This window comes from Macaca mulatta, chromosome 11 (genome assembly GCF_049350105.2).
Source record: "Macaca mulatta isolate MMU2019108-1 chromosome 11, T2T-MMU8v2.0, whole genome shotgun sequence".
In the NCBI taxonomy this organism is placed as follows: domain Eukaryota; kingdom Metazoa; phylum Chordata; class Mammalia; order Primates; family Cercopithecidae; genus Macaca; species Macaca mulatta.
The window spans coordinates 126,945,001-127,507,011 of NC_133416.1; the positions used below are offsets into that span (position 1 = coordinate 126,945,001).

Genomic DNA, 562,011 nt, shown 5'->3' on the forward strand with positions numbered 1-562,011 from the left:
TCTTTTTGGGCTTGGAGCTGCAGTGAATTTGAAGGCAGGGTTACGGGGGTTGGGGGGTGGGGTGCTCCTGGCTGTGGCTGTGTTAAAATTGCCCTGGTTTGTCTGGGGTAGAATCTAGGGTATTTGTTATCTGTCTTTACCCTGGTGCTAGACAGACAGCAGTAAGTAGATGGTGCCTCTTACACAGTAATGTGCTAACAGTTGTACTTCCTGGCACACCTCCAGCCCCCAAGATGGAGTGGTCTGATATCCACATCAGCAGAGAGTCAGAGAAAGATGAGGCGTACTGATGCTTGGGAAAGTCACAAACCATTGTTACATAGATAAGTAACACAAAATGACCCCTGAGAGACACAGCTGGGACCCAAGTAGACACTTGTAATTGGAGAATCTACCCTACCCATGATTTTCAATATGGGGCCAATAGCTGATAGATACCAATGTTAGTTTCTTTGTCATGAAATCTTGATACAATATAGTAAGACTTTCCAATCAGCAGTTGGCGGCATCCTCAGGATATTGTTGATTCTATTTGATATCAAGGGCCGCCCATGCTTTCACTGTTATCTTATTCAAGCTAGAGCGGATGTTTTAAAACTTTCTTTGTGCATCAAAGTATCTGCATAGCTCAGATAAAGAATCCACAGCTCATGTGTTCTTTCTTATCTCTCCAACTGTTTGGGAGAGATTCCCAAACTCAACACCCCACTGTCTCATGTAACCAAGTCAGGGCCGCTATTAGAAAAGCAGCTCAAAAAAGATATCCTGGGTCATTCACAGTATCTTAGCTTATTTAATTCAGCAAGCACATTCAACATTTCTGATTATATTGAGTAAATTCAAATTCTCAGTCATCAGGTCCAGGAAGACCCTCCTGGCTCCCCTCCCTTTTCCTGGTCTGGCTTAAGTCCCTTCTGGGCTCCCACAAAATCTCTTAGCTATCTATATTATTGCTTTTCTGTGGGTCTGTGCCAGCCTGTACTATATTAATTCCTTTGGGGCTGGAACCATATCTTATTTTTTTTATTAAAAAGTAGTACATCCTCACAGTAGAAAATTTTTCAAATACAGACCTATATAAATGAAAAAGTGAAAGTCCCTTTTCTGTCTACTCCTATTTGCAATCTCCCTCCTCTCCCCAGAGAAGACCACTATTAACAATGTGTTGTATACCCTTCCAGAAGTTTCCATTTGCAAGCCTAATAGTGCCAATAAAAGTGCTAACAGGTATTGAGTGTTTACTAAGAGTCAAGTGCTATGCTAAGCATTTTTATGCACGTTCCAATTAATTCACAAAACAAGCCTATAAAGTAGGTGTTATTTTTATTCCCATTTCACAAAAGAGACTAAGGTAACAGTTACTAAATGGTAAAGCCAGAATCTGACCCGGGCAGGCTGAATTCAGAGCTCACGCTCTTGAACATGTTCTCTCACTTGCTCCTGGACCTTGCAATATCATAGACACTTCCCCATAGTGACCGAAAAATTGTTTCTTCCTTTTTAAAAGTTGCTTGGTATTCTACAAAATGAATGTATTCCGTTCATTTTGCCATTCTTCTACTGAACAACTTTTAGGATTTTGTAGTTTTTCATTTCCTTATTTCACCAAGTCTATGATTCCATTGATTGTAAAAAGCATCCAATTTCAGAAACTAAAATATATGGGGATATGGTGGGTGACAGGTGCATCTTAGAATATATTTTTGCATGTAAATATTTTGTAAATAATGCTTGTAAATAATTTTCATGTGTGTATTTCTGCAGAAGTTTCCTAGGAGTAAAATTGTGTGTCAAAATGAAGGTGCATTTTTTAATTTTGATGCATACTGCCGAATTCTCTCCAAGAAACCTTATCTTAGTAATCTTGTGTTCCTCATTTCCTTAGCACAATGTCTGGTAATTTTTTAGGTACTAAATAATGTTCAGTATGTGAAATGCATGACCTGACCTGGCAAATGCAAAGTATTTTGAGATATTCACACACCATAAAACCCACAAAATATGACAATGACTGACAGTGAGAAGATGAGAATATTTTACTACCGTATTTGTATGCACTTCTTGTTGAAGCACTGGCCAGAGTAAATGACAAACGCTAATGCATCTTATGCAAAAGGATGTTGCAGAAGTGATTACAAGATATCTTGCAAAATTACCTATCAAAAGATTGCACACTCAATAAAAATACACTAATAACTCCAGCATTTTACAACCCCCAACCTACTAGACATAAAAAATTTCCAGAGATCTTATGGTCTGCCATTTTCTCAAATACCTGCAAGACTGCCTGCACCCCCGACTCTAATCTTCAGAAATCTTGATTCTCTGCAGGTCTGCAGTGCGGGCTGCATTTAACAAGCGCTCCAGGTTAATCTAATGCACTGTAAAGCGTGAGAGCACGTGCACTAAAAGGGCTTTAAGAAGAGGAGTTCCTGAATCAGATTTGCATTTTAGAAAGATCCCTCTGGCTGTAGAGTGTAGAATCAACTAAAAATGGGCAAATATATCTAAATGGCATTATTCAGCCCAGCGCTTGAACGGCTCAGGTTGCCGGCGCCCTGGGGTGCCCCCTGCCGGCACTCGGCAGCGCCTGGTCCCGGGCCGGGCCCTGAGCGGCCGGCTGCCGACTGCGACTGCGCGCTCTGAGACCTGCAGAGACAGCCTCGGGGCACCTGTTACCGCACCGCTCAAGACCGGAAGCGGAAATGGAATCTAGATAGCCTCGCGCGTTTAGCCGGCCGCCGCCACTACCACGCCCTAGGCCGGGCCGACTTAAGGAGTAGCCGGAAGCGGAAGTCGCTGAGGGGTGGTGGAGCGGTTGGGAAAGTGTCGGTTTATTTTCGCGCTCCTTGTGTTCTCGCCACAGCTTGCCTGGGCAGGTAAAGCGCGATTGCGAGAACTCGGCAACGCTGCTGACTCGGCTAGAACCGGCTCCCGGCCCGAGCCCGAGGGGCGTGGTATCCCGGTGCTCCGATTCCCTTCCGCAGGCTCCTTGGGACCCGCGGTTCTGGGAGTCCCTTGCACAGGGTCCCTTTCCTGCAGTGAGGCTCCGTCCGGCTTCCCAGTGTCCCCGCAGACCCTCATCATGGGCAACACGAGCAGTGAGCGCGCCGCGCTGGAGCGGCATGGTGGCCATAAGACGCCCCGGAGGGACAGCTCGGGGGGCACCAAGGACGGGGACAGGCCCAAGATCCTGATGGACAGCCCCGAAGACGCCGACCTCTTCCACTCCGAGGAAATCAAGGTGCGAGCAGTGTGCAGGAATCCGATTCCCCTTGACTAATGTTGAGGAGAGAAACCCTCCACTAGATTACCGTCACATCTTTTCGAAAACCACCAGAACGGGGAGGGAGGTGGTACATTACCCGGTGCACTTAAAAGCCAGATGGTCCTGTAAGAGTCCTCTTAGCGGTCCAAGAACCTAAGTCTAATTACCAATATGAGAAAGTCACCCTGAGGGAGGAGGCACTCACTTCGTTTAACAGCATTAAGGAGAAAGCAGCTCTGGGACAGTTTCAAATTCTTAATTAATTCAGAGTCAGCTAACAGTAATTGAACCTAGCTTCTGCTTTTCTTAGGTGTAATTAATTTCACCGCTTTGAGACAAATTCTCTCACCTTTACACAAACTGGAACTTTTGTAAAAGTTAGTTTGGGAGTTTATTATCCATTTTGGAGGCAAACCAGGTACATATACAAGCTGAAAGTTGAGCGGAACAGCTGACGGCGGTTGCCAGAGGTGTTTAGTTCTGCCCAACACTTGATTCGCCCTAGTTATTTTTATTTATTTATTTATTTTTTTAATTTTTTTTGAGACAGAGTCTCGCTCTCTTGCCCAGGCTGGAGGGTAGAACCACAATCTCGGCGCACTGCAACCTTCGTCTCCTGGGCTCAAGCCATCCTGCCTCAGCCTCCCGAGTAGCTGGGACTACAGGTGTGAGCCACCATGCCCGGCTAATTTTGTGTATTTTTGGTAGAGGTGGGGTGTCACCATGTTGCCCAGGTTAGTCTTGAACTCCTGACCTCAAGCGATCCGCCCGCGTGGGCCGCTCAAAGTGCTGGGATTACAGGCATGAGCCACCACTCCCAGCCTCACCCTGCTTTTTTTTTTTTTTTTAAAGCGTACATAGAAAAGTCTTTGGACTTACAGAGGTCAGTGGGTAATGAGGGTCTGTTGGAAGGAGGCAGCCAGCAGCCACTGAACTTCCCTCTAGTGTTGTTTAAATATGACTTAATCGCGCTGAAGTAGGCCAGTGCAAACATTTTTCTTCCTGCTGCAGCCTGTTTAAATTCATCAAAAGCTCAGGTGATTTGACTCCTGCTTCAGCCACACTCCTGTTAACCACCTTCATATGGTGGATATTTCCAGCCTCAGGGTTCAGTCCAAGGACATTTAATGGTATTTATGTGTTATGTCCGAAAGGAACTAATTGTTTCAAGGAACAAAGTAGGTTTGGGAAAGATAAAGCTGCCCTCTGCCCAACATACCTATTAGTATCCAATTTCATGTTAATCATCATCCATTTAATTGCCTGGCAACTCATTCCATCTGTGTTTGTCCTCATGTTGAGCGAGGTGATCACATCTCACACCTTCTTTTGGATCTGTTTTGAGCCTAACTACAAGAAGCCTGCTTTTATGTGGGCCTGCAACCTGTGGTTTGAACTTGCTTTCTGAATTTGTTGCATTCTTGAAGAGCTGTGTGCAAAGTGAACTTTAGAATCATGTTTCTCTAATGACGTCCTTTCCCCAGGAAGTAATTTTGGTCCCTGGTCCCAAGAAGGCTATTTAAGACACCAAAAGAATCAAACTACTTTGGTGTCTTTCTTCACCAAAGAAAGAACTACTTTCTTCAAGAAGTATTTGTTCTTTTACTATTCCAAAACACCTCCAGCAAATGTTGAGCACACACATAATCTATGGGGAATGATTTCAAGCAGCGTCCATTCTCACTTCATTAGAAGTTACTGAAATCCCCAGATACCAAAAAAGTCGTGAATTCTTTTAATTACACTAGTGCGCTATTTTGGGTATAGTTATTCTTAGTGTGAAGTGATTCCAGTCTGTTATTTAATATGTAGATCTTGTTAGAATTCAGCGAATGCAGGCATCATTTGGATAAGCTGAGGTATTTGAAAGGAAGGGGCTGGAAGCCTGCTTAACTCCCTAAAGAGTCTTCCAGCCAGAACCCTCTGCTCTTTTTAAGTCTTTGGCTCCTGACTAGGAAAAAATCTAAAAGGTGCATGACTACATATGTCATCCAGGTAGAGTTGGATGAGTTTCTTATTCTGGAATACCTCAGTTATACGGAACTTACCACACGAGGTTATCCTTTATCCTAATGAGGGTTCAGTCTTTGTCTTGCTTTATTCCCCAGTCCCTAGACAGAACTTTGTGAGCAGTTTTTCCCCATCCTCAAAATCTGAATTTGCCCATTTTCAGGTTGACAGCTCTAGAATTGTTCCTCTTAAATTTTCATGTACAGTCATACATCACTTAATGACAGGGACATGTTCTGAGAAATACATCATTAGGTGATTTTATCATTGTGTGAACATCGTAGAGTGTACTTACACAAACCTAGTCTGCTAGTCTATTCTCAGGCTGCTATGTAGACATACCCGAGACTGGGTAATTTATAAAGAAAAGAAGTTTAATTGACTCAGTTCCGCCTAGCTGGGGAGGCCTTAGGAAACTTACAATCATGGTAAAAGGCACCTCTTCACAGGGCAGCAGAAGAGAGAATGAGAGCAAGCAGGGGAAATGCCAGACGCTTATAAAACCATCAGTTCTCATGAGATTCACTCACTGTCAGAGAACAGCATGGGGGAAACCGCCCCCATGATCACTTACCTCCACCTGGCCCTGCCCTTGACACGTGGGGATTATGGGGATTACAATTCAAGGTGAGATTTGGGTGGGGACGAGGAGCCAAACCATATCACCTAGTCTATACTGTGTAACCTATTGCTCATGGGCTGTAAACCTGTATAGAATGTTATTCTACTGAATACTGTAGACACTTATTCCACAAGTGTATTTAAGGATTTGTGTATTTTAGTATATCTAAACATAGAAAAGATACAACAAAAATATGGTATAATCTTATGGGACTACCATATATACAGTCCATTGTTGACTAAGACATCGTGCACATGAGTGTACTTCAAATCTTGCTTAATTAAGGAAGGAACATGACATTTATTAAGCTAGCCTTGGATTCATAGTTGCCCCTTCCAAGTGGGTTTTATAGCTTCTAGAATTTTGATGTCAACCTCTTTAATGACAACAAAGCTAATTAGTAAGCACTCACTGTGTCAGACACTATGCAGAGCACTTACATAGACTGTCTCAGTCTTCACCACAACCTTAAAAAATATATTTCTATTTTGCAGGCAGGGAAACTGAGGCACCACTAGTAAGTTTCCAATCCTATGAACCTAGGTAGTAACAGCTGCCTCTTTAGAATAAATTGTCAATGTCGTCTGTTGTAGGGAGCTCGCTTATGGCTTTCTGAGTAAACTGCTCTGCTTCTAGGCACCGGAGAAGGAGGAATTCCTGGCCTGGCAGCATGATCTGGAAGTGAATGATAAAGCCCCCGCCCAGGCTCGGCCAACTGTGTTTCGGTGGACGGGGGGCGGAAAGGAAGTTTACTTATCTGGGTCTTTCAACAACTGGAGTAAACTTCCCCTCACCAGAAGGTAATTGCCTGGGGAGTGTTCACTTATTTGTCTTAACATAAATTCTCTTCTTTCTGAAACATCTCTGTGGGAGAATAGAAAACGGATGTTTGTATAAAATGGATGGCTAGTGGAAAAATGATTTTGCTTAATAAGTCTTAAGGTTCAAATGTTAAACCTTAGTGGTCTCTAGGTTTAGAGTACAGAAGAAAGAGACTATTTCTGTTTCACAGACATCTTTCACTTCAGATCCTCACCTATCTGTTCAGTCAGGACTTTTCCACAGAAACACAAAAATCTATTCCTAATGCAGTAAGGGGGCACTGGCCTGGGAATCTTAGAAACCCACATTTGAGCCCATATTGGCCACGCTGACATGGCCTAACATCTGAGCCTCAGCGTTCCTTTCTGTAAAGAGGGAATATTGGACCAGATGATCTCTGAGGGTTCATCTGACTTTGACTCCGTGTAATACTTTGTTTGAAAAGTACATGTTGGCTGGGCATGGTGGCTCATGCCTATAATCCCAGCACTTTTGGAGGCTGAGGCAGGAGGATTGCTTGAGGCTAGGAGTTCAAGACCAGCCTGGGCAACATAGTGAGACCCCCATTTCTACAAAAACAGTAAAAATTGGCTGGGCATGGTGGTGTGCACCTGTAGCCCCAGCTACTCAGGAGGCTGAGATGGGAGGATTGTTTGAGAGGTCAGTACTGTAGTGAGCAGTGTTTGCAGCACCGCACTCCAGCCTGGACAACAGAGCAAGACTTTGTCTCCAAAAAGAAAAAATACATACTATATAGGCATCATTAGCAAGGATTATAGTAAGACATTTTATCAGGAACCCCAGCATGGACTTCTGTCTTAAGTTGTCAGTGAGAGAACACCTTTAGTGAGTATTCCTGAGAAAATGAGGGAGAAAGTGTCAGGCCTATTGTCAGGCACTGCCTGCTTTCCAGCGGTTCCGTTGGAGAAGGAGGGAGCCACTCAGCCCAGCAGTCACAAGTCAGTTCAAGTCGGGACAAAACAACCCAATGAAAGGGCTCTTCCAGAGTGTGGTTTTTCGTTGTTAGGCAAGTTTCTTTAGAGAACATCTGAGCTTCCTATTCAGTCGATCCCTTCTCCTGCCCAAGGCAAAGTGACAAAGGGTAAAACGAGGCAGCTTGCTGTTTGTCTTGTGTTGTTATCCTCCTTGGCATCCAGGAGCCTTTCTAGCTTGAGAAGCACAAATGCCTGACTGTTGACCTTTTCACGTTAGGGCTGTGGTTTCCTGGTATTTGAGCAAGGTGCGTTTTCAGGAAAGTGTGTCACACTGCTGCTTCCTTATGGCCTTTCCAGTTTGAGATCATTATGCTGAATTGTCTAAATGGGCTAAAAATGTTTGTTCTGCAGCTGAACTCTTGGTTTTATGTGGAAACGTTTTGTTCTGTAGCTGGTTTGGCAAGTAAGCTCAGGAGGCAGCCCCCCCCACTGAATTCCTCTGCTTCCTTTTTCCTCACAGCCACAATAACTTTGTAGCCATCCTGGATCTGCCGGAAGGAGAGCATCAGTACAAGTTCTTTGTGGATGGCCAGTGGACCCACGACCCTTCCGAGGTACTCTTCCTCCCACCTCTGGTCCTCTGGGCGCCCGCACAATCCAAACAAATCACCTTCCCAAGGGATTGCCGCCAGGTCCCTTTGCCGAGCTAGTAAAAGTTCCTGTGTGTGGCAGAGCTGGACAGCAGCAGTAACTGGCAGACAGTTGGCATACTTGACCAAGATGAGCAGGGTGGCTAGCCAGGAGATGAGGCCTTCCAGCCAGGAACTCCAAGTCCTCTGAAGAAGAACTCCGCAGACCTTCCACGTTATGATTTCTGCCTGTCTGTCTCTTCCCAGCCCATAGTAACCAGCCAGCTTGGCACAGTTAACAACATCATTCAAGTGAAGAAAACTGACTTTGAAGTATTTGATGCTTTAATGGTGGATTCCCAAAAGTGCTCCGATGTGTCTGGTATGAACACAGTTATTTTATACCACATGCGTGCAGGTGGGGGCTGTACAGTCTAGAAATACTCTTGTTTCTCTTGCCTCTCTTGAGCTGAAGCTGCCCAATCAGATAGGCATTTGTGGCCCCCCCCTTAAAGGCCACAGAACTTAATTCCTAACTGTCAAGTTGTTGAAATTTAGCCGCAAGGGAGGTATAAGTCGTTTCCCTGGTCCTCTCCGGTATTCAGTAGGTCTCCTTGGCTACAGAAAGCAGACAGCGGAAATGGAACCGTAGGTTGATCTCACGCCAAGGACAGGGCTGAAGAGGCCCTGGAGGGTCGCACTGAGTCAGTGACAGCCCAGGGCTGGGGAAGCCTGTGTCTCATCCCACTTGTGGTGCCTGAAGCATTTCAGCCTGATGGTGGTAAAGGGACACCTCAGTGACCTTAGCGGTCACTTGTGTGGTACATTGGTACCTTGTGAGAATCCGTTCAGGGAGGAGGCGGCTCCCCATGGGAAACAGCCTGCACAGTGCAGGTCTCCTTGATGGGAAGCTATTTGGTACAGAAATACAGACCCAGTAAAACTTCCCCATCTTCTAAGAGCGTTTCAGGCATCGAGGTTTTAGTAAATTGCTTTCCTTCCAAGCCCCACAGGAAGAAACTACCTGGGACATGATTCGTACAGTTCGGGGAGGAGGGTTGCGATCTGAGTTGTTGGTGCCAACCACACTTCCCCTTCTTGGAGGCGGGGGCTTAACAATTCCTGGACCCTGAGGGAGGCAGTGGAAAGATGCCCCAGAAGAACATCTGGCGCACTAAGAGAACAGATTCCGTTCAGCTGACAGTTCTTCGTCATTGTCTAGTCGGGCCTGGAAGTTCTGCCACCAGGATTTCTTGTTACCAGTTCAGAAATCACAGGGGTAAAATGTCAATCACACTGGGCTCACTGTGGTTGACAGTTTGTTGAGCAGGACTTGGAAATCAAATTCAGTGTGCTTTTATCTGGATAATTAGTCTCTTAGAGATAATGTAGGTTTTTTACAGATAGTTGGGAATCAGGGAATGGAGGAAGTGTGCCCAGATATCCTCCAAAATGTGTAACTTACTGGTACATGTAATTTTCGGCCACTTACAAGCTTTCTAGTCAAGTTTCCACCTAGGGAAAGAAAACTGAGCCCTCACTGATAAGAAGCTAATTCCGCGTTCTCTACAGACTTCTATTTCGACACTTACTTCCTCAAAATGTTATTTACTCCTTATGGCTCAGTTTTCTGCACTTAATGCTTTTCTCAGTTTCTTGCTGTAATATGGTTGGGTCACATAAAAGGGGCTTGTCCCCTAAAAAATGACATTGAGGGAATTGGCAGAGCTGGGGCATAGCAGATTTTCTCTGGACGAGCCCCAGGATCTGGCGACCAGAATCATCCCATGCATTCTTTGGATGATGGCTTGGTACCTTCCGGCTGGCCAAACGTCACTGTCCAGCTGTGCTAGCATTATGAAATCTTGCTCTTGTAGAAGCTTCTCAGTGTATCTGAATAATCCAGATACTCAAGCAAGAGTTTGGAAGGAACTCGAGTGTAATGGAGTTAAAGAGCCATCAGAAATTGGGCTTTCAATCCCCCCCCCACCATTTTGAAATACGCCTCATTTAACCTGTTTTCTCCACTGCCTCTGTCTAAACAGACTGCCTTATCTTCTGTTGTATTGCGGCTGGCGGTGTCCATAACTTGGACTTAGCCACTTAATCCTCACTTAGTCTCCAGCTTCTTTGTGGTTTTGCCAGCCCAGCCGGAAGGGAGAAGGAAGTATTATTCTGCCGTGCATGTGGGATTACGTTATCGAGAACAGCCTCCTTGTGATCTGACCCAGACTCACTGGCTGGGCCACGTCTTCCACTAGGGCGTCTGAGTTGACTACTGAGTTGTATGCTAGTCACCCAGATTCCAAAAGGGTTTTCTCCTCTCTGTTCTGCACTCTTGGAACCAGTGCATCCTTCAAGAGAACGTAAATCTGCATTGAGGGAACAAGAGAAAAGGAAGACAAGATGATGACAACATAAATAAGGCTGCTGCTAGAATGCCTGATTTTCCAAGTAAATGTCCTGTTACCATCTCCCAACAGAGCTGTCCAGCTCCCCGCCGGGACCCTACCATCAGGAGCCCTATGTCTGCAAACCCGAAGAGCGCTTTCGGGCGCCACCCATTCTCCCCCCGCATCTCCTCCAGGTCATCCTAAACAAGGACACAGGGATTTCCGTAAGTAGGTGGGCGTCTGCCTGGACCGTCCTCCATGGGTCATGTTCAGTTGCTTTCTTTCCTGTGTCCACCTTTTGCAAAGCAGCAGGTGAGCAAGCTCAGTGTCGCCTCCTTGTGTGAACTGTGCCGTTCACCTCTGCTGTGGGGATGGGCTGATAGCAAGAGTGTGGACACCGAGTGTGGACGCCGCCGCCTCGTCTTACAAAGCCTTTCTGCACTTTTCTTCCTTGTCCTTCACTCCTGCTTCAGCCTGAGCCCTGTTACATTTAAATTTCACGACAAATTGTAATACCATCCCTTCTTAGTAAGCTACATACTGGAACTATGCTCTGGCCCCCACATTTTAGAATCCAGTTTTAATCATTAAATTGCTTTTAGAAATATCTGTACTCCTGGATCAAAATTTGGGATATCTAGGTAACACACATTTCTCCTCCGGGAAATCATTACCTGCAGAAAAGAAGTGTGTGTCGTCCTGGATCCTGAAGAACAGCCAATTCTGTTGTGATTCTGTTTTCTGTCCCATCTAACCTGGATTGCCTGCCCAGTCCACCTCGCTCTGGAATGTATGGCACAGCCATAATTCTTAGGAATCCAGGAATTCAGCTTGGCCCAAGCTACCTCATAAGAGACACTGTTTATGAGGCGCTTAAAGTGACCATGCTGCTACTGAACACCCCACCCTGAAGTGGAGGGCACGTGTGCCGAGATGAGGAAGGAACATGTACACGTGCAGGCGTCCCTACAGCGGTCCCTGCCGGGCTGCCAGGACAGGGTCTCAGTGCTTGTTACCCTACTCCAACAGGACTTGCCTTTCTCAGGTCACCTCCTGTGCTGGGAGTGCCCCTGCAGCTGGGTGGCCATCCTGCCCCTCCCTCCGTAAGAGGACAGGGCCGTGGCCCACACTTCAAAGAGGCCGGGGTAAATGCCTGGCCAGAGACACACACCGATGCCTCCAGCAGGCATGCAGGGAGCTCCCTTCAGGTCAGAAGGGAGGCCCAGAAGAGGCCAGTGGTAAGCAGGACCCACCGTCTTTCCAGCACTGAGTTGGCAACAGTCTCAAATAGGCCACAGGTGAAGAGTTTCAAGGACATGTAGCTTCTGCCTTAGAAGCGCTTAGTCGACACTGCTTCCCTTAGCTCTAACTTTACAAAGGTTGGTGGGTTAGATGACTTTCAGTGCCCTCCTAAGCTAGTAAGGTTTTGTTTTTTCTAGAAAAGGGAGGCATCACTAGCCATCTTCTCTGATGGAGACTGCTGCTGGGAATAGACGAGCTGAGAGTGGCCCAGGGGGCTGCGAATATGAGAATGTCAGGACCCGTCTGTCCAAGGTAGCACCAAGCTCTAATGTAAACTGTGGTTACAGTTGTCATTACTAAAGCGTTAACATTTATTTTGCCCCAAACTAATCTTAAGTGCTTTTCATGTATTTAAGCCTCACAACCACCATGTGAAGTAGGTGCTGCTATTACCCCCATTTTAGGGATGGGGAAACAAGCACGGAGAAGTAGGGAAAACACTTACAATCTACTCTCTTAGAGATTTGCAGGAATGTAATACGTGGTTATTAATAGTCGCCGTGTTGCACAGACGATCTCTTGAACTTACTCCTCCTGTCTAACTGAAATGTTGTGTTCTTTGACCAGCATCTCCCTACCCCCGCCACTCCTAGCTGCTGGCAACCACCACTCCACTGTCTACTTCTGTGAGTTTGACTTTCTTGGATTCCACTTAAGTGACATCATACGGGATTTATCTTTCTGTGCCTGGCTTATTTCACTTAGTGTCCTCCAGGTTTATCCATGCTGTCACAAATGACAGGATTCCTTTAAGGCTCAGCAGTACTCCATTGTGTATCTCGGTACCTCGTTTCTTTATCCATTCATCCACTGGTGGACACCTACGTTGATTCCACGTCTTGGCTATTATGAATAGAGCTGCAGTGAACGTGGGAGTACAGATATCTCTGACATGCTGATTTCATTTCCTTGGAGTATCTGCCCTGTAGTGGGATTGCTAGATCATGTGGTAATTTTAGTTATGATTTTTGAGGAACCTTCATACCATTTCCCATAATGGTTGTACTAATTTACATGCCCATCAGCACTGCACTAAAAGTAGCTTTTAAGTGTTCTCACCACAAAAAAATGGTAAGCATGTTATGCGTGTGTTAATGAGCTTGATTTAGCCATTCCACAACATATCCATATTTCAAAACAACATATTGTACATGGTAAATATACACAATTTTATCTGTCAGTCTTTGAAATTGATTACTTTTTTAAAAAACACCTCTTAAGTTCACACAGTAACTGGCCGAGCCAGCATTCACATCAGCCTGGCCGGTAGTTGGTGCTCTCAGCAGCCACCCCGAACGGCCTCCCAGCAGGAGCTTGCTCAGTATTTGTTGACACAATGATTGGCCCAGTCTCTGGGATCCTAAGCCTACAGCAGTTGTTCTACACTTTTTTCCATTTGAATTGCGTTTATAAAAGTTGGGGGTATACAGTGAAAAAATAAATCCCAGTTTCTGGCTTCTCTTAAAACATAGGAAGGCGCGGCGGGCAGTTCTGAGTGCCAGCCCGGTGGGAACTTTTCCAGAGTATAGTGGTGTCTTGCCCAGGTATCCGTTTCATTCTTCAGGTTATTGTCTGAGTCTTACAGATACAAGTTTCGAATCCATTGCCCAGGAGCGTTTAGTGCAGACGGTCTCTTCCTGTGTTCTCTGAAAGTTCTTTCAACAGACAGCCACTTTCTTCCTGCCCCTCCCTCCACAAGAGGACAGGGCCGTGGCCCACACTTCAAAGAGGCCGGGGTAAATGCCTCCAGCAGGCACGCAGGGAGCTCCCTTCAGGTCAGAAGGCATGACCTTCATCTCACCTGTCGTCTTGGACAAGCCCTTGCGCTGCCTGACTTGGGAAGAGAGGTCGGCCTGAGCGCCGCCTCCTGTCCTTTGCTATCTGGCGCTGTGAAATAAAGGGGAGAATCTTTTTTTCCAAATCCCAGATGCTCACCACTGCCTTTGTTCCCTCACAGTGTGATCCAGCTTTGCTCCCTGAGCCCAATCATGTCATGCTGAACCACCTGTACGCACTGTCTATCAAGGTAATGCCATGTCTGTCCCCGTGAGAGCTGTGTTGCCCAGTGTGTGCTCTGAGGACCCCCAGCAGTGGAATGACCTGGGGGAACTGACTTAAAGGGCAGCTTCCAGGGTCTGACACAGGCCCTCAGGCTCAGGTTCTGAAGATGGCCCGGGAATTTGTGGTTTTATGAAGCCCTTAATGATTCTCATGTACTCTGAGGCTCGAGCCCCTTAGTCCAGCCTTTGATCATTTCCACCTTGTTCCTTAGGATGGAGTGATGGTGCTCAGCGCAACCCACCGGTACAAGAAGAAGTACGTCACCACCTTGTTATACAAGCCCATATGAAGAGCTGGGGGCCGATGGTGGCCCAGGAGACAGTGCACTGCCAGGCTCCACGCGTGCATGCTTTCCCCAAGAGGGGACGGACTGTACATTGCTCATTTCACACTCTTCAGAAGACATTTCATACTTGCCCTGGTCCTCCTTGAAGGTTTGTCCAGGCAGAGCAGCTCCTGCAGCACCTCGGTCTGTGACAGTCCTCCTAGCACCCCCATGGCTTTGAGCCTCCGGGACTCATCAAGGCCAAGAAAAGAGGGAGGGGCAGCAGAGTATCTGCAGCCCTGGCCCCTCGGTGCGTGAGGCCAGGTGCAGCTCTAAACCCGCATTCTCGATTCTTCTTAAGCCAAAAATGAACGCTAACTCCTTTGCCAGTAAAATTCTGGGAAACAGGGACTGAAGCCACACATCGTTTCCAGTCGTCTGTGTGTTTTTAAGGACAGCCACTTGACCGTGTTGAGGCCTGGCTGTGGAACTAAGTACAGTGTTGGTCTTGCCTCTCCTTCAAAATCAGCAATAGATTGTCTCTCGGCTCCAGGGAGGTGTCCTTTCTATAGAAATTAGAAGCCGTCTGATTTCTAGATGAAGTTTTACAATTGTTTCTTACAGTCGCGTGCACTAAGTACTCTGTAAGCAGAGGTGACTGGCTGTGCAGCCTTAAGGCAATTTTTTAAGTCACCACGACTGGAAGTCATATGAACTCTGCTCAGCAATAATCTGTTCTCAGAACAGACCTCTCAACCCACTGCCGGATTTCTCCATTCAGCTGGATGATCCTGAGGACCGACCAGTTACCTGGCAGGTCGTCCAGCTTTTTATTTCAGTCATAATAGATGACGGTGTTAACCGTGAAAACTTGAGAGGCACTCTACCCTCCTCCCTGTAAAATCAACACAGTGTGATTTTACAAGGTCCCGTGGCACCTTGCTCAGGACCTCTGCCCCTAGTTAGCAAGCAAGACGGCAGCAGTTGCTGCTGCTGATTCTGAAAGGAATGTAGAACTTGACAGCAGCCTTCTGAGTTTGGGTCAGGAAGATGTCCTTTGGACCAAAGCAGACTTCTTTACACGCAGCTGTTTCCCAGGAGTCGCCACAGATGTGCCCACTATCCTAGGTTCCTGTGAGTCAGCGGAAGCTCCTGTTACACCCTTTGCTCCTGGTGGGAGAGGGAGGAGTGAGCTCCCTGGGTTCCAGTATTTACTTGGTATACCTGAGTTTGGGGGTACCCTTTTTGTTACTGTTTTCAAAACAGTGAATTACTGTCACCTTGATGTACAAGTTTCAATAAAACTTTGTAAAAATAATTGGACATGTGCCTGGAGGAGGTCTGATTTTACTCAGTCCCTTGGAGAAGAGACGACTCTTCCAGAGTTGCGTTTCAGTACCATTCTTGTGGCTCTGAGCGGACAGGGCTACTCCAGCTGCCCAGGCCTGAGAACCATTCCTGTGACCCACCCATTCACACAGTTTGGAAGCCTGTTAAGGGACCCCTATAACTGAGCCCCTCTGAACAGCTCGAGTCACAAGGGAAAGCTGAAGGAGGGTAACAGCAGAGGCCCCTGGCTTCGGCAAGTTGGTGGTGTCCCTAGGCTAGAGGGTTTGTTTCCTTTTGCTCCTAAACAAGCCCCACGGGACAACCTGGGATTGTGACCCTGGTGTGTGAGATACCAGGACATTTGTGGAGTCAGAGCTATTTTCATCCACTAAAAAAGGCTATGTCCTTCCTCCAAAAAGGTGGAAGGTTATGGGTGTCCCTTTAAGCCTTCTCAGGTTATCGGGGAACATTTTAAATTTAGCAGGAAAGCATGCTAATGAGCTCTACCCACTGGTGCAGAAAACCCAAGCTGAAAATGCTATGTAAAATAAGACTAGTGTACTGGAGCCGGTCACCCCGTGAGTTCGCCAAGCCCTGGGGCCACAGGGAACTTCCAGGTGAGGTCACTGCTGAGATGGAGGAGACGCAAAACAAGAGGACGTGGTCAGAGACAACACGTGTGTGCATATTCAAAGGATTTCATTTTCTTTAAAAAGCACATTATAGTCGGAAAGCCTGCCCACCAAGTGAAAGCCTGCATACCCAAGAAGCTAAAGGTTAACAGTGATTTTACAAAGGTGGAAAAGGAGACCTTGTTTTGCCCAAATCGCAGGGGCAAAACCATATGTCAAATTGTGTCCTATGACCAAGTAATCCTTTCTCCATTAGCATTTCCTTTATGGGCGAGGACTTACAGTTAGTTAAAGCTTAACTCAAATTGCTTTTCAATGAAGATATATTTTTCCCTCTAGAAACTGGTAGGTGAATTTATAGAGCCAAATTAAAGCCTAAAAATTACTAAAATGTAAATCAGTATTGCAGGGCCAGGGCCACAACAGGAAGTCAAAAAGCCAGACAAGAAAATTGCGCCTGCACCTCAACTAGCTCAATTAGGAAATCTCCAAGGCTCCTAAGGCTGAGAGGAAAAACCTGGAACATCATGATACGATCTATGGCTGAGGTCAGAGACTGAACGAGCCATTCTAGGAAAGAACAAAATTTCATTTTAATTCAGTTCCTTCTGTATGAGCACAATTTCACTTTCAAGCATTTACTTCCCATATCTGATCCTCCTCTGCTATTATGTCACCTTCAAAATTCAAATGTCCCCAGTACGATAGTACTAAGAGGTAGGGCCTTTAAGAAGAGATTAGGTCATGAGAGCCCCTCTTCTCATGAATGAAATTAAGGTTCTTATCAAAGAGGCTCCAGGCAGCATTCAGCTCATGTGCCCTGGCACCTTCTGCCACATGAGGACACGCAGCTTTTCTCCCTTCCAGAGGACCCAAGCACAAGGCGCCATCTTGGAAGCAGAGAGTAGCCCTCACTAGACAAGCAAACCTGCCCATGCCTTAATCTTGGACTTCCCAGCCTCCAGAACTCTGAGCAAATGAATTTTTGTTCTTTATAAATTACCCACTGTCAGGTATTTTGTTAAAGCAGCACTGAATGGGCTAAGACATCCACCAGTGTTTACAAATGGTTTGAATGAACTGATGAAGACCCAAGACATGGACCACTCATCAAATCATAATGTTTCTGAGGAATAAAGCTTCAGCACTTCTCTTGACCAGCAAATTAGTGGAGAAACAAACTAGAGCCTTCTGCCCTGGTATGCCAGCTATAATTGTCTTCAGGAGAAAACACGGAAGTTGTAGATACATAAAACCCCAGTCATCCCTATTAGAATTGTAAAAACATCCACAGGGTCCTCCTAAGAGTCATCGTCACTGTAGTGAGCCAGACATTTGGAGAAGATCCCAAAAGCTGGAGCAGCAGCCGGAGCCCTGTCTCTGGGACCCCAGCCGCCGGCTCTAGGACGAGCCACTGGGCTCTGCCCTCAGGGTTGGCTCCCACAACTACATTGTCTTGTCTTTCATACAGCTAAAGGGCCTTTCCCCAGATGAGGATGCCAGCTCTTAACTGCTACCTCCCCCTAGAGTGAATTCGCCCAGGCCATCTGAAATACTCACTGGCCAGTGAGAACAGGCCAAGATGTGTATACCCTTGGTCTATTTTATGTTTCCTTTTTCGTGGCTCTCTGAAACACAGCCTGAGTCATGCAGAGTAATAAAGTCATTTTCAAGGTTTTTTCGTCTACCTCTAACAATCCCTCTAGGGTAAATAGAGTTCCGTTCATCATTAATAGACTCAAAGGAAAACAAAGTGATCAACACTGGACTCTATTTCCACTACCCCCACCCTTCCCAGCTTCAGGAAACAGCTTCAGCATTTGAGTGGGCAAATGAGAAACTATTTTTCTCATATAACACTGTAGGCCTAGAGCCACGGTCTACATGCTTTAGACATCATTAGCAGTATTTAAATTGCCAAGGAAGACATGGGACTAAAACTAGAACAGACCAAGGTTTCTCAACCTTGGCACTATTGAGGCTTTGGGCCTGCTTTACAGTGGGGGGCTGTCCTTTGCACTGTAGGATGTTGAGCAGCATCTCTGACCTCCACCCATTGGATACCAGTAGTACCTCCCAGTTGTGACAACCAAAAATGTCTCCAGGCATTGTCAAATGTCCTCTGGGAGGAGGGAAGCAAAATCTCCCCATGGCTTAGAACCAGTGGAACAAGCCAGTGAAACCATTGTATTCTGAGAATGGAAGCTGAGCTGGCCCCCACGAATGTTTTCTACGGCAAATCACATTCAAGAGGTCCAATTCTGAAGACAGTCCTGTTAAGCAAAATTCTCTCTTTTGGTCTAACCCTCCAAATCCTAAAGTTACATGGTTATGGAATTTGCTATGCAATCAACCTCCTTAGTCTGGTGACAATTAAGTTGTAAGTGCAGAAAACATGACACCTAATTTTGTGCTTATGAAACAGGAGTGGCCAGCACGAAGGGTTAGGCTTCATTTTGCGGCGTGGCTGCGGAATTGGTTGTTTCTTTCAGGCTATTCTTTCGGGTTCAAACACTTTTCCTCGGCACTTCCTTTTGAAATCAAACTATGTTGACTTAGCTTTGGAAGTTTTCTGTGGCCTCCCACAATTCTCAGGACAATCGCTGAAATAGTTGGTTGATATTTAACAGACATTTTCCTAATGCTACAAGGAAAGAAAGGTTCCACATTTCACTGCTTCAGCTTCTGAATTATTTTCATTCTTATAATTATGACCTTGTGGTGGATTTTCATGCCCAACAGTAACACCAAAAAGAACAGAACTGCGTCTGTGGGTCCCATCACAAGCAACGAATGACAGATACGACTCTGTGAGCCCAATTTTGACCGTGGTCAGACGACTTCATTAGAAAATAAAAATTCAAAGACTACAACCCACAGGAGCCATGAAAACAAAAACATCACCATTTGCCAAAACCCTTGTTTGTCTGGATGGAGCAAGTTTATACTAACAAACTAAAGAATGAGAAAAAATTTATCTTGCAGACTGTAAAAGTTCATCTAGTTAAAAATGGGAGTATTTTCATTTTGAATTACCTTTGATTTGAATTCTTCCCTACAAAGAAATCTACATTATTAAATTGTAGTTGGCCTTATCATAATAGATGAAAGAAATCTTGAGCTGACCTGTTCCTGGTTAGCTGATTATGGAAGTGGGTAATCCGTTCTTGAGTCATCCTTTCCAAATGGCCTTTGTGACAGCTTAAAGAGCTTTCCAGCTCTGCAGTCCTATAATATGACCTTAATAGCCAATTCATGGTTCACTGGAAGTACTGACCGAATTTCCACAATGTCACACTCTTGGTAGAGAATGCCGCCAATTGCTTAACTCCAGGATAGCAGTGTGCCCTCACCACCACGTGGCTTCCTCTATCCCACTCCAGAGGAAAACCCTCCCCACAACGTAAAGAAGGTCCCGTCCATGACAATACACCTACACTGACACGCTGGTGATAGTTTTTCTTTCATAGTCTCAAAAAAAAAAGAGGTCATTGCACTAAAGCACGCATTTTTAGATCATTGCTTTATTTCACTAATTGTTCAACAACAAAGTTCATTCCTCTCAAGGTGGATCTTGAATCATTCCTTGTGTTCTCTTCCTCGTTCTGAATAAAAAAGGTAATGAAGAAAAAGCCTGTACTTTTGGAGACCTAGAATCTTGATTGATGCTAATAAGCTTTTGACAGCAATTTCGTGTTACGATATTTCCTGCTGGCATCTTGGTGGTCTCACGGGGCTCCCCACCCTCCAGTGAAGATGGCTGTCCACAACTACCACCATTGAAACCAAAAGGAAGTGTTGAAAAATGCACCTTTTACAATAAAAAAGTAGAAACCAATTCAATTTCCTCTTTTTTTTTTTTTTACGAATATAAAGTTTCTTGTAAATATGTACAGTCTTTTGAGCTAGTTCTATATAGCAGGAAGCAGTTCACAGATGAGACACACAATATACATTTTCAGGGCTCAGGAAGCCCGTTTCTCATGGAGATCCTAAATGAAATGCCAAGACTGAAAGACCAATTTTCAGTGACCTTTCCAAATACTGTGGACCAAGAGACAAAAACTTCAGCAAACATTCAATCAAATCTGCCCTGGGGACGGGAGGGGAGGGAGTACGACCCCACAGACTCCAAGCAACACATAAAACGCGACAGCAGGACATTTGCCAAAGGAGCTACCACGTGGAGGTTTGTAGGCGTTTCAAACAAGAAAGCACTTAGGTTAAGACACGAGCAGGAAGGAGCTGGGATGCAGGCCAGGTTGCGATCTGGAAAGGGATCTGAACTGTGGACACATGGTTGAAAACACGGTCGTGTTCACCTGCTGCGGTGGAAACGGGTCTACCTTTGAGCCTACCTAGGAGGTGCCTGGGTTGTTGAGGCGGGCCTAAGAGTCGTGGAGGACCCAAAGCAACAGATGCCTTGTGGGAGATTAAAGGCAGAAATAAGGCCGCGAGTTAGCTTGCCAACTACAAAGCCTCTAGGTTGGTTCTATACCAGTTGCCAGGAATTTCATACTCAAATAGGAGGGTCCGGAGACCCGGTGGGAGCCGCACTGCACCTAAGGACTTCCCAACCCGGGTGGAGCTGGAAGAGTTGAGCTGCGGCTGCTTTCTCACACTTCCTGGTCTCAGGTCCCCTAGCCCTAGGGAAAGGCTCATTTGGGAAGTCACAGTTTCGTGGGGTAGAACCGCGCTGGATTGGGTGTGAACAGAGTCATCCTCGGTAGGCAGGGAAGTGTGAAGCTCGGAGGGGACACTGAGTGGGAGGTGGTGGTTTGCTGAAATCCTTCTCTGGTCGTAAGGCTTGAGCGTTTTGGTTTTTTTTGTTTGTTCAGTGCTACAGACTGCAGCTTGTGGTGGCCAGTTAGTCGGCAAGTCGTCAGAGGGTCTCGATTCGGCAGGAGCTATGGGATGGTGTTAATACATTGGCAGAGCAACCCAAGGGGGCAGCACATGCAGTAAACCGCCATGCAGAACTCCCGACGGGCCTCTTCCCCATCCCACAGTGGGGAACAACACACTGTCACAGACAGGAGGTGGGTGCCCCCGTCCCCTCCCCGACCCCGAGACCCAGGAGTGCTGGGCTCCGAGCAAGTCTATTGCATGCTTTCCTGGCCAAAGCTATATGGCAAGCGGGAACAGCAGGCTGGGGAGATGATGCTGGGGGGCGGGGAAGGAAAGCGTCTCGAGGTCCCTTGGCCCCAAGTCACTGCCTCTGAGCTGAGGCCCGATGACCTCAAGTCACTGCCTCCGAGCTGAGGCCCGATGACCTCCGTACATTCTCAGCTGGTGGGAGGGGAAGTCGTCAAGGCCATAAAAGGCAATGAAAACAGTAAACATTTGGCTATGATGTCACCCTGGGGAAAGCAGGGCCATCTATGAGAATGAACAGGAACAAGGATGAACCTACGTGGCTGCAGGAGGTTGGCCAACTGACCGGGACTCTTCTATACTACGCCTCGGTAGCAAAGACCTGATGATGTGATCTAGCTAAAAATGACTACAACAGGAAATACGTTGCTATTCAAATCTATTAAGAATTCTGTTGTCTTAAAAAAAAAAAAAAAGAAACAAAGGAAAAAAAAAAGAAAAACCAACCAATCCTAGGATATTAAAGTAGCTAATTAGGATTCTAACCACGTCGTAGTCAGCATCCCGGTTGGTTTCCTTTGATGAACTAACTGGTACAGGCTAGAGCTAGGTACAAAAGTTTGTGAATGCTTTGAAAGAGTAACAAAGTGCAAAGAGATGGCTGCAGGGAGGTGCCCAGAGCAGGCACCAGGCCTGACAGCTCCGAAGAGCCTCAGCCACCTGCCCCTCCTGGAGACAGGGGTGTCCGTGCTGAGGTGGGTCTGGGCCCCACTGAGCCAGAGGGTGGCTGAGAACGTGGGCGCTTGGGTCCCCATCAGCAGAGTTCCATGGTGTGTTTGGTGTTTCCTGCAGATCGAGATGAGGAGTTGGCTTTTCTGGCTGAGATTTATACTGAAGACTGGTCCCAGACCTAGGAATGAAATAAGGAGGAGGAGTGTTAGCCATCCGAGGCCAGAAGTTGCTGTGCTCACCTTGCACAATGCAAATGGGAATCTGCAGCCCCTTCAGCAGTTAGCAGTGAGTACTCAGCAGGGTACTCAGCAGGGCAGCACCCGCTCCAGAGCCTGGGAAAGCCAGGGAGTGAAACTCACTGGAAAATCCGAAAGCCGTGTGTGTACCTGTGTTGCTGTAAGCATGTTAACGCACACACACGCACATACACAGTTTCACCGGTCAACTGGGAGGGATAAGAAGCCACATGGATGGTGTTTCCTTCTTTCTTTACCAGCAGGTGAACTGCATGTGGCATCAGAAGGAGAATGCCACCCAGAAAATCAGCCCCAAATGGCAGAAAGGTGGCTCCTTGGCCTGCTTAGCCTGCTGAGGAGGCACCAAGCACTTGAGCCATCCCCTGCCTGGGGGAGCCCCTGGTCTTCAACACCTATCCCTCTCCTCGATCGCGAACCTAAAAATTACACAGATCATTCATGCCCATGATTTAAACATTTATAAAAGTTCAAAGTTCTTCTGGAAGGCAACCACTGTGAACACTTTTCTGTGTAGCCTTCCAGAAAAACAATTTATATATACACATGAGTGGGCCGAGCGTGGTGACTCATGCCTGTAATCCCAGCATTTTGGGAGGCCAAGGTGCGAGGACTGCTTGAGCTTAGGAGTTCAAGACCAGCCTGGGCACACAGCGACATTCTGTCTCTAAAAAAAATAAAAAGGGGGGTGGGGGTGGGAATTAGACAGATGGTGGCTTAAGCCTGTAGTCCCAGCTATTCAAGAGGCTGAGGCTGGAGGATCACTTGAGCCCAGGAGTTCAACGCCATGGTGAGCTATGATCACGCCACTGCACTCCAGCCTGGGCAACACAGTAAGACCGTGTCTCTAAAACAACCAAAAACAAAAACAAACAAAAAGTGGGGAAAAAAGCCAGACATGGTAGCTACAGCCCATATTCCCAACTACTCAGGAGGCTGAAGTGAGAGGATCGCTTGAGCCCAGGAGTTCGAGGCTGCCGTGAGCTATAATCACGCCACTGCGCTCCAGCCTGGGTAACAGAGCAAGATGCTCTCTCAAAAAAAAAAAAAAAAAAAAAAAGCATATGTGTGTATGTGTATGAATCTGTATGTATAGTAAAGCATGGAACATTTTATATAGGATGCTATCATTCGGGTTTTAAAAAGGAGAGCACACATATTTGCTTGTATGCACAGACTATCTCTAGAAACTGCTACCACTTGCCTCTGGAGAAAGGAAAACATATTTTTTGGTAGCTATTATATTTTGAGTTATACACATACATGTTTTCCTTTTTTTTTTTTTTTTTTTTTTTTTGAGACGGAGTCTCGCTCTGTCGCCCAGGCTGGAGTGCAGTGGCGCGATCTCGGCTCACTGCAAGCTCCGCCTCCCGGGTTCACGCCATTCTCCTGCCTCAGCCTCCCGAGTAGCTGGGACTACAGGCGCCCACAACCGCGCCCGGCTAATTTTTTGTATTTTTAGTAGAGACGGGGTTTCACCGTGGTCTCGATCTGCTGACCTTGTGATCCGCCCGCCTCGGCCTCCCAAAGTGCTGGGATTACAGGCGTGAGCCACCGCGCCCGGCCCATGTTTTCCTTTTTAATCACACACACGTTATCCATTTGCTTAGGAAGCTATTTCTTTTTTCTTTTTTCTTTTTTTTTTTTTTTTTTTTTTTGAGACAGAGTCTTGCTCTGTGGCCCAGGCTGGAGTGCAGTGGCGCCATCTCGGCTCCCTGCAAGCTCCGCCTCCTGGGTTCACAGCCTCAGCCTCCCGAGTAGCTGGGACTACAGGCGCCTGTCACCACGCTTGGCTAATTTTTTCTATTTTTTTTTAGTAGAGACAGGGTTTCACCATGTTAGGATGGTCTGGATCTCCTGACCTCGTGATTCGCCCGCCTCAGCCTCCCAAAGTGCTGGGATTGCAGGCGTGAGCCACCTCACCCGGCCAGGAAGCTATTTCTTAGAGTACATTTTCTTCCTAAACTCCTGTGTCTCACAAAGTCTGAATTACAGTCATGGAGTTCCTTTTTTAAACAACAGTGGCCCCGTGGGGGTCCCAGTTCCCCAAGTCACTCTTGGCCTCCGCAACAGACACACAGGCCTCGGGACGTTGCCTCACCTTGTTCACCTGGGACAGGGGGGTCCTCACGGCTCCCGCAGGCAGCCGGCCCCTGCTGCTGTCTTCAAACAGCCTCCCAGGGGACCGCTCTCTCCGTGTGCTGAGCATCCGGCCCGGGGACTTCTCCCGCTCCAGGGGGCGGCCAGGAGACTTGTCCCTGCGCAGCTCGGTCCGCCCCTCGCGGTAGCGGTGGGGTGTGCTTGGCTCTCGGGGGTGGCTGGGGCCTTCGGGCGGCGCCGGGCTGGAGGCCACGCGCTTGGTGATGTGCTCGTTGTACGTGGGCGGGCCTCGCTTGTTGGGGCTGCTGGCGACAAAAGAGGAACGTAGGGAGCTGCGAGGCCACAATCCCAGAGGGGCATTTTCCTTCTTCCCTGCAGAACCCCCGGCTTGACCCGGCCTCACCACTGATTATCAACAGATTAGACCTGGAGTTCTTTGGACTTTGCCTGCGTTTGATTTTTGGCAGCAACGACAGGGAAGACAGCAAAGATGGCAACAAAAGACAACCCACCTTCCTCAGTGCAGGCTTTCATTTACTGAACACATACTGTGCGCCAGGCCTGTGCTAAGCTCTTCACCTGCCACCTCTCATCATCTCATTAAACCATCACAGCAGCTCTTGAGCTAGGAACAAGCATGACCCTCACTGTACAAGCAAGAAAATGGGGACAGACAGGAGTTAGGTGACTCACCTGAGCTAATGAGTGGTAAAGCTGGGATTCCAATAAAGACCAGTTGGATAGGTCGGGCGCAGTGGCACACACCTGTAATCCCAGCACTTTGGGAGGCCGAGGCAGGTGGATCACGAGGTCAGGAGTTCGAGACCAGCCTGGCCAACATGGTGAAACCCCATCTCTACTTAAAATACAAAAATTAGCCGGCGTGGTGACATGCGCCTGTAGTCCCGGCTACTCAGGAGGCTGAGGCAGGAGAATTACTTGAACCCAGGAGGTGGAGGTTGCAGTGAGTCAAGATCGAGCCACTGCATTCCAGCCTGGGTGACAAAGCGAGACTCCGTCTCAAAAACAAAAAAAACACCAGTTTGATGTCATAAGCCCCATACTATATCCTACTGACCTAGTATTTCCCAGAGCCTAGAAGGCACACAAGGAAGTCTTCATCTAGGAGGTCAGCCTGCTAAGACCCAGAAGTCAGGGGCCCACAAAGGCCCTCAGTACAAGGGAGCAGTTTGGGGAAACCCTGTACTCATCACTGTTAACTGCCATGTCTGTCCCACTCCTGGGTCTGGTGTTTGGTCACCTCTCGCCCCAGGTGGCTTTCCAAGAGTCTCTCTGACACCTGATGCGAATGCAGATGCTCAGAAGGTTGGTGGTTCTCAGTCATGGCAATAAGATGACCGAGAGGTGTAGGGATCAGGCCTGATAGAGTCAGGAAACTAAGCAGGGCAGACAAAAACAGTAGAGCAGGCTCAGAAAATATCCCAGGCCTCAAAGGTTGATAATTAGTAACCAAACAGTTGAAAACACTGGGGCCTTTTTGTACCACCCAACCCAACCCTCCACCCATTCCTGGCCTGGATATTTCAAATGAAGATTTCAGCAGACCTGGGGCCCAAACTCCCTCTCTGAAGATGTAGTAAGACCCAGAAACACAGAGAGAACTGAAATGTAGCCTTCTGAGTCAATTCTTTCCCACCCTCGATCAGCTCAAAAAGTACTAGAGTCCCTGTTATCTCAGCATAATTCATGCTTGGAAAAGGCCCTACTTAAAATGGGGGAAAAAATTATAGTGAATATTACTTGAAAACATATTTTGTTTGATTAAGGCTTTATCTTGGAATATAAACTTATTTTATGCTAGATATTTTTTAGTATTTAAATTACAATGCAGCTGATTCCAAAAATGAATCCAGTATGAATCACAGAATGATTTGTTTTGTGCTAATTCTCTCAACAAAATTGTTGCTAACATGCTCTGACATCAACGTTGGACACGTTGGACTTTTGCAGTAAGATCCTAAAGAAGGCTCTTCGAAAATATTTGAAAAAGCCGGGCACAGTGATGCATGCCTGTAGTCCTAGCTATTAGGAAGGCTAAGGAAGGAAAATCACTTGAGCCCAGGAGTTCGAGACCAGCCCAGGCAATATGGCAAGACCCCACTTCTAAAAAACTAAAACTAAAAATTAGAAAAAGAGAAGTGTAGAGCATCATTGGTTTTCCCAAAGGACTATCTTCGTCCTTGATATTTAAATCCTTCTCATTGGAAGAGGCTATCATTTTATCAACTTGTTCATTTCTTTCTTCAATTACTGGTCTAACTATATCAGAACCTCCTCTGTCAACGTCCATAATTGAGAAGCGACAGCAAAGACAGCATTTACTGTGGAAGGAGAGACTTTAGAACAGGCTTGAGGGCCAAATCCGGAAGATGCTTGTTTTTATAAATAAAGTTTTATTGGAATGAAGCCATGCCCATCTGGTTATGCATTGTCTTACAGCTGCTTCCGCATGACCACAACAGGGCTGAGCAGCTGAGACAGAGACCATATGGCTCACAAAGCCGAAAATATTTACCATCTAGACCTGTGCAGAAAAAGTTTGCCAGTTCCTCCTCTACAGTGTAACAGAGAGGTTGGTGTGCAGAGATAATTTCATAAGGGCTCAGTTCATAGTGAATAGTTTCATGCCATGCTCTTGCTTTCTCATGTGACTATAATGTTTGGAGATTCAGACAGCAAATGCTCAGAAGACCAGAACCCCTGTCTGTGCAGCAGTAAGATTTAAGATAATGCAGATTTCAACATCTTGAAATCAAGGTTTATATTCATCTCTAGCCATATGGCTTTGAAATCTGGAAGACAAATAAAAAAATAAATTCCGAGTAGGAGAACTACATTAAGCCTACTTGTAATGGAAAAGAAATGATAAGATGTGTCCACAGGGAACCATCATAAAACAAATGAGAGGGTGCTCACTGCCCAGGGGAAGAAGGATTGCTCAAGGGAAGGCCATTCAGGACGTCAGCTGAGATTAACGGGAGGGAGGAACACACCCATTATTTCAAGCCAAGTGGGCAGACTTCCATCTTCTTATCCATTAATGACCCATAATCTACCACATCAATTTTATGGTCTTTTTGGCAAGGAGTTACGTTTCCTGCTCTGCTAAACAGACCAGGGCAACGAAGCCTGCAGTGAATCAGACCCAGAAAGCCAACCTTCAACTGCCCAAAGAAGTCAGCGACCAAAAGATCGTTCTATAAGCCAAGAGATAACCAACTACTGATTTTCCAGACGTAACACAGGAAAGCAAACACTTTTCTGCCCCTCATTCACAGGAACTGGAACTGTTTTGATCACATAGTAAGCAATTCCTTTGAGAGACTATATAGTCTCAAAAGCAAGGTGCCTGGGTACCTATCTAGTGAGGCAACAGAGGAAAAAAATCTAATTACAATATTTCAATGTGTTTCTGGCATGACTTGGGAACTACTTAAAGAAGATCTAGACATTTTCAGGGGAGGACTGTGGCACACTAAGCAGTCACTCTTGAAGCAGGGCCAAGCCAAGAGTTAGGAGCATTTAATTATTGGCACTTCTGGTTTTTCAGCAAGTTCCTCAGGTTAAAACCACACTAACTAAACATTTCAGATTAATTAGCTCCTATACATCAACAAAAGAGAGACCATTCATTAGGACAGTCTTGCCTAAGATCTTGGTATTTTGTAATATTAGTTGTGGTTCTTCCACCAAATTATGGGCCCCTGGAATCTAAGAACAATGCTTTCTACATCTCTGTATCCCCAGCCATAGACATTATGTCAGGCATATGGTATGGGGTCCACATAACTATTTATAAGGTAGACACACAGGGCTGGTAAATCAGTCCAGAAGATTATCTTAGGCCATTTATTCCCTGGGTTAAATAATCTCAGACCTTCTTTGCAGGCCAAGGTTTCAAACTTCCTACACCTCGAGCTGGATCTAGCTCCCAGCACTGTGTCAAGACGAGGCCAGCCCCACTTCCACATGCAGTTGGTGGGACTGTAAATGGGAGAAGCCTTCAGGGCAGAAAACTCCACACTGTCCATCAGATTTACAAATGCACCTCAGCCATCACCCATTCATTCCTTCTCTTGGAATTTATCCTACAGCATGTAAAATGGCGTAAGGAGAAAGTCATTTATTGCAGCAACAGACTGGAGACAAACAGCCATTGATGAAGAAGCAGTTAAACGAATTAAGGTACAGCTCTGATAAGGAAGGTTGTGCAGGCATCTGGGGAGAAATGAATGAAGAACTACCTCTCACACTGATATGGAGCAATTACCAAGACACATCAAGGTACAGGAGAGTATGCAGAATATGCTGCCACTTGTGTTAAAAAGGAGGGGTGGTCACGTGCAGTGGCTCACGCCTGTAATCCCAGCACTTTGGGAGGCCAGGGCGGGCAAAGTGCTCGAGCCCAGGAGTTCAAGACCAGCCTGGGCAACGTGGTAAAACCTTGTCTCTACAAAAAATACAAAAATTAGCCAGGTGTGGCGGGCGCCTGTAGTCCCAGCTACTCGGCAGGAGGCTGAAGTCAGGGGCTCTCTTGAGCCCAGGAGGCGGAGGTTGCAGTGAGCCGAGATCACGCCACTGTACTCCAGCCTGGGCACAGAGTGAGACCGTAACAAAAAAAAAAAACACAAGGAGGGGAAGGGCACTTCCAGAATGCCAGAGTAAGGACCTCTGACAACCTGCTTCTCCATAAAAGCAACAAGATCACTGGCAATTGTCAAAATCAACTTTTCAGAGCTCTGGAAATTAACCCTTGCCCTTTAAGAGGCCACTCTCGAGGCAGGGTCAAACCAAAAGAGTCAGGAGCACATAGGTATTTGGCACCTCTGCTTTTCCAGCAAGTTCCTGGGATCAAAACCACGCTGAACAAGCATGTTGCAAAAAAGGCCTGCAACAATTCAAAGAGTATTTATGCAAGAAAAAGGAATCTCAGCAAGAACCGAATGTTTTGTGACATTTCAACTTGCCCTATACCCACTCCCCTCTCCCCAGATCTGTGGAAGAGTTGAAACCATGTCCTTAGAACCACAGTAGCTGTGAAAACCAGCAGTCTAGTAGCCACTGGAGGGAGCAGATCAGGACTGAAGCTCCCCAAAAAGCCCCATCACCAGAAACCTGTCGCTATCTGACCTGCCTAGCTACGCTCCCTGGAAAAGGCCCATTATCAGAGCAGTGGATCTGACTCTGTACATTTGGTTGTACAGCCATCCCTTGGTGGCCTGGGGGACTGGTTCCAGGACTTCCTGTGGATACCAAAATCTGTGGATGCTCACATCTCTTATATTCAATGGTGTAGGGCCAGACGCAGTGCTTCAGGCCTATAAACCTAGCACTTTGGGAGGCCCAGGTGGCAGATCACTTGAGCCTAGGAGTTTGAGACCAGCCTGGGCAACATGGTAAAACCCCATCTCTACAAAAAAATACAAAAATTAGCCGAGTGTGGTGGTGCATGCCTGTAATCCCAGCTACTCAGCAGGCTGAGGTAGGAGGATCATCTGAGCCCAGGGAGGTCGAGGCTACAGTGAGCTGTGATCGTACCACTGCATTCCAGCCTAGACGACAGAGACCCTGTCCCAAAAAAAAAGTAGGGGGGGGTGTATTTGCATATAACCTACACACATCCTGTTGTACACTTTAAATCATCTCTAGATTACTTATAACACCTAATACAATGTAAATGCTCTGTAAATAGCTGTTATACTGTATTGTTTAGGGAATAATGACAATTTGTAAAAGCCTGAACATGTGCAGTACAAACAAAATTATTTTTTCAAATATTTTCAATCCATGGTGTGTTGAATCTACAGAGGCATAACCTATAGACAGAGAGGGCTGGCTGTATCAGCATAAAGGATTCCTAAATGGAAACACAAAAACTTCACAAAATTGGTTCCTTCCCAGTTGGGGACCTGGAGAGAGGGGGTGAGGAGAGTTAGGAGGCAAGAGAGATCCAGAAGAGAGGCTCTGTACTGTATACCTTTTTTATCCTTTGAATTCTGTGCCCTGTGATTAGATTATCAATTCAAAAACAAGTAAAATTTAAAAAATAAAATTGAAAAAGAATGCCTTTTAAGAAAAGGCCTTTGCTTGTTCCTTTGCAACATGCTTGTTCAATGTGGTTTTGATCTCAGGAACTTGCAGGAAAAGCAAAGGTGTCAAATAATCATGTGCTCCTGACTCTTTTGGTTTGACCCTGCTTGAGAGTGGCCGCTCAAAGGATTAATTTCCAGAGCTCTGAAAAGTTGATTTTTATAACTGCCAGTGGTCCCGTTGCTTTTATGGAGAAACACATTGTCAGAGGTCCTTACTCTGGCATTCTGGAAGTGCCTTTTCCCTCCTTTTTTGGTTTTGAGATAGGGTCTCACTCTGCCCAGGCTGGAGTACAGTGGCGTGATCTCGGCTCACTTTAACCTTCGCCTCCCGGGCTCAAGCAATCCCCGCCACCTCAGCCTCCAGAGTAGCTGGGATTACAAGCACACACCATACCTGGCTAATTTTTGTATTTTTAGTAGAGATGGGGTTTTACCACGTTGCCCAGGCTGGTCTTGAACTCCTGGGATCAAGTGATCTGCCCGCCCTGGCCTCCCAAAGTGCTGGGATTACAGGCGTGAGTCACTGCACCACCTCCCCTCCTTTTTAATACAAGTGGCAGCATATTCTGTATACTCTCCTGTATCTTGATGTGTCCTGGCGATTGCTCCATGTCAGTGTGAGTTCTTCATTCATTTTTCCCCAGATGCCTGCACAACATTCCTTCCCAGGGCTGTACTTTAATTTATTTAACTGCTTCTTTATCAATGGCTGTTTGAGTCCAGTCCTGTCCAGGAGGTCTCGCATTCCAGGGAAGGCACCAGGCTGGCCGGAGTCCCTGACCTGCTCTCACGACCTCACACCTCTGGACCTCCAGGCATGGCTTGCCTTCCCTCCTGCCTGAGCATCCGTCACTGGTCCCCCTGCCCCCACCTCATATCTGATGGGAAATCCTCCCTCACCTCCACGTCCAGGCTTTAAATCACCCCACCAGAGCCTCATCCTTCCATGCCCTAATCTATGATTGCCAGCATCTCTCCCACTGAGCTGTGAGTGCCATCACGGAGGGGCTGTGTCTGTTTTATTCACCATTCTCCCTCCCCCACAAGCCCAACTAGCACCACAAAATACCTGCTAAAGCAATAAATTCCTAATTTGTGCTGCATTTTTCACCAATCCAATGAAAATACCCGTGAGAGATAGATCAGACCTCTCCCCTCTGACTTTTACAAGGTGGTATTTTCGAATTCTCCTGATGCTCATAAAGGTCTGTGTCATTTCAGTGCTGCAGATTACAAAGAAATGAGTGGTTTGAGCTTACGGACACAGTGAAGATTGGGAAACATTCTACTGGTTTAGTATCATTTCCTTCTGCCTTGCAGAAAAGCACGTTGCCCCCAGTACTGAGGAAGAGGAGAAGCTGGTTACCTGCGGGAGGTGGACGGGCCCCGGTGGTGTTCAGTGCCAGACTCCTTCACGAGGTTTCCCTTGCAGCAAATGACCCTTAATTTATCCTGGTATGAGGATGCCAAGTAAATCGCTCCCGAGGAAATGGCAGGGCCCAGGTAGCGTGGGTTCGGGATGTCCAGGTACGCTCGGGCAGGGGTCCTGCAGAGTCCCAGAGTTCCAGTTACCTTCATTGCAGGCTACCTCTATTGCTAGGCAGGTTAGGCAGGAACATGCAGCCAGCCCCAACACCTACCCCAACAGCTGAGGTTTTCCAAGCATGGTAGGATAATGCTTACCCTGCCGAGGAGCGTGCCTGGATCTCAATTACTTCGAGTGAGTTGAAGTGGGTCACAAACAGATAGGGTTCTCTGTAGGCTGTGTGATCACCATGCAGGCACAGTGTGGGCCAAAGAATGGTGAAAAGAGGGAAAATCAAAATCTGGCTGCAATGCATTCTTTGACCCAGCAATCCTGTGTAAAGCAATTCACCCCACAAATACCTATCTATGTGCCAGAATAGTCATGCATGTTCGAGGATATTCACTGCCATGTGGTTTGTTACAGCAGAAGATGTAAAACAACTCAAGTGTACAGTGTAAGGATTGGCTAAATAAATTATAATACATCTGGCCGGGCGTGGTGGCTCACGCCTGTAATCCCAACACTTTGGGAGTCCAAGACGGGTGGATCACCTGAAGTCAGGAGTTCGAGACCAGCCTGGCCAACATGGTGAAACCCTATCTCTATTAAAAACACAAAAATTAGCCAGGCATGGTGGTGTATGCCTGTAATCCCAGCTACTCAGGAGGCTGAGGCACGAGAATCACTTGAACCCAAGAGGCAGAGGTGGCAGTGAGCTCAGATGGCACCACTGCACTCCGGCCTGGGCAACAGAGGGAGACTCCGTCTCAAAAAAAAAAAATTATAATACATCTATGGAATTCTGCACAGCTGTAAACATGCATGAAAAGGCTGTCTTCGTACAGATATGAAAGAATGCCCAAGGTACACTGCTCAGTGCAAAAAGCAAGGTTCAGAATCATGTGGGAAGTATGCTACCTTACTGATTTTTTAAAAGGTGGAAAAAGAATATATATATTTTATGTGCTAGTATTTGCATAAAGTACTGGCAGGACAAGAAACTCATATGAGCTTTTTTTTTCTTTGAAGGAACAGGGATGGAGAATTTGGGAGATGGACACACTGGGTGAGACTTTTCATTGTACCTTTTAAAACTGATTGTAAACATCAAAGAATTTGATTTTAAAAAAGACTGGGTTCGGGCTGAGCGCAGTGGCTCATGCCTGTAATCCCAGCACTTTGGGAGGCCAAGGCAGGTGGATCACCTGAGATCAGGAGTTCGAGACCAGCCTGGTCAACATGGTGAAACCCTGTCTCTACTAAAAATACAAAAAATTAGCCAGGTGTTGTGGCAGGTGCCTGTAATCCCAGCTACTTGGGAGGCTGAGGCAGGAGAATCGCTTGAACCCGGGAGGCGGAGGTTGCAGTGAGCTGAGATTGCGCCATTGCACTCTAGCCTGGGCAACAAGAACGAAAATCCGACTCAAAAAAAAAAAAAAAAAAAAGACTGGGTTCACAGATATTTAGACATTGCTGGTCTTCTTAATACTCTATCTCTGTATGACAGTGTCACTGCAACTACAGCAGACAGGACTGGAAATGTCTTCTGCCTTAAAGGGAAACAGCACTATTATTCCTTATGACAAAACTTGGTATTAGACTTTTTAAATCACGGGTTCTGGTATGCATGCCCTGGTGCAGTTCCCTGGCCTGGAATCTGGGCTGACTCTGCAGTCTGCTCTAACCAGTAGAGTGTGGTGGAAGTGAGCAGGCTTGCCAGCTTCTGCTTCTGTATTCTTGGAAGAAGCCAGCATGGAAAGCAACAAGGCCGCCAGCCACCAGCCACAGCTGAGCACCCACATTATGGCCAGCACTCATTGTGGGCCATGTTTGCGAGCCTGTCTTGGGCTTTCTAGTTGTCCCAGTGGCCCTGCTGATACCACATGAAGCAGAACTGTCCAGTCAAACCGCGGAGTCAGGGCCGATGATAAGCTGTTGTTTGAAGTCACTACGCTTTCAGATGGCTTAATATGCAGCAATAGAGAAACAAAATAGCCTCGAAGGGTATTTGGGTCACGACAGCATTTCAGAACATTCACACAGATACATATGTACATATTTGTATGTATGTGTGTGTTTAGTCTTTGATCCACCAGTTCCACTTTTAGGAGCTTATAATCAGGGGGTGCTATCTGACAAGTGCAAAAAAGAGTAGTACAAGGATGTTCATCAGTGTTGTCTACACTTACAAACAAAACAGGCATGGCCTTACTGCTTTGCCTAATTAGAACTGGTTAAGTAAACAGGTGTTCAGCTATGCCATGGGACACTCTGCAGCCTTTGAAAATGACTGAAATAAATCCACAGGGAATTGGGCTCCTTTCTATCATGAGAGCCTAGCAAATATTTCCCAGGGCTGGGACTGTGGGCTGGTGAATCTGGCGTAGGCAGCTCTTCATCAAGCCTCAGAATCTTTCCATGAACAGTTCTCTGGATGACTGTTACACATTGTGCTTGGTATCTAATGGAATTCACACGCACAGTGCTTAGACCAAAAAAAAAAAAAAAATTTCCACGTGCAATTGCGGTTGTTTTTTTTTTTTTTTTTTTTTTTTTGGTTTTTTGAGACAGAGTCTCACTCTGTCACCCAGGCTGGAGTGCAGTGGCACAATCTCGGCTCACTGCAACCTCCAACTCCTAGGTTCAAGCAATTCTTCTGCCTCAGCTTCCTGAGTAGCTGGGACTACAGGCACACGCCACCACGCCCGGCTAATTTTTGTATTTTTAGTAGAAATGGGGTTTCACCATGTTGGTCAGGCTGGTCTCAAACTCCTGACCTCATGATCCACCCACCTCAGCCTCCCAAAGTGTTGGGATTACAGGCGTGAGCCACCACGCCCGGCTGCAGTTCTTTTCCAGGACACCAGCTGCTGGCAAAAGAGAAGCCCCCACACTGAACCTCACGTACCAAAGGCCAAAGGTAAGCGACTCCACTTGAGGTCGTCTGTGCGGCTACGTCTTCCGTAAGAATCCACGAACACTCCAAACTCTGCAAGGTGTCAAGAGCATGCCGGCATTAGCACAGCCAAGGGCAGGGGCATCAGTGACACACATGGTGATGGAAGAACAAGAAGCAGAGCCCAGGGACCCCTGACCAGATAGGACTGACTGTGAAAACCGGGGGCCCTCTGCTGAGCCAGCTCTCAGCTTTATTAAAAATGAGGGACTTTTAAAAATTAATTTATTTTAATTTATTAAATTTTATTAAAGAAAGAGAACTCAAGTGAAAAGAAGGAAAGGAATAAGAGGAGGAGAGGGAAGAGAAAGACACAGAGAGAGAGGGGAATGAAGCGATCAGGAGGAAGGACAGACAGGGAAAGACGGAAAGACTCAGGAAAGAAGGGGAGGTGGAGGGGGAGGGGAAGAGAGGGGGAGAGGGAGGAGGAGAGGACCCAAGAAAGAAAGAAAAGAAAGAAGTAAACAAAGAAAAAGACAAATGGAAGGATGGGAAGGAAGGGGAGGGGAGGGGGTATGAAATGAGGACAGAGGAAGAGAAAGGAGGGAGAGAAAGAAAGAGCAAGGGATGGACGAGGAAAAAAACTGCCTGCTCTTTGGAGAGAATGTGATAGAGTTTGACCATGCTAGTATCTAGTGGTGGAGAGGAGACTCCCCAAGGGGACCTGCTGGTTCTGGAAAGACAGTCTCTGTACCCCCAGTCAAACCTATCCTGCCCCAGAACTCCGCATACCCTCCTCCAACTCCTCATGGGTCCCTAGTGTCCATGAGGACCCAAAAGGGCAGCGGGCGCAGCCACGACTCACCGTGGAAACACAGCAAGTACTCCTCTCGCTGCCCTGCACTGTTCACCTGCACGATCGAGACAGGGAAGCTGTTGGAAGAGGCGGCAAACACAGCAGGTGCCAAGGAATGGTCATTCTTATCCAGGAATTCTGTAAAGGCAGGCGAGAAGCGGGCTTCAGGAATGAGTTCTGAGTCTCAGTGCGGCCTGAGCCATGGGTGGGTGGGAAAGAGAAGGCGGTCCCTACCCTCCAGCGTGTACTGCTTCATGTCGATTTCGTAGAATTTATTGGTTCCAATGAGGATACTGTAATTGGTGAAGTGGATACAGCTGCAAGGCTCTGAGGTCTCTATCTCCTGAGACATGAGAGTAGAAGAGAAGGATGTGAGAGGTAACACAGGGCAGCCAAGGTCCACAGCTATTCTGCTTCTGCCTACAGCATCTAGCCAAGCCCTGGAGAACATTGTCACCAAGCTTGTTCATGTTGTCATAGAAAGCCATTCATCTTTTTTTTTTTTTTTTTTGGAGACAAGGTCTCGCTCTGTCGCCTAGGTTAGAGTGCAGTGACAATCATAGCTCACTGCAGCCTCAAACTCCTGGGCTCAAGCAATCCTCCCACCTCAGCCTCCCAAAGCATTAGAATTACAAGCGTGAGCCACTGCACACGCCCCATTCACCTTTCATGCCTCTCAGGATGAACAGTGATCCATTTGTTATCTCTTCCTATTGTTCCACGCAACCCAAAACCAAGAAAATAAGGTCAAACTGCAGCCAGAAAAAGGCAGGGTCAGAAACACCATTCCAGGCTGGGCACAGTGGCTCACACCTGTAATCCCAGCACTTTGGGAGGCTGAGGTGAGTGGATCACCTGAGGTCAGGAGTTCGAGACCAGTGTGGCCAACATGGTGAAACTCTGTCTCTACTAAAAATACAAAAAATTAGCCAGGTGTGGTGGTGCACGCCTGTGATCCCAGCTACTCAGAAGGCTGCCTGAGGCAGGAGAATCACTCAAACCCGGGAGGCAGAGGATGCAGTGGGCTGAGATCGTGCCATTGCACTACAGCCTGGGTGACAAGAGCAAAACCTCGTCTCAAAAAAAAAAGAAAAGAAAGAAACAGCATTCCAATGAAGAGACAGAACTTGAACAATACAACATTCTTATCAGAAGGAAAAAAAAGACAGGAAAAATACACCAACTATTAACAGTGGTGGTCAACAGCAATGGTTTGGGTTTCCTTCTTTTTGCTAGCTTCTAAAGTTTCTAATTCGAACCTATATTACCTATGCAGTCATCATCATGATCATCATTATTGTCATCTTAATTATCTGCTTCCTGATTATTTTTAGTTGTTTTTAGGCCAATCCTAATGTCATCAAAAAACCAGACACACCTATTCAAAATGTGTGGCTGGGAATCATAAAGAAGCAATGATTTCTGAGAATTTAGTCAGCATTATCATCATCACTGAATATTTCTTGGTCACCTACTAAGTATGGGAAAACTTTGAGGAAGCATGATATAGTGAAATGGTAGAAAAACAAAATCAAACGTCAGTTTTGGTCTCAACTTTGTAACTGAGGATCTTCTGCCAGCTTCAGTTGTCTTACCTGAAAATTGGGAATAACTGTCCCTGCTTTTCAGAACTGTGGGGAAAGGTGCTTGTAAAACAGCCCGTTCAGTCCCTGACAGGGTGGGCACTCAATGAACACACAGACTAAACTAACACCACCCTGCCCAGAATGGAACAGTTTCTCTAACAGGTAATGACCCGCATACATTATTCACCCTCCATTTCAATTTTTTTTTGTTTGTTTTTGAGATGGAGTCTTGCTCTGTTGCCCAGGCTGGAGTGCAATGGCACAATCTTGGTTCACCGCAACTTTCGCCTCCCAGGTTCATGCAATTCTCCTGCCTCTGCCTCCCAAGTAGCTGGGATAACAAGCATCCGCCACCATGCCCAGCTAATTTTTGTATTTTGAGTAGAGATAGAGTTTCACCATGTTAGCCAGGCAGGTCTCAAACTCCCAACCTCAAGCGATCTGCCCTCTTTGGCCTCCCAAAGTGCTGGGATTATAGATGTGAGCCACCGTGCCCAGCCTCATTTTATTTTTGAAACTAATCATGAAAGCACCAGAAATATATCAGGCTTAGAAGGAGTGGGACACTCCTAGGTAGGGACATCAGACAGCATTCTCCAGAAGCCAGGCAGATTTAAGGATCTAACACACATCTCGTCCACACTGCAGTCATCATCACAACTCACTCTGCTCTGAGGAGAAGCAGCTCCCTAATTACATACCAAAATAGTGCTAGCACTGGTTAGTCCAGAAGGTTATATTAATAGAAACTTCTAGAATTTGAGAAAGATTCTGAAAAGTGCTACCTGGGACTGCTAGCGTCTTGGAAAGTGCCCCCTTTTCCCCCCCACTGTTTTTCCTACCAGTCAACTTTCTGTTCTAACAAAAGGCTGAATTCACCAGGCTCAATGGGGAGGCAGTTCGCAAATGGAAGGAGAAAAGCGAGGAGGGAAATCGCAGCTACCAGTGGCCCTGGAGGATCCTCCACAAAGGAAGGATCTCGCTCACGACAGAGGTCACCCCAGGCTGAAGGCCTGCAGGGTGGAAAGAACCCGGTACAGGCTGTGTCCCAAGACAGTGCACTTTCCACACTGGCTCGCTGAGAGAGCAGGACTGGCTTTCCCACGTTCAACCAAGGCAAGGCCCAGGACTTACTTTCCGAATGCAGTATTTGCTGAGGTTTTCGTTGTAGCGGAGAATCACGACTTTGCTGGGCATGGCTGCACAGATGCAGAGCCCGTTCTCAATCTGAAAAGCAACCAAGAAAAGAAAAAGACTGTCACCAGTGTGATACCAGCTGTGGGGCAAAACTAGGAAAAGCTCTCAAGCTCGGTGCTATTGACGATTCATACCAGATCATTCTGTGTGGTGGGGGGAGGGCTGTCCTGCACACTGCAGGATATGAGCAGTATCCCTGGCCTTGACCCACTAGATGCCCGCAGCACTTCTATCTGTGACAATCAAAAAAATCTCGAGCCATTACCAAATGTCCCCTGGTAAGGCAGAATTACCCCTGGTCGAGAACCAAGGCTTTTACCTGGGATCCAGAGAAGGCCTCAGGGAAGCACCTGACACCACGTACCTTTCCCACTCATGTGCCTTCTGCTGGAGACAGAATCTTCTGACAAACTTACCTTGTGGGGATGGGGAGGAGACAGAATGAGAGAGGGGAGAGGTGCTAAACGAATTTAGAGAAAATTTCTTTTTTTTGAGACGGAGTCTCACTCTGTCGCCCAGGCTGGAGTGCAGTGGTGTGATCTCAGCTCACTGCAGCCTCTATCTCCCGGCTTCAAGCGATTCTGCCACCTCAGTCTGCCAAGTAGCTGGGACTACAGGCGCGCACCACCGTGCCTGGCTGATTTTTGTATTTTTAGTACAAAAATGGGGTTTCGCCATGTTGGCCAGGCTGGTCTCGAACTCCTGGTCTCAAATGATCCACCTGCCTCAGCCTCCCAAAGTGCTGGGATTACAAGTGTGAGCCACCACACCCCGCCCAAATTTAGAGAAAATTTCAAACCAAAGGGAAAAGTTCTTAGCTAAGAACTCATACATGTGCAGAGTTCTACATCAAAACGCTCTTTTTCTAGAACAGCTGAAACCCTTTTACTTCTCCTGCTACAACCAGAAGTTTATCATTCACCAAATGAGGCTGACTGCTCAAATCAGTCCTGGCATGAAAGTCAGCAGCTGGTACAGTGGGTGAATGAAGATGGGCCGGGATAAGGGAGGAATACACAGGAAAAGGGAACTTGTTAGTAATGTTCTATTTCTTAGACTGGGTAGTGAGTGTGTGGATGCTTATGACATTATTAGGCTTTATAGTTTACATATATGTTCCATACATTTTTTGAACAGTTCAGATATTAGAATGAAAATAATTTCTAATTTAAAAAACAAATTTTTATTAGCTGGGCATGGTGGCGCAGGCCTGTAATCCTAGTTACTCGGGAGGCTGAGGCAGGAGAATCACTTGAACCCGGGAGGCAGAGGTTGCAGTGAGCCAAGATCATACCACTGCACTCCAGCCTGGGCGACAGAGTGAGACTGTCTCAAAAAAAAAAAAAAAAAAAAAACAACAACAAATTTTTGGCCAGGTGCAGTGGCTCATACCTGTAATCCCAACACTTTGGGAGACTGCGGCGGGTGGATCACTTGAGGCCAGGAGTTCAAGACTAGCCTGGCCAACATAGTGAACCCCCATCTCTACTAAAAATACAAAAATTGGCCTGCCATGATGGTGCGCACCTGTAGTCCCAGCTACTTGGGAGGCTGAGGGGGGAGAATCGCTTAAAGCCAGGAGGTGGAGGCTACAGTGAGCTGAGATCGCACCACTGTGCTCCAGCCTGGGTAACAGAGCAAGACTCTGTGTCAAAAAAAAAAAAAAAAAAAAAGTTGATCCAGCAACTGAATGAACAAATGTGCAGTGTGCTGTCTTCTGAGGGGCAAAACGCAATGGTTTTCAACAGCAGAATGCCAGTAGCCTCAGGGGGTCTATAAACACCTGATTCAGACTTCATTAAAGTTATACATGTACCGCAAATACTCTTTTTTATTATTTTCTACTTAGTTCAGGTGCACATGTGTAGGTTTGTTGTATCAATAAACTCATGGTATGGGGGTTTGTTGTAAAGGTTATTTCATCACCCACGTATTAAGCCTAGTATCCATTAGCTATTTTTCCCAATCCCCACCCTCCACCCTCTGAGGGGCCCCAGTATGTATTGTGACCTTCTATATGTCCGTGTGTTCTCATCATTCATCTCCCACTTATAAGTGAAAACATGCGGTATTTGATCTTCTGTTCCTGTGTTAGTTTGCTAAGGATAATGGCCTACAGCTCCATCCATGTTCCTGCAAAGGACATGATCTCATTCTTTTTTATGGCTGCATAGTATTCCATGGTATATATGTGCCATGTTTTCTTTATCCAGTCTATCACTGACGGGCATTTAGGTTGATTCCCTGTCTTTGCTATTATGAGTGGGCTGCAATCAACATACGCATGCATGTGACTTTATAACAGAATGATTTATATTCCTTTGGGTATATACCCAGTGATGGGATTGATGGGTTGAAAGGTATTTCTGTTTTTAGGTTTTTGAGGAATCACCACACTGTCTTCCACAGTGGTTGAACTAATTTACACTCCCACCAACAGTGTATAAGTGTTCCTTTTTCTCCACAACCTCACCAGCATCTGTTATTTTTTGACTTTTTGATTAAAGAAGCAAACAAAGGTATTTTATGTGCCACTTTTCAATATGCCAGAAGCTACAAATGAATTGAGTTCTCATGAACCGATTGTTATGTAAATGTCATAAATTTTGAATTTTTAAATTTCTAGCAATGAAACATACTTTCATTGAGTTCAGACATGGAGATCCATGTTAGTTTTTTTTAAGGTTCATCTCTCTCTCACTCACAGACACAGCAGACACACACACGCACATGCACACACACTTATTTTTAAATTATGGATCATCCTTCTAGTTTTGTTAATTTTATTCCCATTTTGCTCTCATTCATTTTAGATTCAAAACTTGTACAAATTTCATGGCTACACAAATTATTTCACGTGCCTAAAGAAGGCAAAAGAAATTTAACCTAGTTTGAGGATGTACAATTGTGAATGTTGTCAAAATCAAAATGGAGTCACCAATGTTAAGAAAACCCTGACATTAGAGCAGGAGGAGGCCATGAAGAGAGGGTTCTCACACTTGTATACCTGATAAAAAAAGAGACTCGACAAAAACCACAAAGGCCATTGCAATCTTTTTTTTTTTTTTCCTCTGCCGCCAGGCTGGAGTGCAGTTGTGCGCTCTCGGCTCACTGCAACCTCCACCTCCTGGGTTCAAGCCATTCTCCTCCCTTAGCCTCCCGAGTAGCTGGGATTACAGGCACGTGCCACCATGCCCGGCTAATTTTTGTATTTTTAGTAGACAGTGGGTTTCACCATGTTGGCCAGGATGGTCTTGAACTCCTGACCTCAAGTGATCTGCCCGCCTTAGCCTCCCAAAGTGCTAGGATTACAAGCATGAGCCACTGCGCCCCGCCAGGTCACTGCAATCTTACACAAAAAATACTTCTGCAAGGACATCTGTCTAGTGACTACCTGTCCAACCTCAGACAAGCATCAGTCTTGTTATTAATCTTTGAAGCCAAGGATAATTATTTCAAAAAGATTATGGAATCCTCACTTACAAACCTCTGTCTTCCTTTATCTCCCTAGATACCCACGTAGTTTACAATGGCACGTGTATTCCCATTGCAAAGCCCTGTTCCCAAATCAATCTCTTTTCTTTTAGAGAGCCCCTCTGTTTGTTAAGTTGACACTATCTTGCAGGTCAAATCAATGAGCTCTGTGGGAAGAGAGGTAGTGCCAATTTCCAGAACATTCCTCCAGCTGAGACTCTGAGGGGAGCTTACCTTGCCAGCCCCAAACAAGTGGCAGCCCTTGACAGCTTCAAAAATGTTGGGTGAGATGTCGGGCTGGGCGGGCAGGTGGGACTGCGCCAGGGACTGCTTCACTTTCTTCACGTCCACAAGACACAGTGCCCGCTCTTCTCCTGAACGGGAAAAGGAACAACCTCTCGTCAGCGTGAAGCTGTTAAGTAAAGATATGGGATGGTGGTTCTAGTTCTAGGCACAAGTAATAGTCACAAGAGGCCACACAGATGATCTGAGTTTTCCACAAATCCCTATAAACATATTTTAGGTCCATGATTTATTTATTTATTTATTTTTATTTTTGAGACGGAGTCTTGCTCTGTTGCCCAGGCTGGAGTGTAATGGTGCGATCTCAGCTCACTACAACCTGTGCCTCCCGGGTTCAAGCGATTCTCCTGCCTCAGCCTCCTGAGTAGCTAGGATTACAGGCGCGTGCCACCACACCTGGCTAATTTTTATTTTTGTATTTTTAGTAGAGACGGGGTTTCACCACGTTGGTCAGGCTGGTCTCGAACTCCTGACCTTGTGATCCACCTGCCTCAGCCTCCCAAAGTCCTGGGATTACAGGCATGAGCCACCGTGCCTGGCCCAGGTCCATGATTTAAATCTAAGACAAAAACATTTGGCCTTTTAGTCAAGATTCTGAGGAGGGTGGAATTCTGCAGACATAAAATTGGAGAATGTGAACTGTACTTTCAAACATGCTCCCCAGCAAAGTAAAGAAAGAATGTGTGAGGGAGGAATGAGGGGGCATTCTATGAAAAAACAGGCTTAGACTATCCAAATATGTGGATGTCAGGAGAGACAAAAGGCTGAGGAACTGTTCTAGATTAAAGGAGACTAGAGAGGCATGATTAAATGCAATACAAATTCTGGGACATTATAGGAGCCATGAGTAAAATCCAACTATGGGCAGCATAGTGGATACGTGTATTATAGTAAGGGTAAATTTCCTAAATGCAAAAATTATAGTATGTGAAACTATTCTATATGATACTCTACATGTGGATACATGTCATTATACATTTTTCAAAACCAACAGAATGTATACCACCAAGAGAGAACTCTAATGTAAACCATAGGCTTGGGGTGACAACGATGTGTCAGTGTCAATGTGTCAATGTAGGTTCACTGACTGTAACAAACGTGTCACTCTGGTGGGGGATGTTGGTAGTGGAGGAGGCTATGCATGTATGAGAACGGGGGTATATGGGAACTCTCTGTACCTTTCAATTTTGCTGTGAATCTAAAACTTCTCTAAAGAATAAAATAAGGAAGAGAGGGAGGAAAAAGAGCTGAGATGAAGAAAGGCCAGTTCTTGACCACAGTATGTCAGTCCCTGGATCCAGCCATGCCTGAAACAAGACCTAACTGTTGATGTTTTAAACACTGAATCGATATATTATTGTTTTCCCCCTTTAAAAATAATGTCAGCAACACAGACAGAGAGAAATAAATTGTGCCCTGGTTATGTGACAGAATGCCTTCAATCATTAGGTGATATACTGAAGAACTTGGTGTCATACCTGCAACTAACTCTCAAATGGTTCAGGAAAGTGTGTGTGTGTGTGTACGTGTGTGTGTTAAGAAGAGAGGAAAAAAATTATGACAAAATATTAGCAAACGATGACTCGAAAGAGATCACAGAGTAACAGAGCAAGCAAACTCTCAGAAGGTCATGACCCATGGTGGTTTTCTTGCAATCGGGACAATGGGTTTGGCTTTAGTGAGTCTTTGAGGCTTAGCACTCTTCACTTGGCCTAACAGTGGGATGTTCTTTGGGAATGTCAGACTGTGCTAAACTGGATACTAGAAGGGAATTAAATCTGGACAGAGGGGGTCCATTAACTGAAGCTTGGGCATCTATGGGGACACAGAGATAAGAGCTACGATGGCTCCCGTCTACTATTTCGTGTTTTACAAGCATGAAACTTGGCTTCAACATATTGGCTTCCTTGAAAGTAAAGAAAAAGCACCATGTCCTTGGTCTCACACCTGCTATCATGAGTAGCTTCTCCAGGTCCTTGATAATATAAATTTGGAAGACTGCTCCAATTCCTGGGACGTGCGTTAGGGAGTTTTTCAAGACATTCAGGGCGTAGAGCCCTTCCTCGGTGCCCACCAACACCACCTGCAAGGGCAGAAGTCCGAAGGCAGAACATAAGCATGGTCACGTCACCAGAACAATCTCTACTAAGAGCAACAAGGCCTCCACAGCCTTTTCTTTCTTGATGGGGTGTGACTGTAACCAGACACCAGCTGGCCATGCCCACACAAGCATTACCTGGTCACTGAAGGGCAGTGTGCAGTTCATGTCTAGACGGTCATCACCTTCCAGTTTCAGCAGGGAGTTTCCAAGCAGTTTCTTTTCATAGGTGAAAGAAAAGAAAAAAAGAAGACGTCGTGAGGCTGATCTGTTTATGACCAAGCCATCCAGAGAGATCAAGAGAAGGTTAAGGCCAAGTCATTCCTGGAAATGCTCAGAAACACACATATGCTCTTAGCTCACCCCATATTTTGATCTGAGCTCCAAATGCAAAATGTGAGTGCTATTGTTATCTCTGGGGCAGTTGTTAATTAGCATCTGAGTTATAACTTGGCTGGGATGCAGAAATAAGGGAGTATAGTAGACATGGAAAGCTATTCTGTGATAAGAAATAAGCTGAAGCTAAGGAGATTTCACCTGCGCAGGGTTAATAAGACACATGAAAGACTCCCTCCCCCATAAGGCTGCAGCAGAAGTGCAAAGGCGCAGTGTTAGCAGCGAGCCAGCACGCCTCTGCATCTCTTTACCTGAACCCAGGCAGGCAGAAGCTCGTAAGAAACACAGACTCGGGCCTATTGTACACATATTAACAAGGATTTCAGTAAAAGGCTCACGTGTGTAACGACAAACAAGTCATCCAAACAGGTCTAACCACTGAGTAAAGTTCTTTTCAGGAGGCTCGTGGTTAAGAATCCTCCAACTGCTAACACATAAAGTGTTTATTAGGAGTGAAGAGTCTGAAAAGAGCTGTTTGGTCTTCGCTGGAGCAAACGCCCATGAGCAATGAGCACTGTTTGTATCCTGGAACATTCTAGGTGGGGTGATGCCAATCACAGCACACCTACGTTTCTAACAGCTTAAGGATAAGTAGGACTCCAAACCTGCCTACGGAAGAGCAAATACTGCAAAAACAACTGAGATGCTTATGAAAAGCCTTCCTGGAGGGGACGCAGCTGCCAGCAGCCTATTGTGCTGCTTCGTGGCCAAAGTGTTTCTAACTCAAGTCTTCAAACCAGACAAACTCATTTGAGTAAACAGGAGAGAGGATTTCCTTATAAGTACATTTGCTGTTGCATCGCCACAACCAAGGTCTACAATGCCACCAGAGCAGGCTACCGATGCCAATTCCCCCATTCTTTTTCCTTTGTTTTGTTTTCACAGTCCATGTCTCACTCTGTTGCCCAGGCTGGAGTACAGTGGCACAATCATAGCTCACTGCAGCCTCAAACTCCTGGGCGATCCTCCAGCCTCAGTCTCCCTACTTGCTGGAACTACAGGTGCATGTCACCACACCTGGCTTGCTTGCTTTCTTTTTATAAGAGATGGGATCTTGCTATCTTGCCCAGTCTGGTTTTAAACTCCTGGACTCAGGTGATCCTCCCGCCTTGGCCTCCTGGGTCACTGGGACCACAGGCATGAGCCACCGCATCCCTGATTCCCACATTCTAAATGGCTCATGATGCCACACAAGCTACCTTGGCACTTGTGCCTTCATCACCACCATACTCCTGGCCATGACACAGTCTAAAGCCATCAGCCCTCAGAGAGGGAGCCCGAGGGGAATCAAGATGGCCAATGGGATCCTCGTCGTTAACACCAGTTACCAAGTCAGCACCCTTTACAAAGACAACCTCCAGGGCCCGTTTTCATACTCACAGCATCAGCTTCTGCTTTTTCCCTAGAAACTCTCCCACCTGCGACAACTGATTCTAAGGCGGTGACCCAGCGCTGTTTGTCAGGGAAGCTGGGAGCTAGCAAGTAGAGGGTTCTCCCGGGCCAGCAGGTGGTGTGCGGGTGAGATTCCATCTTCAGTATGTATGGGACATCTAGGAGATTTCACAGAGAGCACAGGATTGGGTGTGGATTTCCCCCCGTTCCCACTGGGAGGGACGGCTCTGAGAGATCAAAGCTCCCACCAAACCATGCAAATCCCAGTTACCACCAAGGCGGGGAGCGGAGGAAGATGGGCCTCCTTTGCAGAGCCAATCTTCCCTGTACCACCCTTTCTGTCCCTGCTGATTGGCCAAGCCCGGCCCACCTCCAGGGCGGGGCTCCTCCAGCTCCTCCTCACCTGCTTTGGCTGTATTTGCGAGTTCGGAAGCACCAACGGCACCATGAATAGATACATCCCCGTCGGGAAGGCACAGCTCAAATTCTTCCACCGGCCTCTGTCCAGCTTGGTGCAAAGAGGAAGGGCAGAAAGAAAAACAAAAGAACAGGAACAAGAACAAGGGGAGAAGAGAGGAGAAGAGACAGCGAGAGAGACAGCAAGGGAGAGAGAGACAGGATACGTGTGTAAAGAGAGGCGCACGAGAACAAGGAAGGGACAGAGGTGTGCAGAGAAGGCAGAGAGGGAAGATAAAAAAAAATAAAGTGTGTCAGATGAGTAGCACAGTCAAATTTCTGATGACGATGCGGATTTATGGGTTAGTTGACTGAGGCAGAAGTTCTCGGAAGGTGTATTAGCAGGTGGAATCTTCAGGGCAGCGCCCTGCGGGTTCTTCAGGGGGGAGACCTATAGATGTGAGTATCGCACCAATAACCTTTAGAGAAGTCATTTAGTTTGTAAGTTTCAAAAATGGAAAAGCGTAGAAGGCTTGCAAGGCAGTCCAAAAAACAAAGCCTTCGCGCCAGCACTGGGGAGACCTGGGTTAGCCACGTGCAATGACCTTCCCCCTGAATTATTAATTTACCTTCTCTGGCTTCATTGTCATAAATAAGGACTTTTGATCCCTCCAGGACAATGTACTTCCTGTCCCAGCCTTGCTGTCCTCGTTTGTTATTCCTGGGGAAAGCAAGATGGAAAAGAAAAATGTCTGAACTCAGAAGAATCATCAGGCTGGAGGATGGGATGAGGGGGTGGCAGAATTCCTAGAAAAGACACTTCCCTAGAAAACATCAGGGACAGAAGTGGCTTGTGCCAGCACCTGCTCCAGCCCAAGCCACCCTGCCACGGTACCTGGGCACCTTCATCCACCCTTCCAGGTGCAAGCTGCTGCTGGGCTCCTTGGTCTGGAGACCTGGGGAGTTCATTTTGTCGCGGCAGAAGGCCTCAGTGAAGTGTGTGGCGTATTCGGCAGGCAGGCCGCAGGTGGCTGGCAAGCACGTGGAGCACTTGGGGTGACACATCACCTGACATTCTAGGGAAGAACAGTGAGCAACGTGAGGGCATGCTCAGCTGACCCCGGACCCTTCCCTTCCTCTGCCAGCCAACCCCTGGGCTTCTCCACCCCAGCCAGGCCCAGAGAATCTGGCCCTGACTTGCAGGTAGTCTCCTGAGCTTCCCCTGGTGCCAGGCCCCTGCAGAAAGGGGAAACAAAAGTGCCAAGTGCTCTTGATCCAGTTTTCCAGGCTTTAATCCAGGCCGCCCACAAACAGGTGTGTAAAGAACATACTTGCATGTTTCAGTTGGAGCCAGCAGAAAGGTAGGGAAAGACCAGCCTGACAAAAAGGGGCTGGAAATTAGCAAAGCCTAAGGCACTTTGAGCAGCAGGTTGGAGTCATGAGCTGCAGACATATATAAATTCACAGCTTCAAAAGGGGGAAATAGCATCCTCCCACTGAAATAAGAAGCTTGAAAATGAATGCACTACATGATGAGTTAGAAAAAAATCACCTCCACCTGATAGACTTTTTTTAGCTGGAGACACACAGGTGCCCAGCACAGATGCACAACTGCTGATCTTACCGAGACATTTGGATGCTTGGCGTCCAAAGTGCACGGTATCCAGACACACAGCACACTTTGTGGCTCGCATGTTCAGTCCTACGTTGAATCGGTGAGGAATATTGTGGTGCATGCGTTCCTTAAGACGCCGACTAAATTCTGGAGGAAAATGTTTTAAAAAATCATTAGAGTACTGCAAACGATCCCATCAGGAAAGTGAAAAGACAACCCACAGAAAGGGAAAAAATACTTGCAAATCAAATCTCTGATAAGGGACTGATATCTAGAATATATAAAGAACTCTTACAACTCAATAATAAAAAGACAACCCAATTTTTAAATGGGCCAAGAATTTAAATAGACACCTCCCCAAAGAGGATAAATGGCCAACGAGCACATGAAAAGATGCTCAACATTATTAGTCATTAGAGAGATGCAAATCAAAACCCCAAGCAGACACCACGTCACAACCACTAGGATGTCTACAGTCTAAAAAAAGGAAGGTAAGTGTTGCTGAGGATGTGGAGAAACTGGAACCCTCGCACATTCCTGGTGGAAGTCAGTCTGGTAGTTCCGTAAAAGGTTAAACATAGTTACCCCAGGAACCAGCAGTTCCACTCCTAGCTATAGACCCAAGGGGACTGATAACATATGTACCCACAAAAATCTGTACATAAATTGTTCACAGCAGCATAATTTATGACAGCTAAAAAGTGGAAACAACCCAAATGTCCATCAATGGTGATATGGTTTGGCTGTGTCCCCACCCAAATCTCATCTTGAATTGCAGCTGCCATAATTCTCATGTGTTGGGAGGGACCTGGTGGGAGATAACAGAATCATGCAGGCAGTTTCCCCCATACCGTTCTTGTGGTGAAGAATAAGTCTTATGAGATCTGATGGTTTTATAAGGGGAAACCCCTCTCGCTTGGTTCTTATTCTGTTTTGCCGCTGCCATATGAGACATGCCTTTTGCCTTCCACCATGATTGTGAGGCATCCCCAGCCACATGGAACTGTGAGTATATTACACCTCTTTTTCTGTATAAATTACACAGTCTCAGGTATGTCTTTATCAGCAGTGTGAAAATGGACTAATGAAAATGGATTAATGGATAATCAAATGTGCCATCTACACAATGGAATATTATTCAGCCATGAAAGGAATGAAGTTCTGATACATACTACAACATGGGTGAACCTTGAAAACATTCCATTCCATGAAACAAGCCAGACACAAAAGGCCACATGCAGCATGATTCATCTATATGAAATGTCTAAGAGAGCAGATCGACAGAGACAGAAAGTAGATTGGTGGTTGCCAAGAGGAACATTAGTGGAAGGAGAATGGGGGCACCGATAATGTGTATGGAGTATTTTTTGGGTGAGGGGTGCCAAAATTGTTCAAAAGTTGGAATGTGATGAGGGTTACACGACCCTATAAACTTACTGGAAAAGACTGAATTGTACATTTTTAATGAGTGAACTGTATGGTATGCAAATTACATCTCAATAAAACTGTTAAAACCATTAGAACAGGTTACAGATTTTGAAACTATTAACACTAACAGATGCATCTAGATTTATAAGACTCAACTTAAAATCTCCATTATCCAGTTATTAGGAATCAGGCTTTGTTTAAGAACATGTTACTGGTAGGAGATTGACTGACTATATAATGGTGTAGATGTCTGTGGGCATAAAGAAACATTAGCTTTTAAATAAATTGTTTGTAAATATTTTAGTTGTGAAAGTTTTGTTTTCCAGATGAAATCATATATCTAGAGCTTTTCAGAATCCAATTTAAAAATCACTATTATGAATTATAGAATTTCCAATTATCAAATATTTTAAACAACTGAAGAATTCTTTTATGTCAAGTTTTTCCACGAGTAAATTCCTTTTGTTCAAAATACAACTTTTATGAATATAAGAATTTATGGATGGATGAAATGTAAATATAAGAACAGATTCTTACATTTGTATTCCAGACTGTTAAAATTAAGAAGATTAGCTGGGTGCAGTGGCTCATGCCTGTAATCCCAGCACTTAGGAAGGCAGAGGCGGGAGGACTGCTTGAGCCCAGGAGTTCAAGACCAGACTGGGCAACATAGCGAGACCCTGTTCTCCACAAAGAGGAAAAAAAATTAACAAGATTGATTTTTTTCCATGTAATAGGCACCCTCTCAACAGTGACCTAACTAATTAGAAGCAGCTTTCAATATAGTAATCCCCGCTTATGCTCAGGTGATACATTCCAAGACCCCCAATGGATGCCGGAAACCACGGATGGTACTGAACCCTGTATATACTGCTTTTTCAATCTGATAACCAAGAGAGCTACTAAGCGACTAATGGACAGGGAGCGAATACAGTGTGGATATGCGGGACAAAGGGATGATTCGCATCCCAGGCAGGATGGAGCAGGACTGTGTGCAATTTCCTCATGCAACTCGGAACGGCACTCAATTTAAAACCTAACAATTGTTTATTTCTGGAATTTTTCATTTAATATTTTTAGAGCACAGATAACCACATAACTGAAACCACAGGAAGTGAAGCCCTGGATAATAGGGGACTACTATGGAAAGAAAATGTCAGGATCCACATTTCTAAATCCAACTCTGGTAGAACCATTAGAACAGGTGAGTTACAGATTGTGAAACTATTTTAACATTAACAGATGCTTCTAGATTTATAAGGCTCAACTTAAAATCTCCATTATCCAGTGATTAGGAATCAGGCTTTGTTTAAGAACATGTTACTGGTAGGAGACTGACTGACTATACGATGGTAGGCTCTCCTTACAACATCACCCCCCTTCCTTTCTTGGAAACGTGCAAGGAATAAATAACAGGAATGCACTTTGAAACTGTTTGGTGCAATATACGTGAAGGAGCAATATACTGTAGTATTATCATATTATCACTATTCAGGGAAGTTTCAGTGGACACCACAGCCAGAAGCAATGCTTTCCTCTATATTGTCACCACCATTTTAATGACTTTAAGATTAAAGCTCTTTGGCTGGGCACAGTGGCTGAAACCTGTAATCCCAGCACTTTGGGAGGCCAAGGCAGTTGGATCGCTTAAGGTCAGGAGTTCAAGACCAGCCTGGCCAACATGGTGAAATCCTATCTCTACTAAAAACATAAAAACATTAGCCGGGCATGGTGGCTCATGCCTATAATCCCGGCTACTCAGGAGGCTGAGGCATGAGAATCGCTTGAGCCTGGGAAGCAGAGGTTGCAGTGTGCTGAGAACATGCCACTGCTCTCCAAGCCTGGGCGATAGAGCGAAACTCTGTCTCAAAAAAAAAAAAAAAAAAAAGCTCTGTGATTCAAGGAGTTATATATACACAGGAGGAAGAAAATAACTTCTGGCTAAAGAAAAACAACAGCAACAAGAAAACACCATCTGGTTTACAACCAAAACAGGCTTGATTGCAATGCCATGATGCTAAACCACAGCTCTACCCTAGTGTTCTTAAGACATTCCAAACCAGCTTCCTTGGCCTTTTCTTAAGTCCTTTTAATCTCTAGGTAAACAGAGTACATTTGAGACCAGAAAGAGAACTCCTCACACTGGTAGAAATATAGATTGGCACAAACTACCAATATTCAAAATGTACATGACCTTTAACCCAATGATTCATTTCCCAGGAATTTCTCCAAGCACAACACTCACAGAGGCACAGGATGTCCTCTGCAAGGTGTTTACAGTAACAGGGGATTGGAAACAACCTAAATGGCCACCAACAGGAGCCTGTTTTAACAGATGAATTGCATGCTCACACTACAGAATACTGTGTGGTTCTCTGAAAGAATGGGGTTGGTCCTTATGTACTAACGTGAAACCTCTATGATAGCACTTTAATGAAATGAAGGTGTCTTGCAGTGTATACTGTAGTGGGCTATGATACTTATAAAAGAAAAAAGTCCTGAGAGATGTGCTTATTTTTTCTTGTTTTTGTTTCTGAGATGGAGTTTCACTCTTGCTGCCCAGGCTGGAGTGCAATGGCTTGATCTCGGCTCACTGCAACCTCCGCCTCCCAGGTTCAAACAGTTCTCCTGCCTCAGACTCCCAGGTAACTGGGATTACAGGCATGCGCCACCACGCCCGGCTAATTTTGCATTTTAGTAGAGATGGGGTTTCTCCATGTTGGTCAGGCTGGTCTTGAACTCCCAACCTCAGGTGATCCGCCCACCTCAGCCTCCCAAAGTGCTGGGATTACAGGCGTGAGCCACCACTATGATATTTATAAAAGAAAAAAGACCTGAGAGAGAGATGTGCTTATTTTTTCATAATCTTTTTTTTTCTTTCTTTTTTTTTTTTTTTTTGAGATGGAGTCTCGCTTTATCACCCAGGCTGCAGTGCAGTGGGGTGATCTCGGCTCACTGCAACTTCCATCTCCTGGGTTCAAACGATTCTAGTGCCTTAGCCTCCCAAGTAGCTGGGACTTCAGGAGTGTGCTACCACACCCAGCTAATTTTTGTATTTTTACTACAAACGAGGTTTCACCATGTTGGCCAGGCTGGTCTCAAACTCCTGACCTCAGGTGATCCACCTGCCTCAGCATCCTAAAGTGCTGGGATTACAGGCGTGAGCCACCACACCCAGCCTATTTCCTCATATTCTTTAAATATAATCACACAATGTAAGATACATGAATGATACAGACATGTGGTCACATACATGAACCATCACTGGAAGGATACAATGGCTGAAAGCAATGGTTGAGTCTGGGTAAGGGATCTGAGGATGGGGAGCCAGAAGACTGACTTCGTTTTTTGTTTTTTGTTTTTGTTTTTGTTTTTTTTTGAGACGGAGTTTTACTCTTGTTGCCCAGGCTGGAGTGCAATGGCACGATCTCGGCTCACCACCACCTCTGCCTCCCAGGTTCAAGCGATTCTCCTGCCTCAGCCTCCTGAGTAGCTGGATTACTACCCAGCTAATTTTGCATTTTTAGTAGAGATGGGGTTTCTCCATGTTGGTCAGGCTGGTCTTGAACTCCCAACCTTAGGTGATCCGCCCACCTCGGCCTCCCAAAGTGCTGGGATTACAGACGTGAGCCACCGCGCCCAGCCAAGACTGACTTTTTAATCTTTATCCCCTAGTATTACTTGTAATTTTTACCATATGCCTGCATGTCTTAGTCAACTAAAAAGAAATTTCCATACAACAACAACGGCCCCTTGAGAACGTACCCTCTGGAGTTGAAGACTCCTTTCTGCGGCTGGATGGCGGGGCCAGCAGGCTCATGGCACTGGGCTGGTGCTCTGGTGACCGCACGATGGCGGACATGGCGATCTGCTGCCTCGCGGTGGCTGGCGTGGATGGGTGTGGGTGGTCCGTCGCTTTGCGGTGGGCAGCTGCAGAGAGACCAGGACAAAGCCTTTTGGTTAGCTGGGTAGCCTAGAGAACCAAACCAAGCAGACTGTCCCTGGGCTGTCTTTCAAGGACCCAAGACCAAAAGAATATGCGTCACATCAACTTGGCAACACACAGGGGCTATACATTTTTCAGACATGGGATGTCTGGTTTGAAAGCATATGGGCCATAAACAGACACTGAACTAGTTAGTCTTGGCTGATCTCACTGAGATCAATCCTCTGCCTTTTCCACAGCCTTGAGCACTTTGGAGAGAGCGAGCCCCTACCTTCTTCCCGGGCGGACCGGAGCTCGATGCGGGTCTTCTGAAGGGCTTCCTCTAGCTCTGCACAGCGAGCTTTCTCCTTCTCCAGGGCCAGCTTCAGCTCATTGTACTGCAGAGGAACCTGTGTGGGCAAAGCAGGGTCCTCTTTCCGTCGACTAAATAAACCCTAGCAATGGAAACAGAGATATCTCCTAACTCCTGGAAACTGGCACTTGAAACTAGCTAAAGGAAATCTGACTCGGGAGGAGCAAACCACAAAAGCCAGGAGCATACTCACTGTAAGTGTATTTAGTAAAAATGGCATGTGAATTGGGGGAAGGGTAGGCTGAGCCACAGCCCGTTCCAGTCGGCTGAAAAAAATAGGGGTGCGGAAGTTTTCACCAAGAGGATTAAAGATGCTTGAATGGCCACCACCTCTTCCTTTAGCATTGCCAAGACAGGAGAGTCATGTCCTGAGTCTTTCCCATTCAAAAAATGGAATCAGGAGAGTATGGAGTATGGAGTCAGGAGAGATGGTTCAGAGGTCACTCTTGCCTTGAAATATGTCTCATGATGCTCAGTTACAAGACACAGAGATGAGTGTTTTGTAAAAGGAAGCAAAATTTTAAAAAGAATGCTAAAATGAGGTCAAAACAAGGGGCTTACTCAAAAAAAAAAAAGGCAAATGAAAATATTTACTATACATGGAAAAAAAGGAAAACAGAATAATGCAACTTAAAAAAAAGTTAACTAAAAAAAAAAAATAATAACAAATGGAAACACCCTAACTAAATCAAGTGACATAACCAGATAACAGTTCACTGCTAAAATAAAAAAGATTAAATATCATAAGCATAACAACCATTTACAGTCACGCAGCATGCAAGAAAATCCTTCCCATGCAGCCAACGTCTAGTGGGAGGCGGCCTTTGAATGTTGTGCTCATCCCCTTACAGTGAAGACAGCATTGGAAATACTGAGATAACTGTCAACTTCAGCCCTCCACTCCTCCCTCCTAAGTATTCTAAGTCATCAAGGCCTCTCCTGTAAAACCACTGCCACTGCCACTATGGTAGGCTTCTGCAATTGGAAGGAAACTGCAAGCTCCTTTGAAACTTTTCTTGGAACTGGGAACACCTGGCCAAACCTAGTATGAAGGCTTTAGTGGGAAAAGCATGTATAGATTGGGCTTATGAAAAACAATCTTCTCATGTGCACTACGTATAACCCTGCCCCTAGTTTGTAATTCGTCTCTTACGATCTAAAAGGGATGTTCAGTACTTGGCAGAGCGGAGAAGTGTCCAGTCAGACACTTCAGGCAGGTCACTCCAACTCCCTGAGTTCTTGTCTCTTTGTGAGCCAGTCAAAAGGACTGGACTAGATCACTGTTAAAGTCCTTTCTGGAGTGTGGTATGATAGACCTGAACTGCTGAAGCTGCATACTCGTGACTTGCTAACCCCCTCTGGAGTCATGTACGCATGACTTAGGTGTAAACCTTTCTCTCTGCACACACCCCTCTGCTCCAGCTGCTATGTGTGTGGGCCGGAAAGGGATGACTTCTTTAACAGCGAAAGATACTACGATTTGAATGGCCAGAAACAAAAAGTAGTTTGTTACATTTGATTAATGATATCTTTCGATAAGACCTATTATAATTATCTCAAAATCTATTTTTCAACCCAAAATAAAACCAAAAATAAAAAAGAAGTGTACTTTGTTTTCTTCTATGTTTCTATGATGATATATCGCAGTGGTGTGCACTGAGCCATGAATGATGAGTGAAACTGACAACTCCCACTTTTCAAACACTTTGACTCACCTTTTTCTTTTTAGCAGGTTGGTCCATTTTGGCTTGCAGAAAATCGATGAGTTTGGTTTGTTGAGAAATAGTGCCTTCCATTTTCACCTTTTCATGAGAATAGAGAACCTAAAATTCAAGAAAACACACTAACCTCAAACCCAGACAGAAGTCTACTTTTAAAGTTGGTACTTTAAGAAACTAAACAGTGAAGCTGTTAGGATGCTAACATATGAAAATTCAACACAAACAGTACTGAGTCGGTATTTATTTAGTCCCAATTTTACTGCAAAGGAGAAAAAAAGATGTATTTATAGATAAATACGTGAAAAAGTAAAAATAGCAACAGGTTCATTGTAGGTCATGGTCACTATAGAAATCTTCCAACTTCTCTGAATGTTTGAAATCTTTGAAAATAAAATCTTGGGGAAAATACACACAATATGCAGCAAAAAGATACCGACAGTTTTACCAGATGACTCTACCATCGTGCTTTGCCTCTGCAGACCATTTTATTTATTTATTTATTTATTTGTTTGTTTGTTTATTTATTTTCTTGAGACAGTCTTGCTCTGTTGCCCAGGCTGGAGTGCAGTGGTGTGATCTCAGCCCACTGCAACCTCCACCTCCTGGGTTCAAGCCATTCTCCTTCCTCAGTCTCCCAAGTAGCTGGGACTATAAGTACCCGCCACCACGCCCAGCTAATTTTTGTATTTTTAGTAGAGACGCGGTTTCACCATGTTGGCCAGGCTGGTCTCGAACTCCTGACCTCAGGTGATCTGCCCACCTCAGCCTCCCAAAGTGCTGGGATTACAGGCATGAGCCACTGAGCCCAGCCATGCAGACCATTTTTAAGCAGATTCCCTCTGCCAGTCCTCACCTGAATGTTTTCCAGCTGATACTCCAGGTCACTTCTTTCTGTCTTCAGCAGATCAGCCCGATCTAGAGCTTCTTGCAGTCCTTGAGTCAGACGGAAAATGTGATTTTTCTGCAGGTCCATCTGCTGCTGTAATTTGGCTTGCTAGTGGGGAGAAGGGCCAGGGAAATGCTTGATACTGCACACAATACAATTTGTTCCCCCGCTGTTCCTATTTCAAACTAATTTCAGGCATGGCACCAGAAGTACAGCTTTCAAAATCATCTCAATTCAGAATTACCAATTGTCATCTATTCCAAAAGGATGCAAGCACAGTTAAAATGAATTTGCACAGAAACCTCTGCCAGCCAACAAGTCCCAAGATCCTTACCGTTACAGGAAGTCCAGGCTGCAGGGTTGGCCTTCCCTGAGTTCCAACTGAGGATATTTTGGTACATTAAGGTGAGGATATTTTGGATGGCATGAGCCATCCGAGTTGACATCTAAGGCAATTCAACTCAGTGCCATGACAACTAAGGTCCAATGTGTCTTTATTTTTTGTTTTCAAGATCTTAATCGTTGCTATGAGAAATTACTCCTTGCATGCAGTGTGGTATACACAAAGAGAAATCATATCATCCCTTACTTAATAAGTGTCCCATCAGGGTGAGAGACCCCAACAAGTACATGAATAGCCACAATCACGGGAGTTATTTCTACAACACTGGGGGAAAAGAAGAAGAAGATCCCAGAAGTACAGAGTGTTGGTAAAACCCAGAAAAGAAATTCCATTGAGTATATTGAAAATAGTTTTGTGCTGTAAATCTCGCTCCAATTTTTATAATGGAAGTTAACAGAAAACAGGACAGGCTATAAAGACGCTGGTTTTGTGGTTCTTTTTCCTAAAACGCATCCATTTCTAAAAAAGCAGGAGAGAGCAGGCATCCTGATGAGACGGTGCTTGATTTTATTCAAACCCTGGATTATAGCTTAACAACACTTACTGTGGCCCAAATAATCTCTTCCCTGGTAGCCTGGGTCCTCTGCAGACTTAGGGACAGAGAGCTACTCAAAGCAATGAACATCACCACTGGAGATTCCAAAAGGCCTATGGCAGCCCCCAAACTCCTCCATCCCAGCAGGCCCAGAGGCAATGATAATCTCAGAATTTCCTGGCCCTCAGAATTTCCTCTGGACAGAGAGGAAAAACCTCTGTTTTTCTTTCCATTTATATTCCTCACCTGCCCTTCCTCTTAACAGGTAGCTGATTCCCTAAGGCATCGTGCTGCAGTAGAAAGACCTGGATGATAGATTCTTACAGACCCTGGTTTAAATCCTGACTTTTACACTTCCCATATCACTGATATCTGTTAAAGTCTGTATTTATCACCTCTCGGAGCCTCAGTTTCTTCATCTGAAAGTGGGTATACTAGCTTGCCTCACTGGATGACATATTGAACACAGTGCCCAGTATACAGCAGGTGCTTACTGAATGTTTGTCCTCTCCATCTCCTTTGTCCTTCTTTCTTCCCTCCATTCAGTTAAGGTGCTCCCTCTCATCCTCCCATCTGCCTTTCGCTAACAACACTGCCACAAACCAAGAGCTACCAACTAAAGATCACTTGGGGCCGGGCACAGTGGCTCATGCCTGAAATCCCAGGACTCTGGGAGGCTGAGGTGGGAGGACTGCTTGAGCCCATGAGTTCAAAGTGGCAATGAGCTATGATTATGCCACTGCATTCCAGCCTGGATGACAGAGCAAGACCCTGTCTCTAAAAAAATTAAAATTAAAATTAAAATTAAAAAAACCATTTGGCCCATGTGCATAACCTGGAATTTCTCAATCAAACCACAGAGCCCCCTAAAATACAGGAAGAAAGGAAAGAAACAGCTAAGATACCCTCCTCCGCAGCATGAGTGATTTTTTCTGCAAATTACCCTCTTTAGTTTCTTCCCACTATTTTAGGACAACATTAATTACTAGGCAGAAACCAGAGAAACAAGTGCTGCGGACGAGAATCTGTTTGGTGACAGCCAAGCTCAAAATATTTTTCTAGAATAAACGCATCAACTGTCCATTGGCTTTCCAAGAAATAGGCTGGTTAAAGTAAGCGGGGCATTTGTACTCTATGAAAATGTTTTTCAGAAGCATTTACCTGCTTCCCAGAAAGAAGCAAACAGAGGTATATTCATGGGCCAGTGTTAGACTGAAAGGGGGGCCTTAGCTGTGTGTTTAGACCTGTCCAACAATTTTACAAGGGTGACAGGAAACTGGCAGGAAAAAGAAAGGGGCTGTATGACAGAATAAGAGCATGAAACAACCCCAGTGGGCTGGAAGAATGGATCAAGACCAACAAGAAAAACTTCAGTAGGATGGTAATTTTTAAATTGTCAACGGAATAAATATAGAACATAAAGATGTTTTTAAGAAAAAGCAAACTTGTGGAAAGGTAGGTAATGATTTAACAGACCAATGGTGTCAGTGATGTGATCAAAACTACCCAAAGGGCCCAGGTAATTGGCAGAGGTTTAGAGCCCAGTATGGAGATGGAAAGATCCCAATGTATTCAGTGCTATTCAGACCACAAGGCCTTGTAGAAACTCTCTGTGGAAAGACAAATCTACCAGAAAAGAACATCCAAAGCTTGAGGGGATCTAAAATGTTTCACTTAAAAAAAAGAAGGTGGCCGGGCGCAGTGGCTCACTCTTGTAATCCCAGCACTTTGGGAGGTCAAGGCGGGAGGATCACTTGAGCCTAGGAGTTTGAGGCCAGCCTAGGCAACATAGGGAGCCCCCGTCTATACAAAAAAAACTTGAAAAAATAAAAGAGAAGGCAATTTGGAGTGCGAGAGCTATTTGGATAGCTAGTTGACTATCATAGAGATAATAAAACTAGTTATCTTGCAGGAAAGTTGCAAGGACCGTAAGAGTTAATTCACGTAAAGTACTCAGACAGTCAGTCATATGGTAAGTGCTAATTAAACCTTAGTTATTTTAATAATTAATCAAGTAATCTGACTATTAATCAATATTAATCTCTCATTTTGGTTGGAGATATCAGACTACTTTCTAATTTCATGTGTTTCAACGTAATGGAACCAGTGGTTTTTAAAAGTGCAAGGTTTCAGTTCCAAATAAGAATGTTCTAAGAATGAGAGTTGCTGGAAAATGGGTTGGGATGTCCAAAGTCATTGTAAGTATTTAGGCCGAGGTTCAACGGGGCCTATCTATGAGGAGTGCTGAGGAAGGCATCTTCTACCTTGGATGAGAGATGAATTTGACCAGGACTAGCAACTGGACTTTGATCACTGGTGTTACTTCCAATGAACTGAGAGTGGCTATAAAGTGTCATGTTGAGAAAGCGTCTGAAGTCATTTTGGGCCCAGGAGGAAAAATGTGAAAGAAAGATCCATTAGTAAAGTTTGTCAGGAGCAGAGATAAAGGGAACAGTGCTGGAAATTGAGACTGCATAATATAAAAATTTTTTCAATTCTGAGACTTTGATTCTGGCTCCATTTAAAAGTCTCCTTATAGGCTGGGCATGGTGGCTCATGCAATAATCCTAGCACATTGGGAGGCTGAGGTGGGCGGATCATTTGAGCCCAGAAGTTCAAGATCAGCTGGGCCAACATCGTGAAACCTCATCTCTACTAAAAATACAAAAAATTAGCCGGGAGTGGTGTTGTATACCCGTAATCTCAGCTACTCAGGAGGCTGAGGCAGGAAAATCACTTGACCCTCGGAGGTGGAGGTTGCAGGGAACCAAGAGCATGCCACTGCACTCCAACCTGGGCGACACAGCAAGACTCCGTCTCAAAAAAAAAATAAAATAAAATAAAAAATAAAAGTCTCCGTACCTACGAAGAGGACACTGAGGTGGAAACCTTGGGCACATATGCTTATACAGCACATACCAACCAGGAGGCCCAATCACAATGTGGGCAATAAAGAGCATTCTTTGTTCCAGAACGGCTTCAACTGTCGCAGAAATCCGCCTCAGGCTCAATGTCAGCCAGATGTCTGTGCTCAAAAATCTTTCTGTGAGGAACATCCTGGGAAACTGGAAATGTTCTCATGTAGGTTTAGAAGTGAGAAGGAGGGAACTGGATCGGGATCCCGGCACTCTATTCCTAGAGTCGTCACTGACTCACCACATAACCTTGGACCAAAGTACTGAGCTGTCAGGGCCAACTCGCCTTCTCAGAAGGAAAATAGGACAGGCATGAGCATTGATTATTTCTGTTCTTTCTGTTTCCAGGATGTGCCTAAAGTGGGAACACTGTCTATTCATCCCAGATAAAAGACCCTAATTCTCTATTTGACCACGAGGTACATTTAACGTTCCCATTGTAGTGTTGTTCATAAGGCCATAGGGTGAATTCCTGTGTGTGTTCACCAAATGTGTGTGTGTGTATGTGTGTTTAGTATTAAATTTTATTTTTTAAATTGTTTACAGAGGCAAAATACACATAAAATTTACCATTTTAACCATTTTTAAGTGTATAGTTCAGAGGCATTAAGTACACTCATATTATTGTGTAACCATCACCACCATCCATTTCTAGAACTTTCCCAAACTCCCACCCATATTTTTCATTTTAATTTTTATTTTGAGACAGGTTCTCACTCTGTCACCCAGGCTACAGTGCAGTGGTACCATCAGAGCTCAATGCAGCCTCAAACACCTGAGCTCAAGTGGTCCTCCCACCTCAGCCTCCTGAGTAGCTGGGACTAGAAGTACACACCACCACACTTAGCTGATTTTTTTTTTTTTTTTTTTTTTTTGGTAGAGGCGGGGTCTCACTATACTGCCTAGACTGGTCTCAAACTCTCGGCCTCAAGCAATGCTCATGCCTCAGCCACCCATATTTTTAAAATTATCATTCAATAAAATATTTTATACTCACCTGCAAAAATTTCACTACACTTTTCAAACTTAATAGCACAACAGTATTACTTCTATCAGCAAAGTGCCTCAGGAGCTATGGGTATCATGTGACAAAACCTCATCAGCCAGAACAGGGCATTCTGGTTAATTAAACTGTCAGGCTCACTAAGGGTTAAACAGAATACTCTTTGGAGTCCAGTTTTTCATTATAAAGTGCATTTGTCCTTGCAGGTCAATCCTAAAGAACAAAGCAGAATCATCAGTGATTCAACATAGAGGGCTCTGGCTGGGGTGTCAGAGGTAGTCATCAATTTAAATAGCGATTCTCAGAGTTCTGTGAAAAGGTACCAGCCATCACGTAAGGGATGGGTTTAGGAGATCAGTCTGAGCTTGTTTTTTATGCTTCAAAAGCAGGGCACACATTATTTTTAACTAAATTACCCAATGTTCAAAAGCCTTCATGAAATTTGGTACTCAGAATAATCTGATAAAATTCTGCCCTATGCAGGAAGCTAATTTGCATGGATGTCCTATCGGCATGAAACTTAATATACTTTGGTATTAGCTCTAAAGAACAATTTAACTCAATATTCACTCACCCATGTATTTAATAAACTTCTATTTGGCATACGCTATGTGCTTGACACTTTATTAAGCTTCACGTAGAAGGATAAAAATGACAGAGACCCTCTGGCCTTCATGACATATTTTTAATGCATTAAATACCTTAAGACAAGCATTATATGACCCCCATACTCTTACTTGAAAATTCTAATTTCAAAATGTCTAATTTGGATCTGACAAATTGTCACTTTCAAAATTCCACCTGGAATGGAAAGCTAACTACTGCATGTTCTCACTTACAAGTGGGAGCTAAGCTATGAGTATGCAAAGGCATACAAAGTGGTATAATAGACACTGTGGACTCAGAAGGGGGAAGGCAAGGAGGGGAGTGAGGGATGAAAAATTACCTATCAGGTACGATATACACTATTTGGGTCACAGGTACATGAAAAGCCTAGACTTCACCACCACACAATTCAACCATGTCACCAAAAAAACACTTGTACCCCTAAAGCTATTGAAATAAAAAAATCTTTTTAAGAAATTTGTTTAAAAGTTCAGGCAGGGCACGGGGACTCATGCCTGTAACCCCAACACTTTGGGAGGCCAAGACAGGTAGATCACTTGAGCCCAGGGGTTCAAAACCAGCCAGCCTGGGAAACACGGGGAAACCCCGTCTCTACAAAACAATACAAAAATTACTCGAGCATGGTGGCATATACCTGTAGTCCCAGCTACTCAGGAGGCTGAGTGGGAGGACGACCTGAAACCAGGAAGTCAAGGCTGCCGTGAGTAGTAATTGCACCACCGCACCTTAACCTGGGCAACAGAGCAAGACCAAAAAAAAAAAAAAAAAGACTCCAGAGAGAAATGAGCTACCAGCCGTGAAAAGACATGGAGGAAACCTGGATGCATATGACAAAGTGAAAGCAGCTAATCTGAAAGGCTACATACTGTGTGATTCCAGATATGCAACATTCTGGAAAAGGGAAAACTATGGAGACAGCAAAAGATCAGTGGCTGCCAGGAGTTGAGGGTGGGGAGGGATGAACAGGCAGAGCACAGAGGGTTTTTAGGGCAGTGAAACTATCCTGTATGATATGGTAAAGGTGGATAACTGTCACTATACATTTGTCAAAACCCATAGAATGTACAACACCAAGAGCAAACCTAATTTAAAGTATGCATTTGGGGTGATGATGATGTGTCAGTGCAGGCCCATTGATTGTAACAAATGGACCACTCTGGAACAGGGTGTTGACAGCTGGGGACGTTGTGGGAGGAGGGGGCGGGGAGTATGTGGAAACTCTTTGTGCTTTCTGCTCAATTTTGCTGTGAACCTAAAGCTGCTCCAAAGAATAAAGCCTATTAAAAGAAAAAAATTCTACTTGGCCCTTATCCCAGGTGTTTCACACTCACCTCTTCCAGAAGCCTCTGTTTGAGCTCTCGTTCAGTCTCCAGCTTCTGCTGTAAGCTTCGGGCATTCATTTCAAGCATAGCATGCTTCTTCTCCAGGTCATTGAGCTAGACATTTGGAAAGATTGGCATAATGCCACATTTAGGAATGTTAGATGCTGACAACTTTTATGAATGTCCACGAACCTTCACGAAGAAAGAATATTGAGTTCTAAAGGTCAGAACGTAAAGGTTGCTTTTTTCTAAATACAGAAGTCCATGTCACTGGTGAGTCTTCCATAGGTTATTAAATGAGGATGGAAATTATTTCTAAGGGATGGCTCTTAAATATAGCCATGACAAGTTCTAGGAGATGACTGCTCAAGGATTTATTTATCTGACATGCTTTGGCTGAATTTAATTAAATAATCATATGCTGAATGCTTACTACCTGCATTATGGCTTTTAGGATGAAAGGATAACTAAGCTCTCAAGGATCTTACATCAAGTCAGAAAGGCCCATAACTAGACACATACGCAAATAATGACTGCTTTGTCAGATTTTAAGTTTGATAAGAAAGGCTTGGGAAGGAGAAATTCATCCCAATTAAGAGAAGATCAAGACAATAAGGTATTGCAAAGTCTGGAGCTTTAAAAGACACAAAGGACTTTGCTGCTTAATACTTTAAGAGCAGTCAACTAGAAAAAAATATTTTTCACATTAAACATAAAAGGCCTCACATATCTCTAATAAATCTAGTTTCCTCATGCTAAAAAAAAAAGTGGTAACCCAGTTTCAGGGAACTCAGGAGTGTTCCTCACTAGAGAGCTCTGGCCTTAAATCTAATAATTCTGTTTCTATTAATATAAGTATCTGGTAAGAAAATAATCATGGATGCCCATAAAGATTCATATTTATCACACTGTTATTTATATGGCAAAATACTGGAAGCTCAAATTTCCAATACAAGTATAATGATTAAAGTAGGTACTTCCATGGAATTTATTTATTTTTTTTAGAATCACATGTTCAAAAAATACTCAACTCAGAAAAAACCTGCAGTTAAATGATTTTTAATAAAAACATGTAAAGCTGTACACATGAGAATCTAATTTATAAAAATACATACGTATGTCTATGTATGTGTGTATATGCATAAACATAAGCACAGAGACTGCAAATAAATTCACGAATAAAACAATAGCAATGGGTGACCAGCCATTATTTCCTTTACTTTTCTGTGGTTTCTATATTTTCCACAATGACCCAAATAACTATTTTTTCTATCATGAAATAACAAAGTTATAGAAAATATAAAATCAGATTGTTATTTTGTGTGTGTATGTGCATGAAAAAGAGTGTCTATGTATGCATCTGTGTGTTTATACATAAAATTCCTCTGATCTTCACCTTGGTGATCTGTAACACTGAAGTACCTATTCTGTATCTCTCTCAAGATTATTAGCTAAAATCTCTAAAACATTGGTTATGACTGTAAATGTAATATGGAGAGGCACATGGATGGAACACGTGTATTTCCCATGTGAAATACTGAGAACTGGAATGCGTCATCAGACCCTATCATGACCCTGAACTTGGAACAAGGAGAAGCTGAGCTACCTATTACTGCAGCAATGGGATGAGCATTAGTCACTGCCACCAAGAACTTCCCAAAGATGCACAGCATTCAATCCATAAAGCCTTCTGGAAATAAGATGCCAGACAACCAGAGAGTAGAACACCCAGATCAAAATTCGAACTTCAAGGGCCTAGACACACAGATTTTAAAAAGTCACTGGCCAACTGTGATCACTGGGCACCCACCACACCCACCCACGCTACTGCCAACCAAAAATGTCCCATGGTAAGGCAAAACCATGGGACATTTTTGGAGTGCATGAACATATGTTTATGAAATATGTTTGCCATGGATTGCATTTGAATTTTTATCAAGCGTGCCTTTAAAAGAAGGAAACGAAAATGTTTTCCTAAAAAGCAGAAGGGGTGGGCGCTGACCTTGTCAGAGAGGCTCTCGGCCTTCAGCTTCTGCTCTTTGAGAGCCTGCTGCAGAGCGAGAATCTCCGCCTTGTGCTCCTTCACTGCCAGCTCCACCACCTGGCGAGACTCGGTGATCCGCTGATCGGCTCTCGCCCTGCCAGAAAAACACAGGTCAGCTTTTGGAAGCCCCCCAAACAGCTGACCTGCTGAAAGAAGGCTGGTCCATCTCTAATCCTGACGAGCAACTAAACAGGCTGCAGGCCAGAGAGATGCCCAACCTTGACTCCTAGTTCCAAACTGTCTTCCTTTCCAACAGCTTACCAAGCAAAGATTTGACCCATGTTAGGTTTGGGTGAGAAAAAACAAAACAGGCCAGGCGCAGTGGCTCACACCTGTAATCCCAACAGTTTGGGAGGCCAAGGTGAGTGGATTACCTGAGGTCAGGAGTTCCAGACCAGCCTGGCCAACATGGTGAAATCCCATCTTTACTAAAAATACAAAATTAGCCGGGTGTGGTGGTGTGCACCCCTAATCCCAGCTACTCAGGAGGCTGAGGCAGGAGAATCACTTGAACCCAGGAGGTGGAAGTTGCAGTGAGCCAAGATCACACCACCGCACTCCAGCCTGGGTGACAGAGCAAGACTCCATCTCAAAAAAAAAAAACAAAACAAACAAACAACAAAAAAAAGTTAAATGTTTTTGGGTACTCATCAAGAAACTGAAACTTGAGGCTGGGTGTGGTGGCTCACGTCTTAATCCCAACACTTTGGGAGGCTGAGGTGGGCGGATCACCTAAGGTCAAGAGTTCGAGACCAGCCTGGCCAACATGGTGAAACCCCATCTCTACAACAAATACAAAAAATTAGTCAGGCATGGTGGCGCGTGCCTGCAATCCCAGCTACTCAGGAGGCTGAGGCAGAAGAACTGCTTGAACTTGGGAGGCGGAGGTTGCAGTGAGCCAAGATGGTGCCACTGCACTCCACCCTGGGCAACAGAGCAAGACTCCATCTCAAAAAAGAAAGAAAAAACGAAAGTGAAACTTGAATCTGTTGAGTGTCTCCATAAATAATGCTAAAGAACAGAAAAATCAGAAGCAAACTGGGAAAAAAAAATCACTTCCCTTTCCCCATTTAGGTATCATGCTTCCTACTTCCACACTTTGGCTTATACAATCTCCTCCACTGGCCATCCCCTCCTTTGCTACTCTGCAAACTCAAATCTTACTCAGCCTTCAAGGATAAATTCAAATGCTATGATCTCCATTAAACTGTTTCCACTTTCTCTTCTCAGAAGCAACGTCACCTTGTTCTGTATCCAAAGCATAACTGTATTTCTCTCCTAAATATATATATACATATTTGAGATGGAGTCTCACTCTGTCGCCCAGGCTGGAGTTCAGTGGCGCCATCTCAGCTCACTGCAACCTCCACCTCCAAGATTCAAGCAATTCTCCTGCCTCAGCCTCCCAAGTAGCTTGGACTACAGGCGCATGCCACCACACCCGGCTAATTTTTGTATTTTTTGTAAAGACAGGATTTCGCCATGTTGGCCAGGTTGGTCTCAGACTCCTGACCTCAAGTGATCCACCCGCTTCGGCCTCCCCATCTCTCCTAAATATCTGAATCCATATCTCCTCCAGTAGACTCTTAGGCTCTTGAGAACACAGATTAACAATTATATTTTACTCATCTCAGTACCCCACATAATACCAAAACAGAAAAAAGAAAAAAAAAAGAAAAGAAAGGCACGATCTTCCACAATTGCCCTGAAAGCAGACATGAAATGAAAGCAGACTAATGCTAGTCTTCCTGAGAACAGTTCATAATTATACCTTCCATGTACGGTCATGTATTTCTTGATGCTGAAGCCAGATCCTACCCCAAAAATGATCTCCGTAGGTCCCTAGAAACAGCTAGGATAGGAGCTGCACTTGAGGGCGGGAGGGAAGGGGTCTGTGAGAAAACAACCAGAACTTATAGTGAGGATGGCAGAGTCTAAGGATTCAGAAGGAAGCTGGAACAGGAGACTTAAACAGCAGTCCCTCACATCAACAAATACCCTGAGTGTAGAAGCTGGGAGGATCCACAAAAAGGAACTGTTTCTACCATTTCTCTTGAAATGTAAGGGTTCTCATCTTTTACCTCCAAACTTTTGAAGCTCAGTTGAACTTTGCATAATCCATCTGATATATTTAGTTGAGCCTACTATGGCCCAGTAAATGTGAGAGATACCCAAAAGAGTGTGACACAGATTAATTCATTGATTGATATTTCTACGGATAGCTTATCTTGCTTAAGGAGTTCAGAGAATCACAGGAAGGTAAGTTTCAGAGGAAGGTGACATGAGCAAGGTTATGAAAAATGGATCCAATTAGCTGTGCAGACAGGAAGTCACGGGGCACACACTAGCCCATATCGTGCCTTTGTACAAACTGGAAAGCGGCACCCGTCCTTCTAGGCCATTTCTTTCCATCTGTGAAACGTCATCACGTACCAATTTTGTCAGAAACAAAAACAGTTTCCTGCCATGAGCTGTAAATCTGTCATAACAACTCTTCCAGTCTATGACATCTTCAATGTGACCAGCAACCCTCAGAGCTATGGAGTACACAATTGCACCACTGTGGCCCCGCAGGAAGGGAAATCTATACTAGGTGAACTGTGGAAACAAAAGTGAGAAAGCAGAGGAACGACACTACCTGAACTGATTATTATCACTTCCTACTAAGAAAGGAAAAAAAAGAAAAAACAGGCAGGCATGGTGGCTCATGCCTGTAATCCCAGTACTCTGGGAGACCAAGGCAGGTGGATTACTTGAGGTCAGGAGTTCAAGACCAGCCTGGCCAACACAGTGAAAACCCATCTCTACTAAAAATACAAAAAAAATTAGCCGGGCATAGTGGCGCGCACCTGTATTCCTAGCTACTTGGGAGGCTGAGGAAGGAGAATCTCTTGAACCCTGGAGGTGGAGGTTGCAGTGAACTGAGATGGTGCCACTGCACTCCAGCCTGGGTGACAGAGTCAGACTCTGTCTCCAAGAAAAGGAAAAAAAAAACACTAAACTATTCTTGTAAAGCAGTGGTTCTCCACTGGGGACAATGGAGACACTGGGAATATTGGGGGCAATGTCCAGAGACATACTTGTTGTCACAACTTGGGAAGGGGGTTGTTGGTGGCATCTAGTGAGCAGAGACGAGGTATGCTGCTCAATATCCTACAATGCACAGGACAGCCCCCATAACAAAGAATGACCCAGCCTGACATGTCAATAGTGCCAAGGTTGAGGAATCCTGGGGTGGAGGGAAGACTAGCACTCCACATGACCAGGATTAAAATGGTAATGTTCTTGCTATGGTTACTCTGATAAGAAACCTCATGAGAGTGTTTCTGCACAGAAAACAGAGGTATTTGCCCTGATGCCCAGGCCTCTGCGTGGGGAAAACAGATACCAGCCATAGCCACAGAATCCAACTCACACTATCTACGTTTACAACTAGGGTGACCACCCCATCCTGGTTTGCCCAAGAGTCTCCTGGTTTTAAGCACCAGGAGGCTTGTGCCCCAGGAAGCTTCTCAGTCTCAGCTGGGAAAGCTGATCACCCTGTTCACAACTCTCAGGCTGATCCTCCTGCGGTCACCTGTCATGAGCTTTCCACAAACACAAAACCCCACCTGCTCTGTTTCTCGGTGTCCAACATCCTCTGCAGCTCTCGAACCCGACACTCAAACTGGGATTTCTCGTCACCCAGGACGCTCCTCCAGGCCTCCCACTGCCGCTCTTTTTCTAGCAGCTCGTCGTTTAGGGCCTCCAAATCCATGACCTGTTCCTCCAGCATGGTACACGTGGTCTTCAGAGCCTCCATCGTCTGCAAATCAGTACCACGGATTTGTGCCTTATCTTTAAACAAGGATTTCCTGGAGATTACTTTGGTCAGGTCAGTTTCAGAAAAGCACAAGTTTCTAACTACAGTTTGAAATGCAGCTTGTCTTTTTCCTCTACAGCCCGAGGGGACCAGGCAAGAATGGACGAAGGGCCAGTGCTGCAGCCACCTTAGAGACAGAACCCAAAGCAAAGCCAGGGGAAGCGACTAAGCTTAAAATCAAGCCATTTATGTTGATCTCCCAAAGCATTTGATTTTGTTTTTATCTATATTTATTTTTTCGAGGCAGGGTCCAGCTCTGTCACCCAGGCTGGAGTACAGTGGCATGATCACAGTTCACTGCAGCCTCGAGCTCCTGGGTTCAAGCATTCCTCCCGCCTCAGCTTTCTAAAAAGCTGGAACTATTGGCATGCACCACCAAGCCCAGCTAATTTTTATCTTTTTTGTTTTAAGAGATGGGGTCTCCTGGGCTCAAGTGATCTTATCGCCTCTACCTCCCAAAGTGTCTGGATAACAGGGAAGAGCTGCCGCACCGGCCCAATTTTTTAAAATCAAAATTAATAAGAACTACACACTTTTAAAAGCCATTTTTAAAACCCTAAAGACTTAGAAACAAGACACGATTCTAAAAAGAGCCCAGTGAAGTTGGGTATGAAGTTTAGTGTTGGAACCCTTGGGAGAATGCACCAAGCACTCCTCCTAAAATTGTTCTAAAAGTCCTCCAAGGATCTCATGACCTTGTTAACCCTCCTTACTTGCTTCTGGCTGGTAAGCTGCATCTCTCGTTCTGTGATCTCCCGGCGAAGGTGGTCCACTTCACTTCGCAGTTGTACAATCTCATCGTTGGCGCCGGAAGCCTCATCGAGTTGTTTGGACAAGTAGAAGTTTTGGTTGTTGAGTTCAGCGTTATCCTCGGTCAGCTGGTTTAGCTGCTCCTCCAGGTCTGTGATTACCTAAAAGAGGAAAGGAATCCAGTTACATGCCAAGCACATTCATTTCAAATGAGAAATTGCTTCTAGGGCTATGGATTTCTGAACTCACGTGACACTGGCAATCAACGTGCCGCTCATGAGTTTGCCCACCTGACCTTGAGAGTCACGTCCAAGCTCCCACGCCCACCCACTTAACTCTAAACACGAGCAGTGGTAGAAAAAGACCCAGTTTCTCTCTAACTCAGGACACATCTAAGAAATATGGCAAAAGCAATCAAAAGTAATCACTGCATGAAACGGACGACTTTGAATGAGATCAAGTTGACAGAAATAATACAATATGGAAGGAAAATGCAAATTAATAATAGAGTGGTATCACAATCTGCTAATTAAGCTAAAAATGCCCATGACACTATCTCTAGGACCTTATTATTGGAGATGGCCACAGTCTTAGAAAGCAAAATGAAGTTCTTATCAAGGAAGACTGACAGGGAAGGGCACCAGGAGTTATTTCAATAATATCACAAGCAATAAATTTAATTTCATACAACCAAGGAAAAAAAACTTAAGGGAAACTCAGAAAAACCTTGAAAATACAATACTGTACTATACCATCACTTTAATGTATTTTACTATACAGTTGGCTATCAGACAATGGGAAGCCATGTATATGAAACTGTCATTTTATTGAGCGAGATTTAATCGGGGTTTGCTAAATTACTTTCCTGCTCAGTAGCAGAATGACTTCAATTTCAGAACATTTAGCTTTCCTATTCTCTTTGCTGAGGTTTAGAATTACTGCTTGCAGAGAGCTTTCATGCATAATACTTTAGAAGTTTAAGGGCAATTTTCTAATAATAGTTGGACTGAGGCACACAGGCAGTAAATTAAATTGTATGTAACAAAAAGAAGGAAATTAAAAGGAAATGCCATTAAGCCTACAGTTATTAATTGTTTCCAATTTTCAAACCTAGAGTCGATTTCGTTTATGAAATGTTGCCATTGCTTTCATGACTAATTCCCTATTTTAACCCTCTTTGATTATCAGTTTTTTAAAAAATCTCCCCAGGCACATGGAATTAAAGAACATCAATTAAGTACATTTGTCCACAAATGTACTCAGAAGAGATACAACTTTTCATTTTGTTAACTGAGCTGATAACCTTTTAGTGTATGGTCTAATGGTCTAGTGATTTGCTTTTTAATGTCAAAAGCCACATTAATTCATAGTACTGTTTTGAGATACACTGTCAGCTACAAGAAGGGGAATAAAAGTTATCTGGTCAGGTTCTTAGCTCAGATACCTTCTTTATCAACGAAGACAAATAAGCAAAATCTGCACATTTGCCATTTCTAGCAGACACTTATGACTTATAGGGTCCCTGCCTTTCCCTTTCTGTGACATGTTAAATCTCCTGAAACCAGAAACAATGAATAACAATGCCCACTAGTTCAACTGGTCTCCTTCCTGTATGTAGTAAACCTATTCCTTAAGATGTTTTTCGTAATGTCTCCATTTAACTACTATGCTTCCCCCTACCTCTTTCCCAAAGAAAAGTAAGACAGGCAGGCTGGCTTGGAAGATATAAAATGGATTCTGGAACCCCAAATAAGCCATCTGACCTTTGCTGGGTTGGTTTCTCCATCTGTGACATGGGAGTGAACACTATATTTACTCATCTGCTCTTACTCTTTTAATTTTTTGAATTTTCTTGCATGTTATTTGACCTTAATGTATCATGTGAACATGAGGTCAGGAAATCGAGACCATCCTGGCTAACACAGTGAAACCCTGTCTCTACTAAAAATACAAAAAAGTAGCCGGGCGTGGTGGCAGGCGCCTGTAGTCCCAGCTACTCGGGAGGCTGAGGCAGGAGAATGGCATGAACCCAGGAGGCGGAGCTTGCAGTGAGCCAAGATTGCGCCACTGCACTCCAGCCTGGGTGACAGAGCAAGACTCCGTCTCAAAAAAAAAAAAAAAAAAGCCTCTTGGGGAATAAACAGACCAGACTACAGAAAGTCTACTCACATGGAAACACATCATTGCCAAAATAATTTACTTGTCATTCAAGGATGTAGTTAAGACTTTGGGTACCTGCTTTCTTTGATTCATGAAAAAAATGCAATTTATCATTTGTGATAGTAGCCCATTTCTGCCACCTTTTCTTTTTCTCCCAAAATTATATTATAAAATGCTAAAGAAGAAACACTTGGAAAAGGGCAATTTGGTATCACTCAGTTGAGATGGGCCCATTGGAGTAAGAAGGGTCTTTCTATTTCCCTGTTGTCATCCAGTCTACAAGGGTTCTTGTGGCTCTGATTATATTTCTGGTTTGTGATTGCTGGTTCTATATTTGGTCATCATCTCTATTTTGCCCATTTGACAAGAGAAGTGTTACATGTTTTTGTAAAGTACCCATACTGAGATTTAAGGCATTTTAATTGATTTGGACTTTTTATACACATATTCTATCTACCCAAGCCGTAACACAGTTAGCTTGTGACCTTGTTTCAAGTTGCTGGAGTCATGATATTAAATGTTGGACACACCCATGCACACACACACATATGTTACTGAGTTTACAGATATTAAACTGACTTATGACATAGGCAGTAAATTAATGGTCTTTGTGAGTTTTTTTAAAAAGGCATAGTAACAGGCAATGTTCACTACTGTCCTTTGAAGTAGGTATTATTTTATTTCTATTTTATGGATGGGGAAATTGGGGCAACAGAGATGCTAGGTAACTTGCCCAAGGTCACTGCTAGTAAATAACAAAACCAGAATTCGAACCCAACACTAAAACTCAAGAATCTACATTCTTGCCCCCTAAACTATACTGCCTCTCTAAAATAGGGATAGAAGTGTTTATTCAATTTTTTTATTCAGATCTTTGAAAACTGAAATGATGCAGGTAAAATATATTTACCATTCAGGACAACCCTTCTTGATTTCGATCCAGGGAATGTGCAAGGAAAATTGGTAGGTCTACTTTCTGGTCCTGGGTATATTCTCTCTCCACCAAGGTCAAATGATTTGTTTACTATGAGTCTGTTAACCTCTTAACCCCAAAGATAGAGGGTAAAAAAGAGAAACTGAAAGGCTGATTCCATCTTAGCAGTAAAAAAAGATGGGCAAGATATCTTCACAACGCAGGGGCCAGCAGAGCTTTCTTACATGCTGTTTTTACAGATAACAGGTCTTGGTACAGTTAGAAGAAAGAAGGGAAGATTAAAAAAAATGATCTAAGCTGGACATGGTGGCTCACACTTGTAATCTCAGCACTTTTGGGAGGCTGAGGTGGGTGGATCACCTGAGTCTGAGAGTTCAAGACTAGTCTGACCAACATGGAGAAACCCCATCTCTACTGAAAATACAAAATTAGCCAGGCATGGTGGCACATGCCTGTAATCCCAGTTACCCAGAAGGCTGAGGCAGGAGAATCGCTTGAACCCGGGAGGTGGAGGTTGTGGTGAGCGGAGATCGTGCCATTGTACTCCAGCCCGGGCAACAAGAGTGAAACTCCGTCTCAAAAAAAAAAAAAAGATCTACTCTCAGTGTCAAAAAGAAAAAAAAGAAAGAACTTTGTTTGGGCTGATCTGATCTGTTGTTTTTCAATGCTATCATGGTTCTGAGAAGAAGACATGGACCTCTCACACCTAACTGGAAGACCAGCAGAGCAAAATTACCAGGTAAATGTCCAATGGCACGTTAGGGGTGAAGAAACCAGTCAGATAATGAGCATCAGGCTAAAAAGACACAGGACTGAAATCCTATTTTAATGCCTGGTTCTCTTCTGAAGGCAGCTATTTGCATATTATTTATTTTTAATCTTATAGCTGACAGATTGATTCATAATTAAAACTGTGTCATATGTTTGCCCACCAACTCCCCTCTAAAACAGACTTAGGTAGGGTTTTAGGTGCCAGATTGAATCAAATCCTTTTTAAATGTCTTCAAAATATAGAAATGGTCTGAGCTTGAAAATCTTACTGTGCATGAGCTTTTTGAAAGCTGAAGAGAGCTCCTATCAATTGAGTTATTATGGGAATTGTGGGAACTCCCATAATAACTCATTTTTAAATGACAAAGATGACATTTCCTAGCGGAGACAATCTTCGGCAATGCCAAAAAAGAAAGGAACCTCCAACACATTCCTCTGAAGTGTCTTTAAAGCGGTCTTGAACTTGGAAAAGTATAATTGAGACCTACTATTGTGGCTAAATGATGTTCTAAAGTAGTGGTTTTCAAACTTTTTAAAGTAGCAGCAGAGCCATTTTCCAAACAAAAGATTATATTATAAGCCCAGGAGAATAAAATATTAATAGTAACCAATGTTGTTTAGCACTTTCTATGGATCAGGCCCTGTGCAAGCAGTTTGCATGTATCTCATTTAATTCTCGCAGCAACCTTATGAGGGAGGTACTACTACCAAATCCCATGACTCAGTGTTCCATAAGTTGTACTGTCTGAAATGTGGATACGTGGTATACTGGAACCAGAAGTTCTCTCTCTTCCCTCACCCAGCCCCCAAAGAGCAGTTATTAAATTAATTACGTATCCTACAATCAATGAGGGTACTGATTGGAACTGAGGGTATACAATGTCATCTCCATTTTACAGACAAAGAAAGAGGGGCTTCGTAGGATAATAAGCATAGGTTACTAAGAGGCCAATTTATAATCTGAACTCTGTCTGATTCCAGAGCCCATGGCTTAGACTACTAAGTTACCCAGCTGCTCTGGCTGAAATGTGGGTGGAGGGCATCTCTCTCAGGTTCACACACACACACTTGGGAAGGCCCCCAGAGGCTTCGCCACAGAACACAGAGGTAAATGACGCAAAGATCAGAAGTCACCGTTCCAGAAAACGCAAATTTGGAGAGCATTAGAGTTACATGCGAAAGTAACCAAATGCAGTCTACATACTAGTGTATTCCACTAAAATTGACTTTCAATTTTTAAAATGGGGGACAAGATGAATTACAAAGGGGTATAAGGAAACTTTTGAGGGTGATGAATACAATAAATATTTTGTTTTTATCACTCAAGAATGAAATTTGGATAATCTTATCCAAAATAATAATAAAATTCATTTTGATTGTTTTGCTGTTTCACAGTTATATACACGTTTTAAAACGCATCAGATTATAGTACACCAATTATACCTCAATAAAACTGTAAAAAAATGTTTTTTAGAAAGTTCTTATGCCAAAAGACTAAAAAAGGAAAAAAGAACTCCAGATGAATGGAACAGGATTACTAATGCACACATTTTTAAAAATCCAAGCTTATATAAGGAAAAAATGGTAATATAAAAAATTCCACAGTCATAAAATGATCTACATTTTATTCAGTGATCATTCACGCGCACGTATGTAATATAAGCAAATAACTCGTGTGTAAAATAAGAAAGAAAGGCAACAAGAAACTAAAATCCTAGGGCAGAAAACTACCAGAATGTCAACCCCCAACTACTCAAGGAAGGGAGGAGGGATGGAGGAAATCCACAGACATTTTAAGGCAGGCCCATCCCAATCCACCATCATATCAGGAAATGCAGACCAAAAAACTGGTCTGTCAGTTCCCCACTAAAGTCAAACAGAGGCAAATATCATGACCTAGTAATTCTTGGGAAATGCTCACCAGAAGTAAGTGCTCACAGCCACCAAAGGCTTTGTGCAACAGGGTTTCCTAACAGATTGATCCATTACGGAAACAATCCAAATGTCTACCAACAAGGAGAATGGATAAACAAACTATAGTTCTATTCATACACCAGAAACACCATACAGTGATTAAAAAAAGAACAAATTATTGATAGGTACAGCAACGTGGAGGAACCTCACAAACCATTTAAGCGAAAAAAAAAAAAAAAAAAAAAAAAGCTAAGCCCCAAAGAGCACATCCTCTGTGATTCCATTTATATGACATTCAAGAACAGGCAAGACTAAACTATGGTATCAGAGGTCAGCATAGTGGTTACCCTTTGGGTGAAGGATGATGATGGGAAGGGAACAAGAGGGAGCCTTCAGGGGCTGAGAAAGTTCTGTACCTTGATCTACATTGGGGTTACCTAGTTGTTTATCTGTATAAAAATTTTATTGAGCTGTATACTTAAAATCACTACATTTTTATGTGCTTTACTAGATACATTTTATACCTAAATTAAGAAAAAAAATACCGTTAGGACTTAATATCTCATTTATAGTAGCTAAAGAGGAAATAAAGAGCTCATAACAAGAAAATAAAATATGTATGTGTGTGGAGGCTGGAAGGTGTTTCTGGAAATTCACAAATGCAAATAATACAAACAAGGACAAGATCACTGAGGACTAAGAAGGTAATAAAGTGACAAAAAGGCCAAAGAAAAGAGAGGGCACATGAATAAGGAGAACATCCCCATCTTCTGAAAGGGGCCTATTTCAGTCCTTCACTCTGATCAAAAATAGACTGAATTCCCACCGACCCTACTCTATTATATAACCTATGGAAGATGCTTATCCACTCATAGCATTTATTTCTCTCAATATAAATAACATCTCCCAAAGAGTCCTAGATTTTGAATTTGCATGTTAGAAAGCCAAATTCTGCCTGGTAGGAAGTTACAATTTCTAGGTCTCCAGGAGAAGAGCTCATTGGTTCTTCCTCTGCAGGGGTAGCAATCTGGAGAAGTCTCACAGATACAACTACCTTGGTGACAGGAGAGTCTCTGAGCTGGGTTAGCCATGAAACCGTCTACATTGGGGTAGGAGGGGGAGCTGCCTTGGGATTTTCATTGCAGCTGCTGAAACCTATTAGTGCTTCCACAAGTGAGAATTATTTTGACCCTTCCAACTATCCTCTTCCCCCAAACAGGAAGAATGGTTTCAGTTTTTCAAAACTGGAAGAACCCCAAAAAAACAGGTTATCCAGGGCTCAAAAACTCCAAATAAGGTGATTGCATTATCTTCTTCAAGCTGCAAGTTCGAATCAAAACTCGTCACCAATATTTTAAAGAGCTGTCCCCTTTTCCTTCTCTGTTAGTTTCATGTTATTTTAATCATCTTTGGTTAATTAATACTCACAGTACAGCTGTTACGAAGAGCATCAAATTTGCGCTGGATTTCATCTCTATGTGCCTAAAAGGTAAGAAGTTGATTATAAATTTTTCATAGGGTAGAATACAATTCTACATGCTACGGGTCAAATATAGAGAATAGCAATTTGCCTGGAAAGCTGAGAATGCGGCACTAGCATCTGTTTTTCAAAGAACGAATTAATCAAATCATCCCCAACACCAGAAATAAGTTACAGGAATACACAATGCTGTGTTAATAACAATTAACTCTTTAGACCACACATGCACACCCTGTACAAATATTTTTAACATTTATATTAACATCTAGAGACTATTAGGAGAAAAGGGGGAAAAAAAGCAATAAAGGATGAAGTTTTACTCTCCTTCATTTGTCCTATTCCCATTCTGAAAAGATGAGTAATTTTCCCTCTTCCCTCCAACTAACTCCTCCCCAGCCCACTCCCTGACACACACATACACACAGAAACGCACACACAGGACAACAGCCAGGACAAAGGGACTTTGTGTGTGTGTTGTTTTTTCATTAAAAGCTGCTGACATTCAGAAAACTCTACATGGGCCTTGAAATAAATATATATAGGCTTTCTCCAGGACAAAGCTGCCTTAAACCAGCAGCATTTGTTCAGTTGACAAGGATTATTTTTTAGCACATACTATATGCTTGACACTGTGGAAGGATATAGGCACCCATGACCTGTGCCTTCATTCTGGTGAGGGAAGATCAGAAATGAATAAGTGCGTGATTACAGATTGGGACAAATGCTATAAAGAAAACAAATAGGGACCAGTTTAGAAAAAAAAAAAAAAAAGAATAAGAAAGGTAGGTAGAAACTTACTTAGATGGGGTGGTCAAGGAGGGCTTCTCTGAGGAGGTGGCATGCAAACTGAAACCTATAGGATGATGAGGAGCCAGCCATGCAATGGACAGGAGACGGCAGAAGGAGCAGCATTTGCAAAGACCCTGAGGCAGGAAAGGGTCTGGTGCATTTGATGAACAACAACCACCAAAAAAACTGAGTGGCTACAGCAGAGTTTTTCAAATTGCAAGCTGTAATCCAACAGCAAGCATGACAAGTCGGGATTTTTGGTTCGTTGTATCCAATGAAGTAGAATTAAAAAAATAGTATTGAAAACATCAGAATGTGCCTTGAGTAGTAAACATGAGCTCTGTTATAGGAAACTTCTGCTTTAGATACTCTAACTCATCAAATTTAAGGCACTTTCCATTGTAAAACCTATGACTATTTTATGTAACATTAAGGAAGAAAAAGTCCTATCAAACTATGACATGTTTATGTCTGTATATGACTGTAATATGCACCATGATTTCAGATACCTTAGAATCAGTGAAATACAGTAAATATAATCCCTTCTATTGGATTGCAAATAAAATGTATTCTGTGGGCTGTGGTCAACTTTTGAAAAGCACAGCAATGAAGAAAAAAAAGTAGTCCAAGATGATAATAAGGACCAAGGCAGAGACCAAGAATCTTGAAGGTCCAGTAAAGAATTTAGGTTTCATTCAAAATTCAATTAATTGAAAACCAATGGAAAATTTTAAGAAAGAAAGTGACGGATTTTACTGTTGTTTTAAGATCACTGTAGATGCTATAGGGAGAAGAGGATCAAAATGGAACAAACGTAGAACATAGCAGGGAAACCACTGAAGGTATTGTTACTGCCATTCAAGTGAGAGATGATGGTGGCTTGGAGAAGGATGGTGGCAAAAAAACAAAAACAAAAACAGAGAACATGGATGAAACTGAGACCTCCTTTGAAAACATAAGGAAAAGGACTTACTGATAGATGTGTGGCCCAGAGGAAAGAGGAGTCAACAATGCCCTAATAGACTTTTCACTTGTTAGACAAAGTGGATATGGTCCCATTTGCTTACATATGAAAACCCAAATAAGAACCCAGAACCCAGTTTAGGGCAGATGTAAGAGTGCTTCTTCTATTTAATTAAAAAAAAAAAAGTCTCCATAAGAAGGTCTATAAAAGGCCGGGCACAGTGGCTCACGCCTGTAATCCCAGCACTTTGGGAAGCTGAGGTGGGCAGATCACGAGGTGAGGAGATCAAGACCATCCTGGCTAAAAGGATGGTCCCCACTAAAAAATACAAAAAATTAGCCAGGCATGGTGGCGGGCGCCTGTAGTCCCAGCTACTGAGGAGGCTGAGGCAGGAGAATGGTGTGGACCCAGAAGGCAGAGCTTACAGTGAGCCGAGATCACGCCACTGCACTCCAGCCTGGGTGACAGGGAGAAACTCCGTCTCAAAAAAAAAAAAAAAGCCTATAAGATAACTAAGTCAAATATTTTAGAGTTGTGATGTTTTCTCTAACATGTCTATTTTTCTGTAAATACTATTGTAAGTTTATAACGGCAGATTAGATACTTTAGAAGAAAAGATTAGTGAACTTGAAGACAAATAGAAACAAAGAAGTAGAAGACAAGAAGTAGAAACCAAAATGAAACACAATGAGAAAAGAAAAAGGCATTTTCAAAAAATGCAGAGCATCAGGGAGTTGTAAGATAACTTCAAGTAGCCTAACGTACATGTAATTAGAGTCCCAGAAAGAGTATAGGAGACAGAAAAAATATTTGAAGAAATAATGGCCACAAATTTTCCAAAGTTGACAAAAGCCATAAACCCACAGATGCGAAATATTCAACAAGTCCCAAGCATGAGAAATGTGAAGAAAATTAACCTAAAGCACACTATAATGAAACTGTTTAAATCCAAAAACAAAAAGAAAACATTAAAAAAAAAAAAAAAAAAAACACACAGCCAGAGAAAAATACATGTCACATTAAGAGAAACAAAAATGAGAAAGATTTCTCACCAAGATGGGGAGAAGGAGTGGGCATGAAAAGCTAGAACACAGTAAAGCAATATCTTCAAAGTGCTGAAATAAAAAAAAACCTGCCCACACAAAATTCTATACCCAGCAAAAATATCTCTTAAAAAATGAAGGTAATATAAAAACTTTTTCAAACATACAAAAGTTGAAGGAATTTGACACCAGCAGACCTGTGCTATAAGAAATGTTAAAGGAAGTCCTTCTGGCAGATGGAAAATGGCAACCAGAAATTTGGATCTACACAAACGAATGAAGAGCCCTGGAGAGACGGTAAAATAAAACAAACCAAAAATAGATTAGTTGCTCAGAATAGCCAGAAGAGAATTATAATGTTCCCAATACAAAGAAAAGATAAATGTTTGAGGTGAGGGATATCCCAATTACCCTGATTTGATCACTACACATTGTAGGCATGTATCGAAATATCATATGTATCTCAAAAATATGTACAACTGTGATATATCAATTAAAAAATATAAAAAATACCAAAAAATAGATAGTTGCATAGATAGGATCACAGACAGATTTATAAATAAAAAGTTATTATTTAGAATTGACTTCCTGAATAACTAGCCTATATTCTATGGCCTAATTTAACAGATCTTAATTGTTTTTCTAAAACTCTATCTGCTTTTTGCCCAGCAATAATGAGAGATTTATTATTTTGTTAAGATAAGAATACTACTTATCCAAAGTAAGACTACGGCTATCTGCACTATGTCAAAATCTCATCTGTGACCAAGCAGCAGCCTAGATCCAAGGACCACACAACCCCCTTTAGTGCATTCTATGATCGCCAAAAACCAAAGGCAAGGATTTGTCCTAGAGGAAGAATAACATGGCCCTTATGTTAATAGACTCTTGGTCAGGAATCAGCACATTTTTTCCTTAAAATGCCAGATAAGGAAATTTCCTTAAAATTTCCAGAGCATTCAGTCTTGGTTAGAATTACTTAACTCTATCTTTCTAGAGCAAAAGCAGCCACAAACAATAGGTAAACAAACGGGCATGTTTGTTTCTAATGTGTTCTAATAAAACTTCATTTACAGAAAACAGGTGACAGACTAAAATTTGGCCTGTAATTTGCCAGTCTCTGCTCTAAATGACCATTTGGTGTGAAATCTCTCAAAGACAGAAACAGGAAGCTGAGAGTGGAGTTAGCTCCTTCAAAGCATAAGTGGTGACCATAAAAAAGCTCACTGGCTTATACACAGGGACAGAAGCCCTATTGTACTTTCTTAATAATAGCAAAATTTCAAATGACACAGCACCATTAAAAACTCATTTAACTCCCCCACTGGAGTCTGAAATTTCAGTCATTAATACTGATCCATTTCCATTAAAATTAACCATTATGGGGCCTTTGGATCATGTCAAGCAATCCTCTCCAAGGGTTAATATAATGAACTACAGTCATTATGGCTTTTGATTTATTACTGTTTATGAAATATAAATACAAAATGTAGAACTGACCCTGTTGTGGATGCCAGACATACAGTAAGCACTTAACTACCGAACTAGTCACAGTAATAAAATGGTAAGTCATATGCTTTATGTTTTTTTGAAATAAGTTGTAAAACAAATACACAAAAAAGCAAAAGATCATGCAATAGAATATATACATAAAGACAGCAAAACATATAAGACAAGCTTTGGATGCTCTCAATGAAATGTATGAGTGTTAATTAGATATCAGGTGCTACAGGGAATAAATACCTACACTCTTAAAAATTTCTGAGGATCCCAAAGAGCTCTTGTTTACGTAGTATTCACCTACACTTGCAACATTAGAAATTAAGACTGAGATGGCCAGGCACAGTGGCTCACACCTATAATCCCAACACTTTGGGAGGCTGAAGCAGGTGGATCACGAGATCAGAAGTTCGAGACTAGCCTGACCAACATGGTGAAACCCCATCTCTACTAAAAATTTAAAAATTAGCTTGGAACGGTGGCGCACGCCTGCAATCCCAGCTACTCAGGAGGCTGAGGCAGAAAAATTGCTTGAACCCAGGAGGTGGAGGTTTCAGTGAGCCGAGATCACGCCATTGCACTCCAGCTTGGGCGGCAGAGGGAGACTCCATCTCAGAAAAAAAAAAAATTAAGACTAAGATATTTTTCAAATATTTATTTTTTATTTCTCTTAAAATAACACTAACATTGCTTTTGCACCATCAGTGCAAATATTAACACAGTGAAAAGTGTCAAATGACATCTTAGTATTGTTAAGAAAACAGTCTGACAGCCAGGCTTAATGGCTCATGTCTGTAAATCCCAGCACTTATTTAAAAGACCAAGGCAGGCAAATTGCTTGAGCCCAGGAGTTCAAGACCAGCTTTGGAAACACGGTGAAACCTCTTCTTCACAAAAATATACAAAAGTTAACCGGGCATGTGGCGTGCACCTATACTCCCAGCTACTTGGGAGGCTGAGGTGGGAGTATCACTCTTGAGCCTGGGAGTCAAGGCTGCAGTGCGCTGACATTGCACCACTGCACTCCAGCCTGGGTGACAGAGTAAGACCCTGTCTCAAAAAAAAAAAAAGAAAAAAACCATCTGATCTTGGGAAACCCAGGAGTCCACAGACCCACTTTAGGAACCACTAACCTAGGAGTTGGGTGGCAAAAATGTGGACTGACAGGCTGCAGCCAGTCTGGCCCTAAGACCAGAGAGATACTTTCTTTTGGAAGTATTTATGCCTTAATTTTAAGGAAAGGTACAAGAAGAAGAAAGAAGAGTAAATTACAATGTAGCCTTGAGGGAGGAAATATCTGCAGAACTGAAGAAAGGAAACAAGCGTGTAGACGTCTGACAACCTTCTGGGATCCATGGTCAGGATTCTAGAACGCTTCGGCTTCTGTGCACCTACCCCCCTTCTGGGTGAAGACAGGCACCAGGCAAGAATGTCACCTTACATGCCCCGATTTCACATCTTGGCTATCATGCCGACAGCTTACTAATTAATTAAACAGAGGGCTTGATATTTATGTACGAGAATGAGAACGTGCACTGACTCATGATTTTAACAAATCAAAGAGGATGACTTTGGGATCCCATCATCACACTATGCAGGCAGAAGGATTCCTTTCATCAGTGTCTCGAGCTTTCAACTCTTGATTATTCAACATTAGTCACTTGACAGAATCAGTAAAAAAACAGAGAAGCGAAAACACAAAACGTGTTCGTGAGGCCTGGCTGGTGTATACAGAGCACACAGCATGCCTCTTGCCTAGTGGTCCTCTTCAGAGTGATGCTTCTACCACATCACACATCGTGTGCGATAAGGTGTGCAGACTCAAATCTCTCCCTTGAGATGGAGTCTTAAATATCAAGTTCAGGTGGAAATGTCTCTTTTCCAGCAATAAGTACTGAAGTATCTTAAAAGCATGTTTGTGTTTAAATTTGATAGGATGGGTAAAGTGAAAGTGGAGAAAAGGCAAGCATTAGAAAGGGCAACAAAGGCCTCCCAGCTGCACCGCCAAGGCCCTTCAATGGAGAGCTTTAATTTAAGTGTGCTCCATCTAATTCGGCCCAGGGATGGAGGCCAAACAAGGTAACTGCTCCCTTTCACAGCCTAGGAGATGGCTGCCTCTTAAAATTAAACAATAATAGCACATTTGACTATTCCCTTTTATTGATAAAATGGTCTGCTGTGAAACTCACAAATCTCCTAGGAGATCATTTGAGATCCAGCTGATTTCATCTGACTGATGCTTGTGCATGGTCTCAACTTGGGTCTCAAACAATGAGAAAGCTGAAAAGTATGGTATTTGGGGACCATTTTCTCTTTTTCTTGGAAAAGACGTTTTTCAGAACAAATTCAACTAACCCATTCAGGCAACAAACACATGGTGTCAATAACCAGGTTTATGGAACATAATCAAGGGAAGGCGGAAGGAAAAGCCCACAGCCTTGAAACTGAACGGAAGCAAATGGAAATGGCTTTTGGATTTCCGTATGATGGGTTTGCAAACAGCTGTTGGAGGAAGGCACTTCTGCCATCATTTGAAGAAGCCCTGTTTTTTCCACAGCATCTTCATCTGCAAGAGCAATAGAGCCCTAGTTTCTAAACCAAGAGAGGTTTGTTTCTTTTTTTTTTTTTTTTAAGAAGATGCTTTGAGGCAGTGATCTCATCTAACTAAATTAAGTCGTGACTTGCTGCTGTGCTCAGCTTCCAGCAGCCATCAGACACAGCACATTCCAACCAGCAGCAAGAAAGGATTTAAAGGACTAATTTCCCCATAGATAAAGAGCAGTGACACGTGCTCTATTTTATGCCCTCTTCCTTCCAAACAGGGCCAGGATAAGATACACAGTCACCCCTCCTTCCCAATTCCAACAGAGCAGCAAGATAAATGTGTCCTTCTCAGCTGCTCAGAAATAAACGGATTTGAGGAATTACAGACCAATCCCCTGGGGAGAAAAGGCTAAAGACACAGCATTGGGCCCATAGCAAGGGCTTAATAAATATGGATTAAATTACTGATGGCTCTTTTTCTTTCAGAGGTTGGGTATTCATACAGGAGAAAAATATTAATATACAATGAGTTAAATATAATAGTGGTTGAAATTTACGTGCCTCCCTTTAAAAGCTAAGAAATGTTATCTGTCTCTCTCTCTCTCCACCCACCCAACTCCAGCAAGTCTATAGGCCTTGTTGGCATGAACTCTTATAGATCAACTTCATTCCTAGCTCCATCTTTTCTTCTACAGACTTATTTTTTCTTTGCCTTTTGTTTCTTATTTTGTTCTGTTTTACTGTGTTGCATCTTTTCAAATGGTTTTCAGTCCACTGTGAAACAAGACAGTATACACAAAGACACACTGTGGTTATTTTTTGCCAAAGCAAATATTGGGGGCATGATGTGGCATCATTTAACAAGTGTTCTCATAGAGACTATGGAACCTAAATGTGCAGTCAATATCTGAACTTGGTGTAAGTCCTAGAAAATCTAGGATGCACAAACATACTGGAAGCCACTATACTTAGACTGGTCCTATACAGACCCTGGCATTGTCAGATCACATTCCCAGTTTGGTTCAGATACTGGGATCCCCAAATGCAACAACAGGCAATAACTTCTAAGAATGAAACTATGTTTGTTAGATAGATAGATAGATAGATAGATAGATAGATAGATAGATAGATAGATAGATGGATAGATAGAGATGTACATGTGCATGACATCTAGGTAAATTGTAAGCAATGAATGTACACAGCCATTCATTCTATAGAAGCAACCCCAATCAGAGAGGTTTAGAGATGTTCACTGATGGAAATGGGGACAGCATCCAAGTTGAGTCAGAATGAATAAGGTACCTATTTAGAAGGCTTATTAAAAAAACACTAAACCCAATCAGCTGTATTGTGCCTGGCCCACAGGAGAGGGCACCCTGACCAGCAGGCAGGTGTGTGCCTGTCTGCTTGGCAGGTACAGTATGATACTATGAGAAATGTATGAGCTTGATTGATACCAGCCATTAAAACTCATTTGGCCTTCTATGCTCACAGTCTAGGTCCTCCAGAGAGCCTTCCAAGACTAACAGGGTTTTCTAAGTATACTTCCCTGAATGGGAAAAAGAAAATGTGAACATTGGCCACCCAGAGTACCCTAGTCAACTTGGCAGCTGCACTTCCCCCTTAAAGTTGATAAGTTGGCATTTCACATGCCAGATTTTTGTGAGTTTTGTTATTCTGGGTCAGTCTCTGTGGGAATGATCAAATGTGGGGAAAATGGCCCCACAAAAATTCCATTTCAGACTTCTAAAAAGAACTAAGATTTAAATCCAGTAACGCCCCCGCTCCAAGTTCTACCTCCTGAGAATACTCTCCAGCTGAGTAAACTAGTCTCTCAGAAAGAGCAAGGAAGCCAGGTCCCCTTTAGAGAAAGAATCATTCAGTAGAATTTTTCCCATCCAGATCATACCAGATGCATACAAAAGACAGGAAGCAGAACCTACAGCTTGAAAAAAAAAAAAAAAAAGAAGAAGTAACACAGGTGAGGTAAACCAAAACAAAAAATAAAAATATGGTAGAAAGACTACTGTAAGATATAAGATTATTATTATTATTTTAAATGATTATTGAAAACTAAAGTAGAAGACCAAGGTAAACAGACTTTGGCTGAAAACAAACTTTAAAATACAATGATGATTTTTTTTTTAAAAAAGAAGGAAAATACATAACCAAAGGAGGAACTTTTCAAGATACTAACTATTACTTCCAATGAAGAAGCAGCCTACGTAAGCCAATTTCCTGGCCATTGAATATCTTTGTGGATCATGTTTTATCTCCTGGAATTTCTAAGGGTGAGCCAATATCTTCAGTGCCACACTCATTCTAGTTGAGGCCTTTAGTAACCTGAAGATGTTGCTCCCTAGACCTACCGTGAGCGCCTGGATCTCCTCTTCGGCTTCTGCTGTGGTCTCTTCCAGCTCTGTCTTTGCCTGGCGAAGCTGGCTTTCCAGCGCCGCCCGGGCAGCCTGCAGGGCTGTCAACTGTGACTCACGCTCCTGCAGGGAGAGCTGTAGCTCTGTGAGCTGGCGCTTGAGCTCCAGTTTCTGCTCCTCGTGCTCTAGACTGACCTGAGAGAGAGAGAGAGAGAGAGAGAGAGATAAACCCTTGGTTGGCCTGAACAAAAGAGAAAGTGAAGACATGATCTGCTACTCAACCTGCAGCTGAAACCTGGTCTTGGAACCACCTTCTCAGCACTCCATAGAGGAGAGGAAAATGCAACAAAATGGGCCTGACTTCCATGCATCTCCGAATTCAACAGGAGTAAGAACAGGTAAGGGCTATATCTCCTAACCACCCCTTACTTACATATATTCAAATGCCTGGGAAGACTTTAAAAGGAAAAGCCACACAGCAAGAATCACGAATGAAAATGATGACGATTACTCTTACTAGAAAAACATTTAAAGCTAAGCAGATATAAAAAACATCATATTAGTAACAAGGACATCTTTTCAATTTTATTGTAAATGGAATAACAGACTGAATTCTAGTTATTTTAAACACGCTTTCTCTGATGTGTCCTCATTAGGTAATCTGCTTTAATGTCACATTAGAAGTTAATCATTCTTCCCTCCATCTGCTCATCCATCCACCTATCTATTCAATCTTTCATCCATTCATCTAACAAAAATTTACTCAGCAATTTCTGTGGAAAATGGAATATGGAGATGAAAACAGTCTCTGCCTTCAAGTGGGGAGAAAAATGAAAAGCAACCATGACCATATATCATGGTCAAGTGCAACGGTCAGGACATGCAGGGATGTTGCAGGAATACAGCATGCGGGCAGAGGAGCTAACTCTGGATCTGTTAAATTCTGTTGAAGAATATGCAGGAGTCAAACAAGCAGGTAAGAGGAGAAAGAAAATTCCAGGCAGGGGAAGCAAGACATCCAAAGGTATGGGGGTGAGGGAGATCACGGCACATCTATAGACCTGACAAACACGGACAGTGTGGTCCTAAAGATGAATGTCAAGCAACTCAGAGATGCTGGCTGCCCTCAGAGAGCTCACTGTCTAACGGGACTGCCAAGAAGAACACACTGTGATGAGCTGTGCCCTGAAAGCCATGGGAATAAAAAGGAGACCTCCTTTTCATCAGCTTCAGAGGGTTGGAGAAGGCTCCCTAGAAAAGGTGGCACCCACATCCCACAGCCCATGGGGTGAAGAGAAGAAACACTTGCAAAACATGTAACCTGGAAAACCAACAGGATTTAGTGGTTAATTTGATGTGGGATAGAGAACAAAGGACATAAGGGAGTCAAAGATGACTCCCGGCCGGGTGCAATGGCTCACACCTGTAATCCCAGCACTTTGGGAGGCCGAGGCGGGCAGATCACGAGGTCAGGAGTTCGAGACCAGTCTGACCAGCAGGGTGAAACCCCGTCTCTACTAAAAATAACAAAAAATTAGCTGGACATGGTGGCGCACGCCTGTAGTCCCAGCTACTTGGGAGGCTGAGGCAGGAGAATCACTTGAACCTGGCAGGCAGAGGTTGCAGTGAGCTGAGACTGCACCATTGTACTCTAGCCTGGGTGACAGAGTGAGACTCTATCTCAAAAAAAAAAGAAAAAAAAGATGACTCCCACATTTCTGGACAGGCGAATTACACAAAGAATGAGACCATTGCTATAATGGAATAGGAGAGAAAGAGCCAGTTTGAGGCAAAAGATAAGAAATTCTGTCTTGACATGTTGAAATTGAGCCCCGTGGGAGACATCCAAATGGAGATGTCTAATGTCTACTAAGACAACAGGTCAGAAACTCAAAAGAAAGGTCTGGATTGGCAACCTAGATCCGGGAAGCCTTAACAAATCAGTGACAGCTGAAGCCACGGCTATTATCTCTCTCTAGTGATAATGGTGATGATGACGACGTGACAGCAGCAAATACGGTCCTCACAACACACTGGGCCCTGAATTAACTCATTTCAGTTTCAGAACAACTCACCGAAGGAGGTACTACATTACCTCCATTTTACAGATAAGCAAACTGTGGCACTGAGAGATTAGGTAACTGAGCAAATGTCACACAGCTGTAAAAAGCTATAAAAAAGGCAAGACTGACATTCAAACTCAGAAAGTCTGCCTCAAGAGTCCATGTAACATGTTGCTACATTCCTGCAACATCCCTACGTGTCCTGACCATTGCACTTGACCATGTACAGGGTAAACACTGTACCCTTCTGTCTTACTAAAACACCAGCAGTCACAGCAGGGTGGGCCTCTACTAGCAAGCCTGAAAATTCTTCTGACACCACTTGGCAAAACCAAGAGAGGCAGGTGACAGTGACTCAATAGGAAGAGCGGGAGCCGGATGCTATACAATGAAGGAAGAACCCGGGAGCCTGCATCTTTGCAACTCCACACACCTGGCTAGAGAAGAGCTAATGCTGCACACACAAAGTTGGGGGAAGGCCCAGGGTCCTTTAAGGCGGATCAAACTCCAGGTGGAGGCCTCTGCCCTCAATCTCAGTAGCAGCATGTGGCCAAAAGAAGAGGGACTGATCTCGTTATATTTAGAGCTAAACTCCAAAATTCCCAGGGAGAATATAGAGCCTGAACCTCTCGTGAAACGTTTGAAGTTTCTCCTACCATCCTTGAGGGGCTGGCTCTACTGATTCAAGTGAAAAACAACAGCTTCCCTGGGACACTTTAATAGCCCAGATGAGCTACAGCAGCAGAGCAGGCTCCTAAGAGGAACATTTGTGCAAAGGGAAGGCAAGAGACAGCCAGTCAAGGCCCCCAAGCTAGAGAAGTCCATCTGGATTGTTTAGACTCACAACCTTAAGGGCAACTCTCCCGTGATCTTGCTGTTAAACTTACAGAAGAGTAAAAGTATAGCCTGGATAATAAAAGTTGAACCGTCGCCTAAGGCTTCAGGCTCATGCCTGTAATCCCAGCACTTTGGAGGCCAAGGAGGGAGGACTGCTTAAAGTCAGGTGTCCTCCTTCTGAGATATCCTGACCTAAGAAATAATAAAAGAAAAATAAATAAATAAATAAATAAATAAAGCCAGGAGCCCAAGACCAGCCTGGGCAACATAGCAAGACCCCATCACTACAAAAAATGAAAAATAAAACCAGACACTCCAGCTGACCCTAATAGAGGAGTCCACACCTTGACAACCCCTAAAAAACATGAGATAACACATTTTTACTGTCCCTTGGAGAAATGACTTCATTTTAATACTCCAAGACAAATAAAGACATGCATAAACATGAGTATTACCCAAGGCTTAGACCTCAGACCACTGTCTGCTTAACACGACCTTCCTTAAGAAAGATCATCTGCTTTTTGAAGAACTCCATCACAAATATTTGAGCAACTATTTTACATGAGACACTCTGTCTTCCCTCCCAGCCTGGGTGTCCAGCTTCCAACAACCACTCTCCTGAACTCCAGCTGTGTCTCTGCTGGTGCCAGCAAACCCTGCCGCTAGGCTGAAAGCCCTCATGTCAGGAACAGGTCTGTCTTGTCACCACTGTAGACCCAGGCTACAAATCAGCACACAGCAGGCATTTGACAAATATACAGTGACTACATAAATGTAACCTTATGGCTTCCATCAACCTCAACATGTCTACAACCCAGTTTGTTATATTTTCCTTCCCAGAACCTGGTCACTCTTTCCAGCTTCCTGGTTCTTTTGAAGAGAGCTACCTTTCATCAATCACACCTGAATTTGGTTTTGTCTTTTAATCTCCCACTGTCACTTGAGACAGACCTCTGCCACCAGCACTGGGCCACCACGGCTAAGCTCTGACTAGGTCACGGGGCTGTCATTACGTCTTGATAAAGGAGGAATTGCCCTGCTCCCATTTGACAGAGGCACACTCTGTCACACTCTCCACGGGACCCTATAAAGGAGATACATTATCACTGACATTTTACAGATGAGGAAACTGAAGCCCAGCAGAGATGAGGCAGCTTGCAGAACTAGTAAGAGGTCACAAAACCAGTAAGAAGTTGAGGTGGAATTCTAACCCAGATCCCCATGGCCCAGTCTGTTACCAGAAGGAGGGCCTGGGGTCTAATTTGTCTATTTTGAACAAAGAATTGGACAAAATGCACAAAGCAACAAAGGAATGAAACACAGGCATGAAGCAGCAAAAACAGGTATCTATGAAAGCAAGAAAGCACTCAGCAGGGTGGGAGCAGCCCCAGCAAGTGGCTCAGGACCCAGTTACAAAGTTTTCTGGGTTTTAAGTACTCCTTTTGGGGCTCCTACTGGTTACTCCTTATCTGAATAAAGGATTTGGTCTGTGGCTAATTAAAGGCTGAGGTGAACTGGCGCCCTATGCAGACGAAGGGATACTCCCTCCTTGGCCCATCCAAGGTGCTCTCCCTTTCCATCTGAGCAATGGTGGAAAGGAGAGCATTGCAGGGAGAGGAGCCTCTTCCATCTTTTGCTACTGGGGCGTGGGGAGATGGGGTGGGAGCTCGGATTTTCCTTTTGGTTCAGCTTTAGGAAGTTTGCATTAATTGGCCTTAGGTTGCCTGCCCCTAGCCCCAAGTGTTTTCCTTTTGATCCAGCTCTGGGAAGTCAGCAGGAATGGGCCTTGGGTTCCCTGCCCGCAGACCCTGGTGTCTTCTCTTTTAGAAAGCTAGCACAAATTGGCCAGGTGCAGTGGCTCACACCTGTAACCCCGATACTTTGGGAAGCTGAGGCGGGTGGATCACTTGAGGTCAGGAGTTCAAGACCAACCTGGCCAACATGGCAAAACCCTGTCTCTACAAAAATTGGCTGAGTGTGGTGCCAGGAGCCTGTAGTCCCAGCTACCCGAGAAGCTGAGGCACGAGAATTGCTTGAACCCAGGAGGCGGAGGCTGAAGTGAACCAAGATTGCACCACTGCACTCCAGCCTGGACAACAGAGCACGACTCTCTCTCTCACAAAAAAAAAAAAGAGGTTAGCACAAGGGCCTCAGATTCCCTGCCCCTAAAGCTTGGTGTTTTTCCTTGATTCAGCATGAATTGGCCTTAGGTTCCTTGCCTCCAGACCCTTTTCCTGCCTCAAGTCTGCCCCCTTAACCACCAAGCACAATGTCTCTTCTATACATATTGATTTGTGCTTGAAAGCTGGCTTGTTCAGAGCCCGAATTGCCCAGCAAATCCTCCCAGGAGATCACCCCCGCTCTCACCTCCCGCAGTCTTGTCTCCAGTTCCAGCAGCCGATTCTTGTCACTGTGGTCTTGGTGGCTGATCTTCTCCAGCTGCTCCTCCAGCTTTCGGTTCTGGGCCTCCAATTTCCCAGCCTGGGTCTCCAGGTAAAATTTCTGTTGCCTGAGTTCAGAAATCATCTCTTCTTGAGCCTTCCTAGTGGGGGTGGTGGGAGGATCCAAACAAAATCACAGTCTCGTTAGAGTTGAGCCTGTTTCCGCGGAAGGTAGATGGACACGGAGTGAGACATGTGTCCTCACTAAGTGGACTAGGGCCTTCCTGGGTTAGCTGTTTCCTGATCTGTCCTCATAAGCACGATCCTGGCATGATGAACGTGGGGACCATTTACTCATCACCACTCAGTGTCAGTCCCTCACATATGGGATTAAGTAATGTCCAGGGGGATGCAAGAGATACTAACATTTCACTCCTTTGACAGGCCTGTTTATTTCTTCTTTGAGTCTATGTAGGGACAGAAAGGGGCCTCCATAGATTACTGTACAAGGGCACCGCAGTAACTCATGAAGGCAGGCCCTGGAGAAAAAGGAGCAACAAGGAGAAAGAGTGGTATTCCTTCTAGTTCTCTGTAGATCTTCCTCACCTCTCCAGCAAACTGCTTAGAAGTATCAAAAACTAGAACGACTCAAAGACCCAAAACACAGCCTACTAAGCTGGTTTAGATTAAGATGGGACTATTTTGGGAGATCTCTGAAGAGAGAAACCCAAGGGGGACAAAAAGTCCTGGAGATTGTAATTCTTCGGGGAAAAAGATTCAGATCAAAGTGCTCCTGGAACACAGTCCTTGCTGAACCCCAAACTTCCTTCCCAAGGGTCTAACCTAGTGACAACTAAATGGATGGCCCAACTGGACACACACAATTTCACCTCTTACTAATTACAGGACGCAAGTCTGGGGAACAAGAACTCAGCTTTCCACAAGCAAATTATAAATAACCTCATTAGAAAGAGCAAAACACTCTATAATGTGATGGTAATTGAAGGCATTTAAGAAAACCCGACTCAAAAGTGGCAGACTGAGACCACTTAAGACGGGGCAAAATGACGTATCCGAGGGCTGGGCTGAGCTACAGAAGTCATTCAATCCACTCCAGCTCCATCAGACAGAAGAAGGCAGTTTATGCCACAGGAGAGAAGACCAAAGTATAATAACGTAGGCAGTTAGAATTTGAATACTTACATGTTCCTTTGGGTAAAAAGACTGCTATTTGCTGCAAGTTTATTGGCTTCAGACAGTTCCACAATCCTCTGTTCCAGGGATCTGATCTTGGAATCCATAGCATTGATCATCTGAAACACAGGGCACCTATGAAACCTCACACACAGTTATACCAGAACAGGAGTAATAGGGGCAGTGCAGGCCAGGGTAAAAGTTTCACCTGAAATGACGGCAATTTGGCTAGAGCTAACAAGGCTCTCAACTCGTCTGTACTCTGAGGATCACAGATGGTACCACTCAAATGGATGGTACTTGGTTGTTTTTTCAGTGATGAAATCTCCCCACACTGGTTAAGTGGCTTGCATTTAAAACAGACATAAGGACCTATTCAGGAACCTAACATCCTGTGAGTAATCAAGCCTTGTTAAACCCCATCTCATCTGCATGTGACCTGGACCTGCAAGAGACTCTAACTCAAATCTGCACATTCGTATTTATCATCACCCCGAGGACTGTCATTTTCTGAGTGATTCCTTGTCACCCAGCCACTATTGCTCTAGACTCCACAGCAGGGGTCTCCAACCCCGGGGACCACAGACCAGTACCCTATTATCGGTCTGCCACCTGTTATGAACCAGTCTGCACAGCATGAGGTGAGCAGCCAGTGAGTGAGCATTACTGCCTGAGCCCTACCTCCTATGGGATCAGTGGCATTAGATTCTCCTCGGAGTGTGAGCCCCATCATGACCTGCACAAGCGAGGGATCGAGGTTACGCACTCCTAACGAGAATCGAATGCCTCGGGCCGGGCACAGTGGCTTAGCCTGTAATTCCAGCACTTTGGGAGGCCGAGGCAGGCGGGTCACCTGAGGTCAGGAATTCGAGACCAGCCTGACCAACATGGAGAAACGCTGTCTTTACCAAAAATACAAAAATTAGCCGGGTGCAGTGGCACATGCCTGTAATTCCGGCTACTCAGGAGGCTGAGGCAGGAGAGTCGCTTGAACTCAGGAGGTGGAGGTTGCAGTGAGCCGAGATCGCGCCACTGCACTCCAGCCTGTGCGACAGAGCAAGACTCCATCTCAAAAACAAACAAACAAACAAACAAAACAAAAAAAGAATTTAATGCCTTAATGCCTGATAGTCTGAGGTGGTACAGTTTTATCTCAAAACCATCCCCCCACCCCTGTGGAAAAACTGTCTTCCACAAAACTGGTCCCTGGTGCTAAAAAGGTGGGGGACAGCTGCTCTGCAGCAAAGTTTCCCCAACTTAATGAATCATAAGAATTGGGGTGTGGGGGTACTGACTAAAAATTTAATATCCTAGGATCTTCCCTCAGAGATCCTGATGTGGGGTTGGGCGCAGTGGCTCACACCTGTAATCCCAGCACTTTGGGAGGCTGAGGTGGGCAGATCACTTGAGGTCAGGAGTTCAAGACTGGTCTGGTCAACATAGTGAAACCCTGTCTCTACTAGAAATACAAAAATGAGCCGGGTGCGGTGGCACACGCCTGTCATCCCAGCTACTCGGGAGGCTGAGGCAGGAGAATCACTTGAACCTGGGAGGCAGAGGTTGCAGCGAGCTGAAATCATGCCACTGAACTCTAGCCTGGGTGACTCCATCTCAAAAAAAAAAAAAAAAAAAAGATTCTGATATGGTAAGTCTTGGTGGGGTGCAGATAGATAAGCACCACAGGTAAACCTTAGGGGCAACAAGTTTCTGAAACGACTGCCTATGTGGATTAGAAAAGAGATAAACAGGCAAGTAAAAAGAACAGAAGTGTAGGGCAAGGAGTGGTGGCCTATAATCCCAGCACTTTGGGAGACCAAGATAGGAGGATTGCTTGAGGCCAGAAGTTTGAGACCAGCCTGGGCAACACAGCAAGATCTTGTCTCTACAGAAAACTTAAAAATTTGCTGAGCATGGGGGCACGCACCTGTAGTCCCAGCTACTTGGGAAGCTGAGGTAGAAGGATCACTTGAGCCCAGGAGTTGGAGGCTGCAGTGAGCCATGACTGCACCACCACATTGCAGCCTGGGCTTCGGAGCAAAACCCCACCTCAAAAAAAAAAAAAAAAAAAATGCAGGAAGACCAAGAGCCACTGGCCATTTTCTCAGGGGCATTTAGAAGGACAGTATTTTAGCAGATAGTAGAATCGCATGAGTTCTTGAAAAACACAAAACGGGCCATCCACAGCCACCACCTTGGTTGCTTTTAGGAAAACAAACAGTTTCAAAGAAAGCATCCTATTACCAACAACTCCACAGGATTCAACAGAAGGAATTTCACCAGGTGAAATAGAGTCTTATCAGGGGTGTGATTCTTGGCATATTTCAAAAACCCTCCTTTGAACACTGGCTTGGCAACTCCTTCTACCTACCGCCTTCTGTTCGCTGAGAATTTTGCCCTTCTCATGGGCCTCCTCCTCGTGTCTCTGCATCATGTTCTCCAGCGTCTCCTTGTCGGCCAGGTCTTTCTTTATCTGATTGTCCAACACCTACAAAAACAAAAGAAGAAGCAAATGTTCTCAGGAGCCAAGCTGAGCAGGGAAGACTAAACGGGGACACTTGAGAAAATCTAGGAAAGAGGAGAAAAGCATGAGAGAGGCCTGAGGTCTCCAAATTCTGGGGCAAAGAGAAGGCAAAAACTGGGAGTCCGCTTATCAACCAGGATAAGATTAAAAAGTCAAATATTACCATCCAATGGCAAGTAACACATTGACTTGAACTAAGAATTTATTTTAAAATCAGCAGCCCAACGACCAGAGAGATATATTCAAAATGAGGCAGACTCCAGAATGAGAAGGGAGGGGGAAACAAGGTTGCTCTAGATCCAGACCTAGAGAATAAATTTCTTATAATCTGCAGATATTACCTGGGGACAACTTTTTCTTCGCCAGTACACCCGTAGTTTTCAGAATATTCCTCACTCCTAATTTATACAAATTAATTCTAGATACTCCTGGGCTGTGTGCAAGCGGGAGAGAAGCCGAAGACAGAGGAAGTCTATGTGACCAAGGATGATGCTCAGAAACAACCAGGGACAAGAGGACTGTGGCCACCAATAACGTAAGTGGACGGTCAACAGATTAAAAAGAACAACATAAAAGAAAGAAAAAAAATGCCTCTTTCCCTGGTTCTTTCCTCTGATTCAACTAGGGAGAGAAAAGAAAAGACACTGGGAAAAGAAACCTTTCCCAGGGGAAGAGAGATCATGTGTTCTCAGGGCTCAGAATGCCACTGTAAGCACCTACTGTTCCCAAGAGGAAACATAAAACAGTAATGGTATCACCAATTGCCAACCTGATCTAATGTTCTTTGGGGCACACACAGCTCTACGAGTTGCCAAAACAACAAGCAAAAAGGAAGGAAAAAAGAAGACAACATCATAACATGCCCGAGCCTTTGACCACAGCCCTACGTTTCTCACCACAGAGGCTCCATTCTGCTTTTCCAAAGAACGCCAACGACATCAAGAAGGACAACAGGATCCTGGGAATAAAGCTGAAAGAGCTGGGGTCACAGATAGGGCTAAAATCTGCCTTTCCCACAATGTCTATTGTGAAAGGACTGTCACAGCTCATGGGGACATCGTCCCTAAAAAGAGCCAGTCAGCGGGGAGGGAGTCCACAGGAGAAAGAAAGGAAAGAGCAGATTTCAAAGAGGTCTTTAAACTAGAACTGACTGATGAAAAAAAATAGAATGGAAGTTGAGAGAGAAGACCAAAAGGTGGGAACAGGGTCATGAGAGAAAGGAAGAAGCTCAAAACGATACTCTCTTGGATGTCTGAGCATGATTCTAAAATTACGAGCAAGAACAGGGTAGAATCAAGGGTATGATCATAATTATTACTAAAATGGCCTGATAGAGGCTGGAACAGGAAACACAAAGCAGAACAGGCTAAAAAGAAATGGTTTCATAAAGATTCCAGTAGGGAAGAAAGATCTTTCCCTGACATTCCTCGGGATCTATAAAACAAATTTCTTTCCATCTAGAAGTTAGCAGAGACCACATAATATCTAGACCACATATGCTCTTTATTTTTTTGAGGTGCTAAAGCAATGAAATACATTTTCAGGATGGCTCTGCTCAAAATAAGACCTCAACTTTGGTCAAGAAGGATACTGATAAGAGGTAAGTATGAGCTAGAAGGGATAGGCTTCTATCAAGAATGTATGCATTAGGCCAGGCATGGTGGCTCATGCCTGTAACCACAGCACTTTGGGAGGCTGACACGGGTAGAGATCGCTTAGGGACAGAACTCTGAGACCAGCCTGGGCAACATAGCAAGACCCCATTTCTACAAAAAGTATAAAAAATAGTAATTAGCTGGGCATGGTGTTGTGCACCTGTAATCCCAGCTACTCAGGAGGATAAGATGGGAGGATTGCTTGAGCCCAGGAGTTCGAAGTCCCACTGAGCTATGATCATGCCACCGCACTCTACCCTGGGTGATGGAGTAAGAACCTGTCTCAAAACAATAAACAGATAAATAAAGGAACATATGGATCTCTCTTAGCTTTCATAGTGTTCAACTGGCAGAAAGATGAACAAGATGTATGGGGGAGAAGGGGAGCAAAACATTTATTTGAAATAAGAGATTCCACTAAAGACATCTAAATCAATTTAAGATAGAATATGGCTTTTGATAGGAACATCAATATCATCACCAAATCGTAGAATATGTTTTACAAAGGGTTGATTTCATCATGCAAAGATGCCAGTGGACTACTGTATACATTCTCATAATTTTCTAAAAATTGAAGTACTAGGGGTCACAGGAGAATACTTTGGGGTCATTTCTGGGTTGTTTCCCCATATGTCTTTCCGTGGCTCACTGCAGCCTCAACCTTCTGATCACAACCGATCCTCCCACCTCAGCCTCCCAAGTAGCTGGGACTACAGGTGTGTACCACCTGCCCGGCTAATTTTTGTATTTTTTGTAGACAAGATGAGAAGGGTGTCTCACTTTGTTACACAGGCTGGTCTCGAATTCCTGGACTCAAGTGATCTGCCCACACCGGCCCCTCAAAGTGCTGAAATTACAGATGTGAACCACCGTGCCTGGCCTCCTATATTTCTTTTACTGAAAAACAACCAAAAATAACACTGGGGTAAAAGATGCCAGGGTGGTGATGGTGATGATGCTGTGTAAGCATGTACATGTTAGATTCTCCGAGAAAGGACCACTCAACTCTTTGAGAATACCAACCAAATCAATAACAAGATCACCACAAAAATTGAAATCCCCCTTCAATGTCTGGTTGGAAAGGGGAAGTGACAATATTCAAGATATAATAAACAGCATCTGATTCTCAAGAACATAAGAATGAATTAAAGGCTTGATCCAAATCATAATGAAAATGCGATGTGATTTTAAAAGGAAATTGATGGAGTGGCAACCATTTCTAACAGCATAGTGGGCTACATGTCAGGCCAGCCCTTCTCTTGAAAATGATTAAAAATGCTAAATAAAATATAAAAAACATTTTCCCAAAAGCACCTACAAGTTGGCAAGAGAGTAAGAAATTACCAAAAACTAAGTAAAACAGAAGCAGGGAGAAGTAAGAAGGGTTTAACCTGAGGTATTTACTGAAACAAATGAACTTGAGTTTCAGTTTTTATAGCCTCAGTGGTCAAGAAAAGGCAGCAATGAGAGCCCCCGATCACCCACCAAGGTGGGCACACATTTCATCCAAGGCCTCAAAGAATTTCCATTAATAATTCTCCAAGGAAAATAAAACAGTCACCATGACAAAGAACCAAGAGAAACAACAGAGCAGAAACAGACCTTCAAATACTTCACATAGTGGAGTTGTCAGGTACAGATGATAAAATAACTATGCTCAATACATTTAAAGAAAGAAAAGTTAGGCTTGAAAATGAATGCACAGAACAGAAGATGATTGTTTTAAATAATCTAGCAAACTTGGGAATGACCCAAATAGAATGTCTAGAAGTAAAAAATATAACAACCGAAATTAAAACTCAACAGAAAATTTTAAAATTACCCAGGCATGGTGGCATGCACCTATAGTCCCAGCTACTCAGGAGGCTGAGGTGGGAGGATTGCTTAAGCCCAGGTTGCAGTGAGCTATGACTGCACCACTGCACTCCAGCCTGGGTAACAGAGTGAGATCCTGTCTCAAAAAAAAAAAAAAAAAAAAGAAAGAAAAGAAAAAAACTCAGTGGAACAGCAGATTAGACACAGCTAAGAAAGAATTCACAAATTGGAAAATATGTCAGAAGAACCTACCCAAAATGTAGCACAAAGAAACAAAGAAATAGAAAATATTTTAAAAGGCTAAATTGAAGCTGATCTAACTGATGCCCAAACAAATTCTTTTTTTTTCTTTTTTGAGACAGAGTCTCACTCTGTCGCCCAGGCTGGAGTGCAGGGGTGAAATCTCGGCTCACTGCAACCTCTCCTCACTGGGTTCAAGAGATTCTCCTGTCTCAGCCTCCCAAATAGCTGGGACTACAGGTGCACGCCACCACACCTGGATAATTATTTTTGTATTTTTAGTAGAGGCGGGGTTTCACCATGTTGGCCAGGCTGGTCTTGAACTCCTGACTTCAGGTGATCCACCCGCCTCTGCCACCCAATAGAAGCGGGATTTTACCATGTTGGCCAGGCTGGTCTTGAACTCCTGACCTCAGGTGATCCACCCGCCTCTGCCACCCAAGTGCTGGGATTACAGGCGCGAGTCACCGCACCCAACCCCAATCAAATTCTTAAAAAGAAAAGAGAGAAGGGAAAGAGACAATATTTGAGATATAATGACCACTAACTTTCTAGAGTAAATAAAAAGATATGAATCTATTCAAAAGCCTAGGAGGCCCCATCTCTACAAAAAAATATTTTTTAAATAGCCAGGTATGGTGTCATGTTGCCTATGGTCCCAGCTACTTGGGTGGCTGAGGTGGGAAGATCACCTGAGTCTACTGCGCTGAGCAAGACTGTGTCTCTAAAAAACAATAATAATAATAATAATATATATATTTTAAAGTCCAGTAAATCTCAAGCAGAGTAAGATAAGTAAAAAGAAATTGACTTTTTTTTTTTTTTTTTTTTTTGTTGTTGTTCTTTGAGACAGGGTCTCACTCTGTCCCCCAGGCTGGAGTGAAGTGGTGCAATCTCAGCTCACTGCAACCTCCACCTCCCAAGTTCAAGCAATTCTCCCATCCCAGCCTCCCAAGTAGCTGGAACTACAGGTGCGTGCCACCACACCCAGCTAGTTTTTGTATTTTTTGTAGAGACAGGAGTCTCACCAAGTTGCCCAGGCTAGTCTTAAATTCCTAGACTCAAGTGATTCTCCCATCTCGGCCTCCCAAAGTCCCAAAGTGCTAGGATTATAGGCATGAGCCACCACACCTAGCCAAGAAATCCACATTTGGACACAATACAGTAAGCCTCAGAAAAATTAAAGGTAAAGTAAAATTTTAAAGAAAAAGCCAAAGAAAAATCGAACTACCATATGATCCAGCAATCCCACTGCTGGAAAGGAAAGAAAAGGAAATCAGTATATCAAAGAGATATCTGCACTCCCATGTTTGCTGCAGTACTATTTAAAATAGCTAAGATTTGGAAACGACCCCCCCAAGTGTCCATCAGCGGATGAATGGATAAAGAAAATGTGGTATACGGACGCAGGGCAGGGAACAACACAAACCCTGTCGGCGGGGCTGGGGTGGGGGGAGCATCAGAAAAATAGGAAGAATAGCTAATGCATGCTGGGCTTAAGACCTAGGTGATGGGTTGATCTGTGTAGCCAGTCACCATGGCACATGTTGTTTACCTGTGTAACAAACCTGCACATCCTGAACATGTACCCCAGAACTTAAAAGCTGAAGGGAAAAAAAAAAGAAAGAAAATGTGGTACAGATACAGCAATGGAGTACTATTCAACCATAAAAAGGAATGAGATCCAGTCATTTGCAACAACATGGATGGAACTGGAGATCATTATATTAACTGAAATAAGTCAGGCACAGAAGGACAAATATCCCATATTCTCACTTATTTATGGGACCTAAAAATCAACTTAATTAAACTCATGGACATAGAGTATAGAAGGATGGTTAACAGAGGTTGGGAAGCGTAGAAGGGGTTGTAGGAAAGGTGGGGATGGTCAATGGCCACAAAAAAATAGAATAAAATGTATTTGAGAGTACAATAGGGTGACTATAGTCAACAGTAACTTAATTGTGTATTTTAAAATAACTTAAAGAATGTAATTGCATTATTTGTAACTCAAAGGATAAATGCTTGAGGGGAAAGGCTACCCCATTCTCTATGATGTGCTTATTTCACATTTCACATTGCAGGCCTGTATCAAAACATCTCATGTACCCCACACATATATACACCTACTATGTACCCACAAAAATTAAAAATTATAAAAAGAAAAGGATTATAGAAATGATCATGGATTAAACGACAATTAGTTTAAAAATCATTTTAAAGATGAAATTGAGATAAATGATGACCACATTTAAAAAAAAAAAAAAATAGGTTTTTTTTGGAACTTCAGATTTCCAATCCTTCACGTAAGTAACTCTCTGAAATCTCCCACCATGGAATAAGGACAGTATTCACCCCAAACAGAACTTTGGTCTAGCAAGAAGTGGCCACAAGGGCCCAGGAGGAGATGGGAGCTACATGCTACTATAAGAGGAAGGCCAGGGAAGATCAGAAAATGTCTTTACTTTAATCTTTTCCTCATAGTGCTGCTCTTTCTGTTTCAGGTGCACTTCTAGGTGCTGGGCTGAGACTTGGGCCTCCCGATGTTTCTCTTCAAGTTCCTAGACACAAAAGAAAAAACAGTCAGGTGTGCAGATGGCAGGACACCGCCAATGCACATTAGACATTCACAGGAAATATGACTTTGGTACAGGTACCACAGGTAACAGGCATCTGGTCCTCCATTACTAGCCTAAGGCTCTTGGGAAGGAAACCACCACTGTGCCTTGGCCCTGGGTTTTCCAAGTCCAAGTATTCGCACACACATACACACATAGCTGGTGGGCTGTAAGGCCTGAGACCACAAATACATCAGTGTGACAGGTCAAACAAAGGCAGCTCTTCATCTTTGCATAGAGAAATAAGAGTAACAAGGTAATATTGGAAAGTTTAGTACAGGACAAAGCCCTGACCACTATCTTGAACCTCAGGCCATTTTCACTGTGATGACAGGCTTAAATGAGAAAAGTCATTTTAATATATGATCATGATTTTAAAAAATACGTTGTATTTTCCTCATTAACAGAATTATTGCTCAAGAACCCTAGCTAAAAAGGAAAACTAATGTTACAATCCAAGCACTTCAAGTTTTGAATGATTATTTTAACTGACACCAAGTGGTGTATGTAACTATCTGTAGATGTGCATGTGACGTGATGTTCATATGATACAATGCAAATGGGGACAAAGACAAACATACAATACACTGATAATGACATAAAAATGTACACAGACATAGTAAAGATTAGAAGAGAATCTGGAGTAATATAAATAGCCTACATTTAATGTTCTCTTAATTCTTTTATTATTAAGTGTCCAGCTTTTTTTTTTTTTTTTTTTTTTTAACAGAGTTTTGCTCTTGTTGCCCAGGCTGGAGTGCACTGACACGATCTTGGCTCACTGCAACCTTCGCCTCCCGGGTTCAAGCAATTCTCATATGTTTCAGTCTCCCGAGTAGCTGGGATTACAGGCATGCACCACCATGCCCGGCTAATTTTTGTATTTTTAGTAGAGACAGGGTTTCACCATGTTGGTCAGGCTGGTTTCAAACTCCTGACCTCAGGTGATCCACCCGCCTCGGCCTCCCAAAGTGCTGGGATTACAGGCATGAGCCACCATGCCTGGCCAAGTTTCTAGCTTTTAAACAAAATTGTAATTCACTTGAAAATTATAGCAGTTCATTTGCCAATATTTTATAAACTGACCTTATAAAAGGCAGCATTCAATTCACTAAAACATTCTGTAAATGTACAGATAGCTGCATCTATATTAATTCTTATGAATCTGGACCCATCAGTTAATTACCAATACCGAGTCATTACTCCAAGTTTTCAACTCTTTATACTACTATGAAATTTTTCTTTGAAGTGGAAGCAATTATGAGGGTTTTGAAGAATGAGGAAATTATATAGGATATGTTCATAAAATGGGGGTGAAAAAGTTACTTAGAGATTCACATGCACTTAAAATGTTAGTGATTAAGCTTTTGAAATTCTAAAGTCTACAAGCATTGGATTTGCTTTGAGGGCAATTAAAGTTCAGTCTTAAGACCAGGTGCACAAGATCTCCCGCAATTCAACAGATGTGATCTTGAAGAGTTGAAAATAAACAGGATTAATAAAAACCTATTTTAAAAGGTTCTGTATGTACTTGGCTAAAGGATCTCTTGCAATAACTTCTTTTATTAAGGCCAAAGACTCTACTGTAATGAGTGTACCATTATCTGTTTTGAAAGTTCTTATCAGAATAGCAAATATTTTAAAGGCAATGACATTTGGGGATCTATGCTCAGTCATCATCATTACATAATGGTACTAAGGACCACTCTTTGCCCACGTCCTAGATACTTTGCAGCCTAAGCACAGGGTTCTTGAGCAAAAGGCACCTTCTAATAAATGAAGTCACAACCACAAAGGTACTCCGGCAGGTGGCAAGATACACTCGGACAAAGAAATCTGCTTATTTTTCCTTTATGTTAGAAATCATTTGATAATCATCTTTTTATTTTTTTCCCAGTTTCAGTCTTCATAAGATAGCACAGGAATGGAAATCAGAATCTAAAATTAGATGGAAAAAAAAAACTCAGGTATCTGACACTGACAACTTTAAGACCAAATTTCTGGTCTATTTGTGAACGGGAGTTTATAACACGTAATCCAAGAATGCAGAACTCTGTACTCCTCCATTTTAATTGTAAGTGAACCTTAGGAAGAGCAGATCTTCTACAAATCTGACTTCTTGCTGATTTGGCATTTTTTGTTGTTGTTGTCATTTTTTAAACAGATATTTTCTAGATGTATTGGATCAACTCTTCAGTCCTGTTATGCAAATACTGTTGTTTGCTGCTAAATTTCCAGCTCCTAGAACAGTGCCTGGCACATAGTAGAAGCTCATTAAATATTTGTTGAATGAATGAATGAACACATCACCATTAAACAGAGAAACACTTTGCAACCACAAGAGAGTTAACCACTTTGTTTATACCAAGCAAGGGATAGCAGCGGTGGGATCTCAGCGGGATCTGATTTTATATTCATGATAAAATTCAAACACTTGACAATAGCCAAGAGAAACTTTGATGACGGAACAAGAGAACAGAAAGGGCAGACTAACAGTCACATCTGTCTTTGTGTGCAGACATATATACAAAGACTGGGTGTCATAGCAAAACAATTTAACCCATTTTTCTTTTACCTGTTGATTCAAGAACATCCATATATTTATAAATATACACAAACAGAAATGTAAAGTTGTAAACAGTTTGATTTGGTATTAAGTATAGACCTATAAGTTGGCCACTCTGGAATTCCAACAGTTGCTGGTGACTCATTTCCCAGAAGTGATGTGAAGAGAGAGAGATGAAGTACCCTGCTCACCACCTTGCCTCCTTAGGGTGGAGAGGAATGACCAATGACTTCAGAGTCTCTCCCCAGGTGGGATAGGAAGGGACTCCAAGTCATCCTTGAGTCTCAAACATGATGTCAAATTTCTGGCTGTGGGACTGAGGTCCAAGGAGAGCCCTTCAAAGGAGGTGCTGTCTTCCACCCTGGCAGGGGCAAAACGTCAACACATCTGCAAATACCATCCGAGTCTTCCTTGATCAAGTTAATTTGGTCATCAGAGCCTGAGACAGAATCAGGATGACTATAGACCCTAAAAAAAGACCTGCTATATCTAAGGAAATTGAAAAAATAATAATAATAATAACCAACTGTAGCAGAGAAAGTGAGTGGGTGAACATGGATCTATGACAAATACTACTCCTAGCAAAACAATTCTGTATGACTAATTGCTTTCTTCTCTAAAAGCAAGAATCTGAATTTCGGTCTTAAAGTTCTAAATCCCTACAGCTTTTTAAATTGTCATTGCAAAGTTGATGGCTATTCAAAGCTCTGCTGATAGAAATATGTCAACACTCCTATAAAAATGTACTGAAAATGATAGATGCACGCTCTACTTTAGAAAAAAAAAAAAAAAAAAGCCAGGCTGTAGCAAAAAGAGCAAAAACATGATATTTACGGATCTGTTACCAGTGCTGAAATGTCCGTTATTTGGTTATTCATACTACTCTACGATGTGGTATATGCTGAAACCACCTCACTTAATTCATCTACTTGGAGATACCTCCCTTATTGTGGCGGTTAATTCTTCTTCTAACCCCCTTCCCTTTGCAACCTCTAACCTGTTATCTTTTAACTTTGCAACTTTCATTCCTGCTCACCAGAATTTTATCAGCCATCTGCTGGATCTGTTGGGATTTTGTCTGGATGTCATCCTTCAGTCTGTTTTCTCTACGCTCCATGGTCTCTAGTCTCTTTACCTTGTTCTCCAGAGAATGGCGACGTTCCTGTAGATCATGAATCAATCAGAGAGTTTTAATGGAGTAACCGCTATGGGCATAACACCTGCACTGAGGGAAAGAGCCCTCAAGAAGCATACACTCGAGTCAGGAAGAAAAGCCTCAGGCACCCGAAGCAACAGTAGAGAAAATAAGACTCTATAATCCAGGTACTCAGTTGTGTAGGTTACAAGAGTGCATTCATTCATTCAAATATTTACCAAGCACCTACTATCTGCAAAGTGCCACGCTAGGCATCACGGAAAATACAGAGGAAGATGGCATCATTCCTGCCCTTGGAGGAGATAAGATAAACATAAATAATCATAATATAGGTTAAGATGAGGAAGAACCATAAAGCAAAGAGGTACAAAGTGCCGCAGGAGGTTGCAGGCAGGACAGAGGACTTTTAATTGGACAGTTGAGCAGAGACATCAGAGAGGTGTGAGCTCTGGAGAGGGGTGGTATATGGTGTTCTGCAGTAGGAAGGACAGGAGAGGAGGGGGAAATGTTTCAGACGAAAGGAGACACACTAGCAGAAACACAGCAGTGGTCAAGAGCCAGTTTGGGCCCCAAGTGAAGCCTGGAATGGCTACAGCACAGCACGTGTTCAGGGGAAGGGCAGGTGAAAAGCAGAAAGGTCAAAGGTTGAGGGTTTCAGGTACCAGACTCAGGGGTACACCTGGGCATTATGGAACCCTGAAAGGTTTGGGATGGGGCAGGGAATTCTGAGAAATCTGGTTCTTGAGGTCCATGAATCTTTCACTGTGGGAACTAGCTGGAAGGAAGGAGAAGCTGGATGCAGATGGCCGAGAAATTATTAGATTTGCTCAGCTAAGAGGGGAGGGCTTAGACTACAAGGAAGGCTACAGAAATGGGAAGCAGGAGATGAACAGGAGATGTATGGTTGCATTTATAGGACGGAGGGACTCACTGAATAGCGGGGTCCAGAGAAAAGGAAAGGACACAAAGGTTTGAAGCCTGGAATGACCAGATGAATGATGGTGGCCCTGCCTGGCATGAGGAAAGTGAGAAGGGAAACCAAGCTTGCAGGGGAAGAGACTGAGTTCATTTTAAATCTGATGCACCATTCAGACACTCAGTTGGAATGTAGAGGAGCTGGGGGATATGCAGACAAATGTGGGTGAGGATGGCCCGAAAGAGACATGTACCAGGAGGTTCACACCAAGAATGTAACAGGGAAAAGCAAAAGACCCAGCAATAGGAGGAGGGTGAAATCAACTATGGCATGCCCCTTCTGTGGGACAAACACCAAGGGGCAGAGGAGGCAGATATGAGTAAAGGCGAAGAATCGCTTTTTATCCTGTATTCTTCTGTACTAAGTTTTTTACAATGAAAAGGCACTCATGTGGTTCTGGTAAAATTATACAAATGATTTCAACAACAACAACAACAACAACAAAGAATTTAAAGTAGAGAAGAGGCCCAAAAATATAGATCTGAGAGTCATTGACACGCAAGTAATAGGTGAAGTCTTGAAAATTAATATGCTATTAATATCACGGAGGGGAAAGACGAGGAAAAAACAGAGGGAAGAGAAAGAAAAACCCAGTGATGGAGCTTCGGTTAACCTATAAAAATAAAAATTGTCCCAGATTAGTGAGTAGGTCAGAGGAAAATAAACAGAAAGAAAAAGCTTCTATGAAGACATCTTTCTACTTGAAGCTGCTCTGACAAATCTTTCCCCTGGGAGGAAATGATTCCCAGCCTCTCAGGTTTCAAAGGGATCTTCAGAAGGGAAAGCAGCTTGGTCAAACATAAGCAAGGGATGGTCTGGCAGTTTCTTTCCTTGGGCACAGCCAAAGGCCGAGGCCACTGGGGCCTGGGCTGGAGGTTCCCTGCTCACCTCGGCTTCCACCAGCTTCTTTCTAATGCCTTCAGAAGAATCCTCTCGGTTCTGCAGCTTCTCCAGCTCCCTCTCGGCTCGCTCCTTTGCCTGGCGGATATTCTGCAGCAGCTCGGTGGCCTCGGTGCTGGCTTTTACAGCCTAGGAAGAGAGGAGGAAAAGGAGATAAGTGGCCAAATTTATTCATGTAAAAAGATGGTGACAGTACATTCTGCACATGTATCCCAGAACTTAAAGTATCATCTAAAAAAAAAAAAAAAAAGATACAGTGTCCTAAATAAAAAAAGCAGGTAATACTGAGTTTACCATTTGTCAAAACAAACACACAATCATTTAATTCTGTATTTCATTATTCTAAGGTGCACATTTTTTAACATCACTGAATTTGAAATGCATCCTACAATTAAAATTGATGCATTTTTCTTTCTTGGGGTATGTAAGATAATGGTGTATCTGAAAATCATTATCATCTTCGATTCGATGCAAGATAGTGAATGGAAATAGAAAGATCTAAATGGACTGATCTACCCAGATATCAATGTATTTGCCTTGAAGCATTAATTTTCTCCTTATTTTAATTATCTCATTTGTTAATTTTTCTATGGGAAATATTGAGATACACTGGGTTAAAAACAAATATATCATTCAAATGACTTCGCCTGTTTTTGCTGTTTTTATTGTTTGTTTGTTTTGGTTTTTTTTTTTTTGAGACAGAGTTTTGCTCTTGTTGCCCAGGCTGGAGTACAATGGCGCAATCTCGGCTCGCCGCAACCTCCGCCTCCTGAGGTTCAAGTGATTCTCCTGCCTCAGCCTCCCAAGTAGCTAGGATTACAGGCATGCGCCACCACGTCCAGCTAATTTTGTATTTTTAGTAGAGACAGGGTTTCACCATGTTGGTCAGGCTGGTCTCGAACTCCTGACCTCAGGTGATCTGCCCGCCTCAGCCTCCCAAAGTGCTGGGATTATAGGCGTGAACCACCAGGCCTGGCCTGTTTTTGCTGTTTTTAAATGTGGCTACTGGAAAATTTTAAATTACATCTGTGAGTAATATTTGTGGCTCCCTCACACTTTGATTGGAGAGCACAGTTCTAGATGGAGACGTGCATCCTCTCACAAGCTTCTGGCTAAAGAGGGCCATGAGGGCTTTTATTAGAGAGCTCAAGAATAAGGAAGCAGGGGGCAAACAGTGGATAAGCAAAAAGCAGTATATCTATAAACTAGAATATGATTCCACCTTAAGAAGAAAGGAAATTCTGATACATGCTACCACATGAATGCAACTTTAGGACATTATGCTAAATGAAATAAGCCAATCAAAAAAGGACAAACACTGTATGATTCCAGTTATATGAGGTACATAAAGTAGTCAAAATCATAGAAACAGAAAGTAGAAAGGTAGGGGGGATGAGAGGAATTCATATTTGGTGGTTATAGAGTTTCAGTGTAACAAGACAAAAACGTTCCAGAGATCCACTGCCCATAATGGTAATAAACTTAGCACAACTGAACTGTACACTTAAAAATGGTTAAGATGGTAATTTAACGTTATGTGGGTTTTTTACCACAATTTTAAAAAAGGAGGAGGAGGAGGAGCTCTATTAAACCAAGCCAGCAAACACATTCACAAACATTCTCAATGCCAAAGGTATGTTCCACAGCCACATTCATTCTGGCCCTTCCATTAAGCATTTCCAGTGTTCAACTAAAGGAAGGGCTTGAAAATTGCTCTTAAATGTTCTCACCACAAAAAACATAAGAAGAATGTGAGGTGATGGATCTGTCAGCTGGCTTGACTTAATCACTTCACAGTGTGTGTGTGTGTGTGTGTGTGTGTGTGTGTGTGTGTATACATCACATTGCATACCATAAGTTTATGCAATTATTATTTGCCAACTATACCTTAATGAAGCTAGGGGAAAAATTAATAAAAATTTTAAAAACAAGATAAAATGGTCAGGTACAGTGGTTCATGCCTGTAATCCCAGCATCTTGGGAAGCAATGGCAGGTGGATCACTTGAGTCCAGGTGTTTCAGACCAGCCTAGGCACCATGGCAAAATCCCATCTCTACAGAAAATACAGAAAATCAGCTGAGCATAGTGGTGCACACCTGTGGTCCCAGCTACTCTGGAGGCATAGGTGGGAGGATCACCTGAGCCTGTGAAGTCAAGGCTGCAGTGAGCCATGATCATGCCCTGCACTCCAACCTGGGTGACAGAGTGAGACCCTGTCTCAAAAAAGTTAAATAAGTTGGCCAGGTGCAGTGGCTGGTGCCTATAATCCCAGCACTTTGGGAGGCCAAGGCACGTGATCACCTGAGGTCAGGAGTTCGAGACCAGCCTGACCAACATGGTGAAACCCTGTGTCTAGTAAAAATACAAAAATTAGCAGGATGTGGTGGTGCATGCCTGTAATCCCAGCTATTCTGGGGGCTGAGGCAGGAGGATCCCTTGAACCCGGGAGGCAGAGGTTGCAGTGAGCCAAGATCGTACCACTGCACTCCAGCCTGGGCAACAGAGCAAGACTCCGTCTCAAAAAAAATTTTTTTACTTAAATAATTAAACAATTAAATAAAAGGAGGGCCATTAGCACAAACTTTGCAGGATGCTATAAACCAAACTCACGCCCCTTCCCAATCACGTGACAACCCCAAGGCTCCTCCAGTCTTCTGCAGGGCAGGCCTCCTGCTGGCGGAAAGCAGTCTGGGTGGGGAACTGCTTCTCTTACAAATGTGCATAAATGAGGTGCCAGGCCCCCTGAGGTGAGAGATGCAGGCCTCTTGGGTTCTGTCGTAGTATAATTAGAACTTTTACTTGAGAGTCTCACACAGCTTGGTTTTTAAAAATAAACACTGCTGACATGTCTCAAAAGGAAAAACTATATTCAGAACTCTGATATTTTCAGGTAATCGCTCACTCCCCCTTCATTTTCCTCAGTGCTGGGTGACTAATTCTGTTTCTTTCATCTTTCGTGCTCTGGGACAAGGCAAAGAAAGACGTTTGGAAAGGAGGTGGGGTGGGGGGGTAAGTTCCTGAAAAATCACCTCGGGCTTACCTTCTCCAGTTTCTCTTGGAGCTCCTGAATTTTGAGCTGCTGCTCAGCATTGATCTATAATTAAAATTCCAGGAAATAAAGCAAAAGGCAAATCAGCATTAACATCTTGCTACATTTATTGCAGTCCTATTCTCTTGAGGTTTCTATGGGGTCTTTTTCTTTGGGTTTCCAGAACCTACTAACAAAGAGGAAGAACAGTGGCCTCTCAGGGAAGACTTTGTCCCAGTGCAAAGCTCCATGTTGACGATGTACGTAGGACCAGCAACATACAAATGGCAAAAAGAGAAAGTCGCTCAGTGCTTTAAGACAATAACAATTTTCATGTATGTTTTACTAAGTGTCTGGGTTTGTTGCTGTGGGCAGGCATGACAAAAATGAGCTGCCTTTTACCTCTTTTAGAGCCATAGCTAAATGTTGTCACCCAAAGGTGGACTATCAAAATAAGCCTCGAAGAGAGGTCTCTATTCATTAAGAATACTCTTCATCAATGATGGGCCACTGATAACAACATGAAAAATGTTATCTACCCAAAATACTAATAGCAAAACCAATCATGGAAAGTATACCTTCTCCAGTTTCGCATATTCTCCCACTTCAGGCTTCCCTTGATCCTTAGCCTGTAATTAAAAAGATACAACATATTGGGAAATCTCAACAACCTAAAACTCGTGTAGACTACTTGGTCTCTGTGACCAAGATAATAATAGTAAATAAGAATGTTATCTTCTGTAAATAAAGACCAAGGGTTTTCCAAGGTATTCTACTATTTCTCAAACTAGGTTGTTTCTCATTAAACTAGGTTCTCCTTTTTCTTGCTAAGATCATGTATGATTTTACCCAAAAAGCACCCTCCTGGAGGGTGGCTGACTACCTTCAACAGTTTATGCTGACATTCTGTCGCTTTCCGCTTGAATTCTTCAGCAGCGAGCCGAGACTCTCTCAGCTCAGATTCGTAGAGATCACTCCGTCTTCTTGCTGAGACAAGGTCCTCTTCCAACTGATTCATCATTAACCTCATTTCTTCCACTTGAGCCTGGTACTCCTAAAGAGCAGGCAATGGAATAAAAGTGAACTTTAGAACTCTGAAAAGAATAGACAGGCAGTGAGGATGGAAGAGTATTAACCACACAGGGAAGATGCACAGTGAAGAGAGATTGGCAAAAAAAGACCTGGCCAGGCAAGGTGGCTCACACCTGTAATCCCAAAACTTTGGGAGGCCAAGGTGGGTGGATCACCTGAGGTCAGGAGTTCAAAACCAGCCTGGTCAACATGGTGAAATCCTGTCTCTACTCAAAATATAAAAATTAGCTGGGTGTGGTGGTGCGGGCCTAAAGTCCCAGCTACTCAGCAGGCTGAGGCAGGAGAATCGCTTGAACCTGGGAGGCAGAGGTTGCAGTGAGCCGAGATCGCGCCACTGCACTCTAGCCTGGGTAACAGGGCAAGACTCCATCTCAAAAATTAAAAAAAATAAAAGAAAAAGAAAAAGAAAAGACCTACAGACCTAGAGACGAGGGGAGTAGAAAGATGGACCCAGAATGAGGCACCAAGTAGGCAAAGGCGAGAAGTGTGGGGTGAAGACGAGAAAGAAAAAAAATTAAACCTTAAAACTGTTTTGGCTGGGTGTGGTGGCTCATGCCTGTAATCTCAGCACTTAGGGAGGCTGAGGCGGGCAGATCACGGGGTCAGGAATTCGAGACCAGCATGGCCAACATGGTGATATCCGTCTCTACTAAAAATACAAAAATTAGCCGGGCATGGTGGTGGGTGCCTGTAATCCCAGCTACTCAGGAGGCTGAGGCAGGAGAATCGCTTGGACCCGGGAGGCAGAGGTTGCAGTGAGCTGAGATCACGCCACTGCACTCCAGCCTGGGTGACAGAGCAAGACTCTGTCTCAAAAGAAAAAACAAAAAACAAAAACAAAAATAAAACAAAAGACTGTTTCAATGTAGAGCATATGTCATTAATAAAACCACTGGGAACACACATGCAAATCACACCATACAATATGCACAGACCCTTAAGGCCTAACAGGAGAGCCGAAAGGGATGTTCTTTAAACAACAAGGATAAACCGCTTACATGTAGTTTTCCGCCAAGGGTAATCATTTATATAGATTTGTCCTTTAGAAGTCATGTGCTCCTAACACAAATTAGATATGGTACTAGTTTTCAAATTAACCTTTCAGACAGCACAAGAGGGTAATTGAAAATCTCAGTGGAAAGAATTCTGGAAGGTGAAACTCATCATGTCAGTTTCTCACCATTAATTTTTCTGGGCCCAAAACTGAATGATGACCGTAACATCGCTCCTGCAATGCAAGTCACCCTGAAATTTGGAAGAGTCACAAAACACTGGCTTCGGTCAAAATAACTTGTGAGAAAAATTCCAAGGAAAGAACTCTCCTGTTCCCTTGGGCAAACCCTTTAAGAGATCCAAACGGCCCAACCTTTTCCAAAATGCATTTCTAAAATCAAAACATTTACATTCAAGTTTCTCAGAACTGGGTTTACCAGAAGAAATGGCCAGTGATTTTGAAAACTTTTGGACAAAGTATAAAAACATTCTGTGTTAGCAAAAATCAAGGCTAAGTATAAGGATTATGAATGAGCACTTATGTAATCCAAGGTGACTTGTGGGGTGAGGACGAGAGAGATACAAAATGAAATGAACAAGGAATTGCATCAAGAAGTCTTTGAAAATCACAATATTCAGTAACATCTCTGAGATCCATTCTCCCAAGAAATAATTGGTGAGGAATATTTGAATATTTCTCCCAAGAAATAATCGATTGAGCAAGGATATTTTTTTAACTGATAAATTGTAATTTTTAAATAACAGGGTATAAAGGAAACCTTTTATCCTATTGTAGCAGGTGACCCCCCCCCCCCAGAGCACATTAAAGGGGAACTGCTGCTCTTATGAAAACTGGATGGTTTCCATGCAAGTACACCTCTCCCTATATTATCTGTAAAGGAGAAAGGAAAAAACAGCCCAAAATGGAACATGGGTCTCATTTCACTCTCTCCCACCCAAAAGCATATGTTACTGAAGGTCAGTCCTCAGAATCTTGGGGCACACAGGTTTCCTGGGTCATGCATACTAAGCAGGCAATGCTGCATTATATAACCAAATGTCTTTATAACCTGCTCCCAATTATCTAAACTCACAGGGCAGGCCGGGCACAGTGGTTCATGCCTGTAATCCCAGCACTTTGGGAGCCCAAGGTGGGCAGATCACTTGAGGTTAAGAATTCGAGACCAGCCTGGCCAACATGGTGAAACCCCATCTCTACAAAATATACAAAAATTAGCTGGTCATGATGGTGGGCGCCTGTAATCCCAGTTACTTGGAAGGCTGAGACAGAATTGCTTGAACCTGGGAGTCGGAGGTTGCAGTGAGCTGAGATTACGCCACTGCCCTCCAGCCCGGGTGACAGAGCAAGACTCCATCTCAAATAAATAAATAAATTCACAGGGCAGAACATGAGCTGTAGGTGAAATGGAACATCAGTTTTTCTGGACCCCCTCAACCAGAGCCATATTATGGCTTTCATAGCTGTGAGCACTGAGCCTTCCTTGACTTCCTCCATAAAAATAAAAATTACATTTTACAATTGTGCTCTTATAAATACAAAAATATTAATATCATCTATGAAAACAGTGTCTTTGACCTAAGCCCAACTTTTTTCTTCTGATGAAAAAATTAAAACATGTTATGAGACCCTAAAAGTACAGTGGTCCCTAGCTACCATGCCTGCTAGAGCTAATGGGAAAGCCAGTCCTAGCTACAGGCGTCGACACCAAATCTTGAGTTTCTTTTGTCCTCAAGCTCCCTTTTCTTTCTTGAATTTATGTCGGCGAGAAGGGAATGTAAATTTTGTGTTTTGTCAAGAGCGAGGACAGAGTGTCTGTTCCTTCCCCCCCCAACATCTCTCTTCCCTGAGCTGTCAGCACGTAAGAGGGAGGAAGGCAGGAACCAGGCAACCACTCTGTCAGCTCTCCAAGCTCTCGGGGCACCCAGCCTGCTACAAGCATCAGAAGAGAATTCTAACTCATTTGTGGATCCTTTGATATTGTACTGGATACTTCAAGGAAATCCTGTAAATTTAGCAGCTAACCAAATCCCTGCTTCAGGAAAAACCTGAAAGGTGATCATCGGGTCTGTTTGCACGACCAGCTGAGAGATAGCTGTGGTATCTCAGGATGGGGAAACGCAGACAGGTTTCAAGGCCCACCTAACACAAGTCTTCTGAATGGAGCTTCAGAATTTTGTGGGGAGGAAGGATCAGGTATGATCCTATTCACGCAGAAACCCTGGAACACAAGTGACTTCTGTGTTACCCACACTTTTATTTCCTTTCCTGAGTAGAGGAGCAAGAAAGAAGCTGAAATTGCTAGTAATGATCTAGGAATCAAAATTTCCCATGAGACTTTGAGGTGTTTTTCTTTAAACCAAATCTAAATACTCTAGAGGGGGTAGCTAGGTGGAAGTAAAATATTTTTGAAAAAAATAAAGAGCCAGCCAGGTCCGGTGGCTCACGCCTGTAATCCCAGCACTTTGGGAGACCAAGGCGGGCAGATCACGAGATCAGGAGTTCAAGCGTGACCAACATGGTAAAACCCCATCTCTACTAAAAATACAAAAATTAGCCGGGCGTGGTGGTGTGCACCTGTAGTCCCAGCTACTCAGGAGGCTGAGGCAGGAGAATCACTTGAACCCGGGAGATGGGGGCTGCAGTGAGCCGAAATCGCACCACTGCACTCCAGCCTCAGCGACAGAGCGAGACTCCATCTCAAAAAAAATAAAAATAAAGAGCCATATAGAAAATTAGATTTTTAAGAGAAAGATCAGGGATTAAATCCCAAGTCTGGAAAAAATCAATATGCCACAAACCAAATACTGAAAGTTTATTGCAAGCATTAAAAGCTTTCTCCTGGTCTGCAAACATCCTGCTCTCACAAAACTTACCAAAAGTCATAAAATAAATCCTTGTTCCCATGAAAAATCAAATCTGAAACCATGAAGTTTTCTTCCCCACAATGGAACTTTTAGCAGTCATTAAATCTAAGACTCCACATGCATGCCAGCTGTGGTAGGAATCATAAAAGGCATTTCTTTGAACTCAGCCACCAACATATACCTTTTCAAAATGTCCTGATAATTCCGTTTCTAAGGAATCTATGGACACCAGCTGCTCCCTCTGGTGGCCAAACACAGCTTTCATTTCCCCAGGATGTCACCAAAAGTAAATTTCCAGGTATGTTGAACTAATGGGAGAAAATGATTCCTACCTCTTGAACCTTTTAGGATGAAAACTATGTTGATAAAAGGAGCATGAGTCAACTGTCAAAGCAGATTTCTCAAAGCCCATGTGCAGCCTTCAAAACCTCTAAGACTGCATTATTCAGAGATCTGATAATCCTTTACAGGGTTTCCTTCCTATGCACATTTATTTATAATGTTTTTATCAAGCAACAGGATATTAATACCAATCACAACTTTAAAATATTCAGATGATAAATATATTATGCCAACAAAACTCCAAAGACAGTAATTCTTTTTTTAAAGAGTAATTAATGGATAGAGTTATTTGCAGGAGTTTCTTGCGTTAGCTCCAGCCAGATGGCTAAGTTTGTGCTACCCAGAGACAGAAATGTTCATTTCCATCAATGTTTCCATTAGATTTTCTGAAGTGAATGAGAGTTGCCTGGCAGCTGATAGTTCAGCTCTCCAATTGCTCATTGCCATCTCTTCATTAAAATCTCTATTTACGGTTTTTCAAAAGACACAAAAATCCATGCTAAAAAGGAAACAATGAGGCAATACGAAAATGAGCCATTTAGAAAGAAAACCCATTTAGAAAGAAAAAAAAAAGAGTGGGGTTTTTAAAGGTCTCGCTTTTCCTTTCTGAAAACACAGGGGACAGCTTTCTGCACTCAGATACGCAGTGTCAATCCTGACTCAACCAGAATGGTTCGAACTTCTCTTGTAGAATATTTCTTTCTACAAGTAAAACTATGAATTAGCCTGGCTTCGCTCAAAAACTTAAAGTGCATCTGAAAAGCTATGAAAACATTTAATTTTTTTAACCATCTAAAGCAGGGATTGGCAAACTTTTGCTGTAAAAAGAGACAGTAAGTAGTTTCAGCGTTGCAGGCCACGTGGTCTCCGTAACAACCACTCACCTCTGACTGTGTAGCCTGAAAGCAGCCAGGGCCAATATGTAAATTACCAAGCATGGCTGTGTTCCAAAAAAAAAAAAAAAAAAAAACACTTTATTTATGGAGACTGAAATTTGAATTTCATATAAATTTCAAATGTCATGAAATATTGTTTTTCTTTTGATTTTTTTCCCAACTGTTTAAAAATGTAAACCCCATTCTTAGTTTGTGGGTCACAGAAAATAGGTGTTGGACCGGCTTTGCCCCACAGGCTGAAGTTTGCCCACTCTTGCTCTAAACCTACATCTTTATTTTTAAAAGCGGACATTATGGGGTCTCAGCTTCAAAAGGAGCTGGAACAAGCACTCTATGATGTATATAAATTATGAGAAACTTAAAGTTTCTGAATGACCTATATACCTGCCTCTCTTCCACTCTGCTCCTCTCTCCCTTTCTTCCTGTTTCTGTCTCAAACATGCCTCTCCTGAAATTAGAGGTCCGAGCGAGCCGAGATGCCGCTGTGCTCCCAGGCAAGCAGGCCTACCTGCTCTTTGATTTCTTGGAGCTTCCGGCTCTGCTCTCTGATATCATGGAGAAGCTGCAGTGCTTTGTCATCCTCCTGGGACACCTCCATCCGTGCTTGCTCCAAACTTCGCTTTAAGCTCTGCAGAAAGCAAAAATTTTAATAGGGATGCCCTGTGGATCCTGCTTTGTTTGAAAAGACTCATTAAGAGAGCTGCAAGCTGCTTCGCAGACACCAGGACAGTTTCAAGTGACGGACCACAGTTGACAACTTCCAGTTCGTTGCCGATTCCGGTTTCCATCCTGTAAAACCCCTTGGTTCAAGAAACATCATCCCAACCTGGTGACCTTAGGGATCCAGCCGGAAACTGCATCAGCCTGTCTCCTGCCACCATCTACTGTCCTAGGAGATACTTACTTGCATGTTCAGAACTAAAACCTATTAAGACCCAGTAGCTATTACAATCACCATGTGGATGGCTACAAAGTGTTTTCTACAGTTATTTGTGGGCCCTGAAGTACATATGCCTCTTTCAAAGTAGCAATGACTTCATATCCTCTGCCCAGTTGTCATTTAAGACTCCAAGTGGTCTATTTCTACCTCCTGGCTTATTTTTCCTGGACACCTTTCATCCATAAGAATCCCTTAATGCTTCAATGGCACTGAAATCTATATCTGAAATACATAGCTGAATAACTTCACCCACCACTGAAAGGCAGCCAAGTCTGGAATGGAAACATAGCAGTTATTCTTAATCAGCCACGTTCTATAGATTTCCTCTCCCTTGTGAAAAAAACTTTAGAAATGTGTGATTCAACTTCTTAAGACTGTTTAATTGGGCACATTAAAAAAACACCTGAATGAAAAATTTAACAAGACAATGGAGAAGAAGACAGTCTACTCTTGTGAAGGAAAGAAAAAACGAAAGTCACATGGTAAATAATGACAGAGGGTTTGGGTTTTCAAGGCTATTTTCTTGTCGCTACACTGGTTCTGGCCAATGGAAAATCTGATGTCAGGAAGATTGAAAGTAAGTTTTCTTGTACATAGTTGGGAGTCTGGTTCTCAAGGCTGCTCATGTCAGACACAACGCAGACCAGAGAGGTTGGGATGGGAGATGTTAAGATCTTTTGCAACCCACGGCAAAGATGGATTACTCCCATCTCCAGACTCCATGGTACCAGCCGTCTACCTGCACTTTCTGCTGGAAATGAGTCCAATCTCATTTCCTGGGGACCTCACGCCTGGCTGTCACTACTCTGCAAAACACAGATCGTGCTTTTGTGCTCTCTCTCTCTCTACTCTCTGCCATTGGCTGTGATGTGCCTCATGGAGCCATCATGAAACAGGATGAGACACACACAACAAGAAGTGCCACCTCCAAGGGAAGGGGGCTTCAGGGAAGGCTCACACTGCATTCTGTGATGTAGGTAGCAAGGTCCTGCTCCAGGAGGGATCTCTGAGTCTCAGAGGCCTTCAGCTCCACCTCCTTCTGACTAAGCACAGCCTCCACCTCTGACACTCTCCGATGTAACCGGGTCATTTCCTGCTCCATCTGAAATAAACACATCGACAGGTTAAAAAGGCCCATGGAGGTTCGTTAGGAGCAATCACATCTCAAGTAGCCTCCGAAACCACCTGGTGGTCTGGGCTAAGGCTAATTCGCCAAAAGTTAAGTTGGGATGGAAATACCATTGTTTCTTCGCCCAGGAGCGCACAGTTCTTCGTTAAGGACAGTCACCAAATGCTAAGTCACTCCTCTCATTCAAGTCCCGGTTCACACTTGATCACTTCTCTAACCCAGTTAGCAAGGAAGCCACAATCATCATTTTTCACCTGTTTGCTTTTGTTTTTGTTTTGTTTTGCAGACGTCACTTTAATTTTATCCCAAATCCATCTTGATCCCCCCCCATCTCCTTGCAAAGATCTAGAGGACAAATCCAGGATAGGGCAAGGAGATATTTATTCGTCTGCACTCTTAGGAGTCCCAGGCAAGCAGTGACTTATTAGTTTCCAGAGCGTTGCCTCTGGGCAGGAACAGTGAATGTTAAGAGACGTTGAGCGTAATCAACACAGTGGCCGCAGTGACATTAGCAGGAGTTTTAAAAGACTAGGAAGAGAGACTTCGCATCACTCAAAGCAGATGGGATGTATCTCAGCCACAGGTGAGGACCCAGGCCACCTGCCGGAAGAAGCAGACATCTGGCTGGGTCATGCTGAGAAACGGGCCGTTTAAATCCAGGGCCTCCTCTGTTTTAGATTTAAAGGATCTACAGCAACGGCAAGGCCCGAATTCATCTCCCTCTGAGCTGCTGGAGGCACGACTTCAGCGAGGGCAGGAGCGCCTCACTCTCTACGGATCAGGTGGCTCAGAGCCAGCAGCGGCCCCGGGCGGATCCCTTGGCATATACTGACGGGAGGATCCTGGAGCAAAGAAGGAGGCCGGCTGCGGAAATAAATACCTTGTGACACTTGTCCTGAGAGTCTTGTAGCTCTTTGCTTTTGATGAGAAGTTTCTTTTCCATGGAGCTAGTCTTGGCAGGGGAGTCCAGACCCGACACAACAGACCTAGGTAGAGAAAAACCAACGTCAAGGGGGCCAGCAGGTGGGCCTAAGAAGCTGCATTAGGAAGCTGCAACATTTGTTTCATTTTACAAAAACATCTCATACTTTTGATGTTAGATCAAATAATGCCCCCTTCCCCTTTCCAAAGATGCCCATGTCCTAATCTCTGGAAGCTGTGAATATATTACCACACATGGCAAAGGGACTTTGCAGATGGGATTTAAGTTATGGATCTTGGGATGGAAAGATTCTTCTGGGATATTTGGATGGGTACAATGAAATCACAAGGATCCTTATAAGATGGAAGCAAGGATCGGAGTCACAGAGATCTGAAGATGTTACACCAACGGCTTTGAACACAGAGGAAGGGGCCACAAGCCAAGGAATGCAGGCAACCTCTAGAAGGTAGAAAAGGCAAGGAAACAGATTCTGCCCTAGAGCCTCCAGAGAGTGCAGCCTTGTCTACACTGATCTCAGCCCAGTAAAATTCATCACGGACTTTACTTTTTTGGAAACAGGGTCGTGTTCTGTTGCCTAGGCTGGAGTGCAGTGGTACGATCTCAGCTCACTGCAACCTCCACCTCCTGGGTTCAAGCGATTCTCCTGCCTCAGTCTCCTGAGGAGCTGAGATTACAGGCGCTCACAACCATGCCTGGTTAATTTTTGTATTTTCAGTAGAGACGGGGTTTCATCATGTTGGCTAGGCTGCTCTGGAACTTCTGACCTCAAGTGATCCTGCCACCTCGGCCTCCCAAAGTGCTGAGATTACAGGCTTCAGCCACCACGCCTGACCTCATCTTAGACTTCTGACCTCCAGAACTGTAAAATAATAAATGTGTGTTGTTTTAAGCCACTAAGTTTGTGGTCATTTGTTACAGTGGCCACAGAAACTCACACACCTATTGGGCACTGGCTGCATACCTGATTCTGTCTAAATGCTAGATATATTTGAACTCTTTGTTTTTGTTTTTGTTTTTGTTTTCCTTCACTGACAGATATATTTGAACTCTTTACTCCCCACAGCAACTCTATGAGGCAGATATGATTTATTATCCTCATTTTATATGAGGAAATTGGGGCCCAGAGAGGTTACATAAACTGCCAGTTGATAAATGGTTTCTGCTGGTCTCAAGAGGGAGCTGGGGTAGACAAGTTGGCTTGATGCACTTGCTATACAACTCTTAGGAAAATATCACAAAAATAACATAGGATGCCCTCTTGAGAGTGGACCAGAAGGATGCTCCCCCCACAGAAAGGAGAAAGTTACCCACACTCACCTATGTAACTCATGCACTGTGCCCAGAAGCAGTTAATTATGGGCAGAGATGAGAGAGAGATTCCAGGACAGCTGCCCTTAGTGGTTGGTACACTGGATATGAACACTAGGATTGGTGAAAGTCAAAGCCAGAGCAACAGTGGCCAAAGGTTCTTATGCACAGAGAGATGTGGCAGAGCCCACCGCTACTACCGGGCCCATCTTTGTTGCCCTGGTAACGGGGTTGCGGAGGTGGCTGTCAGTGACCACTCAGATCTTACCAGCAGGTGCAAGTTCTGCTTTCTGCTGCCCCAAACTACTTCCCTGACTAAAAGAGGTCAGTTCTCTGCAGCAATGCAAAACACCTCTCTTCCCGCAGCTCCTGACAATGACAAGGGCTGGCTTGATAGTGCTGACTTGCTGTACTCCAGTGACAGCTTTCCACACTCACACTGTAGGACAGCCAAATGAGTCAACGCCCAGAGTCATGCTCCTCTGATCAAAATCTCAGGCTGGGCACAGTGGCACATGCCTACAATCTCAACACTTCGGGAGGTTGAGTCAGGAGGATCACTTGAGGCCAAAAGTTCAAGACGGGCCTGGGCAACACAGCAATACCCTGTCTCTATTTTTTAAAATACATAAATAATTTTTTGAAAGACAGTCTCACTCCGATGCCCAGGCTAGAGTGCGGTGGTCACAGGTCACTGCAGCCTCAACTTCCCGGGCTCAAGTGATTCTCCTACCTCAGCCTCCCAAGTAAGTGGAACCATAGGCACGCACCACCACATCCCAGCTGATTTTTGTATTTTTTGTAGACACAGGGTTTCTCCATGTTGCCCAGGATGGTCTTGAATTCCTGGGCTCAAGCAATCTGCCCACCTCAGCCTCCCAAAGTGCTGGGATTACAGGTACCACACCCAGTCATCTCTATAAAAAACATTTAAAAATGAGTCGGGCATAGTGGCTCATGCCTCTAGTCCCAGCTACATGGGAGGCTGGGCTGGGAGGATCGCCTGAGCCCAGGAGTTCAAGGCAACAGTGAGCTATGATTGTACCACTGCACTCCAGCCTGGGTAACAGAGCAAGACCCTGTCGCTTAAAAAAAAAACAAATAAATTTTTTAAAAAGAAAAATCTGACCCCTCCACTGACTAGTTATTTGACCTCTCCAAACCTCAGTTTCCTCAATTGTAAAATGGGCATAATTACCAACCTAATTCAAAGAGTTCTTGTAAGGATTAAATGAAATAATGCAAGTAATGCCCTCAGCACAGTGCCTGGCACATTGCAAGTTTCAATAAATGTCACCTGTTACTACTGTCATTGTTGTTTTTTCCATTACTACCCATGCAACTTCATAAATAGTACATGCCTCATGGGCCTAAAGCAATCGCTTAAAATGGTAAAACTCAGGGGGCTGAATTTGCTCTGTGCTATTATTCACATTAAAACAAATGGTGATTATTCATAGAAATGGGCAACAGGGATTGGATCCAGAAATAAATGTTTTTAAAAATCTTACTTTTGGCTAGAAATTTTAACCAAGTTCTACGCTTCTCACCAGCCTGTTTTCTACCTAAATGTAGCCAACACATACACACACACACACACACACACACACACACACACACACACTCTCACTCTCTCTCTTTTCTTTTTCATATAAGATGAAATGCTTGGCATGGCCTTGAGGAAAATTCCTTTGCTCTTTCCTTTATTCCTAATCGCACCTGGGTGGGTGGGCTAGAGAACAAGACCCAAACCACCCAGGGAGGGAGTGAAGATCCACAGACTGTGTTCCTGATCCTTCAGAGATCAAAAGTCATCCACATGTCACGAAGTCACACACAGGACATGCATCAGGGATGACAACAGAGGTCACAGCTCCTTGTCCTTAAGCACACAACTAGCACCCTTTTAAAAGAATGATGACATAGGTGCATGATGATAAGTAGGATGTCTGTGCATAAGAACCTTTGGCCACTGTTGCTCTGGCTTTGTCTTTCACCAATCCTAGTGTTCATATCCAGTGTACCAACCACTAAGGGCAGCTGTCCTGGAATCTCTCTCTCATCTCTGCCCATAATTAACTGCTTCTGGGCACAGTGCATGAGTTACATAGGTGAGTGTGGGTAACTTTCTCCTTTCTGTGGGGGGAGCATCCTTCTGGTCCACTCTCAAGAGGGCATCCTATGTTATTTTTGTGATATTTTCCTAAGAGTTGTATAGCAAGTGCATCAAGCCAACTTGTCTACCCCAGCTCCCTCTTGAGACCAGCAGAAACCATTTATCAACTGGCAGTTTATGTAACCTCTCTGGGCCCCAATTTCCTCATATAAAATGAGGATAATAAATCATATCTGCCTCATAGAGTTGCTGTGGGGAGTAAAGAGTTCAAATATATCTGTCAGTGAAGGAAAACAAAAACAAAAACAAAAACAAAGAGTTCAAATATATCTAGCATTTAGACAGAATCAGGTATGCAGCCAGTGCCCAATAGGTGTGTGAGTTTCTGTGGCCACTGTAACAAATGACCACAAACTTAGTGGCTTAAAACAACACACATTTATTATTTTACAGTTCTGGAGGTCAGAAGTCTAAGATGAGGTCAGGCGTGGTGGCTGAAGCCTGTAATCTCAGCACTTTGGGAGGCCGAGGTGGCAGGATCACTTGAGGTCAGAAGTTCCAGAGCAGCCTAGCCAACATGATGAAACCCCGTCTCTACTGAAAATACAAAAATTTAAAGTGTTTAAAGTGTTTAAAGTGCACTGCTGTGGGTACAAAACAGATTACTTTTTCACCCCCCACCGAAAAAAAAGAAAGGCACTTTTAGGTCAGTTATCAATGGGCCCAGAAGTAAGGAGACGTGCAGCCCCCACCCGCCAGCACTCGAAGGAGACCATGAGACAGCCCTCCTCACCCCAGGTCCAACCCCTTTATTCTGCTATTCTATGTTTGACAAATGCTCACTGTTTAGAAGTTCTAAGTACAGCAATTAAGAGCTCTTCAGAATAAAGGTGCTAAAGAAATCTTTTTTTTTTTAAGAATAAATAAACATCGCATCTAAAAAAAAGCTAGAGTAAGAATGCTATGACTAAGCTGGGTGTGCAGCAACAATCCCATAAACAATCATGCGATTGGAGGATGAGGCTGGAGAGTAAAGGTTATCAGGCTTCCTGCACCTTCCCTGGTCCTCAATGGAGGTACACATTAGAATCGCTTGGAGACCTTTTAAAAAATACCAGATGTGTAGGCCCCATTCAGACCAACTAAATCAGAGAGTCAGACAAATTTGGAGTGTGGCCCCGGGAAGCAACATTTGTATTAAGCTACTGAGTGATTGTAATGCATAGACAGGATTAAGAACCATGGTGCTAATTAGAAGAAAGTGCTTCTGATTTAGGGTCTAGCCACTTAAAACTCATTGTATGACCATCCCCAGCATTTAGTTCCATGTGGCATTTTAGCCAGACCATTTGGTACTTGTGCTTTTTCGTCACTCTTTGAGTAAGAACCCAATTTTGAAACTAATGGTGGTGGGCTATGAATTTCAAAACAACGTACAGGTATTAGATAATGATTAAAGCCTATTGCCCCCAATGTTAATAATTCAGTTAAAAGATACCATTTCCATGAATTTCTATAAAAGAAATATACTACAGAGAGACATGGCTCAATTTAAAATGTTTATATTCTATTCATTTTTCATATAGACATGGGGCAATTCAATCTCTAGCATCAATGGTAAGTTCTCAGTATGTATTTCTTGAGCACATATATCCTCCCCAACAAATATTCTGAAATATTACAATTTTCTTCTTTTTCTAAGATTTTCTTTTCTTTTTTTTTTTTTTTTTTTTTTTTTTTTTTGAGATGGAGTCTCACTCCGTTACCAGGCTAGAGTGCAATGGCACGATCTCGGCTCACTGCAACCTCCACCTCCCAGATTCAAGCAGTTCCTCTGCCTCAGCTCCCAAGTAGCAGGGACTACAGGCGCGCACCACCACGCCAGGTAACTCTTTTTTTTTTTTTTTTTTTTTTGTATTCTAGTACAGACAGGGTTTCACCATGTTGGCCAGGATGGTCTTGTTCTTCTGACCTCATGATCCACCCGCCTCGGCCTCCCAAAGCGCTGGGATTACAGGCTGAGCCACCATGCCCGGCCTGTTTTCTAAGATTTTTATTAGCCATCCTTCTGACTTTCAAAGCAACTGCAAGTGATTGCCGATAACTGCATTATGCTAATATTGACCATAATATAAATCATAGCTTGAGAGGTTCAATCAAAGACTGGCCTGAGAGCCACCAGATACACCAAATATTATTGCATATTACATTATAATAATATCACATACATATTATCACATATATATTATTACCAAATATAGCCCTGTCCCCTTCAAGCAGCAAGTCTGCTGGTCTAAAATTATCCCGAAAAGTACCACTTCATCACGCGTAGTATTATTTAAAGAGCTGATACTATCACTGCTTTAAGGAAAGTTTGCAAGAAAAATCCTCTAACTGGTTGGAACTCTAAAACGATGGGCAATGGGGTGCAGGGTTGCAGTAAAGAAACTATCTAATTATGAAGTTCTGTTGACCCTGGAATGGGACAGAGTCTACCTGTTTATTAAAATGTCTTCCAAAATTTTTCCTTTGTTCTCAAAATTCTCAAACTTCAACAAATTTGTTTTAACCACCTTCTCTGAGCGTGTGTGTGTGAGAGAGACACACACAGAGAGAGAGACAGAGACAGAGAAGAGAATATAAAAGCCCTGTGATCCCCATGAGAGATACCTGCAGACCAGTGGTTCTCAATCGGGGCAATTTGGCAATGTCTAGATATTTTATTTTCATGACTAGGGGTGCTATTAATATGTAGTGGGTAGAGGCCAGAGATGCTGCTCAACATTCTACAATCCACAGGACAGCTCCCACAACAAGAATTATCCAGCCCAAAATGTCAATAGTGCCAAGTTGAGAAACTCTGCTGTACAGGCTATTAAGGAAGCCACAATTCCTGTCCTCAAGGAAGGAACAATCTAGGAGAGAGAATTAATGCCACAACCTTTGTCATCAGTACAAGTGCTCATTTATTGAGCACGTACTCTGTGTCAGGCACGTGTTTAGTGCTTCACGGATTACTTCACTGAGTCCTCCACACAATCCTATAAGATGGGTGTTATTAATGGCACTAAGGAGGGGCTTGCCTCCTACCACATTACCATGATTTGTGCAGGGGTGCCAGGCAGTAGAACCCCAGTTCAAAGCTAAGGCTCTGTAACCGAACAGTCATGGCTTCAAACCCCAGTTCTGCTACTTCTTGGCAAAATGGCCTTGGACACACTCAAGAAAAGTGCTACAGAGACTCAGAGGGGCAAGGTCATGGAGGAAAGGGAGAATGGAACATGTGAGACACAGTGACCTCCATCCATGACTGGCTGCACTCGGTGCTAAGAAGCTGACTCCAAGCCTGAGCCCAGGACAGCTCTGGGTACCCAAGAACATCCACATGCCAGGTTGGTTCACAGCCACCCCAGGAAAAGCTCACCCCACAAGAGCAACTCTCCTTCCCTCACTTTAGGGTTCAGGGGAGTAATTAGGTGGGAAGCAGGGTAGACATTAGAAACCCAGGGCAGTTCATGCTCTGGGCTCGACAAGATGCAGTACAATGAAGATGCTAATAAAAGAACATGCAGCCTGCCCACACGTTGCTTGCCTACTCCTGGCCACATCTTGGATACACAGCCAGTTATCCCCATGGAGAGAAAAGGCACTTCTGAGCAGCGGGTGCACGCAGCCACCCGCCCACACACAGCAGTGCTGTCTCTTCAAGCACGAAGCCAAGTTTGGGTTTTCCTTTTTCTCCAGCTTCTATTTTCTAGAAAAATTTACTCTGAAATCAACATCTCTTCCTGATATACACATCTGCTTTATAATTATAGAAGCCCAAAGAGTATTAATAGGGATAATGGTATATGACACAGAAGAAAGAGTGGACTTGGTCATTACCGCTATAACAGGAAGACATGTTTTCTTAAAACGTATTAGATGTGACCTAAAAATTGCTTTACATGTAACCTCAACATTTAAGTGAACATGATAAAAATGCAGTTTTCCCAATGATGTGCCTGTAAATAATCCATATAACTTTGTTAAAAAAAAAAATCACTTCATAGGGCTATGAATAGAATATTGCATATCAAAAGAGAATACAATGTGTACTCCATCCTACAAGCAAGGGCATGTGTTGAATACTCTCTAATCACTACTGTGATGATTAAGTTCATGCTTAAGCATCAAGCCATCCATTTATTCCCTTAGGAATAGGACCCTATGCCTGCAAAATACACCACCAAACCACAGATGACACATCAGATCACAAATCCCAGATGTTCTTGGGATAACCAAGGATGGGAACTTGAAGCTAAAATGAGGGGACTCCAAATTAGCTCAGCTGAGGGCCCCACCTTTAGTGCTGGCCAACAGCACTAAAAATACATGCAACTGCAAGATGTGATACACTGCAAAAAGTAGAAAACTCATCAGCATTCTGTTTCCGAAAATATACTGGCTTTTAAGATTGAGCATTCTGAAATTTGTGAACTTATTTTATTTATTTATTTGTTTGTTTATTTATTTATTTATTTTGAGATGGAGTCTTGCTCTGTCGCCAGGCTGGACTGCAGTGGTGCGATCTCGACTCACTGAAACCTCTGCCTCCCAGGTTCAAGCCATTCTCCTGCCTCAGCCTCTGGAGTAGTTGGGACTACAGGTGACCACCACCATACCCAGCTAATTTTTTTGTATTTTTAGTAGAGACAGGGTTTCAACACACGTTGGCAAGCATGGTCTTAGTCTCCTGACCTCATGATCCACCCGCCTCAGCCTCCCAAAGTGCTGGGATTACAGGCATGGGCCACCGCCTCTGGCCTCTGAACTAATTTTATAAGCACACTTAAAAATACACAATGGTGGCCGGGTGTGGTGGCACGCGCCTGTAGTCCTAGCTACTCGGGAGCCTGAGGCAGGAGAATTGCTTGAACCTGGGAGGCGGAGGTTGCAGTGAGCCAATATCGCGCCACTGCACTCCAGCCTGGGCGACAGAGGGAGACTCCACCTCAAAAATAAAATAAAAATAGCGGCCGGGCGCGGTGGCTCAAGCCTGTAATCCCAGCACTTTGGGAGGCCGAGACGGGCGGATCACGAGGTCAGGAGATCGAGACCATCCTGGCTGACACTGTGAAACCCCGTCTCTACTAAAAACTACAAAAAACTAGCCGGGCAAGGTGGCAGGCGCCTGTAGTCCCAGCTACTCGGGAGGCTGAGGCAGGAGAATGGCGTGAACCCGGGAGGCGGAGCTTGCAGTGAGCTGAGATCCGGCCACTGCACTCCAGCCTGGGTGGCAGAGCGAGACTCCGTCTCCAAAAAAATAAATAAATAAAATAAAATAAAATAAAATAAAATAAAATAAAAATAAAATAAAATACACAATGGTGCCCATCAGGAACACTTGGAAATATCAAAAACACTATTCTCCTAAAGACAGTCAGAGTCTGTCTAGCTTTGGGGCACCCCCCGACACAAACACACATACACACACACACAATATATTTATATATATACCACACACACACACATACATACTGACACACACCACACGTACTCATATACATACACACATATGCACTCACACACACAACCAGCAGTGGTCTCTAGTTAAATTAGAGCATTTGCTTTGAAATGATTAATATGTAGCTCTAGAATCATTTATCAAAAATCATGCTATTAATAAAACAATAGCTACTCCCATGATTTTTAATTCAGTTCCCACCTCTAAGCCAGTGCCCCACTTTGCAGGTTAATTTCATTGCCTCTCGCCTGGATGACTGCAATAACCACACTTACCTCCCTGGATCCAACTCTTGTCCCTCACTATCCACCCTCCACACAATGGTCAGAGGCACCCTTTGTGAAATAAGACCCAGATATTCCATGTCCCTATTCAAAATCCTGCAAAAGTTTCCTACTCAGTGCAATTTAGAGCAAAGTCCAAACCTAAAGGCCCTGATGACCTCAACTCAGACCACGTTCCTTGTGTATCCTTAAGTTCCCCCTACCCAAACATGCCCTCTGTGCACTGAGCACCCATAGGTTAGTGGCAGCCTCAGGACCTTTGTCCTTTTTTCCTCTCTCCGGAGTACTCTTCCCACTTATTTCTGCTAACCGACTCCTTATTGACATTCTGAAAGAATGCACTCCATGTGGGCAGGGATGCTTGCTTCTTCGCATTCACTGTTACTTCTCCAGTGCCTAGAAAGTGCTTGGCACATAGTAGGCTCTCAAACAGCCGAATGAATGAATGAATGAATGAATGAATGAATGAATGAACAAATAAATGAATGTGAATCTGCCCCATCATGTAAACTCCATGAAGACAGGGATTTTTGTCGCATAGTCAGTGCTATATCCCAGCTTCTCGAACAGCCTCTAGGACCTCAGAGCTGCTCAGTGTGGGCTTAAAAGCTGTGTCACCTTGGGATGCAACTCAACCTTCTTGAATAAATACTCACGCTCAGCTCAGAGAACCTTTCCTTGGGGACCCAGTCTAAAGTGGCCACCCCCAGGCAGTCCCAATCCCAGTTCAGATTCCTTCAGAGCCCTGACCACCGTCTGCAACTGCCTCACGTGTGCACAGTAGTTATTTCTCCTTTGTTTCTCCCTACCAAATCCTAGCTTCTTGAGAGTAAAGACCTTACGTGGCTTGCTCAGAGTTGTGCCTTAAGGACTAGAACAATATATTTGTTGAGTGAATGAATGGATGAATGAATGAACGAATGAATGAATGAATGGTGTGCCAGTATTTCTGTGCCCCCACGCAGCCAGTTTAAAGGTCACCGTGGGATAAAGGAATCCAAAATGAGAAGTGTGCTGCATGTATGCTGGCATGAAAAAGCTTTCCAGCACCTGCAGTAGAGACGCCCAGCATTGGTTCTGAGACAGGAATGTCACAATGACACACAGACTTACCCACCCAGGGGATACCCAAGTGCTTCCAAGGTGGGTGGGAGCATGTGACATCTAGGCTGGGAACATGCACACTTCCCACTGGCACTGGATCCTACCAGAAGCCTGGAGAGCATTTTATAGAAAGTGCAGGTTTAAGTGATACATCACAGACTCCATTCAGAGTAAAAAATTGGATGGAGATATTAGGACATCTGTCAGGCCCCCCACGTGGAGCTGGATTCTCTCAATGGGCAGAAACCAGCAAGATGCCTTTATAAGGTGGAAGCAGGGAGAAAAAGAGAGTTAAAAGCACCCCATACCCGTCCTCAGACCTAAATAACAGTAACAAATATGAAATGAACACTCACTCAGATCATGGCACCAACACTAAGTGCGCTTCGTGTTCCCATGGCAAACCTATCAGATAGGTGACCTTATACCTTCCACTTTACAGATGAGGGAATTGTGGCTGAAAGCAGTTAAATGTCTCATTCACACAACAAGCAAGGGGTGAAACCCAGAGTTGAGCCCACGTCTATCTGATTCCAAAGCCTGGACTTTGAACGGGTATGCTACAGTCAGTCCCAGAAAAATAACGTTTATATCAGCTCTAAAGTTAAAAGTTGAGCTAGGCATGGTGGCTCACACCTGTAATCCCAACACTTTGGGAGGGCGAGGCCAGTGGATCACTTGAGGTCAGGAGTTCAAGACAGGCCTGGCCAACATGATGAAACCTGGCCTCTACTAAAAATACAAAAAAAAAAAATTAGCTGGGAGTCATGGCAGGCGCCTGTAATCCCAACTACACAGTAGGCTGAGGTGCAAGAATTGCTTGAACCTGGGAGGCGAGGTTGCAGTAAGCCGAGATTGTGCCACTGTACTCCAGCATGGGCAATAGAATGAGACTCTGTCTCAGAATAAATAAATAAATACATAAGTTAAAACTGGGAAAAGTTGACCACCCTCTGCCAGATATGAGCTGAGTGAACCTAAGAAGTAACCCAAGCGTCATGATCATCATTTTCTTTACCTGTAAAATAATGCGTTATTGCTGGGGCTACGTGAGAATGCTTGTCACGCACTCAGAATAGTATCTGGAAGAGTAGATTCTCAGTGAAACTAATTCTTTCACCTTTATTATTAGACAAGTCCATAACTCCTGCATAATCTAGCAAAGTCATGACTCTTAGAGGCAGGATAGGTAGTACAGTGGTCTAGAGGCAACCAGATACTGCTCCAAGTCTTAGATTTGTTTCTACCTTCAGAACCTCAGGAAAATAATCTAACCTTCCTGAGTCAGTGTCTTCATTTGTAAAATGGGGATAATACCAGCTACCTCGTAGAGTTACAGTGAGATTGTGAGGATTTAATGAGCTAATGCACATAAAGTACTCACATAGTTCTGGGAATACAAGAAGTGCTCTACAGAAAACAGGTTCCATTAGCAGTTGTCTAAACTGTGCAGAAGGAATTGGTATAATCCCTGGCCATTTTAGTCTAATTCAATTCAACAAATGTTCACTGAAGACCTGCCAGGGGCAAGGCACTGTTTCAGGCAAAAGAAGGAAGACCTGGTCCTGTCCTTAATGAGCCTTGAATAGCTTGGCCAGACAACACTATTGAAGTGATTCAGTAGGCAACAAGAAGGAGACACAAATGAGAGGGCAGGCTGGGGTCTTGGCATACCAGGACTGAATACCAAGTTCAGGAGCAGCCATTAATTCTGAGCACACTGGGATGCTGTTGCAGGTGTAAGCCGGCAAATGACATCATCCAACCTATGCTTTGGAAGAATTCCATCCTTTGTGGAGAATGGATTACAGCCAGGAAAACCAGAGGCAAGAGAATCAGTGAGGAGGCTACTGCAATAGTCCAAGCAAGAGTCCATGATGGGTGTCAGTGAGGACAGAAAGATGGGCATGGATGCAAGTGTCATCCTAGAGGCACCACTTGGAGAAATTGGCAACTGATGGGATGGCGGGGGAGGCAGAAAAGAATTTACGATGACTCAGCTTTCTTGCCTAGAAGGGTAGGGAAGGTGGTAGTTTCTTACATAAAATGAGGAAGCCAAAACTAGCACCTAGTGGCTTACTGAGGGAGCGAGTGGGTCTGTCTATGTAGGAAGGGAACAGAGGAAGGGATGGTGAGAAACTGGTAAAACATCCTGGTGATGAGGAACACAGTGTACGACGGGAGGAGGCCAAAGGGGTTTAGAACTAAAGTCAAGGAACTGAATGAGATCACCAAGAACCAACTAGAAAGAGAACTGAGGATGGAACTTGAGGGGATGGTGCGTACATTGCAAGAGCCTGATGGCAGCCACAAAAGAGTGAGAATGACAGAGAGGTAGGAGGGAAACCAAGTGTCCATAATACAGAAGAGAAGAAAGTAGAAGGTTGTCCCGAAGAAATGCAGTAATTAATGGTAACACGTGCTGAGATGGAAATCACCAGATTTGGTGGTTAGGTACAATCAACGGCTTCTGAGACAGTCATTTCAGTATCGTTGAAGAGGTGGAAAAAAGAGGTGTTGAGTGCAGGCTCTTCTTTCAGGAAGTTTGTCGGAGAGAGGTCAGGAGATGAACAGCAAGCAAAGCAAAGAGAACTGGGAGAAATTCACGTAGGCAAAGGAAAAGTTGCCAGACTGGCGCAGAGCTTGGGAACATGTAGCGCCATTTAGTCAATGACTGTCTTCTTAAGGGATCCCAGGCAACCATGCAAATTAGCATGTGTAGGCCAGCAAAAAACACACTTGACAGATCTTCTGGAGCCTAATCTTCAGGACTGGGCTAGGATTGTCTGGATTAGATTTCCTCAAGGTATCTTTAAGACAAATGAGAAGGCGGTGGAATGGTCCTGCCAGGGCTGCAAGGCAGGCACGCACAGTCTAAATAGAGAACAGAATAAGGCAAGTAGGAGAACAAGCTGTGCTTGACTAAGAGAAAGAAGAAATTGAATGAGCAAGAGGAGAGGAGAAAATCCAACACAACACACAGAGGCGAATGTTAAACATCTAATCCAGAAAATGATGGGATGGGAACAAAACAAGGCACTTGACAGCAATAACCATGGGCAGAAGCTAGTTAAGGTTTTTGAACTTGTTTGGGAAATACAGCAGATGCATGCCTTCGTGTACCAGAGAAGACTCTGTTATTGCTGCTATTTAAAAAATCAAATTGCAGGCAAGACTCTTTCCAATAGGGATCTAGGTAGCAAACACAAGGACCAAGAGCCTTTGGCTGGAGGTAGAAAAGAAAACACTTTTTAAGGGAAGATCCTCCAGTCTCCAAGTATTTCATAAAAAGGAAACAGGACTGATAGGAGAGTTCAGGCTGTCTTCCACTGGAATCAGCCATCCCAAGATAGATGGGAGGCAAACAAAAGTACAAAATGTAGATGTAAATAGACATAAATGGTAGAGTCATCAACAAAATGAGAGTTGCAGCCACAAAAATGATTTAGATGGATTAACCAAATGCTTATTAAGCAACTTGTGTATGATCAGCCTGAAGATAAGGTGGAGAGTAAGGTCAGTGCAGTTTCCTCTCTTTCCCGAGCTTAAGCTTTAGCAAATAAGAACATTCAGGGAAAGAGTATATACACGTGGGTTTATGTATGTGCATGGGCACACACACACACACCAGATAAAAGTCTCTAAATGAAAAGAGGAAAAAATCTGAGAAATCTAAGAGCTATACAGTCTACCTACTCAATAAACTCACGGAGACTGAAAATGAATCCCAGCATTTAGACCTGCCTGTCAGCTCCCATCACACCCTGCCCCAACCTCATCATTCGTGATTCACAAATGGCTTCTGCTTCTGACAAGCACATGAACCCGGGTACCCCACACAAATTTCCTAACTTTTCCCATCTGTGGTGTTTATACCCACAGGGTTCAAATCTCAGCTAAGTCACTCAAAGCTACATAACTTTAGGCAAGTTGCTTGATCTCACCACGCCTCAGTTTCCTCACATGTAAAATGAGAATAATGATGGTACCTTCCTCTTGGGCTGGTTGTGCAATTTAAATGAGTTAATCTGTGTAAAGTGGTTGGAACAGAGCCTAGTATGGAGTTGGTGCCCTGTAAGGATGGGCTGTTTTTGGCACCCTGCCCTCCTGAAATTCTCCCTACCTTCCTCTCCACTGATCCAAATCCACTGTCTTTTTAAAAAGCCAACCCAAATATTTTACTTTCCATTAGTATACTTATAAGCCCAGTCCCAGTACACGTATTTACTGCTCCAGGAAAACCAGGATGAATAAGACCCAGCCTTGCCTTGAGATCACAGTCTACCTGGGGGAATGGACAGACATTCCAAGGAAGACCAGCAATGATCTTCATTGCCGATGAATCAGTAATTTAACAAGCACTGTGAATTGGCATTACTCATTAAGTGTCCCTCATTGGATTTTGCCTTACTCTCCTAACTCCCAAAGATGTCCAATTTGTACCATGATATTCTGCTGCAATGGTGTTTGCTTTGTTTTCTCTCAATTGTTTCAACATAACCTGCTCTGACTTGTTTAACTTGATCGAAAGGTACCCATTCTGGGACTGGACCTTCTAATTCTGTTCCCCAATCCACTCCTCCCCAACAACCACCTTTTACCAACAGGTATTTGGCAACTGCATATTAACACTTTGTAGTTGGTCAGAACAGTGAAGTGTCTCTAGCAGAAAAGTCCCAGGGCCTGGGAAGCTTGGTTTCCAATCTGGTATGACTTTGGACTACCTAATCATTGCAGAGTCCTTTCCATATTCTCATGGTGTATATAGAAGGACACTATACATACATGGACTAGTGTATTAATAATAACAAAAATAACAACAGTGAACGTTTATCAAGGTTTCATGTGCCAGGTGCTAGACCAAGTGTTTTACATATTTCATGCATCCCCCCAAAAGTCCTGTAAGAAAAGGATCGCTGTCACTCCACTTCACAGTTGAGGAACCTGACATGTAGAGAAGCCCCAATAGAGCAAGGAAGAGACACCAAAAACTGGTTCTCCGAAAATTTGGGAAGCAATGGCAACAGCCACTCTTCCTTCCTCCATGGTGTTTGAATGGCTGGATCCATCACTGTGTCTTCAGAACCACCCAAAAAGAAAAGAAAAATCCCTGAATCAAAAGGAAGAGAACGCCGCCTCCTAAAAACAGCCTACCCAGACACCATCTTTCCACAAATTCCAGCCCCATCAAGATCCCATTACCCTCAATGTTCTCCAACTCTTCCAAAAGCATACAACCAGCATGTTTAAAACAAAAACATAAAACCAAATGATTTTTACCTTCTACAGCAAGCTTGTCCAACCCATGGGCCCGGGGGCTGCATGCAGCCCAGGATGGCTTTTAATGTGGCTCAAAATTTACAAGTTTGTAAGTTTTCTTAAAACATTATGAGGTTTTTTTTTTTTTTTAGTTCATCAGCTGTCGTTAGTGTATTTTATGTGTGGCTCAAGACAATTCTTCTTCTTCCAGCATGGCCCAGGGAAGCCAAAAGATTGGACACCCCGTTTTAGAGTTTATACTTATGGTTTGCAGAAATGCACGGCTTCACCAAGAACTTAAATGAGGCAGTGCCTCAATCTAGAAGGAAAAACCTAAAGAAATGTACCCCTTGCTAACAGGGGAAGGAAGAGAGCTGAGATCTTTTTATTTTTAAAACTTTAACATGCTGTTTCTTGTTACTACCTTACTATTGTCAAGTTTAAGCAAAGAAAGGCTCAGAGGAACAGCCAGGCATTCAGCGTTTGGGGATTCGGTTTGGGTTCTTGCTGGTTAAAAAGGAAAAGAGGCACCAGACAGACACTCACTCTCCAAGACTAACTTCACCATAACCCCACCCCAAAGACAACCAAACCTAGTTCTCTAGAAACTCTCTGGCTCCCACCAACTCAAGCTGTAAGGAACTCCCACTACGCCTCAGCCATTGAAACGCTGTCATCAAGATTCTTGCTCAGCCTAAAATAATGATGTACTCAATGGCTTAAAAATAGTCTGGGGTCCCAAAATAAGGATCCTAAAAAATGAGGAGTTATCACAGAATTTAAATCATTCTCACTGCCAATTTCTCCACGAAAACTCCTCATTCATTCAGCTCCACCTCTGAACATTTCATTCAATTCATTGGTAACAAATCTGAGGTCAATTTACCTAGCACAGTAAAGCAGCATCTGCAATTTCCTCAGTGGTGTGAAGAATGAGTAACAGTACAGGTAATCAGTGTGTATAAATAATAACCTGTGATGCTGAAAACGGTGAGAAAAGAAAAAGAAACTCAGGAAGAAACACAGGGTCGCTGGCGGCAAAGGTGGTACCCCCAGAAAATGTCTCCCCCTCTCTCCAAGTAAATGTCAATAAAACTGCAGGAGCTGCTAAGTAATTTCATCACTGCCTCTCTTTTATTAGATTTCTAATTAATTACAATCTGATATGTCCAGGGTCATCTACATCCAACAGGTGGATGAATTTCTAAAATGATGCTTGTAGGTATCACCCACAGGGTTGCCGACAGCAGAGTAGCCAAGTCCAATAGCAACATCACATAACAAGACGCAAGATGAAAGCAAATTTTTTGGATTCCAACCCCGTTGCCAGCTTTGAAAAAACATTAAAGTTCCCCAACAACAGGAATACTCTGATGCCATCATCCAAATAAGAAATACACAGTTTTATTTGCATGGACCTTTTGTGAAATAAGAATCTTATTAAACATTCTCTTGGGTCAGAAACAGCAGCTCGTTTTGTACTCTAAGGATATAGTTTAAACTACCAGAGGTGAGAAAGCACATCTTCAAATACAATAAGCAATATAAACACTTCTGGAGGAAAAGATCATGAGTAAATTAAATCAACAAATATTTATCGAGTGCCTCAGCCTTAATACTGTGATGTCCCTGTCAGAGAGCTCCCTAAACTGAGCTTTCTGTGAGAAACAGAAAGATGTCATTCGAGTCTTCCCGAAAAATAAGCAATTAATCATACACTGCTTCAGATTAATTGCAATGCCTAAGATCTCCCACATCATTCTGCCTTTTCCCCTGAAATCTAACTCCCTCGAATCCTCCCTGGCCTTTCAGATCACTGACTAATACCCAAAGCAAGCTTGCATTCTGACCCAGCCAGCCCACTGCTAACCAGAACTAGAACTCTCCACACATGTCCTTCCAGTCTGATGTGTGACCTTCAGTGTGCTGCGTGTGTCAAGGTTATGCTGCCCACTAACCATGCATCCTTCAGCATCAGGCCTCTACTTCTGCCCTGCTCTTTGATGCCAATGGCAAAACCTCCCAATCCTGCTGAGCCATTTCAAACCCATCTGATGGCACATTCAACAGCTAGTTAGCTCTCTGCCTCTACCACCACCATCCAGACTGCTTTGGGGTTGTGGAGCAAATCAGACAGAGAGGCACATCTAACACTACCAAAATCCAACCCGAATTTGAAACCCAGCCCCCAGGGAGGGGATCAAGAAAGACAACTTCAACATCTTGCAACATAAAAACCTCTCTCACATTCAACCACAGCCCACGACCTTATTTCATATCAAATGCCCAATTCCCCACAATACTCTGAAATCTTTTCAGGAACGTTACTGTCAAAATAGCACCCATGGGGAGACACCATCCAGGAACCAACATAACATCCCTATAAATCAATATCTAAGCTACAAATACCACAAGGAGGGAAAGATGCTGCCAAGAAGAATATCAAATTCTGCTCGTCTCCTAAGTGGGCAGCAACTAACCCAACATTACCCTCTGAGAACCTGAAAGTGCAGGGACCAGGGTGGCTGGGGAATAACGCCACCAGTCCCAGATCTTCTGGGGAACTCACTCCTCTGAAAACAGAATGTCATTGTATCATGAGAGAATGAGGCAAGATACTGACCTCCCACATCCACAGAAGCTACTGCATTTTACAGAAATTCCAGGAGGCTCCTGGAAGCCTGGACCCTCTAATTCCAAGTGCTATGTTAATGCATTTTTCAATAGCTTTTATGAGAATGGAGAAAGACCTACCAGGTCAAGAGGTTTACAGTGATATTTATATTTCAATTTTCTAGTCTCCTGTTTTTTTCCCCCTATGAAGCCCAGTTTCTGTGAATCAATGACTCGGCTACATCACACTCCCTCCTGGTGGCTCACAGTAACGGGGCTTTCTCTGGCCGCCAGCGCTCTACCAGCTCAGAGAGGCTCAGCTGCCAGATCCCTGATCTTGCAGCATACTTGGAGAGGAGCCGAGCACCATCTCTCTGCTAGAGCTCTGGTTCAGCCACTTGCAGCTCAGTTAAACCCATCAGGAAACCTCTAGCTTATGAGACAAGGTTTTTAGGATTCTTTCGATACAGCCAAGATAGCAACCCCCATCCACCCACTTGAGAGACAGATACATAGATGGTTAGAGAGATGGGCAGCTCATCTTAACTCCTGCACATTTCTCCTTTGACCGGGGATCTGCACTGCTGGAAATCTCGCACTGTCTCCCCTCTAAAGAAGACCAAAGATTGGAAAACTAACCCAAAGTACCCAATTGACAATTATAATACCACAGACAGGAACAGGTACCTTACACACTGCAAAATGAGAATATTAACAGGCTACCCCGGCAAAGCCCTAACAGGTAGACTGCTTTCCCAATGCAGGCGACTAGCAGCTTCCCTCCACTGTACTCCCCCCACCTATTTCCCCACCCCCCACCACCACCTTTGGCTCCAAAAGCCTTGCATCAATGCAGGTCCCCTTAAAAAGTCAAACGTTCACTTACTCAGATCTACCAAGAATCCCCAGTGCCTTGCTGTACGAAAACCCCACAAACGGCAGTTCTTCACCCAAGAAACCTGAGGGGCTCAGCTGGCACGGAGAGGATGAAACCCACGAATTCTTCTCTGGTTCATCAAAATTGGAGGTGTCATCGTCAGACTTGAGGGTGGGAACGAAGGGGGGAGGAGCTGGTTAAAGAAAAACAAGAAAGGAGGGGGGGAGGAAAAAAATTTCAGCCGGATTCAACACTGTTGCGGAGAAGATCGTCTTACTCCTTCGGCGCTGGCGATGGCACTGCAGCGCCTGCTTTCAATCTAGCTCGCAACCTCGGCTCCTACAGCAACAAGAGATTAACCCCTTCTCTGCCAACATGGCCACCAACCCGCAGACAGGCTGCCTTCCCGCCTGGGGTAAACTGAAGAGCAAACTCAAACAGGTCACTTGGGCCAACGAAAGCACTTGGGGAACTCCTGGGGAAGCTGCTCCTTCCTGCTGTTTCCAGAAGGCTCCTACAGAGCAGCTGCTGGCTAGTGCCGGGATGCTAGGTGACCTAAACCTATGGATTCACTCCTCCAGACAGGTCTAAATTATTAACGATTAGCACTAATTGTTGAAATAAGATGGAACTTCTACATTTTGTGGATTAACCGGGATAACAGGAAGGACCAAGAAAAGGGATGTGTGAGGTTCTGGAACTCCTGTTAGGATACCACTGCAGTCTACTTCATTCATACCCGGACAAGTCGACTCCGAGATCTTATTAACCACTTTTTTTTTTTTTTTTTAAGTTCATTATGCCTCTTCCCCAGCGCAATCATGCCCATCAAATCCACTGCAGTTTAATCAGCATAATGAAGCACCAGCCAAATAAAGTTCCTACCGGTGATCTACAGCACCCCTGCGCGCTGACGGTGGGAATGCACGGATGGACGTATGCGGCTCCTACCTCCTTAAGGGCTTCACTCCCGGCTGGGGGCGTGTTACATCCTCTCCACTTCCTGCCGACCTACTAAGCGCTCTCGGTCAGGGAGGTGGACACTCGTCCATCAGTCACCAGGAGGCTGCCCATCGCGGTGGGCTCCCGGGGGTGTCCCCAGCCAGAAGCGTTACCATGGTTGCAGGCTGAGGCGTCCGTGGCGGGCCAGCCAGGCGAGTTGGAGAGCCGAGCATCACATCCCCCGCAGTGCAGGCTGCATGCTCCCGGCGTGCGTGCTCTGGCTGTAACCCCACCTGGCTGCCGCCTGCGTGCCAGGGGCCAGTGCTGATCCCAGTGACAGAGCAGCATGAGTCACTGCCCGCCAGGGCTCGCTAGAGCTCCCCCTAGGACAGTTGTCACAGCCCTTCACAGCCCAGACTTCTTTTTAACTCCTCGTTTTCTGGACAAAGCTGGGTGCCAGATATGAGCAGCAAGCAGTCTGTTTTCTGCTTACAGACTCCAAAAAATCTGGCTGTTTCCAAAGTTCCCCGATGACAACAACATCCGAAGTGGCGCTGGGAAGTAATTGGAGCAGGGAAGGGATGTGAAGGGGAGAGGAGATGAAGCCAGAGGTCTGGCTGTTCCTGAGAAGTACAAAAGAACATTCTCAGAGCTTCAGGTACATTGAGATGAGGTGGGAGAGTGAGGAAGATTTAAGATGTAAAATGTGCACTACTAGAAAATTATTTAACACCTCCAGCCTCTCAAGAGAATTTAAATCTTCCCTGTTAGTGTCAGAATCTACTTGCTTAATACTTTAAAAATTAGCTGATGGAAAGAAAAATTAGATTGAACGCTTCAGCCCACATCCCATGTGTACTTCCAACAACATAGGCTCAAATCCAATCTGATTTCAATTATCCAGTACATTTTTTAATAGCAAAAAAAAGTTTTAATGGAAATTGTATTTCATAAGGATCAAAAAGAGAAGTTTTCCTTCCTGAAATAAGGAAACTGAGATAACAACTGAGGAGATTTATGGAGAGAGATTTGCAGATGATACTAATATGGAAGCAAAGTGGTTAATGGCAATTGTTCTGGCATCTGAGTTCAAATCCAAGCTCCACCATTTACTAGTTGTGAGACACTGGGTAAGTCACTTAACCTCTCTGAACCTCAGTTTTCAACGTGGCAATATCTATTTCAATGGACTATTAGGAGGTTTAAATAAAATAATCTATATAAAGTGTTTAGCACAGTTCTTAGCATACAATAATCCCTCCACAAAGATGACCTGCTATTATTGCTGCTGCTCACAGGAGCTGCATGTTTAAGACAGAACCTGCAGTTCTTGAAGGCTAGTGAGATACAGCAGAATCTGTATCGAATGTTCGTCTTCCCTGCGCAGGGCAGAGACACATCCATGTGGATGTTTGTGTTAATATCATTTAATTCCTAGTAGAACTTTAATTCCTTTCCATTATATTCTAGTTTATCTTTAGGAGACCAAAATAGAATTCGATTTCTGAGTGAGAAGTATAACTAATGGAGGGTAAAAGCCACCCTCGGTGATAAAATAAGGTTTGTCTATAAAACTCTTGCCATGCTCAAAGCTAGCTTAATGTGGTTGAGATTAGAAAAAGGGGCAGATAATCTTCAAATTAAAAGGAAGAAGAAATAGGCCAGGCACAGTGGCTCATGCCTGTAATCCAGCACCTTGGGAGGGTGAGGCAGGTATATCACCTGAGGTCAGGAGTTCAAGGCCAGCCTGGCCAACATGGTGAAACCCCATCTCTACTAAAAATACAACAAAATTAGCCAGACGTGGCACATGCCTGTAGTCCCAGCTACTTGGGAGACTGAGGCAGGAGAATCGCTTGAACCTGGGAGGTGGAGGTTGCAGTGAGTCGAGATCGTGCCATTGCACTCCAGCCTGGGGAACAAGAGCAAAACTCTGTCTCAAAAAAAAAAAAGGAAAGAGAAGTCAATGTGAAATATACTAGCTGGTAACAGGTAAGATATTCACAGCAAAGATTAAAAGCTAGGCATATAAACCTCTAGACAGCTAGTCAGTCAAGTACAACAGGAAAGTTTGAAAAGAAGGGCTTCTTAGGGCCACATTCAGGCAGAGGAAAAAGCCACAGCCTTAAGCCAGAAAGAAGTGGGGAAACTGGAAATATTCTGCCCTCCAGAAAGTGATGAGGATGTTTACCCTTGTCCAGGACCCTTCAGTAGGAAAGAAATAAAGCAGATAGGAAGAAAGAGTAACCTCAGGTAGAGTGTCCACATTTATAGTATCCTGTTACAGTTCAAGAAATGAACATGAATACTGGTCCAGGATCACTGAGCCCTTGGAGCACTGGCAGATACAAGTGGAGAACAACTTGTAGGGGCATTTTTGCAACCCAGGGCACACAGGATTTTCTCCCCACCCCCGGCCCCACCCCAACACCCTCCTTCCAATCCCTACCAGAAATAAATTCACAATTAAAAAGTAAAAATCAACAACTACACTTTACGGGTGCAACAACAGATACAAGAAATGGGGAGAATTAGCCCTCCAAAAACTGCAGATAAAAGAACAATCTAAAATGAGCCATAAAATAAAATTTTATTATCAAGGTAAATTAGTAGAAATTCTTTTTTTTTTTTTTTTTTTTTTTTTCTGAGACGGAGTCTTGCTCTGTGCCCCAGGCTGGAGTGCAGTGGCGCGATCTCGGCTCACTGCAAGCTCCGCCCCGCCGGGTTCACGCCATTCTCCTGCCTCAGCCTCCCAAGTAGCTGGGACTACAGGCGCCCGCCACCTCGCCCGGCTAATTTTCTTGTATTTTAGTAGAGACGGGGTTTCACCGTGTTAGCCAGGATGGTCTCGATCTCCTGACCTCGTGATCCGCCCGTCTCGGCCTCCCAAAGTGCTGGGATTACAGGCTTGAGCCACCGCGCCCGGCCAATTAGTAGAAATTCTAATGAAAGAACATGACACTTTGAAAAAGAACCAGGTATATTTGAAAGGAACCAAACTGAACTTCCATAAATAAAAAGTCTTGTTCTTGAATTTAAGGTTAAAAGTTCACTGAATGTGTTAAACAGCAGACTAGATACAGCTGAAGAGAAACTTAATGAACTAGCAGTTAGAGCTGAGGGAATCACATAGATGCTTGATACTTAAGCTATGGTCTGTACACTGGCATTATCACCATCACTCAGGAGCTGGTTAGAATTTAATTCTTTAAGAATCCCAGGCCCTGCCCCATACCCATGGAATCAGAACCTACATTCTGACGAGGTCCCCAGGTGATTCATGGGCACACCACAGTTCAAGAAGCATTTGTATACAATGCAACACACAGAGACAAAGAGATGGAAAACATGAGAGGTCAGAAGACAAAGACAGAATGAGAAGATCCAATACACATCTAATAGGGGCACAGAAAGAGAAATTAGAGAACTACTTTAAAATCTGGATGCTGCATTTTTCAAGGATTGTGTAAAATCTGGTCACATCCAAAAACTAACAAGTATGTGATCACATATATCTTGGGGATATAATTCTTCTATTTCTTGTACCTTATATAAAATGTCTCTTTTTTGATCCTTACAAAGTGTGATTTTTTTTTGCTTCAATAAAGGTATTTTTAGTTCACCGAAATCATATTGATCTTGAGTCTATGCTGATGGAGGTACACATGGCTCCTCAGTACGCAGCACAGTGCCAGGTACATAGTAGATGCACAGTAAATATTTGCTAAGCAAATATATAATTAAATGGCAAAAAAATAGGTCTTGTAAAGACAGCACTAACATAACACAGGCCACAAACAGGGTACTTGATGTTTGAATTAAATGAAGAGGTTTTAAAAGTTGAGATTGCTCTGTCTGAGAAATATGTTAATGAGTACCTACACTAATCATTTCTGATACAGTATTATGAAATCATCAGCTCCCGCTGCTGCCACATACCCACCACATTCACTAACGACAAATAAGAAATCACATAGTAAGATCTATTGTTCACTGGGAAAAGCCACTAAAAAAAGAGAAAAAAATATTTCCATATATATATATATATATATATATATTTTTTTTTTTTTTTTTAATAAATCAGCCTGTTTGAGGTAACATCAGAACACGGTCTCCTTAGTGGCACAGGCTATATATACAAGTAACTTCTTGAGGTTGTTTTGTTTTTTTTTTTTTCCAGTTATAAGACTGATAGCAGAATCAAGGCTTTCAGAAACAAAGAGCTATTTTAGGAGCTGTAGATAATTTCTCTTCTATAAATTCTCTCTCTCTCTCTTTTTTAATCCTAACATTCACTAAAAGCTTTTGGGGGAAAAAAATATCATCCTCAAAAATATGCGGAAAAAAACAAGGAAAGAAAAACCAAATGGATTTGTCCTCCTGGGACTCCTTCTAACATGCTCCTTTGAGCTTCAGCTGCCTCATTCCCACCTTTGATTTTGATTTTTCAGCATAGCCCACTAACACCTCAAACAATACCTGGCCGTCCTCATTCAATGTTTAATATCTATTTTTTTAAGAGAATGAATGAAAAGCAAGAACCTTACATGGAGAATAATTAGTCAGACCTAATGTGCCATTCCACACAACATGCCACTTTAGGAAACCCAGGAAATGATATGCTTCAGAGTACCCAATTTCTTCATGAAGAACTAGCATATTAAAAACAAACAAACAAACAAACAAACAAACCTGAGCCTAGTAAAACTCCTCTAAGACTTTTAATCATCACCACGGATGGCAGAAGTGGGAGATGAATAAGAGCCAGCACTGTGTCACAAAGGATGAAGGCACATAAATAATTATTGTGTGATGATATAATGAATCAGGACTGTGCCTAGAATACAGTGGGCACGTGCTAATATTCAACCAAAAACACGTTCAACTTCATTCTCCCTACCATGATGTCCCTCACCCTTTTAAAAAAATGTTAATTGACTAATTAGACACTATGTTCAAATTTAAAGGAAGATTACCAAAAAAACAGCTATCTTCCAGTTGCTTAAAATCTGGAGCACTAATGTGATCATACTTATCAATGTTTATGAAGACAGAACTGTGAAATAAATGAAGAGGAGAATATTTGTGCTATTTAGAGGTCAAGATATGGGTGTGAAAAGCAGAGAATACATAAACTGACTGATGGCAAGTTTTGCCAATGGGGAATGCAGTACTTTTTTGCGAGTTCCTGCAGGGAAGTGTCACGAAGGGGATTTAATCTCAAGAGCTGGTTAAAAGGTATCTTCGTGGGATGGAGTGGGGAAAAGTGCTACTTTAGAAAAGCCCCAGAAGCCAGAGCAGTGGCCCAAGAGCAGAGTGAATAATGAGGCAGGGAAGAAAGTGAAAGTGAAGTATTGGTGGATTGACAGAGGTAAAACCAGAGAGTTATAGAGTGCTGGGTTAGTGTCAGTACTGAGACAGATATAATCATCTCGATAGTGATGGGTGGAAGAGGCTGGTGCTAGAAACCTCCAAAAGACAAGTCTACATAGTCAACATGACAAATTCTACACTAAGGAACTGATAACAGAAACAGAGGATGGGATTAACAGGTTTGTAATACTATGAGAGATATATATATAGGTTTTCATCCACAGTTCCTGGCTCATGACTCCCATAGTCCTTGTTACAATCTTTTGTTATTTAGGGGCGCTCCAGGATTTAGAAGCAGGCCTTGAAAAACAGAATCTCTCTCTCTCTGACCTCCTCCTGCCCTCCTTTCATCTGCTCAAGGCAGGACTCTAATCTTCCCTCACCTTTCTGACTTGGAGCTGGCCATAAAGAAATTTCCTCTGCCTTATCTGATTACAGGTCAGAAGACTCTATTTCTGAAGGGGTCCTTCCCCATAACCTGGAGGAATGAATGCTACACAAAGAGGCCAAGAAGGATCTGAACAGACAGGCCTTGCTGGGATCCCCCACTCAGTCTATGAGGATTAGATGATAGCCTTTTTGTGCAATTCCATTTCTACATGGTTGTGGATCATGCCTATCCAATGGAGTCTCCATGAAAGGCCCCAAGAGGACAGGGTTCGGAGAACTTCCAGATAGCTGAACACGTGGAGGTTCCTGGAGGGTGACCAGGGAGGGCGTGGAGCTCACAACCCTTCCCCCATACCTCACCCTATGCATTTCTTCATCTTTATCCTTTGCAATGTCCTTTAGAATAAACCAGTAAATGTGTTTTCCCAAGTTCTGTCAGCAGCTCTAGCCAATTAATTGAACTCAAAGAGGGGGTTGCAGGAACCCCAATTTGAAACCAGTCAGTGAGAAGTTCCAGAGGCCTGGACTTGCAACTGGTGTCTGAAGAGGGGACATTCTTGGGGACTGAGCCCCCCGCCTGTGGGATTGAGCCCTACCTCCAGGCGGATAGTGCCGGGACTGAACGGGAGGACGCCCAGTGGTGTCCACTGCAGAACTGACTGCTTGCTTGGTGGTGGGGAGAAAGCCCCCACACATCTGGTCACAGAAGTCTTCTGTGGTATTGACGGTTGTGGTGTGAGAGTGGAGGAAAGACAATTTGAGTTTTTCCACATTCAGGTTATAGAAAGAAGTGGCAAAATGTGGCTGGGCATAGTGGCTCACACCTGTAATCCCAGCACTTTGGGAGGCAGAGACAGACAGATCATTTAAGGTCAGGAGTTCGAGAGCAACCTGGCCAACATGGTGAAAGACCATCTCTACTCAAAAAAATACAAAAATTGGCCTGGAGTGTGCTCCTGTAATCTCAGCTACTCGGGAAGCTGAGGCAGGAGAATCCCCTGAACCCAACAGACAGAGGTTGCAATGAGCTGAGGTGGTGGCACTGCCTCCAGCCTGGGCAACAGAGTGAGATTCCATCATCTCAAAAAAAAAGAGTGGCAAAATGTGACAACTGATGTTAGAGCAGAGATTCTGATAGGAGCTCTTATCATGGGAACAACTCTGAGAGAAAAGACTGCAATGGGAAGAAGAGGAAGATATCCCATATTGAAGTCTCATGGGAATGAACCAAGAGAACAGATTAGGGATCAGCAAATAGAGCTGGCTACTAAATAAACGTAAGTAATTGATCCCATGAAAACAGATTACATTGCCTAAGGCCTCAGCCAAGGCCTCAGCCAAGCCCCCTAGTTTCTCCCCTTCCACTGGGAAGTGGTCAGGTATGACTTGCCCACACAACACATTGCATATAAGAAGTTCAAGGCTGCACCTGGTGGCTAACATCTGTAATCCCAGCATTTTAGGAAGCCAAAGCAGGTGGATCACTTGAGTCTAGGAGTTCAAGACCAGTCTGGGCAACATGGCAAAACCCTGTCTCTACAAAAAATATTAAAAAATTAGCCAGGGGTGGTGATGCACACCTGTAGTCCCAGCTACCAGGGAGACTGAGACGGGAGGATCATCTAAGCCTGGGAGGTCAAGGCTGCAGTCAGCTGTGAGTGTGTCACTGCATTCTAGCCTGGGTAACAAAGTAAGACTCTCTCTCAAAAAACCAAAAAACGGTAGTTCAAAAAGAAGATAAAGTAGATCCAGTTTGCAATAGACTTAAATAAATTAAAAATTATCCCATATCTTTGCCTCCCCAAAAAGTCATAAAAATACTTCAGGGTAACATCGATTTGGGCTGGTGATCAATTTTTACAATGCTGTCTTCAAAGTCAATGAATAAAGAAGCCAGCATTCCCAAAGTGGTCTTCCATCAATCAGTCTAAACAATGCCAGGGTCTGGCTGTCAACAGCTAAGCAGATAACCTCTCTGGTGGTGGATTTCAATGGAGATGTGAGCTCTAGCTGACTCTCGCCATACCCAAAAGCCATGTCCCAATGAAGCTGCTTAATATTCAATTTTTGGTAATCAACTTACGCTTCCCCACAGATTTCATACTTTTAGAGATGCTTTCCCTCACTTCTGGATAGCACTTTAACCAGACTTCTTAACATTTTAGCTGTACTTTGTTTTTTTCTCTCTCTCTCAGTCTAGGTACTCAGCAATCTGTGAAACACCTACATAGGCTAGAAATACTCAGAAGAGGAACATTTCAAATTGCAACTAGTCATGAGTGCATTTCTTTGCAAAGCTGAATTTGGATATACCCAGTTTTTCACCCCAGTGGATATTCCCCAGGGAAATTTTTTTTTTTTTTTTTTTTTTTGAGACTGAGTCTTGCTATTTTGCCCAGGCTGGAGTGCAGTGGCGCAATCTCAGCTCACTGCAACCTCTGCCTCCTGGGTTCAAGGAATTCTCATGCTTCAGCCTCCCATGTAGCTGGTATTACAAGTGTGCGTCACCATGCCCAGATACTTTTTTTGTTTTTTTAGTAGAGATGGGGTTTTACCATGTTGGCCAAGCTGGTCTCGAACTCCTGACCTCAAGTGATCCGCCCACCTTGGCCTCCCAAAGTGCTGGGATTACAGGCGTAAGCCACCACACCTGGCCCAACCAGGACACATTTAAATAATAGCAAAGGAGCTAGCTTATCAGCACCTGCTTGCTGTAGGCCCAGGCAACCTTCCCTTTCAGCACCTTCCCCCATGAATTACCTATACCCAATAACATATCAGACTAGATTCATTCTTTGCTGCCTTCCCAATCTCTTTAGTATCTTTTTCTCCAAGCTTTTTTTTTTTTAGAGACAGGGTCTCACTCTGATGCCCAGGAGGGAGTGCAGGGGTACAATCATAGCTCACTATAAGCTTGAACTCCTGGGCTCAAGCAATCCTCCCACCTCAGCCTCCCAAGTAGCTGCGATTACGGGTGCACACCACCATACCTAGCTAGGTTTTTGGTTTTTTTTTTTTTGGTAGAGACAGGGGTCTTGCTATGTTGCCCAGGCTAGTCTCGAACTCCTGGCCTCAAGTGATCTCTCGCCTCGGCCTCTCAAAACTTTCCTCCAACAGCGAGAAGATTTATTCTTAAATTTTTATTACGAAAATTTGTACATGCACCAAAGTAGTAATATAAAATTAACTCTCACGTGCCCATCATTGGCCTCGACAACTAGCCACTCCCACTCTCATTTCATCCACACCCATCCCTGCCTTGCTTGTTTGTTCATTATTAAAATCAGACATCATATCACTTCACCCATAACAACTGCAATAAGTACTTCTAATATAGGATTTCTCAGCTGTGGCACTACTGGCATTTAGGATTGGAAAATTATTTGTTGTGGGGCACTGTCATGTGTATTACAGGGTGTTTAACAGCATTCCTGGCCTCTACCTACCCACTAGATGCTAATAGTACCCCCAAGTCATGACAATCAAAAATATCTCCAGAGAATAGCTTGAACCCAGAATTGGAAGTTGCGGTTAGCTGAGACCATGCCACACTGCATCCCAGCCTGGGCAATAGAGCGAGATTCCATCTCAAAAAAAAAAAAGTCTCCAGACATCGCCAGATGTCCCCTGTGGGGCCAAATCATTCCCAGTTGAGATCTACTGCTCTAACATATAAAACACATTATATATATATATATATAATGACTTTTTTAAAAACATAACCGCTTTTTAAAAACTCTCATCACACTTGACAAAATTAACAGTAACTCCTTAACATTATCTAATACCATGCCTGTGTTTGGTTTTCTCCAAGTGTCCCAAAAATGTCTCTTTATAATTGGTTTCTTAAATCAGGATCCAACCAAGGTCCACACAATGTTTTGGTTCATATGTCTCTTTTAACCTATAACACTCTCTCTCTCTCTCTCTCTCTCTCTCTCTCTCTCTCTGTCTCTCTCTCTAATGTCATTTATTGGTTTAAGAAGCTGGATCATGCATTCTCATAGAATTTCCCACATTCTGGACTTGGTTGATTGCAACCTTGTGGCATCATTTAACACGTTTCTCTGTCCCCTGTGTTTTCTGTTGAATTGGCAGTTAAATGCAAGGCCTTCCGGGCATTCATGTAGAATTCTTTTGGCAAGGATATTGCCCAGGATGTGCTCTCTGCTTCCTACTGCATGACATTAGGGGACATACAATATCTGCCTGTCTTCTTTCCTGTGATACTGAGTGATTCACAGGTTCCAACCGTATCAGCCTGATCCCTCTGCCATAAAGTTCCCTCCAATCACTTAATGGATTCAGCAGCCATTTATGATCATTGTCCAAAGCTATTATTTCATTAAGGCTGCAAAACGGTGGTTTTTCTAATTTAATCATTCCTTCTACCTTTATTAGCACATCAACAATTTGGATACCCTAGCATACAACTCAAATAGAAAGGCAGGATAAATGCTTGGTGCTTTCCCTGTATTTAGCAACATTCCGAGTAATGAGTTGGGGCCTCAGCAACCTTCAGGAGTGACCAATGAGATGTCTTTTCAGCATCATTATAGACTCATGAATTTTTATATATTTGATATGCTCCAAGCCACTGTAATCTTTCTGCTGCTCAAACTGTTCCCTGGCCCATTGCGGTTGCTCACACCTGTAATTCCAGCACTTTGGGAGGCCGAGGTAAGCAGATCACTTGAGGTCAGGAGTTGGAGACCAGCCTGGCCAACATGGTGAAACCTCATCTCTACTAAAAATACAAAAAATTAGCCGGGTGTGGTGGCACAAGCCTGTAATCCCACCTACTCAGGAGGCTGAGGCAAGAGAATCACTTGAACCTGGGAAGCAAAGGTTGCAGTGAGCCGAGATCATGCCATTGCACTCCAGCCTGGGCAACAGAGCAAGACTCCATCTCAAAAAAAAAAACAAAAAAACAACAACAAAAAAAAACTGTTCCCTCTTAGGTCAGTGGAAGCCCCTCTACCAAATATTCTTACTGAAAACCAGCAAAGTCAGAATCTATCTTAGCCTTTGGAGCTGTTTTCTGGTTTACAGGGGCTAAAAGAAAAAATACAAACCCACCACCACCACCCCCTACTGAGAAAGCTAAGAGACATATCCAGGAGGTGGATGATAAGGACAATGACCTAGCTTCTTCATCAAGTCAATGGCATGAAAAAAAAAAAAAAAAAATATATATATATATATATATACACACACAAACATATATATATATATATGAATGTTCCAAATTTTCTCATTTGAAAAAGCTTAAGCCTATCTCCATAGCTGACTATACTCCAGAATATGAGTGACTTTAAATCCAACTGTTGAGGAGTGTTGGCAAGGAAGTAGAGGAAGATCTCTTACATATACACTGTTGCTGGGAATATAAAATGGGACAACCACTCGGGAAACGTTTGGTAGTTTCTTGAAAAGTTGAACATATGCCTACCCCATGATGTAGCCATTTCACCCCTAGATGCTTACCCAAGAGGAATGAATGCACATGTCCAGAGACTTGTACAGGAATGATAAATGCAACTTTGTTTCAAATAGCCAAAAGCTATAAACAACCCAAATTGTTCATCAGCAGGGGATTGGATAAACAAATTGTGGTATATCCATTCAATGGAATACTACTCAGCAATCAAAAGAAATGAACTTTGATACCTCCCACAGTATGGATGAATCACAGAATAATGTTGAGTGAAAGAAGACAGACAAAATAAGTAAATACTGTATGCTTCAATGTATGTTGAAATTTAGAAAATACAAACTACAATAAGAAGAAGGGTATCAGTCATTGCCTGGGGATGAGGGAAGGGATGGGGAGGTGCAGAAGGGGCAGAAGGAAACTCTTTGGGGTGATGAACAAATATGTTCATTATCTTGAGCCTAGTGATAATCTCACAGGTTCATGTCAAACTTAACATACATGTGACATATTATATGTCTATTATTCCTCAACAAATTTGTTTGCAACTGTTGGGAAGTGAGATATTTTGTCCCCAATCCTTCTGTGGTCTAAGGAGCTTACACTCAGGTTCCTTCACTCCAAAAGGCATTAGTGTTGAAGAAACACACACATTTAGTCTCATCCTTCTGTTTTTTGTTGTTGTTGTTGTTGTTGTTTTGGTTTTGTTTTGTTTTGTTTTTAATGGAGTCTCGTTCTGTTGCCCAGGTGGGAGTGCAGGGGTGAGATCTCTGCTCACTGCAACCTCCACCTCCCAGGTTCAAGAGATTTTCCTGCCTCAGCCTCCCTCCCGAGTAGCTGGGATTACAGGTACATGCCACCACATCCAGCTAACTTTTGTACTTTTAGTAGAGATGGGGTTTTGCCATGTTGGCCAGGCTGGTTTCGAACTCCTGACCTCAGGTGACCTGGCCACCTTAGCCTCCCAAAGTGCTGGGACTACAGGCGTGAGCCATCGCACCTGGCTAGGTCTCACCCTTCTACTCACTCCTCCAATAAGGAAGAAGGTTATCTGGCTCATGAAAAGTAGACATTTATTTGGCCATGTTATACTAGAAGGCAGAATTACTCTGTCTTGAAAGTAAGGGCCAAACTTAAAACTTCCTCTTTTACTGCCTAGGCACAGGCGTAGCAGGCACTCAACCAACCGGCCTTGTCCTCCTTATTACCATCAGGCCCCCTGTTGTGGCAAGGCCCCCCCCCCCCCGTTCATGAAGGAAGGCCACCATTCTTTTCTGTTGGTAGGATGGGCAAATTTACCAGAGCCCTGCTTCAGAGCTTACTGAATGCTTGCCTTGCCAAGAATAAAGTGGGTATTTTGGTCCCTATCTGGCTATCTGTTCTTTGTGTGTGTCCTTTATAAGTCAGAATTTTGAAGTGCTGGAAGGGTGGTCTTGGATCCCAAACTGCCAATGCTGTAGCTGAATGTTCCATCACCACAGATGAACAGAGTTGGCTATATTTATTTTCTCTGAAGTGAGACACCAGAAATCATTTCCAAATTCTCAGTCATGAACCACCTGGGCCTCTAACTCTTTGTCCTGAGGCTTTCATCTCTTTTGATTCCTGCCAACCGCCCTCTTTAGTTCTATCCAAACTTCACCCTCAGAAAATGAGCATAACTGCAATCACCATACTCACAGAATTGATTAGAAAGTTGGCTGCTGAATATAGTCCCAGATGTTTAATATAATTTTGAATCTTTGGCCAAATCATTTCCACGTTTGCTTGGTTGTGAAAGGTTTTCCCGCAAGTGAGAATTTAAGGGTTGAAGACTCCAATTTATGGGCTCTCCAACAAACCCACTCTCTGTTTCCCATATTCCCCCAAAAAAGGCATTAATTTATCTCACTTAGAAATGATTTACCAAACTTGGATTTGGCATTGCACTGTTGGCTTGCACTAAGAGGCCCGGAAGGAAGCAGTCCTATGGAAATTGCCAGGGTACGTTTCCAAAGGATGGGGCCCACCAGGTGACAGGGGGTCTCATTTATGGGAAACCCAGTGGTGAAATTCCTCAGGGCTCAGTATTCAGAAAATTGCGTCTCCTCTGAGCAAAGCATTCTGGACTTTTTTCTCATGGGACTGGGGCTCTTGTAACTGTTAATATTCTCCTTTCTGTTTTGGTCACTGGGAGACTGAGAGTCCCAAATCATTCTTCCTTTGGCAACTTGACAGAAACTTCCTTGTTTTTACTTTTAACCCTGACTTTATTTCCCTATCCTCATACTCCTTTCATCTAGATTTCTCTATTTATTCATTGTTATATTTTTAATATTGCAATTATCTCTAGAATAAGTTGTCTTCAATTTATCTTGGAATAAAGTAGAATATTACATATTTTTAACATCTCCAGAAGTAGCTTCTAAATTCAGACTAGAGGGGGAAAATCCTGTAATCCCAATTCATAAGCATTTAGCTCTTTTTGGCCTATTTTTTCTTATCAATAATTTGCCTTCTAAAAACAGAACAGCCCCCAAGAGACACACAAATATTTGCCTACATATCCCATAAGAGATAATAAGAGCTACTGACTATATCTCTTCATTATTCCTTTTTTGTTTTAGTAGGTGGTGCCCACACACTCCTGGTCTAGTAAGCTGAATTTCTACCATCACTACTTTACCACCCCACCCCTCTTGCTCCCCTTCCCGTCCACGCTGATACTCCAGACTCAACTCCTCTTCCTCACTTCCTCCTGCCTCTGAAGTAAGTGAGTGTCCAAAAGGAAGATACATTTAAGGGCCAACCAAGCCTAACAGAGAAGCATATCTACCATCCTCATGGAACTAGCTTAGAAAACAAAACATGACCGATAACTGCTCAAATGACAGGAAGCCCCAAACAAGAAGAACTTTAAAAGGCCCCAAACAAATGAATACACAAACAAGATGAACTTTTAAAGGCCCAAAACATCACGCCTGTAATCCCAGCACTTTGGGAGGCCAAGGCAGGCGGATTACCTGAGGTCAGGAGTTCAAGACCAGCCTGACCAACATGGTGAAACCCCGTCTCTACTAAAAATACAAAAAATTAGCCAGGTGTGGTGATGCATGCCTGTAATCCTAGCTACTCGGGAGGCTGAGGCAGAATTGCTTGAGCCCAGAGGCAGAGGTTGCAGTGAGCCAAGATCATGCCGCTGCACTCCAGCCTGGCTGACAGAGCGAGAGTCTGTCTCAAAAAAAAAAAAAAAAAAGGCCCAAAACAAATACGTGCGTGCTTACACACCACACACACACACACACACACACAATGCACAAGCCATTGAGATAATGCAATTCTACAGGCAGGACACTAAATAAAATAAACGAAAAACTAATGTTAAAATCATGATATTAGCTGTGGCCTTGTTTAAAACAAAAAAAGCCATAAGGGGTTTTCATTTGGGAAGAAGAGCACTGCGTATCAGAAACCAATGGTAGAGTGGCAGATTCGAAGGATAAGCATGGCAGGGCCATGCTTAAATGAATGAAGTATAAAGACTGCTTCATTCAATTTGGCTGGGTACGGTGGCTCAAGCTTGTAATCCCAGCACTTTGGGAGGCTGAGGTGGGTGGACTACCTGAGGCTGGGAGTTCAAGACCAGCGTGATCAACATGGAGAAACCCCATCTCTACTAAAAATACAAAATTAGCCAAGCGTGGTGGTGCATGCCTGTAATCCCAGCTACTCGGGAGGCTGAGGCAGGAGAATCCCTTGAACCCGGGAGACAGAGGTTGCAGTGAGCCGAGATCACGCCATTGCACTACAGCCTGGGCAACAAGAGCGAGACTCCGTCTCAAAAAAAAAAAAAAAAAAATACTGAATTCTTGGGAGGCAGCATAAAGATGTTGTTAACAGGATAGGATGTGCTAGTGTTATAGGAGCATAGAATATTCTGGAAAGTTCTATGAGAAATTGACAATAGTGGTTTGCTTGAGGGAGAGGGGTTGGGTGTGGGGTGGGAAGGAGGCATTTTTCACTGTATAACCTTCTGTATAATGTGAATTTTCTGCTATGGGCTATACCACTTTTTCAAATAAAAGCAAAGAGAATTTGGAGTCAGGGAGATCTGAGTTTGACTCCTATCACTGCCAACTTCGGGCTCCATGACCTCATCTATATTGTGGACTAGTGATAGAACCTGCCTCACAGAGGTTTTGGGAAGAATAAATGGAACAATAGTAAGCATAAAGCACTTTGCAGAGCTCCTGGCACATAGTAGGCACTCAATAAATGGCATGGTAATATCATACCTGTATAAACATGTTAGTGAAGAACACTTATTCCATCCTTAATTAAAAGCCAATATGAGACAACAGTAAAGTGGGGTTCGGAGAGTCAAGGAAATGTCTTTTTGCTATCATAAGGCAGACATTAGGTCAAACCACCATTTTGAAGGATATGAAGGACATAATGTCTGTCTAAGAGAAAAGCTTTAAATTCCTCAAAGCAAGGCCTAAAACCCAGCAGTTCTAAGTAGTCCCATTCACCCATAGGACTCCTGAGCCAAAAAGTGGCCTCCCTATACCTTAAGCCCGAAGACAAAACAAGGAAGACCCACAAAGATGAGCAAGAAACTCTGAGGCTAGCATCTAATCTCTTCTTCTGGCAGGGCTTTGCAACTCTAATATGCACAGAAATCCCCTCGGGAGCCTTATTAAAATGCAGCTTCTGACTCAGCAGGCCTGAGTCTCTGGAGCTCTAACAAGCTCCTAGGTGATGCCAATGCTGCTGGTCCAGGGACCACACTCTGAGTAGCAAGGTCCTACTGCCTCCACGTAATAGTTTCACTGTTTGTTAACAGTGGCAGTGTTGAGAGATTCAGATTACTGTGATGTTCCCTCTCCTGATAATAACCTGGCCAATTCTTCTAAATCAACAGTTCTCAAGTGAAGGTGACTGTAGCCCCCCAGGGGAGACCGGGCAATGTCTAGAGTCATTTTTGGTTGTTGCAACTGCAGGGAGAGGGTGCTACTGGTATCCATGGAGAAAGGACAGGGATACTGTTCAACGTCCTGCAATCCACACAACAGCCCCCACAGCAAAGAATTATCTGTCCCCAAATGTCAACAGTGCCAAGGTTGAAAAATCCTGTTCTAAATAAACAGAAAACAGGACACATCCTGAGTCTTCTCAATTCATCTTAAGACTAGGAATCCCAAGATTAGAAGTGGGCCATCAATCCAACATTGTCCTTTCCCAGACTAGATCTGAGACATGCGGAGTGTTATAGGTTAGCAGGATGCTGTATGTGGGGAAGGGATCACCAGGTCACAGCCTATGGTCTGTATTTTGCTTAAAATCAAGCACATGTGGTTCAGTAAACCAGTGAGGGGAGGCCTATGAAGCATTAAACTTCCCATCATTTGGAGGTATAGCAATTTAACAGGACCACAGCTCTATTCAAGCAAAAGACCAGTTAGGCTCTTAGACTCTAAATTCAGTGAAGGTAGGGCCATACCCAAATGTGTTCATCAATGGAGCCACAGCACCTGACACTGCACTTAACATACTGTAGAAATTCAAATATCAGAATGAATCATCAATTCAAAAATTCCTGCAATTCTAGGCTGGGCATGGTGGCTCATGCCTGTAATCCCATCACTTTGGGAGGCCGAAGGAGGATGATCACTTGAGCCTACGAGTTTGAGACCAGCCTGGGCAAAGATGGCAAGACTCCATCACTTTAAAAAAAAAAAAAAAAATTCAATTCCTGCCATTCCAAATGTTCTTAAATAGACCTAGAAATTAAATTACTCCCTAGTGTGACATGGTTTATTATTTGCCATCATCACAAATATTATTACTTAAAACAATGATTTATGCAAAGACGTATATGGTATTATAGAAAGAGTATGGGCTTTCGAATCACACAGACCTCCACCCAAATCCAGAATCCCTTATTTACCTGCCATATGACCTTGACCAAGTTACCACAGTATCCACATCTGTAAAATGGGTATAATAATCCTTACATTTGACAGAAGTGTTTTGAAGGAGTACAGTGTAATGTACTTGAATGACTAGTGGTTAGCACAGAATACGTACTCCCTAAATAATATTGCCGACCATACTAAAGGACTAGAAAAAAAAAACCCAAGGAGCTACATGGTGCTTAATTCCACACATAAAAATCTGTAACAGCTTCAGGTGAAATTCTTACAAATTTTTGTATGTAGAATTAAGCACCATGTAGCTCCTTGGGTTTTTTTTTTCTAGTCCTTTAGTATGGTCGGCAATATTGTTTAGTGGGCGAAGGATATGAACAGACACTTCTCAAAAAAAAGGCATTTATGCAGCCAACAGACACATGAAAAAATGCTCATCATCAGTTGCCATCAGAGAAATGCAACTCAAAACCACAATGAAATATCATCTCACACCAGTTAGAATGGCAATCATTAAAAAGTCAGGAAACAACAGGTGCTGGAGAGGATGTGAAGAAATAGGAATGCTTTTACACTGTTGGTGGGACTGTAAACTAGTTCAACTATTGTGGAAAACAGTGTGGCGATTCCTCAGGGATCTAGGACTAGAAATACCATTTGACCCAGCCATCCCATTACTGGGTATATACCCAAAGGATTATAAATCAAGCCGCTGTAAAGACACATGAACACGTATGTTTATTGCGGCACTATTCACAATAGCAAAGACTTGGAACCAACCCAAATGTCCAACAATGATAGACTGGATTAAGAAAATGTGGCACATATACACCATGGAATACTATGCAGCCATAAAAAAGGATGAGTTCATGTCCTTTGTAGGGACATGGATGAAGCTGGAAACCATCATTCTCAGCAAACTATCACAAGGACAAAAACCAAACACCGCATGTTCTCACTCATAGGTGGGAATTGAACAATGAGAACACTTGGACACAGGAAGGGGAACATCACATACCAGGGCCTGTCATGGGGTGGGGGGAGGGATAGCATTAGGAGACATACCTAATGTAAATGACGAGTTAATGGGTGCAGCACACCAACATGGTACATGTATACATATGTAACAAACCCGCACATTGTGCACATGTACCCTAGAACTTAAAGTATAATAAAAAATATATATATATTTAAAAAAAAAGAATTTCACCTGAAGCTAAGTAGGCACAGAATCCCTCTCCCCTAAACCAAAGACTGTCTTCCCTCAGGATTACTGAGCAACCATATTATACACTTGAGGTTTCATTTGCACCATTCAGGGCCAGTTAGCAAATAAGCAGCAACAATCAAAACGACACCTATTTGGAAGAAGACTATCTCAGTGTTTCATCAGCATGGGACCACCACTGAGTCACTGCCAGATGGAAACAAAATGTATTTTCTGCTAACAAATGCTGAGGACCTGAAAAATCAGGATCATTTCTGTCTTTCTGAGAATAGCAAAAGAAAGACAACTCAAGAGAAAAAGCCCATGTCAGACGCAACAGACCATCCGAGTTCTCTAGCACGTTAGCCATAAATGTCCTAGGAAATAATCTGTGATCACCAGTTGCATTATGTGTTTCTCACTGTTGAGATATGGCAGTCTCGGATAAAAGGTACAAGTGTGCTGGTTCCCTTGACGTCGCAATGCCTTGGGGGAAGATATTTTAAAAGACGTTGATAGAAGACAGCAAAACTTTCCCATGGATGGGAGCAGGTACACGATGCCAGGCAAGGTAGGCATAATCCCAAAGGGAAGAAAGAGGAGTTCTGATTAGCTTCAGCTTTCCTGAAGCCCAGAAAGATCAGGCTGGTTACAGCCAGAATCCAGCCCAGCATCTGAAACATCGCCGGAACGGCACAGCCAGGGCAGCTGGTACGCTTAGGAAACCCCCCACTGAAACTTGGAAAGCAGCCTTGAAATAATGATAATAATAAATAAGCAGCTGAAAAACCAATCTTGTGGGAGGCTGGAAATGAAACAGAATAATGAGAGCCTGGTGACCCATGAGCGTGGCAGTCACTCATCACAGTGTTCGACTTGCTGGAAGAATAAGTATCCTGGAACTGGGTCAGATGCCTGGTTCATGGGGTGCTGCCTGCAGCAACCCCAAGGGGCAGGACCCAGGAGGGTACAGAAGCTACACCTGACCTCAGTGTCAATACAAAGGCACATCCTAGTTTCTCTCGGTAGCCACTCCCAGTTCTGTCATTCATAAATTTGCCAAGACCTTTCTTAAATTATATTTATATATCCTGCCGAGACCACCTCTTGAGATAATGAGTTTTAGAAGATTATTACCTGCTGTGTTAAGCAGTACTTCCTTTCATTGGTTACAACAAGAAAAAGAAGAATTGGGGGTGAAACCGCACAAAGGCTAATGTTGCTTTTAACAAGGGACAATCTCTTATTGCAAAAGGCGGAAATATTCAACAGCCTGGAACTACCAGGCATTTAAGCAGCAACCATGAACTTGGGAAACTTAATGATTCAAAGTATTTTGGTTGATGAAAATCACTCAACATGTGTTTATGAAAAACCATACTAGATAAAAGCATAATTTATGTTATAGTTACCTAGTTAGAAAATAGCTTACAGAGCATGGAGTCAAGCAATGTTTTCAATCACAAATCTCTGAGTTGATTGCAAATAACACAGGGATCAGAGGTTGGTGAAAAACAGGAAAATTTGCTAGGAGACAGTGAAGTTAATACCATGCCTCTCTGCATAGTCGGAAACTCCATAAAACCACCAGGAAAACGCACTACCAATCCTCAGTGGGCACGAAGATCCCACCTGCTGACTGAGCTACACTAAGTATCTAAACTAGGAGTAGTCCCATCAAATATAAATACCCTAACTGCAATATGGTACCATGGATTGATTCCTGGAACAGAAACGGGACATGAGTGGGAGAACTGGTAAAATCCAAAAAAAGTCTCAAGTGTAGTTAGCAGTAATGTACCAATATTAGTTTTGACAAATAGTTTTTCAAACACTTAGTTTGACAGTGACACTGTTATGTAAGAGTTAACATTGGGGTCTGGGCGCGGTGGCTCACGCCTGTAATCCCAGCACTTTGGAAGGCCAATGTGGGTGGATCACCTGAGGTCAGGAGTTCAAGGCCAGCCTGACCAACACGGAGAAACCCTGTCTCTACTAAAAATAGAAAATTAGCCAGGCATGGCCGGGCGCGGTGGCTCAAGCCTGTAATCCCAGCACTTTGGGAGGCCGAGACGGGCGGATCACAAGGTCAGGAGATCGAGACCATCCTGGCTAACACGGTGAAACCCCGTCTTTACAAAAATACAAAAAACTAGCCAGGCGAGATGGCGGCGCCTGTAGTCCCAGCTACTTGGGAGGCTGAGGCAGGAGAATCACTTGAACCCGGGAGGCAGAGGTTGCAGTGAGCTGAGATCGCACCTCTGCAGTCCAGCCTGGGCAGCAAGAGCAAAACTCCGTCTCAAAAAAAAAAATTTTTGTAAAGAAAATACATTTTGTGAGTCTTCAGAGTCACTACACTGGGAGCTGGGAGTCAAATACATTATGCCTAATTTATAAGTTAAACTTTATATAACACAGATATGTATGCACAGCCTCCGAGTAGCTGGGACCACAGGCATGCGCCACCATGCCCAGCTACTTTTTGTATTTTCAGTAGAGACAGGGTTTCACCATGTTGGCCAGGCTGGTCTCAAGCTCCTGGCCTCAGATGATCCGCCTACGTCGGCCTCCCAAAGTGCTGGGATTACAGGCGTAAGTGACCACGCCCGGCCCCCAGTGTTATACATAACAGTGTCACTGGGTTTCAGTCCTATCATCAGTTTCACACACCCACTGGGAGTCTGGGAACATATGCAACACAGATAGGAGGGTGGGGAACTACTATAACTTTACTCAGGTAATCACCATTCACTGACTTACTTAGGTGGAGATATATTCTTAGGCATGATCAGCAAGTTCATGAATAAAAAAAATTAAGTGCTTATTCAAGAAGATTACAGAGATAAAAACGCAAGACAAGAAAAGATTAAGTACTTGAATAGCATCTAAAAGAAAGTCTATCAGATCTTTCCAAAAGCATAAAAGGAAGAATGCCCTGAAAATATATTACTGATTAAAAGGTCTGAACCTTGGAGATTTGGGGGGAGATGTCTATTTATTTAGAAAAATAAAGCAATGTGGCCACCCGAATAATAAAAACATTTGCCAAGAAAGATTTATGGAAATGCAACCTACTTAAATATTTCAGCAGGTTAGAGAAATCATCAAAATGGCTTACAACTGGACAATACTGAATTTTTACCATACTATGTCCTAGCTGAAGGTGCAAGCAATTATAACACATCTCCAATCAGAAGCCTGGTTTTGACACCTAGAAGCAGATTCCATTCCCAACCTCCCTCCATCACCAAAAACAAAACACATACTCAAACTGCTTTCCTACTGGCTCTAATCCATGTTGATCATTGGGTCCAGTTATTAGAAGACATTCAATCAACAACACATCCAAGAATTAAAAAGATTTTTAAAAGATCACCAACTGGTAAAAGAAAAAAAGAGCATTGTGTGGTTTCTGTTGATAATAAACCCAGTCTTTGTTTTTAATGAATTCATTCAGTGTGCACTAACTGATTATAAAAAGTGATGTATGAATGAATCTACTGTGCATATACATTATAGGTTTTACATGCTTGTGAGCAAAGACAAATATTATCGAGGGAAACAAATGAATAAACACAGGGAGGTGTTTATGGTTTTCGTTTAAACTCAGCCATTAGCAGAACAACCTGGGCATGTTGCCTAATCTGAGTCTTTTTCCTGATATGTGAATGAAATATCTAGATCCACTTTTTTGGAAGAAATTGTGTCAAACCAAGTGATAACCTTCAAACTCCATTAATCTGTGCCTCTAACTTACTGAGGGATAATATTCTAAAGGCCACATAAACACGGAGTTTGATAAATGACCCAGTTCTACATAAACAATTTTAAAGCAGAATTATTACTCAAGGACGGCTATATCATTAGCCTTTACTACTCGTGTAGATAACTACAGCCTTTATTTATATAATTTACCGAAGCTTCTTTGGGCCAGAATAATCTCAGATCTCTCTTGAGTGTTTCAAAATCCCAACATCCCAAATTAAGGAAAATAGCCCTACTTACAGTTACGAATGTTATTCCAGTCGATTTTAGAGAAGAAAGGATGGCAGCAGAGACCTTCAAACTTCAGTCTCTCTTTCTGGCCACACAACAAACTTTGAATCAGATCAAGAAAGTCACTGCTCACTTTGGGGTCATCTGGAAACTTCAAAAACCGCTGTTCCAAAAAAACAAAAGAATTTCCTTAGCAGGGATTCCATTTCTCATGCCTCAAAGTGAAGAAAGTATTTCTCATATATGCAAGTTTCTTTTTTTGTTGTTGTTTTTTAGAGAAGGAAGTTTCGTGCCCTCTTCCCTCTGGACCAAAGGCATGTTCCCAAAATAAGTGGCCTGTTCACATCAATAGGCTTAGTTCCTTTGTAGGGGTTCAGCATCCTCCATGGCTTGACCCCGGCTCCCCTTCCCATCTCATCTCGCCACGCTCCCCATCTCTCTCTTTGCTGTCCAACAATGATGAGCTATTTAAAGCTCCCTGAACAAATCACGCTGTTCTCGCTGCTTTCCTTGGCTACCTTTTCTATCCTATAACTCCTTTCTGCATGTTCCCTCTGCACTCTACTTTTGCACCTACATATTGTGCTGTGATTTCAGTGTGATGAAAAATAAAGAAGGCAGAGAGGGCCTGCTTCTTCTGCTCATCCCTGTAAACCTGGTACCTAACAGTGCATGGTATGATAATGCACTCGTTATTGAATGATTGAATGAGTGAGTGAGCTAAAGGGAAGGAAATAAATTAGCTCCAAGAGTCATCTAAGGGGAAATTTTCACTCAAGAGGAGGCACAAGAATAACTAATAATGTATTTACATAAAAATATGTATTAAGCGTTCCCAAAAGATGAAAACTGGGTGAGATACAAAAACCTAGGAAATACGTTCCTTTTCCTTTTAGTTGAAACTAAAAAATACACATTTATCAGAGCCTTAAGAAATGAGCTTCATGAGCTGGGCACAGTGGCTCATGCCTGTAATCCCAATACTTTGGGAGGCCAAGGCAGGCGGATCACCTGAGGTCAAGAGTTCAAGACCAGCCTAGCCAACATGGTGAAACCCCATCTCTACTAAAAATACAAAAATTAGCCAGGCATGGTGGTGGGCACCTGTGATCCCAGCTACTCAGGAGTCTGAGGCAGGAGAATTGCTTGAACCCAGGAGGCAGGAATTGCAGTGAGCTGATATTGTGCCACTGTACTCCAGCCTGGGTAACAGAGCGAGACTCCATCTCAAAAAAATAAATAAATAAATAGGCTTAATGTAGTAGAAAGTACAGTTATTAGAAAATAGTTTTACTATATATATATATACACACACACATACACAGAGTAAAACACATATCTATATATAATTGTATTTCTAATTCATTTCCTCAATTTTAATACCATATTCAATAGTTAGTACTAAGAAGGAGTATATCGAAAAATCAAGAGCATGGACTTCAGAGCCAGACTGCCTATGTTATTTTGGGCAAGTTACTTTACCTTCAGTGCTTTGGTTTCCTCATCTATAAATGAAAATAATACTACTTACCTCACAGGGTTGCTTGAAGATTAACTAACTAACTAAAACTGTATCTCCTCAATTCTAAGACTCACAGTTATTCACAGTTAACAGCACTGAAATCAAGATGTATTTTATAATCAATAAAAGTATCATAGACTCACTGGCAGCAGTTTTTCTTTCTTAGCAGTACATAAAATAATGGTGTAGTCTTATCATTACTGGCAGCTGAGATTCCGTGAAATACAATTAATAAAATGCTTAGAATAGCCTTTGGCACAGAGTTAAGTGCTATATAAGTATTTGCTATTATTATTTTCTAGCACTGCTGAAACCCTCATTCACACAATTTTTAAATAACATCTAACATTCTATAAACATTAATTCACACGATACCTATAAAATATTCACACACACAATTTTTAAACAACATTCTATAAACATTCACTCACACAATTTTTTTTTTTTTTTTTTTTGTGGAGTCTCACTCTGTTGCCCAGGCTGGAGTGCAGTGGTGCAATCCTGGCTCACTATAAGCTCTGCCTCCCGGGTTCACACCATTCTCCTGCCTCAGCCTCCCGAGTAGCTGGGACTACAGGCACCCGCCACCACGCCCGGCTAATTTTTTGTATTTTTTTTTAGTAGAGACAGGGTTTCACCATGTTAGCCATGATGGTCTCCATCTCCTGACATTGTGATCCACCCGCCTCGGCCTCCCAAAGTGCTGGGATTACAGGTGTGAGCCACCGCGCCCAGCCTCATTCGCACAATTTTTAAATAACGTCTCTCAATATGACCTCGAAATCTTCTAAGGACTCTTTACCTGGAAATTCATGATGTTATTGAAGGTTCTGGCAGAGGTTCCCTCTGCGAAGGGGGATCTCCCATAAATCATCTCATAGGCAATCACGCCCACTGACCACCAGTCACAGTCCAGGCCGTAGGTGCCTTTTCCGTCCGCATTCATCACAGTCAGCACTTCAGGAGCCATGTAATCCGGGGTCCCAATTGGGAGTCTGGCATTCACCTAGAATCCCATCAATAAAACGAATACAGCAAACTTTCAATTATCCTCAAGTAGACTGCCAACAGCCACATTTCAGACACAAGCTGATTTGCCACTGATTACTATTCTCCCAGGCACTGAAACCTGCTGTCAAGTGGCACACTGTCAGGAAATGCAAATGCTTTACTAATTTAAAAAAAAAAAAAAAAAGCACAAAGCATATAATGCAATCCAAGGGCAAAAGGGCAAGAGTTGTGGATGATACACATACACCCTTTGGTGATACGAATGAGAGTTGGATATATACCGGAAATGGAAGATGTCTTTTCTAATACAAGTTTTTGATATAATAGAACTTCTCTTATGATAACAGCAAAATGATAATAAACTCTAAAAATGAATCTAAAAGATCAACCTAACCGTTACTAGAAAACTGGTGGTTGGCCAGGTGCAGTGGCCCATGCCTGTAATCCCAGCATTTTGGGAGGCCAAGGTGGGTGGATCATTTGAGGCCAGGAGGTCGAGACCAACATGGCCAACATGGTGAAGCTCCATCTCTACTAAAAATACAAAAATTAGCCAGGCGTGGTGGTGCAAACCTGTGGTTCCCAGCTACTCGGGAGGCTAAGGCACAAGAATCGCTTGAACCCAGGAGGCGGAGGTTGCAGTGAGCCAAGATTGAGCCATTGCACTCCAGCCTGGGTGACAACGAGACTGTTAAAGAAAAGAAAACAAAACTGGTGGCTAACTGGCAATATAATATTACAAATCTCAAGTTCAAAAATTTGGAAAACTGCCTTTGGAATTAATGTTCCTACTTCAACCCACCCACAGGGCAAGACATGATAATTAACTTCCACCCAGGGCCCAAGGTTAATGAGTTCCTTTTCCTCATCCCTAATGCTTGTTCCTATGATTCCCTCCCCCACTGTTCAGAACCCAGGGGCTTATAATTCAATGACACCCAAGCACTTGACCTTGGCAAAGAAAGGTTAGGACAATACAGGAGGGCATTTTATAAAGCTAAATGTAATCCATTTAAAGGACCGACCTTTTTTTCTGAGACTTTGTCCTTCTGACTTTTTTAGTGTTTAAATGTCCTTTGTTTCTTGATATGCTGTTGATGAAAGTAGTGGATTTTCTTCCCCTCATACCCACCCCTGTCTACACAGCTTAGTAAGCTGGCAACCCCTTTGGTCTTCAAAATTATTTTGACGTTTTACTGAGCCATGAAATTTGAAGTCTAGAGATTCTTTCTCTAACTTTTCTCCCCATCAAAACAGAGAGGACCTGATTTTAGTTATATAGTGTGTTGACCAGCTGTCCTATAACTCTATATCATAATGGGCTTCTCTCAGGTCAGCAGTATATATGGTGCAAAAGAACTTTTTCCTCATTAAACGATAGTAAGTGCCCCTGAGTGAGCCAAGAGATTTTGTGGGTAAGGCCACATACCTCAAAGTCTGGGCTTTACACCAAGAAAGTAAATTTGCTTGCTTTAACCGGGTGTGGAGAGGAAAGTGAATGTTTAGTGAGGACATGATGAGGTCTCCTCTCCCCAGGGCTGATTCTGGATGAAGCTCTTCCAGCCTGTAACTTGAATCTCGTCCATTCCTCAACCATGAGACTTTCTCATTATATGAAACAGACCTATTCTTCCCTCTCCTCTCTTTTCACCCCTTCCCTCGGGCCCACATTCTGATATAGGTTTTTCCAAGCCCTAAACTCAGACAGCAGTGTGATACGACCATTCCTGACATGGATTGTCCACTGCTTTGGGCAATAAAACTTCCACTATAAATGCCCCTTCAAGAAAGCCAGATGGTCACACCATCCAAGAAACCTACAAGCAGTTTTGGCTTGATGAACAGAAGGGGAGACAAAGGGGAAAATATTTGGTCTAAGACAAAACCACAGGGTGACTTAAGCTTGAAGAACAGAAAATAGGTTAAGTCAAGGAGAAGCCTTAATATGTTGGGAAATCTGGGCTGATAATGTTTTTTTAATATGTATGTAAATGCTAAAGAGCTCAGCACAGGATTAGGATTAAACTAAAGGATTTTAGTTAAAATGCACTGACAATAAGCAATAGTTTTTGGGGTTTTTTTTTGTTTTTTGTTTGTTTGTTTGTTTGTTTTTTGTTTTTGTTTTTGTTTTTTTTGAGACGGAGTCTCGGTCTGTCGCCCAGGCTGGAGTGCAGTGGCCGGATCTCAGCTCACTGCAAGCTCCGCCTCCCGGGTTCACGCCATTCTCCTGCCTCAGCCTCCCGAGTAGCTGGGACTACAGGCGCCCGCCGCCTCACCCGGCTAGTTTTTTTTTTTTGTATTTTTTAGTAGAGACGGGGTTTCACTGGGTTAGCCAGGATGGTCTCGATCTCCTGACCTCGTGATCTGCCGGTCTCGGCCTCCCAAAGTGCTGGGATTACAGGCTTGAGCCATCGCGCCCGGCCTGTTTTTTTTTTTTAAATGGAGTCTCTCTCTGTCGCCAGGCTGGAGTGCAATGGCGTGATCTCAGCTCACTGCAACCTCCGCCTCCCAGGTTCAAGCAATCCTCTTGCCTCAGCCTCTCAAGTAGCTGGGACTACAGGTGCGTGCCACCACACCCAGATAATTTTTGTATTTTTAGTAGAGATGGGGTTTCACCATGTTTGACCAGGATGGTCTCGATCTCTTGACCTCGTGATCCAGCCATCTCGGCCTCCCAAAGTGCTGGGATTACAGGTGTGAGCCATGGAGCCTGGCCGCAATAGATACTTTTTAAATAACAAAACAAGAGAAGGAAAACTATAACATCTTGATTTGACTAGGTAATGAAAATGCTACTATATTGTTGATTAAATACTTATCCTTTATGTCTAATGACCTTGCAGGACCTAACTACACAATTGTCCAATACATACCATTTGCATTTATTGGATTTTGTTTTATTGCCACAGGCTGTTCAGGAATATTCAGTTCTCCTTATTTGCAGCTCACAGGGCACAGTCACTTGTTCACAACCAAAGAATTGCAAAAACAGAATTGACTGGGGCATGTTTCTCAGGATGACCCAGCCAAACAGTATGAATTGCCAATGCCTCATTTTCAAACTAATGATGAGACTTATCAAAGAAAGATAATTCCCCACCGAATTTTTGCCCCCTAACAGATACATGATTATACACATTTATGCACAATCATTTTCTAATTTTCTTTTTTTTTTTTTTTTTTTGAGACGGAGTCTCGCTCTGTCACCCAGGCTGGAGTGCGGTGGCCGGATCTCAGCTCACTGCAAGCTCCGCCTCCTGGGTTCACACCATTCTCCTGCCTCAGCCTCCCGAGTAGCTGGGACTATAGGCGCCCGCCACCTCGCCCGGCTAGTTTTTTGTATTTTTTAGTAGAGACGGGGTTTCACCGTGTTAGCCAGGATGGTCTCGATCTCCTGACCTCGTGATCCGCCCGTCTCGGCCTCCCAAAGTGCTGGGATTACAGGCGTGAGCCACCGCGCCCGGCCCCATTTTCTAATTTTCTACATTTTATTAATTTGTACTAGAAAGCTATGAAGGGAAAAATACCCACTGGCTTACTCTTTAAGTGCATAATAGTGATTAGCAAAGGCATTACTCTTTGTTAATTAACAAATCTCTAAGTGTGTAATAGTAATTAACAAAGGCTTGTAATGACAGTTAATGACTGCTAAGTTCCCATTAGTCACTGACCCCCAAGCACATTAAACCTGTTCAACATGTAATCTCACATGTCCTGATTATTATTTTGCAATATGCTTTCACTCTCCTCTGGTAGCAATTCAGCCAGTTAATCTGAGTGAGATGTTAAAAGTGAACCTATAGTAGGGGCCCAGCCTGCCTGCAGGAGGACACTATCTGATAGGGCCCAGGTACTACTTAACTTAGTTAATTTTTTTTTAGACAGAGTGTTGCTCTGTCACCCAGGCTGAAGTGCAAGTGCAATCTCAGCATACTGCAACCTCCACCTCCCGGATTCAAGCAATTGTCCTGACTCAGCCTGTTGAATAGCTGGAACTACAGGCACGCACACCCAGCTAATTTTTGTATTTTTTTTTAGTAGAGACAGGGTTTCACCACATTGGCCAGGCTGGTCTTAAACTCCTGACCTCAGGTGACCCGCTCACCTCAGCCTCCCAAAGCGCTGGGATTACAGGCATGAGCCACCGTGCCTGGCCAACTTAGTTAATTTTTACTGTATTGACAGGGAAGAAAATAAACAAGTTCAGAAGACTATATGAGAATGACTAGGGAACAGAAGAGTCTGCCATATTTTGGGAGAAAGGGGGAGAAGGAAAAGAAAGGAAGGAAGGAAGGAAAGCGGGGGAGAACTGAAAGAGGGAGAGAGGGAGGGAGAAAGAAAAGAGTGAACTTAGCAGATTCTTTTACTAACAAAAAGCAGATGAGGATGAAAGAAAATCAGTGTCTTCCTCCTCCTAACTCCTTTCCATAAAATGCTTCATTCAACATGGTGAAACCCCATCTCTACTAAAAATACAAAAATTAGCCGGGCATGGTGGCAGGCACCTGTAATCCCAGCTACCTGGGGAGCTGAGGCAGGAGCATCGCTTGAACCCAGGAGGCGGAGGTTGCAGTGAGCCAAGATCGCCCACTGCGCTCCAGCCTGGGGGACAGAGCAAGACTTTGTCTCAAAAAAGAAAAAAAAAAAAAAGAAAGAAATGCTTAAACATAAAACTATTTAAACCTAGCTTTACCCAACACGCTGCCTAGGGCATAAGTGTATACCTGCAGAAGCAGGGGGAAAAGGAGTTCTCACTACGTTGTTCCTCTTATGGAAAATAAAGCTTTTGACTCCCACATAAATCTAAAAAGGGCTATCTCTTCTGGGGTTGCAACTGCTAAATGGGGTTATCACTTACCATGCTATATAATGTGGTTTATCTACAATCTCCTTACGACCATTTTCATGATAGCCAAATGAGATAGATTGGAACTCAGCTGTTCACCATTCTTTGAGATTCTAATAAAGAGAAGTGGGTGACCTAAGTCACACAGCAGGTCCTACAGTCACTAGGCCCTGTGTTTACTAACAGAAAATACTCCAAAGCAACGTTCTGAATGAGAAGCTTGAAATAAGACAATGGATAATGGAAAACTGAACAGATCTAAGATTCACAGGTATCCAAAATACAAAGATAATATGTGGGGGTAATAGGCAAGGGACTGATTGATTTGGGGTAAGTAATATATGATAGTTTCAGTAAATGTGGATTATATTTTATACGGTATACTATGAGTACAGGTAACATTTAGAACCTACTTTAGGCCTACAGACATTTCATTCAAAGGAAATATGTTTAACCCAATACCACTATTAAAAATATCCCCCCAAAAATCATAATTTTATATCCACACTTGACTTGATCTAGTGTGCAGATTATTGCTCTTCTATAACAAAAGGGACTTTGTACTTAATGCAAAAAATTCCTTTTTATCTGCTTGTCACGTTCCAACCCTAAAAGCACAAGGGAAAAAAGAGAGGCAATATTCTCAAGTGTGTGGTATTGAGTGTCATATCTCCTTGACCAAAATAATCAGAGATTATTTTGTTGCAAATAAACCCGGGAGGCTCCTCACCTGGAGTGAAGGTTGTTACAATTATAAATGAAAAGGGCGGTTTGAAGCACTGAAAAATAGAAACTGGGAACTCTGTCTCTCCATCAAAAGCTCTGAAGAGAATGACCTCAGATACAGAGATAGGGTCTTATTCTTAATTCCTCTTTATTTACCAAGCAGTAACTTTGGATCTTGATTAGTTTTCTGAGCAGGTTTTCTTACTGCAAACGCATATTCCTGTCTAATTAATTAGCTTTCTGATGCTTCTCAACCTACTGCAGGCATGATCAACTAAGGGTTCTCAAATCCCACTTCCCCCAATCATCCCATCCCAGGCACATCTGGCAATGTCTAGAGACATTTTTGGTTATCTCAACTGGAGGGGAGGGTGCTAATGGCATCTAGGAGGAAGGGGTCAGGGATGCAGCTAAATATCTTATACAGGGCAGGCCCCACAACAAAAAATTATTCAGATCAAAATGTCAGTAGTGCTGAGGTTACATTGTCAATGTACCTATGCTTCAATTTATTTCTAAATTCATGATTTTTTTAATTTCACGAATGCAGCATATAAATTTGTTTTAAGACAGGGTCTTGGTTCTGTCACCCACACTGGAATGCAGTGGTGCAAACGTGGCTCGTTGCAGCCTCAACCTCGTGGGCTCCAGCGATCCTCCTGTCTTGGCCTCCCATGTGGCTGGGGCCACAAGCATGTACCACCACATCTGGCTAATTTTTTTATTTTTTGTAGAGACTAGGTCTCATTTCGTTGCCCAGGCTGGTCTCAAACTCAAGTAATCCTCCCGCCTCGACCTCCCAACGTGCTGGGATTACAGGTGTGAGGCACTCTACCGGCCCATATAAATTTTTTAATCCTAAGTGATAAAACTTTGCATTATTTTAACTTTTTTTCTGTGCTTTATTCCACTAAGATTAATACCTAAGTTTTCATGCCTGTTTCTAAATTGTACATAATTTTTAAAACATAAAATGCTTTGTAGTTATAGCAATATAATCTAATTTTTAATGTAATGATCAAGTGAACAGATTACAAGAAAATAACCTGAAATAAAGAATAGTGCTGAGGTTGAGAAACTCTGACACTGGACAACATGGGGAACTTATTTTTCCAAGGGCCTGAACACCAAGAAAATTCTCTCAAGTAGGTCTCAGGTCTACAGAACACACAGGCCACATGCTAGAGAGCAAAAAGTTCACGCAACTCCAAGCCTTTTCTTAACATCAGCCTAACAATACCCACCTTTCTGAAAGCAGTTTAAGAAAAAAAGAAAATTTTACATATTGTCCTTTATATAAAGGATTTAACTCTCAGACTTGAGGGGCGTTTTGAAGAGCAGCTTCTCTAACCTCTTAAATTGTGCATTTTAACTAGCATCAGTTTTTTGTAGAGGAAGTATAAAAGATCAAGTTCCCAAGGATTTGTCTAGGTCACCAAGTGGTTCAGTTGTAAAATCAGTCTTAAAACCTAAGTCGATTTTCTCTTAGACATATCCTTTTTTGCAGAGTTGACTTCAAAATTCATATTTTAGTACATACCAACTTTATTAGACGATTTTTAAACTCTAATCTTTTTTTACTTTGTCATCTTTTTCCTAAAGTATTCTCGCTCTTGATCTCAGTAGCTACCCTCCTGCCGTCCTACTTAGCATGTGGAATAGAGTGCAATTTCTACCAAAGATCCAAGACTTAAAAATGACATTTTGAGCACTTGGTTCTTAACACTTAAGGATATTTGGTTCAAATGCTCCAGTGATTAATTTCAATTTTGCTGCATAGGAAATAGAGGATTTGACATACAGGAGTTTCTGTTTCATCGAAATATTTTAAAGTAAAAAAGATAACATAACAGAAGACAGTCTGTAACAGGCAAGGAAAATGAAGGGAGAAACAAAATAAGCTTTTTCCTTTATTTCTAACCAAACTATAAGAATGCTCCTAAAAATGTCCTGTAGGGTATTAACAGGCACTATAAATGAAAAGGTGCCACCGTCTGGGAAATAGTTCTGTGTCCCCTCCCGACCCCCATACACTGCCAAAGGTGAACGTTGTTCACCATTTTATCCCAACACTTCCCAAACTTAGGAGGACCAAGAATACTTTTTAGTATTAACTCTATTAAGCTATCTTATTCCATTTTGTTACCATCTTGTTTGAATTCATTTTTGCTGCAGATCCAAAATCCACCAGCTTGATGTGTCCTGTGCGGTCAATGAGAATGTTCTCGGGCTTGATGTCTCTGTAAGAAAATCAGGACCATGAATTGCCTCCTCCATCCCAATCAGCAAGCAACTGCTAACCTAGAATTTCAATTGAGCCAAAAATCTTTGTTTATGTATTCTGCTATATAGACCTCCTCTATTGATGGATATAAACGATTAGCATACATTTTGCGAAACAAAGTTAACCAAAAGGCAAGGAGAGAGAGAGGGAGGGAGGGAGGGAGGGGGAGAGGAAGAATAGGAGGGAAAGAAAAGAGAAATGAAACACATATTATTCAATGGATTATTTCTCCTAGAGACACACATTTTACATTAGGAAAACTAAGGCCAAAAGGAGCTATGAAATTTTCCCAAGGTTATGTAGCTAGCCAATGGAAAAGCTGAGACTCTATCTCAGATTTTGTGATTCCTGGCCTAACAATCGTTGTATTCCCACAACATTCTCAGATGTACACAAAACAACAGATGAGTGAAGACATGAAGAACTACTTATCAACTGAAGATTCTGTAAACCAGGCGCGGTGGCTCATGCCTCTAATCCCAGCACTTTGGGAGGCCGAGGTGGGTGGATCACGAGGTCAGGTGATTGAGACCATCCTGACCAACATAGTGAAACGCTGTCTCTACTAAAAATACAAAAATTAGCTGGGTGTGGCGGCGCATGCCTGTAATCCCACCTACTTGGGAGGCTGACACAGAAGAATCACTTGAACCCAGGAGGCAGAGGTTGCAGTGAGCCGAGATGGCACCATTGCACTCCAGCCTGGCAAGAGAGTTAGACTCCATCTCAAAAAAAAAAAAAAAAATCTTTGTAAATTCTAACGTGCAGAGTTACAGAAGTACAGCTCCATGGTCTTACACTACTGTGTGGTATGACATTTCCTTCTGCAAACCAAATTCAGTTCTTCTATCATATAATCCAAATAACCCATGCAAGAGTTCCCAGTCTTATTTAGCTACATTACCAGATCTTACTAGCAAACCTGAGCACATTACAATTCTAGATCTATTGCACTGCTGGATGGGCAAGCTGAAATGTCCTTCCTTTTGGAAAGTCTGCTTTCAGCCAGTTATTGGTAGACTGGCTAAAAATTGGATGGAGCGTTATCTTGATCCTGAAATCATTCATCCACTCATTTCCATGCAGGAACTCTTATGCAACACAGAAAAATCCTCAGCATAAAAATGCTACCAGAGTCTCACTTACCGATGCACATATCCCATCTGATGAACACTGTGAACAGCCAAAATCAGTTCAGCTAGGTAAAACTGAATCAGGTTTTCATCTAACTGGTCCTCATATCTATTCAAAAGTGACAGCAAGTCCCCTCCAGGCTGATATTCCATAACCTGTATAGAATGCCAAAGTTATTAATTATTCACACACCCAAAAATAGGGAATGCCTCAATTAGATCCTCAAATATCACCTGACATGTTACAATAACAAGGTCTCCACAAAACAAAGAAGATGTGTAAGGCACACTGTAAGTCACATAGGATGAAGTCCCTGCCCTAAGAAAATTACATCTGTTACTCAGGGGAATCAATATAATGAAAGACTAGTCCCAGACACCATGCACAGTGTTTGCAAGGCAAGCTTGAAAAGTTGAATTAAATCCACCCACTTCCCCACCCACAAGTTGACACCCCAGACATTCCCTAGGATTAGGTACAGTGTAGACGGATATTCCTAGAGGGCAACCACTCTCTTATATCCTTTCTGTATTCCCCTCAGCACCCAGCAGAATTCAGAAGGCTTGCAATAAATGTGATACAATCTTTTCCTTTTATAGTCAGTGTGGAAGGCAACTGACAGCCTCTATTCAAAATTTAAATGTGAAAATATCCCCTTTGACCTAGTAATTCCACTTCTAACAATTTACTTTACAGGTACTTACAATAGTTTGCAGATAAATAGAAACATAAATAGATTCTTTGCAGTATTGTTTGTAACAGGAGAAAAAGCCATGGAAATCATTTAGCTATCCATCAAAGACAGGCTAAAATATGACATATGTAAACAATGGGATAAGACGAAGATATTAAAAACAAATGGATTCCATTTATTCATACTGCCATGGAAAATTGTCCATGACAATATAAAGTGAAATCCTGTAAAGAATAAAGTACAACCCCATTTTTGTAATAAATAAGGAATTATTACATGTGTTTGTACATACACAGGAAAAAAATCTTGAAGAAGAATATTAAGCCTCAAGTAAAATGTTTGATTAGCAAAAAGAAACTCCTCTACCCCAAGGAACTGAAATCCTTTCTCCTTTTGATGATAAACAGTTGTGATATTCCTGAGTCCCCAGGTGGCTATAAGGCCAGTTAGCCTGGGTGGCTTCAGCCTCCTGCTGGTGACTTCACCTCTCTGCCTTTCAGTTTCATCCTCTCCAAAACAGGGATAAGACTAATCCCCTTGCAGCACTGTGTGAGGATTAAGTAAGACAAGGTCCTCTGAGGGCCTGGCACAGTGCCTGGCACCAACATGAAGTCTTCACCTACCTACCATTCAATTCCCATCCTTCCCCACTACTTTACTGCATGATCCTTTCTGCTCTGTCCAGCAAAAAGAACCCGTTGAGACAATCGCCGTAGCCATGTTAACCCTTATTGAGTTCTCCTGTCTTTCGCCCTGATTTCCCATTTTATTAGCCATGCTATAAATGTCTTGGAAGTTGTCTCATATGCTTTCTGGGAAAAGGCAAGATCTGAATATACTTCTTAAAAAAACACTAAATCTCACAAACTACTGCATTCCAAAAGCCAACTCGGGGATGTGAATTCTCACCATCATCCTCCAAACTCCTGCTTGCTTTTAGTCCAGAATTAGAAGAAAGCTCTAGACAAGTCAGAAGTAGAGCATCTGCACAGAGCCCCAAAGGCCTCAGGCTGGTCCAGTAAAATCTCCAGCAAGTGTGCCCAGCACCAAGGCAACCCCAAACCAGAGACCCCTGGAGAAGCCAGTGACTCGCGCATCCTCCCCAAGGACTCCTTATAACCTGAGAGTCCACTCCATTCACATGGTTTCTGACAACAGCAGACATTAAGCCAGACACCGGACAATTGCATTTGAAGAGTAAGGTTCCATTTGCACAACAATTGCTGAAAAAATTTTGATTTATGGACTGGGCACAGTGGCTCATGCCTGTAATCCCAGCACTTTGGGAGGCCGAGGCAGGCAGATTACGAGGTCAAGAGATCAAGACCACCCTGGCCAACATGGTGAAACCTCATCTTTACTAAAAATACAAAAATTAGCTGGGCATGGTGGTGCATGCCTGTAGTCCCAGCTACTCGGGAGGCTGAGGCAGGAGAGTCGCTTGAACCCGGGAGGCGGAGGTTGCAGTGAGCTGAGTTCACACCACTACACTCCAGACTGGCGACAGAGCGAGACTCCGTCTCAAAAAAAAAAAAAAAAAAAAAAAAAAATATATATATATATATATATACATATATGATTTATGAACAAGAGGAACACTTAGAAGGGGCAGCACCTCACATACACACTTTCTTTCCCCCAAGTTCCTAGCAGACATTAGTTACTCACCCCAGTCCTCGAGGAGCCCACGGGAGCCACCTGGCTGCCTTTAGCTCACCCACTCATCCCAACCTGGTTCTCCACAGGCCCTGGGTATGTGGGTGAATGCTAATTTATATGTCTGTTTTAAATATATATTGCCATTAAAAAGGTCTTAAATATCCAAAAAAAGAAAAAGGAAAGAAATTCACAGATAATAACAGAAGTACTTATACTTTTAGTACTGAAATGTCTTAAAATAACAACAATGCATATTTATGACGACACACCACAGTTATAAATTTCCTATGGCTGTATTAAAGATGTGAAAAAAAACAGTATGGCTTGTGAGTTTAAGGCTGAGAAAGTCATATGCATAGCAGAGCAGCCACCGGCAACTCTTAAGAACTGACAAACTGAACACAACTTAGTATTTGGCAGCTACTCCTGACATTCTATTTGCAGTGACCAGTAAAATAGTTCAGAAAACAAGAGCCAGCTCGTAAAGAGGCAGAAAGACATGTATTCTTTGCTTCTATTCAGAAGATCCAACTTCCTGACTGAAAATCCCCTCCCAAATCAGATCAGTCTAAGAGTGGAACAACTTTCCATTTCTTCAAAACCAGGGTTGATTGAGAAAACAAGCAACAAAAATTACCACAGCTGCTACACAGCATGCATCACAACATGAGGCCAAAACAGACACACTCAATGACAAACCTCTAAATAGATCGGGTCTTTATCAAAGATGCTAATCAAACTTGACCCACCATTCCAGGTTACCACACCAAAAATTCCAACAGTGCACCATTAGAAGAATGTAGTTCAGACATTTACTGAGTCAATGTGGCTATCCCAAGATGTTACCCATATCCCAAAACTATACTACTGGGTATAGCTGCTCATTCTAGTATGAATGGAGCCCACGGGGAAGATGGCTTGTGTGTGGCCAACCAAGGCTTATTCAATCATCATGCTGTTAGAGCTTAAAGATACAATACAGACCCAGGACTTCAGTGCTTTCAGAAAATACATTTGGATTGTTAAAATGGTACCAAGAGGTTCCAAAAGCATCATCTAAAGTAACAAACTAGGCGTCTTCAATTCTTCTTACCAGGTGACTTGCTGTGAACCAAAGACCAGGGTCAGCAGAAAATGATGAAGAAGTTAAGGACAAAGTCGCCACCCAGGTTGTGACCGAGAGTCCATTCACAGCATCTGATTTTGTCCAAAAATGTAACTCTGTCCCTGACTTTTACTATTCAGAGATGCTCAGTAAGGCACTGATCCTCAAAACCAGGATAGCCTTGGCTTCTACCCCAAGACAACTATAGGTCCTCTAGGTTAGAACTTCCCAAGCCTGATTGTCCATCAGAATCACCAGGAGAAGTGTTTCTTAAAAATAAGACAAGCCAGGCATGATGGCTCATGCCTATCCTAGCACTTTGGGAGACTGAGGCAGTAGAATCACTTGAGGTCAGGAGTTTTGAGACCAGGCTGGGCAATAAAGCGAGACCCCACCGCTAATAAAAACAAAAAATTTAAAAGAAAATAAGATAGACTCATCTAAATCAATATTTGAGTGCCTATCATGTGCCAGCCACTATTCTAGATACTAGGGAAACAGCAGTGAATAAAACAGAAAAAATCTCCACCTCCATACAGCTGACGTTCTGGTATAATGAAAGAGTTCTGTTTTTTCTTTTTTTTTCTTTTTTTTTTTTCTTTTTTTGAGATGAAGTCTCGCTCTGTTGCCCAGGCTGGAGTGCAGTGCCACGATCTCGGCTCACTGCAACCTCTGCCTCTCGGGTTCAAGCAATTCTCCTGCCTCAGTCTCCAGAGTAGGACTACAGGCACGCTCCACCATGCCCGGCTAATTTTTGTATTTTTAGTAGAGATGGGATTTCATCATGTTGGCCAGGCTGGACTCGAACTCCTGACCTCAAGTGATCCACCCACCTCGGTCTCCCAATGTGCTGGGATTACAGGTGTGAGCCACTGTGCCCGGCAAAAATTTTAAAATGATAGGCCGGGCGCGGTGGCTCAAGCCTGTAATCCCAGCACTTTGGGAGGCCGAGACGGGCGGATCACGAGGTCAGGAGATCGAGACCATCCTGGCTGACACGGTGAAACCCCGTCTCTACTAAAAAATACAAAAAACTAGCCGGGCGAGGTGGCGGGCGCCTGTAGTCCCAGCTACTGGGGAGGCTGAGGCAGGAGAATGGCATGAACCCGGGAGGCGGAGCTTGCAGTGAGCTGAGATCCAGCCACTGCACTCCAGCCTGGGCGGCAGAGCGAGACTCCGTCTCAAAAAAAATAAAATAAAATAAAATGATAATAATAAGCAGTATAGTAAGGTAAAGCGTATCTCTTTCCCATCCCAACTACTTAGGGAGCTTAACGGATTCCAGGGAATAACCCCAGACTTCATGGATCACACTCCATGGATGGGAATCTACAGTTTTAAGCAGCTACTGGGGTGATTCAGATGCAGCCAGCCCAGCACCGTGTGACCCACTGCTGAGGAGGCTGTGGAACAAATATGGCTCCCTTCTCCAAGTGAATTAAAAGTTTCTATAGCAGCAATGCCCTTGATGAAACATGGTTTTCATATAGCCATCACCTCTGCTGCTTATATTTTTTTCAGTGACTACCTGGAGCCTTTCTGCATATCAAGACAAGATCACTGACAACAAAGAGCTGGAAAATAACCAGTCCATCAGCACTGAAGCCAATGATCTTCCCTCCTTGCAAGGACTGGAGATGTCTCCTGCACACATAATGAGCAGCTGCAGGTCACCCAAATGATGATCACCAAGGCATAGTAATCAAAGGCTGCGGGCACAGGAGGAGGAAAGAGTCCTAGAGTGAAACAGCCCAAAACAATGTGGCAACCCCGCTGATGGCAGAGAAAGCACAGCAGCTGACAGACGAGCCTAGCTTGGAGCTATAATGGACTTGCTCTTTTAAAGCAAAGACTTTCAGGCCAACAGAGACAGACCCTTCTGATGGCAGCAGCTGCAGATGCTAATTAAAGGGCAAATCTCACATGTGTTCAGTTTGGAAGTAGCGGCTGCTTCTCTGTTGGTGTTTGCATCCATACCCCAGTACTAGGAAGGCAATTTCCATCCATTGTGTTGCATTTGAAACAAAGGACAAATGTGTGTGTGCACGTGTGCACACACACATATGCAATGCACCCACGTGCATGCTTGCATATGTGGGGATGGGGTGAATATTGAACAGTTCTTTAGTACTCTATTCCAATTCACATAGGGCATTAGAGGCATGCTGTGCTAGCCACCTCTTAGAAATGTCTCCTTGAAATGCTTGCACGCTCAGCACAACTGAAAGTGCCATGAAAATGTAATGGTGCCGGCGGCATCATTATCCGCTCTGCCCAGTGTTCCTGATCTTTGGCATGAGGGAGGACAGAAGGGGTCCTCAAAGCAGCGTGGCCTCTGAGCAGAGGGGCCCCGATATTATTATTCTTTAGAATAAAAACTGTTATTTTCTTCTTGGTCAAAGTGATCAAGAGAAAAAGAGAGAAGGCCCTTTATCTTAGAAAACATGAAACCCAGCCTGATTCATCCATCTATGAAAAAAATCCTCATTGAGTACTGGATCATCCAAAGTCTTGCCAAGAAACAGACAGGACATGCAAACCAGGGAACTGAGGACATTCATTAGGGAAGGGGCTATTTAAAAGGTTCGGGTTAGGAGAAGAAAAATAAATTTGGGGTGATGAAGCACCCCAGGGCTAGCAACAGAAGGGGACCAGATACCATGCCTGGGCCTGAAAGAGCAAGTACAGGGATTTTGGATGTGTACACTATTACTGAAGGGACAAAAGGAAGAAGCTATAACCAGAAACTAACTAGAGCTACAGTTATAGGACAATGGTTCTCAGAATGAGGTCCCCACACCAGCAGCAGCATTACTTGGAAACTAGCTAGAAATGCAAAGTCTTGGCCAAGTGTGGTGGTTCATGCCTGGAATGCCGGCATTTTGGGAGGCTGAAGCAGGAGGATCGCTTCAGCCCAGGAATTCAAGACCAGCCTGAGCAACACAGGGAGACCCCCATCTCTACAAAAAATGAAAAAGGTAGCCGGGCATGGTAGTGTATGCCTGTAGTCCCAGTTACTCAGGAGGGTGAGGTAGGAGGACGGCCTGAGCCCAGGAGTTTGAGGCTACAGTGAGCTATGATTGTGCCACTGCATTCCAGCTTAGATGACACAATAAGACTCTGTCTCGAAAATAGAAGAAGAAATGCAAATTTCTGGGCCCCACCCCAGACCTACTGAATCAGAAACTCTGGGGATAAGGCCAAGCAAGCTGGGACGACATAATTAAATTGTGGCTCCTAAAATGGTAAAAGTGTAAATGCACTTTTACATGCCTCAAAACACCAGAATAAAAAAAAATTTTTTTTAATTTTTAAAAAACTATTTGAAAGGCACAGAAAACTCAAAGAACCCCCCAAAGGCAACAATACACTCAGCAATTAAAGTCAATAAGAGGAATTAATATCTCATTTCACCAATAAGAAAATTGAAGCCGAAAAGGCCAGTGACTCTGGAGAGACCAAACAAGGAATGGTAATAAAACAAGAACCAATATTCTAAGTCACAGCCTCATTCTGATGGGCAGCTGGCCTCCAAACCCTGGCTTCAGAAGCAGCAGCATGTGAACAGGCCTGGTGAGTTTTGAGACATGCCTGAAAAATCAGATAATCTTAGCCGAGAGATCAAAACAGCACATGTCTCACTGTCAAAACTATCATAAGCTGCCACATTTCACTAAAGTAAACAATGAAGTTGTGTTCATTAACTCCCTCCAGATTCCCAATGACAGCATAGGCTGCTATTCATGAAAGCCTAGAAACAGCCCACTTTCAAATTGTTCCTACATAGGAAACAAACGCTGCCCATAAAATTGCACAGGTGTGGGTTGAAAGCAAGATAAGAAATATAAAGAACTCATCCCAAGCAGGGCATCCTAGTAGCAGTGGTTTCAGATCCAGAAGTATAATGCCTTGAGTAAGAATATGGAAGGTGAAACCACAGGCCTGGCTTCAAATCTCAGCTGTACCTTGTATCACCTATAAAAGCAGCTGTTTATTTTGCTTTTTTTTTTTTTTTTTTTGAGATGGAGTCTCACTCTGTCGCCCAGGCTGGAGTGCAGTGGCACCATCTTGGCTCACTACAACCTCTGCCTTCCAGGTTCAAGCAATTCTCCTGTCTCAACCTCTGGAGTAGCTCAGATTACAGGTGCCGGCCACCATGCCCGGCTAATTTCTGTATTTTTAGTAGAGACAGGGTTTCACCATGTTGGCCAGGCTGGTCTCGAACTCCTGATCTCAAGTGATCCACTCGCCTCAGCCTCCCAAAGGGCTGAAATTACATGTGTGAGCCACCGTGCCCAGACAAAAGCAGCTGTTTTAGCCTCTGTGACAGACTACTAATTGTGCCCCCCCAATCCATCCTTCCCTTATTCCACAGTAATAAGAATTTTAGCTTGACAGAGGTCACACAGCCGACAATAAATTCCCAGTCTCCTTAGCAGTTAGATGCGCAGTCACATGACTACGTTCTGGCCGAGAAAATGTGAGAGGAAATGATGTGTCCAACTTCCACATCAATCTATGGAGAAAGAATTTGCTTACTCTGAATTTCTGTTCTTTTTTCCTACCAGCCAGCTGGAACAGAGACATGAAATGGCCCAACTTCAGCCGTGTAAAAGAAGACAACATCCTAAGGAATGGGGGAGTCACAACATGGAAGGAACCTGGATCCCTGAATTAACACACACAGCAGAGCTGCTCTGCCAGCCTGGGCTGTACATTAGGGTCTCTTTGATACAGCAGCAAGCGTGTACCTTAGCTGATATATCTCTACATGCAACTAGGGAAAAACATTTGGAGTGAACATAAGGAAGTCACTGTAAGGTTACAGCACAGAAAAGGATTTCGTGGGTCAATTGCAGGCTCAGAGCAAGGGTAACTTGAAGAAAACCACAGCAGGAAAAACATTAGCACAAAGAATTTAGACAAAACGAGGTGGGCGGATCATGAGGTCAAGAGTTTGAGAACAGCCTGATCAACACGGTGAAACCCCGTCTCTACTAAAAATACAAAAATTAGCCGGGCATGGTGGCGCACGCCTGTAATCCCAGCTACTCAGGAGGCTGAGGTAGGAGAATCACTTGAACCCAGGAGGTGGAGGTTGCACTGAGCTGAGATCGTGCCACTGTACTCTAGCCTGGGCGACACAGCGAGACTCCGTCTCAAAAAAAAAAAAAAAAAATACTACAAGTGGTGGGATGCAAAACTACGTGTTCTTTGTGAAGATCAGCTCCTTCATGGAAGGACACTGATAAAGGCATCTGTTATGCAGAATTGAACAGATTTCTTCATGAACCAGATCAACAGAGCACTGTTTCCATGAGCCACCTGCAGAATACAGGATTAGCCTTGTTATATAGAACCAGATATTATGACGGAGTTTGTGACAATTTTCTATAGACCAGAAAACAGTAAACCAAACTCACTGGTATGTCACCACAAATGGGAAATGTTTAACCATCAAAATGCAAAAGAACTCAAGTTCAATTTCTTTGCACTGCATTCCAAATTTTGAAAATCTCACTGAGTCTATCTTGAATTACACACGTTAAAGAAAATAACTCTGCTGAGAATATAATGCAAGTTCTGTAATACAGTAAGTAAATTTGAACATACATCAAATTTCTATGAAATTAATCACACATTCATCCAATAAATATTGTTTAAGCATTGACTTGGTAAAGCTCACCCCTTAAGGATGAAGTCGCCTACTGGGACAGAGCAGCACCCACTCATGAAGGAGAAGTACAGGGTGCAATGAGAGTACAGTCAAAAGGCGCCGTCCCAGAAGTACAGGTTCTAGGAGGGGCTTCTGGAAGAAGTGAAATCTGATCCAACCCAGAAAGAGAAAGAGGAGTTAGCAAGGTGAACAGGGAAAGAGTGAACGGCATGCAAAAAGGTCAGAGGCAAGGTCAAAGAACCAAAGGAAGTTCAGGATGGATGTAAGGTAGAAAGAGAAATAGTAAGTGACGAGGCTGGAGGCAAGGGCAAGAAAGGCCTGGTAAGTCACGTGAAAGAGGGTGGACAGCAGGGAGTCTTGAAGGGTTTCAATAGTGGGATGTCTTGGCTGCAGTATGTGGAAGACCTGGGAGGAGGGCCAGACAGATGGCAGCGAGAATACTTCAGAGGTTATCACAGCAATGCAGGGTAGAGAAGATGGAGGCCTGAAACCCACACAGCAGGGGCAAGAATGGAGAGAAGAGACAGCCAGGAGGGATATACCATAGGAGGCAGAATCCTGTGTTTTTTTTCACTGATTTAAAATGTGTCTTCAAGGCCAGGCGCGGTGGCTCACGCCTGTAATTCCAACACTTTGGGAGGTCGAGGCAGGCAGATCACAAGGTCAGGAGTTCGAGACCAGCCTGGTCAACATGGAGAAACCTCATCTCTACTAAAAAGACAAAAACTAGCCAGGCATGGTGGTGCATGCCTGTAATCCCAACTACTCAGGAGGCTGAGGCAAGAGAATTGCTTGAACCCAGGAGGCAGAGGTTGCAATGAGCCGAGATCACGCCACTGCACTCCAGCCTGGGCAGAGCGAGACTCCGTCTCAAATAATAATAATAATAATAATAATAATAATGTTCAACTGCCAGGGGAGCATGATATGTAAGTTTCCCCAAACTTCAAATGTTTGTTGATGTAAAAGTGGCCAATAGATAGGATGGAATTTCAGGACTGTACAGTACCAATATAAATCTAGGATCCCTTTATCTTGCAACAGAATAGGCTTCCAGATTCAGAATTTTTCAGATTTCAGAAAAGTAAAGGTAAAGTGGTACATACACTTTTTTTTTTTTTTTTTTTTTTTTTGAGACAGAGTCTTGCTCTGTTACCCAGGCTGCAGTGCACTGGCATGATCTTGGCTCACTGCAACCTTCACCTCCTGGGTTCAAGTGATTCTCCTGCCTCAGCCTAAGGAGTAGCTGGGATTACAGGCACCCACCATCACACCTGGCTAATTTTTGTATTCTTAGTAGAGATGGGGTTTCACCATGTTGGCCAGGCTGGTCTTGAACTCCTGAACTCAGGTTATCCACCCGCCTCGGCCTCCCAAAGTGCTGGGATTACAGGCGTGAGCCACCGTGCCCAGCCATACATACACTTTATATTATGTAACACCCTCAGTAGGGTCTGGGACATCACCTCGTAATCAAACACATTCATAATTTTATAGTAAAATGTGAAATCACTCTAAAGGGAATGAATAAAGACTAAAAAGAGCCTTAAGACAGCTTGGATCAAGTTTTGCCAAAAACTGAGTTCAAGTCAGATTTTGTTGATAAACAAGTAATAAAAGAACTTGAGGTTATTCAGAACTCTAGGTATTTCAGAATTACAGATAAGGGATGGCAGAGGTATGATCATATCTTAATTTCCAAGCTAAGTTTGCGCTTTTATGTGAAAACTATACCCTTAGCAAGCATTTTACTCTAAAGCAACAAAGTACTTGAGAAGAAAATGGAGACAAGAAAATATTTATAATTACAAATTCCCATCAGTAATACCCAATTGAGCTACAAAAGAAGGGAGTAAAAATGTCATTGACCCAAGTGGCAATGTGCTGAGGCAACCAGAACTCCGAAAAACAGCTGCATTAAGAACCCTCCCAGGCTGGGCACGGTGGCTCACATCCGTAATCCCAGCACTTTGCGAGGCCGAAGCGGGCGGATGATGAGGTCAGAAGATAGAGACCATCCTGGCTAACACGGTGAAGCTCCATCTCTACTAAAAACACAAAAAATTAAACGAGCGTGGTGGTGCGCGCCTATCTATAATCCCAGCTACTCCAGAGGCTGAGGCAGGAGAATCGCTTGAACCCGGGAGGCGGAGGCTGTGGTGAGCCGAGATCACAACACTGCACTCCAGCCTTGGCGACAGAGCGAGTCTCGGTCTCAAAAAAAAAAAAAAACTTCCATCTTGCAAGATGGCGGATGGAAAAGCTGAGTAGAAGCTAAGGATGCTGATGCCAGTGGTGAGATCAATGGGGAAGCCCCCTACATCTGGGAGCCTGTCCTAGCATAGAAATCTGCAGAGAGTCCCAATCCGAGAGGTACTCCAGGAAGACTATGCCCAAGCAGATGTCCACAGCAGTTAAATCCACAATTAAGAAGACAAAGGTGGCCGGACGCGGTGGCTCATGCCTCCCAAGTGCTCATCCCAGCACTTTGGGGGGCTGAGGCGGGCAGATCACCTGGGGTCAGGAGTCACAAACCAGCCTGGCCAACATGGTGAAACTCTGTCTCTACTAAAAATGCAAAAAGTAGCCAGACATGGTCGTGGGCACCTGAAAATCCCAGCTACTCAGGAGGATGAAGCAGAAGAATTGCTTGAACCTAGAAGGTGGAGGCTACAGTGAGCCAAGATCCCGCCACTGCACTCCATCCTGGGCAACAGAGCAAGACTCTGTCTCAAAAAAAAAAAAAAGTCCAGGCACAGTGGCTCACGCCTGCAATCCCAGCACTTTGGGAGGTGGAGGCGGGTGGATCACGAGGTCAGGAATTCAAGACCAGCCTGGCCAACGTGGTAAACCCCACCTCTACTAAAAAATATAAAAATGAGCCAGGCGTGGTGGCACACGCCTGTAATCCCAGCTACTCGGGAGGCTGAAACGGGATAACCTGGGAGGCGGAGGTTGCAGTGAGCCGAGATCATGCCATTGCACTCCAGCCTGGGTGACAGGATGAGACTCCATCTCAAACACACACACACACACACACACACGTAAGAAAAAGGAAAGTTCTTTCTACTATGACAAAGCTAGGTGGTGGTAATAAGAATGGTGACATCGAAGTGAGAAATTATCAAAATGCCTAAACAGTACTCTCCTGAAGATGTGATTTGAGAACTGTTCAGACATGAAACAAAGCACTACCATCAACATGTAAGAAAACTACATTTGGGCATCCCTGCTGGGGCTCCTCTGATCAACCTCACTGGCCACAGGGGAGGCAAGCAGTGGTTTCCCTGAAGCTACTGAGCAGTAGCCTGCCACACAGACCACTAATCCTCAACTGAGTTCCTTTACACAGAACACGGAAAATTTGTCAACGCCTCTACCAAAATGGACCTTGATGGTATGAAAATCCCAAAGCATTTCAATAATGCTTACTTATAAGAAGAATAAGCTGCCTGAGACTAGACACCAAGAAGAGGAGCTCTTCAACTCAGAGAAGAGAAATATGAGTTTATTGAACACTGCAAAGTAGACCAGAAAACTGTGGACTCTCAACTTTGGTTCAAAAAGCAAAGCCCTTCCTAATTCCAGGACCTCTTAGATTCTGTGTGGCATTGAAAATGAAGTTTATCTTCACAAGTTAGTGTTCTAAACCTCTTGCAGAGCTCTAATTAAAATATCTAAAACAGGCTGGGCGTCGTGGCTCACGCCTGTGATCCCAACAATTTGGGAAGCCAAGGCAGGAGGATGGCCTGGGGCCAGGAGTTCAAAACCAGCCTAGGCAACCTAGTGAGACCCCAGTCTCTGAAAAATTTAAAAATTAGCTAGGCATGGTGGTTTGTACCTGTTGTCCTAGCTAATCAGGTGGCAAAAGCAGGAGAATCACTTGAGCCCTGGAATTTGAGGTTACAGTGAGCTATGATCATGCCACTGCAACAGAGACCTCATCGCTTAAAAAAAAATACGTATCTAAAACAACAATAACAAACAAACATGAACCAAAACAAACAAAAGCCCTATTGTTTCAAGGGAACTTCTTTTCTTTTTTTTCTTTTTTTTCTTTTTTTTTTGATAGGGCGTCTCACTCTGTCGCCCAGGCTAGAGTGCAGTGGCATAATCTCGGCTTACTGCAAGCTCCGCCTTCTGGGTTCACACCATTGTCCTGCTTCGACCTCCCAAGTAGCTGGGACTATAGGCACCCGCCACCGCGTCCGGCTAATTTTTTATATTTTTAGTAGAGACAGGGTTTCACCATGTTAGCCAGGATGGTCTTGATCTTCTGATCTCATGATCCACCCACCTCGGCCTCCCAAAGTGCTGGGATTACAGGCGTGAGCCATCACGCCTGGCCCAAACTTCTTTTCTTAATAAAGAAGCCTGAGGCTAGGCACAATGGCTCGCGCCTGTAATCCCAGCACTTTGGGAGGCCAAGATGGGTGGATCAACTGAGGTCAGGAGTTCAAGACCAGCCTAACCCACATGGCGAAACCCCGTCTCTACTAAAAATACAAAAATTAGCTGGGCGTGGTGGCGTGCGCCTGTAGTCTCAGCTACACAGGAGGCTAAGACAGGAGGATCACTTGAACCCGGGAAGTGGAAGTTGTAGTGAGCCGAGAATGCACAACTGCACTCAAGCCTGGGTGACAGAGAAAGATTCCGTCTCAGAAAAAGAAAAGAAAAAAAGAAAAGGCGCAGTGGCTCACACCTGTAATCCCAGCACTTTGGGAGGCTGAGGCGGGCGGATCACCTGAGGTCAGGAGTTTGAGACCAGCCCCACCAACATAGCGAAACCCTGTCTCTACTAAAAATACAAAAATTAGCAGGGTATGGTGGCATGCACCTGTAATCCCAACTACTTGGGAGGCTGAGGCAAGAGAATCACTTGAACCCAGGAGGTGGAGGTTGCAGTGAGCTGAGACTGAGCCATTGCACTCCAGTCTGGGTGACACAAGCCTGGGTGACAGAGCGAGACTTTGTCTCAAAAAAAAAAAAAAAAAAGTCCGTTAATACATTCAAACATGAGAAGCTCCCTAAGATGCAGAGAGCACAAGGTAAATATTGCATCTGCAACAAATGTCCTGGAACACCAGCAACCCTAGAAACACACTAAAGTCATCTGTGAAGATGAGGGTTCCATGTCCCAAGTCTCAAAGAAGGAAAGCTTCTAAGGCAATATTTAAGAAAGGGTGTTTCAGGCCATACACCTAAGAGCCATGGCATTGGTTCTGAAGGCACATGTGGTCAGTCAAAGCCAGTCTTCCAATAGATTCGTATGTGAATGTCCTCACTCAGAGGACAAGGAAAACTTCTCTCCAGGCACTGGGTTCTCAACTAATATGAAACCAAGACAAATAAACTTATTTATTTTAGGTCAGAAATAAAAGCAGCAAATTCCTCAAAAACTGGCCAGTAGAAGTTTAAGATACGTGGGAGTTCATCTCTCTCGTACCTTTTCTCTCACGTGAGCCTGTTTATCTCCATTCAGGGTAACATGACAGTCTTCTTTTGAGGGCTGAATCAGGAACAAAAATTGTTTCTAGGATACACTCTTTAAATTTAGGAATTTAATCCCTCAAGAACCTAAACAAGGCCCCAAAATGAATTTTAGCATTTTATTACTTATGCTATATACACATCAGGGAAAATTATGCCACTGCTCAAAGAATAAAGTAGACCTGCGTGACTGACAAGGAAGAAAGGATGTCTGGGATACACTGGTGAAAGGCAACAGCAAGCTGGAGAGCCAAGCATAGAGTGACATACCATTTTTATAAAGCAACTATACACATGAGGATATAAAAGTATCCCCCACCGGGGCTGGGCACGGTGGCTCACACCTGTAATCCCAGCACTTTGGAAGGCCAAGGCAGGAAGATCGCTTGAGCTCAAGAGATCAAAACCAGCCTGGGCAACATGGCAAAACTCCATCTCTACTAAAAATACAAAAATTGGCCGGGCGCGGTGGCTCAAGCCTGTAATCCCAGCACTTTGGGAGGTCGAGACGGGCGGATCACGAGGTCAGGAGATCGAGACCATCCTGGCTAACACGGTGAAACCCCGTCTCTACTAAAAAATACAAAAAACTAGCTGGGTGAGGTGGCGGGCGCCTGTGGTCCCAGCTACTCGGGAGGCTGAGGCAGGAGAATGGCGTAAACCCAGGAGGCAGAGCTTGCAGTGAGCTGAGATCCGGCCACTGCACTCCAGCCTGGGCGACAGAGCGAGACTCCGTCTCAAAAAAAAAAAAAAAAAAAAAAAAAAAATTAGCCAGGTGCAGTGGTGTACACCCAGGAGGCTGAGGTGGGAGGATTGTTGGAGCCCAGGAAGTTAAGGCTGCAGTGAGCCATGTTCATGCCACTGAACTCCAGCCTGGGTGGCAAAGTGAGACCTGGTCTCAAAAAAAGAAGAAAAGAAAAATATCCCCACCATGCTCCCACAGAGCATAGTTAAGGGTCAGAAAGGAAGAGCTTATGTAACCATTTAACATTTCTTCCCCTAGGGAAGAGGATTAGAAAATAAAACAGAGGGACTGGGCAGAGTGGCTCACGCCTATAACCCCAACACTTTGGGAGGCTGAGACAGGTGGATCATTTGAGGTCAGGAGTTTGCGGCCAGCCCGGTCAATGTGATAAAATCCCATCTCTACTAAAAATACAAAAATTAGTTGGGCGTGGTGACACACACCTGTAATCCCAGCTACTTGGGAGGCTGAGGCAGAAGAATCACTTGAACCTGGGAGGCGGAGATTGCAGTGAGCCGAGATTGCACCACTGAACTCCAGCCTGAGTGACAGAGCGAGACTCTGTGTCAATAAAAAAAGAAGAGAAAAGAAAATGGGGGGCTTTCCCTTCAACTTCATGCATTTCTACAGTGTTTGCATTTTCTTATCACAACCATGAATTATTACCTTTTTTTTTATCCTAAGCAAGCTAACACAGGAAGTTTTTAAAAATTAAAGCAACATTCTCTTATACGTAATAACAGACTATTCCCCCAATAAATGATTTCCTATTATTGCCTTAAAGCCACAGCTACAATATGCAACAATCAATGAGGCTGTTTCTAAATGGGTTAGCTCTTGATCTTTATAAAGAGGAAACCAGGGAGACACCTGTAAGGCAAGAAAGCCTTTGAATGAATGAGACCACATGGGCAAGAACCACATTCAGTTTTACCACAGGCATCTGAGTGTCAGAGTGTTAGGCTAATTCCAGAGAGACAGATGTAAAGACTCACCAGATAAAGGTGATTTTTGTCCTGAAAGGCATACTGTAATTGGGGGATCCACGGGCTTGTGCTTCGAGATAGTATGTTACGCTCTTCCTCAAAAAATGAAACCTAGGAAAAAAAGAAACTGCTTAGAAAATTATAAAGAATTAAGTGTGAGAGGGGGAAAAAAGTATTTTCCTCTGTCTTTATGCCTAAACAGATATTTCTAGCTTAAAAAAAAAAAAAGAAAAGAAAGAAGAAGGAAGGAAGGAAGGAGGAAACAAGGGAGGAAGGAAGGGAGGGAGGGAGGGAAGGAGGCAAGGAAGGGGCTGTCACTTAGCCCAGAATTGCATAAATCTCAATCATTCACCTACTTTGGTCACAATTTTTGCCAGCTCCATATATTACCTGCTCAATTCTTTAACATATTTCTTTAAACTCCCTTTCTTTAAATGTAAATATTTTTCTCTTCCTTTTCTGTTCCTGAACAATTCAGTCCTAAAGCCACTCGCTGGTATGGAACAAGGTAAGCATCCATACTGGTTATGGGGAGAGTCACGGTGGCCCAGGACAGGGTGCCAGTCCCAAGCAACGTGAGGAGGGCGGCACCCACGTGTGGGCACAGCCCAATACCACAGGCCCACACAGGGTGAAGAAGACATCCACGTGAAAGGGCAACTTATCTGGACAGAGCAGATTATCTGGACCCACCAAGGGGAGGTGGGATACCAACAAAGACAGTAGATTGGATGCACACAGATGCATAAAATAGGTAAACATATTAAGGGTATAATGTCAGAGAAGAGAATTACAAACATGGAAAGGGTGAAAACTAAAATGAACCCTGTGAAGTTGGATTGGAACTGGGGGTACTGGTGTGAACTCATGGTTTTCCCTTTTTATTTTTGTAGAGACAGAGTCTCTATGTTTCCCAAGCTGGTCTTGAACTCCTGGCTTCAAGTGATCCTCTTGCCTCAGCCTCCCAAAATGCTGAGATTAAAGGCATGAGTCACTGTGCCCAGCCACAGTTTTCAATATATAGACATAGATACACAAATATAGATGTAAATGTGTGTGCGTGTGTGCACACGTGCACGTGTAGGTGGATATATACTGTATATACATATGTATATTCCTTAGTGCTGTCCACTGAAAGGGGTCTGGGAGTAGTGACACCCCAGTAGCAATGAAAATACCCAATGTCCAGATCTCGGCCTCTAAACACCATTGTCCACTGAAAGGAACAGGGCTCCTCTGAGAAATGACTGATGCCAGAGCCAGGGCAGAGAAAGTAAAATTACCAAAAGAACCTGAACATCTTGCTATACCAGAAAGCAGGAAAGTATTCAATGAATCTTGGGGACAAGTGAAAAGGACACAAAAGCTAACCTAAAAAGGTTCTCAGTGGCCAAATTGGGAACAATTTAAGTATAAAACTCGTGACAGAAATGGATTATAACTCACTGACTGAAATAGGAAAATGCAAGTCCACATAGATACAAAATATTTCCATCATTTGAAAGTAACTCTCCAAAAAACACTTTTTTAATTACAAAGGAGGCTGGGTGCAGTGGCTCATGCCTATCATCCCAGCGCTTTGGGAGGCCAAGGCAGGAGGACTGCTTGAGGCCAGGAGTTAGAGACCAGCATGGACAACATAGTGAGACCCCATCTCTACAATACAAAGATTAGCTGGGTGTGGTGATGTGTGCTTATAGTCTCAGTTACTCAGGAGGCTGTGGCAGGTGGATTACTTGAGCCCAGGAGTTCAACGCTACAGTGAGCCAAGATCGCACCACTGCACTCCAGCTTGGGCAACCAAGCAAGACCCTGTCTCTAAGAAAAATAAAATAAATAAAATTACGAAGGAGGAAGGAGTAACTCCACAAGCAGAAAAGCATAACTGGCATCACGTTAATCAAGTGATCAAAGTGAGCATCAACATGAATATGATAAATTGAAACTGAGAGTCGCCTGCTTGGATGCAATAAGAACAGAGCATCTTGTCGGGAGGCTGAGGCAGGAGAATGGCGTAAACCCGGGAGGCAGAGCTTGCAGTGAGCTGAGATCCGGCCACTGCCCTCCAGCCTGGGCGACAGAGCAAGACACCATCTCAAAAAAAAAAAAAAAAAAAAGAACAGAGCATCTTGTCTGTGATATTCCAGCCAAAGATAAAGACCCTGAATCTAAATATAAGCAACATCAGACAAATTCAAATTTTACAAAATAACTGGCCTATAATCATCAGAATTGTCAAGGTCGTGAGAGTCCAGGAAAAATCAAAGAACTGCTCCAGATTGAAGGAGACTAAAGAGACAGGACAATTAAGTGTCACGTGTGATCCTCAACTCGATTGTTTTATTCTAAAAGACATTATGGGTGCTGGGCATGGTGGCTCATGCCTGAAATCTCAGCACTTTGGGAGGCCGAGGCGGGCAGATCACTTGAGGTCAGGAGTTTGAGGCCAGCCTAGCCAACATGGTGAAACTCCGTCTCTACTAAAAAATACAAAAACTAGCTGGGTGTGGTGGCATGCCACTTGTGGGGCTGAGGCAGGAGAATCACTTGAACCCGGGAGGCGGAGGTTGCGGTGAGCTGAAATCTCACCACTGCACTCTAGCCTGGGTGACTAAGCGAGACTGTGTCTTAAAAAAAAAAAAAAAAAAAAACTGTGTAAATCAACTGCTTAAAATAAATAAATTATATATATGCATATATATGTAAATATATTCTATGCATGTGTACATATATATTTCTGTGTATATATATTCTGTATGCAATATATATTCTATGTGTATATACATTGTGTGTGTGTATATATATTCTACGTATATATTCATTGTGTATCTATCAAATGGTTTAAGAAAAAAAGTTGTTTATACTGTATGTGATGGTTAGTCTTGTGTCAATTTATAATCCTAGATGATTACATATCTATCTCCTACTGGTTCCATTTCCCTTAAGAACCCTGACTATACTGTACTTGCAACTTTTCTATAAATTTGTGATTGTTGGCCAGGCGCGGTGGCTCACGCCTGTAATCCCAACACTTTGGGAGGCCAAGGCAGGCAGATCACTTGAGGTCAGGAGTTCAAGACTAGCCTAGCCAACGTGGTGAAACACCGTCTCTACTAAAAATACAAAAATTAGCCGGGCATGGTGGAGAGAACCTGTAATCCCACCTATTCAGAAGGCTGAGACAGGAGAATCATTTGAACCCAGGAGGCAGAGGTTGCAGTGAGCAGACACTGTGCCCCTGCACTCCAGCCTAGGTGACAAAGCAAGACTCTGTCTCCAAAAAAAAAACAAAAAAAATGGTTACTGTTTCAATTTTTTTTTATTTAATTTTAAATTTAAAAAATTGTTTAGGTTATTGTTAGAACAAGTTACAGGGGATTTGTTTATTTGTTTGTTTGTTTGTTTTGTTTTGTTTTAGAGACAGGGTCTTGCCGTGTCACCTAAGCTGGTCTCAAACTCCTGGGCCCAAACCATCCTCCCGCCTTGGCCTCCCAAAGTGCTGGGATTACAGGTGTGAGCAAAGTTACAGGTTTTGATATGTTAATTAATATTAAACTATTAAATATTTTTACATAGGTTGTCCATGTACTACCTAAAATCATGAGATTTCACACTACCAGAGATAAATCTAACGCATTTGGGAAACAGCAACCTAACCCCAGTAATTTACTACACCTGATGCTGATCCTTCTTTTGTCTGGCACATAAAAGGTGTCCAAGGAAGGCTGAACTGAACAGTCTACACCTTTGCTTGCTCACCACTGACTCTGTCTGACCCCTGAAGCTTCCATTAAAATAAGCAGTCTCCAAACAAAAAAAAAATTAAAAATAAATAAAATAAGCAGTCTCAGCCAGGAGGCGTGGCTCATGCCTGTAATCCCAACACTTTGGGAGGGGGAGATGGAAGGATCACTTGAGGCCAGGAGTTCAAGACCAGCCTGGGCAACATACGGAGATCCCACCTCTACACAATTTTTCTTTTTTTTTTTTTTGAGATGGAGCGTTTGCTCTTGTTGCCCAGGCTGGAGTGCATGGCATGATCTAAGCTCACTGCAACCTCTGCCTCCCAGGTTCAAGCGATTCTCCTGCCTCAGCTCCCGAGTAGCTGGGATTACAGGCATGTGCCACCACACCCAGCTAATTTTTTGTATTTTTAGTAGAGATGGGGTTTCTCCATGTTGGTCAGGCTGGTCCCGAACTCCCAACCTCAAGTAATCTGCCTGCTTTGGCCTCCCAAAGTGCTGGGATTACAGGCGTGAGCCACCGCGCCTGGCTCACAAAATTTTTTTTTAAAGTTAGTTGGGGGCTGGGCACAGTGGCTCACACCTGTAATCCCAGTACTTTGAGAGGCTGAAGTGGCCAGATCACTTGAGGTCAGGAGTTCGAGACCAGCCTGGCCAACACGGCAAAACTCTGTCTCTACTAAAAAATACAAAAAACATTAGCCAGACATGGTGGTGCCCGCCTGTAGTCCCAGCTACTAGGGAGGCTGAAGCACAAGAATCACTTGAACCCAGGAGGCAGAGGGTGCGGTGAGTGAGATCGAGCCATTGAACTCCAGTGGACTCTGTCTCAAAAAAATAAAAATAAAAAGAGTTTTTAAAATAATAAAGTGGGCCGGGCGCAGTGGCTCACACCTGTAATCCCAGCACTTTGGGAGGCCGAGGCAGGCAGACCACAAGGTCAGAAGTTCGAGACCAGCTGCCTGACCAACATGGTGAAACTCCCCCCTCTACTAAAAATACAAAAATTAGCCAGGTGTGGTGGCAGGCACCTGTAATCCCAGCTACTCAGGAGGCTGAGCCAGGAGAATCACTTGAACCTGGAAGGCGGAGGTTGCAGTGAGCCGAGTTTGCACCACTGCACTCTAGCCTGGGCAACAGAGTGAGACTCATTCTCTAAATAAATAAATAAATAAATAAATAAATAATAAAGTGAACTGGGTGTGGCAGCACATGCCTATGGTCCCAGCTACTTGAGAGGCTGAGGCGGGAGGGTCCCTTAAGCCCAGGAGTTTGAAGATACAGTGAGCTATGACCACACCACTGCATTCCGGCACAGATGACAGTGAGACCCTGTCTCTAAAATAATAGAAACAGTCGGCCAGGCGTGGTGGCTCACGCCTGTAATCCCAACACTTTCGGAGGCCAAGGCGGGGGAATCACGAGGTCAGGAGATGGAGACCATCCTGGCTAACATGGTGAAACCCCGTCTCTACTAAAAATACAAAAAAATTAGCTGGGTGTGGTGGTGGGCACCTGTAGTCCCAGCTACTTGGGAGGCTGAGGCAGGAGAATGGTGTGAACCCGGGAGGCGGAGCTTGCAGTGAGCCGAGATCGTGCCACCACACTCCAGCCTGGGCGACAGAGCAAGACTCCGTCTCTAAATAAATAAATAAATAGTCTCTGAGGACCCCTTCCAGCTGTCAGAGAACCTGGGCAGGTGTGCGGGCCTCTCCCAGGAGAGGCCTCGGACTTGTCTGCAGAACAGCATCCCTCCCTCCTCTCGGGCGCTTCTTTTCCTTTGCTCCTTGTGCTAGCTTCTCTCCTCTCATGCCCTTAAATTCCAAATGGCTCAGTTAAGGACCCTACTTTTCTTTTCTATGCATCCTCTTAAGGAATGAATAGGCGGCTTTAGTTAGCGCCTGTATGTGTATAATTTTATAAGCCCCCAGCCCACACTTCCACACGGTCATTTCAGGCCATTCGCCTGGAGGAAGGCATACCTATTTGAATGTCTCTATTGTTTGCCTGCCGTGTGGTCTATTGGATTATTTTCTTTTTACATGCACTATTTCCCATCAAAAACATAAGTATCACAAGGTCAGGGCTACATGTAATGCCTCTTCCCCAGGACCTAGAAACATACCAGACACAGCAGATGCTCAGGTAGTGTGAACTGATGAGACACAGTTCTTTCTCAGGAGCTGGGAGGCTGAGTGAGCATCTTCCACTCCTCTCTTCCAAATTATCTGCCATGTCGTCACTTTTCCTTTCTATTATGTTGCTCACATTTTATTGCTAAACACAGAAGCCACTCTCAGATCCTGACAAGCAGCTTCCTGCCCTCCACCGCTTCTCTGATTGGAGGGCACACAAAGTCACTGAAGTCCACAGGGCCAGACTCTGATCCCAACCTCCTCCTTCCAGAGGTCTAAATAATCCCCAACAGCCTCACAAAGTAAACTGCAATTCAAAAACTGGTTCTTGGGGGAATGGGGAGGTATTGTATAATGGATAGAGAGTTTCTGTTTGGGATAGAAAAGTTCTAGAAATGGATAGTGGTCATGGTTGTACAACATCATGAATGCATTGAATACCACTCAGTTGCACATTTAAAAATGATTAAAATGGTACACTTTATGTTATATATATTTTACCACAATTTTTTAAAAAAAGGTTTTTGAGTTTCCCACCCATTTCCCCCTCCCCACCCAAATGTCCTCATTTCGCCATTTCCCAGTCTGTTCTGAACCACTGAACACACACACACACCCACACACACACTTGCATAGCATTCTAGTACTCCAGAATGTCACACTTCTACCCAACATGTTCTCATCACTTCTCTGTGCCCAGAACCTACATTTCCCCCCATCAGTGAGAAATGTCCCTAACTGTCCCTTGCTCACCCACAACATCTCCCCTCACATCATCATTAATTAATTTGCTAATTGCTCTCCCGCTTCTGTGATACTTTAGCTGGTAAGCACCTGCTTTATACATTTGCATTTTTCCTCCACTTTCCAAGGTTGTTTTTAAACCCTGAAAATAACAGCCATGGGACTTCTATTCCTTTTGCGAGCTTCCTGCAGAGCTGGGTACATTATCAGACATATCATGTGCACTAAAATGTCTGTAAGTAATAAATTACTCTCTGAATTCCAAGGCTGATGGCCATCTCTCTAAAACACAGCAAAAGAATCAATGTCGAGAGACAGTAGCCTTGTTTAAAAGAAAGAAAAATACCACAACAAAAAAGATAACGTTCTACCTGCTCTCAAACAAGCAACTCCCTAGCCACATAACAAAGAATTTTATTTGATTTCTTCAAAGGCCTGTTTTAAAACCAAATCCATATGCCCACAACACAAATATCTAAAGCGTGTACAAAAGCAATGCGATTCACCCCACCATATGTATATCCTGAGTCCCCAGCTAGCGGTCATAAAAGATCATCTTAAATTCATTAGTTAAAAGGCCAACTTGGTACTGAAATAAATCACAACTATAGAAACATGATACATCAAGAGGAATTTGTGAGCCTTCAAAATTAGCCAACATCAGTTCAAGAAGATGAGCTAAGAACACAAGAGCCCTTTTTGACCCAACCATCATTAAATATAGTCACAGAGGAAAACGTGCTCGATCCTAGACGCCAGTGCAGCAGATTCTCGTCTTTGCAATGAACACTCCGGTACAGAAAGTGGACAAGCATGATGTTAAAATCCTCCTACCTGCTCCTGGGCCAATAAAGCCTTCTTCTTCATCACTTTCATAGCATGGATGTCCCCGGTTGCCTTCTCTCTCACCACCTGCACTTCAGCAAAGTGACCACAACCTACAAGACTTCTGACTTCAAAGTCCTTTGTCGAAGGCTGGAGCTCCTGTAACTCAGCTATGGTGTCGGAATCTGCAAAAGATGCAAGAGTTATCCCCAGGTAAATAAAGCATGCAAATATATGCATCTTTATGAAAGAAAAAAAAAAAGAAAATAGCGTTCAGATAGCTTCCCTCACTGTCAAAGACATTCACTTTCTCATCCATCATGAATAATTATAAAATCAGTACAAAAGTGTTTTTATATGTTAAGTTAAAATTAAGGACTCCAGAAATTCCAAAGTACAGTTTCCATGGCAGCTACAATTTGAATCCCATAGACTCAGAAAATAGGGAGAGAGGATACAAATTATGTTTTCCTTCTTCCTCTCTGAAGGCTGCAGGGCAGTGTTTGGTCAAGCATGCTTATCAGCATTTAGACTGGTTTACAGTGTGACATAGTCAACAAGAGTCTAATTTAGACCAACTTGGGACCTGGCTTCCAGGTCATTCCATTCAAACTACATGTACTTAGTTTTATCCCACTAGCCCAAGGTTCATCTTCCTTGGATTGTATCAGTAATGCCTTCGTAGATTTAATATGTGGCAGTGCTTAAAGGGGCAGAGGGGGCTGGGCATGGTGGCTGACACCTGTAATCCCAACACTTTGGGAGGCCTAGGCAGGTGGATCACTGGAGGTCAGGAGTTCAAGACCAGCCTGGCCAACATGGTGAAACCCCATCTCTACTAAAAATACAAAAATTAGCCAGGTGTGGTGATGCATGCCCGTAATTCCAGCTACTCGGGGCTGAGGCACAAGAAACACTTGAACCTGGGAGGCAGAGGATGCAATGAGCTGAGATCGTGTCACTGCACTCCAATCTGGGTGACAGAGTGAAACTCTGTCTCTAAAAAAACAAAGCATGGAGGCCGGTCGTGGGGGTTCACACCTGTAATCCCAGCACTTTGGGAGGTTGAGGTGGGCGGATCACGAGGTCAGGAGATCAAGACCATCCTGGCTAACATGGTGAAACCCCCTCGCTACTAAAAAAAATAAGCCAGGTGTGGTGGCGGGCACCTGTAGTCCCAGCTACTCGGGAGGCTGAGGCAGGAGGATGGTGTGAACCCAGGAGGCGGAGCTTGCAGTGAGCCGAGATTTTGCCACTGCATCACAGCCTGGGCGACAGAGCAAGACTCCATCTCCAAAAATAAATAAATAAATAAAAATTAAAAAAAAAAAAAAAAAGCGTGGTAGGCAGAAGGGCTTAGCACTCAGAGAACCAAATGGGGCCCTGACATCTGCTCTGCAGGGCTGACATGCCTCATGTCCAAATGGATTTGCAACTATCTTTTTCTTACCATACAGTCTCATTCTTTTTCCAAGTCTAATCTTTCAGTCAGAGATCCTCAACGTATGAAGTATGGACTAAATGGACAGCAGATTTGGAATCTAACATGTTTATTAACACTCTAGATACACTGATCTGATACATCGCTAGATGTGCGATGACCCTAATGACCTGCAGGAATGAAGGGGAGCAGCAGTGGCTGACCCAAAAATTTAATCCTGCACATTACAAGGGAACAGCATCATATACAGGCATTACACAACATGGGCAGGCAAGCAATTCTTATAATCAAAATTACCCTGGAGAATCCGGCAGAATGATGCCACACTAAAGACCAAGGGACTGTCTTAAAATCCCAAACACACACTGGAATCTTCTGGGAACTGGAAGGGATGGCCATTTCAATGGCTGGGCAGCAGATAAGGTTAGCAGTTACATTCTAGAGTCATACTCAGCCCTGCAAGTGGCTCACCCAATGAGACGGACTTGGTCCATCAAAGGGAAAAGACATTTCATACCACAGTCAGTGACTGGCATTTTAATGAGTTGGCCAATGTCATTTTTTTCATTTTCTTTCTTTTTTTTTTTTTTTAAGAGACACAATTGGCCAGGCATAGTAGCTCACACCTGTAATCTCAACACTTTGGGAGGCCGAGGTGGGTGGATCACCTGAGGTCAGGAGTTCAACATGGTGAAACTCCCATCTCTACTAACAATACAAAAATTAGCTGTGCATGAGTGGCTGCTTGTAATCCCAGCTGCTCAGGAGGCTGAGGCAGGAGAATCACTTTAACCTGGGAGGTGCAGGTTGCAGTGAGCAGAGATCGCACCATTGCACTTCAGCTTGGGTGACAGAGTGAGATTCCATCTCAAAAAAAAAAAAAAAAAAAAAGAACATGATCTTGCTCTGTTGTCCAGCCTGGAATGCAGTGGTGAAATCATAGAATCATAGCTCACTGCAGCCTCGAACTCCTGGACTCAAGGGATCTTCAGCCACCTCATTCTCCTGAGTAGCTGGGACTATAGTGCACACTACCATATGTACAGGTAGGGTCTCATTATGCTGCCCAGGCTGGTCTCAAACTCCTGGACTAAAGCAATCCTCCCAACTTGGCTTCCCAAAGCACTAGGATTACAGGCATGAACTATCACACTCAGCCTGCAACTGTAACTGGTCTTGCCCACCCTCTTCCTTTGTTGCATGGGTGGAGTTGAAATCTCTTGGGTCAAAGGCATATATAATGAGTGCCACAGTATTAGAGTCTTCTAAGCCACAGACCCCACCCCTCACTTCAGCAGTCATCCTGAATACACCTTCCCTTGGTCCCTTGGGGAACCAGGCAAGAGTGCTGGGTGGATCCACACGAAGTCGTGACCACTGTAAAAAACAAATCTAGGGCATCTACATGGGGAACGCCATGAAGAAGCAAAATTAAAAGCTATACAGTATTTTCCTTTTGCCCTGGCAATGCTGTAACAAGCCCGTCTTCCTTCCCTGTCTCTTTCCAAGTTTCTTTCAGATCAAGTATTTGAGTTTTGAATTATAATTCCCCAAAAACTTGCTGGATTGAACTGGATTTTCTTATTGCTCATACACAAAGTCAATCTCTCCTAATTCTTCATTATGGCTTGGATTGTTTACAAAGTTGCTTACAGCGGTGTCCAACTTAATAACTGGGTCTGTCACTGGCGACCACCAGGTATCTCAACTGCACAAGGAGACAGACCACGTTGCTTTGCAGGCAAAACCACGACAACACTATCTTGGAATTCTGAGAAGCCATTTCAAATCTCCATTTCTTTATCTAAAGACTTTTGGATTATTAAGGCAAACAGATGAGAGGCTACATTCAAGCCTATGATTATTAAAAAAAAAAAAAAAAAAGACCAGTACAATGGCTCAGGCCTGTAATCCCAGCACTTTGGGAAGCCCAGGTGGGTGGATCACCTGAGGTCAGGAGTTCGAGATCAGCCTGGCCAACATGGTGAAACCCCATCTCTACCAAATACAAAAAATTGGCTGGGTGTGGTGGCACATGCCTATAATCCCAGCTAGTCGGGAGGCTGAGGCATAAGAATCACTTGAACCAGGGAGACAGAGGTTGTGATGAGCTGAGATCGAGCCACTGCACTCCAGCCTGGGGGATAGAGTGAGATTTTGTCTCCAAAAAAAAAAAAAAAAAGAACTTCACAACTTCTCTCTATACCAGCTACTTCTGTGACCCTAAAACCGTCACATCACTCTTCACCCCTGTGCACTTTTAGCTGCAGTATCTAAGGGCCCAGTGGGCATTGAATATTGAGGTACTGAGGTAGAGATAAGGACCGCACTGTGAAAATGCAGTCATAGAGCCAGGCGCCATGGCTCACGCCTGTAATCCCAGCACTTTGGGAGGCTGAGGCAGGTGGATCACCTGAGGTCAGAAGTTCAAGACCATCTTGGCTAACATGGTGAAACCCCATCTCTATGGAAAATACAAAAAATTAGCCAGGTGTGGTGGTGCATGCCTGTAATCCCAGCTACTTAGGAGGCTGAGGCAGGAGAATCACTTGAACCTGGGAGGCAGAGGCTGCAGTGAGCTGAGATCACGCCATTGCACTCCAGCCTAGGCAACAAGAGCGAAACTCCAACTCCGTCTCAAAAAAAAAAAAAAGAAAAGAAAAGAAAATGCAATCAGAGAATAACTCTGTCAGATATCATCTGGAAAGCAAAAGCCAACATAGGCCGGGCGCGGTGGCTCAAGCCTGTAATCCCAGCACTTTGGGAGGCCGAGATGGGCGGATCACGAGGTCAGGAGATCGAGAGACGATCCCGGCTAACACGGTGAAACCCCATCTCTACTAAAAAATACAAAAAAATAGCTGGGCGAGGTGGCGGGCGCCTGTAGTCCCAGCTACTCGGGAGGCTGAGGCCGGAGAATGGCGTAAACCCGGGAGGCGGAGCTTGCAGTGAGCTGAGATCCGGCCACTGCACTCCAGCCTGGGTGACAGAGCAAGACTCCGTCTCAAAAAAAAAAAAAAAAAAAAAGCCAACATAGCGGGGTGTATTGCTTCCTTTTTTGGAACATGGTAATTCAACCTTTCAATTTCTAGGAATCATCCATTGTCTGCAGAAATACTTGCACGTGTGCTCAAAAAAGATGTATACAAAGATGTGCACGATAAAAACAGTTGTAACAGAAAAATAATCAGAAACCACCCAAAGGTTTATCAAGAGGAAAGTTGAAACAGCCTACGAGTCTGCCCATAACAAGATGGCTCAGTCTCCATTAGAACACATATTCCTTACAGGCAGGGAGTTTTCTCTGGTTTAAACAAACCAAGATGAGAGGAGGGAGACAATTTGAAAAAAATAACTATTTGAAAAAATAACGTTTGTTTGTTTGTTTGTTTCTGGGATGCAGTCTCACTCTGTCACCCTGGCTGGAGTGCAATGGCGTGGTCTTGGCTCACTGCAACCTCCGCCTCCAGGGTTCAAGCAATTCTCATGCTTTGGTCTCCCGAGTAGCTGGAACTACAAGTGCCCACCGCACCCGGCTAATTTTTGTATTTTTAGGAGACTGGGTTTCACCATTTTGGCCAGGCTGGTCTCAAATTCCTGACCTCAAGTAATACACCCACCTCGAGCTCCCAAAGTGCCAGGATTACAGGCGTGAGCCACCACACCTGGCCACCATGGGGTATGTTTTTAAATTTCCATAATAAATATTTTTAAGGCACACACAAAATTGGAATACTATACAGCAATCTGTTAGCAGTGATTATCTCAGGTAAGATTTGGAGGGATTTTTCTCTTACTATGTATGTGATGTGCTATAATCTAAATGTTTGTGCCCCTTGCCCCCGCAAAATTCATGTTGAAACGTAATCCCCAGTGTAATATTATTACGAGGTAGGACTTTTAGGGGCTGGCCACAGTGGCTCACACCTGTAATCCCAGCATTTTGGGCGGATCACTTGAGGTCAGGAGTTCAAGACCAGACTGGCTAACATGGTGAAACCGCTACTCTACTAAAAATACAAAAAAATTAGCCGGGCATGGTGGCAGGCACCTGTAATCCCAGCTACTCGGGAGGTTGAGGCAGGAGAATCACCTGAACCTGGGAGGCGGAGGTTGCAGTGAGCCAAGACTGCACCACTGCACTCCAGCCTGGGTGACAGACCAAGACTGTCTCGGAAAAAAAAAAAAAAAAAGAGGTAGGACCTTTAGGGAAGTGGTTAAATCATGAGGGCTCCATCCCCATGAATGGGATTAGTCCTCTTAAAAAAGAGGCTGACATTGGGTCGGGCGTAGTGACTCACACCTGTAATCCCAGCACTTTGGGAGGACAAGGCAGGTGGATCATGAGGTCAGGAGTTGGAAGCCAGCGTGGCCAGCATGGTGAAACCCTGTCTCTACTAAAATAGAAAAATTAGCCTGGCATGGTGGTGCACACCTGTAGTCCCAGCTACTCAGGACGCTAAGGCAAGAGAATCACTTGAACCAGGGAGGCAGAGGTTGCAGTGAGCAAAGACCGCGCTACTGCACTCCAGCCTAGGCTACAGAGCAAGACTCTGTATCAAAAAAAAAAAAAAAAAAAAAAAAAAGAGGTTGACATTATCCTTAGCAAACTAATACAGGAACAGAAAAGCAAATACCACATGTTCTCACGTATAAATGAGAGCTAAAGGATGAGAACACAAGGACACAAAGAAGGGAACAACAGACACTGGAGCCTAGTAGAGGACAGAGGAAGGGAGGAGGGAGACAATCTGAAAAAATAACTATTGGTTACTAGGTTTAGTACCTAGGTGACAAAATAATCTATAACAAACCCCAAGACAAGTTTACCTACATAACAAACCTGTACATTTACCTGTGGACCTAAAATAAAAGGTTTTTTGCTTTTTGTTTGTTTGTTTTTGAGACAGAGTCTCACTCTGTTGCCAGGCTAGAGTGCAGTGGCGCAATCTTGGCTCACTGCCACCTCCGCCTCCCAGGTTCAAGCAATTCTCCTGCCTCAGCCTCCTGAGTAGCTGGGACTACAGGTGCAAGCCACCACACCTGGCGAATTTTTGTATTTTTAGTATACAGACAAGGTTTCACCATGCTGGCCAGGATGGTCTCAATCTCTTGACCTCGTGATCCACCCTCCTCGACCTCCCAAAGTGCTGGGATTACAGGCGTGAGCCACCACGCCAGGCCAAAAGTTTTAAACATTAAAAATAAATAAATAAATAAAACCACAGGCTGAAGGAATCATGTTTGCCCCCTCTGCCAGGTGAAGATGCAGCAAGAAGGTGCCATCTTTGAAGCAGGGAGCCATCACCAGACACCAGATTCGCCAGTGCCTTGATCTTGGACTTCCCAGTCTTCACAACTGCGAGCAATGAATTTCTATTCTTTATAAATTACCAAGTCTAAGGTATCTATTATCACAGCCCGAACAGACTCAGATACATATTTAACCTTCTATATTTAACATTGTATTGCATATTATGTTTGCAATAAGGAAGAAAAAAAAAAACTTTTCAAAAGTTATCATTTGCTATTGGAACTAAAGCTGTAAATATATTGAAGGTGTTATCTATAGTGGATATAGCTGAAATGGTAGTAATTCGGCTACTGTCAAATTGCCAGTAACAGCCCCAACTTTCACAATTATCAACACTTTTCTGTGTAAGTTTTTTTGTTGTGGTGGTGGTTTTGGATTTTTTTTTTTTTGAAGGGGGTGTTGTTTTGTGTTTTGAGACAGGGTCTTACTCTGTCACCCAGGCTGGCCACAATCTTGGCTCACTGCAACCTGGCACAGGCTCACTGCAACCTGGCACTCTGTCACCCAGGCTGGGCACAATCTTGGCTCACTGCAACCTCCACCTCCCAGCTTCAAGCAATTCTCCAGCTTCAGCCTCCCAAGTAGCTGGGACCACAGACGTGTGCCCCCATGCCCCGGCTAATTTTTGCATTTTTTTGTACAGACAGGGTTTCACCATGTTGCCCAGGTTGGTCTCGAACTCCAGAGCTCAAAGATCCGCCCACCTCGGTCTCCCAAAGTGCTGGGATTATAGGCATGAGCCACTGCATCTGGCCTCTGTGCAAGTTTTAATATTACACTGCTGTATATTTTTTACACAAATTATCTGATACTGTGCTTAATGTTTGACATTTATTTTGTTCACTGAGCAATACACTCATTCAACAAGTATTTATTAAGTACTTAACATATGCCAGATACTATTTTAGGTACTGGGGATGTAAGAGAAATTAAGAAAGACAAAAATCCCTTCCCTTCCCTCCCTTGGCCCAAGGCTAGGGGTACTTCTGCTGGAGACATCCTTCAGAGCTACTCTCTGTTCTATTTTCTCTAACAGTCCCCAAAGAAAATCTCCATCCCTATAGGAAGATTCAAAAAACCTGGGCAGAAGCAGCTGATGGACCCTTCTCCACATGGAAAAACAAAGCTTACATTCCAAAACAGACACTCAAAAAGGGGAGGAAAAAAAACGTAATGTAATCACCCATTTTCAATCATGGCCTCTTAACCACTCCCCAGGAAACCTCTTCAAACATATGAAACATTTCCCTGGAAGAGAGTTCTATTAGAAAAACATCTACATTCCACTAAACCAAGTCTTCTGATCACTATATGGTTCTAGATAATTCACTGCTGTTAAGTAATCAGAGGACAGCCTCAAGACTAATGAAGGTGCCTGCAGATGGCTCAGTAAGCTAGCCTCGTCACATAATTTCCTTCCCCTCCCACTCCCTACTTATAAATTTAAATATTCAAAAAAGAAGGCGGGAGCTTATTCAAACAAAAACAGAATGATGAACAAATATCTCAAGTACATTTTGAAGATATACAATATATTAAATGTTGTTGAGGTTCAGAGTTATGATTACTGGGTACCATTTATTGTCTCCTATGGGACAGGCAACATGACAAGTCTGGTCTGTGCATTAACTCACTCAATCCCAACACAGCCTCACTAGAGATACATTATTCCCACCGGGTGCGGTGGTTCATGCCCGTAATTCCAGCACTTTCGGAGGCTAAAGCAGGTGGATCACTTGAAGTCAGGAGTTTGAGACCAGCCTGGCCAACATGGCAAAACCCCATCTCTACTAAAAATAAAAAAACTAGCTGAGTGTGGTGGTGCACCCCTGTAGTCCCAGCTACTCAGGAGGCTGAGGCAGGAGAACCACTTGAACCCGGGATGTGGAGATTGCAGTGAGCTGAGATTGTGCCACTGTACTCCAGCCTGGGCAACAGAGCAAGACTCCAAAAAAGGATATACATTATTCTTGTTTTGCAGATGAGAAAACTGAGAACAAAGTACATGTAAAATACCGAAGGGCACTATAGTGAACATATGCTGATTCTTTTCTACTCAGCATCCCCGGCTCCTTTGCATAACCACGCATCCCCCATCCCATGAGGTGCTGGTAATCACACTGCCCTGACCCCTTTGGGCACTCCAACAAAACCGATCACAATACTTCACCTCCAGGGAGGCAAATGACCCAAAGCAGAGCCAAGTTAGAATCTTCCCTGGGATTGTATTAACCTAGATAAGGGAAGATAACCATTGGGCAGGGTGTGGTAGCCAGTCTCCAAAAATAGCACCCAATACCCCAGTCCTCTTGGGATTCATGCCCTTGTGTAGTTTCCTCTCAGGTGGAATTTGAGCGGCCCCAGAGCATGCATCAAACAATAGAACGCAGCCAAAGAGATCCTATGTTCCTCCTAGGATAACCCCTAAGAAAGCCTGGCAGCTTCCACTTTTGTGTTTTGGAAACCCTGAGCTACCATCGAGGCTGTCCTACTAGAAAGACCATGTAGCTCAGAGGTCAGCAAGCCTTTTCGAAATGAGCCAAACAGGAATTATTTTGGGCTTTGTAGGCCATTTGATCTCTATCACAACTACTCAAATGCTGTTGTGGGCTGGGCACAGTGGCTCATGCCTGTAATCCAAGCATTTTGGGAGGCCAAGGTAGGAGGATTTCTTGAGGCCAGGAGTTCAAGACCAGCCTAGGCAATCTCGCAAGATCCCATCGCTGCATAAAATTTAAAAATTAGCCGTTAACGGTGGCATGGGCCTGTAGTTCTAGCTACTGAGGAGGCTGAGACAGGAGGATTGCCTGAGCCCAGGAGTTGGAGGCTGCAGTGAGCTATGACTGTGCTGCTGCACTCCAGCCAGAGTGAGACTTTGTCTCCAAAACAATAAATAAAATGAAATAAAATGCTGTTATAATGTGAAAGCAGCCATAGGCACTGTACAAACACATGGGTGTGGCTGTTCCAGTAAAACTTTGTTTACAAAATAGGCATCACAGGCTGTAGTTCCTTGACTTCTGATGTAGAGACCACATAGAGGTGCCATGTAGACAGCAAAAGGCCCTGAGACTTCATGAAGAGAGACAGGCCCAGCTGGGCCCAGTCTCCCAGCCAGGGCACCAAACAGTGAGTAAGCCCTCTCACACATTCCGGCCCAGGAGAGTCCCAGGTGACGGCAATCCTGGCCAATGTAATACAGAGCAGAGGAATTCCCAGCTGAGTCCAATCAACCTACACACACGAGAGGTAATACAATAACTTCTTTTTTTAAGACAGAGTCTCACTCATTGCCCAGGCTGGAGTGCGATGGTGAGATCTTGGCTCACTGCAACCTCCACCTCCCAGATTCAAATGATTCTCCTGCCTCAGCCTCCCAAGTAGCTGGGATTACAGGCGCCCACCACCACGCTCAGTTAATTCTTGTATTTTTAGTAGAGATAAGGTTTCACCATGTTGGCCAGGCTGGTCTTAAACTCCTGACCTCACGTGATCCATCGCCTCAGCCTCCCAAAGTGCTGGGACTACAGGCATGAGCCACCGCGCCCAGCCACAATGACTATTGTTTTAAGTCACTAATATTTAGGGTGGTTGGTTGCACAGCAGTGTTGTACAAGGTGGGGTTTCTCAAATTCAGCACTACTGGCATTGTGGGCTACATACTTCTGTGTTACAGGGGCTGCTTTGTGCACTGTAAGGTGCTTGGCAGCATCTCTGGCCTCACCCATTAACTGACAGTAGTACCCTCCCCTCAACCTCACACACCACCATCCCCAGCCAGCTCTGACAACCGAAAACATCTAGGGGGCAAAGTCACCCACTGGTTGAAAAACACTAATGTGAGAGTATGAAACTGGGACACCACCAGTCAACTGCCCCATCACATGGAAGTCAAGCAAAGTCAGAAACAGAGTGAAGGCAAGGCCGATATATGACTTCATAGGCCCTAGGTACTTTTGCCTTCCTCAGCCCCTTCCTCCATTAAAAACAAAAAAGAATTCGAAAATTATGTTTCATGGGGCCAGGCATGGTGGCTCAACGCCTGTAATCCCAAAGCTTTGGGAGGCTGAGGCAGGAAGACTGCTTAAAGCCTGGAGTTTGAGACCAGCCTGGGTAACATAGTAAGACCCTATCTCTACAGAAAAAAGCAAAAATTAGCTGGGCATGGTAGTGTGAGCCTGTAGTCCCAGCCACCGAGGTAGAAGGATTGCTTGAGCCTAGAAGGTTGAAACTGCAATAAGCTGTGATATACCACTGCACTCCAGTCTGGGTAATAGAGCAAGACCTTGTCTCCAAAAAAAACAAAAATTTTATTCTATGACTACATTGGTATAAAGATGAATGTAATCCAGAATCATTATACATTATTACATTCATTTTTCCTGTAATTTTAAAACAAATTAAAATTTAATTCAGTTAATTAAAACTAATTAAATTCATTAAAATTAAATATCACAGGTCCTAAGCACCGTGCCTACATTGCCTAATAGAAAGTCAGTCCTGAGTGAGTATAAGCATGAGGTCACAGGGTATTATTGAGGTTTCTGGAACCAGCTATGCCTAAAGTTAAAACTTAACTCATTCCTGGATTTCTCAGTTTCATAAGCCAATAAATTCACTCTTTTATTCACACAGGGTCTCACTCTGTCACCCAGACTAGAGTGCAATGGCACAATCATGGTTCATTGAGCCTTGACCTCTCGGGCTCCAGTGATCCTCCCACCTCAGCCTCCTGAGCAGCTGGGATCACAGGTGCAAGCCACCATACCCAGTTAATTTTTGTATTTTTTGTAGAGACAGGGTTTCACCATGTCGCCCAAGCTGGTCTTGAACTCCCGGGCTCAAGCGATTCACCCACCTCAGCTTCCCAAAGGGCTGAGATTATAGGTATGAGCCACTGCACCTGTCCTAAATTCAGTCTTTGAATTGAGTTTGTCACTTGCAACCAAGTAGCCCAACTTACCTGGTCTCCCAGCTATAAGAGGTGCAGCCTGAACTTGAACCTGGATCTGTCTTATATAGAACCAGAGTTCTTACCCACTACTATCAACCAGTAACTCATTCTGCCTCAAGCATCTTTCTACTTTTCTCTCTCAGGACGGTTTTCAAGAAAAAGTTCCCCAAACTTACACTTCCGGACAAAGTTGCTCACATGCTTAATCTTCATCAGAGCAGGCTGACTGCATTCTTCAAAGAGAACAAAGAGGGCATCTAATATCCCTTCTCGGGAAAGAGGAGACATCTGCTGTTGAGTCATAAAGGGTGGTTTCCCCTAAAAACAGCAAACAGCAGATGGAGACACTGTCAATAATGAAAAGCTTTGATCAATAACATCCACACAGAGTAAATTACAAGCCACCAACTCAACTAACTGCTCACGACATGCTAACAGCACAATTCTGTGGCTTCATTCTTTAAAGCAGCGTCAACCGACAGTCATTATGGTATCACTTCCATGATTCCAGGACTGTGGGTTTCTTTCACCAGCACCTGGGAGGGAAAACTGCACAAGCATGGCCATTAACAAGAAAAGGTCCCTCACTCCTGAGGGTCTGAGGCTAGTGAGAATACTTCCTCTGGATCCTCTGGCTCTGACATGCTTCCATGTTTCTACAATAGGAAACATGGGTTTTTCACTTCTTTCACGTGTGCCCAGGGGTTTATTCATATAATTTCAGCTTTTTTAATTCATTTGAACAACCTAGAGTAATGAGAACTGAGTGACTATCATAAAGCCAAATTTACTCATGATCTGGAGAAATAGTTACAAACTGGCAGACTGTCTCTAGCCCACAGATATGTTTTGTTTGGCCTGTAGTGTTTAAGATAATTTGAATTATCTGCCAATATTTCAAAATCAGGAGATTCCATACAAAAAAATAAAAATGGAGTCTCTGGCTTCTCTTGAAACACTGGCAGATCCGGCAACACTGCCTCGTCTTCCTGCCTCGCCTTCCTGCCTGATGACGCTGAGCTGGAGCTGAGTAATGCTGCCCCTCCCGGTAGCAGATGTGTTCCGGAGTTCACTGCAGGTCTGACTCCATCTTCCAACTGGCCCACCTAACTCATTTATACTCACTGCCCGGCCCCCAAAGACATGAGTCTGCGACCCTGGTGTAGAGCAGTGAGTCCCACGTGCCAAGCCATGAATAGTGTGGTCTCGCTGCAAAGATGGCCTCCAACAGTTCCTCCAATTCAGTAGGCACATGCTATTCCTTCCTTTAAGCGCTGGAGTCTATTTCTCCTATCTTTGAATCTGTGCCATCTCTGAGACTCTCTTCAACCAAAAGAATGTGACACAAGAGATACTGTGCCAGTTCAGGGCAGTGCCTTTAAGAAGCTTGTCAAGCGGCCAGGCATGGTGGCTCATGTCTGTCATCCCAGCACTTTGGGAGGCCAAGGCAGGTGGATCACTTGAGGTCAGGAGTTTGAGACTACCCTGGCTAACATGGTGAAACCCTGTCTCTACTAAAATACAAAAATTAGCCGGTCATGGTGGTGGGTGCCTGTAATCCCAACCACTTGGGAGGCTGAGGCATGAGAATTGCTTGAACCCGGGAGTCGGAGGTTGCAGTGAGCCAAGATCACACCACTGCACTCCAGCCTGGGCAACAAAGAAAGACTCCCTCTCAAAAAAAAAGCAGCTTACCAGTTTCCACTTTTGGGAAGCCAGCCACCATGCAAAGATGCTTGGGCTAGACCAGGGGTGTACAATCTATAGCCCTTAGACCAAATCCAGCCCACGGACTTTTTATAAGTTTTACCGGAACACAGCCACATCCATCATTTACATATTGTTTTTAACTGCTTTTGTGCTACCATGGCCAAGTTGAGTGGTTGCAACAGAGACTACAGGACCCACAAAGCCTAAAATCTTTATTACTTAAAAAAAAAGTTACAAGTCAGCCAGGAGCGGTGGCTCACGCCTGTAATCCCAGCATTTTGGGAGGTCAAGGCAGGCGGCTCACGAGGTCAGAAGTTGGAGACCCACATGACCAATGTGGTGAAACCCCGTCTCTACTAAAAATGCAAAAATTGGCCGGGCGTGGAGGTGAGCGCCTGTAATCCCAGCTACTCAGGAGGCTGGGGCAGGAGAATCGCTTGAACCCAAGAGGCAGAGGTTGCAGTGAGCAGAGATCATGCCACTGCACTCCAGCCTGGGCAACGGGTCGAGACTCTGTCTTAAAAAAAAAATAAAAAGTTACAAGTCCTGGGCTACACTACTGAAAGACCTCATGGAGAAGAGAGGCCACGTAAGAAACACTAAGGTGCCCCAGCCAGCAGTCAGCACCCACATGTTCCAGTCCCAGACATAATCCCAGCTGAATGTAGCCCCACAAGTAACCCCAGCTGACATCACAGGATGAAGCAGAACCACCTAGCTGAGTCCAGCCAATCCACAGAATCCTAAGAAAAATAAATCATTGTTGCTTTAAACGTCGTAAGTGCTTTGTTACACAGCACTTGATAACAGAAACGGATTGCTGCATTTGAATCACAAGAGCACTGGAGAATTTAAGGAAAAAAAACAAACACACACATTATCTGGTCCTATGCCTCCCCTCCCCCACAACCTATTGAATTAGAATTTTCCAGACTGTAGCCTGGGATCTGTTTTATTAACAAGTTCCCCAGCAGGGCGAGGTGGCTCCCACCTGGAATCCTAGCACTTTGGGAGGCCAAGGTGGGAGGATCACTTGAGCCCAGGAGTTCAAGACCAGCCGGGGCAATACAGCGAGACCCCATCTCTGCAAACAAACAAAAAAAATTAGCCAGGTGTAGTGGCATGATCCTGTAGTCCTAGCCACTCGTGAGACTGAGGTAGGAGGATCACTGGAGCCCAAGAAGTCAAGGCTGTAGTGAGCCAAGATTGTGCTGCCACACTCCAGCCTGGGCAACAGAATGAGACCCTGGTCCCCAAGAGATTCAGACCTCAGTCAGGTTTGGGAAGCACTGCATTCAAGGCCACCATATCTGTCACTTTAGTAATAGTTGCCACTAACTCAGGAAAATAAAACGCTTTGTTTCTTGTATTCTTCAAGAGTTTAGACCAACTAAAGCAGGGGTTCCCAAATGCAGTACTGGGTCTTAACAAATTTTTCTTTTTTTTTTTTTTTTTTTTTTTTTTTTTGAGACGGAGTCTCGCTCTGTCGCCCAGGCTGGAGTGCAGTGGCGCGATCTCGGCTCACTGCAAGCTCCGCCTCCCGGGTTCACGCCATTCTCCTGCCTCAGCCTCCCGAGTAGCTGGGACTACAGGCGCCCACAACCGCGCCCGGCTAATTTTTTGTATTTTTAGTAGAGACGGGGTTTCACCGTGGTCTCGATCTCCTGACCTTGTGATCCGCCCGCCTCGGCCTCCCAAAGTGCTGGGATTACAGGCGTGAGCCACCGCGTCCGGCCAACAAATTTTTCAACAGCCTGCAGTGAAATGAGAAAAAATGAATGCCACATGATATCTTTTTTCATAAAACTAAATGTATTCAAATTTAAAAATGGTCCTTTATTCTGAGATGATGTTCTTCCTGTCTTGTTGTTTCTTAAAATGCCCTTTATGAAATAAAAGGGTAAGAAAATAATAGGTTTTTCTTTTTATTATTATTTTTTTAAATATCCTTACTTGGCAAAATAAGAAAACCTGTGTCTACCCAGCAATTTGGGAAATTTTGCTGGCTCTAAAAGTCTGACAATCACTGACCTCGAACATGTTAGGAAATCCTGTTGAGTAGAAGTAAAAAAAGACAAAATGACACTCAGTTAAAGTACTCACCTGAATGGGAAACAAAATTGCTACTGTATCTCAATCTCATTCAAATAGCACTATATGGGAAAAGAACAAACAGCATCCTTACCTGATCACTCAAGGCAAATGACAGGTATATAATACACTTGCAATAATAGCTTTACTGGGTGGGGGGAACTCAGCATTAAAAAGAGATGAACTGAGGGTTTACCTATAACTCTTCCTGTTATAATGACAAAATACAAGACATACTTAATAAACTCTGACGTGCACAGACGGTATGGCCCAATGGCTATGTGGTCAGCCTTTGGAGTCGGACCAACCAAAGATGGAGTCTGATCTTGGCTCCATCTGCAAAGCTCAACGTGTATGATCTTGGGCAAGGCCTTGTCTACCTCCATATATGTCTATATCTGTTGCTTCCTATTTATGTATTTATTTAGAAACAGGGCCTCGTTCTGTCACCCAGGCTGGAGTGCAGTGTCACAATCTCAGCTCACTGCAACCTCTGCCTCCGGGGCCCCAGCTATGCCCCCACCTCAGCCTCCTGAGTAGCTGGGACTACAGGCACACACCACCATGCCTGGCTAATTATATTTTTTGTAGAGATGGGGTTTCACTATTTTGCCCAGGCTAGTCTTGAACTCTTGGATTCAAGCAATCCACCTGCCTCAGCCTCCTGAAGTACTGGGATTACAGGTGTGAGCCACCACACCTGGCCTGTTGTCTCCTAAATAAAAACTTTTTATTTAAAGTTTAAATAAAAATAGTCCTTACCTCTGTTACGAGGCTGAAGTGGAATACTCAGAAACATGCCAGTTCTATACCAGACACATTGGAAGCCATAACTATTACATACTCAGCACATTATAAGCCCTTAATAAGTAAGGTGGAAATGTTTTTTTCTTTTTTTTTTTAAGATACAAGGTCTTGCTCTGTCACCCAAGCTGAAGTACAATGGCACGATCTTAACTCACTGCAACCTCTGCTTCCAGGGCTCAAGCAATCCTCCCACCTCAGCCTCCCAAGTAGCTGGGACTACAGGAACCCGCCACCACAGTCAACTATTTTTTGTGTTTTTAGTAGAGAAGGGGTCTCACCATGTTGCCCAGGCTAGTCTCAAACTCCTGACCTCAAGCAATCCGCCCGCCTCAGCCTCCCAAAGTGCAAGGATTACAGGCGTGAGCCACTACGCCCAGCAAGTTAGAGATATTTTGAAGTAGCATGATAAAGGGGCTGAAAAGTAGCAGCACTCCAGCCATCTAAGGCTAAAGACAGACTATTCATTTGTAAAAAATATGTCAAGACTTAAAATGCTGATGGCGATGGTCCCACAGAACAACCTAAGCTTTCAATTTGTTTCCACTCTGATCTGTTTAAACACCCAATACTAATATTTTGGAAAAAACAAAAAGTTATCAAGAATACTTCATTGTTCATCATCTTACAGGTATCCTACATAACTACCTTCCTAAACATAATTCCTATTAAGGATACAGAAATTTAGTATTAATATTATAACTAATACTATTCTATGCTGAGTATTAACAATACTTACCATTTTTTATAAGGGGTTTACTAACAGCCAGGCAAGGTGCTAAATGCTTTATATGTAATATCTCATTTAATCCTCACAACAACCCTGTGGATTAGGTACTACAACCTCTACGTTATTTTTTTGTTTTATTTTGAGATGGAGTCTCACCCACTCTGCTGCCCAGGCTGGAGTGCAGTGGCACGATCTCAGCTCACTGCAACCTCCGCCTCCCGGGTCCAAACGATTCTCCTGCTTCAGCCTTTCAAGTAGCTGGGATTACAGGTGCATGCCACCACCACGCCCAGCTAATTTTCTATATTTTTAGTAGAGATGGGGTTTCACTATGTTGGCCAGGCTGGTCTCGAACTCGTGACCTCAAGTAATCCACCCACCTCAGCCTCTCAAAATACTGGGATTACAGGCTACAACCTATTTTAAAGAACAGCAAATGGACTCAGAAAAGGTAACTGACTCACCCAGAGTAACACAGCTAACTAGTGCTGGGACTGGGATTCAATTCTAAATCTTCACAGTCTCTATTGTCCCCCTGACTTATGAATACATAAATCAAACAAGGATTTCTACTTCACCAGTGTTCTATATACATCAGAAACAAAAGAATTAAAAATCTATTTGGAAGTAATCTTATGACATTAAGTTTTAACACATCTGGGGTGATGGAAATGTGTTATCTTGAGAGGAATGAGGGTTAAACAGGTGTGATATTCATCAAAACTTTTTTTTAAATCTTAAAAAATAAACATCCCTGCAATGAAAATGAATAGGATGATACCCACAGAAATTGTAGTTTTAAAAAGCATCTTTGTTCATTTATTTTTCTTTCTCCAATAAAAGGGCAAACTCACCCTGGTGCAGTGACTTACGCCTGTAAGCCCAACACTTTCAGAGGCTGCGACAGGTGGATCACTTGAGCCTAGGAATTCGAGACCTGCCTGGGCAACATGGTGAAACCTCACCTCTACAAAAAATACAAAAATTAGCCAGGTGTGGTGGCACACACCTGTGGTCCCAGCTACTTGGAAAGCTGAAGTGGGAGGATCGCTTGAGCCCGGGAGGTCAAGGCTACAGTGAGCCGTGATTGTGCCAACGCACTCCAGCCTGAGCCACAGAGCAAGACCCTGTCAATCAATCAATTAATGAACTTTAGTACAGAAGTGTAAAGTGTGAGAAATATGAAAGGATCTCCCTCCTAAGGCAAGTTCAGCTATCTACTTCTGCAGTGTCCTTTTTCCAAAATAATCAGTGCATATAAAACTCCAAATAGAAGGCCAGTGCAGTGGCTCACACCTATAACCCCAGTGCTTTGGGAGGCCAAGGCAGGCCTCACTTGAAGTCAGGTGTTCAATATCAGCCTGGGCAACATAGTGAGACCCCATCCCTACAAAAAATTTAAAAATTAGTTGGGCATGGTGGCACAGGCCTAGAGTCGACAGAAGACCTTGTTTCAAGCAAAACAAAACAGAATTTCTCCTAAAATATTATCCTTGGTCCTATAATGAAAGCAAGCCTGGCGCATTTCATGCCTGTAATCCCAGCACTTTGGGAGGCCAAGGCAGGAGGATCACTTGAGGTCAGGAGTTTGACTCCAGCCTGGCCAACATGGTGAAACCCGTCTCTACTAAAAAAAAAAAAAAATACAAAACTTAGTCGGGTGTGGTGGCAGGCGCCTATAGTCCCAGCTACTCTGGAGGCGGAGGCAGGAGAATCGCTTGAACCCAGGAGGCAGAGGTTGCAGTGAGCTGAGATTGCCCCACTGTACTCCAGCCTGAGCGACAGAGTGAGACTCTAAATAAATAAATAAAATAAAAGCAAAGGTGAGTGACAAGGAGATTCCAAGGAAACACACAGGTGAGCAAAGTTGGCAGGGTAGCCTGTTACCTGGAAGAATAGATTCAGCCTGGAGGCCCGGCTGGCAATGGGTTCAGCAGCACCAGCATCCAAAGGATTCCGCGCTCCATATTTGAACTTCAACATCTCCCCACTGGTGCTGAAAGGATATCAGAAAAGTCAAGTATGTCCTATGTTTTGAGCAGGAAGGGCTTGAGAGATCCTGATCTCCCTCAAGGTATCAGGGACAAGGAGATGAAAATTAGCTACCACTCCAGTTTTAGGAAGCTCAGTCTAATCATGGAGATTAAACACCAGATTTTAACTCACCGTAACAGGAGGTGATACACTTATCTGACATACTCTCTTACTTATCAATGTGTCTATTATCTCCCCCCTTAGAATGGAAGCTCCACAAGGGCAGAGATTTTTGCCCCCACGCAGTGGGGGCACACATAGCCTGGCACATAAATAGGTGTGAATAAGTAGTTATTAAATGAATGACTGAAATAAGCAAACTATATATAGTTTGTTGGAAGGTGTTAAGTGCTATGAGGTAAAAACAAAACCAAGTAAGATAAGGGCAATGGGGGTGAGACGGTGCAATCTTTAGTGTGGTCAAGTCAGACTTCACAGAAGACACCATTTGACCCAAGACTTGAAGACCTGAAGCGGGTGACCAGCAAGCCATGTTGATATCTGGGGAAAGAAAGATATCCGTGGCAAAGGAAACAGCCAAGCCAAAAGCACTGAGGCAGGATCTGGCCTCTCCAACAATAACAGGGAGGCCAGAGGGAATGGAGCAGAGCGAAAGAGGCGGGGGCATCAGGAGGTGGTGGGATGGGCACGAGGTATGAAGACACTGAAACAGAGAGGTTAAGAAAATTGCTATCACGCAGATAATAAGGAACTGGCTGACTACACTGGGCAGAATAAAGCAGTTAGTGCTGACAGGAGGCAGAGCTGAAGAGACGAAGGGCTCCTCCTGGTTTAGGGGAGGAGCAAGCCTCCCGCCCCGGCACCACCCGGCAGGCCCCTCGGCTCCTGAGGAGGGTGCGCGCGCGCACAGCCAGCCTGGGAAGACCCTCCAGGCCTCCCGCAGCCCTAGGGGTGGAAGCACCGCCCTCCCCGCGGCGGGAGGGAAAGCCGGGACTGGTGTGGGTGGAGGCGGCCTTCCCCTGGCCTTGCGGAGCAGGGTGCGGTAGAATTGGGTCTAGGGGCTCAGACTCACGCTCTGCGGACCCGGCTGGTCTGCGATCTGCTCCGCCCCGCGCCTCCCGCCGCCGCGTTTGAACCAGAGGAACGGCGCGGGCGGGTCTCAGCCGTGTCTGGACCAATCAGCGTGCCCGTTCCTATGATAGACATGGGCTTCTCAGCCAGGCCCCGCCCACGTCTTTAAAGTGATGGAGAAAGTGAAAAGGAGAGCCAATCAAATTGCATCTTCCTTTGACTCGCGACCAATGGGATAAAGGGAAGGGCAAAGTCGGCTGGGCAGGTCTTGGAAGTTTGAAATTGGCGGTTAAGCCGGATGCTGCGTTTGGGGACGCGACTGTTTATCTAGGATCCCTGAGGAAGTCGCCTGGGTGCTGTCCCCTGCTCTCGGCCACCCGCGAGGAGGTAGGCAGCCAGGCTACTCAGCCTGGTCTTCTTTCTCTCTCACGCGGCTAAGGTAGAAGTACTTGTCACCTGGGGAAACCCAATGGTTCTCTGCTACAGCTGAGGCGGCGAATGTTTTGAGGTTGACTTCAACCTACCTTGATTACTCTATCTCCCGGCTGACTGCCCTGCAAGGAGTTGATGAAAGTCATTGAGGCTGTCTGAAAGGACACTTTAAAATAAATTATAGAAGAGATACTTAAAACAGGCACGTCACCAAAACGGAAATCCAGATGACCAACAAATGTATGAAAGGTGTCAACCTCGTTCATAATCAGAAAAAATGAAAAATAAAGTCACAATGAGAAACAATAACACTCAAATTCGAGAACAACAACAAAAAAAGGATGTGACAGTGTTTGCGAAGATGTGGAGGTACACACATTTATACAGTACCCGTAGACGTGTAAATGGACACAATCTCTGAAATTTAAAAAAAACAAAGTATGGCACTATTTGCTAACATTGAAGATTTGTGCATTCTATGACTATTGCTAGGAGTAGTTTCTCTACCTAAGAAAAACTCCTATTTATTTATTTATTTATTTTGAGGCGAAGTGTTGCTCTGTCTCCCAGGCTGGAGTGCAATGGCACGATCTCGCCTCACTGCAACCTCCGCCTCCCAGGTTCAAGCTATTCTCTTGTCTCACCCTTCCAAGTAACTGGGATTACAGGTGCACACCACCATGCCCAATTGTTTGTATTTTTAGTAAAGATGGGGTTTCACCATGTTGGCCAGGCTGGTCTTGAACTCCTGACCTCAAGTGATCCGCCCACCTCTGCCTCCCAAAGTGCTGAGATTACAGGCCTTAGCCACCGCTCCCAGCGAGAAACTCCTACTTATGTACACCAAGAGATGTGTATAAGAATACAAAATAGTGTTGGCAAAAAACTGGAAGCGACATAAATGTCTATCAGCAGTAGAAAAGACAAAATTGTATATTGCAGTGTTTTCATAAACAATGAACAAGAATAAACTGCAACTAACCACAATGGCATAATGAGTCTCAAAACAAGGCCTAATGAAGGAAGCAAGACAATGACATATGATTCCATTCATATAAATTCCAAAAGCGGACAAAACAAAACAACGTAGTTTAAGGAGGGATGTATTTAGGTTGATGCAAATCATTGAGGTTTTTGCCATTTTTAAAAGTAATGGCAAACCCATAAAGAAAGCAAAAGTCAGAATAGTAGTTACCTGATGGAGGCCTTTCAGCGTGTTGGGGTGCTGCTATGATCTATTTCTTAACCTAGGTAGCAACAATATGGATGTGGTTTTATAATGATTAAATTGTGTGTATAATTGTGCACACATGTGTGTATGTGTATGTTCTGTTTATAAATGTAAAGTCTTTTTCGTATGCTCCTAATTCTACAGTAGATAGAACTGGAGATGTGTTCTCTCACAACTCACACACACACACACACACACACACCAGCACTTGATTAAAGCTACAGGCTTGCTTAGTACACATTTGTTTGTTTGTTTTCCTTCCCTAAACATAACTTACTTCTTGTTCCCGGGGCCAATAATGGATAGCTACTATTTATCAAGCACCTCTTTTTTTTTTTTTTCTCTTAGACAGAATCTCACTCTGTCACCCAGGCTGGAGTTCAGTGGCACAATCACGACTTACTGCAGCTTCCACCTCTCCAGGCTCAAGTGATCATCCCACCTCAGCCCTCCCAGTAGCTGGAACCACAGGCATGTACCACCATGCCTGGCTAATTTTTTTTTTTTTTTTTTGTAGAGATGGAGTCTCCCTGTGTTGCCCAAGCTGATCTCAAACTCCTGGACTCAAGCAATCATCCTGTCCAACCTCCCAAAGTGCTGGGATTAAGGTGTGAGCTACTGCACCCAGCCCAGAAACTTCTATATAAAGAAAATAACTGACCGGACCCAATGGCTCGTGCCTGTAATCCCAACATTTTGGGAGGCCAAGGTGGGCGGATCACTTGAGGTCAGAAATTTGAGACCAGCCTGGCCAATGTGATAAAACCCCATCTCTACTAAAAATACAAAAATTATTCTGGCATGGTGGCAAACACCTGTAATCCCAGCTACTCAGGAGGGTAAGACAGGAGAATCACTTGAACCTGAGAGGTGGAGGTTGCAGTGAGCCGAGATGTCGCTCACCACTGCACTCCAGTCTGGGTGAGAGAGTGGGACTCTGTCTTTAAAAAAAAAAAAAAAAAATTATCATCAGCTGAGTGAGCTGAGAGCTTTCTAGGTGCGAACCATATTCCTTCAATAGCCCCTGAAGTAGGCACTATTATTAGCATCTGCCTCTATGGAAAGGAGCCACTCTCATGCTGGCTCAGATGCAAATATCCCAGATATTCCTTGTTTCCCAAAGATGTGTTCCCACAACTGATATGAGCAACACTTTCAGGTGGCAAACAAAAGTCACTTATTTGTTAAATTATATATTTTACTATGTGTTAGGAAAAACTATAGCTAGCCCATCAAACCAAGTATTTTATAGATGATACCACTTGGAGTGAGACCAAAGGAAATATTTAAGAAGAAAAAATGAGCCAGTAAATGAAATATTAAGTAATCAGTAGTACAGGTTGCACATGGGTATAGCTTTAGAACAAATCTTGAAATTTTGGAAACACCGCATCATTTGACATAATTCTCAAGCAAGTCTCTGAAGTAGGCACTATTGTTAGCATCCCCATTTTACCAGCAGAGAAATTCAAGCTCAGAGAAATAAAGTCACACACTAGTAAACAGTGGGGCCAGGACCTGAAATTTCATTCTAAAGCCCATTTTGATAACCACCAAACTGTATCGACTTATGTTTATCCCAGCACCTAGCACATAATATTTATAAATATTTGTGGACTAAATGATGAACTCTAACTCCATGTCTATTTGATTACAATTTAATTACTTCTTTCCAGCCTACCAACAATCAACTTTGTAGGCTCTCCATAGAAGTGTATTAAATTTACAAATGAATTGCCTTCTGATTCTACACACTACTGATTATACCTTCTCAGGGTGCAGGTATTCCAGAAGCAGTGGTTCACAACCTTGCATTCACATTGAGATCACCTGGGAAGCTTTAAAAGAACATTGACACCTGGGCCCCATCCTTGGAGATCCTCATTTCATTGTTCCAGAATCAAGCCTAGGAATTGGGAGTTGGTCAAGCTGCCCAAGTGATACGGTTTGGCCGTGTCCCCACCCAAATCTTATCTTGAATTCCCACCTGTTGTGGGAGGGACGGAGTGGGAGATAGTCGAATCATGGTGGCAGGTCTTTCCTGTGCTGCTCTCGTGATAGTGAATAAGGCTTACGAGATCTGATGGTTTTATAAGGGGGAGATTCCCTGCACAAGCTCTCTTCTCTTGTCTGCCGCCATCCACGTAAGATGTGAATTGCTCCTCCTTGCCTTCTGCCACGATTGTGAGGCTTCCCCAGCCATGTGGAACTGCAAGTCCATTAAACTTCTTTCTTTTGTAAATGCCCGGTCTCAGGTATGTCCTTATCAGCAGTGTGAAAACAGACTAATACACCAAGTGACCCCATTGTGCAGCCAATGTCATGAACTACTTGCCTAGAAAGGGCGAATATACTACTAACTAAATGTCAAACTGTATTTTTCATTGTAATTTAACAAATTGACAATATGACTTTATTATCAGTCTTTGTTAACAAGAGTCTGCCCCTATGGAGAGGACCCACTCTCATGCTGGCTCAGATGTAAAGTGGAGACCTCAGAATGGGCCTTCCAGTCCTTGCTCTGTGATCCACCACAGTGAAACCAAAGAGAGTGATGGCTAAGTAATTTAACAGAAGGAGACCAGGGAGTATGGGTTATGTTCAGCTTAAGTAAGGATTGAATTCTAAAATAAGTGTTTCATGTTTTCATATTTGGAGCCTTAAGTGAAGATGGGTATACAAAACGAAGAGATTCCCAAGCAGTACACACAAGCAAAAGACATGCAACTTGGTTTCCTCTCCTCTTTCTTCTCTCCTTTTCTCTTCTTTCCCCTCACTTTCTCTCATCCCAGTGGGGTTCCATTTGAGGTTTTAAACTGAAATGGAGGCCAGGCATGGTGGCTCAGCCTGTAATCCTGGCATTTTGGGAAGCCAAGGCATAAGGATCACCTGAGGTTGGTCAGGAGTTCAAGATCAACTTGGCCAAGATGGTGAAACCCCGTCTCTACTAAAAATGTAAAAAAATCGGCCAGGCAGGGTGGCACACACCTGTAATCCCAGCTACTCAGGAGGCTGAGGCAAGAGAATCACTTGAACCCAGGAGGCAGAGGTTGCAGTGAGCCAAGATCTCACCATTGCACTCCAGCCTGGGTGACATTTTTATTTTATTTTTATTTTTAAAATAAAATTAAACATTAAACTTAAAAATTAAAATAAACTGAAATGGAAATCAAATTCTAGACACTTGATCTTCTTTCTAGCCTAGCAACAGTCAACTTTGTAGGCTCTCAGTAAAAGTTTATTGAATTCACATATGAACAAACTTCTGATTCTACACACATTATTTAACCTCTTTGAGCCTAAATTTATGCCTAGCTATTGTGAGATTTAGAAGTTAAGAGATGTGAAACGCTTTGTAAAATCTAAAGCCAGCAACTCACAAACTGGGAGAAAAATTTGTAAATCTAATATCTAATGAGAAACTAGCATCCATTATGTATAAAGAATTCCTACAATCTGACAATAAAAAACAAATAGCCCAAGTTAAAAACAAGCAAAAGATGTGAAGAGACAATTCTCCAAAAAGTATATGCCAATAGCCAAAAAGCACGTGAAAAGATGCCCAGCAACATTAGTCACGAGGGAAATGCAAATCAAAATCACAATAACACTTCATGTCCCCTAGGATAGTTATAAATAAACAGAAAGACAATAACAAGTACTGGTGAGGGTGTAAGAAAATCAATCCCTCCTAAGCTGCTGGTGGGAAGGTATAATGATGAGCCACTTTGGAAAACAGTTTGGCAGTTCCTCAAAAAGTTAAACATAGAGCAACCATATGACCCAACAATTTCCTCCCTAGGCATATAACCAAAAGAAATAAAAACATGGCTGGGCGCGGTGGCACACGCCTGTAATCCCAGCACTTTGGGAGGCCGAGGCGGGCGGATCAAAAGGTCAGGAGATCGAGACCATCCTGGCTAACACGGTGAAACCCCGTCTCTACTAAAAATACAAAAAAATTAGGCGGGGATGATGGCGGGCGCCTGTAGTCCCAGCTACTTGGGAGGCTGAGGCAGGAGAATGGCGTAAACCCGGGAGGCGGAGCTTGCAGTGAGCTGAGATTGCGCCACCGCACTCCAGCCTGGGCAACAGAGCGAGCTTCCATCTCAAAAAAAAAAAAAAAGAAATAAAAACATATATTCACACAAAAACTTGTATACATGTGGTCCTAACAGCACTATTCACAATAGCCAAAAAGTGGAAACTAACCAAATGTCCATCAACTTATGAAAGGATAAACAAAAGATGGTATCACCATGCAATGGAGTATTATTTGACCATAAAAAGGAATGAACCACTTAAACATGCTAAGATGTGGATGAGCCTCAAAAACATTATGCTCAGTGAAAGAATGCAGATGCCAAAGGCCACATATTGTAAGATTCCATTTGCATGAAATATCTAAGAGTATGTAAATCCATAGAGACGAAAGGTAGATTAGTGGGCTGTGGAGACAGGGAAATACGAAGTGATTACTAATGGGTACTGGGTACAGAGTTTCCTTCTTTCTTTTTTTTTCTGTATTGTCAGTGTATTTTATTTTAGCGACTTCAATAGGTGTGTAGTGGATCCACTGTGGTTTTTTGTTTTCAGATTTTATTCTTTTAGAGAAGTTTTAGGTTCACAGCAAAATTGAGAGGAAGGTACAAAGATGTCCCTTATATCCCCTGTCCCCACACAGACGTACCCTGCCCCATTATCACTGTCCTCCATCAGGATGGTACATTTGTTATAATTGATTAATTGAATGAATCTTTATTATCTCCCAGCAATTTGGGAGGCTGAGGTGGGAGGATTGCTTGAGCCCAGGAGTTCAAAACCAGCCTGGACAACATAGCAAGACCCTGTCTGTATAAAAAAAAATTGTTTTTAATTAACTGAGGCATGGCGGCACACACCTGTAATCCCAGCTACTCTGGTGACTGAGATGGGAGGATCGCTTGAGCCTGGGAGGTCAAGACTGCAGTGAGCTATGATTGCATCACTGCACTCCAACCTGGGCAACAGAGCAGGAGCCTATCAAAAAAGAAAGGAAAGAGAGGGAGGGAGGGAGGGAGGGAAAAGAGAGAGGAAAGAGGAAGGAAGGAAGTAGGGAAAAGGGAGAAGGAGAAAGAGAGGGAGAAAGAAAGACAGAAAAAAGAGAAAGGGAAAGAAAGGAGAGAAAGAGGAAGAAACATTATTATCACTCAAAATCCATGGTTTACACTCTTGGTATTATACATTCTGTGGGTTTGAACAGGTGTATAATGACATGTATCCACCAATATAGTATCATACAAAGTCTTTTCACTGCCCTAAAAATCCTCTGTGCTTTGCCTATTGATTCATTCTTTCGTTTCTCCAATCCCTGGCAACCACTGATATTTTTACTGTCTCCATAGTTTTACCTTTTCCAGAATGTCATATAGTTGGAATCAGTAGGTAGTCGTTTCAGATTGGTGTCTTTCACTCAGGAATACGCATTTAAGTTTCCTCTATGTTTTTTACATGAGTTGATACCTCATTTCTGTTTAACACTGAATAATATTCCATTGTCTGGATATACCACAATTTATTTATTCGTGACCTGCTGAAGGACCTCTTGTTTTCTTCCAAGTTTTGGCAGCTGTGAATAAAGCTGTTATAGAGAGCCATGCACAGGTTTTTGTGTGGACATGTTTTCAGTTCCTCTGGATAAATATCAAGGAGTGTGATTGCTAGATTATATTGTAAGAATATGTTTACTTTTTTTTTTTTTTTTTTGAGATGTTGTCTTGGTCTGTCGCCCAGGTTGAAATGCAGTGGCACGATCTCTGCTTACTGCAAGCTCCACCTCCCAGGTTCATTGCCATTCTCCTGCCTCAGCCTCCTGAGTAGCTGGGACTATAGGCGCCCACTACCACGCCTGGCTGGTTTTTGTATTTTTAGTAGAGACGGGGTTTCATTGTGTTAGCCAGGATGGTCTTGATCTCCTGACCTTGTAATCTGCCTGCCTCAGGCTCCCAAAGTGCTGGGATTACAGGCGTGAGCCATTGCGCCTGGCACTTTTTTTAATAAGAAAACACATAACTGTCTTCCAAGTGGCTGTACCATTTTGCATTCCCACCAGCAATGAAGGAAAGTTCCTGTTGCTCCACATCCTTGCCAGCACTTGATATTGTCAGTGTTCTGGATTTTGTCCATTCTAATAGGTATGTACAGAGTTTCTTTTTGGGGTGACAAAAATGTTCTGGAATTAGATAGTAGTGATGATTACACAACTTTGTAAATATACTAAAACTCACTGAATTGTACACTTTTTGAGAGTAAAATTTGTGGTATGTGAATTATATCTCAATTTTGAAAATATTTTTAGAGATGGGGTCTCACTCTGTCACCCAGGCTGGAGTGCAGTGGCACAATCATAGCTCTCTGTGACCTCGAACTCCTGGGCTCAAGTGATCTTCCCGCCTCGGCCTCCAAAACCGCTAGGACTACAGGTGCATGCCACTATACCCAGTTTGTTTGTTGTTTGTTCGTTTGTTTCTGTAGAGAGAAGATCTCACTTTGTTGCCCAGGCTGGTCTTGAACTCCTGGCCTCAAGGGATCCTCCCAGAACATTGGGATTACAAGCATGAGCCACTGTGCCTGGCCTCAATTTTTGTAATGTAAAAAAATTTCTAAAGCCAGTATATAAATGTGAAACATCATTGTAACTCAGGGTTTCTCAGCCCCGGGATTGTTGATATTTGGGGCTAGATAATTCTTTGTTGTCGAGGCTCTGTCCTGTGCATTGTAGTATCCCTGGCGTCCACCCACTAGCACACACACCCCAGCCATGGCAATGTCTAGACATTGTCAAATATCCCCTGGAGGACAAAATCACCCGGGATTGAAAAGCACCTGCTATAACTGTATGATGTGAACATTCTCAATGAATTCATTAAATATACTTTAATTAAGCCGGCAGAGCTCACAAAACAACCAAAATACGTCGCTCAGTTTTTAAGTATTATGACAATTTTAACTGATTATTAGAACTTTCATTCTGATCCCATCACTTTCCCAGTGTTTTCTCCAAGTTTGAACAAATGATTTCCGATGGTTTTTTCCCTCCTTGACCTGAGACAAAGCTTTTAACGAGAAAAGCTAAATTTTCAAAACTCAATTAAATGGTAATTAGCCTCCCTGCCATTTGATTTAGGCAATTTTTCTACGGTGCTTGGATATGTTCATTAATTGTGTTTCTTCAAAATGTTATAAGGTATAAAAACATACCTCTAATTCTTCAGCCCACTGACTTCAGGAGTGTTTTATAATTCCCAATCCATTTATAATGCAAGAAACTCAGGCACCTGATTCACACCAACTATTCTCTAAGGACAGCTTAAAAAAAAGAGGCATCAAATTGGTACAGTGGTCCAGGTCCCCGCTCTGTATACTTAACATAATTGTTACTGATGTCTAATCTACTAGAAAGAGACTAGATTAATGTCAATCTCTCAAAATTGATACAAAGCATATACTTATTGGAAACTGTGTCTCATGCCTTGGCTAAGCTCCAAGAAGCCAAATATCTTGTCGTAGGAATATGATTAAACATGCCCTACGTCGGACGGGCACGGTGCCTCACACCTGTAATCTCAGCACTTTGGAAGACAAGGTGGGCAGATCACTTGAGGCAAGGAGCTTCAGACCAGCCTGGGCAACATGGCAAAACGCCATGTCTACAAAAAAATACAAAATTTAGCCAGGCGTGGTAGTGTGTGCCTGTAGTCCCAGCTACTTGGGGGACTGAGGTGAGACTATTGCTTGAGCCCCAGAGGGGGAGGCTGCAGTGAGCTACACTCAAGCCTGGGTGACAAAGCAAGACTCTGTCTAAAAAAAATTTTTTTTAATTATATATATATATAATTGCAAAATAATAAAAAAGTATGTATATATATACACACATATGTGTGTATATATATGTATACACACATACACACATATGTATGCCTTATATCTTTCATCTGGGCTTACCTTAGGCCTGCATATAATAATAACTTTTTAATAAAATTGACTCTCAGTCAGGCGTGGTGGATCACACTTGTAATCCCAGCACTTTAGGAGGCCAGGGCGGGTGGATCACTTGAGGTGAGGAGTTCAAGACCCGCCTGGCCAACATGGGGAAACCCCTCTTTACTAAAATACAAAAAAGGCCGGGCGCGGTGGCTCAAGCCTGTAATCCCAGCACTTTGGGAGGCCGAGGCGGGCGGATCACAAGGTCAGGAGATCGAGACCCCAGTGAAACCCCGTCTCTACTAAAAATACAAAAAAAATTAGCCGGGCGCGGTGGCGGGCGCCTGTAGTCCTAGCTACTCAGGAGGCTGAGGCAGGAGAATGGCGTGAACCCAGGAGGCAGAGCTTGCAGTGAGCCGAGATCGCGCCACTGCACTCCAGCCTGGGCAACAGCGTGAGACTCCGTCTCAAAAAAAATAATAAAATAAAATAAAATAAAATAAAATACAAAAAAAAAAAAAAAGTAGCTGTGTGTAGTGGCAGGCACCTATAATACAAGCTACTTGGAAGGCTGAGGCAGGAGAATCACTTGAACCCAGGAGGCAGAGGTTGCAGTAAGCCGAGATTACGCTACTGCACTCCAGCCTGGGTGACAGAGTGAGACTTCATCTCAAAAAAATAGGCCAGGCGCGGTGGCTCACGCCTGTAATCCCAGCACTTTGGGAGGCTGAGACGGGCGGATCACGAGGTCAGGAGATCGAGACCATCCTGGCTAACACAGTGAAACCCCGTCTCTACTGAAAATACAAAAAATTAGCCGGGCGTGGTGGCAGGCACCTGTAGTCCCAGCTACTCGGGAGGCTGAGGGAGGAGAATGGCGTGAACCTGGGAGGCAGAGCTTGCAGTGAGCCGAGATCAGGCCACTGCGCTCCAGCCTGGGAGACAGAGTGAGACTCTGTCTCAAAAAATTAATTAATTAATTAATTAATTTAATTGACCCTCAACCTTTCCTGTCAACCTAATATTTATTATCTTTATTTATTTATTTATGTATTTTTTGAGACAGTCTCGCTCTGTTACCCAGGCTGGGGTGCAATGGCACAATCTCGGCTCACTGCAAGCTCCACCTCCCAGGTTCACACCATTCTCCTGCCTCAGCCTCCCGAGTAGCTGGGACTACAGGCACCCGCCACCAGCTAATTTTTTGTATTTTTAGCAGAGATGGGGTTTCACCGTGTTAGCCAGGATGGTCTCGATCTCCTGACCTCGTGATCTGCCCACCTTGGCCTCCCAAAGTGTTGGGATTACAGGCGTGAGCCACTGCACCTGGCCCCTAATATTTATTTTTCAAGTCCCTCTCCTATGCCCACGCACTCGAGCTGCACAGGATAATCTTTTTCTTTTCTCTTTTCTTTTTTCTTTTCTTTTCTTTTCAGAGACAGGATCTCACTATGTTGCCCAGGCTGGTGTCAAACTCCTGAGCTCAAGTGATTCTCCCACCTCAGTCTCCCAAAGTGCTAGGGTTACAGACATGAGCCACCTCGCCTGATCAATCCTCAATATCTTACACAGTGCCTGGCCTTTGGTAGGCTCTCAATAAATTTGTATTCTCTGAATTAATGTGTGAATAAATGAATCCATGCACCTATAATTCAATAAAGTGCTAGATATAAAGGTCAGGTGTAAAAGCCACTCTGCTTTAAGTTTTCATGTAAGAATTTTGTGACCGTTGATGGGTTTGAATCGAAACATGGAATAAATATCTAGAAGCAGTCATCCTGGGGAAGAACAAAAAAACACAGAAAGACATCAGTAAAAGCCTTTCAAGAGACAAATAGAGGCCAGGCTCGGTGGCTCAACCTGTAATCCCAGCACTTTGGGAAGCCAAGGCAGGTGGATGACTTGAGGTCAGGAGTTCGAGACCATCCTGGCCAACATGGTGAAACCCTGTCTCCACTAAAAATACAAAAATTAACTGGGCACGTTGGTGGGTACCTGTAATCCCAGCTACTCAGGAAGCTGAGGCAGGAGAATAGCTTGAATCTGGGAGGCAGAACAGGACAGGGATTTTCACAATGCTTTTCCATACGATGTCTGGAATCTATAGATAACACAAGCAGTTAGATCAGGGGTTGATTTTTAACTACCAGACCCAGGGCGTGCAGGGCTATCTGCCTGTGGATTTCATTTCTGCCTTTTAGTTTTTACTTCTTCTTTCTTTGGAGGCAGAAACTGGGCATAAGACGGGGTGGTCTCCTCCCTTAGAGGCAGGGTCTTGCTATGTTTCCCAGGCTGATCTTGAACTCCTGGCTTCATTTAATCCTCCTGCCTCGGCCTCCCAAAGGGCTGGGATTACAGGCATAAGCCACCATATCCAGCCTATAAGAATACAATTTCTTCTGTTATGGTGCTAGAGGTCAAAAGACTGACACAGGTATCACATACTAAGATCAAAGTATTGGAGTCTCTCAGAGAAAGTCGTTATCCTTGCCTTTTTCAGCTTTTAGAAGCCACCTACATTCTTTGATTCATGGCTTCATTTGCCATCTTCAAAGCAAATAATGTAGCAAATGGAGCATCTTGATTCTCTCCTTCTCTCCTGTTTCCTCTCTCTTTCTGACCCCTTTATTTATCACATTCACATTTCCTTATCTTTCTGGCCTTCTTCCTTTCTTCTTTCTTAAAAATATTTTTTATATTTTTAAATTTTTTTTCTGAGAATCTCGCTCTGTCACCCAGACTGGAGTGCAGTAGCACTATCTCAGCTCACTGCAACCTGTGCCTACTGGGTTCAAGCAATTCTTGTGCCTCAGCCTCCCAAATTGCTGGGATTACAGGCATGCGCCACCACACCCAGCTAATTTTTGTATTTTTAGTAGAGATGATTGACCAGGCTGGTCTTGAACTCCTGACCTCAAGTAATCCACCCGCCTCAGCCTCCCAAAGTGCTGGGATTAAAGGTGTGAGCCACTGTGCCCAGTCCCTCCTTCCCTCTTATAAAGACTCTTGTATCTCTGTATCTAGATAATCCCGAATAACTAACTCCCCCATCTCAAGATTTTAAATTTAATCACATTTGCAAAGTCCCTTTTGCTACAAGGTAATATACCCTTTTGACCTCTAGCACCATAACAGAAGAAATTGTATTCTAGGGAATGGAATGTGGATACCTTTGAGGCACTGCTATTGGGCCTACCAGAAAGGTTGAAGAAAAGTTAGTGCAGGCAAGAATAGGTGAGGTCAAAGACATTCCTTTTTAATGACTAAACGCTTATGCATTACAAAGAACTATCTTTGCAATTTCATTCTTTAAGACTAACTGAATTGGCCTTTTCCATGATCAATGATATTGGGTTGCACTTTTCTACTCTTTTTGCTTTTAGGCTGCTTTTGTAATGTTTTCTCTATTTCCCAACTTCTAATAAAGTGAAGACACTTGGAGAGGCTGACTGCAAGAGGCATTAGTTCAGCTTTCTGTGTGAGAAAGATCTACAGAACCCAAATATTTCTATTTGGGGCATGTATATATTGGCAAAAACACTGTCCAGTCTTGCATAGCTGTTTCCTTAAATTTTTTTTTTTTTTTTTTTTTTTTGAGACAGGGTCTCACCATGTTGCCCAGGCTGGAGTGCAGTGGTATGACCTCAGCTCACCGCAACCTCCGCCTCCCAGGTTCAAGCCATCCTCCTGCCTCAGCCCCCGTAGTAGCTGGGATTACAGGCACTCGCCACCATGCCCAGCTAATTTTTGTATTTTTAGTAGAGACGGGGTTTGGCCATGTTGGCCAGGCTGATCTCAAACTCCTGACCTTAGGTCCTCCACCTGCCTCCGCCTCCCAAAGTACTGGGATTACAGGGGTTAGCCACCACGCCATGCCATCTAAACCATTTTTAAGTGTACAGTTCAGTGGTAGTAAATGCATTCATATGGTTGTACAACCATCACCACCCTCCGTACACAGAACTCTTTTCATCTTGCAAAACTAAAACCCCATCCCCATTAAACACAAACTCCCCATTCTCCACTCCCCAAACTCCTGGAAACTACCATTCTACTTTCTGTCTCTGGAATTTTGACTACTATAGGTATCTCATATAAGTGGAATCATATAGTATTTGTTCTTTTGTGACTGATTTGTTTCCCTTAACACAAGTTCATCCATGTTGTAGCATGTGTCAGAATTTCCTTCCTTTTTAAGACTGAATAATAGTCTATTGTATGAGAAAGGGTGTTGCTCTGTCACTCAGGCTGGAGTGCAGGGGTGTGATCAGGGCTCACTGCAAGCTCCAACTTTCGGGCTCAAGCAATTCTCCCACCTCAGCCCCCTGAGTAGCTGGGATGGCAGGCACACACCACCACATTGTTTTGTTTTTTGTGCTTTTTTTTTTTTTTTTTTTTTTTGAGACAAGGTCTCGCTCTGTTGCCCAGGCTGGAGGGCAATGGTGTGATCTTGGCTCACTGAAACCTCTGCCTCCCAGGTTCAAGCAATTCTCATGCCTCAGCCTCCCAAGTAGCTGGGATTACAGGTCCGCACTACTATGCCCAGCTAATTTTTGTATTTTCAGTAGAGATGGGGATTTCACCATGTTGACAAGGCTGGTTTCGAACTCCTGACCTCAGGTGATCCACCCACCTGGGCCTCCCAAAGTTCTGGGATTACAGGTGCGAGCCACTGTGCCTGGCCCCCATTCATCTGTTGATGAGCACTTGAGTTTACTTCTACCTTTTGGCTATTGTGAATAATAAGTACAAATATCTCTTTGAATCCCTGATTTCAATTATTTTGAATATATCTCCAGAAGTGGAATTGCTGGATCATAAGGAAATTCTATTTTGAGTTATTTAAGGAACCACCATTCTGTTTCCCACAGTAGCTGCATCATTTTACATTCCCAGCCATGCACCAGGGCTCCAATTTATCTACATCCTCGTCAACACTTGTTGTTTTCTGTTTGGCAGTAGGCGTCCTAATGGGTGGGAAGTGGCATCTCCTTGCATAGTTCTTTGAAGCTGTCACATCAGCCCTTTACTTCCCACATATTACATAAAGGGAGAGTGCCAGCATATGCCCTCCATAGCCTTAATTCTGAACTCCTGACTTCCATTTCCTGGTCTACCCAGGGAGAACTGGACAGAAACTGAAGGAGCCGTGATGTTCTCCAAAATGAAGCACAAGGAAACAGGTTTAAGCCAGCTGGTTCCCAAGCTAGGCTAGGAGACTTTACAGATGATCAAATTTCCAAATGTGTGTGTGTGCATGCATGTGTGTGTGCGTGCGTGCGTGTGTGTGTGACTGATATAGGATTGCAACGACTTATTTTGCAAAATAAGAACTTTTTTTAATGTTTAATGTTATTTTATAATATTTTTGTTTTATAATGTTTTATTTTGTTTTATTTAAAGACAGAGCCTCTCTATATTGCCCAGGCTGGAGTATGGTGGCTATCCACAGGAATGATCATAGCTCACTGCAGCCTTGAACTCCTGGGCAATCCTCCTGCCTCAGCCTCCCTAGTAACTGGGGCTACAGATGCATGTCACAGCACCTGGTTCTATTATTTTATTTTATTTAAAAATAATATTTATTTTAATATTTCTAAATGTTCAAATAATTTTAAAAGAGCATCCTTTTTTACACACCCATGTATGTATGTATATATTATACATTATACATACACACCCATATATATACACACATACATATGCATATGCACACATACATGCATACGTATCCATATACTTACACACATACATACACATGTATACACACATACATACACATACACACATATATACACACATACACATATGCACACATATATACCCATATATACATACACACATATACAGAAACACATATGCACACATGCATACACATATATACACATATACATATGTGTATACATACATGTATACACACATACATATTTATACACACATATACACAAATATACATATACACATATACACATACACAATATATACATACACACATATACACACACATATATACATACAAACATCTATACACACATACATATATACATACACACACATATATACACACATACACAATATACATACACACCTATACACGCACACATCTCTGGAGTTGGCAGACCTGGGTTTAACTTCTAGCTATGCCCCTTATTACCTGTGTGTAGGCAAATTATGTAACCTCTTTTTGTCTCCATTTCGTCATCTATAAAATAAGATCATAACACCTACCTCCCTGGGCTGTTGTAAGAAATATGTTACATAATTTGCCTCCGACCTGGGTTTCTTCCAGGGGTCTTTATCTTAGAGAATGTCCATCTGGAAGTATACAAACCCAAAGCTAGGAAATAAAGCTGTAAAAGTTTTTCTGGGAAAGTGCTCTCTGAGCTGATATCAGAAGGAATGGTGGGAGTTAACCAGGGAAAGAGTGGGAGAAAATATTCCAGGCAGAGGGAACAGCACATTCAAAGACCCAGCAGCGAAAAGGAGCCCTGACAGGATGATGTTGGTCAAAGGGTACAAAGTTTCAGTTGATAGGATGAATAAATTCAGGAGAGCTATTATACTGTGTGGTGACTCTAGTTAATAACAATGTATTGTATGCTTGAAATTAGCTAAAAAAGTAGATGTTGGCTAGGTGCGGTGGCTCATGCCTATAATCCCAGCACTTTGGGAGGCCGAGGGCAGGAGTTCAAGACCAGCCTGGTCCATCCTGGTGAAACCCCGTCTCTACTAAAAATACAAAAATGAGCCAGGCATTGTGGTGGGCTCCTGTAATCCCAGCTACTCAGGAGGCTGAGGCATGAGAATCACTTGAACCCAGGAGTTGGAGATTGCAGTGAGCTGAGATCGCACCACTGCAATCCAGCCGGGGTGACAGAGCAAGGTTCCGTCTCAAAAAAAAAAAAAAAAATAGATTTTAAATGTTCTCACCACAAATAAAGGTGAAGTGATGAATATATTAAGTAGCTTGATTTAATCATTTCACAATGTATACATACATCAAAACCTCATGTTGCACACTGTAAATGTACACAATTTGTATTTGTTGATTATACCTTAATAAAGCTGGAGGAGGAGGGGCAAGAGAGCCCTGAGTATCAAATTGAAAGAAAGCAGTATCCCTAAAGCTCTGAACACAGTGAAGGATGAAGATGAGGACTTAGTTGAATACTCTGGTTTTGAAATGCGTGTCCACTTCCAATGGTGCTATAACAAATTTTCAGCAACGTGGTGGCTAAAAGCAAATGAAATTTATTCCCTCCTAGTTCTAGAGGCTAGGAATATGAAATCACTATTGCTGGGCTGAAGTCAACACGTCAGCAGGGGATGCACTCCCTCTGGAGGCTGTAGCGGGAGAATCTTTGCCTTTCCTCCCTCAGCTTCTGGTAGCTGCCAGCATTCCTTAGCTTGTGGCCATTTCACTGCACTCTTCAAGCCTAGCATCTTCAAGTCTCCCTCTGCTCTGTCTTCATGTCACCTTCTCTGTATGTTGTCCATTCTCCCTCTGCCTCCCTCTTAAAAGAATATATGTGGCTGGACGTGATGGTTCATGCCTCTAATCCTGCACTTTGGGAGGATTACTTGAGCCCAGGAGTTCGAGAGCAGCCTGGGCAACATGGTGAGACCTTATCTACAAAAAATCAAAAAATTAGCTGGGCTTGGGGGTGCACGCCTGTGATCCCAGCTACTTACTAGGCCGAGGTGGGAGGATTGCTTGAGCCCAGAAGGTGGAGGCTGCAGTGAGCCATGATTGCACCACTGCACTCCTGCCTGGATGGCTGAGCAAGGTTCTGTCTCAAAAAAAAAAAAAAAGAATATACATGATAGAATCCAGAATAATCTCCCCATCTCAAGACCTTTTTTTTTTTTTTTTTTTGGAGACAGAGTCTCACTCGTTGCCCAGGCTGGAGTGCAGTGGTGAGATCTCAGCTCATTGTAACCTCTGCCTCCCAGGTTCAAGCCATTCTCCTGCCTCAGCCTCCTGAATAGCTGGGATTATAGGCACGTGCCACCACGCCCAGCTAATTTTTGTATTTTTAAAAGAGACAGGGTTTTGCCATGTTGGCTAGGCTTGTCTCGAACTCCTTACCTTTGGTGATCCACCCTCCTCGGCCTCCCAAAGTGCGGGGATTACAGGCATAAGCCACCACACCTGGCCATCTCAAAATCCTTAATCACATCTTCAAAGACCCTTTTTCTTTCTTTCTTTCTTTCTTTCTTTTTTTTTTTTTCGGAGATGGAGTTTGGCTCTGTCACCCTGTCTGGAGTGCAGTGGCACGATCAAGGTTCACTGCAACTTCCGCTTCCCAGGTTCAAGCCATTCTTCTGCCTCAGCCTCCTGAATAGGTGGGGGATACAGGCACACACCGCCATGCCTGGCTAATTTTTTGAATTTTTTTAGTAGAGACGGGGTTTCACCGTGTTGCCCAGATTGGTCTAGGACTCTTGAGCTCAGGCAATACACCCGCCTCGGCCTCCCAAAGTATTAGTATTACAGGCGTAAGCCACTGCGCCCGGCCATTCAAAGACCCTTTTTCTAAATAAGGTAACATTTACAGGGATTAGGACATGGCCATCCTTTGAGGGACTATTCTGCAGCCTACCACATAAAAATGCACTTTATAATCAAGGCCTGGCATACAGAAAGCATTGAATATTGGCTACTAGTATCATTACCAATGTCAAAATCATTACTGTCTAAGATATCTTGTTTGCCTTGTCACCTTAACTCCACGCAAATAGCCTTGAGCAAAATTTTAGGGATTAGTCATCTGCTTTTTCATTTATTTACTTATTTTTGGGCAAAATGTACATTTACATAGTTGAAACTCAAAAGGCACCTCCAAAGAGAATATCTCCCTCCAGACTACCATTTCCTCTTCATGGAAGTATCAATGAGCGACTTTTACGTGATTCTTCCCAGAATTATGTTCCACAGAAAAAGCACATATTTGACCAGGCACAGTGTCTCATGCCTGTAATCCCAGCACTTTGAGAGGCCGGGGAGGGAGGACTGCTTGAGCCTAGGAGTTTGAGACCAGCCTGGGCAACATACCAAGACCTCATCTCTACTAAAAATAAAAAAATTAGCCAGGCATGGTGATGTGCTCCTATACTGCCAGCTACTTGGGAGGCTGAGATGGGAGGATCTCTTGAGCCCAGGAGTTCGAGGTTGCAATGAACTGTGATTGTGCCACTGTACTCCAGCCTCGGCAACAGAAAGAGATCCTGTCTTAAAAGAAAAAAAAAAAAAGAAAATTCTCCTGTGTGTATGCAGGAGGCAACACTTATTCAGTCTATAGCTGGTGATGACTTGCCTTGATTTCATAGAGTTCGTATGACTCTACAGCCCCAATCCCTGGATTACATAGGACATAATCCCTGTCCTCAAGGGGCTGATAGTTTAGTCAAGACAATGGTTGTCCCTCCGTGCACTCCCTTTGTCTTAACACTTGAGGGCATCCCTTATGAAACATTTGCACGTTTGGTCACACCTTTCTTTGATCAGTCTCTATTGCTCTGATCACTCCCCATCACCTCATCCTTAACACTCATTAAACCAGAAGTTTGCGACCAGGCACAGTGGCTCACCCCTGTAATCCCAGCACTTTGGGAGGCCAAGGTGGGTGGATCACTTGAGGTCAGGAGTTTGAGACCAGCTGGCCAACATGGTGAGACTCCATTTCTACTAAAAATCTCCCCCCTAAAATTAGCCAGGCAGAGTGGCAGGCACCTGTAATCCCAGCTACTTGGAAGGCTGAGGCAGGGAAATCGCTTGAACCTGGGAGGCAGAGATTGCAGTGAGCCGAGGTCGAGACACTATCTCTAAATGAATAAATAAAATAAAAGTAAAAAGCACATATTTATATATTGTTTTTAATACATTTTTTAAGAGACGGGGTCTTACTCTGTCACCCAAGCTAGAGTGCAGTGGCTCAATCATGGCTCACTGCAACCTCAACCCATTGGACTCAAGTGATCCTCCCACCTCAGCCACCTAAGTAGCTGGAACTACAAGTGCATAGCACCATGCCAGGCTAATTTTTTTATTTTTATTTTTGTAGAGATAAGGTCTCACTATATTGCCCAGGCTGGTCTCGAACTCCTGGGCTCAAGTGATCTTCCTGCCTTGGCCTCCCAAAGTGCTGAGATTATAGGCGTGAGCCACCATCCCCCTTCTGTTTTCAATACATTTTTACTACAAATTATAGTACACAGTATAATGTGTACTCCTCTGCAATTTGCTTTTGCAGTTAAAAATATGGCAGCCTCGGCCGGGCGCAGTGGCTCATGCCTATAATCCCAGTACTTTGGGAGGTGGAGGCGGGCGGATCACCTGAGGTCAGGAGTTCAAGACCAGCCTGACCAACATGGTGAAACCCCGTCTCTACTAAAAATACAAAAAAATAGCCAGGTGTGGTGGCTTTCGCCTATAATCCCAGTTACTCAGGAGGCTGAGGCAGGAGAATCCCTTGAACCTGGGAGGCAGAAGTTTCAGTGAGCCGAGATTGCACCATTGCACTCCAGCCTGGGTGACAAGAGCGAAACTCTGTCTCAAAAAAAAAAAAAAATATATATATATATATATATGGCAATCTGGGCCGGGCATGATGGCTCACATCTATAAGTACTTGGGAAGGCCAAGGAGGATCGCTTGAGGCCAGGAGTTTGAGACCAGTCTGGCCAACATGGTGAAACCCTGTCTCTACTAAAAATGCAAAAATTAGCCAGGCATGGTGGCATGCGCCTGTAGACCCAGCTACTCAGGAGGCTGAGGTGGAGGAGGATTGCTTGAGTTAACAGTTGGAGTCTGCAGTGAGCTATGATCATGCCATTGCACTTCAACCTGGGCAACAGAGGGAGACCCTGACTCAGAATCTATACATAGAGATATGGCAACTCTATCATTACGTAAAGAGCTTCTAACTTTCTTCCTGCTTTATTTCCTTCTTTTTTTTGTTTTGGGGTGGTCAGGGTCTCTCTCTGTCACCCAGGCTGGAGTGCAGAGGCATGATAATGGCTCACTGCGACCTCCTGGGCTCAGGCAATCCACCCACCTCAGCCTCCTGAGTAGCTGGGACTTCAGGCACCTGCCACTAAAACCGAATAATTTTTGTGTTTTTTTTTTTTTTTTTTTTTTTTTTGTGGCAGCAAGGTCTTGTTATGTTACTGAGGCTAGTCTTGAACTCTTGGACTCAAGCGATCCTCCTGCCTCTGATAGTGCTACAATTTATGTATCTTTTATAGCTGCATAGTATTCCATGGAATGGCTATATCAAACTTTATTTAATCAGCCCCCAAATGATGGACATTTAGGTTGTCTCTAATGTATCGTTACATCAAACAATGCTGCAGAGTGACTTTTATGTATATGTTTCACACCTGCAAGTTTATCTGTATCATAAATTTTTAAGTGCAATTTCCTTGGGTCAAATGTTCTCTTACAGCATAGTTTGGTAGATTAAAATGCCCTCCAGAGGGGCAGTACTAGTTTATAGCCCTACTAGAGTTGTACAAAGGTGCCTTTTATTCACCTTTACTGATGCAGCATGTTATTTAAATGTGTTGTCTATGCTATGTGATAGATGAAAAAAATGCTATCTCAGTATAGTTTTAGTTGAACATCTTTTCATGTATTTAAAAGCCATTTGTATTTCTTTTATCTTTGTCTTTTATTGTTTTGATTGTTTGTTTTTTAAGACAGGGTCTCGGTCTGTCACCCAGGCAGGAATGCAGTGGCATAATCTCAGTTTACTGCAGCCTCGACTTCCCATGCTCAGGTGATCCTCATGCCTCAGCCTCCCGAGTAGCTTGAACTACAGGCACACACAACCAGGGCCGGCTAAATGTTGTACTTTTTGTAGAGATGAGGTTTCACCATATTGCCCAGGCTGGTCTTGAACTCCTGGCTCAAGTGATCTGCCCACCTTGGTATATTTTGATTATAGGCCTTTACATCCAACTGCAAGTTAGCTAATAAAATGTCAAGAGCAGCTTTCTTGGCCAAAAACAAATATCAGAGGGCATAGCTTTATTACTAAATATTTTTCTTTTTTTTTAAATGGAGTCTCACTTGTTGCCCAGGCTGGAGTGCAGCGGTGTGATCTCAGCTCACTGCAACCTCCACCACCCAGGTTCAAGTGATTCTCCTGCCTCAGCCTCCCAAGTAGCTGGGATTACAGGCATGTGGCACCACACCTGACTAATTTTGTTGTTGTTGTTATTGTTGTTGTTGTTTTTGAGACGCAGTCTTGCTCTGCCACCCAGGCTGGAGTGCAGTGGCCCATCTCGGCTCACTGCAAGCTCCACCTCCCGGGTTCACACCGTTCTCCTGCCTCAGCTTCCTGAGTAGCTGGGACTACAGGTGCCGGCCACCACACCTGGCTAATTTTTTATACTTTTAGTAGAGACGGGGTTTCACCATGTTAGCAGGATGGTCTCCATCTCCTGACCTCGTGATCTGCCCGCCTTGGTCTCCCAAAGTGCTGGGATTACAGGCGTGAGCCACCGCACCTGGCCTGTATTTTTTATTTTCAGTAGAGACAGGGTTTCACCATGTTGGCCAGCTATTTGTTTATTTTTATTGTGGTAAAATATACACAGCATAATTTTTTCCATTTAACTATTCTTTTTTTTTTTTTTTTTGAGACAGAGTCTTGCTCTGTTGCCCAGGCTGGAGTGCAGTGGAGCGATCTAGGCTCACTGCAAGCTCTGCCTCCCGGGTTCAAGCAATTCCCCTGCCTCAGCCTCCTGAGTAGCTGGGATTACAGGCACATGCCACCATGCCCAGCTAATTTTTGTATTTTTTTGTATAGACGTGGTTTCACCAGGCTGGTCTGGAACTCTGACCTCAGATGATTCGCCCTCCTCAGCCTACCAAAGTGCTGAGATTACAGGCGTGAGCCACTGCACCTGGCCTATTTAACTATTCTTTAGCATACAGCTCAGTAGCATTAGGTACATTCATAATGTTGTGCAATGAATCATGACCACTGCCCATTTTCAGAACTTTGTCATCCCAAACAAACTCTGGACCTATTAAACTACATCTTTTCATTTTCCCTTGGCAACATCTGTTCTGCTTTCCGTTTTTTGGTTGGTTGGTTTGTTTTTTGAAATGGAGTCTCGCTCTCACTCTGTCACCCAGGCTGGAGTGCAGTATCACAATCTTGGCTCACTGCAATCTCCGCCTTGTGGGTTCAAGTGATTCTCCTGCCTCAGCCCCCCAAGTAGCTGGGATTCCAGGCATGCACCAGCACCCCCAGCTAATTTTTGTATTTTTAGTAGTAGTAGAGATGGGGTTTCACCATGTTGGCCAGGCTGGTCTCGAACCCCTGACCTCAAGTGATCTGCTTGTCTTGGCCTCCCAAAGTGCTGAGACTACAGTTGTGAGCCACTGCACCCAGCCTCTGCTTTATTAACCTCTGTTCTACTTTCTGTCTCTATGAATTTGCCCATTTTAGGTACCTCATATAAGTGGAATGATATCATACAGCAGCCTTTTGTGCCTGGCATATTTCACTTAGCATGTTTTCAAGGTTCATCCATGTTGTAGCATGTATTAGAACTTCATTCCATGTATGACTGAATAATATTTCATTGCATGTATATACCACATGTTGTTTATCCATTCATCTGTTGATAGACACGTGGGTTGCTTCTGTTTTTTGAAAGAATGTTGGTGTACAAATGTCTGAGTCCCTGATTTCCATTCTTTTGGGTATATTTATATACATAGGAGTGAATCATACATCAATTCTGTTTCACTTTTTGAAGAACCACCAAACTGTTTCTCAAAGTGGCTGCACCATTTGAAATTCCCACCAGCAATGAATCAGGGCTCCAAATTCTCCACATTCTAACCAACATTTACATTATTTTCCATTTTATATATAAATATATATATAATAAATACATTATATTATATAATAATAAATGTATTATAAATTTTATATATTATATATTATAAATAAATAATGTATATTTTTCCACTTAATATCTATATTATATATAATATCCATCCTAATAGGGATGAAGTGGTATCTCATTGTGTCTTTAATTTCCTTGTTTAGCAATATAAATTTTTCATATGGAATACAAGCAATTTTCTAGACCATACTCATTCCACACTGCCTAATGAGCGCCTATACTTCTCTTCCAAATAGGCTTTTTAGAGTCCTGTCCCGGAAATTACTTGCGTTAGTTGCTTCCTTATCTTTAAACCATCTAAAGCACCATTGCTTGGTTTAGCATTTTACCTCCTCGAAGCAGAAGCGCTATCTAGTGGCCCAATAGAGTAGCTGCAGGGGCAGCCCCCATTTTCACTAGTGCCTGTCTTAGTAACAAGGTCCTTGATATGCTCTATCTGGTGCTGCCCATCTGGTAGTGCCATGAAAGTCAAAATCCAAGTCTGACTCAGAGAAGGATGTCTCTACAACGATGAGATAGATGGGCTTTTGCCCCAAATGACAATGTCTTCTCTAGTCTTAACTGCACCCTTCCTAAAACAGGGATGATAGAAATACAGTTGACATTGTAAAAGCAACTGGTTAAACATTATGTCCAAAAAAAAAAAAGAAAACCCGATTTATTATTTTTCCAGTCTCTTCCTTCGACCACTCTCTATTGAACCTTCCTTTTCCACCATTAAGAGACATCCCTTGGGAGGCCGAGACGGGTGGATCACGAGGTCAGGAGATCGAGACCATCCTGGCTAACACGGTGAAACCCCGTCTCTACTAAAAAACACAAAAAACTACCCGGGCGAGGTGGCGGGCGCCTGTAGTCCCAGCTACTCGGGAGGCTGAGGCAGGAGAATGGCGTGAACCCGGGAGGCGGAGCTTGCAGTGAGCTGAGATCCGGTCACTGCACTCCAGCCTGGGCGACAGAGCGAGACTCCGTCTCAAAAAAAAAAAAAAAAAAAAAAAGAGATATCCCTAGCAAACCCCGTGGCTTTCATGTCCTCAGTTTTCCCAAAGTCCCTCCACCCCACCCCCTTTATTTGAGATACGATATTGCTCTGTTGCTCAAGTTGGAATGCAGTGGTGTGATCACAGCTCACTGCAGCCTTGACCTCCCAAGGCTCAAATAATTCTCTCCTCTCAGCCTCCCGAGTAGATGGGACTACAGGCACACGCCACCACTCCCAGCTAATTTTTTAATATTTTTTGTAGAAATGGGATCTCACTTTGTTACCCAGGCTGATCTAGAACTCCTGGGCTCAAGCGATCCTCTGCCTCAGCCTCCCAAAGTGCTGAGATTACCGGCATGAGCCACTGCGCCCGGCCCCAAGGTCCCTGATAGTGCCTGGACTCTGATGCATCATCTCCTACTCCCCTCCCCGATAGGACCAGCTTTGGAGTGGGGAGAAAGATTGATCTGTGGGGAGTGGTCTGCTCTTACATGCTGCCCCCTCCCTCCTTTGTTCAAAGATCCTCTGATGCTTGGGGCAGAGACTAGAAATAAAGGAAAAGGGCCACACCTTATACAATTTACTGACATAGGAAATGGACTCTTGCTTGGACTTTTCCAACTACCCTTCTGTCAACTAAGCCCCAGGGAGTCCACTTAATTCATTCTTGTCCCACCCAACATCAGGAGTTCAAGCTGCTTCATTTTGCCTCTTCTCTTTGTCTCTCTACAACTGCACCCCAATCATCTCCTCCCATTTTTCTCCCTTTCCTCAGAGATTACACATGTAAGAAAAAGGAGTAAGTGTCACTCTTAGAAAAGGAGATCACAGCCCGGGGAAGCTGAAGCAGGAGGACTGCTTGAGTCCAGGAGTTCGAGACCAGCCTGTGCAACAAAGTGAGACCACCCCCCACCCCTCACCTTCTCTACAAAAAAAATTAAAAATGAGCCAGATGTGGTGGCATGCACTTGTAGTCCCAGCTACTTGGGTACTCGGGAGTCTGCTGTAGGAGGATCACTTCAGCCTGGGAGGTTGAGTTTGCAGTGGCCATGATCATACCACTGCACTCCAGCTTAGATGACAGAGCGAGATAGTGTGTCAAAAAAAAAAGAAAAGAAGGCCAGGCACAGTGGTTCGCACCTGTAATCCCAGCACTTTGGGAGATTGAGGCAGGTGGATCACCTGAGGTTAGGAGTTCAAGACCAGCCTGCCCAACATGGTGAAACCCCATCTCTACTAAAAAATACAAAAATTAGCCTGGCGTGGTGGCATGCGCCTGTATTCCCAGCTACTCGGGAAGCTGAGGCAGGAGAACCTGGGAGGCGAGGGTTGCAGTCAGCTGAGATCATACCATTGCACTCCAGCCTGGGTGAAAGAGTGAGACTCCGTCTCAAAAAAAAAAAAAAAATAGAAAAGAGGTCACGTAGTCATTATTTACAGGTGATGAGACTGTAAATCCCCCAAAATCCAAGAGACTCAACTAAAAAAGGTATTAGAACCACCAAGCATTCCAAATTATAGCCCAATATAAGATGAATGCACATACACACAAAATCAATAGCTTCCCATTATACTAGCAACAACCATTAAGCTAATGTTAAAGAGAAATTATTCTCTTCCAGTAACAAACTATCAAGTTCCTAGAAATCAACACAATAAGAAAAGAGCAAGGGGGCTCATAAAGAAAACTGTAAAGAGCTTGACTGCAGACTTAAAAACAAGGCCTGAGTAAGAAAAGACAGGGATGACCTGTTTCTAAATAATAAGTGCCAGTGTTGTAAGAATTCCTTTTCTTCCCAATTTAACATAAAAAGGAAAAGCAGAATAAATAAATGGTGGTCTATCCATACAGTGGAGTTCTACTCAACAATCAGAAGGTATGTGCAGCCGGGCATGGTGGCTCACGCCTATAATCCTAGCACTTTGGGAAGCCAAGGCAGGCGGATCACCCGAGATTAGGAGTTCGAAACCAGCCTGGCCAATATGGTGAAGCCCAATATCTACTAAAAATACAAAAATTAGCCAGGCATGGTGGTGTACGCTTATAATCCCAGCTACTCAGGAGGCTGAGGCAGAAGAATCACATAAACCCTGGAGGTGCAGGTTGCAGTGAGCTGAGATTGTACCACTGCACTCCAGCCTGGGTGACAGAGTAAGACTGTCTCAAAAAAAAAAAAAAGAAGGTATGTGCTATTGATACAAACAATAAAATAAGTGAAATTAAATGAATCTTAAAACCATTATGCTCAGTGAAAGAAGCCAGATTGAGAAGAGAGCACGAAACTGAAGGCAGTGGCTGATGCTTGTAATCCTACCACTTTGGGAGGCCAAGGCAGGAGGATTGCTTGAGCCCGGGAGTTTGAGACTAGCATGGGCAATATTGTGAGACTCCATATCTACAAAAAATAAAATAAAAATTAGCTGGGCATGGTGGCATGCACTTGTAGTCCCAGCTGCTCAGGAGGGTGAGGTAGGAGGATCCCTTGGGCCTGGGAGGTCGAGATGGCAGTAAGCTGTGATCACACCACTGTACTCCAACCTGGGGAGCCAAAGCAAGGCTCTGTCTCAAAACAACAACAATAACAACAAACAAAAGAATACATGCTGTATGATTGCATTTATATAAAATTCTAGAGAAGGGAAACAATGACAGCAGCTAGAGTTGGAGATGAAGGTAAGGATTAATTGCAAAAGGATCTCTGGGGGGTCTAACGAGAATGTTCTATAGCTTAATTGACATGGTGTATGCATTTGTCAAAACTTATCTAAATATAGCCCTAAAATGGTATACTTTATTGTATGTAAATTATGGCTCAATAAAGTGGGAAAAAATAAAATGTAACTCCAATTGAAATGTGGCTGGGCATAGTGGCTCATGCCTGTAATCCCAGCACTTTGGGAGGCCGAGCCAGGCAGATCACCTGGGGTCAGGAGTTCGAGACCAGCCTGGCCAACCTGGTGAAATCCCATCTCTACTAAAAATACAAAAATTACCTGGGAGTGGTGGCTCATGCCTGTAGTCTCAGCTACTCAGAAGGTGGAGGCATGAGAATCGCTTGAACCTGGGAGGTGGAGGTTGCAGTGAGCTGAGATCGCACCATTGTACTCCAGTCTGGGCAACAGAGTGAGACTCTATCTCAATTGAAAAGAAAACAAAAAGGTCAGGCCCGGTGGCTCATGCCTGTAATCCCAGCTACTTGGGAGGCTGAGGCTGGAGAATCACTTGAACCCACGAGGCAGAGGTTGCAGTGAACCAAGATCACGCCACTGCACTCCAGCCTGGGCGACAGAGTGAGACCCTATCTCAAAAAAACAAAAAAACAGAAAAAATAAAATAAAAAACATACATCCCAGAGTTGTTTTTCAAAAACCGAGACCCCTACCAAATGAATCCAGAGGCACACAGACCTCAGATGAGGGGAGACTGATGACCAATCTCTGACCACCACTCTTTGTTCTAAATTTCTTCCTGAAGGGCCTGGAGGAAGCCAGAAGCTAACGTTCTTTTCTGCTGACCCCAAGTTTTGAAACAAAGCTTCTCTTCATTAACCAACTGCAAATCAGAAAATCTTTGCATCTGCCTATAACCTGTGGGCCCCCACTTCAAGGTATCCTGCCTTTTTAGGCCAAACACCAAGGTGTACCCTCCATGTACTGATTTACGATTTGGCCCATAACTTCTTTCTTAAAATTTACCCCTGCTTTTAAAAACCCTTAGCTGCAAGCCATCAGGGAGGTCAGGACGTAAGCATTAGCTGCTCAATTCTCCTTGCTTGGCACCCTGCATATAAATGCCTTCCCTTCTCCTGCTGCAAACCTCCGTGTGGAGATCTGGCCTTACTGTGCAGGCGAGCAGAACTCAGTTCGGTTTGATAACATCTTCCCTCCCCCAGTACACAGGCGGGGATGCAGGATGGGATAGAGTGAGGCTGTGGATAGCAAAGTAGTTTGGTTACTTTTGTTGTTGTTGTTGTTGTTGTTGAGACTGAGTCTCACTCTGTAGCCCAGGCTGGTGTGCAATGGCGCAATCTTGGCTCACTGTAACCTCTGCCTCCTGGATTCAGGCGATTCTCCTGCCTCAGCCTCTTGAGGAGCTGGGATTACAGGTGCATGCCATCACATTCAGCTAACTTTTTTGTATTTTTAGTAAAGACGGGGTTTCTCCATGTTGGCCAGGCTGGTCTTGAACTCCTGACCTCAAGTGATCTGCCCGCCTCGACCTCCCAAAGTGCTAGGATTATAGGCATGAGCCACCATGCCTGGCCTATTTGATTACTTCTTAATGGAAGAGGGGACTCCAGTTATTTTCTTCTTTCTTTGGAACATGGAGTCCATGAAGCTTTTTTATCAGCTTTTGAGCCCTGGCTGCCTCCTCCAGAGTTGTTATGTCACAAAAGGCAAGAAAAAAGATCAAACTCCTTTGGCATGCACCTTATATCATGGAGGTCTTCAAGAATATATCATTTCATGGCATAAAAACATGGACCGACTGCAGTGGCTCACACCTGTAATCCCAGTGCTTTGGGAGGCCCAGGCGGGAGGATCATTTGAGTCAGGGAGTTTGAGACCAGCTTGAGCAACATGGCAAGACCCTATCTCTACAAAAAAAAAATTTTTTTTAATTAGCTAGGCCTAGTGGTACACATCTGTAGTCCCAGGTACTCATGAGGCTGAGGAGGGAGGATCGCATGAACCCAGGAGTTTAAGGCTGCAGTGAGCTATGATCGTGCCACTGCACTCCAGCCTGGGTGACACAGCCAGACCTTGTCTGTAAAACAAAAACAAAGTTAAATAGGCCAGGTGTGGCGGTTCACGCCTGTGATCCCAGCACTTTGGGAGGCCAAGGCAGATGAATCAACTGGGGTCAGGAGTTCGAGACCAGCCTGGCAAACATGGTGAAACCCCATCTCTACCAAAAATACAAAAATTAGCTGGGCGTGGTGGTGGGTGTCTGTAATACCAGCTACTCGGGGAGCTGAGGCAGGAGAATCACTTGAACCTTGGAGGGGGAGGTTGCAGTGAGCCGAGATCGCACCATTGCATTCCAGCCTGGGCAACAGGGTGAGATCTTGTCTCAAAAAAATAAAAAAAGCAAAATAAATTCTAAAAATTTAAAAGCAGAAATGTGCGAACCTTAGATGGTAGGGCAGATTCTAGCACATACTAAATAGGAAATAAGAGAACAGCAATGCATTGATTTTGTGAACTCCCACAGTTTGATGTTATCTAAGATGAAACTCCTGAAAAGGGAGAACAATGGGTTGATGCATCAACATACATTGTGTTCACAGCAGATAAAAGCAAGACAGAACCTTAATGTGACCAGTTTCTCTGGGCATAAAGATTTTCCACAACCATTAGGCATTTCTCTTTCAATTGGCGTGCTTGGTAGTATATTTTTAGAATTGAAATTTCTCCTTCAGGGGTGGTGTGGTTTGAAGCTGATTGCCCTTCCAAGGCAGTTTTCTCTCTGTTCCCCATTAGCAGGATCTGAAAAAACAGCCTTTGAAAATTCAGGTTGTGTGCCTTCAAGAGCACAATTTCTAGCTCCCTTTCCTTTGCCAAGTAAAAACTAATTTTATCACTAACAAAAGGGTATTCACCTAAGATTCTCCACCAGTTTTTCACTCTGTGTAACTAAGATTCTTCAAGGAACAAGAAATCATTAAGATTGAACATCTTTTGGAAATATTTATGGCAGCCAATCAATGACAGATATTGGGGTCTCTCCATCATAAAATAACATATGGAGAGAGTCTTGTGTTTTCTAAGCTACTAGAGTGTCTCTCTATTCACTGATACTAGTCAATAAAATGAGAACAACCCTATAAGGTGCTCTGAAACCCTGCTGAAAATTAAATGGACATATCACTCAGGTCTGTTTGTTGTTGTTTTTAGACAGGCCCTCATCCTGTTTCCCAGGCTGGAGTGCAGTGGCATGATCATAGCTAACTGTAATCTCGAGCTCCTGGGCTCAAGTCATCCTCCCACCTCAGCCTCTTGAGTAGCTGGGACTACAGGTGCACACCACCATGCCCGGCTAATTTTTAAATTTTTTTAAGAGATGGGATCTTGCTGTGTTGTCCCGGCTGGGCTTGAACTCCTGAGATCAAGCACTCCTCTCACCTCAGCCCCCCAAAGTGCTGGGATTACAGGCATGAGCCGCCACTCCAAGTCAGATCTATCTGTATTCATTATCTATGGCTATGTAACAATATTTCCAAAACTTAGCAGCATAAAACGACCTGCATTTATCATCTGGTAGCTTCTGTGAGTCTGGAGTCCAGGCATAGCCTAGGTAGGTGCTCTGCAAAGCTGCAATCCAAGTCCCAGCCAGGGCAGTGGGGTCTCATATCAAGGTCTGACTGGGGAAGAATCTGCTTTTAAGCCCACATGATTGCTGGCAACATTCAGTTCCTAGAAGGCTGTAGCTGTAGCTTCTTGCTCACTGTCAGTGGAGGCCACTCCCAGTTCCCTTTGCCCTATGGCCCTGTCCAGAGAGCATCTCACAAGATGGCAGCTTGCAAGGGACAGAATCTCTCAGCAAGACACACATGACAATCTTATGTAACGTGATAACCCATCACCTTTGCCATAGTCACCTGGTTAGAAGCAAGTCACAGGTCCTGCCCACACTCAAGGGGAAGGGATCACACAGGATATAAACACCAGGAGATGAGGATCATGGGGACAACCTTGGCCACCTTACAACCCATCCTCTACACTGTCCAAACTGGTTGCCAACATCACTTTAGCATAAATGCCAAGATCTCCATCCCATGGCTGACAGATATACCATCCTCTGCCATGAATCCTTTAATTCCCATATAGCATTTACCCCAAATTGAGGACGATCTTGGATGATTGTATTTTCTTATCTGCTTCCCTCTTTCCTCCCCTCCAAATACCAGGAATCCACACTGCTGCTCTGGTGGGCACAGCTCCCTGAGCATTGCTTGGATGCTTCCCAGTGGGGGTGCACCCAACTCTAGAAATGTTAACTATGCACGTGGAGGTCCCCACCATCGCCAGGTTCATCACCATTACTGCTCATTGGCTCCACGGGGCCAAAGCACAGTGTCAGACATGAACAGTGACACAAAGAATAATGAGACATGGTACTCAAGACATATACAATCAGATGAAAACTGCTTTACAGTCTTACTCAAGGGAGAACTGTGAACCTAAAGGGCACAGTGGACAGCTCTTGAAGTTATAAATAATCCATATACATCATTTGTATAATAACAAAAACTTTTTTTTTATAAATTACTTGAAACTGAGAGCATAAGCTAGGAGCTGAGAGTCGACGTCCTTTATCCTACCTTGTGAAACAGAATCAAAAATATCCTGTGTGGGCCGGGCGCGGTGGCTCACGCCTGTAATCCCAGCACTTTGGGAGGCGGAGGTGGGCAGATCGCCTGAGGTCGGGAGTTCGAGACCAGCCTGGCCAACATGGTGAAACCCCGTCTCTACTAAAAATACAAAAATTAGCTGGGCATGGTGGCGCACGTCTGTAAGCCCAGCTACTCAGGAGGCTGAGGCAGGAGAATCACTTGAACCCGAGAGGTGGAGGTTGCAGTGAGCCGAGATCGTGTCACTGCACTCCAGCCTGGGCAACAGATGGAGACTCCATCCCAAAAAGAAAAAAAATTAAATCCTGTGTGAAACCCCCCCCCCTCCCTCCCTCATCTTCGCAACCATAAATTTTAGGTGATATTGATCCAACTCCTCCTCCAGGGGTGGGCCTGTATCCAGCATCAGCCAATCAACTTATCCATACATTTTCCCTATGGTGATTGGTTCACTATTGAAGCAGAAACTCAACCAAAGCCAACGATAGGTAAAGAGATGCTTGGTGTGGTCTTTGGGAAAGAAACATCTCCTCTCTTTTGAGGAAGATTTCAGAGAGTGAGACTCTATCTCAATAAGATCTCTTATACCAGTGCTATCCAATAGAAATATAATGTGAGCCTCATATGCAGATTTCAATTTTCTATTGGCTGCATTTTAAAAAGGAAAAGGAAAAGGAAATTAATTTTAATAATATATTTTATTTAAACCATTAAACCAAAATATTATCATTTCAGTATGTCAATAGTAGAAAAAAATCAATATTTTACATTCTTTTTTTTCATAGTGAGTCTTTGAAATCTGACATGTGTATTTTATACCTACAGCACATCTCAAGTCAGACCTAAACAGATTTCTCAAGAACCACGTGTGACTAGTGGCTACTGTGAAGCCCTGGACAGTAAAACATAAGAATATGAAACTTGATCTTCTTTACCCATAGCACAAGTAGGTGGAAAAGGAGGACTTTAGGATGAAACTGACCACAACTAATGGGAAAAAAAGAACTGGGTCCTCACTGACATCATTGGAGTCACTGGATCAAGCTGCACTTGAAATCGGCATGACCTCAGAAACTCAGTTATGTGAGCCAGTAAGCTCAATTTACTGTTTAAATGTATCCTATCACTGTTTAAATGTTGTCCTATCACTTCCGACAAAAGAATCTGAACTGACACAGAGAGTGATCAATAATATAAAGCAATTTATTATATGCCAAAACTGAAGAATGGACAGTAAGCATCAAGTGTGCAGAGAAAGGATAAATCAACTTGAGACTAGCCTGGGCAACATAGCGAGACCCTGTTTTAAAAAAAAAAATTGTAGCAGGGTTTCTCAACCTCAGCACTTTTGACATTTTGGGCTGCATAATTCTGGTGGGGCTGTCCTGCACATTGTGGGATGCTTAGCAACATCCCTGGCCTCTACCCACTACATGCCAGCAACACCCTCTACCTCTGGTTCTGACAACCAAAGGGGTCTTCAAATATTTCCAGATGTCCCCAGTTGAAAGCCACTGTTAGAGGTGGTATTTGTAATAAATCTGCAAGACTTGGTGGGATGTACTGATGTGGGAAAGGAATTTTGAGTAGAGATAATTATATGAATAAAGGTACCAGGGAAAGAGAACAAAAGGCTCATGAGGAAATCAATCATCATCACTACTAAGTCTCAGCTATGGTTGCCAACAACTGTTAGAGCATTAAATCTTATCTAGAAAATCATTTTTTAAAATATTTTCTTAGAGATGGGGTCTCACTTTGTTGTCCAGGCTTGTCTCAAACTCCTGGCGTTAATCCTTCTGCTTTAGCCTCCCAAAAGGCTGGGGTCACAGGCTGAGCCACTACACCTGGCCTAAAAATATCCATATATTTTTTTAATTCTTATCATACACTGTTGGTAGAAACCAAAATTTGGCACAAACCTTTTTGGAGAGCAATTTGGCAACATCTATGAAAATAAGAAATGTTTTAACCTTTTGTCCCAACAATTCTTTTCTTAACATCATAATAATAACTGGGTCAAGATCCTGCCACGGTACTCCAGCCTGGGCAACGGAGCAAGACTCCATCTCAATAAATAAATAAATAAATAAATAAATAAATAAATAAATAAATAAAGACTCTGTGTGTACAAAGAAAAATATCTAAGATACATACACCAAGGTATCTTATGGGATGTATAGTGTCATCCCTTACAGATAAGATAAAGATCTATTGATATATACTTGGGAAAAATTAGGGAAATATATATAAAATGTATCAGTGGTTATCTTGGGTGAAATGCGTACTGTGGTATGGGAAACAAATGAGGATTACACTATATCCGTTATGTACAAAATGTAAAAATAAGTAATTCAAAATCTAAGCCATTGAAACTCTATTTTGAGCCTTAAAGGAATGTGATTATGGAGCCTGAGTCATGTGATAGGCAGCTGTAACCTAGACAGCTGTAACCTTTGTTTTTGTGATTATAGATTAGCCATCTTCTTTTTTTGTTTTTGTTTTTTAGTTTTTTTCTTTTTGAGATGGAGTCTCGCTTTGTCACCCAGGCTGGAGTGCAGTGGCCGGATCTCAGCTCACTGCAAGCTCCACCTCCTGGGTTCACGCTATTCTCCTGCCTCAGCCTCCCGAGTAGCTAGGACTACAGGCACCTGCCACCATGTCTGGCTAATTTTTTGTATTTTTAGTAGAGACCAAGTTTCACTGTGTTAGCCAGGATGGTCTCGATCTCCTAACCTTGTGATCCGCCCGCCTCGGCCTCCCAAAGTGCTAGGATTACAGGCATAAGCCACCGCGCCAGGCCTTTTAAACATGTTTTTGAGACGGAATCTCACTCTGTCACCAGGCTGGAGTGCAGTGATGCAATCTCAGCCCACTGCAACCTCTGCCTCATGGGTTCAAGTGATTCTTCTGCCTCAGCCTCCCGAATAGCTGGGATTACAGGCACACACCACCACATCCAGCTAACTTTTGTAAAGATGGGGTTTTGCCATGTTGGCCAGGATGGTCTTGATTTCTTGACCTTGTGATCTGCCCTCCTCGGCCTCCCAAAGTGCTGGGATTACAGGCATGAGCCACTGCTCCCCAGTGCCCAGCCAGATTAGCCATCTTCCTAACCTATGTTGTTTGCAAAATGTTGCAAATGACTAAAGGGCACCAGAAAAGACTCTTTCCCTCTTTACTGTTGATTTTCATTATAGATTAGCTTCCTGCTTACCTTTCTCACACAAAGACTTCATAGCTGTCACACTGTCTTAAGATGGAATGCTAAATACACTTTTAAATTGGAAAGGAAATGCAAGCCAGCTGTAAAGAAAAGAAAACAAGCCTTAAGGAAAAGAAAACAAACTGTAACTAATTAAATTGTTGTAACTCATAAACCAGGCTTGTGTAGAAAATGTTGCCATTCTACTAGACTCTGTTTTCTGCTTATAAGCAAGAACTTAACTTTCGACTTTGACTTCGGAACTCTCATCTCATTTCTCTAGAGTCTTTGTCTCCCAGATTGGCTGTTCCCAGCTCTTCACTTGAATAAACTCTTTAAGACTAGATTCTGATGCTTCCAATTATTTAAGCTTGGCATCAAAAATTATTCCCCACCCAAGCCCCTGGCACTGACTTCTGCAGAACAGGACCTATTTGTTCGGTAAAAACTTTGGGCGGGGTGCATTGGCTCACACTTGCATCCCAACACTTAGAGAGGCAGATGCAAAAGGAGAGCTTGAGCCCAGGAGTTTCAGTCCAGCCTGGACAACATAGCAAGACCCCATTCTCCACAGAAATGAAAAAAAGACTTTGGTGTACATCTTGCAGAGTGAGTCAGTTGTATGCTGGTAATTGTTTAAGAAGTAACTCAGGCTGGGCACGGTGGCTCATGCCTGTAATCCCAGCACTTTGGGAGGCTGAGGCGGGCAGATCACGAGGTCAGGAGATCGAGACCACCCTGGCTAACACAGTGAAACCCTGTCTCTACTAAAAAATACAAAAAGTTAGCCGGGCGTGATGGTGGGTGCCCGTAGTCCCAGCTACTCGGGAGGCTGAGGCAGGAGAATGGCATGAACCCGGGAGGCAGAGCTTGCAGTGAGCTGAGATCGTGCCACTGCACTCCAGCCTGGGCAACAGAGTGAGACTCAGTCTCAAAAGAAAAATAATAATAATAATTCACTGTCTTCTTTTTTTAAAGACCTAATTTGTAGTGCTTACCAATTCCTGGGGTGTAAATATTCCAATCACAGCCAATTTCAAGCTATCAGCATGATTTCACTGAATGTGGAACTGGAAAGAAGCACCCAATTAGGTCTCCTAAGCCTGAGGAGCCAGTTTCCACACCCATCTCCAGACATTCTTTTTTTTCGGAGACAGAGTCCTGCTCTGTCACCCAGGCTGGAGTGCAGTGGTGAGATCTTGGCTCACCACAACCTCCCAGTTTCAAGTGATTTTCCTGCCTCAGCCTCCCGAGTAGCTGGGATTACAGGCACATGCCACCACACCCAGCTACTTTTTGTATTTTCAGTACGGATGGGGTTTCACCATGTTGTCCAGGCTGGTCTTGAACTCCTGACCTCAAGTGATCCGCCCACCCCAGCCTCCCAAAGTGGTTGGATTACAGGCGTGAGCCACTGTGCCCAGCCTTTTCAGCGATTCTGACAAATAATTGATTGATATTGAGCTTTCCATTTTAAAAAGGTCAGAGTAAGATCAGTCATCTACTGAGCTTTTATCTTTTTGAGTGGAATAGGCAAGTTGAGAGCCAGAACTGCGTTATTCCAGAGAATTGAGGAGAATTGAGATGGTGATGGGGCAACAAAGTCAGAGACAAGGAAGAAGGGAGCCGAGGCGGGAGAGAAGGCTGACATTTAGAGGGGAAATTTTAGCAGAACAAAGATGTTTAAAGGGAATTACTATAAAGTTTTTCATGTTGTATGCATTGTAAACTTTCTTCCCTACTTTTTCAAAAAATCTTCAGCAAAAGCCATAATTCTTAGTGATGTCTAGGGAACTGGGACCCGGTTTCCTCGAATTTGCAATTAAGTGCTGAATGTAGTGTTATGCCCAGACTGTTTATTCCCCAAAGAAGACCACCAGAGTCCAGAGTCAAAGCCAAGCGGCAAGGATCTTTACTACAAGTTCGAACCTGGTCCCTCCTTTACACAGTATACAAGAGGGCCCCGATCAATGCGAGCGTTTGCTTTTTATAGCCCGAAAGTTGCAGGGGAACAAAGAAATTCTTTTGGCTCCCGCGCTTTCAGTAACCTTGAATGGCTGTCTCCTTATCGGAGACTTTCCAGGTGGTGTTTGTACTGGGCTCAGGGAGTTTGAGAGATATATGGCAGTATGTGGTGGGATGGGAGGATGGGATGTGTTTGTACTAGGCTCAGGGAGTTTCGAGCCCGGGGGCTGAGGAATGTGCCCAGCTCCTTTCATTCCCCCCTTCTTTTCAGGTATCTTTAGAGCCAATCTTGGGTCTTATAAGTCTGATTCTGTTTCAGCGTTTACAGGTTGGTATTGGGCTCTGAGGACCATGAGTTGTACGGTGTCAAATCTCTCCCTAACAAATTGTAAAATTCTGTTAACAACACAAGGTCCTACGGTAAGCAGAAATAGTAGACTTAGCAGGGGTCCAAGGAAGGGGGCTAACAGAGAAAACATAGAGGAATTCCACCATTGGTCTGCAGCTGAAGCAAATTGCCGTGTTTTTACTTCAGTGCTTAACTTGCGTAACTGTTGGACTCGGTCCTCTACAAGTCCTGATTCATTTATGTAGAAACAACAGTCTTCTTTTAGAAATATACATGTACCACCTTTTTCTGCAGTGAGTAGGTCTAGGGCCCTCCGGTTCTGCAAAGTTACCTGAGCTAGGGACGTGAGCTGTCGCTGAAGGGAGGCAAGGGACTCCACCGACTCCTCCATAGCAACGGCAAATTGTTGGTACAACTTGTTATTTTCTTTTTTTTTTTTTTGAGACGGAGTCTCACGCTGTTGCCCAGGCTGGAGTGCAGTGGCGCGATCTTGGCTCACTGCAAGCTCCGCCTCCCGGGTTCCCGCCATTCTCCTGCCTCAGCCTCCTGAGTAGCTGGGACTACAGGCGCCCGCCACCGCGCCCAGCTAATTTTTTGTATTTTTAGTAGAGACGGGGTTTCACTGTGGTCTCGATCTCCTGACCTTGTGATCCGCCCGCCTCGGCCTCCCAAAGTGCTGGGATTACAGGCTTGAGCCACCGCGCCCGGCCACAACTTGTTATTTTCTATGAGGGTGTGACCTAGGGCTCCCCCCGCCAGTCCGGCCGCAATGAAGGATGCGGTGAGGGAGATTCCTGCAATGAGGGGGAGAAATATGGCTCGTGCAGGTCTTGGTCTAGGGTCTGGGTGAATAACAGCACTAGTCCAGTTACCGGTATACCCTAGGAACTCGCCAGCAGTTAGTAGAGTCAACCGGGGAACTAATGTAACAGGGAGACACAGTAGGTTATTAACAGAAGGACTAGGTAGGTTCTTAGATAAGGTTCCATTACACCAGAAGAATATGCCTGATGGAGCCCTTAAGGTGATATTAGGGGGCGTTGCAGTGATGCTGCAGAGGCTGGAATTGGTTCCTGAGAAACAGTAGGGAAACTTCTCCTGACTGGGGTTTAGGTATAGGGGCACGTTTAGGATAGGAGCATATGAGAGGTTTTGGAGGTTGTTGGCTTGGGCAAAGGTAGAGGATCCCCATGACAGAGGGACAGCGGTTAGCGGTGGACGCCCTAGAGTGGCACACAGAAAGCAGCCAGACAGGTTGTGAAGTCCTGTAAGGTTAGCAAGTTCTAGTCCTTTTTGTAATAACTTTAACCAGGAGAAAGGATGTAAGTCTTGTGTTAGTCTGTTTTCTTGTCGTTGTATATTCCCGTGGACCAGGGGCAGTACTTGCACTAGGCCTCGCCACAGATAGAGGTGACTGCTAGGCCATGTGGAGGAGGGGGAGTAGTATACAGCCCCATGTTGAGGCGTGGTCCAGCGGGAGTTCCAGGGGTCTCTAACTATCCATGTATATGAGAAGTCTCTATCCCGTCTACGATGGAAGGGCCACTTAGGGTCTAACTGTTTTCTCTCTTCCCAATAACGGGGTCTATGGATGTTACAATAGTTATAAGGACAGCCGGCATTTTGGTGCCACCAATAGTGTTTACAATTGTATTTAGTCTGATCAAACTCAAAGCATATTGTTGGTGTCATAGGTTTGGCTATTTGGAAACCAGTAAAATTTAGTAGAATTGGGCTGTTGCACCCTGAGGAGGGGCAATCAGCACTGGCCAATAATTTCCCGGGCTTATGAGGTTGTCCGGGGTGGGTTTGGTTTTCATAAAGCCAGAATCTCCAGACAAAGGGATTATGAGCTGGTTTTGTGATTTCTCCAGCGGCCACTAGGGCGACTAACGTTAGGGTTAGACTACCTAACTGCATGTTTGCAGTGAGCTATGCTGCCGGCGCAGGGTGAGTTTTAAGGGGTTGTTTCTAGCTCTGTCCACAGTCCACGTGTCTGGTGCCTCAGCTGCCGCCGTGATTGGTCCCAGGAGGTCGGAGGTTGGGTCCACCGGCTTGACATGGGTGTAGTGGATCCACGATGCGATGCCTTCTACCTTTAGGGCGGTGGGTGTGGTTAGGAGTACCTGGAGTGGTCCTTTCCACCTGGGTTCTAGGGTCTCTTGTCAGTGTTGCTTGACCAGGACCCAGTCTCCCTGCTGGTATGGATGGGGTGTCGGCGGGGGACCGGTCTCATATAGTTCCTTCAGCTTGGGCCAGATTTCTTGATGAATTTTCTGCAAGGCTTGTAGGGAAAATAAGAGTTCAGAGACATTTTCTGTTTCAGGCTTGAGCAGATCATCTTTTAGGCCGGGAACTAAGGGTGGGGGTCTGCCATACATAATTTCATAAGGAGTAAGGCCCAGTGTGTAAGGGGTATTACGGGCCCGGAACAGAGCGTAGGGGAGAAGGACCACCCAATTAGCGCCAGTCTCTATAGTTAATTTAGTTAAGGTCTCTTTTAAGGTCCGATTCATTCTCTCTACCTGTCCTGAGCTCTGGGGCCTGTAAGCGCAATGTAATTTCCAATTTGCCCCAAGGATGGAAGCCAAATCCTGACTTACCTTAGCGACGAAGGCCGGCCCATTATCTGACCCTATCTGGATGGGGAAGCCATACCTGGGGAGGATATCTTCCAGGATTTTCTTTGCTACAACCTGAGCAGTTTCTTTCTTGGTGGGGAATGCTTCAGTCCACCCTGAAAAAGTATCTACAAAGACAAGTAAGTACTGATACCTGTATTTTCCTGGCTTTATCTCAGTAAAATCTACTTCCCAGTAGATACCGGGCCTGGTTCCCCTGAGCCTTGTTCCCATTGCAGCCTGGGATTGGGGGTAGGCGTTGTTAAGCTGGCAGACTTTGCAACTTGTCACGATGTTGCTGGCCATCTCGGCTGTATGTCTGAATTTGAGCTTAGAGCGTCTGATCAGGTCTATCATCCGCCGAGCACCCAGGTGGGTGGTTCGGTGGATGTGTTTTAACACTTGTTGTCCTAATTTTTCTGGTAGGATGGTTTGGTCATTAGTATCAGTCCACCACCCATTCTGGATCTGTTTCAGGGGAAGCTTGTCAATCCACTGGAAATCTTGTTCTGAATAATCAGGGAAATATGGCAAGTCCCGGGGGCCCGGGTCAGGGAGCTGGAGTGCAAGGAGTTGGCTGGGAGCCTTTGCCACCTTTCTTGCAGTTTGGTCCGCCAGAAAGTTGCCTTGAGCAATTGGAGTAGTTAGTTTCTGATGCCCTGGGCAATGCACAATGGCTAACTTTTCTGGCCTCCATAGGGCTGTTAGCAGGGCTAGGATTTCTTGCTTGTTTTTTTATCTCTTTTCCTTCAGCCGTCAGTAACCCCCGCTCCTTGTAAATGGCCCCATGTATATGCGCTGTTGCAAAAGCATATCGGCTGTCTGTATATACCATCAGCTTTTTCCCCGCCCCTAAGGTAAGAGCTTGGGTGAGCGCTATCAGTTTGGCCTTCTGGGCCGATGTCCCTGGGGGCAGGAGTTCCGCCCAGATTACCTCAGTCTCTGAAGTCACTGCCGCTCCAGCGTACCTCTGGCCCTGATGCATGAAGCTGCTCCTGTCAGTGAACCAGACGAGGTCGGCGTCAGGAAGTGGGCAGTCCTGCAGGTCTTCTCGAACTCCGCGCACCTGAGCTAGTATCTCGGTGCAGTCGTGGAGTGGGGCGTCCAGGTCCGGGTTGGGCAGCAGCGAGGCAGGGTTTAAGGTCGTTGGGGGCAGGAAAGTTATCCCAGGTCTTCGTGGAGGGCCTCATCGAACAGGGTAGGAGAGTTTTTGAATCCTTGCGGCAGTCTGGTCCATGTCAGTTGGCCATTTATGCCCCTATCAGGGTCATTCCACTCGAAGGCGAAGAGCTTTTGGCTCTGAGGGGCTAAAGGCAAACTGAAGAAAGCATCTTTTAAATCTAAAACAGTGTACCATTGATGTTTAGGGTTTAGGGTACTCAGGAGGGTATATGGGTTAGGCACAGTTGGATGTATGTCCACAACCCTCTTATTGATTTCTCTTAAGTCTTGTACAGGTCTGTATTCTCCACTATTAGGTTTTCATACTGGCAACAACGGAGTATTTCAGGGTGAGTGGCATGAGCGAAGGACCCCTTGGTCAAGGAGCCGGCGGATATGCGGGGCAATTCCTTTCTTGGCCTCTAGGGGCATCGGGTATTGGCGTACCCGCACGGGGTCTGCCCCAGGTTTAAGTTCAACAAATAAAGCAGGACGGTGTTTTGCTAGTCCTAAGCCCCCCGTTTCCGCCCAAGCTTCTGGATATGGCTGGAGCCAGGTTGCTATGTCCTGGTCAGGGGCCGTTTGCTCCTGGTGGAGCCGGTACTCATCTCCTAGGGTTATAGTCAGGACAGACACGGGTTGATTGTGGGAGTTTGTCACGATGGGCCCCTCAGGGAGGAAATGGATCTGTGCTCCCATTTTAGTTAGCAGGTCTCTCCCTAATAGGGGACAGGGGCTCTCAGGGATGACCAGGAAAGAATGGGTTACATTCTTGGCTCCGAGGTTTACTGTTCTGTGTGTTGTCCATGGGTATTTCTTAACTCCTGTGGCCCCTTGTACCCACGAGGACCTGGAGGATAATTTTCCATTAGTTTTAACTAAGACTGAGTGCTGTGCCCCCGTATCGACCAAGAACTGGACCGGGGACCCCTCCACTTGCAAAGTTACCCTAGGTTCGGGGAGGGGATCCGAACCCCGTCTTCCCTAGTCTTCATCTTGAGTGACTAGTACGGGTGTAGACCTAGGGGGTCCCTGTCCTCGTTGTTTCTTTTTGGGGCAGTCTCTTACCCAGTGGCCAGCCTCCTTGCAGTAGGCACATTGGTCTTTTCTCAGATTATCATGCCTGGGGGGCCGCCTGGGTTGGGTGTACTCTGGCTGTAGATGCTCTTTCTGTACCACTGCTGCCAGGACCTTGGTCATTTTTTTCAGTGGCCTTAAATTGCCTTTCCTCTGGAGTATCTCTGTTATTGTAAACCCGCTGGGCTATCTGAAGGAGGTCCTGAATCCGCTTTCCTCCTAAGTCTTCTAATTTTTGGGGTATTCTTTTAATATCTGGGGCTGCCTGATTTACGAAAGACATTACAACAGCTGCCTGACTTCCTGAAGCCTCTGGATCTATGGGGGTGTACTGTCTAAAAGCTTCCATTAATCTTTCTAAGTAGGTGGCTGGGCTCTCTGTCTTTTCTTGCAGAATAGAATATACTTTAGCCAAATTAGTGGGCTTGCGAGCAGCTGCCCGGAGACCTGCCATTAGAGTCTGGCGATAAAGGCGTAGCCGTCCCCTACCTTCTGCCGTGTTGTAGTCCCACACCGGCCTGGTCAGAGGAAAGGTCGCGTTTATGAGGTCGGGGTTGGCAGTCGGTTGACCGTCGTCCCCCGGGACCAGCTTTCTAGCTTCTACCTGTATTTTCTCTCGCTCCTCCGTGGTAAACAAGATTCGGAGGAGCTGCTGACAATCATCCCAAGTGGGCTGGTGGGTGAACATGACACTATCCAGTAAAGCCAGTAAATCTTTGGGGTTGTCTGAAAACCGAGCACTCTGAGTCTTCCAGTTATACAGATCACTGGTGGAGAATGGCCAGTACTGGAGCCTGGGGATTCCTGTGTCATCTGGGGGTCCTATTTCCCGAAGGGGTAAAGCCACCGTGGAGTCAGGCGGCTGGGGGGGGGGTTAGTCCGCGAAGTGCGCCCTCGCGTCCGCCCTGCTGGCCCTTCAAAGTTATTTTCCCTATCAGCGGGCCCGTGAGTGCCGGCCGCCTCCCCTCCACCTGCTCTCTCCCGCTATTTCATTCGCGCGCGCTCTCTTTCTCTCTGTCATCCCGTGTCCTTTCTCCTTCACACTCAGTCTCTTTTTCTTTCTGTCTCTCTCTCTGACTCTCCACGTCTGCCGTTTCCTCCCCTTTCTCTTTCCGATTTCCCTTCTCACTTTCTCCCTCTCCCCAGTCTCACTTTCTGTGTCTCTTCCTGTAAAGGAATGTGGGTTAGAATCCCTATAGAGGAAATCTGATCTGACTTATTAATGATAGCTAGTCGCAGGCGCGCCTCGGCAGCCCGGGGACCGGGGCCGGGAGTGCGGCGCCAGAAGCCGGGAGCCCGGGGACCGGGGCCGGGAGTGCGGCGCCGGAAGCCGGGGACCGGGGCCAGGAGCGCGGCGCCGGAAGCCGGGAGCCCGAGGACCGGGGCCGGGAGCGCGGTGCCGGAAGCCTGGGGACCGGGGCCGGGAGCGCAGCGCCGGAAGCTGGGAGCCCGGGGACTGGGGCCGAGAGCGCGGCGCCAGAAGCCGGGAGCCCGGGGACCGGGGCAATTCAGACCGCAAGCGCGCACCCGGGGACCGGGGCAATTCAGACCGCAAGCACGCACCCGGGGACCAGGGCAATTCAGACCACAAGCGCGCACCTGGGGACCGGGGCAATTCAGACCGCAAGCGCGCACCCGGGAACCGGGGTCAGAGTCAGCTGTTGCCCGGATCGTGAACGCGCTCCGGCAACTCAGATCGCAATTTAAATCAGAAGAGAGCCAGGGGACGTCTCCCACCGGTCTCCACTGGCTGTCCTATAGCGCGTCCGCCAGGACTGTGCCAGCCTCAGTTTCAGACCTCGCGAGTCACAGATTCAGATTCAGAACAGACACACAGACACAGACAGACAAACGGAGACGAGCCAGCTCACCTATCAGTAGATCGATCTTAGCAGATCCGTTGACCAGGGGTCTGGTGGGCTTGGGGAATCCTGGACGAGCCCCCAGATGTTATGCCCAGACTGTTTGTTCCCCAAAGAAGACCACCAGAGTCCAGAGTCAAAGCCAAGCGGCAAGGATCTTTACTACAAGTTCGAACCTGGTCCCTCCTTTACACAGTATACAAGAGGGCCCCGATCAATGCGAGCGTTTGCTTTTTATAGCCCGAAAGTTGCAGGGGAACAAAGAAATTCTTTTGGCTCCCGCGCTTTCAGTAACCTTGAACGGCTGTCTCCTTATCGGAGACTTTCCAGGTGGTGTTTGTACTGGGCTCAGGGAGTTTGAGAGATATATGGCAGTATGTGGTGGGATGGGAGGATGGGATGTGTTTGTACTAGGCTCAGGGAGTTTCGAGCCCAAGGGCTGAGGAATGTGCCCAGCTCCTTTCAGTAGCCTCAAAGTGGACCCAAGAAAAGAGCTGTGGCTACGCTGGCAGCCTTGCTGCATTTAGGTTATACATATTTTAGTCATGTTTGATTTTTTTTAATTATTTGTTTGTTTATTTATTTATTTATTTATTTTTAGAGACACTGTTACCCAGTTCACTGCAGCCTCAAACTCCTGGGCTCCAGTGATCCTCCTGTCTCAGCCTCCCCAATAGCTGGGACCACAAGCATGTGCCACCATACCTGGCTAACATCTTAATTTTTGTAAAAACAAGGTCTCACTATATTGCCCAGCCTTGTCTCAAACGTCTTGACTCAAGCAATCTTTCCAGCTCGGCTTCCCAAAGTGCTGGGAGTACAGGAGTGAGCCACCATGCGCCCCGCCTGATTTATTTAATAATGAGCGTGTATTATCATATTCAAATAATTCTGTCAGCACAGAGTTGAGAGAAGTTTCTTACCATACTCAGTAGAACATGGCAGAGATTCTTTAAGTGCAAGGGGGCACTTATAGGAAGGAATCAAGTCCTGGAATGTCACCTAAACCAGTTGGGTCTGTTTAGAGAGAGGGTTTTTGTTACAGAACATAACCTCCCAAAAACTTTTTTTTTTTTTTCCAATTCTGTTTTGGTTGAATTATGTGGGGGCAAATCCATTCCAATCATAACTTTGAGCAAAAATGACTCCTATCCATATCATAATAGGACCCAGGAGTATTGCCTGCTGATCCCAGCAAAATGTAGAAGGAGAGCATCTCTGATGCAACTTAAACTTAGATTCAAGAAGGGTTGGCCAGGCCAGGTCTTAGCTCACACCTGTAATCCCAGCATTTTGGGAGGCCAAGACGGGCAGATTACTTGAGCTCAGGAATTCAAGACCAGCCTGGGCAACATAGCAAGACCCTGTCTCTAGAGAAAAAAAAAAAAGAAGAAGAAGAAGGGTTGGCCATTATGTTTATACCTGGAAAATAAATTTTATTTCTTAAAACAGTCTTGTGAGGTAAGTACTATATGTCAGTTCCGTTTTATAGATGATGCAACAAAGAACACCAAGAGATGAATTGACCCATCCTGGGTGTACAGTTTAATATATTTTGGGAAGTTTGTTTATGCAATCATCACTGAAACCCAGGTTTAGAATTTTTTTTTTCTTTTTTTTTTTTTTGAGACAGAAGCTTGCTCTGTCTCCCAGGCTGGAGTGCAGCAGTGCAATCTCCACTCACTGCAGCTTCCGCCTCCCAGGTTCAAGCGATTCTTGTGCCTCAGCCTCCCAAGCAGCTGGGCCTACAGGTGCGCACCACCATGCCTGGCTAATTTTTTCTATTTTTAGTACAGACAAGGTTTCACCATATTGGCCAGGCTGGTCTCAAACTCCTGACCTCAAGTGATCTGCTCACCTCGGCCTCCCAAGTGCTGGGATTACAGGCATGAACCACTGCACCCGGCCAGAATATGTTTATCACCCCAATAAGGTCTCTCATGCCCATTTACAATTAATTCCCATTTCCACCGCCAGCTCCAGGCAACCACGACTCTACTTTCTGTCTTTATAATTTGCTTTTTCTGGGCATGTCACATAAAAGCAATCATATACTATGTGGTCGTTTGCATCTGGCTTCTTTCACTGAGCATAACGTCTTTGAGGCCCAGGCACGATGTAGCATATATCAGTACTTCATTTCTTTTTATAGCTGAGTAGTAAGGGGAGACCACATTTTGTTTACACAGTAAACATTTTGAGTTGCTTCCACATATGGGCTTTTATGAATAATGTTGCTATGAACATTCACACGCAAAGCTTTGTATGGAGGTATGTTTTCACTTCTCTTGGGTAAATACCTAGGAGTGGGATCGCTGGTGGGCAGCAAGATTCCAGAGCCTTGTAGGGTGTTATACACAATGCTAGGTTGAATAACAGGGCTTGTATTCATCCATGATTATTCTGACATCCAGGGATGTGGTTATGACTCTTGTTCCCTCTGGAAATTCTATTTTTATTAAATCAGGGTTTCTCAACCTCAGTACCATTGCTATTTTAAGTCAGATAATTCCTCGTTGTGGGGGGATGCCCTGGGCATTGAGGAGCCTCCCTGGCCTTAACCCACTAGATGCCAGTAGCACTCCCACCCGCTGCCTAGTTGTGACAACCAAAATGGTCTCAAGGCTGGGCGCCGTGGCTCACGCCGGCAATCCCAGCACTTTGGGAGGCTGAGGCGGGCCGATCACCTGAGGTGGGCGGATCACCTGAGGTCAGGAGTTCAAGACCAGCCTGGCCAACACAGTGAAACCCCATCTCTACTAAAAATACAAAAATTAGCTGGGTGTGGTGGCAGGCACCTGTAGTCCCAGCTACTGGGGAGGCTGAGGCAGGAGAATCACTTGAACCCGGGAGGTGGAGGTTGCAGTGAGCCAAGATCATGCCATTGTACTCCAGCCTTGGCGACAGAACAAGACTCTGCCTCTAAAAAACTTTTTTAAAAAAATGTCTTCAGACATTGTCAAATGTCCCCTCGGGAGCAAAGTCACCCCTGGATGAGAATCACAGAGTTTGAATTCACTCAGTAAGTGGAAGCGGTGCCAATCCTGCTTCTGACCTGGGGGTATCTGGTGGTTTAGCATATGGCTTGGCCCGTCTTCCACACTCAGAGTAGGTGTGCTGGGTCCTGTCTTGGAGCGTGTGGCGTTGACATCCTACATGTTACTTTATTTAATTTGTTCTAAATCAGTCGTTCTCTTGTGGTTCGGTGTGTATGTGTTTGTTCTCAAATTGGGCCAAGAGAAGTGGGGGACTGCAGATGGTACAAACTGTAGTCTCTTGTCTATTTAATTCAGATCAGCCCATCCTGGTGGTATTTATTTTCAAAAGTATGAGTTTAAGACAACATGTAATAGGTATTTGGAGTGTTTATACAGCTGTGCTTACAAGAAGCTCAAAGCAAAATAGAGTGGATATTTGTTGTTTTTGAGCTGCCAGGTATGTATATTTTTCTCTTCCAAACAGCACCCTGCTTGCATTTTGAAGAACTGCTTCTGCCTGGCTGTGGGAAATTCACAGGGCAGGGAGTCTAAGTATGCAGCCCTCACACTGTGGAAGCCAAAAGAGGTTTCTAGAGGCTTCTCCTAGCAGATCCTTTCTCTCCAGGCCCAGGGGGGATGGGCATGTGTTCCAATTATTGATGCTGTGTAACAAACAACATCAAACTCAGAGGCTTAAAATGATCATTGTTAATTTCTTATGATTCTAGGGTTGGCCATGTGGGCAAATTTGCTGGTCTTGCCTGGGCTTGTCCACACAGCTACATTCAACTGGAAGTTTGGCTGGGCTAGAAGATTCAAGACCGCCTCCCTCAGTATCTGGCAGTGGGTGCTGACTGTGCTCTGAGGAGCCTCAGTTTTCCTCCGTGTGACTGCTTGTCCCCCAGGAGGCCAGGCAGAAGCTGCAAAGTTTCTTAAAACCTGAGCTCTGAAGCTCAAACAGCATCAAGTCTGCCACATTCTGTTGGTCAATGTGAGCCATGAGGCCACTATCAATTCAAGGGAGTAGAAAAATTGAGTCTACTTCTTGAAGGGAGGAACAGCAACATCACATTGCAAAGAGGGGTGGGTAAAGGGCCATTATTTGTTTACTTTTCTTTTTGAGCAGGGTCTCACTCTGCCTCTTAGACTGCAATGCAGTGATGCAATCATAAGCTCACTGTAGCCTCAACCTCCCAGGCTCAAGTGATCCTCCCACCTCGGCCTCCCAAGTACCTAGCACTACAAGGTGCACACCACCACACTTGGCCAACTTTTGCATTTTTTGTAGAAATGGGTTACACCATGTTGCCCAGGCTGGTCTTGAACTCCTGGGTTCAAGCAATCCTCCTGCCTCGGCCTCCCAAAGTGCTGAGATTACGGGCTGAGATTACCCAAGGGAAGTAAAAAAAAAAAAAAAAAAACACTGCAGAGAGCCATTATTATAATGATCTGGCACATCATGTGACCCAGGCCACTCCAATTAGACACTGTCTGTTGGGATTGATTCCAGATACATACATGTGTGTACGAGTGTTCATGTGTATATATATATATACATATGTGTATAAATATTTGGTTTGAGTTGGCCGGAGTTGATTTCTGTGTCACTTACAACCAAAATAACTGATACACGTATCAGGTCTATCGAGTGGAAGGCCTTTCTCAGGTTTTGGCATATCAGGGTATACATTTACTTCTTCTCATTGGAGATAAGGGACCAACACCAAGTCCCTGAGACCTGTCTTGTCCCCATTCCCAACTCCAATGGTGGCTCCTTTTGGCCATGTCTGGACAATGTAATCCCAACTCCTTGACCATACTTGTTGGGACTAGAGGTGAAACTAATCCTACTGGCCGGGCCTGGTGGCGAACGCCTGTAATCCCAGCACTTCGGGGGGTGAAGCAGGCAGATCACCAGAGGTCAGGAGTTCAAGACCAGCCTGGCTTACATGGTGAAACCCCGTCTCTACTAAAAATACAAAAAATTATCCAGGTGTGGTGGTGCACTTCTGTAACCCCAGCTACTAGGGAGGCTGAGGCAGGAGAATTGCTTGAACTTGGAAGGTGGAGGTTATAGTGAGCTGATATCATGCCACTGGCACTCCAGCCTGGATGACAGAGTGAGACTCTGTCTCGAAAAAAGAAAAAAGAAACTAATCCTACTAAGCCCAATCAGATTACTTCCCCCAGGATTTAAAATCAGAACATGAGGATCTGTCAGACTATACTATCCCTTGAATGAGGCGACATAAACTCAGAGACTGAGGATGGTCACTTTCCACCCTATGCAGAGAAAAATAGAGATGGTTGATATGCAGAAGGAAGGAGCAGAGATGCTGAGAGAATAGAGATGAGAGATGGTGTGGCATCTAAGAAAAGAAGCTGGCCAGGTGCAGTGGTTCACCTCTGTAATCCCAGCACTTTGGGAGGCTGAGGCGGGCAGATCATTTGAGGTTAGGAGTTTGAGACCAGCCTGGTCAACATGGGGAAAACCCATCTCTACTAAAAATACAAAAAATTAGCCGAGTGTGGTGGTGCACACCTGTAATCCCAGCTACTCGGGAGGCTGAGGCAGGAGAATCGCTTGAACCTCAGGGGTAGAGGTTGCAGTGAGCCGAGATGGCACCAGTGCACTCCAGACTGGGTGACAGAGCAAGACTCTCTCTCAAAATAATAATAATAAAATAAAAAAGGAAGCCTGAGAGATGTTTACTCCTGAGAGCTTTCTGATCCCTAGTTCTTGTCTCCTGGCCACAGCAATTGGTTCAGGAATCAGCAAATGGCTGCATTCAGGTCAAGAAGAGAGACTGAATCCTAGGACTAATATAAGAGATACCAGAAAATACATTATTTCTTCCCCTGGATAGTCTGGTAGAGGTGACTGGGTCACCTGAGGTTAGGAGTTGGAGACCAGCCGGGCCAACATGGTGAAACCCCATCTGTACAAAAAATACAAAAGCTTACCTGGGTGTGGTGGTGCGCACCTGTAGTCCCAGCTACTCGGGAAGCCGAGACACCAGAATCTCTTGAACCCAGGAGGCGGAGGTTGAAGTGAGCCGAGATTGCATCACTGCACTCCGGCCTGGGTGACAGAGTGAGACTCCGTCTCAAAAAAAAAAAGTAAAATCTGGAGCAGCCGTAAGACCACTGGGTGGACTGTGAAGATGATGCCAACAGTATGGGAGTTAGAATGGAGAGGCCAGAGCTGGGCTTGGTGACTCACACCTGTAATCCCACCATTTGGGGAGGCTAAGGTGGGCGGATCACTTGAGACCAGGAATTCAAGACCAGCTTGGCCAACATATCAAAATCCCGTCTCTACTAAAAATACAAAAAATTAGCTGGACGTGGCGGCACATGCCTGTAGTCCCAGCTACTTGGGAGGCTGAGGCATGAGAATCACTTGAGACCGGGAGGCAGAGGTTGCAGTGAACCGTGATCATGCCACTGCACTCCAGCCTGGGTGACAGACTGAGACCCTGTCTCAAAAAATAATTGAAAAAAATATATATATATAAAGCTCAGAACTCATTTTTTTTGTACCCCTGGCCATTGATAGACACAACTCTCGGCCGGGCACGGTGGCTCACGCCTATAATCCCAGCACTTTGGGAGGCCAAGGCAGGCGGATCACGAGGTCAGGAGATCGAGACCATCCTGGCCAACTTGGTGAAATCCTATCTCTAGTAAAAATACAAAAGTTGCCGGGCGCGGTGGCTCAAGCCTGTAATCCCAGCACTTTGGGAGGCCGAGGCGGGCGGATCACGAGGTCAGGAGATCGAGACCATCCTGGCTAACACGGTGAAACCCCGTCTCTACTAAAAATACAAAAAACTAGCCGGGCGTGGTGGCAGCACCTGTAGTCCCAGCTACTCGGGAGGCTGAGGCAGGAGAATGGCGTGAACCCAGGAGGCGGAGCTTGCAGTGAGCTGAGATCGCGCCACTGAACTCCAGCCTGGGCGACCGAGCCAGACTCCGTCTCAAAAAAAAAAAAAAAATACAAAAGTTAGCCAGGCGTGGTGGCAGGCGCCTGTAATCCCAGCTACTCAGGAGGCTGAGGCGAAAGAATCGCTTAAACCCGGGAGGCAGAGCTTGCAGTGAGCCGAGATTGTGCCACTGCACTCTAGCCTGGCGACAGAGCGAGACTCTGTCTCAAAAAAAAAAAGACGCAACTTTCCTCTGCACAATGCTGATCCAAAGGCTCAACCTGCAAGATTCAAAAGTGATTTTGGACCTCAAATGTGATCCGAGGAACACCTCCTGCTATTGGTAACTTAAAAAAAAAGCAATGAGAGCTCTATCTTATAGATAAGACAAATTGAGGCTTATGGTGGTGATTTATCAGCTATAGTGACAAGAACTAGCAAAGGCGGTGGCTCACACCTGTAATCCCAGCACTTTGGGAGGGTGAGGCAGGAGGATCACTTGAGGCCAGGAGTTCGAGACCAGCCTGGGCAACATGGTGAGACCCCTGTCTCTACAAAAAATAAACATATCAGCCAAGAATGATGGTGCACGCCTGTAGTTCCAGTTACTTGGGAGACTGAGGTGGGAGGATCAACTGAGTCCAGGAGTTTGAGGCTGCAGTGAGCTATAAGCACACCATTGCACTCCAGCCTTGGTGATATAGCAAGACCCTGTCTTTAAGAGAAAAGAAAATTTTAAAGTTTTGATCATAAAAAAGAAAAAACAAAGAACTAGCGAGGACACTCACATCTGATGCTCTGCTGAGCTCTTAAATCACTTTTGTAAATCACATATTATTTACCTACATAGACACCTAAAAATAGAACTGGGGGCTCCTCAGAAGCCAAGAGGAGCAGCCCAAAACAGAGGAAAAAAGGCCAGGAGCATTTTAAAATTATAAATCTAGTTTAAATGATCAGGACATGGATTATAGTGATACAGTGCAGGGACCTCATTAGTGACTGACTTCTAAAGAGGTACTAAAATTGTCCAGAAATGAAGACTGTTCCCTCCACAGTTCCACGCATAGAATCAAATACCATGAGTAAGTATGCAAATTAGCAGGTGCCCACAGGCCCAGGGTCTAAAGAAAATAAATCAAGCAGCTATCCTAAGATGACTTCCAATAAACTTTGCTTTTCCCTTTATTAGCATTCAGTTCAGTTGAGTTCAACAAGCACTTTTTGAATGCTTGCTACATGACGTGCACTGGGCATTGCATTTCCATTTGCATGATGGTCAGCTGTCACCTCATTTTCCCCTTTAAGCGCTTCCAAATAAAATACTGTATTCATTTCCTAAGGCTGCCATAACAAAGTAGCACAAGCTGGGTGGCTTAAATAATGGAATTTTATTCTCTCACAGTTCTGGAAGCTGGAAGTCCCAAATCAAGGTGTCACCAGGGGAGGCTTCCTCTGAAGGCTCTAGGGGAGGATCGTTTCTTGGCTTTTCCAGCTTCTGGTGGTGCTAGCTGTTCCTTAACTTGTGTCTGCATCACTTCAACAATCTCTCCTTATGTCTTCACATGATCATCATCTGTGTGTGTCTCTCTACTCCTTATAAGATACTGGGCCGGGCATGGTGGCTTATATCTGTAATCCCAGCACTTTGGGAGACTGAGGCAGGAGGACCACTTGAGGCCAGGAGTTCAAAACCAGTCTGGGTAACATATTGAGACCCTGTCTCTACAAAGGGAAAAAAAAATAGCCAGGCATGGTGGTGCATGCCTGTAGTCCCAGCTGCTTAGGAGGCTGAGGCAGGTGGATTGCTCGAGCATGAGAGTTTGAGGCTACAGTGAGCCATGATCATGCCCCTGCCCTCCAGCCTGGGTGAAAGAGTGAGACCCTGTCATAATTTCACCTTGAGATCCTTAAGTTGTTTCGTCTACCAAGACCCTATTTCCAAACAAGGCCATATTTCGGAGTTCCAGGTGGACACTATTTAATCCACTACAAATACTGTGTCACAAAACATGAGTGAGCAACGTCAATTTCACGGATGTTTTTGAAAGGAAGGAAGAGAAGGTTGAAGTTACTCAACCTACCCTACACACCTTGAAATCCCTGTTGTGGGTTGGGTTCCTGGGAAGCTGACTCTGAGATGGAGATTAGCATGCAGGATGTTTATTAGGGAGTACTGTGGAATCCCAGTCCTTGGGAAGGTTGAGGAAGGAAGCAGGACTTACAGGGGAAAGTTGAGCTGTGATGCAGCCGCACCAAAGGTCTTAGATGACCCCTCAAAAAGCTCTGGAAGGCTGGGCATGGTGGCCCACGCCTGTAATCCTAGCACTTTGGGAGGCTAAGGCGGGTGGATCACTTGAGTCCAGGAGTTCAACACCAGCCTGGACAACATGGAAAGACCCACATCTCTACAAAAAATAAGTACAAAAATTAGCTGGGCTTGGTGGCGCACGCCTGTAGTCTTAGCTACTTGGGGGGCTGACGCAGGGGGATTGCTTGAACCTGAGAGATTTGTGTCCCCCATTGATTACTGGCTGTGGGCCTCCCAGGAAGGGAGTGTGAACTTGAGTGAAACCACTCTATTTATTTAGTAAAGGCAGTCCCCAGAGGAGGCTGCCAGTCTGCAACACTTCCAGTATCTGGCAGAATAAGTCCTGTATCCTTGAAGGGTGATCTGGGTAGGACATCATGGTGTCTTCAGCACCTCCTTAGTCATTCCTTTTCTTAGTCATTTCTCTCCCACAGTTGTCAGAAGGGAGAGTTCCCTTTTTCTCTTGCCTCTTCAGAGTGCTAAGGCACCCTCACATTCCTTGCTCCCATTGAAGCTTTTTTCTCCACACTTATAAATGCAAACCTATCTACAAAGAAAATGCCTGCACGCCACCTCTGAGGTCACCTCCAAGGACATCTCCTTAGAAGACAGCAAAGGGAGTATTTATTTATTTATTTATTTAGAGACAAAATCTTGCTCTCTCGACCAGGCTGGAGTGCGGCAGTGCAATCTCGCCTCACTGCAACCTCCGCCTCCCAAATTCAAGCGATTCCAAAGGGAGTAATTAATAGCAACCAAGGTGTTTGTTAATGCTGCTCGTTGCATAATGGAATGAATACCGGATTTTGAGTAAGAAGCCGCAAATTCGGCCGGGCGCGGTGGCTCAAGCCTGTAATCCCAGCACTTTGGGAGGCCGAGACGGGCGGATCACAAGGTCAGGAGATCGAGACCATCCTGGCTAACACGGTGAAACCCCGTCTCGACTAAAAAAATACAAAAACAAACTAGCCGGGCGAGGTGGCGGGTGCCTGTAGTCCCAGCTACTCGGGAGGCTGAGGCAGGAGAATGGCGGGAACCCGGGAGGCGGAGCTTGCAGTGAGCTGAGATCCGGCCACCGCACTCCAGCCTGGGTGACAGAGCAAGACTCCGTCTCAAAAAAAAAAAAAAAAAAAAAAAGAAGCCGCAAATTCAAGTGCTAGTGCTACCTCAAGCAAATCACTAGTCTCTAAGAATGGGGGAAAGAACTTTGTTTTATCACCGATTATGGAGCACCTAGGATAGTTCCTTGCACAAAGCAGGCTTTAAATAAAGATTCCCGGCCGGGCGCCGTGGCTCAAGCCTGTAATCCCAGCACTTTGGGAAGCCGAGACGGGCGGATCACGAGGTCAGGAGATCGAGACCATCCTGGCTAACACGGTGAAACCCCGTCTCTACTAAAATAATACAAAAAACTAGCCGGGCGAGGTGGCGGGCGCCTGTAGTCCCAGCTACTCAGGAGGCTGAGGCAGGAGAATGGCGTAAACCCGGGAGGCGGAGCTTGCAGTGAGCTGAGATTCGGCCACTGCACTCCAGCCCAGGCGACAGAGCAAGACTCTGTCTCAAAAAAATAAATAAATAAATAAATAAATAAATAAAGATTCCCCTGGCTGGGTACAGTGGCTCACATCTGTAATCCTAGCAAGCAATCCACCCAGGGCGGGTGGATCACTTGAGCTCAAGAGTTCGAGACCAACCTGGTCAACATGGCACAACCCTGTCTCTACTAAAATTACAAAAATTAGCCGGCATGATGGCACGCACCTGTAGTCCCAGCTACTTGGGAAGCTGAGGCATAAGAATCACTTCAGCCCAGGAAGTAGAGGTTGCAGTGAGGCGAGATTGCGCCACTGTACTCCAGCCTGGGTGACAGGGCAGGACTCCGTCTAAAAAATAATAAATAAATATTCCCTGAGCACATGAAGGAAGGAACAAGCTTTGCCTAAGCTTTGAGTCCCTTGAAATAATACTGAATTGGTAAGGGTGGGATAGGTCGTGATTCCCAAAGTGATAATCTGATACTAGCCACAGCAGTAGCAGCACCCAGGAACTTGCTAGAAATACAATTTATTGGACTCCACCCCAAACCTGCTGAATCAGGAATTGTAGAGAAGGGGTTCAACATTCACTGTGCTATAGGCTGAAGGTCTGCGTTCCCCCCAATCTATATGTTGAAACCTAATCCCCAATGTGATGGTATTTGGAAGTGGGGTCTCTGGAGGTGACACAGTCACAGGATGGAGCTCTCATGAAGAGGCTTTTTGTTTTGTTTTGTTTTGTTTTTGAGACAAAGTCTACCCCTGTCGCCCGAGGCTGGAGTACAGTGGCACAATCTTGGCTCCCTGTAGCCTCAGCCTCCCCGGTTCAAGCGATTCTCCCTCCTCAGCCTCCCAAGTAGCTGGGACTACAGGCGCCCACCACCACATCTGGCTAATTTTTTTGTTGTTGTTGTATTTTTAGTAGAAATGGGGTTTCACCATGTTGACCACGCTGGTCTCCAACACCTCAAGTGATCCATCCATCTCAGCCTACCAAAGTGCTGAGATTACAGGCGTGAGTCACTGTGCCCAGCCTAGGACTTGTGCCCTTAGAAAAGAAACTCCCTGGCCGGGTGCAGTGGCCCACGCCTATAATCCCAGCACTTTGGGAGGCCTAGGCAGGAGGATCACTTGAAGTCAGGAGTTTCAGACCAGCCTGGCCAACTTGGTGAAACCCTGTCTCTACTAAAAATACAAAAATTAGCCAGTTATGGGGGTGGGGAGGGGTGGCGTGAGCCTGCAATCCCAGCTACTTGGGAGGCTGAGGCAGAAGAATCACTTGAATCTGGGAGGCGGAGGTTGCAGTGAGCCAAGATCGCACCATTGCACTCCAGCCTGGGGACAAGAGCGAGACTTCGTCAAAAAAAAAAGAAAGAAAAGAAGAGAAGAGGGGAGGGGAGGGAAGGGGAGTGGAGGGGAGAGGAGAGGAGAAGAGAGGGAAGAGAAAACAAACCCCACAGAGCTCTCTTGCCCCTTCCACCATGTGAGGATGCAGTGAGAAGATGGCTGTCTATGAACCAGGAAGTCTTGTTCACCACCTACAGAACGTCATCTTCCTAAGAGGAGGGACCTTATATGTCTCCTTTATCCCTGGAACCTAATGCCCTAGAGCAATGCCCGAAGTATACATCTGCACCCTATAAGTGTATGTTGAATGAAGGGCTTGGGGCTCTGCTTCTCTTTTGAGATATTGACACTGCGCTCTGTGGGAGGAAAACACCTTCTTTATAAATTAAGATAACAATTGCTGCAGCAGCCACATTTTCCACAGGAAATCAACAGATCCAGAAATGAAGTGTATCTGGCAACCATGTGGCGAGGAAGTGCCATTTTTAACAAAGGACTTACAGGGTCACCGTTTCAGCTGATATACTTTGCAACCTCACTGCAGTTGCCTAGCAAAATATTGTACAAACGGCCACATTATTTTTGCACATTACTACACTAGAACTGTGCACAATGTCCTTGTAGTCATGTGTAGAAGTGCTTTCAGGAAGAAAATAACATTTATTGTAGGTTTTTAGAATTTCTAATTTCAGAAGAATCACAAGCTCATTGCAGAAAATTTGGAAAATAAAGACAAGCACAAAAGGAAACACTAATCTTCCAAACAGTGAAATATTCTGATGCGGGTACTTTCCAGTCTATTTCTATGAATGCCTTAAAAATGAATTTGTATCATATAAAATATTTCGGAGTAGAATTTTTCACTTAGTGGTATATGATGGATATTATTTATTTAATATTTTTCTATAAAATATTTATATATTATAATCTAGTTAAATACTTTTAAATTATATAAAAACATCATGGTAAAAACTATTACATAACAGAAGAGCAGGAAGGAAAAATAAACTTCATAACACTTCTATCACTAAAGGTTTCTTGCATTGTATATCTTTCCAGAATATTCTAGGCTTTTATATACACAAAGGGAATCACACAATATTATTGTTCGACTAATTATTTAATGTAATAACACATTGTAAATATATTTCTATGACTGTATGGTGTTCTGTTATGTAAGTATGCAATATATTTTTTTATTATTATTATTTTTATAAATAGACAGGCTCTTGCTTTGTTGCCAATCTGGACCTGAACTCCTGAGCTCAAGTGATCCTCCTGCCTCAGGCTTCCAAAGTGCTGGAATTACAGGATATGAACCACCGTGCCTGGAAACTTGATGAAAAATTCATATTTCTTAATTCTTTGATATTACATACAGTTATGCAATGTTTGCGCTCTCACTCTGTCTCTCGCTATACACACATATATTAAACATACATATATATGTATAACTTGTAAAATGCTTAGAACAGTGCTCACATATAGTAACGTTCTGTGTGTGTGTGTACTTCTTCATATGTATTTATAGGTAATATATATATGGAGATGATCAATTTGGCAATATCGGCTGGGCGCGGTGGCTCATGCCTGTAATCCCAGCACTTTGGGAGGCTGAGGCAGGCAGATCAGTTGAGGTCAGGAGTTCGAGACCAGCCTGGCCAACATGACAAAACTCCGTCTCTACTAAAAATACAAAAATTAGCCAGGCCTGGTGGTGCACAACTGTAGTGCCAGCTACTCGGGAGGCTGAGGCAGGAGAATCGCTTGAACCCAGGAGATGGAGGTTGCAGTGAGCTGAGATTGCACCACTGGACTCCAGCCTCGGCGACAGAGTGAGACGCCATCTCAAAAACAAAAAACAAAAAACAAAAAAACTGGCAATATCTACCAAAATTTAAATTGCATATTTCCTTTGACTTAATTATGAATACTTTGCAAATCTGTAAATTTTTAGGTAAAAAATTAATAAGTTGATAAAATACAAATTTAATAACACATTTTTAATTTTGTTAGATACTGCCAAATTGCCCTCCAAAAGTAGGTGCCAGCTTTCACTTTCACCAAGAGTATGACAGTACCTATTTCTCTACTGTTTTGTCAACACTAGGTAGTATAAATTTTTTAAAATATTCATTAATCTAAAAGGTGAAAAGTTATATTCCATGGCATCTCCCTCATTGTTCCTTTTTTTTTTTTTTTTTTTTGAGCCACTGCCCCTAGCCTGCATCTCTCTAATCGTTAGTGAGTTTGATTATGTTTTTATTTTATTTTTACTTTTTGGAGACGGAGTCTCACTCTGTCTCCCAGGCTGCAATGCAATGGCACATACTCAGCTCACTGCAAGCTCCGTCTCCTGGGTTCAAGCAATTCTCCTACCTCAGCCCGCCATGTAGCTGGGATTACAGGCGCCTGCCACCACACCCACTTAATTTTTGTAATTTTAGAAGAGATGGGATTTCACTGTGTTAGTCAGGCTGGTTTCGAACTCCTGACCTCAAGTAATCCTCCCGCCTTGGCCTCCCAAAGTGCTGGGATTACAGGCATGAGCCACCATGTCCAGCCTCCAAGTTCTACATCTGATGGTGAGAACTTAACCTATTCTCATTAAATTTGGTCTATGTTAACAAAGTGGGCAACAAACGAGTCATAAATTTGCCTATGAGTTCAACTTGTATAATAAAAATGTTGAAAGGGAGCAAGGATAACAGGTGAAAGCAAGAGACTATGTCACCCAAAATACTATCCTGAATGCCCAGCTGCCTCGAATTTTATCAGCACACCATTTCGTGTTGTATAACCTAATGTCAGACACTATCCTTCACTATGGCGCTTGCAGCCTTGAGCAGCTCCCTTAAATTTCTGTGCCTTGTTTTTCTTTCATGAACTGGGCAGGAGAAGAGGTATATTATTTCACAAGGGGGCTGTGCAAAGCAGTCCATGCACATCAGGCCCTGCAGAAAGGCTCAGAGCCATCTGCCCTCCTGATTAACAAGAAGTCACTGAAAGTTAAGTCGCAGACTCCAGTTTTGCCAACACTCAAGACAATCTCAAGACCTTAATAATCATCGTGCCTAGCACAGAATAGAAATGCGTGATATGACTGTCTATGCAGTTTCCTACTGATAGCAGTAAAAATAAGAATGAGTTCTCCTTCCCAATAAAAAAGCAACATATGAGATCAGGTTCCAGAGAGAAAACTGCCTATTAACTCCAGTAAACATTCTACTCCATTGTTCAGGGACTGTTTAACCAGTGTAAGAATTTCCTAAACCAGTAGTTCTCAAACCTGAATGCAAACTAGAATCACCTAGGGAAGTTTTTAAAAATGTAGATGCCGGCGGGGCGCAGTGGCTCCCGCCTACGATCCCAGCACTTTGGGAGGTCAAGGTGGGTGTATTGCCTAAGTTCAGGAGTTTGAGACCAGCCTGGGCAACATGGCAAAACCCCATCTCTACCAAAAATACAACACAGGCGCACACCTGTGGTCCCAGCTACTATGGAGGCTGAGGTGGGAGGATCACTTGAGCCTGGGAGGCAGAGGTTGCAGTGGGAGGTTGCAGTGAGCCAAGATCATGCCACTGCACTCCAACCTGGGTGACAGACTGAGACCATGTCTCAAAAAAAAAAAAAAATTGCAAATGCCTAAGCCGCACTCACAGAATTCTACTTTAAGTGGTTTGAATGGGGTCTAGTAATCTGTATTTTTTTTAACTCTCTAGGTAGTTCTAATGTGCAACAAAGCCTGAAAACTTTAATGTGAGTTCAAATCATTTGGAGGAATTTCAATGTGAGGCTCTGGTTCCCACCCAGAGAGTCAAATTTGGTGGGTTTGGTGTAGGAGCCCTGGAATACGCATTTTTTGTTTGTTTGTTTGTTTTTGTTTTTGTTTTTTTTGAGACGGAGTCTCGCTTTGTCGCCCAGGCTGGAGTGCAGTGGCGCGATCTCGGCTCACTGCAAGCTCCGCCTCCCGGGTTCCCGCCATTCTCCTGCCTCAGCCTCCTGAGTAGCTGGGACTACAGGCGCCCGCCACCGCGCCCGGCTAATTTTTTGTATTTTTAGTAGAGACGGGGTTTCACCGTGGTCTCAATCTCCTGACCTTGTGATCCGCCCGCCTCGGCCTCCCAAAGTGCTGGGATTACAGGCCTGAGCCACCGCGCCCGGCCTGGAATACGCATTTTAAACAACCAGTCCAAATATTCTAATGCCCTCTTCTTCTGTTACTTTAAGGTGATTGTTTGTTTGTTTTAACGTACCGAGTCATAGTTGCAACAGAGAGGAAAAGGAGTTGACATTTGAATCTATTAGTTTTGCAGACATGCCAAAACACATTGAGGGAGCTAGGAGAAGCTATTGACTATGAAGAGGTTTGGGACGATTGCATTTACCCATGCTCTCAACCTAGCAGGACACATTCACAAATGGACATGCACACATGCTTCTACATGAGTGGCTACATTCACCCAGTATGTTCGTACTGATGATTGTTAAAATGCAGAAATACGTCCATACCAACTAATAAATAGCTGCTACTTTCTATCTTTTTTTTTTTTTTTTTTTTTTTTTGAGACAGAGTTTTGCTGTTGTTTGCCCAGGCTGGAGTGCAATGGCACGATCTCAGCTCACTGCAACCTCCGCCTCCCGGGTTCAAGCGATTCTCCTGCCTCAGCCTCCCGAGTAGCTGGAATTACAGGAACGTGCCACCACGACAGGCTAATTTTGTATTTTTAGTAGAGACGGGGTTCCTCCATGTTGGTCAGGCTGGTCTCAAACTCCCGACCTCTGATCTGGCCACCTCGGCCTCCCAAAGTGCTGGGATTACAGGTGTAAGCCACCGCACCCAGTCAATAGCTGCTACTTTCAAGACCTTATTCCTCCCTATCCACTTCCATGCCAGGACTACTCAGTCCCTCCGTGGAAGGACTCTCCCCACAAACCAGGCACAAGAGCATCTCAATCTTCTAAGTTCTTATGGGTCTGGTCATTGAGCCATACTGTTGCTAAATATTTTAAATGGCCCTTGAGGCTGAGCGCAGTGTCTCGTGCCTGTAATCCCAGCACTTTGGGAGGGTGAAGCAGGCTGGTCACTTGAGGCCAGGAATTCGAGACCAGCCTGGCCAACTTGGAGAAACCCTGTCTCTACGAAAAAACACAAAAATTAGCCAGGTGTGGTGGCTTATGCCTATAGTTCCAGCTATTTGGGAGGCTGAAGCAGGAGAATTGCTTGAAACCAGGAGGTGGAGGTTGCAGTGACCCAAGCTCACTGCACTCCGGCCTTGGCGACAGAGCGAGACTCCATCTCCCAACAAATAAATAAATTTCCCTTGGTCGGGCGTGGTGGCTCATACCTGCAATTCTAGTACTTAGGGAGGCTGAGGTGGGAGGATAGCTTGATCCCAGGATTTGAAGACCAGCCTGAACAACATAGTGAGACTCTGTCTCTACAAAAAATATATATTTTTTAATTTGCTGGGAGTGGTGGCATACACCTGTAGTCTCAGCTACTCAGGAGGCTGAGGAAGGAGGATCTCTTGAATCCAGGAGTTTGAGGCTTCAATGAGTCATGATTGTGCCACTGCACTCCAGCCTGGGTGACAAGAGTGAGAGTTCATCTCAAAAAAAAAGAAAGAAAATATAACCCACCCATTGCTCTCTGTAACAAATTTTTCATGCTGGATGTTTGCACACAGCAGTATGAAAATATAGAGAAGAGAATGATTGATTCTACCTGGAGGGGTCAAAGAAGGATTTGAAAAGTAAGTAGCCTTAAAGTAAACCCCAAAAGATAAGGGGCTCTGACTAGGTAAGGAAAATAAAGGCATTTTAGACATGAAGAATGAGCAAAGATAGAGAGGGGTAAACAGTAGGGACGAGGGGGTGGGTACTATGATGTCATTACAGTGTGGGACAAGAAAAAGGTCTAAAAGGTGGATTGCAGCCAGGTCTGCAAGAAAATTGAATGTCATGCTGTATTTAGCCAGTATTACACTGTTTCTCAACGTATGGTCTAAGAATGACCTAACAAAGAATTACCTGAGTGCTGGCGTAAAAGGCAGATTCCAGGCTGGGCCTAGTGGCTCACATATATAACTCCAGCACTTTGGGAGGCCAAGTTGGGAGAATCACTTGAGCCCAGGAGTTCGAGACCAACCTGGGCAACCTCTTCTCTACTAAAATTTAAAAATTAGCCAGGAGTGGTGGTGCCTACCTGTGATTCCAGCTACTCAGGAGGCTGAGGGAGGAGGATTGCTTGAGCCCAGGAGTTCAAGGTTATATTAAGCCATGATTGCACCACGGCACTCCAGCCTGGATTGCAGATCTCTCCGTCTGACAGTAAATGAGAAAAGCCCATCTCTGCGGTGGGACCCAGAAATCTGTACTTTTTTTTTTTTTTTTTTTTTTTTTGAGATAAGGTTTCACTCTGTTGCTAAGGCTGGAGTGCAGTGGCAAGATCATGGCTCACTGCAGCCTCAACCTCCCAGGCTCAAGAAATCCTCCTACCTCAGCCTCCCAAGGAGCTGGGACTACAGGCGCGCACCACAACGCCTGGCTAATTTTTGTATTTTTTGTAGAGACAGGATCTCATTATGTTGCCCAGACTAGTCTCAAATTCCTAGGCTCAAGTGACCCACCCACCTTGAGTGCTGGGATTACAGGCGTGAGCCACCGTGCCTGGCACAAAAATGTTTTGCTTTTGAAAGCAGAAGAAAACAAATAAATAGAAGAAGAATGAATCCAGTCCAGATTACAATGCAGTCATAAATTTTTTTTTTTAATGTTTTTTTGAGATGGAGTCTTGCGTTGCCCAAGCTAGAGTGCAGTGGCGTGATCTTGGCTCACTGAAGCCTCTGCCTTCTGGGTTCAAGTGATTTTCCTGCCTCAGCCTCCTGAGTAGCTGGGATTACAGGCACCCGCCACTACACCTGGCTAATTTTTGTATTTTTAGTAGAGACGGGGTTTCACCATGTTGGCCAGGCTGGTCTCAAACTCCTGGTCTCAAATGGTCTGCCCGTCTGGGCCTCCCAAAGTGCTGGGATTATAGGGATAAGCCACCCCACCGGGCTTATTTATTTTTATTTAAAACAATAGAGATAAGGTCTCACTACACTGCCCAGGCTGGTCTTGAACTCCTGGGATCAAGTGATCCTCCTGCCTTGGCCTCTCAAAGTGCTGGGATTGCAGGTATGAGTCACCTTGTCTGGCCAAAATATAATTTTTAGTATCTTTTACAGAAGATGGGTTCACAGAGGCAACAAAAGTGCTTCAGGCCCACAAAAGTCATAATGGAACCTTGAGTCCACCCAAAGAGAGAAGAATCAAAACGTACCTCAAAGAACTCTTGAGTTTCGCAGGGTTTTCTTGCATTTTCTATGTGTGAATTCCCTTTGGCAACCCTGTGAAGCTGAAGGACTCTTCTCAGAATAATGGGTTTTTCGTGTGTTTTTTGGTTTTTGTTTTTGTTTTTTTGAGACGGAGTCTCAGTCTCCCACCCAGGCTGTAGTGCGGTGGTGCGATCTCAGCTCACTGCAACCTCCGTGATATGGTTTGGCTGTGTCCTCACCCAAATCTCAACTGAATTATATCTCCCAGAATTTTCACGTGTTGTGAGAGGGACCCAAGGGAGATAACTGAATCATGGGGGCTGGTCTTTCTCCTGCTATTCTCGTGATAGTGAATAAGTCTCGCGAGATCCGATGGGTTTATTGGGGGTTTCCGCTGGTGCTTCTTCCTCATTTTTCACTTGTCGCTGCCACGTAAGAAGTGCCTTTTGCCTCCCGCCATGATTCTGAGGCCTCCCTAGCCACGGGGAACTGTAAGTCCAATTAAACCTCTTTTTCTTCCCACTTCCGGGTATGTCTTTATTAGCAGCATGAAAACAGACTAACACATTCCACTCCGGGTTCAAGCGATTCTCCTGCCTCAGCCTCCAAGTAGCTGGGATTCCAGGTGCCTGCCATGAGGCCCAGCTAATTTTTTGTATTTTTAGTAGAGATGGGGTTTCACCATATTGGCCAGGCTGGTCTTAAACGCTTAACCTCAGATGATCAGCCCACCTCGGCCTCCCAAAGTGCTGGGAATACAGGTGTGAGCCACCTCACCCACTCCTGGTCAGAATAACAGCTTTAAATGCCCAAAAGAAAACACACAGGATTACAAAGGAACCAATTATATTGAAATACAAGTTCTCAAAATACTTACAAAACCAATTTGGGATATAGCAACATGGTTTTTATATTGCTATAAACACATTTTATAGCAATATGTGTCTCTATTAACGAATGAAATAACAAGATCTAGCAGCAAGTCTAAAAACTGCCATGATTTTAAAGTAGCTATGAGCATTAATTTTGAGACATCAGCAGCAGCTGTACATGTAGTGTACAAATATCTGTGACTTCTACTGGTGACAAAATCACAGGCACTGCCAGGAGTTCCAGACCAGCCCTGGAAACATAGTGAGACCCCTGTCTCTACAACAAATTAAAACATTAGCTGGGTGTGGTGGTGTGTGCTTGTGATCCGAGCTATTCGGGAGGCTGAGGTGGAAGGATCACTTGAGCCCAGGAGGTGGAGGCTGCAGTGAGCTGTGATCACACCACTGTGCTTCAGCCTGGGCAACAGAGAAAGACCATGTCCAGAAAAAAAAAAGAAAAAAAATCATAGGCGTGGTTTGCTGTCTGCATTCACAATGGAAGAGAAATGCTGTCTTTAAGTTAGAACTTGGTGAAAATAGAGAAGTGATTTTCCCACGTTCTTGGATGTCTGAATTTTTTTTTTTTTTTTTTTTTTGAAATGGAGTCTCGCTCTGTCACCCAGGCTGGAGTGCAGTGGCACGATCTTGGCTCACTACAAGCTCCGGATGGTCTCGATCTCCTGACCTCGTGATCCGCCTGCCTCGGCCTCCAAAAGTGCTGGGATTACAGGCGTGAGCCACCGTGCCCGGCCCTGGATGTCTGAATCCTATCCACTGTCCCCTTTTGGGGGTTCATGGATCTGAATTAGGAACTTCTAGTTTAATGAGTGTTGGAGATGAGGTGACAGAGAGTGATCAGAGGAATAGGGACAGATCCAAGAAAAACGTGACCAAACATGCAAATGTTTCATAAGAGATGCCCTGAAGTGTTAAGACAAAGGGAGTGCATGGAGGGGCAACCATTGTCCCAACTAAACTATCAGCCCCTTAAGGACAGGGATTGTGTCCTGTGTATTCCACGGACTGGGGTTGTAGAGTCAAAAGGACCCTATGAAATCAATGCAACCCATCACCACATTTATTCATAGACTGAATCAATGTTGCCTCCTGCACACCCACATAAGACTTTTTCTTTTTTCTTTTTCTTTTTTTGTGTGAGAAAGGATCTCACTCTGTTGCCCAGGCTGGACTACAGCAGCATGATCACGGCTCACTGCAACCTCAAACTCCTGGGCTTAAGTGATCTTCCCACCTCAGCCTCCCGAGTATTTGGGACTACAGGAGCACGTCATCACACCTGGCTAATTTTTTATTTTTAGTAGAGACAAGGCCTTGCTATGTTGCCCAGGCTGGTCTCGAACTCCTAGGCTCAAGCAGTCCTCTAGCCTTGGCCTCCCAAAGTGTGATTACATGCATGAGCCACTGCACCCAGCCAAGAATTTTTCAAAATGTGTAAATGATGTTATAATAAATAAAACAGGAATCTGAAGAGTCCTTAAATCATGGTAGCTTTTAGTCATGTATTTTCTCAACCAGAGTGCTCTAAAAGTATGTGGAAATCATTGGACCTTCAAGTGCCCTGTTCCCTCAGCCAAGAGGGCTTAGCCTCCCCCACCCCCTCCTTCTTTGCCAACTCTTACTCATACTTGAGTCTCACCTTAAACATCACTTTCCCAGGGAGGCCTGTCTTGACTCTGTCCAAAAATTAGGTCACCCCATTACATGTCACCATGGTCCCGGTCCCCTCCCCAGGCTACCCTACATCACATGTGTAATTAATTACTTCTCTAATATTTGTCTTCCCTTTCTCCATGAGGATTAAGACTGTATCTGTATTCCCAAGTCAGGAATAAATATTTACAGAACGGATGATGGGTGGATGGAAGGCCCACCTGGGACAGGCACTTAGAGTATAAGTAATCTGTTTAAATATTTTCATTCTTTCCCATCGCTTCATCCATTTTCACTCATTTTGCCTGAAACATGTTTTGTGAATTCCCCAGGTTTAATCCCCATTGCCAGACCACACTAACGTCAGGCTCTGAACACAAAGATTGTTGTCACTTTCAATTTCCCCCTCAGTGCATTTTAAATAAATCATTCCCATGGTAGAAATTGGGAGAAAGAAAGAAACACACACACACACACACACACACACACACGAGTGGGTTTGAGGTAGGGAAGTATTGAGGAGAAGGGGAGGAGAGAGCGGTGGAGAATCAATTTGATAGCATCAGGGAGGGGCCAGGCATGGTGGCTCATGCCTGTAATCCTAGCCCTTGGGGAGGCCGAGGCAAGATCACTTGAGCCCAGGAGTTTTTGACCAGCCTGAACAACATAGGAAGACCACCTCTCTACAAAAAATTTATGGCCGAGCGCTGTGATTTACGCCTGTAATCCCAGCACTTTGGGAGGCGGAGGCAGGTGGATCTCTTGAGGTCAGGAGTTTGAGACCATCCTGGCCAACATAGTGAAACCCCGTCTCTACTAAAGATATGAAATAGCTGGGCATGGTGACCTATAATCTCAGCTACTCGGGAGGCTGAGGCAGGAGAATTGCTTGAACCCGGGAGGCGGAGGTTGCAGTGAACCCAGATTGTGCCACTGTACTCCAGCCTGGGCGACAGAGCGAGACTCTATCTCAAAAACAAACAACAACAACAACAATAAAAGAAAATGCAAAGAAAAGAAATCAACCATTTTCTTCCCCCTTTCGAACCCCATGGGCTAACCAGCGGGAACTTCTGAGGGGAAACTTACTCTTTGCTGCCATCTGGTGGATGTTATTGGAGCAGTTCTCACCGGAAAAATTTCTATCCAACAGTTATGTGGCACCTACTGTGTTCAAGGTTCTGTACCAGGCAACCTGTAAATAATTTCTTACATTTTTATATTCCTTTACCAACAATGAGGCATTTTCTTTTTTTGAGACGGAGTCTCGCTCTGTCACCCAGGCTAAAATGCAGTGGCCCAATCTTGGCTCACTGCAACCTTCACCTCCTGGATTCAAGGGATTCCCGTCACAGCCTCCCAAGTAACTGGGATTACACCTGTAATCCCAACACTTTGGGAGACTGATGCGGGCGGATCACTTGAGGCCAGGAGTTCAAGACAAGCCTGGCTAACATGGCAAAACCCCGTTTCTACTAAAAATACAAAAATTAGATGGGCATAATGGTGCATTCATACAATCCCAGTTACTTAGGAGGCTGAGACAGAAGAATCACTTGAACCTGGGAGGCGGAGGTTGCAGTGAGGCAAGATCGCACCACTGCACTCCAGCCTGGGTGACAGAGTAAGACTCTGTCTCAAAAAAAAAAAAAAAAAGAGCTGGGCGTGGTGGTGCAGGCCTGTAATCCCAGCTACTTGGGAGACTGAGGCACGAGAACTGCTTGAACCCAGGAGATGGAGGTTGCAGTGAGCTGAGATCGCACCATTGCACTCCAGCCTGGGCGACGGAGAGAAACTGCCTCAAAAAAAAAAAAAAAAAAAAAGTCTGCAGTCAGTGCCACTGTGCCCTGGGGAGGCAAAATCCTCAGTTGAGAACCACCAGTATAGATCAATGACAGCTTATAGTTCAAGGATGCCCACCACCATCTGTTTGTGGGAGTATATATTGGCACAAATCTTAGAGGGGTGATTTTGAAAGTAGGCTTTGGAAAGCAATCATTAAAATATTCAAAATATTTGCATTGGAGGAATGGGAGAGAATTTATTATTTATAGCCCTGGAAGTGTAATAGATTCATTAGGAATAAAGGTTTGATGATGTATAAGACTGTAGTTTCCCCAAGTGATAGACACAGATGTGATAGCTGCCAGCTCCCGACAGTCCTCGAAGTAGCTTCGTACGTGAGAAACTGGATAATTCATTTGAGGTGTTGGCATCAGGCTCAACTGGCTCAGACTGCAGTGATTGGTCCAAGGATGAGCCAATCAGGGTGCTTCCCTAGAGTTCTTCTAGTTTAACCTGAGGGATTAGGGTCAGAGAAAAGGGTATCTTTTCTCCCTGGTCACAAGGCAATAAAGATGGAAGCCCAGTGTCCAAGAGCCATGCCCCTACCTAAGAAAGAAGTTGTTCTAAGAAAAATGAAACCAGTATACAGACAGCAAGATGGGTAAGTGGCACAGAAAATCCTTGCGATGTTCAAGTCTGGAGTTTGGCGATCTGTGGCTAGCTCCAACCAGGACATTCCCATAGTTTCTTCGTGCAAGCCAATAAATAACCCCACCTCCTCTTTTTGTTAATAGGCAGGGTCTTACTTTGTCACCCAGGACGGAGTGAAGTGGCACGATCATGGCTCACTGCAGCCTCAAGCTCGTGGGCTCAAGCGATCCTCCCAACTTAGCTTCCTTAGTGGCTAGGACTGCAGGTGCATGCCACCAAGCCCAGCTAATTAAAAAAATATGTTTGTAGAGATGGGGTCTTGCTATATTGCCCAGGTTGGTCTCAAACTCCTCAAGCAGTCCTCCCCCTCAGCCTCCCAAAGTGCTGGGATCACAGGCACAAGCCACTGCTCCTGGCCCCAATTCTCACTTTTTATTCAAGCTAAATTATATTGGATTTCTGTATCTTGCAACAGTTGGGTTCTGACTAACACATTTTTTTTTTTTTTTTGAGACGGAGTCTCGCTCTGCTGCCAGGCTGGAATACAGTGGCGCAATCTTGGCTCCCTGCAATCTCTGCCTCCCGCCTCAACCTCCAGAGTAGCTGGGACTACAGGCATGCACCACCACACCCAGCTAATTTTTGTATTTTTAGTAGAGACGAGGTTTCACCATGTTGGCCAGGATGGTCTCGATCTCTTGACCTTGTGATCCACCTGCCTCGGCCTCCCAAAGTGCTGGGATTATAGGCATGAGCCACCGCGCCTGGCCACTGACTAACACATCTTGACAAAAATGTAGATAATTTTTGTAATGACCAGGAGCACTGGTAAAATTTTCACTTGTAAATGTCTTGAGGAAAGAATCCCTGTGCAAACTAGATGGATCCAATTCCCCTGAGAGCCTACTGTGTAAATCCTGGTGTGACGCTTGCAAACTTAGTAGATACATTTGCCTTGTGGCATATCCACACAGCCACCACACCGCCTCCACTCCTTTAAGGTTTTATACTTCCCCAGGCTTTCACGATCATTATCTCATTTGCCTTCCACCACATCCCAACCAGACAGAGAAGGAGATTTTACCATCCCCATTTCCAGGTGAGAAAATGAGGACACCATGAGGGTAGATGATTTTTTTATGTAATTCAAGGATTTGGGAAGAGATCAGCCATTCTCAAATTCGATCGGTCATGACCTGTGCCATGAGTGATCTGATGCTAATGGTTAAAGTACCATTAGCTGGAGGACGATTCATATATTTTTAAATAATACATCATCCCTATAACAACCTAATTCTTGCCACCATTTAATATGCTTTCCCTACTGGGAGAAAAAGGAGCAGAGTTACAGCTGGCGTATTGAGACTTCCCCTGGGAGTGTTATGCATATGAATGCCTGACCATGTGCAGCGCAACCGAAAAAAAGGTGGAGAGTCCATAGAATAGCCAGTTCCGAAAACTGCTTCCAGCTCTAAAATGGGATGATTCACCCAAAGCAAACAATGAGTTGATGGCATTCAGATCAAAACTAACCACTTTTCCCTGTCCATGTATCTGACCAAGGATCACTCACTTCAAACAGTTGTAGGATGATTATAAAATGTGTCATCGGGGCCAGGCTCAGTGGCTCATGCCTGTAATCCCACCACTTTGGGAGGCTGAGGCAGACGGATCACCTGAGGTCAGGAGTTCAAGACCAGTCTGGCCAACATGGTGAAACCCCGCCTCTACTGAAAATGCAAAAATTAGCTGGGAGTGGTAGTAGGCCCCTGCAATCACAAGTACTCGGGAGGCTGAGGCAGGAGAATTGCTTGAACCCAGGTAGTGGAGGTTGCCATGAGCCTAGATCGCCCCACTGTACTCCATCCTGGACAACAAGAGCGAAAACTCCGTCTAAAAAAAAAAAAGAAGAAAGTGTCATCCGGAAAGAAAGGGGGAAAAATGTGGTTTTTTTTGAGACAGCATCTTGCTATGTTGCCCAGGCTGGAGTGCAGTGGTATAATCTCAGCTTACTGCAGCCTTGATCCCCTGGGTTCAAGTAATCCTCCTGTCTCAGCCTCCCAAGTAGCTGGGACCATAGGCGTTCACCACCATGCCTGGCTAGAGACAGGGTTTTACCACGTTGCCCATGCTAATCTTGAACTCCTGAGCTCAAGCGATCCGCCCACCTCAGCCTCCCAAAGTGATAGGATGACAGGCATGAGCCACCGTGCCCAGCCAAACCAGGATATTCTTAAGGCAAAAGGGAACACCTAGGGAATGGAACACCAAGGCCACATATTAAACAGGAATTGTGTTGAGTAAAACAGTACTTAAGTTACCCTAAGTCTGTGCAACTCAAGAAAAGTAAATTTACAAAACCAGAAACTGACAGCCCTGCCCCTAGGAATGATTCTGAAGGCAAGATAGGTCTTGGTTTCAGCTCCCCCAGAAGCAGATCCTGAGACAAGGATTTGGGTTAATTTGGGAAGTGAAGGAAGCACCTTGTAGGGGAGTAGGAAAGTAAGATAAGGAAAGAAAGGCAGCCAATAAGAGTGTGGCTCACGCCTGTAGTCCCAGCACTTTGGGAGGCCGAGGCAGCAGATCACCTGAGGTCGGGAGTTCGAGACCAGCCTGACCAACATGGAGAAACCCTGTCTCTACTAAAAATAGAAAGATTAGCCGGGTGTGGTGGCACGTGCCTGTAATCCCAGCTACTTGGGAGGCTAAGGCAGGAGAATCGCTTGAACCCAGGAGGCAGAGGTTGCGGTGAGCTGAGATCATGCCATTGTGCTCCAGCCTGGGCAACAAGAGTGAAACTGTCTCAAAAAAAAAAAAAAAAGAGTGTTATCAAGCTAGCTGTTACTATGGGCAACCACCACATGATCCCTGTGCTGGCCACAGAGCTGGGCCACCCACATGCCCCCTCCTCAAGGAAGGACTTGCTGTCCAGGGACTGCAGGGAGTGCAGTCAGCAGACGGACTACAGCTGTCACCTCCTTCAAGGTCAGCCTCAGCTGCAGAACCCTGTCCAGCCCAAGGCCATGCCCTTCCTGGGGTAGTCTGCATCTGTTGACTGAGCAAGGAAAGTCTGTTTTCTTTTGTTTTGTTTTTTGAGATGGAGTCTCGCTCTGTCACCCAGGCTGGAGTGCAGTGGCATGATTTCGGCTCACTGCAACCTCCACCTCCCAGATTCAAGTGATTCTCCTATCTCAGCCTCCCGAGTAGCTGGGCTTACAGGCATTCACCACCACATGCAGTTAATTTTGTATTTTTAGTAGAGATGGGGTTTCGCCCATGTTGGCCAGGCTGGTCTCAAACTCCTGACCTCAAGTGATCCGACCACCTTGGCCTTCCAAAGTCCTGGGATTACAGGTGTGAGCCACCACACCTGGCCAGGAAAGTCATTTATAAAGGTCACCGATTCCACCTGACTTGGAACACTTTGACAGGCAGTCCTTGCTCTGAAGCTCCCCTCTGGGTTAGCCAAACCTTGGTCAAGCCTGCACTGTAGCTGGATATCTCTCTCTGCCCAATCCTGCTTCTTCTCATTTTTTTCATAGGGACTGATTCCTTTATTTACTTATTTATTTTTGAGATTGGGTCCTGCTCTGTTGCCCAGGCTAGAGTGAGCAGTGGTATCTCAACTCACTGCAGCCTTGATCTGCCAGCCAGGCTCAGGTGATCCTCCCACTCCTGCCTCGCAAGTAGCTGGGATTACACATGCACACCACCATGCCTGGCTAATTTTTGTATTTTTTGCAGAGTCTCATCATGTTGCCCAGACTGCTCTTGAACTCCTGGACTCAAGAGATCCACCCCCTACATGGAGAAACCCCGTCTCTACTAAAAATACAAAATTAGCTGGGCGTGGTGATACATGCCTGTAATCCCAGCTACTCGGGAGGCTGAGGCAGGATAATTGCTTGAACCCAGGAGGTGGAGGTTGCGGTGAGCCGAGATTGCACCATTGCACTCCAGCCTGGGCGACAAGAGCAAAACTCTGTCTCAAAAAAAAAAAAAAAAAAAGATCCTTCCCCTTCAGACTCCCAAAGTGCTGGGATTACAGGCATGAGCCTCCGCACCTGGCCTGATTGATTCCTAATGAGAATTTTGTACCCCAAACTCCATATAAGCATCTGCTTCTAGAGGACCTAGCCCCAAACCATGCCTGTGGGGAAACAGGCAGTTAAATAGAACATGTTCCTCAGAGATTCATGGAATGTAAAGCAATCCCTCAATTTCTAGCATATGAGATTCCTGGGGAGCTCACTTTCCAGCATTGCTGGTAATTCTTTGCTCAATAGGGGTGTTATTAAGAACAATTTGCCAAGACATCTACAAGCAAAGATTAGGCTCATAAACAGACTGCCTCTGAATTGCCATTGGGTGTTCTTAGATGCACGTAGCCTGCTGGGTATACATTTTAAAGCACTATCTCTAGATCTATCTTTAGTCCTTACCCCTCAGCTTGTGCTCATGAAATTAAGTACATCCACATGATAGTAATTTCAAGGGCAACCTTGACCTTGCAAAAAATGCAATTCCAGCCAGGCACAGTGGCTCATGCCTGTAGTTCCAGCACTTTGGGAGGCCAAGGCAGGTGAATCATCTGAGCTAAGGAGTTTGAGACCAGCCTGGGCAACATAGTGAGATCTTGTCTCGACCAAAAAAAAAAAAAATTAGATGTGGTGGCGCATGCCTGTTGTCCCATCTACTCAGGAGGCTGAGGTGGGAGGATCACTTGAACCCAGGAGGCTAAGGCTGCAGTGAGCTGTGATCATGCCACTGCACTTCAGACTGGGTGACAGAGTGAGACCCTGTATCAAACAAACAAAAACGCAACACTATTCCAGTATGTTGATGGATTTCTAATTGGTGGTCTAAGAGAGGCCTTACTGTGTGTATGGTATGGTCTGGCTGTGTCCCCACCCACATCTCATCTTGAATCGTAGCTCCTACAATCCCCATGTGATGTGGGAGGTACCCAGTGAGAAGTAATTAAATAATGGGACCGGGTTTTTCCCATGCTGTTCTCATGATAGTGAATAAGTCTCATGAGATCTGATAGTTGTATTATTTTTATTTATGTGTAACAAATATAATAATATAAATAAATACATTATTTATTGATTGATACAGGGTCTCACTCTATCGCCCAGGCTAGAGTGCCATAGTGCAATTTTGGCTTGCTGCAACCTCCACCTCCCAGGCTCAAGCGATTCTCGTGCCTCAACCTCCTGAGTAGCTGGGATTACAGGTATGCGCCACCATACCTGGCAAATTTTTTGTATTTTTAGTAGAGATGGGGTTTCACCATGTTGCCCAGGCTGGTCTTGAACTCCTGAGCTCAGGCAATCTGCACACCTTGGCCTCCCAAAGTGCTAGGATTACAGGTGTGAGCCACTGCACCTGGCCAATCTGATGGATTTATAAAAGGCAGTTCCCCTGCACACACTGTCTTGCCAGCTGCCATGTAAGACATGCCTTTGCTCCTCCTTCACCTTCTGCCATGATTGTGAGGCCTCCCCAACCATGTGGAACTGTGAATCCATTAAGCCTCTTTTTCTTTACAAATTACCCAGTCTTGGGCATTTCTTCACAGCAGTATGAAAATGGACTAATACAATGTAGGTCCTATAAGTCTCATTAATTCATTCAACACATATTTTCTGGACATGTATACTATGTGGCAAACACTGTTCTAGGCACTGGGTTTAAGAAGTCAGAGGCAGAGAGGACTGTGCCTCTGTATCTGCATCTGGTCATAGGTCAGCTTATAAACCATTCTGTGTACCTTTGTGCTACCTGTTATTTTACAGAACAGTATCAAATGCTTTCAATGTGCTTAACACAATGCTAGGCATAGATGAATAAGGCTCTGTTCCAAGAAGACACTTAATGGGAGGAAATGGTCAAAAATAAAGGAAAAATGTTACTCCTCACTAGTATTTATTTATTTATACCCTGCTGTGTTCCAGAAAAAATTGAAGGCAGCTTACAGGGATACATAAAACATAGCCAGACAGCATAAATTATACATAAGAGAGAAGGAAGGAGAAAAACAAAACAAGAGTGAGGATTGAAATGGGGCCAGAGATGAGACTAACACAGGGATAAATATGATCAGTTCCTCTGTGTTCATAGCCTGGTGCAATCACGGGTGTGGAGGATGCCATTAAGGCCCTGCCCAGAGCTCTAAACACTCATTTCTAAATGCCAAAGGATGTTCCTTGTGACTCTGAATGAAGGACACACACCTGGTCTGCAAGCAGGATAGCCTAGAAGTCCCAGAAAGTTCAAGTCCCTAGAAATAACCCTACCCAGTGAGGGATGGGAGTTGTTAGATAAATACCCAGCTCCTGGCCAGGCGCGGTGGCTCATGCCTATAATCCCAGCACTTTGGGAGGCCAAGGTGGGTGGATCACTTGAGGTTAGGAGTTTGAGACCAGCCTGACCAACATGGTGAAACCCGTCTCTACTAAAATTACAAAAATTAGCCAGGTGTGGTTGTGGGTGCCTTTAATCCCAGCTACGCAGGAGGCTGAGGCAAGAGAATCGCTTGAACCCAGGAGGCGGAGGTTGCAGTAAGCTGAGATCGTGCCATTGCACTCCAGCCTGGGCGACAGAGCCAGACTCAATCTCAAGAAAGAAAAAAGGAAAAAAAAACAAAACAGCTCTGTTTTTATCCTCCATTGAGATAACCCTCAGGCATGTTCTATACAGTCTTCCAGGGCTCCCCAGTGAGCTCCTGCTGCCCACAGTGGTAACCTGCTTGGTAACACACGTTTTGTTGGCTGTCTTCCTTTCTCTGTCTCCATTTCTCCGTCCCCACACTGTTGTTTCCTGGGATCACCTCCCAAATAAACAACCTGTAATTGAATTATTGTCTCGGCAAGGATTCCTGGGAAACCCAACCCAAGACAATGCACTATGCCCTCATCTGCTATTTAATGGAGCACTCCAGGCTCCTGCAGCTTATTCGCTGTCAGAATTTCCAGGCATGCACAGGAGAGGATCACACATAGAAACGAGTCTCGTCAGCTGCAGGTTTGTGGGTTTTTCCTCCTTTCTTCCTGTTCTGGATACACCGACATTAACCAGGCATGCTGCTATTTTTGCTGGGTGTTTTTGTTTGTTTGTTTCTCTTGTTTTTTGTTTTTTTTTGAGACAGAGTCTCACTCTGTCACCCAGGCTGGAGTGATGTGGTGCAATCTCAGTTCACTGCAACCTCCACTTCCCAGGTTGAAGTGATTCTCCTGCCTCAGCTTCCAGAGTAGCTGGGATTACAGGCACCCACCACCACGCACTGCTAAGTTTTGTAATTTTGTATTTTTAGTAGAGACAGTGTTTCACCATGTTGGCCAGGCTGGTCTCGAGCTCCTGACCTCAAGTGATCTGCCTACCTCAGCCTCCCAAAGTGCTGGGATTACAGGCATGAGCCACCATGCCTGGCCTATTTCTGCTGGTTTTGACTATCTTGGTTGACTTCCACTTTATCCAAAGAACATCTCCACCTCGTACCATTGGGTACCGTCTTTGATATCAGGCACTGTTGGCTTTTATTGGGTACTGACTGGCCCAAGATGCCAAAGCTATATGACGTTCGATGGTGATGTTCAGTAGAGGGTACCCATACTGTGTTCTGCCATTTGGACAAGATGACAGAACAACATGGCTTGGGGGCCAAAATGTGGTCTTCATTAAGCAATCCTATTTTCATTAAATAACCCCTAAAATTCCTGTAGTTTTAACTTATAGCCATAATCACATAAAACTCAAGCATGGATTAGGCAATAAGGAATGGTCCTGATAATTAATCTGAGTGATAGCTACCCAACTGTCCTCAAACATCACTCATTCAAACTTAGCCAAATAAGTCTTGGTGGTTTTTTTTGGTTTGTTTGTTTTTGTTTGTTTTTGAGACAAGGTCTCCTTCTGTTGCCCAGGATGGAGTGCAATGGCATGATCTCAGCTCACTGAGATCTGATCTCTGTCTCCTGGGTTCAAGACATTCTCTTGCCTCAGCTTCCCAAGTAGCTGGGACTGTAGGCACACGCCACCACACCCAGCTAATTTTTATATTTTTAGTAGAGACAGGGTTTCATCATGTTGGCAGGCTGGTCTTAAACGCCTGACCTCAGTCGTGAGGCATCGCGCCCAGCCTAGGTTTTGTAATTAAAAATGGAAATTAATTACAATATGCTAAACCTAAGATGCCAGATACAAAATATCACATATTGTATGATTTCATTTATATGAAATATCCATTGGTAAATCCATAGAGACAAGATACAGATTGGTTGCCAGGGGCTGGAAGGAGAGGAGAATGGGGAGCAACTGTTTAATAAGTATGGGGTTTTTCTTTTGGGGTGATAAAAATGTTTTAGAACTAGACAAAGGCAGTGGTTACATGACATTGTGAATGTACTATGTCATAAAGTTGTTCATTTTATTTTATTTTATTTTATTTTGTTTTATTTATTTATTTATTTATTTTCGAGACGGAGCCTCGCTGTGTCGCCCAGGCTGGAGTGCAGTGGCGCAATCTCGGCTTACTGCAAGCTCCACCCCCTGGGTTCACTCCGTTCTCCTGCCTCAGCCTCCCGTGTAGCTGGGACTACAGGTGCCTACCACCACACGAGGCTAATTTTTTTTTTTTTTTTTTTTTTGTATTTTTAGTAGAGACGGGGTTTCACCGTGTTATCCAGGATGGTCTCGATCTCCTGACCTCGTGATCCACCCGTCTCGGCCTCCCAAAGTGCCGGGATTACAGGTGTGAGCCACCGCGCCCGGCCTAAATTGTTCATTTTAAAATGGTTCATTTTGTGGCCAGGTGTAGTGGCTCACGCCTATAATCCCAACATTATGGGAGGCCAAGGAGGGCAGATCACTTGAGGTCAGGAGTTTGAGCCTGGCCAACATGGCAAAACCCCTTCTCTACTAAAAATACAAAAATTAGCCGGGTATGGTGGCACATGCCTGTAATCCCACCTACTTGGGAGGCTGAGGCACAAGCATTGGTTGAACCCGGGAGACAGATGTTGCGGTGAGCCGTGATTGCACTACTGCACTCCAGCCTGGGTGACAGAGCGAGACTCTGTCTCAAAAAAGTTAAAAAATAACATAACATAACATAACATTACATTACATAACATAGCATAACATAATATAATATAAAAGTTTGTTCTGGGCCAGGCATGTGCCTCAGGCCTATAATCCCAGCACTTTGGGAGCCTGAGGTGGGAACATCTCTGGAGCCTAGGAGTTCAAGACCAGCCTGGGCAACTTAGTGAGACCCTATCTCTACAAAAAAAATTCCAAAATTAGCCTGACGTGATAGCACATGCCTATAGTCTCAGCTACTCAGGAGGCTGAGGCCAGAGGATCACTTGAGCCTGGGACGTCAAGGCTGTAGTGAGCCTTGATCCACCACTGCAGTCCAGCCTGGGTGACAGAGTGAGACCCTGTCTCTAAAAAAATATAAAAAATAGGCCAGACGCAGTGGCTCGGTGGCTCATGCCTATAATCCCAGCACTTTGGGAGGCCAAGGTGGGCAGATCACCTGAGGCCAGGAGTTTGAGACCAGCCTGGCCAACATGTTGAAACCCCGTCTCTACTAAAAATACAAAAATTAGCTGGGCGTGGTGGCAGGCACCTGTAATCCCAGCTACTCAGTAGGTTGAGGCAGGAGAATCGCTTGAACCCGGGAAGCAGAGGTTGCAGTGAGCAGAGATCATGCCACTGCACTCCAGCCTGGGTAACAAAGTGAGACTCTGTCTCAAAATATATATATATGTAAAATAAAACTTAAAATTAATAAAATTTAAATAAAAATTCCAACCTCAGTTTCTTAGTCACAATGTAGCCCCAGTCCACGTGCTCAATAGCACTAGGCTATGGCATTACAGGACACGTGACTTGACTATTCCTATGCAACGTGTATAGCTTTTTAAATCATTTATTTCTATTTTGACTTCCCAGCACTTGCCAAAAGCTTTCAAGGTGAAGTGTCCCAGTTTATTTAAGCACCACCTGGCAGCCACCGAAGTATCACGTTTCTGTTTTCACAAGAGCTAGCCATGAATCTGATTGCTACTGTTCCACATGATTAGCACGTTTGGAGTGACAGACTGTTGGGTTTGCCACATTTCTGAGCAGGTTGTGATTCTGTAATCGTTTTTTCTGAAGGGCATGAAGCATCAAGAAGCTACTGGCCTGGGCCGGGTGCAGTGGCTCATGCCTATAATCCCAGCACTTTGGGAGGCCAAGGTGGAAGGACCACTGGAGCCCAAGGGTTGAAGACCAGCCTGGGCAACATAGGGAGACCCCATCTCGCCAAAAAAATTAGTCAGGCGTGGTGGTACACGCCTGTAGTCCCAGCTACTCAGGAGGCTGAGGCGGGAGAATTGCTTGAGCCCAGGAGGTTGAGACCAGCCTGGGCAACATGATGAGACCCCGTCTCTACAAAAAAAAAAAAAAAAGAAGCCAGTGGTCTGTCTCTCAAGAAGCGACGTATCATGTTTCCCTGAAGCTCTCGCCTCTAGAGAGCTGCAGAATAGGAGAAGAGGAATGAGCTCACACAGAGGGACCGTGCTGGTAGTAAGACATATAAAAAGAGCAGTTAAAATGATTAGGGACGTCAAACCTTAAGAACCCTAAGGATAGTTCATTAGACTCTGAAGTATCTGATGAGCTCACCTGGTCCATCCCGGATGAATAAAAACAATTTGCCCTTTTCTTTCAACTCCCAAGAGATAACGATCCACAACAGCCCTTGTTTTCTCATTGCACTGAATCCTACCTCTCGGGTGTCAAGAAGTGTTTCTCTAAGTCTTATCCAAACCTCTCTTATTAGTTGATCTTTCAAACCTCTCTGCTAAGTCAGATATCATTTAATGATGGCTGCTCCCTGAATGTCAGGGCCTTTTACCTGGAAATAACTCTTTAGTATTTTCTCATTCTTGATGCTTCTACATCTCAATATAATTATCCAATTTGTGGCTGCGCGTGGTGGCTCAAACCTGTAATCCTAGCACTTTGGGAGGCTGAGGAGGCAGGCGGATCATCTGAGGTCGGGAGTTCGAGACCAGCCTGACCAACATGGAGAAATCCCATCTCTACTAAAACTACAAAAATTAGCTGGGCATGGTGGCAGGTGCCTGTAATCCCAGCTACTCGGGAGGCTGAGGCAGGTGAATCGCTTGAACCCCGGGTGGCGGAGTTTGCGGTGAGCTGAGATCACACCATTGCACTTCAGCCTGGGTAACAAGAGCAAAACTCCATCTCAAAGAAAAAATAATAATAATTATCCAAATTGTAAATTGCCTGGTTGTTTCTCCTCGTTTTTCTTTCTTGCTTGCCCTTTACATTTTTTCCCCTCTCTCCTTTGTGATTTTTATTTTTATTCTTCAGATGGAGTCTCACTCTGTCGTCCAGGCTGGAGTGCAGTGGTGCAATCTTGGCTCACTGCAACCTCCGCCTCCGGGGTTCAAGTGATTCTCCTGCCTCAGCCTCCTGAGTAGCCGGGATTACAGACGCCCGCCACCACGCCCAGCTAATTTTTGTATTTTTAGTAGAGATGGGGTTTCAACATGTTGGCCAGGCCGGTCCCAAACTCCTGGCCTCAGGTGTTCCACACACCTTGGCCTCTCTCTGCCGGGCTCTCTCCTTTATCAGATCGGAGAGAAGAGTAAAATAAAATTTCCATTTGCCACTTTTTTCTTGGCCAGCCCAAGAAAAAATAGTAGAAATGTACTCAAATTATGCCTTTCTGGTCGGGAGCAGTGGCTCATGCCTGTAATCCTAGCACTTTGGGAGGATGAGGTGGGCGGATTGCATGAGCTAAGGAGTTCAAGATCAGCCTGGGCAACATGGCAAAACCCCATCTTTACTAAAAAATATAAAAATTAGGTGGGTGTGGTGGCGCATGCCTATAATCACTTGAACCTGGGAGGCCGAGGTTGCAATGAGTCAAGACTGCACCACTGCACTCCAGCCTGAGTGATAGAGTGAGACAATGTCTCAAAAAAAAAAAAAAAAAAAATTCTGCCTTACTAATATTGAGGTGAGAGCTATCAGCATAAATCTATACCTCTCTTACTTATTCATAACATAGGCCTTGGGTAGTTTCTTTAAAAACAAGAACAACAATAAAATACAAACCATTCAATCCTGTTGCTGATGAAAGTGATGGCTTTTATAGATGCCTCAAAAGAAATGACACATATTCCCAAAAGAGTTGCTGTCATTTATGCCTATTTCAAGGTTAAACTTGGCTGTGTGCAATGTTTTGTGTGCAAGTTTTTGATTGCAAGTAATGGAAATGTCCTATGGCTAGCATAAGGAAAGAAAGGGAAGGGAAGGGAAGACAGAGGAGGGGAAGGGAAAGGGGGAGAGGGGAGGGGAGGGAAGAAGGGAGGGAAGGAAGGAGGAAGTTAATGAAAGGATATTGGAGGCATTTTATGGAAGCAAAGGAAGAGTTGGACAACTAAACTTTCCTTGAAAAGGAAGAAACTAGGCCAGGCACGGTGGCTTATACCTGTAACCCTAGCATTTTGGGAGACTGAGGTGGGCAGATCACCTGAGGTCAGGAGTTCGAGACCAGCCTGGCCAACACGGTGAAGCCCCGGGTCTACTAAAAATACAAAAATTAGCCAGGCATGGTAGTACACACCTGTAATCCCAGCTACTCAGGAGACTGAGGCAGGAGAATCACTTGAACCCAGGAGGCAGAGGTTGCAGTGAGCCAAGATCGCACCACTGCATTCTAGCCTGGGTGACAGAGCGAGACTCTGTCTCTCAAAAAAAAAAAAAAAATTAGGCGTGGTGGCAGGTGCCTGTAATCCCAGCTACTTGGAAGACTGAGGCAGGAGAATCTGTTGAACCTGGGAGGCAGAGGTTGCGGTGAGCAGAGATCATCCCACTGCACTCCAGCCTGGATGACAGAGTGAAACTCCACTTCAAAAATAAATAAATAAATAAATAACATAAATAGGCCGGGTGCGGTGGCTCACACCTGTAATCCCAGCACTTTGGGAGGCTGAGGTGGGCGGATCACGAGGTCAGGAGTTCGAGACCAGCCTGACCAACATGGTGAAATTTTGTATTTTGTAAAAATAAAAAAATTAGCCAGGCATGGGGGCGTATGCCTGTAATCCCAGCTACTCAGGAGGCTGAGGCAGGAGAATCACTTAAACCCAAGAGGCAGAGGTTGCAGTGAGCCGAGATCATGCCACTGCACTCCAGCCTGGGCGACGGAGCGAGACTCTGTCTCAACAATAATAATAATAACATAAATAAAGTCATCAGTTCCACTCCCATGATAACCCGTTAACCCATTAATTTATTAATCTGTGAAAGGATTAATCGGACCTAAGAATCTCTTAAAGACCTCACCTCTCAATACTGCCACTTTGGGGATTCAATTTCAACATGAGTTTTGAAGAGAACAAATATTCAAACCATAAAAGCAGCCTAATCTCCTTCAACCATCCGCTGTCTATGGACTAGCACATAAAAAAGAAAGAAATTTCTAACTTGTTTAAGCCCCTGTATTTTGGAGTCTGTTGCAGTAGCTTATCTATGAAATAATAGAGCTGGGATTGCTGTGTTGGATCTGAAGGGCTGTATGGTTCCTGCCCAGGATGTAGTCATTCAGAAACCCAGCAGGATTCAGGTTTGATACACTGAGGGAGGCTGAATTGCACACTTAGTACCTGAGTTCCCATGAGGCCTGGCAGCCTTTTGAAATCCCTGCCTTCCTTATTTCCATTAATATCCTTACGGTAATAAGAGACCATCTGTTTCTTGGCACCAAAAACTCCTAAAATAAACTCTCCCCTTACATCCTGCACTTCTCATTTAGTTGCATCCTTTCTGTCTTCTCTGCTAAACAGTGAGCTCCAGGAAGAAAAGCATCATCGTTTATCTTTCCACGCTGTGTCTTTAGAACCTAGTGTGGTGCCCAACACGTAGAAGGTATCCCAACAAATAGGGGATGGATGGAGGGAGGGAGGGAAGGATGAGTGGATGGATGAATAGATGGAAAAAAAGAAAATAATAAAACTAGTTGTAGCTTATAGGAGGGAAGGCTTCATGGAACTTCTCTCTCCAGGCTCTGAATTCCTACTATCCTGACTTTCTCTGTGTCACTGTCACATTTGACTGAGCCACCTCCCTATTTTCACCTCCACTCTAGAGGCATACCTCAACAGAAGTGTGAGGTTACAGGGGTATGTCTTTAGGACCTTTCTTGTTAGTGGTCTCTACAATCTTACAACCCTCTTTCTAAGCATCTAGAAGCCTAATACTATAGACCTTTCCTTTATCATACTCAATTATTTTTCTCGGACCTACTTTGCTAGCCTGATTAGAAAACAGAGCCTGAGACAGATTAAAGTGCTAACACTTTATTTAGGAGTTGAAAGCCTATAGAGGTGAGAATGAGGAAGAAAAGAGGAAAGAGGTGAGGTGAAATACAAACCAATGTGATGTGTTAGCCAGGCACGGTGGTTCATGCCTATAGTCCCAGCACTTTGGGAGGCCAAGCCAGAGGGATCACTTGAGGTCACGAGTTTGAAACTAACCTGACCAACATGGTGAAACCCTGTCTCTACTAATAACACAAAAATTAGCCGTGTGTGGTGGCGTGTGCCTGTAATCCCAGCTACTCAGGAGTCTGAGGCAGGAGAATTGCTTGAACCCGGGAGGCGGAGGTTGCAGTGAGCCGAGATTGCATCATTGCACTCCAGCCTGGGAGATAGAGGTAGACTCTGTCTCAAAAAAAAAAAAAAAAAAAAGTGATGTGTTTCCAAAACTTGCCCTGTGAATGTTATACAATTAATCAAGGGACCAGATGGAGTGGCTCGCACCTATAATCCCAGCACTTTTGGGAGGTCAAGACAGAATTGCTTGAACCCAAGAGTTCAAAACCAGCCTGGGCAACAGAGGGAGACTCCATCTCTACAACAAATTAAAAAATTAGTTGAGCATGGTGGCTCACACCTGTAGTCCCAGCTACTTGGGAAGCTGAGGTGGGAGGATCACTTGAGCCTGGGAGGTCAAGGCTGCAGTAAGCCATGATGGTGCCACTGCACTACAGCCTGGGTAACAGAGGGGGACCCTGTTCCAAAAAAAAGATTTAATCAGGCTGGGTGCAGTGGCTCACTCCTGTAATCCCAACACTTTGGGAGACTGAGGCGGGCAAATCCCGAGGTCAGGAGATCGAGACCATCCTGACTAACATGGTGAAACCCCATCTCTAATAAAAATACAAAAAAAAAAAAAAAAAAGCCAGGCGCAATGGCAGGTGCCTGTAGTCCCAGCTATGTGGGAGGCTGAGGCAGGAGAATGGCGTGAACTCGGGAGGCAGAGCTTGCAGTGAGCCGAGATCGCGCCACTGCACTCCAGCCTGGGCGACAGAGCAAGACTCTGTCTCAAAAAAAAAAAAATTTAGTCAGGGAGAGAGAAGGAAAGATTAAAATAAACCAAGCTTGCAGCACACTCAGCACTAATCATTAGGTAGCTTGGTCTCTGACCTGCTTCCTCATAGCTGTTTGTCTCCTATTGTCCTAGAATCATATATACCCAGTTAAAAGGTTATAGTTCCCAGCTGGGCACTGTGACTCACGCCTGTAATCCCAGCACTTTGGGAGGCCAAGGTGGGTAGATTACCTGAGGTCAGGAGTTCGAGATCAGCCTGGCCAATATGGTGAAATCCCATCTCTACTAAAAATACAAAAATTAGCCAGGAGTGGTGGTGCACACCTGTAATGTCAGCTACTCGGGAGACTGAGTCAGGAGAATTGCTTGAGCCCAGGAGGCAGAGGTTTTATATATATATATATATGTGTGTGTGTGTGTGTGTGTGTGTGTGTGTGTATGTATATAGTTCCCCTTAACTGCTGTAACAACTTGAACATGGTGAAATGTTAAGTTCTGCCTTTGAGATATTTCAGGTCCTGCATACCAGTGAAATTACTGACATCAGCTGTATTGAAGGACTCCTTTGAAGCTGAGTCACAAAAGAATTCAGTTTCTATGTCCTGATGATTTTATCCCCCTTACCCTGATCAATGACTCCAATTTCCATGATCCCCTTAAGAACTCCAGCCCAGAACTCCTTGAGGAGATGGATTTGAGTGTCTCCTTTCATCTCCTTCCTTGGCTGCCCTGCAACCATTACACTCTTTCTCTGCTGCAAGCCCTGCTGTCTCAGTGTAATTGGTGTGTTACTGTACATCAGGCACATGAGTCTGTTGGTCGTATAATGTTGCCATACTGGCCACCAATCCCAATCTTGCACAGCAGGTTGCTCACCAGCCTTGTTTGCTTGGCGCATAGTCTTTTCCAGGGAGACCACGAGGAGGAGCCACATCTAGGAACAGGTCCTCAAAAGTGAGAAAGGAGAAGGAATGTATTTGCTTAGTTCTCTTCCATCTTCCATTTCTCAGTGGCGAGGATTCATCCCTGGGGAAACTAACTCCCCTATACTCTTTGGTTGTGTAACCTAGCACCTTGCAGCCATCCAGGCTGGCAAATTCCAATGGCATAGCATTACAAATCCAGAAGTAGAGAGGTAATTCAGTATGTTGAATTAGGGTGCTGACTAGTAGAGAAGAAAGAAGATAATCAAAGGAATCTGGGAAGATTTCTTTCTTTTTATTCTTTTTTTTTTTTTTTTTTTTTGACAGAGTTTCGCTCTTGTTGGCCAGGCTGGAGTGCACTGGCATGATCTCAGCTCACTGCAACCTCAGCCTCCTGAGTAGCTGGGATTACAGGCATGTGCCACCACGCTTGGCTAATTTAGTATTTTTAGTAGAGACAGGGTTTCTCCATGTTGGTCAGGTTGGTCTCAAACTCCTGACCTCAGGTGATTTGACTTCCTCGGCCTCCCAAAGTGCTGGGATTATAGGCATGAGCCACTGTACCTAGGGAAGAATAGTCTGAATTATCAAGGTGGGCCCAATCTAATCACATTAGTCCCTAAAATCAGAGAACCTTTCCCAGCTGTGGTCAGAGACAGACATGACAACAGAAGGGCCAGAGTGATGCTTCATTGCTGGCTTTGCAGAAGGAGAAGGGGCCACTAGCCAAAGGATGAGGGCAGCCTTTAGAAGCTGGAAAAGGCAAGGAAACAGATTCTCCACTAGAGCCTCCAGAAAGAAATACAGCCCTGATGGCACCTTGATTTTAGTCCAGTGAAATCTATGTTGAACTTCTGGACTATGGAACTAGAAGAAAATTAATGTGCATTGTTTTAAGTCATTAAGTTATGGTAATTTGTTATAGCACCAAGAGGAAATTGATACACAGTCTCTACTACTATAGCTAGTTCTAGGGCCACAGTCGTAACCATTCAGTGGGTTCATTTTACCCTCTGCCCAAATAGAGCCAATTTATCAATAAAGGGGAATTGCAATAGAGAAAGAGTTTAATTCACACAGAGCCAGCTGAATAAGAGACTAGAGTTTTATTACTCAAATCAATCTCTCCAAAGATTTGAAGGTTTAGGTTTTTCAAGGATAGTTTGGTTGGCCAGAGAATGGGTGCTACTGATTAGTTGGGGATGCAAACATAGGGGTGTGGAAAATGGTCCTTGTGCACCGAGTCCACTTCTGGGTGGGGCCACAGGACTGTTTGGCAGGTCTGGGTGGAACCATTCGTTACCAAAAATCCAAAAACCTGAAAATACATCTCAAAAGGCCAATCTTAGATTCAAAAATAGTGATGTTATCTGCAGGAGTCATTGGGGAAGTGGCAAATCTTGTGACCTCTGGAATAATGGCCAGCAATCATTTACACCTAGATCTTAGCAGAATTCAGGCTCCCCTCATGCTCCTATTCTAGTGGTCTTTCATTAGCTTTACAAAGTGGTTCGGTCTGGGAGAAGGGCAATTGCCATTTAAACAATAAACTAAATGTCTCCCAAAGTTAGCTTGACCCAATCGCAGGAATGATTAAGGGCAGTTCGGAGGTTAAAGGCAAGATGGGGGTTGGTTAGATCAGATCTCTTTCACTGTCATAATTTTCTCACTGCTATAATTTTTGCAAAGGTGTTTCAGAATTGAAATTTATCATCCCTCTCTTTCATGACCCAACTGGGGTTACCCAGACCTCCCCAAGGAGTATAGGTGTTTAGGGACCCTTGCCAGGTCACAGTTGTTGTAACTGCCCATTAATAGTCATCCCAAGCATGAAAGTATCAAATGACACACAATGAATCTTCTGGGTTCCAGACATTTTGTCTGCTGCGCCTGTTGAGAAGCAGCTACCTTAATTCCCCAGAACAATCAGAAATGATTATCCCAGGAAGTGCAGTAACTCTCTTCTCTGCTTGTCACTTCAATAATACAAGGAACTCAAACTAAGTACTATATAGTCACAGCATCCAATCCAGTGGAATGCTTACTGTGTCCCCTGGCCTAAGAGTTCTTCCAGAAATTAGAAACTCTTATCCTAAAGAGCCCAAGGTTACAGGGATGAGAAGCGCAAAATCTGCAAGTGGGTCACTGGGTGCAGTTGTGAGAAAGGTCAGCCCCTGTTTCCCAACCCCAGTATACTAACTAGAGAGGCATAGTACAGAATATCACTTCTTAGCTCAAGGAATAAGCCACATCCTTCAAGATAGCTCATAGCTGGGTGCATTGGCTCACACCTGTAATCCCAATACATTGGGAGGCCGAGGCAGGGAGATCATTTGAGGCCAGGAGTTTGAGACCAACTTGGCCAAAGTGGCGAAACCCCATCTTTACTAAAAATACAAAAATCAGCCAGGCGTGGTGGCACATGCCTGTAATCCCAGCTACTCGGGAGGCTGAGGCATGAGAATCGTTTGAGCCCAGGAGGTAGTGGTTGCAGTAAGCCAAGATCCCACCACTGTACTCTAGCCTGGGTGGCAGAGTGAGACTCTGTGTCAAAAAAAAAAAAAAAAAAAAAAGGCACCTATCCTGCAAGATATACTTTTCCAGCACATTAACTGGGCCTTCAACAGATGCTACTAAATGTACATTTTATTATTATGCAGATACAGTGAGGCCAACATAGGAGGCAGTTGACATTGAAAAGATAGTGTCTTACTATGCCCAAGAGGAGGGGGCACACCAGGCCATGCATGGCCACATAGGGGAAGAACCAGTGTCAGAGGCATTTGAACCAGAATGACTCAATCTTTTTTTTTTTTTTTGAGACAGTCTCACTCTGTTGCCCAGGCTGGAGTGCAGTGGCACAATCTCGGCTCACTGCAACCTTCGCCTCCCCAGGTTCAAGTGATTCTCCTGCCTCCGCCTCCCAAGTAGCTGGGACTTCAGGCATGCACCACCGCGCTCAGCTAATTTTTGTATTTTTAGTAGACATGGGGTTTCTCCATATTGGTCAGGCTGGTCTCGAACTCCTGACCTCAGGTGATCTGCCCGCCTCGGCCTCCCAAAGTGCTGGGGTTACAGGCATGAGCCACTGTGCCCTGCCTGGGAACAGGACTTCTAAAAGGCAAATATGTCTGGAAGGCTGTGGTCCTAAGGCCCTTTTTGCTGGCTATAAGCGGGGTCTCCGGAACCAAAGGAAGCACACAGCTCTCCTTAAAACTGAAGATGTTTATGCCCAAGATGAAACTGAATTCTGTTTGGGCAAGAGATCTGCTTATTTATACAAAGCAAAGAATAACACAGTGACTCCTGGTGGCAAACCGAACCAAACCAGAGTAATCTGAGGAAAGGTAACTCAGACCTTTGGAAACAGTGGCATGGTTCGTGCCAAATTCCAAACAATCTTCCTGCTAAGGCCACTAGACACGGAGTCCGTGTGATGCTGTACCCTTCAAGTATTTAAACTAATGAAAATTAAGTAAAAGTGGATTTGTGCTCTTGTTAAAAAAAAAAAAATCGGAAACATACAGTTAATATAACAGGCCATCCCATTATTCTATCAGACCAGTTATTTCTGAATGATAGGCACATGGTAAGGTCAGTGAAGCCCATGGCCATAGGCCCATTATCATGTACCACCACACTTTCTTTGCTGTAAAAGGAGTCTCTTGGTTCCCAAGATTGTGTGTGATAGTGATATGGTTTGGCTGTGTTCCCACCCAAATCTCACTTTGAGTTGTAATAATCCTCAAGTGTCAAGGGCAGGGGCAGGTGGAAATAATTGAATCATGAGGGCAGTTTCCCACATACTGTTCTCATAGTAGTGAGTAAGCCTTATGAGATATGATGGTTTTGTTTGTTTTTATTTTCATTTTTATTCTTGAGACAGAGTTTCACTCTTGTTGCCAAGGATGGAGTGCGATGGTGCGATCTCGGCTCACTGCAACCTCTGCCTCCTGGGTTCAAGTGATTCTCCTGCCTCAGCCTCCCAAGTAGCTGGGATTACAGGCATGTGCCACCACGCCCGGCTAATTTTTTTTTTTTTTTTTTTTTTTGTATTTTTTGTAGAGACAGGGTTTCTCCATATTGGTCAGGCTGGTCTCGAACTCCCAACCTCAGGTGATCCGCCCACCTCAGCCTCCCAAAGTGTTGGGATTCCAGGCATGAGCCACTGTGCCCAGTTTTTTTTCTTTTCTTTTCTTTTTTTTTTGAGACAGAGTCTTGCTCTGTCATCCAGTCTGGAGTGCAGCGGCAAGATCTCAGCTCACTGCAACCTCTGCCTCCCAGGTTCAAGTGATTCTCCTGCCTCAGTCTCCAGAGTAGCTGGGATTACAGGCACACACCACCACACCTGGCTAATTGTGTATTTTTAGTAGAGACAGGGTTTCTCCATGTTGGCCAGGATAGTCTGGATCTCCTGATATCAGGTGATCTGTCCACCTCGGCCTCCCAAAGTGCTGTGATTACAGGCATGAGCCACTGCACCTGGCTGATCTGATGGTTTTATAAATGGAAGTTCCCCTGCACATTTTCTCTGTTGCCTGCCACCATGTAAGACGTGACTTTGCTCCTCCTTTGCCTTCCATCATGATCGTGAGGCCTCCCCAGCCATGTGGAACTGTGAGTCCATTAAACCTCTTTCCTTTATAAATTACCCAGTCTTGGGTATGTTTTTATTAGCAGTGTGAGAACAGACTAATATAGATAGTATGCCACTATATGACATCTGCAGACCACCAGATGCTGGTGCTAGTAGAGACACTTGGAAAGGGGAGGCAAACCTGCTTAAGGGATCAATTTAAAGCTTAAAAGGATAAATTTCTAATTCTCCAGAGTGAGAGGGGCAGACAGATGTCCTGGACCTACCACCTGGTGGCCATGCTGATCTGTCTGAAGATTGGGGCCATATTGATCCCTCCTGCCAACAGTTGGATACTTAGCAACAGCAAACCTAGAGCATCCTTGGTGGACCCGTGTTGTTGGATCCACACATGGTCTCCATCCCTCCCATCATGGCCACTTTGTTCATGGGCCCACATTGCAAGCTGTGAGGGCATCAGACAGTCAGATCCATTGGAGATAGAATGTCTAATTTTTTTTAAAATTATTATTATACTTTAAGTTCTAGGGTACATGTGCACAACATGCAGGTTTGTTACAGATGTATACATGTGCCATGTTGGTGTGCTGCACCCATTAACTCGTCATTTACATTAGGTATTTCTCCTAATGCTATCCCTCCCCCCCTCCCCACCCCACAACAGACCCCAGTGTGTGTGAATGTCTTACTCTTTTTGTTTAACCAGCATGTGGCCTTTTACATAGTGGTTACTCAATAAATATTTTTGAATCTGATTTATTTATTCAACATTTATTGAATTCCTACAATGTGATAGACAATGAGATAGGTTAAGAATACCAACTTGCTTTTTTTTTTTTTTTTTTTTTTTATGGCCGCATAGTATTCCATGATGTATATGTGCCACATTTTCTTAATCCAATCTGTCACTGATGGACATTTGGGTTGATTCCAAGTCTTTGCTATTGTGAATAGTGCTGCAATAAATATACGTGTGCATGTGTCTTTATAGCAGCATAATTTATAATCCTTTGGTTATATACCCAGTAATGGGATGGCTGGGTCATATGGTACATCTAGTTCTAGATCCTTGAGGAATCGCCATACTGTTTTCCATAATGGTTGAACTAGTTTACAATCCCACCAACAGTGTAAAAGTGTTCCTATTTCTCCACATCCTCTCCAACACCTGTTGTTTCCTGACTTTTTAATGATCGCCATTCTAACTGGTGTGAGATGGTATCTCATTGTGGTTTTGATTTGCATTTCTCTGATGGCCAGTGATGATGAGCATTTTTTCATGTGTCTGTTGGCTGTATGAATGTCTTCTTTTGAGAAATGTCTGTTCATATCCTTTGCCCACTTTTTGATGGGGTTGTTTGTTTTTTTCTTGTAAATTTGTTTGAGTTCTTTGTAGGTTCTGGATATTAGCCCTTTGTCAGATGAGTAGATTGCAAAAAAAAGGATGAGTTTGTGTCCTTTGTAGGGACATGGATGCAGCTGGAAACCATCATTCTTAGCAAACTATCACAAGAACAGAAAACCAAACACCGCATGTTCTCACTCATAGGTGGGAACTGAACAATGAGATCACCTGGACTCAGGAAGGGGAACATCACACACCGGGGCCTATCATGGGGAGGGGGGAGGGGGGAGGGGGGAGGGATTGCACTGGGAGTTATACCTGATGTAAATGACCAGTTGATGGGTGCAGCACAGCAACATGGCACAAGTATACATATGTAACAAACCTGCATGTTATGCACATGTACCCTACAACTTAAAGTATAATAATAATAAATAAATTAAAAAAAAAAAAAAAAAAAGAATACCAACTTGCTTTGGGAGGCCAAGGCGGGTGGATCGCCTGAGTTCAGGAGTTTTGAGACCAGCCCGGGCAACATGGTGAAACCCCATCTCTACTAAAATACAAAAAATTAGCCGGGCGTGGCGGCGTGTGCCTGTAATCCCAGCTACTCGGGAGGCTGAGGCAGGAGAATTGCTAGAACCCGGGAGGCAGAGGTTGCAGTGAGCCAAGAGCACACCACTGTACTCCAGCCTGGGTGACAGAGCAAGACTCCATCTCAGAAAAAAAAAAAAAAAAGAATACCAACTTGGTTTGCTCAGATGTTAATGCAAAACAAAATAAAACAAAATTAAAAATATATATATATATACCAACTAAAGTATCTGTCCTGTGTTGCAGGTTGGGGTCTCTGGACACAGACACTGAGAAGGAGTTTGGGGGACAAGGTGTTTAAAGAATGGAAAGAGGCAGAAGTCAGTCTGCAATGCAAGCCTAACAGAGTATTGGTCAACCCAGCAGGAAACTCCTGGGGCAAGATAGCCATCTCTCTCTTTTTTTTTTTTTTTTAACATTTTTCTTTTTTTTCCCTGAGACAAGGTTTCACTCTGTTGGCTAGGCTGGCATGCAGTGGCACAATCACAGATCACTGCAGCCTTGAACTCTGGGGTTCAAGCAATCCTCCCACCTCAGCCTCTCGAGTAGCTAGGACTAAGGCGTGCACCTCCACACTTGGCTAATTTTTTTAATTTTTTGTAGTGACAGGATATCATTATGTTGCCCAGGCTGGTTCTGAACTCCTGGGCTCAAGCAATCTTCCCACCTTGGCCTCCCAAAATGCTGGGATTACAGGCATGAGCCACTGCGCACAGCCTAGCCATCTCTTTATATGCCCTCATCCTTCAGTCCAGATGTAGGCTGCCGTAGGAAGGGCCTAACCTTAAATGAGGTTGACCCTAAAGGAACTGCCAGCTGGAGGCCATCTCCTGACCACACTCCCCACAGCTGGGTGGCAAGTTCGTCCTTAAAGGATTTGAGTAGCATATGTCTGTGTCTACCAGAGTCCACCTCTTGCTATGCACAGATCTAGGCCTCCATATACTTTCAGGGACCAGCCCCTCCCTTCCATGGGTCCAGTGGGCCCTTCTTCCTTTTTTTTTTTTTTTTTTTTTTTTTTGAGATGGAGTCTCGCTGTGTCACCCGGGCTGGAGTGCAGTAGCACAATCTCAGCTCACTGCAACCTCTGCCTCCTGGGTTCAAGCGATTCTCCTGCCTCAGCCTTCTGAGTAGCTGAGACTATAGGTGTGTGCCACCATGCCTGGCTAATTTTTGTGTTTTTAGTAGAGATGGGGTTTCACCATGTTGGCCAGGCTGGTCTTGAACTCCTGATCTCAAGTGATCCACCTGCCTCAGCCTCCCTAAGTGCTGGGATTACAGATGTGAGCCACCGTGCCCGGCTATGGGCCCCTCTTCCTAAGGAAGAACTCAGACAAAGATTACTGGGATGAACCACAGCTTTGCCACTGCGATTGGTCTCAAGGTTGCAATTCACATTTATTCTCTCTTTCCTCTACTACCCATTCTAGATGCCTCCCCAAGCCTCAGCTACTACCTTTGCTGGATTTAGTGTCTTAGCTGGTGATATGATTCAAACTCTCATCTCTAGAGCTTAACAAGCAGGACATTTTTTAGGGAGCATTCTCAGCATCAACATCTGTGGGGGAAGTGAAGGAAGCAGGATTGGACAGAAAGAGAAGTTGGGATATATCACAAGTAGATTTCAGCTGACACCACAGGGAGCTTTGAAGCTGTGCTCATCTATCAGAGCTGTCTCTGCTGGGACAAGAGGACCAGGCTTTGATTATCTCTGCCTCAGCCTCTCCTTAAATACAGGCTGCCATGGGATATTGAATGTGATGCTGGGTGTGATGCCTTTCTTCAGCCAAGGGCAATTTCCAGAAAGGGCTGACAGCTGAGACTGGCAACTGTGGCATCTGCCAGCAGCATTCCCAGAGGCTAGGGTAAAAGTCCTTCAGTCCTAAAGGGGAGATTGGAGTGGCGCCAACCACAATAAATTCCATCCACATCCATGACTCAATTCTTGTCTTTCTTTGCCTCTCCAGCTCCTTATCGGAGTTGTCCCTCACTAACTCCTCTTTCCAGATTTCTTTTTTATTGTGGTAAAATACACATAACATAAAATGTACCATCTTAGTCACTTTTTTTAATGTATTTACTTTTTTTTGAGATAGGGTCTTGCTCTATCACCCAGGCTGGGGCGCAGTGGCATTATCTCAGTTCACTGCAATCTCTGCCTCCCAGGTTCAAGTGATTCTCCTGCCTCAGCCTCCCGAGTCGCTGGGATTTCACCAAACGGAGTTTCACCATGTTGGCCAGGCTGGTCTCGACCTCCTGACCTCAAGTGATCCAACTGCCTTGGCCTCCCAAAGTGCTGGGATTACAGGTGTGAGCCACAGCGCCCGGCCTTATTTACTTTTTTGAGACAGGGTCTCTCCCTATTGCCCAGGCTGCAGTGAAGTGGTACAATCACAGCTCACTGCAGCCTCAATCACCTGGGCTCAAGCAATTCTCCCACTTCAGCCTCCCAAGTAGCTGGGACTACAGGCACAAGCCACCAAGCCCGGGTAATTTTTGTATTTTTTGTAGACGCAGGGTCTCACTATGTTGCTCAGGCTGGTCCTGAACTCCTGGGCTCAAGCAATCCTTTCACCTTGACCTCCCGAAGTGCTAGGATTACAGGTGTGAGCCACCATGCCCAGCCCATCTTAGCCATTCATAAGTGTACGGTTCAGTGGTATTATGTGAATTCACATTGCTATGAAACAAGCCTTCAGAGTGCTTTCATCTTGCAAATCTGAAACTCCACTCCCATTAACAAGAACCCTCCAATCTCCCTTCTCCCAGAGTCTGGCAACCGCCATTCTACTTTCTGTCTCTATGATTTTGACCACTCTTCATACCTCATGTAAGTGGAATCCTACTGTAGTAATATTTTTGAGAATGGCTTATTTCCTCACCATAATGACACGAAGTTTCATCCATATTGTACTTGTTAAAATTTTCCACCTTTCAGCTACTGTGAATAATGCTGTTATGAACATGAATACATATCTCTTCCAGTTCCTGCTTTCAACTCCTTTGGATATTCCTTTATCGACAATGTTTCTATCCAAGATGGGTTTATCTGTCATTGGCTTAATTTATTTTAGGCCCAGATAGAGGTGAGGATGAACTGTCTACTGTTTCCGTAGAGAGGCAAGTCTGATAAATCAGAACACTCTGGGCCAGGCGCAGTGGCTCACACCTGTAATCCCAGCAATTTGGGAGGCTGAGGCAATAGGATCACTTAAGGCCAGGAGTTCGAAACCAGCCTGGACAATATAACAAGACCGTGTCTCTACCAAAAAAGCAAACACCCTAGTTGGGTCAGGTTGATCAATATAAAACCTGGTTCATGATTAATTTTGAGCCAACATATGCCATCCAATAGTTTCTGTTTTATCCACCAAAGAAAAAGAAACCACCCGTAAAAGAATTTCCCACATGCTGCTGCAACCTTCTTCACCTTTTGTTATCCCAACTCCCAAGGTTAGTTAATCACAAACAGAACTTTGAGAAACAGCCTTTATGATGAAAGAAAATAAGGCTAAGAGACAGGCTCATTAAATGAGACATTAGGCTGGGCACAGTGGCTCACACCTGTAATCCCAGCACTTTGGGAGGCCAAGACTGGTGTATCACTTCAGCCCAGAAGTTCAAGATGGGTCTGGGCAACACAGTGAAACCCCATCTCTACAAAAAAATACAAAAATTAGCTGGGTGTGTTGGCATAAGCCTGTAGTCTCAGCTACTTGAAAGTCTGAAGTGGGAGGATTGCCTGAGCCCAGGAGGTTCAGGCTGCAATAAGCTGAGATTGCACCATGCACTCCAACCTAGGCAACACAGCAAGACCCTGTCTCAAAATAAATAAACAAATAAATAAATAAATAAAGGCCTGTGCCACCACAGCTGGCTAATTTTTGTATTTTTAGTAGAGATGGGGTTTTACCATTTTGGCCAGGCTGGTTTTGAACTCCTGACCTCAAGCGATCCACTTGCCTTGGCCTCCCAGTGTTGGGATTACAGGCATGAGCCACTGCACCCAGCCAGCCTCAGATTTCAAATAGCAAAAAAATGAAAAGTGTGCTCCTTATGAATTTCTAAAAAACAACTCAGGCTTCTGGTCTAGGATCTTTAAATTTGGAAGAACACATACACGTCAGGGTTTATTTCTTCTCTTTTTTGTTAAGGTTGAACCTAATCGGCATGACTCAAACCAAAAGTTGAAAGAGGCGTCAGGTCTTTTGAGCTTTACTTCACTGCAGGTAGCCAGGAATGGGAAAGTGATCAAAGTAAACTTAAAACCTTAGAATTCATTTTCTTAAGGAAATTCTTAACTCGGAAATTCACCCACACAGAGCTATGTGCGAGTGGATAATTGATACTGAATACATTAATGGCAAAATTGTCTTCATGCTTCCTAAAATAGCAGAATTGTACCATGGGTAGTTGGGAAGAAAGCTAAAAAATAAATAACAGAAAGATCTTCATACCGTAAAAGACTCATTTTTTTTTTTAGAGACAGGGTCTCACTCGATCGTCCAGGCTAGGGTGCGGTGGTACAATCCTCCTGCCACAGCCTCCTGAGTAGCTGGGACTACAGGCGCATGGCAGTTCTCTGGGATAATTATTTTTTACCCTTTTTTTTTTTTTTTTTTTTTTTTGAGACAGAGTCTCGCTCTGTCGCCCAGGCTAGAGTGCAGTGGCCGGATCTCAGCTCACTGCAAGCTCCGCCTCCCGGGTTTACGCCATTCTCCTGCCTCAGCCTCCCAAGTAGCTGGGACTACAGGCGCCCGCCACCTCGCCCGGCTAGTTTTTTGTATTTTTAGTAGAGACGGGGTTTCTCCATGTTAGCCAGGATGTACCCTTTTTTTTTTTTTCTTTTTCTTTTTAGATGAGGAGTCTAATTATGTTGCCCAGGATGGTCTCAAACTTCTGGCCTCAAGTGATCCTCCTGCCCCAGCCTCCCGAGTAGCTGGGATTACAACAACGAACCACCAGCTTTTTTAGCCAGCCAGCTAAAAAACAAATTTGTTTTGTGAGACAGGGTCTCACTTTGCCACCCAGGCTGCAGTGCAGTGGCACGAACACAGCTCACTGCAGCCTCAACCTCCTGGGCTCAAGCAGTCCTCCCACCTCAGTACCCAAAGTAGGTGGAACTACAGGCACATACCAACATGCCTGGCTAATATTTTCTATTTTTTTGTAGAGACAGTTTTGCCATGTTACTGAGGCTGGTAAAAGACTAATTTTTAACCAGCATTTGTAATGATACTAGATGACTATGCTGGACCTCTCAAGAATGTGTTCTGAAAAGATCAGTCAACCCTAAAGGTTACATTGTTAGGTTTCAATTTTTAGTGAGCTGTAGGATACCAACTTTGGTAAAATTATCTTCTTGGGATATCCATTTTTGTGAGAGCAATTGTGTGTGCTGCTTTACCTGTTCTGTATTGTATCAGGGTTCTGTACCTTAGATGATTTGCCTGAGGTTCATTTCAGTAAGAAAAAGAAATTGGCAAATAATAATAAAACACAAACAAACCCAGTACATCTCTGACTTTCTTCACAGTTCTCCCTTTCAACATTGGCCTAACCATGGACAAACATAAAATATTCCCTTTAGCAAAAATGAGATCATCTGTCACTTTCAAAAGAAGCGATTCCAGTAAACAAATGAAATAACCAAAAGCAAGGAAAAAAAAAAAAGCCAGGTTGAAAAATTTAGGTTTCTGAGTTTCTGATCTTGTAAAAGCTTCCTAGCTTACTGAGACAGTTGCTGCTGATTTGACATCCTACTCAAACAATTCCCTCATTGAATCTTTCTGCTCTTTCTCCTTTGATTCCTGTATTTGCAACCACCCAAAAGTGGGTGCCAGTCATGGAGAACTTCAGGGGAAAAGTGAACGAAAAGCAAGTGAGGTTGGCAGCCCGGGCCCATACAAGTAATGTACTCTTCACTCTTCTCCAGGTAGCTTCAAAACAGAAAAGTTTCCGTTGCACCTGTAGCCCCAGCTACTTAGGAAGCTGAGGTGGGAGGATCGCTTGAGCCCGGGAGGTTGAGGCCGCAGTGGATTTGACCTCACCACTGTACTACAGGCTGGGCAACAGAGTGAGACCCTGTCTCAAAACAAACAAACAAACAAAAAAATAAAACAAAAAGCTCCTTCCTTCCTTAGGAAATTGTCAGAGGTTGGTTTCCTATAGTAACAGTTTGTGGTCATACCAAATTTGGAACACAAGAGTCTAATGAGATTCCACAACCTAGCTTGAGTCCTGGAGACTTAATCTTAGCCTTTAAGTCAAATTCCATTTGTATAAAAAGGAAAGTAATTTTTATCATGGAAGTTGCAGCTGTCTTTGATATAAAATTGTATCCTTCACTTTTCACTTTCAAAACTTCCTCTCACTGAAACAACCCATCCAGATTTATTTTTAGATATCTCAAAGAAGCCCAGTTACCATAATAACCTAAGTGTTAAATTAAAGGCAAGAACTTTCTGTAAATATTGTTACTACAGGTTGACATAAATTACCAATATAGCAGATGAGCTTAAGTCATCACAGATTAAATTCTGCTTTTATGGTTAATTATAATAGAATGATAAGCTCATTTGTGTATCATTCATTCAAATCTGGATGTTCATCAGAACCACACCCAAACCATCGTATTTAAACCACATTCTAGCCTACCACCCCAATTTTTAAAGCAGCCCAGAGCCTGTAAAGTTGGTAAATAATTCTGGTGTCTGGGCTGGCAGTGGCTCATGCCTGTAATCCCAGTACTGTGGGATGCCAAGGTAGGTGGATCGCTTGAACCCAGTAGTTCAAGACCAGCCTGGTCAACATGGTGAAACCCTGTCTCTACTAAAAATACAAAAAATTAGCTGGAAATTGCTTGAACCCAGGAGGTGGAGGTTGCAGTGAGCCGAGCTCAGGCCACTGCATTCCAGCTTGGGCGACAGAGCAAGACTTCATCTAAAAAAAAAAAAAAAAAAAGAAAGAGTAATTGATCACAACCTTCTGTAAAATAGCAGAGTATGTTATTACTTCTCTCAGGTTAGATAATCCTATTCACTCACATTTTCTTTTTTTTTTTTTTTTTTTTTTTTTTGAGATGGAGTCTCGCTCTGTCGCCCAGGCTGGAGTGCAGTGGCCGGATCTCAGCTCACTGCAAGCTCCGCCTCCCGGGTTCACGCCATTCTCCTGCCTCAGCCTCCCGAGTAGCTGGGACTACAGGCGCCCGCCACCTCGCCCGGCTAGTTTTTGTATTTTTTAGTAGAGACGGGGTTTCACCGTGTTAGCCAGGATGGTCTCGATCTCCTGACCTCGTGATTCGCCCGTCTCGGCCTCCCAAAGTGCTGGGATTACAGGCTTGAGCCACTGCGCCCGGCCTAGAGACGGGGTTTCACCGTATTAGCCAGGATGGTCTTGATCTCCTGACCTCGTGATCCGCCCGTCTCGGCCTCCCAAAGTTCTGGGATTACAGGCTTGAGCCACCGCGCCCGGCCTTCACTCACATTTTCTTTGTAAATTCCATTTAGCAATTTTTAGCCATATTTTGAGTCTCTGAACCATTGGCAAGTTTTGGTGTATGTATTAACACATAATTAGAAAGTAACTATCAACACATAATTAGAAAGTAACTAGAAAATAAATGGCAACTAGTCCAGCTCCCTGCTTCAGTTCCCCTGGGCTAAGCCTAATTTTGCTCCAGAAGAAACAGTCAGTACCTGTCCCAGGCTTTGATCAGCTTTATTTCATGTTATTATTTCTGCCCCACTAAGCCCTGAAATATCTTATAGAGTGGTTATCACCCATGCCTGAGCCCCTAATTTAGCCCCAAAATTTCCCCAGTCTCACCCAAACTCCTGAAAATGGCATAAAATTCCCTTTCTGTCATGTGCCTAACACGGTGAAACCCCGTCTCTACTAAAAAATACAAAAAACTAGCCGGCGAGGTGGCGGGCGCCTGTAGTCCCAGCTACTCAGGAGGCTGAGGCAGGAGAATGGTGTGAACCCGGGAGGCGGAGCTTGCAGTGAGCTGAGATCCGGCCACTGCACTCCAGCCCGGGCGACAGAGCGAGACTCCCTCTCCAAAAAAAAAAAAGAAGAAAGAAATAAGCCAGTCACAAAAGGGCAAATACTGTATAATTCCACTTACATGAGGTACCTAGAGTCAAATTCCTAGAGACAGAAAGTAGAATGGCAGTTGTCAGGGCTGGAGGGAAAGGGAAAAGGGGAGTTATTGTTTAATGGGGACAGAATTTCAGGTTTCTTTCTTTCTTTCTCTCTTTCTCTCTTTCTCTCTTTCTCTCTTTCTCTCTTTCTCTCTTTCTCTCTTTCTCTCTTTCTCTCTTTCTCTCTTTCTCTCTTTCTTTCTTGATGGAGTTTTGCTGTTGTCACCCAGGCTGAAGTGCAATGGAGGGATCTCAGCTCAATGTAACCTCCGCCTCCCAGGTTCAAGTGCTTCTCCTGCCTCAAACTCCCAAGTAGCTGAGACTATAGGCACACACCACCATGCCCGGCTAATTTTTGTACTTTTAGTGGAAACTGGGTTTCACCACGTTGACCAGGCTGGTCACAAACTCCTGACCTCAGATGATCCGACCGCCTCAGCCTCCCAAAGTGCTGGGATTACAGGCGTGAGTCACCGCGCCCGGCCAGAATTTCAGTTTTTCAATATGAAAAGAGTTCTGTGCATGAATTTTGGTGACAGTAGCACAACAATGTGAATATTCCTAACTAATTAACTACACTTAAAAATGGTTAAGATGGGGCCAGGCGCGGTGGCTAATGCCTGAGGCAGGTGGATCACTTGAGTTCAGGAGTTCAAGACCAAGCCTGGCCAGCATGGTGAAATCCCATCACTGGGGTAATTTTAAATGCAAAAATTAGCTGGGTGTGGTGGCGCATGCCTATAGTCCCAGCAACCCGGGAGGCTGAGACAGGGGAATCGCTTGAACCCGGGAGGCAGAGGCTTCAGTGAGTCGAGATTGTGCCACTGCACTCCAGCCTGGGTGACACAATGAGACTTCATCTCAAAAACAAAAACAGGGGCCAGGCACAGTGGCTCATGCCTGTAATCCCAACACTTTGGAAGGCCAAGGCAGGCGGATCACAAGGTCAGGTGTTCGAGACCAGCCTGATCAACATGGTGAAACCCTGTCTCTACTAAAAATACAAAAAAAATTAGCCGGGCATGGTGGCAGGCGCCTGTAATCCCAGCTACTCAGGAAGCTGACGCAGGAGAATTGCCTGAACCCAGGAGGCGGAGGTTGCAGTGAGCCGAGATCACGCCACTGTACTCCAGCCTGGGTGACAGAGCAAACTCTGCCTCAAAAAAAAAAAAAAAATAGGGAGTCTCAGATTGGATGAAATTCAACAGGACAAACCAGTTGCACTACAATATGAGGGCAAATATAGGAGCTGATGTATTGGCCTTGCGAAAACAGCTCAGGATTAAAAACAAAAAACAAAAGGCATAAGTCAACACAGAGAAGCTTTTTTTTTTTTTTTTTTTTTTTTTTTCCGTGCAGTGGCCTGATCTCGGCTCACTGCAGCCTCTGCCTCCCAGGTTCAGGGATTCTCCTGCCTCAGCCTCCCCAGTAGCTGGGATTACAGGCACACACCACTATGCCCTGCTAATTTTTTTGTATTTTTGGTAGAGATGGGGTTTCACCATGTTGGCCAGGCTGGTCTCGAATTCCTGACCTCATGATCTGCCCGCCTCAAACTCCCAAAGTGCTGGAATTACAGGTGTAATTCCTCAGTCTCCTTCCTCAGTCTCCCAAGCAGCTGGGACTAGGGACTACAGGTATGCGCCACCACGCTCAGCTAATTTTTGTATTTTTAGTAGAGATGGGGTTTCACCATATTGGCCAGGCTAGTCTCAAACTCCTGACCTTGTGATCTACCCGCCTCGACCTCCCAAAGTGCTGGGATTACAGGCATCAGCCACCATGCCCTGCCTGACACTTCCTATATTATGTGGTGTCATTGTATCAGCTATACCATAGAAATGTGCAACATGGAACACAGCATCTCAAAAATACACTACAAACAACATTGTTACTACTTGCCAATTAAAAGAACAGACTTTCAATCAAGTTTCATGGTTGATAAACAAAACAATTGGATATTGGGTTGATATTAACTTTGACAATTTTAACATACTTGGGTTTTTTTTAGATTTGCAAGAAATACATCTACCAGCTGGGTGCAGTTGAACAAAATCATTACAGGATTAGCAGTTTTCTGACCCACTTACTAAAAAGAAGCTGAATCACTCAATTGAGACCCCAGGGAAATGCAGATTTATACCTTTGATGTATTTCCTGATTTTTCTTAAATTAAATTCTATAATCAGTTTTTGAGTCTTTGCCATCTTTCTTTTAATTGGGTGATTTCATATGCCTTCTTGAATATAAGCCTTCTCAAAGTTTTGATTTTCTGTAAATGCAAATGCATAATAAAACACGCATATAGCTTTGTTCTATGCAATTATTTTCTAAACCCATCAGGAAGGCCTGCTTCTTTCCATAATCCCTTCCTTTATTAGACAGGGAGTGGGTGGGAGAAACTGGCTGTCAGGCAGAGGAGTCCTATGCACTTTGCTGTAGATGGGAGTTGAGGAAAATAGGGAAATGGTCACTTGACCCACAGGCATGGAACCCTGTTTAGTTTCCTGTTCCACTGCCAGGCCTACCCCAATGGTTTTCCAAACACAGGGGACGATCTTCCTCCTCCTGTCAAGTATTCTCATTTCTTCTCCTGTGTCAATTGTAGCTTTCTCTAGGATGCTTTCTGCTAGATGAGGAAGAACTTTACATTTTCAATTCCACTGATACATTTGTCATTAACTCACTCTTTTTTTGTTTGTTTTGTTTTGTTTTGTTTTGTTGAGGCAGGGTCTCATTCTGTCACCCAGGCAGGAGTGCAGTGGTACAACCTCTGCTCACTGCAGCCTCGACCTCCTGGGCTCAAATGATCCTCCCACCTCAGCTTCTCAAAGTACTGGGATTACAGGCATGAGCCACCGCGTCTGTCTGAACAGCTTACTCTCATCATTGCTGTGTATATTGATTTCATGCTTGCCTTATTTCCCTATATAGGTAAGAGGTCCTTGGCCATAGCCAAATCAAAGGTCCTAATTATCTGATTCTCACTATTTTTCCAGTTTTCCTGTTTCTGGCAAGACACCATCATTCTGTGTGTTGACCACATTGGTAACCTCAGAGGCATCTCTGAATCCTCCTTTTTCTTCACTCTCACTGTGTAATGACCAATCAGACTCCAAATTTAGCAATTATTTCTCTTGTTTATAACATCTCTGACCTCTTTTTTCCATTTCCATCAGAACTTCCATCTAGATTCTTCCAGCAGTGTTGTAATTGTTCTCCCTGATTCCTGACTCTCACCTTGAATCTATCTTTCACACCAGTGCCAGGTTAGTCTTCCGGAAGTACAGATTTATTCAGCTTTCCTTGCGGTTTCAGCATGTCCAGTGGCTCCCCATTATATCTACCACTATCTCCCTTCTCTGAATTTATTTATTTATTTATTTAGAGGAAGGGTCTCACTCTGTCTTCCAGGCTGAAATGCAGTGGCAAGATCTCAGCTCACGGCAGCCTCCACCTCCTGGGCTCAAGCAGTCCCCTCATCTCAGCCTCCTGTATAGCGGAGACTACAGGTACATGCCACCATGCCCAACTAATTTTGTATTTTTTGTAGAGACAGGGTTTCACAGGCTGGGTGTGGCGGCTCATGCCTGTAATCCCAGCCTTTGGAAGGCCAAGGCGGGTGGATTACTTGAGGTCAGGAGTTCAAGACGAGCCTGGCCAACATGGTGAAACCCCGTCTCTACTAAAAATACAAAAATTAGTCAGGCGTGGTGGCATGCACCTGTAATCCAAGCTACTCAGGAGGTTGAGGCAAGAGAATAGCTTGAACGTGGGAAATAGAGTGCGAAGTGAGCCAAGATTGCACCACTGCACTCCAGCCTGGGTGACAGATTAAGACTCTCTCAAAAAATAAATAAACAGAAAAATAAATAAATAAGATACAGGATTTTGCCCTCTTGCCCACACTGGTCTTGAACTCGTGGGCTCAAGCAATCCTCCTGCCTCAGCCTCCCAAAGTGCTGGGATTTCAAGCATGAACCATTGCCCCCGGTCCTGTTTATGGTTTTTTTGTTGTTGTTGTTGTTCTTCTTCTTTTTTCCTTTTGAGACAGGGTCTCATTCTGGAGTGCAGTGGTGTGATCTCGGCTCACTGCAGCCTTTGCCTCCCGGGCTCAAGCGATTCTCCTGCCTCAGCCTCCAAGTAGCTAGAACTACAGGTGTGCACCACCATGGCCAGCTAATTCTGGTTTATGTTTTCTATTGTTTACTAAATTATAAACATTTCGAGGGTAAGGATCACAGTGTACACATATTTGTTTCCCCCACATAATGTCCAACTTAGCACATAATAGCCTCTATGTAATAAATGTTCTGTATGAGTATAGAGGTTAATACAAACTATTGTAATAAAAAACCATTGTTGGTTTTTTGTCTTTAACATCTTATTGAGTAACCTCTGACTGTGTCTTAGCAATGTACTAAGTGCTTTAGACACATTATTTTTTTTTTTTTAAGACGGCGTTTCGCTCTGTCGCCCAGGCTGGAGTGCAGTGGCCGGATCTCAGCTCACTGCAAGCTCCGCCTCCTGGGTTCACGCCATTCTCCTGCCTCAGCCTCCCGAGTAGCTGGGACTACAGGCGCCCGCCACCTCGCCCGGCTAATTTTTTTTTTTTTTTGTATTTTTTAGTAGAGACAGGGTTTCACCGTGTTAGCCAGCATGGTCTCGATCTCCTGACCTCGTGATCCGCCCATCTCGGCCTCCCAAAGTGCTGGGATTACAGGCTTGAGCCACCGCGCCCGGCCTAGACACATTATTAATCATCATAAAAATGTATCAAGTTCCTACCAGCCTGGACAACATGGTGAACCCCACCTCTACAAAAAATACAAAAATTAGCCGGGTGTGATGGCGCCTGTCTCTAGCACCAGCTACTCGGGAGGCTGAGGTGGGAGCATGGCTTGAGCCTGGTAGGCAGAAGTTGCAGTAAACAATGATTGCACCATTGCACTCCAGCCTGGATGTCAGAGTAAGACTCTATCTCAAAAAAAAGTATCAAGTTCCTATTATATGTTAGGAACTGTGCTGGGCCTTAAGACCCACTAGTGACAAAATTATTGACTTACATAGTGCATAGAAAGGTTAACTAACTTTCCTAGGGTTATTTTGGCTAGTAACTGAGGGAGCCTTGACTTGAAACCAGAGCTTACTCTAGAAACCATGTTCTTAACCACTATATTAAATTTCCTATTGTGTGAATTATGGACATGTCTTGGTGAGGCCATGTCCATTTTACCCATACTCTTTTTGTTTTTTTTTGAGACAGAGTCACGCTCAGGTGTGAGCCACCGTGCTCGGCCCACACTCTTACACAAACACTGATGGAATACTCCTTGAGGATGAGAAATCGTGTTTTCTAATTTTTTTTTTTTTTTGATGGAGACTCGCTCTGTCACCCAGGCAGGAGTGCAGTGGTGCGATCTCGGATCAATGCAACCTCTGCCTCCCAGGCTCAAGTGATTCTCCTGCCTCAGCCTCCCAAGTAGCTGGGACTACAGTCATGAGCCACCACACTTGGCTAATTTTTGTGGTTTTTTGTAAAGACAGGTTTCACCACGTTGACCAGGCTGGTCTTGAGCTCCTGACCTCAAGTGATCTGCCCACCTTGGCCTCCCAAAGTGCTGGGATTATAGGCGTGAGCCACCGTGCCCAGCATGTTTTCTAAAATTTTCTAAAATCTTGAAATTCTCATATAATGATATAATAATACCAAACCCCACCAACCTTCAATGGTGTCTCAATAAATACTGGTCAACTGCCTTGGTAACTATATAATTCAATATATTTCTTTATAGTTTAGAAACTTTTAAAAATTATTTTGCTGGCTGGGTGTGGCAGCTCATGCCTATAATCCCAGCACTTTGGGAGGCCAAAGTGGGAAGATTGTTTGAAGCCAGTCATTTGGGACCTGCCTGGTCAACATAGTGAGACCCTATCTCTACAAAAAATATTTTAAAATTAATTGGGCATGGTGGCACATGCCTGCAGTTTCAGTTACTTGGGAGGCTAAGGCAGGAGGACTGGTTGAGCTGAGGAGTTCACAGCTGCAGTGAGCTATGATTATGCCACTATACTCCAGCCTGGGCAACAGAGCAAGACCCTGTCTCTAAAAAAATATAAGTATAGGCCAGGCACGGTGGCTCACACCTGTAATCCCAGCACTTTGGGAGGCTGAGGCAGGCGGATCAAGAGGTCAGGAGATCAAGACAATCCTGGCCAACATGGTGAAACCTTGTCTCTACTTAAAATACAAAAAATTAGCCAGGTGTGGTGGCGCACACCTGTAGTCCCAGCTACTTGTGAGGCTGAGGCAGGAGAATCGCTTGAACCCAGGAGGTGGAGGTTGCAGCGAGCCGAGATTGTGCCACTGCCCTCCAGCCTGGGCAATAAGAGCGAGACTTAATCTCAAAAAAAAAGAAAAAAGGAAAAGAAAAAAAATGTGTATATATATATATATACACATATATATACACACACACACACACACATTACTTAATGGGAAAATTAACTATTAAGATAGTTCCATTACACCAACTATCTTTACAGAACATTTAATATGCATATATATCCCACACCTACACATGTGCCCCCCACACAAACATAGCTACATTTTCTAGGACATGCGATTAAATTTTGACCCTTTAGAAGATGACAGTTCCTCTGATCATAGGAAGGCACCATGAAACCCATAGAGGCTTTTTACATAAAGTTAGAAGGGTAGCAGTAGCAATGCTAACAAAACCATGGAAAACAGATTTACAGGACATTTTACCTACCCACCAGCAAAAGTTTTTAGTTATCCTGGAAACTGGATGAGATACAATGTCCATAATCAGTTTACTCTGAAATTGACAAAGAACACTAATGGGAGGAAATTCACTTAAGAAACAGTGTTAGTATGAGCAGTATCAATAGGTATAAATAACTTGCCTGCCAACAGATTAAACCGGAATGTAATGTGGAAGGAACAAGATATAACAAATGTTTGGCAAATTCTTGAGATGAAAAAAAACTAGGAAATGTTTTAAAATAGCTGGAGATGAATGATACATGTAGCAAAACACATCAACAATGTGTTTAAAGCCAAGATCATTGAAAAGAAGCAGGAAAATATGAGCACATAGAAAATGAAACCACAAATCTTTCTAGATGTGGGCACTGGAAGAACCAAAAATAGCCAACCTGAGCATAAAGCAGTCATTTTCTGATGAGTTTGGGCAACGGCGACAGCCAAATCATTCTAAGAGGGTAGGGGAGAGTAGAAAGCAATTTAGTTAATGTTGGCAGCAATCGCCTCAAAGCAGAGGAGCTTTTTGGTTATTTATTTGCCTAAGTGGTATGGCTGTGTTATGGGCTGGTTTTCCAGAAGAGAATCCCTAAAAGCAGCCAAAGCACCCTTGGGTTCGCATCATAGCCCATCATGTGTGTAGCCCATTTATATCTTTCTCAGGAAACAAACCTCATGGTTAAGTTGTAGAAGCCTGTCATTTTATTTTATTTATTTATTTATTTATTTGTTTGTTTGAGACAGGGTCTTGCTCTGTCATCCAGGCTAAAGTGCAGTAGCGTGATCACAGCTCACTTCAGCATCAACCTCCCCGTACTCATGTGATCCTCCCACCTCAGCCGCCATAGTAGCTGAGACTATAGGCTTGAGCCACTGTGCTAGACTAATTTTTGGATTTTCTGTAGAGGCGGGGTTTCACCACGTTGCCCAGGCTGGTCTTAAACTCCTGGGCTTAAGTGATCCACCCACCTCGACCTACCAAAGTGCTAGGATTATAGGCATGAGCCACCATGCCCAGCCAAAGCCTGTCATTCTTTCTTTTTCTCCCTTTTTTTTTTTTTTTTTTTTTGAGACAGAGTCTCTGTCACTGAAGTTGGAGTGCAGTGGCCCAGTCTTGGCTCACTGCCAACTTCTGCCTACCGGGTTTAGATGATTCTCCTGCCTCGGCCTCCCAAGTAGCTAAGACTGCAGGTGCATACACCACGCCGGCTAATTTCTGTATTTTTCTTCATGTTGAGATGAAGTTTCTTCATGTTGGCCAGGCTGGTCTCAAACTCCTGACCTTAAGTGATCTGCCTACCTCAGCCTCCCAAAGTGCTGGGATTACAAGCATAAGCCACTGCGCCTGTCCCAAAGCCTGTCATTTTAAACTAGGGTTTCTCAACTCTGCACTATTGACATTTGGGGCCACACAGTCTGTCCTGGACATTAAAAGATGTTTGACAGCATCTCTAGTCTCCATCCATTAGATGCCAATAACACCTCCTTCCTCCCAGTTATGACAACCCCAAATGTCTCCAGACATTGCCCAATATCCCTAGGGTATTAGGAGGAGGTCAAAATCACCCCCAGACCAAGCACGGTGGCTCATGTTTGTAATCCCAGCACTCTGGGAAGTCGAGGCAGGCCGATCACGTGAGGTCAGGAGTTCGAGAACAGCCTAGCCAACATGGTGAAACCTTGTCTCTACTAAAAATACAAAAATGAGCTGCGCATGGTGGCACGTACCTGTAATCCCAGCTACTCGAGAGGCTGAGGCAGGAGAATCGCTTGAACCCAGGAACTGGAGGTTGCAGTGAGCCGAGATCATGCCACTGCACTCCAGCCTGGGTGACAGAGTGAGATGCCATCTTAAAAAAAAAAAAAAATCACCCCCAGTTGAGAACTACTGGTTTAGAGTGTAATGGGGTGATTACCAGGCCAACTTCGTACCATACAGATAAGGAAGTCAAAGGCTAGGCACATTAAATGCCTTGTTCAATTGTACACAGCTGCACAGCTGGTTAATGACAGATCTAATTCAGAAAGTCCAGATTGTTTGTTTGTTTCTTTGTTTGTTTTAGAGACAGGGTCTTGCTCTGTGACCCAGGCTGGAGTGCAGAGGCACGACTGTAGCTCACTGCCTCGCTGCATCCTCAAACTCCATGCCTCGGCCTCAGGAGTAGCTAAGACTACAGGTGGGAGACAGAGGATCTCTCTGTGTTGCCCAGGATGGTCTCAAACTCCTGGCCTCAAGTGATCTTCCAGCCTCAGCCTCCCAAAGTGCTGAAATTACAGGAGTGAGCCACTGCACCTGGCCTGCCAGGCTCCATTGTAAAAGCTTTACATATCTGAAATCTTTTTGTCTTAAGACTGACCTTACTAGGTAAGTATTACTTATCATTATTATTAGAGACAGGGTCTTGCTCTGTCACCCAGGCTGGAGTGCAGGCGCACAGCTCACTAAAGCCTCAACCTCCTGGGCTCAGGTGATCCTCCCACCTCAGCCTCTCCAGTAGCTGAGACGAAAGGCACACACCACCATGCCTGGCTAATTTTATTTTTATTTTTTTGTAGAGACAGGGTTTTGTCATGTTACCCAGGCTGGTCTTGAACTCCTGGGCTCAAGCAATTCGCTCACCTCGGCCTCTCAAAGTGTTGGGATTATAGGAGTGAACCACCACACCTGGCCTGTCAGGCTTCATTTTTTTTTTTTTTTTTTTTGAGACGGAGTCTCGCTCTGTCACCCGGGCTGGAGTATAGTGGCCGGATCTCAGCTCACTGCAAGCTCTGCCTCCCAGGTTTACGCCATTCTCCTGCCTCAGCCTCCCAAGTAGCTGGGACTACAGGCGTCTGTCACCTCGCCCGGCTAGTTTTTTGTATTTTTTTAGTAGAGATGGGGTTTCACTGTGTTAGCCAGGATGGTCTCGATCTCCTGACCTCGTGATCCACCCGTCTCGGCCTCCCATAGCGCTGGGATTACAAGCTTGAGCCACCGCGCCCGGCCCAGGCTTCATTTTTAAGAGCTGTATGTATCTGAAATCTTTCTGTCTTAAGACCAACCTTATCAGGTAAGTACTACCTTTATCCCCATTTTATAAATGAAGAAACTGAGGCATAGAGGTCCAAAGTCATCCAACTCCTAAGTAGCAGAACTAGATGCAGCCCAGGAAGTCTGCTTCATGATCATTAAGGGGAAAGACTGAAGATGCCGAATCAGAAGGGAGGAAAAATGGGTCAGAGGCTGGAAATGACAGTGATTAGAGAATAACTGGCTGAGGTAACAGGGCAGCTAGACCTGGGGTATTAGGCAAATCCTTGGGAGAGGGGAGTTCTCACCCGGAAGGGAAAAGTTGGGCAGGGATGTTGGTAGGAAAGGCTAGAAGCTGGAGGAGAGGAAGTTGGGAACTCACACAGTGTATCCATGTAGGGACAAGATGAGGCTTCTATTGACCTTCTGAGTAGCAGAGAAGGAACTTCCCGACACCAGGCAGGGCAGGGTCTCTGCTGAAGACTGATACCAGTGAGCACCAGCCACTGATGTTAATATTTTTCCCTAAAAACCAACTTGAGAACCACCACATTTTGCAAAATGTTGAGATCACTCCTCTCTGAAAAATATAAAGTGCTTTGGGTAACATTTTATGAATTTTCAAGACTTGTATGTTTCCACGACTAGTTCATAGACAAAATATACAACTTAAAACACACGTGATCTCCTAGTGCACAAACACACACACACATACACATCATAGCTAAATGAAAATACCAAGCATAGAACTGCTTTACCACACATTTTGCCAGCACCTCATGTCTCTTCAACACTTGGCTTTACAAAAACAAATTTTCGGGACATGTTTTGTCTTTTACACTTTCCAGTTTTCACAGACCAAGATGTTAATAAAAGTAAACAACTTGGGGAAATCAGATGAGTGTTATCATATTTGTAAATATCAGGATCTCTAAGAAGGAGAAATGTCATGTTTTACCCTTAGTGATGTAATAGCACTTATGTGGAAATTCACCCATAGTATGTTAAGTATGTAAACTGTGGTCATACTCAAGTTTACCAGGACTATCCAGGTACTAAAACTAACAATAATGAAAATATATTTTAAAGGAATACGTAAGTGATAAAATGTGAAGTGCAGCAGAGTAACTAAGAGCAAGTCCGTTAGAGACAGACAGGTCTAAAACACCAGCATCATAGTATCATGTATTAGTATATATTGGTGTAACACATTACCATTATAGAGTTCTTGTGAGGATTAAATGAGATAGTGTTACATAAAGGATTTAAGGAGCACCGTGCTAAATGTATCTTAGCGGCTATTGTTCTAGCATGAATAATAATAAATTTAATAATTTATTATTAGAACCTTCTTAGAAGTCTGAGGGTTTTCCTGACTTGGCTTTAATGAGTTTTAAATCCTGGTGCTAATTTCCATGTAGGCAGGTATATATTCATTCTGTTACCTCAAGGCTGACGTAATGGAGTTGAATCAGCAATTCCCAGAGCGTGGTGCCCCAGTGCCTAAAGGTCCTACCTTCAGAGGGCTACCAAGAAAATAACTATTTTCATAATAAGTATAACGATTATCATTCTAATGTTACTAACAATAACAAAGAATTTCATAATAATGCTAATTGTCTAATACTATTTTCGTTTGCAATTATGTTGACATTTGCACTGATAGTGCAAAAGCAATGGTAGGTAACACCACTGATACCTTAGCATGAGTCAAGGCAGTGTTACCCAGCTGTGCTGGTACACACAGTAGTCGTCACTTTCATGTGTTCATAGAAAAAACAGAAGCTAGTTTCATTAACCAATGTCCCTGACGAAGCAGTACTTCTATTAAGTCCAGCCCCTTGAGTGTACATCTTTTTAATATTTCATGTGATGAAATGGGAAGTACCCATTAAGCACTTCTGCTGTGTACTGAAGTATGACGGTTATCTTGAGGTGAAGCACTTGTTCCTCTGTTTGAGTTGGGAATTAACTAGCCACATTTTTCACAGAACACTGTTTTTACTTGAATGAGTGACACAAACTGTGGTATTCAGATTTGGGTATTTGGCAGACATTTTCTCAAGAATTAATGAAGTATGTCTGTTACTTCAAGGAAAACAACTGAAAATATTTGTTACTAATGAAAAAAACTCAAGCTTTATAGCTTCTCAATACTTAAAGACTTTCATGATGAGATCAATGGTGGTGATATTAATGAATGTGATTAGGCTGATATTGTGTAATGACATGTGACAATATTTGTAAGATCTGAATAACTCAGACATGTTCCAAATGAAAATACATGCTGTTAATACAATCAGTCATACATATGTAAAAAAATCCATTCAAAGTGAAAAATAGATCAATGGGATTTCCTTGACATGGTTTTAGATTTCACATTGCAACTAACCTTTAAGAAACTGCAACTTGTTGGCCGGGCATGGTGGCTCACGCCTGTAATCCCAGCACTTTGGGAGGCTGAGGTGAGTGGACTACCTGAGGTCAGGAGTTCAAGACCAGCCTGGCCAACATAGTGAAACCCCTAATTTTGTAAAAATACAAAAATTAGCCAAGTGTGGGGGCGTATGCCTGTAGTCCCAGCTACTCGGGAGGCTGAGGCAGGAGAATCACTTGAACCTGGGAGGTGGAGGTTGCAGTGAGCCAAGATCACGCCACTGCAGTCACTCCTGCCTGCGCAACAGAGTAAGGACTCTGTCAGAAAGAAAGAAAGAGAGACAGAGAGAGAGAGAGAAAGGGAGGAAGGGAGGGGAAAGGGGAAAGTATAACTTGTCAAGTTTTGGTGTAATATCAAAGAAAAATATCCAAAATGATATGAAAAGGCTACTAAAATATTCCTCCTTTTCCCAACCACATATCTTTGTGAGTCCAAATTTTCTTCATATATTTCAAAATATCATACATTATAGATATCTCCAAATATAAGAATTCACTTTTCTACTGTTAAGCCACACATTATAGAGCTTTACAAAAAATGAAGAATAATGCCATTCTTCTCACTAGTTTTTTTTACATTTAGGACCATATAGTTACTGTTCATAAAAATTCATTATAGTTACATATAATAGGTTTATTATAAATATTTAAAATGAATTATTAAAAAAAATTTTTTTGGAGATTGAGTCTCACTCTGTCACCCAGGCTGGAGTGCAGTGTCGTGACCTTGGCTCACTTCAACCTCCGCCTCCCAGGTTCAAACGATTCTTCCGCCTCAGCCTCCCGAGTAGCTGGGACTATAGGCACATGCCACCATGCCCAGCTAATTTTTGTATTTGTAGTAGAGACGGGGTTTTGCCATGTTGGCCAGGCTGGTCTTGAACTCCTTATCTCAAGTGATCTGCCCGCCTCAGCCTCCCAAAGTGCTGGGATTGCAAGCATGAGCCACCGCACCTGGCCCAAGAGTGTAATGAGATTCTGAGATCAAAAAGTTTAAGAACCACTATTTTAAATAGTTCTGCAAAGTTGGTCTGGTTCTCCCAGGAAGACAGTACTTAGAGCCAAACCTACTGTAAGAAGTGATCATTTCCTAGTAAGGTTCAGTAATGGAACATTGTTAGGGAGGAAACTCAGAAGCTGGAGTTAGTATTGTAACAGTTTATTTTCACAGTAACAGATAAGTGGAATAGATCAGGACCGTTGGGCTCAAGAAGGCAAACAAAGTCCTTTTTTGAAAGATAGGTTGCATGTCTGCATTAAGGAAAAAGAACTGAAACATTGCTTTTTTTTTTTTTTTTTTTTTTTGACAAGTTATTGCTCTGTCACCCAGGCTGGAGTGCAATAGTGTGATCAGGGCTCACTGCACCCTTGATCTCCCAGGCTCAACCGATCCTCCCATCTCAGCCTCCTGAGTAGCTGGAACTATAGGCACACACCACCAGGCCTGGCTAATTTTTTTGTATTTTTTATAGAGATGGGGTTTTGGCCATGTTGTCAGGCTGGTCTCAAACTCCTGGGCTTACACGATCCTCCCACTTTGGCCTCCCAAAGTGCTGGGATTATAGGCATGAGCCACCCAGCCAGTGGAGAGACAGGATCTTGCCATGTTGCCTGTTATAAGTAAAATGTTTATTTAGAATCCCAGCACTTTGGGAGGCCGAGACGGGTGGATCACGAGGTCAGGAGATCGAGACCATCCTGGCTAACATGGTGAAACCCCGTCTCTACTAAAAAAATACAAAAAAACTAGCCGGGCAAGGTGGTGGGCGCCTGTAGTCCCAGCTACTCAGGAGGCTGAGGCAGGAGAATGGTGTGAACCCGGGAGACAGAGCTTGCAGTGAGCTGAGATCCGGCCACTGCACTCCAGCCTGGGCGACAGAGCGAGACTCCATCTCAAAAAAAAAAAAAAAAAAGTTTATTTAGAAACAGAATGCTTGTTCCTCTGTACTGCATGGAAAAATCAGCATTTAAACAAAATTTTTCTCAGCAAGACAATTTTACTTTCTGCAGAAAGGGTGCTCCTCACAGATGGAACAATGGTGAGAGCACACCTGAATAAAGGAAGGAAGCAATTTTTATCCCTTACACAGTTTGACCCTGTTACTGTGTCTTCTCTCCATTGGCTGCAGCCAGACCTTACAATTTAAACTGAACCTGATAGGCTAACAACTTAAAACTTTTCTAAATAGGTAAAAGCAATGGAGAACAAAGGAAAAGAGAAAATTATTTATGAAAAGGCTTAGAAAAGTAGTAACATTCCCAAATAAGGAGGGGGCGTAGGCTGCAAGCTGGGACATGCCTGTGAGCACGTCCAGCATATACATATTGGTTAAAGTACACGGACATAGAATGTACTCATTCCCTTAGATCTAACAGCTACATAGGAAAGGGCTGAACAAAGAGTTATGAGCATGAAGTAAGGTGGCTTGAAGGAAGTTAGTCTTTAAAAGAAACTATTATTTCAAACACTTACTATTTATTCTTTAACAATAAGGGAAACTTTGAGGAGGAAACTTTTTACTTGCTACATTGCTCAAGCTGGTCTTGAACTCCTGGGCTCAAGCAATCCTCCTGCCTCAGCCTCCCAAAGTGCTGAGATTACAGGCATGAGTCACAGAGCCTGGCCCTGTTTGTTCCTGATGTGTCTCCAGACAGATTAGGGAGAAATTTGTCCTTCTGTGATTCAAATAAGACAAAAGGGGATGGCAATTGGATCTCACCTCCGGCCCACAATTCCAGCTCAAGGTGGGAGGTCATAATAAAGAGTGTTAGAACATTTCCTTGCTGGAATGGTACCATGGTCAACTGCAGAAATTTAGCTCTAAGATTGATGTGGGAACCCTTCAACTGTCTGTCTCCTTTCCAGTCAACAAGTGAACAATGCCAGCCCTGAGGCCCAGGAGCTTTTCAGATTCTGGCCTTCAGTCTAAGGGTAACGATGTTAAAACTTGAATATTGTTTAGGCTCTGAATTTAATAAGCAATAAAAACCGTGAGAAACTATTTGACCCATTTCAGCCTCTTGATGGCCTGAAATTTCCATCTCACCGAGATGAAAAGAAGAAAGGCATGATCCAAGTAAAAAATGGGTTGTCTGTCCAACAGGAAAAGGAAGCAATAGGGATGAATTCTAGCTTTAGATGTGATTGTTTCTGGAAATAGGCGACACGAAGCACCACCAAGGTCAACGCCAAGGAATGAGTGGAAGTCACCCAGCAGGCTCTCCAAACCTTCCTTTAATCATTGAGAAAGTGTTCCTTCCACATCCACCCAATCCATCTTGGTCACAAAAGACCATTTAGCTTCAAGACTGCTCCTATGTGAAGAAAATAAAGAATAATGATTCACGTGATCCCTGAAGTCGGCCTGGCTAGATCTCAATCCTGACTCTACCAATTGTAATGACCTGGGCAGACGATGCCATCTCTCAGGCTTTAATTTCCTTCTCTGTTAAAATGACAAGGGGCAGTACTGATTTTATAAGGTTCTTACGAGGTTTATCTAAAATAATGACTATCAAACACTTAACATAGGACATGGCACACAATGAGTGCCGAATAAACGGTAGTTATTATTAGGGAGATTCTTTGCTTCGTATTCCCATCTGTGAGCAGTTTTTTTCCGTTATTTCTCCGCAGAAACCCTTTCTCTCCGGGCTGCTGATCTGCGAAGCATCTGGTCCTTCATATCCCTGAGTCATCAGCATGAAGATGCCGGGTTTGCGAAGTCCTCCCTCCTCCTTCTGCTCTCTAGGGCTCCCTCTCCTGACTGCTTAGTTCTCCTGGGGGCCCAGACCTAAATTTCGTGACGGCATGTCTTTCTCGCGGCCGGGCCACCAGTCTTGGAGGAATGTCCTCAGTCCCCTTTGACCCAGAGACCACCAGACAGGCGGCGACAGGACTCCGAGGCACGCCCTGGCTTCCAAGTAGCTGGAGACAGGGCCGCGCCCGGAGGTGAGCAGCAGGCGGTGGGCGGGGCCGCGCTCCTTCTGAGGTGGGAGCGAGGCCAGGCGCGAGGCCACACCCCGAGGTACGAGAGCTGGGGGCGTGGCCACACCCTTGTTGAGAGCTAGGCTGAGGGCGGAACCGCGCCCCGAAGTGGGTACGAGGCTGGGGGCGTGGCCGCGCCGGTGAGGCGGCCAGGACCGTTAGAGATGCGCCAGCCGCCCCGTAGGCGGCGCGCGCAGCCGCCCGCAAGGCGTGAGGCAGCGCAGGGGTTAAGGCCGCCGGCGTCACCTGGGCGTCGCTGAGGAGACCCGCGAGCCAGCGAATCCCGCGCGGGCGGGGCGAACAGGTGCCCTCGCGCGTCAGGCGGCGGCAAGGGGCGGGGTGAGGGGACGCGGCCGGAAGCCCGGGGCGGGGCTCTGCCGGCCCGGTGAGCCGGGAGGAGCCGGGGAAGTCAGGAAGGAGCTCGCCGGGTTGCACGGCGCGCGATGTGGAGCCGCCGCCTCGGCCCCTGCAGCAGCAGCCGCCGTCGCCGCCGCTGCTGCTGGGGCTGCCGCCGAGCCGAGGGTCATGGAGCGCGGCTGCAGAGAGCGGCCGCCGGCAACAGCAGCAGCAGCAGCGAGCGTCGCGGCGACTGCGGAGCGCAGCCCGCCCCGTGAGGGGCTGCCCGGCCGGCGGCGGCAGCAGCAGCAGCGGCAGCGGCAACAGGGCGGCTGAGAACCCGGCGGCGGCGTTCCTCCTCGCTTCCTTCCCCGCCCCGCTTCGCCGCCTCTCAGCCTCCGTTCCTGAGTCCTCCCTTCCCCAGCCTTCCCGTTCCCATCCCCTCCTCCGCCTCCACCCCCATCCCCATACCCTCCTCCCGCGCGCGCGTGAGCAGCTGAGCCCGGGGGCGGGGGAGGGGGCGCGTGCCGCCGGCGCGGGGGAGGGGCGGGCCGGCGCGCGCCGCGCCCAGGGCTCGCGGGGACCCGGGGGGCGCGTGCCGCGGCGCGAGGCGAGGCGCGAGGCGCGGGGCGCGGGGCGGCGCGGCGGGGCCCCTCCCCCCTGCAGCCTGGCGCGCGCCGGCCGGGCCGCACCGCTGCGGGCTCCGCGCGCGCGGGCCATGTCCGCCTTCTGCCTGGGCTTGGCCGGCCGCGCTTCAGCACCCGCCGAGCCGGACAGCGCCTGCTGCATGGAGCTGCCCGCCGCGGCCCGGGACGCAGTCCAGAGTCCCGCCGCCGCCGCCGCCCTCATCTCCTTCCCCGGGGGCTCCGGGGAGCTAGAACTGGCGTTAGAGGAGGAGCTGGCGCTGCTGGCGGCCGGGGAGCGGCCGTCGGACCCCGGGGAACACCCTCAGGCCGAGCCTGGGTCTCTGGCCGAAGGGGCCGGACCGCAGCCGCCGCCCTCCCAGGACCCCGAGCTGCTGTCAGTGATCCGGCAGAAGGAGAAGGATCTGGTGTTGGCGGCCCGGCTGGGCAAGGCGCTGCTTGAGAGGAACCAGGACATGAGCCGGCAGTACGAGCAGATGCATAAGGAGCTGACAGACAAGCTTGAGGTGAGGACCTCCCGCCCGGGATGGGTGGGGAGCAGGGGCCGCCCAGGCACGCGCCCGGCCCTGGGCAGTTTTGGGAGCCACTCACCCCCACTTCGTTGCTCATCCTACCTCGCAGAAAATCTGGAATGAATGGGGGAGGGAGGATGGAGGATTATCAGATTTCATTGAACCCACTTGACTTCCCCACCCTGCTCACAGCAAATGGGTCCATGCATGGCTCCAGCCGCTGTGGGCCGTTCTATATACGTACTGTATCCAGCATCTAAAATAGAGCTTACAGTATGACTAATTTATACAGCACTGAGGTGATGTCTGCATACAGAGAAATGAGAAAGTCGGGAAGCATTTAAAATATGCTCCAGGTTTTCAGAGTAGTTAATCTCTAATCAGGGTGTTAGCCTAAAGCTTTCCAGTTTGGGCGTTAAGGCCTCTAGATGCCCTTGTCTTAACTTCCTGGCAGCTCAGAGTTGTGGGAAACAAGTGCCTCTAAAGGAGCTTTATATAGCCTTCAGATGCTCAGGGATTAGGAATTGTGGTTCCATTGCAGAAATCAGGCGAGCCAGGGCTCAACATGTGACCGCTGGTAGTGGATTTAATTTGGGCCTCAGTATTTATATGTATTTGAACAGTACTTTTCTGTGTTCTGGGTCTCAGGCTTGCAGTTGAATGACCAAATGCAACCTATGAGAACCATATTACTTTAACTTCTGTTATAAAATACCTCTTAAGGTATCTGTAATATTTCTGCCAATTCCCTGGGCCAGTCTTTCAGAGTTGTTTGTTTTCTTGCCCTTAACTAGAAAAGGGCCTTGAATGCAGTACGGAATGCCAGCATTTCTAAAAATTAGATTGCCAAAAAAGGGGCGGGGGGTGGGGAAAGGGAGTCACCTGTGACTTACCTTTTCTGCCTGTGCATTTACTATTATTGTTACCTAGTTTAGTTGCAACCAGCTCTTTTCATTCTTATTACAGCAAGAGAATACTACAGACCTGAATGAGGTTTGAAATTGACCCTAATCAGGTTCCATCACTGCTACTGGTTGAACAGTCAGAATGTAAATTCAGAAATATTCTATAATAAGATTTAAGTATGCCTGTAGTCCAGCGACATAAAAGTAAATCCAGGATATAAAAAGGAAACCTGTGAGTGCCCTGTAGTTTGGTTGGCCTGTTAACTAGGTCTGCCAGTCGATGAACTCCTGAGATACCTCTCTGAAAAGTCGTTTGTGAAACCTATATTTAGACTGCCAAAAAGCAGCCTAATGAATTGAATTGTTTAATTTTCACTTGAAGTAGAGGTCTAGAAATAAAAAGCTGCCTTTTTTTTTTATAAAGAGATTCAATTATACGACTTTGTAAAGAAGCACAACTACAGAGATTTATACTTGTGATTTGAAATTTCTTCTGTGAAGGACTTGATTGAAGGGACAGCTAACTTGAAAGGAACACCATATCAGTTTGATTAGTGCCAGATTTCATAGTAATCCTGAGTGTGCAATTACATACATCCTGGGTTCCATGTGGAGCCTTTATACCTTTCTTCAACAAAGGGCAAAGATTTCAGAATTGTAACAAAAAAAAGGTTGTATTGTAAAAGAATAAGTTATCTTTGATATTTTATTTACTTAATGGACAACAATAGTTTAAAACTCAAACTATTTTTTAAAATCTTCATTCCTCTGCAGGTCAGCATATGAACTCTAGTTTTAAAAGTTCAATTTTAAGTTCTGGAGATAGTCACACAACCATGTGAATATAACTAACATATACTTAACATATACTTAAAGGCCAAATATTGATCATTGTTAAAATTCAGTAATGAGGGGAGTCAGTTATATTATTTCTTCTACGTATGTTTGACAATTACAAAAAATTTTAAAGTTTTAAAAACGTACATTAAAGATACTAAGAGAGTACCTTTAGTTGCTTGTTAATTCTTCTAGTATTAATGTGAGTGACAGACCTGGTTTACAGAGTACTGTTTTATTTGACACCTCCAGTTTAGTTTTCCCCACAGTACATTTTTTGAACAACCTAAGTTTTAGAATGTCTGTTTAGACAAAGTACTTTCTAACATTTAGTGCAAACTACTGTACTTTGTACCTTTTTCTTTCTCTCTCTCTCTTTTTTTTTTTTTTTAGACAAGATCTCACTGTATCCCCCAGGCTGATCTTGGCTTACTGCACCCTCAAGTGACCCTCCCACTCAGCCTCCTGAGTAGCTGGGACTACAGGCGCATATTACACACCTGGCTAATTTTGTAAAAATGTTTCCTAGAGATGGGGCCTCACTATGTTGCCCAGGCTGGTCTCAAACTAGAGGGCTCAAGCAGTCCTCTTACCCTGGCCTTCCAAAATGGTGGGATTACAGGATTGAACCATTGAGCCTGGCGTGTATTTTCAATTAAATCAAACACTTGGGAGTATAAAACCAATACTTTAAGACACATTTATTCATGAGAGAACTTGACCAGAAAAAAAACATTTATAATATTCCACAAACTGTCAGACATTTGGACTCAAACACTTTTTCTTACAGGGTGGTTTGAAAGAGAAACATGTGAGTGGACTGAGAGAATGCCACTTTTCACTATTGAAAATAAGACTGGTTTTATTTTAGTCCCATCTTCTCCACTACTACAAAATCGGCACCTTTCTCTTTTGTTTTTTTTTTTTTTTTTTTTTGAGATGGAGTCTCGCTCTGTTGCCCAGACTGGAGTGTAGTGGTGCTATCTCGGCTCACTGCAAGCTATGCCTCCCAGGTTTATGCCATTCTCCTGCTTCAGCCTCCCGTGCAGCTGGGACTACAGGCGCCTGCCACCACGCCTGGCAATTTTTGTGTGTGTGTATTTTTAGTAGAGACGGGGTTTCACCGTGTTAGCCAAGGTGGTCTCGATCTCCTGACCTTGTGATCTGCCTGCCTCGGCCTCCCAAAGTGCTGGGATTACAGGCGTGAGCCACCCTGCCCAGCCGGCACCTTTCTAATTTTGGGACAAACAAGGCATTTTCAAGATCTTTTCTATGTATTCATTAGTTAATATTAAATACCTCTCTGGTTCTGTGTACTAAGCCCAAGATTTTGTTTTTTTCATTTCAAACGTTAAAGTACTTGATGCTACAGTTTTGTGTCATTAAAGCCATACTATTAATATTTAAAGTCTTCAGTGGTTTAAAGGTTAACATAGAAGTTTTTTAGTTATATGCCTCTTGGGGTTAAAATGAAAATTCAGGTTAATTGGAAAAACTGTAAGGTTTGGGCACTTTTTTCCACTCTTGAGTTGACTGTATTTTATTACTCATTCACTGAATCAGATGCTTAAAGTTCTTTTTTTTTTTTTTTTTTTCCTTTGAGACAGAGTCTTGCTCTGTTGCCCAGGCTGGAGTGCAATAGCATGATCTCAGCTCACTGCAACCTCTGCCTCCCAGATTCAAGCGATTCTCCCGCCTCAGGCTCCCAAGTAGCTGGGATTATACCCACCCACCATCAGGCATGGCTAATTTTTGTATTTTTTAGAGATGGGGTTTCACCATGTTTGCCAGGCTGGTCTTGAACTCCTGACCTCAGGTGATCCTCCAACCTCAGGTGATCCTCCCACCTCAGCCTCCCAAAGTGCTGGGATTACAGGCGTGAGCCACTGTACCCAGCCCAGATGCTTAACGTTCTGAAGGCATTTTTAAAAATTTCTTTTCTTTTCATCTACAATTAGCCCTTTTGCTTTTAAAACTTATATCCAGTCGTGTCCTTAGCTTTTTCCCCAAAATATGAAGTAAGACAGTAACTTGTATTTATATACTTTTTTTCTTCAGGAATTAAATATTTGTTGTTAATGTACAGGATCTTCCTTTTTTCCATCATGGCTGAGTGGATTATCCCTTTACTGCAGAGATTGTCCTCTTCCCTCAGTTATATTTTCCTCCTCCTTCCCTAAGCCAGGCCAATTCTCATTAGTCCAGTACTATTTTTTTTTAAAAGGAAAAACAAAAGATGAAAATGAATATATAATGGGAGTCACTAGTAGATTTAGGGAAGAAAACCCAGGGGTTCTGATTTGCATTCAGTACTTGGACCTTTTAAATAACAGTACTTTTCAGAACCATGCACTAGACTTCTGAGCATATTGTCACTTTTTTGGTTTTTCTTTTTTTTTTTTTTTTTTGCAGAAATCCATTTCTGTAAAGACCTGTTTTATGTAGGCTAATGATCTTAATTTTGGGTGGTGGGTTTTTTTTTTTAGTTTTAAATAGACTTTTTTTTTTTTTTTTTGGAGACAGAATCTCACTCTGTTACCCAGGCTGGAGTGCAGTGGCACCATCTTGGCTCACTGCAACCTCTGCCTCCCAGGTTCAAGCGATTCTCCTGCCTCAGCCTCCCGAGTAGCTGGGACTATAGGTGTGCACCATGCCTGGCTAATTGTTGTATTTTTGGTAGAGACAGGGTTTCACCATATTGGTCGGACTGGTCTTAAACTCCTGAGCTCATGATCCGCCCACCTGGGCCTCCCAAAATGCTGGGATTACAGGCATGAGCCACTGCGCCCAGCCATAGACTATTTTTTAAAATGGTTTTAGGTTTCCAGAAGAGCTGGAAAGATAGTACAGAGAGTTTGCATATACCCTGCACCCAACTTCCTCTTACTAACATCTTACAATAGTATGGTACCTTTGCCATAATTATTGAACCAGTACTCATGTGATTACTAACTAAAGTCTTCAATTTATTCAGATTGTCTTAGCATTTATCTAATACCTTTTTCTGTTCCAGGATACCATATTACATTTAGTTTTTGTGTCACTTTAGGCTCCTCTTAGCTGTAACTGGCAGTTTCTTAACCTTATTTTTGATAACCTTGACAATTTTGATATTAACTTTCTAAAATACTATATAACCCTGAGAAACGAAGGAGAGCATAAGCAGAACTTGACCTTCACACTTCCTGACAGTCTCCCTACAGTTTTCTAGTTAATTTAGCACTTAATTGAAAATATAATTCTAGGAGAAACTTTTCTCAGGGCAGATGCTAAATTCTGTACAAAGTGGTAAATTCTGTATGTTTATTAATAGGAAAGCCTGGAATTTTCACAGGATTGGGAAACACGAAATAGGAAGTTTGTCTCATGTCCAAAGAAATACAAGGACTGAATAGACTGATCAGCACCACCTGTCCTCAGCCCTGCCTCCAAGTGGATTGGATTGTTTTAGTTGCTTGGTTGGGCTCTTCACTAACAGCTGTTTGCTGAATATTTTTAAATCACTCTGTTCTTTTAGAACGCAAGCCTAATTTATCTGGCCTCTCAGTAACACTGTGATTACTGAGTTCTTGCCATTGCCTTCTGCTCAATCTTTTTCGTTTTGAAAAAATTGAATAAAACCAAGTATCACAATTTTAGGATTGCAATTAGCATTTGTTCCTGCGTTCCATCTTGCTGAAGTTTCTACAGTGACTAAAACATTCTCATTTTTGGAAGTTAAGCACTACAAGGGATGCATAGAGCAAAAAATTCTCATACTGATGAGAAGGCCCTCCCTTGTCATTTCTTTTCCCACATTGCTCCAAACAGACTGTATAGAATATAATGTGTCTTTTCAACAGGTACATTCGAGTGGCTATTTCCAAATGAGTTGTCCCCTTAAAGTTGTCAACTTGGGAGTTTTCGGTGAAAACCGCCTTTGCCAGTGTGCTCAGAATGTTAATTTTCGATTGCTGTTTTTATCTTTTGGCACATTCTTTTGACTGCTCTCAGTCATGGTAAATTTTCATCTTTTTGGGGTTAATGACTTTCAGAATGATTCAAAAGTCACTCAACAAAGTAAGGAGAATAAGATGGCAGGATGAAGGAGGCTAATATCATTTTTTAGACACACCCCAGATGTGAAGTAATGGAACTTATTTTCTTGCATGACTGTAAGCTGTCCCTTATGGCTTTCCAAAAGAAGCATTCTGAAAGATATTTTGAATGGTGAGAACTTCAGTAGAGAGAGAGTATAGCCTCTCAAGATAAGGAGATGACTGAATAGTCTGAAAGAGAAGATTCATATGTGCATTTTAGCTCATTCAAACAATCTCAGTGCTTGATGTCAACCTTCAGTGTGTCAGAATTTCCTGTAGAACTCAGTATATATACATATACAGATATACACACACACACATGCGTAGATGCCTTAGACTTCAGTCTATTATTTATTGAATCACAATCTCAGGAATTGGGGTCCAGGGTGTATTTTGAATAGTTACATGAGAATGTTTCTGAGAGCACCAAAAGTTCAGGACCATTACTTTCACTTAGATTTCCTAGAGTCTTTGAAGTATAGATTTGGCTGTTGTACATATTGTGCTTTTTAAGTAGGAGAACATACTCTTTTCAGAGGCATGCATATTTATCTCAGAAACAGAAAGTTTTTTTTTGTTTTTTTGTTTTTTTGTTTTTTTTGAGATAGAGTCTTGCTCTGTCACCCAGGCTAGAGTGCAGTGGTGCGATCTCAGCTCACTGCAAGCTCTGCTTCCCAGGTTCGTGCCATTTTCCCGCCTCAGTCTCCTGAGTTGCTGGGACTACAGGTGCCTGCCACCAAGCCTGGCTAATTTTGTTTTTTGTATTTTTAGTGGAGATGAGGTTTCACCGTGTTAGCAAGGATGGTCTCGATCCTGTGACCTCATGATCCGCCTGCCTCAGCCTCCCAAAGTGCTGGGACTACAGGCGTGAGCCACTGTGCCCGGCCACAAAAAGATGTTTTTATTTCCCTCAATCCAAAGGAATCTTGTTTTATTGAGCTGCTACATTAGACCATAAGTACTTTTCCTGCATACCATCTTTCATATGCAATTTGTTTTATCAATCTCTCCCACTAGAATGAAAACTGTGTACAGGCAAGGACCATGTCTGTTTTGCTTATTAGAACGTCCCTAGGGGCCGGGTGCGGTGGCTTACACCTGTAATCCCAGCACTTTGGGAGGCCGAGGCGGGCGGATCACGAGGTCAGGAGATCGAGACCATCCTGGCGAATACGGTGAAACCCTGTCTCTACTAAAAATACAAAAAAATTAGCCGGGCGTGGTGGTGGGCGCCTGTAATCCCAGCTTCTAGGGAGGCTGAGGCAGGAGAATGGCGTGAACCTGGGAGGCGGCGGAGCTTGCAGTGAGCGTAGATCGCACCACTGCACTCCAACCTGGGCTACAGAGCGAGAGACTCCGTCTCAAAAAAAAAAAAAGAATGTCCCTAGGACAGTGCTTGGCCCATAGTAGGTGCTCAAGAATGAATGAATGTACCAGAAATAAATATGCAAGGCTTAATGGGCCATGATTTAAAGTAGCCCTGAACCTGAACTTGCCCTAATGATTTTGAATTACATTACTCTATATAGCAGCACGTATTTATTGAGCTGTGACTTAGAGAACCAGAGAGAGTCAACTGACTTAGACAAGCCCTGCTTTGCCATTTACTAGTACTGACCTTGAGATTGTCACTTAACCTCTTCTGTTGCTTCATTTGTAAGAAGAGATGGTTAATTGAAAAGATATCTGGAGTTCTTTTTATCTCTGAAAAATTCTGTGATAGTAAGAGCCTGGTATTATGCCATGGATAATAGGTGACTCCATGGATAATAGGAAGCCTCCTTATAAAAAGTAGGGAGGGTGCGGGGCACGGTGGCTCACACCTGTAATCTCAGCACTTTGGGAGGCCGGGCCGGGGGGATCACGAGGTCAAGAAATGGAGACCAACCTGGGCAGCATTGTAAAACCCCATCTCTACTAAAAATACAAAAAGTAGTCCCAGCTACTCGGGAGGCTGAGGCAGGAGAATGGCGTGAACCCGGGAGGCGGAGCTTGCAGTGAGCTGAGATCCGGCCACTGCACTCCAGCCTGGGCCACAGAGCGAGACACCATCTCAAAAAAAAAAAAAAAAACAACAAAAAGTAGCTTGGTGTCATGGTGTGTTCCTGTAATTCCAGCTGCTTGAGAGGCTGAGGCAGGAGAATTGCTTGAACCTGAGAGGCAGAGGTTGCAGCGAGCCAAGATCTTACCACTGCACTCCGGCCTGGAGGACAGAGCAAGACTCCACCTCAAAAAAATCAAAAAGGATTTTAGTTATGGGACTCATTTTTAGTTGTTTAAATGTGTAGTTCACCAGTTGATTAGATGACTGGCAAATTTCAAGTGAACTCCCTAGTCTAGAACCTCATGCCTAAGGATAAGAATAAACATAATAACTTTAAGTATTTTCAGTAAGAATGGCGTTCTCTTTGTGAAGCCAGCTTCTTCCCTGATGTGGAAGAAGGAATATATTTGTAGCTGTGAATTGGGTAACTTGTCCTACGTGGTAGGGTGTTTTATTGTGTCGACTAACTCGGAAAAAGAAGTTAGGAGAGCGTGGAGATTAAAATAAAAAGCTGTGGAATTTTTATCAATGTTTAAATCCTCTTTACTTTTCACCCAGCACTTAGAACAAGAGAAACATGAATTGAGAAGACGATTTGAGAACCGAGAAGGGGAGTGGGAAGGCCGCGTGTCAGAGCTGGAGAGTGATGTGAAGCAGCTGCAGGATGAGTTGGAGAGGCAGCAGGTTCATCTGCGGGAAGCAGATCGAGAAAAAACACGGGCTGTCCAGGAACTGTCGGAACAGAACCAAAGGCTATTGGATCAGCTCAGCAGGGTGAGTCACAAATTATGAATTTAAGATGTAAAATACTAAAAGTTGAAATAGGCCGGGCATGGAGGCTCATGCCCGTGACCCCAGCACTTTGGGAGGCCGAGGCGGGAGAAGCACTTTAGACCAATTTGGGCAACATAAGGAGACCTCATTTCTACAAAAGTTTTTTAAAAATTAGCCAGGCATGGTGGCACCTGCCTGTGGTCCCAGCTACTTGGGAGGCTGAGGTGGGGGGATCGCTTGAGCCCGGGATGTCAAGGCTGCAGTGAGCTGTGATCAATCATGCCACTGCCCTCCAGCCTGGGCGACAGAGTGAGAGCCTGTCTCGAAAAAAACAAAAAGTTGAAATAGAGCTTCTGTGTAATGTCAGTCATATAGATGATAAGAGCAATTCTAATTTTGTATGCCTTTGTTTTTAACAAAGTTCAGTATTTCTATCTACAAGAACTTTGGTATTACTGAACTAGGAGTCAGGAGCCAAGATGCATGCTTGTGGTTAACAGACTTCAACAATCACTTAACTTGGGAGTTTTCTCATTTTTAAAATGAAGGGGTTGTGCTTAATGACTTCTGAAATTTTTATAGCTCTGAAAGTTCATGATTACTTTACCTACAGAAAGTCTATCACTGGCAAAATTATGTTTAGTTAAAATATTGAAAGGTACTGTCTTTAAACTTTTTAAGCTTAGGGAAAATTTTTAGAACAATTGAGTTTTATTGATGTTGCATTTGTGAATGTACATTTTTTGTATTGTTTAAATATGAAAAGAAATGTGTATCTGTATTGAAAATTTGTTTTATTTCCACATTTAGTAAACATTCTTTATTTGTACCTTTCTAAGGTGGTGTCGTGGAAGTATTAACCAAAGTCAAGGCTGTAAAATAATTTCAAGGAAGGAGGTTGAGGCAGAATAGATGGAAATCTAATTTAAATACAGAACATATCTTTTAAACAAATGCAGGAAGGTTATTAATACCCTGGTCTATAAATCCACTTATTTTAGAAAATTAAGACTTGGATTTACTATTGTTCCTCAGCCCTTCTTGTATATTGAAAATAAAACAACCAACTCTTCAGTTACCAGAGAAAAAAAAACTTCTCTGATATCATCCCTCAGTGCTGATGTTCTCATGGGAGCAGTGCCGTGTCTGCATGGTTAGTGTTTGGTGCTTTGGTCTTAGAGAAAAGTGTAAATAGGGCAGCATTTCATAAATTCCTGGATCTTCCACTAATTTGATGGGTGATGCTGTATGAAGTTATTTCACTAGTTTGTGTTGTAGTTGCTTCCTGTAGTTATTCTGAGGCCAGTGAAAAAACATGTCTCACAAGAATATGGGAAGTAAATGCCAACAGTAGGGAAGGGAGGAGAAGAAGGAAAGGTAGAGGAGAGGGAGAAAGAAGGAAGGAAAATGATGCTTAGTAACTAGGAAAATAGTTGCAGGGAAATACCAGAATGTTTGTGAGAGGTGAGGATTCAGGCAATAGGTAGAGCTAAAGATCTCGCCTGCAGGTTTCCCATCTGGAGAATCTAGTCGCCCTTTGCTTGTCTGGGAAGTAGGAGTTGGACAGTTCAGGAAGTCACTTCACAGAGCCAGCTTAGTAACAGGATTTCTGATTCAGTTCTTTTTTATTTTTATTTTTATTTTTTTATTTTTTTATTTTTTGAGACGGAGTCTCGCTCTGTCGCCCAGGCTGGAGTGCAGTGGCCGGATCTCAGCTCACTGCAAGCTCCGCCTCCTGGGTTTACGCCATTCTCCTGCCTCAGCCTCCCGAGTAACTGGGACTACAGGCGCCCGCCACCTCGCCCGGCTAGTTTTTTTGTATTTTTTTAGTAGAGACGGGGTTTCACCATGTTAGCCAGGATGGTCTCGATCTCCTGACCTCGTGATCCACCCGTCTCGGCCTCCCAAAGTGCTGGGATTACAGGCTTGAGCCACCGCGCCCGGCCAAAACCATAGCGTCCCTGGGTGGGCTCAAATCTGATTCAGTTCTAAAACCTTTTTTCAGCAACTGGGAATGGAATCTTTATCCTTGTAAAAATGTTTGTTTTTGACTATTTTCTTTCATTATTCATGAAAGATTCAACCAGAGAGGCCTGGCTAGATTGATTTGTTTGTTCAAAAACATTTAATACATACTTTGAGTAAGTGTTTCTTATGGAGACTTATAGAATGAATGCCACAAACCAGAAAAATTAAAGGGGAATTTAAAATTTCTTCGGGGCTAAGTTCATGTTACAAAATAACATGAGCTAAAGCAGACTCAGCCCTGTGAAAGACAGGTGACCAAGAGAGATGAAGGGAAAAAGCAGATCTCAGCGTGACATAGCAAAAGCTCATGGAGCTTGGAATCTGACTCTGGTACTCATTAACGGGGTGACGTTGTTTGTGCCTCAGTTTCCTTTTCTTTAAAATGGGTATAAAAATTTATGCCTCATACAAGTACTGTTGAAATGAAAAATGAGATAATGTGTTTATGTTAAACAGTGTGGGAAGGTAAGGATTTGTTTCAGTGTTGTTGGTTATTTTACTAAAGCAGTGTCTTTATAATTTGTTCACTTTGCCTAATTTTTTATAGAAAATCCTGATAAGCTGCTCCTAAAAGAATGTAGGAGGATAACATTTCTACTAAATCTAGATTTTTGTTTTTCTCTCTGGCCTTGAATATAGGCCCTTGTTGGGTTTTATAGCTTTTTCCCTTTTTTCAAGCAGGACCAGCCCCTAGGGTTTCTATCAGCAGCAAGTTTAGATAGCTTTTTATTAACTGAGTATCCAGGAACTAGAGGAGTTAAGTATTTTGAAGTGAATTAAGATTCTCCTAGGACAACATAATCAACAGAGGTAGTAGAAGGCTGTACTTTTCTTGTAGTGTTTATAATGTGTTTTTATAAATATGAAATGTATAATATCTAATATCTAAAATGTAGTACAGTATTTCTTTGATACCTTCATCCAGAGTTTACATACATCTCATTGGCTTCCTTGGCCTCCAAGGCTGCTCTTCTCTTTATTAATAACAGCTTTATTGAGATATAATTCACATACCATAGAGTTTACCTTTTAAAAGGTACAATTTGGGACTTAGTGCAGTGGCTCATGTCTATAATCCCAGCACTTCAGGAGGTTGAGGCAGGAGGATCACTTGAGGCCAGGAGCTTGAGACTAGCCTGAACTATACAGTAAGACCCTATCTCTACAAAAAAAAAATGTTTAATTCTCCATGTGTAGTGGTGTGTGCCTGTCTGTAGTCCTAGCTGATTGCTTGAGCTTGGGAATTTGAAGCTGCAATGAGCTATGATCACACCACTGCACTGCAGCCTGAGTGACAGAGTGAGACCTTGTCTCTTAAAAAAAAACTTTTAAAAGCGTATAATTAGATAGATTTAGTTATTTACAGAGCTGTACCACCATCACCATTATCTAATTAGAGAACATGTCACCCTCCCCAAAAGAAACCCTGTACCCATAGCAGTCACTCATTTCTCCTAACCTTATAAGGACGCCAGCCATATTGCATTAGACCCACCCTAATGACTTCATTTTAATTTGATTACCTATGTAAAGACCCTGTCTCTAAATAAGGTCACATTCTGAGGTACTGGGGTTTGAACTTCAATATATGGATAGGGGAAGGGGAACATAATTCAATCCATAAGAAATGTGTTGGGGTTTTCTTACCAACAGATACAACTCTTGGATCTTAATCAGTGCTGTCTGTGGGAGGTGTTCACAGTAGTGTTAATTTTCTTGGGGATTCCATACACTTAATAACATATTTACATACCAAAGATACATAAGCCTTTGGCCATATGACTAAGAGCTGCCATGGTTCATGGGAAGATACTTAGAACCCTTAATTTTATTCTTTGAGAAAGTCCCAATCCACCTCTCTCATTACCCTCCTCTAATGACTAATCTGCATTCTATTCCTTAGAGTAAAATATGAAAGCCTTTATTATTTTTTTGGATCTTCTTTAATTCAACATTCAGCAAATATTTATTGGTCAAGGCACTGGGAATACAGTGGAGAACACAAGTCCTCTGTTTTACGAAGCTAGTAGGAGAAGATGTATAAATAACTGAACAATCCACAAGATGCAGATTGCATTAGGTACTATGAAGGGTGATTTGATGGAGACTGACTAGAAAGCAGGGAGCTTTTTCTACCTTACAAAGAGTCGGTAGGGGGCAGGGCATGGTGGCTTACACCTGTAATCCTAGCATTTTGAGAGGCCAAGGTGGGTGGATCACCTGAGGTCAGGCGTTCGAGACCAGCCTGGCCAACATGGTGAAACCCCGTCTCTACTAAAAATACACAAATTAGTCGGGCATGGTATCGTGAGCCTGTAATCCCCAGCTACCCGGGAGTCTGAGGCAGGAGAATCGCTGGAACCTGGGAGGCAAAGGCTGCAGTGAGCCGATATTGCTCCACTGCACTTCAGCCTGGGCAACAGAGCAAGACCACATCTTAAAAAAAAAAAAAAGTCGGTAGGGAAGGCTTCTGTGGGGAGACAGTATCTGAGATGAGACCCCACGGGTGAGGAGCCAGCTGTGGAAGAGCCAGGGGAACAGCATTCTTTGATGAATACTGTTAGATTGTAAACTCTATGAGAACAGGGACTCCATCTGTCTTGTTTATTGTTATAAACAGGTATCTAGCAGAGTGGGCATTCAATAAAAGATGGTTGGTTTTGTGGTTGTTGTTAAATGATTATCTAAAATACCCAATAAGGAACTGTCAAGAATACACTACCCCTCCATGTACTCTGTAGAAGTGCACGCCTGACTTTCACACTCAGTCTTAGGCTGTGTGTATGCTGTTTGAAAACCAGTTGTCAAAAGATGCCATGGATGTCAATGCTTTGACAGGCAACCCATAGCTAATGGTGACTCAGTTGCCTAGAGACCTAATATTATTATCATAGATATTCCTGGAATTGCATAAAAAGCCAGTCTTCAATGAATTGAGAAGAGTGACTACATATGAGAATGGACAGAGCTTTTGTGCATTGATTTAAAGTCTGCAGGTCCTTTTGCATTGCACTGTGCTTCTCCATGGTCTGCAGGTTGGTCAGTTACAGAGAGACTGGTTCTGTAGTTCTCTGACTCTGCTGATAGGTATGGAAATGAGCCTTTCAGCTTTTACAAAAAATTCTTGTCTCATGGGATGACTGGCCATTATTTGGGTTTAGGTGTCATTATGGCTTTCCTGTCCTTCCTGGGAGCGTACACTAGACAAAAGAACTCCCTGTCTCCAACTCTGTGTCATCTCATCTGTTCTCATGCTCCAAATGGTCTGTAGTATGGAGAAGGAGGCAGCCAGAGGTTCTCTTTTGGAAAGCTGAATGGTGATTGCATCTGAGCAGAGCCTCATGTAGGATATATGATTGCTCACTGTACAGCCCTGATGGCTTCTTCAAGAGTGAAACTCTTGAGAATTCACCTTAAAATAATTATTTTTTTCTTTTATTATTTATTTAGGTATTGTGTTATATCCTTTTTGCATTTGTTTTCCCAGAGCCCCCTCCATTTATCCCTTTCTTCTCATCACAGTGCTACAAGTGTCTCTAACAAACCTCTCCCCAATTTCTCACATCCAGAATTGGGGTCATGTGCCTTGTCACTATGGCTTTGGGTATTACTACCTAATACCCAAAAGGAGAAGCTGTATTGGTAGCAGTGTATAAAAGGGGCTGTTTCAAAGGCTGAATGAAGCCAAGATGGATTTCTTTTTTTTTTTTTTTGAGACGGAGTCTTGCTCTGTCGCCCAGGCTGGAGTGCAGTGGCCGGATCTCAGCTCACTGCAAGCTCCGCCTCCCGGGTTTACGCCATTCTCCTGCCTCAGCCTCCCAAGTAGCTGGGACTACAGGCGCCTGCCAACTCGCCCGGCTAGTTTTTTTTGTATTTTTTAGTAGAGACGGGGTTTCACCGTGTTAGCCAGGATGGTCTCGATCGCCTGACCTCGTGATCCACCCGTCTCGGCCTCCCAAAGTGCTAGGATTACAGGTGTGAGCCGTGCCCGGCCTTGCCAAGATGGATTTCTACTATAGAGTCACTGAGATAGGGAGGGTGATAAAGAGCATTCAACAGGAAGTTAGGCCTAGGTCCAAGGCCAGGAGAATCCAAAGCCTGTACTTTAAACTAGAAGGGATTAGACCAAGAGATACCTGGAGAAATGGTCTAAAGATTGGTGAAAGAGAGACTGAAATAAAGAAACAAAGATCGGTTATAGTTAGGTGAAGCCAGGAAGTTTGAAATCTATGTTTATGAAAGATTGGCCCCCAATGGGGTGTTCTTTTTATGAACTTTGATTTATCTGGCTAGGATAGGGTCGGCTTCTTAAGGAACTTAGCTTTACTGAATATTCCTTAGCAGATATTCAGAAATTCTAGTTTTGCCTCTATCCTAAGTTTAAGTTTTATAGATTTGTTTGTTTGTTTTCGAGAAGGATTTTCGCTCTTGTTGCCCAGGCTGGAGTGCGACGGCACAATCTCAGCTCACTGCAGCCTCAGCCTCCTGGGTTCGAGAGATTCTCCTGTCTCACCCTCCTGAGTAGCTGGGATTACAGGCGCCCGCCACTACATCCGGCTAATTTTTGGTATTTTTAGTAGAGGCGGGATTTCACCATGTTGGCCAGGCTAGTCTCAAACTCCTGACCTCAGGTGATCTGCACGCCTTGGCCTCAAAAAGTGCTGGGATTATAAGCATGAGCCACCATACCCGGCCTATAGATTTTTAAATTTAAAAAATGTTTATTGTGTTTCCTGATGGCAAAAAGAATTCATGTTCACTGGGAAATAATATTGAGACAATAGCGAAATATTCAGTGTAAACAGTGAAAATCTCCCATGATCCTCTTCCGAATAAAATACTAGCCACGGTTTGGTGTTAGTTTTTTTTTTTGTATTTTTTCATATGTGATACACACACACACACACGTTGTACATAACTTTTCTACTTATTTTGCTTTCTTTTTGTTTGTTTTTGAGACAGAGTCTTGCTCTGTCTCCCAGAGTACAGTGGCTGGAGTGTAGTGGCACAATCTCGGCTCACTGCAACCTCTGCCTCCTGGGTTTAAATGATTCTTATGTCTCAGCCTCCCAAGTAGCTGGGATTACAGGTGAGTGCCACCATGCCTGGCTGATTTCTGTGTTTTTAGTAGAGATGGGGCTTTGCCATGTTGGCAGACTGGTCTCAAACTCCTGGCTTCAAGAGGTGATCCTCCCACTTCAGCCTCCCAAAGTACTGGGATTACAGGTGTGAGCCACCACGCCCAGCTGTTTTTGCTTTCATTTTAAACAAAAGGTTTTAAACAATTTTTTTTCACTTACTATATCTTGGACTTTTTTTTTAAAGCATTTAAAATGGTTTATATAGTATTCCATATAGCACATATGGAGGTACCATGGCTAATGTAACAGCTGTGCTATTGAAGGGCATATGTATTGGTTATAGTGATTTAGTGTTACAAACACTGCTGCAGTGAACATCCTTGTTCATATATTTTTGCACTCTTAACATTTTTCTAGGATAGATTGCTACAAACAGGATGGCTAGGTCAAAGGGTATGTCCATTTAAAGTTTTATTAGATACTATCATATCGCTCTGAGAATGTTTTAATAGTCTATACTCTCCTCATATCTACCTTCATCAAGAGTGCAAAACCTGTCATTCTGTATGCATACATAGTACAACTATAAAGAAAACTGAGGTAATTATCATCACAAAAGTCAAGATAATGGTTACCTGGGGAATGTGTGTGGTTGAGAGGGAGGATGCCTGTCATCATGGAATGGTGCCTGGAGAGGAGGCTTCTGGAAAGCTGGCAGTGTTCTGTTTCTTGACCTTGGTGGGAATTATGTGGGTGTTTGCTTTATAATTATTTGTTAAGCAAGACATATTTGTTTTATGTATTTATCTTTATATATGTTATATTTCACAATTTTAAAAATCATTAATTCATTCAACAAATACTTATAATGTGCACCTACTATATGTGAAGTCACTGTTCTGAGTAACAGTGATACTGCAGTGAACAAGGTGAATTCCCTGTCTGAAAATAATGCAGGAGGTTGACAGTGAAGAAGGAAGTATGTAAACAGACAAATCAGCTAGTGATAGTACTATGAATAAAATAAAACCAGGAAAGGAGAAGAAAGTGGTAGCTGTAGAGACAACTCAATATTTGATAGGATTCTCAGGAAGGAACCTTTGGGGAGGTGAAGTTTGAGCAGGATAAAAAGGAGCAAAAGAGTATTCCCGGCAAAACAACATGTAAAAGCCTAGGAACAGTGGAAAGAAGGATGCTGTGACTGGGGTGTGGTCAGCTTGGGAAGGGTTAGGAGATGAGATCAGAGAGGTAATCAGCAGCCAGATTTCATAGGACCTTGCCAGCTACCAGGGGTTTTATTCAGTGTGCTGGGAAGCCAGTGATATGTTTTTGCCAGGGGAGCATCATGACCTGATTGATAACAACTTTTAAAAGGTTACTCTAGTTACTCTAGGAGGATGGATTATTGGGCTGAGGGTGGAGGGATACAGATGGATGAAGAAGTGACTCCCCAGGTAGAATTGATAGTAGCTTTGATTATGGAAGTGTTGAAATGGGTTAGGTTGGATATATGTTTTGAAGGTAGAACCAACAAGACTTACTAATGGAATAAATGGTTGTGGGAAGGAAGGTTAAAGAAAAAATAATCAAATGTGACTCCTAGGTTTTTGTCTTGAGCTACTGGAGGAATAGTGGCATCATTAACTTGAGAGACCAAAGGCTAGAGGAAAGAAAGGGATAGGTTGGAATTTAAAGTCAAATTCATCTTAGACTGTGTGGATAATTAAGGTTGAGATGCACTTTACATATCCATATTAGTTTCACATAAGTAGAACAAATGAGAATTCTGTTGTATTGAGATGAAATACTGAGTTAAATTTCTGCAGCCTTCTGAGGTCTCTCAGGACCTGAGACTCTGTTCTAGTACCTTTCGTGAGGTTGTCACCAAGAATTTCCTCATTCATAGTGACAGAAGCTGAATTCAGACAAGAGTGTCCCCCACCCGCCCCACGTACACACACTCAGCTCCTAGAAGAACCACCTTGTGAGTTCATGTCTGTGAGGTGAGATGTGTAGGAGGAAGTTAATGCAAACAGGTGCTTTTTCTGTTTCCTGCCTGTTTGGAGCTGTTTTCCTCAGTCAGCCTCTAATGCCTTATCCACACACAAAGAATACAGTTTGCATACTAGCTGAAACTAATCTTCTCTGAAAAGACTAATTTTCCTCTGAAGGGTAAACAGATCCTTGTTCTTTAAACAGCTCATTTTGGATTAGCAGCTCTGCGTCTGGTACACTTCTTGAAGCAAATTTCTCCCAGGTTCCTTTCTTGAAGTTAAAGACAGTGTCCATAAGTGTCACCGCCACTCTGCCTCTGTTGAGTGATGCAGAACCATTTTTGTTTCTAGGACACTTTACGGTGAGCAACAGCTGCGCATCAGAAGTTTTAATTGCTGAATGGGCTTTTGTTTCTTTTGAGGTGGGGGCTGTATTATTTGTTTTTTTCTTAAAAGTCTGCTTCATTTACAGAAGCTGGTGATTTTTAGTAATCCTATTCTTTTTTTTTTTTTTTTTTTTTTTTTTTTTTTTTTTTGAGACGGAGTCTGGCTCTGTCGCCCAGGCTGGAGTGCAGTGGCTGGATCTCAGCTCACTGCAAGCTCCGCCTCCCGGGTTTGCGCCATTCTCCTGCCTCAGCCTCCCGAGTAGCTGGGACTACAGGCGCCCGCCACCTCGCCCGGCTAGGTTTTTGTATTTTTTAGTAGAGACGGGGTTTCACCGTGTTAGCCAGGATGGTCTCGATCTCCTGACCTCGTGATCCGCCCGTCTCGGCCTCCCAAAGTGCTGGGATTACAGGCTTGAGCCACCGCGCCCGGCCTAGTCATCCTATTCTTGAAAGAGGTTATGAAAACAAGATAATTTCTCAACCAAATAACAGCAATTTAAATTTCCAAAGGATGTTCTCATATGTGACCTCTTCTGATCCCATTCCCGCCTATGATGGAAGTCAAGATAATTACTCTTTCTTTTTTCTTTCTTTTTTTTTTTTTTTTTTTTTTTTTTTTGAGATAGGGTCTCAGACTGTTGTCCAGGCTGGAGTGCAGCAGCACCATCATGGCTCACTGTAGCCTTGACCTCCTGGGCTCAGGTGATTCTCCCACCTCAGCCTCCCAGGTGGCTAGGACTGCGGCTGTACGCCACCACACACACACACACACACACACACACAAACACAAAATTAGCTTGGCTAATTTTTTATAGTTTTTGTAGAGATGACTTTCACCATGCTGCCCGGGCTGGTCTTGAACTCCTGGGCTCAAGCGATCCACCTGCCTCGACCTCACAAAATGCTGGGATTATAGGCATGAGCTACTGTGCCCAGCCAATAATTACTCTTTATTTGGCAGATAAGGAAACTGAGGGTCAGACAGAAGTTTGGTGACACTTGCTCAAGGCCTTGCAAAGGTTACATGTTAACCACTGGCTTGAGGATTGGCTTTTTGTACATTTTCCAGGATGGGTAGTCAATCGGAAATAAAAACCACTTCGTATGTATTTCTATCTCATTGATTTGGTTGATTTTTTGGTTGATATTTGCTGGGTGGTATTGTTTTGGATGCCTTTTACATCACTAGGTAAAATGAATCCAAAGGTTTGGAATTCATTTTTAGCAATGTTTGTTATATTCAGGATATACTAGTAGGATTAAAAATGGTATGTTGAGAGGACCACTTCAGCTAAAACAGAAAAGGACCTTTTACATAGGAACTCTCTTCTGTGAAGACAGATTTTCCAGCATTTCCAGATTGTACTGTTGCTAATTAGTAGGTTAAACACATTAGGGTGGTAGTTGCTTATTCTTCTAGCATAGGGTTTTTTTGGTTTTTTTTTTGGTAGATTCTTGGTATTGATTAGTTGAGCCTGTTTTTTTTTTTTTTTTTTTTTTTTTTTTTGAGATGGAGTCTTGCTCCTCTGTTGTCAGGCTGGAGTGCAGTGTGCAATCTCGGCTCACTGAAACCTCCTCCTCCTGGGTCCAAGTAATTCTCGTGCCTCAGCCTCCTGAGTAGCTGCAATTACAGGCACACGCCATCATACCCAGCTAATTTTTGTATTTTTAGTAGAGATGGGGTTTCACCATGTTGGCCAGGATGGTCTCGATCTTCTGACTTTGTGATCCACCCTCCTCGGCCTCCCAAAGTGCTGGGATTATAGGCATGAGCCACCGTGCCCGGCTGAGCCTGTTCTTAGTTATTTACCAAGAGCCATGCCTGATTCAAGAGTCTTCAGGTTGGTTGTGTGGGCTACAAGTATGTAGTTCTGGTTTTCTTTGTTTCTTTGTTTCTTTCTTTCTTTCTTTCTTTCTTTCTTTTTTTTTTTTTTTTTTTGAGATGGAGTCTGGCTCTGTCTCCCAGGCTGGAGTGCAGTGGCCGGATCTCAGCTCACTGCAAGCTCTGCCTCCCGGGTTTACACCATTCTCCTGCCTCAGCCTCCCGAGTAGCTGGGACTACAGGCGCCCGCCACCTCACCCGGCTAGTTTTCTATATTTTTTAGTAGAGACGGGGTTTCACCGTGTTAGCCAGGATGGTCTCGATCTCCTGACCTCGTGATCCGCCCGTCTCGGCCTCCCAAAGTGCTGGGATTACAGGCTTGAGCCACCGCGCCCAGCCACTTTTTTTTTTTTTTTTTTTTTTTTTTTGAGACAGAGTCTCGCTCTGCCGCCCAGGCTGGAGTGCAGTGGCGTGATCTTGGCTCACTGCAAGCTCCGCCTCCCGGGTTCACGCCATTCTCCTGCCTCAGCCTCCCGAGTAGCTGGGACTACAGGCGCCCGCCACCTCGCCCGGCTAGTTTTTTTGTATTTTTTAGTAGAGACGGGGTTTCACTGTGTCAGCCAGGATGGTCTCGATCTCCTGACCTCGTGATCCGCCCGTCTCGGCCTCCCAAAGTGCTGGGATTACAGGCTTGAGCCACCGCGCCCGGCCTTTTTTTTTTTTTTTTTTTGAGACGGAGTCTCGCTCTGTCGCCCAGGCTGGAGTGCAGTGGCTGGATCTCAGCTCACTGCAAACTCCGCCTCCTGGGTTTACGCCATTCTCCTGCCTCAGCCTCCCGAGTAGCTGGGACTACAGGCACCCGCCACCTCGCCCAGCTAGTTTTTTGTATTTTTTAGTAGAGACGGGGTTTGACCATGTTAGCCAGGGTGGTCTCGATCTCCTGACCTCATGATCTGCCCGTCTCGGCCTCCCAATAGTTCTGGTTTTCTTTTTCAAAAGAGGAACGCCTAAAGTTCTAGTATATTGGGCCTAAATTTTGGAGGTTGTAAGGCCCAAGATTCGGATTAATTACTGTAGGGGTAGATCTTTTTAATGCTTCTAGATTTAGCTTAATGTGGCAGTCATTCTTTCTTTTTACCTTGAAATCTGGATTCACTTAATCCCTGTAGACAGCCTGGTATATTGTGTAGGAGAGATAAAAACAGAGTTTAATGAGCTACCCTTGCCTGATGTGAGGTGGGGCCCCCAAATTTTGTCCTTGGCAAATGGTAGGAAGGTTGCAGATGGTAGGAAGGTTGGAGTTGACAGGCAGACAAAAAGTTGGCAGCATACTCTACACTCTTTTGTTCCTTACGCTGGTTAGCCCATAGTTCTGGTTCCTAAGTACTGTTGCTTTGAAAAACAAAGTATCTCTATCCAGTGAATGAACTGTCAACAGAAAAGCAAGTAATGTTTTGACACTGATAGCATCTTCTCCATTTCTCTTCATTGGCGTCTGGGCCAATAGTCCAGTGCTATTATATGTGTTTTAGAGCTAAAAGAGAACTTCTGGTCTATCTGGACCAGTGGTTTGTGAAATGTTTGCTCTTCAGGGATTCTGCAAATTTAAATGTGTTTCTAAAATTTGTAACACTCCAAACAACCATTACCAAAAGAGTCATCATGGACCCTCTTGAGATAGATGTCATATAGAACACGCACAAGACCACCAGTGCCTCAGCCTGTGCTGCCAGCTTTACCTGAATGTGTGGAGACGCCAGCCTGCAGCCTCCATGCCACTTCTATTAACTAAAGAGTATTATGCTGTTGTAAGGTGGACTGAGTAAAACTGGTTGGATTTGTAACTGCTTCACTGGGTGAATAAAACAATTTGTTTTCAATATTTAAAATCAACTAAATTCATAAATACATCAATACTGAGTAAGATTGCCACCATCATCCTTGTCCTCCAATTTCAAGTTATTTTGAAAAGGTCTAATTGTTCTTGAGTTTATAAATTTTATACATTTACATTTATAAAATACTTAATAAAAGATTATCTGTTCTGTTTATCTGTTCTGTTTATTGAGGCTTCACATTAAATTTCATATGGAAAAGGGCTGTGGGTGCCAACAAAAAAATCCCATATAATTTGGAAAACCATTGGTTTAAATCAGCTTTTCTCAAACTATATTCTGAGGAGCCATAGGTCTCTAAGAGGTGCCTTAGGGAATAGATGCAAGGAAGAGCTGAAGAAATTGTTAATCTGGTGGATTCCTGTCCCCTTCCCCATTTGCACTTCACCCTGAGCATTTTAATGTTTTATGTATTAAAGTTCTGTTTAATATTTTATTTGAGGGAAAAGTGGTTTTTTAATCTGTGTTTACGGAAAAATGATTTGCAGTCACTAATCTACAACTAGTTAAGGAAGCTGAGCCCCGGGGAAGTTAAGTGATTTGCCCAAGTCTGCGGTCTCAGTCCTCTGCTTCCAGTGGGGCTGTTACTGACTCAACAAGTAAAACAAGCCATCTCTTTGGTGATAAATGATATTATACTGATTAAGAAAAAAGGGTGTGGTATTCATTATTTGTGGAAGAGTAACCCTAGTTACAGTTTTATTCATTAATACTGAAGTTGTTGTGACAGATCAATCACCAAATTTTAGTAGCCTAACCAGAGTTAAAAGCTGGTATTCATGAGTGGTCAGTGGCTCGCAATTCAGGCAGTGATTCAGTTCTCCTCCAGCCATCTTCCATCTTGTGACTTGGCTGTTTTCAACAGGTGACTTCTAAGGTCCTAGCAGAAGGAAAAGAACCTCGAAGATTTCTGTGGGCCATGCCTGGAAATGGTGCCTGTTTTTTCCACTCATTTGCTGGTCAGAGCTCAGTCACATGGCCATACTCAGTTACAAGAAAACCTGGGAAATGTAGACCAGCTTTGTGCCCAGGGAGGAGAAGAAATGGGTTGGTGAACAACTAGCCAGTGTCAGCCATAATGGAGTCAGTAGAAAGAGTCCTGGACTCTCCTTTTCTGGGCTTCAATTTTCTGAAGTGATTAGAGTGGCTGATTGCTAAAATCCTTCCAATTCTAACTAGGTAGAATTCCAAGGCAGTTACAGTTGTAACAGTATCACCTTTTTTTGGTACACATTCACCTTCTATCCCAAATAGAGAAGCTGTTTGGTCTTTTTGTACTCAAGTAGTATCTTTGATAATCACAGAGTTGAGTAAATTCCTTTGAAGTTATAACTTGATCCAGAATCCCCAAAATAAAGAAAGTTGGTGTCTTTTTCAGGGATTGCCTTAGGGTGGGATAGACCCTTTCATGGTTATATTAGGTAGAATAACATTAACTGTTATAATACATAAACTCTTAAGCTCTCAATGGCTTTACATAATAGAGGTTTTTTTCTCATTCCCATAAAGTCCAATCAGCATTTCTGTTTAAACATGAGGAAAGGCCGGGCGCGGTGGCTCACGCCTGTAATCCCAGCACTTTGGGAGGCCGAGGCGGGCGGATCACAAGGTCAGGAGATCGAGACCACGGTGAAACCCCGTCTCTACTAAAAATACAAAAAATTAGCCGGGCACGGTTGTGGGCGCCTGTAGTCCCAGCTACTCAGGAGGCTGAGGCAGGAGAATGGCGTGAACCCGGGAGGCAGAGCTTGCAGTGAGCCGAGATCGCGCCACTGCACTCCAGCCTGGGCGACAGAGTGAGACTCCGTCTCAAAAAAAAAAAAAAAAAAAACCATGAGGAAAAATAGCATTGTGTTTTAATGGAACAAATTGGCCTGGAAAACAGAAGACCTAGGTTCTAGCCCATGTTCTGTCACTAACTTTCTGACCTTGAATAAATCCCCACTCTGGGTTTCAGTTTGTCAGTAAAACACGGAGATTGAACGAGATGATTCCTTCACTCTCTGAATGTCCACATGTACATATGCGATCTCTGTTGGAAAGAAAATTATTAGGGAGATGTTCTCACATGATGTGGTATATCATGTCTGGTAGTTTTGTAATGCTGCCTTCTTTGCATGCAGAACATATTCATCCTTCTCTGGGACCGGGGGCGGCTTCTCCTCTCACCCAAATTTACTCCTCTGTGTAATGAGAAATAGAGGTTGAGATGATTGGTGCCACAACAAAATGTATTTTCCATTCCAGTCATGACACATAAGGTACTTTCCCTGCACACGAGTGACGGTGTGGGGAGTGAGGAGGTGTTTATGTGCTTTTCCTGTTTAAAATTATGCATCATAGTACTAAGGTTTTATGAGGTTGACATTCTGTAATTCTCCACGAATAAGTCAGATTTTCCGCATTGCCCTCGTGTGATTATTTGCATTCAGTGCTGCATGTTTGTCATTTGCAGAACTGTAAGAATTCCCCCTATACACACCTCTCGTCATCAATTGCTAGGTTACAGCTTTTCACATTGTCCCAGTCTGGTGATGTTGCCATGGATACCCAGTTATTCCTCCTCCTATGACACTGTTCTGGTCAGGCTCAGAGGGCAGGCAAGACGTAACTATGATGTCAGAGATGTTTTGGCATATGTCTTTCTCTTTACATTAATGATAAGATCTAAGTAATAGATACCAATTCTGTGTGTTCTCATGTGTGAATTAAGGACATGAGGTATTAGCTGAATCCCTCAAATAGTCCCCCACTCAGAACCTTTATTCCATTATGTATTTTTTTTTCTTTTTTAAAGGAAAGGGAAGGGAAAGGAAGGGGAAAGCCTTTATTCCATTGTTATTCTGCAGAAATGGAACAGGTTATAAAATATGAATATAAGACCTGCTATACTGTGTCCAGCTCATTCCCTACACAGACCAGCAACCCACCTCCTATAGGGTGGGCTATACATGGAATATCATTATCCTTGACATTGCCTTCAATGGTAGGAACATTTGGGAATGCTTTTTGTCAAACTCTTAATTTATCTAAATTATAAAGCTCACGCCTCTAATCCCAGCACTTTGGGAGGCCGAGGTGGGTGGATCACCTAAGGTCAGGAGTTCAAGACCAGCCTGGCCAACATGGCGAAACCCTGTCTCTACTAAAAATACAAACAAAATTAGCCGGGTCTGGTGGCAGATGCCTGTAGTCCCAGCTACTCAGGAGGCTAAGGCAGGAGAATCGTTTGAACCTGGGAGGCAGAGGTTGCAGTGAGCCAAGATCACGCCACTGCACTCCAGCCTGGGGGATAGAGCAAGACTCCATTAAAAAAAAAAAATTATAAAGCCTGTGGTCTAAATTTTATTGTCATTTAATGTCACATGATTATATTTCTTTTTCTGCTAGGTTTTAGACACCATGAATTGCAGGGACTGTGTCTTTAACCAGTTTTTGTGTGTGTGTGTGTGTGTGTGTGTGTGTTTGTTTTTGTTTTTGTTTTTGTTTTGAGACAGATTCTCACTCTGTCGCCCAGGCTGGAGTGTGGTGGCGCGTCTCGGCTCACTGCAACCTCCGCCTTCCGGGTTCAGGTGATTCTTCTGCCTCAGCCTCCCGAGTAGCTGGTATTAGAGGCACACGCCATCACACCCAGCTAATTTTTGTATTTTTAGTAGAGACAGGGTTTTGCCATGTTGGTCAGGCTGGTCTCGAACTCCTGGCCTCAAGTGATCCACCTGCCTTGGCCTCCCAAAGTGCTGGGATTATAGTGCTGGGATGGAGCCACCATATCCAGCCTTGAACCAGTTTTTATCCCCAACAACACTTAGTGCCATGCACATGGCAGGGATCCAGAGAAGTCTCATTGATTTGTTCTGAAGACTGAAATGTAGGTAATAACTAATTAGACTTTAGATTTCTAGCATAGTGTTTTAAGATGGTGCAAACCCTTGCATATTACAGTTGTTGAAGGGCAAGGTTAACCCATGTTATTTATTTAGCTCTTGTCTAGTGTGACCCTTTGATCTCACAGTTGAAGAAAGCACTAAGGCCGTAAGAGGATGTGACTCATCTAAAGTCACAGCCAGTAAAACTGTGGTTTAGGTAAATGCGTGTTATAAAAAAATCTTTGTGAAAAACAAGGTGTAGGCCGGGCGCGGTGGCTCAAGCCTGTAATCCCAGCACTTTGGGAGGCCGAGACGGGCGGATCACGAGGTCGGGAGATCGAGACCATCCTGGCTAACACGGTGAAACCCCGTCTCTACTAAAAAATACAAAAAACTAGCCGGGCGAGGTGGCGGGCGCCTGTAGTCCCAGCTACTGGGGAGGCTGAGGCAGGAGAATGGCGTAAACCCGGGAGGCGGAGCTTGCAGTGAGCTGAGATCCGGCCACTGCACTCCAACCTGGGCGGCAGAGCGAGACTCCGTCTCAAAAAAAAAAAAAAAAAAAAAAAAAAAAAAAAAAGAAAAACAAGGTGTAAAAATCTTTGCAAAGTGATTCTGTTTACTTAAACAATTGTGTTTTGTTTTATGCAGTCTGTTTACTTAAAAACCTAGCAGACAGACAGCTATTATTAAAGAGGAACTTCAGTATTTAAAAGGAGCCCTACATAGAGCCTACTACCAGTTAAACTCGAAACCTTGCATTCTACTTAGTATTTGAATTACTCCTCAAAAACCAAATTAAAATTTAATGTGCATTGGATTGAGGCATCTTTCAAAAGTAACATCCGTTTTGAAAACCAGCAGAATTTGAATTAAAAAAACATTTTTGCACCAGCACAGTGGCTCACGCCTGCGATCCCAGCACTTTGGGAGGCTGAGCCAGGTGGATCACAAAGTCAAGAGATTAAGACCATCCTTGTCAATGTGGTGAAATCCCGTCTTTACTAAAAATACAAAAATTAGCCGGGTGTGGTGGCGCATGCCTTTAATCCCAGCTACTCGGGAGGCTGAGGCAAGAGAGTTGCTGGAACCTCGGAGGCAGAGGTTTCAGTGAGCCGAGATTGCATCACTGCACTACAGCCTGCCACAGAGTGAGACTCCATCTCAAAAAAAAAAAAAAAAAGAGCAAACCATTCTTGGCTGCGCATGGTGGCTTACACCTGTAATCTCAACACTTGGCAGGCCAAGGTGGGAGGATTGATCCCAGAAGTTCGAGACCACCCTGGGCAACATGGTGAGAACCCCATCTCTAAAAAATAATTAAAAATAAAAATACATTATTTGTATGTCATGGTACTTCCCTAAAATGAAAGGAATTTATTTACCAAAGAAAATCCTGTGTTTGAAAAAAAAAAAATGAGTGAAAACATGTCTTCTGAAAATACAGCCTGCTAAAGTTACAGGTTTTGGACTTTTAACTGTCAGTGGGAGAGACAGACAAGTCTCGTGAGAGTCAGGGAAAGTGACAAAGCTGAAGCCCTCAGGAGAGAAGAGGTAATTCAAGATACATCTTCCCTCCCTTGCCCCAGGACCAGAGAATTGAAGAGTCTGCCCCTTCCTTTCCCTTCCCACTGCTACTTGCCTTGTTGCTTTCTTAACTTTATGCAATACCTGAAACATCTCCCTGCCTTTAAGCTCTGCTCCTCCATTTTTTCCCATTGTCAGATACCTTCCTCCTTGGAAGCTCTAAACAGCTCTTACTGCCTTTAGGGGACCCCCTTGGCATAAGAAATAGTTAAGAAAGGGTATGGCATTCAAAGTCCTGTACCTTCTGGACCTAGCAAACATTTCCAGCCCTGTCTCTCTTGCTTCCTACTTGTACCACCTGTTGGAATTTCCCCCAGTCCTGAAGGCCAGGCTCAGTGGCCGCTTCCTTCATGAGAACTTTGCAGTTCTTCTCCCACCAACTTTGATCTCTCCTACTTACCAACTAGAGTGCTTTAGTACCTTTCTTCTTGTCATTCACATTCTGTCATCTCCTAGGGTTAATTCATATATTTGACCCCGTTGAGTCAAGGACTATGCACTCAGGGTACCTCCCCTACAGCGCTGAGCACCTTATCTGGAAACTTCGTGTGTGTTAGAACTAGATTCACAAGCCAGCTAAGCATATGTTACTTAGTTCTGTGATTCAAATGTATAGCAAACTTAACCATTTACTAAAAGGTTTAACTCACCCAGAGAATTATTTCACTTCTCTTAATATATACTCGCTCTTGCTGAATTCCTTTTCCATTGTCCAGATCACTGGTTCCCAGTCTTTTAGTATAAGGAATCCCCTTTTAAAAACCTAATCCAATGACCTTCTACAGTATTTTGAAACAGGCTTATTGAAGTATAATTTACAGTTTATCAATTCACCCACTGTAAATGTATAATTCAATTTTTAGCATATGTATGGAGTTGTGCAACCATCACCATAACCCAATTTTAGAACATTTTTGCTACCCCAAAAAGTTCCCTCGTATCTTTCTTTTTTTTTTTTTTTTTTTTTGAGACGGAGTCTCGCTTTGTCGCCCAGGCTGGAGTGCAGTGGCGCGATCTCGGCTCACTGCAAGCTCTGCCTCCCGGGTTCACGCCATTCTCCTGCCTCAGCCTCCCGAGTAGCTGGGACCACAGGCGCCCACAACCGCGCCCGGCTAATTTTTTTTTTTTGTATTTTTAGTAGAGACAGGGTTTCACCGTGGTCTCGATCTCCTGACCTTGTGATCCGCCCGCCTCGGCCTCCCAAAGTGCTGGGATTACAGGCGTGAGCCACCGCGCCCGGCCTCCCTCGTATCTTTCTGCATTCAGTCTTAACTCCTGTCCCCACCCACAGCCCCAGGAAAACACTGATCTGCTTTGTCTGTTTTTTCTTTCTTTTGATTTTCCTTTTCTGGATATTTCATATAGATGGAATCAGGCAATGTATAATTTTTGTGTCTGGCTTCTTTCACTTAGCATCACGTTTGTGAGGTTCACTCATGTTATAGCACATAATAGTTCCTTTTTTAGTATTCCATTGTGTGAATATACTGCATTTTGTTTATCCATAACCAGTTAATGGAGATTTGGATTGTTTCCAATTTTCAACTATTATGAATAGTGTTGTTAGGAACATTAATGTACAAGTCTTTGGACTTACACTTTCATTTCTTTTGGGTAGATATTTAGGAGTGGAATTGCTATATGGTATGTCTAACTTTTTTTTATTTGTTTTGTTTTTTGTTTTTTGAGACAGGGTCTCACTCTGTCACCCATGCTGGAGTACAGTGGTGTGATCATGGCTCACTGCTCTGGTGATTCTCCCACCTCAGCCTCCCAAGTAGCTGGGACTACAGGCATGCGCCACCATGCCCAGCTCATTTTTGTATTTTTTGTAGAGACAGTTTTGCCCTGTTGCCCAGGCTGGTCTTAAACTCCTGGGCTCAAGCAGTTTGCCCAGCCTAGCCTCCCAAAGTGCTGGGATTACAGGTATGAACCACCACACTTGGCCTCTCTGTAACTTCTTAGAAACTGCCAAACATTTTCAAAGAATCTTGTACCAGTTTATATTCCTACCAACAATGCATGAGAGTTCCAGTTTCTCCACAAGAGGACTCCTTTTTATTATGTAAAAAAAAAAAAAAAAAAAAAAAAATGTAGACCTTCACATGGTCATAGATTTTTTTTTTTAATTTTTTTTTTGAGACGGACTCTCGCTCTCTCTCCCAGTCTGGAATGCAGTGGCGCAATCTTGGCTCAGTGCAAGTTCTGCCTCCCGGGTTCACACCATTCTCCTGCCTCAGCCTCCCGAGTAGCTGGGACTACAGGCACACGCCACCTCACCTGGCTAATTTTTTGTATTTTTAGTAGAGATGGGGTTTCTCTGTGTTAGCCAGGATGGTCTAGATCTGACCTTGTGATCTGCCCGCCTCGGCCTCCCAAAGTGCTGGGATTACAGGCATGAGCCACCGTGCCCGGCCTAGATGTTTTAATATCAGCAGATTGATAAAATGACACAGGGATTGAGTAATACTTCTAAAAGGATTTATATTCTAGAATCACAACACCATGTATTAACATGATGTGTTCAGTATACAGGCGATGCTGTTAAAGCAACTCAGTGTCCCCAAAGGATTCATGGTTTATAAGTTGGGAGCCACTGGTCCAGATGACTTGTTTAGAAATAAATGTAAGTTATTTTGTGTCTTTTTATGCATCATCTGTAAAAGGGAGACCTGCCTCATAAAGTTGTTTGAAGACTAAATGAAAATATATCCCAAGGCAGGAAGACTGCTTGAGCCCAGGAGTCTGAGAACAGCCTGGGCAACATAGCAAGACTTGTCTCTACAAAAATTTTTTAAAAAATAAGCTGGGCATGGTGGCATAGGCCTATAGTTGTAGCTACTTGGGTGACTGAGACAAGAGGATCACTTGAGCCCAGGAGTTCAAGGTTGCAGTAGGCTATGATTACGCCACTGTACTCCAGCCTGGGTGACAGAGTGAGAACCTGCCTGAAAAAAAAAGAAAAAGAAAATATGTCAAGATTTGACCCCATAATAGTTGCTCATTTAGTGGCAGCTAGTATTAGTAGAAAGCTCTGTAATTTAATAGAGTATAGGCCGTGGAACCAACAGCTGAGAATTCTAACTTAACCTAAATTAGGTGAAATTAATAGTAGTCTGCTTTTTCGCAAACTTTTTTGAAATGGGGACTGTATGGATACTTGCAAACACCTGTTTCGGTGCTTGATTCTTGCTGACTTCAGATTGCTGTTTATATCTACTCCTTTCCTTTGGTTTCATCTTTTTGGATAGGAACCTTCTCCTCCCCACCAGCAATCTGTCACAGTCATTTAGTAAATGCTAATCCTGTATTCTAAAGCTGTAATTCTCATCACTGATTGCATATTAGAATCACCTGGGCAGCTTTTGCTCTGGATACTGATGTCTGGGTCCCACCCTCAGAGATTTGACTTAACTGCTCTGGGATGTGATCTGGGCATCTAGAGTTTTAAAAACAGGTGATTATAATGTGTAGGCAAAGATGAGAATTACCATTCTAATGTGAAACCAGGATTGGAGACAGCTGTTCTTGCCTAATTTAGTATCAGTAGCCAATGTTACAAGTTAATTCCTTCATCGGTAAGGAAATTGAACAAAAGGGACTCTCTCAGATTCTCTGTTAAAATCTGAGAGTTGCAAGGCACTGGAGGAACCTTTCCGGTAAGCCTGTCTTCCACCTAAGTAGCACAGTCAGTGTCTGAGAAAGATATTGCATGGAATGAAAGCAAAAACTTTAAATCTTGAAGTCAGGCTATATTTCATCCATCACTCTTTCTAGGAGGCTGCATGCTATAGCAAAATGGATGCAGGTTTTGGCACTAGATGAACCTGGGTTTATTTTGGCTCTGTTGATTACTGGTTGTGTTGGTTGTGGTTCAGAAAGTTTGCAGTTGCACATTTTCCTCATCTGGAAAATAGGCATTGTTTAAAAAAAAAAATCATACTATACACCTTACAGGGTTATTAGGGTTGTAGACTACATATGAAGTCTTGTGTTGGCCGGGCGTGGTGGCTCACGCATGTAATCCCAGCACTTTGGGAGGCTGAGGCGGGCGGATCATGAGGTCAGGAGATCGAGACCTTCTTGGCCAACATAGTGAAACCCCTTCTCTACTAAAAATACAAAAAATTAGCTGGGCATGGTGGCACATGCCTGTAATCCCAGCTACTTGGGAGGCTGAGGCAGGGGAATTGCTTGAACCCGGGAGGCAGAGGTTGCGGTGAGCTGAGATTGCACCATTGCACTCCAGCCTGGTGACAGAGCAAGACTTTGTCTCAAATAAATAAATAAATAAATAATTAAAAAGTCTTATGTCTTGTGTCCATGGCCTTAATATGGTGACCTCTCGGGAGTGCGGGACCACCAGCTTGCTTAAGGTGGAGCGAACCAGCCCAGGTTGGAAACAGAGCAGCTCAAAACTTGCATGCTGATTAGTAGTGTGATTGTGCCTATGAAAAGCCACTGCACTCCAACCTGGGCAACATAGTGAGACTCTGTCTCTTTAAAAAAAAAAAAAAAAAAAAGGCCGGGCGCGGTGGCTCAAGCCTGTAATCCCAGCACTTTGGGAGGCCGAGACGGGCGGATCACGAGGTCAGGAGATCGAGACCATCCTGGCTAACACAGTGAAACCCCGTCTCTACTAAAAATACAAAAACTTAGCCGGGCGAGGTGGCAGGCGCCTGTAGTCCCAGCTACTCGGGAGGCTGAGGCAGGAGAATGGCGTGAACCCGGGAGGCGGAGCTTGCAGTGAGCTGAGATCCGGCCACTGCACTCCAGCCTGGGTGACAGAGCGAGACTCCGTCTCAAAAAAAAAAAAAAAGTCTTTATCTGGCTTAGTAAATTGTAACTGCATTTGTACTGTTACTCATTTATTTATCTTTTTCTTTTTATCCTCTGACTCTACTGTAACTCATATTGTGTCTCATCACCTGGGCGTTAAAGCTGAAAGGACTATGAAGTTAGAGATTATGTTTTAGAGTCATTTATATCTCCAGTGCCTATAATAGTGCCCTGTGTGCAGAAGGTTATAAAGTTTGATGATTCAGAAAACAGAAAATTTAATATTTTTTAAAAATTTTGCTGATTTCATAGGTAAATAACAGAGATGTGGCATTATATCATTAGTGCTCAGCAAGTAAATCTTGCTACACATTGTTTTTTGTTAGTTTGTTTTTTTGAGATGGAGTCTGGGAGTCTCTCTATGTTGCCCAGGCTGACTTGGCACTCCTGGGCTCAACAGATGCCCCTGCCTCAGCCTCCCAAGTAGTTGGAACTACAGGTGTCCACCACTGCAACTGGCAGACACATTATTTTAATGGCGATATCCCTTCATTTTTGTCTACTGAGATTCATGGTCAAAGTCATGCAATATCATACAACCCAAGAACAAATATAGTAGCACCTTAGTGTTTAGCAAGAGAGGCTTCAGTAATTATAGCAAGTATGATGTAAGCAAGGGAATGGGTTTGAGGAGCAGCTCCTCCTCAAACCAGAAGAACCACCAGGCAAGCAATGAGAGAGAGGTCAAAAGAGGTTAGGATGTATAGGCAAACTAGTATCAGAATATAGAAGTGCTGTTCATATATCTTTTTTTTTTCTTAGTTCATTTCCCAAAGGGCTTAGAAGCAATGAAATACTAGTAGTAATGAGCACCCCCGGTGCCCGTATTTTAATTTCTAAATAACCAGGACTCCCTGGAGAAATGACTTAATTCCAGGTCTGAAACAGGAACTTGATAGGGCGAGCCTGACACATTGTCTTGTGCCAGAAATAAGAACACTATTAAAATCTAATGGAATAATTATACCGCAGTTTAAAACAGATGAACTAATGGAGTTGTGTCAAAAGGACAGAGAAGCCAGTTGGAAGGGACTCTTAATTGGCCAAAGGTGGGACAGTTGGAGAATTGGCTGCAATTGGTTTAAACACATTAATATGTAGAACTCCACAGTCTGCTATAATAATACTCAGAAAAGAGAAAGCTTCCCCCACAGTTGTCAGCACTAAAAATTACTTAAACATTAACTCCTTACTCTAAATATTGATAAAAAGAAAAAAAATTAAGCATTTTTCCAGGAGCAGCCTTTTTTTTAAGGTAACCAAATAACTCTGGGTGATGAGGGTATGATCTTCTTTACATAAGAATGCCTGCTCATATTTATAGAAGTAATGATACAATTGGAGAATAACCATTTCAACTCCTAATAAAATAACTGATTCAGGCAAAAATCATCTACAGATGGTAAAACTATTAGGTGAAGAGTAGATGGAGAACTGGACATATCCCAAGATCATTCGATGATTACAAGGAGAGAGACAGCTTTACAATGGGAGGGGTTACCTTAACGTAGTGCTGCATCTTGGCATCATGAATGGTGGGGACAACCAGGCAGTATGAAGTAAACAACTCATCTATGCTGTGTTCTTGTGAAAATTATTTCACCTGGATCTATTAAAGGCTTTAGATAGGCCTTGTGCTGGATTTGGCTATCTTTGGCCCTTGAGCCAAGAATGGTTTTTACATTTCTAAAGGACTTTTACAAAAAAAACCCACTGGTCTCGTGGTGTCTCACACCTGTAATCCCAACACTTTGGGAGGCCAAGGCAGGCGGATCACCTGAGGCCAGGAGTTTGAAACCAGCGAGGTCAATATGGCAAAACCCTGTCTCTACTAAAAATACAAAAAATTAGCCAGGTGTGGTGGCGTGCGCCTGTAGTCCCAGCTACCTGGGAGGGTGAAGCATAAGAATTGCTTGAACCCAGAAGGCAGAGGTTGCAGTGAGCAGAGATGACACCAGAGCACTCCAGACTGGGCGACAGAACGAGACTCCGTCTCAAAGAAAAAAAAAAAGGCCGGGCACGGTGGCTCAAGCCTGTCATCCCAGCACTTTGGGAGGCCGAGACGGGCGGATCACAAGGTCAAGAGATCGAGACTATCCTGGCTAACACGGTGAAACCTCGTCTCTACTAAAAAAAAATACAAAAAACTAGCCGGGCGAGGTGGCGGGCGCCTGTAGTCCCAGCTACTAGAGAGGCTGAGGCAGGAGAATGGCGTAAACTCGGGAGGCGGAGCTTGCAGTGAGCTGAGATCCGGCCACTGCGCTCCAGCCTGGGCCGCGACAGAGCGAGACTCTGTCTCAAAAAAAAAAAAAAAAAAAAAAGGAGAATCGGCTGGGCGTGGTGGCTCATGCCTGTAGCCCCAGCACTTTGGGAGGCTGAGGTGGGCAGATCACCTGAGGTCAGGTCTCCAACTGGAGACCAACCTAGCTAACATGGTAAAACCCTGTCCCCACTAAAAATACTAAAATTAGCTGGGCGTGGTGGCGCATGCCTGTAATCCCAGCTACTCGGGAGGCTGAGGCAGGAGATTTGCTTGAACCCGGGAGGTAGAGGTTGCAGTGAACCGAGATTGCACCACTGCACTCCAGCCTGAGCGACAGAGCGAGACTCTGTCTCAAAAAAATTAAAATAAAATAAAATAAAGGACTTTTACAAAAAACAAAAAGCCAAAAACCAAAGAAGAGTATATGACAGAGGTAGTATGTGGCTCACAAAAACCACAGTTTTGCTTTCTGGCTCTTTACAGAAAGTTTGTCAGCCTCTGGGTTGGAGGAACAAGTTAATTGACTTAATGAGGAAGCCACATCAGATAAATCCAGAAAGTGGACAACCTGTAGGAAAACTAGCTAGGTCTATTCAGCTTCATAGAAAAGCAGAAATACATGGGATGGAAATTTGTTAAAGATTAGAAGAGCCTGGGCACAGTGGCTCATGCCTGTAATTTCTGCACTTTGGGATGCTGAAGCAGGAGGATTGCTTGAGCTCAGGAGTTCAAGACCACCCTAGGCAACATAGTGAGACCCTGTCTCTTAAAAAATATATATATATATTATATATTATATATATGTATTGCATATATTATATATTTATATGTTATATATATATTAAAGGAGACTTAAGAGGCATAAAAAGCAAATGCAATGTGTGGATCTTAGTGTAAACAAATTAGCTTTAGAAGGTATATTGGGGCCTTCTGCTTCCAGTGAAGCTGGAATAACGGAGACCAGGTTTACTTTCCCACTTATGAAAACATACACAAACTATATGAAACAGTGTTTTCAAGACACTGGATATCAGGTAGTGCAGGACAGTGATCCCTGAGAAACGGGGAAACAAAAGAGGTGAGGCCTACAATTGCCCCCAAACTGCCTTTACTTTCAAAGCTGTAGCACCAGAAGCAGAAAATGAAGCAGAGCCTGGTGAACTCTCTACGTTGACATGGTACTGTGAATCCAGTGAGACCAGTGCAGCTACAGTTCATAGGAGGGAGTAGCAGAAAGAAGAGAGATATACAGAGAGAACCCCGGAGATCTGCAGGTCTCTTGAATATTCATCAGACTGATCAACATAAACGTGTGGAATTGGGGATTTGAAGGAATGGGTCCCATGCTCAGACAGTAGTTGCAACAGTGCTTGTTACTAACGGCCAGTACTTGGCAAGGTGTTGCCTTAGTAGTAGTGAATAATTAGCTCAGGACCAGGGGTATCCAATCTTTTGACTTCCCTGGGCCACATCAAAAGAAGAATTGTCTAGGACCACGTATAAAATACACTTAACAGCTAATGAGCTAAAAAAATAAAAATAAAAACTAAAAAGTAAATTGCAAAAAAATCTCAAAAGCTTTTTTTTTTTTTTTTTTTGAGACAGAGTCTCGCTCTGTCGCCCAGGCTGAAGTGCAGTGGCCGGATCTCAGCTCACTGCAAGCTCCGCCTCCCGGGTTTACGCCATTCTCCTGCCTCAGCCTCCCGAGTAGCTGGGACTACAGGCGCCCGCCACCTCGCCCGGCTAGTTTTTTATATTTTTTAGTAGACAGGGTTTCACCGTGTTAGCCAGGATGGTCTTGATCTCTTGACCTCATGATCCGCCCATCTCGGCCTCCCGAAGTGCTGGGATTATAGGCTTGAGCCACCGCGCCCGGCCATCTTAAAGTGTTTTAAGAAAGTTTATGAATTTATGTTGGGCCACTTTCAAAGCCATCCTGGGCTGTACAAAGCCTGTGGGCCACGGGTTGGGCAAGCTTGCGTCTAAACAATACTTCTCTGGGCCTACCTAACAAATCTTAAAAGCAGGATTCAAAAGGATCAAACTATATCTAGGTAATTTAACTCTATCCCATAATAAAGATCAAAAAGGGCTATGGGAACACAAAAATATTTAACACCTAACGAGGTAAAATTCACAATGTCTGACATCCAATCAAAGATTCTCAAGTATGGGCCCAACACAGTGGCTTATGTCTGTAATCCCAGCACTTTGGGAGGCTGAGCTGGGTGGATAACTTGAGGTCAGGAGTTCAAGATCAGCCTGGCCAACATGGTGAACCCCGTCTCTACTAAAAATACAAAAAATTAGTGTGCTGAGCAGGCACCTGTAATCCCAGCTACTCGGGAGGCTGAGGTAGGAGAATCACTTGAGTCTGGGAGGCAGAGGTTGCAGTGAGCTGAGATCGTACTACTGCACTCCAGCCTGGGTGACAGAGTGAAATTCCATATAGAAAAACAAAAAAATAAAGATTCCCAGGTATGCAAAGAGGCAGGAAAATATGGTCTGTAATAAAGAGAATAATCAATCTGTTGAAATTGATGCAGAGCTGACACACATGTTAGACTTAGCATAGAAGAACATCAGGAGAGTTCTTATAACTGTACTTTGTGTGTTCAAAACAAGTAGAAACATGGAAGATCTAAAACACAGACCTAAGGCCAGGCGCGGTGGCTCACACCTGTGATCCCAGCACTTTGGGAGGCCAAGGCAGGCGGATCACCTGAGGTCAGGCGTTCGAGACAAGCCTGGACAGCATGATGAAACCCTATCTCTGCTTAAAAATACAAAAATTAGCTGGGCATAGTGGTGCATGCCTGTAATTCCAGCTACTCAGGAGACTTAAGACAGGAGAATCACTTGAACCTGGGATGGAAAGGTTGCAGTGAGCTGAGATTGCACCACTGCACTCCAGCCGGGGCAACAGAGCGAGACTCCATCTCAAAACAAAACAAAAAACACAGACCTAAATCGAACTTCTAGAAATGAAAATGACAATGTCTGAGATGAAAAATGCACTAAATGTCATTAATAGCAGATTAGACATTACAAGAGAAAAGATTTCATGAATTTGAGGACATAGTGATAGAAATTATCCACAGTGAAACACAGAAAAGAAAAAAACATCTAGCAATGAGCTGTGAAACAACTTTTGAACAAATAATGGCTGAAAATTATACAAAGGTATGTGTAAACCCACAGATCCAAGTTCATTGAATGCCAAACACAAGAAACATGAAGAAAACTACACTGTGTCATTTATCTAAGTTTATTGCTTCTCACCGTCCAGTGTAGCCTTCAGTATGCACTCTCAAATACAGTAATTTCTTTAAGTCCTCTTTTTTTTAACAGAGTCTCACTCCATTGGCCAGGGTGGAGTGCAGTGGCACGAACTTGGCTCACTGCAACCTCTGCCTCCCAGGTTCAAGCAATTGACAGGCATGTACCACCACACCTGGCTTTTTTTTTTTTTTTTTTTGTAAAAATGGGTTTTCACCACGTTGACCAGACTGGTCTCGAACTTCTGACCTCAAATGATCTTGCCACCTCAGCCTCCCAAAATGCTGGGATTACACGCGTGAGCCACCGCACCCAGCCGAGTCCTTCTTCTTTAAAGTGTGTGTGATATTATACTTTATTAGTACAGGGAACTGGAGGGACAATGTAGGAGACAGAAGCTCTTGTTTCTGGTGTAGACCAGGGGGTCAGAGTTGTGGGTATGAGGACACCCCATGGAGCCTGCCCCGGAACATGGTCCCTATGCAGTGTTTGTACCCTTGTTCTCTCTTCAACTCGCTCAACCTGTCCCGCGGGGCTTCCACATGACCCTATACTCTGAAGGCTTCCTTTTCCCACTGGCACTCAGACTCCCTACTGCATAGCATTGACTGCCGATCACCTTCACTCCAGACTGTATACTGTAAATATGTACAGGTTACCATATATCAATTATACATCAGTAAAGCTATTTTCAAAATGAGGTATAGTATAGTTGGAATTTTAATCTTCACTGGGTATCAGATATTAAGGAATTATTTTTCATTTTTGTATGTGAAATATTAATAGTATTGTGGTATGTATTTCTATATATACCACAGCCCTTTATCACTTTTTTTTTTGAGACAGAGTTTTACTCTGTCACCTAGGCTAGAGTGCAGTGGCTCAGCCTCAGCTCACTTGCAACCTCCACCTCCAGGGTTCAAGGGATTCTCTTGCCTCAGCATCCTGAGTAGCTGGGATTACAGGTGTGCACCAGTACACTCAGCTAATTTTTGTATTTTTATTAGAGATGGGGTTTCGCCATGTTGGTCAGGCTGGTCTCGAACTCCTGGCCTCAAGCAATCCACCCACCTTGGCCTCCCAAAGTGCTGGAATTACAGATGTGAGCCACCGTGCCCAGCCCACATTTATTTATTTAGAGTTTCATATTGAAGTATTTTTTGTAGAAATCGACAGGTGCAGTTCATCAATTTATTCTGAAATTTACATGGAAATGCATATAAGTATGCATTTATAAAGAAGATTATCCTAATGTCTGTGATTTATTTTAAAATACTTTAGAAAAAATTTACAAAGCAAATGGAGGAAAATGTTAACATTAACACTTTTAGGTGATGGACATATGGTCTTTTGTATAGTATAATATTTACTTTCCTGTAGGCTTAAGTTTTCTTCCTAACAAAAGTTTTTAAGTGAAGTTCTAAAAAAATAATATTGTCATTTAGAGCAGTGGGTGAGAAGCTAGGTAGATAAGAACATGGAAGATAAAATGAAACAGAAGGCTTTGCCAAGTCTAGACCAGCAGGAGCTAATCACTATTGAGGGAAAAGGGCAAAACTACAGAAGATTTATTTAAAGCACCTATAACAAGGAAATACACTAATAATGGAGGCGAAGGGCTGCTTCAGCTCAGAGGGTTCTATGGGTTTCTGTGGCAGGAAGGACCATGGCCTGATGCAGCTTCCCAGCACTTATTGGCATGGGTTGTGAGCAGGAGTTTTCTGCTGCAGTGTAATAGGCCTTAGCTTGTCAGCCATCTTTTTTGCTCTCTTTACTGCGTCTGTGGATGTGTTCCACTAATCTGCCCAGCATTACTGTGAGGCCTTGGTGCTGTGGCATGACAAAGACTTGGGCAGTATAGGAAGTTGGTTTACCCCACCACCACATTCAACTGAATTGGAGTTGGTATTAAACTGAAATGGGAATTTCATGGGAAAACTGGGATCATAGAAAGAATATGAATTATTGGCTATTCCAGTACCTGAAATGAGAACGAGAATAATGATGTAATTTCTTTTCTTTTCTTTTCTTTTTTTTTTGAGGTGAGTTCTTGCACTGTCACCCAGGCTGGAATGCAATGGCGCGATCTCGGCTCACTGCAACCTCCGCCACCTCCGCCTCCTGGGTTCATGTGATTCTCCTGCCTCAGCCTCCCGAGTAACTGGGATTACAGGTGCACACTACCACACCCGGCAAATTTTTTGTATTTTTAGTAGAGATCGGGTTTCACTTTGTTGGCAAGGCTGGTCTCGAACTCCTGACCTCGTGATCCGCCTGCCTTGGCCTCCCAAAGTGCTGGGATTACAGATGTGAGCCACCACGCCCAGCCAGGAATAATGGTGTAATTTCACGTCCCTTTGTGAAATAAAGTTGAATCTCACCCTATTCCTCTTGAGGTACCACTTTACCTTGAAAATGGTTAGGAATAATAACATTTTTATTTTCATATATTTAATCTCATTTGAGACTGACAATGGTGGTATTAGATATTACCCTTTTACAGGTAAGGAGATTGAATTAGGTGTTGTTATCCCAGTTTTACAGGTTAGGAAACCGAGACCCAGAGAGGCTGTGGTTTGCCCAAAGTTGATCATCCGGATCCTGTGCAAACTCATACTGTTGTCTCTTGTGTTCTGTCATCTGTTTTTCCTCCCATTTCTTTGAGATCTTTAAAAATCCCATTTGCACTCTTCAGGTGGTGATGAAAATATGACTTTTCTTGTAGAACAATTTATGTACTAGAATTTTCTCTTGGGTATAGTGTAGTAACAATGCAAAATATGTTAGGTCACCACAGAACTAGGTTAGCTATTTTCATCTTAAGACAGAGGCTAACATCACTTAACACCATCATTCCTAATTAACAGATCTGTTTACTCTTAATTTGCAATTATAGTGCAGTACAAGATAGGCCAACAGCAAGAAGATTCAGTCCAGAGGCACCACAGCATTGACTGCCATGTTCCTAAATGGGTGTTTTTAAGGCAAGAGTTTTAATTGAGGTAATGGTGGGTATTAATCTCACTCTGCATTACCATACCCTTATGCTGTTAATGATTCAGAATTCTTTGGGAAATTGGCTATTTTGAAAGCTAGCTATTAAATGCCTTTGTTTTTCTCACAATGTCTGATCATCAGGGTCATGACTACCAATTTAATCAGGGATCTAGAATTGGAATGTAGCTCTGTGATGATCTGGGACTACACACTTTATTGGAAACACTGGTTTGGTAGATCTTCAAGTTTCATTTTCACTCGAGTTTTAATTCATAAGAAAGTATCTCTAATTTTGTTTTGTTCTCTACTTCTTAGGCCTTTCTCTTTCATTGGCCTTTACAAAGGCCCATTGTCAATCACGTATCCAAGAACTGGTTTCCAAAAAAAAGATAGATATTGGCTGGGCACGGTGGCTCACGCCTGTAATCCCAACACCTTAGGAGGCCAAGGCAGGCAGATCACTTGAGGTCAGGAGTGTGAGACCAGCCTGGCCAACATGCTGAAACCTTGTATCTACTAAAAATACAAAACATTAGCCAGGCGTGGTGGCAGGTGCCTGTAATCCCAGCCACTCTGGAGGCTGAGGCAGGAGAATCACTTGAACCTGGGAGGTGGAGGTTGCAGTGAGATGAGATCGCCCACTGCACGCGCCAGCCTGGGCAACAGAGTGAGACCCAGACTCAATAATAATAATAATAATAAATAAAATAAGAGATACTGAAAATTAGTGAGAAAATAGCTGAATGTGGTGTTGTACACTTGTAGTCCCAGCTACTTGTAAGGCTGAGGCTACAGGAGCTTCTGACTGGAGCCCAGGAGTTCAAGTCTAGCTTGGACAACATAGTGAGACCTTGTCTCTAAACAAAAAAGAAAAAACCAAGAAAATGTATTATTTTATGAAATAGGCCACAAAGAGTTAAGACTGGCCAGAAAGCTAGCTATTTAGGCAGAATCTACAGATCCCTTAAGTTATAACTAAGCAAGCAGTCAGATTGCAGGGCAGCTAACTTAGAAAAAAGCAGGCAGGTAACAATGATCATTGAGGTGGTGGTGATCCAAGAAGTCAGTGAGGAGCCTCTAACGTTGCCTGCTGAGCAAAAGCAGGCCCTGAGCTTGAAGGTGCAGGGCCTTTAGACTCAGGGCTTCTAATGCATGTGGTTAGAGGTCCAAAGTGTACTCTGTTCTAAGTAATACAAGGGAAGACGTGTTGAGATCTCCACAGGTATGAACAGAGTGTACTATGCAACCCCAGGGCGGTATTCTGCTCTGTGCCCTGAATTGTAGGGCTATAATTTTACCTAAAGGTTAGCACCATTTTCCCCCCTCAATAGGACAAAGACCCTTCAGCTTCATTCTATAGAACACAGTCTGTGACTTCCTGATTATTATAACTTCGTGTTCTTTTTTATTTTTAACTTGGTTGCCATTCATGGACCCTGAATTGAAATGTAGATCTATTTAGAATTTTCCAAAGTATTTACAGCAGTTTTCTTTAATAGTATCAATGTCAAGAAGTGTATCCTAGAATTAAAAATGTCTTATGGTCAAATAAATTGATCTCTTGAAGATTTGCAGGATATATTAGTACACTAAAAGCTTTTGTAAGTTTTAGTAGTAAGGAAATTTGTTTAACCCGGTGTTTCCCAAATTTTTTTGACCCCAGAATTATTATTATTATTTTTGAGACAGAGTCTTGCTTTGTGGTCCAGGCTGGAGTACGGTGTTGCAATCTCACTGCAGCCTCCACCTGCCAGTTCAAGTAATTATCCTGCCTCAGCCTCCCAAGTAGCTGGGATTACAGGCATCCGTCACCACACCTGGCTAATTTTTGTGTTTTTAGTAGAGATGGGGTTTCGCCACATTGGCCAGGCAGGCCTCGAACTCCTGACCTCAGGTGATCTGCCCGCCTTGGCCTCCCAATGTGCTGGAATTACAGGAGTGAGCCACCTTGCCTGGCCCAGAATTTTGTTTTTTGTTGCTAATACCCATCAACCTTCTTTTAAAGTAGTATTTTTTCTTCCAGTTTTATTGAAGGATAACTGGCAAAAATTGTATATAGTCAGTGTACAATGTGATGAGTTGATAGATGTATGCATTGCAAAATGATTACCACAATCTAATTAACACATCTATCACTACACTTAGTTACCACTTTTGTGAGTGAGTGGTGAGGACACTTAAAATCGTCTGTAAGCAAATTTCAAGTAAACAATACTGTATTAGTAACTATATTTAGTAAACAACTGTTGGGGCAGAACATACTCCTGGAAATAATAGCTATATGACAAGTGGATTGATCTGGAAATGAGGAGAGGTGTAGATTATTGATGTAGCCCCATTATTTAGAGGAAAGGTGAACCCTTCATTCAACCCAAGAAAGAGCCTAATAATGACTATCTGCTCTATTTTCCTGAAGAGATGGGTGTATTTTGGAAAGTGAGACAGCCTTGCATCACTTGAAGCTAACAGGTTGATGAAGACACCTCACATTTGTATTGTGCTTTAAGATTTACAAAATGTGCATTTCTGTGATTAGAACCCTGAGAAGTAGAAAGGCTTGTATTGTCTCCTGTTTTACAAAAGAGGAACCTCAAACTAAATGACTTGTCCAAGATCACATGACATGATTGATAGGTAGCAAGACTGGTTGTCTGGAACCGTGGGCTTCAGGTTGCAAGTGCAGGATGACCCACATCACTAAAGTAGTTGCCTAGAGCTATATGCTAATGAGTGTTTCTTTTATAGAAATATGTACATCTCGTATTCACTTTATTTTTCTTCTTTATAATACTTCAAGTTACTTTTCTACCCCTGGGCTATTTTTGTCTTTGCTACTTTCAACAGTAACTGAGTGAAGAGCACAGCCTGGGCATGACAAATAACCAGTTTGCCTCAAGGCATGAGTTTTGGCCTCAGAGGATCAAAAACCTTGGATTTGACCAAATTTAAAATTTCTCTTATAGAACATGTTTCCAGATATGAGTTTAGAACCTACTGTGTTTAACCTCTTTTGGTTTTCATAAATTCAACCAACATTTACTGAGAATTGATCACCAGCTACAGGAAAGCACCAAGGTATACATATTTTTCCCCAACACTTTATTAAAACATTTTTCAAGCCTATGGAAAAGTTGAAAGAACCATTCAATGAGCACCATATACCTATCACCTGTATTTTATAATTAACATGTTACTTTATTATTTTTATCACACATCTATCCATCTGTATTCTTCAATCACTTCATCTTATTTTTTAATTCTGTTTCAAAGTAAGTTGAAGGTATCAGTCAGTGTACTTTATTCCTACATACTTCAATTTCCTTTTTGTGTGTGTAGCTCTTTGTGCACCAAGCACTTGATAGGTACTTAGCAAATGTCTGTTGAATGCATAAATGGCTTAATCAGATCAAAAACAAGATCAAGACTAGAGTCTGCACATTCATGAGAGTGGTAGATCCCTGTATAATTCGAAAAGGCCATTTTTATGTCTGCTGTCTTGACAGTCTCAAAAGAAAATTCCTGGCTGGGTGCATTGGCTCACACCTGTAATCCCAGCCTTCAGAAGGTCGAGGCAGGAGGATTGGTTGAGCCCAGGAGTTTGAGACCAGCTTGGGCCATATAATGAGACCCTGTCTCTACAAATAAAAAAAAAAATTAGCCAGGCATGGTGGCGTGTGCCTGTAGTGCCAGCTACTTGGGAGGCTTAGGTGTGGGAAGATTGCTTGAGCCCAGGAGTTTGAGGCTGCAGTGAGCTATGATCACACTACTGCACTGCAGCCTAGGCGATAGAGTGAGATCCTATTTCAAAAATAAAATACTTCCTACTGTATCTTCCCTTCACCCCATTATGTGTATACAGGACCTCACACATACCTGTGTTAGAACATTCCATTCTCAGAAGTCAGGAAGAAAGAATGTTTTTGAGAAAATGAGTCCAGAATAAGTTGGTGCTCCTCTCCTGGTGGGGATGAATTGGGTAGCTTTGGAGTCCTGAAGAATGACAGAAACAAGGAGCAGCTAGCTAGGATTTAAAGGGAGATTTTTTAAAAAAAATTTTGGTTTTTGGCCTAAGTATCTTATGGCCTAGCCAAGTTGTCACAGCCCTATCCCTCTTAGGCTGACTGGTGGGTTAAAGAATTGACAGTTTCTGCCTGTCCCATTTTCTAAGACCAGCTGATGAATTAATTCCATGAAGGCTTTCCTCACCATTCTTTCACTTTCTGAAGTCACTATCATTTATATGGCACTGCCTTGGGAGATTTTGTTTTATTTAACTTATTTTTAACCTTTTATTACAAAAGCAGTACATGTGCACTGAAGAAAAATTAAAAATAGAGGCAAGCCAAATAATTTTAAAACATCATATTTCTACCTTCCAGAGATTGCTACTGAAAATAGCCTAGTACAAATCTTTAGGGACCTTCTTCTAGGTATACCTAAATACGTCTATAATTTTTTTTTTTTTGAGATGGAGTCACCCAGGCTGGAGTCAGTGGCGCAATCTTGCCTTACTGCAACCACCGCCCCCTGGGTTCAAGTGATTCTCCTGCCTCAGCCTCCCAAGTAGCTGGGACTATAGGCGGGCGCCACCATGCCGGCTAATTTTTTGTATTTTTAGTAGAGATAGGGTTTCACCATGTTAGCCAGGATGGTCTCGATCTCCTGACCTCGTGATTCACTGGCTTCGGCTTCCCAAAGTGCTGAGATTACAGGCGTGAGCCACCACGCCCGGCCTATAATTTTTTTAAGCCAAAATCATATAATATGCTGCATGTATTAACTTTGTAACCTGCTTTTTAGATCAGTGATCTACACCTTTCCACTTCAGTAATTTTTCATTATTGTAATTCCAAGTCAAATTGAAATTTCCCCAGTGAACCTCAAAAGATGTCCTTTACAACTGGTTCACATATCAAGACCCAAACCAGGACTATGTTCTATGTCTGGTGCATTATGCCTGGTCCTTTAAGTGTTATTTATTTTATTATAATCCTTTTCCTTTTTTATGCCAATGACATGTTGAAGAAACTGGGCCAGTTTTCCTGTGGAGAGTTCTTGCTTTTTTTGGTGGGGGTGGGGGAGACGGAGTCTCGCCCTGTCGCCCAGGCTGGAGTGCACTGGCACAATCTTGGCTCACTGCAAACTCCGCCTCCCGGGTTCACGCCATTCTCCCGCCTCAGCTTCCCAAGTAGCTGGGACTACAGGTACCCACCTCCACTCCCGGCTAATTTTGTTTTTATATTTTTAGTAGAAACGGGGTTTCACTGTGTTAGCCAGGATGGTCTCCATCTCCTGCTCCTGACCTCATGATCCACTCACCTCAGCCTCCCAAAGTGCTGGGATTACAGGCGTGAGCCACCGCGGCCGGCCGAGAGTTCTTGCTTTTAGATTTACCTGGTTGCTTCCTCATAATGACGTTTAGCTCCTTCTTCTGTTCCCTGATATTTCCTATTAACTGGAGACTATACATATAAAAGCTTGATAGATTTAGGTCAAACATTTTTGGCTAGAAGATGTGCACTTCTGATGTATTACATCAGATGACACATAGCTGGCATCCCTCTGTCACCAGTGCTGAGACCCCTGGACTGTGGTGGTGATGTGAGATCCTCCTTACTCAGTTTTTTCTCCCCATTGACAAGAAAAGTAATCTATGGAGTGTTCAGGCATTGGCTTTTGGAAGATACTTATTTCAACACAACCAGATACAGGCATATAATTTCTCATCTTTTGTAGTCATTGAGCATTTTGATGAAAGTTTTCACAAGTAACTTTACAACATGGTTTTTGGTTCATAAACTTGCCATTCTCTTTTTGGAAAATGAACTAGTTTAGTTATAGACTAATAGAAATGATACTTTATCCCAGCCGGGCGCGGTGGCTCACGCCTGTAATCCCAGCACTTTGGGAGGCCGAGGCGGGAGGATCACGAGGTCAGGAGATCGAGACCATCCTGGCTAACACGGTGAAACTCTGTCTCTACTAAAAATGCAAAAAATTAGCCAGGCATGGGTGCGGGCACCTGTAGTCCCAGCTACTTGGGAGGCTGAGGCAGGAGAATGGCGTGAACCAGGGAGGCGCAGCTTGCAGTGAGCTGAGAGCGGCCACTGCACTCCAGCCTGGGCGACTGAGCAAGACTCCGTCTCAAAAAAAAAAAAAAAAGAAATGATACTTTATCCCTACGAATGAAATTAAGAAGGCTGCAAATATGGATGAGATCTGCCATCTGTAGAAATAACAAACTAAGAATTGTCTTTTAATGAGTACAGATTTAGGAACATGCAAAATACAATCAAGGTTACTTGAGTGTAACTCAAGAAGGCGTAACTGGACTATTTTTATAACTAAAATTATGATACCAAAATTAACACAGAGGGGTTTGAGAGCGGCTGTCTAGCAAGTGGGTCTCCTTCCTTGGAGTGGGGCACTGAGTTTGAACAGAGGCATCTGGTCTTGGGCAGTTAATCCCTGGAGAGGGCAGGACATGTGACTTTATGACCCTGTTTGGGATGTAAGATCATCCCAGAAATTCCCTTACTGGGATTTGGCTTCACATGCCAGTTTCTTTCGAGGGATGCAGGGGTCAGCTAATTATTATCTCACCATTGCCAAGGATCAGGAGTTAGCATGGCTTAACTGAGTTCTCTGCTCAGGGTCTCACAATTCTGCATTCAAGGTGTTGGCCAGGCCAGGTTCTCATCTGGAGCTCAGTGTCCTCTTGGAAGCTCATTCAGGGTGTTGGCCAAATCCCATTTCTTGTTGCCATGGGACTGAGGCCTGTGGCGCCTAGACATTGACCCTGTCCATAGGCAGTTCACAACACAGCTGATTGCCTCCTCAAGGCCAGCAGCAGTGCACCCCTGCCACTTCCAGTCTCTGTTTTATGTAACTTTTAAATTTTTATTTTTTATGATTGTCTGTCTTAGCTCCACTTGCTGTGTATTTTTCCCCCATAGCTCTTAGTATAACTGTGTTATGCACAAAAAGATACTTAAGAGTTAGATTGTTTCGTAATTGTTGCTCCAGAGTAAGAATAAAAGGAGAGGCTGGGCATGGTGGCTCAGGCCTGTAAACCTAGCACTTCGGAAGGCCAAAGCAGGTGGATCACTTGAGGTCAGGAGTTCAAGACCAGCCTGGCCGACATGGCAAAACCTCATCTCTACTAAAAATACAAAAATTAGCCAGATGTGGTGGTATGCGCCTGTAATTCCAGCTACTCGGGAGGCTGAGGCAGGAGAATTGCTGGAACCCGAGAGGTGGAGGTTGCAGTGAGCCGAGATCGTGCCACCGCACTCCAGCCTAGGTAACAGAGTGAGACTCCATCTCAATAAATAAATAAATAGAGAAAAAGTATTGACTACTTATTGTGTACCAAGCATTATGCAAGACACCACTTTCTGTCATTGGATCGCATGTTAACCCTATGTGATATGTAGCCTTATCTTATTTCTTTGAAATGAGAAAAATGAAGCTCAGAGATGCTAAATTTATCACCTAAGGTCACCACGTATAGTGAACAAGTGGCTGAACTGGGATTCACATCAAAGGCAGCTGACTCTAAAACCCTGCTTTTAAACCCCTGCTAAACTACTTACTGTAAATGGAGCTCTGAGAAATGCCCTTGTGTCAAAATCTTTTTTTGAGAAATTTTTTTTCAAAAAATCATGCTTTATACAGAGGAGTATAAAACATAAATATACATATTAATGAAATGTTATAATAAAAGAAAAACCTGTGTAACCACCACCCAGGTTAAGAAATAGTGTTGCCAGCACAACTGTATTTCCCCTCTGTAAGCACAACCTCTTCTTCCCCGCAGAGGAACCACTAACCTGACTTTTATAGTAATCATTCCTTTCCTTTGCTTTATAGTGAGTTTTACCTGCTAAGTATATGTTCATAAATAATACCATTTTTTTTTGCCTTTCTGGAATTTTATATAAATGGAATCATACATTGTGAATTATTTTGTGTCTTCTTTCACTTAACATTTAGTTTTTATAATTTATGTTTATGCATGTAGCTTAGTAAATTCTTTTGCTTTGGTGTATAATATTTCATTGTATGAATATTAACAGATCTGTTTCACTGGTGATGGTTTATAGGTTTTAGCTATTAACAAATAATGCTGCTATAAACAGTCTTGGACATACAGTCTGGTGCAAATAAGCACACATTACTATGGGATATACACCTAGGGAATTGTTGGGTACATATATCTTTGACAGCTTCTCCAATTATTTTCTAAGGATAGATTCCTAGCATAAAATTAATGGATCAGAAGGTGTAACCATGGAAGGTGATTTCAAGACTTTTATGAATTTACTCAGTTATCCATGGGATAGCCTTTATTCTAGTTTAATTCTTTCTGCTGCAGTGTAAACTAGCTATACTTTGTTCAGTCTGTGGAAACAAGCTATAGAATCAGTAAGCCATTTCCTTGTACTGGGAGTGTTAGACTTGTTTAGACTTCTTTAAATTTTTTCTGGAATTATATTTCTTTCATCTGGTCTAAAGCCTATTCTTTTGGGTTTAGGTAGTGATTATGGCTGATTGGCTGGAAAGCTTAAAACTATTGGTGAATCTTAGGCCAGGCACAGTGGCTCGTGCCTGTAATCCCAGCAGTCTGGAAGACTGAGGTGGGAGGATCACCTGAGGTCAGGAATTTAAGACCATCCTGGCCAACATGGTGAAACCCCATCTCTACTAAAAATACAAAAATTAGCCGGGCGTGGTGGTGTGCTCCTGTAGTCTCAGCTACTCAGGAGGCTGAGACAGAAGAATCACTTGAACCCGGGAGGCGGAGGTTGCAGTGAGCCGAGATCATGCCACTGCGCTCCAGCCTGGGTGACAGAGCGAGACTCTGTCTCAAAAAACAGAACAAACAAACAACTATTGATGAATCTCACTGCACAGACGTATATCAAAGTTTACCAAAATCAAATCTATAATGAAGGAATTAATTCAGTATGCTTTGAGGATTCACTTTCCAGAACTTAAGTTTTAACATATGTGTTTCTGAGTGTTTTAACATATGTGTTTCTGTGTTGTTGCTTTTACATTAGCAAGTGTGATGCCTAATTTGTTTCACTTGGGTTTCATGTCCTGCTTGAATGCAGTGCTACAAGTTACTCAGTGCCTAACATGTTGTCTTGCCTGTGGTAGGTATTCAGTAATCATATGTTGAATGAAATGGGTACAGCATTATTTGGAATTATTGTCTTTGTTGTATTTGTGCTCTTCTCTGGTATGTTTTATTAATAAATGTTCATTTTGATTTCTAAAGCACCTTCTCTCTTACCTAGGGATCTGAGGAGACAGGTTATTTGGAACTGGTTCTTTTTTGCTTGAAATAATTTTTCTGGCATTTAAATAAACCTTGGTCTGGAGGTTTCACATTTTCATTTCTGTCTTTTTAAGCTTTCCTGCTCCCGAGAATTTTCAGGCTTATAAGATTGCGTGCAGTTCATTGATATTCTCCATCCTGGCATCCCAGATAGACATAAGAAGTTGACTGACAGTAAGCAAGCAGAGAGGAGTTTAAATAGAATAGTGCTCAGCAGTGAGGGAGAACTTTATACTTGAAAGCTTCCACAGACATTAATCGATTTCCAACACCTTGGAGAAGTAGGAAATAGATTTTTATTATGTATTTAATAGCTGAGCAAATGGAATATGCTTTTAATCTCCTAACTCTTACGTTGATGATCACTTAGAAGCAACTGTATTTGTTTAAAATCATAAAGACACTCTTTGTAACCTTGTCTACATAATACATTCCTACTTTTTAAAAATATGAGTTTGTTTTAACAGACTCGTCCTTTGACCTTCCTTCCTTCTCAGAAGTAGGCAACTGAGTTAATCAACTTCAAAGTCTACTGGTTTCATTTCCACAAGCCAATTCACTTGGCAGTTTCCAGAAGTAGCAAACTACTCTTGCTCCCTCACTATCCTGGAGAAACAAGAAAACAGATGCCTGCTCAGAACATTAAGCAGTGTCTAATTGCCCCAGAAGGGCAACCTGGCAGTGGGTAGTTTGTCCCATGCTTTTGAAGCCCTGAGTAGACAGAGGCCAGATTTCTTCATGCATTGCTCATGTCCATCCAATGAGCCAGCAGCAGTTGGGAATGGAGTCCAAAAATAGGTGATCCCTGTCCCAATACTTACTCCTAAATCAGTGGTTCCTAACCTATTTTCTATCAGGACACATGCTCAAATGCTTCTGTTGCTTTCAGTTTGCCCAAAGGGCTAGCCATAACCACCTTTTCCCTTCCGCCTGAGAAAACATAGTGAGCATTTTGAATTTGTTCTTAGTGCTATTTTTTGAAGTAAAGGATTTATTGTATTACTTTATCAGTAATAAGAAATGACGGGCCGGGCGCGGTGGCTCAAGCCTGTAATCCCAGCACTTTGGGAGGCCGAGGCGGGCGGATCACAAGGTCAGGAGATCGAGACCACAGTGAAACCCCGTCTCTACTAAAAATACAAAAAATTAGCCGGGCGCGGTTGTGGGCGCCTGTAGTCCCAGCTACTCGGGAGGCTGAGGCAGGAGAATGGCGTGAACCCGGGAGGCGGAGCTTGCAGTGAGCCGAGATCGCGCCACTGCACTCCAGCCTGGGCAACAGCGTGAGACTCCGTCTCAAAAAAAAAAAAAGAAGATGAAAACAAGGCTGGGCGTGGTGGCTCATGCCTGTAAACCCAGCACTTTGGAAGGCAGAGGCGGGCGGATCACCTAAGGTCGGGAGTTTGAGAGCAACCTGGCCAACACGGTGAAACCCTGTCTCTACTAAAAATACAAAAATTAGCCAGGCTTGGTGGCACACGCCTATAGTCCCAGCTACTCGTGAGGCTAAGGCAGGAGAATCGCTTGAACTTGGGAGGAGGAGGTTGCAATGAGCCAAGATAGCGCCACTGCACTCCCGCCTGGGCGACAGAGTGAGACTCCATCCCCAAAAAAAAAAAGAAAACAAGAACTGAGAGCTGGAGTTTATTAGAAAAGGCTTCATGGGCTGAGCGCAGTGGCTCACGCCTATAATCCCAGCACTTTGGGAGGCCAAGGTGGGTGGATCATGATGTCAGGAGTTCAAGTCCAGCCTGACCAACATGGTGAAACCCTGTCTCTACTAAAAATACAAAAATTAGCCGGTGTGGTGGCATGTGCCTGTAATCCCAGCAACTCGGGAGGCTGAGGCAGGAGAATTGCTTGAACCCAGGAGGCGAAGGTTGCAGTGAGCAAAGATCACGCCATTGCACTCCAGCCTGGGTGACAGAGCGAGACTCTGTCTCCAAAAAAAAGAGGCTTCATGGAGGATGTACGATTTAAAGAGGCTCTAGAACTTAGTTTATCAAACTGTAGGTATTATAAGGAAAAGGAATAGACAGATTCTGGCCTGGAGGAGGAGTTTGGGCTCTTCCGTCCTCCCCCACTTTCAGGGAGTGTCACCAATTTTTTAGCCCCACATACCATGTTACCTTTTCAGTGACTTCACAAAAAATAATTCTGTAACCAGTGGTAAAACCCTGTGGGGCTAATCCATATTAGCATTACAACTCTTTCCATGGCAACCATCAGCCAATCCAGAACCTTATAGTAAGGCAGAATGTAAGAAGCATTTTCACCAACAAATACCCAATTTTACTGGTAGAATGTCCCCCTGGGACATTACCAGACTACCTAGCTGCTATATCCAAAATCTAAACTCTGCTATTCCATATTTCTTTTTCTTTCTTTTCTTTTCCTTTTTTTTTTTTCTTCTGAGACAGAGTCTTGCTCTGTCACCCACACTGGAGTGCAGTGGTGTAATCTCTGCTCACTTCAGCCTCCGCCTCCTGGGTTCAAGCCATCCTTCTGCCTCAGCCTCTCGAGTAGCTGGGATTACAGGTACCACCACGCCCGGCTAATTTTTGTATTTTTAGTAGAGACAAGGTTTCACCATGTTGGTCAGGCTGGTCTTGAACTCCTGACATCAGGTGATCCCCCACCTTGGCCTCACAAAGTGCTGGGATTAACAAGTGTGAGCCACCGGGCCTGGCCTTTTTCTTTTCCTTTTTTTTTTTTTTTTTTTTTTTTGGAGACAGGGTCTGGCTCTATCGCCCAGGCTGCAATGCAGTGGCGTCATCTTGGCTCACTGCAACCTTCACCTCCCAGGCTCAAGCCGTCCTCCTACCTCAGCCTCCTGAGTAGCTGAGACTACAGGGATACACTACCACACCCGGCTAATTGTTTTGTATTTCTTGTAGAGACAGAGTTTTACCATGTTGCCCAGGCTGGTCTTGAACTACTGAGCTCAAGTCATCTGCCTTGCCTCAGCCTCCCAAAGTGCTGGGATTACAGGTGTGAGCCACCACACCTGGCCCCATATTTCCATGTTGTAACATTTAATAGGAAATGCTTTTTTTTTTTTTTTTTTTTTTTTTTTTTTTTGAGACAGTCTCACTCTGTCGCTCAGGCTGGAGTGCAGTGGCATAATCCCAGCTCACTTCAACCTCTCTCTCGCAGTTTCAAGCAATTCTTGTGCCACAGCCTCACAAGTAGCTTGGATTACAGGCATGTGCACCACACTTGGCTAATTTTTGTATTTTTAGTAGAGGCGGGGTTTTGCCATGTTGGCCAGGCTGGTCTCAAACTCCTGACCTCAAGTCATCCACCTGCCTCACCCTCCCAAAGTGCTGAGATTACAGGTGTGAGCCACCGCTCCCAGCCAGCAGGAAATACTTTAAGAAAAAATCTTGCCATGAATTTTTTCTGTAAGGAAATAGCATTATGCTTGAATTCTTGTTGAGTAGTTTGTATAAAGTGGACATAACAAATAAGGTAAAACTGAGAGAGAGGAGAAAGGTTTTATATCTAATTATGTAGAATTTGTGACTGTTGGTAATAGTTAGGGGCAAGGGCCAAAAATCAACATGATTCCTCTTCTGTCAGTTTTACTCTAAAGGGAAGATTGAAAGATAAAATTCTTAATATTTAAATTTTACCACTGAAACCTGAACTTATTATGTAATATGGGGGTTTTACAGGCTTTGTTTTGTTCCCTGTTACAGACAACCTTAGGCCAAAAATGAGTTAATATAGACATGTTTTTCCTGTATTCAAATTTGTCTGCTATGTGCCTGGCCCACTTCCGAGTACTGGGGTTATGGCAACAAACAAAACAAAGGCCCAGACCTTTTGGAACTTACATCAAGGGCAGAGGGAGGGGCAATAGCTCGATTAACAAAGAACTATCTGTCAGGTGTAATAAGTGCTACAGAGAAAAATTAAACAGGGGAAAGGAATGGAGGTCGGCACAGGTAAGGTTAGGGCGAACAAAGGAGGCCTCTCTGATAAGATGACATTTGAGAAGAGACCCAAGTGGAGTGCAGAAACAGGCCTCGTGAATGCCTGAGGAAAGCAGTTCGAGGCAGAGGGGAATCATATGCACAGATTTTGAAATAAGAGGCTGCTCAGCAGGTCTGAGGGCAGCAAGGAGGCCAGTGTGAGTGGAACAAAGAGAATGCAGCAGAGAAAAGAGGAGATCTGAGATAAGATTGGGATGCAGGGAGGAATCCTGTAGAATCTTAGAAGTCATGGTAAGGGCTTTATTATATTTTATTCTGAGTAAGAAAGCTTCTAGAGGGTTTTGAGCAATGACACAGTCTGACTTGGGTTTCTGAGGATTGCTCTGCTGCAAAAAGTAGGCTATAGGAGGGCAACAGTAGGAGCAGGAGACCAAGTAGGTGGCTGCATAGTCAGTAGTCTTCGTGGGTGGCGATGCTGGCTGGGACTAGGATGGGAGAGTGGAGGTGGAGGGAAATGCTAACATCCTGGATATTAATTTTAATAAATATCATATAGCACCTATTTCCACAGGATATGTGGCTGGGTTGGATGTGGGTTGTGAGGGGAAAATCAAAGATGATTCCTGTTTGGGGACCAAAACTCCTAAGAATGAAGTTGCCATCTCCTGAGAAGGGAAGAGTCAAGGAGGAGCATGTTTGGGTGGAGGCCCTCAAATCAGGAGTTCAGGTTTGGACATGTTGAGTGTGACGCACATTAGTGTTTCAAGTGGATGTGGTAAGTAGGCAGTTAGATACTAAGAACCTAAGTCAGGCCAGGTGCGGTCTCTCATGTCTGTAATCCCAGGACTTTGGGAGGCCAAGGCAGGCGGGTCACCTGAGGTCAGGAGTTTGAGACCAGTCTGGCCAACATGATGAAACCCTATCTCTACTAAAAATACAAAAATTAGCTGCATTTAGTGGTGGGTTCCTGTAACCCCAGCTACTCAGGATGCTGAGGAAGGAGAATTGTTTGAACCCGGAAGGCAGAGGTTGCAGTGAGCCGAGATTGTGCCACTGCACTCCAGCCTGTGCAACAGAGCGAGACTCCACCTCAAAAAAAAAAAAAAAAAAAAGAAAGAACCTAAGTCAGAGGAGTGGTCAGGGCTGAGGGCTGGAGATAAATTACAAACGAGATCTCAAAGCATTCAGGAAGAAGTACCAACCTGGTATCTATTTTTCTGCTAAACCTAACCAGAAGTGGACAAAAGAGCTGTGTTTTATCTTGGGTGTGGTGGTATAGTAGCACGCACTCTCATTGGCTTTGGGATCAGACCTACATTTGAATTCTAGCTCCATCATTTACTAGCTAAGTGACCTCAATTATGTGACCTAATCTGGGCTAGCTTCAGTTTCTTTATCCTGCAGCATTGTTAAGATAAAATGAAATAGCATATGTATGTTACCTAGAGCAGTGCTTGGACTTAGAAAATGCTAAATAATACTCATCTTCCTTTTCCTTGGGTTTAGTTTGTTGAATTCAACCCAGACTAACAGAAGAAGAGCTTCTCTTCCAGGATGAAAGAAGTCTGAATTTACAGCCTACTCCCATGTACATGTTTTTTGGGGCGTGCCTATTTAATGATAAGCTCCAAAAAAAAAAAAAGAATTTCAAATCCATCTCTTTATCAAATGAGAATGACTTTATAAAAGAAAAGACTTTAGTGAGGTTTGTAAAGGGAACGGGGAAAATAGTCCTGGGTTCTGAGTATTAAAAGATTCCACATGCAAAAGCAGGGTGAGGTATAGGTAGAAACACTGAGCAGCAAATCCATGGATCAGTCATGTGTAATTTACATCAAAGGCTAAGTAAATCTACTTGAGCCATGGAGATGACCTATAGGAGGAAATAGTGCCCTTTCCTAGGGATGGGCTATGTAAATCAAAGGGAATTATCTCATTAATTCTCTGGTGATCCCGGTGGAACCTTGCTAAAGAGGCACTTGTGGGCTTAAAGTTAATCCCACTTCTATTTTCTACAGTCATAGCTTGACTTTTGCAAGAAGCCCTCACTTAAGGTGTTCAGATTTTATTTCATACAGTACGCATTTGAATACCTGCCATGTGCCATGTACTTTATTAGGGAAACAAAGATAAATAGGAGATATAATTTCTGCCCTTAAATCCTTTCCAGTCTAAGAGAAAACAGACAACTAAACAGAGTGTGTGATAAGTTCTCTAGTAAGAGTATTGCAGCACTGCAAATAATGTAGTCATTTTACCCTGGGATCTTACAATGGCGATATAGAAGTTATGTCTGAACTGGGCTGTTAAGGTTAAGAATTTATCAGGTGAAAATTTGAGGTAAGTCATTCCGAAAGAGGGTATATTGTGAACAGAGTCAAAGAGGCATGTTCAGGGAAGAAAAAGCCATACTTTGATTAATAGTCTTGTTTTTATGGTGGTGGGAAGAAGAAAGTGACCACCAGTTTGGAAAACAGTTTTTCTCTAACCCTCTCCAGTTCCAAACAAGAACATTTTAACTTTGTAACCTTCTTTTTAGGTCTAAGAAGTCTCCTGGTGAGCCATGTGACCAAAACAGGTGATGGCGGGGTGTAGCGGGGGAAGTATTAAAAATGCTACAGTTTTCTTTATTAGGATTAGACATGATTGCTCTTTCCTGAGAGAATGCTGAATATGTCCCTGTGTCATCACTTGTCTCCAATGAAGGGCTCCTCAGGGTACACCCCAGTCTATTTCTATCCCTGTTCTAAGTTAAAGTTTGTTGAGTAGAATGTCATTCCAACTGCCCATCTTCCCTAGCCTTCCTGTTTATTACGAAAAGGTTCTCAATTTCTTTTCCAAAAATTTTCATGAAATCTCCTTTTGAAAGTATTGGCCGGGCGCGGTGGCTCAAGCCTGTAATCCCAGCACTTTGGGAGGCCGAGACGGGCGGATCACGAGGTCAGGAGATCGAGACCATCCTGGGTAACACAGTGAAACCTCGTCTCTACTAAAAATACAAAAACTTAGCCGGGCGAGGTGGCAGGCGCCTGTAGTTCCAGCTACTCGGGAGGCTGAGGCAGGAGAATGGCGTGAACCCGGGAGGCGGAGCTTGCAGTGAGCTGAGATCCGGCCACTGCACTCCAGCCTGGGTGACAGAGCGAGACTCCGTCTCAAAAAAAAAAAAAAAAAAAAAGAAAGTATAAACATTTCACATTCCAGGAAGCCCAAGATAGTCATAGTATTTCCACCCTTGAAGAAACCGAAGCCCCTTCCAAGGTGGACATGTTCTTAGGAACTATGCAGTGCCTCAGTTTAGCTGGGTGGTAATCATTTTAGCTTGGCTGCATTTTCATATCCACTCTCTCCATTTAGCTGCAAGACCTTTTAAGTCCTCTCTGTTACTACTAACTACCATTCATGGATGAAAGCAAGTGCCTAAATTCCTTACAGCTCTGCCTGTTAGGGGTGTCCTTCTCTCCACCCTCTATCAGTCCTTGTGCCAGATTTTCTTAAGCTCTGTCTTCAGGCTCTTTAAGGTCTGCTCTTATTTACATTTAATCTGTTAGACTTTTCTGTGCCAGTGACTTAAACATCAGCTCTAAAGTCAGAGTTGATCTTTCAGGTTATTAGAGCTGGCTTATAATAATGATGAAGGTGAATACAGTAATGGCAACAGCTAACACATGTACTGCCTACTGTGTACCAGACACTGTTCCAACCACTTTACATATATTTATTTCAGTTATACAACCTTGTGAGGTAGGTACTACTTTCTCTTAAATGTAAGGGAAGAACCTAAGACACAGAGAATTAAGCAGTTTGCCTGTGGTCACACAGTACAGTAACTGATAGAGAAGAGACTATGTTCTTTTTAGACCTTGAGTTTTCCACAAGAACTATGTCTTCTTTGTCTCTGTATCCTCAGTTCAAAGCATAGTAGTGTTCCATCCATGTTGGAATTAGTGCAAAGTGCCAGGCCATTAAGTTAACATAGGGAATAGTGTCATTTTGGTTAAGAAAAAAAAAAGACTGGGCCGGGCGTGGTGGCTCAAGCCTGTAATCCCAGCACTTTGGGAGGCCGAGACGGGCGGATCACGAGGTCAGAAGATCGAGACCATCCTGGCTAACACGGTGAAACCCCGTCTCTACTAAAAAATACAAAAAACTAGCCGGGCGAGGTGACGGACGCCTGTAGTCCCAGCTACTCGGGAGGCTGAGGCAGGAGAATGGCGTAAACCCGGGAGGCGGAGCTTACAGTGAGCTGAGATCCGGCCACTGCACTCCAGCCTGGGCGACAGAGCAAGACTCCATCTCAAAAAAAAAAAAAAAAAAAGACTGAATGAAAAGCTCCAATTGCGAGTACAGTGTAGTGTATTGGAAGTATCTGGGGCCTGTTTTATTATGAGTCCTCATAGAACATTTAAAAAGAAAATTAAAAGATCTATTCTGACTTCTGAAATGTTTTTATTAACCAGCAGTGGGGATCTGACATTGAATAACAGTCCTCTTCCAGAAACAAAAGCAGTATTAACATTTGTCCTTTTTTCTTTTTCAATTAAAGTTGGTGCTGCTGGAGTTGCTGGTCTTTGATGCTGGGGGATTACGTTTCTGATAGTGACCGAAAGGATAATAACAAAACTTTCATTGTGCTCTAATTTAGACATTAGTTCAAATAAAACAAAATTAAACATGGCCCTATCTAGTGGATGTATACCATCTGAATGTCATATAGTAGCTTGTATACATGCCTCCTGTAAACAGTATGACCAGGAAAACATTGACTTTATCAGGCATTCCCTCACATGATTAATAACATTGTTAGAGCATCAGACCTTCCTCATTCCAGGGGATGAGTTTTTGTCATCCCTGGAAATCATCCAATATGTGACTATTTGTTTTTGACTTAAAAAGGGGTAATGAAATGGAAAGAAACTGAAATGGGAGTCAGGAGCTAACAAGTTCTGTGATCTTGGGCAGGGACCTTCATGCAAATTGTATCTTTACAGGTCGAACTTTGTTGACCCATGCCTCAGTTTCATCACCTGCAAAGTTAGGGCTTTGAACCAGATTATCTCTGAAGTTTCAACTCTCAAATTACATGTTTTCCTTTGAGCTAAAGCCAATATTCTATTTGGAATTTTCACTTTATCATAAATAATTGTTAGCTGTAGTATATTACATAGTTAACCTGTGCTAAACATTTCATATATATTATTGCATTTTAATGCTAGAATAACTTGAAAGGTAGTTTTTTTTAATCACCATCTTTCAGATGAGGAAACTGAGGTATAGAGTGGTTAGATAATTTTTTGAAGGTCGTACAGCTATGTACTTTATTTCCCTTAAAATAATTACTATATTTTTGCCTTATTTGTGTACTTCTCAAATCACTTGCCAGTTTATACAAATATTTATTCTTGCTTTATATTGGCTGCTTCATAAGGGTTCATCTCATCTTCAGCTACTTAAGAATGAAGATTGTGTCTCATACTTTATATCTCTCACAGGGACATGAAACTGTACATGTTCAAAATTGAAGGTCTTTTAAAAATTAAAAAAAAAAAAGCAAATGACTCCTTTCCTCCCTCAATCTTTCTAAGCTTACACTTTGTGAAATTTGTTTTGATTATTATATCACTCTCGGGCCAGGTGTGGTGGCTTACGCCTGTAATCCCAACACTTTGGGAGGCCGAGGCGGGTGGATCACGAGGTCAGGAGATCAAGACCACAGTGAAACCCTGTCTCTACTAAAAATACAAAAAATTAGCTGGGCACAGAGGCGGGCACCTGTAGTCCCAGCTACTGGGGAAGCTGAGGCAGGAGAATGGTGTGAATCCGGAAAGCGGAGCTTGCAGTGAGCCGAGATTGCGCCACTGCACTCCAGCCTGGGTCACAGAGCGAGACTCCGTCTCAAAAAAAAAATGAAGATTTTGTCTTATTCTTTATATCTCTCACAGGGACATGAAACTTTGTACATTTTCAAAATTGAAGGCCTTTAAAAAAAAAAGGAAAAAAAAACAAATGACTCCTTTCCTCCCTCAATCTTTCTAAGCTTATACTTTCTGAAATTCGTTGTGATTATTATATCACTCTCCCCAGCCTCATTATTACTGAAATTCCTGATCTTTGTTTGATGTTACCAATACAATTTTTTTTCTTTCGCCTTTCTCCATAGATGTTGATGTCTTATGAATTTGCCTTTTTTGAAGAGGCGGAGGTCTCACTGTGTCACCCAGGTTGGAGTACGGTAGCTATTTGCAGGCACGATAATAGCTTGCCGTAGCCTTGAACTCTTAGGCTTTATTTCTTCTGATTATTAAGAAATACAACCTCCAGCCAAAAGCATACCAAATGAATCAGTAGTCTGATGGAAAAATAAAGAAATATTTTGCATCAGAAAATGAGACAGGCGGCCGGGCGCGGTGGCTCAAGCCTGTAATCCCAGCACTTTGGGAGGCCAAGATGGGCGGATCACGAGGTCAGGAGATCGAGACCATCCTGGCTAACACGGTGAAACCCCGTCTCTACTAAGAAATACAAAAAATAGCCGGGCGAGGTGGCAGCGCCTGTAGTCCCAGCGACTCGGGAGGCTGAGGCGGGAGAATGGCGTGAACCCGGGAGGCGGAGCTTGCAGTGAGCTGAGATCCGGCCACTGCACTCCAGCCTGGGCTACAGAGCGAGACTCTGTCTCAAAAAAAAAAAAAAAAAAAAAAAAGAAAATGAGACAGGCTGCACGTGGTGGCTCATGCCTGTAATCCCAACACTTTGGGAGGCTGAGGCGGCAGATTGCTTGAGCCCAGGAGTTTGAGACCAGCCTGGTGAAACCCCGTCTCTACCAAAAACAAAAAACAAAAATTAGCCAAGTGTGGTGGCGTGTGCCTGTAGTCCCAGCTGCTTGTGGGCCTGAGAGGGGAGGACCATCTGAGACCTGGGAGGTCAAGACTGCAGTGAGCCCTGATCACGCCACTGCACAGTCCAGCCTGGTGACAGGGTGCAACCCTATCTCAGAAAGAAAAAAAAAAAAAAGATAATACGTACTTCAGTAGAATATTCAAACATTATTTTTGTTTGTTTGTTTTTTAGTTTTTTGGGGGTGTTTTTCTTTCTTTCTTTTCTTTCTTTTTTTGAGACAGGGTCTTGCTCTGTCGCCCAGGCTGGAGTGCAGTGATGTGATCTCGGCTCACTGCAACCTCCACTGCATGGTTCAGGTGATTCTCCTGCCTCAGCCTCCTGAGTAGCTGGGATTACAGCATATGCCACCATGCCTGGCTAATTTTTGTGTTTTTGGTAGAGATGGGGTTTCACCATGTTGGCCAGGCTGGTCTTGAACTCCTGACCTCAGGCAGTCCTCCCACCTCGGCCCCCCAAAGTGCTGGGATTATAGGCGTGAGCACCTGGCCTCAAACATTATTTAAACAGTAATTTTAAAATATTATTTATAATAATAACTATTATTTAAAAAGTAACTTATCCAAAGTAAAAATTCCTGGGAATCTTATCCCCCAGAGGTGATATTACTGATTACATTTTGATGAATAGCCTTACAAGCATTCTTCTATGCATGTATACACCTAAATAAATATAAGCACATAATAGCATGTAAGTGGGAGCAAACGTGCTTTTTTTTTTTTACTTAACATTACATTGTTGAAGTCCTTCCATGTTGGGGTAAATGTATGTAGCATTTTCATTGCACTGATACACCATAATGTTTTTAATCCAGTCTGCTAACAGTGAACATTTAGATTGCCTCCAGTTTTTCACTATCAGAAGCATTGCTTCAGTGAACATACCTGTACACACATCTTGGGCACAGGGTGGGTTTCATGTGCCTGCATCTCATGTCTGGACTAAGGTAGCATTAGTAAGGTAGCACAGCAGATGCCCACAGTCACAGCCATTCTCACATAGCAGCATAAAGGTTCAGGAACCCAGGAACTCAGTGTGGGCTATGTGGCAAATGTCTGCCTTCTCGGGCTTCAAACTTTGGGTTGTTCAGAAAACAGATACTTGTTAAACACAAAAATAAAATAAGCTTGAATAATGCAAAGCATTGTTTTGTTAAAATCTCAAATTTTTCAGCTGAACAAATTGTTGTTTATGTGTTTGCTTTCGTTTGGTGGCAAAGTAGTGCTGTGCACAGTCTAAAGAAGATGACCTGTTTTTTTAAATGAAGATAGAACTCAAAAGGAAAATGGACTTATACCAATAAAAAAAAGTTAATCATTTACTCTCCAAATATGCATTGAGTACCAATGATGTGCTAAGTAAATGTCCTGAATGCTTGAGCTCAAAGTCTAGCAGGTGAGAAATTAAAGTAATAAAATAAGTTTCAAACTAATTGAAGCCTAGGATGAGAGAACAGGAAAAGAAAATGTTTTCCTGTAAATACATATTTGCAAACATCTGGATTCTGCTCAGCCTATGTTTTGTTGTAGTTTCTTCTCCTTCTTTAGCCTTTCACTGTCAAGTGCATTGCTGTTAAAATTACAGGTCCTTGATATTTTTGTAGTTCATAATGATTGGGCTTTCACACTTGTTTGAGGTGTGCCTTCCTCAAACCTTATTATAATGTCAGCATATTACCTGTCTGATGTGGGAAGAAAAAATTACAGGTTCTTGTTTCCTGTGATGTGCTTTTCAATTTTTTCCCTTTCTCCCTAAATTGGTATCTTATTTGGTTACCTATCCCTCACTTGCTCTGTGACCAAGGCATCTCCTCTGGGCCTCAGTTTCTTCATCTGTGTAATGAAGGAGTTCAGATAACTGATTTTCTTTTATTTTGGTAAGGTCCAGCTCTGACATTCTTGAAATCTAAGATGGTACCAGATCTGTCTTCTCTGTTTCATCCCTAGTACCTAGGATAAATCTAGCCACACAGAAAGGCTTATTAAACTTTTGTTGACATTTATTTTAAATTTGGGGTCTGTGTGTCTACTCTAGTTTCTTGGATTTTTTTTCTTATTTTCATTCTGTAGCTACCTACTGTATATTTAAACTTTTATTTCTCAAGGACAGTTTGTTTCAGCCTTGAAAGATCCTTCATTCACTTCAGTTCAGGCATTTCTCGGCCAGGCGCTGGACTAGCTACTGGGAGTGCAAAAATGAATTAGACACTGTCACTATCCTTAAAAAGCTTCAGATGAGGTGAAGGACTCATAAGAAGATAACTCATAAAATGTAATATGTCCTCTGCTAGAGTTTGTGCCTGGGGTGCTATGAGAACGCAAAGGAGGGTCACTCTGGAATGCCTAGGAGCACAGAAAGCTTCTGGGAAGAAATTATGCTATAGCTAAGTCTAGAAAGACAGAGTTAGTCCTGTGAAAAATAGGGAAGAAGCATGCCTAGGGAAAGAACAAGGATAAAGGGAACAGAGTTACAGGAGATAGAAGGTTGGCAGGGGACTGGCCTTGGAAGGCTTTTTGTGCCTGTTTGTAATAGGGAACTACTAAAAGATTTCAGCAAGAAAATATCTTTTCATATTACATTTTTATCTGTGTCTTTTTATTTTAAAGCGATCTGCTAATATGGGCCCTATTCGTGGTCATTAGGGGAACCAAGTGTTTTCTCTGGAAAGGTCATCTTTTATCTTCTAAGATCATCTTACTTAGTCTTTGGCGTTCTGCAGTTTCTTTATGATATATCTAGGTGTGGATTTCTTTTTATTTCTTCTGCTTTGGGTTCATTGGGCATCTTGAGTTTGTGAATTGGTGTCTTTCATTGTTAGGAGATTATCAGCCATTACCTCATAAAGTATTGCCTCAGTCACATTCACTCTGTCCTTTCTGGAACTGCAGTTTAAACTTACGGGGACTATACTAACATAGCGCTTCTCTTTTCCATCTTTGTCTTTGTATTGTAGTGTAGATAGTTCCTTCTGACTAGTCTTCTAATTTGGTAATTTTCTCTTCAGTTGTCACTTGTGTTCTTAAACTCTGTCCATTAAGTTAAGAAGAAACTGCAAAGCTTTTTATTCCTCCAAAGTAGGTTATGCCATTTTACACTCCCACCAACAGTGTGTGGGAATTCCAGTTGTTGACATTCCCAGTATTTTGTGGTGTTGTTCTTTCTAATTGTAGCCTTCTTGTGAGTATGTAGTGGTATCTCATTGCGGTTTTAATTTACATTTCTCTGTTCACTAATGATGTGGAGCATTTCTTCATTTGCCTATTGGCCATTCATTTATTTTTGTCTTTGAAGTATTTGTTCAAATGTTTTGCTCATAAAAAATTATGTCTTTTTATTGAGTTAGAGGTTTTTATATATTCTGAATACAAGTCAGATATATGTGTTATAAACATTTTCTCCCAGGCCGGGCGCGGTGGCTCAAGCCTGTAATCCCAGCACTTTGGGAGGCCGAGGCGGGTGGATCACGAGGTCAGGAGATTGAGACTATCCTGGCTAACATGGTGAAACCCCGTCTCTACTAAAAATACAAAAAACTAGCCGGGCGTGGTGGCGGGCGCCTGTAGTCTCAGCTACTTGGGAGACTGAGGCGGGAGAATGGCGTGAACCTGGGAGGCGGAGCTTGCAGTGAGCCGAGATCACGCCACTGCACTCCAGCCTGGGAGACACAGCGAGACTCCGTCTCAAAAAAAAAAAAAAAAAAAAAAAAAAAACCATTTTCTCCCAGTCTGAGCTTTAGAGATCTATTTTCTTTTATTTTCTTTTTTTTTTTTTTTTTTTTTTTTTTTTTGAGACGGAGTCTCTCTCTGTCACCCAGGCTGAAGTGCAGTGGCGTGATCTCGGCTCACTGCAAGCTCCACTTCCTGGGTTCGCGCCATTCTCCTGCCTCAGCCTCCTGAGTAGCTGGGACTACAGGCGCCCGCTCCCACGCCTGGCTAATTTTTTTGTGTTTTTTAGTAGAGACAGGGTTTCACTGTGTTAGCCAGGATGGTCTCGATCTCCTGACCTCATGATCCACCTGCCTTGGTCTCCCAAAGTGCTAGAATTACAGGTGTGAACCACCTCGCCTGGCCTAGATCTATTTTCTTAATGATGTCTTCTAATGCTTAGAAGTCTTTAATTTTGCTACTACCTGTTGGGTTTTGTGACGTTTTTTGTTTTTGTTTGCTTGAGACAGAGTCTTACTCTGTTGCCCAGGCTGGAGTGCAATGGCATGATCTTGGCTCACTGCAACCTCTGCCTCCCAGGTTCAAGCAATTCTCGTGCTTCAGCCTCCCAAGTAGCTGGGATTAACAGTTGTGTGCTACCACATGCAGCTAATTTTTTTATTTTTATTAGAGACAGAGTTTTTCAATGTTGCCTAGGCTAGTCTTGAACTCCTGGCCTCAAGTGATCTTCCCACCTTGGCCTCCCAAAGTGCTGGGATTACAGGCGTGAGCCACTGCACCTGGCCTGGGTTTTTAATTTTAAGTTAGTATTTTGTATTTCTAGATATCTTGGATCTTTTCCAAATCTGAGAAGATTGTATTTTACATTTTCCTCTTCCCTGGAGATTTTTTTCTTTTTCCCCGAGACAGAGTCTTGCTCTGTTGCCCAGAGCTGGAGTTCAATGGCGTGATCTCAGCTCACTGCAACCTCCACCTCCCAGGTTCAAGCAATTCTCCTGCCTCAGCTTCCCAAGTAGTTGGGATTACAGACGTGCACCACCACACCCAGCTAATTTTTGTATTTTTAGTAGAGACAGGATTTCACCATGTTGGCAAGGCTGGTCTTGAGCTCCTGACTCGTGATCTGCCTGCCTCAGCCTCCCAAAGTGCTGGGATTACAGGCGTGAGCCACTGAGCCCAGCCCCCTGGAGATATTTTTAATATTTTATTTCTCTAAACATAGCAGCATTGTCTTAAAATCTATATCTGATAATATCAGGATCTGAAGTTTTTATGAATCTGTTTCTACCAGTACTTCCTATTGAGTCCTTGTTTCCATGGGTACATGTTTTTAATTTTTTTACTATAATCTTGTTTTTATTAGAAAACTATTTATGGAGATTATTTGATCTTTGGATTGAAGGTACCATCCTCCAAAGAGGATTTGTGTTTTCTTCTGTTAAGTGTCTTGGGGGCACAACTAGTCTGGGATTTTAAAAAGTTAGATTTAAAAAGAAGCTACAAAAATAATATGGATTCTCAAATACCCTTCATCCAGCTCCCCCTAATGTTAACATCTTTTGTAATCATAGTGCGGTTATCAAAACCAGGAAATTAATATTGAGACACTACTATTAACCAATCTACATACCTATTGGAATTTTGTCAGTTTTCCCACAAATGTTCTTTTTCTGCTCCAGAATCCAGTTCAGTCTTCCATGTTGCACTTAGTTGTCATGTTTCTTTTTTCTCCTCCAATCTCTGCCAGTTTCTCAGTCTTTGTTGTTGTTGGGTTTTGTTTTGTTTTGTTGTTGTTGCTGTTGTTGTTGAGACAGAGTCTCACTGTGTTGCCCAGATTGGAGTGCAGTGGCACGATCTCGGCTCACTGCAACCTCTACCTCCCGGGTTCATGCGAGTCTCCTGCCTCAGCCTCCCAAGTAGCTGGGACTACAGTCGCCTGCCACCACACCCAGCTAATTTTTTTTGTATTTTTAGTAGAGGCGGGGTTTCACTATGTTGGCCAGGCTGGTCTTGAACTCCTGAGCTTGTGATCTGCCCACCTTGGCTTCCCAAAGTGCTGGGATTACAGGCATACCTTGTTTTTCTTTCCCCTCCCCTCCCCTCCCCTCCCTTTCTCTTCTCTCTTTCTTGCTTTTTCTCGCTTTCTTTTCTTCTTTCTTTCTTTCTTTCTTTCTTTTTTCTTTTGCTTTCTTTCTTTCTTTTTCTTTCTCTCTCTCTCTTTCGTTTTAATTGATGAGAGTTCATTCTGAATAGTCTTTGTTTCTCTTGAAATTGATACTTTTGAAGACTACTGATCAATTATTTGGTACAAAGTCATTCATTTGGGTTTGTCTAATGTTTTGTCATAAGTAGATTGAGGTTATTCAGTCTTGCCGAGAATAGCACAAGAGTACAGTTGGACCCTTCTCAGTACATCATGTGGAGGACCTGTGATGTTGACTGCTTGGTTAAGGTAGTGTTTGCCAGGCTCCCCACGATAAATGATTTTTCCCTTTGTAATTAATAAATCAATCTTATGGAGAGATATTTTGAGGATATGAAAATATCCTGTTTCTCATGAAACTTTTGCCCACAAATTTTAGCATTCATTCTCTAGTCTTGCCTGCAGCAATTACTGTGATGCTTGCCTAATGATTTTCTTTTTTCTTTTTTTTTTGAGACAGAGTCTCGCTCTGTCACCCAGGCTGGAGTGCAGGGCACAATCTCGGCTCACTGCAACCTCCACCTCCTAGGTTCAAGCGATTCTCCTGCCTCAGCCTCCTGAGTAGCTGGGCACTACAGACTACAGGTGCCCGCCACCACGCCTGGCTAGTTCTTCTGTTTTTAGTAGAGGTGGGGTTTCACCATGTTGGACAGGCTAGTCTCAAACTCCTGACCTCAAATGATCCACCCACCTTGGCCTCCCAAAGTGCTAGGATTACAGGCGTGAGCTACTGCAGCCAACCTGATTTTCATTTCTTTTTTTTAAGGTGGAGTTTCGCTCTTGTTGCCCAGGCTAGAGCGCAGTGGCGCAATCTCGGCTAACCTCAACCTCTGCCTCCTGGGTTCAAGTGAAGCGATTCTCCTGCCTCAGCCTCCCGAGTAGCTGGGATTACATGCATGCACCACCACGCCCAGCTAATTTTGTATTTTTAGGGGAGACAGGGTTTCGCCATATTGGTCAGGCTGGTCTCGAACTCCTGACCTCAGGTGATCCACCCGCCTCAGCCTCCCAAAGTGCTGGGATTAGAGCGTGGGCTACTGCGCCTTCTATTTTCATCATTTCTTCTTTATTTTGTAAGGGAGAAGAGCCCTTCCCCCCCGGTTTGCTGATTGAATTATCAGTGTAGACTCATGAATATTTATCCTATATGTTATAATCCATTACTGTCATTATTTGTTTATTGATTAAATGGTCCTTGCCTTAGCCATTAGGAGCTCCTTCAGATTGACTACTATGTCAACCATCATTTTTTCATGTGCCACCATCATTTTTTAAGCACTTTCTTACTTTGCAGTACCATGAGATGTTCTAGGCTCATCCTGTATTTTTCCTGCCCCAACCCTGAAACTAGCCTTTTCTCCAAGGAGCCTTCGTTCATTTATTAGAGAATGGTATTTGGAAAGCAAGATTTGAGCGCTATGTGTGTATTGCTACTAGAGTGTCATTGTATTTAGGTGCTCTCAGAGGACAGAGCTAGGGAATAAGTATATGTATGCTCATAAACGCATGTATGTTTATCAGACTCCTCATTTGTATATATAAAACATTGTAAGGCCAGGCGTAGTGGCTCACCTCTGTAATCCCAGCACTTTGGGGGGCCGAGGTGGGCGGATCACCTGAGGTCAGGAGTTTGAAACCAGCCTGACTAACATGGTGAAACCCTGTCTCTACTAAAAATACAAAAAAAATTAGCCAGGCTTGGTGGCGGGCACCTATAATCCCAAAAAAAAATCGTAACTTTGTTTTTTTTTTTTTTTTTTTTTTTTTGAGACAGAGTCTTGCTCTGTTGCCCAGGCTGGAGTGCAGTGGTATGATCTCAACTCACTGCAACCTCCACCTTCCAGGTTCAAGCGATTCTCCTGCCTCAGCCTCCCGAGTAGCTGGGCTGGGACCACAGGTGTGCACCAGCACCCCTAGCTAATTTTATTGCATTTTTAGTAGAGATAGAGTTTTGCCATGTTGGCCAGGGTGGTCTGGAACTCCTGACCTCAAGTGATCCGCCCGCCTCAGCCTCCCAAATTGGTGCTGGGATTACAGGCATGAGCCACCTGGCCAGGTTTTCTTTTCTGAAGCGTGTTAATCTACCTTGCTGACATAGTAAGCTTGTCCAGTCTGCTTCTACTCAGGTAAGTTCTTCTACCACTACGCTAGTGACATGTCTTCATCGATGCATTATAGTTGCAAAATATGGGGAAATCCCATGTGCCTAATAATAAGGGAATGGTAAAGGAAATACTTGATGGAATATTATAGCCACATAAAATGCCTATTAATAATAATAGGCCGGGCATGGTGGCTCACGCCTAATTCCAGCACTTTGGGAGGCTGAGGCGGGTGGATCACTTGAGATCAGGAGTTCGAGACCAGCCTGGCCAACATGGCGAAACTCCATCTCTACTAAAAATGAAAAAAAAATTAGCCAGGCATGGTGGTGCACACCTGTGATCCCAGCTACTCGGAAGGCTGAGGCAGGAGAATCATTTGAACACAGGAGGCAGAGGTTGCAGTGAGCCGAGATCGCACGACCACTCTCCAGTCTAGGCAGCAGAGCAAGACTTCATCTCAAATAATAATAATAATGTAGAAATGCTGTTGATATAATGCTAAGTAAAAAATTATAACAGTAGGATTGTAAGTAATTGTACACACACACATATGTAGAAAGATTGGGGAAAAAACAAAGGCTAGCAGCATTTAAAAAATACCCATATTCTGCTGTGGGATTTTGTTACATTTAAATTTTAAAATAAATGTCATCATCCTTATTGTCACTGTCACTGCCACCCCAAAAGGTGCCCATTATCCATCATGCCCTGGCAGAAGACAGTTTGAGAATTTCTCTCTTAAGGTAAAACTCAATTATTCAAGCAGAATATGAAAATAGTAGATCTTTCCTATGATAATTTATAAGTTTATTAGTTCATTTGTTTCCTTTCAACAAATAAGTAAAATGGATACTCACGTGTAACTAGTGCAATTTCTTTCCCTCCATTTAACAAGAAAGTGTATAGTGAACAGTTCTGCTTTGGCAAGTTTAAACAAGCTTAATCTAAAAGTTCTAGTTTGGGGAAATGTTCATATGTTATTAATCATGTCCATAACCAAAGTAAGGATGGAACAGCTTTGCCCAGTGGGGAGGAAGTAATCTGTCCTAGATGGTACTCTGACCAACAGGGAAAGGAACACACTGTTACTTTGTTTTGCCAACTTGAGGATTCATTAAATAATAGTAGCCCAAGCAAGTTATAAAAAGAGTTTATTTCAGATAGTTTGGGGAGTGTGCGTTAAAATTTTTAGTATTCTGTAACAGAACTAGAGATATTTTTCAAATGTCTTGTTTCATCATGCAATCTGTATTCAGTGAAAGTAAAAGAGACTTAAGTTTTTGAGGATATTAGAAATAAGTATCTACAAACAAAAAAGAAGTATCTAAAGATTAAAACATTTCATAATACCCAATGGTGGCAGAGTATTGAGAAACAGGCATCAGGTGTATTTGTACTGTTGATAGAGATATAAATTGATGCAACCTTTTTAGATGACTGTTTTGCAATACCTTGTTCAGAGTGAATGTGCATATTCTTTTACCCAGTGATTCCACTTATGGAAAATTACCCACAAGCACAAAGATGGGTGAACAAAGATATTTTTTGGAGCAATGTTTATAATAGCCAAAAAAAATTGGGAGACTCAAAATGCTCATCAGTAGGGACTAGTTAAGTTATGATATAAATACTAGATAACCATTAAAAAGAATAAGGTAGATCTACATAGATACATATATATGAATAGAAAATTTCTAGAAGGACTCCCAAGAAAGATCTAATAGTGATTACCTCTGGTGGGTGGCAGTAATACTAGGAGTAAGTAGAGATTTTATCATTTTAATTCTTCAATTTTCTTTACTTTTTTTGTTTTTACTCTGAACATTTGTAACTTTTATCATAGAAAAAAACCTGAGTTTAAAATGGAAAGAAAAATGCTTTAATTAAAGTCTTGCCATCTAGTTTATATTCACCTATGATTTCAAATGTTTTTTGCCACAACTAATTACTGGCTGCTTAGTTAGGCATGGTAGCCAAAACTCATCATTTTGATAAGTGAACTATAAGACTTGTGTCTGCCATTTTCTGCTATAAGAATGAATTGAGGCCGGGAGCAGTGGCTCACACCTGTAATCCTAACACTTTGGGAGGCCAAGGCGGGCGGATCACGAGGTCAGAAGTTCGAGACCAGCCTGACCAACATGGTGAAACCCCATCTCTACTAAAAATACAAAAATCAGCTGGGCATGGTAGTGCGCTTGTAATCCCAGCTACTCAGGAGGCTCAGGCAGGAGAATCGCTTGAACCTGGGAGGTGGAGGTTGCAGTTAGCCGAGATCACACTACTGCACTCCAGCCTGGGTGACAGAGCGAGACTCTATCTCAAACAAAAAAAAAAAAAAAGAGAGAGAGAGAAAGAAAGAAAGATTTGGGCAGAGTGTCCTAGATGGATGTGGGGACCTGACAGGCGAGTGGTTGCAGCTGGGGAGCCTGCGGCCAGGCCTCGAGCATAAGCAGTGACCTTGCTGAGCAGTGAGTGAGCAGTCTGTGGCCTGGGCAGCAATGCCTCCGCCCTGCGCCAAGCCCTGGGTTGGATAGGAGCCCAGTGGTCTTCTCACCCACACAGGTGGGAACGGTAACAGCGATGGATGCCTTAGAGGAAGAGAGCTTCGGGCTCTCCTCCTCCACCTCTGATGCAGAATTTGATGCTGTGGTTGTATATTTAGAGGACATTATCATGGATGACAGGTTCCCAATTATTACAGAGAAGTTTCATGGACAAGTACTACTAGGAGTTTGAAGTTTGTAGAGACAGGGTTTCACCAGATTCTCCAGGATGGTCTCGAACTCCTGAGCTCAAGTGATCCTCCCACCTTGGCCTCTCAAAGCGCTGGGATTACACTGCGCCTGGCCCATTTGACTCAATTTTTTTATCTTTCCACGATATCCCTCCTCTCAGGAGCACAGTGTATCCCTTCAGAGAGACTGCTGTTAGTTACCCTAGCTAACTCTCCCATTTCTTCAGAGGTTCTTCAAAGAACCTCTGAAATTCATTCCAGAGCTAAGGCTTCCTTATTTAGCATTTAACTTCCAGAAAGCATTTAGAACATAAGAGTTACATATAAACTTAAGTGGTTATTATTTAATTTATGTGCAGAAATAGCTAATATTCATTGTGTTAGTCAAGTCCAAGGTGTGAACCAGATTCTGTCTCTGAAAAAGAAGAAAACAATTTACTTTGGAAGGTGCATTAGCTCCTTGCAAAGGGTGGGTTTATAACTCAGATTGATCCATCCCCTCCATCACCGTCACAGGCAATTGATTGGTGCCCCCCTGGCTGGGAGGTGACTGTGGTGTGGTGGCCAAAGGCCAGTGCCATACACACCCTTGGAGCCTCTATCTCCCTGCCTGCAAAGGGAGGCCAGTGATTCCTGCTTCTACAATAGCCTTAAGGCTATTGTAAATTCAGATGAGAAATGGAGGTTAAAAGCTTTTGCTGTGCATATCCCTAGGCATAGTTGAGGAGTCAGACATTTAAAGGGAATATTATAGCTTAGTGCTTAACAGCTCAGGCTCTAGAGTTTAACTTTCTGGTAGGAAGAGACAAATTTCTATTTCTAAGAAGATCGCTTTGAGAGGAGATAGTCTGCAGGAGCATTTCTTACCAGCTGGACTAGATTTGCAGCCCTCAGTGCATCTCTGTGGCTTCGTTGTTGAGTGATTCATGTCAAAGTGGTGATGCTAAGAATAAGATCAGCTACCTGAATTACCCAGTGCTCTGCAAATCTAAGTATGTTTGAAATCTCAACAGTCACCTGAATTCAGTACAGGCACTCAAACTATAGCATATGGTTTCCTGATGGGCCCTACCTTCTATTAGAAGATTTTATTTATTTTATCTTATCTTATTTTATTTTATTTTATTTTTGAGACAGAGTCTTGCCCTGTCGCCCAGGCTGGAGTGCAGTGGCGCGATGTCGGCTCACTGCAATCTCCCCCTCCTGGGTTCAAGCGATTCTCCTGCCTCAGCCTAACAAGTAGCTGGGACTACTGGCATCCGCCACCACGCCCGGCTAATTTTGGTATCTTTTTTTTTTTTTTTGAGACGGAGTCTCGCTCTGTTGCCCAGGCTGTAGTGCAGTGGCCAGATCTCGGCTCCTGCAAGCTCCGCCTCCCAGGTTTACGCCATTCTCCTGCCTCAGCCTCCCGAGTAGCTGGGACTACAGGCGCCCGCTACCTCGCCTGGCTAGTTTTTTGTATTTTTAGTAGAGGTGGGGTTTCACCGTGTTGGACAGGCTGGTCTCAAACTCCTAACCTCAGGTGATCCACCCGCCTCGGCCTCCCAAAGTGCCGGGATTATAGGCATGAGCCACTGCAGCTGGCCTTAGAAGAAATTTTAAGTCTGAAATGAAATGCCTAGCATTAAAAAAAAAAAAAAAGGAAAGAAGAAAAGCCTTGCTAAATTGGACTTGTATAAAGTTTGGTTTTAGTAGTGAGAATACATATGAAAAACTATTTCAAAATACAAGAAGATAGTATTACAGTACTAATTTGAGGGTAAGACAGCTAAAGTTGGTTTTTTATTTAATTTTTTTAAAGTTTTTTTCTTTCTGAGATGTAGTCTCACTCTGTCACCCAGGCTGGAGTGCAGTGGTGTGATCTTGGCTCACTGCAACTTCTGCCTCCAAGGTTCAAGCGATTCTCCTGCCTCAGCCTCCCAATAGCTGGGACTATAGGCACGCACCACCATGCCTGGTTAATTTTTTTGTTTGTTTGTTTGTTTTTTGAGATTGAGTCTCGCTCTGTAGCCCGGACTGGAGTGTAAGTGGCGCAATCTCAACTCACTGCAACCTCCACCTCCTGTGTCCCAGTTCAAGCAATTCTCCTGCCTTAGCCTCCTGAGTAGCTGGGATTACAGGCACACCCCATGATGCCCAGCTGATTTTTGTACTTTTGGTAGACATAGGGTTTCACCATGTTGGCCAAGCTGGTCTTGAACTCCTGACTTTGTGATCCGCCCACCTTGGCTCCCAAAGTGTTGGGATTAAAGGTGTTAGCCACCATGCCCGGCCTAATTTTTGTATTTTTAGTAGAGATGGGGTTTTGCCATATTGGCCTGGCTGGTCTCGAACTCCTGACCTCAGGTGATCCAGGTGCCTCAGGCTCCCAAAGTGCTGGGAGTACAGACGTCAGCCACCCTGTCCAGCCTATTTATTTATTTTTGAGACAGGCTTTCAAACTCTTTTGCCCAGGCTGTAGTGCAGTGGTGGCACAATCATGGCTCACTGTAGCCTCGACCTCCCTGGGCTCAGGTGATCCTCCCACCTCAGCCTCCCAAGTAGCTGGGACTACAGGCACATGCCACCATGCCTGGCTAATTTTTGTATTTTTTCTAGAGACGGTTTCACCATGTTGGCTAGGCTGGTCTCAAGCTCCTGGGCTCAAGCAGTCCGCCCACCTCAGCCTCCCAAAGTGCTGGGATTACACGCATGAGCCAGCGTACCCAGCCTAGCCCAAGGTTTTTACCATCCTGATTCTGTCACTGAGATGTTGGACAAGTTCCTTCACTTTCCTGAGCCAATTTCCTTGTTGGTAAATTGGGGGTAACAATCAAGATAATGCATTGAAAGCATTTAGCACAGTTCTTGACACATAGTATGTACTCAGTAAATATTACTAATGTGATTCTTTGGCAAGAGTGAATGACTAATTGTGTTTCTGAGTGATTGAGAAGTCTAAAACAGCCTAGTGGGTATCTGAAATTAAATTTAGAATATGAAGGAGAAATAATATAGGGGAAACATTCCCAGGAATGTTTATTGCCAGAATTATTCACAGGTTTCAGGGTGTGTAGGGTGGGATGAGGGAGTTGGCGGCCTAATGCTGATTCCTTGCATCATAAAGCCAAGCTATGAAATTGTTCATTTCAAGTAAGTTACTTCATGCAGCTCTGAACTTCTAAGTTTTTTAAGGAGTCAGTTGTATATCAGAATCTTATTAGCTCATTACTTCACTGACTGAAACTTGGGAAACAAAGATGATTCATAGGAAGGAAAATTTAAAGGTTAGAGGGTATTTAAATGAAAATCAGCTAGAGTATGGTTTTATTTTATTTTGTTCTATGTTTTGTAATTGTTTTAAAAATAGTGAGTAGGTTAAGAATCTTCTGTGGCTCTGTAGTCCAGTGAGGTAACATTTGTTGAATATGTGGAACCAAAAATAAAAAAGATGGACAATTGACTATAGAGTACTTGAAGATAAAAAGAACTATTGAACATGTAACCATTACTATGAGAGCCTCATTGAACAGCTAGTCTACCATTTCAACATTATTACCGTCCCACCTCCTTGGAAAGTCTTTCCTGGCCGTTCCAGCACACGGTGATCTCTCCCAAGAACCCATAAAGCTTACTGACCCCATTTGGCCTCAAAAAAGCATTGAGGCAGTTACTTAATTTGTCCCATGGCTCTCCTCTCCACAGGACAGTGAGCAGCGCTCCCTCAGCAGGGTCTGGCCTGGGACCCTCAGGAGGAGGGCTGGAATTTTTGTTACCAAGTTAGCCTCCTACAACACCAAATGATATTTTGGTGTTATGTTATGGTTATGATCTAATGTATTTTAGCATTAGATCATAAATGGATTGAGGTGGGAAATAGGCACCTCTGCTGGCACTCCCCAAAGAATTAAAAGTTGCAAAAATGTCCTTGAGGAATGAGTGGCAAAAATCTTAACAGATATGACAAGCAATTTCAAATAGTGCCCATGTTAAGTAGAGGAGAGAAATGCAGATGCGTGTGATTTGACTGAGCCCACTTGAGGAAATTGATGGGAGAAATGAAGGAATTTCTAAGGCAGTAGGTATAACCATCTTATTCTTTCATGTAAAATATTCAGACTTTCAATTTAGTAGATATTTGCTGAGTTTCTTCTATATGTAGAGTAATAATGATAACTAACATTTGAGAGCATACTATTTCCTAGGGCTGTTTCTTCTGATCAGTCAAGTGGTCTTGGACCTAGACAGAGTCATTAATGGTGGAGGTGGGGGTGGGAGTTTGTCCTGTTTTAGCACTAGAGAACAAATGAATGGTGCGTGGGAAACCAGCATCTCATCTAGTGCTCCTTATAGAATGGAAAGTGCAAAGAGATGCTTGATAAATGAAAGACAGAAATCTTAACAGACTTCTTTGCATAACCTCTGAATCAGCTCTGCAGGTCTCCTCTGTTTCAGGCATCAGAAGTTGAGAGACAACTCTCCATGCAGGTCCACGCCCTCAGAGAAGACTTTCGGGAGAAAAACTCGTCAACCAACCAGCACATCATCCGGCTGGAGAGTCTTCAGGCTGAGGTGAGCCTCCCCACACAGCAGTGCTGGAAGGTGGAATGCTTTTCTCACTGGGAGACAAAAAACTGCTCTATGTAAAAGGGACTAAAATCTCTACAGAAAGACATTTCTGTGCAAAACTAAATGGGGAACATTTGATCTATATTTCTTTGGGTAGGTCGTTGTCTGGAAAAATGAAGTTGCTCAGAGTTACTGCCGGGTGTATTGAAATCACAGATGACCTACATTTTATTGAATATGTTGATCTCTCTAAAAATATCCTTGCCAATCCGAAATAGGAGGTGGGAAAGGACATCTCGCCTTTCTCTATTCCATTTAGGCCCAGTTCAGTCCATCTTACTAAGGTCTGCTGTTATTCTCATCTGCAAAATGAGAGAAATAGAAGTTTCTACTTCACAGGTTTTTGCAAGGATATTATGGGTTAATGCATACGAGGCACTTTATATGATACCTGGAACACAGTGATGTTATTGAAACCATAAGGGAGGCCAGAACGTGAGGGCCAAGATGAGGGGAAAAAGAAAGTATCGGCAGGGGAACAATACTGTGAGAATCTGGTTGTGGAAGGTGAAGAGAGGGTAAGGATCTTATCACCAGCCCAAACCAGGCCTGCCCCCGGGGGAGGCTTCCACCTGGTCTGCTTTTGAGGACCCTTTAGCCAAGTATCTGGACAGCAGCCCCTTTGCTAAGTCAGAGTTTGAAGGACAGTCTAGAGCCAGGTTGAACAAGTAACCTTCCACTGTGATGAAGCAATCAGCCATCATGGTCAGGCCAGAGAAACCCAGATAGCCTGCTCCCCTGCTTGGTAAATGACCTGAGGATGTTTTTCCTAAAGTCTGTCAATATCTTCTGTTTTCTCCTGCCTCCCATTCCCTTCCTTCCCCCTTTCCCTTGGACTGCCTACTGGTATTGAGCAGCAGGTCCTTGAAGTAAGTAGAGTTTGTTCCAGTGGGGTTTGGCATGCCTGTATGTGACCATTTGTGTGCATGACTTGCCATTCACCTGCCTCTGCCAGCCTCTGACTGCTTCAAGTTTTCTGTCTTCCTCTTTCCCCGATGCGTTCACTTTTTCTAGACCCTCATGAACCAGGTCATCCCCAGGAATGTTTATTGCCAGATTTGTTCACAAGTTTCAGGGTGTGTAGGGTTGGGTGAGGGAGTTAGTGGCCTAACGCTGATTCCCTGCTTTGTCCGTGAACACTGCTACCTTTAAAAGGCAAGCTATGAAAATTGTTTGTTTCAAGTAAGTTACTTTGTGTAGCTCCAAACTAAGTATGTGTGTGTGTGTTTTTGTTTGTTTTTGTTTGTTTTTTTTTTTGAGATGGAGTCTCGCTTTGTCTCCCAGGCTGAAGTGCAGTGGCAAGATCTTGGCTCACTGCAAGCTCCACCTCCCAGGTTCATGCCATTCTCCTGCCTCAACCTCCCGAATATCTGGGACTACAGGCGCCTGCCACCACGCCCGGCTAATTTTTTTTTTTTGTATGTTTAGTAGAGACTGGGTTTCACGGTGTTAGCCAGGATAGTCTCGGTCTCCTGACCTTGTGATCCTCCCGCCTTGGCCTCCCAAAATGCTGGGATTACAGGCATGAGCCACCACGCCCGGCCGCTCCGAACTAAGTTTTTTTAGGGTCAGTTGTGTATCAGAATCTTATTACCCCATCACTTCACTGACTGAAACTTGGGAAACAAAGATGATTCATGGGAAGGAAAATTTAAAGGTCAGAGGGTATTTAAATGAAAATCAACTAGAGTAAGAATTCTCTTCACATGGGTGACTTTGCTTCAGTGTAGGAAATAGTGGACCCATTCACAAAAGGGGCTTGCTCCTTTTGGTCCCCTACCCAGGTGCACACTTGAGAGACAATATTTCTTTGTTTGGCCAGATACCTGATCTCTCTGGACAAAGGCCACATACTTTGTTTCTCCAGGACAACATCCTATCTGATTGGATTGGTGGCCAGAGAAGATCTGTGCCCTGCGAGCAGAATTCTAGTTCAGAGAGTGAGAACAGCTAAAAAATAAAGGGAAAATTGTATCTCATAGGACTTGAAACAAGCTAGACATTCATTTCAGGATTTCCCCTGGAAAAGTTCTAAGATTGGTCCCCAAAACTTGCCCAAGTAAAAGCCTTAAGGAATTGTTATCAAAGCTGGAATGGAGAGCCTGGAGAATATTTTAACCATGTCAAGAAAATATTTACAAGCAAGAAGCTGGTTGAGAATCAGTCCAGCAGGGCACTGCTAAATAAATGGGAGGATCCACGAGGACCTCCAGGATTCCAGAAGGTCCCCTAAGAGTCAGATCCAATTGGCAAGGCTTTCTGGAGCCCCTGAGCCAGGGTGATGGTTTTTTGAGTGAAGCATCCCTGGCCTTGGGAGCACTGGCTCAGCTTCTCACCCTACAAACCATGAGGCCAGAGGAGACTTGGCATTTCTTTCCTCTTTGCCTCTGTTTTCTCACTGACACTGAAGAGATTAGGCAGACCTTCCTAAAAGATTTATGTATGTGGAGACTGACTAGGTATTCAGTGTATACAAACATATCAACCTGTTTCATGAAAAGAATTTGCGCCTCTTCACGAATGACTCCCTCAGGTAAAAGTTATTCTGAGTAAAGTCAGCATTCACTTGTATCTGTGTCCTGCTCCGTCCCAGGACATAGGCTGATGCAGGCACTACTTTGCTTTTTGTACCCTGGGAGCTCTTCCCTTAACTCAAGGCACTGGGTCTGAGCTGTGACCTCTAGTGCCAGTGGAGCCAGGAGCGGGGAAAGGAAGACAGAGACGAATCCTGGGGTGTGAAAACATGGCGCTCCAGAGGATTTCCTGGGCATTTTCTTGTGCTCATGACTTGAGGAGGAGAAGCAGTGCAGCAGGTTAGGTTCCACTCCTCCTGCCAATTGTAAGGATGGGGTAAAGTTGAGAGCAGGCAAGGTGGAGCCCTTTTTTATCTTATCTCTGGAATTTCCAGAGCACTAGCCTTCCCTTCCTCTGCCTGGCATCCCACATTCCAGCTTCCCCAGAGGTCAACTCCCACCCCTTCCCAGACAGGTTTCTAGAAGGGAGGGGTTTTCTCTTCAGCTTAGGGTTTCATAGTTATTCTCTCAGAGATGGGGGTACCGTGACATTGGGCAGAACACTGAAAGATACTTGCCTTCATGTTTTGGGGCTAGTCCCTAGTTCCTACTTGTCAGCCCGGGTGTAACTCCACACCACCCCTGTGGCTCTCCAACCCTTTCAGATCAAGATGCTGTCAGATCGGAAACGGGAGCTGGAGCATCGTCTCAGCGCAACTTTAGAGGAAAATGACCTGCTCCAAGGGACCGTGGAGGAGCTACAGGACCGGGTGCTAATCCTGGAGAGGCAGGGCCATGACAAGGACCTACAGGTACTGGGGTAGAGAAGCTGTCCTGCAGGACTAGAGCCAGATAAAAGGAGCACTTAGCCAAAAAGAAAAGGCTGGGAGGCCAGCATCACTGCTGGGGTAAGCCAGGAGTGGATGATGCCTAGGTCTCACTGTGGGGCCTGAGGCATTCACTAACTTGACTCTTCTGACTCTGCCCAAAGGAAGTGCACTGCTACCCACAGATCATTTCTCCAATGTGTTCTGAGCCACTGGCCCATGGAGCAGTTTCACAGAGTTCTCTCTGGGTTAACATGACTGGAACACCAGGAGTGCTATTCTGGCCTCCTAGCATTTGTGAAATCTGCTAAAAGGTTTCAGAGGGAGCCTGTGACTCTCTGACTCAGCTCATAATGCTCTCTGCTGCTGTCTTCCCAAGCTCATGGATTTAGTCGGTTGGCATGGAGCAGAAACCCGAAGCTGCCCACTGAACACAGCAAGGTTTATATTCTGCTTCTGCCAGTTGCCAGAAAAGGCATAGACTGAACCCTTTGTGAACCTAATCAGTCTCTTTTTTTCCTTCCCGAAGGAAATTGCTTCATGGCCATATTTGTTCTTATTTGGGAACTGCTACCGGGCCTCAGCTGAATCCCCAAGCTCACACTTGACAAGAAACAACTCCCAAAACAAAAATCATCACTCCAGTCTTCCCAGAAATAGAGTACAGCATCTGCTACCAAGATGCTTTGCTGGGCTGGCCTAGGAGGACCGGGGTCAGAAACTCAGAGTGCATTGCTTCCCTTTGGCATTCTCTGTTCATGCCAGGGAGTGCACTAGATTGCAACAGTGATATTTGTGCAGAGGTGGTCATCCAGGTGTACTCAAGCACCAGATGTGTCTCCACCCAAAGGCTAGGCCACAGAAGGTCCCACTGGGCTCATAGGTAGGCTGTTTGAAAGCCTTGGGGTATGGGATAAGGAAATACAGTATCTTGGGCTAAGATTACTTGTCCCTGCCACCATCAGCTAGGCTGACACCTGAGTGATGAACCTCTTTGAGGGAAAATGAATGGCTTTTCTCTCTCCATGTTTTTAGTATCTTCAGCTAGTAACTTTTCATATATTGATAGTAGTGCCTCAGTAAATGTTGAGTAGAAAATGGTGCTGGCTAAAACTTTACAGAAGTTTTCAAGATGGAAAAGAGTTTGCTGATTTTTCAAGGTTGATGATGATAATAGCAGTAAACATTTGCGTGCCTCTTTGGCATAGAGGGTGCTTTTAGCATACGTCATAAAGCTGATATTGAGAAAAACTGAATCATTTATCCAAAGTCATGTAGTGAGTCTTTGGTAGAATCGAGACTGGAACCCTCTCATCTGCTTTACCTGTAGCTCAGTAATAACTTCCTGGTATCACTGGCCTCTGAAAGTCAGTTCCTGACCAGCATTTATTACCCTATCAGGCTGCTTTCCTGAGGGTTGCTGACATACAGTATGGGAGGAGAAGGAATATAAGTATGGAGAAAGAGAAAAATGGCCCTTGCCTAAAAGAAACTTTCAGTTCAGCATGAATTTACAGTGAAAAGTCCTTATTTCAAATCAAAAATTAGGGGCCTAGGTAGCAGGAAAGAGGAAGGACTAGTAGGCCATCAGAGGCCTGACCAGCACTGTGGGCTGTACATTCTCTAGCAGCGAGAATCCCATCATGCCACATGCACTTGCTCACCATGTGCACATCCACTGTCTTCCTGTTGAACTTCAAGACTGAGAAGGTGTCATTCACCTAAGGACCTACAGCAGGTCAGGCAGTACTCAGTTGATTTGGAAAATCTGCATTTACAGGCTGAATTCTCATCTTCCCTAACAATTTATCATTATAGTCCTTCAGTTCATGTGAAACTCTCAAGTTGCCACTAATTACCAGTGTCCTCCAGAAAGTCCTTTCTGTTGCTAAAATGGCCTGTACTGATACAGAAATAAAAAATCCAGCTTACTCAGGTAGCAGCTGAATGATCCTAAACCATACTTGTAAAATGTAAAGCTAGTGGCCTTGGAATGTACTTAATCCCTTGATTTTAAATCCTCAGACAAGGGTGAGGGATGGCTGAGCAGGCAAGGCAACAGGCCTGTCACAACCAGAGGAGCCCCCTTTTGATCTCTTTCACCATATAATTGGGGTCTTGCTGTCAAAAACAGATTTTTAAACAACTGATCAAATCCAACTGAGTTTTTTCAGACCTGAGAATAAGCATAAAAATTATTGTTCATTGAGCACCGAGTATATATCAAGTATTTTGCCAAACTCTTACTATCCAGTAAAGGAAATCTGTCTGTCCCTCTAAGGGCCAGTTCACTGCCCTGTCTCATACTGAGCTGGGCATTTTACAGATGTGTGCAGGGCCTAGTCCCAGCGACTGGGTGGATTCCATCAGCAGAGCACAGGCCCTGCTCACTGTGGGGCAACCCAGGAAGCAGGTGACCTGGAGCCTAGACCTTGCTCTAATGCTGACTGTGTACCATTAGGCAAATCACGTAACATCACACCATCCCAGTTCCCTCAGATGAGCGTAAATGTAGTGTACTATACAAACACAAAGCACTTGGTGTCATTCTCATTCATACATACAAGTATACTTAGTGTCACCTTTGTCATATAAAGAATGATGTTTTTTATTTTAAAGGCCTCTTAAATGTAGTAGACTTCCCTTGTTTGGTTTGGTTTTTCTTCTTGTGTCTATCCAGTTGGTGAATCAATTGTTGACTGGAGAGTGCAGACCTCTCCTGGTCTTTTGTTCCCTTGCTGTTATCATTAATTAAGCACCTTTGAGTGTGCATGAGTAATTGAACTAATTTTGTCCAGTATGTAAGAACTTGTACTTGTCTGTGCCTAACTTCCTCCTGCTGCGATGTGTGTGGAGTTGTCTAAAAAAATAATTATGAAGCATTTTGCCAATTTAATATGCCATTTGTAATTGTGCCAAATGCTTCCTAGGAATGTCTCCTTTTTTCCTGTAACCCTGATGTTTTTCTTTCTGAGTCTCCTCAAAACAGGTTGGAGAAGTTCCCACTGGACCAGCAGGTATTGCTGATCCACCAGAACTATGCAGAGCAGGCTTGCCAATCCTTTCTTCATTCTCTGGGCAGCCAGGCTCCAAACCCTTCCTAGTTAGGGCTATTCCAGATCACTGGTGCCGTTAGTCAATCATTTCCAAGTGCTGATGGTGAAGGTGAGACTCCTGGGACACCTAAGTGATTGGTCAAAGGCTCTGCAAGGCAGCTTCCTTCATGAGAACTACAGAGCTCTAAGTGGCTGCCAGCCACCCCAGTCTGCACTTCTGCAGGAGCCACAAGCCAACTCAGCCACGAGTCTGGAAAAGACCAGTGCAGTATCTACTTTCTTTTTAATGGAACAGAGGTGACCCCAGAAATGCTGTTTTATAACAGAATAAATTAGCTTAATTTAAATCCCAAGAAGTTCTCCCCTCCCACCACCACTTCCTGAAAGTCTTCTAAGGACCTGGAGTGGGGTGTTGCAGTCCACAGATAAGAAGAGTGGGAAACATTGCTTCTGGGCAGATGTGGCATGTGGCATGTGGCCATGTTCCTAACTGCTAGCAAACTGATGACAATTCCACAATTAGAGTCTGCTGTATTAAAAGCAGGTTAGTGATGGAGTGCACAGATGAGAAGATAGCATTTAGGCCGGGTATGGTGGCTCATGCCTATAATCTCAGCACTTTGGGAAGCCAGGATGGGCAGATCACTTGAGGTCAGGAGTTCGAGACCAGCCTGGCCAATGTAGGGAAACCCCATCTCTACTAAAAATACAAAATTTAGCTGGATGTGGTGGTGCATGCCTGTGGTCCCAGCTACTAGGGAGGCTGAGGCAGGAGAATTGCTTGAACCCAGGGCGCAGAGGTTGCAGTGAGCCAAGATCACGCCACTGCACTCCAGCCTGGGCGACAGAGACTCAAAAAATAGCATTTAGCAGTTGTGGCTGGGTCATCCCCTTATATTCAGCATTAGTGACCTCCCCAGAGAGTTGTGCCCTGTTGTGAACTCCACACAGAAGGGGCCATGGAGAATGCAGTGGGGTGGAGGGGGTGAAGTCACAGCATGGAGAGAGAAGGAAAGAGTACTGCCCACAATTCCTGACCCCTGTGCTGCTGTCTCCTCTCTACCACTGGCACCATTCCCCTTTTCTAAGTTTCAGTTTTATCCTGACATAGTTGGACTCATTGATCTCTGTGGCTCTGCTAGCTCTAAAAATGTAGGCTTATGTGAAAATCTCTGAGATCATTTAAAAATCAAGAGAGAGAGGCTGGGAAAAGTCTAAAGGACATATAATATATATAATATTTGGCTTGCAGAATAGAGCTATTTGGAAAGCTATTGAAAAGGAATGTCTCCCAAGTAATTAGCTCTTTTCAGTCTTCAGAAAAGGACTGAGAGGAACAAACAGGTGAACGTGCAGGATGAAGGACTGATGTTAGACATGGCAAAACTGTGGACATTTCTGCCCATGAGAGTTAGAACTGAAGCTGTGGGACTTCCTCCCTTAGAGATCTTCAAAATAAGTTACTATCTCATCTGTTAATGTCTCTCTGGAACAAATGAGGTATGTGGAAACCGGAAAGACCCCTGGACTGGGAGTCATCAGACCAGTTCTGCTTCACAAGGGTTTTAGGAAAGTCACTTTTCACCTGTGGCTCAACTACCTGATGTGGAAGCGAGGGGCCAGCCTAGGGCCTTGCCTCTAACGGTTGGGTTGGGGTAGAAACTCTTGGTATTACTATCCAGATGCTACTCCCGTTTCCACCTCCAGCTCCTTTTCCAAGCTACTCTTTTTTCCCTTAATTTTTTTTCATGAAAAGATATATATAGTAAAGCATACAAATCTTAAGGGGACAGCCCAATTAATTTTTACAAATACATACCTGTGTAACCATCATGGAGATCAATCTACAGACCACGATCAGCACCCTAAAAAGAATACTTGCCACTTCCTCAAAAGCAAACCTCTACTCCAACTTTTTTCTACCTCAGTGAAGTTTGGGAATGTTTTATAAATAGACTCATGTATACTTTTTATGTCTGGCTTTTGTTTAACATTGTGTCTGTGAAATTTAACCATGTTGTGGCATATGGTAGTAGTATATTCTTTCGTCGCTGTGTAGTATTCCAACATGTGAACATACCACAATTTACTTATTCTATTTTTATTGGCATTTGGATTGTTTCCCATTTGTGGTTATTTGAACATCCTGTGTGTGTCTGTTGTGCACATTTTGTTTTTGTTGGGTCTACAGCTGAAAGTGGAATTGCTGGATCATAGATTATATATTTAATTTTATTAGAAACTGCCAATTTTCCAAAGTATTCGTACATTTTCTACTCCCACCAGCATTGCCCCACATCTTCATCAACACTTGATATTATTTGTATTATTTATGTTAGCCATCTTGGTGAGACTCTAATGGTATCTCACTTTGTGTGCCTGTGTGTGTTTGATTTTTTATTGCAAAGGATTTCAAACATTCCACAGTGGCACAGTGTAATGAAGTCCAGCTCTGAAAACCACCAGTCCCTGCCCAGTGCTGCCCCATCTTCATAACATCCATTTCCTTTTCTCTCACGTTATTTTGAAGTAAATCTCAGATTTTAATAAATTCATCTAGAAATAAAAAGTACTAACCTCTAAAAGATAAGAACTTTAAAAAATGTAACTCCAGTACTATTATACCAAAAAAATAGCATATTTTCTTAATACCATAAAATGCCCAGTGAGTGTTCAGATTTTCACTTGTCTTATAAATGTCATAATTTTTTCACATTTTTGTTTGAATCAAGATACAGATTAAAATGGGCCTACACAGTGCGATTGGTTGGTATAACTCTTTTTTTTTTTTTTTTTTTTTGAGACGGAGTTTCATTCTTGTCGCCCAGGCTGGAGTGCAATGGGGTGATCTCGGCTCACTGTAACCTCTGCCTCCTGGGTTCGAGTGATTCTCCTCCCTCAGCCTCCTGAGTAGCTGGGATTACAGGCGCCCGCCACCATGCCCAGCTAATTTTTGTACTTTAATAAAGACAGATTTCACTATGTTGGCCAGGCTGGTCTTGAACTCCTGATCTCAGATGATCTGCCCGCTTTGGCCTTCCAAAATGCTGGTGTTACAGGCGTGAGCCACCACGCCTGGCCTGGTTGGTATAACTCAAGTCTTTTTTTATTTCTGTGTTCCTCCTCTATCTTTTTTTCCCCTTGCAATGTTTTTGTTAAGGAAATGGAGTTGTTTGTCCTGTAGAATTTTCTTTTTTCTTTTTTTTTTTTTTTTTTTTTTTGAGATGGAGTCTCACACTGTCACCCAGGCTGGAGTGCAGTGGTGTGATCTCGGCTCATTGCAACCTCCGCCTCCTGGGTTCAAGCGATTCTCCTGCCTCATTCCCCAAGTAGCTGGGATTTCAGGCGCCCGCCACCACACTCAGTTAATTTTTGTATTTTTAGTAGAGGCAGGGTTTCCTCATGTTGGCCAGGCTGGTCTCATACTCCTGACCGTAGGTGATCTGCCCGCCTCGGCCTCCCAAAGTGCTAGGATTACAGGCATGAGCCACTGTGCCCGGTCAGAATTTTCTAGATCTGGATTTTGCTGAGTGCGTCTCATGATGTAGTTTAACATATTCCTCTCTCCTTTTTATTTTTCTGTAAATTGGTGGTTGGACCCAGAAGCATGATCAGGTTGAGGGGTCAGTTTGTCTTGGTTTTTGTGTTTCGTAAACCTCAAACCATTTGCTCTTTCTTTGAAAGCTGCACCAAAGCCACCTGGAGCTTCAGGAGGTGCGTCTCTCCTGCCGACAGCTGCAGGTGAAGGTGGAAGAACTCACTGAGGAGAGGAGTCTGCAGAGCTCTGCCGCCACCAGCACATCCCTCCTGTCAGAGATCGAGCAGAGCATGGAGGCTGAGGAGCTGGAGCAAGAGCGAGAGCAGGTGCTGACCTGCCTGTCACCCCACAGGCGAGGCTACCTGGGGTTGCTCAGGGCCCGTCCTCCTCCCTAGCACTCAGCTGCCATCCTGGCAAGGCTGTGCCCCTGTGCCTGTGTTAGCCCCTTGGCCTGCTGGCTAGAGTGTCGTGAAGCAGGCCCTGATGGAGCATGTCCCTGGCCCTCCATTTTCCACCCACCTTATCCATTAAGGCATTGAGCAGAATTGCTAGAGGACAGAGTATCATAGGCACAGCCAATTCCCAATCATTGTCACCCCAATTCCTCTTAGAAAATGCTTGTGCCATCAGCTCCGTACCTGTTATATTGACAGAGTTCCAGAGCCGTCATGATCCATCTTCTCCATCTAATTGGTTTCTTTTCACACTTTTCATAATACCCAGAACCATTCATTCCCCTGATTGGTTTCTGCCTCCCACCAAAGTAACTGATTACATAAAGAAGTGCTTTATATTGCAAATGGAAGAAGCTAGAGAACAGGGAGAATAAGAATTTGGAGTCTGTATAGATGTACTTGGTTCAGAATAAGTATTATTTCTTGGGACCAATGAGTTAAAAAAAAAACAACAACAACAGAACAAAAAACCCTTTCTCCTAGAACTGGTGTCTTGGGTATCAGTATTTTGGGTTCAGATGCTAGAAAAAGATGGCCGGGTAGCAGTCTTCTCTAGAGTCTGTAATGAATAGTAATTCTCTGTGGAACAGCTGAGACTGCAGCTCTGGGAAGCCTACTGCCAGGTTCGCTACCTGTGCTCACACCTTCGAGGCAATGACAGCGCTGACTCAGCCGTCTCCACGGACTCCTCCATGGACGAATCTTCAGAAACCTCATCCGCCAAGGATGTGCCAGCCGGCAGCTTGCGCACTGCCCTCAATGAGCTCAAGAGACTGATACAGAGCATTGTGGATGGCATGGATCCCACGGTAAGAGGCCAGTCTGAGATGGTCCTTACCCCACAGGAGCTGGCTAGTGGGGGGTTAGAACCCAGTGCATAGGGTGAGGTCAGCCCTGGAACTGGAACCCTATAAAATATCTGCAAAAATTCTTCTGAGCCCTTATTGATTTTTTTGGATTTTGTTTTTGAGACAGTCTCGCTCTGATACCCCGGCTGGAGTGCAGTGGCACAATCTCAGCTCACTGCAACCTCTGCCTCCCAGGTTCAAGTGATTCTCGTGCCTCAGCTTCCTGAGTAACTGGGATTACGGGCATGCACCATCAACCACACCCAGCTAATTTTTGTAGTTTTAGTAGAGACAGGGTTTTACCATGTTGGCCAGGCTAGTTTTGACTCTTGACCTCAAGTGATACACCCATCTCAGCCTCCTAAAGTGCTGGTATTGCAGGCGTGAGTCACCGCACCTGGCCATGAACCCTTATTTGAGAACACCAACTACAGCCGTGATGAGGCAGAGGGGCCAACTGCCAGGGCTCCAAAGTCAGCTTCCTGCACACACCAGGTACACATGGAGCCTTTTTCTCCAGGTAGTGATGTACAGACAATGGGGGCTTCCAGTTTAAGGGCTTTCTTTGGAAACTTTGCATATAGAAGTTTGTATCTAAGTTAAAACTGTAAGTTGCTATTCTGTAGCCCTTTGGTCCTAGTGGTAGGGTTAGCTGTGAATTGGCAAAAGTAAAAGATCTGAAGCGTCCGCCAAAAGAATGTAAGTGAGCACAGGAAGTTGGGAAGATCAGCTCTAAGGGCCTTTTAGAATCCCACATATGGCCACCTGTGGAGGAGAGGACTGTTCCCATGGGCATCCTGGGCAGTCTGGCATTTCTTCCAGCTTCATGACACATTTCTCCCTGACTTCCCCTCCACTCACACTCCCAGCTTTTGGGCTATTATTTATCCCCATGTTTCATCCTCCTACAGAAAAGTTGTGTCTTTCTACCTGTATTGGGTAAAGTAATATGAAGGGCAGCTGTTCTGTCTGACCGTGCTGTATTGATTTGTGGGCGGTATCGTAATACGAGGCCAGGTCATTGTGGGAGAAGAGAGCTGTCAGAGTGTGGTGTGCTATTCCCGCCACACTGCTTCCTTTCCCTCAAGCCTGAAACAAAAGGGAACATCTGCTTGCAGGTTGAAATTGAGCAATCTCTCTTCTTGACCCCTTCTTTCCTTGCACCTTTTGTCTCTTCTCTCCTCCTTTTTCTCCTTCCCTCCATCTTCCCTACTATCTTTCACCACATCATTCCTCCACTCTCCCCCGTTTCTCCTCTACTTCTCTCCCCCGACTAACCATCTCTCTCCTGCCGCCCCATGTCTTCTGTACCCTTACCATATCTGTGGCTGTCTTTCTTTTGCTGTCAGAGCTCCCGGAGACTTGATGATGACTCCTTAGAAGAACAGATAAGGCAGACCAGTGAGGACTCGAGAGCCCTAAGGGAGCTCATGGAGGGAGAGAGGGGTAAACTGAGGCAAAGCCTAGAAGAGCTGCAGCGACTCCACAGTCAGGTGAGCACCCCTACCTTCAGTCCAGTGCAGGGCATGTGCACCTGCCCCTGGCTCCCTTGGGACCTTGTGAGTTTCTCTCTCCCATTTCTGTATGAGAAGTGGCTCGCCTTCGTCAAATCATCAGGGAATGGTGACCTGAAGTTGAGGTAAACTGAGTGTCTTCAAGAGAAGAACCCAGTCCTTTAGTTTAGCCTGAAGTAAAATTGGCAAGGATAAGAACAGCTGGTCCTCCGTTTCCTCCAGTGACACTCTGCCTTATACAGAGCCAAAGTTAATCTGACTGGTAGATGCTGACAGCCCCTGGGCTACTTGTGGGTGCTTTTCCAGCAGCTGCTGGGCAGGGAAGTTTGCAAACCAAGGAACAATTGATCTTTACCGTACAGTTCCCTTTTGTAAGTGCCATCACTTCTCTCAGCCTGTTCTTCAGCTTTAGAAGAACTTACTGCTACCCTTGCTGTTCCTTTCTCATTTGATCATGATTTCATCTTTCTAGAGAACACTGAAGAAAGACATTTATATTCTGATCTGAGAAACTTTAAAGGACTTACAGGCAGCTCCACTCAAAACGGAGCTTCTAAAATCTGTCCTAGGAGATAAATAAAGACTCTTCCTGTTGACTGTGGTCATGTGTAGAGGTTCTGTGCTGCTTGGGAGTAGGGGCTGGGGTCGCACCAAACAAGTAGTATCTAAACCTTGCTCCTGCCCCTCTCCTTCCCTGGCTCAAAGCTGTTCATTCCTTGCTGCTGCATGAGGTTTCTTTGAGACGGAATTTAAGTCTGCCTTTCACTTCAGTCAGTATTTCCTCTTTTTTTTTTTTTCTTTTTGAGACAGGGTTTCATTCTGTCGCCCAGGCTGGAGTGGCGCAGTCACAGCTCATTGCAGCCTTGACTTCTAGGCTCAAGCAATCCTTCCACCTCAGCTGCCCAAGTAGCTGGGACTACAGGCGTACGCCACCATGCCCAACTCATTTTTTTGTAGAGATGAGGGTTCGCCATGTTGCCTAGGCTGGTCCCGAACTCCTGGGCTCAAGAGAACCACTCATCTCGGACTCTCAAAGTGCTGTGATTACAGGTGTGAGCCACCACATGCGGCCCCAGTCAGTATTTCCTACATTTGAAATATCTTTATAGAAAGAAACTCCCCTTTTTGGGGGGTCATCCCATTAGTCTTCCTAATACTTTCTTGGAAAATATCGGGAGACCCACCTTCAGCCATCTACTGTCCTCTTCCTTCTGTGAGTGACCAGATAACAAGGACACAAAGATGCCATTTCAATCTGTGGCTTGGCCAGGCATGGTGGCTCACACCTGTAATCCCAGCACTTTGGGAGGCCAAGGCAGGTTGATCACTTGAGATCGGGAGTTCAAGACCAGCCTGGCCAACATAGCGAAACCCTGTCTCTACTAAAAATAGAAAAAGTAGCCCAGTGTGATGGCACACGCCTATAATCCCAGCTACTCGGGAGGCTGAGGCAGGAGAATTGCTTGAACCCAGGAGGCAGAGGTTGCAATGAGCCAAGATCATGCTCAAGCCTGGATGAGAGAGTGAGACTCTGTCTCATAAAGCTGTGGCTTGCTTGCAGCCAAACGCTGGAGACGTGGGTTAGGCAGCCACAGACATTCACCCGCCTGAAACCTAAGTTCTTCAGCAGGTAATTTGGCCAGAGAGTGATTCAGACTCAGAGACAGATCTTCTAAACTGGAAAAATAAAATGCAAGAGAACGTTGGATCTGTAAGGTCTTTGGATTAATAAAAGTTTTGTTTATTTTAAAGCCTATTTAAATTTCCATAGGGTGCTTCTGTTTATGAGTTCTTTAATATTAACTGGTTTTGTTGTTTTGTTTCTCAGAAATGTAAAACTAGAACTCCACAGTGGATGCGGGGGGGGGGCATTATTTTATTCAGAAACATAAGCAAATTGTAGGTTGCCAAGATTCTATTGTAGAATATTTAGGAACCCATTTCCACGTGGAAATTTTTCTTAGAAGTTCAGCTGATAATGATTTAGGCCAATTCCTATGGATTCTCTTACAAATGGTTCACCAAGTGGAAGGTTGTACTCACGTCCCACACGGGGTATAGAATTGGACTTCTCCTGTAGGCCGTCTCCTCCCAAATGCTCAGTCAAAGCAGAAACCCCTCAGCCGCACTGAACCTGGCAAAGCCACCTCAGAGGAAGTAACACTGGCCTCCCAAGGCAGGGGCAGGGTGCAGACTGAGTCCCAGAATGACTGTAGAAATTGCAGCCATCACAGCAGGCATGGCGTTCTGCATGCAAGGTTGGTTCAGCATCCACTGACACTCACTGTGTGCCTAGTGCTGCACTAGATCCTGAGAGGCAACAGATGCATGTGCAGGGCCCCTGCTCTCCAGGACCCCACAGTGCCGTGAGGACAGTCAGAGCCATCTTTGAGCCCTTTTGGAGGCAGGACCCAGATGTAGTTAGGTGGGACCGAGGTTCTAGCACACAGCTCCTGGACTGGGCTCAAACCCCATCTGATGGCTGACCCAGCCTCTGAGCCTGTTACCTGAGAGTGTTCTTTTCTCTCTTGAAAACTAGGCCAAAGGTCAAAGGTGTGGGGGCTGGAAGCCTACCCAAACTTTTAAATAAAGGAAAGTGGTTTAATTTGACTGGTAATTATTTTTTAGAAGCAAAATCCATAGCCAGACCTGAAGACTTGCTGGCACCCGTTACTGTTCTTAAGGAACAAAGTCCTTCATGTGGTGTTGTGCCCCCTCCTACCCTACCCCCATCAGTGGCAAGGAACTGCCTCCTTCTCTGTTCCCCATGTGGCCCGCCCCTCACCTCTGGTATGTGTGGAGCAGCTGCTAGGATGCAGGGGGGTCTTCTGCGATTAGTCTGTAGAATATGAACACATTATCGGTGAGGCCCTCAGCCAGTTCTCAGGCCTGTCACCCAGGTCGCAGGAGGCTCAGTCAGAAGCATCCCATTTCTGTTGTTTGGATCCTTCATGCTTGACTCGAGTGCACACTTGTTACTCCAGAAAGGGCATGAACATTCAGAGAGTGCTGGGAGCCTGTGGGCTTCACTCGCCAAATCTGGGTGCCTCTCCTCGGAAATCTCAGCATGGCCCTCTCTTCCATCCTCCATCCTCTTAGCTTCTGCCCTATTTCAAGACCTGCATCCTTTCACACCCTGGCTGTGGTCACCACTTCCCAATTTATCTGCTTTCCCCCAGCCCGCCCACCCTCACATGCTTTGGATTGATCTTCCTGAAGCGTGACTTGAAAGTGGGACGCCCCTTACAAGTTCTGGGTGGGTTCCCATTATCAAATGGCAGGAAGCCTTGAGCCCTTGTGGCTGTGCAGTCTGGCTGCATTCCTGTTGCACAGCCTCCATCCCTCTGGTTTCCCTCTTGCCCCCTTTGCTTTAGCAGAACTAAACATAGGATATAAAGGGCGGTGGCACATGCACCCCATGCTACCCACATCTGGGCCTTCTCCCCAGCTTTCTCTGTGCCCAGAAGGCCTTCCCTCCCACCTACTCATATCTCCATGCTATTCAGCCTTCAAGTTCCCAATCTAGTGTCACTTCCTCCTGAAACCCTCTTGATTTCCTTCCTCATGGAGCACCCCTGGCTCTGTTTTGTCACAGTTACCCTGCTCACATCTCATCTTCTCAGTCAAACCCTAGACCCCAGGAGAATGAGCTCAAGGTCTGATCTAGCTGTGTCCTCTCCTAAAGCATCTAGCACAGTGCCTTGCTGAGAATAAGCACTCAGATGTTGTTGAACAAAAGAGCAAATTAAGCCCTCAATATCTGACTTTTGAATGTTTTCTTTGCTATTTAATTGCGGGGACACCCACCTTATTTGGGAAAAGTGGATTTGGGGGTGGATGTAACCTAAGTATTTGTATAAACAAGCCAGATCAATTATTACGACAGCAGTGATTAGGTCCCATCTTGCAGGAGGGAGGAGAGAGTAGAGCTTACAACCATACACCAGGCACTGCATTGAGCCCTTGGTATCATTTATCTCATAATCCTCAACGACAACTTAGTGGTGAGAAATAGTTGTTTTTATTCCTGCTTTTGATGAAAAGTATGCATAGCTCAAAGATGGCAAGTGCCTTGTCACCTCTCCTAAGGCACATGTCTGGTAGGCTGTAACTCGACCAGGTTTTTTGGGCCAAAGTAAAAAGTTCTTCTGGAGTTTTATTTGGAGCATACTAAATTTTGGCTTTTCCTGCCTAGCATGTAGTTTTACCTGTCCCTTACAGGTAAGAACGTCTGACTGGCCCACAGCTGGCCCAAAGCCATGTCAGGGCTCATTTGGTCTAAGAGGAGGTCTGGCTGTTTCTACTAGGTGCTTTATGGGTATTGAGTCCTGGCCTACCAGGCTGCAGAGCCTGCTGCTAAATAGTGGGGGGCTGGGCTCTGCCCTGGTGCCTTGTCTGCCTCAGGGCTGGATGCATATGTGTGCTGGGTAGCCGCAGGTGCTCCAGCCTGTTCTTCCCCGAGAATTCCGCCCTCCTCACCCAGCTGTCCCTACCAGGAAGGCTGCCGCTTTGGGCTGTTCTCAGTATGGAGCATCTGGCCCTGATGTTTCCTGCCAGACTGTGCAGAGTATAAAACCCATTGCTTATGGTGGCAACAAATTGTCCTTCTATCCCTCTTCACTGTTGGGTGTCCTCTGAATTCCTCCAGAGTGGCTGCTACCCCAGGGGCTGGCAGCTCTGCCGTCTCATTCTGGGGAATGTCTGAAGTGTATTGATTTTCAGACACTTCAAGGGAAGCTTGATCTTCAGCCTTACACCTGGGGCCTTTGCTCAGTTTCATTCTAGCTGAAGAGGATTAGACCTGGGACTTGAAGAACAGAGGAGTATACTGAAAGGTGGCATCTGTCCCCTTGTGGGAGGGAGGCAGACCTGTATGGATGGATCCTCCCTTGGAAAAATGTCAAAGTATGTGTCATATTTAACATGAAGGCAGGGTTAGGCATCCTGACTCACGTCTGATCTTACCAACTGAGAAGAAGGGGCTCCCACCCTTTCATTATTCAATTTTCCAATAAATATTTATTGAAAGCTCTACCAGGCAGGGTTTCTAGTTGCAAACAGCAAAAAATGTACTCCGCTTAATGTAAGCCGAAAGAGAATGTATTAGACCTGATAGCTTAGAGAATCAACAGGAAAGTAGGAGAACTCGGCTCCAAAACAAGAAAGGGCCATGAGAAAAGGGACAATAGAAACAAACTGCCACCCTTGTCACTAATTCCCCACTCGCCTGGGGCTTTGCTGTGCTCAGAGCTGCAGTCCCTGGAAGGGGTTGTAACTGGCAAGTTTGGTCACAGTCCTGTGCCCAGGCTGCCTGGGAAAGGAAATGTCTATCACCTGTTGGCTTCTTTAGTTGGAGGTCGAGCCTTGTGTCACACCAGAGTCTCACACAACCAGGAGTGCCCCCAAAATGGGAAGAGATTTTGGATGATGACTAGCCAAAAAATGACAATTGTCTACTGCTTTGGGATTAAGCACCCTACACGGCCAGGCTCTGGGATGCACAGATGGATGTGACATGCTTCCTGCCATCACACAGATCATGGTGTACACAGGGTTACCGTACTGTGGAGCAGGGTAAGCTGTGGTCCCTGACAGAGCCACTGGAGGGGTGTCTCACTGTCAAAGGTTGACTCCCAGCTGGGGCACGAGGACCTGAGAAGGCAGTGGTGCCTTTTGCTGAAGCATGGGCCACAGAAAAGGTAACAGGTTTGAGGTGAAAGATGATAATGTCACTTAGGTATCTAAGTTCCCTGTGGCTTTCACCTGGAGAGCTGAATGAGGAAGAACAAAAGAGAGCTGGGCTGTGCCAAGGGCTGTCACGGGGGAGCAGGGTCTCCAGCTTTGGAACCATCCAGGGCTCTGTTGATAGCAGCATCCATGTTGAGTGAGAGATGGTGGGAAAGGAAACGGGATTCCCTACCCTAAAAAATGTGTGTCATGATGACTTATGGTCTTCGTTCACTTGTTACCTGGAGTGCCTGGAGATGGAGGAGGTAGTATGCTGTGCTGAGTGCAAAGGGGATCTGGCCTACAGCTGCAGGCCCAGGGCTGAACTCCCACAGCTCCCTTGCTGCGGAGCTGAAACCTAGCATGTGATGTGGTACCCTTTCTTCAAGAGAGACAGGCCCTTCCTTGGAGCAGGATGGCAGTGGAATGCTACCAGCTGCACCCCCACACATGTACCCTGGGTCTGCCTGGGGTCTCTTTGTTCCTTTTTCCCTCTTGGAGGGAAAACCACCAAGGATAGCAGCAGTGATACCATGTTCATTCTCCTGTTAGGTGACACTGCTGAGTGTGGAGATGACTGCCCTAAAAGAGGAGAGAGACCGACTCAGAGTCACATCTGAGGACAAGGAGCCAAAGGAGCAGCTTCAGAAGGCCATCAAGGACCGTGACGAGGCCATTGCAAAGTGAGTAGGGATGGCTTCACTTTATTCTTAAGATAAAGTTGAGTATATAGAATTGAGCATATGCTCAATTTTTTAAATTAAATTATACAAAAGAATACGAAAGTAAAAGTTAGAGTTTCCACACTACCCACCCCCACCCCCATTCCCATTCTCCTCCCCAGACACATGCTAGTATTGAAAGTTAAGTGTGCATTTTTTGCAGCTCTTTTTCTTATGCATATGTAGGTATATAGGCAATGTAGTTGTTAGGTGTTTTTAGACATCAATAGGATGATACTCTACATGTCTTGCCTTCTTTTGCACTTATATCTTAAAGAACTTTCCTTTTTTTTTTTTTGAGAAGGAGTTTCGCCTTTCTTGTCCAGGCTGGAGTGCAATGGCGCCATCTTGGCTCACTGCAACCTCTGCCTCCGGGTTCAAGCAATTCTCCTGTCAGCCTCCTAAGTAGCTGGGATTACAGGTGCCTGCCACCATGCCCAGCTAATTTTTGTATTTTTAGTAGAGACAGGGTTTCACCATATTGGCCAGGCTGGTGTCAAACTCCTGACCTCAGGTGATCCACCCACCTTGGCCTCCCAAAGTGCTGGGATTATAGGCATGAGCCACCACGCCCGGCCTCCAATTTTATCGCATGTATACGTCTACCTCATGTTTTTTTTTTTTTTTTTAGTTTTTTTTGGTTTTTGTTTCTATTTTTTTATTATGGACATTTTTAAGCAAACACAAAAATAGAAGATGTAAGACGACTTCATCTCTCAGCCTCAATACTAATCAGCATATGGTCAGTGTTATTTCATCTATATCCTCACCCACTTCCTCCACCTCCCTGTTGGATTATGTTAAATCACAAGACATAGTGTCATCTCCTCCATAAACACATCAGTATACATCTCTACCACAAAGACTTTAAAAAAAAAAAAAAAAACCACAATACAGTGATCACACTTGAAAAAAATAATTCTTAATAACATCAGTATCCAGTTGATGTTAGAATTTCCCCAGTTGGCCCATAAATATCTTTTTATAACTGATTTAGAGTCAGACTCCAAAGCCTACATATTCTATTTAACTGATGTGTCCCAGAAGTCTGTAACATCTCCTCTTTTTTCTTTTTCATATTATATTTATTTGTTGAAGAAACTGGATCATTTGTCTCATAGATTTGCTGCATTCTGGGTTTGATTGCATACCATAGCATCATTTAGCATTTTCCTCTGTCCCTCATATTTCCAATAAACTAGGTCTTTTTTTTTTTTTTTTTTTTTTTTTTTGAGACAGGGTCTCACTCTGTCACCCAGGCTGGAGTGCAGTGGCATCATCTTGGCTCACTGCAGCCTCCCCATCCTGGTCTCAAGCGATCCTCCCACCTCAACCTCCCGAGTAGCTGGGACCTCAGGTACACACTACCACACTTGGCTAATTTTTTGTATTTTTGTTAGAGACAGGGTTTTGCCATGTTGCCGGGGATGGTCTTGAACTCCTGGGCTCAAGCAATCCTTCTACCTCAGGCTCCCAAAGTCCTGGGATTACAGGTGTGAGCCACTGTGCCCAGCCAACTAGGTCTTTTAAAAAATGTTTTGTGTTTGTTTGTTTGTTTGTTTGAGACAGGGTCTCTCTTTGTCACCCAGGCTGGAGTGCAGTGACACCATCATAACTCACTGCAGCTTCCACCTCCTGGGCTCAAGTGATCGTCCCTCCTCAGCCTCCCAAGTAGCTGTGTCACCATGCCGGGCTAATTTTTGTATTTTTTTGTAGATATGGGTTTTTACCGTGTTACCCAGGCTGGTCTCGAACTCCCAGGTTCAAGTGATCCACCCACCTTAGCCTCCCAAAATGCTGAGATTATAGGTGTGAGCTACTGCGCCCAGCTGCGTTTCTTTTATTTTACTTTATTTTTTTGAGAGAAAGTCTCACTCTGTCACCCATGCTCACAGCTCACTGCAACCTCCGCCTCTTGGGTTCAAGCTATTCTCGTGCCTCAGCCTCCCGAGTAGCTGGGATTACAGGCACACACCACCACGCCTGTCTAATTTTTGTATTTTTAGTAGAGATGGGGTTTTACCATGTTGGCCAGGCTACTCTCGAACTCCTGGCCTCAAGTGATCTGCCCACCTTGACCTCTCAAAGTGTTAGGATTACAGACATGAGCCACCACGCCCGGCCTGGCCACATTTTCTTCATAAATGCATTCTCTTACATTCAGAATCTTTGGACACAAACATACTTACATATCCCCCATCCCCCTGTGAATTACTTTTTATGTATTTATTTTTTTGAGACAGGGTCTTACTCTGCCACCCAGGCTGGATTATAGTGGCCCAGTCACAGCTCAGTGCATCCTTGACCTCCTGGGCTGGAGCAATACTCTCATCTCTTAGCCTCCCGAGTAGCTGGGACTACAGGTGCACACCACCACACCTGGCTAGTTTTTGTTTTTGTTTTTTGTAGAGACGAAGTTTTGCCCTGTTGCTCAGGCTAGTCTTGAACTCATGGGCTCCAGGGATCTGCCCAAAGTGCTGAGATTATAAGCATGAGTCAGTGTGCCAAGCCCCACCCTGTTCAAGGAGTGTGAGGAGATAGTTACCAAAAATGTATCTACTTTGGGGTCATTTACAACATATTAATAGTAATATTTCTTTATTTTGCTTATTTTTTTTGAGATTGGAGTCTTGCTCTGTCGCCTAGGCTGGAGAGCAATGGCACGACCTCGGCTCACTGCAACCTCCACCTCCCAGGTTCAAGCGATTCTCCTGCCTTAGCCTCCCAAGTAGCTGGGATTACATGCGCCCGCCGCCTGTGCTTGGCTAATTTTTGTATTAGTAGAGACAGGGTTTCACCATGTTGGTCAGGCTGGTCTCAAACTTCTGACCTCAAGTGATCCACCTGCCTCAGCCTCCCAAAGTGCTGGGATTACAGGTGTGAGCCACTGTGCCCAGCCAATAGTAATATTTATACATCACTTTATAGTTTACAAATAACTTTTATTCTTTTTTTTTTTTTTTTTTTTTTTTTTTTTTGAGACGGAATCTCACTCAGTCGCCCAGGCTGGAGTGCAATGGCATAATCTCGGCTCACTGCAAACTCCGCCTCCCAGGTTCAAACGATTCTCCTGCCTCAGCCTCCCGAGTAGCTGGGACTACAGGCATGTGCCACCATGCCTGGCTAATTTTTTGTATTTTTAGTAGAGATGGGGTTTCACCATGTCAGCCAGGATGGTCTTGATCTCCTGACCTTGTGAACCACCCGCCCTGGCCTCCCAAAGTGCTGGGATTATAGGCATGAGCCACAGCACCCGGCCAACACTTTTATTCTTTAATCCTCCCAGCCACAGTAAGAAGTAAAAATTTCTAATCCCAATTTTACAGATGAGGAAACTAAGAAATACTTTGCCAGGGCCACAGCCAGCAGTGACTCATGAGCCTCCACCTCAGGTCTTCTGATTCCCATCTTCCTGACACCCTTTTCCCTCTGCTACACTGCTACTTGTTGGGAAGCTAAAATGAGCTCCTTGGAAACAATTTGTAAATAAGATACTATATGCCTTTGTAAAAAAATAGTATGACATACATTTTCACTTCTGACTTTAAAATTCCTTATACTCAGACCTGTTGCAGTGGCTCACACCTGTAATCCCAGCGCTATGGGAGGCCAAGGCAGGCAGATCACCTAAGGTCAGGAGTTTGAGGCCAGCTTGGCCAACATAATGAAACCCCGTCTCTACTAAAACTACAACAATTAGCCGAGCATGGTGGCGGGCGCCTGTAATCCCAGCTACTTGGGAGGCTGAGGCAGGAGAATCACTTGAACCCGGGAGGCGGAGGTTGTAGTGAGCCAAGATCGCGCCATTGCACTCCAGCCTGGGCAACAGAATGGGGACTCTGTCTCAAAAAAAAAAAAAAATTATTCATACTCTAACCTTCTCATTTCCACACACACTTTCCCCTCCCTTCTGTTCTCTTTCATCATTTTGATTATCTCCATTTCTGTTTTACTTTTGGGTCCCCTTTTCTTTCTGGTCAGAACCTCATGTCGTGGTGTCTGTCAGTTTGTAGTTCATTTTAGAAATTGTTCTTGGTGAAGCCCACATAAGGATGTATCTTTGCTGCTTGGATTTCCACTATATTTAGATAGTGGATACTTAAGTAAACAGTGTGATAAGGCTGGGGTGTGGCAGCTCAGGCCTGCAATCCCAGCACTTTGGGAGGCTGAGGCAGGTGGATCACTTGAGGTCAGGCGTCCGAGACCAACCTGGCCAACATGGTGAAACCCCATCTCTACCAAAAAAAAAAAAAAAAAGTAGCCAGGTTGGAGGATCACAAATTCAGGAGACGGAGGTTGCAGTGAGCCAAGATTGCCACTGCCCTCCAGCTTGGGTGACAGAGTGAGGCCCTGCCTCGAAAAAAAGTAACAGTGTGATAGAGGAGGCAGCATACCTTTATGAATAACAGTGAAATTGTGTGATGGAATAAAATGGTAAAGTGAAGATGCTAATCGTGGAAGTCCATTAGAAATCAAAAGCAGAAGGAGGCCAGGCAAGGCACCTGTAATCCTAGCACTTTGGGAGGCCAAGATGGGAGGATTGCTTAAGCCTAGGAGTTCAAGACCAGCCTGGGCAACATAGCGAGACCCTGTCTCTACTAAAAATACAAATAAAAAAATTAGCTGAGTGTGGTGGTACACTCTTGGAGTCCCAGATACTCAAGAGGCTGAGGTGGGAGGATCACTTGAGCCCAGAAGGTTGAGGCTGCAGTGAGCTGTGATCATGCCACTGCACTCCAGCCTGGATGACAGAGCAAGATCCGGCCTCAAAACAAAACAAAACAAAAGGCAGAATGAAGATAGAAGTACACATGGATTGGTTACCTTCTCTCAAACAAGAAGCTGAACATTAAGATCATATTCTGTCATCAGCATGGAAGGTGGGGGATACAAACAGAAAGTGTCAGGGTGCAGGAGAGAAGAAGCAAGTTGTCCAGTCTTCCTCCCTTTAAAAAAAAAAAAAGTAAAACCTAGCTCTGCCACCTAGGTGAGCAAATCTACATGAAACCTTGAAATGTATGCCCTTGCCTGCTTTCAAAGGAGGCCCAGTTACTATCCAGGAGCCTGATTAGACTTGCAAATCCTCCCCTCTGGAAAGATTCCACCAGTAGGGAGAACTCTAGAGTAAGGGTCCTGTCCTTCCTGGACTCCTATAGAACAGGGCTGGCTGGGCAGTTAGGTTACTCTGGGAGGACAGTTCTTTTCCTATACCTTAGAAATGAATTTTTGTTACACAAGAATTGAGACAACAAGCCTAAGGAATCATTTAAAGAGGAAACCACACCCTCCATTTGTATAGGACCTTGGTTTTACCAGATACTTCTTCCATATACATTATCTCTGATTCTCCATCCTGGCCACACATTACAATCATCTGGGAAGCTCTGAGACACCAGGAACCTCACCAGAACAATACAGTTGAAATCACTGGGTGGGGTCAGTTGGGGCCCACTTCTTTCCCCGTTGATTTTAATGTGTAGTGAGGGGTGAGAATCCCTAAGAAAAATAACTTCCTTCTCGTCACTGAGCTGCAGAAACCTTAAGGTGCACCTTCTCCTATACAATAAATGAGTTTCAGGAAAATTAAGTAGCAATTTTTTTATCTCCTTGCAGGTGAAAGGCCTTCACTAAAACCAAAAAAAAATCTTGCGCTAGCAATCTGCCTTACAAAACAACTCAGTTAGTGGTGGTTTCATTTGTAAAAAGGAATTATTCGAGCCCTTGGAAATATTCCTATTTTTAAAATGTGATTAATGTGTTGATCCTGGTCTGGGGTTTCCCATGAATGACAAGCACTTATTCCTTGGTGAGCAAATGTCCCAAGGGTGCAGCGTGTGGCCAGGATTAGAGGTCGTCCAGACAGACCCTGCCTCAGGGCCTTTTTGGGAAGGAAGGGAACCCTACCATGCCCGGCGCGGCGCCGCCGCTGTAGCCCTCGGCCCCTCGGCCCCTCGGCGGCAGCGTTAGTCAGCACATTCTTGGGGCTCCTGCTGCTCTGGGCGCCACCTGCCGGGGGACGCCGAAAGCTCAGGAGGCAGCGGCTGCCGTGCGGCACCAGGGGTTCTGACGCTGCTGGACGGGTGTCCATGGCAACCCATGCCGCGTGAGGATTTCCGCTGCTTGCTGCGAGCCAATAGCAGTGGTGTGACGGAGGCAGCCTTTGGCATCTGAGTCCTTAGCATCCATTGGACGGGGCTCGAGTCCTATCGCTGTCGCAGTGGGCGGGGCTGATGCGGTGGCTGAGCTGACTGGAGCGGTTTCTCTAGGGAAGCCGGGCGGGGCGCACTTTGCGGTGTCAGCACAGGTGGCTAATTGCTCGGTAGACCTGAAACCAAAGAAGAAGTGCTGGTCGCAGCAGTGGCCTGAGCACTTTGCGAGTGGGATCCACCTGTTCCTTTTTCCGGCCGCACTTCGGTTAGTGCAGTCGGTGTTGTGAAGCTGGAGCTAGGCGGCCCCTGCAGGCGGATCCTCTAGCTGCCCTTGAGTCCTGCACATTAGTCGCTGGCCCTGTACAAGGGGCACGCTTTTGTTAGCTTTGCTGTTTCGAGTCCTTGAGGGAGCGATTAATGAAGGCAAGGGCTAAATAATACACGTTTCTGCAGTTGGGCAACCAGGGCTGCCTCTGCAGAGATCCTTCCGCCTTTATTCCCATTCCCCTGCCCTCGAAAAAAATTAATTTTCTTTTGCATTGAACAGCTGTGATTTAGGAATGTTGGGAAAGGTGAACAAAGTAATACGTGAAATACAAATGTGATAATAAAAAATGCAAAATTATGTCAGAGGAGTTACCCATCAGTAATCACCCAGAGATAACCAGCTAGACATTTTTGTGCATATCCATTGAACGCACCGGCAGTTTTTTGTTTTGTTTTGTTTTGTTTTGAGACAGAGTTTCGCTCTTGTTGCCCAAGCTGGCAACAAGATAGTGCAATGACACTATCTCGGCTCACTGCAACCTCCGCCTCCCGGATTCAAGTGATTCTCCTGCCTCAGCCTCCAGAGTAGCTGGGATCACGCCCGGCTAATTTTTGTATTTTTAGTAGAGGCAGGGTTTCTCCATGTTGGTCAGGCTGGTCTCGGACTCCCGACCTCAAGTGATCCGCCCACCTTGGCCTCCCAAAGTGCTGGGATTAGAGGCGTGAGCCACTGCACCCAGTGGACACAGGCAGTTTTTGTTTTACAAAACTAGTGTTATACTAGATCCTGTTTTCTGGTGCTTTTCCACTCAGCAATATGTTATGAACTGTCAATATTCTACCTCATGGGTTTTTTGTGGTGTTTTGTTGTTTTGTTTTGTTTTGTTTTGTTTTTTGAGACAGTGTCTTGCTCTGTTGCCCAGGCTGGAGTGCAGTGGCGTGATCTTGGCTCACTGCAACCTCCGCCTCCTAGGTTCAAGCGATTCTCCTGCCTCAGCCTCCTGAGTAGCTGGGATTACAGGCACCTGCCACCACACCCAGCTAATTTTTGTATTTTTAGCAGAGATGGGGTTTTGCCATGTTGGCCAGGCTGATCTCAAACTCTTGATCTCAGGTAATCCTTCCACCTCGGCCTCCCAAAGTGCTGGGATTACAGGCATGAGCCACCACGCCCGGCCACACGTTATGGTGTTTACTGGTGACTGTATTCCATTATATCATTTATGACCGCTTGGCTACTCTGATTAGCTAAGCTGTGATGATCACCACTGTGTGGCTACCTTTACACACCTCTGTATCTTCAGGACAGTTCCCCTAAGGGAGGTTGCTAACTACGAGGAATCCCTTCTATACCAGCAGGACAAGGTTCCTGTCTTCCAGTGGGGAATGGGCCATTTTGGGGAAGGATGAGTAGCTCCTTTATTCTGTGTGAGGCCTTTGATCCCCTCTGGGTTCCAGTCCTCATTTTAGTATTGTGCTTTTTCAACTTCTATTTGTGTGTGTACTTGTGTGTGTGCTTTTGTATGTGTGTGTGTGTGTGTGTGTGTGAGACGGAGCTTTGCTCTTTTTGCCCAGGCTGGAGTGCAATGGCACGATCTCGGCTCACTGCAACCTCCTCCTCCCGGGTTCAAGCAATTCTCCTGCCTCAGCCTGAGTACCTGGGAGTACAGACATGTGCCACCATGCCCAGCTAATTTTGTATTTTTGGTAGAGACAGGGTTTCTCCATGTAGGTCAGGCTGGTCTCAAACCCTCGACCTCAGGTGATCCACCCGCCTCGGCCTCCCAAAGTGCTGGGCTTACAGGCCTGAGCCACCACGCCCACCCTCAACTTCTGTTTCTTTATCTGTGAGGTGGGGATGACAAATACTCCTTTCACCTACAGGTTGGTCATGAAAACTGAGAGAATATATGTGAAAACATGTTGCAAACTAGCCCTCTACAGGCAACATCATAGTTATTGTTGCAGCTGCTGTTTGTTGTGAGTTCAGGATCAGAGCCTGTTTCCTCATCCTGTGGACTCCAGGTACCCCAAGTAAAGACCCAGATGCCTCTGGCACAAGGTGTGCATGTTCACCCTGGCTTGTCTGTTCTCAGGAAGAACGCTGTGGAGCTGGAACTCGCCAAGTGCAGGATGGATATGATGTCTCTGAACAGCCAGTTGCTGGATGCCATTCAGCAGAAACTGAACCTCTCGCAGCAGCTGGAAGCTTGGCAGGTAAACCAGAGCCTGAGATCCAGGGCGAGAGGAGACTCCAAGAGGAATCTCTGAGCCAGGCAGAGTAAGGAGTTTGTCACTGCAGGGTCCCATGTGACTGGGTGAGCAGCACATCCCAGTCTTCACCTGGCAAGATCCAGAGCTCACGTCCCTGAGTCCTTGGGGAAGAACGTTTAAGGATGCTCTTGAGCGACAGTGCCCAGGCTGCTGCTGTCTGGAGATGTAGTGATCTCCAGACTTGGAGTGGGGCTCCCCTTTCAGCTGGTTGTCTGGGCATTAAGCTGGAAAGAAACAACTGGTTAACATGGAAGCACAGGAAGCTCAATATAATTGCATGAAAATTCACAGCTGGATGCGGCTCAGCAACCCTCCTGCAGCCAGCAGCTGCCGCCCTTCCCATTCTCAAGGGCCAGCCTCCTTTTTCCAAAGAGCACTGTGCTGGTGCAGGCCCTGGGGAAGAGGGATCAGTGGGCCCCTCTCTAGGCCCACTGTTTGCACAGTCCAGCATGGCTCCTCACTGGGCCGGGCTGTGGCTGGCTGGGTTTTGTTGGTGAGGTTTAGGTAGCACAGTTTTAGGATATGGGTATAAACATTAATATTTCTCCCCAAGAATTCTCATCTAGACAGATGAAAAGCCGTCTGTGGCTTTACAAGGTAAGACCCCCGTGGAGGGCAGGTTCTTGGTGACCATTCCTCCCAGGGCCCCATGGGGCTGGCAGCCAGAGCACTGGCCCCACCGCAGGGTGCCCGTCCCTGGCTCCTCAGCTCCTGCACAGCAGCCAGCTGGCCGTGCCCTGGCTGACCGCCGTTCTCTCTCTTCTCTCCCGGCTACAGTTTGCTTCCTCAGGGCTTTTTACTATCTGGCTCCTTTGGTTTCTGATCTAGTGGCCTTTCTCAGTTCCCGTATCAACAGCTTTAGTTGTACACCCCTCCTGCCTTTGAGGTGAGCCTGAGCCCTGCACCCCATCCACCCTCTCGCCCTGCCATCGCTGTGCCGCCCCACCGCCTCCCCTCATGGCCCACTGTGTTCTGTGTGCTGGAGCCTGGCGTCATCTCTGTGCAGTGTGACATGCCCTTGAGTCCCAGCTCCCTCCTCCATCACAGGCGCGTCAGTGAGCTCCTCGGCAGCGTGTGGCCCAGTGTTGACGGCTGGTGCCATCTTCTCATAGATGGCTGTTCCGTCCACTGAGGGACCAGCAGGCATGGAATGATGAGCAGCATGTGTCTGGGAAACTCTAAAGGGCGACCTGGATAGACCTGATTGCTTAAAGTTTAAAAATGCAGTTTTCAGTGTGCCAAACAAAACACTGGCAGCTTTGAAAAGTTGGTTTTTGAAAGGCCCTTTAGCATTCCCACGTTGGATTTAACGTAGATTTTATCAAGCGCGTCGTGACTGCAGGGCACCGTGCCAAGGACCATACACTGGAACCTGATAAGTAGGGACCGTGTGTTGGCAAATACCTGGCACGGTGTCAGCTCTGAGGGGTGAGCAGAAAAGGGGTTGGAAGAGAAGGGAAGAAGACAAGGGCAAGGAGAAGACCAGGAACAAGCTGAGTCTGAAGGACAGGGTTGAGAGGATGGGGAGGCTGGAGAGCAGGCCCTGAGCCGGAGAGCCTGAGGGGTCCACACTCACTGCGACGCCATGATGACTCCAGAAGGTCCCTTCGTTTCAGGCCCCTTCGTTTCATGCTGAAACCTGCAGAGATACTAGAATGACACCCACGGGTGGGAGGGAGGAGGAGTGGACAAGCTGCTCAGATGGAGGGGCCTGGCCAGCCCAACTTCATGCCCTCATCTCATGAGTGGCTGCTCGGAACCAAAGAGGTCATCTGCCCCGGCCACAGGGAGCCTGCCCTGAACGCAGGCCTCACCTGTCCTGTGCTTGGACACCGCAGGTTGACTCACTCTAGGGTTTAGCCAGAAAAGCTTGGGGTCTTACCAGGATGCCGCAGAGCCTGCCAGATTCAAGTCATGGAGGAATTGAGCAGACGCGTGTTATGTTTATGGATGATACTAATTACACAGGCTGCGCATATTTCTTTTTTTTTTTTTCTTTTTGAGACAGAGTCTCGCTCTGTTGCCCAGGCTGGAGTGCAGTGGCGCCATCTCGGCTCACTGCAATCTCCACCTCCTGGGTTCACGCCATTCTCCTGCCTCAGCCTTCTGAGTAGCTGGGACTACAGGCACCCGCCACCACGCCTGGCTAATTTTTTGTATTTTTAGTAGAGACAGGGTTTCACCGTGTTAGCCAGGATGGTCTCGATCTCCTGACCTCGTGATCCGCCCGCCTCGGCCTCCCAAAGTGCTGGGATTACAGGCGTGAGCCACCGCGCCCGGCCTTCAAACTTTTTTAGTGGCAGAACTGTTTTGTCAAATGGAGTCTTACCCAGGGTCAGAGTCTAGCCACCAGAGTGGAGCTGCCCTGTCCGCAGGCTCCTCTATGGGAGAGGCTGCTGCTCTGTAAAACATGGCGGGGCGGGCTGTCGGGGGGCATTTTCTGGGCCACGTGAATGAATTCGAGTTGGGGACGGCCCCGCCCCAGTGAGGAGGCTGAAGAAATGGGCCTGATTTGGTGCGGGACAGCCCCTGAAGACCGTGCGGCCCCTGGCCTCTGGTGCAGATGGGAGCCTCAGCAGCGGGGTCTAGGGCAGCACCCAGGGCATCCTTGCCATGTGGGGCTGCTGTTGGTGCCTGGGCATCAGCAACTCAGGCTGCAATGATTGGAAAAGGCAGGAGGAACCCCTGAGGCCAGGCCACTGGGCTGGGCAGCTGTTAAGCTGAGGTGGCCCTAGGGCCTGCTGGGGCTGGGGGTGGCAAGCCACACTGGAGGCACCAGCCAGGCCCACAGGACACGGGAGGCAGAGCTGTGAGGCCTGGTTAGAGCAGGTGGAGTGCTAGTGTGAAGACGGCAGGGACAGACCACCCAAGCCGTCAGCTGAGGACCGAGGCAGGCCAGCAGGGTAACACTGTTGAGGAGACCCCAGCCCGAGCCTGAGGAGGCTGGAGGTGCCATGCGGCTCCTGCGTGCGCCTGGTGTCTTGCCCACGCTCACCGCTTTCTTGGTCAGGGCAGTCCTAGCTGCAGCCTCTCATCACATCCTCATCTCTCATCTGTCTGACGTTGCCACCTCCCTGTCCACCCCCAGGGTTAGGTGAGAGCAGCTACTCAGTCCTGGCCACTGTCCCCTCCCCTCTGCAGGATGACATGCACAGGGTCATTGACCGGCAGCTGATGGACACGCACCTGAAGGAACGGAGCCAGCCAGCTGCTGCCCTCTGCAGGGGCCACAGCGCTGGGCGGGGGGATGAGCCCAGCACCGCTGAAGGCAAACGACTCTTCTCATTCTTCAGGAAAATTTAAGTTGGGAGGAGTGAGGCCACCAAAGATGGGTGGACCGGAGGCAGCTGGAAAAGCAGTGCTGGCGAGGCCTCCCCTGCGGCTCGCACCTCAGCAGCTGCCCTCCCCCTCATGCTGGGGCCCCATGGGTCTGGGAGGGCCTGCTCCCTTTCATTGGTGAGAATGGAGACCTAGAGGTGGGGGCCTGCCTTGGCCACTGAAGGCTTCCCTCGGCCCACCGCCTGGCCAAGCCCACGCCTGGGCTTCTCCAGGATCCCCTGCTTGAGCAGGGTTAGGCCACCTCCCAGAGGGCCCCTTGGTGTTGGGCTTTGCTGCTCATCCCTAACAGATCGCAGCCCACCCCCAGGCACTGCTGCCTCCTCTATTTTAGCAAATGGGGAACAGAAGGAATGGAGGCCCTTCTCTGCATGCCTCAGGAGGCCCGAGCCCCGGGGGCCTAGTCCTGTGGGGGCAGTGGGCCAGGCCTAAGCCTCCATTCCTTCCCCAGCCCCTGGCCCAGGGTCGAAGGGGAGATGGCAGCCCCTCCCCTGCGTGCATGCACCTCGGCTGGCAGGAGGCCAAGCCTCTGGCCGCAAGGTCTAAGAGCTGGCGCTTACCCAAGCTCAGCTGAGGCCACCCGAGCCCCAGGGAGGAAGAAGGCCCTGTCCCCCGGTCGCCACTGCTCTCCCTCCCAGCCTCCAGTCTCTGACCCTTAGCAGGGCCGGGCCAGGCAGAATGTTGTCACCAGTCATCTGCAGGCTTTAGCCATCCAACCCTTTCCCCTGCTCAGGGCTGGGGCTGGATGGGGTCTCCTCCTCCCACAGTTCCCTCCTCCACTCCTCACATACATATCTTTTTGGCCCAGCCAAACAAGCCCAGGCCACAGAATGGAACCAGAGGGGTCTGGTCAGCCACCCCACCTTGAGGGCAGCACAGGCACCACAGGGTGGAGGAGAGGGGGAAGCTGCTGGAAGCCTCCAGATGCCTGCTGGCCTGCAGGAGAAACCTGTAGCAGCTGCTGCTCCTGCCTCTGCAGCTGCCCCACCTCTTCCACCCAGGCCCCAACTCAGAGGCTCCGCAGCCGGCCAGCCCTCAGCTGCTCACAACTGATTCAGTCTCCCTCCCTCACATGGGGAAAGCACAGCAGGGATGCGCGGCAAGAATGTACCTGTAGATGTGTACATACCACAGTGCTGTAATTTTGTATGTAGCAATCATGTAAATACATGTATGGATTTTATAATATACATATATAAAAATTATAAAGGCATATTTTTAGAAAAACAGCACACCACTGCTTCTTTTGAAAATAGTCCGAATAAGAATAAAATGAATTTCTACAGAGCTTCCTGCCTCAGTCTCTGGGTATTTGCGGGGGCGGGTTTGGTCTGAATGCCACTGACATATCAGACTCACCACTGGCTGCTGCTGGAGAGGTAGCAATAGTGGTTCCCCTGCACCTGGGCCACCGCAGATGCTGGTACTTAACCAAGGGATTTGGCCAGGAAGGGCATCCTGCCCTGCCCCTCCCGCCTGGCACTGCCCCCTGCCAGTGCTGCAGCGTGCCATCCACAAGGCAGGCCTGCCAGCGCTGCTTCCCAGGCCAGCAGGGCCCTAAAGCTTCGCAGAAACTTCAAGCCAGAAAGAAACCACTCCAGGCAGAGGCTTCCACTGCATCCTTCCGGGAATGTGGAGGATAAACATGGAGCTTCCCCTGGCATCTTACCACATGTGCTCCCAGTCCAACTAGGGGGAAACTCAACCCTGGACCACCTGTTCATGGAGAAAATGGACCTGGCTTCTGGAAGTGTCCCAGGGCCTCGACAGGCTCCTGTGCAAGGCTTAGGCCAAGAACAGGGAAGAGCTGGACACAGTGAGTGGGAAGAAGCCACGCCCACTCAGCACATCGCGGGAGGGAGAGCAAACAGATCCTGGAAGAAAATTTGGCAGCTTGAACCTTTATTTTTAGTATTTTTTTAAAAAGCATAATTAGAAACTTTCAATACAGAAATACTCCTAGCAAACCATTTAAAAGTGGTGTGTGTTTGACAGGAATTTCACATCAGGTCCACTAGGACATCGGTCCAGCCCTGAGTCCCCACCCCCACCCCATAACCCCCATTCATGCGTGTAACAGTGGGACAGGCACACTGTCATGACCAAAATCACCCCAACACCTGGGGCTGATGTCCAGCTGCCAGAAGCCATGGGGGCTTCTAGCCTGGGCTGGAAGCTCCCAGGGACCCCCCCCCCTTCTTATTGCTTGAATTTGCAAGCACACCCTTGCTGGCCTCACCTGATCACTCAGAGGCCAGCATGCCCCCCACCCAACGGTACAGGAGCCCCCAAGCACCGTGCATCCTCACAGGGCCCATGGCCAACCAGGACAGTCCCAAAGACAGAGACCCTGCTTCTGCTCCTGCTGACCCCACTGACCAGATGAGGCTGCCTGCTGGTCAGCCCTGCAGCCCCCTCCACAGCACCTTCCTTCCCAGGCCCACGGAGCTCCCCCACCCCATCCTGTGGCTCCAAAGTGAAGGACTGTCCCAGAACCACCGGCCTTTGGAAGTTTGGGCAAGTGGAGAGACGGGTGAGAAGAAACCCCGTTTTTATTAAAAATCCATCCACAGTGCTAACATGGAAACTGCAGTGTGATCTGTGATGTGATTGTCCGATCAGGGCTCTCCCTGGAAATCGCCTAGGAAAGGAAATCTAAGGAAACACATCCTGGTGTTGAACTCAGTTCTTCCCAGGTCACTTGATCCCTGTAGGGGGAGGGGAATGAGGTGTCCGGGCTGGGGGCAGGGGAGCAGTCATCAAGCGCAGATGACTGACCCTGGTTTTTCTCCAGGGGACTGGGGCGTGTCAAAACTGGCCGCCCCAGCCATTCCTTCCCACCCACTAGGAAATCCTCTTGCTACCTTTGTCCTGACAAAGGTTAGGACAGTGACCAAGGCCTGTCCACGGTCCCAGCCCAGAGGCCCCAGACATGCACTCCGCACAGGTGCCTGAGGCTGCAGCATAGACTCGTGACCTCCAGTGGGAGGCAACTCGGACAAGGGTGGGAGGCCCCTTCTCCGTTCCCACCAAGAAAAGCCAAAGAGCCCAGCCCCACAATGGCAGGAAGCCATTCATTTTTTTCTAAAAACAGTGGACACAAAGTGGGGTGGCCTCAACTTTTGCTGCTGTGCCAATCAAACCTCAGGGAAAGAGAATAATTGTGAGGAATTTAATTCACTTGATTTGGCTTCATTTTCTTGATCTGTTAAAATAATGCTCCCATAGCCCCCCTGCCAGCCCCGTCTCTGCACGAACCTACCCCGACCTTTCTGTTGGAACTGAAAACTGTTGATAGAAATGAGAAGCCATGGCTCCCCTGGGTTTGGAGTTCAGAGGCATCTAGAAGGCAGGACAAGAAATCTGTTGGCCAAAGGGCAAGACTGGCCACCTCTGTGGAACTGCAGGGCCTGCCTCGAGACCGGGTTCCCCAGCTCCCAGAATGGCTGTGGGGGCAGAACAGGGAGGGAAGGGAGCTGGCGCAGGCCCCGGAGAAGGGGCAAGACCCTGCGTGCCAGGGACAGAAGCTGACAGCCTGTCGGAGAGAATGAGCAACGTGGAGCCCACTCCATTGGCACAGGCTGGCCGAAGACGCAGCTAGTGACACTGTCTCCTCAGGACGCTGCTTGCAGTAAGATGGGCTGGGGAGGGGCGCGGGGAGAGTCCGCTGCAGCAGGCTGGCACCAAGGAGGCAAAAGCCAGAGCAGGACGTGGTGTGCGGCCGGATAGAGCAATATACACTATGTACAGACTCTGCGAATCAGTCCGCTGGGCGGGCAGCGTCCTCGCCAGGTCCAGGCGCCTCGGCCGGGGAGAAGGGGGCACCAATAGGGAAGGGCGGGCTGGTCCAACACCTTCTTGGCACTCGAGGAGGGCGGGGGAGGAAGTGCCGATGAGACCTCCCGATACAAAAACATGAAGAGAATTCTTTAAATAACGGCACGAAACTGAGACTGTCCCCCGAGGAACCTCCACGGGCCTCGGGCTGGGGGAGGGACCGCAGTGCAGTCTCTGCAGTGGACTGGGCGCCATTAGCAGCAGCGTTTCTTTCGTTTACTGTTCTTCGTGAGCTTCACCACATCGTTCTGTTGCTGCTGCTGCTGTTTTGCCAGGTTGTCTTTCTTTGCTCGGAGGACCAGCTCCGTGATGCAGTTGAACATCTGTGGAGAGGAAAGAGGAAGGGCCAGCCTCAGACCTGGCCAGGAGGCCCCTGCTGGCCTGCACGGCCGCCTCCCTGCCTTCCGGGGCCCAGCTGTTTCTACCTGGGTCTTTCTACCTGGAATTTTTGGCATGTATGTCTGTTCCAGAAGGAGGTGGTGAATTATTTTATTTAAAGGTCAAAACGAACAGCATTGCTAAAGCCCCGCCTCTACAAAAAGATACAAAAATTTAGCTGGGAGTGGTGGTGCACACTGTAGTCCCAGCTACTTGAGAGGCTAAGGTGGAAGATCACTTGAGCCCAGGAGATCAAGACTACAGTGGGCTGTGAACACACCACTGTACTCCAACCTGGATGACAGAGTTAGACACTGACTCAACAAATAAGTAAGTCTGAAAAAAGGAACACCATCAGAGGCCCATGAGCTGTGTGGACTTGGGGAAGTCAAACTCACAGGGGTTTTCCAGTCCTTCTTTTATATAGAGAGACCAACCCCTTTCCTTCAGCTGGAATCTTTTTTTTTTTTTTTTTTTGAGACGGAGTCTCACTCTATCGCCCAGGCTGCAGTGCAATGGTGCAATCTCGGCTCACTGCAAACTCCGCCTCCCTGGTTCACACCATTCTCCTACCTCAGCCTCCCGAGTAGCTGGGACTACAGGCGCCCGGCTAATTTTTTTGTATTTTTAGTAGACACGGAGTTTCACTGTATTAGCCAGGATGGTCTCGATCTCCTGACCTCGTGATCCACCCGCCTAGGCCTCCCAAAGTGCTGGGATTACAGGCGTGTGCCACCACACCTGGCCCAGCTGGAGTCTTATGACATGACAGATGAAAGTGCCCCTGCTGTTCATGGACATAGGTGACCCGCGGTCTGCCCGCTCCATGCCACCTCATGGCATGAGAGCTGAAGTCACCACCCAAGGTCATACCAGCCTTGCCCACAGGCCCAGGTGGATAGGCCAGCATCAGGACACCAGCCTGACTTACAAAGGAGCCTGTGCTCCCTGCCACTGTGTGGCCCATTTGCCCTGAAACAGTGGGATCCTCAACTTCCCATAGGCCTCTGGGCTCCACACACCACAAGGTGGCCAATGAGGCAGAGGACTGGAGTGGAAACTGTGCTTGCCTTTGGTGTGGGACAGAGGTTTACTCAGTCTCTTACTAGCTGGGTGGTGGTCCTTGAGTGACTTCAACACTTGGAGCCTCAGTTTCCCTATCTGAAATGTGGGAATAATTGTACCTACCTCAGAGGACTGTTGTGCTATCAACTAAGATCGTTAAAGGGCCTGGCACACAGTAGGCACTCAATAAATAGCAGTTACTATGACATTTTCTGTCGGTCATTTAGATGCCTCAAGCAGGTCAGCAGCAGGGAGAAGACGGCCACAGGTATGTGGCAGAGCTACTGGCCCAGGGCCTCACCTCTTCCACGTTGACATTCTCCTTGGCGCTGGTCTCAAACAACTGGATGCCCATCTGCCCGGCAAATTTGTAGGCATCTTCTGTCTCCACCACCTTCCGCTCAGGGTCGTCATTCTTATTACCCACTTCAAAGCAAGGCAGAGTCAGCGCAGCCCTGAGGGGCGGAGCCGGCTGCCCCTCTCCCCCACCCCACCCCCACCCCGGCCCTGGGTGCAGCCTCACCTAATATTCGGCAGACATCATCACAGTTCTGGTTGATTTCGTGAAGCCACCGCTTGACGTTGACGAATGACTCGGCACTGGTGACGTCGTAAACCACAATGACCCCGTGGGTCCCCCGATAATACCTGCAGGGCCAGAGTGTGCAGCAGCACGTCAACCCCGGCAGGAGTCACCCCCTTGCCAGAACCCGCCTGCCCCCGTTAGGACAGTGACCGGAAAAGGTGAGGGTGGCCCTAGAGCCTGGACTCTCACTCGGCCGCGGCAGACGCCCGAGCCACGCCAGGCCAGCAGGAGAGGCTACTGCGGCAGCACTGGCTCCCCCTGCCTGCCTGGAGCACCAGCAGGGCGGGAGGACCAGCCCCCGGGCAGCAGAGCAGGTCTGAGGAGTCCCCTCCTGCTGTTGAGAGTCTGCTGCGGGCTTGAAACATCTTTGAAGTTCTTGCTTTATTTTGGGAACTCAAGCAGTTTTTGTATTTGACATCATGTTATCACTGTCTTTGAACGTTCAAAAAAAATATTTTCTCCTCAAACCTGTTTTAGAGGAACGCCTTTCCAACAAGCCACACCATCATGACGCCCTGGCAAAGTCTGTGTCCCTCCCCCAGGGCAGGTAGGCCCCTCCCTTCCTGCTACTCTTGGCTTATCTGTGCAGGTGGCAGGAAAAGCGTGGAAGCCACACAAGCATCCAGGGATGGCTGGGGAGAGGGTGCCCAGCAAAGCCACCACCCGAACATGCAGAGCCCAGGGTCAGCCAGGAGGACCGGAAGGAAGGGGACGCCCAATTCTCCTCTCCAGACCGCAGGTCCCCATTCATCCCAATGGCGCAGGAGGACATCAGTCCCCGGGGGAAGAGGGGGACCACAGCCTCCGCTTCTTCACTTCCCCGAGAGCTGTCACAGAGCCAGAGGCCAGGCAGCAGCCCCGCCCCGCACTGTGCAATCAGCCAGAGCTATCCCTCTGTCCCCTCTCCCCAAAGCCACAGGGACCTCCACCCCAGGGCTCCTCAGGACACCACACAGACAAACCATGAGTGGACAGGCTGCTTCCTCCAGGCCTTCTGGCTGCCACCTGCCCCAGCCCTAATTACCTCCACCCCCATGAGGTTCATGGGGACAGCCCAAGCCCCAGTTCAGGAACAGCCCAAGTCAGCACAGGCTGAGCGAGAATGGGGTAGCCAGGCTGGTGGCTGCGGCTCCGTTCCTGTCCACCTGCCCATCAGCTCTCCAGCCAATGCTTCACATCTGAGGCCTGATCCAAGGACAAAAGCCCACCCCTGGCTCCACCTCTGAAAGGCTAGAGGGCGCCTGCATTCACCCTGCCACACCTCGCAGCTTCAACAATTGCGGAGCGCAGGTGGCTGGTCCTTAGCTGGGGCGGTCAGGAGGAAGAAAGGAGCTAAGCATTCCCCCAAGGGCGGGGAGCAGTAAACAGCATCAGTTCTTCAGCATCATCAATATGCCTTCAAGGACAATCTGTGGTCCCAGACAGAGGTGGTGGAAGGAAACCCAGAGGCAGCTTGGGGGCGGCCCTGAGCATCTTCCCTGAGGCTGTGGAGCTGGAGGAGCTCCTCCTGCCCAGGCCTGGGGCAAAGCCCAACCTGCCCCTGCCACTGCCCCTGCCCCTACCCCTGCCCCTTCCCCTGCCCCATCCTTGCTCCACCCTCAACACGACCGCTGGGATCTCTTCCCAGGGCTTCATCCTGCCCACAGTTTTGCTTCCAGGGCAGCATCGCTCCTTGGCTTTGGGGTAGCTGTCTTGCCACTGAGCCCACGAACTAGCTCTAGCCTTGGCAGCTGCTGCTGAGAGCGCCGGGTCAGCACACAGCATGGCGTGTCAGACGCCTTCCAGAGCGAGGGCGCGCCAGAGCCACAGGAACAGGCGACTGTCCCCTGCCAGCAGAGGAAGCCCAAGGAGTGGATGGCTCTGCAGACTCTCCTTTGCTGAAGATGATCAGAGATGCCAAGAAACGCCTACAACCATGGCCCCGGCACAGAGCCCCCGCGGCTCCCTGGGCGCCTCCGCCTCATCTGGGGCCCAGGACAGGGGCTTTATGTAAGAGCAGAAAATGTGTCTGGGGATGAAGTCAGGGGCTCAGAGCTCTGGCTAGGAGGAACCAGAGCACCGAGGCTTCCCATGGCCACCAGGAATCGCCTTCACTCATGGGGACTCTGCTCTAGGCCAGGCACAGAGCTGGGGGCTTGGGATCCATGACCTTATTAATCTCTGCAGCCACCTGATCCAGCAGACCTCAGGTTGGCCATGTGACCAGCGAGGACGTGAGGCTGAGTGCGGCGGCCAGCTGGAAGTCCTGGCGCTCAGGGCTGACTCCCAGGCCCAATGCCAGGGCCTTGCCTTCCTTGTCACTTCTCCCCTCACCTCCACCCCACCCGCACCTCTCAGGGCTGGCAAACCTCAGCTTCTGAGAGCAAGAACTCGAGAGGGGGTGACCACAGGGCTCTTTCTCACCAGGCTAACAGGATGCGGTTTCGGTTTCTCTTTGAATGCCCTGCGTCGGAAAAAGTCACGCTACTACATCCTGACTGCCCCATTCCTGAAAACTCCTCATCTCACCAAAACTCCTTCCTTCTTTGCCAGTGACCATCAAAGGGCGTCGAGACTTCCAGGGGCCCCTCAGTGCGCCCTGCTGGGCCTCCTGCCTCATGAGGGCCAGAGTGGGACTCCAAGATGGAGCTACCTCTCTGCTTCCCCAGACAGGTGGGACTCCATCTGGGGCCCAGCAGCTGCCCACAGGCTGCCCCTTCCCAAGCCCCCTGGGAAAACCCATGATGCTCCCAAGAAGCCGAGTGACTCCTCCCCACCTCCCCACAGATGGAGGAACCAGTTCACCCTCTTCGCGCCCTGCCCAGCCTGGAAAGCAGCTGACTGCATGGTGACAGGGAGGGGCTGTGGCTCCTCCTGCTGAAAGAGCCTCAGACCCCCCCAGGCCCCACAGCCCTGCCCAAAGGGTTCATTCCTCATGGCCACGGGCCTCCAAACCTCTGCTGCCCTGACCTCCACCTGGTTTGAAGGCACAGGATGGGGCGGGAAAGCAGGGGTACCACCTGACCAGCTGGTGCAGGGCCTCGGCAGCCTCAGGGCCAATCCTGAGTGCCCCCAACCCCCGCCCCCCGAGTTAGGAGGCTTCTTCCTCCCTGGGCCTGTTTTCCTGTCCATAAAATGGAGATAGTCACAGGTCTCTCTACCGGGATTAACCGAAATAAAGCAGCTGAAATCCTAGCGACAGGCCCAACCCAGAGCAAGGACGCGAGAGGTCAGCACCCAGACCAGCCCTGGCCAGAGCATGAGGGCTTGTCTCGCCTGGGCTGCGCTGCCCAAAGCACTGATGCCAGCCCTGCCCCAGCGTCCTCCGCAGGTTCTCACTGGCAGCTGCCAAGACATGCAGGCCACAGAGCCCTCGCTCACGGGACTCATCAACAGTCACCACACAGCACCACACCCGGGCGACCCCAGGACTGGGAGCTCCCAGGGATTCGGGGCATCACAGGCCGCAGCACAAATGCGCTCAGCATAGGGTGAACCCAGTGACAAGCCCTCTGCCTCGACTCCAGCCCCAGGAGCTGCTCGCCCAGTGCACCTGTCCCTCCTCCAGCAGCCCTGCTCTCCCCCACACTCCCAGCCACCCATGGGGGCGCTGCACCCCACACTTCCCGCCCTTGGGAGATGCCGAGGGGTCCGGGGTGGGCAGCCAGCCTGGGGAGTACCCAGCTTTCATGCTGTGGGGAGGGAGGGGACCGCTGGCCGGGACTTCCTCATTCGCCTTCCTGAGGTCACTTCCAGAGAGAGCCGAGGAGGTGTCTGTGGAGCCAGACAGCGCCCCTCACTCTTCACAGGCTACTGTGTGGAGCACAGGCTCGGCCGATGGGAGGGACCCCTCCAGGGCACCCTCTGTCAAATGGGATGACAGCAGCACCGAGCACACGGAGCTGCAGACACCAAACCCCGGCCACGCACGTTGACGGCTGCGGCAGAGCACCCAGCACCCTCCACATGGAAGCCAATCCCAGAGGCAGTCCCTCCAGGAAACGAGCGCAGAGAGCTTCGGCAACTTGCCTAAGGACACACAGTCCAACAGCTCCAAATCGGTCCCTTCAGACCCCGCTCTTCCCTAAAACCTGCTCCATTAACAACGCAATAACCAGGAGCTGCTCCGAAGGACACTGTCCATCTGCGCTGGAGCCCAGCTTCCCCCGGCCTGCAGCTTAGCCACAACGGCGGGCAACTGGTGGGCGGCCGGATTTCCCAGGAACAGCTTTAAGGGGAGGGAAGGGCCTGCTGACATGCACCAACAGGTCTCTGGACAGCGTCACCTCCAAGGCATCAGGGTGGGTGACGGGAGCCTGCACAGGCCAACTCCAGCTGCCATAACTGACACCTACCAAGAGGAATTGTCAGTGACTAAGTCCTGGGCGGGCAGGGCACTCTGCAACCCCCTAGTAAGGCAAACGCTATTCTGCTCCCTCTGTAAGGTGACGGCGCAGTGGGCTGGAGGGTCGGCTGACTCTCCAAGGAGGCTGAACATGGCCACTGTCCGGCCATCCGGCCAGACTCCAGCCAGGGTGCTCAGCGACTCCCCCTACAGCATTCCCCTCACACCTTCAGGACTGGGAAGGGTGCAACCAAACGCCATCTACTACAGCCAACAACAGGCTCACTTCCCGACAGCCTCAGGGACCCTCAGTGACATTTCCACCATGCAGGCACCAGTCGCTCAACCATGTCCACAGGTCAATGATGTGGGTTGGGTGGGACGGGGCGGGCACAGGTCAGTGGCGTGGGTTGGGTGGGAGGGGGCGGGCACAGGTCAGTGGCGCGGGTTGGGTGGGAGGGGCGGGCACAGGTCGGTGGCGCGGGTTGGGTGGGAGGGGGCGGGCACAGGTCAGTGATGTGGGTTGAGTGGGAGTGGGCGGGCACAGGTCAGTGGCGCGGGTTGGGTGGGAGTGAGCAGGTGGACTCACGTGGAGGTGATGGTGCGGAAGCGCTCCTGCCCCGCTGTGTCCCAGATCTGCAGCTTCACCTTCTCTCCATTGATCTCCACGGTCCGGATCTTGAAATCCACTCCGATCGTGGTGATGTAGCTGCCTGCACACACAGGGCAGTTAACGAGGCCCGAGGCGGTATCCTCCCAGGCCCCGAGCCCCACACTGCACACAACACACCCCCAGGCTCCCCCACTCTCCTGACTCATTACATATGCCTGGCACATTCTAGGTCCCAGGGACACAGCCCTGAACATCCTTGTTCACAAGGTCCCTCCACACAAGTGAAGGAGGGAGACAGGATGCAAGGAAACAAACAAAGGGGACAATTTCCAAGAGTGAATAGTGACACATAGGAAATAACACGGGATGGGACTGGTGGGAGCGGGACAGGCTCCTTTAGAGTGGCTAGGTGGGGACACACCAGCTGTGTCTGAGAATGGTAGACCTACAGGCACTCTGGGTTTTTCTTTTCAATTCAAAGAAATTTTAGGGCCCTCAAAATTCACTTCAAAACACACAAATAGGTCATGAGCTACAGTCCAAAAACCACTGCTCTAGGCAGGGGAGATAGTAGCAAAAACAGCCGTGGGTGGGGGTGGTCACGTGAGCTCAAGCCCAGGGCCCAAGGCAGACAGAACGTGGTGAGGCCAGATCTTGGACCAGTGTGCCACTTCCAAGAACATGGACTTTCTCTCGTGTGTGCTGGGGAGGCACCAAACAGTTTTGATCGGGGCATGAGCTCCTGCATATTAAATGGCTCTTTTGCAGCATCTGTGGGAAAAAATTGTTTTTTTGGGGAGGTGGGGACAGCATCTCATTCTGTCACCCAGGCTGGAGTGAAGTGGGATTGCACCCTTAGCCCTCCCCAGGGTCTGATAATCCTCCCACCTCGGCCTCCCGAGTAGCTGGGATTACAGGCACACGCCACCACACCCAGCTAATTTTTGTATTTTTAGTAGAGATGGGGTTTCACCATGTTGCCCAGGCTGGTCTCAAACTCCTGACCTCCAGTGATCCACCTGTCTCAGCCTCCCAAAGTGCTGGGATTACAGGCACAAGCCACTGTGCCTGGCCTGAAAGATGGATTTGAGGAGAATTTCTAGCTGGCGTAATTGTCCAGTCCAGTCTTCCAAAGCCTGACACTAGGAAGAGAACAGCTTATCACTCCATTTGGGGCTTACACTGTAACAGTGCAGGAGACACACACACATACACACACACAATTATGTGAAATGTGGCAAGGGCGTAGGAAAGGTCAAATTCCAAGGTGGGGTGGGGAACAAGGCAGGCTTCAGGGAGGACGTCACATCTGGGCCTAGCTTGAAGGAACAGGTAAGACTTCAAAAGGTTGAGATTAGGTGGGGGAACCACATCCCACTCAAAAGCAAATAGCTGAGGACAACATGCAACCAGAACACATTCAGAAAACCAGCTGGCACCCCGGCTCTTCCAGCCAGGGGAACGCCAAGGAGTGTGGCCTACCGCCTAGCACAGTTAGGCTCTCCAGAAACAGCTGGTGGCTAACGAACCAGCAAGCCAAAGAACAAAAGAATGACCAGGGGGTAGGAGGAAGCCAGAAAGGTGAACTGAAAACAGACTACGAGCGCAGTGGTCCTCAGTGGTTGTCAGCCGGAATGACTGTCCCTCCAAAGGACACTCAGCAATGTCTGGAGGCATTTTTAGTTGTCATAGCAGGAGGAGGGGAAGTGTTGCTGGCATTTAGTGGGTGGAGGCCAAGGATGCTGCTCAATATCCTTCAACACGCAGGATAGCCCCACAACAAAAACCACAGGGCCCAGGCCGCCGAGGGCCCAGGCCGGGTGCGGTGGCTCACGCCTGTAATCCGAGCAGTTTGGGAGGCCAAGGCAGGCGGATCACGAGGTCAGGAGATCGAGACCATCCTGGCTAACACGGTGAAACTCCATCTCTACTAAAAATACAAAAAATTAGCCGGGCATGGTGGTAGGCGCCTATAGTCCCAGCTACCCGGGAGGCTGAGGCAGGAGAATGGCGTGAACCTTGGAGGCGGAGCTTGCAGTGAGCCGAGATCGCGCCACTGTACTCTAGCCTGGGCGACAGAGCCAGACTCCATCTCAAAAAAAAAAAAAAAAAAATCACAGTCCCCAAAGAGTCAACAGTGTCCAAGTGAAGAAATCTTACTGTAAACTCTGTGCAGGTGAGAGGGGCCACTGAAGTTTTTAAATAAAGACCCTGCCAGACACACACATGAGGTGTTCAGGGTGGGTAGGGGTTGCCGTAATGCTTCCAGGTAGAACCAACAGTAAACTGAGATGCTGGTAGTAGAAATGGCAAGGTGGGAAGAGATTGCAACAATGAGTCGTCCAAGCATTGAACACTGATTGGGATGGGGAGGGAGGAGGCCATTACGGAGGAAAATGAACATTTTTCAACATAATTAGAGGCTGTTAATCAGCTATCATTCTTGAACAGAAGGTTAACAGCCAGTCGCAACAAATAGCTGGTATTTATTGAACACTTAGTCCGAGGCACTGCAACCTGCACTATCTCAGGTAATCCTATGTAACAACCCCATGAGGCCGGGCGCGGTGGCTCAAGCCTGTAATCCCAGCACTTTGGGAGGCCGAGACGGGCGGATCACGAGGTCAGGAGATCAAGACCAGCCTGGCTAACACGGTGAAACCCCGTCTCTACCAAAAAAGACAAAAAACTAGCCGGGCGAGGTGGCGTGCGCCTGTAGTCCCAGCTACCCGGGAGGCTGAGGCAGGAGAATGGCGGGAACCCGGGAGGCGGAGCTTGCAGTGAGCTGAGATCCCGCCACTGCACTCCAGCCTGGGTGACAGAGCGAGACTCCGTCTCAAAAAAAAAAAAAAAAAAAAAAAAAAACACAACCCCATGGGGAAAGGCCCATTATGATTTCTACTTTACACATGAACTGGCTCAAGGTCACACAGAGAAGCCATCTCCTTCCAACACCACACCAACAGTGAGACTGCAGGGCCAGTATCAAGGAAACAAAGGGGGCAAAACCCACTTCTCCACCAAGACAGACATCAGCTATGGAATCACTTTCTTTTTTTTTTCTTTTTTTTTTTTTTTGATACTGAGTCTCGCTCTGTCGCCAGGCTGGAATGCTGTGGCACGATCTCGGCTCACTGCAACCTCCGACTCCCTGGTTCAAGAGACTCTCCTGCCTCAGCCTCCCGAGTAGCTGGGACTACAGGCACGCACCAGCACGCCCGGCTAATTTTTTTTTTTTTTTATTTTTAGTAAAGACAGAGTTTCACCATATTGGCCAGGATGGTCTCAATCTCCTGACCTCGTGATCCACCCGGCTCGGGCTCCCAAAGTGCTGGGATTACAGGCGTGAGCCACCGCGCCCGGCCAATGGAATCACTTTCTAAAGGCAGCCCAGCCATGTCAGAGGGAATTCTCCACAAGATAATCAGAGATGCCAACCCCACCCAAAGCATCTGTAATGAACCTGATTGTTTTGTTTGTTTTTTGAGATGGAGTCTCGCTCTGTCGCTCAGGTTGGAGTGCAGTGGCACAATCTCAGCTCACTGCAACCTCCCCTCCCAGGTTCAAGCAACTCTCCTGCCTCAGCCTACCGAGTCGCTATGATTACAGGTGTGTACCACCACGCCCAGCTAATTTTTGTATTTTTAGTAGAGATGGGGTTTCACCATGTTGGTCAGGCTGGTCTTGAACTCCTGACCTCATGATCCACCTGCCTCAGCCTCCCAAAGTGCTGGGATTACAGGCGTGAGCCACCGTGCCCGGCTAAACCTAATGTATTTCACAAACAAAAATGTGTTCAATCTTTCCAGTGATGAGGGAAATACAAATATAAACAAGTTAGCCCTTTTTGCCTATCAGCTCAGCAAGAATGAAGACAGCTACTAAGATCCAGCATTGATCAGGGTTGACAAGGGGCACTTTCCACCCTTCAGTGGGACTGTGGATCAAATGACTTCAGCTTCTTTGAAAAGCAGGTTGGCAGTACCTGTGAAAATTCTCAGTGCATACACCCTGTAAGCCAGTAACCCCACTTCTACAGAAGTGCACAATAAATATCAGCTGGGCGCGGTGGCTCACGCCTGTAATCCCAGCACTTTGGGAGGCCCAGGTGGGTGGATCACCTGAGGTCAGGCATTCGAGACCAGCCTGACCAACATGGTGAAATCCCATCTCTATTAAAAATACAAAAATTAGCCAGGCATGGTGGCGGGCGCCTGTAGTCCCAACTACTCGGGAGGCTGAGACAGGAGAATTGCTTGAACCCAGGAGGTGGACGTTGCAGTGAGCTGAAATCTCACCATTGCACTCCAGCCTGGGTAACAGAACGTGACTCCATCTCAAAAAAAAAAAAAAAAAGATAAGTATCGCCTATATCCCAAGTAGCTAAGCATCACTGAAAACACAACCAGAAGCCAGGCACGAAGTAACAGCAGCGTCAGTGCACCACGTGGTGCATCCAAGCACAGAAAGCCCCACCACACTCAAATGAGCCACAAAGGCTACATGTGGAGTGCAGACAGAAATCGGAAAGACACACGCTGACCACAGGCTGCCAGGGAGGCACAGGGGGCAGGAGCAGGGACTGTATCCTGGGTGGCACCATAGATGCTGTTATGGGAATCTTCCTGTTTGGACCCTGGGTGGGAAAATGATGGCCCAGCCAAAGGGTTTTGGTGAGCAGGTGCATTCGACAGACCACAGAGGCTTCTGACAGAAATGCCACAAGGTCCTAAGCCCCCCTCCATCTTCTTCCCTCCTCTGGCAAACAGAATGAGACAGTTCCCGACATTAGGCAGAGGCAACTGTGTTCCAGTGCCAGGGAGGGGATGTCAACAAACAAACAAAAATGACACCACAGCAGCACTGCAGGGGAGGACTCACCTGAGAAAGTGTTGTCTGCAAAACGCAACAGTAAACTGCTCTTGCCCACACCTGCAAGAGAGAAAGCACTGTGATGAGGGGGGCAGGTGGGTCCCCTCCCTCCAGTCCCGGCCCTTCTTCCGGGACAGGATGCCTCAGTACCAATTTTTAAGAAGCTTAGTGGGACCCAGCTCACTTCTCAATGCTCTTTCCACCTCCCTGAGAGGCCGCACACCAAGAACATCTCTTCCACTGGATCCCTGACCTTTTCCTTCGTCCTTGTGTAAGACAAGCTGTTCCCAAATCCCCTGAGGGAGAGATGAGAAAGGGACTGGTGCCCAGGTCCTGGGCTGAGGGCTGGCCCAAAGGGAGATGCCAGACGACAAAGCAGAATGAAGGTCAACCACACGAAACAGCCCCCAAGTCCATCTACAACACAGTCCCTAGAAAAGTGCGCAGCATGTTACGGCACATCAGTTAGGGAGCCGCCCAAAATGCAGAGCTGTGGAGCATGAAAGCACCCTTGAGATCATCAGGGCTATCTTGCAGGTGAGGAAACCGAGGCCCACATAGCTAGAACTTAATGGCCACCATCTTTCTGGCTGATATCCCCACTGGGTGGACTGGTGGAGTGGAGGGTCTGCCTTATATCCATCAGGGCAGCAGCCCACATGTGCTCAGACCGTGCACCAGCCACAGCAGCTCCTGGCTACTTAGAGCACAAACAGGTACACATCTGGCCTCCCCCACTTTTTTTTGTAAAGAAATGGGGTTTCATTCAGTCACTCAGGCTGGAGTGCAATGGTGCAATCATGTCTCCCTGCAGCCTCCAACTCCTAGGCTCAAGTGATCCTCCGGCCTCAGCCTCCTGAGTAGCTGGGACCACATGTGCACACCACCATGCCCGGCTAATTTTTTTTATTTTTAGTAGGGACAGAGTCTTGCTATGTTGCCCAGGCTTATTTTTTTTTAACTTTTGTAGAGATGAGGTCTTGCTATGTTGCCCAAGTTGGTCTCAAACTTCTGGCCTCAAGCAACCCTCTCGCCTGGGCCTCCTGAAGTGCTGGGATTACAGGCATGAGCCATTGTGCCCGGACCTCTTCCCTTGACTTCAACTCACAGTGCTTTCAGCCTGCCAAGTGCACCTGTTCCATGTCCTCCTATCCTGTCCCCAATCTTCAACACCCCTGAGGCCAGCCAGGTTAACTGACCACAAAGAATTCACAGGCATCGGGCTGTGTGTGTGGTGAGCCCTTGGATGCCTCTTTGATGATAATTCTGGCCACATCTCTTGAGATGAGGAAGCCCAGGCCCACAGTGGCCGGCCTAAGTGCCTCTGCGAGCAGCCGGAAAGCTGAGATCCGCAGCCAGGCCCGACTCCTCCAGAGCGGTAACACTCCTCCCAGTACACACTGCTGGGAGTCTTGCGTCTGGTTCAGGAGGGGAAAAAATGGCCCGCGGGGGCTCCTGCATCTCACTCCTGTTCGATTTTTAATGAAAATGCAATGACAGCTATGAAACCCCCTGACACAAAGTGCAGATTTGAGCCGAGGTGTCTATTCATGGGAGAAGCCCACAGCATTTTTTTTTTTTTTTTTTTTTGAGAGACAGGGTCTTACTCTGTCTCTCAGGCTGGAGTGCAGTTGTGTGATCATAACTCATTCTAACCTTGAAATCCCCAAGTACCTAGGACTACAGGCATGCGCCACCACACCCAGCAAACTTTTTAAAAATTTTTTGTAGAGATGGCCTCTCACTACGTTGCCCAGGCTGGTCTCAAACTCGTGGTCTCAAACTCCTGGCCTCAAGCAATCTGCCCGCTTCCGCCTCCCAAGGTGCTGGGCTAACAGGCCTGAGCCACTGCATTTGGCCCCACAACTTTTTTTTTTTTTTTTTTTTTTGAGACAGAGTCTCGCTCTGCCGCCCAGGCTGGAGTGCAGTGGCGTGATCTTGGCTCACTGCAAGCTCCGCCTCCCAGGTTCACGCCATTCTCCTGCCTCAGCCTCCCGAGTAGCTGGGACTACAGGCGCCCGCCACCTCGCCCGGCTAGTTTTTTTTTTTTTTGTATTTTTTAGTAGAGACGGGGTTTCACTGTGTCAGCCAGGATGGTCTCGATCTCCTGACCTCGTGATCCACCCGTCTCGGCCTCCCAAAGTGCTGGGATTACAGGCTTGAGCCACCGCACCCGGCTGGCCCCACAACTTTTAATAGATTCTCAAAAAGGGCACTGCCTCCACCCCCACTCTGCCAAGTAACCGAAGTGGCAAACCACTGCTGCAGCTATATTTCCCTAAGCCTAAGCCCAGCATCCTCTCTGGGAGATCCTCTAAACATCCCTTTCTGGGAGCTTCTCCTGGTGAGTGAGCTGCCCCGAGATGCCCAGAAGAACTTGTTTCACTGAGTAAGCCTGAGTCTTACTTTCCTAAAGACAGGCCAGGGTGAGGCTCTCCTGGGCAGGCAGATGCTGCTCAGCCCCGGGCCTGCAGCGCTCATGCTCAGGGCCACTTCCTCCTTGCTCCGCCGTAAGGCTTCCTGCTGAGCCCAAGGAGAGCCCGAGTCCCCGGCTGGGTCCTTCACGGCACTGTGCCCAACACCAGCACCCCACTGGCCTCGCCGCCTCCTCTGCTTCCTCCTGGAGCCTTCTGGGTCCAGCTTACTCAGCTAAAAGCTTGAATCTGGGAGTTTCTCTAGGACAGAGCCCTCTCCTCACCCGCCCTGTGCATTCACAGTGCTGTAAGCCAGGCCCAGCACTTAGTAGGTGCCAACCAAACACTGCTTAATGAATTTCTGCCTAAACAAACGCCTGCCACACTGACAGCTCTGCTATCTAGCGCTACCACTGCAACACAGCAGGCGCCTAAGCAGGGGTTTCCAAACTTCTGCAGGGCAGCAGAATCCTTTTCTTCATCCAAGCTTTACCCAAATCCCATGTCTAAAACAGCTCTCTCTGCAATGACACAGCAGTATCCCCTCTAGCTTGGCCTCTCCAGGTCCCCACACACTGTCCCCAGGTATCTCAGCAGAGCAGTTAAAAGCCACCAGGTTAGGCCGGGCGCGGTGGCTCAAGCCTGTAATCCCAGCACTTTGGGAGGCCGAGACGGGTGGATCACGACGTCAGGAGATCGAGACCATCCTGGCTAACACGGTGAAACCCCGTCTCTACTAAAAAATACAAAAAACTAGCCGGGCGAGGTGGCGGGCGCCTGTAGTCCCAGCTACTCGGGAGGCTGAGGCAGGAGAATGGCGTGAACCCGGGAGGCGGAGCTTGCAGTGAGCTGAGATCCGGCCACTGCACTGCAGCCTGGGTGACAGAGCGAGACTCTGTCTCAAAAAAAAAAAAAAAAAAAAAGCCACCAGGCTGGCGAGGTGCAGTGGCTCACGCCTGTAATCCCAGCACTTTGGGAGGCTGAGGTGGGCCGATCACGAGGTCAAGAGATCGAGACCATCCTGGCCAACATGGTGAACACCCCATCTCTACTAAAAATACAAAAATTAGCCGGGCGTGGTGGCATGCACCTGTAGTCCCAGCTACTCAGGAGGCTGAGGCAGGAGAATTGCTTGAACCCAGGAGGTGGAGGTTGCAGTGAGCCAAGATAGTGCCACTGCACTCCAGACTGGTGTCACAGTGAGACTCCATCTCAAAAAAAAAAAGAAAAAAAATTGGGAGGCCGAGGCAGGCAGATCACGAGGTCAGGAGTTCCAGACTAGCCTGACCAATATGATGAAACTCTATCACTACTAAAAATACAAAAATTAGCCAGGTGTGGTGGCGCACGCCTGTAATCCCAGCTACTTGGGAGGCTGAGGCAGGAGAACTGCTTGAACCCAGGAGGCAGAGGTTGCAGTGAACTGAGATCATGCCACTGTACTCCAGTATGGGCAACAGAGCCAGACTCCATCTCAAAAAAAAAAGCCACTAGGCTGCAGAAAGACCACAACCATCACCACATTATCTGCTGCTTTGGACCTGACATTAACCTCTGACACTGCTCTCCCTTTGAGAGGAACAGAAACCCACCCCAAGAAATGCTACCTCCTAAATATTCCTGAAAGAGGCTTTCTCAGAAATACAAGCTGCAGCCATTACCCACACCACCAGTGTCAGGGCAGAGGCAGAAGGCACCAGTCAACCTTCACCATAGCCACCGCGAGGCTGCCCAAGGGCCACATCAGTGTGACCCCAACCAGTCCAGCCCGTCATTCTTTTTCTTTCTTTTTTTTTTTTTTTTTGAGATGGAGTCTCACTCTGTTGCCCAGGCTGGAGTGCAGTGGCGCGATCTTGGCTGCAACCTCTACCTCCCAGATTCAAGTGATTCTCCTGCCTCAGCCTCCCGAGTAGCTGGGATTCCAGGCGCCCACCATCATACCCAGCTAATTTTTTGTATTGTTAGTAGAGACAGGGTTTCACCACGTTGGCCAAGCTGGTCTCGAGCTCCTGACCTCAAGTAATCTGCCTGCCTCGGCCTCCCAAAGTGCTGGGATTATAGAAGCGAGCCACTGCGCCCAGCCTTTTATCCCTGGCTGCTGTCTGGTCCCCACCACGCAAGCCACACACATGTCTTCCCTTCCCCCTGCTCCTGCCTGGGCTCTGGCCCCTCACTCCTGTCGGCTTCAGTTCCACCTCCTGAAGAGCCCCAGACCTTTCAGTGAAGTGTTCTCTATTTTTTTTGAAACAGGGACTTGCTCTGTTGCTCAGGCTAAAGTGTAGCAGCATGATCACAGCTCACTGCAGTCTCAACCTCCCAGACTCAAGAGATCCTCCCACCTCAGCCTCCCAAGTAGCTGAGACCACAGGCGTGCACCACCATGTCCTGCTAATTTTCTTATTTTTTGTTGAGACAGGGCCTCCCTGTGTTGCCCAGGCTGGTCTCAGACTCCTGGGCTCAAGTGATCCTCCACGTTGGCCTCCCAAAGTGCTGGGATTACAGGTGTGAGCCACCGTGCCTGGACTTTTTTTTTTTTTTTTTTTTTTGAGACAGTGTCTCACTCTGTCACCCAGGCTGGAGTGCAGCTGTGTGATCCTAACTCCCTGTAACTTTGAACTCCTGGGTTAAAACAATCTTCCTGTCTCAGCCTCCCACGTAGCTGGGACTATAGATGTGCACCACCATGCCCAACTGATTTTTTTTTTTTTTTAAGAGATGGGGTCTCTGGCCGGGCGCGGTGGCTCAAGCCTGTAATCCCAGCACTTTGGGAGGCCGAGACGGGTGGATCACGAGGTCAGGAGATCGAGACCATCCTGGCTAACACGGTGAAACCCCGTCTCTACTGAAAAAATACAAAAAAATTAGCCGGGCGAGGTGGTGGGCGCCTGTAGTCCCAGCTACTCGGGAGGCTGAGGCAGGAGAATGGCGGGAACCCGGGAGGCGGAGCTTGCAGTGAGCCGAGATCGCGCCACTGCACTCCAGCCCGGGCGACAGAGCGAGACTCCATCTCAAAAAAAAAAAAAAGAGATGGGGTCTCACTATCACTATGTTGCTCTCACTATGGTCTCGAGTTCAAGTGTTCCTCCCGCCTCATCCTCCCAAAGCACTGGGATGAGCTACTGTCCCCGGCCATGTTCTCAATTTTAATCGTGCCTCAGCAACTACTTCACTGTATAAACTCATGCAAGTCACACCCTCTCTCTGAGCCTCAGTTTACTCATCTGTCAAGTGAAGGGCTAACTCCATCTCCTAATGAGGATGGCTGGCCTGAGGGATGCAGACGAAATGCTGTTACAAATCAAAGCCAGTGTCAGAGAGTGTAAGGGAAAGTACAGAAAATACAGAACTGGCCGGGCATGGTGGCTCACGTCTGTAATCCCAGCACTTTGGGAGGCCGAGGTGGGCGGATCACGAGGTCAGGAGATCGAGACCATCCCGGCTAACACGGTGAAACCCGGTCTCTACTAAAAATACAAAAAATTAGCCAGGCGTGGTGGCGGGCGCCTGTAGACTCAGCTACTCGGGAGGCTGAGGCAGGAGAACAGTGTGAACCCGGGAGGCGCGGTCGGCAGTGAGATCGCACCACTGTACTCTAGCCTGGGTGACAAAGCGAGACTCCGTCTCAAAAAAAAAAAAAGAAAAGAAAATATAGAACCTCCAGCATAACGAAGGGATGCAGAGGTCGAGGGAATCCATTGCAGAAGCATCCACAATGTGCAGAGTGGGCAGAACTCTAGATTTATGAAGAAAGAAACCAGCATTCATGGAGGGCCTATTGTTTGCCAGCCCTGACACCAGCTGCTCGCACACGTATTAGCACTGAGGTGCAGTAGCTCCCAGCTTTGCCCCTGCTGAGTTGTGTGATTTGGGGCAAGTAAGTCACCTCCTCTGAGCCTCAGTTTCCTTCTTTTAGAGTTTCATTCTTGTCGCCCAGGCTGGAGTACAATGGTGCGATCTTGGTTCACTGCAACTTCTGCCTACCAGGTTCAAGTGATTCTCCCGCCCCAGTCTCCCAAGTAGCTGGGATTACAGGCACATTCCACCATGCCCCACTACTTTTGTATTTTTAGCAGAAACGAGGTTTCATCATGTTGCCCAAGTTGGTCTCAAACTCCTGACTTCAGGTAATCCGCCGGCCTCAGCCTCCCAAAGTGCTGTGATTACAGGTGTGAACCACCATGCCGGGCCTTAAGCCTTAGTTTCCTTATCTGACAAACCACACAGGCCGCGGGTGAGAATAAGCGTCTGTGAAATCGTTCTTAAGGAGGCATTCACAGAAGGAGCCCAGTTCAGGAGTGTGTGATGTCAGTCTCTGTGCTCAGCTGCCAAAGCTTAGTCTGGACTTCCATGGCTACCATCTCCCAGCTTTGAGTATCTCAATGTCGGGAGAAATCAAAGAGCACAGTGTCTACCTCCACTGAACAACCTACACCTACATGGCTGACCTAGGAGCTAGACCACATCAATCTCGACCCAATGAGTCTTCTCCCACACCTGACTTTGGAGAGAAAAATCAATTCATCACAAAAAAAGTACTGTCAGAAAGCGGGCCAACCCATCCCCTGGGCTTTACAGAGGAGAAGAGCCAAAAAGCTGCATCTTCCTGCTGAGTTTAGGCTTTTCACAGTTGGGTATCAACACAGAGGTCCAAGATGTCTTGCAGAGGGATAAAGGCTCCTGATCACGGCGGGCTGACTGTCACTCCAAAAAGACAGAAATGGCCCCAGTGCCAGTCCCTCAGAACCCAGGCCAGGGCTGCAAGGAAATCATGTAAAGGAAGAAGCCTCAAGACCCTGAAGAATGCCAAAGGCCATCTCCAAGAGAACATTCCACAGCATGCCTGGTTTCCCTTCATTCAAACCATAACCAATCAGTCCTCCACCTTTCTACCTCTTTCCCCAACCTCAGTTAATCTTCTATCTCCCTGGTTAGCCCCCAACTTTCCCCCTTACCTCTCCCCTCCTCCAGCAACCACGGAAACCTCAGCCATCCTTCACCTGATCCAAACCACCAACCACATCTCCATCCAGCTTTACAAGTGAGGCCAAAACCACCCACCTCCCTGACCCTGTTCTGACATTGCTACCCAACACTTCTACATCCCAAGTCTTACTGCTCACTTGATTTGATCCCTTTCCCTTAACAGTCCATGGGCTCTACCATGAGCCTGGCCTCTGCTCCCAATCACAAGACATCCTCCCCACACTCAGCTCAGGTCTGGTCTACAAACTGAGCATGCTCCCAAGACTGTTTCATGAACATCCTATAACCCCAGCATCTCAGCTTCGCTCCCATAAACGTTCTGGGGCCTGCCTCCCTGACCTCTTGGTCACTCCATAAACCTGCTCACCTGCTACACTCCAAACAGCTCTAAAACCCTCCACATTTTCCCAGAAACCAGTCTACCTTTTCGAAGCACACTTAATATTCATTCATTCATTCTGCAAATACGTCTTAAGCACTTACTGGGTGCCAGGCACTGTTCTAGGCACTGGAGCTAGAGCAGTGATCAGGGCTAGGAGCCCTCAAGCAATGTGTGTGTGTGTGTGTGTGTGTGTGTGTGTGTGTGTGTGTGTGGCCAAAGCGCTTTTATAATTTTGGCTGTCCCATCCCCAGGACCCCTCTGTATATAGTAGTGTAACAGCAAACAGAGACAACTCACTATGTGCCAGGAGCTGTGCGAAACACTGCACAATCTCACTTAATACTCACATCAACTCCATAAGGCAGATCCAACTATCATTCCATTTTACAGATGAGGAAACTGAACCATGCAGAGATATAATAATTCAGCGGGAATATGCCAGGCCTTGTGCAAAGCCCTTTATCCGACTTACCTCATTTAAAACTCAGGGCAATCCCATGAGGCAGGTTCTGAGAACGTCCTCATTTTAGATGGGAAGAAACTGACGCTTACAAAGGATACTGATGATAACGACAATTGTGAACATTTACTTAGAGCTTACTTTACCGAGTAGGGCGCTAAGCACTTTTCCTTCTTTATCCCATCGAATCCTCACACCACCCAGCAAGGCACGTCCCCACTTCTCAGATGAGGGTACTGAGGCTCAGGACGGCGAAGCAACTTGCCCAAGGTCAGCGCGCGGCAGGTGGTAGTCCTGAGACTCGAACCCAGGTCTCTCCAACTCCAGCGATCGCGCGACTTGACCAAGGTCACACGTGAGGCACGGGCAGGCGCGATGACTGGACCCGGCGCGCTCGGCCCCTCCGCCCCTCCGCCCCGCGCCCAACCTCCCCTCGGCGCGGCCCGGAGCCCCTCGGCGCACCCCTGGGGCCCAGACCGCCGGGCTGCCCCGCCCGCCCGCCCCGCGCGGGCCGGCACCTCCCCGCCCGCCCGCCACCCCGAGGCCCCCGCGGGCCGCGCCCGGCAGGGCCCGCGCCGCCTCCGGCCGCTGCGGCCCTCACCGCTGTCGCCGATGATGAGCAGCTTGAAGAGGTGGTCGTAGTCCCGGGCCATGGCGGGCGGGGGCGGTGCGCGCGGGCGGGCGGGGTCGGTACTGGCCTCGCGATCCGCAGCTCCCTCCGGGCTGCTCCGGCAGCGGCGGATCCACTTCCCGAACAAACAGCCGGAACTGACAGAAACACCTCCCTCCGCTCCCCCTCCTCCTCCTCCTCAGCAGCCGCCGCTGCTACCACCGCCTCCCTCCTTCCCGCCCCGCCCCACCAGTGCGCAGGCGCAGCGTCTGGCACCGCCTTGCGCAGCCGCAGCCCGAGCCAGCCGCGCCCTCGCCGCGCACGCGCCCCGCGCACGCGCCCTGACGGAGTCCTGGCGAGCGCGGGCCCGTCTTCCTCGCGTCTCCTGCGGGAGCTTCGCCGCCGCTGCCCTCGGCGCTGAGAGCTTGCGGAGCCGAGCTGCTGTCGAGTCCCAGCTGAAAGAAGTCCAAGGTGCCGGAGAAGCCCAGTCGTGGACGTTCTCGCTCCCTCATCTTCGAGACCCGCACGCCCTACGGAGAGGAAATGACAGGCACGCCGTGACCGTGGGGCGGTGCTCGCGCGAGCTCCGGGTTTCTCGAGTCCGGGGCCGGGCCGGGGCCGTGAAAGGCAGAGTGGCGCGGGGAAGGCCCGGTACCCCGCCCCTTCCGCACCGACCCCTCCCCCGCGGAGCTGGTCCAGGCCCCAGGCCTGTGGACTGGACCCCGAGGGCGGCGGGCGGCTGCCGAGTTGGGCAGCACGGAAGCTGCCGGCGGGAGCGGAGCTGCGAGGAGATGGCCTTTTGAGGGCAGCGCGGGGTCGAAATACCATCCCAGCGCTGTGACCTCTTGGAGCCCACGTTTCCTCTTTGGTGGAGGGGAGGGAGTGGTCCAGATTCAGAGTCCCTTGCAGTTCGGAGCGGAGCCTGGGAGCTGAATGACCCAGTGTGCAAGGCGCACCTCGGAGACAGAAAGCAACCGCTCCCCCGGCTTCAATTTCACACCACCTGCAGATACACATCTCAGAATCTGCGGCTAGGAAGACCTGGGCCGCCAGAAGCTAAGCGTGTGCATTTTATCATCGGCCCTTGGTTTCTCGTTTTAGAGTGAGTTCCCACCTGCCCTACCTAAACTGACCTGAAACGGAAAGTTGTATGCCCCCACGGCTGTCCTCACTGCAGAACTGCAGAGGGTTTTAAGCTCCTTATTACCTGTTTCTTATAACCCTGTCCCTTTCCAGGCGAGTATTTATTGGATATTTCTACTTGTTTTGTCAAACTTCCTTTTCTTTTGACTTTATAAAAAGCAATGCCGGGAGGCTGAGGCAGGAGAATCGCTTGAACCCGGGAGACGGAGGTTGCAGTGAGCTGAGATCTCGCCATTGCACTCCAGTCTGGGCAAAAAGAGCGAAACTCTGTCTCAAAAAAAAAAGAAAAAAAAAATGCTCGTCCTTAAAATTATGTGCAGAAGCTTACTGAAAAGTACAAGTTACTATTTTTCCTTCTGAAGTACTCCTCACAGGTAACCTTAAAATGCTTAAAACACGTAATTGTTGAATGAATAAATGCCCCTCAGTGAATTTCCTTTGCCGTTACAAACATATGTACCTTGCTTTTTCTGTTTAACAGTATACTTTTATCATTTAACATCTGCGTGATATAGTATTCCATCCGATGGTTGTATTATTATTTAACCACTCCGCTATTAATAGACATTCATGTTGTTTGTATTTTTTGGTTATTATAAACATTGTTGCAGGCGAGATCATTGAACAACACATGGAGTGTCTGACTCAAGCCTTGAGTTGTTTTTTCGGGAGCTGAGAATCAGTGTGATGTGGAAAGAAGATGAGCTTGGAATCTGAAGGTAGTGGCCAGGGAGAAGAGCTGCTCATGTGCTCCCAATAGAAAGTCCCCCTTGGTCTGTAAGGTTAGGGCTATCCTCTGACACAGCAATTTTAGGAAACTGAGAAGGAAGCCTCAGTGGAGCCACCAGGGAGGCACACCCAGCCCTGACCAGCCAGTGGTCCTCCCAGCTTATCTTCACAACCTGGGCTGGAGTGGGGAAGACTTTTGTTCCAGTGCTAGCTTTGGAATCCTGGCCTCCATCCCTTAAAAGCTTTATGATCTTAGGTAAGTCACATCACACTATCTCAGAGCCCCCGGTTCCTCACAGAATGGTTGTTTTAGAGTTATGTTGGTAAATTACCTGGCACATACAGGCATGTGACAGACTGTAACCAATGTTACTCAAGGTCATTTTGCACTGATTCATACTTTGAGCCATTTCCTACTGTAGACTTGCACACATTTTCAAGGTAGCTTCCTGATAATAGGGTTGTGGGATATTTTTGGGAAATAAATCCAAATTGGCCATTAAAACCAGATTCCTGACTTTGCCTGGATGTGTCATCTGGAAAGCAATCTGCATGAATTCCTTCATTTCTTTGGTAACTATTTAATGAGTACTTATGTGCCACGGATTGCAGAGGGTATAAGAACAGAGCCTTAGGCTGGACGCGGTGGCTCACGCCTGTAATCCCAGCACTTTGGGAGGCCGAGGCGGGAGGATCACGAGGTCAGGAGTTCAAGACCAGCCTGGCCAAGATGGTGAAACCCCGTTTCTACTAAAAATACAAAAATTAGCCGGGCTCGGTGGCAGGTGTCAGTAATCCCAGCTACTCGGGAGGCTAAGGCAGGAGAATGTCTTGAACCCGGGTGGCAGAGGTTACCGTGAGCCAAGATCGCACCACTGCACTCCAGCCTGGGTGACAGAGCAAGACTCCGTCTTAAAAAAAAAAAAAGAAAGAAACAGAGCCTTTTCCCTCTAGTTTACAGCCTCATCAGAGTTAAGACATACTCATGAGGAAATTGAAAGTGTAAGACAATACAGTAGATAGAAAAGCTGTCAAATAGGCAGTCTAGACTTCAGAGGAGGAAAGCTATAGCTTTTAGTTAGAATGATGGGGAGAAGATTTCATCATAAAAATGTCATGATGGCACTGGAATAGAAGAGCTTTGTATTTAGACAGTCCCTGTCACAGCCTATGAGAATCATTTGGCTTGGAGGGGGAATTCCCTGCAGGCCAGGGTATGTGCCTGGCATCTCAAAATGAATCTTTCAGCACATTTTCCTCTGGAAACATTGTTACACATTTATTTAAATGTTCAATGATGAATTATGTTAAGCTGTCTTTCTCCTTGTCACCATATACATATGTAAACTCGTGACCTAAAGGATCAGTGTGTCCCATAATGGGAAACTGTTCCACTGCTCTGAACAGCTAACTTACAGATGAACTTTTGCAACACCACCTGTTTGCACATTAGAAACTGTTAATACGATGAGGAGGCATTGAAAGTTTTTGAGCAAAGATGCAATCTCGAAATATTTTAGCGAAGTAATCTGGCAGGAGTATGCAGGATGGATTTCAGCTGCAGAGCTTTAAAGGTTATTGCTGAAGACTGGGCGTAAGGTAACAGGGACAGATGCAAAAGAAAATATGCAAACTTATAAAGCAGACAAAGCAGCTTCCAAAAAAAATCACATAATTTACCTGGTAACTGGATTCATTCCTTAATTTAGTAAATATTTGCACAGTGGCCTGGTGCAGTGGCTCACGCCTGTAATCCCAGCACTTTGGGCGGCCGAGGCGGGTGGATCATGAGGTCAGAAGATTGAGACTATCCTGGCTAACATGGTGAAACCCCGTCTCTACTAAAAATACAAAAAAATTAGCTGGGCGTGGTGGCACATGGCTGTAGTCCCAGCTACTCGGGAGGCTGAGGCAGGAGAATCACTTGAACCCGGGAGGCGAAGGTTGCAGTGAGCCAAGATCGCATCACTGCACTCCAGCCTGGGCGACAGAGTGAGACTCCATTTCAAAAAAAAAAAATTGCAGTTACTAGGTGTTAGGCACTGTGCTGAGCACGAGGCTATAACATGAACAAAACAAAGCTCCTGTCCTCATGGAGTTTGTAGTTTAGTGGGGAACAAGTCATTCGCTCATTTGACAAACACTTGAGGGCCTACTGTTATGCCAGACATTGATCTAGGAGCTAACGATTCAGCAGTAAGTAAAATTTTAAAATCCCAGCTTTCATAGAGCTTACATTCTGATAGAGAATGTCCAAGTATGTCCAAGGAGAAAAGTAAAGCAGGGAGCACACTGAGGTTTGCAGAAGCAGAGGGTGGAGCCACAGAGGTGGCAGGAAGTTTCGCAGTGGATGAAAAGAGAATGCTTGGTGGTGAGAGCAGTGGCGCTCATGAAGTATTTTTCAAGATAGTGGAAGCAGAGGATTCGCAGCCAGGAAATAAGGAGTGAATATTTGGAGGGAAGATGAGCTAAGGGCACTTCAAAGAGCTTTGGGAAGTAAGGTGTCACCAACCAGAAGGCTAAGTGGGTCAAGGAGAGGGGAACCTCAGTCCCTCAAGGGTAGCAGTGTCAGGGATGAAGGTCAGTACAGTGGAGATTGGAGGGACCTGTGAAATCCATGTATCAGACAGCAACATGGACTTCAAAGCTGCTAAGTGCCAGGTAGCAAGGGAGGGAATGTGCTGTGATCATCCAGGAAGGAAGCAGTGGCTGGTGAATCAGAACTCAGAGAAGGCAGGTAAACCGGCTGACGGACTTTAAATTAGGAGCAAGATGGGGACCACTCAGCATACTGGTCCAAGAGGGAAGGAGATATGACACCTGGTCTCTCCCTCTGATGGAAGTGGAAATGGGCCCCTTCCACACCTGCAAGCCCAATGCCACACCAAGAAACTTGGCAGCAGGCCTTGCCCTGCCCTTATGTAGCTCCCAGAAATTAAATGAATGTAAGTGCCATGATTCCAGGGACCATCTCTTTATCTTTGTATCCTCTGGAGACCCAGTGCCTGGTAGGTGTTTGATACCTGTTGAGTTAAAGTGAAGCCACATACAGAACGTGAGAGTTGGAAAGAATGTCAGACACAATTAGTTGAACCCTCTCTTGAGTTCACTTTTTGGGTGTGGGCCAAACTTGGGGTCTAACTCAGGGTCAACTTCTTCCCCTGACCTCAAACCGTTTAGGAGAAATTTTCTCACTCAACTTTTATATTATTAGATCAGTGGTTTTGCAAGTGTTGTCAGGACCGCAGGGCTCCTAAGACCCTTTCAAAGGATCTGCAAAGTCAAAACAGGTTCACAGTACTAAGATGTGATTTGCCTTTTTCACTTTCATTTCCTTACAGTGTACAGTGTTTGCTAGAGCCTACATGATGCGTGATATCACAGCAGACCAAATGCAGAGCTGACATGCGAATCCAGACATTAGAAACCTGAAAAAAATGTGCAACAATGCCACTTGAACAGTTTTGATTTGTTGTTGTTGTTTGTTTTTGAGACTGGGTCTCTTGCCCAAGCTGGGAGTGCAGTGGTACGATCATGGCTCACTGCAGCCTTGACCTCCTGGACTGAAGTGAACCTCCCACCTCAACTTCCTGAGTAGCTGGGACTGCAGGTGCATGCATCACTATGCCTGGCTTTTTTTTTTTTTTTTTTGAGATGGAGTCTTGCTCTGTTGCTCAGGCGGGAGCTGGAGTGCAGTGGCATGATCTCAGCTCATTGCATCCTCTGCCTCCTGGGTTCAAGTAATTCTCCTGCCTCAGCTTCCTGAGTAGCTGGGATTATAGGTATATGCCACCATGCCCAGCTAATTTTTATGTTTTTAGTAGAGACGGGGTTTCACCATGTTGGCCAGGCTGGTCTTGAACTCCTGACCTCAGGTGATCTGCCCACCTCGGCCTCCGAGAGTGCTGGGATTACAGGTGTGAGCCACTGCGTCTGGCTGCTTTTTTTTTTTTTTTTTTTTTGAGACGGAGTCTTGCTCTGTCACCCAGGCTGGAGCGCAGTGGCCGGATCTCAGCTCACTGCAAGCTCCGCCTCCCGGGTTTACGCCATTCTCCTGCCTCAGCCTCCCGAGTAGCTGGGACTACAGGCGCCCGCCACCTCGCCCGGTTATTTTTTTGTATTTTTTAGTAGAGACGGGGTTTCACCGTGTTAGCCGGGATCGTCTCTCGATCTCCTGACCTCGTGATCCGCCCGTCTCGGCCTCCCAAAGTGCTGGGATTACAGGCTTGAGCCACCGCGCCCGGCCTTTTTTTTTAATTTTTAAATTCTTTGTACAGACAACAGTCTCACCATGTTGCCCAGGCTGGTCTTGAACTCCTGGCCTCAAACCATCCTCCCACCTCAGCCTCCCAAAGTGTCAGGATTATAGGCGTGAGCCACCATGCCTAGCCCGGTTTTGACTCCTAAGATGCTAAATATTAATAGGTAAGATAGATATACACAAGAGCTCTTTGGTGTTGTCAAAAAAAAAAAAAAAATTCAAAATATAAAAGGATCCTGGCTGGGCACAGTGACTCTCACCTGTAATCCCAGCACTTCGGAAGGCTGAGGAGGGAGGATGGCTCAAGGCCAGGAGTTCAAGACCAGCCTGGGTAACATAGTGAAACCCTCATCTCTACAAAAAATTTTAAAAAATTAGCCAGGCTGGGCCTTGGGAGGCCAAGATGGGTGGATTACCTGAGGTCAGAGTTCATGACCAGCCTGACTGATATGGTGAAACCCCATCTCTACTAAAAATACAAAAAAAAATTAGCTGGGCATGGTGGCGGACGCCTGTAATCTCAGCTACTCTGGAGGCTGAGGCATGAGAATCACCTGAATCTGGGAGGCAGAGGCTGCAGTGAGCCAAGATCACGCCACTGCACTCCAGCCTGGGCGACAAGAGTGAGACTCCATCTCAAGAACAAAATTAGCCAGGAGTGGTGGTGCATGGCTGTAGTCCTAGCTGCTCAGGAGGCTGAGGCAAGAGGATCACTTGAGCTCAAGAGCTCGAGGTTGCAGTGAGCTGTGATCATATCATTGCACTCCAGCCCGGTGACAGAGCAGTGCCCTGAATGTAAATAAATAAAGGAGTCTTGAGGGCAAAATATTTGTGAAACACTAGATTCAATGCAGCACCCCGGCTTCCTAGCTCCCTTTTTTTGTGGGAATCTTAAGTGGTAAGAAGGAGCTAATGTAAATACATTCAAAACCCACAGCTTTCTCTTGTGGGACTGCGGGGAACAGCTCGGGGCACAGCTTAGAGGAATTATCATGCACTAATTGTCCCTGTGACCAGGCCGCCATCTCACTAGAGAAATAGCTCACAGGAGGGAACCTGACAGGGACTGGGGTATCCATTCAGGCACAATCAGGAAGGTCTCACCTAGAAATCCCACTAAGGCAATCATCCCTCGGACCAGTTTTTCCAGTTTCTTGAGCTGTGTTGACATCAACACCCCTTCCCCTGGGGCAGGCAGCAGGGACCCCTCCTAACAGAACCCAGGGGCAACTCAGTCACCCTGTGAAATAACTGGGCTCCACCTCTTTAAAAAGTGAAACCCAGTCACATGCCAAGAACTTGTTTCTTTTGTTACATTCACCTTCCAAATTATTTTTATAGCATGCCCCTGGGGCTTGGTGAGCAGACAATCAAGAAATACGGGTTTTTCCCAGTTCTGCCAACATGACCTCAGAGATGCTCCTTTCCACCTGTGCCTCAACTTACTCTTCATAAAATAAAGACCACGTCCTGCCAGCCTCTCACGACTCTAACAGTGGAGGTAACGTGCCTTCCTGCCCATGCACAGCGGAGACCATCTGTGTGCTGGTGTATGTACACTCAGCATTTTGGAGAATCAAACATAGCCACCATCATAATTTCTCAAAAGAAATCTCATTCCCCATCATCCTTGTTTCACTGTCACCATCCATGTATCCAGAACCTCCTATGTGTGCCTGGCTCTGTGCAAAGTGCATTATGTCATTCAACACAGATGACAACGCGGTGAGACTCAGCTGTCAAGATGAGGAGATGCACTCAGAGGTTAAGGAACATGGTCTAGGTCACACAGCTTAGTATTAAGCAGAGAAATTAAGGTTCGAACCTGTCCTGGAAGTCCCTGTGGCTGCACTATCCTGCACTAGAACTTGAAAGCGATATCTACATTTCCTTGACAATATTTTAGAACCTAGACCTTTTAAGTTAGATTGGTTCCTTTTTCCTCATTGAAACACATCCACAGAGCCACACATTGAGGAAAAACATTCCTAACTGCCAATTGTGTTTAAAAATCTGTCAAATAACGTCTCCAATCCCTGCACCCAAAAACTGTCAACTCTGCAGCCCCCCTGCCACTCTCCCGTCTTCCAGCATCACAGTATTGGACAAAGAGAATGTACCTGAAGGCCTGGTTCCTTGAAGGGTTGCGTGAACCATGTTTTAACAATAACCCCCCCACCGCCTTTATTTTTTGAGACAGAGTCTCGTTCTGTCCAGGCTGGAGTGTAGTAGCGCAATCTTGGCTCACTGCAACCTCCGCCTCCTACCTCAGCCTCCTGAGTAGCTGGGACTACAGGCACCCATCACCAAGCCCAGCTAATTTTTGTATTTTTAGTAAAGACAGGGTTTCACCATGTTGGTCAGACTGGTCTTGCTCCTGACCTGAGGTGATCCGCCCGCCTCGACCTGATTCCCCTATTTTTTTTTTTTTTTTTTTTTTTTTTTGAGACAGAGTCTTGCTCTGTCGCCCAGGCTGGGTGCAGTGGCCGGATCTCAGCTCACTGCAAGCTCCGCCTCCCGGGTTTAGACCATTCTCCTGCCTCAGCCTCCCGAGTAGCTGGGACTACAGGCGCCCGCCACCTCGCCCAGCTAGTTTTTTGTATTTTTTAGTAGAGATGGGGTTTCACCGTGTTAGCCAGGATGGTCTCGATCTCCTGACCTCGTGATCCGCCCGTCTCTGCCTCCCAAAGTGCTAGGATTACAGGCTTGAGCCACCGCGCCCGGCCACGATTCCCCTACTTTTTAAATCATCTTGCTGCCCATGATTCCTGAGGCTCCCAGAGTTAGGCGAAGGTTTGGGAATGCTCAGTTTATAACTTTTTCAGTTTTCTCTGGATTAGTTAAGAGAATATGACTTCATCACTGACTTTCAGACTCAAGGAAGAGAAAGATGGACAGTCTCCTCTGGAAGATCACTGCGAGTCTTTGAGAATACTCTGCTTTCTCTGAAGACTTTCCCAGCCAGTGTCCTGTTAAATGGAGTGAGGTCTTCCTCCCCACAGCCTGCAGAGCAGCTGGGTAGGGCTGGAGGTGGGTGGCGTCCCTGGGCAAGGCAGCTGGAGCTGTTCACCTAGTGTGCTGTACACATACTCATTTCCTGTATGTACCTGGATGGGAAAATTCTGGAGGCTCCGCTCTAAAGAATGAAAAATGTTGATGGCTAACTAGCTGTCATAGGAGAAGAATAAGACTAAAAATAGAGGTCTGGGGACAGACTGCCATTTACTAGCCATATGGCCCTGGGTGAGTGGCCTCTCTGTGCCTCAGTTTCCTCCTCTAGAAAATAGTATTGAGGACCTGCTTCATAGAACTGTTAAGAGGATTAAATTAAATGATACCAAATGTCATCTGTTAAGTACCATTAACCTAGAGAATACCACCACCTAGAGAGTAACTTTGAGAATAAATTTTTATTTTATTTTTTTTTTTGAGACGGAGTCTCACGCTGTTGCCCAGGCTGGAGTGCAGTGGCGCGATCTCGGCTCACTGCAAGCTCCGCCTCCTGGGTTCACGCCATTCTCCTGCCTCAGCCTCCTGAGTAGCTGGGACTACAGGCGCCCGCCACCGCGCCCGGCTAATTTTTTGTATTTTTAGTAGAGACGGGGTTTCACTGTGGTCTCGATCTCCTGACCTTGTGATCCGCCCGCCTCGGCCTCCCAAAGTGCTGGGATTACAGGCTTGAGCCACCGCGCCCGGCCGAGAATAAATTTTTAAAGCTTCTCTTCCAAATTCCTCATTGTACAAATGAGGAAACTGGCCCAGGGAGGTCAGATGACTTGCCCAAGGGAAAACAGCTGTACCAGCCTCCAGGACAAATAGCTTCTGCTTCTCTGCTGCTAACCTCAATGTCCCCAGGGTGCTTGGTCTGGGCTGCTGTTCTCAGGATTGCTAGGACTTTGGGCTGACAAGGTCCTTTCTGCTGGCTCCCCTGGCATGTCCACAACAGCCCTTCATGGCTTACTTCCTGAGAGCTCACACTCTCCTTCCAGACTTGGAATGCAACTCAATATGCTCTGGGAGCCTTTGAGTCATCCCAACTGTCAGTCAAGCTCCATCCATTCCGAACAGAGAGCACTCATCCTCCTCCGGTTTCTGGAACTGGAATCTGGTGTTTTTCCTTTGGATTTTGCTTAATGAGTGTCTGATACCTCTAAGTATGTCAGGTTCCCCTCCCAGTTGCAGAATGGGGGCTAAAAGCCACAGGTGGATATCAGCATCTGATCCAAGACCCTGGAGGAAACAGTGAAGATGGCCTCAGGCTTAACAGGTTTCCCAGCCCATGCCCTCAACAGAAACTTTGCCCGTCTCTCCCCACAGCTGACCGGTGGAGGGGAACACATTTGCAGACAGCCTGATGGACACATGCCCTTGGCAGCTGGGAGGATGCTGATGACCATCCGAATTTCAGAGGCAGAGAACGGTTACCATAGCTACCAAAAGTTGTAGCCATTGGCTGTTTTGGCTACGAGGACTCAGCTGACCTCTCAAGGTCCCTTCCAGCCCTGGGATTCTACAATTACCTCGAGCCAGCTGACACCATGTCTGCTGCAAGAAAATAGGGCTTGTGAGAAGTGCCTTAGAGGTCACCTTGTCTTATTCATCAGAAGTGTTGAGTCACAGGCCTACTTTCTACCTTGGCTGCATTATTAATAACCAAAGTTTTGCTTTTTTTGGCATAGCATTTGTATACCTTTTATAAACTGAGTTTGCCACCACCACTTTTTATTTCTCTTCCTTTTACAGTTCAGGCCAGTAATTTTGACAGAGGTTTGTCCTGTATTGTGGCCAGGGAACAGCCCAGAAAAACTTGCATCACTAGGCCCAGTGGGGTGTGCTTCATCAGACAGAATGTGTGTGTCACGAGCCTTCTAAGAATCAGGAGGAAGGAAGTCATTCATAAAGGAGGCAGATGCTGAAATGCAACTTTGGTTTCCTCTTGCAAGTCCTTCAACTATAGGAATGTGGCTCTTACTCACGGGGGGCTGGATTTCTCTTTACAACCTGAGTACCAGAAGCTCCCTACCTTTCCAAGTCAGAACAGAACAGGAAAGTGGCTAATTTGACCTTTGCATTCTCCACATTGAGGGAGATCATAGGCTGGGCTGCATACCTCTCAAAACCCAACCACAGGACAGAAGTCTACACGGATTCCTAAGACTTTTGAAAGCAGGGGAGAGATATGCCCAGAAATCAGAGAACTGTGAATACTTACAAAAACAGTTGCAAACCTTTCCTTATTCCTGATGCAGGAAGCTTCATGTTTAATGGGTGTTTGGAGATTTTTTTTTTTTTTTTTTTTTTGAGACGGAGTCTCGCTCTGTCACCCAGGCTGGAGTGCAGTGGCCGGATCTCAGCTCACTGCAAGCTCCGCCTCCCGGGTTCACGCCATTCTCCTGCCTCAGCCTCCCGAGTAGCTGGGACTACAGGCGCCTGCCACCTCGCCCGGCTAAGTTTTTGTATTTTTAGTAGAGACGGGGTTTCACTGTGTTAGCCAGGATGGTCTCGATCTCCTGACCTCGTGATCCGCCCGTCTCGGCCTCCCAAAGTGCTGGGATTACAGGCTTGAGCCACCGCGCCCGGCCGGTGTTTGGAGATTTTTAAAAATCTGTTTATATCAAGATTAAATCAAAGCCTTTATTAAACATTCCTCTTTCAAACAGCCTTTCAAACCTATACCCCTCCCCAGACTTGGGAACTGCCAGAGCTGTGGATCATTTTCATCTGACAGGGGTCAGATCCAATCAGACCTCACAATATTGAAAAGCCAAGCCAGACACACCACACTGGGCAGACGTCCACCGTCTGTGCCCCACTCAGGATCTAGGCAAAAGGTTGGTAGCGCCAGCTCTCAAACCAGAGCTCAAGCACAGGAGAAGAGGAACCCGCAGTCTGACCCTGCTATTATAGTTCCAGACCTAGCCGTGCTAAACTGGACAAACAGCTCCTGGGCTGCCATTTGCTGAGGCGCATGCGTGTGCTTTTCCTTCTCTTCTCCACAGGAAAAGGTGAGAGATGGAGGAGGCAATTTTCAGTTGTGTGTGGGTTTGATTTAAGGCTTTGGCTGTGGTCTATTGATATATTAAAATACTTTCTGGGAACGCCATCTTCCAAGCTCCCCATCGGAACAAATGTATTTTCAAAAATGAAAACATTGAGCAAAGATGTGGAGCGGCAAATGCTGCTGTGGGCCCAGGCCTCTCATGTCAGGATGGTGTCGTCCACCTGCTCCATGGAGTCGGCCTGGCTGGCCAGCTTCTTCAGGGACCTTCGGTTAACCTCATTCAGCACCTCCAAACTGGCCACATCCAGGATCTTGGAGAGGGACTGTGGGGAAGGATGAGTGGGAGGAAACATAGTCAGAAAATACAGCTGCCACGTTCTCCAATTGGAGAAAGACAAAAATCAATTAACCCCAGAACTAGAGACACTGAGGTGGAATTTGGCAAAATAAGGGAATCAGATGGATCCAGGGAAAGCCCATTAAAACACTCATCATGCTTTTCTATTTTTCCCTTTTTCGTAGAATCAGGGTCTCACTGTGTTGCCCGGGCTGATCTTGAACTCCTGGGCTCCAGTGATGCTCCCACCTCGGCTTCCCAAAGTATTGGGATTACAGGCATGAGCCACCACACCTGGCCCCATCATGCTTTTCATGAGACGAGGCAGTGGGAGTTGCAGCTTTTGGGCTTTTTTTTCTTCTTTTTGGACACGGAGTTTTGTTCTTGTCACCCATGCTGGAGTGTAAAGGCACGATCTCAGCTCAACACAACCTCCGCCTCCCAGGTTCAAGCAATTCTTCTGCCTCAGCCTTCCCGAATAGCTGGGATTACAGGCATGTGCCACCACGCCTGGCTAATTTTGTATTTTTAGTAGAGACGGGGTTTCTCCATGTTGGTCAGGCTGGTCTTGAACTCCTGACCTCAGGTGATCCGCCCGCCTCAGCCTCCCAAAGTGCTGAGATTATAGGCGTAGCCACCGTGGCCAACCAGCTTTTGGGCTTTCCAGGCTGCTGGGGGCTGGGGACTGAGTGAACACAACTCAGAGTTTCCACTGGGCAGCTCTCCTGGGATCTGCTATGTCTGTTTGGGTGTCATGTGAGATTTTATTTGAAGAAAGGGCCCTGCTCAAAAAGAAGTCTGAAAACCATGGGAATGTGTGTTTTCGGGTACTGGGCCAGTCACCCAAATCTTTTTTTTTTTTTTTTTTTTTGAGACGGAGTCTCGCTCTGTCGCCCAGGCTGGAGTGCAGTGGCCGGATCTCAGCTCACTGCAAGCTCCGCCTCCTGGGTTCACGCCATTCTCCTGCCTCAGCCTCCCGAGTAGCTGGGACTACAGGCGCCCGCCACCTCGCCCGGCTAGTTTTTTGTATTTTTTTTTAGTAGAGACGGGGTTTCACCATGTTAGCCAGGATGGTCTCAATCTCCTGACCTCGTGATCCGCCCATCTCGGCCTCCCAAAGTGCTGGGATTACAGGCTTGAGCCACCGCGCCCGGCCCAAATCTTTTTTTTTTTTGAGACGGAGTCTCGCTCTGTCGCCCAGGCTGGAGTGCAGTGGCGCCATCTCGGCTCACTGCAAGCTCCACCTCCCAGGTTCACACCATTCTCCTGCCTCAGCCTCCCTAATAGTTGGGACTATAGGCGCCCACCACCACGCCCAGCTAATTTGTTTGTATTTTTAGTAGAGACGGTGTTTCACCATGTTGGCCTCGATCTCCTGACTTCATGATCCACCCACCTCAGCCTCCCAAAGTGCTGGGATTACAGGCGTGAGCCACCGCGCCCCGCCCCAGTCACCCAAATCTTAATCTGCTCCTGAAAGCTAGCACATCCACGGTGGCAGAGAAGAACCTGCGGTTTAAATATTTCCGTGCTGAAGAAGAGCTGAAAGACAGATGCTCACAGCATGCCCCGGTGAGGCCCCCAGGCTCCTACCTGAAACACCTCTTCGCCCTGCCGCATCTTGAGGAGGTTGACAATCGCCTGGTCACTGTAGGCCCTGACCACGGTGTTCTTATCCTTGGTGTTGTCAAGAAGAGCCTTCAGGATGGGCTTGATGGCCTGGGGATCCAGGGGAGGCAGCGGGTCCTTATTTGCCCACCAGATCATCTTCTCAGCCACCAGCCTGATGTCGCTGGATGGGTTCTGCAGACACTGTGAAAAGAACCACAAACAGGCTTTTGGATAGGCACATCGTGTTCCTTGAAGGAGCCCAAATGCCCAGCCTCAACACTTTGCCTACAGCATGGACACTGACCGCACTGCTCCTGTGGGAGGGTCCCAGCATGAGTTGGCCCTGGCTTCCTGCACCCTCCTCTTGTGCCACTCTCCCCTTGCTCACTACTCTCAGCCCGCATGCGTTTTTACTTCCTCGAACATCCCAGGGCCTAGGGCCTCAGGCCTCTGCCCTGGCTGGTCCCACCAGCTGCGCGGTGCTTGCCCCAGATCCTCTCTAGGTTGGCTCCTTCTCATCCTGCAGTTCTCAGCTCCCATGTCATCCTTTAGAGGTGCCCCCTGCCAACCTTATCTATATCAGGGTCCTCCCCATGGGCTCCAGGGATCCTGTCTGCCTTGTTCATCTCTACACCTTCAGGACAGTGCCAGGTGAACAAGCAGGTGCAGGCTGATGTCATCACAGACCAGGCTCAATCAAATCAGGCCCCTCAGAAACTCCGTGGGTTCCCGGTGCTGCGGGGGGAGGCAGTCACCCTTGGGAACCTCATTACTCAAGGCAAGGTCCATGCACAGCACCAGTGACACTGCCTGATAGCTGGTTAGAGTCCCAGGCATGGCCCCATCTCACTAAAATGCACTCTGGCTCTGATTTCTGTGCACAGTAATGCTTCAGAAGCACACCATATCACACGGGCCACGGGAGCCCTGCTGGCACATTCCTTGGCTTTCCTAACTAGCGCCTGGCACACAGCATAATAACCACACCAAGAAGTGCTGGGTCAGCTAGAAGAGGGAGGTGGGAAGAGAGAGGTATTAAGATGGGAACCCAGGTCTATACCTAATTTTACAAAACTAGGGTGCGTAGAAAGAATGCCTAAAATAGCGATTCCTAACTTGATTCAGAGTCACAGGTCAATCTGAGAATCTGACAAAAAGTTAGGCTCCATTGCAGTGTAAAGCACACACAGAAACCCCTTACATTCCATCCCTAAGGGTTCAGCGATCTCCTGGAGGCCGTCCACGGAGAACTAGCACACAACTAGTTGAGGGCACACTGCTGGTGTTCTCTGGTCCTAGGGCCTCCTCACAAGCCAGGTGTTAGGGGTCAAACACGTGCTTGGCCCCCACTCACCTTAACGAACAGGCTGGAGAGTTTGGCCGGCAACTGCCCTCCGCCTGTCTCAATGTGGTATCTCATGAGAAAGCCCATGCCCCGGACCCCGCTCACCGCAATGGGGATCTGTGGAGAACAGACAGCGCTAGATGGGAGGCCCCCCGCCCCTTCCCCAGAGCCAGGGAAATCCCAGTTCCTAGTAATCTCCAGGACCCTCCACCACATCACCCCTTATCCCTACCAGGGACACTGTGACAGCTCTCACTCAGGTAGGCTGCCCCAGCTGAGGCAGATGAGCATAGTCACTGGTTCCCAGGAACAGGATCCAAGTCCTGACCCAGAAGGGGCATCTGGATTCTTCAACCCAAATTCCTTGTTTAGGTGATGAAACTGGGGCCCAAAGGGATCAAGTGCTGGTCCAAGGGCACAGCAAGTTACCGGCAAAGCTAAAATTAGACCCAAGTCTCTTAAGCCCCAGTCTGGGGTCCACCCATGCTATGTCCACAAGGTGCTGCCTATGGGATATGGCCTAGGGGAGGGAGAGGACTGGTCTGGCTGCCCAGATGCCTTACCCTGTCCGCCGTGGCACTGCTCAGGATCATTTCCTGAACATCACTGCTGTATCTGCCAGCACAGAGTCTGCCAGGAGCCACATTCACAGCCACGGAAAGTGCCAGGCTCCGCCCGTGCCGAACCATCCAGTCAATGCCGGACACGTCCGCTGAGTGGAAGGACACGACTAGGATCAACCGGTATTTTCCAGCATCTCCCCAGCACCCATGAGGCCCATAAGCCCACCCCACTGGAGACCAGCATGCTGACCCGGAGCACAAGGAAAACCCAGGCCACACTCACATGGACCTCCTTGCTATCTTGGCAGAAGCTCCCCAAAGCGGCACATTAAGTAAGGAAAGCCTGCCCATGAACCACTCCAGGCTTACAGCTGTGTTCTTTGAGCAGAGACACTGAGGGCTACAAGACCACTGCAAATTCATTATTGTTTGTTTGGTTGGTTGGTTTTAGAGACAGGGCCTTGCTCTGTCACCCAGGCTGGAGTGCAGGGGCGTGATCAAGGCTCACTGCAACCTTGAACTCTTGGGCTCAAATGATCCTCCCACCTCAGCCTCCTGAGGAGCTGGGACTACAGGTGAGTGCCACCACACCTGGCCTGGATTTTGCTTTAACTGCTGAATTCCCAAGGAAAGGACAGTCCAGTTCCTAAAAGATCCTCTGAGGGAGGGAGAGAGATGGCCATCAACTCTTCGCTAGGGCTGAGAGGCCCAGGGCCCTGAAGAGGAACTCTCCAGTGTACTTACCCAGCAAGCACTGCTGTAGAACGGCGCTAAGCTCCTCTTCGGTCAAAAAGGCACACAGTTCCCCTAGGCACCCGGCTGAGGAGATGCGAGTGTTGTCCTGACAGGGAAGAGAAGGGAGTGACGGGGTACAGGGAACAGCAAGAGCTCTGTGGGGAACCAGGGCAGGCAGCTCTAGAGCCCAGGAAGGATAGCAACAAAGAAGGTGGAACAAGCCAACTCAGGGACTTAAGATCCAGTCCTTCCTCTAGGCACTCGTGCTTCCCTGCCAGATTGGGGCTGCCATTCACTGAAACTGCCACTGGTATGGAGTTAAACATTACACACCCAGCACTTCACTTAATTATAGAAAACCCCAGTGTGTATGCATATGGTAATCATCCTCGTAATAGCAGTAATAACTGTATTTACATAGCACCTTTCTTCTTAGGAAGGCTGAATGTTTCATATTTATTATCTCAATTACTATCAACAGCCCTGTGAGGCAGGGAGGGGCAGGAGGGGTGGCACCTGCCCACAGCCACCAGGGAAGCCGGCTAGAGACGGCCACTCTGAGCTCCTTTCTCCCACAGAGCTTGTGTCATCTTGCGGCCAGAATGACCCCTGCTATCTCCCTACTGCATGAATGCCCCACTGCCACCAAAAGTACTTAGGTTCATCCTAGGAAGTCAAACTAAAGCCACTAATCAAGCCAAGGAAGATAAGGAAAGGCATGCACTTCCTGTTCAAATCAGAGCCAGGTACACGAGCAGCTCCGTGCTCCTCCCTGGCCAGCTAACTATGGAATACCAAGAAAGGATTTTTCTTTTTTTGAGTCAGAGTCTCACTCTGTCGCCCAGGTTGGAGTGCAGTGGCCGGATCTCTGCTCACTGCAAGCTCCGCCTCCCGGGTTCACGCCATTCTCCGGCCTCAGCCTCCCGAGTAGCTGGGACTACAGGCGCCCGCCACCTTGCCTGGCTAGTTTTTTGTATTTTTTAGTAGAGACGGGGTTTCACCGTGTTAGCCAGGATGGTCTCGATCTCCTGACCTCGTGATCTGCCCGTCTCGGCCTCCCAAAGTGCTGGGATTACAGGCTTGAGCCAGCGTGCCCGGCCCCAAGAAAGGATTTTAAGTTATGTTCCTTATTATAGGTGCCAACTCAACATGTCCCCAAAACAAACAAACCCAAAAAGTTAATGCCAGGCTGGCACCCTGAACTGCCACCTTCAATCTGAGTGGAGGTTCAGAGGGTAAGAGGATGGGCTGCCAGCAGTTTGGGCCTCTGAGCCTGAAGCGGAAGCCCAGGTGCCAAGCTAAAGCTGGCTCTGACACCCACTCTCTCCAACTTCATCTATTTTAAGCTGCACTGTGGTGAAATGCAAATTATGTTTCAATACTAACTTTTGCTTGCGCTGTACATGACTCTGTGGAAGCCCTGGCAGACTGTGACCAAGACAGCAGACTTTCCCATCTGTCCCCACAGAGAAGGCTGGGGCTGGAGTCCCACAGCCGGCGCCTGGGGACCAGAACTAGGACTTCGGAGCCATGGGAAGTGCAGCAGCAAGTGTGTGGCAGGGGTGTGGGCAGGAGCAGTGTGTGTGTGTGTGTGCATATGTGTGTGTCAATGAAGTGTAAAACCACGTGAGCCCAAAGGCCCTCTCCTCCTAGATTGGCCCTACAAATGTAAATTAGGCTACAACAGAGGCTGTCTGAAAGGGAACAGAAAACTCTTCTCCATAGACTCAACTCCCTACTGGCCCCACCGTGCTGGCAGCCAAATATCTGACAGATGCTTCCAGACTGGGTGAGGCTGATGGAACTGGGACAGAAGCAGGAGTCCAGGGCTTCTGGTTTGGACTCTACTACTTGCTGGGTATGGCCCAGACAGGTCTCACCCTCGAAAACAGACCTCTAAGACTTCCCACTGGGATGCACCCTGGAGGCTGTTTATCCCACTACACACTAAGTTTCTTGAGGTCTGTGACCATGAGGTCTATGCACCTCTGGGACAGACCCTTTAGCTTGGCAAATGTTTCACAAAACAATAAATAAACCTCCTCATTTTACAAAAGTGGAAATGAGAGGCAGACAGACAAAAGGACTTCTTAAAGATCAGAGAGCAAATTGGTGAGAGGTCTGGGACTCTACAAAGCTTACTTGCCTCATCTACAAAACAGAAATAACCTGCCGGGCGTGGTGGCTCATGCCTGTAATTCCAGCACGTTGGAAGGCTGAGGCGGGTGGATCACCTGAAGTTAGGAGTTTGAGACCAGCCTGGCCAACATGGGTGAAACCCTATCTCTACTAAAAATACAAATATTAGCTGGGTATGGTGGCAGATGCCTGTAATCCTAGCTACTCGGGAGGCTGAGGCAGGAGAATCGCTTAAACCTATGAAGAGGAGGTTGCAGTGAGCCGAGATTGTGCCACTGCACTCCAGCCTGGGCGACAGAACCAGACTGAGCCAAAAAAAACCAAAAAACAAAAAAAAACAGAAATCACCAATATATCCACAATACCTGCCCCGTTTCCCTCGAAACCTGAGGAAATGTTGGTGAAGCATACAGGGTGATAGAAATGTCTGGAATGCTTATTCCTACTGAGCTGTACTGGTTCTAACACAAAGTGAAGAACTCAACCTAAGGAGGAGGGAAACCAGTGGTGCCACTAGCCCTGCCTGCAGCCGTACCTCATCGTGTCCCAGCATGCTCAGCAGGAGCGAGACGATGTTTTTCCGGATGGCGGCATCCACTTTGGCCCCTGCTCCCTGAATCACAAACCTCAGGGCCTGCAGCATGGTGTCCCTGCAGAAGCAACGCACCGACTTAAGCCCTGGGTGCCTCCACCACCACCCCTCCTGCCAGCGCAGGCTCGGCCCAGAGCAACCCCTGGCCTCCTGGGGGCCACAATGCTCCCTTGCTAAAGCTGTACCTGACACCTGGGTCCTCCATGGCACGGATGCCGTTGAGCAGCTCTGTGAAGAGGGGATCCACCTTAATGTGGATGGAAATGAGCTTCCCCAGAGCATCTGCGGCCTTCAGGCGCACCCCCCGGTTGGAGTCCTGCAGGGCTTTGGTGAAAGTGGTCTGCAGCTGGGGCAGGAAGGGCTTCAGGGCAATCCCAACCTGTGGGAGGAACCCATATCCGTGAAAGATAGTTGTGGTGGACCCAAAGCCACAGTGTACCACAGGCATGAGAACAAATGGTAATCCCAAACTACCACAGCGAGTCCAGCTCTCACACAGGGCTAGAGACAGACAGCCCGTCAGAGAGGCTGAGCACAGACAGGTTTCGCTTGGCCTCCTGGTCATATCCAGAATGCTGTGATGTACTGGAGGAGCAGGAGGCTGAGGAGGCGGCAGCCGCGATCTGAGGGAGCTGTCTCGAAGCCTTGGCTGCATTGCGGTTTGGCTTAGTGGAGACCCGTCCATATTGGTAAGTGACTCAAAACCTCCTCTGAATACATTAAAGAGCAGGGCAGACTGTCGGCAGTGTTGAAGCACAGTTCTAACGCCAAGACAGGGAAAGAAACTCAATGTATAATAGCAGAGCCCATCTACTGAGCAACTGACAGCGGGATACACACTCCACATTCAGCCCTCAGAACAAGCCTGTGAAACAAATGACCTTGGAGAGTTCTCACTGCACCAATGTGCACCCACCTAACTAAAAATCCAGTTCAACCCGACTATACAGAAACACAGGTACACTTCTGATAAAATACAGGTGGGTCCAAGAGTAAAGATTTACTTTTTTTTTTTTTTTGAGATGGAGTTTCGCTCTTGTTGCCCAGGCTAGAGTGCAATGGCGCTTTCTCAGCTCACCGCAACCTCTACCTCCCAGGTTCAAGCGATTCTCCTGCTTCAGCCTCCCAAGTAGCTGGGATTACAGGCACCCGCCACCACGTCCAGCTAATTTTATATTTTTAGTAGAGACAGGGTTTCTCCATGTTGGTCAGGCTGGTCTCGAACTCCTGACCTCAGGTGATCCGCTCACCTTGGCCTCCCAAAGTGCTGGGATTATAGGCGTGAGCCACCATGCCCGGCTTACTTATTGTTTTTTGTTTTTTGGTTTTTTTTTTTGAGACGGAGTCTCACTCTGTCGCCCAGGCTAGAGTGCAGTGGCCGGATCTCTGCTCACTGCAAGCTCCGCCTCCCGGGTTCACGCCATTCTCCGGCCTCAGCCTCCCGAGTAGCCGGGACTACAGGTGCCCGCCACCTTGCCCGGCTAGTTTTTTGTATTTCTTAGTAGAGACGGGGTTTCACCGTGTTAGCCAGGATGGTCTCGATCTCCTGACCTCGTGATCTGCCCGTCTCGGCCTCCCAAAGTGCTGGGATTACAGGCTTGAGCCACCGCGCCCGGCTGGCTTACTTATTGTTAATTAGGAAAACCAGAGTGGCTGTTCAGAGGCTCAGTGCCAATGAAGGTCTGGAAATACTGGAGTTGGGTGGGTATGCAGGCTGTGGCAGACACCCAAAGGGGATAGGGGGAGCTGGTAAATCTGAGCTGGGCGAGTTCAGGAGTTCGAGACCAGCCTGGTGAAACCCTGTTTCTACTAAAAATACAAAAAAATTAGCCGGGTGTGGTGGCAGACACCTATAATCCCAGCTACTTGGGAGGCTGAGGCAGGAGAATTGCTTGAACCCAGGAGGTGGAGGTTGCAGTGAGCCGAAATTGCACCACTGCACTCCAGCTCTGGGCGACAGAGCTAGACTCTGTCTCGGGGGAAAAAAAAAAAAAAGAAGAACTGCAATATCTTTAAACAATGTTTTCCTTGTATTTATGTGGTCCTGAATTTTTTCCTTTGAAAAAGCAGTTTTTCAAAATAATAGCATTTCACATGTACTGAGTGCTTAGTATGTAGCAGGCATCATGCCGGATATAACCTCATCTAATCCCCACATCTAGCAGCCCTTCATGAGGCAGCTGGTATTATTAGTCTCACATTATAGGTGAGGAAACAGGCTCAGGTTATACGGCTTTCCCAAGGTCATCCTGGTCACACAGCTACTAAGGACTTGGAATTGACCCATGGTGTAGCATGTCTGGAGTCCAAGGTCTTATCTCCCTCTGCTATGCTGCTCTCCACAATAAACCTGTTGCCCTGCTGCTACATGACACCTTATAACAAATCCTGCAGACAGAACAGGATATAACAAATCCTGTTCTCTAAGATCTGAACAAACTCATCAGCCACTCACCTTAGCCAACAAGAGGCTGAGTGTCTCAAGCAGAGCTGCCTTCACATTCCAGCTGAACCTGTCCCCCAGGATGCGGATCAGAGGGCCAGTGATGCTGACCACCGAGGGCCTCAGGGCGTCAGCCGAGGTCAGGCGGATCACCAAGCCTAAGGCTTTGGCTGCCTCCTCTTTCTGCTCAGGGCTACCGGTCAGGACTCCTTCCCGTAACACTGGAAGGATGGAGGTCACTCCCTGACAAGAGAACCACAACTAAGAGTCAAATCTCAAACACCCTGGGCCCCGGTGTCTCCCATGCAAGCAAGCTGGTCCTAACAGTTGTCCTCCCCTCAACTCCATGGGAGATATTGATTCGGGCTGAATCTCAGGATCACAGCCTGAGAGGGCTGGCTATGGAACAGTCTTGGCAGAAACGAGAAGACAAGGGCCCCAACAGGCCTATCACACAGACGGAACATGCACTGCTATTACCCTGTGGCCCACTCACTCTGGCCAAGGTGACCTGCAGAGCTTAAACCAAAGGCAGCATGAACCCTGTCCCCATCTGGCTGCCATGGAAGAAAACACGCTGTCTGTAAAGGTGTTGAAACCAACCACCACGGCTGCTGCTCCAGCTGCCCTACTGCAGACGTGGGACAGGGGTAAGGGCCAGAAGGGCACAGCAGACTGCATGCCCACAGCCCCCTGCACGAGGCCCTGGCTTACCTTCTTCGGGAGGCAGAACCCTGGCACATGCTCGCCTTTGCTCTCGTTCCCTATAAGCCGGATTTCCTTGTGCAGCTCTTCAATGAGTGCCAGCTGGTTGCCAGCATCCAGCTTCTGCAAGAATCCAGGAAAAAGCGAGAGGATGTAGAGCCCTCTCAAGACTGCTTCCAAAAAATATATGGGGAAAGCATGGGTGGGAGTATAAGCAAGACTCGCCATGAGGTGGTAAACGCCAAAGCTGAGTGACAGGTACGTGGGGGATTCTTATAAGTCTATTCCAGTAAATGTCTGGAATTTTCTATAAGCAAAAGTTGGCTGTGGGGTCAGCAGTCCCCTCACCTTAGTGATGGCATTTAGGGCATCCCAGCTCTCCTCCAGAACCACAGGGCTAGAGTCGTTGAAGAGGCGGATCAGGCCTGAGACCAGGCTCCGCAGGTGGCTGGTGTAGTCTGCCTTAGAGCGGGAACAGTAGATGTTGAGGATGATGGCAGCAGCTTGCCTCATGCCCACCTCAGGGCTGCGGGTAGCCTCCAGCAGATCCTCAATGATGATCCGGTGCCCTGTGTCATCCTCTACGGAGAGGATCACAGCCTGACAATTGGCCATCTCCTGCAAACCACAAGGGCCATGTGTGCTGAGCAGGGATCCTCCGGACAGACGGGACATAAGAAAGCAACAGGAGCAGGCTTGCCCCTTACCAGCTGCTCATCTGGAGTCCCAAGCTTTTCCTTCAGGGCCAGCATGACCGCTGGGAGGATCACGCCAAGATGACGGGTGAGGGCATCACCAGCCACTGACGAAAGGAAAGCCAGCACCCGGGTGTTGACAGGTGGCGTTGTCAGCTGGTGGAATGACAAACATTAACTCAGTGAATACTGTGCCAGGTGCTGTGCTAGGCTCTGGGAACAGATGGGTGGGCAAGAGAGCCCAAGCCCACTGCTCAGAGCCAAGCATCTACTCCAGCATATCCTGGAGGACAACAGGGGAAGGGTGCAATGCTTGCACTGCACCCTCCTCCCCCAGCCCCCCAACATCTACGTTCAGAACTGGTCTTCACTGCAGGCCCTGGAATGTCAATGCCCTGGAGCCAGAAGGTGTTGACCACATGTTGGGATTTACCTTGGGCACGAGGTAGGGTAGCACCACACGACTCTTAATAGCCATGACTTGCTTCAGACCATCCAAGGCAAACTCTGACACCTCCTCATCATCCTGCAGAGGGTGTTGAGGACAACCCTGAGGAATCTGCATCTCTGCTGTCTCAACCAGCCACCGCCAACTTCCTTCTCCACTTGTTTCCCTCCCTCCTGTTGCACCCACATTTCCTCACTGTCAAAGACGAAGCACAAAGTCAAGTCTGATCTTGCTGTACCCACTCCCTCTGGAAGGCCCACATTCCGACTGCCTTGGCAGAATAATCGCCCTGCATTTTGCATCTACAAAGACAGCAAAAGCCAAACTGGTAGGTAGGTGTGTGGTAGATCCACTCACCAGCTGCTTTAGTAAAAATGGGAGAATGTCCTCCAGAGCCTGGTGGCCAATGGTGGAATGCAGCTGCTCGAATGTCTTGGCTGCCGCCTCTCTGACCTCCTCCAGTGGGTCACACAAAGCCTTCCTTGCCGTAGGCACAAGGGATTCAGAGAAATACAGCACCTGCAATGGCAAGCTATAACTGTACCAGATGCAGGAAAGGCAAAGAAGGAGCAGAAGCAGACAAGAAGCACAGGCAGGGGACTCTGACCCAGCTAGGCCACCCTAACTTTCTTTGCCTGACTTGTCTTTTAACTTAACTCTTTACTGTGAAATTTTAAAAAAGGAGAGAAGGGGCCGGACACGGTAGCTCATGCCTGTAATCCTAGCACTTTGGGAGGCCAAGGCGGGCAGATGACTTGAGGCCAGCAGTTCGAGACCAGCCTGGTCAACATGGCAAAACCCCATCTCTACTAAAAATACAAAAATTAGCTGGGGGTGGTGGTGCACACCTGTAATCCCAGCTACTCAGGAGGCTGAGGCACAAGAATCACTTGAACCCGGAAAGCAGAGCCTACAGCCAGCAGAAATGGTACCCCCGTACTCCTGCCTGGGCGGCAAAGTGAGACTGTCTTAAAATAAAAATTTTTTAAAAAATGAAAAAGTAGAGAGGGGCCAAGCACAGTGGCTCACGCCTGTAGTCCTAACACTTTGGGAGGTAGAGGCAAGAGAATCACTTGAGGCCAGCAGTTTGAGACCAGCCTGGGCAACATATTGAGACCTCATCTCTACCAAAAATGCAAAAATTAGGCAGGTGTGGTGGTGCACACCTATAGTCCCCAGCTACTCAGGAGGCCACAGCAAGAGGATCACTTGAGCCCAGAAGGTCAAGGTTACACTGAGCTATGATGGCACCACTGCACTCCAGTCTGGGTGACAGAATAAGACCCTGTCTCAATTTAAAAAAAAAAAAGCAGAGAGGATATGATGCACCCCCATGTATCCTTCACTGAGACTTAATAATCAACAGCTTGAATCTTTTAGGTGAATTCTCAATATACCTCCCATCTTCTCTAAGAACGGCAAACTCCTTCCCATGGCATCTGGCCCCCTCTCTCCCTGGACTCTTTCTTTTGCTTATTCTCTTGGAAAACTCCAAGTCCTTCTTCAAGTCTCAATCCAGACTTTGTGCTCTATGAAGTCTTGGGTCTACAATGGAGCCAATAATGGCTCTGCTCCCTCGGTAACGATTCCAGCACAGCAAACCCATCCTGCAATCTAATGACTGGTTGGCATGTGGGACTCGCTGCCGGACTGTGGGGACTTTGCAGGCAAGAACTCAGCCTCTGTGGAACTCTGCCTCTCCAATGAATCACAACTCTTTTTAATGACAGAATTTCTTTTGATTCCTTGCTAAATGTAAATTTTAAAAACCAAACGTAAGACAAACATCAATACAGGAGAAGAGGGATCCGGTATCCTAGGGATTCAGACAAGGATGCCCAAGCCAAGCAACTGGCTGCTCGCTTATATTTCTAGCGGGCCATCTACTTAACTGCTTTGGCGTTTTCATCTAAACACAAAGGCAGTGCCTATAAGCATTCCTAACCTACTCCCCAGGGGGGTCTCCAGGATCAATTACCTCAGGAACCAAGTAAGAGTAATGTACTTCACACCCCTTCGATGTTGCTGCTATGGAAACAGTATTGTTGCCAGACACAATATGCTTCCTCCCAGTGGACACCACAACTCTTACCTGCTCCCCTCCTGCTAAGGGTGAGTGCACACCCCTCCTGCTCCCTCCTGCCCTACCCACTCACACAGCTGTCCACCCCCTCTCCCAGAAGGAGGTGCACACTTTTTTTTTTTTTTTTTTTTTGAGACGGAGTCTCGCTCTGTCACCCAGGCTGGAGTGCAGTGGCCGGATCTCAGCTCACTGCAAGCTCCGCCTCCCGGGTTCACGCCATTCTCCTGCCTCAGCCTCCCAAGTAGCTGGGACTACAGGCGCCCGTCACCTCGCCCGGCTAGATTTTTGTATTTTTTTTTAGTAGAGACGGGGTTTCACCGGGTTAGCCAGGATGGTCTTGATCTCCTGACCTCGTGATCCGCCCGTCTCGGCCTCCCGAAGTGCTGGGATTACAGGCTTGAGCCACCGCGCCCAGCCAGGTGCACACTTTTTAACTGCACTTATAAAGCATCACAAAAGGGACTGATCTCGAGCAACCTCCACAGTTGTGAGAGAGAGATCATCTCGTTTCCAAAGGCCACTCAAGGAGGCATCCAAATCACTTAGCTCTTAGTCTGCAAAACTGACAGAAAACCTGAGAAGACGGAGACTCAAATCCATGTGGCCCAGAGTGAGGCTGACTCCTCCCTGAGGGCAGCGCAAACCCCCTAGAGGTGAAGCTCCTCCAGTAACCATCCCCCGCCCTCTGGGTCAGGTCGCCTGCAGTCCTTGCGAGATACTCACGGCGTCCCGGCTGGTGGACTTCATGATCTCACTTAGCCCAATGCACACACCCTGCCTCTCGTCGCTCTTCTGAGACCTCAGGCCTTCCTCAAGGATGGGGATGATCTCGGGGAGGATTTTCTCCCCTAACTTCCGCACGAGATCTCCTAATGTTCTCGCTGCAATCTGTCAACAAAGACCAAGCCAGGAAGTAAAGTCCCTGCAAAGCCCAGGACACCTGGAGGACGACTCCAGAATGAGGGCCCTGAAACCTCCCAGGCTTTATCTAAATCACTGACTTAACTTCCCCAAATGCTCTTACCGCTAAAGAGCCCCCAAATCCTCTCTGTAGTGCTTGCAAAACACTAAAAAAATTATGTTTCACACACACCTACACAACCTAACATGAAGAGCCAGCACCTTACACATGAACAAAACAATTCATCTGCTGCTGCACAGTCAAGGGCAATTTCCCTGGATGACTGAACCTTAACACTGTGCCGTGGCTCAGCGCAAGCTGAATCTGTAACAAAGTTTTAAGGAAAAAAAAACCATCTACTTTCTGAGACCTCATGTAAACCCTTCTTTAGAGCCAAATACACAATTTGCTTACCAGGGATGGCCGTTGGAAGTAGGCCAAAGTAGATGGGCAGAAATGATCACCAGCCCGCCTGGGCACCTCCTCTGGGACCACTGACCTGTCTGCCCCTGCCAGCGCACCAGCCTGATCTCATGCCACACTGCTCCTCCCTGCCTCCTCACTCCAGCTACACTGGCCTTGCTCAGCCCCTACTGGTGCTATGCTCCTGCCCACCACGGGACTTCTGCATATCCTGTCTTTGTATCTAAAGCATTATTTATTCCCTCTGTCTGGAATGGTCTTTCGCTACCTCCTCACCTGGTTAGTGCTTACTTATCTTTCATCTTCAAGCATCATTTCTTCTGAGACGTGTTCACTAACACAGGCCCATCCCTCCCCAGCAGGTCAAATGCAGCTATTATAAGCTTTGCAGTGCCACACAACACTGGCCACAGTCGTATTTTACATCTCTTTGTGTGGTTAGCTGATTAATATCCATCTCCTTGACCAGACTATCTCTTACGAGGATAAGGAATGAGGCTGCCTTTCTTCTCCATTATGTCCCCAGGTGCTAGGTCTCTCTTAGTGCACAGTAGATGCTAATAAACATTTGCAGAGGCTGGGCGCAGTGGCTTACACCTGTAATCCCAGCACTTTGGGAGGCCGAGGCGGGCGGATCACAAGGTCAGGAGATTGAGACCATCCTGGCTAACATGGTGAAACCCCATCTCTACTGAAAATACAAAAAAATAGCTGAGCATGGTGGCAGATGCCTATAGTCCCAGCTACTCAGGAGGCTGAGGCAGGAGAATGGCGTGTACCTAGGAGGCAGAGCTTGCAGTAAGCCGAGATCACGCCACTGCACTCCAGCCTAAGCAACAGAGCAAGACTCCATCTCAAAAAAATAAATAAAATAAAATAATAAAAAAAATTTGCAGAATGACTAAGTAAAGAACACAATGTTCCTCTGTTAGGCAGGGTGTATGGGTAATTTCCCAGGCTCTGCAGACCCAGCTTTCTAGGCTCTGAAAGGAGGCACTGGGACTGCTGGTCCAAAACGAGGGCCAGGAAACTCACCGTTCTCTTATCTGCACACGTGCTGGCCAGGAAACCCAGCAGGAGCCCAAAAAGAGTGGGCAGGATCTCACGCAAGGTACGGGGGGTATTGGAGACAACAATCTTCCAGACATGCAGGGACGCCTGCCGCACCACCAGCTGGGTGTCTGAGCGGCCCATGTACAGCCCCGCCAACACCCGGTTCCGCCGCTCTACCCCCAGGGCAGTGATGATCGCCTGCAGCCAGTGGAAGAGGACAGAGAACACAGAGTAGTGAAGCCTCTAGGGCACGGGCATCAGGGCACACCCTGCCATCAGCAGGGGCAGGAAAGCCACTGCAGGGCAGGCACCTTGTTGGACTGGGCAGTTCCAAAGTTATCATCCTCGGAGGCAGTTTCTGTGGTCATCTTCCCAGTGACTCCTGAGATGTGAAACAGGAGATCCCCAAGGAGCTGAACAGAGCTGAACCTGAGAAGGAGGCCAACAACACAGTCACACAGCTGCAAGAAGCGGGCTCGGCACAACTGAGCACTGCACAGAAGATGGAAAGAAGTGCACCCAAAATACTCATGACGGTCATCTTGGAATGGGAAGTCAGGCGGTTTTCATTTCTTTACACTCGCCCACATATTTTCCAGGTTTTCTACTAATGAACATACATTAATGTTGGGGGAAAAAGTTTTTTTAAAAAACGTAAAAATTTCTGTAACAAAGGTTATAAAAAATAAAGTGAGTACAAAAGGGGAAGCATTAACAGGCAAGTACGAAGAGTGATCATCAGAAGTGGAAGAACCAGGAGAGGCCTTAGAAGGATAAACTATTTCAGGCAGGGCGAAGTGGCTCACGCCTGTAATCCCAGCACTTTGGGAGGCCAAGGCAGGCAGATCACCTGAGGTCGGGGGTTCGAGACCAGCCTGACCAACATGGAGAAACCACATCTCTACTAAAAATACAAAATTAGCCAGGCATGGTGGCGGACGCCTGTAATCCCAGCTACTCGGGAGGCTGAGGCAGGAGAATCGCTTGAACCCGTGAGGCAGAGGTTGCGGTGAGCCGAGATCATGCCACTGCACTCCAGCCTGGGAGACAGAGAGAGACTCCGTCTCAAAAAGGGGGAAAAAAAAAAAAAGACCACTGTATGAATGTGCTATATTTTTAAATCAATCTCCAATTTTTCAAATGGTAAGCGATACTGCAATAAACATCCTTATGTCTAACAGCTTTAAGCACTTGACCATTCAATACATCCTTGAAATATATTCCCAAAAGTGAAATTTTTAAAGAGTCCTCAACATGAAAATCTGAATACAAACTGGAAGCCTGTATAGAGAGGACTTTTTAAAAAAGAATAAGAATAAAGACATTGCTACAGGAAACTGGAAAAGTTACAAAATGGTTAAAAGCAAGGGTCTGGAAAAAGTTGAGAGAGTTCTTGGCAACATTCTGCTCTTCGTTTCTCAATTGGAGTTATCAAAATGCAAAGCTGAGCCTTTTGGATCTTTTTTTTTCCCTTTTAAAGACAGCATCTTGCTGTTGCCCAGGTTGGAGTGCAGTGGCACAATCTCAGCTCACTACAACCTCCACCTCTGGGGCTCAAGCGATCCTTCCGCCTCAGCCTCCTGTGTAGCTGGGATTACAAGTGTGCACCACCATTCCCAGCTAATTTTTTATTTTTTTGTAGAGACAGGTTCTCACTATGTTGCCAGCGCTTATTGCAAACTCCTGGGTTCAAGCAATCTTCCTGCCACAGCTTCCCAGAGTGATCGGATTATAGGCATGAGCCACCACACATCATCCCCACTGGGTCTTTCTGCCCAAGTTCTCACCTGATTCTCCAAAGGTCATCAAAGAGGCCTTGCTCTAGCTGGGGCAGCAGCAGGGCGATGGCTGTCTCAGCATACATGGAGATAACCCGCTGGCCCGCGCGCAGGGCAGTGTCACGCACAAACTCATTCTCATCAGCAAGAGCCTGGGCACACAGAGGGTGGGTCGGCCAGAGCTGCCACTCCCAGGCCCCCAACCCAAAAAATATGGGGCTCACCGAAGGCCGAGCGCTGTGCAAGCCGACCCCACCCAGCAGGGATCCCTAGCTCTCCAGGAGAGCACTTGCCTCCTGCCCTCCTGATGGACTCTACCCTTGCCAAGGTCATGGTACCTACTTTGAGGATACAGGGGATGATGGGCCCCACATAAGGAGTAAACTTGTCTCCAAAGGTGATGGGCAGGTAGTTAAACATCATAATGTAGCCATCTCGGACATGGGGTGCAATATCCACTTTGCTGGCTGTAGCCACGATTTCTGGCATCAGCTTCTCCAACTTCTCCACCCCTAAACCGGCCATGACCTCAGCCAACCCTGCAACAAAGGACAGAATGAGCCCACTGGATCTGAGGGCCCCTTATAGAGCATTCCCAGTCTGGCCACTGGACCTGCTCTGGCCTTACCCTGTGCAGCGCCTGAGCGATCCACAGAACTCTGCTCATAGGTCAGTGTCTCCATCAGCCACGGCAGCAAGTCCTCAAAGCACGACTCCCCCATGCCCTTCACCATGGCCCCAAGGGCCTTTGCAGATACCGTCCGCACCTGTCAGGTAACCGAGAACAGAGACGGTGTGAGAAGATGAGGCTCAAAACAAGGTAGCCACATGGGAGCAGGGAAGGGCACAGAGGGCCTCCTTCCCTTTATCCAACAGACACAAAAGCAGCTTTGGGGAATTCTCAGGAATCCATTTATGGGGACTGGATGAGGGGCCTGGCTCATCCTCCAGCCTACCTCAGACTCACCTCAGGCACAGGGTCCAAAAGCGATGCTTTCAGGCCAGGCGTCACGCTGGGCAGGTATGGAGCCAAGTCCTGCAACAACACAGGAGGTGGCTCAGGTGAGGCCCAACTCCTGCTTTCTCCAGGCCCATTCCACTGTGGATCCTGACCTCCCCATTCTGCTGGCAAGGAGTGCTCAGCAGGGGCACCTAGCATGCAAACCTCACTGCCCACAGAACAGGGAGGGAAGGGCAACTGGCAAGTAAGTCCTCTCCCCAACTGGTTCCTTGAAGGCCCTGTGCAATTGCTCAGGGACTCCTACAAGGGACCTCAGGCCCATCCTCAACAGACAGGAGTTCAATGCTCCTGCACCTCCCACCCTTCTCTTAGGACCAAGGCCTGTCCAACTCTGGAATCTTTAGCAAATTACTTCTGGTACTTTCCTTTCAGAATTTTTATTAACATCTTCCCTTTATTCATCTCAAAGTGTTTATGTCTCTCGATAGAGCATTCAGCTTTAGGAAATAATTTTAAAAACAGAAAATGCCTTATGTTCACTGCAGCATCACTTAAAATAGCCAAAAACCTTGGACACTATATGACCAATGATAGAATTATGTAAGTTATGGTATATAAACTTGTCGGGATATTATGTAACTATTAAAAATCAGTTTTGTGAATAACTTGTTATAACTTGGGAATAAGTTTTAAGTTTAGGAATGCCATTTTTAAATGTAATTTTTAAAATTAACAATAATTGGCCAGGCATGGTGGCTCACACCTGTAATCCCAACACTTTGGGAGGTCGAGGCGGGTGGATCACCTGAGGTCAGGAGTTCGAGGTCAGCCTGGCCAACATGGTTTCACCCTGTCTCTACTAAAAATACAAAAATTAACCAGGCGTGGTCGTGGGCGCCTGTAATCCCAGCTACTCAGGAGGCTGAGGCAGGAGAATCGCTTGAACCCAGGTGGCAAAGGTTGCAGTGAGCCGAGACTGTGCCAGTGCCCTCCTGCCTGGGCAACAGAGTGAGACTACATCTCAAAAAAAAGAAAAAAAAAAATTAACAGTAATTATTTTCATGGTGGGGAACTGTGGATAAAATATTTCGGTTTTCTAATTTTTTTAATTAATTAATTTACTTTTTAAAACAGGGTCTTCCTCTGTCGCCCCAGGCTGGAGTGCGGTGGTATTACCTCAGTTCCTGGGCTCAAGCAATCCTCCCATTACAGCCTCTCAAAGTCCTGGGATTACAAGCATGAGCCACCAAGCCTGGTCTGTTTTTCTGGTTTTTTAATTTCCCAAATTTTCTAGGATTAATATAACTTTTTCACTTTATATATTTTTTTGCCCACAGCCTCAGTAAGCAAAGCAGAGCTACGGTAGACAGTGAGACCACACACGCAAGCTCTTGGGAGCAGACAAACAAACAAAGCAAATCTCCCAAACCAGGCTCTCCTGACAAGAATACAGGCTCTCCTGAAGACAGGAGTATTCTTGTCAAGAGCAAGTAGTCCAAGTGGCAAGCACTTCAACACTCGTGAGAGGGCAAAAGAGAAGACATGCCTTTCTGAGCCTCAGCTGAGAACTAAGCTACCAAGGACTTGAACCACTGCACTCTCTAAGACGCTAAGGGAGCCCAGACTTCCACCTCAAAATGGCTCACTTCTCTCCATAAAAATAATTAGGGACTAACGCCCTTATCTTTCCATGTCTAATGTGGGGACTCTGCACCTCTGACTCTGCACTCAGCCATTTTCTGGTCTGTCCCACACTAGCCCCAGCTGGGTTGCTACCTTCTGGTCTGTCAGGGAGTACATGTTGCCAATAATCTGGGCTGCCATCTTCCGCGTGTCCGTGGAACGGTCCTGGAAGGCTCTCTGGACAATGGGCATGATGAGGGCCAGGGATGGGGCATCAATGAAGTGGACGAACTTGGTGTCCAGCAGCGTCTGCAAGCACTTCTGGGTCTTTCTGGAGGGGTCCGTCAGGGCATCCAGGAGGACCGGGGCGATGGCTGTGCACATCCCAAGAGAAGAGAGCCTGGCTGATGCGCACCCATGCAGCAGCAAGGCCCTGGACCCCCAGAACTAGAATGGATCAGAAGAGAAGGGGGTCTGGCGCACCTCCTCCCTGAAGCCCCACAAGTCACCAGCTGGGGAAGACAGGCAACCCACAAAGAACAATCCTTCTTTCACTCCAACTCCTGACCTCAGGTGATCCGCCCGCCTCGACCTCCCAAAGCGCTGGATTACAGGAATGAGCCAAGGAAATAAAATTTTTTAAAGCATGTATCCTTAGTAAATTTCTGGTTTGCCCTATCGGTAATGGAGAAGTGTGCTGAAATCTCCCACTACAATATAATGTATTTGTTAACTTCTCCCTGTAGCTTTATGAATTTTGTTTTATGTATTTTGAGGTTATTCCATACTTTCCAGACTGAAGTACACTGACTGGGCGCTGGCAGGTGAAGCTTAGAATTTAACGAGTGACATGCTGGTCAAGGTGCCTGGCTGGGTTGTGTTCCTAGCGATTGACCTCTTCCCAGTACTAAGAAAGAACCACATCCAGAGAAGTCAGGTTAATCCTAACCCTTCCTTTACCCTCTGCTCTATCAAAGGCCTCATGGAGTGAGACGGAATAGAAAGTTTTCATAGGCCCTAACATTTTGAATGGTGCTGATGTGGTCCAGAGAATGTCATTCAGTTCTGTTGACCTCATGCTCAGCTTCGTGCACAGGGATCTCTTGGAGTCAAACTGCTCCTGAGCCAATGACTCAATGTCCCTATCTGTATAGCCAATGACATCTGCCCCAGACCAGTGGGAAAACAGAATGAATGCTTCCAAACTACCTTCAAATAATTATTCTAGGAAAAGGGCTTCCCAGGATTTAGAGGCTATTTCACTGTGAACATATTTGTCCTCAGAGGCAAAGATCTTAGCTGAATGGGTGCAAGTTCCCTGCAGTGTCCAAAGGCCGCGGGGTTGGCAGGAGACCAGGGCAAGCACCCCCATGGCAGAGGCCTACCCAGGATCTCCGGGTTCCTGATGACAGAGCCGATCTGCCTGAGCGCCTGCTGTCCAGCCTTCTGGACTTTGACATGGGAGTCGGTCAGCACCTCCGTAAGTTTGGGCACGATGTTGGGTAGGCAGGACGACAGCTGCTTAGGAGCACAGTATGCCATTGCCCCAAGAAGCTCCACTGACCCTGTGGATAGCAGACACAAGCCCAGCACTGAATCACTGAGCACAGTCCAGCAACTCACCTGCGCTGGCTACATGGGCAAGGGACAGCTACCCTGGCCCCTGCAGACTGTGCTAAAGCAGTCACTGGGAGGAGGGGAGAGGGGGCTGGCTCTAGCAGAGTTGGGGTCAAGAAAGCTCTTGCTGCCTGCTGAGCAGTGGGATCCCAGGTGAGAGGCAGGGCAGTATGGGAGAAAAGAGACCAGGATAGGGGAGACCTGATTTAATCCTTACAGTGAAATTCAAGACCAATTCACTGAATTTCTCTCAACTGTTTCTTCATCCACAAATGAGGAAACTGATTTAGATTTGTGTTGTTTCAAACTACAGGGTGAAGCCTGAAGGACTGAGAAGGAGGCTGAGTGGGAGGGCCTTAGATGGTGATCCTCCCCCAACTAGAACAGCTCTACTTTTACCTGTTTGCTTAATAGGGTGCCAGGTATTTTAATTATTTATTTTTGAGACAGGGTCTCACGCTGCTGCCAGGTTGGGGTTTGGTGGCATGATAGCTCGCTGCAGCCTCAAACTCCAGGGCTCAAGAGATCCTCCCACTTCAGCCTCCTGAGTAGCTCGGACTACAGGCATGCACCACCACACCTGGCCTTTTTTTTTTTTTTTGTAGAGGTAGGGTCTTGCTATAGTGCCCAAGCTGGTCTAAACTCCTGCCCTCAAGATATTGTCCTGCCTAAGGTTCTTTTTAAAAAGAGTTTTCCTGGGGGGAAAACTTTAAAGCCACAGAAGAGCTTTACAGCTCTCGGATTCCTGACTTAGCGTTGTGGCTCTTGTCAGAGGCCTGTTTCTTGGCATGAAAGCACACAAACTATAGAAAGATCCAAGTGCCAGAGGGAGAGTTGGCCAGGCATGGTGACTCACAACTGCAATCCCAGTGCTTCGGGAGCCCAAGGCAAGAGGATCACTTGAACCCAGGAATTCGAGGCCAGTCTGGGAAACACAGCGAGACTCCATCATTACAAAAAAAAAAATACAAAAATTAGCCAGGTGTGGGGGCGTGCTCCTGTGAGAATGGTTTGAGGCCCGAAGTTCAAGATCAGCCTAGAGGACAGAGCAAGACTCCATCTCAAATGTTAACAAAGGCAGTCTTAACCCTATCCCTGGCATGGGGAACTCACAGGACAAGAGCTGTGGCTACCCAGGATCCTTGCTGAGGCTGGTTTTCACAACATGAAGCTGGGAACAGAGACAGAGGGAGTAGTCTTACCAGCTTTGGTCCGCCAGGATTCCTCCTCTAGGGCAGCCAGTAAGGAGGGGAGCACCAGCTTCACCCCGTGAGCACTCAAGTTGCTCATCACAGCCTTGGCACAGTCATCTGCAGCCTCAAGGGAGGAGAAAAGACGTTCAGGAGCCTCCTCACCCAAGCAAGGGGCAAGCCTGACACCAGTCCTAGTGTTCCTCCTGTGACCAACACTTACTGGGGTTCTACTATGTCAGACCCTGTGCCAAGGCCTGCAAACACAGTTGGGAACACATCTCATAAAGTGTCGATGCTGTTCTCCCAAGCAGTCTGGGGACTTACCTCACGCACATACTGGTTTCCATCCCCAAAGCACAGGAGCAGATGGGGCAGCACGTGAACCACGTACGGCTCAAAGAGCTTCCCTAGCATGGTGCAGAGCATCTCAAAGGCAAAGAGGGCTCCTAGGGGAAAAGAAGGTGGGACGGCTGGGAAGAGAATGTCCCCTGGGGGTAGCCACAGAGAACAGAAGGGACAGCAACCTCCCTGCCACCTCCCACCCCTCTAGAAGCAGGACAGCCGTGGGACTAGTGGCTGCCCCATGAGGAAGCAGCACCCTCTGCCTCAGCTCAAGAAGCCCTAGAGCAGGAATGTGGCTGGGCGGAAGGGAGGACAGTGCAGGGGAGCCGCCTTCACTTCTTGGCACTAACAGTTAAAAAAGCCAAACCTCGGCAGGGCACGGTGGCTCACGCCCATAATCCCAACACTTTGGGAGGCTGAGGCGGGCAGATCACGAGGTCAGGAGATATAGACCATCTTGGCCAACATGGTGAAACCCTGTTTCTACTAAAAATACAAAAATCAGCTGGGTGTGGTGGTGTGCACCTGTAATCCCAGCTACTAGGGAGGCTGAGGTAGGAGAATCGCTTGAACCCGGGAGGTGAAGATTGTAGTGAGCCAAGATCGCGCCTGGCGACAGGGTGGGACTCGGTCTCAAAAAAAAAAAAAAAAAAAGCCAAACCTCTCTCAGCTAAGGGTGTTGCTGAGTTAGAAATTTCCAAGTCCACGGAAAGCAGCAAGGACCCGGCTGGACTGGGTCACACACAGCAGGGCCCTCCGTAGTACACACACAAGCAGCAGCCTCCACCTGGGGTGCCAGGGTCAGATTCCTTCCTCTGGCAACCTGGGGACCGACTTCCCATGCTGGGCAGCCCCAAGCTCAGAGATGCTCACCCTCTCGCCGGCGGAAGTTCTTCTTATCCTGGATGGCATCAGTCAGTGCTGCCATCATCTCCTGTTGCTTCAGCGAGAGGATGCCCAGGCCCTTCACCAGGCCTGCCAGCCCATACGCGGCCCCTTTGCGCTCTGCGTACTTGTCTGACTCCAGGAGCTGCTGCATGAGCCTCTGGATCATCCCTCCAGCGTCCTCCTTGATGGCTGGCACAAGGGGTGGCAAACAGCTGGCCACGGACTCCTGGACCTGGGGAAGGGCCTGCCTGTCAATGCTGTGGCTCTGCTGCAGCAGTTTCATGGGGTCTGACCATCCTACACAGCACCCACTACTATATGTCCCACGCCCCATCTCAGCCACTGCCTGCAGGTGTCACAGGACACCAGAGAAGCAAACAGGTACACACCGTGTTGTATACCCCTCAGGGTGCATACTACAATCTGCTGATGACAAAAGCTTCAGCCCATATAGTGCCATTTCTGGTCTGAATGGAAAACCCAGGCCTGGGCAGCGGGGTAGGCAGCCAAGGAGGGGACTCTAAAGACTAAATCCACTCAGAAAGAAAGCTTCCAGAAAAGTGTGCTGCTTTGCTTCCATAAAAACAGCCCATGTCTCTGTTTCCAAACTTGTCAAAATCACAGAGAAATTGGGCAGGGCCTTACAGGACCAGGCACAAATTGAGCGGAACCAGAAGACACTCAATCCTGCCTCCCAGCCGCAGCTCACTAAGCCCAGCTTGGGAGCAGCAACCCTGATGCCACGCTGGCAGGTGCCCAGATGCGACTCTTTTGTTGTTTGGGCTTTCTGACACCGTATTTGACCACAATTTTGGAAACTGGCTTTTTTTTTTTTTTTTTTTTTTTTGAGACGGAGTCTCGCTGTGTCTCCCAGGCTGGAGTGCAGTGGCGTGATCTCGGCTCACTGCAAGCTCCGCCTCCCGGGTTCACGCCATTCTCCCGCCTCAGCCTCCCGAGTAGCTGAGACTACAGGCGCCCGCCACCACGCCCGGCTAGTTTTTTGTATTTTTAGTAGAGACGGGGTTTCACCATGTTAGCCAGGATAGTCTCGATCTCCTGACCTCGTGATCCACCCGCCTCGGCCTCCCAAAGTGCTGGGATTACAGGCTTGAGCCACCGCGCCCGGCCAATGGAAACTGGTTTTCAACTGTGCATTCTTTTGGTAAAGTTTTTCGTTTTGTTTTTAGAAATAGGGTCTTACCCTGTCACCCAGGCTAGAGGGCAGTGGCACGATCCTCATTCACTATCACCTTGAATTCCTGGACTCAAGCAATCCTATTGCCTCAGTCTCCTGAGGAGCTAGGAACACAGACATGGCCTCCAGCTCTGGCTAATTTTTAAAGTTTCTGTAGAGACATGATCTCACTATGTTGCCCAGGCTGGTCTTGAACTACTGGCCTCAAGCACCCACCTCACCCTCCTAAACCACTGGGATTACAGGCATAAGCCACCACGCCCAGGCCAACTGTTCATTTTATGAGGATACTCTCAGTGGTTCAAAACCCAAACCACAAAAAAAAAAAAAAAAAAAAATACATATATATATATATATATATATATGCATGTTTCTCAAAACAAAGAAAAATAAATTTCTTTGCACTGTAGCTTAGAGGCTACATTAAAATGCACCTGCAACACATAATCAACACATGTAAAGGGCCAGGGAAAGGCTTGACATAAGACAAAGCCTGATCTTTTATTTTTTTTTCCCCCTTTGGATCCCCAGTGCATGTTAGTGAACAGAAAAAATAGAACTATCTAGGAGGTCTATTAGAACAAAGTAACAAAGAAGCTCCCTCCCCAGGGGCATTCTTGACTATAAACCAGGTGAGTAGAAAAAAAATGAAACTATCTGGGAGGTCTACTAGAACAAAGTAACAAAGAAACTCCCTCTCCAGGAGTGTTCCTGACTATAAACCAGGCTCTCCCCTGGGAGAACGGGTGAATCCTTACCAAGAACTGGGCTTTCCAGGCCCTGATTGTCTGATTCCTCCCCTAGTATCCCACTGCCTAACCACAGCCGGGTCCCAATTCTCTAACTGGCATGTGGGTCCCAGGTCAAATGGCAGGTACCTGCTGGGAGGGGGTAGAGAGGGCAGCGATGAGCTTGGCAACAATGGGCTTCACTTTGGGGTCACTCTTGTCCAGGTGCTTGGCCAGAGAGCCCATCAGGACCACCACACTCTGTCGCACAGCATCGTAGCTGGCATCATTGGGCGCGTTCTTCAGGAACTCCTCGAATACTGGCAACAGTGAGTTGACGTTCTCCTGGAAAGCCAAACCCCTCAGAGCCTCAGGTCAACCCTATAGGCTGCATCTGGGGACAACAGTCCCTGCCCTGAGGACCAAGACCAAGTCTAGCTCTGCGACAGGCATCCTGACATGCCAGCCAGCGGCTCTTCCAGTTTTCTGGCAGGACTGCTACAGACTTAAAAGAATTTAACATACTATCGTGGTCTTTTTGGCTCAAAGTGCTCTGCCAGGACTCCTGGCACTCAGCATCTCTGGCCCCTGCTCAGCCCTAGAGCCTGCCTCCCCCGTGTCTCCTTAGCAGGCTGGGACCCCCTTACCTTCCCGTGGGTGTTCCCCGGCTGGGACCCCCTTACCTTTCCGTGAGTGTTGAGCGTTGCGAGGGCTGCATCCAACATGCACTTCCGGACATCTGGGTGTCGGTCGTTGAGGGCATCAGGGACAAAAAATTGAAAGAGTGGCTTCACCTGAGAGCTGTCCAGATACTGGGAGAGCTTGTTGAGGGCCAATGCCAAGCCACACCTGGGAAAGAAGTGGGAGCACATCAGGAGGGACAGCTAATGGGCCTCCTCCGCCAGTGGAACCTCTGCTGGTGCATGGTAAGGACAGGGAGCTTGCCTGAGGTAAACACTGTTTTGCGGGCAGAGAACAGCATGAAGCCCACCACCCAGCGCTCACCCAATGTTCTGGAACAACCCGTTTGTCATATGGGGACCTGCCATCTGCCCTGATTTTACCTCCTACTGGGTGAGCAGCCCTGCATCGGTTCCCTCAGAGAGGAATGTGAGTGCAGTGCTCACCCCTCTACCTGCAAGGCAGGTCGTAAGAGAAGACAGAGGTAAAGGAACCAGATGCAGAGGCCTGTGGAAGTGAACACACTCTCCAAGGGCAAAGTGGTATTATTCTTTCCAGTCATGGAGCAAAGAATCTGTGTCCTATCCCTGGCTGATGGTCTGGAATGAAAAATAAGCCAGGATGGCCCATACACCACCCTACACTGACACACAAGGCCTCACGGAGTGGACATGGCCAGGATGAGCCATTCAGAAAACTAACACCCTCGCCTATTTTGTGCCTGCTCTGTGGGAGGCAAGCGTCTTTCAAGGTCCCACTTGCTCCCAGACATCTGTCTAATCCTCCAACTGCTACTCATGGGCTCTGTGGGGAAAGGCTAGTAGCTTCTGTTATTGTGCCCTGCATACAGATGAGGAAACAGAGGCCTGGGGAAAAGGAGAAACATGCTCGCAGTCACACAGCTAGCGCAGGAGGGGCCAACACTTGAACTCACGCCTCCTCGACTCTGAGGGAGGTCCTGCTCTTTCATTATCCCATGCTGCCTCCTCTCAGCACCCACCCAGCCAACCTACCACATCTCAGAAAGGTTGGAGTAGAACGAGGCTAGAACAATTGTTATACCTGGCTTCCCACTGATCTGGAGGAGATTCTGAAATAACTCGTCCCAAAGCATCCAGCACTGGGGGTGGCCGCTGCAACAGACAAGTTGGTAAATGCTTTGCAACGGGCAGATCAATGACCTGGGCACCAGGACTGTAGGTGGGAAACTAGCCACAGCTACCCTGAGCCACCGTGAGCCCTGAGATTCCTGTCTGGAGCAGTAGGGGGCTGAGCAGAGACCCACCCAACCGCACACACCCAGACTGCAACAGGGCTGCACAGTCACTCACGTAGAGCTTCTCCTGGTAAATCTCCATGAGCCTGCCCATAACCTCCGCTGCCTGCCGCTGGTAACGTGCCACTGCTTGGGAAAGGGCTTCGGCCCCCGCCTGCCTTACAGCCGCCTCATGATAGATTACATCATCGATCAGCAAGGAGCAGAGGTCTGGCTGCAGGTCTAGGCCCATCATTGACCAGAGCCTGTAGGAGATGCACAGTGGGGACTGCTTAGACAACGATCCGCAGCATCTGCCCCGCCAGCCCAGCCCCCCGCCGGTCCAGCCCCCCACCGGTCCAGCCCCCCGCCGGTCCAGCCCCCTGCCGGTCCAGCCCCCCGCCGGCCCGGCCCTTCTTCCCACTGGAGGCTGAACACGCTGGGTTCCATTATCTCCTAAAGGAAGAGAGGATGGAGCAGGAGAAAATGACATGCTGGCTCTCTCACCTCTCAGCCAGCTTCCGGATCTCCTCTTCCTTGTCAAACTTGACCACCCAGAGTCTCCGCAAAAGGTTCAGGCCATTCTTCTCATCGGTATCAGGTGCTGGCAATACCATGTGGAGTTCCATCAGCCCCTGGAAGGGGTGGGATTGGACCACGTGAGGCACCATCTTTCCGAAGAGCCTCTGACTTGCCTCCTCACCTCTCTCTAGGCTGTACCGTCCAAGATGGAGCCACTAACCACAAGTGGCTAAAGTGAATTCAATTAAAATTAACTCTAAGTTCCTTAGGGTGTGAAGTGGTAAAATGTTTTTTAATGTGAAAATTAAAACGTTAAATAAACCAGACAGATAAAACTTCAGAAAAAGTGTGTTCCTTTAGTTCAAATAATTTTTAAGGAAAAAGTTACCATATTGTCATCATTTTTCACATTTTACCAAAAGCCAGTGAAAACTGTCACATATCAATAGCAGGAGGCTATGGATCAGCAGGTAGGAACCACTGTCTTACCACTCCAAGGGGATGCTCTAGTTTTTGGTCCAAAAGCCATGAAAAAAAGCCAACTACATGGCAACGGGCTAAAGAAATGAACTCCTCCTGCAAGTTAGGTCTGTCTGTGGAAGTACCAAAGTCTACATTCCAGTTTAAAAATTAAGTGAAGTGTTCCAAGGTAAAGGAAAAAATACAGTGATACATCATGACTGCTTAGTTTTCTGATTCTGAGAGAGACCCCAACCAAGTGACTTCTTCTCTTTGCCTCTAGGCCTCCCGCCAGGGTGAGGGACATTCTCTTAAATGCTCATCATGCAATTTGCACTTGCATAGAGTGACAAGGGACACTGCAGAGGCTCTGTGAGAGACTGAGCACACACCCGGAGCACGGTTTCCCGCACGCTGGCACACGGGGACTGCAAGGCACAGAGCAGCACGTCCACCTCCTCCTGCTCTGCAAAGGCACAGCCATCATCACCACTGCTGCTGGCACACAGGGTAGTCAGGGTGTCTGAAGCCAGAACCTAAGGAAAACACCAATCCACTGGTTCAGTCGGCAAATCATTTACTACTATGGGGCCAGAGAGGGATATGCACTGAGAACGCCCACCCCTACAGCACTGCAAGGGCTAAGACCCCAGCTCCAGTGGCAAAACCCCTCACTAGCTAACAACAGTCAGGCTGGCTCTCTAAAGCAGTCTTTCTACCAAAGTCCAAAAGTGAGGGCTGAAAGGAAACTAGGACTCCACCCTTTATACTGGGACCTGAGGTCTGGGTCACAAACTGAGTCACAGCAACAGCCAACTGAAAACCAGGTCACCTGTAAGCGGGGCGAGCCCGTCCCGATCACCCAAGTCAGAAGACGCAGCATGGCCACTCGAGGCAGCAACTCTGGGCCATTCTAGGAAAGAACGGCAGGTAAGTCGAGATGAGGCTGTGGGGAGGTCTGTAACCCAGGCGGCCAATGACAGGGCAACCCCTCACCCACAGGGGAACATTCTGGATCATACCGGCCCCACCATAGAAACCTCATTAGGTTTACAGTTAGGTCCACAGGTGCTAACCCCAGTCAACCATGATCCTCAGGAACTAAATTCTGAAACTTGCTTGAAATTCACACTACGAAACCCAGAAAGACCATAAACATATGAAGAGACATTCAACTTTGTAAGAAATGCAAAATAAAATGAGATATCATTCTTTCACCCATCACTGACGATATTAATACTATCCGAGGCTGCATTAGGCTTTGAGAAAAAGAAAACTCTTGGTGACAGTATAGCTCAGAATATGCCATATAATCTAGTAATTCCATGTCCAATGAACCTGTCCTAAAGAAACGCTCACACTGGGTAAGTAAGGGGCATATATATACCAGAGGGCACATCACAGTGCTGCTCAAAACAGGGAAAAGTTAGAAACAACCTTAAGATACTCATCAACAGGTAAAGAATTAAGTAAAACATGATACATCCATAGTGCAGAATCTCATGCAGCCAACAAATTCAATCAGGTGGACTGATATGCAATGGGATGGCAGGAGAGCCAGAGTCTACAGTCATGTGAAAGAAGCAGTCTGACCCGTTTTTGCCTTGAAAAACCCACAACACTGTGTGAGGCTGCTGTTGGTATAAACATACACCCTCTATTTCCCCACCAGAACTGTTCATGAGACAGAAAGTATCCACAGGCCCTGCCTCCCTGATCTCCTTTAAACCCAGGGGAGAGAAGAGCTTCCTTGCCAACCTCGTCCACTCGCCCGGGTGGGGTGCTAGGGGAGGCCCTCAGTTGGGCGTGGACAGTGAGGATCTGAAGAATCTGGGCCATCCGCTCCTCCTCCTCCTCACTGTGGTGGGACATCTCCGTCAGCACCATCTTCAGAAACGGGAAGACTAAGGAGAAGGCTGGCGCGGACAAGGGCACAGCACCTGTGAGAGTGAGAAGCAGGTAAGATCCTGCAGGCAGGGCAGGGACCCGGGCCACTGCTGCCTATTTCCATCCTCAGGGAAGGTAGGGAAGGGATGGGCCAGAAGCCCGTTCTGACACCTGGAAGCACAGGGCACGAGGACGGAGACAGCAGCTGGTGGTCCAGTCTAAAACCAGTTCTGCTACTACTGCCAAACACTTCCCAGTTCCAGGATGTGAGCATTAAAATAGAGAAGGGGACGCCAGTGACAAAAAGTAAACACTCAACCGGGCTCACAGCAACTCACAGACTACCAGGGTTCAACTCAGAAATTCTCCATCTGGTCCAACCCCCCCCCCAGGCTCAGGAGGCCCTGGGTGACGCTGTGCCTCGAGCAGCATTCCTGGCACCAGCTCACACCGCCTGGTGCCCCTGATCCCGTCCCAGCCCTTACCTGGCTCCCCCTTGCCCACCCTGCTGGTGATGGTGTGGGTGTGCAGCAGCGTCACTGCCCTCTTCACAGCCACCGACAGCTCTTCCTGGCACCAGGACTTATCCAGGACACACTCTGGCTTCAGCAGGCGCAGGGTTACGTGGCTCACCAAAGTGCCTGTGTTGAAGAGGAGAGACCCGGCAGGGGATGACACACACACACAGGTGCAGAATCCAGCCCAGGTTCAAACAGGGGACCCAGTGCCTCACCCTTCTGACTTAAAAAAATCTGCTTCGCCAAAATGTCCCCAACCTAATTTCTTACTTGATCTTTGTGACAACCTCAGAGGGCAGGTAGGAACTCCCTTTGGACATTCAAACAATGACTACGCTGACAGGAGACAAGGGCCACCGGAAGGGTCATCCAGCCAAGAGTACAGCTCTATCTATGCAGCACCTCCACCTCTAAGCAACAAGCCCAGACAGCCAGGTGACACTTCTGGCAGATTCCATATGCACCAGCTGACTTTTCCACTCAGAACAGTTCCCAGATTCTGGCCTCACTCATGGGAACATCCTCGTTAGGTCAGGATAGAAGTCTGCTAAAGGCCATTAGCCAACCCACAAAAGCAAGGCCACCAGAACTGCCAGCCACCCTGCCTGGTGTTTGTTTCTCCAGAGCTAACAGGAAGCTAAAGGTCACAGGGTCCTCTGTTCACTGCTGTCATGCGCCTGCTCAGGAGACCTGGGCTGGGCTGAGCCACCACACTGCACCAAACCATCCTCGCTGCCACTGAACTTCTGACTTCTTAGTTTTAAAACTGGTACACAAAGATCGAACACTGACTAGCATCTAAAATCTGCTCCTCAGAGGGAAGGCACAGATGTGAAGTGGGAGAGAAGAGGAGGCACCACGTCTCTCCTGAGCACATCCAGCTTGAGCCTCCAAGGCTGCTTCCACAAGAAAACAAAACTCAGCAGCTGAGGCCACCACCCACCTCCCCACAAGCACTCAGGGGCACCCCTGGACCATCCCTGCAGCCAGCAAACAAGGACTAACCCAAAGCCTTGAGCCTAGAGGGCATGACACAGGCAGCCAAGGACAAGAAGGGGTTCTTGATCCTGGGAGCAGCCAAGGGAGACTTCAGCAAGGGCAGGAAAGAGTCGACCAAAACAGGGATGTACTGGGTCAGGCTGGATGGGTTCTTGACCAGGATGATGTCCAGCAGTCCAAGCGCCGCCTCCAGCTCCCCATCCAGCTGCAAGCAGAGTTGCCCAGGAGGCAGGTCAGCAGGGCCCTGCTTGTGACAGCAAGGAGCGGGACCAAGCTACCCAGCACTCTTCCGGCGTGAGTATGTGGCGGGGGTGGCCACTCACCTCCTGCAGCCGCCTCCGGACCTGCGCCTCCCTGTCCAGCTGGGCCTGCAGCATCTCCTTCTGCTTGCTGGTCAGCTGCACCTCCTCTTTGATGCCTTTCTTCTTCTTTATCTCCTAAAGGGGATGGGCAAACCAACCAATCTCATCTCCAGGGAACAGACCTCCCTCCCCCACAGAGGAAGGCGAGCTTGCTTCCACACAAACAGCACCACGCCAGCTCTAAGTCTGTGAGTTGGGCCTCTGAACCCACCATGTGCACCCCCAACCTCCCACAAAGTCCATAGCCACCTCGTTTCTATAGAATGGAGACAGCAATAGAGAAGTAAGCTCTCCCACAGGATAAGCTGAGCCTAGAAAAGGCCTGCTATAGTGGCCTGAAACAACAAGCCACAGAACTCACTCACTCATTCAGCAAACATTTAGTGAGCACCTGCATTGTGCCAGGCACTGTTCCAGACGGCAGGAATACCGGAGGGAACAAGATCAAGACCCTGCCCTCACAGAGCTCACAATCTAGCCAGCGAAGATAGACAATAAACAAGTAAACCAACACATAAACCAGATGCTTTTGGGTCACGACGACTGTTAGTAAAGAAACAAATATGATGCTTAGTCACAGGGAATAAGGGTGGAGTCTACTTTCGATAGAGTGGACAGGCTGGCCACCTCTCTGAGAAGGGCACATGTGGACTGAGATGTGAAAGACAAGAAGAATCCTGCCTTGTGAAGACACAGAGAAGGGCCAACGCTGAGACAGGAAAGAGTCCTATGTGCTCTGCTCCTGTCAGAACCCGCTCTGCCCAAAGCTGAATTCAGCAATCAAGCCAGGATTCCCCAGAAGTCCCACTGTACCAGGTGCTGTGCCTACTATCAGGAGTCTAGATGGGTCCCAGCCTTTAAGGAAGTTGGGGGACAGACATGGAATTCAGCAACACCACTTAGCAGAGGAGACATGTGCACTGCCGCCAGCACCCAGCAGAGGAAGAAGCTGGATTTGAGTTGTGGGTGGAAGAAGCTATGGAGCAAGGGTGAAGGGAGAGGGTGAAGGGAGAGTGTGAAGGGAGAGTGTGCCGGTGCACCAGACACTGGTCAGAGACATCAGAGGAGTGTGCCATGGGCCTCAGGATGATCCAAGTGAACAGCATATACGCAGTAGGAAAAGCCACCAGCCTGAGGCCACCAAGCTCAGCAGCCACCTTCTGCGAGTGCCTTCGTGTACTCACCTCCTTCAGCTCCAGCTCGATGATCTGCTCTTTGAAGGAATAAGCTTTGTTCTCTCGCTTCATGTTGGCCTTTTTTATGCTGTCCTGCTGGGCACTGAAACACCAGAGTGGGTCATCAGCCAGCTTGAAAAGAACCGCAAGGCCTGTCAGTCTCCCGCCAGCCATGAAATTCCAACTAGCTGTTAAGCACTGTGCGCCAGCAAAGTGCCGGATACTGGACACACTTTAGTACCCAGGACCTAAGCACCATGCCAGGGACACAGCAGGCCCTTAGCCAATGAATGGATAGGCTGTTGCATTCGACCCACAAGAGGTGCTGGCTCCATCCTACACGCATTCCCTTGGGGAGCAAAGGAAACCAAGCCCACAAGTGAGGTCTCACCTCTGGATGATGGATTTGTCATACAGCTCCCCAGCAGGGGTCTGCATAATGGCAAACTCCTCCCGCGTCACCAGGCGCAGTGCAGGGTTCTGCACGGAGGCGGTGATGGTGCTGATGAGCTGTGGGAGGACCCGGTCCGGTGACAGGATGGAAAGGGAGCCCATGGCGTTCATGGAAGACTGCCAGACAAATGCAGACATGGTCAGTGTGTGCCAAGGCTGGCACTGGCAAAAGGGCCACCACACCTGAATGCCCCTGGCACTGGCTCCCCTTCTTCATGCCACTGCCTTGTTACTCCTGGGCACTGCCCATCACAGCGGCCGGCTGGAGTCTGTGTCTGCTTTCCTCAACGAGCAGTGCCCCTCTGTCTGACACAGCACCTGACGTGAGGCGATACACTCCTTCCCAATTCTCAATCTCCGTGGTTCAGGTGGAGCTGCCCTCACTTTTTTCAGAGGTAGGCATGTGACCCAGAGCAGAAGGAGGGGCGCAGAGATGAGCATGGCTCCCAAGTCAGATCAATCAGGGTCAAAGCGACCCCAAGCCAGCAGACATTATTGAAATATGCAAGCTCTTCCCCCAGGAGCGGATGGGGAGACAAAGCCTGGAACTTTAGCGGCTCTTGTGCTACCAGAAAGGGAAAGCCTGAGAATGGAGCCCACATCGTGGAAAACAGAGCCAAGAGACAAAGATGGATGGGACAGAGTAAGACAGACATCACCTACAATGTCCCAAGGGCAACATCTGAACCCCCATAGTCAGCATTAGCTAAAGCCAGTCATATCCTTGGACTTTGCAGGTAAATGAGGCAGTAAGTTCCCTTTTGTGCTTAAACCAGTTTACATTTCTGTCACGTGCAAGGGTCCAAGCCTACATTTTACCCACCTTCACCTGCTTCTTTGAATCCTCTCTTCCTATACCCTGTGATGAGAGGGCCCCTCCCCGACCTGAGGCCAGACCAGCTCATGTGCCCATCACCTGGTTTAGGGGACTCTGAGTGGTGATCCTGGGAATGATCTGATCCAGGTGCCTGGTGATAAAGGCTTCAGGATCGATCTTCATCCTGGCAAGAAGTGCTGGCCAAAGTCCAGACTGCACAGCCACTGAAGGGGAAGGGAGCTCTTTGAGGCCTTCTGCCTGGCCTGCTCTTACCCCATCCCCTAAAGCCCCAGGCTTTCCCTCACCCACTGCAGCCACAGACCTAAGGATGGGTGGTGGGAGATGATCAGCATCTCCTGGGCCAGTTGTTCGGTGTCAGTGACATCACCCTTGAGCCCTGGCACACCGGAGATGACACAAAGAGCCTCCTGCAGGACCCGTGGAGGCACGTAGGCCTTGCCCGCCTCAGTCACCTCTCCAGCATCAGTCACCAGAGCCTCTAAGGGCAGCACCTGTGTGGAGACACGTGAGATAAAACATAAGAACCCCACTGCTAAGAGCCCTGTGCAGGCTTGGAACACAGGAACCAAACATGCCATGGACACAGCGGCTCCTCACTCAGTTCTTCCCTGGGGTCCTTGCTGGAGTGGAGATGGATACCCAGCTTCCTGCAATGGGACCCACAGGCTGTGAGATGTGCCTGGAAGAAGGAAGCACCTGTGACTTTGCATCTAAAAAGCCTACGGGAGTAAAGAAGGCAACAGGAACTGGTCCAGGAGACCCAGCCTGTGATGGCAAGTCTGTCACTGGCCCACATTCCTCAACAGGCGTAGGGAGGAAGGAAAGCAGGGGAACACAGCACAAAGAGCACAGAAATAAGATCCAAGTCTTTGGAGGTCTCCCTCCATCGGGGGAGACACTGTGCAAGTCATTTGAGCTCCTGGAACCCCGGTCAATTCACATGACACAAGAATACCAAGCTCTATTTGCCTTTGAAAGGCATTGTTTAAAAAAAAAAAAATCAAAAGAAAAAATGGGTAGAAAATGCTTCAAAAGTACAAAGTGCTTTAAAAACATAAAGTATTATTCAATTAATCAAGCATAAAGGGGGAGGGCACGGTGGCTTGTGCATGTAATCCCAACACTTTGGGAAGCCGAGATAGGAGGATCACTTCAGCCTAGAAGTTCGAGATCAGCCTGGGCAACATGGCGAGACCCCATCTCTACAAAAAATAAAAAATCAAAAAATTAGTGGCCACTATAGGTGGTGTGCACCCATAGTCCCAGCAACTTGGGAGGCTGAGGTGGAAGGATCGTTCGAGCTTGGGAAGTTGAGGTTGCAGTGAGCAAAACAAAACAAAACAAAAACCCAAAAGACCCTGGAAAAAAGGTTAAGAAGCTACATGTGGAAAAAAAGTCTCTGAAAAGGAAAAGGAATCCTATGAAAGATGTTACTGGAGCTCAATGGCAGAGCAGAAGATGCTGGCATCACACAGAGTAAGAAAGAACAGTCAGGGAGTGGCCCAGCCAAAACCCCACAGCATAAGCAGGGGCAGCTAAGGGGATCCAAAAGCCCCAGTTCTAGAGCCCAGATGCCCTCACCTTGTGAGAACTGAGGACAGTCTTCAGCTCCTCCAGGAGTCCGTGCGCCAGCTTAAAGCCCCCAAGAGAGGATAGCAGCTTCCGAACCGTCTGCTGAGCCTGCCTGCGGACGTGCCAGGTGCGGCTCAGGAGCACTGCGACCAGAGCCCGGTGGTACTGCCTACAAGCACAGGGACAGACAGGTCTGGGGGAAGGCCGGGAGCAGGCCTTCCACAGCCAACCCTTCCACCTGCCACACACCCTTTCTCAGGTTCCTGCCAGCCTTCGCCTCATTTGGCCCAAAAGAAAAGGTAAGCCAGCCTCACGTACTGAACTTTGTTGCCAGTGAGTCTATGCGGGTGGTCAAGGAAAAGTCTCTCTGTCAGATGCAACACAGTACACAGGGCTAGGAGGGAAGAAAAGGAGTGGAAGTGTTTTTAAAATAGTTAAGTGTACACACACATATGTATACCCAGAAATAACTGGAATGAACTGAAAATTCACCACAAAATGTAAATGTGATTATCACTTAGAAGTGAAATTAGTTAGGCCGGGCGCGGTGGCTCAAGCCTGTAATCCCAGCACTTTGGGAGGCCGAGACGGGCGGATCACGAGGTCAGGAGATCGAGACCATCCTGGCTAACACAGTGAAACCCCGTCTCTACTAAAAAATACAAAAAACTAGCCGGGCGCAGTGGCGGGCGCCTGTAGTCCCAGGTACTCGGGAGGCTGAGGCAGGAGAATGACGTGAACCCGGGAGGCGGAGCTTGCAGTGAGCTGAGATCCGGCCACTGCACTCCAGCCTGCGCGGCAGAGCGAGACTCCGTCTCAAAAAAAAAAAAAAAAAAAAAAAAGAAGTGAAATTAGTTGGGTTTTTTTTTTTTCTTTTTTGCTTATTGTACACACATGTATTTTGCAATAAGAAAAGTATATACTATTTTTACTTACTTTAAATATATATATATTTTTTTTTCCTTTTTTTTTGAGATGGAGTTTCGCTCTTGTCACCCAGGCTGGAGTGCAGTGGCACGATCTCGGCTCATTGCAACCTCTGCCTCCCAGGTTCAAACGATTCTCCTGCCTCAGCCTCCTGAGTAGCTGGGATTACAGGCATCGGCCACCACGCCCAGCTAAGTTTTATATTTTTAGTAGAGACAAGGTTTCACCAAGTTGGCCAGGTTGGTCTTGAACTCCTGACCTCAGGTGATCCACCTGCCTCAGTCTCCCAAAGTGCTACGATTACAGGCGTGAGCCACTGCACCTAGCCTATTTTTACTTTTTTTGAGACAGAGTTTTGCTCTGTTGTCCAGGCTAGAGTGCAGTGGCACAGTCTTGGCTCATTACACCCTCCACCTCCCAGTTCAAGTGATTCTCCTGTCTCAGCCTCCTGAGTAGCTGGGATTACAGGGACCTGCCACCCTGCCCAGCTTAATTTTGTATTTTTAGTAGAGACAGGGTTTCGATCTCTTGACCTCATGATCCACCTGCCTTGGCCTCCCAAAGTGCTGGGATTACAGGTGTGAGCCACCGTGCCCAGCCCCAACCTACTTTTTTTTAATAATTAAAAATTACTAGCCAGGCGCAGTGGCTCACGCCTGTAATCCCAGCACTCTGGGAGGCCAAAGCAGGCAGGTCACCCGAGGTCAGGAGTTTGAGACCAGCCTGGCCAACATGGTAAAACCCTGTCTCTACTAAAAATACAAAAACTAGCCAGGTGTGGTGGTGCACACCTGTAGTCCCAGCTACTCAGGAGGCTGAGACAGGAGAATTGCTTGAACCCGGGAGGTGGAGGTTGCAATGAGCAGAGATTGTACCACTGCACTACAGCCTGGGCAACAGAGCGAGACTGTCTAAAAAAAAAAAAAAAAGACTAAGGCCAGGCACCATGGCCCACGTCTATAATACCAGCACTTTGGGAGGCTGAGGCAGGAGGATTACTTAAGCCCTGGAGTTCAAGATCAGCCTGGGCAACATGGTGAAATCCCCATCTCTTAAAAAAAAAAAACAGAAATTAGCTGGATGTGGTGGTGTGCACCTATAGTCCCAGCTACTCAGGAAGCTGAGGTGGGAGGACCACCTGAGACCAGGCTGAGGCTGCAGTGAGCCATGACTGTGCCGCTGCACTCCAGCCTGGGCAACAGAGTGAGATCCTGTCTCAGCAACGATAGGAAATTACTATGAAGTTCTAAAAAGAGGCCAGGCATGGTGGCTCACGCCTGTAATCCCAGCACTTTGGAAGGCCGAGGCAGGCGGATTACCTGAGGTCGGGAGTTCGACACCAGCCTGACCAACATGGAGAAACTCCATCTCTACTAAAAAAAAAAAAAAATACAAAATTAGCCAGGTGGTAGTGGCGTATGCCTGTAATCCTAGCTACTCAGGAGGCTGAGGCAAGAGAATCGCTTGAACCCAGGGGGCAGAGGTTGCAGTGGGCTGAGATCACACCATTGCACTTCAGCCTGAGCAACAAGAGCGAAACTCCATCTCAAAAAAAAAAAAATGATGAAGCTCATTACAGACTGACATGGACTCTTTCCAGGTCTAGAAAGCACAGTACATACGGCAGGCACACTACCATTTGTGTAAAAAAGGTAGAGAACAAACATATACAGGTATTTACTTGCATATATATAAAATATCAAGGCTACAGAAGAAGCTAATAAAATTGGTTATCTATAGCCGAGGAACTGGGTAGCCAGAGATCAAAGCAGGGGTATAATTTTCAATGTAGACCCTATTGTATCTATTTCTGAATTACATTAGTCTATTTCCTTTTCAAAATTTAACTAAAAATTTTTCTAAAACCAGGAAATGACTAACAGTTGTAGCTCATTAATGGGATGTTGCGATTTATGAGTCAAAAGACTTTTCAAATCACCAATTAGTGGCAGACACCCCTAAGGCAATGTAGAATTTTAAACACACATTTAAAATTCAACTGTTCCTTTTCTGCCAGGATAGAAACCAGTAGTTTTTGTGTCTCTTGGTGGGGGAGTAGAGCCTGCCAGACTCCACAAGAGCTTCTCAGCTGCCTCAACACAAGAAAACCTCGGAGACAGCACCAATTACCCAATCAGCTATAATTACAGCTCATATCGTAGCTCCACAGCCATTACTGCTCTGTCTCCACGCATCTCCCAAGTCCCACTTCCCTAACCTTACATTCCCTACAGGAATGAAATTATTCCCATAACAGCTAAGCTGCTGGCCAGATCACTCTGGCCCAGGTTTTTGCAGACCTGACTGGCCGGTCAAGAAAGGGTCTTCTCTGAAGATTTTCCAGAGACTTTGCCTCACTCCTGAGTTCAACTAAGCGTGGAGTAACTTACCATCCTCTGAAGCCATAAGCAGGAATTTCTCAGAAGTGAAAACCTGCTTTTTCTCATCCACAATCAGCTGCCAGAAACTGCTCAGTTTGGCCTCTGCAAGAAACAAAAGGTTACCCCACGACGCAGCTCATCACGTCCCCCAGAGCTGATCCACTCCATCCTGAAGCTGCTGGGGTGGGCTTTGTTGGCAAACCCTCCTCTGCAGCAGGAGGCTCAGTGCTCTTCCATTTGGGGAACTGACCTCAGTCCTTCTGGTATCACTTCCTGTATGAAACTCTTCGGTGGTTCTCTGCTGCCTACAGGAGCCTAGGTAAACTGTTTCTCACCCGGAATTCCCATCCACCCCAGGCACCAAGCTGGAATACCTGAGGTTTACAGACTCTGGCTTTCCCTGCCCTTCCCTGACTGGGGCTGTTTGGACTCACGCTGGGTCATTCCCTTCAGGATAATGAAATCCTTCCCAGTCTTCAGGGTACTAGTTCAAATGCTTTCTCCATGAAACCCTTCCCAATACCCATCCCCCCAACTAAAAGCAATCTCTCCTTCAAAACTGCTCTAATGCCACATTTTGTCTTAAGCTATGGATATATTTTTGTATTTCCTCGCTCCTACTATGAAGTAAGCACCCTGAAATTTGCTGTAGAAGGTCATGTTTATCTTAGCATTCCCCCAGGTAGCCCAGTGCCTTGCATGGCCACAGTGGGCACACCATACTACACGAGGAGAGCTGAGCTCCATTCCTAACCAAAGAGGTAAGTTCAGGTGTGGCCCAGTGCAGAGACTGGGAGATGAAATAAAGAAAGCCTGAAATACGATGTAGCCACAAAAAAATGAGAAAGCTCTTTTTGATGTACTGATTTGGAATCATTTCGAAGATATATAGTATATATATAGTATCTAATATGATATATAGAGTATGTTACCCAATATGTTCAATTACATGAACACACTATCTCTGGACATAAAATTGGTAACACCGTTTTTTTTTTCGTCTTTTTTTTTTTTTTTTTAAAGACAAAGTCTTGCTCTGTCACCCAGGTTGGAGTGCGGTGGCATGATCCTAGCTCACTACAACCTACACCTCCCGGATTCAAGTGATTCTCCTGCCTCAGCCTCCCAAGAAGCTGAGATTACAGGCAAGTGCCACCACACCCAGCTGATTTTTGTATTTTTAGTAAAGATGGGGTTTCACCATGTTGGCCAGGATGGTCTCGAAATCCTGACTTCATGACCCACCCACCTCGGCCTCCCGAAGTGCAAAACTGATAACACTGTTTATGGAGGGAAACTTAACGGCTAAGAGAAAAGACAGGGCTAAGGGGTAGCTTCTCATGTTATATCCTTTTGAATTTTGTACTGTATGAATGTATAACCAACTGAAACAAACAGTCCCAATACTAAACCCTGGTCCATCTGGGTATCATCTACAAGCCCATGTAGCACTGGAGCAACAGAACGAAGAAGGACAGTGGGACGATGACAGTCCCCTGACTGCATTCCCACTGCCCATGCAACCCTAAGATTCATCCTGCAGATGCCAAGCAAACCTGTGGCTGATCCAGTGTGGTCAGAACCAAGCTAACCCTGAACATCAAGACACTCCTCCCAAGGACTCTTGTCAGAGGCCTCTATCTCTACCATCCTGGACATCTCTGGACTCATACCAGCCTGTGAGTCAGCCACTGACAGCTTCAAGAGCAACAAGGCTGCGGCAACCCCTTCAGTGACTGTGGGAACCTGAGTGCTTTGGGAGGCTGCCTTCTCCACTGTCTGGATGAGCAAGGGCAGTAAGTCCAGGGCCTGCAACAGTGTGTCACCTGTGGAGAGAGGACAAGCACCTTAAAGGACATCCTGATTCTTGGAAATGACAGGACTGAGAAAGGATTTATCTAACTAGCTGTGAACCAGATGACTAAAACCCTTCCGTTAATTTTTCAAATATCTCAAAAAGAAGTAAAGTTAAATCAAAACTTAAAGTCTACAGCCACAAAATAGAGGCAGAAAGATAATCCTTATGGCTGGGTGCAGTAGCTCACACCTGTAATCCCAGCAGTTTGGGAGGCCAAGGCGGGTGGATCACCTGAGGTTGGGAGTTCGAGACCAGCCTGACCAACATGGAGAAACCCCGTCTCTACTAAAAATATAAAATTAGCCGGGTGTGGTCCAGTTATTCAACTGATGGATAAGCAGAGACATTAAGTGAGTTGCTCAAGGTCACACAGCTAGCTGAGGCAAGTCAGTGCCACCCTCAATCCTATCAATTCCCACCTGGTACTCTTCCCCCATACCAGATGACCTTCGGACCCAAATTCTAAAACCACAACCAATCCACTGACCTCTGAACTAAACTCGTTTTAAAAAAAAAAAAAAAAGGAAGCCAAGCACGGTGGCTCACACCTGTAATCCCAGCACTTTGGGAGGCTGAGGCGGGGGCATCACGAGGCCAGGAATTCCAGAGCAGCCTGACCAACATGGTGAAACCCCGTCTCTATTAAAAATACAAAGATTAGCCGGGTGTGGTGGCGCACACCTGTAATCCCAGCTACTCAGGAGGCTGAAGCAGGAGAATCACTTGAACCCAGGAGGCGGAGGTTGCAGTGAGCTGAGACGCGCCATTGCACTCCAGCCTGGGCGACAGAGCGAGACGCCGTCTCCCAAAAAAAAGAAAAAAAAAAAGGCCGGGCGCAGTGGCTCAAGCCTGTAATCCCAGCACTTTGGGAGGCCGAGGCGGGCAGATCACAAGGTCAGGAGATGGAGACCATCCTGGCAAACACAGTGAAACCCCGTCTCTACTAAAAAATACAAAAAAATTAGCCAGGCGTGGTGGCGGGCGCTTGTAGTCCCAGCTGCTTGCGAGGCTGAGGCAGGAGAATAGCGTGAGCTCGGGAGGCGGAGATTGCAGTGAGCCGAGATCATACCACTGCACTCCAGCCTGGGCGACAGAGTGAGATTCTGTCTCAGACAAAAAAGAAAAAAAAAAGGAGAAACCAGTTAAAACTATAGTTCAGCTAGGCGCAGTGGCTCATGCCTATAATCCCAGCACTTTGGCAGGCCAAGGTGGGCAGATCACCCAAGGTCAGGAGTTCAAGACCAGCCTGGCCAACATGGCAAAACCCTGCCTCTATTAAAAGGTACAAAAATTAGCCAGGCATGGTGGTGGGCATCTGTAATCCCAGCTACTCAGGAAGCTGAGGTTGGAGAATCGCTTAAACCCGGGAGGCGAAGGTTGCAGTGAGCCAAGATCACGCCACTACACTCCAGCCTGGGTGACAGAGAGAAACTCCATCTCAAAAAAAACTATAGCTCAAGCCCATGTTTTCTTCCCCGGCACCTCCATACCTGGGTTTGTTGTTCCATGTTTTCATAGCTACTAAATGGGCACATCAGAACATTTTATAATGAAAGCAGTTTTCCAGACAATGTTATGGATTCGAATCCAAGAAATTTTTATTATAAAGGTTTTGTTTGGTTTTTAAAAGGTTTACGTTTATTTTAAAAGCAATGAGCATTGAGTTCTGGCACTCTGCATTCCTTTTTTAAAAAATAAATTAAAAATAAATGCAATGAGCAGAACTAGCTCAAGCTGAAGAGACTAGGTAAAACCAAGTTTTTGCCATCTACAATTCAAGGTCCCACCTACAACTGACGGTCATCCAATGCAGCAATAATGCAAACTGATATAGTACCTAGACTTTTTGTATAATTTTTGGTAGAGACAGAGTCTTGCTATTTTCCCTGGCTGACCTTGAACTCCTGGGCTCAAGCAATCCCACTGCCTCAGCCTCCTGTGTAGCTGGGACCACAGGCATGTACTACCATGCCCAGATATTTTTTTAATTTTTTGTAGAGATGGGGGTCTCACTTTGTTGCCCAGGCTGGTCTCAAACTCCTGGGTTCAAGCAATCCTCCCACCTCAGCCTCCCAAAGTGCTGGGATTACAAGCGCGAGCCACCTTGCCTGGCCTCATAGACTGTTTTTAAGTCATGGATGTGAGTTCACTATATCCTAAGGCAGCTGACAATGTATTGCCTGTACATTTCTACCATGGAAAATCTACAACTTCAGTCAGCACATAGTCAGCACTACGGTTTGAATAAACCTCACAAACCACTGTACAAAGATGATCTATGATTCTGAGCTGGGAGACGTATTTCAGAAAAAGATTAATTGCTTTCAACTCAGTGCAAAAACCTCTTGTGGTCACATTTGTCTTCCCTTATCATTAAAAGAAATAAGTGAGTACAAAGTTCATCAGACAAGGCACTTCACACAGAAGGGTGTCCCCTCTCAAGAGGAGGCCCTGGAATCTCCTAGACGTTTCTTTTTCTTTTTTGAGACAGAGTATCACTCTGTTGCCCAGGTAGGAGTGCAATGGCTTGATCTCGGCTCACTGCAACCTCTGCCTCCCGGGCTCAAGCGATTCTATCTCAGCCTTCCAAGTAGCTGGGATTACAAGCACCTATCATCATGCTTGGCTAATTTTTGTATTTTTGTAGAGACAAGGTTACACGATGTTGGCCAGGCTGGTCTCGAACTCCTGACCTCAGGTGATCCACCCGCCTCGGCCTCCCAAAGTGCTGGGACTATAGGTGTGAGCCACCGCGCCCGGCCCTTAAACCAGTCTTATCTGAGTCATTTCTCCATGATTTCAGATACTGTAGTGACAAGTTCTGGTTCTTATCCTCTCTGAATAAAACTTTGTAATTTGAAAGTCTGACGAGGGGGAGAAGTCAGAATTTGTTGTGAAGACTGAATTCTGATTTTGAGCTAAGCCGAATGCTCTCATTTATTTCCGGAAGAAATAAATGGTGCAAAATAAGCTGAACTAACAGGGAAAGCAGGAACGCTAATAATACCCTAAAGACTCGGTCACCTCTGCACGGAGACCTGGACACTAGCCCTGGGAGGTGTCTTACCCCGATAAGAGGCCAACATGCACTGCAGGTAGGCGTGCCTCACCGCAGATGTGGAGGTTTTAAGGCTGAAAGCTTTTTTGAACCATTCAGTGAGCTTCTTGGGCACTTCTGTAGTGAATCGGTTACACCAGAGAGCCAGGACTGAGACAGCGTGTACTAAGGTCCCTTCGTGAACTAGGACAAAAAGCAGAAGTTCAGTCAGTCCAATGTCTTATAACCATGTCAAATCATTGCAAGCAGCACAAAAAACAAGCCAGAGTATATGGGGGAGGAAGCAGTGATATTTCAGACAGCTCCAAGCCTTGCTCTCTGAGGGAGGAGTATCTTCAGGAGAGGTTTATGGAAGCGAAGCTCTAATTGTGAAAAACCACGGTCAAGGATGAGTACAAAACGCATGCTCACCATGATGAATGGAATTACCTTCCTGCTGAAGGAATGGGATGAACAGCTCAGCCACGATCCCGTTCAGGACCTGACTGGAAGGTCCAGACACCACGTGATGACTGACGCTCCCAATCCCTAAAAGGCAGATTCTCTGTTCAGTCCCTTATCAGCACAAAACCACAAAGAGGGAAGTCTTCCTACTTCTGCCACCTCCGCACTCTGGGTCACAGGCCTCTTCGGTGTCTCCAGCAGGCATACCTCTCCTTTGGCCATTACTGATCTTCCCTCAATGCCTCCTCTACACCTCCTGCCTTCTATAGAAGCCAAGCCTCCTGCTAGACCTGAACAAGTCCCTCTTGCCAAGCACGCAAGCAGCAGGATCCTACGAGGCAGGCTGGACCCAAGATGGTCACAGGAGTCAAGATCCAAAGAAGGATTCGCCTCACCTAAGAATTATGTTAAAGCTTATCTACTACTAGTCCAGGCGTGGTGGCTCACGCCTGTAATCCCAGCACTTTGGGAGGCCGAGGCAGGTGGATCATGAGGTTAAGAGATCGAGACCATCCTGGCCAACATGGTGAAACCCCGTCTCTACTAAAAATACAAAAAAATTAGCTGGGTGTGGTGGTGGTGCGTGCCTGTAGTCCCAGCTACTCACGAGGCTGAGGCAGGAGGAGTGCTTGAACCCGGGAGGTGGAGGTTGCAGTGAGCCAAGATTGTGCCACTGCACTCCAGCCTGGTGACAGAGCAAGACTCCATCTCAAAAAAATAAAAATAAAAATAAAAAAGCTTATCTACTACTAGATCACAGCTCTACTCCCAGCAGAGAAATCCTGTATCTGCCTGTAATCCCAGCACTTTGGGAGGCTGAGGCGGGCAGATCACTTGACACCAGGAACCTGGTGTTCGAGAGCAGCCTGGCCAATATGGTGAAATCCCATCGCTACTAAAAATACAAAAAAATTAGCCAGGCGTGGTGGTGCGCACCAGTAATCCCACCTACATAGGAGGCTGAGGCACGAGGATTGCTTGAACCTGGGAGGCAGAGGTTGCAGTAAGCTGAGATGGCACCACTACACTCCATCCTAGATGACAGAGCAAGACTTCTCAAAAAAAAAAGAAAGAAATCCTGTACCTGAGAGGACACTCATCTTCTGGGCTATAACAGTTAGTTTTCCTTCCGAGCCTGAGAGGAGAGACAGCAAAGATTCACATTCACATATGCCACAGCTCCCAAGAGAGTGAACAATGCAGTCACGTGTGTGATGCCACAATATGGTTTGTGATTCCAGAAGTAGCCTTTGTGTTGTGAAGCTGGGTTTAAAACAACATTTACCAGCCTTTTGCTTTCTGACTCAAGAAGGAATGTTCCTACAGAAAACTTGTGAAACAGAAAAAATATAAAGAAAAACATTTAAAAGGCAATCATGTTTCCACTACTCAAAGATATTTCTTTTCTGGTGTATTTCCTTTAGTCTTTTCTGCTATGCCTATAAAAATGTGCATCTTAAAAACAAAAAACCTGAGATCACCCCATCCACACCACCCGTGCAGGGTTTTGTTCATTCACACACATTCACATTCCAGTGTGATGTCCTCCTGGCCACACAGCCTCGCCACAAGCAGACTTGGAGCATCAAGTCCCCTTCAGATCCCAGTTGAAGGAAATACCAGGGACCATGCCTCAACCACCCCCATGGCCAAGAAGGCTTGCTCACCTCCGAGGATAGCAAATAGGTGCTTGGTCACGGATTCCATGGCCGAAGAGTCACTGCATTGGCGTGCCAGGTTCCGCAGTGCCAGCACAGCTTCATCCATCAGGCGGGGACTGTTGGATTTCAGGTGACCTGGACACACAAAGCCACTGCTCAGAAGCAGCCAACAACTGAGCATCCAGACTTTCGTCTTTGTCTTTTCCATGCTGCCATCTCTTCAGTACTAGCTGTATGCTTTCATTCAAATAATCTCAAGAAAGAAACTGCCAGTGCCAATGTAGTTTAGGTTAGGGCCTTATTACTACCTTGAGCTGTCCCCTGCCCCGCTACAACAATTAGGACAAGTACAACCAAAACCCAAGGTGCCACTTATGGGCTGAAGAGGGGCTGGGATACTCACCAGCCAGTCCTTTCACGATGTCCATGGCATACTGGCTGAGGTCAAGCGTCACTGATGCCAGCAGACTAGAAATAGCTGAGGGGGACAGAAAGCACTGACCATGTCAATCTCAGCAATAAATTCAACAGATAATTTTTTTCCCCTACTCCCCAGCAAATGCCACTTGGCCTGCTGTCCGGCCACACGGAACCATGCCCACCCTTCATCTCTACAGGCTACCTGAGTAGTCCCAAAGCTCTGCTGAAAAGCTGTACACCTCCCCATCCCAATCAGCAAAAATTGCCTTTCCAACATCCCACCAACACATTTTACTAAGATACACAGGGACAGAGACTCAACACTCAGATCTCATGATTTCAAGTGCCACCTACATACTAAGTCCAGAATGTCTAGAGAGGAGGTTCTTAACCTGAACGGTCTCCAGAAAGTTCTTTTGGGGAGGTGGAGGGGTAAGAGGATATTTTGTTTTCTTCCACTCAACTCTGAAGGTGAACATTTGATATTTTCTGGGAATCAAAACAACGGCTAGCACCTACATAAAGCTATGAACTGATCCAGTGGGTTCTTGAACCCCTAAAATTATATGCAGTATTCTTAGTGGATATATTTTTGTGCATTCTTCTAAAAAGACAGCCCATGACTTTCCTTTCCTTCCCTTTTTTTTTTTGGACAGGGTCTGGCTCTGTCGCCCAGGCTAGAGTGTAATGGAGTGATCTTGCCTCACTGGAACCTCCACCTTCTGGTTTCAAGTGATTCCCCTGCCTCAGTCTCCCGAGTAGCTGGGACTACAGGCACATGCCACCATGTCTGATTTTTTTGTGTGTTTTTATTAGAGACGGGGTTTAACCAAGTTGGTCAGGCTGGTTTCAAATTCCTGACCTCAGGTAATCCACCTGCCTCAGCCTCCCAAACTGCTGGGATTACAGGCATGAGCCACCGTGCCTGGCCTCTCTTTTGTTTTTTGAGATGGGGTCTCACTATGTCACCCACGCTGGATGGAGTGCAGTGTTGCCATCTTGGCTCACTGCAACTTCCGCTTCCTGGGCTCAAGCTATCCTCCCACATCAGCCTCCCGAGTTGAGCTCCTGGGCTCAAGTGATCTGCCCACCACCACCTCCCAAAGTGCTGGGATTACAGGTGTGAGCCAATGCGTCTGGCTGACTTCCAACATAATCTCAAAAGGGTCCCCAATCTCTCTCCCAAGGTCCCAACCAGGTAAACAGTGAATACATCCCCCTTCCCTCGCCCCTACCACACACACTTCTTGTTGCCAAATATCGAGAACAGAGATATAGGCAACTCGTCTCCCTCCCACCATCCTGGTTGACAGCAACCTACTTTCAATAACATTCTCTGGACTCCTCAGTAAGGACTTCTGTATGGTGGGCAGTATCAGATCCTTAAATTCTGAGTGGGACAGGTATCGGAGCAGAGGGGCACAGCTATCCTACAAAGAAAAAGGAATAAGGCACCTAGCCCTCATGGGAATGGACCAAGAAGGAAAAAGCGTTCAGCATCCCAGAATTGAAAATGGGATCAGTTGTCCAGGTGAGTAACGGCCACCTCTCGCTCACCAACAGGTACTTCGGAGGCTTGACTTTGCTCATCAGGATGTTCTTCATGTAAAAGTCCAGTAGGGCGCTCTAGAGAACACAAAGTTCTGGTTAGATCCTGACATTCTCAAATGTCTCATCGCTGGCCTAAGGGGTCCCTCTTGCTAGAGTGCCTCCAAAAAATACAAATCAATGCCCCAAATTTCAGTGTTAAGCACAGACGTCCCACTGATCATGCAACCCCACTTAATACCCTTCCACAGCTTTCCATGGCCCTCTGGGATAAAGTCCAAAGTCCTTGGTATGGCTTATAAGGCCCTGCCCACCACTCAGCTGGCTGTGTCACTCTAACCCATTCCCACCACTCCAACTCCTCTCGCCTCCTCTCTGTTCCTGCCCACAGGCTTTCTCTGCCCAAAATGCTCTGCCTCACCTCTTGACCTTGCTAATTCCTCTTCACTCTCAAAGTTCCTTCTTTACAGAGATGTGTTCTCTGACCCACAGCCTAAATCAGGTCCTTCCGTTGTGGAGTCTCACAGCTTCTCACACTTTCCCTTTGTAGCACATACTAGTTATAATTAACTAGACTATCTGTTTAATGTCAGTTTCTCAGACTCAGTTCCATGGGGGCAGGGGTCATAGCTCCCTTACTCGCTGGTGTACCCCCAACACTGGGCACAGTGCCTAGAACATGGCAGCCACTCAACTGGGATAAGTAAGTGACTGCATGAACAAGCAAACTATCACCCAAGCCAGAAACAGAAGGGAAACTTTCCAACTCCTAAAAGTTCATGTATCATGGCAAAAGGCCAGAGTCTTACATGAGAAAATCAACAAGTTTCAGATGAGGTCAACAGCTAGGGTCACCAGGGCAAAGCAGGTTCCCATTCCTTCCCTCCAGCGAACTCCCAACATTCCCAGCGTAGCAAACCCACAGTCACTCTGCCTTGGCACTTGCCTTGTGCCGACTGACCACGTCCATCTCCTTGTGGCTCGTGCAGAACTGCACCAGCAGCCCCAGCATGCCGGCATAGTTCTGGTTGGGCTCTAGGCTGAGAATGGCTGACAAGTACTGTTCCACCAGCCCAGGGTTCTAAAGAGGAAAGTGCCAGGCAGGTGTATAAGATGGCAGTGGGGGAGTGGCATGGAAGAAGCAATGCCCGCCAGCCCCTGCAGTCCTGTCACCTCTTTCCACAGCTTCGTGAGTTTCTTCACAGCACCATCCACGGCGTGCTTGTGGGAGCCACCCAGCACCTCCAGCAAGAGCAGGCACTGCACTTCCACCTGCCAGGACCAGGAAAGACTCAGGTCAAGATGGGACACGAGATTGAGGGTCCCATGGCCCTCAAAGCCTGCAAAGACCTCCATCAGCCCCTCCAAATCCTGACTTCATCTCCACTCAGCTTCTCCCACTCAACTCCATCCAGATCCTCCTCCCTCCACCTCACACATTTAGTTCCCGCTAGGGTTCATTTAATAAGTATTCGGTGATCACCTATTATGAGTCAGACAATGAAGGCACAAGGGGAGTAAGACAGATATGGTCCCTGCTTTTTTTTTTTTTTAAGACAGAGTCTCGCTATGTCACCAGGGTGGAATGCAGTGGCACAATTTCAGCTCACTACAACCTCCACCTCCCGGGTTCAAGTGATTCTCCTGCCTCAGTCTCCCAAGTAGCTGTGACTACAGATGCGTGCCACCACGCTCAGTTAATTTTTGTATTTTTAGTAGAGACAAGGTTTCACCACGTTGGCCATGAGAGTCTCGATCTCTTGACCTCGTGATCTGCCCGCCTCGGCCTCCCAAAGTGCTGCGATTACAGGCGTGAGCCACTGTGCCCAGCCAGTTCCTGCTTTCATGTACCTTAGAATTCAGAGGAAAAGAAATGATATTAAACAAATAAATACACAAATGAATATACAATTTCAGTGAGGTTTAAGTGCCATCCAGGAAAAGAATAAGGGTCCTGTCTCATTTACTTCGTATCTGCCTTGACCTGTCCTTCATTAATTCCACAAATACTTACTGACCACTGACTACATGGCAGGCTCTATGCTGAGCACTGTGAATACAGAAGTGCAGCTTGATATGGCGATTCGAACTGCATGGAGTTCACACCGTCCAACCCAGATTGACATACATAGTAGGTCCTCGACTAAAAAAATCTCAGAGGCTGCCGGACCTAGTGGCTCACACCTGTAATCCCAGCACTTTGGGAGGTCAAGGCAGGCGGATCACCTGAGGTCGGGAGTTCGATACCAGCCTGACCAACATGGAGAAACCCCGTCTCTACTAAAAACACAAAATTAGCCGGGCGTGGTGGCGCATGCCTGTAATCCCACCTACTCGGGAGGCTAAGGCAGGAGAATCGCTTGAACCCAGGAGGCGGAGGTTGCGGTCGCCTGGGCAACAAGAGCGAAATTCCACCTCAAAAAAAAAAAAAAAAAAAAAGGCCAGGTGCAATGGTTCACGCCTGTAATCCCAACACTTTGGGAGGCTGTGGCAGGCGGATCACAAGGTCAAGAGATCGAGACCATCCTGGCCAACATGGTGAAACCCCATTGCTACTAAAAATACAAAAATTAGCTGGGCGTGGTGGTGGGCACCTACAGTCCCAGCTACTCAGGAGGCTGAGGCAGGAGAATGGCGTGAACCCAGGAGGTGGAGTTTGCAGTGAGCCAAGATTGTGCTACTGTACTCCAGCCTGGATGACAGAGCGAGACTCAGTCTCAAAAAAAAAAAAAAGAAAGAAAAGAAAACAGATGGCCGGCGTGGTAGCTCATGCCTGTAATCCCAGCACTTTGGGAGGCCGAGACAGGCGGATCACGAGGTCAGGAGATCGAGACCATCCTGGCTAACACGGTCTCTACTAAAAATACAAAAAATTATCCGGGCAAGGTGGCAGGCGCCTGTAGTCCCAGCTACTCGGGAGGCTGAGGCAGGAGAATGGCGTGAACCCGGGAGGTGGAGCTTGCAGGGAGCCAAGATCGCACCACTGCACTCCAGCCTGGGCGACAGAGCAAGACTCCGTCTCAAAAAAAAAAAAGAAAACAGATACGCTTGTGAAAGCAATGCTAATAAATTCCATCTGCATATATACAAAATGGCATATGTACAAGGTTATTCATTGCAGCACTGTTAGTTAACAATAAAAAAACGGGCCGGGCACGGTGGCTCACGCCTGTAATCCCAGCACTTTGGGAGGCCGAGGTGGGTGGATCACGAGGTCAGGAGATCAAGACCATCCTGGCTAATACGGCGAAACCCCATCTCTACTAAATATACAAAAAATTAGCCGGACGTGGTGGCGGGCACCTGTAGTCCCAGCTACTCAGGAGGCTGAGGCAGGAGAATGGCGTGAACCCGGGAGGCGGAGCTTGCAGTGAGCCGAGATCGTGCCACTGCACTCCAGCTTGGGCGACAGAGCGAGGCTACGTCTTAAAAAAAAAAAAAAAGGCCGGGCGCGGTGGCTCAAGCCTGTAATCCCAGCACTTTGGGAGGCCGAGGCGGGCGGATCACAAGGTCAGGAGATCGAGACCACAGTGAAACCCCGTCTCTACTAAAAATACAAAAAATTAGCCGGGCGCGGTGGCGGGCGCCTGTAGTCCCAGCTACTCAGGAGGCTGAGGCAGGAGAATGGCGGGAACCCGGGAGGCGGAGCTTGCAGTGAGCCGAGATCGCGCCACTGCACTCCAGCCTGGGCAACAGCGTGAGACTCCGTCTCAAAAAAAAAAAAAAATGAAACCAATGCTGATAAATTCTGTTTGCATATATACAAAATGGCATATGTACAAGGTAATTCATTGCAGCACTGTTAGTAACGATAAAAAACCATAAACAACAGAAGATTCCCTATATACAGTGTGGTATAGAAAGGATTACTGGCTGGGCATGGTGGCTCACGCCTATAAAGCCAGCACTTCGGAAGACCAAAGCAGGTGGTTCCCTTGAGCCCAGGAGTTCAAGACCAACCTGGGCAACGAAAGAAAACCCCATCTCTAAAAAAACACAAAAATTAGCCAGGCATACACCAGCATGCCTGTAGCCCTAGCTACTCAGGAGGCTGCAATAGAAGGATCACTTGATCCCAGGAGGTCAAGGCTGCAGTGAGCCGAGATCATGCCACTGTGCTCCAGCCTGGGTGACAGAGCAAGATCTTTGTCTCAAAAAAAAAAAATCTGCAGAATCATGGTATGTAAAAAAAATTTTTAACATATTTTTTTAAAAGTAGACTAGGCACAATGGCGTATACCTGTAATCCCTGCACTTTGGGAGGCTGAGACAGACAGATCACCTGAGGTCGGGAGTTTGAGACTAGCCTGGCCAACATGGCGAAACCCAACCTCTACTAAAAATACAAAAATTAGCCAGGTGTGGTGGCATACACATATAGTCCCAGTTATACTCAGGAGGCTGAGGGTGGAGAATTGCTTGAACCCAGGAGGCAGAGGTTGCAGTGAGCCGAGATTGCGACATTACATTCCAACCTGAGTGACAGAATCAGACTCAGTTTCTCCAAAAAACCACTCAGTGGAGATAAGCCAATGAGCTTGCCCCTCTCACAAGGAGGCTTTTGGTAACAATGACACCCATGCCCTGAAGGGGATCCAAGAGAGTCCGAGCTCACAATAATACATAATCCTTGACCCTCAAGGTTTCAGCATTCTAATCCATCATCCATCAATTATACTGATAGCCACTCTATGCTTGTCCCCAGAGCTGTGCTGGTTAAGCTACTGGGGTTGCCGCCCTCTATCTAACTAGCAGGTTGCTTCATGGAGAGGTACTTGTGTTTCCTAAGGCTGGTCATCACTGGCACCTACCTGCATGAGACTCTCCAGTTTCCACAGCCATCTCAACCCTCAACTAAACCTGGCCTTATACAACAACTCTTCAAGGCGGACAGGGTGGGTAGTATTTTCTTTCCCACTTTGCAAATGAGGAAATGGGCTCAGAAGTTAAGTGACTCAGCCAAGTCTCATGGATAAGAATCAGATCCAAGGCCAGGCAAAGTGGCTCACACCTGTAATCCCAACACTTTGGGAGGCCAAGGCAGGCGGATCATCTGAGGTCAGGACTTCAAGGCCAGCCTGGCCACCATGGAAAAACCCTGTCTCCACTAAAAATACAAAAAAATTAGCCAGGCAGGGTGGCAGGCTTCTGTAATCCCAGCTACTCGGGAGGCTGAGGCAGGAGAATCGCTTGAACCCAGGAGGTGGAGCTTGCAGTGAGCCAACACCACACTACTGCACTCCAGCCTGGGCAAGAGAACAAGACTCCGTCTCAAAAAAAAAAAAAAAAAAACTCCTCATGACCTACACTAAGCCTATCCAGGTATCCAGGCACATGTCTGCTCTGCTCACCTCCCAACCTGCTGAGCAGACATGTGGAAAGAAAAAGAAGAGAATGTGGAAGAAGCAGGTAGAGAATGGAAGGAGGGAATGTAAGAACCAAAACCAAGACAAGAAATCCATTCCATTCACCAGTTCAACACTGAAATCAAACACAGGGAATGGAATGATTAGCCAGAAAAAAACCAAGAGGATTTATACTATGATATTTTCTTTTTTTTTCTTTTTTTTTTTTTTTTGAGACGGAGTCTGGCTTGTTGCCCAGGCTGGACTGCAGTGGCCGAATCTCAGCTCACTGCAAGCTCCGCCTCCCGGGTTCACGCCATTCTCCTGCCTCAGCCTCCCGAGTAGCTGGGACTACAGGCACCCGCCACCTCGCCCGGCTAATTTTTTTTGTATTTTAGTAGAGACGGGGTTTTACCGTGTTAGCCAGGATGGTCTCGATCTCCTGACCTTGTGATCCGCCCGTCTCGGCCTCCCAAAGTGCTGGGATTACAGGCTTGAGCCACCGCGCCCGGCCTATACTATGATATTTTCTAGTCTAGTTGCTTTTTGACTGTCTTCCCAACTCTGGCCTGTCACGGCTTCCACACATGCCATGAAATCAAGGGCCTCGTTTCTGTTGTCCATCACTGCAATTCCAGTGCCTAGCACCACGCCTGACAGAGAAGCTCCAAAATGTCTAATACACCAAGGAATGTGATTATGAAGCACTCATGGCCATCCACCAAAGCCACACGACTCGGAACAACTCAGTGTCTGGTCACCCAGCACCCAGAAAAGCACCTGGCACCAAGGAGGTGCTGAAACACGCCCTAACTTCTGGCAGAAAGCTGATCCTTGCTACTTCAGAGACGCAGGGAACCTACCAGTTTGTTCCAGATGTCTCCTTGTCGCTTGGCTCTCGACGGAAAGACAATGCGCACCAGGAGGCAGGTCCAGGTCAAGGCCAGCAAGGCGGCAGAGCCACTGCTCTTACTGCAGAGCAGAGTAGAGGGTGAGTTCAGAGCAGCAGCCTCCACCTTGAGGACAAACACTGTCCCTAAGGCCCCGCCTGGTAATGCAGGACCCTCCCTTGACCTCATGGAACAGAACTGGAACCAGTTCCCCACAAACCATCTGTGGCAATTCAGAACAAGGAGTCCAGGTTTCAGTGGCCAGACTCCCATCTCTTGGCACTGACAACTATATAAAACAAACAGACGGCTTCTACCATTAGGGGCCTGGTGGGCAACTGGTTCCCCTCAAAATGGCCTTGCTTCCACTGTTTCCCAACCCTGCTCCTCCGGAAAGTGGTTTTCTCCACTAGGCTTGCCATCCTGGCTCCTCCCTCTGGGGCACGGTCAACTGCATCAGCTTCTCCTGAGCAGGACTCTACCAATTCTCAAGGGGCCACAACTTTTACCTCTTACCTGGGAACACCTGCTTTGGAGCCTATACCACAAGACTGCAGAGAGTGTAGAAGGTTCTTAGCAGTGGCTTCTGGCTGGGCCTCGGCCAACTGCTGGATGGCTGCCTGCAAGGCCCTGCGGGAGGCTGCATCTCTAGGGGGAGAGGCAAAGGGAAAGGTGAACATGCAGACCCCAGGCAGAGGCAGGGGCAAGGCTGCTCAGGCCATGCACTGGTCTTTCTCAGGAGAAAGTGATCACACCATATTCCAGTGGATCGCAGAGGAGGGATTAGGAAATAACTAGATAAACTCATCTCCTCCTAGAGTTCTAAAAGTATCTCATAAGCGCATATAAGCCATGGAGTGTGTAAGGGCAGCACCTACATTTATGGAGCAGTTATAAGGGTCTCAAAGTAGGCCAGGCGATTTAACACACATGACTAATGGCAGCATACACACACTGACCACTATGGCACAGCAGGCAACTGTTCCAAGCACCTCACGCTTACTACCAACCACCCATGAGATAGAGAATGGCATCATCCCCATTCTGCAGACAAGGAAACTGAGGCACAGAGAGGTTAAGTAACTTGCCCAGGATCTAACAGCTAGGACGTGATATAGCCCAGATTTGGCACCAGGCCGTCTGGCTCTAACCTGGGCTCTAACCACTATCCTAAATCCCCTCTCTGTTTGGCTGGGACTCACCTATATCGATGCAGAGTCAAGCAGAACAATTTACAGAGCCCCTTCACTGCTCCCTCTGGCAGATCTGAAACCAAAGATTACACAGAGATTAGTCAATAAAAATGACTTGATAAGCTGCTGGAGTCAGGTATCCTGCCAGACACGATCTCAGCCCACTGGGCACTCCCCATATATTTAAGACTTTCCTCCCCAAGAGGAAAAAGCAACAACAAAACAGGACTCTAGGAAAATGCCTGGCACAGAAAAGCTTTGGATAGACATTTGCTAAATGAATGAAACTAAGAAAATACAAGTGGCCTTGAAACCTCACATGCCATCAAGTGGAGGTTCAGGAGTGCTGGAATGATTCTACTTGAACTGGGTGCTGGTTATACTGGTGTTTAATATGTGATGAATCAGTGAGCTGTTTGATTAGGAGGTGTACCTTTCTTTACACACATTCTAATAAACAGTTTTAAAAACAGTACAACATTGAAGTACTATGAGGGACCAGAAGAGGGAAGAACACCTATAACTGGAGAGTTTCTGAAAGTCTGAAGGACACATAAGCTTGGTCTGACAGATTAGGAGGCTGTGGAAAAATGGAAAGAGAGGGAGATACATGTGGAGTGCAGGATTAAGAAGGCATAATACCTATTCAGAACACATAAGGAAGAAAAGAGGAGGACTAATAACACTCCAGCTCTTAGTGCTAACAAGATGCCAGACCTTGCTCTAGATAATTTATACACATTAACTCACTTAATCCATATAAGGTAGGCACTGTTATCAAGCCCCCCCCGCCCGCCGCTTTTATTTTTCAGACAGAGTATCGCTCTACCGCCCCGGCTGGAGTGCAGTGGTGCGATCTTGGCTCACTGCAACCTCGCCTCCCAGGTTCAAGCGATTCTTCTGCCTCAGCCTCCCGAGTAGCTGCGACTACAAGTGCACACCACCACACCCAGTTAATTTTTGTATTTTTAGTAGAGACGGGGTTTCACCATGTTGGCAGTGCTGGTCTCAAACTCCTGATCTCGTGATTCACCCGCCTCAGCCTCCCAAAGTGCTAGTATTACAGGTGAGCTACGACGCGTGGATCAAGCCCATTTTTAAATGAAGAAACCAAGTAACGGGAAACCAAGCCAGCCAGTCAGAGTGAAATAGATACACCCTAACTCTGGAGTGAAACAGATACACTAACTCTGGGTAGAAAGAGTTCAACTCTTGGTTGAACAAGAGTGTTTAATATGGCTGGGCACAGTGGCTCACACCTGCAATCCCAGCACTTTGGGAGGCCAAGGTGGGAGGATAACTTGAGGCCAGGAGTTTGAGACCAGCCTGGCCAACACGGCGAAACCCAGTTTCTCCTAAAAATACAAAAATTACCTGGGCATGGTGGCACATGCCTGTAATCCCAGTTACTCAAGAGACTGAAGGAGAATCGCTTGAACCCAGGAGGTGGAGGCTGCAGTGAGCAGAGATGGCGCCACTGCACTCCAGGCCGGGAGACAGAGCGAGCCCCATCTCAAAAAAAAAAAAAGAGTGCTCAATAATGTTGGAAAGTTAACCTGTGACAAGTACTGCATGCCACAGTGAAGCATGCAAACAAAAGGGAGAAGCTTCTGAGGAGGAGGAAATTTAACCTGCAGTGTAAGACAGACTTATGCTGGGTGTAGGAGGAACCTGAGAGCAGGAGGTCCATACCATTCCTCACACTTCAGGCACCTGAATGATGGAAAGGAAATGAATGAGGTACAGGGACGCAGTTTCCCCAGGGCTCTGACCACTGCATTGGTCCATGTGATTTGGGGCTATTTCACTAACTGGGGAAAAGAATGACTGGGGCCAGAAACAGGCTGTGGCTAAGACAATGACAATAACAACAGCTAATGTACACTGTGAGCTTACCATAGCCAGACAATGCGTTACATTTACTCCTACCTATCAGGGAAGTACTACTGCTATCTCCACGTTTAAAGCAAAAAACCAGGCTCAGAGAAGTGAAGTAACTTGAAGCAGGTCACAGAACCTGTAACTGGCACAGCCTGTCTGAGCCCTTCATCACTGACTGCTGCACTAGAGGCCTGTGACCGGAAAGATTGGTATCACATGGCTGTCTTTTCTAACTAGGGAGCTCTGCTGGGAAAGTGACCAGAAAAACCTTTGAGGATTCCATAAAACTCATGCATTGAAGCATTAACACACAAGAGAATCTCTGAGACGCTCACAAACAGCAAGTTTACAAGCCTGGGTATCTTACTAGGCATAAGTAGGTCAGAAGCAGCAAATGAGAAGCTGGGTGAAGTGGTACAAATAGGAAGTAACGGTGGACAGAAAGGGAGGCCCAATTTATATGACCATGATTTTCTTTCTCTTTTTTTCGAAACACAGTTTCACTCTTGTCGCCCAGGCTGGAGTGCAACGGCGCAATCTCAGCTCACTGCAACCTCCGCCTCCCGGGTTCAAGCAGTTCTCCTGCCTCAGCCTCCCTAAGTAACTGGGATTACAGGTGTCCACCACCACGCCCAGCTAATTTTTTTGTATTTTTAGTTGAGATGGGGTTTCACCATGTTGGCCAGGCTGGTCTTAAACTCCTGACCTCAGGTGATCCATCCTCCTTGGCCTCCTAAAGTGCTGGGATTATAGGTGTGAGCTACCGAGCCCAGCCATGGCCATGATTTTCAAACTTTAGTCAACATAGGAATCACTTAAAGGACTTGTTAAAACACAGATACTGGGTTCTGTGCTCAACCTTTTATTTATTTATTTATTTATTTATTTAGACACAGGGTCTCGCTCTGTCACCCAGGCTGGAAAGCAGTGGCACAATCATGGACCACTACAGCCTCAACCTCCCGGGCTCAAGCGATCCTCCTACCTCTCAACCTCCCAAGTAGCTGGCATTACAGCACCTCCAGGATTTCTGATTTGAGTTGCTCCATTGGAGCTGAGAATTTTTATTTCTAACAAGTTCCGAGATGATGCTGATGTTGCCTGTCCAGGAACCACACTTTGAGAGCCAATGCTATACAGTAAAAACAAACACACCAAAAGAAATGAAAAAAAAAAAAAAAAAACCTAGAATTTATTGAGTGAAGGTAAAATGGTCTTACTCTAATAAGTCATAGAGCTATCCCTTGGTTATGGTGCAGATCAGGATAATTAGATATATTCAGCATTCCCCAAAATGAGTTCCCCGGACCCTGAACAGATTTTCAGCAAAAAAGAGGTTCAAAGAAAACACTGGATTCAAGGAAGCTTAATAAAATGAAAACATGCTGCTGTGAATATTCCAAGAGGGCATCAAAAACATGACCTCTAGGCTGGGTGCAGTGCCTCACGCCTGTAATCCCAGCACTTTTGGAGGCCGAGGCGGGCGGATCACCTGAGGTCAGGAGTTCGAGACCAGCCTGGCCAACATGGTGAAATCCCATCTCTACTAAAAATACAAATATTAGCTGGCCATGGTGGCATGTGCCTGTAATCCCAACTACTCAGGAGGCTGAGGCAGGAGAATCACTTGAACCCAGGAGGCGGAGGTTGCAGTGAGCCGAAGTTGTGCCACAGCACTCCAGGCTGGGTGACAGAGCAAGACTCTGTCTCACAAAAAAACAAAAAAAACAAAAAACCTCTCCCAACTTATTTGATCTTGGAATCCTTTATTTATTGGACAATCACCTACTACCATGTTGCTGAATTCCATGGAACACAGATTGGGAAAAATGATATCCCAAGTCATAAACGAAATATTTTTGGTCGGGGGCGGTGGCTCACACCTGTAATCCCAGCACTTTGGGAGGCCGGGGTGGGCAGATCACGAGGTCAGGAGATCAAGACCATCCTGGCTAACACAGTGAAACCCCATCTCTACTAAAAACACAAAAAAGTAGCAGGCACCTGTAGTCCCAGCTACTCAGGAGGCTGAGGCAGAATGGCATGAACCTGGGAGGCAGAGCTTGCAGTGAGCCGAGATCGCGCCACTGCACCCAAGCCTGGGCGACAGAGTGAGACTCCAACTCAAAAAAAAAAAAAATTGTTATACTCAGTATACTACCTGAGAAAGATTTTAGCTATCTTTTTAAAATATTTCCAATGAAAATGGTTAAAAGTGTAAATAGCTTTCACACCTGAATAGATAAACTCTCCACTAACCCAAAAGTTTTAACTGTTTCAATTCACGTTATAGCAAGGAAATAAAGTAAAGGCAGAAGTTGTGCAGGAAGAGGGGAAGAAGACCATGGTTCTTTTTTTTGAGACGGAGTCTTGCTCTGTCACCCAGGCTGGAGTGCAGTAGCACAATCTCAGCTCACTGCAACCTCCATTGCCTCCCAGGTTCGAGCAATTCTCTTGCCTCAGCCTCCTGAGTAGCTGGGATTACAGATGCGTGCCACCATGCCCAGCTAATTTTTGTGTTCTTAGTAGAGACGGGGTTTCACCATGTTGGTCAGGCTGGTCTCGAACTCCTGGCTTCATGATCCACCCGCCTCAGCTCCCAAAGTGTTGGGATTACAGGCGTGAGCCACTGCACCTGGGCTTTTTTTTTTTTTTTTTTTTTGAGACAGAGTCTCACTTTGTTGCCCAGGCTGGAGTGCGGTGGCACAACCTCGGCTCACTGCCACGTCCACCTCCTGGGTTCAAGCAATTCTCCTGCCTCAGCCTCCCGAGTAGCTGGGATTACAGGTGCACACCACCACACCTGGCTAATTTTTGTATTTTTTTTTTTTAGTAGAGACGGGGTTTCACCATGTTGGCCAGGCTGGTCTTGAACCCCTGACATTGTGATCTGCCCACCTCAGCCTCCCAAAGTGCTAGGATTACAGGCGTGAGCCACCGTGCCTAGCCAAGGCCATGGTTCTAAAGAAACAATTTCAGTTGGGCCCAGTGGCTCATGCCTGAAATCCCAGCATCTTGAGAGGCCGACGCAGGGGGATCACTTGAGGTCAGAAGTTCAGGACCAGCCTGGCCAACATGGTGAAACCCTATCTCTATTAAAAATACGAAAATTAGGCTCAAGCCTGTAATCCCAGCACTTTGGGAGGCCGAGACAGGCGGATCACGAGGTCAGGAGTTCGAGACCATCCTGGCTAACACGGTGAAACCCTGTCTCTACTAAAAAATACAAAAAACTAGCCGGGCGATGTGGCGGGCGCCTGTAGTCCCGGCTACTCGGGAGGCTGAGGCAGGAGAATGGCGTAAAAACCCGGGAGGCAGAGCTTGCAGTGAGCTGAGATCCGGCCACTGCACTCCAGCCTGGGCGACACAGCGAGACTCCATCTCAAAAAAAAAAAAAAAAAACAAAAAACGAAAATTAGCTGGGTGTGATGGTACACACCTGTAATCCCAGCTACTGGGGAGGGTGAAGCATGAGAATCACCTGAACCAGCAAGGTGGAGGTTGTAGTGGGCCGAGAGCATGCCACTGCACTCCAGCCTGGGCAATATCATAAGACTCTGTCTCGAAAAGAAGAAGAAAAGAAAAAAAAAAAACACGCAATTTATTTTTTATATGGAACACTGTCATTCAAGACCAGCCTGGCCAACACAGTGAAATCCCATCTCTACTAAAAATACAAAAATTAGCGAGGTGTGGTGGTGGGCACCTGTAATCCCAGCTACTTGGGAGGCTGAGGGCAGGAGAATCGCTTGAACCCAGGAGGTGGAGGTTGCAGTGAGCTGAGATCATGTCATTGCACTTCAGCCAGGGCGACAGTGCGAGACTCTCTCAAAAAAAAAGAAAAAAAAGGCCGGGCCCGGTGGCTCAAGCCTGTAATCCCAGCACTTTGGGAGGCCGAGACGGGCGGATCACGAGGTCAGGAGATCAAGACCATCCTGGCGAACACGGTGAAACCCCGTCTTTACTAAAAAAATACAAAAAACAGCCGGGCGTGGTGGTTCACGCCTGTAATCCCAGCACTTTGGGAGGCTGAGGCGGGTGGATCACAAGGTCAGGAGATCGAGACCTTCCTGGCTAACACGGTGAAACCTCATCTCTACTAAAAATACAAAAAATTAGCCGGGTGTGGTGGCGGGCACCTGTGGTCCCAGCTACTCGGGAGGCTGAGGCAGGAGAATGGCGTGGGCCCGGGAGGCAGAGCTTGCAGTGAGCCAAGATCGCGCCACTGCACTCCAGCCTGGGCGACAGAGCAAGACTCCGTCTCAAAAAAAAAAAAAAAAAAAAAAAAAACTAGCCGGGCAAGGTGGCGGGCGCCTGTAATCCCAGCTACTCGGGAGGCTGAGGCAGGAGAATGGCGTAAACCCGGAAGGCGGAGCTTGCAGTGACCTGAGATCCGGTCCCTGCACTCCAGCCTGGGCGACAGAGCGAGACTCCATCTTAAAAAAAAAAAAGAAGGCCGGGAGCGGTGGCTCAAGCCTGTAATCCCAGCACTTTGGGAGGCCGAGACGGGCGGATCACGAGGTCAGGAGATCGAGACCATCCTGGCTAACACAGTGAAACCCCGTCTCTACTAAAAATACAAAAAAAAACTTAGCCGGGCGAGGTGGCGGGCGCCTGTAGTCCCAGCTACTCGGGAGGCTGAGGCAGGAGAATGGCGTAAACCCGGGAGGCGGAGCTTGCAGTGAGCTGAGATCCGGCCACTGCACTCCAGCCTGGGTGACAGAGCGAGACTCCGTCTCAAAAAAAAAAAAAAAGAAAAAAAAAGAAAAAGAAAAAAAAGAATATTGTCCAGGGTACATGGATGACAAATAAATACCTTTTCCAGCAACACACTTCCCAAGTTCACTGAGGATTTCTCTCCGTTCCTTTACACTGGCTGTTGTCACCTTCCCTGCAAAACGCTTTAGTGTCTCAGAAACCTGTGAAGGCCAAGCGACAGAGAAAATTTCACCAGTCAGACTATAAAACAATGTTTGTGTTGAGGGGTGGGTGTAGAATTCGGGGATCTCTCTAACCTGGGGTTTCTCAACCTCCCCACTCAGTCATTTTGGGCCGGGTAATTCTTGTTGTGGGGGGCTGTGTTTTTAGCAGCATTCCAGGTCTCTACCCACTCGACATCAGTAGCAGCCCATCTCCCCCACCCACCCCAGTTGTGACACTGTCAAATGTCTCCTGGGAGGCAAAATCACTCCCACTTGAGATGTACTGCTTTAATTCAACTAGTCAACAACTCAATATACCTTACTTAAACTTGGGCAATAAGAGGAAAGGCAAAGACCTCTGAACAGAAAATATCCCTTCAGAACTACCCAAAATCTAGCAAGGGCCTAGTACATGCCAAGCATGTTCCCTTTACGTTATCTCACTTTAACCTCCCCGTAAGGGGAATGTCAGCGTCCTGGCAACTCGCTGGCAGAGGATAAGCACACTGGCTAAAACATGAAAGGTTAGGAGATTGGATCCCAGCTCTGCCTTTTACTAGCTGTGGAAACAGTCAAATAATGTCACTCCCCTGATCTTTAGTTTTTTCATCTACAAGATGCGGACAATAGCAGTTACCTCATATGACTGCTACGGAGATTAAATGAGATTGTGTATAAGGGGCGTCTACTCTCATCCCAAGCATAAAGTTGGCTACTACTACCAATAAGCCTGCAAGGGAGGCATCAGCATCCCCACTTTACAGAGGAAGTCACTGCTCAGAGTGGAGTTGAGAGCCATAGCACCTGCGTTTTTGAAACTAACCTTGAAACCAAACAGGTCTATAAACTGATGCTAACAAATCTTTAGCTTTCGACAGTCATCGAGTTACCACAGATGCAGTCCCCAGCGTACGGACATAAGCATAAGACCCAGTGACTGGGGGCAGTTTGCAAACATCCCTGAAAATCTGCTCCTGAGCAATATCCTACAAGCTACCAAGTGGGCAGGCTGTGGGTTCACAAGCCGTAGAGCAGGGCATGATAAAGCTCATGTAACTTAACGAAGTGGGGTCATCATCTTTTTCTTTTGAGGGTATTTCACAGGCAGGCCTTATCAGTAGCATAAGAGGCAAGTGTACACGCAGAAATGAAACAATGCTGAGTTTTTCATGCTTAAATCCCTGCCATAATTCTATTGGCAACGTCCAAAACTGTCTTCTACGTAAATGATGTATTGTTTTAACTTTAAAATGTCTTTTGTTTTTGGCTGGGTGTGGTGGCTCACGCTTGTAATCCCAGCACTTTGGGAGGCCGAGGCGGGCAGATCACGAGGTCAAGAGATTGAGACCATCCTGGCTAACACGGTGAAACCCCGTCTCTACTAAAAATACAAAAAATTAGCCGGGTGTGGTGGCGGGCACCTGTAGTCCCAGCTACTCAAGAGGCTGAGGCCGGAGAATGGCGTGAACCCGGGAGGCGGAGGTTGCAGTGAGCCAAGATCGCACCACTGCACCCCAGCCTGGGCGACAGAGCAAGACTCCGTCTCAAAAAAAAAAAAAAAAGTATTTTGTCATAGATACACATAAGTCAAAACCAAAAAGTTCTGAGAGGTCTGCCATAAAAACCAGTCCCTTGCCCTCACTCTCCATGGACAACCCTTAGGTTGATCTAGTGGGTATTTGGGTAGTTACCTCCATATATCTAAGTATCTCTAACTATGGAGGTAACTTGCGTGAGCTTCTTGATTTTTCAGTTTTGCTACCTTTCCACCACAGCTCCCTTTCCTGCTCTGACCCCATCGCACACTCTCCCCATTTCCCCAGTGGAAATCCCCAGTTTCATGATATAGGCTAGGTAAGTAGTCAGTGATTACATTATATGTAAAGGGCATTCAACATCCATTTAATAAACTCTTATTCTTCCCAGCTTTTTTATGTCCCTGGTGTTAATAATTACCCTTTCCCACCATGCTTCAGTTTGCCTTTTTTTTTTTTTTAATCTGTTCTTTTTTTTTTTTGAGACGGAGTCTCGCTCTGTCGCCCAGGTTGGAGTGCAGTGGCCTGATCTCAGCTCACTGCAAGCTCCGCCTCCCGGGTTCACGCCATTCTCCTGCCTCAGCCTCCCGAGTAGCTGGGACTACAGGCGCCCGCCACCTCGCCCGGCTAGTTTTTTGTAGTTTTAGTAGAGACGGGGTTTCACTGTGTTCAGCAGGATGGTCTCGATCTCCTGACCTCGTGATCCACCTGTCTCGGCCTCCCAAAGTGCTGGGATTACAGGCTTGAGCCACCGCGCCCGGCCTAAATCTGTTCTTATAAATAATTAAACCCCAAGCTTTTTGCCATTTGTCTAAATCTCAGTACATTTAGTCAGATCAGGTATTCCATCAAATTCCACCTTCCTAAGGAAATCTCTCCCAGTTTTCTGACCTGCCCCAATTAGGCATGTGATCCTCTACAGCTGGGGCACAGTTTATCACCCTGAACATGTACTTTCTTGTGTTTAGGTGAAGCACATCCTCCATTTTGTAAACTCCTTGCAAGTATGAAAATGTTCTGGCCAAATACAGAATTCTAGGTTGAAATCCTTTTCCTTTAGAATACTGAAGACAAGGTCAGGCACGGTGGCTCATGCCTGTAATCCCAGCACTTTGGGAGGCCGAGGCAGGCAGACTGCTTGAGGTCAGAACTTTGAGACCAGCCCGCCCAACATGGTGAAACCTGTCTCTACAAAAACTACAAAAATTAGCCGGGCGTGGTGGCGCATGCCTGTAATCCCAGCTACTCGGGAAGCTGAGGCAGGAGAATTGCCTGAACCTGGGAGGCGGAGGTTGCAGTGAGTTGAGATTGTGCCATTGCACTCCAGCCTAGAGAGGAATTCCATCTCAAAAAACAAAATAAAATAATCTCAGGCCGGGCATGGTGACTCGCCTGTAATCCCAGCACTTCGGGAGGTCAAGGCGGGAGGATCACCTGAGGTCAGGAGATCGAGACCAGCCTGGCCAACATGGAGAAACCCCCCTCTACTAAAAATACAAAAATTATAAAATACAGAAACATTATCATGCATCACCCAATGCAGTAGCTACTGGCTACATGCAGCTAACTGTGCACTGAAATGTGGCTGGTAGAAGTGAAGAACGAATTTTTTTTTTGTTTTTTTTGAGACAGAGTCCCCGCTCTTGTTGCTCAGGCTGGAGCGCAGTGGCGCAATCTTGGCTTACTGCAACCTCTGCCTCTCGGTTCAAGCGATTCTCATGCCTCAGCCTCCTCAGTAGCTGGAATTACAGACATGCACCACCACACCCGGCTAATTTTTGCATTTTTAGTAGAGACAGGGTTTTGCCATATAGGTCAGGCTGGTCGAAAACTCCTGACCTCAAGGGTGATCCATCCACCTCGGCCTCCAAAAGTGCTGGGATTACAGGGTGAGCCACCACGCCCAGCCAAAAACTGAATTTTTTTATTTCATTTAATTTTAACAAACTTAAGTAGCCATGTGGCTGCCATACTGGACATTGCAGCTCTAGAGAAGATTCTTCCTCAAGTATCAGTGTTAAATATTCAGCATGTATTCCCCTAACCCGCTCATACTAAGCTTTTCTTTCTAGGATTCAGCACGCATACCAGAGTCTCAATAAATGTCTTTTTGAATGTTCAAGTTAAGTGGTCATTTTCTGGGCCTACTCATAAAAATCAATCCCATCACCCTGGAGACCCCAAATCAGCCCAGCTGTCCTTTACACACCTGTTTTTCCCCTGCCCCATAACAATGTCTTTTCACCTTAAAACATAACCACAACTGGGTGGAGGAAAAGGTTTTCCCAAGTCCTTCCTGAAGTACAAGGTACCCACAGGTAACACTCAAGGGTGACAAGACTCTTCCTGGGCAGGACACAGTTCTTTTCACTAACCCTGTATCTGATATCAAGCCCTATTTTATCTCACTGAACCTTCACAACAACCTTTTAAGATAAGTATTGTTTTAACCTCATTTTATAGATGCAAAGGCAGACTTGGCGGGGTTAAGCCACTTGTTTTGCATGTCACAGAAATCGACGAGCAGGAACTCAAGCCCAGATCTGTATGAATCCAAAGTCTACACTCAAAGAACATCTGCTGAATACAAAGTTTAACGAAGACTTGGCGTTGGCCCGGGGCTCACAGCGGAGGGGTTTGGAGAGAAGAAGCAGAGGCTCGGTAAAGTGAACTTTTGCAACTCCGGGGTCGGGCAAAGGCCCCGCCGAGCTCCAGCTGCCGAAATCGAGAGGGGAGCCCCGGACTCCTCGAGCTCGCGGTCTGCCTGCGCCGCCCCGGCCGGGCCAAGCCCGCAGCCGTGAGAGTCCGGCCTGAGACGGCCCCGAGACTACGCCCTCCACGGCCACCACCCCCAGCGCCCCTAAACCGAGGAGCGAGAGCGGCCCCACCCGACGGCCACCATCCGCACCCAGTCCCTGGCCCCGTTGGCCCCGCAGCCGCCCGCCTCACCTGCGTGTCCGCCGCCATCCTGCCGGGGCTGACTCCGGAACCGCTTCCGGAGCTCTTCCGGGTCACAGCGAGGCCCACGCGGCAGGGCGAGGCCGGTAGACAGCTGGGGCAGGGCCCCGGGTTGGCGCCACCGGGCGGGACGGCGGCCGCTGCAGCCCGGGCAGCCGGATCACGGGCTTGAAGTTGGCCCGCGCCGGAGCCACAAGGCCTCCTCCCCAGGGCCCTCTCTTCAGCCCCAGGCGCCTCGTGGGAGACTAGCGCTTGTAACGTGGTGAGCCCGCGTGTGTAACGCTATGAGCCCGCCTTGCAGCCCCTGACCCACTTCCAGCCCGCAGGGCCAGCCTTACATGGGCCTTTCCTGAGGGATGACTACGTTCTTTAGAAAAACAAGTGTTGCTTCCTAGATAGCAGGAACTAAAAACTAGGTAAAAGAGTCAGCGAACTAGTCTTTTGTCCTCAGTTTGTAGTTCAGTTGACGGATGACTTGTACAGGGTTAGCAAACATGGGTAGATACGGAGATCAGGGAAGGTTCAGAACTGAAGGAGGCCCCTGCCCTGGGGAAATGCTGGATGCCCCAGGCTGGGAGTTTTGAAGCAGGAGGCTACTTGCAGATGTGGCTGCAATTTAGAGAATAGGGTCCTCACAGCTTAGTTGTCGGCCCTGTTAGCAGTGACTTTCAAACCTTTGACACAGACCTAGTTAGAATGAACATACCATGTTCCGACAGACAGATCTGCAAGTGAAATACAGGAATCACAACAAAGCACCTGTTCTCAGCAGATGCTTTCTCTTTAAATACTGGGGGCAAGCATGGTGGCACACGCCGCAATCCCAGCACTTTGGGAGGCTGAAGTGGGTGGATCAACCTGATGTCAGGATTTCCAGACCAGCCTTGTCAACAGGACTCTCTACTGTCTCTACTAAAAATACCAAAAAAAAAAAAAAAAAAAAAGCCAGGTGCAGCGGCTCACGCTTGTAATCCCAGCACTTTGGGAGGCCGAGGCAGGCGGATCACAAGATCAGGAGTTCAAGACCAGCCTGGCCAACATAGTGAAACCCTGTCTCTACTAAAAATACAAAAATTAGCCAGGTGTGATGGCACATGCCTGTAGTCCCAGCTACTTGGGAGGCTGAGGTGGGAGAACAGCTTGAACCTAGGAGGCAGAGGTTGCAGTGAGCTGAGACTGCCATTGTGCTCCAGCCTGGGTGACAGAGTGAGACTGTCTCAAAAAAAAAAAAACCAAAAAAAAAAAAAAAATTGCCAGGTATGGTGGCAGCTGCCTGTGGTAATTCCAGCGTCTTGGGAGGCTGAAGCAGGAGAATCGCTTGAACCCAGGAGGCGGAGGCTGCATTGAGTGAAGACCAAGCCACTGCACCCCAGTCTGGGCAACAGGGTGAGACTGTCTCAAAAATACAAACTGTTCACCACCTACTGAGTTGGAGCACCATCCAGTTTGAAAAACTGCTCTATGGGACTGGCCCTAGCATCCACCAGGTGCCTATCTCAGCTGGCACTAAACCTACTCTACTGCAGTGGCCATGGAAATAGCAATTCTAGTGTAATACAGTTACAACTGTGTCTAGAAAACCATACAGGATGTTTGACCGGTAGCTTCATTTAGATACAAAGAGGTTACCCAAACATCAACACCTAAATACAAAGCTCTATGGTTTCACCATGGCTTTGGTTTCTAGCATATGGCACTATAAAGCCTCAAAATTAAGGGCCAGGCACACGGTGACTCAAGCCTATAATCCTAGCACTTTGGGAGGCTGAGGCGGGAGGATTCCTTGAAGCCAGGAATGAGACCAGCTTGTGCAACATCTCTACAAAATTAGTAGCTGAGCGTCATGGTGTGTGCCTGTAGTCCCAGCTACTTGGAAGGCTGAGATAGGAGGATCCCCTTGACCCCAAGAGTTCGAGGGTGCAGTGAGTTGTAGTTACACCACCGCACTCCAGCCTGGGCAACAGCCAGACCCTGTATCAAAAAGGAAAAAAAAAAATACAAAATTAAGAGTCCAGAGACTTTTTAAAGAAGTAAGCCTTTATTTCCTTGTTTTGCAAATAAAGCTGGCTAAGTTGGTTGCTTTTTGGTGATTAGTCAAAGAGACCAAATCCCATATCCTCGTCCGACTCCTCCGACTCTTCCTTGGCTTCAACCTTAGCTGGGGCTGCAGCAGCAGCAGCAGGAGCAGCTGTGGTGGCAGCAGCCACAGGGGCAGCAGCCACAAAGGCAGATGGATCAGCCAAGAAGGCCTTGACCTGAAGGGAGGGAGAAGTGGTCAAAATGGTCATCCACACTCCCTACTACCCACCCTCCTGCCATGGTAGAGTTTAAGGAGCAACAATATCACAGTTAGTGTGAAGCCTTGCCTGTCTCAAATGGCCAAGCAGGACAGCTTGGGTATGGCCTAGTGAGGGGGGAATCCTAAGGCCCAGCTCTTGCCCATTAACCCCCTTTGGGTCTCTTGTCATTTCTCAAGTGAGAAACGCCTTCCCTGCCCCCCAACTTCTCAAATATCCTCACAAAATTATCTGCTATATAAAATACAACTGTAAAGGCACTTTAGGCCACCATATGTCACCCTAATTTGTCACAGTCAGGCCCACTGTGGTCCTGGTGGGATCCTTTTACCTTTTCAGCAAGTGGGAAGGTGTAATCCGTCTCCACAGACAAGGCCAGGACTCGTTTGTACCCGTTGATGATAGAATGGGGTACTGATGCAACAGTTGGGTAGCCAATCTGCAGACAGACACTGGCAACATTGCGGACACCCTGGGGGAGGGAAGATTTCATTTTACGTGAGATTCCCTACAGGAAAGGAAGTCCAAGTAAAGCTTAATAAAGAGAACCCTTGGCAGACAATAATTGCCAGGTTGGCAGCTCAGTCTTGAGAGGCCACGTCATCTCATACCAATTCAGACCCATCAAATGAATTTTGCCCTTACTCCAAACCCAGGTGTTCTGTATACCATTATTGATGGCATTTACTTCCAAAGCCACTACCATAGTGAAAAGCATAAATAACTAACATCGCCATTGAGTTCCATGAATGAAAATGTTCAACTATTTCCAGATGTGAATTTCATTCACTAGTCAAACTTTCAACAAGTAAATGAAGCTACCGCAGAGTAGCTAATAATATCTAATTATATACATTAATTTCAATTTATGGTTTATCCAAGAAAAAAATTTTCTATCACTATTATTCATTATTTAAAGGGCATTTTTTTTTTTTTTGAGAGAGTCTTGCGCTGTCACCCAGGCTGGAGTGCAGTGGCCTGATCTCAGCTCACTGCAAGCTCCGCCTCCCGGGTTCACGCCATTCTCCTGCCTCCGCCTCCCGAGTAGCTGGAACTACAGGCGTCCGCCACCTCGGCCGGCTAGTTTTTTGTATTTTTTAGGAGAGACGGGGTTTCACCGTGTTAACCAGGATGGTCTCGATCTCCTGACCTTGTGATCCGCCCGTCTCGGCCTCCCAAAGTGCTGGGATTACAGGCTTGAGCCACCGCGCCCGGCCTAAAGGGCATTTTTTTTTTAGACAGAGTCTCACTCTGTCACTCAGGCTGGAGTGCAGTGGCACCATGTCGGCTCACCACAACCTCCGCCTCTTAAAGGGCATTTTGATGGCAAAATTTGACAGTCTTATTCCTGGCCCTAGAATAACAGCCCAGCACTGTTCTAAGACTTTACATCCATTAATTCATTAAATCCTTCAACAATCTTATGTTGTTATTGACATTTTACAGATGAGGCAGGTAGACAGATGAAAACACAGTCCTTGGTTACAGGGACTCAGTCTGACCCCTGTCATGCTCTCAACCATCAGTGTAAGAGGGGGCAAGGCTGAGAGCATGTACCTCCAGGAAGCGAGAATGCAGAGTTTCCTCTGTGATGTCAAGCACTTCAGGATTGTAGATGCTGCCATTGTCAAACACCTGCTGGATGACCAGCCCAAAGGAGAAGGGGGAGATGTTGAGCATGTTCAGCAGCGTGGCTTCGCTGGCTCCCACTTTGTCTCCAGTCTTGATCAGCTGCACATCACTCTGAACAAGGTAACAGTGGGGCAGTAAACACCTGGACAACCAACAGACCCATGGCCACTAAAAGCAGCCCCCCATTTGCCTGATTAGCACAGGCAAACCAGGTCCACTCACCAGGATTTCAATGGTGCCCCTGGAGATTTTAGTGGTGATACCTAAAGCCTGGAAAAAGGAGGTCTTCTCGGGCCCGAGTCCAGTGTTCTGGGCTGGCACAGTGACTTCACATGGAGCAATGGCACCAGCACGGGCAGCAGCTGGCACCTGACAAAGACAACAAACAGTGAGAAAAGCCTCTCCACTCATACAACCTGAGAATGGTCCATTTTGCTTTAAGAAGCAACTACAAAATCTCTTTAGCCAACTCAATTGTCCCCTTACCTTATTGGCCAGCAACATGTCCCTGATCTCAGTGAGATCCTCCTTGGTGAACACAAAGCCCACATTCCCCCGGATATGAGGCAGCAGTCTGCAAAGAGAAGTTTACAGGAGAAAATCACCTTTCAGCACCATTCTCCAGGAAGAGGGAGACGGGCACTGGGGAGGGAGGACAAAACTGCCAGTGGAACTGACTTCTCCAGAGCTGGGTTGTTTTCCAGGTGCCCTCGGATGGCCTTGCGCATCATGGTGTTCTTGCCCATCAGCACCACGGCCTTCCCTCGAAGGGACATGCGGATCTGCTGCATCTGCTTGGAGCCCACATTGTCCGCTCCCACGATGAAACATTTCGGATAATCATCCAATAGTTGCTACAAAAAACAAGTCAGAGGAGCCAAGTTTAACAGGAAGAAAGAGGGAAAAAAATGCCAGGAGAAACTGAACCCCACAATTTGTTTCCTTCTCACTCCCTTTCTTCTAAGCTTTTGAAGTCAGAGGGAGAGTGGGAGCTACGTTGTAACACTGCCAAACTGGATGACTGGTTTGCTGGATATGAATGCTGAAAATCAGGTTTCTACATTCTATCAAGGAGTTTTTCCTTTAATTTTTTTTTTTTTTTTGGAGATGGAGTCTCGCTCTGTCCCCCAGGCTGGAGTGCAGCTGGGACTACAGGCGCCCGCCACTTCGCCCGGCTAGTTTTTTTGTCTTTTTTAGTAAAGACAGGGTTTCACTGTGTTAGCCAGGATGGTCTCGATCTCCTGACCTCGTGATCCGCCCGTCTCGGCCTCCCAAAGTGCTGGGATTACAGGCTTGAGCCACCGCGCCCGGCCTTTCCTTTTTTACTTAGTTTTTTTTTTTTCATTTTTCCCAATTACGAGGGAGGTTTCCGATTCACTAAAATGGTTATCAGGATAAAAAAAGGAATGTTCCAAATAAGCTGGTCAAGAGGGCTAGACTCACAGCATTCAAAGCACAACGTTAAGCAACGTTATTACTTGTAAAAAGAATCTAGACGTGTATATCCTGATTGTTGTACAATTCTTTCGAGTTTTGTGTCTGAAAACCTTTTAAGTGTGGGAAAACGTAATACAAGCTATGCTCTACAATGCTGCCTAATTGCTTAAGCGCAGTACAGTCAGCGTTTCTGGGCAAGGAAGACCCACCTCAAAGGCCATCCAAGTCACTGGACACTTAAGTTTCTTGACTGACAGGTCCTAAATATGCAACAACTTGCTTCCTTACAATGAGTCACTACTGGCCTCAGACCTTCTCAAAGATACAGTAAAAGTAGAATGTGCGGCTGGGCGCAGTGGCTCACTCCTAGCACTTAGGGAGGCCGAGGCGGGCAGACCATGAGGATCAAGAGATCGAGACCATCCTGGCCAACGTGGTGAATCCCCGTCTCTACTGAAAATACAAAAATTAGCTGGGTGTGGTGGCGCGCCCCTGTCATCCCAGCTACTTGGGAGGCTGAAGCAGGAGAATCGCTTGAACCTGGGAGGCGGAGGTTACAGTGAGCCAAGATCAAGCCACTGCACTCCAGCCTGGACAACACATCGAGACTCCGTTAAAAAAAAAAAAACAAAAAAGGTATAACGTGCGCTCTTTTGGAAGCCAGACAGACCTGGATATGAATGCTGTCATCTTAGGAGCCACTTAACTTGCCTGAGCCTGTTTATCTGCAACAGAAGGGACCTATCTCAGGAAATTGTTAACTAAACAGGATTTTCCCGAAAATGGCCTAATTCAGTAACCGGTACTGAATAGACCCTCAGCACATGGCAGCTGACTGTCCCTATTTGCGCTGGGGCAACATGAAGGGCAGAGGCGACCCACCCTGCACTTACGATGATCTTAAGGAAGTAGTTGGACTTCCAGGTCGCCCTGTCTTCCCTGGGCATCACGGCGGTGCGTCAGGGATTGCCACGCAGGGTTTAAAGACGATGTCACTGAGGAGAGAGAGGGAGCTCAAGCCTGGTCACCCCGACACCCATTCCCCGGTCCTGGGCCTACGAGGAGCAAGACACGCGCAAGCGCCCGCCGGCTCTGCCTAGGGCAGCCGCCGCCATCTCGGGGCGTGCAAGCCGCCACCGAGGCCCCAGGCGGAACAGGATAGGACTCCACGTTCCCAAAATCCCCCAATGACCCCTCCATGCTTCCCGCTGACGCCCCAGACGCCGATCTGGCCAGCGCACCAACCTTCCACGAGGACGCCTGGCGAGAGAAGGGCCTCGCGCCCGTGCGTGCGTTTTATATGCGAACAAAATAGCCAATCAGAAACCGCGGATAGCGCTCCTGTCTATTGGCTGGAGCCATCGCCCGTCCGACAAAGCTGAACGAACACAGGCAACCATTGGATAATGTCGCTGCCACTCGAACCAACGGAAAGCCGCCTTAAAGTAGGGTAGTGAAGGAAGGCGCTGCCTCGCGTTGGAGGAGCTTGCTCTGAGCTGCTGCCACCTGCGGGGCTGGAGCTGGAGCTGCGAATTCGGAGTCTCCAGTTCCCTCTGCCACCTGGCGAGCTCGGCAAACTGAAAGGCATGAGATGAAGCTGAGACGTAATTGCACATGCTTAGAAACCGAATGATCTCTTGTCTTCTCTAGTTTGTTTTTCCTCCTACCAAAACAGAGGGATCTTTAAAATCTGGCCGGGCGCGGTGGCTCACGCCTATATTCCCAGCACTTGGGAAGGACGAGGCAGGTGGATCATCGGAGGTCAGGAGTTCGAGACCAACCTGACCAACATGGCGAAACCCCGTCTCTACTAAAAATACAAAAATTAGCCGGGGGGGTGGCGCACGCCTGTAATCCCAGCTGCTCAGGAGGCTGAGGCAGGAGAATTGCTTGAACTCAGGAGCTGTGAGCTCTGCAGTGAGCTGAGATCGCACCATTACACTCCAGCCTGCGTGACAGAGACTCCGTCTCAAAAACAAACAAACAAACAAACAAAAACCTAAGTCAGCTCATCTCCTTATCTGCTCAAAACTTTCCATTTCCTCCAGAGTAAAAACCTAAAATCTAAACTACCTACAAGGCCCTACCTATCTGCCCCTCACGCCCACTCTGATCATCTCAGATGTTTTCCTCCTGACTTACTTGCTTTCCACCCGATGATGCTCTGCTGCTTTTCCAGAGCAGGCTTAACTTGGGGGCTTTTGCATTGGCCATTCCCTCTTCCTAGAAAACTAGCCAACAAACATCCATAGAGTAATTCACCTCCATCAAATCTTTTTTTTTTTTCCACCTCCATCAAATCTTTTTTTGAGAAGGAGTCCCACTCCGTTGCCCAGGCTAGAGTGCAGTGGAGCAATCTCAGTTCATTGCAGCCTTGACCTCCCAGGCTGAAGCGATCCTCCCACCTCAGACTTCCAAGTAGCTAGGACTACAGGTGCACACCACCATACCAGGCTAATTTTTTGTACTTTTTATATAGACGGGGTTTTGCCATGTTGCCTAGCTGATGTCAAACTCCTAGGCTCAAGCAATCCTCCCACCCTGGCCTCCTAAATTGCTGGGATTTCAGGAATGAGGCACCTTGCCCGACTCTGAGATCTCTTTTTTTTTTTTCACTAAAACCCGTGGAATTATGTATTAAATGATCCCCAAAGAATCAGCTATTTCAAAATTAAAAATTATCACAAAGAGCTTCATACATCATGGTTTTTTTTGTTTGTTTGTTTGTTTTTTTTTTTTTTTTTTTGACACGGAGTCTCGCTCTGTCGCCCAGGCTGGAGTGCAGTGGCCGGATCTCAGCTCACTGCAAGCTCCGCCTCCCGGGTTCACGCCATTCTCCTGCCTCAGCCTCCCGAGTAGCTGGGACTACAGGCGCCCGCCACCTCGCCCGGCTAGTTTTTTTTGTATTTTTTAGTAGAGACGGGGTTTCACCGTGTTAGCCAGGATGGTCTCGATCTCCTGACCTCGTGATCCGCCCGTCTCGGCCTCCCAAAGTGCTGGGATTACAGGCTTGAGCCACCGCGCCCGGCCATGTTGTATCACACACCATAAAACTGTCAGAAGTAGGCAGGGTGCAGGGGCTCATGCCTGTAATCCCAGCAATTTGGGAGGCCGAGGCCGACAGATCACGAGGTCAGGAGATCCAGACCATCCTGGCTAACATGGTGAAACCCCGTCTCTACTAAAAAATACAAAAAATTAGCCAGGCATGGTGGCATGTGCCTGTAATTCCAGCTACTCGGGAGGCTAAGACAGAATTGTGTGAACCCAGGAGGCGGAGGTTGCAGTGAGCTGAGATCGCGCCACTGTACTCCAGCCTGGGTGACAGAGCAAGATTCCCTCTCAAAAAAAAAAAAAGAAAAAAGTCAGAAGTAGCCCGATTTCACATTACTGTATTGTATTTCTTTTCTTTTCTTTTCTTTTCTCTTTTTTTTTTTTTGAGATGGAATTTCACTCTTGTTGCCCAGGATAGAGTGCAATGGTGCGATCTTGGCTCATCGCAACCTCCACCTCCTGGGTTCAAGTGATTCTCCTGCCACAGCCTCCCGAGTAGCTGGGATTACAGGCATGTGCCACCTTGCCCGGCTAATTTTGTATTTTTAGTGGAGATAAGGTTTTTCCATTTTGGTCGTGCTGGTCTCAAACTCCCGACCTCAGGTGATCCGCCTGCCTCAGCCTCCCAAAATGCGGGAATTACAAGCATGAGCCACTGTGCCTGGCCTGGAGCCTCTGTTATTTGTCTTTTTGGCTGTCTGTGCTCCATGGGAAGAATAGAAAATAACATGAATAGGATTTAAATGCTCTGTTTTGACAGGTTATTAAGATTCCAATCATGGTGGGCACTGTGGCTCTTGCCTGTAATCCCAGCAATTTGGGAGGCTGAGGTGGGAGGATCACGAGGTCAGGAGATCAAGACGATCCTGGCTAACAGAGTGAAACCCCATCTCTACTAAAAATACAAAAAATTAGCCAGGTGTGGTGGCAGGCACCTGTAGTCCCAGCTACTTGGGAGGCTGAGGCAGGAGAATGGTGTGAAACCGGGAGGTGGAACTTGCAGTGAGCTGAGATTGTGCCCCTGCACTCCAGCCTGGGTGACAGAGCGAGACTCCATCTCAAAAAAAAAAAAAAAAAAGATTCCAATCACAACCTGCCTACTCTCCCTGATCTAGCTAAGTAGCTAAGTCCAGAAAGGTGGCAGAATGTCTCTAAAGCAGCCACACACACACACACACAAACACACACCAAAAAATGCCAGGAAAGATGGAAGAGTAAGAAAATCAGGCCAACATGAATAATTTGATAGAGTTGTGGGTGGGGGGTGGGGACGGTAGCAGGTTTAAAACCAAGACATTTGCTAGCATGGCAGGGTATATTGGTGCAGCTGACTGGCATAAAATTCCCTGAACAGAATTTAGATACGGGTGGCTCAAGTGCTGTCAGTCTCATCTTGTTCCACCATATAATCAATAGCTCCAACTGAGACCTCCATGGGAGGCCAGGTTCTTATCCTCTGAAATTAGAGCCCCCCCACTGTATGAGATTTCCTACCACAGGGCTAGCTCTGTTGCAGGCAGTAGGGTACTGACTGATTTCTCTAAAGTCCTTTGTAAAATTTTATTTTTTTGAGATGGAGTTTCACTCTTGTTGCCCAGGCTGGAGTGCAATGGTGTGATCTCGGCTCACTGCAACCTCCACCTACCAAGTTCAAGCGATTCTCCTGCTTCAGCCTCCCGAGTAGCTGGGATTACAGGCATGCGCCACCACACCCAGCTAATTTTTTGTATTTTCAGTAGAGACGGGGTTTCTCCATGTTGGTCAGGCTGATCTCCAACTCCTGACTTCAGATGATCTGCCCGCCTCAGCCTCCCAAAGTGCTGGGATTATAGGCATGAGCCACCGCGCCCAGCTGTAAATATTCTTCTAATGATGAAAATTTCACCATGATGGGCACAAGCTCGAGTTCTTGGCTCACACCCTTGTTTCCAAGGCTCTGTTATAATAAAACATGGAGGCTTCTACGGTGAGGGACACTGGGGAATCACTGCAGGATACAGAACTAGGGAGTTGCAAGAATTACAGGAGTCAAAGCTCTCTGAAACTATGTAGACTAAAATATGTCAAAAATGACTATCTTGCCGGGCGCGGTGGCTCAAGCCTGTAATCCCAGCACTTTGGGAGGCCAAGACGGGCGGATCACGAGGTCAGGAGATCGAGACCATCCTGGCGAACACGGTGAAACCCTGTCTCTACTAAAAAAATACAAAAAACTAGCCGGGCGAGGTGGCAGGCGCCTGTAGTCCCAGCCACTCGGGAGGCTGAGGCAGGAGAATGGCGTGAACCCGGGAGGTGGAGGTTGCAGTGAGCTGAGATCCGGCCACTGCACTCCAGCCTGGGCGACAGAGCGAGACTCTGTCTCAAAAAAAAAAAATGACTATCTCTGGTATATCACAAGGATTGGCCGAACTATATAGCTCATGGGCCAAATATGGCTACTGTCTGTTTCCGTAAATAAATTTGTGGCTGGGCGCAGTGGCTCACGCCTTTAATCCCAGCACTTTGGGAGGCTGAGGCGGGTGGATCACGAGGTCAGGAGTTCAAGACCAGCCTGGCCAAGATGGTGAACCCCTGTCTCTACTAAAAATACAAAACTTAGCCGGGTGCGGTGGCAGGCGCCTGTAATCCCAGCTACTCGGGAGGCTGAGGCTAGAGAATCGCTTGAACCCAGGGGGTGGAGGTTGCAGCGAGCCAAGATTGTGCCTCTGCACTCCAGCCTGGGTGGCAGAGTGAGACTCCATCTCAAAAATAATAATAATAAATAAATAAATAGGCCAGGTGCAGTGGCTCATGCCTGTAATCCCAGCACTTTGGGAGGCCAAGGTGGGTGGATCACGAGGTCAGGAGATCGAGACCATCCCGGCTAACACAGCGAAACCCGTCTCCACTAAAAATGCTAAAAATTAGCTGGGTGTGGTGGCGGGCACCTGTAGTCCCAGCTACTCAGGAGGCTGAGGCAGGAGAATGGCGTGAACCTGGGAGGCTGAGCTTGCAGTGAGCCGAGATCGCGCCACTGCACTCCAGCCTGCGGGACAGAGCGAGACTCTATCTCAATAAATAAATAAATAAGTACATAAGTACATAAAGTTGTATTGGAACATAGCCTTGCTCACCTATTCATTTACACATTGTCTATGGCTGTCACAAGTGAGTGGTTGCAACAGAGACTGTATGATCCCCAAAGCTTAAAATATCGACTATTTAGAACGAGACTCTGTAACTATAAAAAAGAAAGAAAGAAAGACAAAAGAAAAGAAAGTAACTACAGAAAGTCGTATAGCAACAAAACTCTCCAGGAAGGTACTTATTAGGATACCTGTTATCAGAGGCAGTATGTATCATAGAATGAGCATCAACTTTGAACCTAGATTTGACCCATATTTCTGCTGTTTATTGGGCTGAACAAACCTTGCCTCACAGAGTTATTATCAGGATTAAGTGTTATGATCTAACTCAGCAGTCCCCAACCTTTTTGGCACCAGGGACCAGTTCTGTGGAAGACGATTTTTCCACAGACACCAGGGGTCGGGGAGAAAGTGATTTGGGGATGAAACTTCTACCTCAGATCATCAGGCATTAGATTCTTGTAAGGAGTGCACAACCTAGATCCTTCGTGTGCAGTTTGCAATACGGTTCGCACTCCTGTGGGAATCTAATGCTGCTGCTGATCTGACAGGATGAGGAGCTCACTCGCTCGCCTGCTGCTTGCCTCCTGGTGTGCAGCCCAGTTCCTAACAGGTCACAGACCAGTACCGGTCCTTGGCCTGAGGGTTAGGGACCCCGATCTAACTGACCATACTTAGTACTACTAAACTGTCGTGTTCTTCCTTCCAGTCTCTCTGTCTTCATCGTTTCCGTCACTGATCTGAACACATCATAAGCACAAGACCTGGACACCTTTACAATAAGAAGTAGCACCTGTCTGGAACTGTATCTTGACTCTCACTGGTGCTTTTCCTTTGGTTGATGCAAAGCTTTCGAATGCTTTAGGTAGATGCCATTGTGAGTATCTATGGTACTATGATACTACTACTATCTATGATCACTTTGAGTATCTATGGTACTATGATACTACTATCTATGATCATTGTGAGTATCTATGATAGTCTCCTGCGCCTTCAAAATCTTTGCCTTCTCCATAGAACTTTCCCAAGTAGCATGTAAGATCCAAAGGTATCAGTCACACTGATCCAGAACAGTCAGGGAGTGTAGTGAGGGGAAGGAAATGTAAATTGTCTTGTCAGCAGTTATTTATTTCATTTCATTTCATTTATTTATTTTTTTTTTTTGAGACAGAGCCTCGCTTTGTCACCCAGGCTGGAGCGCAATGGCGAAATCTCAGCTCACTGCAACCTCCACCTCCTGGGTTCAAGCAATTCTTCTGCCTCAGTCTCCAGAGTAGCTGGGATTACAGGCACCCACCACCACACCCAGCTAGTTTTTTGTATTTTTAGTAGAGATGGGGTTTCACCATGTTCGCCAGGCTAGTCTTGAACTCCTGGCCTCAAGTGATCTGTCTGCCTCGGCCTCCCAAAGTGCTGGGGTTACAGGCATGAGCCACCATGCCCGGCCAGCAGTTATGTTTTGATGGCCTCTTGAGAATGGAAGCCTGTGTGGGTTCTGTTGTCTGCATTGCTGTGGATCCTAAAAGGTATTCTGTTGGCACTAGGCGCTGAGTTGCGGGCAGGTCGTGGTGGTCCAATGTTCAGTTGGCATATTTCCACATGTAATTCAGGCGCCCAACTTCCACCATAGCCTAGGGCTTCAGTCTTCACCCTGAGATCCCTGGTTTCATCAAGATGCTCAGCTCCATTCGGCAACTCGCGGACACCCGAGATATCTTTTTAATGGCAATGTATTAGCGCACACTTCCTTTTGTCCTAAGTACTCTGTGCACATTTCTGAAGCTAATCTTTGCAACAATCCTCTGAGGAGATACAGTACTGTCAGTACTCCCATTTTATCGATGAGAATACTCACAGGAAGGTTAAATAATTTGCCCAGCTCTCTCAGCCAGTAAGTGATGGCTTCAGAACTGAAATCTAGCAGGAAGTTCAAAGCCCCTGGGCCTCACTGCGCTATACAGTCCCTTCCAAAGCCTGAGTCTGCCTCCCTCTGAATGCACTTTTCCAAGTATATACATATGCACAAGGTACATTTCCAAGGACCTCCTGGCTCTGATGATATAAATATCATCTCTAATTGTAGCACATCAATATAATGGAATACCATGAAGCCATTAGAAAATGGTGCAGATCTATATTTATCGGCATGGGAAAATATCCACAAAGCAAAGTGAAAAGCAAATTACAATGAAATATACCATACCCAGCCGGGCATGGTGGCTCACACCTGTAATCCCAGCACTTTGGGAGGTCGAGGTGGGTGGATTACTTGAGGTCAGGAGTTTGAGACCAGCCTGGCCAACATGGATAAACTCCGTCTCTACTAATAAAGTACAAAAATCAGCCTAGTGTGGTGGCGGGTGCCCGTAATCCCAGCTACTCAGGAGTCTGAGGCAGGAGAATCGCTTGAACCTGGGGGACGGAGGTTGCAGTGAGCCAAGATCGTGCCATTGCACTCCAACCTGGGTGACAGAGTGAGACTGCGTCTCAAAAAAAAAAGAAAAGAAAAGAGAAGAAAAGAAATATACTATACCCTTTTGTAGAAATAAAATAAATCCAACATGGGCTGGAAGAATAAACCAAGTTATTCTCTTGAACTCCTGGGCTCAAGTGATCCTCCCACCTTGGCCTCCCAAAATGCTAGGATTTAGGCATGAGCCACAGAGCCTGGCCCCGTCATTCTCTTTGGGTGAGCGTTGAAGGTAATTTTCACGTCTGAGCTCACTATAGCATGGGAAGGGTTTAGACTAGAATTCAACATGCTACTTTTGGAGAACCGTTCCGAACAACGGAGAAGCGGTGAAGACACAGTTCAGGGTGAAACGAAGCTGCCCAGGAAGCTCTAGGGCAAGCTTGTCCAATCCGTGGCCTGGAAGCTCTAGGGCAAGCTTGTCCAATCCGTGGCCTGGAAGCTCTAGGGCAAGCTTGTCCAATCCGTGGCATGTGGGCCACATGCGGCCCAGGACAGCTTTGAATTTGGCCTAATGCAAATTTGTAAACATTCTTAAAACATTATGAGATTTGTGATTTTATTTTTTTTAAAGTTCATCACCTATCATCAGTGTATTTTATGTGTGGCCCAAGACAATTCTTCTTTTTCCAACATGGCCCCAGGAAGCCAAAAAATTGGACACTCAGACAGGCGCAGTAGCCCATGCCTGTAATCCTAGCACTTTGGGAGGTCGAGGCAGGCAGATCACTTGAGGCCAGGAGTTCGAGACTAGCCTGGCCAGCATGGTGAAATTTCGTCTCTACTAAAAATACAAAAATTACCTGGGTGTGGTGACGGACACCTGTAATCCTAGCTACTTGGGAGGCTGAGGCATGATAATTACTTGAACCCAGGAGGCAGAGGCTGCAGTGAACCGAGATCGTGCCACTACACTCTAGCTTGGATGACAGAGTGAGACTCCATCTCAAAAAAAAAAAAAAAAATGCCAGGAGTGGTGGCTCAAGCCTGTAATCCTAGCATTTTGGGAGGCCGAGGCAGATCACTTGAGATCAGGAGTTCAAAACCAGCCT

General features: G+C 45.6%; 7 protein-coding genes, 3 long non-coding RNA genes and 2 pseudogenes across 45 annotated transcripts; 8 read left to right on the forward strand and 4 right to left on the reverse strand.

Annotated features, from left to right (window-relative positions):
* The first annotated feature begins 2,785 nt into the window (after positions 1-2,785).
* PRKAB1 (protein kinase AMP-activated non-catalytic subunit beta 1) lies at positions 2,786-15,622 on the forward strand. Of its 5 annotated transcripts, XR_013400566.1 has the most exons (9): positions 2,786-3,244; positions 6,537-6,700; positions 8,178-8,271; positions 8,554-8,668; positions 10,770-10,903; positions 12,119-12,233; positions 12,549-12,607; positions 13,939-14,007; positions 14,254-15,622. XR_013400566.1 is itself a non-coding variant. In XM_015152911.3 (8 exons), exons 1-7 carry the CDS (start codon positions 3,086-3,088, stop codon positions 13,979-13,981), a joined length of 768 nt encoding a protein of 255 aa, XP_015008397.1. In that variant the 5' UTR covers positions 2,786-3,085; the 3' UTR covers positions 13,982-14,007; positions 14,254-15,622.
* Positions 15,623-19,776: 4,154 nt separating this feature from the next.
* Positions 19,777-217,566, reverse strand: CIT (citron rho-interacting serine/threonine kinase). Of its 14 annotated transcripts, none has more exons than XM_077955372.1 (49): positions 217,491-217,566; positions 216,311-216,419; positions 209,265-209,406; positions 197,389-197,564; positions 189,942-190,043; positions 173,589-173,731; positions 172,305-172,398; positions 164,378-164,581; positions 162,063-162,216; positions 138,812-138,995; positions 119,673-119,778; positions 118,622-118,765; positions 117,232-117,351; positions 111,398-111,568; positions 111,093-111,143; positions 110,527-110,580; positions 107,474-107,614; positions 105,490-105,615; positions 101,735-101,830; positions 95,407-95,523; positions 93,048-93,157; positions 91,831-92,005; positions 86,561-86,758; positions 77,300-77,353; positions 70,056-70,253; positions 69,092-69,285; positions 65,439-65,574; positions 63,446-63,550; positions 56,599-56,739; positions 55,740-55,847; positions 53,944-54,061; positions 53,492-53,656; positions 48,308-48,445; positions 47,579-47,759; positions 47,313-47,404; positions 46,691-46,795; positions 46,276-46,445; positions 45,147-45,191; positions 44,638-44,718; positions 44,349-44,484; positions 42,333-42,472; positions 38,562-38,654; positions 36,076-36,184; positions 35,851-35,979; positions 34,998-35,078; positions 32,245-32,323; positions 31,928-32,107; positions 24,450-24,750; positions 19,777-22,272 (listed from the first exon to the last, which is right to left on the reverse strand). In XM_077955372.1, the coding sequence occupies exons 2-49, from the start codon at positions 216,404-216,406 to the stop codon at positions 22,249-22,251; spliced, it is 6,207 nt and encodes a 2,068-aa protein (XP_077811498.1). In that variant the 5' UTR covers positions 216,407-216,419; positions 217,491-217,566; the 3' UTR covers positions 19,777-22,248. The 14 variants fall into 14 exon arrangements, with proteins under 14 accessions (XP_077811498.1, XP_015008432.1, XP_015008430.1 ...); XM_015152946.3 differs by having other exon boundaries at positions 24,450-24,753; XM_015152944.3 differs by having other exon boundaries at positions 53,944-54,106.
* On the forward strand, positions 22,184-26,872 carry LOC144333148 (uncharacterized). The gene is made up of 2 exons (XR_013401552.1): positions 22,184-22,379; positions 24,827-26,872. It is a non-coding gene; the product is annotated as an uncharacterized LOC144333148 (long non-coding RNA).
* Positions 217,567-217,746: 180 nt separating the features above from the next.
* LOC107001045 (uncharacterized) lies at positions 217,747-267,015 on the forward strand. Of its 2 annotated transcripts, none has more exons than XR_013401551.1 (3): positions 217,747-217,876; positions 242,801-242,921; positions 265,327-267,015. It is a non-coding gene; the product is annotated as an uncharacterized LOC107001045 (long non-coding RNA). The 2 variants fall into 2 exon arrangements; XR_001448245.3 differs by lacking the exon at positions 265,327-267,015 and adding an exon at positions 250,206-250,346.
* Positions 267,016-305,491: 38,476 nt separating this feature from the next.
* Positions 305,492-305,824, forward strand: LOC100429828 (large ribosomal subunit protein eL33 pseudogene; annotated as a pseudogene).
* Positions 305,825-333,676: 27,852 nt separating this feature from the next.
* Positions 333,677-443,433, forward strand: BICDL1 (BICD family like cargo adaptor 1). Of its 12 annotated transcripts, none has more exons than XR_013401556.1 (12): positions 333,677-334,751; positions 343,181-343,396; positions 410,747-410,863; positions 411,778-411,789; positions 414,099-414,245; positions 421,001-421,180; positions 421,900-422,118; positions 423,507-423,650; positions 429,951-430,081; positions 438,633-438,753; positions 439,588-439,696; positions 441,952-443,433. XR_013401556.1 is itself a non-coding variant. In XM_077955412.1 (11 exons), the coding sequence occupies exons 2-11, from the start codon at positions 334,320-334,322 to the stop codon at positions 442,111-442,113; spliced, it is 1,869 nt and encodes a 622-aa protein (XP_077811538.1). In that variant the 5' UTR covers positions 333,677-334,032; positions 334,268-334,319; the 3' UTR covers positions 442,114-443,433. The 12 variants fall into 12 exon arrangements, 5 of the variants coding, with proteins under 5 accessions (XP_077811538.1, XP_077811539.1, XP_077811537.1 ...); XR_013401558.1 differs by lacking the exon at positions 411,778-411,789 and having other exon boundaries at positions 333,677-334,032; positions 334,268-334,751; positions 441,952-442,056; XR_013401559.1 differs by lacking the exon at positions 411,778-411,789 and having other exon boundaries at positions 333,677-334,024; positions 334,268-334,751; positions 441,952-442,056.
* On the forward strand, positions 397,194-397,289 carry LOC114671225 (small nucleolar RNA U13; annotated as a pseudogene).
* LOC144333160 (uncharacterized) lies at positions 403,207-405,450 on the forward strand. The gene is made up of 2 exons (XR_013401575.1): positions 403,207-403,314; positions 403,943-405,450. It is a non-coding gene; the product is annotated as an uncharacterized LOC144333160 (long non-coding RNA).
* Positions 443,434-444,031: 598 nt separating the features above from the next.
* Positions 444,032-467,444, reverse strand: RAB35 (RAB35, member RAS oncogene family). Of its 3 annotated transcripts, none has more exons than XR_013400570.1 (6): positions 466,662-467,444; positions 457,831-457,881; positions 452,926-453,049; positions 447,950-448,074; positions 447,509-447,852; positions 444,032-446,334 (listed from the first exon to the last, which is right to left on the reverse strand). XR_013400570.1 is itself a non-coding variant. In NM_001194766.2 (6 exon segments), coding segments are annotated over 6 exon segments (606 nt in total). In that variant the 5' UTR covers positions 466,714-466,905; the 3' UTR covers positions 445,796-446,177.
* Positions 466,689-477,519, forward strand: LOC114670969 (uncharacterized). Its single transcript, XM_077955430.1, has 5 exons — positions 466,689-467,772; positions 468,425-468,798; positions 474,145-474,304; positions 475,677-475,833; positions 477,121-477,519. Exon 1 carries the CDS (start codon positions 466,712-466,714, stop codon positions 467,471-467,473), a length of 762 nt encoding a protein of 253 aa, XP_077811556.1. The 5' UTR covers positions 466,689-466,711; the 3' UTR covers positions 467,474-467,772; positions 468,425-468,798; positions 474,145-474,304; positions 475,677-475,833; positions 477,121-477,519.
* Positions 477,520-478,423: 904 nt separating this feature from the next.
* On the reverse strand, positions 478,424-546,969 carry GCN1 (GCN1 activator of EIF2AK4). Of its 2 annotated transcripts, none has more exons than XM_015152949.3 (58): positions 546,936-546,969; positions 542,346-542,448; positions 535,658-535,721; positions 534,972-535,103; positions 534,429-534,537; positions 529,394-529,492; positions 529,167-529,301; positions 528,230-528,298; positions 527,994-528,102; positions 526,656-526,730; positions 526,259-526,387; positions 525,676-525,726; positions 524,577-524,675; positions 524,157-524,330; positions 520,905-521,057; positions 519,241-519,333; positions 516,242-516,317; positions 515,933-516,092; positions 514,653-514,842; positions 514,430-514,554; positions 513,452-513,630; positions 513,070-513,163; positions 511,847-511,960; positions 511,530-511,728; positions 510,492-510,647; positions 509,878-510,059; positions 508,952-509,032; positions 508,512-508,655; positions 507,646-507,773; positions 507,215-507,404; positions 506,946-507,016; positions 505,886-506,051; positions 505,353-505,547; positions 503,265-503,511; positions 502,374-502,495; positions 502,059-502,173; positions 500,625-500,804; positions 499,393-499,613; positions 497,623-497,691; positions 497,284-497,422; positions 496,998-497,194; positions 496,665-496,807; positions 495,189-495,306; positions 494,860-495,075; positions 493,224-493,388; positions 490,775-490,936; positions 490,403-490,495; positions 489,982-490,125; positions 489,623-489,892; positions 489,284-489,397; positions 488,582-488,812; positions 486,312-486,505; positions 486,070-486,184; positions 483,405-483,501; positions 482,661-482,809; positions 482,107-482,214; positions 480,735-480,953; positions 478,424-479,127 (listed from the first exon to the last, which is right to left on the reverse strand). In XM_015152949.3, the coding sequence occupies exons 1-58, from the start codon at positions 546,951-546,953 to the stop codon at positions 479,002-479,004; spliced, it is 8,016 nt and encodes a 2,671-aa protein (XP_015008435.1). In that variant the 5' UTR covers positions 546,954-546,969; the 3' UTR covers positions 478,424-479,001. The 2 variants fall into 2 exon arrangements, with proteins under 2 accessions (XP_015008435.1, XP_015008434.1); XM_015152948.3 differs by having other exon boundaries at positions 514,430-514,572.
* A 1,994-nt stretch (positions 546,970-548,963) lies between these two features.
* RPLP0 (ribosomal protein lateral stalk subunit P0) lies at positions 548,964-553,584 on the reverse strand. 4 transcript variants are annotated; one of them, XM_015152909.3, is made up of 8 exons: positions 553,556-553,584; positions 553,204-553,305; positions 551,552-551,727; positions 551,360-551,447; positions 551,096-551,242; positions 550,799-550,984; positions 549,573-549,713; positions 548,964-549,199 (listed from the first exon to the last, which is right to left on the reverse strand). In XM_015152909.3, exons 2-8 carry the CDS (start codon positions 553,255-553,257, stop codon positions 549,035-549,037), a joined length of 957 nt encoding a protein of 318 aa, XP_015008395.1. In that variant the 5' UTR covers positions 553,258-553,305; positions 553,556-553,584; the 3' UTR covers positions 548,964-549,034. The 4 variants fall into 4 exon arrangements, with proteins under 4 accessions (XP_015008395.1, NP_001182357.1, XP_077808414.1 ...); NM_001195428.1 differs by lacking the exon at positions 553,556-553,584; XM_077952288.1 differs by lacking the exons at positions 553,204-553,305; positions 553,556-553,584 and adding an exon at positions 552,744-552,949 and having other exon boundaries at positions 551,552-552,105.
* Between the last annotated feature and the right edge of the window lie 8,427 nt (positions 553,585-562,011).

What these genes read in the sequence shown, in the direction of transcription:
- PRKAB1 (XM_015152911.3), top strand. Translation starts at nt 3,086, where the DNA reads ATGGGCAACACGAGCAGTGAGCGCGCCGCGCTGGAGCGGCATGGTGGC. An exon ending in TCCACTCCGAGGAAATCAAG is followed by an intron (nt 3,245 to 6,536) that starts GTGCGAGCAGTG and finishes CTCTGCTTCTAG; the next exon opens with GCACCGGAGAAGGAGGAATT. An exon ending in AAACTTCCCCTCACCAGAAG is followed by an intron (nt 6,701 to 8,177) that starts GTAATTGCCTGG and finishes TTTTCCTCACAG; the next exon opens with CCACAATAACTTTGTAGCCA.
- CIT (XM_015152943.3), bottom strand. Translation starts at nt 216,406, where the DNA reads ATGTTGAAGTTCAAATATGGAGCGCGGAATCCTTTGGATGCTGGTGCT. An exon ending in CCTACATCACAGAATGCAGT is followed by an intron (nt 117,352 to 118,621) that starts GTGAGCCTTCCC and finishes TGCTTTCTGCAG; the next exon opens with AGCTTAAAGCGAAGTTTGGA. An exon ending in CGCAAATACAGCCAAAGCAG is followed by an intron (nt 46,446 to 46,690) that starts GTGAGGAGGAGC and finishes GAAATCTCCTAG; the next exon opens with ATGTCCCATACATACTGAAG.
- BICDL1 (XM_077955411.1), top strand. Translation starts at nt 334,320, where the DNA reads ATGTCCGCCTTCTGCCTGGGCTTGGCCGGCCGCGCTTCAGCACCCGCC. An exon ending in TGGAGCAAGAGCGAGAGCAG is followed by an intron (nt 421,181 to 421,899) that starts GTGCTGACCTGC and finishes TCTGTGGAACAG; the next exon opens with CTGAGACTGCAGCTCTGGGA. An exon ending in TGCAGCGACTCCACAGTCAG is followed by an intron (nt 423,651 to 429,950) that starts GTGAGCACCCCT and finishes TTCTCCTGTTAG; the next exon opens with GTGACACTGCTGAGTGTGGA.
- LOC114670969 (XM_077955430.1), top strand. Translation starts at nt 466,712, where the DNA reads ATGGCGGGCGGGGGCGGTGCGCGCGGGCGGGCGGGGTCGGTACTGGCC.
- RAB35 (XM_015152920.2), bottom strand. Translation starts at nt 466,713, where the DNA reads ATGGCCCGGGACTACGACCACCTCTTCAAGCTGCTCATCATCGGCGAC. An exon ending in GCTCATCATCGGCGACAGCG is followed by an intron (nt 457,882 to 466,661) that starts GTGAGGGCCGCA and finishes TCTCTCTTGCAG; the next exon opens with GTGTGGGCAAGAGCAGTTTA. An exon ending in TTCCGCACCATCACCTCCAC is followed by an intron (nt 448,075 to 452,925) that starts GTGAGTCCACCT and finishes CTGGCCCTGCAG; the next exon opens with GTATTATCGGGGGACCCACG.
- GCN1 (XM_015152948.3), bottom strand. An exon ending in CATGTTGGCCTCTTATCGGG is followed by an intron (nt 521,058 to 524,156) that starts GTAAGACACCTC and finishes CTCTCTCCACAG; the next exon opens with GTGACACACTGTTGCAGGCC. An exon ending in CTGTCCTCAGTTCTCACAAG is followed by an intron (nt 514,843 to 515,932) that starts GTGAGGGCATCT and finishes GTCTCCACACAG; the next exon opens with GTGCTGCCCTTAGAGGCTCT.
- RPLP0 (XM_015152909.3), bottom strand. Translation starts at nt 553,257, where the DNA reads ATGCCCAGGGAAGACAGGGCGACCTGGAAGTCCAACTACTTCCTTAAG. An exon ending in ACTACTTCCTTAAGATCATC is followed by an intron (nt 551,728 to 553,203) that starts GTAAGTGCAGGG and finishes TGTTTTTTGTAG; the next exon opens with CAACTATTGGATGATTATCC. An exon ending in TGCATTCTCGCTTCCTGGAG is followed by an intron (nt 549,714 to 550,798) that starts GTACATGCTCTC and finishes TCCCTCCCCCAG; the next exon opens with GGTGTCCGCAATGTTGCCAG.